At 38.9% G+C, this 539,334-nt stretch overlaps 23 protein-coding genes and 2 long non-coding RNA genes across 54 annotated transcripts; 8 read left to right on the plus strand and 17 right to left on the minus strand.

Moving 5' to 3' along the window:
- Positions 1-2,912: 2,912 nt before the first annotated feature.
- dcaf5 (ddb1 and cul4 associated factor 5) lies at positions 2,913-24,265 on the minus strand. Its single transcript, XM_067422076.1, has 8 exons — positions 23,809-24,265; positions 19,730-19,873; positions 19,466-19,642; positions 18,859-18,988; positions 11,803-12,016; positions 8,201-8,267; positions 7,993-8,120; positions 2,913-5,693 (listed from the first exon to the last, which is right to left on the minus strand). Exons 1-8 carry the CDS (start codon positions 24,014-24,016, stop codon positions 4,371-4,373), a joined length of 2,391 nt encoding a protein of 796 aa, XP_067278177.1. The 5' UTR covers positions 24,017-24,265; the 3' UTR covers positions 2,913-4,370.
- A 2,249-nt stretch (positions 24,266-26,514) lies between these two features.
- pacs2 (phosphofurin acidic cluster sorting protein 2) lies at positions 26,515-84,257 on the minus strand. 6 transcript variants are annotated; one of them, XM_067422071.1, is made up of 25 exons: positions 83,822-84,256; positions 53,015-53,102; positions 51,177-51,266; positions 50,656-50,781; positions 50,418-50,577; positions 49,332-49,405; positions 49,171-49,251; positions 48,980-49,036; positions 44,762-44,913; positions 44,582-44,672; positions 42,462-42,533; positions 40,237-40,364; positions 39,879-40,011; positions 39,667-39,771; positions 38,633-38,739; positions 38,343-38,497; positions 38,157-38,267; positions 34,872-34,980; positions 34,337-34,369; positions 30,939-30,981; positions 30,812-30,854; positions 29,579-29,702; positions 29,269-29,495; positions 28,999-29,139; positions 26,515-27,599 (listed from the first exon to the last, which is right to left on the minus strand). In XM_067422071.1, exons 1-25 carry the CDS (start codon positions 83,938-83,940, stop codon positions 27,481-27,483), a joined length of 2,688 nt encoding a protein of 895 aa, XP_067278172.1. In that variant the 5' UTR covers positions 83,941-84,256; the 3' UTR covers positions 26,515-27,480. The 6 variants fall into 6 exon arrangements, with proteins under 6 accessions (XP_067278172.1, XP_067278171.1, XP_067278173.1 ...); XM_067422070.1 differs by having other exon boundaries at positions 48,980-49,039; XM_067422072.1 differs by having other exon boundaries at positions 29,026-29,139; positions 48,980-49,039; positions 83,822-84,255.
- Positions 84,258-87,895: 3,638 nt separating this feature from the next.
- srsf5a (serine and arginine rich splicing factor 5a) lies at positions 87,896-91,665 on the minus strand. Of its 2 annotated transcripts, XM_067422350.1 has the most exons (8): positions 91,539-91,665; positions 90,795-90,943; positions 90,640-90,710; positions 90,174-90,287; positions 90,027-90,096; positions 88,791-88,864; positions 88,603-88,710; positions 87,896-88,519 (listed from the first exon to the last, which is right to left on the minus strand). In XM_067422350.1, exons 2-8 carry the CDS (start codon positions 90,918-90,920, stop codon positions 88,306-88,308), a joined length of 777 nt encoding a protein of 258 aa, XP_067278451.1. In that variant the 5' UTR covers positions 90,921-90,943; positions 91,539-91,665; the 3' UTR covers positions 87,896-88,305. The 2 variants fall into 2 exon arrangements, with proteins under 2 accessions (XP_067278451.1, XP_067278452.1); XM_067422351.1 differs by lacking the exons at positions 87,896-88,519; positions 88,603-88,710; positions 88,791-88,864 and adding an exon at positions 89,239-89,767.
- A 329-nt stretch (positions 91,666-91,994) lies between these two features.
- On the minus strand, positions 91,995-102,423 carry LOC137045613 (deubiquitinase DESI2). The gene is made up of 5 exons (XM_067422352.1): positions 101,814-102,423; positions 100,877-100,949; positions 94,776-94,869; positions 94,558-94,699; positions 91,995-94,383 (listed from the first exon to the last, which is right to left on the minus strand). The coding sequence occupies exons 1-5, from the start codon at positions 101,850-101,852 to the stop codon at positions 94,135-94,137; spliced, it is 597 nt and encodes a 198-aa protein (XP_067278453.1). The 5' UTR covers positions 101,853-102,423; the 3' UTR covers positions 91,995-94,134.
- A 7,837-nt stretch (positions 102,424-110,260) lies between these two features.
- Positions 110,261-112,544, plus strand: LOC137044975 (uncharacterized). Of its 2 annotated transcripts, XR_010898661.1 has the most exons (5): positions 110,261-110,386; positions 110,664-110,808; positions 111,073-111,125; positions 111,238-111,291; positions 112,040-112,544. It is a non-coding gene; the product is annotated as an uncharacterized lncRNA (long non-coding RNA). The 2 variants fall into 2 exon arrangements; XR_010898660.1 differs by lacking the exon at positions 110,261-110,386 and having other exon boundaries at positions 110,426-110,808.
- A 1,273-nt stretch (positions 112,545-113,817) lies between these two features.
- synj2bp (synaptojanin 2 binding protein) lies at positions 113,818-119,319 on the minus strand. The gene is made up of 4 exons (XM_067420897.1): positions 119,127-119,319; positions 117,585-117,721; positions 115,145-115,240; positions 113,818-115,051 (listed from the first exon to the last, which is right to left on the minus strand). Exons 1-4 carry the CDS (start codon positions 119,188-119,190, stop codon positions 114,884-114,886), a joined length of 465 nt encoding a protein of 154 aa, XP_067276998.1. The 5' UTR covers positions 119,191-119,319; the 3' UTR covers positions 113,818-114,883.
- Positions 119,320-121,560: 2,241 nt separating this feature from the next.
- lgals3a (lectin, galactoside binding soluble 3a) lies at positions 121,561-132,804 on the minus strand. 3 transcript variants are annotated; one of them, XM_067420812.1, is made up of 7 exons: positions 132,611-132,804; positions 132,311-132,328; positions 131,067-131,789; positions 127,116-127,204; positions 126,886-127,042; positions 123,093-123,277; positions 121,561-122,980 (listed from the first exon to the last, which is right to left on the minus strand). In XM_067420812.1, exons 2-6 carry the CDS (start codon positions 132,323-132,325, stop codon positions 123,122-123,124), a joined length of 1,140 nt encoding a protein of 379 aa, XP_067276913.1. In that variant the 5' UTR covers positions 132,326-132,328; positions 132,611-132,804; the 3' UTR covers positions 121,561-122,980; positions 123,093-123,121. The 3 variants fall into 3 exon arrangements, with proteins under 3 accessions (XP_067276913.1, XP_067276912.1, XP_067276915.1); XM_067420811.1 differs by having other exon boundaries at positions 121,561-123,277; positions 132,611-132,802; XM_067420814.1 differs by lacking the exons at positions 121,561-122,980; positions 123,093-123,277; positions 126,886-127,042; positions 127,116-127,204 and adding an exon at positions 128,461-129,683 and having other exon boundaries at positions 132,611-132,795.
- A 610-nt stretch (positions 132,805-133,414) lies between these two features.
- Positions 133,415-139,131, plus strand: gmfb (glia maturation factor, beta). The gene is made up of 7 exons (XM_067421684.1): positions 133,415-133,563; positions 136,456-136,552; positions 136,667-136,716; positions 137,072-137,121; positions 137,254-137,336; positions 137,425-137,498; positions 137,619-139,131. Exons 1-7 carry the CDS (start codon positions 133,561-133,563, stop codon positions 137,688-137,690), a joined length of 429 nt encoding a protein of 142 aa, XP_067277785.1. The 5' UTR covers positions 133,415-133,560; the 3' UTR covers positions 137,691-139,131.
- A 1,040-nt stretch (positions 139,132-140,171) lies between these two features.
- On the plus strand, positions 140,172-153,191 carry cnih1 (cornichon family member 1). Of its 2 annotated transcripts, XM_067421351.1 has the most exons (6): positions 140,172-140,304; positions 142,960-143,028; positions 143,244-143,291; positions 146,815-146,927; positions 147,102-147,245; positions 152,386-153,191. In XM_067421351.1, the coding sequence occupies exons 1-6, from the start codon at positions 140,224-140,226 to the stop codon at positions 152,411-152,413; spliced, it is 483 nt and encodes a 160-aa protein (XP_067277452.1). In that variant the 5' UTR covers positions 140,172-140,223; the 3' UTR covers positions 152,414-153,191. The 2 variants fall into 2 exon arrangements, with proteins under 2 accessions (XP_067277452.1, XP_067277453.1); XM_067421352.1 differs by lacking the exon at positions 143,244-143,291.
- A 736-nt stretch (positions 153,192-153,927) lies between these two features.
- Positions 153,928-165,620, minus strand: cdkn3 (cyclin dependent kinase inhibitor 3). The gene is made up of 8 exons (XM_067422086.1): positions 165,569-165,620; positions 165,148-165,233; positions 164,968-165,023; positions 161,152-161,196; positions 159,899-160,121; positions 156,002-156,033; positions 155,808-155,911; positions 153,928-154,521 (listed from the first exon to the last, which is right to left on the minus strand). Exons 1-8 carry the CDS (start codon positions 165,593-165,595, stop codon positions 154,432-154,434), a joined length of 663 nt encoding a protein of 220 aa, XP_067278187.1. The 5' UTR covers positions 165,596-165,620; the 3' UTR covers positions 153,928-154,431.
- Positions 165,621-165,940: 320 nt separating this feature from the next.
- On the plus strand, positions 165,941-186,913 carry si:ch211-67f24.7 (rho guanine nucleotide exchange factor 33). Of its 4 annotated transcripts, none has more exons than XM_067422083.1 (17): positions 165,941-166,217; positions 166,432-166,526; positions 166,931-166,975; positions 170,959-171,123; positions 171,451-171,536; positions 171,642-171,778; positions 173,257-173,304; positions 173,383-173,482; positions 173,576-173,714; positions 174,219-174,302; positions 174,514-174,594; positions 175,695-175,840; positions 175,962-176,150; positions 182,753-183,386; positions 183,746-183,803; positions 185,354-185,384; positions 186,537-186,913. In XM_067422083.1, exons 3-17 carry the CDS (start codon positions 166,934-166,936, stop codon positions 186,622-186,624), a joined length of 2,028 nt encoding a protein of 675 aa, XP_067278184.1. In that variant the 5' UTR covers positions 165,941-166,217; positions 166,432-166,526; positions 166,931-166,933; the 3' UTR covers positions 186,625-186,913. The 4 variants fall into 4 exon arrangements, with proteins under 4 accessions (XP_067278184.1, XP_067278186.1, XP_067278185.1 ...); XM_067422085.1 differs by having other exon boundaries at positions 170,966-171,123; XM_067422084.1 differs by having other exon boundaries at positions 166,432-166,497; positions 170,966-171,123.
- Positions 186,899-236,830, minus strand: sos2 (son of sevenless homolog 2 (Drosophila)). The gene is made up of 23 exons (XM_067422080.1): positions 235,988-236,830; positions 210,703-210,828; positions 199,751-199,882; positions 199,498-199,662; positions 198,208-198,414; positions 197,924-198,067; positions 197,705-197,815; positions 196,767-196,865; positions 196,549-196,676; positions 195,812-196,467; positions 195,595-195,676; positions 195,123-195,245; positions 194,793-194,905; positions 194,484-194,706; positions 194,289-194,408; positions 194,015-194,177; positions 193,794-193,911; positions 191,830-192,002; positions 191,620-191,736; positions 189,980-190,241; positions 189,840-189,881; positions 189,642-189,748; positions 186,899-188,806 (listed from the first exon to the last, which is right to left on the minus strand). The coding sequence occupies exons 1-23, from the start codon at positions 236,054-236,056 to the stop codon at positions 188,258-188,260; spliced, it is 4,029 nt and encodes a 1,342-aa protein (XP_067278181.1). The 5' UTR covers positions 236,057-236,830; the 3' UTR covers positions 186,899-188,257.
- A 2,200-nt stretch (positions 236,831-239,030) lies between these two features.
- Positions 239,031-246,181, minus strand: l2hgdh (L-2-hydroxyglutarate dehydrogenase). 2 transcript variants are annotated; one of them, XM_067420899.1, is made up of 10 exons: positions 245,941-246,181; positions 244,914-245,029; positions 244,687-244,838; positions 244,449-244,580; positions 242,982-243,144; positions 242,865-242,899; positions 242,596-242,763; positions 242,357-242,514; positions 240,561-240,692; positions 239,031-239,724 (listed from the first exon to the last, which is right to left on the minus strand). In XM_067420899.1, exons 1-10 carry the CDS (start codon positions 246,030-246,032, stop codon positions 239,529-239,531), a joined length of 1,344 nt encoding a protein of 447 aa, XP_067277000.1. In that variant the 5' UTR covers positions 246,033-246,181; the 3' UTR covers positions 239,031-239,528. The 2 variants fall into 2 exon arrangements, with proteins under 2 accessions (XP_067277000.1, XP_067277001.1); XM_067420900.1 differs by lacking the exons at positions 244,687-244,838; positions 245,941-246,181 and having other exon boundaries at positions 244,914-245,015.
- Positions 246,182-246,206: 25 nt separating this feature from the next.
- Positions 246,207-249,620, plus strand: dmac2l (distal membrane arm assembly component 2 like). The gene is made up of 5 exons (XM_067420903.1): positions 246,207-246,320; positions 246,561-246,672; positions 247,780-247,988; positions 248,509-248,680; positions 249,290-249,620. The coding sequence occupies exons 2-5, from the start codon at positions 246,569-246,571 to the stop codon at positions 249,402-249,404; spliced, it is 600 nt and encodes a 199-aa protein (XP_067277004.1). The 5' UTR covers positions 246,207-246,320; positions 246,561-246,568; the 3' UTR covers positions 249,405-249,620.
- A 123-nt stretch (positions 249,621-249,743) lies between these two features.
- cdkl1 (cyclin dependent kinase like 1 (CDC2 related kinase)) lies at positions 249,744-261,277 on the minus strand. Of its 2 annotated transcripts, none has more exons than XM_067420901.1 (10): positions 260,892-261,277; positions 260,124-260,293; positions 258,497-258,618; positions 258,031-258,103; positions 255,841-255,931; positions 255,553-255,753; positions 255,381-255,463; positions 252,330-252,386; positions 252,091-252,246; positions 249,744-250,683 (listed from the first exon to the last, which is right to left on the minus strand). In XM_067420901.1, the coding sequence occupies exons 1-10, from the start codon at positions 260,971-260,973 to the stop codon at positions 250,582-250,584; spliced, it is 1,137 nt and encodes a 378-aa protein (XP_067277002.1). In that variant the 5' UTR covers positions 260,974-261,277; the 3' UTR covers positions 249,744-250,581. The 2 variants fall into 2 exon arrangements, with proteins under 2 accessions (XP_067277002.1, XP_067277003.1); XM_067420902.1 differs by having other exon boundaries at positions 260,124-260,344; positions 260,892-261,276.
- A 448-nt stretch (positions 261,278-261,725) lies between these two features.
- On the minus strand, positions 261,726-320,482 carry map4k5 (mitogen-activated protein kinase kinase kinase kinase 5). 5 transcript variants are annotated; one of them, XM_067420730.1, is made up of 34 exons: positions 320,323-320,482; positions 319,467-319,648; positions 315,440-315,497; positions 300,656-300,746; positions 298,881-298,945; positions 298,738-298,793; positions 298,372-298,419; positions 298,228-298,270; positions 298,075-298,147; positions 296,252-296,383; positions 295,967-296,029; positions 295,729-295,810; positions 293,044-293,163; positions 291,061-291,139; positions 290,529-290,587; positions 284,671-284,738; positions 284,389-284,427; positions 284,043-284,087; positions 283,800-283,842; positions 283,518-283,734; positions 282,598-282,683; positions 282,457-282,498; positions 282,230-282,314; positions 275,878-275,957; positions 275,720-275,780; positions 275,178-275,292; positions 272,976-273,034; positions 272,770-272,873; positions 272,433-272,610; positions 272,213-272,281; positions 272,007-272,099; positions 271,854-271,924; positions 266,488-266,543; positions 261,726-262,652 (listed from the first exon to the last, which is right to left on the minus strand). In XM_067420730.1, exons 2-34 carry the CDS (start codon positions 319,572-319,574, stop codon positions 262,565-262,567), a joined length of 2,676 nt encoding a protein of 891 aa, XP_067276831.1. In that variant the 5' UTR covers positions 319,575-319,648; positions 320,323-320,482; the 3' UTR covers positions 261,726-262,564. The 5 variants fall into 5 exon arrangements, with proteins under 5 accessions (XP_067276831.1, XP_067276828.1, XP_067276826.1 ...); XM_067420727.1 differs by lacking the exon at positions 284,389-284,427; XM_067420725.1 differs by lacking the exon at positions 284,389-284,427 and having other exon boundaries at positions 275,178-275,295.
- Positions 320,483-322,703: 2,221 nt separating this feature from the next.
- Positions 322,704-336,770, plus strand: atl1 (atlastin GTPase 1). Its single transcript, XM_067420845.1, has 14 exons — positions 322,704-322,890; positions 325,553-325,803; positions 325,902-326,036; positions 327,567-327,671; positions 327,763-327,813; positions 331,565-331,621; positions 331,765-331,857; positions 331,938-332,076; positions 332,607-332,734; positions 334,254-334,310; positions 334,423-334,494; positions 334,582-335,013; positions 336,090-336,104; positions 336,235-336,770. The coding sequence occupies exons 1-14, from the start codon at positions 322,857-322,859 to the stop codon at positions 336,343-336,345; spliced, it is 1,680 nt and encodes a 559-aa protein (XP_067276946.1). The 5' UTR covers positions 322,704-322,856; the 3' UTR covers positions 336,346-336,770.
- A 926-nt stretch (positions 336,771-337,696) lies between these two features.
- On the minus strand, positions 337,697-349,947 carry sav1 (salvador family WW domain containing protein 1). Of its 3 annotated transcripts, none has more exons than XM_067420848.1 (6): positions 349,840-349,947; positions 349,190-349,422; positions 347,846-348,310; positions 343,550-343,820; positions 343,311-343,460; positions 337,697-338,733 (listed from the first exon to the last, which is right to left on the minus strand). In XM_067420848.1, exons 2-6 carry the CDS (start codon positions 349,281-349,283, stop codon positions 338,520-338,522), a joined length of 1,194 nt encoding a protein of 397 aa, XP_067276949.1. In that variant the 5' UTR covers positions 349,284-349,422; positions 349,840-349,947; the 3' UTR covers positions 337,697-338,519. The 3 variants fall into 3 exon arrangements, with proteins under 3 accessions (XP_067276949.1, XP_067276948.1, XP_067276947.1); XM_067420847.1 differs by having other exon boundaries at positions 349,809-349,924; XM_067420846.1 differs by lacking the exon at positions 349,840-349,947 and having other exon boundaries at positions 349,190-349,616.
- A 353-nt stretch (positions 349,948-350,300) lies between these two features.
- nin (ninein (GSK3B interacting protein)) lies at positions 350,301-385,887 on the minus strand. 3 transcript variants are annotated; one of them, XM_067421133.1, is made up of 27 exons: positions 385,547-385,887; positions 379,196-379,387; positions 378,911-378,998; positions 377,186-377,358; positions 375,013-375,058; positions 374,768-374,940; positions 374,538-374,681; positions 374,298-374,456; positions 374,076-374,212; positions 372,186-372,326; positions 371,741-371,915; positions 371,448-371,558; positions 370,862-370,951; positions 370,642-370,768; positions 370,436-370,527; positions 369,115-370,193; positions 365,512-367,512; positions 364,988-365,104; positions 363,242-363,293; positions 361,069-361,200; positions 360,862-360,939; positions 360,627-360,773; positions 360,366-360,533; positions 360,165-360,290; positions 355,306-355,401; positions 353,870-353,983; positions 350,301-351,894 (listed from the first exon to the last, which is right to left on the minus strand). In XM_067421133.1, the coding sequence occupies exons 2-27, from the start codon at positions 379,376-379,378 to the stop codon at positions 351,679-351,681; spliced, it is 6,165 nt and encodes a 2,054-aa protein (XP_067277234.1). In that variant the 5' UTR covers positions 379,379-379,387; positions 385,547-385,887; the 3' UTR covers positions 350,301-351,678. The 3 variants fall into 3 exon arrangements, with proteins under 3 accessions (XP_067277234.1, XP_067277233.1, XP_067277232.1); XM_067421132.1 differs by lacking the exon at positions 365,512-367,512 and having other exon boundaries at positions 350,312-351,894; positions 385,547-385,862; XM_067421131.1 differs by lacking the exon at positions 365,512-367,512 and having other exon boundaries at positions 350,312-351,894; positions 353,870-353,986; positions 385,547-385,860.
- Positions 385,888-386,652: 765 nt separating this feature from the next.
- Positions 386,653-400,220, minus strand: pygl (phosphorylase, glycogen, liver). The gene is made up of 20 exons (XM_067420802.1): positions 399,931-400,220; positions 399,184-399,285; positions 399,032-399,110; positions 398,836-398,939; positions 397,787-397,921; positions 397,586-397,697; positions 397,405-397,487; positions 397,082-397,219; positions 394,600-394,692; positions 393,193-393,339; positions 392,903-393,066; positions 392,693-392,807; positions 392,502-392,603; positions 389,899-390,046; positions 389,668-389,726; positions 389,151-389,292; positions 388,826-389,033; positions 388,554-388,688; positions 388,407-388,473; positions 386,653-387,012 (listed from the first exon to the last, which is right to left on the minus strand). Exons 1-20 carry the CDS (start codon positions 400,171-400,173, stop codon positions 386,824-386,826), a joined length of 2,565 nt encoding a protein of 854 aa, XP_067276903.1. The 5' UTR covers positions 400,174-400,220; the 3' UTR covers positions 386,653-386,823.
- Positions 400,221-400,606: 386 nt separating this feature from the next.
- On the minus strand, positions 400,607-435,652 carry trim9 (tripartite motif containing 9). Of its 4 annotated transcripts, XM_067421011.1 has the most exons (12): positions 434,429-435,652; positions 425,633-425,728; positions 425,425-425,547; positions 421,117-421,227; positions 419,261-419,414; positions 418,993-419,138; positions 414,255-414,393; positions 412,289-412,327; positions 411,736-412,039; positions 411,407-411,511; positions 404,913-405,075; positions 400,607-401,998 (listed from the first exon to the last, which is right to left on the minus strand). In XM_067421011.1, exons 1-12 carry the CDS (start codon positions 435,266-435,268, stop codon positions 401,921-401,923), a joined length of 2,298 nt encoding a protein of 765 aa, XP_067277112.1. In that variant the 5' UTR covers positions 435,269-435,652; the 3' UTR covers positions 400,607-401,920. The 4 variants fall into 4 exon arrangements, with proteins under 4 accessions (XP_067277112.1, XP_067277114.1, XP_067277113.1 ...); XM_067421013.1 differs by lacking the exon at positions 411,407-411,511; XM_067421012.1 differs by lacking the exon at positions 412,289-412,327 and having other exon boundaries at positions 400,608-401,998; positions 434,429-435,651.
- Positions 435,653-446,556: 10,904 nt separating this feature from the next.
- tmx1 (thioredoxin-related transmembrane protein 1) lies at positions 446,557-458,344 on the plus strand. Its single transcript, XM_067421729.1, has 8 exons — positions 446,557-446,791; positions 447,494-447,609; positions 447,690-447,735; positions 451,206-451,334; positions 451,556-451,601; positions 454,331-454,432; positions 457,537-457,600; positions 457,705-458,344. Exons 1-8 carry the CDS (start codon positions 446,616-446,618, stop codon positions 457,884-457,886), a joined length of 861 nt encoding a protein of 286 aa, XP_067277830.1. The 5' UTR covers positions 446,557-446,615; the 3' UTR covers positions 457,887-458,344.
- Positions 458,345-461,878: 3,534 nt separating this feature from the next.
- On the minus strand, positions 461,879-463,382 carry LOC137045606 (uncharacterized). Its single transcript, XM_067422328.1, has one exon. The coding sequence runs from the start codon at positions 463,380-463,382 to the stop codon at positions 461,973-461,975; it is 1,410 nt and encodes a 469-aa protein (XP_067278429.1). The 3' UTR covers positions 461,879-461,972.
- Positions 463,383-490,300: 26,918 nt separating this feature from the next.
- Positions 490,301-502,239, plus strand: frmd6 (FERM domain containing 6). Of its 3 annotated transcripts, none has more exons than XR_010898621.1 (14): positions 490,301-490,635; positions 490,765-490,855; positions 491,422-491,501; positions 491,582-491,658; positions 492,183-492,369; positions 497,068-497,223; positions 497,306-497,371; positions 497,462-497,530; positions 497,651-497,825; positions 498,771-499,079; positions 499,269-499,391; positions 501,124-501,215; positions 501,378-501,469; positions 501,605-501,689. XR_010898621.1 is itself a non-coding variant. In XM_067420796.1 (14 exons), exons 1-14 carry the CDS (start codon positions 490,537-490,539, stop codon positions 501,661-501,663), a joined length of 1,647 nt encoding a protein of 548 aa, XP_067276897.1. In that variant the 5' UTR covers positions 490,301-490,536; the 3' UTR covers positions 501,664-501,797. The 3 variants fall into 3 exon arrangements, 2 of the variants coding, with proteins under 2 accessions (XP_067276897.1, XP_067276896.1); XM_067420796.1 differs by having other exon boundaries at positions 501,406-501,469; positions 501,605-501,797; XM_067420795.1 differs by lacking the exon at positions 501,378-501,469 and having other exon boundaries at positions 501,605-502,239.
- Positions 502,240-531,219: 28,980 nt separating this feature from the next.
- LOC137045039 (uncharacterized) lies at positions 531,220-533,381 on the minus strand. Of its 2 annotated transcripts, XR_010898681.1 has the most exons (5): positions 533,239-533,381; positions 532,817-532,961; positions 532,500-532,552; positions 532,334-532,387; positions 531,220-531,558 (listed from the first exon to the last, which is right to left on the minus strand). It is a non-coding gene; the product is annotated as an uncharacterized lncRNA (long non-coding RNA). The 2 variants fall into 2 exon arrangements; XR_010898680.1 differs by having other exon boundaries at positions 532,817-533,381.
- Positions 533,382-539,334: the final 5,953 nt, after the last annotated feature.

Consider the following 539,334-nt stretch of genomic DNA (forward strand, 5'->3'; position numbering starts at 1 on the left):
CCATGTAGGGTAAAGCCCCCACCTGGTGAACAGAAGTCCCCCTCTGCAGAGGAATAACCAGGACAGAAGCTCACATAAGAGCTCCCTCTTTGGCTCACATATTCTTTGAGTTTTTCCATAGATATAAAAAGTAATAAGTTGAATTTACTTAGAAAACCTATGGGAAGTGATTAGCTCTAATTTCTCAAGCAAATTAGCTCATTATAGGTAACTTGTGTATAGGTTACCAGAAAATGTGGGCCAAGTGTTGGTAACTCAGCCAAGTTCAGCCAACTTAGAAATTTAATTTTAGTGTTTTGCCATTTTCTGTCTGTGGACCTAAAAGAAAGTTTTATCTGATTTTGCATAATTCTAGGAACATTCTTCAGCAATTTTATCCCTAAAAGTATGAGTAGGTCAGAAGCACACTTGCGCACTATGCACTCACTGTGCTCTGGATCGCTCTTCCATATATGGACAAACTTCCAAGCGGCAAATGTTTGGGAAAGTGACGTCACGGGTTAAGCGCACAGACAGTGAGATCTTATTCTCAACGATGCTGCTTCATCAAAGCAGTAAAACACTCTCTCCCTAACATAAATTAAACTTTTGTTCACCTTATGAAAAACTTATTTATATGTTCGCCATCCTTATATTTCGCTCACACGTTGAGTTTTTTTCTCTTTCGTTTGGTTCTTAAATAAACTGAGAAATTCGCGCCTGACGTTGACCGTATACTGCATGTCTGTATTTGGAACCTCCGATTTTAAACAGCACCGGTCTAGCTGCTGATTCACTTTGCACCATCTAGATTAGCCTACTAAACTTGGGAACTTTTGACCTATGATTATGTAAACAGGAAACACTTTCTCTTGAAGCAGTTTAAAGGAGTAGCCTAGATCAGTGAGGGAAAACAATAAATGTTATCAGTGTTTTACCATATAGGCCATATAATCCTTGTTATGTTTATAGATACCTATATATAATTCTAGGAGGGATGCTGGTTGGTTCCCCAGAGGTGTGCTGCTGCTTTGGCTTCAGTAAGCTTGAATAATTAACTGTCTGCCATGGGCTCCTGCTCTCATCATAAATGTCTTCCAATGGACACTATCTGCACTCAACTAGCACTTTCATGCAAAAATACAGGTTTAAACAACAACAACACCCACCCACCCCTACACACACAAAGTGGCAAAAGTATCTGGATGCTTCATTTACCATTAAATGGCACTTTGAAAATAGCCTTCTTGCAGTCATATGCACTTGAGTGAATCCACTTTCCTTTCTCTTTTTTTGAATCCACTTTCTATAAAGATCATGAAGATTGGCTGTGGGATTAGTCAGAGAAATGTTTACACTGGACCTTTGTGCCAAGCTCAACATTCAGATATTTATCTCAGAAATTATTCAAATGATTCATATGCCATCCAAATATCTACATAACCCTTGACATTAATACAACTGTTTAGAGCAGACAGGCAGCCACATGTCATTTAATCATTTCACTATAAACCGGTCACAATTTCACAACCAGAGAGAGACAAGACGGCTGTTAAAATAGGCTACTAAAACAAACTCCACTACACTGGGTCGCCGCTTAAATTCAAAGGGCCTAGGACAAAATGTTAATGGATGGAACCCTATCAGTCTTCCTGGTGGTCCACCAGACACACACACTGGAAGATATTTCACAACAGAAGGTCTAATTTACATGCACAGCTTCAACATGGAACACACACAGACACTACCTCACTCTTCCTCACACATTTAAACACATTAGAAACACAAACTTTTCTACATCTCTAAGAAATTTCACACAAGCACACAACTTTTTCTCATTGTCTTCCCATGGGAAACATGTATATGAACAGGTAGACCATGTTATGGAGGGTACTTCTGTTCATGTGGGGGATCTGTGGGTCAGTTTGAAAGCATTCCGGCTATAATCCGGCACAAGCTGGCACTACCACCCCCTGCCCCCCTTGAGTGTGAAACTCAACAGTATCTAGAGCTGTTGTCACAATGTTCCTGATAAGACGCTGGCCGCCTTGATGAAGGCAAAGCCTGTGAAATTTTATCTCAGTTTTCTGAGTGGCCTATTTGATTTAAAATTGTAAGAATAACCAACCTCCTCATGTGCACAAGGACTTTAAGAAGGCGTGCGGGTACATATCATTCATTTCCTATTGATAAAGTGTGTTACAGCTGATTTCTGTCTGAATTTTGTACAGTCTATGGGCGGTGCACATCATTTTTTTTTTACTTTGCCTAGAATCCCACTCCAGAAATATCTCAAACAAAAGCCTTGTTTGCACAAAAACCTTGATCCCACAGGTGAGTAAATCAGCCTGTCGTATGAAAAACAAACACATTTCTAGAGATGATTCACCTTAAAACAGGGGTCATGATGTGAGGACAATTCACACTTTTACAGGCGACTAAGGGTGTCTCCGTAACCGTACTCATGAATGAGCTTAGCCAAATAACTGTCAAGTAAAGCCCGTAACCCCGGGTGGGGTTTCCTTATCGTGTTCAACAACAGAGATGATTCCATTTATGGCTGCCTCAAACTGCTCATCAGAGCAAGACCATGTTCGCATGTGCGTGTGGCCACTGTGGGGAGTGGAAAAGCTGTAGGTCACTTCCTAAAGAGCGACCTGTTTCTCATCCACGGGCTTGCATTAAACAAATACTACAGTGATACTGTGAATTCTCTAGATGCCATGAGTTGAATCTGTTCATCATCTGCCGCAGGAGCTGTTCTGCAGTGGAGTTTGTGTCAAACTCAATCACTGCATTTAGATTCACAGGGCTCCCACAAAGCGTTCTCTTCTCTTTGTAAAACAATCAGGGGATAACTGTGAGAGTTCAATTCATTTGGCACGTTTAGTTCATTTTAAATGTAATTTTTTCCTGTGATGCATCATTACTCCAGTCTTCAGTGTCATAATCCTTCGGACATCATCCTAATATACTGGTTTTCTGCTCAAGAAACGTTTTATCAATACCAATGTTGAAAACAGTGTTGCAGCTCAATATAAAAAAATAAAAAAACAGGATACCTTTCTCCAGGATTTTTTTGATAAAATGATCAAACGAATGGGTTCCATTTGCAATATAATTTTTGTTAACTATGTTACCAAACTATGACCCCAAACACTTGCCTTGAATGGTATTATTTACTGAAGGCTGTTCTTTAAAAGACATGAAAATAAATATGCTAGAGTTTGCAAATATTTTCTGACTGTGGTCATGATACTGTTATTGTAACAGACACAGAGTTTGCATAATTTATATATAGTACAGAATAACGACTTCTGAGGTGAATAAGGCTGATTGGAAAATATAAATGCTAACTTTTAGTCAAACCAGGGGCCAGTTGCATAAACATAGCCATTATGTTAAGACTGTGTTTTAATAATATGACCAACTAGCAGTTAGTTAGAGGGAAATCAGTCTTACTTTCAGTATCAAATACCAAATCTGCATTTTTATGTAACTGAGTAATGATCGGTCTTAAACAAAAAAAAAATGACGATTAACTTTTAAAAGTAGCCTAGTTTATGCAACCATCCACTGATGCTTAAATGTGTGTATTAGTGAGGTGGTTAGCAATGACTTTAAATGTTTAAAATATCTGTTTTGGTCCAATTTGTAAGGTAATCACGTAATCATAGATGAAGAGTTTAAGACAACACGTCCACCGCTGACCTAAAACATTATCATTTATGTTCTCATAAATCTTTCACTTGGCCCTGCAAGCTGCTCCATTAGACAGATGGAGAGCAGATACTGATGCATCACCATGGTGACCATTCTCACATCGGAATATCCATGAACACTCACCCAGAAATTACAGCAGGCTACTTCCTGTTTGATGATGATTAGAATGGTGTACGATGAGGAAGATGAGATATCACAAGACGGTTTCTATGGAAACACTGGAACAGAACTTTAATGCACAACTCAAACAGCTGCTGTTCAATGAGGTTACCATGGAAACACTGTTTTCACCCCACCCCCCACCCCACCCAAGTTCCACTGATACAGACTCACAACAGGCATTCTTGTAGAAATGCTCTCCAATCCCTTTTTTTCCTCCCAGCCCAAAACCTAACCAGAACCCCCCCAACATAAAGGTTACAGGTTCAGTGGAACTAAAATATTAGGAAACCAAAAGCACTGCAGTTATTTTTTTTCTTCTGATAACATATTAATATCACTAATATATTTTTTTTAGTGTCATCACTGTGGTGTGACCCCAGAACGCATGACATTAGATAAAAGGAGTTGGTTCAAAAAATATAAACCAAAAGACATTGAAAGAGTCCAAAGATGAACAACTCAAAATAAGTTTGACTCTGAGCCAGTGAGTTGTGACATCTGTGACATCACCACATTTTCGCCCTCTTCTCCGATGGAGAATCCTCCTCGTCTCCCGAGTCCGAACAAGTCCGTTTCCCAGAAACACTGGCAGACTCCTTTCCAGAGGGCTCCCCCTGGGTCCTGGAGTCACCAGAGTTCTTACGGAGTTCTGTGTCTACCCCAGAGCATTCTGGGTGAATAGAGTCTGCAAGGTTCTCATCTGCGTGTGGACGTCCATTAACCCCAGCTGCTGTGGCGCGACTGCTGATTGTCGCGTTTATTTCCTCCACAGCACTTAATTCTTCCCCGCTAGTTCTCCCTCGCTCTAGTTCCTCCCCGGACTCTGCGAGAAAGCCCACTCGTGATTTCGCCCTCTCCACAGGGGTGTCACCACCCGATAGAGAGGAAGTGATGCGGCGCCTGCATCTAGACTGCGATTGTGACTGTCTGTCAGATAAGTGCGTGGGACTTGAGACCTGTCTGCTCTGCTTTGCTTTGCCACGATTCCTGAAAGGTCGAACTTCGTCCCCTGAAGACGAAGAAGGTGACGACGGATCGTGGACGGAAATGCTGGGATAGTTAGAGAAATCTGTTGCACCGTGATTGTGCGCAGATTCTCTTCCAGAAAGGCCAATGTGGCGCCTCCACCTGGCTGCGTTGCGCTGTCGCATCCTGCTCCTCCGCAACTCCTCGTCAACTCCGTCTGTGCTTGAGGAGGAGCTAGAAGACGAGCTGGGAGAGGAGCTAGAACTGGAGGCCACAGCTGCTGAGGAGGCGTGGCTAGAAAGGCTAGAGTTCTCACGGGGACTAGGCGATCTGGGACGGGGCATCGGATCCAACCAGAACCCACTGGAATCGGAGTCCTCATTCACAAGGTCCAGCAGAAATGCAGATGCACGTGGCCTTGCCCGGCTCCTCTGAGACCCGTTCCTGTCCTGATCAGTCCGCTCACTCCCAGACGCTTCTGGTCCAGCCAATGAAGATGAAGAGGAGGGGTCAGAGTCACTATGTTGTGCGGCGGTTACATTAGCGGCAGACTGCGGCATGGAGCGCGTCGAGCGCGTGGATCGCCGAGCTCTAGCGTGCAGCTGCAGAATTGCACCCTCGCTCAAATCGCTGTCCGAGTCTGAGCTCCACCCCTCAATCTCACGCCGAACAAGCGAGTCGAAGAAAGCCATCATTCGTGGGTCCTCCTGCACTGACTGGCTGACGTAATCATGTGACAGGCCGCTTCCGCTGTTGAGGACCAGGCTTATGTATTCCTCATGAGTGTAGAGAGAGCGAGATTTGTCCTCCACCAGCCCTTCAAGATCTCCAACACTATCTGGTTGTTGATACGGACTCCATACCTACAGACAGAGAGAGAGAGAGAGAGAGAGAGAGAGAGAGAGTAAAAGAGGATCAAATGAGTTATGATTTCATTTTCCCCATATTAACAAGTTTACAAGAGACTTTCTTCCTAAAATTTAAAGAAAGAAAAATATTACATTTGCTATTATTGTACTAAACTTTTAATTTACTTTGTATTAAGTTGGCAGTGTCCCCTACAATTATTAATTTTAGATGTATAAACATACCTATTGAAAACAAACTTAAACAGGAAAATAATTACGGTTTCAAAGCAAGACAATATTTCCATTGAGCAAGATAAAAGCATTTAGAAACATATAAATTAAAATTGTCTTATTTATAAATACATTTACTTGACCAAAAAATAAATAAGCGTTTTCTTTTTGAATATACTTTAGATGTAATTTATTACTGCGATGGCAAAGCTGAATTTTGAGAATCATTACTTCAGTCTTCAGTGTCATGATCCTTCAGAAAGTGATGTGCTGTCAATGTGAATGTACAACTTTTGCAGTTACACCACAGTGCCGTTTACTCGCTGCTCGTGCACAAGAGTAAAACAGGCCTAACATCCCAAATATGTTCAAGAAACATAAATGTCTAAATCACTATCTACGTCTACGACTGTACAAACACAGCAGATGTCTGTCTCTTTGCGTGTTATATAAAAACAGCCAAGATGGTCTCTGACAAAATCAAATTTAGTGAGTAAGAACTGGCCCACAGTGTGCAAGTGTTACTCAACATCTACTGCCTGCCAAACATTTCACAAGAACCACAAGCAAAAGATAAACTACAGTCTAACTCTTACAGCACATGACAACACTTAAGAAAAACTCACACAGAACATGACAGCTGAAAAAAAAACCACCCAAAAAAATGAAGACCTTGTGGTCTTTGTGTTTATGACATCGCTAACCAGCAAGTAACCGCTGGTTACGTTATGCATTTCAGGAAGCTGCGGTTGTGAAACTGGAACCCTCTGCTTTATGATATAGGTAAATCCAGAGAAAAAGAGCGAGACAGGTAAAGAGTGAGACGGGTAAAATCATGCCTAGATTCGGTGCTTTCAGGGTTTTAAGGGTGGCTGAACGAGCAACAGCAGAAATTCATTTAAGACTTAACGTAGCAGACACATGTCCAGACACGATAATCTTTCAACACACGCAGAATCTTTACCTCTGTGTGCATGTGTGTGTGGCAGGTCTGCCCGTGTCAGGCAAAAATAGTTTACCCAGAAGAAATCCCATTTCATCCATTTATTCACCTTCATGTTTTTCCAAACCTGTTTGACTTTCTTTCCAAAAGAGATGCAAAGTAGAATGCTCACACTTCTCTCTTCCACAGTGAAAATAAATGGGACGGGGGTGCCATTGAGCTCCAAATATGATAACAATACACCATAAAAGTAATACAAAAGTAATTAAAATGTCTTATGATGTTTGTGATAAGGTAGCTATCTAATTTCAATATTTTTGAAAAGTCTCTTTCGCTCACCAAGGCATTTATTTGATAAAAAATACAAATCAAAATATTAATCAAAATTTTAAATGGTTTTATATTGAAAATGTATTTAAAATATAGTTTATTTTTACTGAATTTTCAGCATCATTACTCTAGTCTTCAGAGTCACATGATCCTTCAGAAATCATTCTAATATGATGATTTGATGCTCAAGAAATTCTTCTTATTATTAAAGTTGAAAATCAGTCATTCTGCCTAATATTTCTGTGGAAACCATGATTTTTTTCCCTGGATTATTTGATGAATGGAAAGTTCACAAGAACAGTCTTTATTTGAAACTGAATTATTTTGCATCTATGTAAAAGTATTTATTGTCACTTTTAATCAATTTAATGTGTCCTTGTCTTACTGAATACCAAACTTGTGAATGCTAGTGCATGTGAGAAACAGTGCTGTCAAATGAGATTAGAGCTACAGTGGAGATGATGATTTTAAATGAACACCAACTTAAATTGTGGTCTGTTCCTCACAAAGCTATTGTATGACTTTCCATAACTTGGAACATAATACACAATCCATATGAATTACTTTAAGAGTCATTTAAATCCACCCATCAATAACCATTCACTGTTTTAGTATGGAAAAGAGCAGCATGAACATATCTTTTTGCATTTCTTGGAAGAAAAAAAAAAGGTTTAGAACAAAATAAAGGTGAATAAATGATATAAGATTGTATTCCTAGAAATGTATTATCCCTTTAAATCAATCTGCAGAAATACATCTGTTTGTTCTAAATACAGCTTTTTTAATGTTTGTATGAAAGTAACAACTAACCTTAATGACCTTCTCCACACCTGAGGAGCAGATCATGTACGTGTGAGGGTTAAATCGGACCTGATTCACAATGGACCGATGACCTTTCAGAACCATAAATGCCCCGTTTACCACTCGACCCGCAGCTCCTGCCGAGACACAGAGAGAATGCATCCATAAATAACAACAACATTAGACATGGTTACCTTGTGCATGAGTGTGTGTTTACCTGCTTCAGGGTCACTGGGGATTCTCCACATGTAAAGGTTAAAATCGTCTGAGCCAGACAAGATGTACTGAAAACACAGAGATATATTATTGCACACAAACTAAGCACTTATATCCGAAGGGTTCTAAAGAAATATGACATGATATATGCCTCCACAGACAAGTTTCTTGAATTATATATTTGTACACAACACTGCAGCACTATTGCACACAAAGATTTAAAAATTAAAATAAAAAAAACTATTACCATTCAAAAGTTTGTAGCCAGTTCGATTAGAATAAATCGATTATATTAATAAATCGTCAGTTAAAATAAACGCTCTTCTTAAAACTATCTATACATCAAAGAATCCTGAAATAAATGTATAACTGTTTCCACAAAAATACAAAGCTGAATTTAACATTGATAATAATAAGAAATGTTACTTGAGAAATGATTTCTGAAGGATCATGTGACACTGAAGACTGGAGTAATGATTGGCTTTGCCATCACATGAATAAATACGTCTAAAATATATTTATAATATAGTAATAATAAGTGGCAATAATATTTCACAATTCTTCTGTTTTTAATCAAATAAATGCAACAAGACTTTTTTCAAAAATATAAAGAAATTTTACTGACTGCAAACTTGGTAGAGTATTGTAAATGCATTTTAAATAAATACATTTTAATAATACACAAAATGTATATTATTTATAATATAATATATAATAATACAAAATAGTTTCCCCCCCAAAAAATCTACAAGTAACCTTTCTTTGGGGACATCTTACATTTAATCAACTTCTAAAAACTATTTAGAAGTTGTTCAGAGGATAGAGAGGATTTAGGGAGGAGGATCCACCATTCTGTAGAAGGAGGTGTACGACAGTCAGACAGAAAGAGAGAGGAGAAACAGCTGAAGAAACAAAAAAATCTAAACACAGAACCCAAAAGACCAACACACACACAAACGCAGGCAGACAGAAAAGCATCTGCTGGGCTTTAGATTCAACACTGATAAAACAAGCTTCTACAAGCCGTAACCCAACATTCCCTCACTGAACATACCTGAACACACACACACCATCTACAACCCACTGACACACACTCATCCACCAACCCACAAACGGATACACACTCATGTGCACACGTGAACTCAGAAACCTGTATGCCATCAGTGATCAGTAACATTCACACACTGTTATATTTCTCCCCATTACCAGACTTAAGGGACTGGTTAAGTTAGTCACAAGTTAGTCATTTGTTCACTCAACTTTGTGTGTGTAGATGACAGATAGACAAATAGACAGAAAGATAATCTTTATTGGGGATAGGTCAAGATAGCTAACTAATGAGTTTATCTATATTTATTGGTTTAGTCCATTCTGTTATGCTCTGACTAGCTTAACAGAAGAATCCAAAGTGAATCCCTAAGAAACCTGTCTGATCGTGGTCTGATGGACATGGCCTTAAACCAGCATAATTATGCAGAAGCACCCAAGAATTAAACATAAAAGAACAGAAATAAAAAGGACTTCTTAAAATATGACGTGTGCACTCATGTGAGACAGGCTCAGTAGACACGGTCAAATCAGCAGCTTAATAAAAGCAGTTTTTCTACATGGAGAGGATCGTCTCATGTTGGCTACATGGTGACTGAGAGATCATATGACCAGCTGAAAATTAATACCTTTCCATCTCAGTTATCTCCCGATTATCGAAAAAATTATAAATAGAAAAATATACCATACTAGAATATCTACTACTACTATAATATAACAAAATATTTGAAATATAATTTATAAAGATTTTCACATGTTTTTTTTTTTTTTACAGAAGTCTCCTATGTGAAAAAGGGTGCATTTATTTGATTAAAAAATCTTAATATTGTGAAATATCATTGTAATTTAAAACAACTGTTTATATATTTTAAAATAGTAATTAATTCCTGTAATGGAACATTTTCAGCATCATTACTTTAGTCTTCATGATCCTTCAATGAGTTCCATGAGTTGGTGCTCAAGTAACATTTCCTATTGTTATTAATGTTGCAAACAGTTATTAGAAAGTTCAAAAGAACAGAATTGTGACCCTGAACCACAAAGTCGTATGTCACGCGGGTATACAGGTCCTTCTCAAATAATTAGCATATTGTGATAAAGTTTATTATTTTCCATAATGTAATGATAAAATTAAACTTTCATATATTTTAGATTAATTGAACATCAAATGAAATATTTCAGGTCTTTTATTGTTTTAATACTGATGATTTTGGCATACAGCTCTTGAAAACCCCAAATTCCTGTCTCAAAAAATTAGCATATCATGAAAAGGTTCTTCAAACGAGCTATTAACCTAATCATCTGAATCAACTAATTAACTCTAAACACCTGCAAAAGATTCCTGAGGCTTTTAAAAACTCCCAGCCTGGTTCATTACTCAAAACTGCTGTTGGTCCACTGGGTTTTATCAAGGGCAGGGTCAATGCAGCTAGCTATCAGGAGATTTTGGAGCACTTCATGCTTCCATCTGCTGAAAAGCTTTATGGAGATGAAGATTTCGTTTTTCAGCACGACCTGGCACCTGCTCACAGTGCCAAAACCACTGGTAAATGGTTTACTGACCATGGTATTACTGTGCTCAATTGGCCTGCCAACTCTCCTGACCTAAACCCCATAGAGAATCTGTGGGATATTGTGAAGAGAAAGTTGAGACACAAGACCCAACACTCTGGATGAGCTTAAGGCCACTATCGAAGCATCCTGGGCCTCCATAACACCTCAGCAGTGCCACAGGCTGATCGCCTCCATGCCACGCCGCATTGAAGCAGTCATTTCTGCAAAACGATTCCCGACCAAGTATTGAGTCTATAACTGAACATAATTATTTGAAGGTTGACTTTTTTTGTATTAAAAACACTTTTCTTTTATTGGTCGGATGAAAAAAAAATTTGAGATAGGAATTTTGGGTTTTCATGAGCTGTATGCCAAAATCATCAGTATTAAAACAATAAAAGACCTGAAATATTTCAGTTGGTGTGCAATGAATCTAAAATATATGAAAGTTTAATTTTTATCATTACATTATGGAAAATAATGAACTTTATCACAATATGCTAATTTTTTTTAGAAGGACCTGTAATTGTGGCAATAGCCAACAATACATTGTATGGGTCAAAATGAAAGACTTTTCTTTTTTGCCTAAAATCCTCATGATCATGTTCCATGAAGATATTTAGTTAATGTCCTACTGTATATAAAATAAAATTAAAAAAAATATTAGTAGTAGTAATATGCATTTCTAAGCAATTCATTTGGACAACTGATGTATAAATCCATAAAAAAATTCAGGAAAAACATTACCCGTATGACTTTTTGTAAAATACATGGTATTACTGTCACTTTCAATTATTTGAATGCATATGTGCTAGATACAAATAAATAAATAAAAACAAATAAAAATATCACTGACCCCCAAACCTTTCTGAACTGTAGTGTATATGCTGCTTGCTAAAAGTGACCTTCAATTTCTGGATGGCAATCAATGAAAAATGAAAAGGTTTTTGGCCCACATAGTTTTGGCGTCTAAGTTTTGCACATCCCAAGAGTTTATCTAACCTGATCTCGGTCTCCAGCGAAGCAGCAACTCTTCATAGTGCAGGAGTTGAAGTAGCCCTGGTTATCAAACTGGAAACTGGGCAGACGAGAGTGGAGCTCGTACAGGACGGGAGGTAGACGTCTGCGCAGAGCCAGCAGCTGAGTCCCCGTGCTGTTAAAGCGAACGCTCATGGCACTCTGAAGAGACAAACTCCCTCCATATCGCAACAGAGAGCTACAGCACAGAGAGAGATACAAAGGAAAATAGTTAATTATAAAAGATCATTATCCCTCCATATAAATGCTATTTTGAATATTACCTTTCATGCAGTGCGTAATATAGCTGTTTGTGAATGTAAAATGTCTGCAAATTATTAAAAATCAAAGTGCATGACAAAAAGTTATTGTCTCCTAAAAGAAAATCATCTCTGAACTGCTGAAAAATCAGCCATTCCAGTCTTACTTCCTGTTACATACCTATGTAACAATGGAACACATTTGCATAATGCATTTACTTTGACCTGCCCTCAAACACTAGTTTGAGTTTGGTTTGTGTTGTCGAGTCGACATATAGAGAAGGCGGTGTTGTCAGCATTTAGCCCCATACAAACAATCAACGGCATTTTTACTGTTCGTATTACGCACTGTAGAAGCCTCCTGAGATAAAATTCAGATAGACTTGTGGTAATAGGCATCTTGTTTCCAACACACACTGTAAGTGGTAAACCAAATCACAACAGCCTGGCCAGTCTTACCAATCAGAGGAGAGTAGGCCCTCGGAAAGGCGAGGTTTCAGACTGAATCTTCGAATTAACCGATATCGGACTCTTTAACAAACGAGGTGATGTGCAATGCATATTATTAGAATGTATTTATTTATTTTAACCTATAATGCATGTAAATCTATTATAGGAGACCTTCAAAACAAAATTAGGAACCTTTGAAAATAGTATAACATGGGCAATGTATATACACTGAGCACACTGAGAACATCTTTACTCAAGCTCTGCTGTCCTCTGCTGCTCTCAGGCAGTACAGCAGGCAGCTATGATGATAGAGCTGGCCTTCAGCTAGATTTTTTTAGCCCATATTTGGACCGAAGCATATGCGTTCAATCTCTTACCAAACATATTTGACCTTGTTTAGCTGTGTTCATAAACACCACTCTGTCAAATTTGATTCTGATTAGCCAATTGCAGCCAAACATGTTTGCATAATGACACTAAATTGTACATTTGAATAGTCTCTTGCCGCCAATTCTGCAACTTTCATTTTCCTCTTAGACTTCTGCAGTCTCAGATTAATTCTTTGTCAATTTATTTACTTATTTGGTAAGTAGTTAGGTAATTTATTTATAAAGCACAATCCATTGGTCCATCAGTCACTGACCATTGTGCTGTACAAAAATTCTAAAAAACAATATAAATAAAATCACTAATAATCTTCAGGAGTGTAATTACTTAATTATTGTAATTAATTATTGTACAAATTACTCTCCCCAAAAAGTACTGAATTACGTGTTACTAATTAATTTCTTAATCCTATATCAATCATGACTAATTAAGTAATTCAAGGATAGACATGAAACGGCTCTTTCAATTCATTCAAATACAAACACTCGTCTTCAGTGTTATGATCCTCCAGAAATCAGTGTAATACTCTGATTTGATGCTCAAAACATTTATTCTTATTCTTATTATAAAAGTTGAAAACAATTGTGCTATTTTGTGGAAATCATAAAAATAGAGTTTTTTTAAAAAAAATCGTCTTTATGTGAAAAAGAAATATTTTCTAACTTTATAAATGTCTTTACCATTACTTTTACAATGTATTGCATCTTTGATTAACTTCTTTTTTTTTATTGTACAGAGCCCAAACTTTTGAATGGTTATGTACTTAAAAATGCAACAACAAAAAAATTACTATGGAAAAACGTTTTGCATTACCCATTTTTGTGTTGGATACTGTCAAAAATATGAACTTCGGAAGTCTTTTTGAAATTCTCTCTCATGCCTGTTGAACACTGGACGCATAAGCAGAGTCTATTTTTACGGGGCCGCTCAAGATTTAAAGCCACAGTGCATTGTTTTTGGTCAAAATACAAAAGTTAACATGAAAAATAAAACAAGTCACCATAAAATCTTACAAGCGAGTTGTTCCGTGTTTCACAATCACCATTTGACGTTCTAGCGCTGTGATAAATAAAATAGAATAGTTTTTGCCCAAACTTCAAAGCCCTGTTTAAATAATCCAATCTAGAGGTATATCTTAACGTTAAGATACTTTTATCATGTAAACTACATATACAGCATGTTATTTGCTCATGTATGGGACAGTAGGAGGGGAAACATGGTCGTATCGCAGTAGAGTATGCTGTCCATTATAAATCAAAGCACATGAAAAACAGCGGTTGTAGGAGAGCACCTGAAAAATGTGACAATGGACGATACTCGTCCGTATTTGCCGTACACAAGCCGCTGTTCATTGTGTGAAAGCACAATGGACGTGTGCTGCTCCAACTCTACATACGCACAACTTGCTCGTCCAGTGCTCGTCCACTCGTATACCAAAATAATAAAACAGTATGTTTCACGCGGAGATCTGATATCTAAATAATGTTTGGCCCTTTTTGGCCTTTGAAAGAAAACATTTAAATTAGGAATGCACCGATACCATTTTTTCTGAACCGATCCGATATTAAAAATTATGAGTATCGGTCGATACCGATACTAAACTGATCCGATACCAATGCAGTTGTTTAAAACTCAGTGTGTTGAATTGATAATCACTCTTTTGTGAGTTAAACACAATCTACTAAATACAGACAACTTCATTATAAAGAAAAACTACAAATAAAAAAAAGCAATCTATGAAAAAAATACTACTATAGATGGTGAATAAATTAGATTAGTGGATAATTCAGCAGCAAAAGTTACAAAATAACAAGTGCACAATAATTGTATTAAATCTAAACCTTTAGCGGGAGAAAAATAAAGGAAACCAAAAAAGTGAATAAGTGTAGCTGTAAATCAGGTAAAATGTTACACAAAAAACATTCATGAAAAACAAGCAAATATATTTATAGAAATAGGGCCTATATACTTAGAAATTACATTTATTTTAAATGTATAGTGTATATTTTTAGGCAGCATCATATAGCAACAATCGCCCGGCGACTGTGTCCCGTCCCGTCATAATAAAAGTCCCGGTACTCGCGAGCCGTGTGTTTGTATAACAATTGCTCCAGCGGCTGTGCTCAGCCCCACAACACTCGGTCCTGCTCTGCTTTACACTACAGTAACGTTAATAACTGCATCCATGAACATGATTTCTGCCCGAGTCCTATTTTCCACCAGCTGTGAGGTGAAGACCACATGTCCCAAGATACTGCGCTCACACCTGGCGTCATCAAAATACTAGGGATGTGCATTACAAGGAAAAATAATATTCGATGATCGCTGGGAATTATTCGAATATTATTCGAAAATCGCACCCCTCCCCCGCATGCACGCAAACTGGCATAGGTATATCCTTAAATAAAAGCCTTTGGTCAATTAAACGCCGGGTCTCTGATAGTGGCGTGGTCAGCACAAACAAATAAAGGCCGGGGGAAAATGTGTGGATAATATCCTAAATGCCTTTCATTTAATGTGCACTCAAGTTCATCGTAATGTAGGCTACAGTCGGGTTGTGCCGTGAAGGCTGACCAACATCACGCAATCATCCTGATGCCACGCCCGTTCTTGCGAGTGCGACACACACTAAGTCTCTTCTATAGTTAACCTAAAAACTTTGTAGGGATGGCTCTGTAAATTAAATTGAGAATATAACTGATGCATTTATGCCATTTTAAATAGGCTAAATGATGAGAGATGAGATCTGTGAAAATACCGTGTCAGGCAGGCTACACAAATATTGATCTTCTGGTCTTTTTTATACGTCTTAAACACTATTCGCACGGTATTGGTATTATCTAGGGACCTCTGTGATTTAGAAATTACTAAAATAACCTCACGTGCAACCTAGGCCTATATAAAAAATTAAGCGAGGAATAAGCATTTTACATTTTTCTCAATGCTGATTACCGATTAGGCTACAGTAATTCTGGCCGAACATCTGAGTTTTGCGTGGCGCGCATTTGCACGGGATAAGCAAAGCCTGTGATTTTACTCGAATTTACTGACTTATTACCCGGATATGATGTCAAGACTTCGTTATAGATATAGCTGTATGAAATCATTAAACAGGCATCGATTTCGTTTTGATTATTTTATAGTAATAAATAAACATAATTTCGTTTTTTATTTATTACGCAAAACTCAGATGTGGGGGATTAGCCTAATTTGAGAGGTCCCTAGATAATACTTATCCCGTGCGAATAGTGCTATAGCCTACTCTGCATTTAACTTAAAAAATATTTTATTTTGTACAAGAAAACAGAATAGGCTTCAAAATAAACTATGTTGATGAAATATTGTAAAGTGGTCATGAACTATAGGCTACACGAACGACCGTTTATAAAAATAGGCAAAATCAAAAATGAATAGGCCCTATCTCCGAGAAAAGTGCGTGCAACCAATTGGAAGCACGGGTGAGTAATTAGTTTGTTCAGAAAAATAACTAAATTATAGTTAAAAAAAACTTAGTTAAAAAAAATTATGTAAAGCGACATAAAGTGCATAAACTCTTCTTAAGTGGAAGGAAGCTTATTTCCCTCACGTGCAACGATAGCCTAGAAAGCGCGGAGTCATTAATTGGGTTAGAAAAATAACGAAATTATATATATTTTTTAATAGAAAATAATATTTATGTAAAGAAATATATTAAATTAAAAAGTGCCTGAAAGTAGGCCTACACTACTCTTAATGGAAGGAAGCTTTTTCTCTCAAGTGCAACCTAGAAAGCACTGAGTAGGCTAATTAGTTGGGTTAGTAAAATAACGAAATTACAGTTTAAGGATAAAAAATATTTATGTAAAGAGATATTAAAATAAAAAGTGTTTAAAAGTCCACAACTATTCTCAAGTGGAAGGAACCTTTTTCCCTCATGCGCAATATAGAAAGCGCAGATGCATCATTAGTTGGATTGGAAAAATAACGAGATCAGTTTTTTTAAGTAGACAATAATATTTATGTAAAGAGATAGCCTATATTAAAATAAAAAGTGCTTAAAAGTAGTCTATACAACTCTTAAGTGGAGAAGGCTTTTTTCCCCTCACGTGCAACCAGGCTGTAGAAAGCTGAGTCTGGTTCGGGTAAAATAACCTCACGTGCAACCTATATAAAAAATTAAGCGAGGAATAAGCATTTTACATTTTTCTCAATGCTGATTACCGATTAGGCTACAGTAATTCTGGCCGAAATTGCTTTGTCGACTTTCTAGCTTGTTGTTGTATAAATGGTGATATGTTTGCATGTTTCGTAAAAAAAAAAAAAAAAAAAAAAAAAAAAAATCAATGATAGATATCTGTCCACTGGAACGTTATCGCTTTTATTCGCTAGTAATTTAAAACGGTTTAAAGGCTACATATATGAAGAAAGAGAGGGAGAGAGACCAATGGTCTAGACGGGACAGTAAACTCGGGTTCTACAAACTCCATCAGACTTCTCAAACCCTCTCCTTCTACAAAGTTGATCGGAAGCATATCTTTAGCGATCATCTTCGTGATGAGGGCCGTTGTTTGCTCTGCCCGTCTAGCATCCGACTTGGTTGATCGGATCATAAAACTAGCCACTGATTGCTGCTGACCTGTGGATGGACCTGCTGGGTATTTTGCTCTCAGATGACTGTGCCTTGTAGCGGTTGACCTATGATAAGCAAGCATCGCATGGCAGAGTTTGCACTGCACTTCTTTTTCATTAATTTTATTATAAGAACTCCACACAGAACTCTTATTCGACATCGTGACTCTACGTAGTGTGCATGATGATGTGTTTTTTTTTTGTTGTGTGAGAATTGATTGACAGCCTTTACGTGCGGTTTTGACAGCGCGCGCCACCCGCTGGTTACATTAACACGTCACCACCGCATCAGCGCAGCAAACCTGGATTTTTTTTTAGATGACAATCGCACAGCCTATTCAATATTCTATAGTTAAATCAACTAATCGAATATTCGAAAATCGTGACTCATCCCTACAAAATACGCCTTTTTTTTTAGAATAGGCACCCTCCAATGGACGGAAAGTTGCATAGTGCACCTTAATAGCGCAAAAGTATTATAATACAGAGCTCCACAAAGTGCATATGCACATCATGTGCGCATAATGATATGCTTGAAGCAACAAAGTACCAAATAAGCACGTATGCGCATTCCCGTGCGCAGGATGATTCACTTAAAGCAACATAGAGTCACAGCGCGCTGTGCTCCATCCGCATTGAGAAGTTCAAAACACAAAGGGAAGACATATCAACGCGTAGTGTATCTATGCAATATTTTATTAAGCCATTTCTTTTAACAGTTTAACATTTCAGTTACTGTGTGTGTGAAGAACAATACAATATCTAGTCCGGTGTTGTGATCTAACAGACACCCGGTAGAAAGTAACACAATTCACAGCAATAAACACGAGCAAGATAAAGTAATTTTATGAGAAACCATAGAGCGTTATCTACAGATCAAGCATTATAACAGAAACAATGAATCATCTTGGAGAGAGTTTTATTGTGATGAATGTCGTAACCGAACGCGACACACAGTTTAAAGCTGAATGGAGAGTGACTGAGCCGCAGCGGAGGGAACATGCATTGACGTGAACTTGAATTGAATGACTTAAATATTAATCTGTACTCACATTAAACTATGGAATGGCTTCAGAACACTTATAATATAGTGCTTGAATGATGATGATGCTCGCTGATGATGCTTTATAATGTTTATGTCCCTTTTGTGGGGCACTGAGGCTTATCAATAACAGCATATAATACGCACAGAATCGAATTTGGATCGGCCCTGTCCCACCGATATCCGATCCGGCAAATTGCAGATCGGAACCGATATCAATACTGAGTATCGAATTGGTGCATCCCTAATTTAAATAGCCCTATGGGTTTTTTTTGGGATCGATTTCCATCTCACCTGCGGGGTTTGCGGATGTCCCACAGACCCACCCCCTCTTTAGAGTTTGCAGTGGCCAGCAGACGTGGCTCTACAGGGTTAAACATCACGCTGTGAAACGCTGATGGGTAGTTGGCCAAACAGAATGGTTCTAAAATACACAAAAGAATAAGAGTAAACCAGGGTTTCTGGAACAGTTACATCATGGTTTCCACAAAAAATTAAGCAGCTCAACATTTTTCCAAATCAATGTTTCTTGAGTACAAAAACAACATGAGTTCTGAAGAATCATGTGACACTGAAGACTGATGTAATGATGCTGAAAGTTCAGCTTTGCAAAAATAAAATACATTTTAAAATGAATTAAAACAAAGCAGTTATTTTAAAATGTAATCATATTTTACAATATTACTGTGTTTACTGTATTTTTGATTAAATAAATGCAGCCTTGGTGAGCAAAAGAGGCTTCTTTTAAAAACTTTTTTAAAAATCTTACCGACCCCAAACTTTTCTGGGGGAAGTTTATATCCTAAAACACTGTGCTGTATGTGACTATACTGTATTTGTCATTTAAGCAAAATAGAGCCACACCAAAAAATAAGACATTAAATTTTACACTTGTGTGTACCTCCATGTGGTGGTTCTCGTGTGTCCCATATGAGAACTCGGCCATCATCCGAAGAGCTGGCGAAGACGTTATCATTAACAGGACTGACGGACAGGCCGTACACAGCGTCATCATGCAAGAAGACATTGAGCGTCTCTCCTCGTTCCACATCGTGCAGAATCACCTGCTCATCATTTCCTGCAGCGACAGACAGAAACATTAGACATTTGATCTAGCCTGTGTTACAGCTGCAGCATTATGAATCTGAGCAGCTGCTTGCTCTACCTCCTGAGAAAACCCGTTTGTTGGTGCTGTCAAACGCAAGGCAGAAGATGTTGGACAGGTGCTCCCCCTTCAACTTGATTGGTTTAGCCCGAGAATGTATCGCTTTCTCCATGTGCCATAACAACACCCTGCGGTCATCTCCACCTAAGACAGAAGACATGTTAATGGCTTCACCAGAGCAATCGACCAATAAACATTGCTTTCAACATCATTTTCTAGAGGGTTTAATGTAGGGTTACATGCGCACAATCTGGATGTTTTACAGAAATCACAGAAGAGGAGCTAGTTTTGAGCAGTAGTCAAACAACTGTAATAATAATAATAAAAACTCACACCATAACTTTTTTTAATCTTTTGAACCGTAGTCTGTAATTGTGAGACTATACAGATTGACATATTTTATTTTAAAAGGTGGATTTCCACAAGAGCACTTGTTACCATTACCAGAGCCAGCTATGAGGTCTGGACCACAGTATTTTTCTGAGGTGTATATAATTAAGGTTGTGAAATAAATGCCTAATAAAGTATTAAAACTACTTCAGTGCTGCAAGGATATTGACAGCACTAAGATCTTCTCATCCGAGCTGCCTCTGTGGTGTCACCACTCGTCAATGTAAAATTATTTGAGATGACCGATCGAATCAAAGTAGACGGGATTTATTTTAACAGAAGTTGCTGGGCATGAATTCCAGCGAAGAGCGACACTTCAGTAAACAGTCATAAAATATACATAACTTTACAGCACTTTTGGTAAAAGATTTTAGAGTTTTGATCATTGGTGGTGAAACAGAACGATTACAACCAAAGGTCCTAAGCTTTGTATATTAAATATTTTCTCTGAAACTTAACTACATTACCACCTGTCCACAGATCTTCTGCTTATTTACAAGCAAAACTTGCATGTATCATTTGCAAAACCTCATTTTAGACAATGGTTACAGGAAATGTCTTATTTTTTGGAAAAACTCACATATATCATTAAGGGAAACCCTGAAAAGTTTTTTAAAGTATGGAATCCCTTTATATGATTTTTGAAGGAAGCTGAACCAAATAGTTTATTTTCTGTGTAACCTGGCATGCACCACATCATTAATGCACTATTATTCTGACGTGTATAGTCTTAATTTCCTTGTATATTGTTTTATGTACTTGTATGTTTTAATATTAATGTTTCCAAAAATCAATAAAACAGTGTTGAAGAAACAAAAATGGCCATAAAGTGTGAAAAAAGAAGTAAGTAGTTAAAGTTAAAGGGGGGTGAAATGCTGTTTCCTGCATACTGAGCTTTTTACACTGTTAAAGACTTGGATTCCCATCCTAAACATAGACAAAGTTTCAAAAACTAACGTTGGACGTTTGATGGAGTATTTCTGTGTTAAAAATACTCCTTCCGGTTTCTCACAAGTTTCTGAGAGTTTTTTTCGAGTATGGGTCGACTTGACGTTAATAGATCGGAAGGTCCTTGTATGGGCCGTACGGCTCTTCTCCCGGTAGGGTGTGGGCACGCGAGACTAGAGCGAGAGAGGAAATGCACGCCCGTAAACACTCAGGTGCAGATCCAGTCGATTCAGGCGCCGAGCTCCACTTTATTCCTATGGGTGACTTCAACGCTTTAGCACAGCATTCCGGGAAGGCAGTGCTGCATTTGACCCGATTTGAACGCAGAAATGATGGGAAGCGTCACAACATCGCTTCAGTCGCGACGCAAAAGTGGATCTCCATCGTTCACTGCTGTCAGGACTTCACCAAATCATACCAAAGAAGTGTGTTTTTGACGGAGCGGTCCCAGCGAGAAAGGTTCGGTCCTGCTTTGGAAGCAGCTGGTGAGTAAAACTGCTTCAAATGTCTCTGCTGTTGGCTATCGTCACGTGAGTAAACATCAGTAAACGACACGATCGCGTGCTTCGTCATTCAAATGCGCTAACGGTTACTCCATTGTTGTTCTATGTATAACGTTACACTAGTCTGACGTGCAAAACCGTTTTGCTTGCTACTGCTAAGGTTTAATCACATACAATAGTCCATAAACCGAATCATGTCCTCATAAACTGCGTGTAAAGACACAAATGTTGACAGGCCACTAAATACAGTACATACCACAGAGACTGACATCCTGCTGTTGCCGTTTCTCCTGTTCAATTTATTTCAGCCTCCGAATGATTCTGGATCATTATCTGTGATAGCCATGAGTTTCTCCACGCTTAAGGACGTCATCGCTTTGCGTGCTTGTCATTCTTTAGCTCCGCCCACACGATACGCCTCCAGGCGCTCGGTTTTTTCCGGAAACACTCGGTACAGCCCATATTTCTTTTATAAATATAATAAAACTAAAGACTTTTCGGAGATATGAAGGATGCAATACTACTCTATAAGTACTCAAGATTGACATGAGATTGACTGAAACTAATAAACCTTTGTCTAATTTCACCATTTTTAATTGAAAATAGGCCTGTGTAATTTATGATTCATGTAATGTAATAATTAGTAACTGTCAATGTAAGGGGACAAGAAACATTAATGAAGGCGTTTTCATATTAGGTATCAAATTAATAATGAAAGTGTAAATATTGTGAATTAATTTAATAAAATCATTTACCTAGTGTTCGTAGCCTTCAGTAAATTAACTTGTCTCAGAAAATTATTAATAAATCTTAGGCTAAATATCAGCTCACCCAATGTTTGCTTAACTGACATTGAAAAACAGAATAGTCAAACCTCATCTATAAGAGGGGAAGAGACACTAGCTCAGATGTGGGCCCTATAAAACCCTGACTACGGCCCTGCTTGTTACCCGTTTTTGTCATTAAACATGTCGACAGCATCCTACTGCTATTTTAGCGTCACATCTGTTGTGCAAAATGAACCAGAAGTTTTGAGGATTTGCAGTGAAACTAAGGTAAAGTTGACTGCAGGCATCATCTACATTTCTGTACCTGTGTAATGGAAAAAAGCACTACACTTTCACTCTTCAACGTTTCAACCAATGGTCTTTACTAGTCAGTACTGCACAATGGGTTTAGAGAGGAAGCAATTTCTAAATTCTAACTGATTAAATAGTTTATAGACAATTACTAGAAAAATGTTCCAAGCCTTGAATGCACGATATAATTTAATGGCCTGATATTTCCTTGTTTCAATGAGCATGGGAACTCTCTGGAATTCTGCGCGTTCACTAATATAAAGACTAAAAATATGCAAGTGCAAAAAACTTACAAAGGACAAAAATAAAGACTCAACCAGGAATGAATGTGAAGCCAAAAGAATCAGCAACAGCTGCAACCAATTAATGAGTCAGCAAGAAAAAGAGTACGACAAAAACTATGGAGGCCCTTCCACAGGCTGAACTTCCTACAATGGCCATTAAAATGTTCTTTGAGTGTGTTTTTGTCAAGGTTTTTCTGGCTCTTATTCGCACTAATGCCTGTCAGCATGGATATATGAAGATTTTGAAGTTTTTAGTGGGTATTTTTGTATTTAATTCAAACAATTTTCTATGTGTAGTGACTGGCTATGACCGGCTATGACCATAATTTGTTTGCACGTAGCGCTTGATTTCCTGCCATTTATCCTTGAACTATGGCAGGGTAAATCTTTTTTTTTATTGTTTATTAGTAGCAACTTAGTAAATTATTACTAACTTTTGTCAATTGCATGACAAGGCTGGTCATGTGATGTCAACATGGTTACGCCCCTGAGGGGCGACCCACTTCATGTAGAATAAATAAGCTTTTTCTAGAAGACTGGTCTTTATCTCATGTGTACATTATGTAGTGTACTTTATGAATACTGGTTTGATTCCTTTGTGTAAAAAAGATTTTTACTTATTGCCATAACATGCTTGTAAACACAGACAGAAAGACTGAACCCCTCTCCTATTTATTTATGTGCAACGCACAGAAAATTATGATGTCAAATCAACCCCATCAAAGTCGGAACAAGTCAAAGGCTTCGTTTGTGAGATATGCATGAACGTTTTGCTCTAAATGCTTATTCTAAACTCTGTTAGGGACTCCCGTCTCTGTCTCTCTCTCTCGCTGACCCACATTAAAAGATCAGCGTGCAGAACCGGAGGATCTTACCGGACACCAGCCACTGGCCTCCATTGTTGGAAAACTCGATGGCGTTGACGCAGCCGAAGTGGCCGAGCATGTCCTTCTTAAAGAGGCTGGAGCAGCCGGCCAGTCTGCGCCGCTGGAACTCTTCCTTCAGCTTCGGCTGTCCGCCGATCGACCTGCGGGAGAGGAACCCGACGGCGCTCCGCATGCCGCAGCCCCGCACCTCCTTCATCTCTCCTCCGGTAAATGAGTCTCAATGTCGCCGATAGAGTGTCCCGGCCGTCATGGGGTTGACCTCAGGTCTGGTTCGGTGGGTTCTGGTTTGGTTTGAGAATGTACTGTTACATGTTTGCTCGGTACAGCATGAGAGTGCGCAGCAAAAACAGAAGGTTGTTTAGAGTCCCACCGACCGCCGGCACTTCCTGCTCCGGTGCAAGGGCGATGACGTCAAAAGACCGGATCACACAACTCAGAATCAGAATCCGTGCTGTACTGTCTGATTGAATGTTATATAACGTGTTTCAGCCGTTTTGTGCATCATTTGTGATCTTTAATCTGTATTGCTCTTAATACAGTACTTGACTATTGCATTTAGTACCAGTGTGCTAGGGGAATGTGAACATACTTTGTACTAATACTTAAATATGTGTGTATACGAAAAAAGTATCTTTATTCTGCGTTTTTTAGATACAGTCTTCTGTTATTTTGATATTATAACATTTTAAATGTAAAATTAATGAAAAAAGCAAATGTAAAAGAAACCTAAACCATTTAAACATTTTTGTACTAATATTGTTAGGACTTAATTATTAAAGTGCAAAAACGGAATCTTTACTCTTCATAAACATGCTCTCAAATAAAAAAGTTTTATCTTTTTTTTTTTTACGTTATATATTCATAGATTATTACATTTAATAAATCTGCTAAATTATAGGCTACATTAAATTAAATTATTTAAATATTCAGTTTAATAAGCTTTATATTTTGAACATTCAGATTTTACAAGGTGATTCAAACAAGACATCCCAAAACGTTTGGCATGCTAAATCTTGTGATAGTCAGAGAAAATACAAGTCACAGTCTAACACAAGTCTAGTCTAAAGAGTTGCCTGCATGCATTTCTTGTTGAGTTTTACATCAGTGTTTGCTGAATTGATCTGTTTAATATCCATTCGACAAGTATAAAAATCACAAGTAGGGACCAGAACAAAACAATCTTAGTGTGTGTAGTTTTATTAAATTCCAGTTAAGGAATTACAGTGGTAGTATTTTTCCAACAGTTTTTTACAAATACAAATGTATCCAGGTAATCCCCATAACTGGAGCGGAACATTTAAATTAAAAAGCTAAAAGTATTTTTTTTATTATATATATTTTTATTTAAAAAAAAACTAATACTAGTGGCAGGTATACATTTAAATGGCAAACAGACAGTTCTTTAGCACAGCTTTAACTATAAGCTGACATCATTAGCACAGCTCCTTACATACTGTGTATGACAAATTATGAACCTTTTACAGTCTGGACAAGCATGAAATATTTCCATTAAATTGCACCAAACCTCTGCTGACCATAAATCGAAGTAGAACAACACTAACATCCTTGCACAGGTTTGCAAATACCTACATTAATCGTGACAAGTGCGAGTCTGAGTTAAAGTATGGGATGGTTCCCTCATGGGTTGGATTTGTTTGTTTGACATATATTGGCTTTCTAAGGAGCAAGTGAGGCACAATATAATTTGATTTAAATCTACTCTATATGAGTAATGAGGATTAATCGATCTCTCCATCCTGAAAAGCAGAGACTAAGAGATAGTTCGAGCCTCCCTAAAAGGTCTTATGAAAAAGACATTTCTAATACCTTTATAACACTGAGACATCGGCATCTACACATGCTCACCTACAGGCTGAGCACACAGGCTGTGGAACACTGCAAATCTTATGCTACAGTTAGTGAGGTTAAGATATAGTGACATTTATGTAGCTCCTTTGTTTAGTGTTCATGAAACACGCTGGTCATATTTCACTCCAAAAATCAGAATTTTTTTCAGAAAATTAGAATCAGAATTTTTTTTTAGACATTGCATTTTTATAGATTGTGAAAAATGTGTCGCTACTCAAATTTTTGGGATGTTTTGCTTCTGAGTTAGCTTTTAATTCCTCTGAAAGGTGATATGCATATGAATTAATGAATTCAACCTATTCAACAGTATTCATTAGTCTAGGTTCATGTTAATATATATTAAAAAAAATTATATATATTGTGTGTGTGTGTGTGTGTAATAACAATGAAAAATAATATATAGAATATTAATTTACACAACTTGAAATGAAAAAAGTAGAAATTAACCATTCATTAACATTAATAAATGTGTAAAAATATTATATTTTTATTGCATGATACCTGATGCATTAACAGTAGTGTTAACAAATTAATTATTATTTGTGTTTTGCAATAAAAATACTGTGATATATATTTAAATAAAATATAAAATTAAAAAAATTGAGATTAAAATGTATACTTAATTCTCATTCAATTGTCATTACAATGCAATGTTTTTAAATAAAATAGAATAAATAATTTGAATGAATTTGAGTTATTTAAAAATGTAATTATTTGCCCTAAAAATAGGCTGAATTTTCTAGAAATCCAAATATGAACTCTTATTTCTTTCCTTTTGATTTTGGAGTGAAGTATGACCTGAACATATTCTAAAAATATTCTGTGTTTTAGGCACATTATTTTAAATCTAATACAGCATCTGGGGGAAATCTGACATCTTCAAACAAGCCAACAACAACAAAAACAACAAAGAAGAACAAACATTTGATTCTAAGAAACATTTAAAAAAAAAAAAAGATTTTAAAAGAGTGCAGCACACAGGTGTGACAGTGGTCCATCTAATGTAGACACAGACATTCAGTCCAGTTCCTACAAAGCTTTGCTGCAGTTTTTAGCTGGAGTGAACAGCGCTGTGCTTCACAGGAAGCATTATAACAAAACCACAATCTAGTAAAGTTTTAAAAGTGCTTTAGCGTTCAGTACCTTCAGTGAATACATTCACACACACAAACCTACAGAAAAAAGTAAACCGCATATAACGAGGTTAAGTCTGCAACACACACACACACACACACACACACACACACACACACACACACACACACACACACAGACACACACTTAACCTTCGAGAGGCTCTCTGACCTCGCTGAGGTTATAGAGTGTGAGAGAGGGATAAAATGCTTCAGCCGTCGTCAGGACTAAGCCATCCAAAGCAAAATCCGGTCCAGAGTCGGTCCTTTTAATAACTCAAAAGCACTGTTCCTTTCTCCCTTTTGCTGGTTTGCTCTCCCACAAGTGTGTTGGCTGCTGAAATTAGGCTGAAATGTGTGGATACAGATTTGCAGAATGACACAGAACTCACTAGTTACGGAGTTAAATCAGTTTTTAAGATTCAGTTCATTATTCATTTTACTATAACCACTGGAGGCGGAGGGTTTTAAAAGCTCAACATAAGTAATCAAAAAATATGCCCTGTTTCCAAGACTGCATCAAGTCTTTCATAAAAGAACAATCAAATGTCAAAAAAAAAAAAACGTGAAAAAAGCAGATATTTGAAATAAAACCATCAGGCAGCACTGAGTCTAAAGGCAGCCGTAGCATAGAGGAGTGGAGATGTGAGGCTATAGTTCAGTAAGGCCCTTTGGAGGGTCCGAAGATAGCAAGTGGGAAGTGTTTGACGTGAGATGACCACTGAGCCGCCAGCTGGAAAAACTTCACATCATTCCACTCTACTCCATCTATCAACACTGCAGAGAGGAAACATACAAACACACGACGGCCTTTATGCCTCAATTCCACAAACATCAAGTATGCATAAATTATGGAGAGAAGTACCGTTCAAAAGTTTGGGTCCATAAAAGTATTTAAATGCACACCAAAGCTAAATTTATTTGATCAAAATTACAGTAAAACAGTGACATTTTGAAATGTTATTACAATTTAAAATTAAATTTCTATTTTAATGCCTTTTATAATGTAATGTATTCCTGTGAATTTCAGCATCCAGTCAGTCTTCAGTGTCACATGATCCTTCAGAAATCATTTTAATATGCTGATTTTCTGCTCAATAAAATTATCAATGTTGAACAGTTGATTTAGTTTTTTCAGGATTCTTTGATGAACAGGACAGCATTTGTTTGAAACCAAAATCTTTTGTAACAATATAAAAATTATAATTGAAAAAAGTATTAATGCTAAATAAAAGTATGAATTTCTTCCCAAAATTTTGAACTGTATATAATTATTATTTTAAAAAATGTTGTTGTTTTTTTTACATTTAACTCTTTCCCAGGCAGCATAACAAAACAAAAAATTGTTACCCACTGCCACCGATCATTTTCACAAATGTTTAATGGTCCCTAGAATAATGTGTTATATGAATATCTTAAAAATGCAATATATCAAAAGAAAGAACAGACCCTCTGATTTTAAAGGCGCAGTGTGTACATTTTAGCGGCGTCTAGTGGTGAGGTTGCGAATTGCAACCATCCACCCCTCACTTTCGGAGCACATCGGATTTAGAACAATGATCAAGTCCATCAATACCCCTATACTTGCACAGTCCTGGACCTCGTCCTGCGTCGATATTTTATTCAGTAACATTAGGACGTTTTGATTTATATGTTTAATGTGGACGATTACATTATTTTACATATGCATATGATTACGTATGATATCGCTTGTTTCTGCTTCATCTTCGACTGTGCTTTGATCCAGAGATTCAGTACTCTTTCAGAAGATGCGTAATAGTGTCCCATACCGTATAACAGTGTAAACACTGAAAGCCGGAAAATGATGTCAATGCCAGGGAAAGAGTTAATTGACGGTGCAATTTGCATACAACTGTATACACTGGATTACTTAAAGGGGTCATTTTCTACACAATTTTTATTTTTCATTTTAATGAAAAATCCATTTATATATTGTTAGTCAAGGTTTAAGATCTGCTGGTTTGCATTATAAATATAACTTATACCTATTCTTCAATAACATTATCTTTACAAGATTATTTATATTGAAATGTGCCATTTTTGGCAGCTTAGTTGCAGAATGTTTTTAAAGTACAATGAACTGATGATGAGGTTGATGATTATATGACCCCTTTAAGCACAGATTTCTAATTGTATTGAAAGTTTTAGTGATTACTTTGATGAATTCGGATTGGCTGATCACCTTTCAGCATGGTCTGCTGGTGTTTGGCTGTGCAGATGAGTCGACTTATGCCCTCTATCACCTGACTCTTAGACTCCGCCTCTTTATCCTTGGTCTTTTTAGGCAGAAACATCACTGAACACAGAGACAGAGTGTTTTAATGCTTATTCAACAACGCAGTACTTTTTATAAATCGACTGTCACTGAATGTGCTGCTGTAATGTGTTACTTTGGTACTGTGCAATTGTTGTTTCCATGTCTTACCCTTTTTATTTTTCTCTTTGGTGACAACAGTCATGGACATGGTCGGCTGATGTGTGGGCTCTGCTCCACCCAGTGGGAGGCGGCTAACCTGCAGCGAGCGGAAGGTGCACTTGAGCGTGTTTTTGGCAGAAGAGTCTCTCTTCTCCACTTCTTTCTTCCTTTCTGACGGAGCAATCCAATAATCAACCTGAAGACCCATCAGCTCCCCCTGGCCCCCTCCTGGAGAACTGCAGACACACACACACACACACAAGTTAAAGAAATAAAAGACTAAAAACATCTAAGACTGTGTGTGGTTGTGTGTTTGTACCTGAAGTGTACAGAGGGAGAAGAGGGAGGCGTTGGAGATGCCTCTTTTAGTAATGGGGAGATCTGTGCAGGAGGAGTAGAGGAGAGAAGAGCAGACCCAACAGGAGCAGCGTCATCTGAATCGCCTACAAACACACAAATCACATACGCAGATCATTCATAAACCATATTTACATATAATAAATATAACAAATATTGTAGGTTCACAATTGGTTATATTTCATAATAGGGCTGTTAGCAGTTTTTTAAAAATGCATTTATATTTTCTTAACATCTTTATAAATGTGTGTTTCTGTAGCTCTGTAGATTTATATGACATCGCTGTCGAAGAGTAAATAGCCGGTGAAGTGGATTTACTTATTGTAGAGTTAAAGCGGCACTATGTAACTACGCAACACATGGCTCGCGAGCAAGGGGACTTGGGCGGCACCATTTCCGCTTTTCCGGTCATGAGTATGAGGTAACGCAGCTCTGTTTGTCATTTTAGATATATTTTAGTGTGTTTAAAATTATGTTATGATGTTACTCTGTGCGTTTGCTCAGCCGCTGCTGTGACACTTGTTCACACTGCTAAGAGTAAAGCGATTCTGCAGAATAAAACAGAGGGTAACGCAGATATGACGCAATTGACTGGTGACTCCCTTAGACATCTCGGCTCCTTGGCTAAAATAGCAATTTTCTCACAATTTACAAATAATTGGAAACATTTGGGATATTGTAAGAGCTCAACTGAATAAAATATATAACACTGGCCTGGTGTTTTTGGATATTTTACTGCAAAAATACTACATAGTGCACTTTTAACGAATGTTATCATGAGCACTGTAATATTTGAAGCGGATTTCATAATGTCAGTAGACAGGGAAGTTTTGAAAGCAGTTCATTTATAAATCCGTAAGATCTTACCTTCTTTCTGAGGAAATATAAAACGGAAGACAGAAGACACAGCGAGCACAGGTTCACTTTCAGAATTGAATCTTACTATTTGGCCATATAAATATCAGCAACTGGACCAAACTGTATATTTATGCTCAGTTTTGGCCTATATATTCTCACTATATCATTTGAGCCTGATCAAAAATCAAAAATACACAACAAAAAACTTTTTTCCATTTCAAAATGTGTTCCATGATGTGACTTTCCTGGCTACCACTTCTTATGTCAGGCTTTACAGAGTAAACATGTTCAATTGACAGCCCTATTTAATACATAATGCATTGACAGTATAACTTACCAGATGTGGCAGAAGTTTGTTCAACAATCCCCACTTTTACCACCTGCAGAGAAGTTAAAATCAAGTCAAATACAGCCATTAAAATAACACAAAACTATACAAATGTATTTGTGAATGGACAACGTACCCCAATAAAAGGGATAAATTTCTGGCATGAGTCTTCATCAGGACTGTGAAGAAAAAAAGGAGACTATGAACACGCTGTTTACTGACTATTAAATTAATACTGTGAGCAAAAAGACCCCACCCACCCTCAAGGGGAAACAAATCCTGGTAAGCATAGTTAGTTACCCATTCACTTCTAGGAAGAAATAGATTTGACTATTTAAGAAAGAAAACACTTACATTTTTACATTACAATACATTAAAGGTGTCATGAACTGGCTTTTTTTTATATACTGTTGTCTGAGGTCAACTAATGACGTTTGTGTGGGTTTTAGAATCAAAAACATTATAACTAATAAGTAATAGGCTATTTTCTACGCTGGTTTTGAGGCTCTCTCCTGAACACTGGGTTTTGATGGGTGTGCCACACTGGAGACTTGGAAGTAAACGCCCACGGCTAGGATTGGATAAGGTTGCATATTCACAATAGGGTTGTTTTTAAAGCGCCAACCGGAATAAACGTCTTTATCAAACAAACACAATGATTTATTTCTCATCCACCCGCGTTTGATTGGACTATTATTTGTGTATTTTATAGCCCACTCGATCGGTCAATATAAGCACGAACTGCCCTTCAAATGTCAGGTCAAGAGAGACAGAGCGCCGCAGAACAAAAAAAGGAATATTATGAGATTCATCGGCCTGCTGAGGGGTTTCTGTTTTGGTAGCATTTCTGGAAAACTCATAGCCCCAAGACGTTGGGCTTTGCGAGCCCTGGCCCAAATGTGTCTGAGTCCAGCGTGCTAAAGGTATGTTCTGTTAGACACGAACATATAAACAATCTATAACAATGTACTATCTTGCTATCATCTTCGCAGCTCCATGAGTCGGTGGGCGGGGCTACTGAATTAGACATGCTGTAGAGGTGTTTTATCACGCAATGATGTAAAGATGTGCACATGATCGTTTTTTGGGCCTGGTGTCTATAAAAGCTTTTCTTTGACTAACAAGGATGTTTTCACCTCTGGAATTACTGGATATTTTTATATTACCATGACCTTTTATTTTGATTCAATTAGCTGGCAAAAAATCAGTTCTTGCTGTTTGGGTCTATTTGACGAACAAAAAATAAATGATTTTTGGAGTGTTTTTCTTCATAAAAATCAAATCAGGTTTTACTTTCTCCCTAGAAAAGAATGAGTATAGTAACCAGAATGCCCCCCTCATGCTAAACCACATCCATAGTATCTTTCTGTATCTTTTTAAGATTGTATCTATTAAAGAAACATTTGATCTCTGAGGAGAAAAGGCTTCTAACGCTGAATTTGGCATTGCTGCTATCTGATTCGTTGGCATGCTGCAAAAGAAATGCTGTGAAGCGAGACGAGCCTGTGTAATTCCAATCAACTGTTGCCGTCCTGCCACTGCCCTATCCACTACATAGAAGATACCAGAAAAAGAAGAAGAAAAAAAAAGCATTCTCGGCCACTCAGAACTCAGATTCAGGCTAATTGAACCAGAGATGGTCTAAAGCAAAGATTAAAGACCTAGCAACAAAAATAATGTGAAAATGCCTGCTACTTGTGCATTATACATACAAACAATAAAACATATGAAACGGTCACTCTGTTGAACAAAAAAATTGGTTTTAGGGGGAATACATTATTTAGTCAGTACACTATAGATTTACATTTAGACTGAAATCTCACGCTTTGTTAAACCATCTCTGATCTCAAGCAGAAATACCTAGAACCAGAAGCAAATTATAAGGGAATCGAAATAAATAAACTGTGCCAATGAACCACCCTGAAAACAACACAACACAAGCCCAAATATAGGGAGTTGATGGAGTTCATCTGAGCAGAAATAGAAGCTGCTCTCAGTGAAAAGTGTAACAGATGTTTTATTGCTCTGCACACCAGAGAATAAAGAGACACTGATGAAACCAATAACTGGGAAGTCAGCCAATATCAGCAGGGATACTTCAAGCACCTGCTTGGAGAAGCAAGTCTAGTGTGTGAGTGTTGTGTAGTTTAGGCTGTTTACTCTGATGAGAGACAGAGAGAGAGCGAGAGAGCGAGAAAGAGAGGTCATTGGAGGAGAGAAAAATTAAAGCTAAGCTAAGAGAGAAAATTAAGAAATGTCACCTCCATCTTAAGGTCTGTTCACCTCAGATAATTGCTGTCTATTAATAAAAGTGGAATCATTTTACATAATTTGCATCCTTTACTTTGCTATTCAAATTAAGTATATCCTCCGGGACCCAGAAATTAACTTTTACAAATTTCCCTGACACCTTAAATGCCAGTTATATAAAAGGATGAATAAAAAGGTGCCCCAAAACAATGCAATAAAACGAAAAAAGGAAAACATATAATATATAAACTGTAGGAATCCGTTTAATACTAATCATATAATAACTCCGGAATAAATTATTAATACACAAATTATATTTATAATTATTATATAAATACATTTTAATAAATGCGTAATAAAATAAATTCATAATACATTTCATAATAAAATTAAATTATATCGAAATTATCCTCAAAGTTTGGTTTATGCATGTTTTGTACCAATGAGATTTCTTAGGTAATAAAAACATATTTTATTTGGAATTAACAATGTTTTTATTCAATCATTATAAAAGAAGAACGTGTTAGAGAACAAACAATGTCCGAAACGTGATGAATAAAAATGTGTCTACATTTTTGCCTTATTTTTTTTCATGAAGTCCTCTACAGAGGACATGGAATACATGTTTTTTACTCTGGGTTTTCTGGGTCCTGGGAGGACATTTAATTTTAAATGTTATGAGAAGCTTATACTGCTCTGCTGAAGGACCTCAGAGGTGTTCAGATGATGATGGCGGTAATATTCATATCCCAGGACAGCAAGAGATCCAATAAAACCTTCAGATTCACCTGCAGCCTTCATTATACAATTTAACGGCTAATTCCAAAGACGGCACAAGGTGGAGGAGATGAACCGCTTTTAGAGAAATAAATAGGAGAAACTGCAATGCTCAATATGGCAGTTACAAGAAAAAGTCCCACCACATATGCCCACTGAACTGATTTGTCCCGAATTGCCCACGAAAAATTAAGTGTGGATAGAATCTCTAGAGTTTCAAAAGCATCTCTCAGCTCTCCCTTGGCCATAACTCCCTTGATGCTATATGAGATGATGAGATAGAGAGAGAGAGAGAGAGAGAGAGAGAGAGAGAGAGAGAGAGAGAGAGAGAGAGAGAGAGAGAGAGAGAGAGAGAGAGAGAGAGAGAGAGAGAGAGAGAGAGAGAGAGAGAGAGAGAGAGAGAGAGAGAGAGAGAGAGAGAGAGAGAGAGAGAGAGAGAGAGAGAGAGAGAATATGATATGTATCTGATTGGCTACGGTATCAGCACAGGCAGGAGGACCACAATACCTTACTGCAAAATCAAAATGAAAGCTCTTTTTCCTTCAGAGAGGGCAAGGAAAAAAAGAAATAAAGAGAAATAAAGTATGTTATTCACAGACAGAGATGATAAACATTGACATTCACATGCTTTCTTTCCAAAACATAACTTTAATGAGGATGCTCATGGAAAAAGATGCAAATATCCAGGAAAAAACTGGATCGAGTGTCCAGTCTTTGAACCAGATGAAAAATAAAACCAGATATCTGCATCTTCAGAGCACTTGAAAATGAACCCAGCCTCTAATAACACATATTCAAATTCACTTTTATATCAATAGTTTATTGATATTTTTGAATTGTATTTAGTTAAATACAATTGTAGACACTCATAATCGTTGAATATGTTTTATTAAAAAGCGGTACCATGTTAAAAATCACACTCAGTGTGTGAAAATCATATTCAGTGTGTTCAGCACAGCATTTGTGTTGCCTTCTCTGAACTTTTAAATATATATTTTTATATGAATATGGATCAGGGCTGCACTGTGCATGTGTGTATTACCTTTTCTGCTTGTAGGTGAGCATGGCCTCTGCTATGGGCAACTGATGAGCTCCATTTGCTCCCAACATGTACTGTGTCACTCTGGAAACTATATCTGGGCTGTCCTGAACTGTTGGAAAAAAAGGTTGACAGAGAACATCTAAATATACAAATATATTAAAAAAAAACGAATTAACCACATATTTTCCTGCAATTAATCACAATTTATCGCACCTGACATTAACGTTTTTAATATATTTTCATGATGTAATACTATTTCCAAAATAATGTAGACACAACATAAAGACAGTATATTTTAAAGGTGTCATGAACTGGATTTTTGACTTTTTTTGTATACTGTTGTCTAAGGTCAATTTATGACATTTCCATGGTTTTACATTCAAAAACATCATAACTAATAAGTAATAGGCTATTTTCTACACTGGTTTTGAGGCTCTCTCCTGAACGCTGGGTTTTGGTGGGTGTGCCGCGCTGGAGACTTGGAAGTAAACGCCCACAGTTAGGATTGGATACGATTTGTATATTTACCGTATTTTCCGGACTATAAGTAGCTCCGGAGTATCAGTCAAAAAAAGCATCTTGAAGAGGAAAAAACATATATAAGTCGCACTGGACTATAAGTCGCATTAGGGCAGAAGCAGAGCGGGAGCCGCGCATGCATGCATGCACCCGCTCACGCCCACTCACTGAGCATAACCAAGCAGAAGAAAGAAAGTTTGAAGTGAGTGAGAAACTTATGAGGGACTGGCGATGTTACTTTAACTGTAATGAAGAAAACAAAGAAAGCTAATCGCGGACTGTAAGCAAGATGGCCAGAGCTGAAGGAACGACTCCCCAGATGCTTGAACTCTCTGCCGGGAGAGGCTCAGCCGCACGAGACGAACGCTGTGTGAATCGTTCTCGGCTGCATATTTTACTACATGCAGTTTGTAATTTGCAGAATAAGATTTTCTTTATAGGGGCATTTTGTTTGTGTTCAGTCTTTCTAAGTTGTTGTCTTTAAGTTTTTTTCTGTTTTCAGTTCTTTTTTTCAGGGGTAGGCTACAGGAGCGCCCTCTTGCGGCTATATGTTTATTCTTGTCAGTCAGTATGAATTAAAATTGATGTATAAGTCTCACCTGACTATAAGCCGCAGGACCAGCCAAACTATGAAAATAAGTGTGACTTTTAGTCCGGAAAATACGGTAATGAGCCTCAGTTCACAGGAGGGATCATTTTGAAAGAGGCAACCGGAATTATCTGATAGGGCTCTTAAAATGTATTCATATATAAGCGCGAACCACACGCACACACACACACATGCAGAGAGGCGGAATTTCCCCCTTCTAATACGTCATTGATTTGAGAGCCTCGTTTTCTGGGCCTGGTGTCTATAAAAGCTTTTCTTTTACTAACAAGGAAGTTTTCTGCTCCAAAACTTACAGGATATTCTTATATTACCATGACCTTTTATAAATCAAAGGCTCAAGGGAAAGTTGATTTCTAAATACATCACACCTTTAAATATTTGTTTAATGGAATCTTTTTACTAAGCACTATGAATGAAGACCTGTTTTACTGATACCAGTACTGATACTGATGTCCCTAATACATGGATTTCCCCATCAATTCTAACTATTAATTAAGCCATTCAACATTACAGTATTAATTGAACTCTATCGATTTTAACATTTAATTGGCTTAACAACATTTAATCTAAGTGAAATTAAATCAATCTTCACATAAACCAAATTTAATAAATGCCACATTTAGATGCACCTTAATTATTTTAGGGTTCAACTCTAAGGTTTTTTTTCCAAGCAGGACGGTTCATATTTTTGTTGTTTTTGACCCATGTACCCTTGCAAACAGTGCTTTAAGATTCTAACAGGTAGGAAATATACAGAAATTGCATGACGTTATCAAAGACTTCACAGTCTTCTCTGCATAATGTTAGCTACAAAGCTACAAATGTTATTCAGTCAAGAGCAGTGAGTGATTTTGTCTTTGGCTGAATCCGAAATCGCCCCCTATTTGAGGGCACAACCATCTGTAGCGTGTCCGAAACCACAGTGGACATGTTCGAGCGCACTCATTCAATCCCACATTGCACCGCAATAACAAATGTACAACCGATGTACACACTGTCCAACTTCATGCACTCCTTTTTATTCACTCCTTCAACTGTATTAGTGGACTGAAGTAGGGAAAAGTGAATTAGGGTTCAATTCCGCATTCACGTGCTACCGGAATTATTGTAAATACGAGTTTCCGAAGTAAAAATTCCAAATGAATGCCCTCTGATGTCGTGTTCACCACTAGGAAGTTCGGAAATAATTTTGATACCCAAGTTCCCAAAATGGGTGTGGCAAAACCGTTCAAAAATGGTGGATGGGATATGAATTTCTGCTGTGGCAGGTGTTTTATTATTTTTTTTCCGCAACAGCTTCATTGTCTTGTCTTTCGTTAAAGTACATATTTACATAAATTAATTATCATTTGAAGCATATTGTGTATTTTAAACACACCGAAAATCGCATGTAGTTGACCATCATTCCAGAATAGTGAGCAAGGTGACTATCTAGATAGGGTGGTAAAAGTAGCTATACAATAGGATGTATGGCTGAAAACTATTAACATATTAGTCTTTAAGCAGCCTTACCTTGTCTACATTATGCCTTTATTTTGAATGTGATTATAAACAATATGCTTTCGTGTTGTGCTGCTAGTGTTTGCCAGCGATTCTATGATTTTCTGGGACCGGGAAATGACTCTAATGGTTATAGTGCTAAAAAAGTTCCCAAGACGCATGTAAAAGTATGAACCTGGTGTCCTCCATTCTTTCTGACAACAAAGCACCTGAACACAACAAGCTCGCAATCACGACTTCTGAAGGAAAGTAGGAAACTTCCGATAGCACGTGAAGGCAGCATAAGGAGCGATTTCAGATTCAGCCTATGTCCTTTGTTCTTTGATTAACATTGATCACAGACAGCAGCTGGTTTATTAGGCTGCTGTCACTTTAAGACCTAAGCACATGACCTGGATCTGACACGCATCCAATTTTCTCACAACTCTTTGCGTGCATATAACACTTTTAACTCATTTAAAACTGTGCTTATGAGGATACTTGACAAACAGGATTTTTTGCATAATTGTGTGTTTTTGTTCGTTCATGTGCGAAATAATACTTTATTCAATTAATTTGTTCTATTTCAAATGTTTTTATATGCAAATAAATATTTTTTTTTTTATAGACAGATGGATAGAAGGGAGAGCGAGTGACTATCAGACAGAGACAGTTACCTGAGGATGGTGCTTCTGGTTTGTGGAAAAGATCTCTCCATGCCGAGTCCTGGAACAGACTGTTATATCTGTAGTCTATACTGGCCAGATATTTAGCCACTGGATGAACTCCTACACACACACAGATTTTATGTTTGTTTTATTGGTCCGTGGCTGCTAATTCTTTCCTCAAACTCCTGCACTCACCGAGAGGGATGATGAGGAACCGCAGGTATCCGAGCCAGTCGGGGGTTTTATGTGTCAAGTGATCCACAAACAAACGCAAAACGGCAGATAGGTAATGCTGAGCTCCTGCTACTCCAATCCGCACCGGAGATGGTGTGACTGAGTTACTGTTACAACTAGAGGAAATGAGAAAAGGAGAAACAAGAACAAAAAAACAGTACATAGTGTGTCATTATCCTGAAAAAACTAAACCAAAATGGCAGAAATAATAATTCAAATAAAGTGTATGTGCATGTCTCTGCGTGACTCACAATCTCTGTATGCGAGAGATGATGGTGCTGAACGCTGCCTGTACGTCAGCCATGGTACATGTACACACAACAGGAAGACCGTGATTCTGTAACATCTCAGATACATACTGAGAGAAAGAGAGAGGAAAAGTCAAGAATTGAATCTGTTTTTGTTCTGAAGCCAGACTTATAATTCATGTGCTATGAATCTAATTTATGGTCTTATTCATGATCTTATCTTTTACTTTCGAGTCATTTAAGTTAATGAACAATAATAAGATGATAATAAAGGATTAGTTCACTTTAAAATTAAAATTAGCCCTCACTCACCCTCAAGCCATCCCTAGAGTTATATGGCTTTCTTCTTTCTGATGAACAAAATCGGAGTAATATTAATATATATCCTGATGGCTCCAAGCTTTATAATGGGAGTGAATGAAGCCCTTTATTAACCCCTCTGTGGATTACGTTTATGATGGATTGATACACTATTTTGAGGTTCAAACTCATTGACCCAATTCCCTGCCATTATATAGATTGGAAATATCAGGATATTTATTAATACACTTCTGATTATGTTCATCAGAAAGAATAAAGTTATATATGGCTGGGATGGCTTGAGTACTCCTTTAAGTACTTTTTAAACTATTTAATGTATCACATTTTCTACAAAAATATTAAACAGCTCAACTGATTTCAACATTTGTGCTCAAGAAACATTTCTTTTTATTATCATATCAGCATATTAGAATGAATTTTGAAGGGTCATGTGACACTGAAGTATAGAGTAATGATACTGAAAATTCAGATATGCCCTCACAGGAATAAATTACATTTTAAAATATATATTTTTAAATAATTATTTTAAATTGTAATAATACTTCACAATATTCATGTTTTACTGTATTTTTGATTAAATCAATGCCTTTTTGTGTATTATTATTTATTAATATGACTATAACAATACTGTTATATATAAATATATGCTTTAGGTAACCGGCCAAAATCTACCATCACAGAAACTGCGATGTTGTATGGACAGCTGTCAATCATACCTGGCCCTGCCAGTCAGAGGTGTTGATGAGGATGATGCTGTCGGGGAGATGGCTGTCTGACACTAGGATGTGGTTCAGCTGGTCGTAAACAGTTTTGCGTGGAATCTAATTAGAACAGGAACCAAAATTGGTACAGTGAAAATGTAAAAATAAAGTAAAAACCTGTTTAGTAACTGGAGTATATTTGTTGTATGGAGCTGGTTTTATCTGACCTGTAGGTGGCAGCGTGTGTCAAGTGAGCGCTCATTGTCCAGACTGTTGGCTCTCTCGTTGGGCGGTCGACTGGGCTGCCTCTCTTTAAGTGATGTGCTCCTCCCCCGTCGCCCTGCCAACTTTGGCTCCACCCTTCAGAAAAAGACAGAAAGTAGTTCATATTGCAGAACTTTTTAATAAAAACACTAAACCGGATGGACGAAAAAATACCAGAGAGAGCTTTGTTTAAAAAAAAAAAAAAAAAAGTACAGCATCTTGACACAGTAATCAAAAATAGGTACAATCTATTATGCTCTCTATATTTCAAAATGTGCATCCTCATTCACTAACCGTAGTGATAAAAGCTTTTATTCTCACCGGTTGGATGGAATGATGAGTGACTCCGTTTTGGTCATCCGGCCAGTTGGAGGCAACCTCTCCATGAAAGTGTCCATGTTGTCCATCATCTCTAATTCTGTGGTAGGGGTCACAACCTCAGGATGACCCTAAAACCCAGATACACACATAATAAAACTTCAAAAACACACACACACACACACACACACACACACACACACACACACACACACACACACACACACACACACACACACAGACACACCGTTCGGTTCTGTTGTTTGTTGGTTCTCATCCTTAGTTAAAGGTGCACTATGTAGTATTTTTGCAGTAAAATATCCAAAAACCACTAGGCCAGTGTTATATATTTTATTCAGTTGAGTTCTTACAATATCCCAAATGTTTCCAATTATTTGTAAATTGTGAGAAAATTGCTATTTTATCCAAGGAGCCGTGACGTCTGAGGGAGTCACCTGTCAATTGAGTCATATCTGCGTTACCCTCGGTTCTCGGTTTTATTCTGCAGAAACGTTTTTCTACTCTTGTGAGCGAATGCACAGAGTAACTTCATAACATCATTTTAAACACACTTAAATGTATCTATAACAAACGAAGCTGCGTTACCTCATACACATGACCGGAAAAACTGAAATGGCGCCCGTGATTGTGTCCTGTCATAATTAAAGTACCATTGCTCGCAAGTCGTGTGTTGTGTAACAATCGCTCCCATAGCCTTGTTCAGCTCCTCAACACTCGGCCCTGCTCTGCTTCATACTACAGTAACATTAATAACCGCGTCCATGAACATGATTTCTGCCAAGTCCTATTTTCCACCGGCTGTGAGGTGAAAACCACATGTCCCAAGATTCTGAGCTCAAACTTGCCGTCATCAAACTACACCTTTGTTTTGAATAGGCGCCCTCTAGCGGACGGAAAAATTACATTGTGCAGCTTTAATGTGTGTAGATAAAACTATCGTTGTTCTTGGTTTGCTCTTGGTTATTCTCCACACATATTAAAGGAAGTGTATGTAAGATTGTGGCAAAAACTGGTACTGCAATCACTTTCAAATGACTGTAGAGCGGTGTATCCCCTCTCACCCTTCCCCTGACTCGAGGTTGCCAGATAGGCAGCAGGATCCAGCAGTTTGTAGCTGCAGCTGTGGTAAACTAGAGCAGATCTGGCAACCCGGATGCAGAAACACTACTGACTTTTGTGATTGTTAGATAAGTGGAAGGTGGCGCTTCAGGCCAAAACACATGTCAACATCAACCTCAAAAGACTTTCATTAACAGCCATTCTTTGGTAGCCTAGAAATCTAGACGCACCCTAGCGGCAACAAATCTAATCTGCCCGCGAGTGTCATCTAGCAACTCTCAATACCCTTCTGAGCTGTAATCGCCAAACTCTTGCCGGGCCAATCACATCGTGTATAGAGTCGGTGGGCGGGGCCATAAGGACGACGGCCGAGTTGCGTTTGCGTGCTTCTAGTAAACACAGAAACTGGCGAACGGCGGCGGGCTTTTGAATCAGCTCTGACCGCGACTCTGGAAGACTTGGAGTTAAGCTTTTCTCTGAGAAAAGAACAAAGAGCGGCACTGAACTCATTCTTAAAAAGGGAAGATTTGTTTGAAATTTTGCCGACCAGATACGGCGAATGTTTAATCTATCAACAAGCTCTGTTTCACCTTCGTTGCTCTGGTTGGTGGTAGCGCTATCCTATCGCGTGCAGAGAGAGTTTGAAAGACAACCGTTTATCCCGCCCCTCAGATTGAGCCCTGTCTATGGTGAGTTTCCAGACCAAACCACAACTAACCACAACACTGAAATAGGAGCACACAGTTATAAACGATAGTTAATTTATTACTATATATATATATATATATATATATATATATATATATATATATATATATATATATATATATATATATATATATATATATATATATATATATATATATATATATATATATATATATATATATATACACACATACATACATACATACATACATACATACATACATACATACATACATACATACATACATACATACATACATACATATATATATATATATATATATATATATAAATGTACTGTTTGCACAGTTTGTGTATATATACATATATACAGTGTCTGGCAGAGCTCATCTCAAAGCGAACAAGAACATGAGTCTTTTTTACGGTCTATGGTCTTGATCTGATATTCAGTGAATATCTTGTGGTAATGAAGGACATACCATAGAAATATTATCAGATTCATTATCCATCTGAAACTTCCCACCTACAGCCCTTATTTTATCAGGATCCATCTGAACAGAAAGAGAGAGAGAGGTAGAGAGAGTTAGCTGTGGAATTATTAAACTGAAGTGTTTTTGTTTCTAATCTAGCTGCTACTTTCTCCTCATTGGGAAAAGTGGTTAAATGGCTATACCATTCAAAAATGTTGAGTTGCCAGGGTCAGTAAGATTTTTGTTTTTGAAAGTCTCCTATGTTCACCAGGGCTGCATTTATTTTGATAAAAATGCAAGAAAAAAATACAAATGTTCTATTCCCATTCCTATTTCCTACTTTAATACATTTTAAAATGTAAAATATTCCAGTGATGCAAAGCTGAATTTTCAGCATCATTACTTCAGTCTTCAGTGTCACATGATTCTTCAAAAAACTATTTATTTGGTTGAAATGTTGGTTTATGTTGAAACCAGTGCTGCAGGGATGGAAATGCACTTTTTTGTCCACCGGCCACTGTGGCTGGTGGATTTTTAAAATCTACCAGCCACTCAATGTTTTTACCAGCCACTTTCTTGTTTTTAACCGACAATGTGTAACCGACAATGTGTAACTGCATGTGAAAATGAATACTACAAGCTCTACAATACTTAAGCAGTTTATTTAATCTCAAGTCTCAATGAAATACTGACATTTTCTCTTTCTCTCTTATACACACACAAACCATGAACTGATATGCATTTCATTAAATGAGTAGCGCTCTGTGCTCGGTGCACTCTTTTTTTACCTGGATGTGACATTTGGATGATTCGTGATCTTTTATGGCTTCCAGGTTTAGGTTTTTAGTCCCAACAATGAAACTATTAGTTTTTTCATCTTCTGAAGCGTGTTGACGACATACCGAGGAGAACATTGTCAGTAGGGATGCACCGAAATCAAAATTCTTGGCCGAAACCGAAAAAGAGGAAACCAAGGCCGAAAACCAAAACACTTAAAGAAATTATGCTAATTATTAGTAGCATTGCATGTATGGCTAATGCTATGACTTTACTAAAAATCAAGGCATTGCAATTGCATAAATTATTATTAAAGTATCAAATAATAAATCAATTACAAATTATGCAAATATTTATTTAGCACATTGCAACAATGCACAGTATAAAATAAAATTCAAACTAAAATGTTTAACTTGACCTAACTCATGTGTACATTTAATAATAGCTAATGTACAGGCCTACTGGCCTGCAGAAAGGTACAGATATTGAATAACGTAATCAAATGTAAAATAACTGCATATTTAACTGTTTAAATGAAATATTAATCCTTATTAAACTTTCGAAAGCTATTCAATCAAGAGCAGTGAGTAACTCCTTATCTTTTGTTTGACATTAAACAGACAGCAGTAAAGGCTACTGGCCCTTTAAGACCTAATGCAAGGGCGCGTCGTCTTTCTCGACTGTATAAAGTTTACTTGAGGCATATACAGACTATACTTATCAAGATGGAAATGTTGACATACTTCTTGTGTGAGTTTGTCCGTTAATCGCAAGACTTGAAAGAGAACTCAATATCTGCGTGCTCTGAGATGTGCGCGCTTCCGGATGACAGAGACAGATCTTCTCACAGTGCGTGCGAGTTCTCATTCACGTCTTCTGGGTCTGCATCCGGATGACGACGGCGGAAATGACTGATCATATTCAAACATACAGCAGCACTTGCATGCTTTGAACAAAGTTTACAAAGAGTTGAAACAGTATGCTATTTTTATTTACCCGCCATGGTGGCCAGTAGGTGAAGCGAGTTTAGCTGCCACAACTCAAAATCATTTGGCTGCTAATTTTCATCCCTGCAGTGCTGCTTAATATTTTTGTGGAAACTGATGTATATCAAAAGAATGTTCAAAGGAACAGCAATTGTCCTTGCTGAATAAAAGTTTCAAATTATTTATTTTGTTCTTTTGCAAGTAAAAAAAAAAAAATCCTACTGACCCCTAACTTTTGAATGGTTTGAAAAGGATTTCAATTAGGATTAGTTATCAGATTAGTATAATTAGCTTTATTTTAAGACAATATAATCTATGTTATGAGCATATTTAAAATATCTACTAAACACACGAGAGTGTCCTTACTGGACTGGGCGGCTCTCTGTGACTCCTAATGCTGTGAATGCTGCCAATTTCTGTCTGTGAGCTGGATAGAGAAATTCCTTCAAAATATGGCCTAAAGATTGAGATAAACACATCATGGTTAATAAAATAAAAGACATCGGAATATTAGTCACTAATGAACAAACTTTCTCCTCAACATACTTGAGTTGGGGTTTTGGGGTGCTGAGAACACTTTCGTCATCATCCAGATCCGGTCCACTGTCACTCGGATTCTCGAACTCCAAACTCTCTAGATCCAGATCTTCCTCAACCTCTGGGGGCGGCTCGGCTGGGTCCTGCTCCGAGTCCAACACCTACAAACAATGAAATATTTATTCCCCAATTGAACTGCATGAAGTGACAAGCAGCAGAGTGAGGAAGGGTGAGCCAAAGGGTGAAGCTAATCTGATAAAACAGAAAATGCTCGGACTCAGCTGCAGGGAAATCGATCCCAAAGTGGCATGTGATGTTCCTGAATATTATTATTGGGAGAGGAAATCAATTAAGGACTTAGTTTGCAACCATCAATGGTCAGTGTAAATCCAGCTTCTTCAGATATTAACAAGCTGCTACTGATTGAGCTAAACGCACTCCTTTCATTTCTAAACTAGATGTTATAAAATATACATATTTTTACAAAATGGCTCAATAATATATTTTTGCTTTTAAATGAGAAAATCTAAAAAGGATTTTGAGAAAAGGAAGTCTCAGATAGTTCACCATTGTCATTGGTTACATTGACAATAGCATACTCCATTTTACTCCTACTATTGCTGTCGTGTCGTTTTATTTGCATAATATAATCAATAATTGCTAAATGATTAGGAGGTCATATGACAACAATTATAGGGTTTAATGAAAAAAATGGCAAAATTGTTTCTCGTACTATTGTTTTTGTAATATTAGTTAGTATCCGGTATATACTGAGCAGTATTTAGTAAGCTAGTATTAAATTCCAAATGTAACTATAGGCTAGTGACTGGTGTTTCATTATTTCCTGTAATAAAATATTGCTGAAAACCTTCGGTCAGGCTTCATTTGGTTCCATAATAAGAATCAGCAGACTGTCAGAACAGGACGAAACCGGAGACATAATGCTGATGAGATCATGTTCCTGTCCCCGCTGGACGTCACTGCTTCTTCTGCACATCACAGCACACTTCCTGTCCTTCAAAACGAGACTGACCCCTGAACCCAAAGTGGCATGCGATTATTTTGCTGTGGGCAGCATTTTCTTTGGAATGGTATGGAAATTAATGCTAGCTTACAACTTACTGCATACTACGGAGGATATATTGTATACTGCCTATTTTATAAATGGAGTGCATTGTGCAATTCTAAACATTTCAAGCTACTTTGCTGTTATATTATGTGTCACATGACCGCCTCACCTTGCATGATTAATCAGCAATTAATCCAATTACATGTAAAAATGTGTCAAAATTAACAGAACAATATATAGAAAACTAAAGGACAAATCGAGTGCTTTGTATAGTGGGCAACAAATATATATAGTAGCTCATCCAATTATTTAATGCATGCAGCATATACATTTGCATAATGTCAGAGGAATAGTATGCTATAATTGCTGTTCAGAACATAGTCGAAGTCCTTGTTCAAGTCCTGCGCTCATTGTGCAGAACTCCACTCTGCAAGATTATCAGTTAACAGGGTTTCGGTTTCCGTAGCAGTGCTGATCATGCAGGGCTAAATTAATCTGTGGAGTCACGTAAGGGTCAGGCCTCCAGCCTACCGACTCAACACAATCACGCAAGAGTTGAAGAAATACTGATCCTGTGTGAAGGTGAGAAGTCTTAGGCTAAAGTTCCCACCAGCAGTCCAAATCTGATCATTATTGACCGTCAATACTGTGTATCGCAACTGTTCAGATAAGATGTGTCGTGTGGCTCTCTGCATTGGATTCTATCGCAATGCTTTGCAAGAGACTGCATTAGGAGAATACATTTAAGGATTAAAGTCTTATTTTATTTGTTAATAGTTTTCCACTTACACTATAGAGCAAATAGTTTATTTAATAAGGTAAATTAACCTAACATAATAATGTTATGTTAAATGTATAAAAGATTATTAAGTAAACGGCACATATAAATATTATGTAACAGTGACAAATTTAAATGTTTTTTATTTACTCAAAGACATATTGTCATCTTTACTAGAATTTCTTTTGTTCATATAACTAAATTGTTATTTGTAAAAACTACTCAATATAGTGGAACCACTTGATGCTGCTTTTTTAAGTAAATTCAACAAGTCATTTTTTTGAGTGTAGCTATATGCCAAAAACAACAACAGCAGCAGCAGCAATAGAGGTTATGTTTTACATGGCATGAGAATCAGACCAGTCAGACTTGAACAGATTTTCAGAAATGAGTTTAAACAGGGTTTCAAACCACATATGAATGTAGCTAGAAACGGATTTCATGAGATTTGTTTGCCATTTGCACTTGCTAAATCTGATCGGATTTCAATCGTATATTCACAAAAATTGGATTTGAACTGACAGTCTGAACGAGGCTACTCTACAGTATATTCAGTAAAACACATGGATTTGTTCCACTGAGAAGGAAAAAATTCCGGATTTCACTCATACTAGAAAAGTATAGGTGAGAGGGGCACAACGTAAAGCGGGGTTAGTTGTAAAATACATGGTTTACAAATTTCCACACATTCCATGATGACAAAACTACTCCTAGTTGCCATATCAACATTATTTAGAGAAATAAATGCGCCAAAATTAAACAATATTTGGAAGATATCGCACAAAATTTATTTAACCATAGCAAAAGTTCATATCTTAAGTACATTTTTAATCTCTGTTTTTTTTTTTGTCTATATAAAATGAGACAACTCTGATATGATTGTAATCTTATATCTGTTAATTAACAGTTGAGATCGTTCTTTAATGCTGATCTAACCAGCAGAAGACACAAGCCGCGGTTTAAATCCAAGTTGTGCAGATTGGGGCATGTTGTCACACTGCGTTACTATTAGACTTGCGCTATTATTTTTTATATTCTTTCTTTTGAGAAACCATGAGAAAAGGATGAACAAAGACAGAGTTAATGTTCAGAAATGATTCTTTATTATTATGCTGTATAGCTGTGTTTTGCAATGTGTTTTTGTCTAACTCAAAAATGTGTTTATTTTTAATGATTAAAAAATTCCAATATTTTATTTGAAAAAGGTAATAATTGTATTTTATTGACAAAATACAGCTCTGGAAATTCTTAATTCTTTTTCAGATCTGTATATTAGTTTGTCTTGGATACTTTTTGATTATATCAGATAACATTTTCAGCTGCAATATGTTCATGTTACAATGTACCCCACCTATGGGGCATGATGTCACATTTTACTTTCATTCTATTGGGGTAACATCAAGAAAAAAAAGTATACACTATTAATGAAACAAAACCACATAATTGTACTAGACGTGTGAAATTAATGTGGGAAAATATAAATACTCTGAACCCCAAGTGGATTTACACAAACTAAGAAAGTCAAAAAGCGTTATGCCAAGCTCTCCCTTACTTATTGGGTCAACACGCAAGTCAACAAGATCAACCTGACTGCATTTGAACACTTAAAGTGCCCTGATTATGCTATTTTATAAAGGTTCCTACATTTGCTGATGTCTCCTGCAGGCATCCAAGATCCAAAAACATTTTTATTTTCTCATAATATACATTTCAAATCAACTCTTCATTTCAAAAAGGGAATCAGTCTCTCTAAACTGCTCCTTACCACCTGCCTACTATGCTCTGATTGGTCAAACACCCAGTCTGTTGTGATTGGTCTAGCGATTACCGAGGACGTCAAAAACGAAACTGCCATTACCGTATCTGAATTTCAGCCCTGGAGGCTTCCTCAGCACTTTAACATACAGTGATACTATCAGTAATGATGGTGCAGGTTTGACCGTAATTAATTCGAGCCCGAGCCCTCATCCTTTGGAAGTGCATGCAAAGTGGATTTGCTTTTCCAGCACAGATAACAGATTTTTTTTCACCATGTCAATACCACAAATCAAACTCCTCAAGGCCTCAGCAACAACTACATTGTTTTGAGGGCAGGTTGAGGTAGATGTAATTCATGAATTATGAATATTTTTTACAAACATACATAGGTTCGCACAGAAAGTAAGACTGGAATTACTGAAGACTCCTTCAGTATTTCAGGCAGTTCAGAAACGGTTCTTTATTTTCTTTTGGGAGACAATGACTCCATTTGTCATGCACTTTGATTTTTGAAACTGCAGACATTTTACAATTACAGCTTTTTTAAACGCTACATGAAAGGTAATATCTGAAACAGCATAATAGGGGCACTTTAAGCAACAAGTTAACTATTTTCACCAACCTCATCAGAAACTCTGAACCGTTTGAGCAATGCCACCACACGCTGCTTAAAGTTCTGCTGCTAATGGAGAAAGAGAAACAAACACATACACATACACACTCATATTAACAGTCTGTTTAGTTTATTTAGCTACACGATCCCATCTGACATTGATGATGGAGTAAATTCTCATTGTTCTCTGGTATTCTTACCCTGGTGATCGACGCTGTCCGGACTATTGACCTCCTCTGCTTTTTGGGCTTCCTCATCTCATATTCGTCATCCTCGATATCCTAAGGAGCATGTGCAAACACGGGTCAGTAAGAAGAAAGGGAAGTGAGGTTGCTTTGTTTGCGCGTGGGCTTGTAATCACCTGTCCTTGAGCCGCGTCATCACTGGCCTCCTGCTCCGACGAGAAGCTTTCATACTCTTCTTCTGAGTAATTATCTACCAAGACAAACAAACAATATTATTATTTTTTAAAAACTCCAGTCCTCAATGCCAATTGGTCAATACAGCATTCCAGCAAGGGATGCACAGATACCAATAATTATTTTATGTAATGGTCAATAATAGGTAAATATAATATAAATCTATTATAATATTATTATATTATAAATCTAGATAAAGGTAGTATAGGTATTATAAATCTATTCCATTTTGCTTTAAAAAATTAGAGTAGCGTTAATTTGTGTCATTAAATTATTAAAATATTAAAATCTCGGGGGGGACTTCAAGTAAGCATTTTAGGTCAAAGGGGTTCCGCTGACACATATGTTATAATAAATCCCTGTAATAATGTACGAAATAAAAATAGATACTTTTTTTTTCTTTTATGAAAAAATATTCAATTTAAAAGAGTTTGAAAATAAGTGTTAACAATCCTAAAGGAGGAATCTCTGAAAAGTTGGTTAGATAACCCATGAAAAACTTCCATTATAATCAAAGGATTTTAATTATGAGTTTGGTATTATAAAACTGACTTTGTATGTCTGTAGTATGTCTGAAAAAAATGTACTGTATATTTTAAAATATCATTAATAAACTTAATTGGTAAGAAATTAATTTAAATTGTATGCATAAACACACATAGCAACTCATGCCAAAACCTTTAAGGGTTACATTTTTGCCATGAACTATCCCTATCATTTAAGTTAATGCTAAATGATTATATTAATCTTAAAATAGGCAGAATTTAACATCCAATGATTGGATGAAATCGTAAAAAATGAATCAACAAATAAAAAGCTGATATCCAATTCGGTGCCGATAAATAAGGTTACACATCCCTAGTTGTAGTCATGCTTAAATACACAATAAAGAAGCAAAACACATAGAAATATATAGAAAACACAATTGGTCACACATATAGGACACACAACTGGTTTTTCATGACTAATTATTTAAAAATTAATTTGTATGTCTGGATGATGATTTATTTTTATTTTTAATTTTTTACCAGAACATTTGATTTTCTGTCCCAGAATGGCCGCCTCTTCATGGTCTATCGGCTGACTGGACAGGGAATAGATCCAAATCTCAGCAACTTTACCCAGAAGCTCCTTCTGATTACTGCACAGAGCCAAGACCTGCCCACCTTCTGCAGGATGCTGCATCACCTACACACAAACCAGCATGTAATCATGCGTGCATGCTTCAAAGGTGACTATTAACCCTTAGTAAGAAACCTGAAATACCTCTGCCATGTCTATAGAACCAGCAGCCAAAGTCTTGTAACCTAAAATTGTTCTGTTTTTGTACCTCTTCCTCCTCTGAAGCAGGATTTGCAACTTATTTCCTTCACGCTTCAGAAAATGAGGGTACTACTCGCATACAAACACGCACACGGGAGAGAAAGAAAACGATCATCAAACTCAATTTCACAATAAAAAAATCGAAAATGATTCAGTGCACAGTGTCTTAAACAATATTGGCTCGGTTTCAAAACCTAGTAAGCTGTCTACGCAGGAAGCATTTGAAGATAATTCTACGATGCCAATTTCTTTTGGCCAAATTCCAAGGCAGCACAACATCTATCCTTTGCAGTGAAAGCACTCCCATAATGGGTTACAAAGAATGATGCAGAGCGTTCCAAATCAGAATCTATGACGCTTTATGTCAAGCAAGGCAGCTGCCCATGTAGGCAGTGGTAGTTTTGAAACAGAGCCATTGTTTTTAGACGCATTTATGAAAATGTGTGTTTTGAAGACACCCTTACCTGTAGAGAGAATGTGAGAGCGAGATCCGTCTCCACCCCACCAGCAGGGGGCAGCACTATCTCATGAGAGCGCAGGATTCGCTTGGAGCCCTACATCACAGGCGCAAACAGACATTCTCTATTTCAAGTTTTTGCTCGTTTTGTCATCACTTTGAAGAAACATTTATCAACTTCATTTAGAATTTAGTTTATTGCAAAGTGTTTTGGATTGGCTTTTCTAATTTTGTCAAAAGGAATTTGTCCCCAAACTTCTGTACTGAACAAAAATGTGTTCATTCATAAATATACATTTTCAAAGAAAACACATTTTTCCCCCAAGAAAGATCTTGATGTATATTAGATTTCTTTAATTGGATTCTAAAAATGTAATTGCTTGTAAGACCTTTCTATGCTGTAATGCACTGCCCCAAAAAGTCGCCGTTTGGATTTAAATAAGCAAATGCTTCAGAGTCTATGATAGGATCATTATTGCAGTGATTGTGAGGTTTTTTAGCATGTTATATATTTGGAAACACTTCTTCTAACCCTAATTGATGGACTGTGTAGCTTTTCATTTCTTGAACAACCGTGTAGATAAAGACACATCATGGCCATATTCCAGGATGACAATGTCAAGATACATCAGGCTCAAATTGTGAAAAAATGGTGTTGTTGGGGGCGGGGGGGGGGGAATCATGAGGAATCATTTTCACACATGAATTGGTACCTGACCTCATCACATCACAACATTTATTTCCATTTAGCATACACTTTTGGTCAAGATCTTTCAAGATTTTTCATCCTCCCTCTCTACCCTTCTTTCACAGTTTGATCCTAATGAATCTTGGCACAAACAACATCTCCCCCAAACCCACAAAAAAAATCTCTCATAAGAAATAAAAAATGGGCTTCCATAAGTTGCTTTCTGGGAAATAATTTGTCAAATAAATCAGCTACAATGCAGAACACACACATAACTGATGGAGTGACACCGGAACACATCCACGATGGAGAACAAATGCAAACACACAAAACACATATATAATGCTAAGTGCAGGTTTGACTATAATAATGTGTCATAATTGCAAAAAAATATATATACTTAAATATAAGTACAAAAAAAGCTTTTATAAAAATGTCAAATTAAAGTTTTTATTGTTATAATAATTCTTTTATAGTGTCTAACATAAATCTAAATAAATAAAAGACTTATAAAAAGATGTATACCCATGAGGAAATGGCAAATGAGCCATTGAGCAATGCTTTGAAGATACTGCTGTAGTGGAAATGTCATGTTATTTTAATTTTTAAAGGTGATTGTTCTCCAGTTGATGGCAGCAATCTTCCATTAAGCCACGGCACATTGTCCATGTTATCTCCAAGAAAGAAAATGAGAAATGTGGATCTTATTTAAATTGAATTTTAAATAAAACTTTTAAAAATAAAAATAAATGATTTGTATACATAAAAAACTAAACAAAAAACAGTTTAAATCCCCTCAGCACTGCACAAATGTAGAGTAAAAACATTAATAAAGCAAGTCCTCTCCATCTCTCACTCTTGGCAGACGGCTGGAGGAGAGTGGTTAAAGATATTCAAACCCTTTTTTTATGTGTATTAACTTGCACAGATTAATTGCTCACCCTAAGACCAGTAATGTTTGCTGACAAAGCAAATTTGATTTTGATTTTTCGATTTTGATTTTATTTTAATATAAATAAATAAAACTAATTTCAGAATCTTATTTATTGTAATCCTTTTAAAATATAGTTTATTGTCTTTATACTTGTACATGTTGAGTTCTTAAAAAAAATCTATACACACATGCTGAAAAACATACACTGCAGATCACAACGTACCTGAATCTTGACCGCAATGACAACAGAAATCAGCTCCTTGTCAAGTTCCTTCATCACAACTAGCTTCTTCAAAGTCAGACTACACAACCTACAGACAAAAACAACAGAGTTATTATATCACGCATATATGTGATTAGACATAACGTAATGGAAGAGTTATCTTTGCAATCACCCTTAAGTCATCCTAGGTGTTTCAGACGAATACAATCAGAGTTATATTAAACATGCCCTGGCTATTCCAAGCTTTATAATGGCAGTGAATTGTTGACTTATTTGTTACTTTATAAAGTAAAATGCAAAAAATGGTGTGCAATGTCGTTAGACGTAATGTTTCAACTGCGAGAGGCACTACACTTTTTCCGCAAGTTGAATACTGAAGGAAGCTAGACAATTTACTCTAAAGTTTTACATATGGATATTTTTCTTAAACAAACACATCACTTCGCTTTAGAAGGCCTTATTAACCCCCTGGAGCCATATGCAGCAGTTATGATGGATAGATGCACTTTTATGTATTTCAAAAACGAAGCAACATTTCACTGCCATTATAAAGGTTGGAAGAGGCAGGACATTTTTTTTATATAACTCTGAGTTTATTCACCTGAAAGAAGAATGTCATATACACATAGGGTGACTTGATGGTAAATCATGGGATCATTTTCATTTTGGGGTGAACTAACCCTTTAAAGATAAAAGGTAATGCAATAAAGGACAGAATTGTCATTTTTGGGTGAAGAGTTTGAGTCAAGCCCTCACTTGCCATTCACCAGTAAATGTTAACCAGAATGTGATCCATATGTTTGCTCCTCTAACAGGATGTGTGATGATAATCTTGTTTTCTAGATCCTGAGTTTCTTATCAGTAAGCCACTGTATGAATTTCCAAAGAAAACTCAATCTTCCCAAGATCTGCCAAACTAAACTATAAAACTGAACAGGGAAATTTCAACAATGCAGACAGGACCAAAGTAACTTTCAACTGGGACAGATCATAAAATAACTGGAACTCATGGGGCTGATGAAGTGGGGTCCGGGGATTTCAGTTCTCTGGAAACTTGCATACAAACTGTTTACAAAACGTTCCATTGAGATCCTGTCATTTCAATAAGAAGGAACCGCTCAAATAAGCCAAAACTGAAATCATGTAACTAAAACATAAAACACACACCCTCGCTCTGACACCGCAGTAAACCTGAACAATGTACTGAATGACACCCACCCTTTATCACATACAGGGATAACAAAAATGAAAAAAAGAATCAAAACTCCCACATTTGCGTTGCAGAGGCAAACATTTCCAGAATTTAAGGATTAGTAGACCAAAAAAAACAAGAAGTTATTTGCTGCTCTGACAGCCGCAGGCGGGCCAAATTTAAATATGCGCATATGCAAATTGCAGAGAATTACATTTGTTTCTCGCACAAAGCAATTGAAATGACTTCAGAAGATTTGGAATAGAATGTACAATTTGCATGTGGTGATTTTTGTTATTTATGGATCCAGACAGACCCATTTACTTTCATTGTATGGAAAAAAATTCACAATATCAATATATATAATCGAATGTGCACCCAGTGGAAGTAGGATGCAGAGGGTCCGTAGCCACCTCAACATCCAGACTACTCATGGAGATGGGAGAGCGCGGGAAAGCCCATCGGCAGGCAGTCAAAGACCTCTCCAGGGCCGCTGACAAAAAAGGAGCCAGTGGCTGTGGATTAAAGGAAAGGATTCCATCTGGGCCTTAGTGAGTTGAAGGGCGCCCACTTGATAACCCGAAGGGTGCCATCACTCATTTGACAACCCACAGAGTCTCATCTGTGCCTCAAATATGCATGTATTAAGGGATATCAATATCTAGTCTTAAACAAAAGACGATATTGTGATAGTATTAGAAATATATATTTTTTTAAAAAGTAAAAATAAATAAATAACGCTATCAGTCAAATATAAATTAAAAAGAAAATATACAGTTTTATAGTATAATGATAAAGGCTGTCGATTGGCATTGCATTAAAAATATACATTATCCTTATGAAAATACCTGAGATGGCTTAAAAAAAACACATAAATCTGTAAACACAATAATACTGTCGCAATGGCGTGTTAATTTTCCTCATGTTTAATAAGTCATAATGTCTCTATTTGCGTTTTATTCAGCTACAGCGATCCCTAGATGTCTTTGACAGGATTTCCTGGAACTTATTACTCTTGAGTCTCACTTGAAGACTTTCTGCACGAGGGCGCTCTCTGCTGTAGAGTATAATTGAAACATAAATCACACGTGCTCACCACAGGTATTCACATCTTTAATGGCTCGCACCGTCATGTGGTGCAGTTATGACGTCCTTTTTTAGGCTAACCAGCAGTTTGCATCACACTGGTTTGCTCGACAAAAACCCAATGGTATTTTTCCACAGGTTTTTGGATTATCGTAAAAAATAAAATAAAAACTACACCACTGTCCCACAACTTCAAAGTCACCATCACTTAGCCTCCGACAACTCTCAGTTTTTATCTATATAAAAAAAATGGAATAGTTTATAAGAGCACAATTATGAGCATAACGAGGCTGTAAAAGCCGACTGAGTTTACTTGCTCGGCATGATGACGTTTAACGTCCCCGACATCCTCTGTAGTCCCATTTAGCCACTTGTTAGCAAGAGTGCCTCGTCTCATCAAATCTGACAACACGCTTTTACGCGGCAGTAGCAGCTGCGCGCTGTGTATCTGCTTGTGTTTTACAGGTAGCAAACAACATTAAGGTGCAATAACAAACACCTACTGCATGTTGGGATATCAACCGGATACTGAAGCTGGGTTATTTATATCCTATTATTATTCATGTACTATTGATTAAGAATATTGCAGTTATAACCAATAGCGCTACTCTAACATCTCTTATTAACAGAATAATGATATTCATTTTTTTTAAATCACGGTTATCGTCAATAGACCGGTATATCCTGACCCGTGTAAGATCTCTTTTTGTTGGGGCTATAAAAAAAGCCATATTGCACTATGCCTTAAAGCAGAGAGAGTACCCCATCTCAGAAAATGAGATGATGTCAGTCATGCAGGAAGAGAGCCTGAGCAGAGATGAGCCAGGAATGTCAAAGTGGAAAGTGATCAAGGGACCAGAGAGGCCCTTAGAGGCGCCAGAGCAGCCTGAACAGAGAGAAAAGCCAATGGAGAAAGACCCACATGCATGCACCTAATAGAATATTAATAAGAAATGCGTTATATATTCAAATCACATACCAGGTACTACGAGGACAAGGAGGGGGGAGGGGGAGAGAGAGAGAGAGAGGAGGGGGGGGGGGGCACAGTACATTCTCTCGGGTGATCTGAAGGCTGGTATTGTTCACACACACACACACCACTCACTTTGACTCACACACAAACAAAAGCCATTCTTTTCCCCTGAGCGATTAGCATGCTAACACACAACAAAGGATCACACAGGGATTCGGAGTAGACTTTACATACATTCATTCCTCTCTCACAGCACATACACATACAAAACGGATTTAAAAATGTGATTTGTTTTTGTGGCTGTATAGCTGATAATATCCTCTAATTCTTCTTCAAAAAAAGGAGGGGAAAAAATGCAATTTCTGACATTAAAGCAAACCAAAAATGAGGCACATTTCCAGCCCAAGAACTCATTAATATAACAACAAAAATCCAATTTTTATAATATCTAGTACAGTAAGTACTTGGATATTACTTTAAATATTGGAATTCTTCCTGTCCAATATTTATATATATATATTAAAAAGAACATAAATTTATCATTAGAGATAATGCCATGTGTACTTACAATGCAAATACTTTTAAAATGAATTAGTATTTTTTCCATGCATTACAGTAAATGGGAATCCCTATTTTGTAGTACAATAGACTGCAGACAATTGGGGAAGTGGGGTTGTAAAACACTGGCATATTTCGTGTTAATCACACTCCATAAATTCCACACTTTAGTGTTAAACAGTCAACACACGTTATTTATAACAATTATATAAAATAAATAAATGATATTGGTGAAATCTGTGTCAGAGGTTGATCAACGAGACCACCAACAAACACAACAGGAAACAATGGCCACACATTCAAATTTATGTTCTGTTTTCTCAATACAAAGCCTGATTATTTCAGCTGGTGTGGTGTGAGGTGTGTGTGTGCTGTGTCTCATTACACACACACACTTTCTTTCTTTCTTTCTCACGTCAATCAAACCTCTCAAATAAATATGTAGGCCTATGACCTCCTATAAATATCTAAGAGCATTCAATGACCTTTCACAGAAGAATAGAGACTGTTCATCCTCTCTGGAGTTAAAGAAACATGTCTGACTCCATTCAGCTGGAGGCAAACTCAATCACAGCTCCATTACACACACTCTCCTACAGATACTGTGTGTTTCTCTCTGACAGATGCTGCAGAGACTCTGGAAGCATAGAGGGAATGAAAACAAAATCAATTTCATTCATTTCTCATCAGAAACCATCAGCTCCCATCACTCCTGACTCAGGTTACACACACACATCTACTGTAAGTTTCGGTCTGAAATGGCAGCGCTAAGGGTGAAATTGTGCTCAGGTTACGGGCCCGGACACACCGCCGGGATTAGCCAATGCATTAGAACACACAAGAGCTGACACCATCACTTCACAAGACTCACAGAGACACTGCATGTAGATTTACAAACCTGAAGTATGCAGCACTGGCAATCTTTACAGAAGAAAATGTCCATTACATCAATATAAATACCCTATGATCCATGCCATAATTTAACCGTGAAATGTATGATTTTTGCACAATTAGTGGGAGCAAACAGAATTGTAATTTGTTTTTTTTAGCACATGACTTCGATACCGTAACAACATTGGCTTTAAAGGTTTAGTTCACCCAAAAATGAAAAATCTTTCATTAATGACCCCAATGTCGTTCCACACCCGTAAGACCTCTGTTCATCCTCGGAACACAGTTTAAGGTATTTTAGATTTAGTCTGAGGCCTTTCTGTCCTTTGAATGTAAGTGTATGCCCGCTTGCTGTCCATGTCCAGAAGGTAATGAAAACATCATCACAGTAGTCCATATGTGACATCAGTTGGTAAGTTAGACTCCTTTGAAGCGTCGACAATACATTTTGGTCCAAAAATAACAAAACATACAAATTTATTCAGCATCGTCTTCTCTTCCACGTTTGTTTTCATATCTCAAATAAAGAATCAAACGGTTGTGAATCAGCAGTCGTGATTTATATCGCCAATATCACAAGATTTCAGGAGTTGCCAGTTTGACACGCGATTCGAATCTTGAATCATGACAATGCTGAATAAATTTGTATGTTTTGTTATTTTTGGACCAAAATGTATTGTCAACGCTTCAAAAGAGTCTAACTAACCAACTGATGTCACATATGGACTACTGTGATGATGTTTTCATTACCTTCTGGACGTGGACAGCAAGCGGGCATACACTTACATTCAATGGATAGAAAGGCCTCAGACTAAATCTACAATATTTGTGTTCCTGTGTAACTGTGTTCCGAAGATGAACAGAGGTCTTACGGGAGTGGAACGACATTGGGGTGAGTCATTAATGAAAGGTTTTTCATTTTTGGGTGAATTAACCTTTAAACAATGGCATGAGCTTAAGGCGGGACTAGTCTGACCAGTGTTGTTATTTTACGGGTTACTTCAGCGATTAGCATATGGCTTTGTATCAGTAGAAGCCCTGGAGTATAATCAAATGATTGTGCTTCCCCTCTTCATATCCCCCTGAGACGAGAGATTTATGCATTTTATTTCTGGAAAAATTCCTCCTATGATGCAAATTGACGCTATTCGATTGCATCATCTTTGGAATTTTTGGCCAGAGGCTAAAGACTACAGCCAGCGGCGGGAGGCAATTCCGTATGTGTTCAACTCGCACGGGGGATGGGAGATCACACTCACAGCAGCTCACATTTTCTGTCTTTTCTCAGTCTAGAAGGCACCAAATTCAAAAATAATTTCACATTTCTACTACAATAATGACCCAGTTTAAATACAGATTCATCTTTCCAGCGCTGAAGTACCCCTTTAAACTATTTAGAAATGTGGAAGGTGATTCTTAAATGACACACTTCACCTTCACGAAAGCAGTTCTCTTTCCATTACTGATGCATTTCCTGTTAAAAGTTATATGTAATTATAATTAAATATAAAATTGAAATTTTCGTATGAGCCATCATTGTCAGGTTCAGATAGTTTGAGGGGAAGGGACTATATATCTTCACGGATCCAAAAATTTGTATCCGAACTCGAATAGACCCATAAATGTACCCGTCTATTATTTGAAAGTTGGAAAGTTTGCTGAATGTCTAATGCATATGGTGCACTTATCTGTAAACACTTCAGGAGTTTCAAAGACATCATCTGATTGGTTGAATTCTAGAGGATGTCCGCGAGACGTGTGTTTTCCTTTTTTTAACAGTCTGCCTGGAAACAAATGGCGTGACTCCAAACTCCCTTGTGAAAGAAGAACACTGTCGTATTTACAGCTGTGACAATGAGTGGTTACCAGGATCGACTAAACACGATTTTTCAAAGTATGTGAAGTCTGCAGTCCCAATGTTGCAGTGAACTTACACAACGTTCTTGAATTAATCATTTGATGCAAGCCGGTCTGTTATTTTGTTTTAGGGAATTTACTTTTTCACACCCATAAACATGACGCAGAACAAAACAAGCTCTGGTCCTCTCTGGCGGTCATTGACCAATGAAAGCTGTGATAGAGTCCAGGACCCTCATTTATCAACATTGCGTAGAAAAGGTTCTATATTTTGTCCTACGAATGAAATTTAGAATGTATCTAAGTACAAGAAAATCTGTATTTATCAAACGTGCTCACAGTTCTTATGCAAATGAGTAAGCAATCACTGATAAATCCTACATGTGTGCAAGACCGTTCAAGTTCACAGTCATTAGCATTTGAAAACGCCTCCAATGAACAATATATGGTGACAATTCCCTGTGAAAATCACGTGATGGTGTTTTTTAATAACCACAACAATGAAAAAGAGAGCAAAGAAGAGGAACTTCACAAACAAATTGAGTCACGCAATGACATTTATCAAACTACAAATTTGCATCACAAATGATTTGCATGTTAACAAAACAAAACCCTTTTTTATTACATCATTAAATACGTTGGTTGATGGTGCGTTTAAATGGCGATGAGGGTGTAGTCTATGGCTCCAATTATGTTTGGGAATCTGGCAATAGCATGAAAGCCACATTTTATTTCATCTTGTTGAGGACTTCGGTAAGGGAACTGGATGTAGGTTAGGGCCAAGCAAATAACTGCATCCAATATTTGTCACAGCTAGTGGTGTAACGATAAACTCATGTCATGTTTCGATATAATCACGATACGATATGCATCCCGATATCTCTGTTGTGCTGAATTTCGACCCCCTGCCAAAATTATTAGCCTCCTCGTTGAAGTTGCTACCTGATTGCCTAATCCTAACCCCACCCCTAATCCTAATCCCTCCCCCACACCTACTCCTAAACCTACCAAAGCGGGGTAATAATCTGGTAGCGATCAGAATGCATCACAACACAAGCAGTCCGTGCACTTCTGATGATCAATGCAATACGTTACAGTTCTAAATCGCAAGAAAGCATGTCAAAATGACCGTGTGGCAAGGGGGGCGTGGTTCAGCGAGGTCTGCAGCGGGAGAGAGGGCCGCGGGACGAGCGGTAAGTGAGTGGGTTGGACGCAGATTAATAACACCTGTCTCTTGTTCCAGCAATGAGCGCGGAGACGGGATAAAACACCAGCGGAACCGGAGACCAGGGAGAGAGAGAGTCGGACTGTTGATGCGACCCACTGAGTTATCCGGAACCCGGAAGTGCGTGACCCGGAAGTGAAACTGAGACTGAGCATATGAGAAACAGACACACGCTGAAGTGTGCACGTTGTGATTTGAGTTTGAAAATAAAGAGCATCAACAGTCCTGCCGACCCCCGTGTCCTCTTCCTTCCTCCTATACGAACATTGCTACACTGGTGCCGAAACCCGGGAAGGAAGCAGGACAGCGCCGCCGCCATGACAACGCCCTCCGCCTCGCCATTTGCGGATGTCATCAACTCCCTCGCGGTCCTCCACCAGGAACACCATCAGGCATTGCTGGACCTTCGGACCGAACAGGAGCGCCGCTTCGAGGCGATCGTCCAAGGCCAGCAAGAGGACCGCGAGCGGTTCCGGAGCTGGATGGACCGGGAGGTTCGCGCCGAGGCCGCTGGGCGGGCCAGCGCACCGGTTCACGTGCCCCTCCAGAAGATGGGGCCGGAAGACGACCCGGAGGCCTTCGTGGATCTATTCCAGAAGGCCGCGGAGGCCTGCGGGTGGCCCCGGGCACAGTGGCCGGTGCGCCTCATCCCCCTTCTATCCAGCGAAGCCCAGGCGGCCGCGCAACAACTACCGGTCGCGAACCTCCTGGACTACGACGACCTGAAGAGGGCCATACTTCAGCGGGTCGGCCGGACCCCAGAACAACACCGACAGCGTTTCCGCTCCCTGGAGTGGGGTGAGTCCGGTCGACCCTTCGCATTGGCCCAACAGCTCCGGGACGAGTGCCGCAGATGGCTTCTGGCCGGCGGCAGCGACGTGGACCATGTTGTCGATCTGGTGGTGCTGGAGCAGTTTATCACTCGGCTCCCCAGGAAGGCGAGGAGGGGGGCGACGCGAGTGCAGCTTGGGGAGACTGAGACGGGACCCTTGAGGACAGCTGCAGCGGAACCGAGCGGGATCGAGAGACTGATTCTCTCGGACCGCGATGACTTTCCGCTGGAGCAGTCACAAGATGAGACCCTCAAAAATGCCTTCCAACAGGTCCGATCGATTGACGGTCAGTCTCTCCAACCTGCCTTGCCTGTCTCGTATCCATATTTTGCCATAATTAAGGATCGGTTGTATCGAGTGACCCAAGACACTCAGACAAAGCTAGATACAACCCAGCTGTTAGTACCAAAGAGCCGCCGGGAAATGCTTTTCCAGGCGGCTCATTCTAACCCAATGGCGGGCCACCTGGGACAGGCGGCCACGCTGAATCGTTTAATGACCCGATTTTTTTGGCCAGGCATTCATGACAATGTGCGCAGGTGGTGCGCGTCTTGTCCGGAATGTCAGTTGGTGAATCCACTGGCCGCCCCAAAAGCGCCATTGCGCCCCCTTCCATTAATGCAGGTCCCCTTCGAGAGAATTGCGATGGACCTCATCGGGCCATTAGAGCGATCCGCACGCGGACATCGTTTTGCGCTAGTTATCGTGGACTACGCAACACGATATCCGGAAGCAGTGGCTCTCCGCAACATCTCGGCGAAGAGTGTTGCGGACGCACTGTTTCGTTTAATCTCCCGGGTGGGGATTCCGAAAGAAATCCTCACTGATCAAGGCACGGCGTTTATGTCACGCACGTTAAGCGAATTGTACGGATTATTGGGCATTAAATCCATTCGAACCAGCGTCTATCACCCACAAACAGACGGCTTGGTCGAACGATTTAATCGCACTCTTAAATCCATGATCCGTAAATTCGTACAGGAAGACGCCAAAAATTGGGATCGGTGGTTAGAACCCCTCTTATTTGCTGTGCGCGAGGTCCCGCAAGCCTCCACGGGGTTTTCCCCCTTCGAGCTTCTCTACGGTCGACAGCCACGGGGGGTGCTGGACGTCCTACGAGAAACTTGGGAGGAGGGGGCCTTCGTTGGCCAAAAACGAAATTCAGTACGTCATGGACTTGCGAACAAAACTCCACACATTGGGGCGGCTATCTAGGGAGAATTTGTTGCAAGCCCAGGACCGCCAGAGCCGGTCATATAACAGGGGTACTAAACTGCGCAAATTCACACCGGGAGAGAAAGTGCTCGTTCTACTCCCAACGTCGAGCTCAAAATTAATGTCAAAGTGGCAGGGGCCGTTTGAGGTCGCACGGCAGATAGGAGAGCTCGATTATGAAGTGATATGATCCGATAGGAACGGGGCACGTCAAATATACCACCTCAATCTGCTAAAAAAATGGAATGAGGTGGAATCGGTGTTGTTGGCAACGGTGATCGGGGGAGAGGATGATCTCGGGCCAGAGGCGAGCATTAAAGCGCAATCAGTCGCGTTGGCCCCTGGGGGAGATCACCTCTCACCGTTACAACTCGCTGATTTATCGAAATTGCAGGCGGAGTTCGCTGACGTGTTCTCGCCCCTACCGGGACGTACCGACTTGATTCAGCACCATATCAAGACCGAGCCGGGCGTGGTAGTTCGCAGCCGGCCGTATCGCTTGCCTGAACACAAGAAAAAAGTAGTTCAGGACGAATTAGGCGCAATGCTCGACATGGGAGTAATCGAGGAGTCCAACAGTGACTGGGCGAGCCCGATAGTTTTGGTCCCCAAAACAGACGGCTCGGTCAGGTTCTGTGTGGACTACCGCAAGGTGAACGCTGTGTTGACGAGTTGCTTGATCGGTTAGGCATGGCTCGATTTTATTCGACACTGGACTTAACAAAGGGCTATTGGCAGATCCCCTTGTCTCCATTGTCCAAAGCCGTTTGGATTACACCAATTTGTCACGCTTCCTTTCGGCTTGTTCGGGGCGCCCGCAACCTTCCAGCGACTCATGGATAGGATTTTGCGTCCCCATGCTGCATATGCTGCTGCGTACCTGGATGACATAGTGATTTATAGTCACGATTGGCAGCGGCATATGCAGCATGTGAGGGCGGTCCTGAGGTCGCTGAGGAGAGCGGGGCTCACGGCCAATCCGAAGAAGTGTGCGATTGGGCGGGTGGAAGTAAGGTATCTGGGCTTCCACTTGGGTCATGGGCAGGTGCGTCCCCAAATTGATAAGACTGCCGCAATTGCAACCTGTCCGAGACCCAAGACCAAAAAGGAGGTAAGACAGTTCTTGGGGCTGGCGGGATATTATAGACGGTTTATACCAAATTATTCGGACCTCACCAGCCCTTTGACTGATCTTACTAGAAAGGGGCTACCAGATACGGTCCAGTGGACGGAGCCGTGTCAACAGGCTTTTACCCAAGTAAAGGCTGCTCTATGTGGCGGGCCGCTTTTACACTCCCCTGACTTTTCTCTCCCTTTCTTGTTGTAGACTGACGCGTCGGACAGGGGGCTGGGCGCAGTCCTGGCCCAGGAGGTGGAGGGGGGAGAGCGGCCGGTGCTGTACATTAGCCGTAAGCTCTCCAAGAGGGAAGCTAAGTACAGCACTAGGGCTGTAACGATATGCGATATGAAATCGAAATCGCAATACGCAGGTCCACGAACCTGTATCGCGATGTGTGAAGGCAGAATCGCGACACACCCCTTCCAACTCCCAGAATTATCATTCCTGTCCAGGTCCAACTTTAAAGTCAGCAGTATGGCAACATTTCAGCTACACAGTGGAGAACAAGGATGGCAATCGTGTAGTTGACAAGACCCACACAATTTGCCGTAAGTGTTTCAAGAAGCTTCCCCAACCGGCTGGCAACGTGGTGCGAGCGTGGCGTTTCTGTTGCGTGTCATCCGCGGGGCGGCTGCGTGGCGTTTTCTCTTTCTTTGCACACCAGAAGCATGTCTGACGCGGCGCTTCTGTTGGTATTGATGTACAGGAGGCCCTATACTTCATGTTAAATATATATTGCCTATTGGTACCGCAAAGAAAACGTCGGCAGTAGCCTATTGACCATACAGATATATGGTATTGACGGCAAAATAGGCTACAGAATACTGTACAGAATAAAACTGTTTTGTCCCCCCCATATCAAGGTTTGTATCGTACCGTGGGTCAAAAATCGTGATACGAACCGAATCGTGAGTTTGGTGTATCGTTACAGCCCTATACAGCACCATAGAAAAGGAGTGTTTGGCCATCAGATGGGCCGTTCTCACTCTCCGCTATTACCTCCTGGGGCGGGAGTTCACTCTCTGTTCAGACCACGCTCCTCTCCAATGGCTCCACCGCATGAAGGATACCAACGCGCGGATCACCCGTTGGTATCTGGCTCTTCAGCCGTTTAAGTTCAAGGTGGTCCACAGGCCGGGTGCTCAGATGGCTGTGGCCGATTTCCTCTCCAGAAATGGGGGGGGGGGGGGCTGCAGGCCGGACGGCTCCCCGGCCTGAGTCGGGCGGTGGGGGTATGTGGCAAGGGGGGCGTGGTTCAGCGAGGTCTGCAGCGGGAGAGAGGGCCGCGGGACGAGCGGTAAGTGAGTGGGTTGGACGCAGATTAATAACACCTGTCTCTTGTTCCAGCAATGAGCGCGGAGACGGGATAAAACACCAGCGGAACCGGAGACCAGGGAGAGAGAGAGTCGGACTGTTGATGCGACCCACTGAGTTATCCGGAACCCGGAAGTGCGTGACCCGGAAGTGAAACTGAGACTGAGCATATGAGAAACAGACACACGCTGAAGTGTGCACGTTGTGATTTGAGTTTGAAAATAAAGAGCATCAACAGTCCTGCCGACCCCCGTGTCCTCTTCCTTCCTCCTATACGAACATTGCTACAGACCGCTCTCAAACTGTAAATGTTTAGCTCATCCAATCATTTTCATGTTGTTTTCGAGCATCATGCAATAATTTGAACGTCCGTGACAGTATGTGCGTCGTTGTAAATCTGTTCATCATAATCGTTTGTCTCTCTTCAGAAGACCTGGATTTGGGTTAGACACTCCATTAGTTATTTTTACGATGCTTTTATCACATTTTTGGATCTTTTAAGTTTGAGAGGAGTAATGGACTTTAAATGGAGGGACAGAAATCCTTCAGGTTTCATAAAGAATATCTTCATTTGTGTTTGGAAGTTAAACAAAAAACAACATGATGGCGAGTATGACAGAATTTACATTTGTGGTACATTTGTAAATTTGTGTTTGGGTGATTATACCTTATAAATAGGCCTACTACAGAAAATTGAGCCTTGGATAAAACAACTCTATATCGCAAATCATACAGTCATGCACATCAGCAATACATAGGTCACATTTTTATCTCAGAATATATCATTTAACGATATCATTAGACCCCTAGTCACAGCTGTCTTTTATAGGGTTTGACTGTTGATACAAATTACCCATTGTGTTTAAAACTACAAATATTATAAACTGAGTGTTTTATAATTAAAGGAAACACAGGACATGTGGATTTCTTAAAGGGTTACTTCAGCGATTTAGCATTTGGCTTCGTATCAGTAGAAAGTATATTCGAATGATCGAATATCCCCTCATATTCCCTGAGATGAGAGATTTATGGATTTTGTTTCTGGAAAAAAAAACATCAGATGACACAAATATCCTCAATTTAGGTAGCCTAGAAATCTAGACGCACCCTATAGCGGCTGCAAATTTAATCTGCCCGCGAGTGTCATCTAGCAACTCTCAATACCCTTCTGAGCTGTAAATGCCAAACTCTTGCCGGGCCAATCACATCGTGTATAGTCGGTGGGCGGGGCCATAATGACGACGGCCGAGTTGCGTTTGCGTGCTTCTAGTAAACACAGAAACTGGCGAACGGCGGCGGTCTTTCGAATCAGCTTTGACTGGGCTTGTCAGGCTACAATTTAGGTCCAAAGGCTAAAGACTACAGCAAGAGGGAGCTATTTCCGCATGTTTCCAACCCGCGCACTGGGAGTGGGATCTCACGCACAGCTCAGCTCACTGCTGCGGGCATTCATCTAAACGGAGCGGTGCGGAGCAATGAGTATTTAAATTTTTCCAATTAATTCCTATGAAAGTTATGCTTCCAAAGGTATGAACACACGCTGTGAATGTATGCAGCAAGCGTCCTTACCTCAGCTCTAGTGATGTAATCTGACTCCTCGTGCGTTTGTGCTGTGACTCTCGTTTGGCTCATTCACATTATATTGAACAGACATTCATTTTTTAATTGTAGTGTCTGTTCTCTAACTGAACTGATTTTATGAAAACGAATGCGGTGGTTAAGTGGTCCAGTAATCCAGCAGCAGTGGCTTTGGGAGTGGCCTCGTAGGGCAGCAAAGCAAGTGCATTCTGGGAGTTGTTGTCGTTCATCCCCATGAGACAAAAATACTCTCTGTCTTTTCTTAGTCTTGAAGGCACCAAATTCAAAAATAATTTCACATTTCTACTACATTAATGACCCAGTTTAAATGCAAAGCTTAATGCTAAATCACTGAAGAAATCCTTTAATGCATACTGTGACACTCTTAAATGCTTTTTATGTGTAGTATTGCTATTCTACCACTAGATAATCTGCGTAAGCTCGCTCAGAGGTGTGCTTATATTACAGACATTTCTACGTATAAGTACAAGTTGGTAGATCCCACACTTTAGGTGAAACCATTCTTAGTTTGCCATTACGCACAAATCTGAGGGCCCAGACCTTCTGCTGTCAGTCTGAAGGTCAGGCTATGCGAGACTAGACCCGACCCGACCCGCACATATTCCACTGCAAAAGGCTTTTAACAAGTCAAATAGTAAGCAAGTTGCAAAAAAAAAAAACCTTTTGTCTTACTTAATGTTAGTAGCCTCCTCCCTCGTACCTTACTGTGATGCATACAATCCTTGCCAAGAAAGTTCCATCCATGTTATTCATCTCTTGCCGACTGAAAGAGCATGGTTAATATACTCATTATTCCAGCTTCAAAAATCCACTTCTTGTCATGGCGACAGATGACAAATGAGACTTTGCAGTTTTGCTTTTTTTTCTCTCTCTCTCGAGTCAACTCACATAATAACTTCACATAACTTTGACTGTTTGCCCATTTGAACAAAAATAATGATTGCTTGTTCAGGGCCATGGCCACTGACGTTAGCATTACTTATTTGTTATGTGCTCTCTGGGCATGACTGACCAAAAATGTTAGATATAACAATATAGACAGCTCATTAATATTATTCTAAAAATGGGAGAAAGAAAGTGCAAGGTGCGGTTTGGCGGAAAAAGCCTGCCTCCGTGAAGACCTCTAGAAGGCACGTTCTTATGCTAAAGACCATTTCATTAAACAGAGAATAGTGCATGATGAGTCATCAATATTTGGGGTATATGATATTTTCCTGGAAGAGACTGCAAATTTTAACTACACACCATCACATTTCTACACCAGTAGAGATTGCCTCAAAGCTAACACACATGGACTAAAAACGCTTCGATTTCATTGTTTGTTTATGTGCCTTTAAAGCGAGTATGGTTTTGAAGGGCCGTTTCCATGCTGGAATAGTGTGTATGTGATCTCATCAGAATGACGGTCCAAATATTCTGCATGTGTCTGAAAGTGAGTAAACCCCAGAGAGGTGACCTACTTTTACTTCTGGAAGCTAAAAACACACACAGGTCCTTACACACATTCACTACAATATTCTAATAAGGTCAGCTTGGTCCTAATTAGCTCAATTTCAAATACTTGAACACTCCTTAGTGTAACTGATGGAAGGGACACACACCAAGAAAGCCTATAATTCATTTATCTTAAGTTTTCACTGATATAAAAGGCACATGACTGGTTGGTGCACGCATGCACGCACACACACACACACAGTCAACACACAGTTTGTTTTTGTGACATATCATGGGGACATTCCATAGGCTTAATGGTTTTTATACTGTACAAACCGTATTTTCTATACCCTTACACTGCCCCTAAACCTACCCATCACAGGAAACATCCTGCATTTTTACTTTCTAAAAAAATCATCCTGTATGATTTATAAGCATTTTGAAAAGGCTTGTAACTGTAACATACCCATGTCATTATACACATTTGGGTCCTCATATGTCACAAAAACATTTTTTAATGGAATTGTATAATGGCTGAAATAAGGTCTGTGGTGAACACAAGCTCAAGACACTTGCATGTTTTATTCTACGACATAAAATACACCAGTATTACCCCACTCATGATTTTTTGAAGCCGATATTTGTCTTTAAAAGGGCTGTTGCTAACACTGAATGGTTACAGAGGCTGTTGATGGGATTAATCATGACGCCGAACAAGTAAACTTAGTCTGCTTTCACGGCCTCATAATACTCATAATTAAGCTCTTATAAACTAGTCTAACTCAAACATTCTGGGAAAGGATTGTCGAGGCTGTGTGATGGCGACGTTGAAGTCGAGTGACCGTGGTGTAGGCCTCGGTGTAGTCTGTTTACAGCTAACCTTTAGCCTTTAACTTCCGGCAACTGCATAAAAAAAATTCATAAAAGTTGTTAAAAAAACCTGAAAATTATCGACAAAACATGCAAATATCGTAAACTCACACACACACCCTATTGGGTTTTTAATGGAGGAAACCAGTGTAATGCTAACCCAGCGGTTGGCCTAAAAAGTGACATCATACCTGCACAATTCTATTGCATCCTGCACAATTCTATTGTCAATCTCAAAAAATGTGTTTTAGGGTTTTAAGACCCTTCAATCTTTTGCAAACCACTGTATGCAAATTTAGGATATGCCACAGTTTTTACCAAGAAAATGTTATGCATGCTTGATATTTTCTACAAAACTTTTTTATCTGAAACTCTAAATTATGTGTTTGAACTTTAAAGACCGTCAAAAATGTAGCAAAAAGTGAAGACAATCTGTCCCAAACAATGCAATAAAACTGTGTGTGTGAGAGACAGATATGTACTATATAAACAGTAATTCATGCACAGTAGATATGATTGCATTTCACCCTGGTGAGATTACAGGAGTCCCTGACCTGTGGATGACAGATAGACAGAAAAAAAACGACCACTGATCCTCTTAAGATGGACAGACAGACAGACAGGCAGGAGAGATCGAGTTAACCTAAGCCTTTAATGCTTGATAACATAAACCGAAGCAAACAATCCGTCGGTGTTTCACCTGAACACAAGTACATGTTTCTCTGGACACAGTTGACTTCATTCAGCTCATTAGTCGCAGCTGCGTGTGTGTGTGTGTGTGTGTGTTAACTTCCAGAGAACTGCAGTTAAAGACTAACACATGCTGAAAACATTTGAGTCAACATGCATCTCTTTCCCTTGTAAAAACAACTGACCTACATTTTCTTACTTTCTCACTGAGTCAACACACACACACACACACACACACACACACACACACACACACACACACACACACACACACACACACACACACACACACACACACACACACACACACACACACACACACACACACACACACACACACACACACACACACACACACACAAACACAAACACAAACACACACACACACACACACACACACACACAAAGCCTTTAATTGCTCCTACTGCAGAAACGCATACTATATTACAATGTAAGTCTTTATTTTTAACACATTATAAATGCCCCACAACTACAGCTATGCATTCAGTGACAAGTACTTGCAACACACTTTATGTATGAATATTATTAGACGAAGGTGGCATTCATTTTCAAGACAGCAGATACATCTTTAGGTCCTATAGGCCTAAGTAAAATAGGCCAATATCCAATTGATCATGACACCCTAGAATATTTCTAGATGGTCTACTTATTGTTAAAAATACCAAAACAAGTCTTTATAATCATTAGGCTATACGGCTAATATTTCCATATCTTGCTCTAAAAAAAGAAAAGAAAACAATAAAGACAACTGTTCAAAAGTAGAAATGAACACTTTCCAAATTTTTAAAAGAGACCGTAAAGACACTTAATGTTACTAAATATTACCATTTCAAATAAATGCTCCCTTTAAAACTTGAATGTGTGACATGTATCAGTTTCAACAAAAAAATATAAAGCACCACAGCTGTTTTCAACACATAATAAGAAATGTTTCTTGAGCTGCAAATCAGCATATTAAAATGATTTCTGAAGGATCATTTGACACTGAAGACTGGAGTAAATGATGCTGAAAGTTCATCTTTGCCATCACAGGAATACATTTACATAAATTAATATATTTAGAAATACATTAAAATAGAAAATAAGATTTTTTGTTTTTACATTTTTTAACAAAAAAATATGAAATCATCATCAAATAAATACAGCCGATTTTTTTAAAGGAAATCTTTACGGTAGTGTGCACCATTCAGAATGTGATATGATGCATTTAAACAATGTTTACCAAAAAACTGTGCCATGAAGTAATTGTAAAAAAATTGTAAAGTTAATTGCGAGCTAAGTACTACTGAGGAAAATTGAAAAAACACAGCGTGACACCCATTTGAATACGTACGGCTATAAATCTGAGATCATCGGCCTCACTAAATGACTAGTCAGTTGTTGGATAACTAGTCAACCATGGTGACCCATCCTTAGTATATAACAATTAAGTCTGAATGACTATACTTCACACGCTTAGCAGGAGAGAAGAACAACTAAACGGCTCTGAAATGCAGAACAGAAAACAGTGCAGCTGACTGAAAAATGCACTTATTTACATAATTGTGCATTGTTTTCATATCCAGTGTTTGGTTGAACACCGTGTTACCTGCTGTCTTTACACAACAAACAGACACACCTGCAATGATCAGGAATGGAGTTTCACTGTGGTCACAGCTTTATTTAAACACAAAACCGATGTGCCCCACTGCCGTGTGGTCGTGCACATGTGATCAAGATATCCGTGCTAGTTTTGCATTCTTGATAACCATAATTCAAAGACCTACTGCTGCTGGCTCACACCAGGGCTTCTGGGAAAGAGCAGGTCATGGTCCACAAACCAGCTATTTTTGTCTTTGGAGTGCAGACTCTCAGAATCCACAGGGTGTAAGGCATCTGTTCTTTAGGGTGTGCTCAGATGCCATTTTGGTCTGGAATCTTCTGAATCTCTGGACCTCACGGTGATTCAGATGATCAGTCTTTACAAAGCTTCCTGCACAGCTAATAGACTATGAACAATGATCAACAGAGTTTAAAATAAATAATTTCAGCACAAAAATAGCAATGCAAATGAAGGTAACTTGGTTTATGAAGAAGGATCTTGGTGACTTTAAAGGAATTGCTCACCCTAAAAAATGTCATCAATGACTCATGTTGTTCTAAACCCGTATGACTGCTTTCTTCAGACCAGAAGCAGGATTACTGACTTCATTTTTGGCCACATGCAAATAATTAAATGCAGACAGCAGCACAGCTCTGCTAAAAAACATCAAACGCCAGATCATATGGTTGCTCTCACAGAACCTGATGAACTGGGTTTAATATGATGCAGGTGTAAAATAAGACATCAGCAAACATTCAAAACAAAAACAGAGGAAGCGTGTGTGTGTGTGTGTGTGTGTGAGTCCCAGATATAGAGGTGTGTGTGTGTGTGTGTGTGTGTGTGTGTGTGTGTGTGTGTGTGTGTGTTACACTGGAGACCAAATGTCCCCACAATGTTATATAAATCTAAGATCACTGTGTCACATTGTGGGGACCGCTAAATGGATTCACAAACATACTAAATTATGTTTTTTTGACAATTTAAAAATGCGTGTGTGTATTATTGCAATTTAAAATAAATGTTTTTTTTATCTGAATATATTATAAAATGTAATTTATTCCTGTAATGAATTCAAAGCTAAATTTTCAGCATCATTACTCCAGTCTTCATCCTTCAGAAATCATTCTAATATGCTAATTTGGTGCTCAAGAAACATTAAATTTATGTATGTTTAAGTTCTGCTGCTTTATATTTTTGTTGGACTTCAATGGCTCAAATTCATCAAGCACATAAACGCCTTGTAATAGTTAATGCGCAAATTAAATTTCAAGTAACCGTATTTTACACATGCATTGAAAACCTCTATTCTAAGAAGCCAGAGAAAATTCCTGAGGGAACTTAGCAAATTATCTTTCTAGGTTGGCCTAAATGGACATCATAACCGAACAGCACCATAATGTACAGACTCAGTCCATGTGCAATGAAAGAGTTGCACCGTCATCCCATGAAAGAGATTGACTTATCCTAAAGCATCTGCTATACCTCCAAATCAAAAACGTACACAAAATACACAACAAAACGCCTCAAAACAAAACAGCGCTCTACCGTATAAACAATGCGGCTATTTATCCTGCTTCTGACAGTGTGTGTGTAAGAATGGCTGTGGGTGCGTTAAAGACAAAGGCATGGCTGTTTCTTCCCTCTGGGTGAGAACAGCACACACTCCACCAACACACACAAATATGACAGCCTAGCACAGCCTGTTCAATCAGCGAGAGAGAGAGATTTCTATTGTTTTACTTAAAATGATGCCCACTTGAGAAGATACAAAGGACCATAAGGGGGTCGTGCACACGCTCGGCAGCACAGGCCACAGGGTATACACTATAAAGTCTAGAATTGTATTTAAAGGGTTAGTTCACCCAAAAATGACCTGTCAAAATTCTGTCATTAATTACTCACCTTTATGTCGTTCCAAACACCTAAGACTTTCATTCATCATCAGAACACAAAGAAAGATCTTTTTAATTGAATCCGAGTGCTCCATTGACAGCTATATAACAACCACTTTCAAGTCCCAGAAAGGTAGTAAAGACATCATTAAAGTAATCCACGCAACTCAGGTGGTTTAACTTCAATTTTAATGAAGTGACGTAATTTAAAATCAAAAATATAATTTAACACTTTATATTTGCTAAATATAAATCTTCAACACATTCATGAGAGCATCACGGCCAATGCATGTGTTGAAGTGAGAGCAGATGTTGCTGCGAGACATTATTATTACGCACAAATGAGATTAATATTTAATATTATTTTCGGGTGAACTAACCCTTTAGGTTACTGTCGGTGAACGTAATTTTACACTAAGGATGTACAGACAATATCCATTATCAGCTAATACAAGAGATTTTTTTACTTTTTTAGTCAATTTAATTGCTCTTATTTTCCATATTTTTACTATTAGATCACCCTTAATCTTTAAAAAGATTTTAATAACAATGTGAAATGTAATTTTCAGCAAAATGAGTATCCATTTTTCATACTGTACTACTTTAATGTTGTTGTGTCTACATTCAATTATTGTAGCATGTAAAATGGGGATTTTTGTGGATATAGAAATAAGTCATTTATCTGTCATAATTAAACAAAAATTTGTTTTATGAGTGTTTAGGGCTAATAATATCTTTCCTAGTCCCTCAATATTACTTCAATGTGACTGGGCATGCCAAGATCAACACTGAATAGGTGTGTAAATGTGTGTTATAAATGTAAATGTTAATAAATGTATGTTTCTGAAGTCAGAAACGGGCCAGCAATTTCAATAGATGTTTTTTAGACTTTCTGGAGGATGATTTCAGTTAAAGTTCATCTTTTCATAGTACACTGTCCTCAGAAGAACAAGGGCATTTTAATTCATCATGATGAGGACAACCTTTCAAAATAGTTATTTTAGAACTATTTATGTACTATAATAGCATTTTTAATTTGTTTTATATTTGTACTTTTAGTTATTTTGTCTCAATTTTTTCACACTTTTGTCTAGGGGTGACCCCGAATAGTCAAAGATTTGATGCATCGATATGCAAAGCCGGATTCCACCACCAATCTCACAGTCGAATGTTCGAGGATCATACCATTTCGGCAATATGGGGGTGCTCAATATTTTAAAGACGTGGCGCGGTGTATGCCCCCTGAAGGGCGCTGAGCTTTTAAAGCCTTTAGCCTTTAAAACTCGAACACATTGTTTTGTACACACATTGACGGGGGCATTCGGTGCCTGTCCGCGGCGACTCAGGAAGTTTTTTTAAATCCTGCCGCGCCACAGAGTGCCATTTCTAGGCTTCAAGGTATTAAATTTATATAAATTTTCTGTCAAAACGTCAATGCACTGATTTCACCCTGTGCTACAAGATTCACCCATTGTGCAGCTTTTCTGTCATAGGTCGATTCAAAATTGAGCTTGGGCGTGTATATAATGTGCGCATCCGGGAGTGAGATAACTGAGGCGTGGCACTGAGCTTCGTGTCCGGTGTGAGATACCTGAGGTGCGGCGCTGAGCTTCACGTCTGGTGTGAGATACCTGAGGCGCGGCGCTGAGCTTTGCGTCCGGTGTGAGATACTTGAGGTGCGGCGCTGAGCTTCACGTCTGGTGTGAGATACCTGAGGCGCGGCGCTGAGCTTTGCGTCCGGTGTGAGATACCTGAGGTGCGGCGCTGAGCTTTATGTCCGGTGTGAGATACCTGAGGTGCGGCGCTGAGCTTTGCGTCCGGTGTGAGATACCTGAGGCGCGGCGCTGAGCTTCACGTCTGGTGTGAGATACCTGAGGCGCGGCGCTGAGCTTTGCGTCCGGTGTGAGATACCTGAGGCGCGGCGCTGAGCTTTGCGTCCGGTGTGAGATACCTGAGGCGCGGCGCTGAGCTTCACGTCCGGTGTGAGATACCCGAGGTGTGGCGCTGAGCTTCACGTCCGGTGTGAGATACCTGAGGTGCGGCGCTGAGCTTCGCGTCCGGTGTGAGATACCCGAGGTGTGGCGCTGAGCTTCACGTCCGGTGTGAGATACCCGAGGCGCGGCGCTGAGCTTCGCGTCCGGTGTGAGATACCTGAGGTGCGGCGCTGAGCTTCGGGTCTGGTGTGAGATACCTGAGGCGCGGCGCTGAGCTTCGTGTCCGGTGTGAGATACCTGAGGCGCGGTGCTGAGCTTTGCGTCCGGTGTGAGATACCTGAGGTGCGGCGCTGAGCTTTACGTCCGGTGTGAGATACCTGAGGTGCGGCGCTGAGCTTTGCGTCCGGTGTGAGATACCTGAGGCGCGGCGCTGAGCTTTGCGTCCGGTGTGAGATACCTGAGGCGCGGCGCTGAGCTTTGCGTCCGGTGTGAGATACCTGAGGTGCGGCGCTGAGCTTCGCGTCCGGTGTGAGATACCCGAGGTGTGGCGCTGAGCTTCACGTCCGGTGTGAGATACCCGAGGTGTGGCGCTGAGCTTCACGTCCGGTGTGAGATACCCGAGGCGCGGCGCTGAGCTTCGCGTCCGGTGTGAGATACCTGAGGTGCGGCGCTGAGCTTCGGGTCCGGTGTGAGATACCTGAGGCGCGGCGCTGAGCTTCGTGTCCGGTGTGAGATACCTGAGGCGCGGCGCTGAGCTTCGCGTTCGGTGTGAGATACCTGAGGTGCAGTGCTGAGCTTCACGTCCGGTGTGAGATACCCGAGGTGCGGCGCTGAGCTTCACGTCCGGTGTGAGATACCCGAGGTGCGGCGCTGAGCTTCGCGTCCGGTGTGAGATACCCGAGGTGCGGCGCTGAGCTTCGCGTCCGGTGTGAGATACCCGAGGTGCGGCGCTGAGCTTCGCGTCCGGTGTGAGATACCCGAGGTGCGGCGCTGACCTTCACGTCCGGTGTGAGATACCTGAGGAGGCGCTGAGCTTCGCGTCCGGTGTGAGATACCCGAGGTGCGGCGCTGAGCTTCACGTCCGGTGTGAGATACCTGAGGTGCGGCGCTGAGGTGCGGCGCTGAGCTTCGCGTCCGGTGTGAGATACCTGAGGAGGCGCTGAACTTCACGTCCAGTGTGAGATACCTGAGGTGCGGCACTGAACTTCACGTCCGGTGTGAGATACCTGAGGTGCGGCGCTGAACTTCACGTCCGGTGTGAGATACCTGAGGTGCGGCGCTGAACTTCACGTCCGGTGTGAGATACCTGAGGTGCGGCGCTGAGCTTCACATTCGGTGTGCGACTCCCTTTAGGCACAATTGGCTTAAGAACGTGCATGTAAATGCACTCAGTGTTCTTTTCCTCTCTAAGCAGGTATTTTTTTAGGTGCATTTATCCAAATGTTATTTTATATGTTCTATATTTTGATTGTGGTTTTAAAATGTTATAAGAAAACATTTTACAAATTACATTACCTTTTATTTAAACCTAAATAAGAAAGCATTATCAGTTCGTCTGTCAGTTGGCAGGCAGTTTTGATCGCTTTATTAAAAGTTGTTGCTGTGTGCAGTGTGTAAAGGAAATAAATATAGTTTTACCCTCCTGCTGACTAGTGTCGTGCCCCTCCCAACCCATTCACACACACATAGATGATTCGACTATCAGACCATAGAAAGACTCGACAATTCTGATTCGAATGTGTAAATCCATTGTCACTCTTCTTTTTCCAATATATTAATTTTTATTTTAGTTTAGAAATTTTAGTACTTAAAGCCACAATATATCCTTTTTGCCGCTAGAGGTCGCTTCAAAACAAAAGGCGTATCTTGATGACAACTGGATTTTAGGAAGCTTTTTTTATGCAACCGTTTCCCACTTATTCTGGCCAAGCGTTTGCAGTAATTTTTTATCATATTAGATACATTTGAGTGTGTTGAAAGTTATGTTATAATGCTACTCTGTGCATTCGCTCATCGTCTATTATAAGACAGTAAGCTAGATCAATATTAGGCATGGTAAAATGGTAAAATATTAGCCTGGATGCCAGCCGAACTCAGCCCCGTCCAACATTTGAGCTTGGGCAGTTCGGTCTGGACTTGATCCATAGAGGAGTAATTATCCTCGAACAGAAACTGTTCGGACCAATGAAATCATCAGGGCGGGCTTTAGACAATAACGGACAGATGATCAACAGTAACGTAATCATCCACATCATCAAATGCACTTGGTTGAATTTGTTCAAATCCTAAACGGAGAGCTTGTTTGTATGTGCATTCACCTTCACTATTTGTCTCAGAAATTATGATCATGTTGGTGCCCTTAAACTCTCTTTTTTTTTTTTTACAACACCGGCAAAGATAGTTTATTCCAGCGTGCATGCAGCGTTGCTAAGTATTTACAACAAAACCCGCCAACTACTAGGCCAAAACAATAGCTTCTCGGGGGGTTCTCAGGAAAAAAATGCCGTTTGGGGGTAAAATGAGTGTTATTTTGGCACGGTTGCCTGCTAAAATTCACATTCCTGGGTCTATATATATCACATAATTGAGGTCACATCCACCCGTGGACAGGGAAACAGCCCAGGCTCATTGGAAATATGACTCTAACTACATTTTTGCAATACCCGAAATATGTACCTCCTGGTACGTTTACCTGCACTTTTTGGGTGAAACGTCCACCGGAGGCGCTAAGTGGTTATATTTTCTTCATTCCAGATGCGCAACATGACATCATGACTTTGCGTAAACATACACGCGCCAACCTGATCTCACAGAATGAATATTTATAGCCCAATTTTATATTTTGGAGCAACTATATCCACTCCTACCCTAAACCTACCAACTCTCAACAATATAAACCACGTAACAGGCAAATAAATGTACAGTCACATGTTTATTGCAAAAACTGACCAAAATACTGTATAAAAGTATTAACTCATGTTGCATTCCAAGTCTTCTGAAGTCATATCATATCTTCACAGAGTTGACCTTAATGTTTTGGTCGTTGAAATGATGATCGCACTCCTTTGTCAACAGAACACACACGCACACGTTCATTCGTATTACTAATTCAAATGATACACACAAGTTGAATGACGTGATCGGTCACGAGACACACGAGAGCCAATGGCATTTTACAATCAAAGCTGACGTAATGACGCAATTGGTCACGAGACACACGACAGCCAATGCTGTCAAAGCTGACGTGACGTTTCTTCCGGCGGTATTATTAATCTTTAGGCTTGTTCGACTTCCCCTAGCGATGCGCAGACCGATCGGCGGCTGACTTGAAGCAGTGCATGCCGGTTAGAAATTTTGTCCGACTTGAGACAGCGCCGACGGCACGTGACTGTGACGTATGTCAACAAAGTACCGCGAGAGCGATTCGAGAGCAGCCGGCTGATGCAGCCGGTGCAGATTCTCAAGGGTGGCTGCAGGAGGCTGCTCGAGCTCTGATGACGACACAGCTGATCCACGATTGGCCGGATTCTCCGCATGACAGCGACCACGTGTGTTTCGTGTTTATTCTAAAACCTTATATTACACTAATGCTCACAAATCATTTATTTATAACAGTAAAACCTCTTTTCATGTAGTCGCGACGTTATATTGTCATGTTTATCAAACTAAAACTGATAAAAACCGTTGACAACACTTCATTGACAGTGTATGTTTATATGTTGAACTTTAATCTTGTCCAAATAGACGCTTTATTAAACAGTACATAAAGTATTGGATGAAAATATAATTTTAAAAACATCTGTGTATTTGAGAAATGCTGCATTTATTTAACTTCAGCTGTGTAAAGTTTGCAAACGCAGTGCAAGCGTCACCACGAGAAGCAGAAAGTGTCCGACTTCACGTCTCCGTTTGCAGCTCCTCCCCGCCTGCACTCGGCTACTCTCGCCGATCGCATGCATCCAGCCGCAGCCGATGTCGAACACACCTTTTGGCGGATGGACTCGACGTTACTGATCGCTTTTGGGGGTTTTCTTCACACAAATCAAGCGTTTGGCCTCGGGACACTTGGGATATTTGTATTTTCTGAATAAATTATGCATGCAGTCATATCTGCCTGTTATATCCTGTTTTATATAATACACAAATGGGTAGGTTTAGGGAAGGGATTGAGTTACGCGTTCAAAATGTGAATATGTGTGTTTGTCCACAAGGTAAATTTAGATTTATAAACATACTGAATAATTTTTTTGAAAATGTAAAAATGCAGATTGTTTCTTGTGATGTGTAGGTTTAGGGGTAGGGGCAGTGTAGGGGGATAGAATGTAACGGGGTTGATAAACACGCTAAAAAGCGATTATGCGTCTTGATAGCACGCCAAAATGGCATACGAATTGGCGTGTCATACATACGCCATTTCATGAGATCAGTCTGGGAATGGAGAAAAAATATTACCACTTAGCGCCTCCGGTGGACGTTTCACCCAAAAAGTGCAGGTAAACGTACCTGGAGGTACATATTTCAGGTGTTGCAAAAATGTAAGCAGAGTCACATATTTCCAATGAGCCTGGGTTGCATGGAAAACCACAGACTTGGCAACACAGTCCAGTTGAGTTCTGTTGACATTTGAACACTAACGTAATGCGTCGCGCCGTTGCTCTGATTGGTTCTAGGTCTATCCAATTGATGTTTTTCCTGGTTCGGTTGAAACGCTCTCCATAATTATAGCCCAATGGAGCAGTATAAGACTCATATTCTGACTAGAATTGAGTATGACCACGTCAGGCTAGGTACTCGTGGTAAATCAAGAAAATTAGATTTCAACAATAAGACTAACTGTGTTGAGCTATATAACAATGATTAGTTTTCTGTCGATGAATGTATCCAAACAGTTGCTCACCTGTCTAATAAAACACATAAAATATTAATGCGTCTTCTGTGTTTCCATGGTTTCTACAAAATAAAATCAGAACTCAAGGGTATGATGTTATTGATAGGTGACACAGTCGGTGTCCCAGTTAAAATAGCTAATTTCTATGGATTTAAACATTCTTAGAAACATTTGGGATAATGAAATGTCAACAAAATATAAAAATTGCTATATTGTTTTTTTTAAATAATTTTTTTATATAATCAAATATTCACATTTTATTTTAATTTTATTTTTAATAGTTTTAAAACTCTTGTTTTAACAATTGTTTTTTTTTTTTTTTTTTACTTTCCCACACATTAAAAACTCAACATACTAACTTCACATGACTCTTTTCTACTTTTGCTGTTTAAATGCGGTTGCCATTTCGGTATCTCGCTGTATTCATTTACCTTTGGTTCTTCAGTCCAGCAGGACTCAACCAGTCAGAATGTGTCAGCTCTGAACGTAAGGATTATGGCAGCTACAGTAATCTAATTTTAAGCCCTTTTAAATCTATTAAATCTGCCATAACACACAACAATCACACAGCCTTCAGACAATTTTATGACCCATTTTGCAGTGTGTAAATTTGTGTCATTCAACACAAATTAAATCATCATCTTCACTGAAACAATTAAACATCAGAGGGAAATCAACAGCTTGAACGCGCATTGAAAACAACCGTTTGCAGATCTGCGTTTCAGCCCACCACAAACACTTCAGTAATAGCTTGAGGCTGACAACACATTATCTTTAGAGATCATAAATTTAGAGGTTCTACTCAAAGAAACTCTCAACACAGACACATACGCTCATTTAACCAAAAGACAGACTCTCAACACCAAAATAAGCAAAAGAGATGAAGCATGACGAACACAAAGGCCAGGCGCATGCATGTTTCATAATTTAAAAAAAATACAAAACCAATAATCACTGTTTTAGTATTAATTTAGTATTTTTGTGCATTTTGTTTAGGGATGCACCTAAGCATAAGAATATTTTGGCCAATACCAATATCCGAGAATTCTTCATATTTGAAAGCTGATAACCGATATATTGGATGATAAATCTAAATTCATATAATTAATTTCATATAATTTTTTGGAAATTAAAAGTCTCACAGTCACCATTAAATGTCCCGAGCAAACAATTCAAATGTTTTCATTATAATAGTATGTATAGCCTATATGACAGACTTGCACTGCGCCTGTGGCAGTGGCCGTGTATTTTCCTATTTGAAGTGATTTCAATCATATCAATCACAAGCAATTCAAATCCACTGTGGCGAATAATGCGCATCTGAAGTGTCTCATCTGAAGGAAATAATCCATTATTTATCAGCTTTAATATATCTGACAAATTTCCTAATCGGGCCAATAGCATTAACATTAAAAATTTACATATATCAGATGATACTGATACCAATATATGCACCCCTCATTTTTTTATATTTCTATTTAATTTAGTTTTTATTTCAGTTTTTATAATTTAGGTTTTTTACTTTTTAAATTTTAATCCAATATTATAATTTTTAAACATTTAGTTTTAGTTAACAATAACAGAACTGAAATGAATCAAATATTCACCAGAAAGGTGGGAAAACATTTCAGAGTGCCTCTAAAATAAAATTCATAATAAGAAAACCAGTCCTAGATTAGAAACACGCCCACAACATCAGACTTAGCCAATCAGACAGTATCTCTAAACAAGGCCACACCCACTGCAGAGGAAGCCCACAGGGGAAAATCCTCAAAAAAAAAAGCTCAGAAGACCAGCTGCTGTAGCTCATTAAACACAGAACTAAATGTCATTTTTATGACAGGGATGTATGAGTGTGTCTCACTCTGATAAGATGAGTCATTTCTCTCCTATTCTACTCTCAGCTTTAATGATGTGCGCAGAACAGACATTTAAATTAACACATAATTAACTGCAGGATTTCTGCGGTCAAATGTTGTGCTCCTCACACACATACAGCGAGCAGACAAAGGGCCAGAGGGGAAATGTGTCTGTGGTACAGTTGTGAATCTTTTATTATGATCAAGAATTCATAAGGAACATCTCTCTCTTTATTCCACATCCTGCTCTCCATCATTTGCTCCAGTTCAAGCTGACTTAAAGGGGTAGTTCCTTCGAAAATGAAAATTCTGCAATTTATCAGGCCCATTAGATTAAAACCTATATGTATCAAAAATCAAGCCCTCTAGTGAAGGCTCTGGTGTGGCTTTCTATTGTGTCACCTTTAATATTATGGTGGTTAACTCTAATACTCACATTTTACTGTAAAATGCAGATTTTGTTAATTCAAGTACTGATATATGATCATTATATAAATAATAAAATATACTTGAATACTTGAATACCTAAACATGGTATTTTAACATTTTTTCAACAAAGAATTTCTAGCAACCACTTTTCTACTGTAATTTCTACTGTAATTTTTAATACAGTGAAGGGCTGTCAAGCTACAAAATTACAAAAAAGCACCATGACAGAAATCAAATCTATATTGTGTGATAAGTCGATTTTCACTGAGATGTTGTCGTCTGATGCAGGACCCAGTGAGATGAACTCAAGAACTGAATCAATCCAAATGGTGAACAAACAAAACACTGGATTTGTGATTTCACTCAATCAAATGATTCATTGAAAAGACATGATTTGTTTAGTGAATAATGACTTTCGTTTTGAATTGCTGCACACACAAAGCTGTACCGCATGGCTTAAGAAGACTTTCAATCTTCACAGAGATTTATAGCCTACGACATTATCTTTTGAAGCACCTTTAAAGCTCCAGTCCCTCTTTATAATTTCTCCTGGAAATGATGGGGGTGAGTAGGCCTAAATAATGACGGCATTTTCCTTTTAGTCTTTAAGGTCATTCGCGGACACCACCCATATTTTATCATAACAATTATGAGACAGAAACAAAAACCTGCATGCCAGCACACACACAGCAAGAGCGCGTGGAGGTACTTTGATGACTCATGACAGACAATAAGAGAAACAGCTGTCTCTGAACCTCTGGGTCAGAACATTATGTTCTAGTGGCAGTGTATCTAGTAGATTCGCCGGGGTAATGGGCAAAAAAAAACGGTCAGCTCGACCCCTCCGGCGAAACCGCGCGTGCCACCTCACCCGAGCGCGGCGCGAGTGAAACCCTGACGTCACAATGGCCAAAGAGTTTTGTTTGTGTTCGCAGACACAGCAGAACTGTCAAACCCCTCCAGGCTCAGGACAATCATACAAATTAATAAGAAGAATAGTATTAAATATCAGTAACAATATTAATAATAATACGAGGTTAAATAAAACGAAATAAGACTACTGATTAAAGCTCGACCGGGTCACATTTTGACATTTAGACTACGGTGAATGACAGAAAAACGTTACTAAACCAGCAGAACATCACTGGATTTGTGCCACCATGATCCGATGCTGACATCGGTCCAATTAGACACGCTCGATCAGTGCAGCACAATGACAGACTAACTAGTTCACACACCCTTTCTATGTCTAAACACAGACACACACCACTCCCTGCCGCCGTGCACCTGCCTGCCGGCTGACAAACAGCCCACCTGGGCGTCCGATCACCCATGACTCTCTCACCTGGGGATGCAGTTGGGAGACGAGCCGTCTATCTCCCAAGTGGCGAAGAGGTTCATAGGAACCGGTCTGTTCAGCGCCCCGCTGCCGGGGAAGCTTAACCGGCCACTTCTCTCCGCCATGCTCGCTGCTGGTGTCCCGTTCACCTCCACCCGACGCAGTGAGCAAACTTCTCCCTCTGGATCGCGCTGGGTCTTAATCCCCGCTCCGCTCAAACGGGTGTTAATCCGCTGCTCTACGGAGACGAGTTACCGTTCACGGGTGGCGCAGCGATTCGCGTGCGGTGTATGCGTGCAACTTCATGCCGCTGTGGTTCGGAATTTCCACACCGTGCACCGAGCGCTCGCGACAAGAAACTGCAGCAGCAGTCACTCGCCGCAGGAAGTCACGTGACCCCGCGTTGTACCAGCGACTGGCGCATCTGCGCTCTTGCACTCTCGGGATGGTCAGTAAATAACGGGACAACTGTAGACAAAGTAGCCTACTTATACACAAACAGTCACATCATGACGGTGGGGTATGGTTGAAGTAGCGTAGGCTACATTATTAGAGCTTCAAATACTGGATAATTTGATTTAAGCATAACTCTTTTGGAGCATGTGAAATCTGATATTCTGAAACATGAATATACAACCACGGAACATTTACTGCATCTACTGCGTGTAAATTGGTCGAGATAAAAAAAAACTAATACAATTACATTAATGCATGTTAAAATCGTAATAAATCTTTTTTTTAATTGAGGCCCTACTACTATATTAATTATATTATTGTTGGATAAATATAAATATGTCAACATGGACATGTCATCCTGGACCACAACCAGTCATAAGGGTCAATATCAATGGAATTTATTTACTTATTTATTCAGCTTTCAGATTATGTATCAATATATATTCCATTCCATTGATGTAGGGTTTGTTAGGATCAGTGTTGGGTAACTTACTCTAAAAAAGTAATTAATTAGGCCTACAAGTTACTAATTACATCTTCAATAGTGTAATTAGATTACTGTACAATATACTCTCTCCAAAAAGTTTTTAATTACTTATTACTAATTACTTTCCAAATCCTATATCAACCACGAGTTAAGCGATTCAAGGATAGATATTAAAAAGCTCTTTAAATTAATTTAAATAAATAGATTACATCCATTATTCTTATTAACTGAGCAAATTACTAACGAAGGATACATAAAAATATGCATTTTATAGTTAGACTATTTGAATGTTAATTCCACTATATAATTGTTCTACAGTCTTTACGTGTTTAGTTCAATTACTTGTGAAATAACTGTAATTAAATTACACAAAAAAATAAGAGTAATCCCTTACTTTTCTTTTTCAAGGGAAAAGTAATTAAATTACTTAGTAACTATAGTTACTAGTTACTTAGGATAGGACAGTATATGACTGAGATACAACTATTTGAAAATCTGGAATCTATAAGAACATGATCTTGACTTAATATCCTAATGATTTTTGACATAAAAGAAGAAATCTATAATTTTGACCCATAGCCTGCTACAATGTAGCCTATTATTGGCTATTGCCACACATATACCCGTGCGACTTATGACTGGTTTTGTGGTCCAGGGTCACATATGAAGTAAAAAGTGCTACTCCGGTATCTTTTACATCATTTTCCGTTGTATTATAATAACATTCTATAATGGAAATCAGAGTTAGGATAACGCATTACAAGTAATATAAGTTTTGTATGTAATCAGATTACTAGTAAAGTAACACATTACTTGTATTCAAAATGTCTCAAGTTACATGTTGAGAGAAATTGGGATGAGACGCAGAGGCGTTGTGTGAACATGATGGCTATTAGTTCTTAATGTGAACGTTCATTTACTCATGTCACTTCCACAAAAAAGGTTCAGTATTGCTCAAAATGAATAAAAACTCAGAAATGCAAACTCAGAAAACAATAATTATAATGTTACACAATTATACTTTATGTGTAATCTCACTTTAACCAATGTCTTTGCTGTTCACCTTTGACGATCCCATTCAACCATACTAAGAAAACTATAGATAACATTACATTAATATACATTAATAAACAATACATTACATTTGTGTTTATTTGTTTTTATTGCTGAAGTAAGTGTGTTGAACTTCTTCTGCATCTATTCTTCTGCAACTCAGAATGGCAGCACAGTGTGAAGTATTGACGCACTGGCGTGAATTTGCATTTCCTTTAGCCACTTCCTTTATTCATTTCACTTTTGGTATGAAAGGGCCTTTGCATTTAGCAAATAGAACTTTTTTTTATTTATTGAAATACAAGCAATCAAAACCTGCCCAGGTGAGAAAAATAACGCAAACAAACGTAAAACATAACACATTACTTACCATAAAAAGTAACAAAGTAACACAATAGTTAGGTTACTTTTTAGGCATAACACAATATTGTAATGCATTAGTCACTTGTCCCAACACTGATGACAAGTTCAATTATAACAATATTTCACCAAAAACATACTTATTATTAGAAGTAATTTGATCAGATTTTGGCAATCAGATCTGATCCAGAAAAAAAGGATACTGACATCATATTTGATTATCTAGTTGCAGGATCAACCCTTCAGTATGTGCTTTTTATTGGGATAGGTGGATGGATGCATGGATGGACATAAGTAAGTAGGCTAAGGATGGACAGGGGCTCGGAAGGACATACAGACAGATACACACACACACACACACACACATATATATATATATATATATATATATATATATATATATATATATATATATATATATATATATATATATATATATGTATGTATGTATGTATGTATGTATGTATGTATGTATGTATGTATGTATTTATTTATTTATTTATTTATTTTTACGACTGGGCCCTGGTGTCCGAGGTGTGGAGCGTCAAACTCACATGCTGCTATTTCTGGTTTTATCTCTAAGATAATTTTCGCACAAGCATTACTGAATGTGATGTTTTTTGTAAACTGTGCAGTGACTCAGTATCATGATGACAACGGTAAAGCGGCTCTAGGCCTACTGCAGCAGAATTTACACATAACCCTCATTCAAAGCTAACAAATATAACTCCATTCTTTTGCTTCCTCCTAAGAACTGGCATTTCCTTCAGGAAATGCAAATCTAGTTTTAATAATAGCGTAGCCTACTGCTTTTATTATTTAGTATTTTATGCATTTTAAACATCTTTATGCTGTTTTGCGCTGCCTCTATAAAATGCTGCATGAGAGAAAAATGACAAGCGGTTTCAGCTGTGTCCAGTAATAAACTCTTCACCCGTGCTTCTCAAACTAGTGTTCTCTATGTATTCTCGTCACACGACACAACTCGCTCTCAGCGCACGTATGTTGTTTGTTTGTAGTTTGATGTTATCTGTTTGTCCTTGAGAACGAGAGCGTCGCAGTGCACAGAGGACACCAGTTTTACGAGCTAAAAGACAAACACATTGGCAGAGGGAGGGAGTTCTGTCCTCGGACACTGCAGGAGATACAATATCGCCTCTCATTCATATTTCTCAATCGGTGGTTGCCAGGATCCTCAAGCAACAAAGATCAATTTACAAAATTCAGGTTTCAAGTGTACGCCTCATATCGTATTGTCTGAATCAATAAACCCAGTTTCTGTGCTGTGCACATGTTAAGGCCTTAGCTGGGGAACGGTATTGACTCAGAAAAAAATGCGGTTGTTTTTATAATCAGTTAAATAAACTATAAAATATTCAGTTTGACAACACTAGGAAAGGTAATCTTGTTTTGATAGGAAGCAAAACTCTAAAAATCAATTGATCTCTTCTAGTCACTAAACCAAACATATTTCGAACACATGGCCATGTAAAGATCACGACTTCCTGCAGGCTGTAGCAGCACCACCACCTAGTGGACTGAGCTGAAAATCTGCAGCTTCACTTTCAACAATTAGTGATTAACAGCACATCTTCCATCCAATTCAGAGATGAAGTTTATTCATTATAAAACAGATTAGTTAAAATTAGAATATTAAGCTTTAGTGTTTCTAACAATGCAGAGGCTTTCTAATCATGTGAGGGCATTAGGAAAACACACCAATGTTCTCTGCCAAATACCAATATACTTTATTCCAGAGTGTATATACAAGCATAACCTTCTGCTGAACCATAAAGACTCAAAAAAAAATTAACAGGCGAGTTTGAGAATCAAACCCTACATACATTTAAGTTCTCTACAGAAGTACTCCAGGACTGATATTGATCAAATAAAAATAGAAAACAAAATGAGACATTTGTGAAAAATATCTAGTCTTAACCCATTCCTTTACCATTTAAACCCACCCAGCTCATTACCATAAGAAATAAATCAAAACATCTTCATACACACATTCATCCATTCAACTCAGTCAGTAATTTACACTAAAGTAGCACAAATGACATATGCCACATTAATAAGTGAAAAAGCTCAGTCTCTCGTTCGCGCACACACACAAACACGCATTCAGTTATTTTCAGTGCTGACTCTCTGCAGAGGCAGATCGGGAGCGGCTCTGTTTTCTTGGAGGAGATGGAGAGCGTGAAGGAGAGCGGTTGCTGGTAGTCTTCTCTGGTGTGCGACTGACTGAGCGGCTGCGAGAGCGCTTGCTTCCACGCTCAGGGCTGCGACTCCGACTGGGTGAACGAGAACGGGAGCTGCTCCTGCTGCGGGAACGGCTCCTGCTACGACTGGGGGGAGAAGAAAAACAGGTTAAGATTTTGTCAACGTGAATTTTGCAGAGTGAAGTCAAGTGCAATCAATGGTTACATACTTCCTCTTGCGATCCTCATAAAGCTTGAGTTTGCGCCCATTCAGATCTGTTCCATCCAGCTTCTCAATGGCATTCTTCATATCACTGTGTGAAGCAAACTCCACCACCCTGTAAAACAAATCAGGATGTTACTAGGTTACAATCATGTGACTGTAAAAAGTCTTATTTGTATATGCACTAGATCTTACCCTTCATTCTTATTGGTCCTGTGTGCATCCACAAAGGTCACTTCTCCCACCTTCCTCATCAAGTCCTTCAGATCCTGCAGGAAAGTAAAAAGTACTTAAATGACACATCTTCAAGAGAAAGTGAAAAGCACTGAGTCACACTGCAGTTTAGCACCCACATTAAATACACACTGCAGTCTGCAGCATCTGCTCTAAATTGTGCACTGGAGAACCTGTAGAAAACTCCCTCAACAGATGTCATCTTACCTGTGGATTTGTCCCAGTTATAAAACTACGAGCGTTCTCGGCAACACGAGTCTTTTAGATTGTGTGAAACAGCAGGAAGCAAAGCCCTCAGATGGAGACACGCCTGAATAACTAGTTCCTGAGAACAGGTTCTTCTCATGTTAAATAGTTTTTTTTTTGTTTTTTTGCAAGTCTCAACTTCCTACCGGAGATCTGTAGCATCTTTCTCCATTTACAACTAACTCCAGATTTAAAGTGACAGAACCCTCTTTACCGTGTAACTATCCAGTGTGATGAGCTACTTACCGTTCTTAACCACAGAAGGCATTAGCAAAGAGCCACTTGTCCAAATAGCAAACGGAAGCAATGAAGCGTTAAAACGACCTCGGACTCGACCCATCCGGCCTCCGTAAGAACGGACCCCACCAGAGAGAGAGAGGATGGGGGAGGGGCCAAAACCCTGCACCCCTCCCCGCTTCAGCACCAACAGAATAAGACCCAAACAGCAGATCGGGGGGGATGGAGCAGATCTGACATCACAGACCCTCCAGAGAGCGGCTACCCAGCTCCTCTAAGGCTATCCTGTGCTACGGCTCTGTCTGGCGCTACGGACCCAGCCAAGACTTAGACCGGCAGACACTGCGTGTCGGGTGAGGCACCAGAGGGACACTATTCAGAACACAACCAGGGGAGGGCGCTATGCACCTCGGAGGCTGTGCATGCAACTCCAATTAAAGAATACCAGAGCACAGCTGTTAAAGAAAAGGTTTGAAAAACATGGGTCTGGGTTAGAGAACCTTTCAGCATTCAAATCATCATTTTTTTTTTCTTTACTTATGCAAGGTTTGGCTGAGGTGAAGAGGATATTCTACTTCCAGTTAAACAGTAACAAAGATAACTAATAGTTTGTGTGCTTGTACTGATGTCAAAGGCAAGAGAAATGCAGGGATGATGAAACGCTACAACACCAGGCTGCTACGCCACTCCGCTGCTACTGCTCGGGATGCTCACCTGCCAGCTGATGCGAGAGGAGAGATTCTCCACAATGATTCTGTGCTCCGTGCGCACTGGTGGTCCATACCTAAAAAAGAGGGGGCAGAGGTTAACTCATTTGACTAAACTATCAGAACAAATATTACTCTCAAAATGCTGGCATACCTGGAACCCCCATTGCGGGACTGACGATACCCTCCAAAGCGTGGTGAGAAACGTCCTCCCATTCCTGGGCCACCACCTCTTCCTCTGCGAGAGCGGGCATGCTCAATGGTCACCCTGAGGTTTAAAAAAAAAAAAACATTTAAGTACATGGCAATTAAGTGGAAGCAACTTTTTTTTCTATATAGCAAATAACATGAAAACTGAAAAATTAAGGCCAGGAACTGTTCTATGCATTGGTTGTGGATTGGATTGAGATGTGGACTTTGCACAGATAAACATGAGCTTGCAGGGGCAGAGTTCAAGCTGACTAAATTGGAGAAGCCTGGCATACATGACCAGAGAAGTTTGCCATTTTCACTGGAACTTTGTTATTGATTAAATATTATGACGTAAATCTTATTTTAATTAATAAACCAACCACATTAAAGTCTAACATGTAGATCTAGCTTCATGGATTCATTCTCACCTCTCGCTGCACAGCTCCTTTCCATTCAGCTCATACACTGCATCATCTGCGTCCCTGTGGTCGTCAAACTCCTGTGAAAATCAGACGGTAGGGGGCAGTGAGACGCGTTTCACAACCACCTCACACAAGACCCCCAAGAGTGCGTCGATACTCACCACAAAGCCAAACCCATTCTTCAGGTTAATCTCCCTGATACGTCCGTAACCTTTAAAGAACTTCTCCACGTCTCTTTCCCGAGCATGAGGGCTCAGACGGCCGATAAACACGCGACATCCACTCATTGTGATGAACGATTCAAGATAATCTGAGCACAGAGCGTGAAACGACAGTTGATCAACAATCTGGCAACACGTAACGCTACTTGAAACTGCAGGAAAAGGCATCTGTGCGTCGCCCTGCTGGCCACACACGGTATAAACACGCTAATCATTTATACAACTCCACGTATCATTAATAAACACCTAAAGGCACAACCGATTCGTAAAAGGAGAAGGGTTTCTGTAATACTATGATTTTCTGCAAATGAAAAACAAAAAATTGTTTCTAAGACGATTTATCTAACGTTACCAGTTATACCAATAGATTACAATATACACAACTAGAGTGCAAAATACACAACCCAAACCAGTGCTGCTATAAATAGCTAATTACTAAAAACCAGATGCAAACGTTTCTCAATTTGGAAAATAAACCATGACTAATTTGGCGAACATGGATCTGCCGCGCGGTCAAGGCCTAGCCAGCATGCGCAGATATATTTGCTCGATGTTAAGCCGTAAAAACGGACAAAATACCACTAAAACGAATTCCATCAGCATTAAGAAATAACAAACAAAACGATTTGCTAACAATATATCTAAAACATAAAGTATTTTAAGAATTAGACTTCGTCCTCTCACCTCTGCTTACAGGACAAAATGGCGTTGGCCTCGAGACTGAGGATAGCGGCCGCGCGCAGAAGCATTTATATGCGTGTTCGCGCGCGCGGGGGGTGGGACGTGAGTTTCGTGCATGCGCACGCAAACACATTGAAAATGGCCATTTCACGATTTCGTACTTATACCAGTTATATATTTTAATCAAATAACGTTATATGTAGATATATATGTGGATATGTATTTGTTAGACTTAATAGTTTTAGAATTTGAACAGTTGGAGCCAGATACAGTCTGTAAGTTTCAAAAATAGGCTACTCAAGAATGACATCACATGACCTGATTATACTGCTGAACATATCAAGGGTCACACGAGAACAATGACTCTTGAGTATGAAATAATTTATTTAATGTTTAAAAATATTCAAAAAGACCATGCCCCGTCTCCTCCATGACAGCAATACAATTCAAGAAAAACACTTTTACCGGTAATTTGTTTATTTTCTATTCATCTGTAAATATCTGAAATTGTCCATCACATCAAGAAGTAGCTACTAATCGAGGCTAGAAATGGCATCAGTGAGTAATGCCTAGAAAAACGGTCTTTGCTGATAGGCCTGTAAAAGATCTCAGTAGTGGCCTCAAACAAAAATCAACAAAATAGCATAAGAAGATTTAGGCTCTACATGTTGATAATACTTTTGTCTAAATAACAGTAAACAGAATCATATTCCAAATATAAAACTCGATTTTATAAATACTTCACCAAAAACATATTTCCCATAGATTTGACTCATGGGTGGTGTTGCCACCTACAATGCCATGCCATCCTGAGCGACAAAGTTGAAGATGGACTTCTAAAGAATATTTGCAAAGAGAGAGGCAAAATGGCACAGAAAGATCAAAATAATACTGAGAAATGTATAATTTACTCTGATAAGGACCATAGTCAATGTATACACCTTTTTTTAATATTTCACAAATGAACAGACATTTTAATCTTTCAGCTGATGAAACACTGAAAATATGCTTTTCTAACAAAATTTGTGGTAAAACATGTATTTAAAAAATTGCTATAGGACCATAAGAAAACCAACCTATGGACTGAACTGTGCATCTGTCTTAGAGCTTTGTTTTCATTTGTGAAAAATTAGATCTACATTTACTAAGGCCTACCCCAGAGCCTGAAGACTGAAAAGACCCTGCAACCTCCAGTTACTGTTGAGGCTGAATTACACTTCACTATATGTTTAAAATCTGAACAGATTTTAAAACACTAGGCATCATACACTTGCAGATGTTGTAATTGTTACAGAGGAAAACTGGCCATTCTACACTAAATGACAAGATCACACTACCAGGCTTGCATGTCTTCCAAAGCACAACAAAATCAGGCAGGAACATGTTTGATATCTTCCGACTGGATGGAATTAGTCTGAAGCTGAAAAAATTGAGTCTGTGCCCACCACAAAGCGATTTCTGAAAAATCTGCAGCCTGGCTTTGACTTTTGGCAGCTGGTGTCGACTCCTCCAGACTGAAAATCGGTGCAACAATCATGTGCAAAAGTCATGTAGTGAGGTGTAGATGACTAATTTTTACAACAATGCTTTTTTCAGTCTGCACTTTCAATCAGAAAGCACAATAAATAGTCAAGAGAAATGACCATTAACACCTTTGCAACTCCCTCTCTTGATCAATCACACATTGCATTCAGTCACAACACTGTTGTACAGTACTGATACCAGACCTGATGTGCAGACCCCACCCACACTTTCCCACCCACCCCCTCAACATCAGCCTCACAATTGCCCCCTTTGTGTCCTCAACGACACAACAGGGGTCTTTTGTTTCAGTTGAGTCCAGCATATCAATGGCTTAGTTATAAGGCTGCAATGTCCAACTGCTGTCAGTGTGTGTGAGACATGTGATGACATCGGCCCTTTTATTGTAAATTAATTGAAAACCTTTCACTTAAATATAAAAAATACAGATAGAAATAAAATAAATGTAAACCAAAGATGGCATTAGTTTGACATCATATCCTTAAATTAAAGCAGATTTATATTCCCAAAGTCACTGAGGAAAAAAGTAAGGTTAGGAATGTAAGTTCCTCTGCAGATGAAACACTGTTTTATTCTATCACAAAATAGAAAATAATTAGATACACAGCAAACTCGGCTAAATCTAGAGAACACCCAGATGAGATTAAAAGTCAAAGGGACAGACAGAAATGAATTGACTACTGAAAGTTCAGTATTTTTTAAGGGAGGGGCCCGTAGTGCTGTCACACACCAGCAGGGGGCAGTCCATCATGTTCACCCATCATTCATATTGTCCTACATATAAGAGAGGGAACACTAAATGGCAAACACTCTTTTGATTTCCCTAAAATCTTAGTAAATCAAACAATTCTAAAACTTTAAGAGTACCATTGCAGGGTTTTTAAATCCCTGTAGGCTCTACAATAAAACATGACTTTGATTTCCCCTTTCAGAGGGGCCATGAGGTCTGGTGTTCATCCAGCCCAGCAGGGGGCGCTGTAGCAGCAGGATCAGAGGTTGGAGTGTATGTTCAAATTAGTGTAATACTGTGTGTGTGTGTGTGTGTGTGTATGCTAGATCACACGCGGGTGTGTCTGCAGCTGTGTGAGGTTCCAGCTGCCGCCTCTGGGGCAGATGAGGGCTCATCGTCGCTGGATTCGTGTGTGTGTGAGTGTGTGTTCTCCTTCCGAAGGCCCATGCAGATATGGCTCTGGAGCGCAGCGGGCGTAAGCCACTCTTTAGGCAGACAACTCTGCAGAAATGGAATACAGGAGCTAAAATATGCCAATCGATTCACCCAGCGTGGGATTTCTTTACCGCACAGCAACTAGAGAGAGAGAGAGAGAGAGAGAGAGAGAGAGAGAGAGAGAGAGAGAGAGAAAACAATTATGTGAGAATGTTGAAAAATCACTATGTCATCATCAGTCAGTAAGTTGTATATGGCCTAGTCCGATCATTTATAAGAGATAGTCAGACAAATGCATAAGGGGAGTAAACTGACCTCAGACAGCGAGGAAGAAAAATGGTTGCAGTTTTTGTGCATCAGGTGGTAGGCGTTCCCCTTGAACTCCTTTCCCAGCTCCTCCATTATTTTATCAATATCCTCCTCTGCAAAGTCTGTCGTACCCAGAGCTATAGCCTCTCTGAAGAGGAAACAGGACTTGTGACATGGTTTTTATGGCTCATATGTTTGTGTATGTGATTGTGTAAATCACTCACTTGAATTTGAAAGTCTCCCCCAGTTCTGAGGCATTTCCAGGGCTGATTTCAAAAATGCCACTGAAGGGATATGGATGGCCGCCATATGCAAACTCTAAGGAAACAAAACAACAAATAATAAATATAGGTTGTGAAAAAAATGTAATTGCTAAATTAGAATTTTACAAGAATGGTATAGTTAAACAATGGGGAGAACAATGTACTTTGTTAAGTAAATGAATCTAAATCATTTGCCATTATATTCTTTTGGAAGGTTAGCGGGATTTGGGGTAGCTGTAAAATAATTATTTGGTTTTATTTTTTTCGTTGCTTTGGCACCACTTTTAGTTTTTCTCCCCTAACAATGTTTTTATTTTTTTCTTCATTTTTATTTTAGCACATCGGCTTCGACTTCGGCTTGTTGTGAATAAAGTACTTTTCAGTCTCCCCGTTCATGATAATTTCTGCTCATTCCAAACTACCAGCAGTGATGTACAGGTGCTGGTCATATAATTAGAATGTCATCAAAAAGTTGATTTATTTCACTAATTCCGTTCAAAAAGTTAAACTTGTATATAACATACATTCATTACAAACAGACTGATATATTTCAAACTTTTAATTTTGATGATTATAACTAACAACTAAGGAAAATCTCAAATTTAGTATCTCAGAAAAAATTGAATATGACTTAAGACCAATACAAAGAAGGGAAAGGATTTTTAGAAATCTTGGCCATCGAAAAGTATGAGCATGTGCAGCACTCAATACTTAGTTTGGGCTCCTTTTGCCTGAATTAGAGAAATTGCAGAAATGAGGCGTTGCATGGAGTCGATCAGTCTGTGGCACTGCTCAGGTGTTATGAGAGCCCAGGTTGCTCTGATAGTGGCCTTCAGCTCTTCTGCATTGTTAGGTCTGGCACGTCGCATCTTCCTCTTCACAATACACCATAGATTTTCTATGGGGTTTAGGTCAGGCGAGTTTGCTGGCCAATTAAGAACAGGGTAATTGGCACTGTGTGCGCAGGTGCCAAGTCCTGTTGGTAAATTAAATCTGCATCTCCATAAAGTTGGTCAGCAACAGGAAGCATGAAGTGCTCTAAAACGTCCTGGTATACAGCTGTGTTGGCCTTGGACCTCAGAAAACACAATGGACCAACACCAGCGGATGACATGGCACCCCAAACCAACACTGACTGTGGAAACTTTACACTGGACCTCAAGCAACATGGATTTTTTGGCTCTACTCTCTTCATCCAGACTCTGGGATCCAAAGGAAATTCAAAATTATCTTTCATCAGAGAACATAACTTTGGACCACTCAACAGTCCTTTTTATCTTTAGCCCAGGTGTGATGCCTCTGACGCTGTCTGTTGTTCAAGAGTGGCTTGACACAAGGAATGCGACAGCTGAAACCCATGTCTTGCATACGTCTGTAAGTAGTGGTTCTTTAAGCACTGACTCCAGCTGCAGTCCACTCTTTGTGAATCTCCCCCACATTTTTGAATGGGTTTTGTTTCACAATCCTCTCCAGAGTGCTGTTATCTCTATTGATTGTACACTTTTCTTTACCATATCTTTTCCTTCCCTTTGCGTCTCTATTAATGTGCTTGGACACAGAGCTCTGTGAACAGCCAACCTCATATGCAATTAACTTTTGTGTCTTGCCGTCTTTTTGGAAGGTGTCAATGGTCGTCTTTTGGACAACTGTCAAATCAATAGTCTTCCCCATGATTGTGTAGCCTACAGAACTAGAGTGAGAGACCATTTTTGAGTTAATTAGCTGATTAGAGTGTGGCACCAGGTTTCTTCAATATTGAACCTTTTCACAATATTCTAATTTTCTGAGATACTGAATTTGGGATTTTCCTTAGCTGTCAGTTATAATCATCAAAATTAAAATAAATAAACATTTGAAATATATCAGTCTGTGTGTAATGAACAAATATAATATACAAGTTTCACTTGAATGTAATTAAAATCAAGTAAATAAATCAACTTTTTGATGATATGACCAGCTGATGATATGACCAGCACCTGTAATGTCTAAATGTTGCATTCCATCTCCTAGGCCTTTAAAGATCGTAACTTTTACATTTACTCTTATTTGTATGCCAAATGTGACAAACAAAAAAATTGTGGCTCATCGCATTTATTTGAATGATTCAGACTATACTTTCAATTCAAAACAACAAAATCTGACAAAAAGTGGAGTGGTTTGCTGGATATTCATTTTGTTGTATAAAATTTCTATTACAAATATTAAATGTTTAGCTTCTTACATTCTACTTACATCGCATTCTTTCACCATTAAAAATGTGAAAATTAAAAGTGTCTGTCACCATTCTGTTTAGTATTTGTTCATGGACTTTCAGTTTGTTTTCATTTGTCACATGTTTCTTTCTTGCCACTTGTCTGTCCCCATAGTTACCGATATCATTAGTTTATGTATCAGCTTTTCAGGCAACATCCACACTAAGCCACACTAACCCCATCCAGTATTTTTCCCTCGTCTCAAAAAATATCTGCATACACACAAAACCACTGAAACCGGCTCAAAGGGATGTAGGATACATGCCAGATCAGTATGTGGTGCTGTAATACTGCCACAGAAATACACTATGATTGGAGAAGAGTTGTGGCAAGAAGGGGTACAGCAACGGTTTAGTGCTGCGTTCCAGTTCATTTTTATTATGCCCTTCACTCCTGAACTTCCCTTTGTCTTGTTCACTCAGATGTACGTCATTGGTTACATTGCATGAGTGCCCACTACTGAACTGGAACGCCCTAAGCCCTTGATCACTTGGAATCCACTATTGAATGTATTTATTGTAATGTTTTGTTCTTTACGAAATTGTTTAATGCAACATTCTATATGTATATATGTGTATTTGGGTTGTTTTAAATGTTTTTAAAAATATTTAAAATATCAGAGGTGTGTGTGGTGCAGTAAATTAAATGAGATATGCGGTGACGTCTCAATCGCGTTGCATTGTGGTATATGAAGCTGCCTGAAGGGTACATACGAAGTAGACTCGCTCCTTGGTCAAAATTAAGGGAGCCAGGGTTTGTCCATATAAACGTCCCTTGTCCACTTCATGAAGTGGAACGCACTTCAAAATGGCGGTGGGGATTCCCCCGAGGGGAAGTGCTTAAGGAAGTTCGCAAGTGCGTGTCTATAATAGTGGAGTGGAACGCAGCATAGAAGTGAGGTAAAATCTCATGATAAAATAACTATAAATAAATGTGCTACTTAACAAACTGTGTTTTATTAATGCCTACACCTACCCTAATCCTAACCCTACCCCTAGAATAATGCAAATACAGTAAATAAATGATGCAATATTGATGCCCAGTAGCTGTATCCCTTCTAGTTTTTATTTGGCAGGACATGGTGTGATGACATCACCGTTTCACAAAATATACGGATTGGCTGTACACATGAAAAAGAGTGTCGGTTTCAGATTTATCCACTCTGGGACCCGGTTAAAAAAATACAGATTTCAGGCTCCTAGAACACCGGATCCGTCTGGACAAAATGCTGATACGATACAATTTTTTTTACATATACATGTATACCTATAGAGGGTCCTATATACCTATAGAAGTCTTTGTCCGGTCACCGTTATGTTTAGATGTGTTGTGCTATGCCTGTCTGCCTCCCTTGAGATTGTTTTTGTGTTTATACTATGGTTTGAACTTAATTCATCTGTATTCATCTTCCTGCCTGCACACACTTTACAGTGTCTCGGTGGAATTAATATGCGGTATCTGTGAAAAGTACCTTCATTGTTTTCAATTTGATTAACCATCTCAATCATTTTGATATTGTTGAGCACAGTTAAACTGCAGAGGCAACCAGTCTAAACGTAATTTTTTTCTCATCTAACAACAAATCAAGAAGCATCAAGCATATAAAATATTGATGGGAACAAATTTGGCCATTTATTGTCCCCTCAATGTTTATGGTGGTTATTTGCCTATTAAATATTGACAACAAATTAAAATGGATCATTCTTGGTTTTTTATATGGAAAATTGCAGTATTTATTGTAAATAATCTATTGCTGCACATCATCAGTTTCTGGTTTAAATTATTTTTTTCATTTGAGTTGTCTATTGCAACTGCAATCATCTTTTCTTCCCTATTATGACTATGTCTGTGTATTATTAACGGAGGTGGACAGTAGTGAAGTATTTTTACTTTCTACTCGAGTACAAATTTCAAGTATATGTACTTTATCACAGTTTTTCTTTGGAAAACTTTTACTTCACTACATTCCAAAGCATGATTTGAGCGTTTAAATGCGAATGCCAAGGCTCTGCCGATTGCATCAGTGACTGTTGAATGAACAAAAACATGTACAAAAACAAGAAAGAATACTGATGTACGTATCTCACTTTATGTAAATTTGGTCACTTCAATAACTAGCCACTTAAACTCTGTGGACCCTGTACAGAATGACATCGTCATGTATATACTTTCAATTTTAAATATCTGTGGAGGAGCTATGACCTCATATGTGGCACCATTTGAAAGCTTAGAGCCTTTACTTTCTGGAGACATCCCTTCAGACCCATTTGAGTAAATCTTCCATATAATAAATACATTTTTTCCATTATTTTCTGGAATTTAGTGGAAACAGCCCAAACTGTCTGCAGGGTCCTAGAGCACACAGGGAATTTATAAAAATAAAATAAAAAGCGCCTACTTTCTAGGGGGGTTATTACAGCTTAGACAGCATATTACATGTTTATCACTTTTAGCAGTGTTTTATATAATTTCAAAGGGTTTCCTGTAAAATAACACCAACATTTTGAACTTAGCATATCCATATGTGTGTATGGGAAGCTTTTCAACTTTGGGTAGGCCAAATCCAGGCGGAAATCCCAAAAAATGGTCCCGGAGTTTAAGCGGTTACTATTTAAATATAAAAAAACTCTGAAATGATGAATGATATTTAGTTGTTCATTCAGTTTTGAATTATTTTCACCCTAATTTGGTCATAGTATTTTTTTCATTTGTCCCTTTAAATCACAGCACTGAGCACTTACTGCAGGAGTGAGATAAATGAGCTGAATAAATTGAATGAGCTCTCATGATGAGAGCTGAGGTAATCGCGGCATACATTCACAACGCGAGTTCAGTCTGACGCGTTTCAGTTCATGCCTTTGCAAGATTAACTTTCATTGAAATTAATTTGACAAGTTAAAAGACTTACATTGCTCACCATAGCTCCGTAACATAAATATTGTCAATTTGCATCATAGGAGGAATTTTTCCAGAAATAAAATGCATAAATCTCTTGTCTCAGGGGGATAAAACGGGGGAAAGCACAATCATTTGAATATACTCCAGGGTTTCTAAAGCCATATGCTAATCGCTGAAGTAACCCTTTAAAGCTGCAGTCTCTCAAAAACCAACCAAAAACTATTTTTGAGCAAATACATAGCCAGCCAGTGTTCAAAATTATCTCCTTATACCTTAGCTTGTAATAATGCATTATAATTTGAGTGGTACTGGTAGCTTTACGTGGGAAATTTGAGCGTCCGCCGTTCGTCTTTGCTTTATTACGTCACGTCTATATACATAAAGGAGTCCGGGGCAGTACTCTATCGCTATCGTGTGTTGTTGCTGCAGGTGGTGGGTTGTTTATGGCCTCTACTTACAGCAGTGGAATGTAATTAAACTTGTCATTTTGATGGCAGCTTGTAATCCCAGAAAGTTCAAAACGACAATCATCGTTGGCAACTGGTGCGTTGACAGGCAACCCACACATACACCTCAAAACATTTGATTCTTCCTGCTGAGGAGCCATGCCGAGGCAACCACATAAAGAACATTACTCCGCAAATAACTGCCATTTCAGGGTTCAAACTGAGATGCCGACAAAAAGGTTAAACTTACAGTCTGCAGCTTTAATAATGGAAACAAATTATCTACCAAAAAACTATTAATTTAGTCCCAATCAAGTCTACTAATTGTAGTCCCTGAAACAGCCTTTTCCACTCTGTGTAACATAAGTTCTTTACAAATGAAACTACCGTAAGTTCCAGCAGAGGTATAGAGTTTGGTGGGGGGGAAAATGATAATTAATTGAATAAGCTTAATAGGTCACTCTACCTCTGCCGTAGATCTCTATTCCTGAGTGGAAAACTCCAATACCCAGAGTGGACGTGTATTCATTTATCCAGTACTAAAAGGACAAGAGGGAGAACAAGATCATCATATAATCATTTTTTAATTAACTGTGAATGTACTTGTTTCTCTATCTATCTATCTTCTGCATCCTGTTAGCTATATACAATGCATTCAAATCAATGACACAATAAGCTTTAAGGTGAGGGGGGAGGGTAAATATAGGGAGAAAACATGTATGTGAGGCCAAAAAATACACCAGCTGCCCTTCATGAATAATAGAACATGCAGAACATGATTTACTCAGAAAAGAGACGTGTCTATCCCACCCCCTTTGTGTGTGATTGTGTTTTATGATATTTTATGTATATTCCAAATATGTAACTTATTATACATAATTTGAATGCTATGCCATTCAATTTGGATATAGTATTTAGATTAAGTCTTATTTAAATAACTAGTCAATTTTTACCCATTAGTTACTTTCTTGACGTTAAAATGTTTTTCTTGAGGTTTTAATACATAATGCATACAATATACAGAATTTTACAGTCATGTTGTTGTTTATGTTGAACACAAGAAGTGCTATTTTCTAAATAAAAATTATTGAATTACCACAGTCACTGATCTCTGTCTAGTACGTGTTTGAGATGGGTGACAGCGCCTCCTCGAGCAAGGGAGGAGAAACACACGCGCTCTCATCTCGGCCATCAACACGGTTGTCAAAGTAGATTCGCTTTCAAAATGAAACCTCTATGTTAGCGGGCCAGATTCTTCATCTCTACACTGTGACCACCCAGATCCTGATCCCTAAAGTCTTTATATTGTTATTTTATAACATGCAAAATTAGAGCCCAAAAGAAGCGAGGTTTTAAGATAAACAGTGTAAATGATGAAATAATGAAAGGGTTAATTTTCTTACCATGTCATACACATTAAGAATAACGGGTTCATTTGCCATCCTGAGAGAGAAGCGCGCGGTCCCTTAAAATAACGGGTGTTTATTGCTCTCGTGATGCCCCGCGGACCCAGGTTTCGGCTCCAAAGAAGATTAAAACACAGAAAAGTCGCTACACCAACATTCAAAACACCAAAACACTATATAAATGATCCACTCTTATCATGTTATCCATCAGAGAGTCATTCTGTAAGATGTTTAGCTGAGCTCGCGGGCCTAGTCGCGGTACTAACTGAGAAACAGCGGCTGCAGAGGTAGGCACGGACGAGGAAAGGCAACAGGGCATCAGTTTCCCCAAATGGTGAATCTAGCGAGAGAAAACAGGCACTTGTGGCCTCCGAGTGCGCAGCGCGCGGACAGTCTCCGGTAAGCGCGAGGAGAAGAGAGCACAGGCACCGTAAGACCGATTTCACCGGTTTTCAATGGTAGACACTAACCAAAAAAGTCCTGAAAGGGCGAAGATGATAGGTGATGATAAAACGACTGCTGTCACCCAAATCAGGAGTTTGAATTCCCGTTAAGATGACCAATATTCCACATAGAATGTTGCTGTAAAGAAGCGCGCGCTCGCGCGTGTTCCGAGTGCACGGGTTTTGCCGCTTGTCTGAGCGCTGGGGTCGCAGATGTGATGTCGAAGGGATCTTGGTGCAGTCCCGACCCCAACAGCCATCAGCGCCGCAGTCCCGGGGTTTGTCCTCATGGAGGCCGCGCTCAGCAGCACGGACGCGGGGTAAAAACTCCTAAACACGGTTCACTGTATTGATGATGACATCACTCTAGCCGGGTCGCGAGCGTGAGGAATCTAGTGTGCACTGGAATCAGCGGAGGGTGCGCTTATTACATCATCACCATCATCATCACGATCAGTACGCAGCGCGTTCATCATCCCCCTTCATCCGCGCAGTGTTATATCGGGGCGGGGGCGATGCGTTATTGATCTCCAAATTATTCTGAGTGCTGAACTTTGTGTTTACTTGAGCGTGTCATACAGCTTATGACTGCAATATAGCCAAAATGCAAACTGCTAGCCTAGAAATCTAGATGCACCCTAGCAGCAGCAAATCTAATTTGCCGCGAGTGTCGTCTAGCAACTCTCAATTCACTTCTGAGCTGTAAACGCCAAACTCTTGTCGGGCCAATCATATCGCGTATAGAGTCGGTGGGCGGGGCTTAATATAATAACGGCGGAGTTGCGCATGCTTCTTTCGAATCAGCTTTGACCGTGACTCTGGAACACTTGGAGTTTGCACTAAAGTTATTCTTAAGAAGGGAAGATGTGTTATGAGTTTTGCTGACCGGGAAAGTTTATTCTGTCAACTCTGCTTCACCTTCTGGTTGGTTGTAGCGATATCCAATTGCGTGCACGCCGTTTATCCTCCCACCCCTCCCAGCCCTGTCAATGGTGAGTTTCCAGACCAAACATCTTGATGTGGGTCTGGCTTGTCAGGCTAGCAAACTGCAACTGTAACATAAGATATATATATATATATATATATATATATATATATATATATATATATATATATATATATATATATATATATATATATATATATATATATATATATATATATATATATAACAAAAATATAATTTAAAAAAGCAATAGGTAGCCTAAAAGGTAAAAAAAAAAAAAAAGGAATTATTAGCTACTTGTAAAAGTCTGCATGGCCAAAAAATAAATGTATCAAGACAACATTTTACAGTAAAATACTGTAAAAAAAAAAAAAAAAAAATGTTGGTAGTAAAAAAGTAAGAACCTTAAAGACACATTCTTGCAAGCCAACACATTTATTTAGAGCTAATGTTATTTATTTAGTTAGTTAGTTAGTTAGCAGAAATGCACACTGGAGTGATTCATTTTTTGGTGTTGCTTCATTGTTTTTATTTTTTATTTTATGCATTATTTACAGGATTATTACAATTTATTTGCAATTTAAGTGAGCTTTCATGCTGTGTGTAACCCATAACATGATGCTGCCAGTCGTCATTGGTTTACTATTTACTTAATGGTGTTGCAGCAAAAGATTGTACAGGCTACTATGTGCTTTTTAGTCCGTCACATTTCTCACAAAATGTTGGCAAGTCTTGTCTAGTAAGAGTACAGTAAGCGTGTAAAGGAATGTGTTTGACATGTTTTAGCAATGCAGCTTTCAAATAATTAAACAGCATTACATAACAGAGAGGGTCTATCGGTATCATTTAGAAGGTGTGGATTTTTCAATATTCTAAATTAAAAGTAAATGTAAATAAGCCATGCCATGCACCACCCTTAGCTGAAATGTAATAAGACTCCAGAGGAAGTGCTGCATTATCATTCTCTCTTTTCTCTCTCTCCTACTTTAAGTGCATTTAACCGCAGCTGCCTTTGAGTGTATTGATTTCTGATGAGGAGGACTAATACACACACCAACACAAACACACAAACATGCACATACCAGTACTCATTTGTCAAATTCATCTGCTTCTTTTCCCAGACAGCAGACCGAGAGACAGCAGTCTATCCATTTAGACAACAGCAGTCCATGAATTCGCACAGACAGCATGTTATTCACGGGCATTCATCTCAATGGGACCTAGATGCAGAACGGTTCTCTGCATTTCATCCATCCCTTACACAAGCAATTGAGACAACTTATTTTCACATGCATTATCAAAATATTTAAATATTTTGAATCTGCAGTCAAGAGTCATGACACTTTGAGAAGGGATTCAAATATTTTGACTGCAGTATATTTACTAGTACACACACACACACACACACACACACACAAACATACACACGTACAAATACTGAATGCCGTACAAACTGTACATTCTATCCCCCTACACTGCCCCTGCCCCTAAACCTACCCATCAGGAAACATTCTGCATTTTTACTTTTTTTAAAAACTCATCCTGTATGATTTATAAGCTTCTTTATTTTATTTTTACTTTATTTTATACATGCAGCTGGCTAGTCCCCACAATGTAGGTGATCTCAGGTTTTACTATGGGGACATTTGGTCCCCACAGTGTATATAAACAAATCAATGTTAAGCGTTCTCTTAATTTTTTCCAGAGCTGATATCATATATATATTGAAGCAGCAGTGGATTCCAGAATCCAGCCTTTCAATATTTTATTGATTTTCTTAAGACACCACATGTTACAGTTTTTTTGTCAGAGTCTAGATGTCCTATAAAGAGCACAGGAAAATGTTATAGGGTTTCTTACATGTTATATGTTTTAGGAAACATTCTAGTTAGCTCCAACCTTGGAGAGACTGTGTATCTGTGCAATATTCTGTGTTACAGATGTTAGGGGTAACAGCTTATGACCCAGGACCAGTAGTGAAGAAATCAAGACAAAGTGTCAGGATTGCAATTTATTAAAAGTAAAATTTACTTAAGAATAGTTTGCAGTTTCAAAAGCAGAAGCCAGCTTCAAGTCTCACAAGGAGTTTGTAGGCCGCGCTTCCTCTCTCACCGTCTCGTTGCCCCTTATCCACGTCAATACTGTAATGTGGATGGTTCTGACTGGCTCAGAGATAATGCACAGTCATGTTAAATTTCCACTCATGTCAGTTAATCTGATGCACGTCACTTGTTGACGCTTTCACCCCCGGAATTAGGCCCATAGTGACCTTCCAGATCTGAAGCAGGCGCCAGCTTGCCCAGAACAACAAATCCAGCCATCTCTTAAGGTGCCCATTGTACACCATTCGTAACACTGATCTGTAACAGAATATTGCGCACATACACAGATACACAGCCTCTCCAAGGTTGGAGCTGATTAAGCTCCAATTCTAACCAGTTCTAACCAAAACATACTGATAACATGTGCTTTCTTTCAGTGAGAGGGACACACAGTAGTACAGGCAATATTCATCTTGAGTCTTTAGTGTTTCAGTAAAAGGAAATATAAAAGGAATAAAATATAATAAATTAAATGAAAGAAAAATCCATATTTCATCTCTGGTAGCTGGGCTAAGTGAGCAAATGCTGTTACTGCACTCCTGATATGTTGGGGGTGTGTGATACCTCAAACACATGACCTTGTTGCAAGTGTTTAGTGACAAATCACACATCCCTAGGCCAGACCCTCAGTCACTCCTCAGAGACCAAATACACACTTTAGAAAACAAGAAACATAAAGCAAAATCATAACTGGAAAGAATCACTATAATAATATAGGAAGGTAAATATATTGATTAAAGTTTTGATTATGAAGTTAATTAGGATATATGTACGATATACAGGTATACTGAAGCGGCAGTGGATTTCAGAATCGCCCTTTCACAGATCAGTGTTGAGGTGGTGTACAATTGACATCCTAAGAGATGGGTGGACTTCTTATTCTGGTCAAGGTGGTGCCTGCTCAAGACCTGGAAGGTCACTACGGGCCTAATTCTGCGGTGAAAGCTTTAACAATGGATACGTCTGGACACATGCATATGATTAACTGACAATGTGTGGAAATTTACCATGATTGTGCATTTTCTCGGAGCCAATCAGAATCATCCAACTTGCAGCAATGACGTGGATAGACCTTGAAAAAACATCTGGTACCATTTTTGGGATTTCTGGCTGGATTTGGCCTACCCAAATTGAAAAGCTTCCCATACACACAAACAGTGGTCTTTTGGTGTATTTTGGTAGCCTGGATGCCTCTCAGCCCCGCCCCCACAATTTTTTTTAGATCGGGCAGTTCGGTCTGGCCTTGCTCCATAGAGGAGTAATTATCCTCGAACAGAAACTGTTCGGACCAATGAAATCATCAGGGCGGGCTTTAGACGATGATGGACAGATGATCAACAGTAACGTAATCATGCACGTCATCAAAGGGGCTTGGATTATATTTGTTCAAATCTTAAATGGAGAGCTTGTTTGTATATGCATTCACCTTCACAATTTCTCTCAGAAATTATGATCATGTTGGGTAAGTACTCTGTGTATCATTAAATTATGTTATTTTTTTACAACACCGGCAAAGATTGTGTATTCCATGAGTGCGAATTTTAGCAGGCAACCTTGCCAAAATAACACACATTTTACCCCCCAAACGCCATTTTCCCCCCGGAGAACCCCCCGAGAACCCCCGAGAAGCTATTGTTTAGGGCTAGTAGTTGGCGGGTTTTGTTGTAAAAACTTGGCAACCCCGTCTGCACGCGCGCTGGAATAAATAAACTTTGTCGGTGTTGTAAAAACATAAAATAATTTAATGATACACAGAGTACTTACCCAACTTGATCATCGTTTCTGAGAGAAATTGTGAAGGTGAATGCATATACAAACAAGCTCTCCGTTCGAACAAATATAATCCAAGCCCCTTTGATGACGTGCATGATTACTTTACTGTTTATCATCTGTCCGTCATCGTCTAAAGCCCGCCCTGATGATTTCATTGGTCCGAACAGTTTCTGTTCAGAGATAATTACTCCTCTATGCATTGAGGCCAGACCGAACTGCCTGACCTAAAAATGTTGTGGGCGGGGCCAGGGCCGTACCCAGGAATTTCCAAGGGGGTAATCTAGCGCTCGGAAATCGTTCCACCCCTAGGGGCTGCCATTGCTAACCAAGCCATCACCTGCTGTTAGCATCCCATTGACTCCCATTCATTTTTGAGTCACTTTGACAGTGAATAACTTTACATCTGAGGCGTTTAAAGACTCCATTTGTCCATTGTTTATTTCTAAAGAAACACGACAATGCATAAAAGGCTCCATTACCTTGTATCTTACACTATCGCCCCGCAGAAGCTGTTTTTGTAAAAATAGGCTAACGATTGCATCATAACCAACGCGACTCTGTCGCACAGTTGAGAAATTACCGTATAGACCTGAGGAGAAGCTCGCAGGCAATCTTTTACTGTCTATGAAACAGTCGGGGGGACGTGGAGACATAAAGTCTGATAAAGTCAAGGGGGAAGAATGAGGAGAAGCCCATAGTGAGCCAAAAGCAACGGGAGAAAATATTTAAACAACGTGATTCAGCTTTCACTTTCCACATCTACTAGAAGACCTACAGCTGTCAGACAGGAGGCTCACGTCACATCTACGTCCTCAAGCTCAGTCTGAGCCTGCGCAGTTCGCTCAGCCATCAGGAAGTGAGTGCCCCTAGGAGGTTGACTTCATTATTTAGCCGTTGACGTCAATGGGGTCGCTGTGTCCATTTCTTTTACTGTCTATGGGAATTTCTAAATACCGAGGTCCAAATATGAATTTTGGAGGGTTTGAAAAAAAAAACATTTCCCTCCTTTAGGCTACATATGCATTTTCATACATAAGAAAATCAAAGAATCAGCTAACTGTAGCTTTAAAACCATGTCATTGTGTGCAGTATTAATTATTTTAAGAAGACAACAGATTTTATGAATGAGAATCTGGTAAAATGTTGCAAAAAAAATTAGACTCCAAATTAGAAAATCAGAAAATCTGTTTTGTTGTTAAATTGAGCCAAAGACGACATATGTGTGACTCCGTCTTTGAAAACCTAGCTAAAGTAAGTACATTTTTGTGATTTACATTATGTAAAGAACATTACTTGAACATATAGCCTTGATATATTTAATGTTGAATGAAGATCATGTCAAAGATAGAAATGTATGTGAAATATAACCAATGAGTGAAATCAAAATTTGATGCACCTAATCTCAATATTAGATTATGAGACTTTAGCCTAGATTTCACAGACAAGAATCACATTATGTGTAGCAATTAGGAATATATTGTAGGCTAATACTTTTTCTATTCTGAGCACAGTGGGCTACCTGCTCTTTCTGTCTCATCGCCATCATCTTCTCTCTTTCTTTTTTCCCCAGTCTCCTTCTCTTGCCCTGTATCTTTTCTCTTTTCAAAGCTGAGCTTTGTTTGAAGCAGTCTTTTCATTTTCGTCTGAATCGGTAAAAACAAAGTTGTAAATGTAAATTTACTGAAGGCTTCGAAGAAAACCAGGTCAAAAAAACGTTATTAGTTTGCATCCCTGATTATTAAGCGCTCTTGCGGTGTTGTGATGTCAAACATCAGTCGTTGTTCGAAGCGCCGGTTGGTGGTTGTGGCATTTGTCCCGCCTCTCCTCCAATGTGATTGGACATTGATGTTCACCCAAAATTGAACTGTGGACGCTCAACGCGTAAACATGGACAAAACCTGCCAGCTGTTGGCGCTATTGAAAAGTGCGGCGCATGCATCCATTGGAAACAATTGAAAATATACGCCGGACGAGGCGAGAACACCTTTTTGTACACGCCACCTTAATAGGCTATTATTTTGCAACTTCTATTATGTACACCTCAGAGAATTACCGAGGTCCGGACCTCGGGGACCTCAATGGTGGGTATACGGCCCTGGGCGGGGCTAAATTCGGCTGGCATTAAGGCTAGGCTTCTCCCTGAATCTCTCCTCTCCCTGAATCTCTCCTCTCCCTGTGAACTGACAGGGGATTGTAAGATCGTTAAATATGTAAATCGTGTCCAATCCTTGCCGTGGGTGTTTACCACCAAGTCTCAAGTGTGGCACGCCTATCAAAACCCAGCGTTCAGGAGAGAGCCTCAAAACCAGTCTAGAAAATAGCCTATTACTTATTAGTTACAATGTTTTTGAATGTAAAAAGCACACAAAGATCATTAGTTGACCTCAGACAACAGTATAAAAAATTAAAAAAGCCAGTTCATGACACCTTTAAAACTGAAAGTATATATGATGATGTCATTCTTGACCTTGTACAGGGTCCGTGGATTATAAGTGGATAACTGTTGGGACAATTGAACATATGTTAGGTAGGGCGACGAGATGGGGAGAGAGGGAGTGCAGCTTATGTAGGCTACAAGATGAGAAAATTCATTCCGCTGTGGGACTGTCTTTTGCCCAGAAAGCACAGCTCCACCTCGGCCTGTCTCCTGACTGCGGCCCCTTTGTCTGGTTTGGGTAACGGAGACTACTTCTGCTGTTGATCCAAACACTGCGCTCATCATCCCTGTTCCTTTATTCCATCATGCGATGTCATCAGGCATGCTGGGTATTCTGGTTAAAACACCATTGATTATCAAAAAATGAGTTGTGAAAATATCACTCTACATGCGTGTTGTGTTGTCACAGGTCTCAGAGATTAATATTATTTTCAGATTCAGATCTTCATTTGTGTTCTGAAGATGAACAGAACTCTTACGGGTTTGGAACAACATGAGGGCGAGTAGTGGCCTGACAAGCCAGACCCACATCAAGATGTTTGGTCTGGGAACTCACCAATGACAGGGCTCAATCCGAGGGGCGGGATTAACGGTTGTCTTTGACTTTCAAACTCCCTCTGCACGGCGTGCACGCAGTATTGGATAGCGCTACAACCAACGAGAGCAACAAAGCTCGGCCCATACTCGGTCGGCAAAACTCATAACACATCTTCCCTTTTTTCAATAATAACCAACTGCAGAACCGCAGAACCCATATACGTCACTTTTACAACGCTCTGAGGACAACAGCGCCATGCCACAGTCTCATGCCGGAAGTGGGCGGAGTTCACGAAAACTAAACAATCGGCACGGCGGAAGAAGAGAACACGGTAAACAGCTGTTTTGTGTTGTGGTTTTAATCTATCAAGTTTATTTGTGTTGTGTATTTGATCTATCGTTGTTGTATTAACACTTTATACAGAACGTGGCTCTATTTTTTTCTAATGTGCTCTGCTTTACGATGTCTATCGCGTCTGTTGATATGGTCTTGGTTTAAGTAACATAATTGTTTGTGATTTTATTTTGTTGTTGGCGCCGTATTTTTTATTTGCTTTTATCTGATACTGACCAGTGTTTTATTTATTTTTCCCCCACTAATTTATTGAGGCATTACGATTTGGAGAGGATCAGCTTTACTTCATGTACATCAATGCAAGACATTCTGCAACAGTTTCTAATGCCCAGTGTTTTAAACTGACCAGATGGCACAGTACACCTTCAAATTCACTTCAAAAAGCAGCTGTCCATGGAGGTATGAAGGTTTTGAGTTATTTGTTTATACACAGTAGCAAGAAATAGTATTTATTTGTTGTCCCTTTTGAATTAGTTGGTTATAAAGTTTCAAGTGTATATATATATATATATATATATATATATATATATATATATATATATATATATATAGTGCTTAAGCTAACAAAATGCAAACACTATTTCATGTGTTTGAATGTGTCCCATTAAAATTAAATTAAGTACACAACCAAGCATTATATATATCTGTTTGATTTTGTTGCAGTAAATTGACAATCAGAATGTCACCCAGGATAATGGAAGCTGATCAAAAACAAGGTTAGTTTTAAAGGCTCTAATAAAGACATAAGCTACTTATACAGATAGTGTGTTGTTATATGTCACATTTTCCAGGAATGTTCTTCTATTCTATAATGTTCGATTGTTTTAGACTGTTCCACAACAGTTGGATGGCTCTATTGACAGTAGGATCTTCATGTTAATGGTAAGAAAAAGAAGGAAAAGGTCTTTTTTTTTTTAAATACAAGCTTCCCTTCATTAGGATAAAAAACATGAGGGCTTTTCACACTTGAAATAGTAAACTCCGGGTATACAGAATCTTGGGTTATCTTGCTTCATGTTTCACACTGATCATCATTTACCTGAGATGAACAATTAATCCTGGGTATTCATACACTGCCGTTCCACACTGTACTTTTATAAACCATGGGATAACATATGTGCAGTATCAGGGTCACTGACAGACACTGCACTGCACACAATATGTTTTCATAAATGCTCAAGCTTTGCATGTCCTTGTATTACAAGTTTTTCCTGAATGGACATTTCAGACTATACAATAATTTAAATGGTCTCTTCTTCGCTGCAATTGCGTTTTCTGTTTGCATTTGATGTTTTTCCTGTTTGCACAGTGTTTCAGTGACTGTCCAAAGCACGTAAATATAAAAGTGTGAAATGTTACTTTACCCGAGGTTAAAAGTGTGTTTAGAATGACGATAAGCTCAGTGTGAGAAGCCCTATGAAGTGCTTGCCTTTAATTTCTGTATACACTTTGAACTGAAAATGGTTAATTAATTTGATTGTGACAGGGTATCATTTATGTCAGAAATTTAGACATGAGAAACTGAATTTCACAACTTTATTATACATGCTACATCCTGACTTAAACACACGATATTGTTAAAACACTTCCAACATTTCATCCTATTTTTTTGTACCCTTGTCTCATGAAGGAGCCACGGATCACAGAAGACTCTGGAACAACCAAAAGTTTTCAACAGTTTAGTGGAAGAGCCCTGATTTCTGAAATGTGAAAGTGGAAGACTAGGAAAAAGCCCTTCAACTTTCACAGGCTGAATGGTTGACCGACAACTGGCCAAAGAGACAGTTGTCAATGTTTATAGAGGTTACATTTATTTTAGATTTAATTTGTCATGTACCTGCTGTGCAATAACTTTCAACTTAGTTCAATTTATTCCCCTTGGTCTGATTGTGTATTTTTTTTAAAGCAAACCCAAGCTAGTATATGATGCCTTTGCTACTTAAGGGGATTTTTAAGGAACATTTTATAAAATTAAACAATTTCTGTGTGTTTTGGGGTTTGATTAATCTGAATCATGCATAACAGTGTATAATTGTGTAATATATATTATCTACTATGAATAAAAGGTTTATTCTGAGATGCTTGAGTAAAAAACAAATATATTGTGTCATAAAAATAAATGTTCAAATGCTCAATCTTTGTTTTCATTTTTTGTGTGTTAAGATTTATGTTCAGTTTATCTAATATAATATTTAAGACATAATATAAATAAATAAAAAATAATAGCAACTTTTTACTTTAAAAACGTTACAATGTTTTTTTTTATAAATACATTTTTTAACGTAAATTATTTTATTTTGTATTAATATCCAGTATTGTTTATTTTAAAACATATTTATATGATTTAACTATGAGTGAGTATATCTATCTAGTCTATCTATCATCTCTCTATCTATCTTCAGTTAGAACTTATTAATTAAATACTTGACATTATTAACATCGTTTAAACTTTGGGCTTGAAACGCTCCAAATAGAGCAATGTATGCGAAGATAAATCAGCTCCGCCCACTTCCGGCATGAGACTGTGGCGTGGCGCTGTTGTCGCCCTCAGACTGTTGTGAGTGACGTATATGGGTTCTGCGGTTCTGCAGTTAGACCTGTCTCCCTTTTTTCCCTTCCCTTTGTTTTTTTCTCAGAGAAAAGCTCAACTCCAAGTGTTCCAGAGTCGCGGTCAAAGCTGATTCGAACGACAGCCGTTTACCTGTTTCTGTGTTTACTAGAAGCACCCTAGCGCAACTCGGCCGTCATTATGTTAAGCCCCGCCCACCAACTCTATATACAATGTGATTGGCCCGACCAGGGTTTGGTGTTTACAGCTCAGAAGTGTATTGAGAGTTGCTAGACGACACTCGCGGCAAATTAGATTTGCTGCCGCTAGGGTGCGTCTAGATTTCTAGGCTAAGCGAGTCGTCTATGACAGAATTTTATTTTTTTCGGTGAACTGTCCCCTTAAATATTTGGATTTCCTGTGAAATCTTTAAGGGGGAAGTGAAGACAATGTTAAAGCTTCTAAATAAGCAAATTTGGATGGGAATAAATGTAATGCAGGTTCATGAATCTTTGCCAGAATGTCTGCTTGTACCTGCAGAAATTTTACTAAATTAAGTAAATAATAATTATTCTGATTATATCCTTACATCCATACACAATAATAACGTAACACATTACCATAGTTTATCTTGTTAGTAAAAAGGATCAGAATTTTTTGAATGAATACATATTTTTAATTTAGGTCAATGGTAATTTATAAACATTATTGTTAATACATTTTCATTCATTATAAATTCATTTTAATTTAAAATGTAAAAAATGCATATGTAGATGTTAGCGTCAACACATTCACAATGATTTGGCTGTTTTAATCAGTTTTTTACATATTTCAAATACTGAGAAGCAAACAAAAGTTAATTGTTTTTTCAACCAAATGATTTATTCAATGCATAATGCATGTCAATCAGATATTATTTAAACTGTGAAATGTGAATGAGTATTTCATACATGAAGACTTTACATGTGGATTCATCCACACAGTCCTGCAAACGAATCGCCATGACAACACAAACACATTTATCAGTCACCAGAATAGATATTTCAGTCAGAAGCAGCACGAGCTGCCGTCCCTAAAATTGCAGACAGGGAGCAGCACTGAGACCAGCAGCCCAACGTGGCAAAAGGCACGGGTTGAGAGAGGGGATGAAAAAAAGGTGTACAAGACCAGACGATTCCAGAAACACAAGCTGTACAAGACATAAATTTCATCCTGATTATAAATTCTGACAAGTGCCACCTTTAGGTTTTCCCCCGAGGGAGAAAAAGCAAATACAAGACCAAGCGCTGATAGCAAAATAAACTGATAGTCTTACTTCCCCCACTACTGCAGCCACAGAAATGCATCTTGCATGTTCAAACATGGATGAGTGAGAAATTAAAGTATTAATAATTAAAAAAAAAAAAAAAAAAAACTCAACCCACATCATGCACGCTTTCAAACATACTCTTACTTGCACAAACAGGTACCTGAGAAGACTTCACATAATCTAATGGTACACTGACACTCTTGCTCATTCAAGCACTCTCTAGAGGTACAAGATGAGAAAATTCATTCCGCTGTGGGACTGTCTTTTGCCCAGAAAACACAGCTCCACCTCGGCCTGTCTCCTGACTGCGGCCCCTTTGTCTGGTTTGGGTAACGGAGACTTCTTCTGCTGTTGATCCAAACACTGCGCTCATCATCCCTGTTCCCTTATTCCATCATGCGATGTCATCAGGCATGCTGGGTATTCTGGTTAAAACGCCATTGATTATCACCAAATGAATTGTGAAAATACCTTTCAGCTACGAGTGTCATCATAACATGATATAAACAATTAAAGAAAATTTGCACATTCTGCTTCCATTAACTGGGTTTTTACTCCCCGGTAATGTTTGGGCGAGTTCAAAAAAAAAAAAGCTTTAGTCTATAAAATGTGATGAGTTAAAACGGGCCCCGTGGCCCCCGGTGGTTCAGCTGCAGGCGTTTGTAAGCGATGAACCCTGCTGTTGCTACTGCTAGGGCGACCACAGCATATAATGTCCATGTACCAAAAGCAGATGAAGATTCTCCATCGGCACGAGAGCTTGTGGGGCCGTTCTGCAGGATAGGCTGTAGACATACACAAATACATACGAGTGAAGTTGACTGACAGTTCCCAGAGACGGTATCTACATCACAATCACGATGTTCTGCGGTACTTACTCGCTGCTGTACGCGAAGATGCACATCTTCTCCTGCAGACCGAAACAGCTCCACCGCTGCTCCATGAGACAGATTTTCCAACTTCTGGCCATTTATCTACACAAAATAATCACATACACATCACTCATCTAAAGTGCTCATATCGATAAATCGAACTTTCAGTAATATTTGGAAATAAGAGCACAATTATGTGTATGTGTATTTTTATATATATAGTATATATTTTATATATATAAAAAAACACACACAAGGTGGTGGCCAAAATTATTAGAACACCTGACAGATCTGGAAACATTTACGTTCTTTGCCTCCAAAACATGACTTAATTACATAATGTTAATGTAACATGCAGATGGTTGCTCTGAGAACAACAAATCAGATGAAGTGAGTCATACTGTTTTTATACACTTTAATATTTGGTATTTCCACCTTTAACAGCAATTCCAGCAGCACATCTCTCTGGCATAGTGTCAATGGCCCTCATTTATCAAAAGTGCGTACACCAAATTTCCAGCGTACACCTTGCGTACACCCAAACCCACGGTGACTTTGAGATTTATCAATATGGACGTTGGCGTACGGCACGCTCAAATCCTACGCCAGCTCAGGAGGTGGTGCACGCACGTTTGAGTTAGTGCAAAAATGCGCAGAAAAACAATTCCTAACACCACAAAACGCACTGACAAGATATGCTATATGACCCACTGTTAAAAACCACAACAACAACATTCAGTGTTTATTTTTGTGCAACATGAACGTCAATGTTTAATTTGTGTGACTTTACCAAAGCGTTTGATTTGTAGGCATATGTATTCCTCCAGTCGCGAGCCTGTGCGCTTTATCTGACGTTTCAGGCCCGCCTGGCCCGGCAGCTGCACACGGACTGGGACTAAAATAATTCAGACTGACAAAATAATAAAAATGACCTTCTTCTTTTAAATAATAATAAAACCAATAAAAAACGACAATCTTCTTCTAAATAGCAAGCGTCATTAAGAATAAAAATCATAATAATAAGAAGAAGAATCTTACAAATTGTCATGTAATTATTAATGTGAATGAATGGTACTCCACATCACATCATCATCACTATTGTACCCCAATACATGTGCCGTGATACGAAATTAAATGCTAACTGTTTCAAAACGTGCTGTAAAATAATGCAGTGATGGTAATTTATCATCCTAACAGCTATACTGAGAAACTGCTGGAGTACGCTTCTCAACCTCCACATTATTAAGAGTACTCGTAATTTGGGTCCATATTTTGTTTTTGTAGGCGTCTTTAATCCCACTCTTTAAACTCCCAAATAAATTTTTTTTTTTTTTTTTCCCACTCCCCTGGTGATCGGCTCGATGTCCACGTCGGAGAAGTTTCGCTTCTTTGCCGTCTTCTGTTTGTCCATGGCGTGAAATAAGGGCGTGGGGGAGGCGGAGACTTGAATATATAGGGGCGTGCTATTCTAATGACGATCGTTTTCAGCCGCGGCATTTATCAAGGGCAAGTATTGCATACACCTGGATTGCAGAGGTGCGCACAGTTTCATAAATCAGGCGGTGAGAGGAGTGTAAGCATAATCTTACGCCAACATATACACCAGTTTCTACGCAAGATTGATAAATGAGGGCCAATATATTTCCTCTGAGAACTAAAACACTTATGTTATCCCATGCCTTCTGCAACTGACGCCAAAGGCTTTCCTTTGAATGTACAATAGATCTGTCCATTTTATTTTCCCACTCGCCATATATAGGGTCAGTACGGATTGTTTTAAAATAAATTAATACTTTATTTAAGCAAGAATTCAATAAATTGATTAAAAGTGACCATTCATTTCAAATGTGGTTCTTTTGAACTTTTTTTATTCATCAAAGAATCCTGAAATAAATCTACCAGTTTCAATAAAATATTAAGCAGCACATCATTTTTTTTAACATTGATAATAATAATAATTGATTGAATAATTTATAATAATAATAAATGTCTCTTGAGCAGAAAATAAGTATATTAGAAGGATTTCTGAAGGATCATGTGACACTAAAGACTGCAGGAATGATGCTGAAATTCAGCTTAGCCTTCCAGGATTAAATTGCATTTTAAAATATATTCAAATAGAAAATAGTTATTTTATATTCTAATAATATTTCACAATATTACTGTTTTTGCAGTTAAATGTATCTACTTCTGTTCTGGCAACACATCCAGATAAAAATAGTGTAATGCTCAAGTAGCATCATTATTCTGAGGATCTGCATTACAGCTGAATAGGGTCATCCACAGAAACAGCTTTGAGTTACAGTAAATCACTCACGTTGCAGTATTGTATAGTGAAGTGGCAGTGTAAGCTCACACTTAAGTACAGAGATATTCAAGAATTAAGTATTAGTAAAGTTTAATTTGTTGAGTTTGTAATTTGTACAGTACATTAGAGTGGTTTTACCGCAATAATTTTATCTCCCTCCTGCAGTTGTCCATCCAGCGCAGCCGCTCCGTTTTCTTTGATTTTTGCCACATAGATTCCGCTGTCATTCATTATATACTGCTGGTCCACTCCACCCACTATATTAAACCCCAGACCTGACAGAGACAGAGAGGATGTTACACACAGCTCCAGGTTGGACTACTAACATGATTAATGTTCAGAAGGCCTTAATGTGATTTCTGAAGAAACAGAGACTGTGAACAAACAGACATGATAAAGTGATAGAGTGGACTTAATTCACACACACACTCATGGGAAATATCACTGTGAAATGCAGTCCTCACAGTCAGAAACATTTTGTAGCTATGCTAACATATAATGCATGGAATTTGAAATCAGAACATTTGAAATTAGAGATTGAAATTATGCAGTAATAAAAAAACACTATGTAACGCTCTGTGTGCAATAAAAAAAAAATTTGTAGTAAGAAACACGTTCCTCTTATTTTCTCTTGTATGTATTTTAGTAGGTTGATACAACTCTAATTTAAAGTCACAATGAAATGGAAGAAGAGACCTTTTCCTTCGAATTGTTAAGTACATCCATTACAAGGTAAACATTACAAGGTAATTTTTTTGTTGTTGTAAAAATACAAGAACAAATCATTCAAAATTATCTATAACATGCATTTAGATAGAGTGTATTTTCACATTTTAAATGTGCTTTATTTATGATGTAATTTTCAAAATTAAAACGTAATTTATGATGCATCTAAATATGATTGGCAAGACAACATAGTCTGTACCTAAAAACAAACAAAAGATCAGTTATGCAACACTGCACACTGGTGGACAGTTTTGCACCTGGTATTGTAAAAATTATGTAAAATATGATTATATCTGATCCAGCACATGGGTCTAATTTAATTCATGGGGGGTTAAGAACAGGACATTTTCTTTCCAATATTGTCATTTGGATTGTTTAAAGGGGTGAGTCTGGTACCAGTTAAACAAACTGATTTGATTTTGACCTATAGAGTTGATGACGTATGATGCCTTTTCTATTGTTTTACAGTCATACAATTAAATCACAAGTCAAAGTCTACAGCTATCAGAGCAGTTTTCCATGACCCTGCAGAGGTCACACACCAACGCATTATATAACAGTTTAATCAAAGTCAACAGGCAGTTGAGACGATCAGCTACTATGGCCCGGAACCAGAACCACAAATCTTGAAAGACTTCAATATCAGCCAAACATAGTGTGCTTGAATCTGCGAGAAATGCGTCTGTATATGTAGGTCCATATCTCGGATGGTGCGTTGAGCTGGTTCTGGACTAAACTTTCGCTTTCATAACAGCACAAACGTCTCTAAATAAACCCAATCTACACGTCTGCAGAATCCGTTCGGGTCCAGATTATTTGTTCGGGTTTACGGCGGCCGTTGTGTCAGCACTTATTGCTGAAGCGGGCCGAACCAGCAGCAACGAACCGCCGGACTGAACTCTGTTTCAACAGCTCCAATAGTGCGGGGGAAGTCGAAGAGAGAGCCAAACTTACCAGCCGGGCCTCTTTTCAGTGTAATATCCGTAACGCCTGGCGCGTTGTGTGCGGATCCGTTCATGATGTCGGAAAAGTTCTACTTTTTAATTCCCGAAACAGCTAAAAGAGCCTCATAAAGCGTGCCAACTCCGCCTGCTTCCTCTCTAATGATGCTGGGAACGAGCGCACCCGCTACTGCCCCTAACGGACACCACCGGAACACTTTCAAATACACTGCAGTGATGGGACGTCTGACTCATTCGAGAGTCGGTTCTTGCAAACAGTTCGCCATATTGCATGAGACATGCTCTAAAACCGGGGTTTTCAATCTTTTAGATGCCGCGGACCCCCTTTATGATTATCCCTGTGCGAGTAACCCCCATCCAAAATGTATAAGGCATTTGTATTTTATAAACACTAAAAATACACAAAAAATTTGTTTCAGTTACATTATTTTATATTTTGATCTAGTCAATGTAGTAATGCATTGTTATATGTATTATTTATTATATATTATTATTTATTTCTTGATATATTCTATAAATCTAATTTTATGTATTTAATAGATTCATATTTTAATAGTTTTTTTATTTATTTAGATGCAATTTATTGCTTTACATTAATTTTATTACTTGTAATTTATTGCTCATTAATTTAAAATTTCATTATTATTTTCTTCTAGACTTCCACGGACCCCGTTACTCTCTTACTATTTGAAAACCACTGCTCCAAAATGTCCCGTTTTGTCACATAGGCTTATTGATGTTATTGCTGCTTTTTTTTTTTTTTAGTTTATTGCATTTTTATTGTAGAAATTAAATAGCACATTCACAACACAATAATTAATCTGCATCTCAAACATTTGAAAATTTTAATGTACATATAAGGAACAGCTGGAGGACCAATTTGCAACTTATTAGGTCAATTGGCAACATGATTGGGCATAAAAAGAGCCTCTCAGAGTGGCAGTGTCTCTCAGAAGTCAAGATGGGCAGAAGATCACAAAATTTTTGCTGTGGCGAAAAATAGTGGAGCAATATCAGAAAGGAGTTTCTCAGTGAAAAATTGCAAATAGTTTAAAGTTATCATCATCTACAGTGCATAATATCATCCAAAGATTCAGAGAATCTGGAACAATCTCTGTGCGTAAGGGTCAAGGCCGGAAAACCATACTGGATGCCCCTGATCTTCGGGCCCTTAGACGGCACTGCATCACATACAGGAATCCTACTGTAATGGAAATCACAGCATGGGCTCAGGAATACTTCCAGAAAACATTGTCGGTGAACACAATGCACCGTGCCATTCACTGTTGCCGGCTAAAACTCTATAGGTCAAAAAAGAAGCCATATCTAAATATGATCCAGAAATGCAGGCGTTTTCTCTGGGCCAAGACTCATTTAATAGTTATTTTTGGAAAACTGGAACGCCATGTCATCCGGACTAAAAAGGACAAGGACAACTCAAGTTGTTATCAGCGCTCCGTTCAGAAGCCATATGGTATGGGGTTGCATGAGTGTGTGTGTGGCTTGGGCAGCTTACACATCTGGAAAGTCACCATCAATGCTGAAAGTTATATCCAAGTTTTAGAACATATGCTCCCATCCAGACGTCGTCTCTTTCAGGGAAGACCTTGCATTTTCCAACATGACAATGCCAGACCACATACTGCATCAATTAGAAGAAGGATCCGGGTACTGAAATGGCAGTCCAGATTTTTCACCCATAGAAAACATTTGGTGTATCATAAAGAGGAAGATGCGACAAAGAAGACCTAAGACAGCTGAGCAGCTAGAAGCCTGTATTAGACAAGAATGGGACTACATTCCTATTCCTAAACTTGAGCAACTTGTCTCCTCAGTCCAAGACGTTTGCAGACTGTTATAAAAAAAGAAGGGATGCCACAAAGTGGTAAACATGGAATTGTCCCAACTTTTTTGAAATGTGTTGATATATATATAAATCATGTAATAAAACCACCTGTATAAGGGAACAATTGCAACTATTTTTTACGTGGTGTATTCAGTAAACTAGACTGTGGTAATCACATTCTCTATGTCCCAGTTACATTAAAAAAAATCCTAAATAGTAAGCAATCATGCATGTTTTCTCACTTTTTTGCACAACATTTCGTTATTACATTCATCTTCAACTTTTCAGTAGTACAAAATTTGAAAGACGGTCTATATAATTCTGGTAATTAATTTTCCATTAATTCAGAAGCTAAAACAGAAGCAAATAACAAATGGGTCTATGGTATAAAGGTAGTATTAAGGCACAATTTTATAGCATTACCTGGCATTGTTTCCCAATACACCGTCTTATTAAATTATGCATGTTTCTATGCCCAGTGAAATAAACAGGAAAAGTTTGAAATGTGTAGGTTTTATGTTAAAATACTTTCTCCAGTCTCAGACCAGCATGCAGAACATAATTACCAAGCACATTTCAATTGGGGTAATACAGCATTTATTCAGACATAGTTATTAGCGTATCTCCATTATCACAATGCTTTTATTATTATGGTTTTATTTTAAAAAAAATAACATTTTCCAACATTCATACCCAAATAAAAGCATATTCAGCCATTTTGATCTGATGTAATTCAGCATAGTTTCACAGCTCTGGTCTGCAGTTTTCCTGAATTAAAGCCCGTTCACACCAATATCAATAACTATAAACATAGGCGGAGTGTGTGTAAGGCTGGGCAAGGCTTAACTGCTGTTTCTGATTGCTTTTAGAGAGAAGATCTGCCCATAACTGCTGGTCTAGGATCAGTTTTCTCTGTAATAATATAATATTGGCGAAACAGATTTGGCAAACGATCCAGTGCGTATATGTGCTTGCACTCTGGAAAACGTGAAAGGTTTCTATTTACAATGTGTTTTTGCGGTGTTTAGCAATGAATCAATCATCAACATATCTGTTGATTTCTTGAACGCAATGACCAATCCGATGTGTTTAAGTTAGCACTGAACAGTCTACATGCTCGAAATTCCTCCCATAATAACAAAGTGTAGACATAGAGATTCAATGTGCAGACGGCTTCATTTATTATAACAGAACTTTGTGAGATTGCGATAAAGTAATATGACTTTTTAGCAAGTATAGATGATCTGCCATGCCAAATATGGCATACAGTATGCTTGCTTTTCTGTTGAAATTAACAGGTATTTGTGAATGTAGACGCTTTAATAACAAATCTTTTTTCATGAGCATTTATGCTGGGGTCTGTAGGTTGTGCGTCGACACATAAATTGAAACTATTATAAGGAAATTTGTGTTTTTAAAGGGGAAGCGCATCTCTTTAGCCTTACCCTGGAGTTGTTTCACCCTCTGCCCGTGACTATAAAGAACATAATATTATATTATATTAAAATTAAAGATAATTAGAGTTTACGCTACACATTCACAGCACATATTTTCCAGCTGATGATGAATGATGAGAACGTTGACGCCAATCAGAATCCATCATGTTTTAAAGAGCTCGAGCATTAAAATAGGCAGACAACAAAACTGCAGCATGCTTATGATAAACAGTATGAAATCGTTTGCTAATATAGCTATCGTTATAGTTATTGTTCTTGGTGTTAACGGGCCTTTAGAGTTTATGATCCCTCACAGGCTTTCGTACTGTACCATCTTGATACTGAAGGTCATAAAATAGGTGTTTTGAACAGTACACGTTTTGATTTTTACAAAATTAGTCATGTTCCGGTACACATGCAAAAGGGTAACTAGCATAATGCATGAGAGTTAATGAGGAAAAACAGTGTTATATCAGTCCTGATGAACTCACAGAAGAGTCGAAACTTTCTCTACATCTGTATGTCATTTGTTTAGATCATGTGGTGATCATGTGTTTGACTAATCTGCAATGGAGAAACAGGTAACAGATATATCATAACTATTATTCATTTCTGTTCGTCCCACTTTTTTGGAGATAATCAATACTATTCAAGGACCAATGACTTAATGTGTCACCTCAACATTGCCAAATGGCTCCCTGTGTTTCAGATCATGCTGGGGGCTGCACTGAACAGAGTAAGGTCTCCCTCTATGTGCAGACGAGTGACATCCTCCATCCCGCCTGTTCTGTGCTCAAACTCCAGCACATGAACACCATCCACAGCCACCTTAAACCCGTCTGTCTCCACCAGGATCTTCAGCTGCACACACAAACACATTAGAGCCATGTACACACTGCTGCTAAATTTGGTTGTCAGTTTACCTTTTAGTGCTTAATCCTGCTCTGTATACACAGTTCGGTAAATTACAGGAGTGACAACCACATTGAAGTTAAAAAAATGCAGATAGCGACGAACGCAGTGTTTAGAGAACCGAACTGAACACCTAGTTGTTAACCTTCCTCCTTCCCTTGCATCCTGTAACAAATCCTTCCATCGCAGGTCAAAATGACCTGAAGCCCTAAAATTATAGAAAGCTTATATAATTTCATTTTATAAAATGTTTTATTTACGAGGATCTATTGACAGAAATGCAATATAATATCTATAACTATGTTTTCAGTGGTGTATAAAAGACCTTACATAATGAACTGTTATGTTTTTATGTATGTCTCCATACACCGCGGGCCCCCTTACAGTGTAATCAACATTTTCCGCTGCCATGTTTCTACGGTTGCCCGACAAACTTCTCTAGAGCGTGGTAGTCACTCTCTGCTCTCTCCGACAACAATATTGTTGTCCTGTGTTGGCCACCGTAGCTTCTCTGTGCTTTGTAAGGGAGGGGTGAACCTCAACGCTAAAATGTACACACTGCACCTTTAATGTAATTTTTTGGAGATTTTTTTTTTCCTTTACATTACTAGATTATATCAATAAATACTATCATTTAAGCACATTCTACAAAAATGTTCAGCTTAAATGCAAAATATCTCACATTGGGTCAATTTGGGTCTCTTTGCCGACCTCTTGTGGAAAAAAGTATATAACATGATATTTCACGACTGTTGCCACTAGATGGCGTTATAGCACTATTTAGAGCAAATGAGCTGTTCTACTGGGTCCTAAAGTCTGTTTCACTTCATTATGCATTTAGGTAAAGTTTTAGTTTATGTGTACTGAAGCTTTCCTTATAGTCCATTCATTCCTAAGGGGGACAAATTAACCTGTGAGGGAAGGATTTGTTAATTTTTTTATTACAACCACATAAACTCTTGGAATCCAGTGAAACAGAAATGCAATATAATATATATAACTATTTTTCAGTGGTGTAAAACATTTTTGTTGTGAAAAAAGTCCTACGTTCTTGGACTACTCAAATGAACACTCAATTAAAAAAAATTACAATTGAGTTTTGGGTAAAAATTACCTGAGGGAACGATGAAGTATGACACACTCACCTAAAGGATTATTAGGAACACCATACTAATACTGTGTTTGACCCTTTCGCCTTCAGAACTGCCTTAATTCTACGTGGCATTGATTCAACAAGGTGCTGAAAGCATTCTTTAGAAATGTTGGCCCATATTGATAGGAGAGCATCTTGCAGTTGATGGAGATTTGTGGGATGCACATCCAGGGCACGAAGCTCCCGTTCCACCACATCCCAAAGATGCTCTATTGGGTTGAGATCTGGTGACTGTGGGAGCCATTTTAGTACAGTGAACTAATCGTCATGTTCAAGAAACCAATTTGAAATGATTCGAGCTTTGTGATATGGTGCATTATCCTGCTGGAAGTAGCCATCAGAGGATGGGTAGATGGTGGTCATAAAGAGATGGACATGGTCAGAAACAATGCTCAGCTAGGCCGTGGCATCAAGGGGCCTTAAGTGTGCCAAGAAAACATCCCCCACACCATTACACCACCACCACCAGCCTGCACAGTGGTGTCGTGTCGAGATCCCGAAGCGCAGATGTTTCGAAACGCTGCTCCGAGCTGTGATTCGACACACCCATGTCACGTGACTACCGCTAAACGAAGCACCGAAGTGTTTCATCAGGTGCACCTGTCGAAACTGCTTTGATTAAAAGGGGCGGGATCAAACCACACAGTCACACATCTGAATGAACCTCATTCCCCACAGTTTACAAGTGAAGTTAATCCATCTTCACCACATGGGTTTTGTGAGAGAAGATACATTTTGTGATATAAGTGAGATTTATAGTGCACTTTGGTTAGTTATATTTAGGCTAGATTTAAATGAGATATATTGACTGATAGGTATAGACAGCGACAGATAGTTAGGATAGATATAGGCTAGTGACACATTAAGATAGGCTAAATTAGAATTATAGATATATAATATATAATATATGGATATAGAAGATATTCTTAAGTGATATATATAGATAGTCTAGATATGGAGGCGCTACATAAGAGATGTCACATAGACACTACATCTGATGTGGGAGCGTTTCCATTTGGAAACACCACAAAAAGTGAGATGTGTGTAGTCTGTATTGTATTGGCCCAGAATGCATGATCCATTAACTTAATTTTCAGTAATTTTTCCTCATTTGTATGTACTCGCTAAAAAATATTTGTGCATGCCAGCAACAAGTGTCCCACCTTGTGAGAGAATTTTTTCAAAGGCTGGAGAAATTATATATATGACTAAATCCTTCAACAGGAGAGCAATTCATATTTTTAAATAAAAATGTTATGTAACAAATTACACTTTTTATTTCTTTTAATAATCTTAATTTTTCATGACAAAAAACAAAAACAAAAGACTAAAGTTATTTACAATGAGGAGGCTACAGGTTACAAAGCCAAGTAGTTGTCAGACAGATGTTAAAAACGTCTTTTTTGTTTTGTTTTGTTTTGTTAGTAGTAGATCACTGTCAAGGTTATTTGAGATAAATGCATGCAAGTGTCCACTAGATGGCGTCATGGAGACGGGTGTCGGGTGTTGTTTCGAAGCTTCGGTACATTTGCTTCAACTGTTTCAATGCTTCACGAAGCCTCGGCCTGCCCATCACTACCAGTAACTGAGCAGATTGTGAAATACTCAGACCGGCCTGTCTGACACCAACAACCATGCCACGCTAAAAATGGCTTAAATCACCTTTCTTTCCCATTCTGATGTTCAGTTTGGAGTTCAGGAGATTGTCTTGACCAGGACCACACCCCTAAATGCATTGAAGCAACTGCCATATGATTGGTTGATTAGATAATCGCATTAATGAGAAATTGAACAGGTGTTCCTAATAATCCTTTAGGTGAGTGTATTTAAACTCACTTCGGAGATCTGTATGTGGGGTGCAAGAAAACCACAGGGAAAGAGGTATGAGAATCGACTCATTCTTGTTGCCAGATCTTGTTAGAAAAAACAGCAAACAAGAACAAACATTTATTTTGGATATACGGCTGAAATATTGTGACCTGCACCTGTCTATTTAATAACTGTATAAACTGGATGAGCCAAGCCCAATCACCAAGCCAAAAAACGCTTAATAAGTGGACATGTCAACACTGCCAGAGCACCCTCCCAAACATAAACAAAACACGCTGTTGAGGGTGGTTAGTTAAAGTTGCTAAACATAATGAGTCTTTGGTTGCTGTAATATCACTTGGTCAAAAATAGTGGACACCAAACGGACAAGATGCCATGCCAGGACTTCGCTATGGTTACTTTGCTGTCGCAATTTCGGGAGTGAGTTTATTATGAGATTATTTAGGGGGTTCCCTCCCATTTTCAATGCATTTGTCACTCCTGAAACTTTACACTGCGTTTGTGGCCTATGGGAACTCAACTGAAATCCAGAACGGTTTAATTTCCTTCTCTGAAGTATATCAGAAGACTGTACCTCAAACTGTCTGCCCTGCACAAAGGGAAAGCCTCCATCTCTCTCCTCAGGACCCCAGCAGCCTTCAAATTGTGTGTTCCGTACGATGGTGTTCTCATGGAAACGTGGGTTGAAATGGAAAACCACATCGTGCCCCCTCACAAAATCTACATGGAACCTAAGAAAAGAGAAGTGTTTGCTTTGGACATATAGAAGTATCGCTGTTCTTTTATTACATTAATGCGTGTTACCTGTTTCCTCCTGGTACTGGCTCACCCACAATAGTGATCAGGAGGCCGGGCATTATCCCTGCATGCAGCGGTAGATCGTATGGCAATGGCTAAAACACACATATACACATACACAGAAGTTATTTGAAGTCCTTAACAGGTCTCTAGAGTAAAAATATATGCAAGAATCTATCCATGATCCTAGTTATTGTAGATATTGATATTGCAAAGAGGGATGCACAAAATTAAATATCTGGCATAATACTAATGAATATTTTCACGTTATGGCTGATAAGCAATAAAAGGCTGAGAAGTGCAAATAAACCATACGTAAATGCTACAAGTGTACTTATGCATCACAATTCACAACATTATAATGTAAAGCATGAAAACTGGAAATTAATTTTTAGATATGCTAAAGAATATTTTTAACAGTGTTATTAATTATTTGCGTTTTTTTTTTTTTACAGATTCATTTAAAGTGACAATAAAGGTAATCTAAATTTAAAAAATAGGGGAAATTTGCATGTTATAACTACATATCCAATATCAACGGACACTATTAATATGCAAAAATAATAATATCCACTAATAACCATATGGAGATGTATTGTGCATCCCTAATTGCAAAGAAAACACCTGCAAGCATCTACCATGAACTTGCTCAAAAAATGAACTCTGTAATTCCAAAATTTGACTGCACAATAAAGAGAAGAGACAAAACATTTTTTAATCTCTGACAAACATGCTACTGTTCTAAAGTTTGGGGTTTGTAAAATGTTTTTGTATCTTATGCTTATAAATGCATAAAATAATTCACTCATGCATTTATTTTAATAAAAAAAACAGTAAGAACTGTTTATATTATATACTCTATTATAAAATATATATATTTTTTTTAATCCATTTAAAATGTAAGTAATTTATTCCTGTGATCAAAGCTGAATTTTCAGCATCATTACTCCAGTCTTCAGCGCCACATGATCCTTCAGAAATCATTCTAATATGATGATTTGGTGCTCAATGGCAATACATTTTTTCAGGATTCTTTGATTAATCAAAAGTCATCTTTTGTCTAACGTTTGATCAATTTAATACACCCTTTCTAAATTTAAGCATGTAAAAACATCTTACTGATAAGCATGGCCCCATTACCCTGAGAGGTTTTTAAATATGAAGTACTAAACACGTTTCATCATCCTTTAATACAATTTTCAATGCTGTCTGTGTTTCTTCCATTTTCCATTATGAAATTCCATGGCTTTTCCATCGAGTCCAAAATAACACGAAGCCCTCCCTGACACTAAACAGGACTGTTCAATTCAAAGGAATATTTTTCCAACTTCAAATGAAAAAAAAAAAACTCTTAACAGAGAAGCTTTTTATTTAACATCAATCATGAAAGCCTATGTATACTAAACACACAAAACAAATCCAAACATATGTTCGGAGACATCAGTCTTTCCTTTTCCCCTCTTATTTCAGCTAATGCCACGTCAGAGATCACATGACAAAACAGCAAAAATAAATCTGTGATGACATCAAGTTTATAAACAACTTTGCTATGGCAACACTGTGACAAAACTCATAAACTGCCAATCCCTGATTTCAGACCCCACCCACTGAGTCATTATTTCCTTCAGACACACACACAAACTAATTATGAACAAACATGCTTAACTTAGTGATAAAAACCAGCATGATATTCAAATTCAAAAGCTTTGAGTTGGCTTTGTAACTCATGAATCTTCATACACTTAAAATAATATTTCCATTCAGTAAAGACACATTCAATTGTTCAAAAGTGACAATAAAGAAATGTATGTTATAAAAATATTTATATTTTCAATAAATGCTGTTCTTTTGAGCTTTCTATTCATTAAATAATCCTGAAAAAAAGTATCAGTTTCCATGTTTTCAACATTAAAAACAATAAGAAGTTTCTTGAGCAGCAAATTCAGCATATTAGAATAATTTCTGAAAGATCAATTTTAAAATATATTCACATAGAAAAAACTTATATTAAATTGTAATAATAATAATAATAATAATAGTAATAGTGTTTACTGTATTTTTTATCAAATATGTCAAGCATATAGGCTTGATAAGCATAAGATTTAAAAAACAACAAAATAAATGACCGCAAACTTTTGACTGATTATTACGACAATTATTAAAAAGCGTGTCAGCTTCTCAGTATTACCTATAATATCAGACAGAAGCTGACTTTGACAAACAATTAATTGAGCCCATAAAAAACCTTTAATTTCAATAATACGCATCTGTTTGTTTAATAAACACAAAGTGCATTATTTATTTGTTCTCTTTTTTAAACAATAACATTATTAAACATACACCTGTCAATAGTATTAAAATAATCATGAGTGTCCTTTGCAAAAGTTTAATGGCTTAGCTACATTTTAAATATGTGCATTTGTTTGCAAAGGTGATATGCAAATATATCAGCATGAGCTTTGTGCTAAATGTCCGGAACTCTGATTGGTCTTTGTGATGGCTGCAGTGCTGTCCTCCTCCTGTGATTGGCTGAGCTGTTCATTGTGCTCAAAAATATGGAGGTCTATGTGGTGGCTGAAAAACAAGAAGAGGAGCTTTTGAGATCTACATAAGATGTTTGTTTAACATCTGTAGTTTTAACGTGATCCAGAAGAATGAGACCACCGCAGGAACACCCCAGACCTCAAGAGCCAAACCTACAACCCTGAAAGCAACGCTTCTGTCACCAACACCCTGATAAAACAAACTCCAGCAGGAAAGCATATCACCAGCAATCACCAAACCAAGCCCATCACACACAGACTCACACATGCAAATCCCTTTATACACCAGGGCTGGGTTGACAATATTCATTTCTCGATTTGAATCGATGCTTATTTTGGTGAACAGATATCGATCCGATTGCGATTCAAGGGAAGTGGCAGCACAGAGTGCATGTGATCTGATCAACTCTTCTTCTTTACTAGTAGTTACAGCACAAAACAAACATGTATGAACATCAGAAGGTATAAAAGAAATTGTATAATTGTATAATTCACGCAATCAGTGTTTCAACCGACGCCAATACAACAGCCGTAAACAATATAACATTACATCACCTCAGAAAAGCCATTCAAGCTATTTATTTTCCATTATATATGTACTATATCACATATTAATTATATTTTTATTGAACCTGTTCTTTAACATTTAATCTATTTTTAACAAATCTTTCATGAAAACTAGTTCTTTTGTCAGCAGCAATCGTTTAAATTTGAGTAGAAACAATTTTATCATTTAAAAAGTTAATTTTGCCTGTTAATTGGAAGCTTTTATATAATAGCAATGTACCAACTAAAGCCCGAGACACACTGCTTGATTTTTGGCTGTCCCAGACAAAAGATTGCCATCATGAAACATTGGTGGTCCTATGTCGTACAATGAGAAGTTCAAAGATGGCAGTTGTCATGGTCTTGAGACCAAAGATAGCTTACGGCAATTTACTGACAGATTCAGAAATTCAGCATGATCACCAAACAGTGCATTTGCTGCTGCGACCTAAGTCTACTGACCAGCCAATAAAAATGCATCATGAAATCAACGCGACATAGCGCTAAAACTGCTTACGAGTCAATAAGTGTCATCATCATACAGTCTACATACATGCTGTAACTTCTACCCAAGTTTAATAGGTCCATGTAGCACAGTGTGAATTGCAATGATCTTACAGAACTGCTCAAATCGTGCAGTGTATCCAGGGCTTAACAGGGATTCCCTCATATAGTCGCAGCATTACATTAGTTATCACTTTTTCAGCGAGGGAAATATCTCTCATTTTCTGTATCTGAAATAAAGTATATGCATTGAGTAAGAAACTGAATTAAATCGAAAGCCTGTAAAATGAAACCAAATAAAATCTCGAAACTTGTGTGTCAATATCCAGCCCTTTTATACAACCATACAGTCATAATTGCTCACCAGCATTCCACCTGGAGCTGCAGGCCCGCCATATGGTCCCATGGGCCCTGGACCGAAGCCTCCTGGTGGGCCGGGTTGAGGAGGGAAGCCCCCTCCGTGTGGACCCCAGGCCCCTGGTGGTATTGGGGGAAACATTCCTCCTGCATATCCTGGGCCTCCATCTGGTGGAAAGGCACCAGGGCCTCCTGGGCCGTACATGCCAGGCCCAGATGGACCTGGTGGGTAAGGCACATTTGGGTATGGGCCCTGTGGAGCTCCGGGTGGGGAAGGGAACTGTCCAGGAACAGGGTATGGCATTGGTGCCCCACCTGGTGGGAACTGACCCGGCATAGAGGGAAACTGTCCTGGAGCTCCAGGGTTGGAGGGGAATTGTCCTGGAGCTCCAGAGTTGGGGGGGAACTGTCCAGGTACGCCGGTTCCTGGAGGGTATCCTCCTGGTCCTGGAGGGTATCCGCCAGGGGCAGCTGGGGCTCCAGGAAACTGTCCTGGGGCTCCCGGGCCATGTGGAAAGGAACCAGGGGCAGATGGCCCGGTCTGGGGGAAGCCAGAAGGGGCTGTTGGTTGGGCAGGGCCTCCTGAGGAGGGGAAATTAGGGCCACCAGGGGCCGCACCAGGCCATCCAGGATTAGTGGGCGGCGGAGCACCATTTCCAGGAGCTGATGGATTGGTGTTCCTAGTTTTCGATGCTTCACCAGAAACATCATCTGGGATTGCATCAGCAAGCTACAGAAAAAAGATACAGAAGAAAACACAGCAAACACATCACCTGAGCATTTTATCATAAAGACTTTTGGTCTGTTATAATCGTCGCTAAGCCAAAGACTAACTACGGCAAACAGTGGAGTTCAAAAGTCTGAGACCAGATTAAAGATATGAGACAAATAAACAAAAAAACAAAAACTTTATTAAATCTGTAAATATACTTTCAGGACTTTGGAAAAACACAAAACAAAAACAAAGCAACTTTATCATTTAAAATTAATAATATTTAATACTCTAGTGTCTCTATTTGGTATACTATACATAATTATTGCATTTATTTGGAAAATAAAGAATACTTTATAAATTAAATCGTTGGAAAATGTAAATAACTGAGTCTACTAGTACACTGTCATTTCTATATCGGGTAACATGGGTAAAATAAAGTGTCTTATTTTACTAGCACAGGAGGAAATACAAGCCCAAAATGATACAAGTGAACTGCTGAATAATTATTTATAAACAGTTTTTAAAAAAAAACTTACTGAAAAGTCTGCCATGGCCTAAAAGAGAAACAAAAAGTGACACTTTGTCATACAATTGTATGCAAATCATAATATTTTATAAATCTAGTACATGTTGTCAACTAGTTATTAAGACGCTATTAAAGAGCGTAACGTCACTGGATCAAACACAGTCTCGCAAATGGTTAACACTACACTTTATAAAATGATCAGATTTAAGATTAAATCAGGTATCATTCTAACTATACATTAATTAATCGCTGTAATCTATACACATGCGCATATTGGGTGAAATGTGAGCAGTTTTGTTTGCACAAGCACCTCGACTGGATCAGGGCCTGCGGTCCGAAGATACGGGCTTCTGAGTAGCACTAGGTCCCGTCGCCCGAAAATATCCGAAAGTCAGTATTACTAAACTCTATACAGGAAGTGAGGTGATAACTGGAATATTGAGGTTTTTCAACAGCGTGTTTGAAAACATTGTGAGCACCAAGTTATATGGATGAGGCACTTACCACTGTAGTTAAAGGCACAGAACAATCTACTGTGTTTACAGATCAGATATGAGCGCGATTCACGCGCATGCTCCCCGATGGGCGTGTCATCTGAGGGATGGGCCGGCTTATCTGCGCAGGCGCAGAGGTCACTGTGACGGGGGGTAGGGGTGTTCAGGGATGCTTAAAATAAAACAACCATCGTAAAATGAATCACACTCCCTCAACTGAATGGTTTTCTAAATGAAGATGGTTTTTTTCCACAAAAGAGCCTGAAAAGATTTTCCAACAACTGGTGAATGTTGATGTGAAATTGTTGCTTGTCAAACTATGAGGCCAATGTATAAAAATGTTACTATTTAAATTGTTTTCTACAACACATAAATGAAATTTTAAAAAGATTCAAATGCTTAAAATATTAGAGCGAAACCAAAAAAGTTATGCATTCCCTACAAGGGACCCTGTAGAAATATAGATGCATTCTGTTGTATATGTTTTTATATTAAATAAATAATAACTCTCTCACACACACACACACACACACACACACACACACACACACCAGATAGTTCTTTTCATGAGCATAAGTCTGAGTTAATGTCTAAACGCTGTTCTGGGATCAGACAGAGCACGTCCTTTTTTGGGTGAAACAAACTGATCCTGGAACAGTCAGCTTCACAAACCCTGCGCGTTCATGCGTTGTCATTGGTCGAACGAACGTCACGAGACGCGGCACGGTAGAACTCCTGCACTGCTGGGCTCGTGCTGTCTGTGAAAATGGTGAGTACAAAAACTGGCTTGGATTAATACGAATATTTTAATGGCGGCGTTGTCTCGTAGGATGTCAAATAATATGGAAGCATTTCTAAATAACGCGTTCGCCTCAGGGTCAGTGATATGTTTGTGTATGTTAGAGAGGTTGTTTTTTTCTGAGCCCTGTTGCAGTTCCACCCAGTGCTTTGTGATGAGCTGCATGTCAAACCTATCCTGCATTACACCGACCTCATAAAGTTTACCAAAATAAAGGCGCGTCTGGCGTCAGATTTACCCTAAAACTCTGTTTAGAATGTTCACGCGATAGAATGCATTACATAATTGTGATATGATGGAATTCCGGCGGCTCCGGGGGAATTCTCATTTCCTGTTGAAGACAGGGGACGTGCTCACACTTCAGTATTTCAAGGAAATGTAGGAAAATCTTCTGAGCGACAAAGAGACGGTGTGGCTCCTTTTCTTTCAATGACACGTCAAGCCATGATCAAACGATGTAATTTAATCAAAGCAGAAATGGCAAACAGTGTAATGAAATAAAGACAGATTCTTCGCATCCCACCCACACTGCAAGGCAAACACGTTTGCCCACTTCGTTTGCCACATCAACAGCCAAGAAGGTGATTGTTGTTCCCCTGATGACATCAGCGTAATGACCCACACTGGTTGTCATTATTGAGTTTTGGGAACTCCTAATCTTTGTAATGCTGTCTTCACGTGCCATCGAAAATTTGATCATTCCCACTTCTGAAGTCGTGATTACGAGCTCATCCCATTGAAATTTTGAAATGGGAGGGCGTTCATGTGCAATTTTTACCTAGGAAACTCGTATTTGCGATAATTCCGAGAGCACGGGAATGCAGCTGTTATGAATTAGGGTTTGTTAACAGAATAACAATTTCACAATCAGAAGAAATACAGTGTGTTCCACTCTCTCTGCTTTTTCAGTCTGTTGGTTATTTTTATAGGTCAGTGGTTCTCAACCTTTTTGACTCAAAGAAAATATTTGAAGGCCCTCCTATCTAAGCTGATAAGTAGATACATACTTTACTTACTTTTTGTACTAAAAATAAATAAACTTAAAAAATCAAGTCAGTTTAATGCTGTCTTTTAGCATTTTTTTAATTAAGATTGTTAATTTTAAAGGTGCACTATACAACTTTTCCGTCCGCTAGAAGGCGCCTATTCAAAACAAAGGCGTAGTTTGATGATGCCAAGTTTGAGCTCAGAATCTTGGGACATGTGGTCTTCACCTCACAGCCGGTGGAAAATAGGACTCCGGCAAAAATCATGTTGATGGATGTGGTTATTAATGTTACTGTAGTATGAAGCAAAGCAGGACTGAGTTGAGCAAGGCCACTGGTCTGGACCGATTTGTTAATGAGATGAACAAACCTCACAAGCAGCTGGACTTTTATGACAGGACACAGTCGCCGGGCACGGACGCTATTTCCGCTTTTCCGGTCATGAGTTTGAGGTAGCTTTGTTTATCATATTAGATAAATTTGAGTGTTTTGAAAATGATGTTACTCTGTGTGTTCGCTCAGCGGCTGCTGTGACACTTGTTCACACTGCTAAGAGTAAAGCGCTGCTGCAGAATAAAACTGAGAACCAAGGGTAATGCAGATATGACGCAAGTCATAATCAAAGCGATTACTGGTAATTAGGAGTTTCTCAGGATGATTCATTTTTTATACATTGTCAAAACTTTTGACTAATATGTTCTTGTCTAAGCCAACCAACAGACAGGACGAAGGGAAAAACACCCTTGAATGTGGTCTCCAGATAGCCTGACAAGCCAGACCCACATCAAGATGTTTGGTCTGGAAACTCACCATAGACAGGGCTCTATCCGAGGGGCGGGATAAACGGTTGTCTTTCAAACTCCCTCTGCACGCAATAGGATAGCACTACAACCAACCAGAGCAACGAAGGTGAAACAGAGCTCGTTGATAGATTAAGCAGTCGCCATATCCGGTCGGCAAAACTCCGAACACATCTTCCCTTTTTAAGAATGACTTCAGTGCCGTTCTTTTCTCAGAGAAAAGCTTAACTCCAAGTCTTCCAGAGTCGCGGTCAAAGCTGATTCAAAATACCGCCGTTCGCCAGTTTCCGTGTTTACTAGAAGCACCTAAACGCAACTCTGTCATTGTCATTATGGCCCCGCACACCGACTCTATACACGATGTGATTGGCCCGGCAAGAGTTTGGCGATTACAGCTCAGAAGTGTATTGAGAGTTGCTAGACGACACTCGCGGGCAGATTAGATTTGCTGCCCCTAGGTGCGTCTAGATTTCTAGGCTAGTCTCCAGATGCACCTAATGAAATATGGTTAGGACTGTGATGCTATTTTTAAAAAGCCAAACATTTACATTTTAGAATTTAGCAGACACTTTTATCTAAATCAACTTAAAATTTAGAACAATAGAAGAAATCAAACTAACAATATGCAAATAATGTGACTACTTCCAGTTAGTCTAGCACAGTGGTTCTCAAGCCTGTCCTGGAGGACCACCAGTCCTGCACATTTTGTATGTTTCCCTCATCTAACACACCTGATTCAACTCATGTGCTCATTAGTAGAGACTGCAAGACCAGATGGGTGTGTCAGATATAGGGAGACATACAAAATATGCAGGGCTGGTGGTCCTCCAGGACAGGCTTGAGAACCACTGGTCTAGCACAGTAGAACAACTGCTAAAATTAAATGAGAAAAGAAACAAATACACCACTGTCCAATTCTTTTATTTGACTGTTCTCCCAGGTATATAAATATTTTTTGCCTTTTTTTTTGTTTGGTCACTACATAATTCACATAGTTCCTGTTATTTAAATAGTGGATGGCTTTTATAATATTTCAAAATGTGCAAAATAGTAATAATTAAAATGTGTGTGTGCAGAGTGAGTCTTTAGTTGTGTGTGAGGTGGACGAAGACCTGGTGAAAAAGTTGCGTGATTTCCGCTTCAGGAAGGAAACCAATAATGCTGCCATTATCAGTGAGTTGAACTGAAATGAAACTCTTACACACTCAAACCGGTCTTTATGCTTATACTTTCTCATATACCACGAGGTTTGAATGTTGATATTGCTCTATTCTCTTCTGGTTACAGTGAAGATTGATAAAGACAAACAGCTGGTGATTCTGGAGGAGGAGCATGAGGTAATTCACTGTTATTACATAAATGCATAATACACAGCTTTACAATGGAGATTACATTTTAACAGCTCAGTGGTGTAAACAAATGATAAATTCTGCTATATATTCTGAATTTGTATGTATTTCTTCAGTGAAGTCATTGTTTCTGCCTTAATTATATGTTGTTTAAATTAATACTTTGTTAGCTAACTACATACGTTTCTGAAATACATAATTTGGACATTCACCTTTGATAACAGATCACTCTAAATTGTAACGTAGATACATATAAAGCTGCTTTGAAACAGTATTATGAAAAGTGCTACACAAATAAATGTGAATCTAATTTAATTGTAAACCAGGACTTGATTTCTTGTAGGATATTTCCCCTGAAGATCTGAAGAACGAGCTACCAGAGAGGCAGCCCAGATATCCTTAACTAACACAAAGTCACTCTGTACCTTACCATAATTTAAACTCTAGTAACGTATAGCTCTTTTATGGCATTTTCTGTTTTCCATTCAACATTGAACAATCATTAGATTCCTTAACCTGTGACACATTTGTAGTCTACAGCTATAAGTACCAGCATGATGATGGGAGAGTGTCCTACCCTCTGTGTTTTATCTTCTCCAGTCCTGTTGGTAAAGAAATCTGTTTAAAAATGAACGATTCAATATGCAGAATCTCAGTGCTATTACTAAGTCTCTAATATGAAACCTACTTTCCCAGGATGCAAACCTGAGCAGCAGATGATGTATGCTGGGAGCAAAAACAAACTGGTACAGACGGTTGAACTAACCAAGGTGAGCTCTAAGTTAACACACTTAACCTTACACATAGTGATGTTCTTCCTTTAAAGCAGTGTAGTGGCAATGGCTTATATATTTTGGCTTTTATTTTATTTTATTTATTTAATTTTTCAGGTGTTTGAGATAAGGAACACTGAAGACCTGACAGAGGAGTGGCTCAGAGAGAAACTGGGCTTCTTCCGCTAAGAATGGACCGAACAAGCTAAAGCTCATGTTTAAAGAGTGACCGAGATGGGACCATCACCTCCAAACGGAGAGAATACCATAGTCCATCTGATACTGTCTGTTTGTGTATGTTTGAATGCTTCTGCCCAAACTCTAAACCCGCCTGTACCAGTTTAAGATGACAGATATTAGAGGTGCAAAGAAAAGAAAATATGAAAGCAAATTCCACAAGTACTCTGAACTATTCCTTGGATCTTTAGAAACATTCCACTCTCGTCCCTGAGCAGTAAAGTATGTACTGGTCTGCACAGTCGGTCCAATCTTACTGGCATGATAGTTGGGTGACATGTTGTGATTTTAGGCAATCTCATGTCAGCTATCCTTTTTGATAGATGGTGTGGCGACAGATTTAAACATTGTAAAACACTAAACGTGATAGGTTTTGCCAGTTATGGTGTAAAATCACATACGTCTTCATGTAATGCTCTGATATTACAAGGGCCAAACATTTTCTTCCTTCATAATGCATTTTCTACCTGTAATTTGGAGTATTTTGAGCAAACATTAATTATTTTATTTTGATATCTGTTCAACTGTAATAGTAGGAGAAGGGTTCAGAAGGGGGGAGAAGTTGGGAGAGAGCATTTGATTATCGTTTCTGGCCTGTTGTCTTGAGTGTCATAAATTCTGTTTTGCCTTTTTAAATCTGTGCTCACAGCCTGACAAACAAATCTCCACTAAATCTAGAATCTGTGAGAACAATTGGGGGAGAGTTCTGGGACTCATTATTTTTGATTTATTGTTTTTGGGAAAAGGTGGCAAGGTATACTTTACCCAGACAATCTGTCTCACCTTTTTGGAAATGTGTAGGTTTAGATGTACAGTGGGAGATATATGCTATGCTATAGTGTTAACTCTGCCACTGGCTTCATCTCGTAATGAATTCCTCTTTCTCATTGTCTAGCGAAATGCTGGAATAAAGCTGGTGTCACTATTCTTGAGTTCATGCAAATTATCACTATTTTCATATTTATGTAAAGAACAATCATTCTATTGGCAAAATGTAAACACTGGAAATGTATTAAATGTTTACAGCTTAACAGAGTAATACAAATAGTTGGAGGAAGTGGTTTCCATAAATAATACCTCTGCAGATATTGCGTCTTTCAGAATCTGTGAGCTCTAATGTGGGTCAGGCTCATCTCTGTACATCTGTAGAACCTGTAACACCTGTGATTAGTGCTGTTTCCTATTAAACACTGGTGGTTTATATCACATGATATGTCCCATACAAAAGTGGACTGTGTATGTGTTTAACATCAAATTTTTAATGACTGAAGATGTTTTTCCTGATCATTTATAATCTCTTCAAGCCAGAAAAACGGTTTCAATATGTGTCTCAATTACATTTGTCTGCTGTTTTCAATAAATAAATAGAAGGTTTTTTCCTTTGAAAATTTGACCATGTGGTTAACTGGAGTTTTCTTGGACTTCTCAGTTGTGGTGTGCATCATGTGTGTTCGTTTCATGCAAGTGTTTTTCAGTCCTTCGTACAGTAAGCAAAAAGTGAAATACTTTAAAATTATTTAAAGGCCGACTTTTATAATAATTACTTTTTTAAGGAGTGCATTGAAGACCTACCTATCCTTTATATGCGTCAGTCAAGGCGATTTAGCCATGCCATTACCTTGACAAGTCTATTCAATATCCCATTACTGCATTAGTAAAACATTTTTTTTGTGAATGGCACAAAGCATCAGAAAGTCCTACTCCCAGTTGTTTTCATGTGGTTTTAATTTTATCTGTATGGTTGGAATTTATTGATCTAGTCCTTAACTGACAATCATGCATTGTCATCTCACCCCTCTCCAAGAAGTGAAAAATCCCATCAGATAGTGTATATTGTTTGTTTTCAGTTAGCTGGCTTTACGCATCCTGAACTTATCTTTATTTTTCAAATTAACATTTTATTTTACCAACCACAACTACAGTAACATGAATAACATTCAGCACACACAGTATAGAAGACTTCTGCAACTTTACGAAAAATTACGAAAAGATTAAAGGTTTTAAAAGATGTGTATGTCTCACAGCAATGGCATTCAGCAGGATCATTTTTTTCAGGCTTGGTGGACAATACATTGCATATTTTATAAATTTGGGATGGGTCAAAAATACGTGTTTCCACGCAAAACAAAGAGAAATGCAAGAAGATGGCTTTGCAATTGCAATTGTGTTTCCATATTTACTCACATCACTAAAATGTTCTCATAGAATTTTAGGCTCAACAGGGTATTTTAATCTCGTCAAGTTTGATAGACATTGCCTTTACGCATATGTGAACAAACTATAAATATACTATATTTTCATAAAGGGTTTGGAGGTGTTTTTCCCCTTGTTTTAATTTCTTCCATTGTTTTATTTTTTATACATGGGGTTTCCCCTATTCTCGCGTTTTTTCGTGTATGTGACTTCTCCTTCTCCAGTCACGTGACGTACAGCTGTCTCGACGTCACAGCAGTCGTCGGTTTGGATAATTCCACATGAGCGAAAAATGGCGTTCACATTCGCGGCCTTTTGTTATATGTTGGCGCTTCTGCTGACGGCGGCGCTTATTTTCTTCGCTATTTGGCATGTAAGTATTTTGAATGGGGTTTCAACCCATTCGGTAAGGTTTTTAACACTTGTAGTCAACGGACAGTAGGCATTAATTAAACATACAGCTGAGCGCGAGGCAAACGCAAATGAATGGCACGAGCGCAACCTGGTGACACCTATTAATATCATTACCGCTATTCTTCCGTTAAACAAATAGGGTATTTCTGTATATTTACACGTATTATCTAAAGTGTTAGACATATTTTGTGCAGGTTCTGTTTATCTGCTTGTCGCAGTTATTACTGACACGGGCGGATGGGATGCGCGCTCCCGTTTGCCTGCGTGTGTTGTGTTTATCAGTGATAAATCAGAACTGTTGCTAAAATCACAGAAACGCTATATATGCATCATAACGCTAATAAATAACTAAGAGCCGGTGTAGTAAAGCTAGTCATAAGTGTACACCTGTCATCGTTTGGGGCTTTGCATGTCAGAATTAGACTGTTATGCTTTTGTTCAAATTGAAGTCACATTTAGAGTAATTTTCGGACAGAACAGTATCATTGTTCAGATCTCTTCTATGCTGCCTGATGTCGTTAACCTGTTTTACAGATGAAAACACTTTGTGCCGTACTAGTATCACATTTTTCCCTTTGCTTAAATATGCTAAATACATTCAAATGTTTACACGTAACAACAGTGACTAGAATATTTTTTTCCATCCCCTTTAATATAATTATATAATACTACTGCTGGTAATGGATTAACCCCTGGTTTCACACACAAGGCGTAAGCTAGTCTCAGACTAAAATGCATATTTGAGCATCTTGTACTGCTCTATCTTAAAGGGATCCCATGGTGTTGAGACTTGTATGGCTTAATATAACATAAATGATGTCTCTTACTGAATTATGTAGTAGAAAACCCATGAAAGATCTACGTTATTTTAAAAATCGATTTTATATTTGGACCATGGGCGGCGCCATTTTGTTTGCGTTCTAGGTTGATGACGTAGAGTGGTTGAACTCCTCAATCAGCTGGCATTACCCGTAGCTATTTTTACCACAACGCAACTCGAAAATTGTTTCAGAGTTAAACAAAACCAATGAATTCCTTTGTAATTATACTTAAAACACATTCAAACATACATGTGCACACAAACTCACCTACACAAGTCACAAACAGATCGGCGGGCGCGCACACGACAGGCTCTGTCTCAATCGAGATGTTGGGCTGCTCAGTCTCCACGACAGGGGCTGAATCTGAAATCGACCCTATACCCTTAAATAGGGCATTATTTGAAGGGACGGACATTTGTAGTGTTGTCCGACACCATGGACATGTTCGAGTGCAGTCATTCAGTCTCACGTTCACCGCAATAACGAGTGTAAAGCCGATTTACAAACAGCTGTCCGACTTCACGCACTCAAACAAACATGTGCACACAAACTCTCTCTCTCACACAGACTCACACACACCCCAACAGATCGGCGCGAACACAGCAACACACACACACACCAACAGATCGGCGCGAACACACACACAGCCCAACAGATCGGCGCGAACACACACACACACACACACGCACGCACTGCGCGCGCATACATAACCCTCAATCTATTCCCTGTGTATATCCTGTTCAACACATCCTGTTCCCCAGATAGACTGTTGATAGTAGATTAACTATAATGCCTAATGTGACCAGCAGAGGGAAATATCTAGGTAGGACGATGGGATAAAGTAACGTGAGGAAGAGAGGCAGGATGTTTTGGTGATGATGCATGCGATTGAGACAGAGCAGTCTGTCAGAGGTGTGTGTGTGCGCGCCCGCCGATCTGTTTGTGACTTGTGTAGGTGAGTTTGTGTGCACATGTATGTTTGAGTGTGTTTTAAGTACAATTACAAAGCAATTCATTTGTTTTGTTTAACTCTGAAACAATTTTCGAGTTGCGTTGTGGTAAAAATAGCAACGGGTAACGCCAGCTGATTGAGGAGTTCAACCACTCTACGTCATCAACCTAGAACGCAAACAAAATGGCGCCGCCCATGGTCCAAATATAAAATCGATTTTTTAAATAACGTAGATCTTTCATGGGTTTTCTACTACATAATTCAGTAAGAGACATCATTTATGTTATATTAAGCCATACAAGTCTCAACACCATGGGATCCCTTTAAAATTTGTCAGTGGCAGTGCCATTTTGTCTCAAGATGCACACCAGTATTTTTTTTTTTCTAAGACATGTTTATAAAAGCTACTTAAATGTCCTAATTGAACTAAGGCCTAATCCTGGCTTAGTCTGAGCCCTGTCTATGAAACCTTCATGAGTAAATAATTATAACCTGAATTTGATTCTGGCCTGCACAATAATACATGTTTTCTGGATTTGAAATCAGTCAAAAAGACATGACATTTAAGGATTAAATGTCAGGCAAAACACACTCACTAAACTTACATAACTTCTCATGCAAAACAAAATCAAATGAAATATTGGTCAGTATTTTATAGCCCATTTATAAATAAATTTTATCTCAAACTATTCATTCAACACAATAATAATTCTGAGTGTTTAAACTTTACAAATGTCGCTTATAAAAGAAGACTCATTCCTGACATATGATTATTTGTGATGTTATATTTGATTGTTTATTCTTGGATCATGCACTCAACACCCCTGTTTTATGTTTTTAGATAATTGCATTTGATGAGCTGAAGACTGACTATAAGAATCCTATAGACCAATGTAACACGTTAAACCCGGTAAGTAAGAGTTTTTGGAGAGATGCCGGGTGTTGCATGCAATCCTGTTCTTTCTCTTCTATCACAGCACTGTTCTGCTTATCGATGAAATCATCTGCAGTGAATGTTGCTTTCCAACACTAACACTACTTTCGTTCAATTTTCTGATTTGCATTTTGTGTAATTTATTTTCTTAATATTTACTTTTTACCTTTTTTCCTCTGATTGGCTCAAAGACAGTTGACAGGGTGAAAAAAATTAAAAGGGTCAGACTTGCTCTGAAGGTTGGTACCAGAATTCAGCTAAAGATCAGTAACAGTCTCTCTGTGTGCACGAGCGGAGTGTTTACAAATGTCTTTTCAGTTAACTACAACCTCAGTGTACAAACATGCTAAGCAGGGAGACAGGATCTGGTTTATGCCACCTAAACAGCTTGATTTACAGAGGTTGTCTTTTCTTGCAAACCCATCACATGCTGAATGAACAAAATGCATGGCTCCTTTAGGGTTGCTTATCTCAGTCATGTTTGGCTGGCTTAGTCCGTTAGTGTGGGGTTGGGTGGAGGCACAGATGTCTGCACAGGTGTGTATTTGAGTGTAGGAAAGACAGTGGTTTACAGGGAAAAGTGTTAACTGAAAAGACTTGCAAATGCTCAGAACATGCATGTGCTGTTCTGTCCCCCCCCTCCCTCGTCTGCTCTTTACCCAGAGCGACTAACTCCATTTAGGATGTCTTGCTTAGAAAGTGTTTTTATAAACTCGGCACTGCTGTAAAACAGTTGCACCATTTAAATCATTCAGGAGAAGTCATTATTTCAAGTACACTTGAGATTAATGATTGATGGGAAGGAAGAGCGGGTGTAGTGACTAGTGAGCATCTTTGGTGCACGTTAATTTAGAGTTGAGCAATACTATATGTTAGAATCGACTCTGAGTCTATATTTCTGGCTAGATATGCCTGATCACTTTCAGAAGGAGTTGCTTATTGACGTTTGAGGCATTTTTTTCTTCATAATCACATCAACAGTTTCAATTTAATTTGTTTTACAATGTGTTTGTGTTGGGCAAAAGCAGAACACACACGTTCTCTCTTTTTGCATGGGCTTCTTGTGTTGTCTTCATTAACCGGTTATGATCAGGCATGGCAGGGGCAGCCTGGGGTCCTTGTAGCTGCTCCCTTCCTTAGCATGGCTACTCTTCTCACTCTGCCTGGCATTGTATCCCTGTCAAAAACACAATCCTGCCTCTGTTCCCATACCTTTGTATGTGGGCTGGGGGATCAGGGTGTAGTAAATGTCGACTCATCTGTTTGTTTGTTTTATACAGTAATTTGCTAATGACCAGATGTTCTATTTGCCTAATAGGAGAAAATCAGCACTCTATATTTAACAAAATCTAAATCAAGTGGTGTATAGTATGCTCTATATAAAACTCAAACGCTTTGGGATGTGATAGATGCCCTGTTTTAGAGGGTTTTGAGAAGGTGTTCTGGTTGGTTTGAATTTTGAACTTGAGAGGATGTCATTAGTTCTTAAGGACTCATTTACACTGCAGGTCTTGATGCCCAATTCTAATTTGTTGCCTATTTTTAATTATTTTTACATTTATTTATTTACACATTCTTTCAATTGTGACCCATATTCGATTCATGCGTTTACACTTGCCATATGAAGCATTGCACTATTGTACGTTCTTAAAGGGTTTCTTGCACTAGCAAAGATGGATTAACGTGATATATGCTTGATGCTAGCTGTGCAATTAGATGTGAAGTTAGCCAAATATCACCATGATACACTTTAAGTAATAGTGTAGCTAAACACCGCCTCCACAGCAGAATATCAACGCCTGCTTCTACATCACTGCATGTTTAGCCCAGCCCACTGAATTGCGCATACCAGTGTAGTAAATTCACAGTGGATGTGGATTATTTGGTAAATTTGAAAACAGACTTTTATAATATGGACTCGACAGTAATGTGACAACATGCAAGCAACCATGTTAATTCTAATGCCTGATCTGTGACTAGTGATTTCTGATATTTAATGTACAGTCAGATATCTTTGTCTGTGTCAGTAAATCAAACAGTGACTAAATGGTCAACTTCACATTGTTTCTTTTAGGAGTATGAAAATAAACTGTTTTTTAAACTTCTTAAATGATATATATATATATATATATATATATATATATATATATATATATATATATATATATATATATATATATATATATATATAGTATATGTGTGTGTGTAGAGATAGATAGAGAGAGACTGATCAAAGGAGACTCACAAACAAACTGCGCCCTGGAGCTGTCAATCAAACGCTCTTGCCGAAACTTCCGTTATAGTCAACACATCTCTTATTTATTTGCACTTTTAGCTATGATGAAAGCATTCGTTAGTGTGCAGAAATCGAGTTTCAATGACGTGATCGCAGCATTCATGTGCTCTGTATGTAACTGTGATCTGCTACAATGCTCATTCAACCTTTCATGCCACGATCTGAATGTAAAGCCAAAGATGTAAATATAATGCTAGTAAACATTTCACAGTTAACCTTGAGCTGTAATAGTAAAAACAGGATGTGATTTCAATAAAACACATGTGATTTCATGGGCGTCGGAACCATTGTGTGTGGTTTTTAAGACCAATGATATTGGACCTACTCACTTTTATCGTCTCTAATTCAGCATGTCTGTTTACCTACCCCTTAATCGAGAAACACTCTTTGTTAAACACATGTTAAACGCTTTATTTCCTCTTTTCTAATATTTTCTCCTATTTTATTGAAAATAAATGCCTTTCCGATCTGATGATGGGAAAAGAGAGTAGAGCGAGTGTGGCAAAAGGCAGATTGGAACCTCTGATCGATTTGCGTCAACTTGAATGCTATACGTCTTACCCCTACACTATAGCCACAGAAAATCACTGTGATTTTTTTTTTTGTAATCTTGTCTGTCTCAATCAATCATTTAGTAAATGGCACTTTTTCTATCTGGACACGGAGCATAATAAACATGAAACTTGTTAATTATTATTATCTGTCAAACTGTTGATTTCTATGGCAGTTAAATAATATTGTCTTTTTATTAGACTATTGATATTGACTGGTTTGATGTCTTTTTTGGTATAGGCAAGGGGTATGGCCTCAAACGCACCATAATGCAGGAAATCACATCTATGAAATACATTTTTTTACACCCCCCGCAAAAGTCACCTATAATATTTTTCACAAGCCGCTACAGGGACCCACCCACTTTTTATTTGCTTCTGACGCCCATGTGTGATTTATTTCCCCCACATTAATGGGGCCTGAATCGTTGTTGAAATATCCCAGTGCACATGTTTTTCCCCCGTTTACATTGTCATAGAACACATCAGATCTGTGTCACAAATCGGATTTGGGCCACATTTCACTGACAGTGTAAACGAGGCCTAAATGGATCAAAGGTCGTTGAATTTTAATTCTTAAAATCTGCAAATACTATTTACGTAGGGATAATTTTTATTTTATTTTGCAATCTATTCCATAATTTAAAGTCACTTGTTTGATTTTTTTTTATTTTTATTGAAATGTTTTATTTATTATTGCTTCAAATGTTTTGTGAGTTATTCTTAGCAGATTTGATTTCTTCTGAGGTTTAGATGTGCATAGATCAGTATGTACTAGAGCTCATGGGTTGGTGGCAATCCTAATGATTCTCACACCTGATTGGCCAGATTTGGGGCACAGGCGCAATAGAACTCTGTCTCTGAGATGGGTCTGTGTTTTTTTCGTCTTCTGATCATGTTGTGTGGTTTCCTTAGCTCGTCTTGCCGGAGTACCTCATCCATGTGTTTTTCTGCGTAATGTTCCTGTGCGCTGCAGAATGGCTGACACTTGGACTCAACATGCCCCTGCTGGCCTATCACGTCTGGAGGTGGGTGGGGCATTCAGCCCCAAAACCAATTACAGATAAACACACATTCATATTTGTTGGCTATATATCAAACATCTAAGCAGATGTCAAGCTAGTGTCTTTAAAAGATAGTACATTATTAGTCAGCATTGTGTCTTGCTCAAAGTTCAACATAAAGCCTTTGTTTGTGTGCAGGTATATGAGCCGCCCTGTGATGAGTGGACCTGGATTGTATGACCCCACTACAATTATGAACGCAGATATTCTGGCATACTGTCAGAAGGAGGGCTGGTGCAAACTTGCATTCTACCTCCTCTCGTTTTTCTACTATCTTTACGGGTATGTAGTACAGTTTCATTGTTTATCAAACATATTTATGCATGTATGAGGTTATGTGTGCAGTAGAAAATGCATAGCAGTCTCCCCAGACCAATGATCAATCCTAAATTGAGCTTGGTCTGGTGATAGCTAGACAAGGAGGAAACAATGGTTCTCAGTAAAAAAATCAAGCTAGTGTTGTCACGATACCAAAATTATGACTTCGATACGATACCAGACTAAAATACCTTGATACCGATACTAAATCGATACCACGGTAAAAAAACAAAAAAAAAACAGATATGATTAATATGACAACAGAACTTATTCATTGTATTATTTTTTTTTTTACAAAAAATTCACTTGGCCAGCATGTTCCTGCCCTGGTTTTTGACCATTCCCTCCTCTTATTGCTATTATAACTACATGCCAGTGTGAACATCCTTACAGAGATTACATTATCAATAATGTTATCATTCACTAACCTTTCACCTTTAATTTTATATTTAAAAAAATTTAATCTTATAATTATAATATAGATTTTTAATTGTATCTGTTTTTAAACATAAGCAAAAAATGCAAATTACAAACAATTTGACAAAAACAGTGCTTTATTTTTGAGCTACATTAGGTCTATTTAACAGTAGCAAGTCAAGAAACAAATTAAATAATCTAATCTAAAACTGCTTACTTAGTCTACACTCTATAATTTAACTATACACTGATTCTTAATAAATATATTTATTTAGCCAAGCATGTGGTGGTTTTCTATTTTTCATTGTTTGCTTAACATTAATCACAGAATATTAGGTCTGTATTATGACCTGCTCGGATCTTATTACCTTCAGTTGTAGACTACACGTTCACTAAAGACATATCCGAATACTCGCCAGACCGTGCATTTTTACATATTTTTAACCATTCAAACCCAAATAATAATCTGCGAAAGAACTGAATGGCGATCGCATGTTTGTTGTCTGAAGGGCGTGTGGGCGCTTCAGGTCGGAGTCCGGTAGCGTGAGCACGTCCCGCGCGGCGCCTTTTATTCTCATGCGCGCATATTTCTGTTGCTTTTTTTGTCATGCGTTGCGCGTATATATTTAACTCTTCTGCTTCTAATGTTTAGTGAACGGTGGAAGCAGATCTCTGCACACATGTCCTGACACCTGCTGTCACACAACGACGCAAATGAGGAAATACAGCTCATATTAGCGCTGTCCTCGCTTATAAGTACCGGTACTAATAATAGTCCATATCGTACCGTTTGTAATACTTTTCTAGTACCGGTATATCGTGCAACACTAAATCAAGCTGTACGGTTCTCTACCCACGATTTGGCACACGCTTGCTTAAATCTGATGACGCATATATTGTTTGTTGAAAATAACGTGTAAAACGGCAGTCGAGTTTGGCTAATGTATGTTTCTGTCGATGGATACACATTCCGGCTTTCCAATACATTACACCAACAGTGATGATCAAAAAGCTTGGACAAAATAGTCACCCTTGTATGCCAGTACCGTATGCTTGAACGTGACTCACTCAGTCATATACGGCGTCATCACCTGGGTGTTGATGGCGCACAAGTGCAGGTGAGACCTGAACACCACACGTTGTGTTTAAACTAAACTCATTTAAGCCTTGCTAGTTTAAATATTCAAGAGCAAGACGCGAAAGAGAACATGCACATACTGAGAGGAGATTTGTGTGTGTACTCATCTGAAGCGTGTACACGGCGCGCCGCAAATATTGAATTGCGCTTGAAGGGACATTCACACAAAAATGTCAACATGTCCGTCTTGAGTAACCCTAGCGGACATAGGTTATGTCTAAAAAAAAAAAACGTAAACCGTGTATTACGTATTAACTGATGTGCATTATTTCTTATATTGGGAAATAATAATAAACAAATAAACTCTCTCACTGGGCCTCATTCACTAATAATTGCATGGATTATTTCGTATTTGTATGAACAGGAGAATTTCTCATGAAAAATCTCTGCCTAATTCACAACATGTTCATACACACATGAATTTGTTCTTAATCTCATTCTAATGTTAATGAATTTGAAGTGTTCTAAATTAGCAGCTGTGTGCACAACCTTTGCATAAATCATGACTTAACTATCACCATATAAGGGCTTTCCACACACATCCTTTCCTTTACAGCCTTTCATCACTCTCGTCAAACGTATGCTGCTGTCTGCAGACGTGCTCACCATGTCCTTGAGCAATGCCACTAAACCAGTTCAAGCACAATAGACACCTTTTATACAGACCCAGATTAGACCTCTCATTAGTCAGCTGTACATGCGTGTATATCTGCTGCTTTATTCAGAGAAACCTTTTGCTGCTTATAACACAGCTTTTCTTACTCTTTTATGATTAAATGCATTTATTTTTATATAAATATGATTAAGATGAAATTGAACTTTTAACATAAGTCTGCACCAATTAGGGCTCGCAAAATCCCCTGCTCGACATCCCGGGGCTAATGTGTTTTTCAGTCGGGCTACCAAATTGTATCATGAAAAAAAAAATTCTTAAATATATACATGCATGTGCATTAGGTATGTAAATTTCCACAAATTCCCATGATCGATCGTCGTTTAAATTAACGATCAATTAATCGATTAATCGTTAACCTTAATACTGCAATATGCGCGTCTGCAGCAGTGGCTTATAGCCGACAGCATGACAGGATGAGCAAATGCTGCTCAAAACACCATGTTCTTCACCAAATGAATGAGAAGGATTTTTTTAATCTAAACAAAGGTCTATGGAATTGTAAAATTAGTCGATGTGATTTATAATTTAATTAAATTACATAATTAAATTGATTTAATAACCAAATATAACCTGTAATACAACACTCAGATCTGTTATTCAGAATGTGTGGACACTCTTCCAAGAACAACGTGCTGAAACGTCACCTAAACCAAATTAATTCAAAACGATTAATTAAAATATTGTTTTCATTAATGTTATGTAATGTGACAGTCCCAATCATAGTTATTATTAGTCGTGCTTTGCTGTTAGAGTTGCGCGAGCTGAAGCTGATGAGCTGAATCAACACTGGTAAGTTACACTGAAGCTCTTTGCTAGCGCGTTATTTAACTCAACAAAGCTTCCTATATGAGATTAATCAGATTTATAAAAAGTTAACAAAATATTACAAATTATATATCTTCACAAAATGATGCGAATTCACAAGTGAACTTGAAATGAGTTGCTGATATTCATTCAGAATGGGAGACGCGTGGTACGCGCTCTTCCTGGAACAACGCTCTGAACACTGCACCTAAACCCAATGAATTTACAACCACTTATTAAAATAGTGTTCTTATTTATGTTATGTAATATGACAGTCCCAATCATAGTTATTATGCATAGCTCTGTATGCGCTAAAGCCGGAGCATTGAATGAAAACGGGTTTTATATTTTACAGTGCGTTTTATTTCTCTAAAAGAAACGCATCCTGTATGATTGATCACATATATAATGTTACAAAATAAATGTAATATTACAAATTACTTCAGCACAATCTGATGCGAATGCACAAGTGCACTTGAACTAGTTACATGCGCGAGTCAGAATGCGTGACTCATGTTGTGCATGCGCTCTTCCTGGATCAACGCAATGAAATACACGGCAAATAAACCCAAATGCTTAACAATCACAATGTTTTATTACAACAGTGTTTTATTATTAACAGCTCATTAATATTGTGTAATATGACAGTCCCAATCATAGTCATTATTAGTTGTGCATTGCTGTTGGAGCTAAAGCTGAAGCTGATCACCGCCACGCTTTTACTAACGCTCGCCTCTAACTATAATTATTAATCAAATGCATCCTTATGAGATAAATCGGCTATAGATAGGCATGCACAAAATAAACACAAAACTTACATTTGCACAAAACAAAAGGCTGCAAATGCACATGCAAACTTGCAGTCATGATGATATAACTCCAGCTGTAAAATGGTCCCAAATAGAACTCGGGCATGCTTTTGTTATCTGATATCTAGAGGGTATGTGGCTTATTTAAAGGCAATAATGGTCCAGATACAGTTTTACAGGTCCATTTACAGCACTATAAATTGTCCCTAGGATGAAATGCTCTGTTTTACCTTATTTGGAAGAGTCCTGAATATTAATGTTGAGCTCTGCTCTGATTGGCTTATTTCAGGAGCTCACACAAGTTCAGTTGCTCAGCGAATCAGCTCTTGAGTCCTGACAGAACACAGACACTTGAATGACACTTTAAACAGAACATCTCAAATGGAGATTGATAAAATGCAGCCTACTTGTTTATTGATGTTTTCAGATCATTCGCATGTGCGAGAGGGAGAGAGCTTGTGTGCATATGGTTGCCAGATTGCACATTTTTAGGTGTAAAACTGGATAGTATATGTGTTCTTTTCATGGAAAATCTCTGATTTGGGGATTTACTTACTGAAGCACGAAGGCTGGAAAGCTCTGCTTTTCCTCCCGACAAAACCAGTAGCCTAGAAATCTAGATAAAATTACATGCTACTTGCAGGAATATAGTTGGAATTGCCCCTTTCTTCAGTTTTGGATGCTGAGTGAAGCTTGGTTGATATTGTCCAAGGTTAGAAATACTGTCTGTGGTGAAATGGGCCGAGCAAACGAATGATTTTGAATTAAATTAAATCTGATTATAATAAACATCAACCATGAGTGTTGACATTTTTTATCTGTGGGAAGGGTATGAAAAGTCCTCATGTCCCCTGCACAGCCTGAAACATGACATTTGTGTCCATGATCTGCCATTTTCCCTATTCTGCTTTGGCTGCAGTTCCCCCTGACATGAACATGTGCTGACATATGCAAATGTTGGGGGCGTACATATTAATGAGCCCAGTGATTGCGCCACATTTGGTGTCATGTTGAGATTCGCCTATTTTTCTGTGGTGTTTTTCATGTACGAGATTTATATATGAAGGAGGAGGCAATGGTGTTTGAGACTCACAGTATGTGATGTCCATGTACTGAACTCTTATTATTTCACTATGGCAAGGTTAATTCAATTTTTCATTCTAGGGCACCTTTAAGGATTATGTGACACTGAAGACTGGAATTATGTAATCTGTCTATTTATCTGTCTGTCCTTATGTTTCTCTGGTGTTTCTGTTATAGGATGATCTATGTTTTGGTGAGCTCTTAATCTGGATACAGTTGCAAAGTGTATATGAAGGCGTTTGAGATGCTGATTTTAAAACCCAAATGGAGCTGAATTTGGACTCGGACATCTCTCTCAGTTCTGCTTGGCTGTTTCAAATGGACATTGACTTTATTTACTCCTCATCAGCCAAGAACGATTCAGGACGCAAGCAGCCTGCACAACTCCAGAACCACACATGCAAAAATAAATGATTACCAACTCTTAAGTACAACCTGTTTAGACCTATACACACGTCTCACCAATGCCAAATCTCTTCACACACCGAAAGCATCAGTAGATGAGATGAAACCGTTTACATTGACTGGATCATGTCCAAAGCAGAGGCACAAGGGCTTCAAAACTATACCGCTGATGGATATGTGAAGAGATTTTACTCTTGTGTTTTTAAACTGGGGGGCAAAATAAAGATTTTGATTGTAGCATTTTTACAGACTTCTTTTATCTCAACTATATTACTGCCTTGTAGCTCAGTCATTTCTTTAATTTGACCTTCAGTCGTGTGCTGCTTTGGTAATTCATGATCTTGTAAGTCCATGTTTTGAGCTCATGCTGGTGGTCTGCTTCCGGTTCTTATCAGATGAATGCTCCATTTCAAGTGTTAAAACCATAGTTTTTCTGTCTTGTTGGAAGCAAATGAGGACTGATGCTTTCAGTGTGTTGAAGGCTTTGCTTAACTCATACACTCTGGAAATACTCTACATGTAACCTTTTTTGCTTTTAAAATTGTGTGTGCATTTTGTATTTCTAAATGGAATTGTTTTTTTTATTTTATTTGTTTTTGTTAGATAGCAGACATGCGTGTGGACACTATTTTGATGTTGGCATGATCTGTGTGCCAAGATGCCATTTATTTTTATCCTGTCAGTAATCATAGGCAAAGAGGCTTCAGTCCTTCAGTGATGCTGTAGTTTGCATCTGGATTCAGAGCAGAGCTGTGTAAAAGGATCCTTGATTATACTGGCAGTCAATGCATTGTTCCTAATCACCAAGCTGGAACACCAAGGTGATATTTACTAATAGTTTGATTTTTGTATTTGAATTTCCCTGTGATTTGTTTTAGGATTTTTTGCCCTTTTTTGTGTGTATGAATCCAGCTTGATATGTGCGTTTGAATTTTGCAAAGTCTTGCAAGAGCTGTAGTAAATTGTGATTTTTTTTTTTTTTTTTTTTTTTTTTTTTTTTTTTGTTGTTGCTTGTAATATTGCTTTAAAATTCCCAATAAAGTCCTCCATAAACCTTCTCATGACATGCTCATAGCTCATTTTATGCTGTTTTCTATATTAACTTGTTTCTTCCATTTGGCTAAAATAATTGTTTAATGTGGAACTAAGGTTTGGTTTACTCTTATAGATTGTACAGTAATTGTAGTTTATATATATATATATATATATATATATATATATATATATATATATATATATACATACAATGATGAGAATAGAAAAGTACATGGTTTTATTTTCAGAAAAAAATAAAACACTTTATTGCACAAGTTATATTTTATAGTTCACTAGCCCTTTTCATTGTAGCACTTGAACTGTATTTATTGTGATTATTAGTGTCTCTGGTTTATGTAAAGGCATTGGCACTTGTTACCTTGGCTAACTTCTCTGGTAATTGTTACTAATTGCAATTGCAACTTTGGTGTGTAAGTATTGCCAACAATGGCATAATGACTTTAATCCGCTATTCAAATAACTTTCAGATAAACAATACATGGTTTTCCAGATGCATAAATAATCATCAATTTTAATTTGATCCACTGGTCATGATTTATGCAGGAAGCATCTTGTTCAGGCAATGTAAGACCTAATTTCAGTGAACAGGGCTCATTTAATTGCAAAGTATATATTAAGCACAATATTATTAGATCAACTTATAAAAGTAGAGAATGTTTAAAGTACCATCAGAATAGAAACAAATGCATTCATTATCAAGGTGGAGAACATCCGTAGAGCAAAACAATTATTCTCCCCCCAAATAGATCAATGTCAGGTTGATCATCGGGACACTGATCTCTCTGAAAGCCGCTCTTTGGTTTCTTGATATGCTTCAAACTTCTCCCGAAACTCATGAAGGAAGTTATATTGCTATAAAAAAATGGAAGCACCAGTAACAACTTAATTGTATGGTTAAAGGGGGGGTGAAACACTCAGTTTCAGTCAGTGTCATGTCAATCTTGAGTACCTATAGAGTAGCATTGCATCCTGCATATCTCCGAAAAGTTTTTATTTTTTTAATAATTATATAAGAAAGATGCGCTGTTCCGAGTCTTTCCGAAAAAAGCCGAGCGGGTGGGGGCGTGTCGTGTGAGCGGAGCTAAATAATGACGTGTGCAGCAGCGCGCTGTGTGTTGAGTCGAGTGCATCCCTAACAGCGGAAAAAAACTTTATTCAAAATAAAAATATGGCTTTTAATCGGATACAGCCATACATCTATGATCCGGAATCAGACCCAGAGGCTGCAGTTGAACAGGAGCAGCAGCAAAAACGACTAGAGCAGGACGTCTATATGTGGTAAGTTACAAGTTATACACTAACTATATAATATGCTTAGCGGCTTGTGTTATTTACATATTTATACTTGAATTATATCGTCGTATTTTTGTCTTTGAAGGTGTACATGTGGGAAGTGCAGTTGTGCACGTGTGTTTGTGTGTTTACGCGTGGTTTGTGTAGACAGTAAGGTGACTAAAAGCAGTCTCACTCACCCTTCTAACGTTGGGACTGCTCCATCCTTCAGCATTAGGCGATTGGGAAAATTCGGCGTCGAGCTGGGCCTTGTTTATGAAACAGCGAACAGATATAAACATTCGCGCAACTCAGTTGCTGATCCGGAAAAGCAAATTACATCCACTGTTGCCTTAACGCGGGGTTTTTGGCGAATCTGTGCAGGACTGTCTTGGTCTGGCAACCAAAAACCCACTTTTTTGGTGACATTGTTATGTGCTATGTGTAATTGTCACCTGTCCAACATCCTACAAGCCCCGCTTTGATGGGCGTAGGCTGTTGCTTTCGCTCTCTCCCTCGCTCTCTCTCACGCGCAGGCTGTTGCTTTCGCTCTCTCCCTCGCTCTCTCTCACGCGCTTCCGGTAGAATTGTCCGTAAGGCCCATACAAGGAAATTCCGCCCCCACTAACGTCAATGGGGACGCATGATCTCAAAAAACTTGCCGAAACTTATGACTAACCGGAAGTAGTATTTTTGACAAAGAAATACTCCCATCAAACGTCCACCTTAACTTTTGAAACTTTGTCTATGTTTAGTATGGGATTCCAAGTCTTTAACAGTGTAAAAAGATCAGTATGCATGAAACAGCATTTCACCCCCCCTTTAAGGAAAGTGATGTATTTTGGTTTTCAGATGTTGCCTCTTACCTTGACAGTCTGAATGGCTCCGCCCCCTCTCAGCTCCCTCAGGATTTCCAGAGCAGCACTGGGCGTCATGGAGACAGAGAGCTGCAGCAGCAAACATGCAGCAACTGTGACAATGAAACACAAGTTAAACTCCTAATCACACACGGGACTAGCATTAATCATGACACTGCTCAGTTTGAGCATTTGATACTTGCTTAGTCCTGAGCGTCCCAAACCTCCATAACAACTGTGGAGGAATACAAGCACAATTAGAATCTGATGTCAAAAGTTTGGACATGTTACTATTTTTAATGTTATTGAAATAATGGTTTTCTTATTGTATGGTAGAATGGCTGGCTGATAAAAAAAAAGACAGCTTTGCATCACAAAAATAAATTATTTTTTAAACTATATTAAAATCGAAAACCATTACTTTCAATTATAATATTTCACAATATTTCATTTTTTTCTGCATTTCTGGTAAAACAAATGCAGGCTTGATGAGCATAAGACACTTTTTTCAAAAACATAAAAATAGTAATGTTTCTAAACTTTTTACCGGTACTGTATGTGTATATAATATATATATATATATATATATATATATATATATATATATATATATATATATATATATATATATACACACACATACATACACACACACACACACATATGTACATGTATATACAGTGTAGTATTCACAGCACTTCCCTTTTTCCACATTTTGTTGTTACAGCCTTATTCCAAAATTTATTTAACAATTTTTTTTTTTTTAAGAATTCCTCGGAAATCTATAAACTATTACCCATTATGACAATGCGAAAAGTTTGTTAGAAATTCTTGCAATTTTTTTTTTTTTTTTAAGTCAAATTTACAGAAGTATTCAGAGACTTTGCTCAATACTTTGTTGAAGCACAGCCTCAAGTCTTTTTAAGTGTGATGCTACAAGCTTGGCACAATTATTTTTGGGCAGTTTCTTCTATTCTTCTTTGCAGGACCTCTCAATCTCCATCAGGTTGGGTGGGTATTGTCGGTGCACGGCCATTTTTCAGATCGCTCCAGAGATGTTTAATTGTGTTCAAGTCTGTGCTCTGGCTGGGACACTTAAGTATTTTTCACAGAGTTGTCCTGTAGCCATTCCTTTGTTATTTTGGCTGTGTTTAGGGTCATTGTCCTGTTGGAAGATGAACCTTTGCCACAGTCCGAGGTCCAGAGCACTCTGGAGCAGGTTTATATCAAGGATGTCTCAGTACATTGATGCATTCATCTTCTCCCAACTATCCTAACTAGTGTCTCAGTTCCTGCCACTGAAAAATTATCAAATTTCTGATAGCACGTGAAGGCGGCATAAGGCCCTTATCCTCTAGTTCCTCAGTTTAGCCAGGTGGCCAACTCTAGGAAGAGGTTCCTGGTGGTTCCAAACTTCTTCCATTTATGGATGATTGAGGCCACTGTGCTTATTGGGACCTTCAATGCTGCAGAAATTCAAACCTGTCTTGGAGGTCTATAAACAATTTCTTGAAGTTCATGGCTTGATTTGGGCTCTGACACACTGTTAACTGTGGGACCATATGCTGTTCTAGGCAGGTTTTTGAACCCGTAAGTTACGACTTCCAACCACGACTCACGACTGTAGCGTTCCAGGCAAAGTTACGCCAAACTGCCTGAGCGCAAGGAATTGGGGTAGATAGATGTAAACATGGTGGACTATACGGGGCTTTTGCTCATTTACAATCATTCCTATTGCCAAATGTGCTTGCTTCTTCCTTATTTGAGGGAAACGGAGCATAAGGCAAGTGAAACTGTTATACATTTTATTTTACATTATTTGTATTTGGAAATGTATTTGGTATTTTGAGCCGTATCCGTAGGGGCTGCCATTGTTGTTTTGTGGGCTATGTGACGTCAGAGCGCGTTACTGGGAGTACATTGATCTAGTACGAGTTCACAGGTGGGAAGACATGGGTTTGGCTGCTGTTCCATTGCACTTTCATGGACAGAATTTTGGAAAAACACGGGTTACAGGTTGCCTGGAACAGGCCATTATATAGATAGGTGTGTCTTTCCTAATCATGCCCAATGATCACCTGAATTTACCACAGGTTGACTCCAAGTTGTAGAAACATCTCAAGGATGATCAGTGGAAACAGGATGCACCTGAGCTCAAATTTGAGTGTCATGGCAAAGGCTGTGAATATATATGTACATGTGATTTTTTTTTTAATTAGCAAAGATTTCCAACAAACTTCTTATATGTTGTCATTATGGGGCATTGTTTGTAGAATTTAATCCATTTTGGAATAATAACAAAATGTGGAAAAAGTGAAGCACTGTGAATACTTTCTGGATGCACTGTGTCTGTGTGTGTGTGTGTGTCTGTGTGTGTATATACAGTGCCTTGCGAAAGTATTCGGCCCCCTTGAACTTTGCGACTTTTTGCCACATTTCAGGCTTCAAACATAACGATATAAAACAATTTTTTTGTGAAGAATCAACAACAAGTGGGACACAATCATGAAGTGGAACGAAATTTATTGGATATTTCAAACTTTTTTAATAAATCAAACTGAAAAATTGGGCGTGCAAAATTATTCGGCCCCCTTACCTTCAGTGCAGCAAACTCTCTCCAGAAGTAAATGCACCTGCACTGTGATAGTCTCAGAGGTCCGTTTAAAGCACAGAGCATCATGAAGAACAAGGAACACACCAGGCAGGTCCGAGATACTGTTGTGGAGAAGTTTAAAGCCGGATTTGGATACAAAAAGATTTCCCAAGCTTTAAACATCCCAAAGAGGAATGGAAGTAGTATCAGACCACTGCAAATCTTCTTCCCAAAGTTTAGTCCCTCTAAACTTTCAGCTCATACAAGGAAAAGACTGATCAGAGATGCAGCCAAGAGGCCCATGATCACTCTGGATGAACTGCAGAGATCTACAGCTGAGGTGGGAGACTCTGTCCATAGGACAACAATCAGTCATATACTGCACAAATCTGGCCTTTCTGGAAGAGTGGCAAGAAGAAAGCCATCCATAAAGATATCCATAAAATTTTCAGTTTAAAGTTTGTCACAAGCCACCTGGGAGACACACTAAACACGTGGAAGAAGGTGCTCTGGTCAGATGAAACCAGAATTGAACTTTTTGGCAACAATGGCGTAAAAGCAACAGAACTCATCACCCTGAACACACCATCCCCACTGTCAAACATGGTGGTGGCAGCATCATGGTTTGGGTCTGCTTTTCTACAGCAGGGACAGGGAAAGATGGTTAAAATTGATGGGAAGATGGATGAAGCCAAATACAGGAGCATTCTGGAAGAAAACCTGATGAGTCTGCAAAAGACCTGAGACTGGGACAGAGATTTGTCTTCCAACAAGACAATGATCCAAAACATAAAGGAAAATCTACAATGGAATGGTTCAAAAATAAACATATCCAGGTGTTAGAATGGCCACGTCAAAGTCCAGACCTGAATCCAATCGAGAATCTGTGGAAAGAACTGAAAACTGCTGTTCACAAACGCTCTCCATCCAAAACGGGCAAAAATTTCAGTCTCTTGATGTGCAAAACTGATAGAGACATACCCCAAGTGACTTACAGCTGTAATCGCAGCAAAAGGTGGCGCAACAAAGTATTAACTTAAGGGGGCCGAATTATACTGCACACCCAATTTTTCAGTTTTTGATTTGTTAAAAAAGTTTGAAATATCCAATAAATTTCATTCCACTTCATGATTGTGTCCCACTTGTTGTTGAGTCGTCACAAAAAAATTCAGTTTCATATCTTTATGTTTGAAGCCTGAAATGTGGCAAAAGGGCGCAAAGTTCAAGGAGGCCGAATGTATATGTGTGTATATATATATATATATATATATATATATATGTGTATATATATATATATATATATATATATATATATATATATATATATATATATATATATATATATATATATATATATATATATATATATATATATATACACACACACATACATACATACACACACACACACACACACACACACACACACACACACACACACACACACACACACACACACAATAGTTACTGAGAGTGACTAGAGTAACTGAGAGAATTTCATTCTTACTGTATCACAGTCCTGCGTTGATTCTGCAGACAGTTCTGAAGTTCTTCCAGAATGCAGCAGCACTGAGAAAGCTCTGGAGTGCCACCGTCTGGGAAAGGGAGGTGGTGCACTCTGAGCCCTCTCTGAGAATAAACCTCTAAAAGACATGGAACTCTGTAGCGCACCAGCTCTCCTCTGGTACAGAATACAAACACGTCCTCCACACCCTGATCACACATCTCAGCTACACACAAACAAAAAACACAGTTATCCAATCCCAGAGGGGAGTACACAATGCACACAACTTTAAAGGGGTTAAAGGGGGATTAAACAGGTGGTTGCATGCGATTTCACTTTTTTAACTTTAGTTAGTGTGTAATGTTGCTGCTTGCAGCTTCAACAACAAGCTTCTTCTCGGGTTGGTGACATCATAAACCCTTGCTAGTCACCGCAGATGTGACTTCTGGCTGTAATGGTAAGGGGCGTGGCGTTTCCGGACAACCTGTTCTTGGCACTTCAGCCAATAAAAATACATGAAACATTGGCCATCGAACCAATCTAAGACCATTGTGTTTTTCGGAGGGATGGGCTTCATAGAAGCAGGAAGCAAATGAGCCGTTCAAAAGACAGTGGAGACAGGGGTATGGAATAAAGGTAAAATAAGAAAAATATGGCGTTTACAATATATATATATATATATATATTAAAAAGACATGTTATACTGCGCACCATAAACACAACCAAGCCTAGAAAAAGAAGTAAAAAAAAACAGAACCACCCCTTTAAACTGGTGCTTCTCAACTGGTTGAGCTTCAAATGATGAAAAAATGTGTTTATTGAACAAAAGTAAACAATAATATAATTGAAACTGATTAATATTACCACGAACAGGCCCTTCTATATGCAGAAATTGCAAAGCATAGGCTGAATATGCTAATTTGAAAATTAGTCTCTTGATTTATTTTAATAATACATTGCATAACATTTTTTGGAGAAAAAAAAACATACTTATGCAAAATAACTAGCATGAAACAGACATTGTGATCGTCTTTTATCCTCTATTGTGACGCACATTCAAGTGAATCTGCTTCTTGACTGATTTTGTCACCAGGAATATACATTTTGGGGGAATCTTGCAAAATTATCTGTACAGACTTGCAACAAATCAGTCGAGAACCACTGGATTAGACCATTAATGTGTGTGTGTGTGTGTGTGTGTGTGTGTGTGTGTGTGTGTGTCTGTGTCAGTGTGTGTGTGTTGGTGCTAGACTCACCAACATCTTTCTGCAGGTTTCTTCTGATTTCTTTATATTTGCATCCTGAAAGGAGAAGAAATTAGGGCTGTCAATCAATCAAAATAAAATAGAAACATTATGGCTTAGTGTGATTATCAAATCACAAAGGCTGCAATGTAATTAAATAGGTGTGCTGTGTGTTTCAGAGTGAAGCACTGTGTTAATTTACAGACATGTCCAAAAGTTTTGGCAATGGTAAGTTTGTTGCTTCAGTTGTTGTGTTGTTCACATTGTTTCTAGATTAGTGTGCAGTGAAAAATATAAACTTGATAATAAAACTCTAAATGACCAGCTAACATTCTTATACTAATCATATCATCAGCACATGGGAAGGTGTGAAGGTGAAATCACTCAATCATTATTTATTATTATATATATATATATTATATATATATATATATATATATATATATATATATATATATATATATATATATATATATATATATATATATATATATATATATATATATATATATATATATATATTAGGGGTGTAACGATACGCGTATTCGTATTGAACCGTTCGGTACGAGGCTTTCGGTTCGGTAGGCCTACGCGGTACGCATTATGTACCGAACGGTTCTTGGACTAATTAATTAGATTTGGAAAATAAAAAAGTGTGTGAAATATAATAATATGCGTTCAACAAGGTAGCCCAATAACCAAAACGACATAACAGGCAATGCCCCTGACACCGCCGAAGTGAAAGAAAAAAAAAACACCAAATATGTTTTAGGCTGCTCAGTCAGGTGCTCGCACTCAGTAGGCTACGCGCTGAATGCTCGTGGCAAAATGGCTATTGCGTTTAACAAACCAGAAATAGAAGATCCTCCAATAACCAACAGGTCTGGTGTTTGGGTGAACTTTGGATTCTTGGTAAGCTATGATGGTGTTGGCAAGATTGATGGATTAAAAAACAACGGTATGTCGCATTTGCTGATGGTAACTTACAGCAGCGGGAATAATTCATGTCATGTCAATCAAAGCCGACAACAAGACGATCTTGTTGTCTTTACGCCGACAACAAGACGATAAAAAGGATAAACAGCCACAAACTATCCCCGCAGCATTTAGACAGACATTTCCAACTTATTCAAATGGCAAAAGACATCACCGCGGCGAGTGGTCCATTTATAGCCGGGGATATGAGACCTAACGCCCGTTTCACACATACTCCGTCTGCAGTGCGTGTGCGGTGCGTATTTTTTCCCGTACCCATGTTAACGGATGACGCGGGTGCTGTCCGTCAGTCCGTTCCAGGAGCGTTGCGTCTGCAGCAGTGCACGGATCGTTTTCGTACCGAGTCTATTTTTTGCTGCGCTGCGTTGCTGCATTAAAGTGGTAGAACATTGTTCGCATTAAAATGAACATGTACTGACGCGAAAATCTAGTAATTTCACCACAGATGCATCTCATTTAAAATATACTCTTGTTTCAAAGTCAACACATGGCTTTTTTTTTTCTCAAGTAAAGCAACAAAACGACACCTTACCTGGCATTTAGGTTAAAAAAAACCTCCACACTTTCTTGGAGGTGAAAAGCAAAGTTCTTTTTGACCTGCAGGATTTCTTTTAAAAGGGTGTAAAAACGAAAGAAAAGACGAGAGTCGGCTGTTTTTGAATAGACTATTGTAAGTTTCTAATTTAAAATGTTTGTGATTTAGGGCTATAAACTATGTTTAAATGTTTTGCCACTTGTGTGAGCTAAATCTAAAGTATATAAATATGAATAAATGAATTTAATAAAATGTTGTTTAAATGTAGTAGGCTACGTAACCTGACTTCTATTAAAGAGTAAACAAAGAAAATTGGAATTCTGACGAGGCATTTTCAGTAAAAACTTTTGGATTTTAAATAAAAAATAATGAATAAATGCTGTGTTTGTGGTATGCAACAGCGGATCAGTTGCGGACTGCAAACGCAGCATATGTAAAGCACTACAGGGTGTGGGGCTCCTGCAACGCACACGCAACGCAACACGCACAGCACACGCTAATGTAAAGAGCTAATGTCTTATTCCTGTAACTACATAGAAGATGGATAAAATCATACAACAACAACAAATCATACTTTGTTAGTTTTAATAAAATAATAATAAAAAAAGGTAATTTCTGCCAATTTTTTCTTTTTGCTGTATCTAAAACATACCGAACCGAACCGAACCGTGACACCAGTGTATCGTATCGAACCGAACCGTGAATTTTGTGAACCGTTACACCCCTAATATATATATATATATATATATATATATATATATATATATATATATATATATATATATATATATATATATATATATAATTATTAATAAATAATTTTATTTATAATGTTTATAATTCAATTTATATTTAACAAAATCTCAAAGTGCTACAGAATTAAAGACAATCAACAACAATAAATCAGTAAATGAATAAAATAAATAAATAAATAAATAAAACAGAAAAATTAAAAAAATAAGTCAATGAAAAGCTCTGCTAAAGAGGTGTGCACACTCACCTAAAGGATTATTAGGAACACCTGTTCAATTTCTCATTAATGCGATTATCTAATCAACCAATCATATGGCAGTTGCTTCAATGCATTTAGGGGTGTGTGGTCCTGGTCAAGACAATCTCCTGAACTCAAACTGAACGTCAGAATGGGAAAGAAAGGTGATTTAAGCAATTTTTAGTGTGGCATGGTTGTTGGTGCCAGACGGGCCGGTCTGAGTATTTCACAATCTGCTCAGTTACTGGGATTTTCACGCACAACCATTTCTAGGGTTTACAAAGAATGGTGTGAAAAGGGAAAAACATCCAGTATGCGGCAGTCCTGTGGGCGAAAATGCCTTGTTGATGGTAGAGGTCAGAGGAGAATGGGCCGACAGTTGATAGAGCAACTTTGACTGAAATAACCACTCGTTACAACTGAGGTATGCAGCAAAGCATTTGTGGAGCCACAACACGCACAACCTTGAGGCGGATGGGCTACAACCGCAGAAGACCCCACCGGGTACCACTCATCTCCACTACAAATAGGAAAAAGAGGCTACAATTTGGACGTGCTCACCAAAATTGGACAGTTTGAAGACTGGAAAAATGTTGCCTGGTCTGATGAGTCTAAATTTCTGTTAAAGGGGGGGGTGAAATGCTGTTTCATGCATACTGAGCTTTTTACACTGTTAAAGACTTGGATTCCCATCCTAAACATAGACAAAGTTTCAAACACTAAGTTGGACGTTTGATGGAGTATTTCTGTGTCAAAAATACTCCTTCCGGTTTCTCACAAGTTTCGGAGAGTTTTTTTCGAGTATGGGTCCGCTTGACGTCAATAGAGCGGAATGAATGGAGATCAATGAAGTGGCTCTCTCACAATCCTGCTCAAAATGCCCTGCAAGAGCAACTTCTCCCAACTATCTAGAAGCAATTTGGTAATGATCCATGCATTTTCCAGCTTGATTGAGCACAATGTCACAATGCAAAAGTGATTATAAAGTTGATCAGAGATCATAACACTGAAATTTTGACAGGCAACTCCCTGGATCTTGATTCCATAGAGAAGCTGTGGTTAAGCAAGCAACAAGCAGAAGTCCAAAAATTGTAACTACGAGCAGTGAGCACTAATAAGCCAAGAATGGATCGCCTTCAGGCTTCAGTCACAATTTGGCCCAGAAGCTGATATCCAGCATGCCAGAGCAAGTTGTAGAGGTTATGAAGAAGGGTCAACACTGTAAATATTGACTCTTTGCATACATTGCATGTTTTTGCCACTGTTTTTAAAAAGTGTAATATGACTAAATTAATTTAGATTTTACCAGGTAAGGAACAGATGCCAAGAGATTGGGAACACTCCACCACTGACAGAGACAACCTGCAAAACACACGCACACACACCTCAACATCACTCTTTATCTATGTTGAGTATTATTTAGACTACATAGACTGGAAATAAAAAAAGTATTACACACACAATTGCACATGTATGTGCTGCTCACCATGAGATCTGAAGAGGTGTGGCTTCCTCTTCACCAAAATCCTCTTCGTCTGATGAATCAAACTCACTTGTCCTCATTTCCCCAATCTAAGTTACCACGCACACAAATGTAATGACACCGAGACCATTAATCAACCCAGACTGACATATGGGAGCTGAAATGTGAAACCGATAGCCATAACAGCAGCTTGTTCTGATGGCTGTGCTAATCATGTGGGAAAGATGTTTTCAGTGTAAATTGATTAGAAATAATAGTAGAATATGCTGGATTGCACAACATGTTTATGAAGTAATATTCTCGTTTGCACAACTAATTGCACTACATTTTCGCACTCGACAACTTAAAGTTATTCAACAAAAGCATTAATTACCAAATAAAAACACAAAGTTGAAAGCAAAATAGAATCAACAATCGAACTCACCGAGGCGCACCGATCCGCACGGCGCATGCGCAGATATTTCAAAACATACTAAAAGGATTCGTCCAATCATATTAAATATGCTTAAAATCCACGCCTCTGTTTCTAGAAGACACGCCCTCTCCGCGGTTTCGCTAAATCTGCAAATTAAATATTAATGAGCAGGCTCGTTTTTATTTTTATTTTTTGTTTTTTGATGGGTTTATCAAATAAAACAACAACTAAATTGGTACGAGGGACACAGAGTAAACCAGAGCAGGATGGTTTAGTATTTCATATTTTCTGTGTGTTCAAAAAGAGTTACTGCACAAAATATTCTTAACATTAAAGTTACATTGATCTTAAAACACGCATAGAGTCCCTAATAATCGCAATACTGCCTGATATGTGGGTGGAAGAGGGAGAATCATCTCATCATTGCTGACTGTGCAAGAGCGCGTGAACGTTCCCGAGGCACCGGACGACGGCGCGCGCACAGTCCGTGTCCTGTCCCTCTCCGCAGTCAGACGCAGTGCACGACACCGGATAGAACGGACACCGGGAAACAAGAGCCCAGGGAGAGAGACAACTACAAAAACATGAGGCCGTCACTGTGTAAGAGAAACGGAATAACATTTAAACTGAAAAATAAATCTTGAAGATTTGCTTTCTGGTGAGTAGGCGCGCGGTCATTAACGATCCTTTTTTATCATTATTCGTATTAATAATAGTATTGTGTAAATTTGAGTATAAAAATTTGTGTTGAACATTGCATTTTTATGAATTCTCAGTTTGCTATTTGGACCATTATTGTTTTAAGAAAGTAGAATAAAAAAACAAGAAAGAAAAGAAAGCATTTATAAACCTGTTCCCACTCTTTGCTCTAGGGTGGAGCTCTTTGGCGGGTATCTTTCCCCCCACCTGGGATTCGCTGACTGGGCGACCAGCTCTAGGTAAAAACCACACGAGCACAGGCACTGAGGTGAAGATATTTGCTAAAGACCAACCCTAAATTACACACGACTCACACAAACATTTTTGCATATTTATAATTTGGTTTAGATATTAAACAAAACAAAGTTTTTTTTCTCGTGGTTACTGTTGGATTGTCCCCACAAAGAATGGGATTTCAGGTTTTACTATTGTGTTGAGCCGGTGACAAACGGCACAAACTAATAGAGGATCACGGCTTACTACTTTTCTCGTGGTGACTTGGAAAGATCTCGAAAGATGACCATGACTAACTAACGGGAAGTATTAGGCATTAGTTGTATTGCGTCTTACTACACCAACACAAATCCCAGCAGTCACCTGAAAATTAAAGCCTCTCCACTGAGAATGTTTACAAACCTTTGAGACTGTTAAATGATGTTTGTCCTCACGCAGAAAATGAAATCCCATGAGGGAGTCATGGAAAGAGAGATATCTAAGGTAACAAACAAACACACACTGACACTCTTCAACCTGTTTAAGAAATAACTAGAAATGTAAATGCATTACATGCCATTTCTCACATCTTCATGGGCCTTTAAACATTTATGTTTAAAAAAAAAACATATTGGTATGAGTAATTAGTCAGGGTTCCCAGACTTCCCACTATCATGGAAAGTCTGGAAATATCAGATAATTTGATCTAATTGTGATTACTAGGTCTGCAAAAAAATTGGAAATTTAGGCATGTAAAATGGAAATTAAGGCATAAAAATCACAGAAATGTTTTACAATGCTCAGTTCTAAAAATAATAATATTTGTTTTTTAAAGGGATAGTTCACCTAAAATTACCCCATAATTTACTCACCCTCAAAGCATCCTAGGTGTATATGGTTTAATGGCAGTGAATAGAGGATGATATTTTGAAATATCAGCCCAAAAAAGTACATTCATCCATCATAAATGTACTCCACATGGCTCTGGGAAAATAATAAAGGCCTTCTGAAGCAAAGCGATGCATTTGTGTAAGAAACATCCATATTTAAAACTTTACAAACTAAAATAACTACTGGTAGCTTCCGTTTTATGGCCATTTTATCAATTTATGGTGAAAGAGTTCCCCTGACCTGATACATGATGTATTAACAAACAAAGAAGCTCAGAGCAAAACACTGATCATGAATTATCCGTCTAAAACGAGAATTTTTAAAGAGAAATTTTGGAGGATTTCGATATAAGAGAAGAGAAATTTCAGTTTGTTGCTCATCCCTATTTGTTTGAACCGCAAGAGGCAACAAAGCTTACGCTACTCCTTCATTCACAGGGTTTACTCTTTTGGCGTAAGTAGACTTGCTTTGGCCGTCTGCCGGAAGCTAGTTATTTGAGTTTGTAAAGTTATAAAAAGTGATATTTTTCTTACACAAACGCATCACTTTGCTTCAAAATGCCTTTCTTAAATGTGGGGATGCCGTGGGGATATCTTTTAAGATAGATGGATGCACTTTTTTGGGCTTCAAAATATCATCCTCTAGCAGTGTTGGAGTAACGAGTTACAAAGTAACAAATTACAGTAACGATATTACTTTTTTGAGTAACGAAGTAAAGGATTACACTAAAAATATCGGTAACTACACTACTTTACTAGACTATAGGAACGAGCTTTTGTGCGTTACCCAAGTCGTGTTTTCCTGTGTGTGAATTTTGATCTGTTTACGTGCTTCGTGCATGCGCTGCGTATGTGCTTGCCTGAGCACCGTTGCCATAGAGATTGATTTGAGTGACATAGCTCTTGTTGCGAGGAGAGAGGGAGACGGGGACAGTCGCGATCTTCACATTACTTTCACTTTAGATTAACATTTTCACTTTTCTACTGTCCAGTGATAATATGGAAAGAAAGCAGAATGTAAGCTTACATGTTAATATAGCAATGAATGCAACCTTAATTGCATGGAGAGGGGCAATTAAATGCGACAATGCATGATTTTTGTTTGTATTCCATTGCACTACTTTTCTTTCGTTTTTAATGTAAACATTACCAGACCTTTTGACTGTTGCGCTTGCATCTCTTCCATACGTTTGCATAGTGTCGTGCATGACGCGGCTTAGGCACTCAAGATCTCATCTCTAGACTTGCATAACGCATTTTAACTGTAAAACCGCGACCTGTGAATGGCCCTACACTGATTAAAGGGTTACTTCAGCGATTAGCATATGGCTTTGTATCAGTAGAAACCCTGGAGTATATTCAAATGATTGTGCTTTCCCCCCTCATATCCCCCTGAGACAAGAGATTTATGCATTTTATTTCTGGAAAAATTCCTCCTATGATGCAAATTGATGATATTTGCATCATAGGAGGAATGCTTGGCCAGAGGCTAAAGATTACAGCCAGCAGAGGGAGCCATTTCCGCATGTTTTGAACCCGCGCATGGGGGATGGGAGATTACACTCAGCTCGCAGGGAGAGCTCAGCTGGCAGCTACTAAACAGGCACTCATTTAAACGGAGATATGGTGAGCAATGTAAGTCTTTTAACTTCTCAAATTAATTTTTATGAAAGTTATGCTTGCAAGGGCATGAACTGAAACGCACCAGACTGAACTCGCGTTGTGAATGTATGCCGCGAGTGTAGTCGCGATTACCTCAGCTCTCATCACTCCTGCAGTTAGTGCTCAGTGCTGTGAATGTGATACTCGCGCGGTGACTCACTCATTATATTGAACAGACAGGTTTTTAATTGTAGTGTCTTCTCTAACTCAGTCACAGTAATCTCGTTGGTGGGAATGGCCTCACAGGGCAGCGAAGCATTCTGGGAATTGTAGTCTTTCATCCCCATGGGACAAAAATACATTTTCTATCTTTTCTCAGTCTAGAAGGCACCAAATTCAAAAATAATTTCACATTTCTACTCCATTGATAACCCAGTTTAAATACAGATTCATCTTCCCAGCGCTGAAGTACCCCTTTAAGAGATAAACACAGTCAGCTTGCCTCATACATTCAGTTTACTGCATCAACAACAAGCTAAATAGGGCGTTTCATCTGAACTAGGCGTTGCATTTTAAACACTTCTACGTTTTTTTTTTTCTAGCTCTGTCCATGTAATAAATGCACGTTCTTAAATGAGCGAGTTTTCAAATTTATCTTAAATAATTGGCCTTAAATCACATTTATTCTCTCTTAAACACAAAGTGACCTTTTTTATATGTTTCATTGACCTTTTTTTGTGTGCCATGAAACTAATAAAGAGCTGGTTTTGTTCTCAGGAGAAGAGTTGTTCTCATGTTTCCCAAAGCCTGTGTTTTGAAACTTGTGTGTTGTCATTTTAAAATGACCCCATTATAGCCTCCTTTATCCTGTTGTTTGTGGATTTTACATGAGGCATATTTCTTTGTGCAGACAGGGATATTGTTCTTTCATATGATTTTATGTGCCATTTTGTAAACATTTATACAATAAACACTGCCGACAGGCTAAGTGATGATAGGGCTATGATGTCTGTCCATGTAGGCCTACTCTAATTAAAAAATGGGAAAGTAAAGTAGTAAGTAGTGAAGTTACTTTTCAAATGCAGTAACTAGTAAAGTAATCTCATTACAATTTACAGAAGTAACTAGTAACTAATTACTTTTTTTGAGTAACTACCCCAACACTGTCCTCTATTCACTGACATTATAAGGTTTGGAAGAGCCAGGCCATTAAAGGGTTAGTTCACCCAAAAATTCTGTCATTAAATACTGACCCTAATGTCGTCTTCCTCCGAACCTCGTTGAAAACGAGTTGAAACGAGTTGACCTGTTGAAATCCGATGGCTCAGAAAGGTTTCCATTGACACCAATGTAATTTCCTCTCTCAAGACCCATAAAAGACACTAAAGATGTCATTACGAAGTCCATCTCAGTGATTCGGATTGCTTGTCAAACTGAAATCACGTGGCATTGGCATTCCGAATCATGACTCAATACGCTGATTCATTACCGTTCAAAATATTGTTTTGAATTCGGCCATCACTATAGAAGTCGTTATTTAGTTATTTTGCACACAAAAACTATTCTCGTCGCTGCATAAAATTATTGTAGAGCCACTGTAGTGAGATGGACTTTGTAAAAACATCTTTAGTGCCTTTTATGGGTCTTGAGAGAGGAAATGACATTGGTGTCAATGGAAAGCTTTCTGACCCATCGGATTTCAACAAAAATATCTTCATTTGTGTTCTGAAGATGAACGGAGGTCTTATGGGTGTTGAACGGCATTAGGGTAAGTAATTAATGAGATAATTTTCATTTTTGGGTGAACTAACCCTTTAATACATTGCAGTCTGAAAGAAGAATGTCATACACACCTAGGATGGCTTGTTGAGGGTGAGTAAATTATGGGGTAATTTTAATTTTTGGGATGAACTATCCTTTTAAGAGTGCAATCTGCATACAATGATTAAAGATCTTCCCTGAGTATTCAGTCTCATTTGGATGTGTTGTGTTGAGGTTCAAGGCATGGTGTGTGAGTTGCGGGCAGGGTTTTCTCGTGCGCTGCTGGAGCTGAATCAGATTCAGCAGGGAGATACTGAGCTTCAGAGCCAGCTGGAGGACACAAGACATGGCTGCAACAAGCGTGCACTTCACTTAGAGAGTCTGGTGCTGTCCCTGAAGGTGAGGAAACACATGCGTGTTGTAAATTTATTTATTTTAATTGGGACAATGCACTTTAATGCACATCAGTATGACATACAAAATGTGAACATCGATTATAGCAACTCGATTATAGCGACATTGCTAATTTACATCCATAGTCCCTAGGCAGGTAATGCAAACAAATTCATTACTAATAATGACAATTATTAAAATGCTAATTTGCAACAACAACTCAATGCAGATACCACAAGCTCAAGGAAAAAAAAGAAAAAAGGAGGGTTAAAATTATGATAAAGAATAATCCGATCTGTATGTGTTGGTCACTTTTATCTTGTGTCTTTTTAGGAGGAGCTGGAGGAGGTAAGGTGTCAATTTCGTCAGCTCTGTGAGACACAAGACAGAAAACCACCAGAGAATTCAGGAATAGAAAAGTAAACACACACACACACACACACACACACACACACTGGGATGCACAAATGTATAGAATGTAAGAGTTAAACTGTGTGTGCTAATGTGTGCATGTATGAATGCAGTAATGGAGTGGATGACAGTATCGGACAGAGTGATGGTGCTGCAGAGGCTCCTCCCGTTACATCTGTGGGCGGAGCATTTCTCATACACGGTTACCTACAGGGCTTACAGGTGTGGAAATGGGCCAGACAGAATACAGGTGAGCTTTCATTTTTTGGGCTAAAAAATATTTATAATGATTCTATGAAATATGTTAAAGTTGGCATGAAACGAAAGTATAAATATCCGATTGTGTGTTGTACATCCAAGTGAAACTACGGAAGCTTGTTTCCACCAAAGAATAAAACATTTAAAAAGATAATTGTGACTTTTTATCTCAGATTTGCAAAATATAAATTCGCATTAGCAAGTTATAAAGTCAGAATTGATTGGAATAAACTCGCAAATCAGTTTTTTTTCCTCGCAGTTGACTTCTTTCCTCAGAATTATATTACACAATTCGGACTTTTTCTCTTGCAATTATGAGTTCATATTTTGCAATTATCAGAAAAAAAGTCAGAATTGTGAGACAAAAAATTCCAGTTACCTTTTTTATTTTTTATTCTAAGCAGAAACAAGCTCCCATATGAAACAGCATCTAGAGGAACGAGAGGAAGTAATTTTGAATAAAGATTATTAGGGCACATTAATAAGTAACATTAAAGCTGCAGTCCGTACATTTTTTTGGTTAAAAATGATTTACATTTTTTTTTGGGGCAAGTACATAACCAGCCATTGTTCAAAACTATCTGCTTACCATAGCCCGATTCACAATGGTAAGCTTGTAATAATGTGCTATAATTTGAGTGGTACTGGTGCATTTCCATGTGAAATTCGAGCATGTTTTTGCGTCATTCATCATGTCTGTTTACATAAACAAGAGTCCGGCTAGTAGTAGTATTGCATGCTTCAGGTGGCAGATCATTTATAGCCTTTTCTCATAGTAGCTGGAATAATAAAACTTATCATTTTGATGGCTGATTGTAAACTAGAAAGGTCCAAACGACAATCATCAGTGACAACTGGAGATTCACCCATAGTCAAAAGCAAAAGATTAGAGTGTATTAGAGATCCGCGGATCAGCTCTAACGTCACCCGAATCCGCTGTTTAAAAGAAATTCCTCCACCCGCCACCCACCCGCATCTATGATTTTCTCTGATTTAAATATCCGCACCAGACCCGCAGGATATCGCAACACGAAACAGTCTGCATTTAAAAAAGTTCTTCTTTGGAGAAATTAATTCAAACCAGGTGTCGGCAACCTATATGGTCCACGGAGGAGTAGGCTAATTAATGGGACATGAGCAAAAGTAAGAGGTGTTTGTATTTAATTTAGATAAAGTAGCCTACATCACACATACAGATCTACATTTTTAGGTGGGCCTAATTATTTATCATTAGCTTGACGTGGTTCTAGTCAGAATATGAGTCTGAAACTGCTCCATTGGGCTGTGATTATGGGGCGTGTTTCAGCCGAACCAGGAAAGACAGTTTTGAAGTTTTGGTCTTATTTCCAAGACGTGGAATCAGTGATTCTGAAGTACAGTATCCATATATGTGGGGTAAATTAAATGAGGGGGAGTAAATTATATATTTTTTTAAAAACTTGCAATCAGTGATTTTGTTTTCCGTTTTAGGTGTAGATGCTCTTTCCTGCCATGTAACACACAGCTGCTTACGGCGAGGTAAATAATCTCTTCACTGACCCTTCCATCTACTCAATATTCACATGTGGATTTCATGTCCCTGTTTCTTTATCTCAGGCAGGAGACGGGGTGTGGTGGAGATGCTGTTGCAGTCTGAACGCGATTATGTGTCTAGTTTGAATCAGCTCTATGAGAAATATAAATCTGCAGAGCAAAAGTAGAGAACTGCAATCATTATCACTAATTCATGTCATCTCTTTATCTCTGTACCACAGACTATAACAAGCATGTTTGTGTGTTTCTGAGACAGTGTGGTGTTTGTGAAGCATATTGATCAGATGCTGCAGCGCCACCTGCTGTTTCGCAATACCCTAGAAGAACTTCTGACCACAGATGAGAGAAGCTGTGCAGCTGGGGATGCTTTTCTCAACCTCACTGGACAGAACATAGTAATGCAATATTAATACTAAAAGAATGATCTGTTACCCTTCATTAAATGTATCAAAAGTGACAGTAAAGACTTACAGTGTTACACAAAATCTATTTCATATAAATGCTTTCTATTTATCAATGAATCCTGAAAATAAAATATATTTAAAAAATATATATTAAGCATCACAAATGTTTCCAACATTGATAATAATAAGAAATGTTTCTTGAGCACCAGATCAGCATATTAGAATGATTTATGTTGGATCACGTGGCACTGAAGTAGGGAGTAATGATGAATGCAGAAATAAAAAAACATTTTAAAATATATTACAGTAGAAAACAGTTATTTTAAATTGTAAATATATTTTACACAATATATTATTGTGAAATATATATTATAAATTATAGTTTTTACTATATGTTTTGATCAACTAAATGCAGCAATAGCAAAACTAAAATTAGCCAACCCCAAACTTTAAAAAATAAAAGTAACTTGTCATTCATTACTTGTCTCTCTGCAGAAATCTTTTTCTGATGCATATCTTGGATATGTGTCCGTTCTGGGAACTGTTCTGGGAACAGAGTTCAATCCACAAAATGCACAGGCAAGATCTTCCTGTTTCACATTATGAAACATGTTACAATTTTTGTATTGTAACATGTTTAACAACTATCAAATGAGTCTAGACTAGAGCAACCACGCCCAGTTATATCTAAGTGCATGTACAAGTCTGTTGATGTTTGTGTGTGTGTGTGTGTGTGTGTGTGTGTGTGAGAGAGAGATTAGTTTCATGTGATGATTTGCTTTTCTGCTAGGAGGAGAAAGAGAGCTGCAGATTGCTTTCACTACTGTTCGCTCCTGTTTCCCGCATCCACATGTACCTGAACATTATACAGGTGAGTCACATAAAAAAATAATGATCGGGTCAAACATTTTATAAACATTTAAATGTGATGAATGCTATAGTACCTGTAAAACAGCTATTTTTAATATCATATCTCATATACACTACCATTCAATCGCTTGAGGGCAGTAAGATATTTTAATGTTTTTTTTTATCTCTGATAAAAAATACAGTAGAATTGGGAAATATTATTAATTATTATTTTTAATATGAAATATTAATGTCATTTAATCCTGTTATGGCAAAGCAATTTTTTCAGCATCATTACTCCAGTCTTTCTGTCACATGATCTTTAATCATTCTAATGTTTGGTGCTCAAGAAACGTTTCTGATTATTATCAGTGCTAAAATTAGTTTGGCTAAATAATATTTTTGTGGAAGCTACTTTTATAAATTTTATTTTATTTTAAGTACTTAATACATACTGGATGAGCTTCCATTGTAAGTACAAACATGTTTGTTGTTAACTTCTACAAACTGAGAGATGAGTCAAAATCATTTTCTTGCTTGACATAGTACGCTGAATTTAGAACTACATACTAGTATACTACTCGTACTACCTTTATTAGATCTTTCTTTGGGAGAAATAGCAAAAGTAGTATGCTAGTATGAAGTTCTGAACTCAGCAAGTCAACAGAGTTCAAGAAGTTGTATTGAATCCAGAATATTCTATTAACTATCTTTAGTTTCAGTCTGTACTGAAATGTGCAACCTGACTCAGTTAAACAGCAGATGTTATATTGAATTTAGGGATCTACACTATAGTAAAGATTCAAAATAGAAATAGAGAAAAGGTTGTGATGCTAGACATGACGCTGGGGTTGTAACCCGTCAGTTGGCACTGAGTGCTACAGCACAATCGAGCAGGGACCAGATGGCATTACTGCATTGCTGAACTCGTGCCACCTTTACTCACTACTGCACTACTGTCTGAGAAAGTTCAAGTCAATCGTTGCCAAGCAGTTGACTACATACAGTGTGCATTTATTCCTAAAATGCAGTCTGCTAAATCCAAAGGATTACAAGTTTTCCAATTCCAGTGTTACTATAAAAGTCACTCCATCTTCTTTTGCAACTTCTTATTTCCACCAGGCTCTGTTACGCAGTTCTGGCGCTGGGCACGCAGACTGGTGTTCACTACAGGAGAGCGAGCGGGTGCTGTGGGATCTCTGCACAAGCTGTCACATGATCTTGGAGAAGGCGGGGCCATGCGAAGAGGGGGCGGGGCCTAAGCAAAGGTCAGTCTTTTTTGATTATTTTGTCTGTCACGTAAGGCTTCAGTAAATGTGAATTTCATGAAGTGCGATTAAAGCTGGCTTTTGTGGCAGGTGGCTGATGCTAATTTTAGTGTGTCTGCAGTTTGAGAAGCAGGTGCTGTGCAGAGAGCCCCGACGGTGGTCCTTCCGCCTTTACTAAGTACAGTGCCAACACTAATGTGGATTCAGCCAGTGTCACAGCCGGAGCAGGCATGGACAGCACTGTACACCAGAGGAAATGCTGTCGCGTTGGCATCTCACGGACCCTACCTCGGCCCAGTGGCATCTTAAGGTACTCCTGTGTGTCATCAGAAATTAGAGCAAAATAAAACTCACTTTAAATATAAATAAGTCAACACTCATTACGTTTAATCTAATTGTAAATTACAAACATATTGTATATGAGGGATTTTTGAAGTCAAAATGAAAAATAATCCTATACATTTATAGTTATTGATCTTATTGTAAACGATTTATCACATGTATGTTTCTTTTTTTAATTTACATTTTTGACCTCATAATTTTGATCACATCTCAAAATCCAAGCAATCTATTTATAGGACCAAGTCCTCACCTTAATTTTCCTAAAAATTTTTAATAATCTGTATAGTTCTGTTTCATCACAACTTTGTGATATTCTGAAGATAAAATGTTGGCTTTTTTTTTTTTACATTGCACTACAGCCAAAATAAATTATTAAGATATAATCTATACTTACAGGCTCTAAAGTTTGATTCAATTCAATACATTTAGATTTTTTTGAATGTGTAAATCTTTAAAAACAAATTGACATTTTTATCCCTAAAAGCAGAAAAGCGTTTAAACTCTACTTGTAATTCATAAGGATTAACCTCTCTTAAGTTTAAAGGAATTAGTTTGAAATAGTTTTTATATATTTTGGGATTTATTATTTGTAAGTAATTATTTAGTTCTCTTTCATCATCTCGTTTCGAGATCCACCTATGGGAAGGGCATCCGTACCTGACCTCTGCAGAAGCATCCAATTGCACCAAGTCTGACAAGACAGGCAGGAGCGCGCAGCCAATGCCCAGTAAGGCCCCACCCCTTACCAGCGGGCATATATGGGCTGCATACGCTACTGTACATCAGTTGACATTCGCTTCTCGCGATCTCTGCACTGACACAGTTCGGTTAGATTTGCGCTGCTCACTTATTGTCTGCAGGAGGAAATATCGCCAGATCAGCCTCCACCGGGCGTGACAGTTCTATTCTGCCACATTCTGTGTCTGCATTCGGAGCCGCTCGCGCTCTCGTCCATCTTCCTGTTCCACGGCTGCCGCCACGGACCTTTCTGAGTTTTTCGCGGGTATGTCGCTCTCTCAGTCTTCTCCTTCTGTGTCTAGCCTATTACGGGCCTGCCCGGCCGCGTGTGGGTCTCTTATCGCCGCTAAGGATTTTCACCCTTTCTGTGTGGTCTGCTTGGGCCTCAAGCACGCAGAGGAGGCAATAGAGAACCCGGAGAACTGCAGTTACTGCCTGGTACTGCCTAAGAAACTCCTGCGACACCGCCTTAAAGTTGCCGCTACTCAGTGTGGCGAGCTCGACTTGTCGTACTCGGATATGGAACACGGTGACGATAGCGCGCTACCGGGGACCTCCCGGGGCGCGACGGCTCTTGTTTTGGCTGACCAGCCCAATCCTGAGTTCCCCGAAGAGGACATCTTCACGGGTAACCTCCCGCTCGCCGACGATCTTGCCGGGTCCGGTGATTACGACGACGCGGGCCTTCTTGGAATTTCGGAGGACGAGGAGGCCATCCCGCCCTCTGTTATTCCCCAGGCTAGCGCCCCCGCGGCCTTGCCTCAATCCATCCTCCTGGATGTGTGTGAACGAGCGGCCGCTCGTCTCAACATTAAATGGCCGGCTCCACAGAGCGCCACCGACCAGGAGAGGGATATTTATGACGGTAAAGTGTTGGGAGCCCCCCCCGGCCCGAGGAAAGAACTCTTTCCCGTTCTTCCAGCGTGCGCTAAGCACATGAGGCACTACTGGAACGACCCGCTCGATCTTAAACACGGTCTCGCGGGGCTGGAGGTTAAAGATATGGCGGCTCGCGGCATGGGCGAACCGCCTGCCATTGAGCCCTCCATTGCCAGACACCTCAACCCAGTCCAGGGAGGGCTGCCCGCCCCCCCGAAGCCGGTCCTTCCTAACAGGATGGACCGTTTTTCTGCCTCGGTGCACCAGGCCGTTTATAAATCCTTGGCTGTTAGGACTCTGAATGTCTCCTCCCTCCTTTCCGCTTACCAAGCGGAGATCCTGGACGATCTGGGCCAGCAGTTAGATAAGGGATCTTCTCCCTCTCCTGCACTGTGGAAGGAGATCATCACGGTTAACGACCTCGTTCTCCGTAATGCTCGTCAGGTCGTCCAAACCTGCGGGCGCTCTATGGCGCTTTCCGTGGTAGGAGAGCGCTCGCTCTGGCTCAACCTGTCTGGTCTCCCGGATAGTGAAAAGAAACGTATCGCAGGCGCCCCGGTAGAGCCCGGCCGGGCTCTCTTTGGCCCCGCAGTTGCTATGATGCAACAACGATGCGACGACAAGAAGGAGCACGAGGCCTTCATATTGTATCTTCCCAGGAAGACGGTCCCACGCCAGGCGCCCCCTGTGCGTTTGCCTAACCCCCCGGTCCCGGGACGTAATTTTAATCAGGTCAAGGAAAAGCCTCGAAAGAAGTTTTCTGGGCTTTCTCCCTGCCCCAGAACCCCTGTCCAAAGGACGGAAGGTTCCTGCTGTAGGGTGTCCCCCTCCCGTGGCTGCCCAGCCCATATGTTTAGTGGACGATGTGTGTTCCCCCCTGTTCAAGGGGATTGTCGTGAGGATAAGTTCAAAAGCAGTGTAACCACACCGCACATACTGTGTTCCCCTCACCCAAATAATAAAGGCTTCGGCCCCAGTGTTTCCCAGAAAACACAACACACACAGAAACACAAAAAACACAATAAATCTAACGAATCAAATGAATTCGTCACAGCGAGATACCCTCTCAATGTAGGGAAATACCCTTTCTCTCGTAATGGTGAACCTGCACGTGTCGTCCCTAGTTTCTCCACTAGAGGGCGCCATTGCATCACAAATAAGCCAGCTAGGCATGCTCGAAGCCAGCACGGCCTGGACGAGCATTCACACGAGCTGTGTGTCAGCCTGGCTTACTGTATTACGCATGATATTACAGGGCTATCGTCTGCAGATTGCTATGAAACATCCACGTTTCAGCAGCGTTCTCTTTTCTCACACAGAGGAAAGCACGGCCCACGTCCTGAAGGAGGAAATCTCCTCTCTTCTAAACAAAGGTGCGATTCAGGTGGTTCCCCACAATCTGATAAACCAGGGTTTCTTTTCCCGTTATTTCCTGGTCACAAAGAAGGACGGTTCCCTCCGTCCTATTCTGGACCCCAGGGTGTTGAACAAACATTTGAGGAAATACAGATTCATAATGTTAACCCTTGGTTCGCTCGCCCGTGTCATGAAACGGAACGACTGGTTCACATCGGTCGATCTGAGAGATGCTTTTCTCCACATAAGCATTTATCCACCACACCGGAAGTTTCTTCGTTTCGCCTATCAAGGCATTTGTTACGAACTCACGGTGCTTCCGTTCGGGCAAAAATTAAGCCCCCGAACTTTCTGTTTGCGTGTGGAAGCGGGCTTCACTCCCCTAAGAATGTCTGGTCTACGGATCCTGACATACATATGCGATTGGCTCATCATAGCCGATTCGTGGGAAAAGGTGTTGCAGGACACCTCCCGTGTGCTCGCGCACACCCGATCTCTGGACTTCAGGGTGAATGTGAACAAGAGCAGCTTTACACCCAGTCAGAGGGTGATCTTCCAGGGCATGGAGCTGAACTCAGTCTCCATGCGAGCGCGTCTCTCTCAGGAGCGCGTTCTCTCTCTGACGAACTGTCTGTCACAGTTCAGAGAGGGGGCGAGGGTGCGATATCGCACATGTCTCAGGCTACAGGGTCTTATGGCTTTAGCTATCCAGTTTTTGCCACTAGGACCCCTGAGGATGAGGGCGTTCATGAAATGGGTTTTGTCACTACATTTCAGCCCGTTACACGATCTTTGCCGCTCTGTAACAGTGACGCGCACCTGCGCTGCAGCTCAGCGCCACTGGAAGAGCGCGGACTTTTACGCACAGGGTACCCCTCTGGGGACTGTCATGTTGCGGAAAGTCGTGACGACGGACGCATCCCTAACAGGCTGGGGTGCCACCCAGGAGGGCAGAACTGTGAACGGTTTGCGGCCGAGCAAACTACGTTCAGAGCACATAGATTATTTAGAGCTTCTAACCAATTAGAAGGCTCTGAATCATTTTCTGCCTCGTCTGCAGGGACATCATGTGCTCGTACGCTGCGACGATACCACGACAGTGGCTATCAATCGTCAAGGCGGCGCGCGCTCGCCGAAGCTTCATGCCCTAGCTTACAAGCGTTTGGTATGGAGCGGGCGAGTTTTCCTGTCGTTACGCGCGACTCATGTTCCGGGAATTCTGAACAGAGGCGCGGATCTTCTATCGAGGGGGAACCCGCTCTTCGGAGATTGGCACCTCCACCCTCAGATAGTAGACATGATATGGATGAGACTACGGGCGCCCGTAGATCTGTTCGCCTCGCGCGAAAACAGCCATTGTCCTATGTTCTTCTCGCTAAAGGACTTGGACGCGCCCCTCGAGGTGGACACACTGGCCCACCCGTGGCCCAGAGTGCTGCTGTATGCCTTTCCTCCCCTGTGCCTGATAATTCTCACACTGGCCAGGGCGAGAGAGGGGGGGTTTTCTCTCATCCTGATAGCACCCAGGTGGCCCAAAGCGCCGTGGCTGGCAGAGATAATCCCTCTGTTGTATGCCCAGCCGTGGTGCCTCCCCCTCCGCACAGACCTATTGTCTTAAGCGAACGGGGAGATTTATCACCCACACCCGGACAGGGTAGCTCTCTGGGCTTGGCCCGTGAGAGGACGAACCTAAGCGCGTTAGGGCTTCCCCCGCGCGTGGTGGCTACTATACAGAATGCCAGGGCCGTTTCTACACGGTCCTTGTATGGCTGTAAGTGGCAGGTGTTCGATGAGTGGTGTGATGGGCGGGGTCTCACGTCATATCAGTGCTCAGTCGCTGATATCTTGTGTTTCCTCCAAGACCTTATGGATAAGGGCAGGTCTTTTTCCACTATTAAGGTCTATCTGGCAGCTATCTCTGCTTGTCATGTGGGTTTTGAGGGCTCAACGGTTGGGCAGCATTCTCTAATCCGCAGATTTATGAAGGGCGCCCGTCTCTCCTTGCCAGTCATTAGGAGAACGATCCCTGAATGGGACCTCTCCATGGTGCTGGAAGCTCTGTCTCAATTCCCTTTTGAGCCTCTGGGGAATATTCCCCTTAAGTTGCTGTCCTTCAAAACAGCCTTGCTCTTGGCCTTGGCGTCAGCCAAACGTGTCAGTGAGTTACATGCACTCTCGGTCCACCCCTCGTGCATCAATTTCTCTCTGGGTGGAGATAAGGTTTTCCTCAAGCCTAATCCAGCATTCATGCCGAAATGTTTCCCTGCGTTCACATCGGAGGTGTTGGAGCTATCCGCTTTTCACCCTCCGCCCTTTTCCTCCGCGGAGGATCAGAGGCTAAATGCCCTGTGTCCAGTCCGTGCGTTACAAACGTATGTGTCTAGGACCAGCGTGTTCCGGAAGAGTGACCAACTCTTCGTTTCATGGGCTCCTCCTCGCAAAGGGGATCCCCTGTCTAAACAACGCCTCTCACATTGGCTTGTGGACGCTATAATCTTGGCATATGAATCAAAGGGAGTGCAACCCCCAGGGAACATCAGAGCTCATTCCACGAGGGGCTTGGCCGCCTCTTGGGCTCTGTTCAGGGGAGTATCACTGCAGGATATCTGTTCTGCGGCCAGTTGGGCTTCTCCCCATACGTTTGTGCGTTACTACAGGCTGGATGTCACCAGAACCTCAGTAGCACATTCGGTCTTGGGGGTGGGGTCTTCCTAACCCTGCCTTCCTTATGTGTGACACACATAGCCTATGTTTCATGTCCTGCTTCACACCGCAGTTACGCGTTTGCGTCTGTGTGGCGAGTTCATGATTATGGGACGCGTCGTGCACCGCCCCTCGGGGTGACCGTCTTTTTCTGGCTAACAGGACCTCACTGTGAGTGTATTGGGCAATCGGGGAGCTGTCCATGTCTCTCCCATAGGTGGATCTCGAAACGAGATGATGAAAGAGAACAATAGGTTACTATCGTAACCCCGGTTCTCTGAAACATCGAGTGGAGAGATCCACCAGCGTTGCCCCGCTTACCGCACGAGAAGCGAATATACTTACTGATGTACAGTAGCGTATGCAGCCCATATATGCCCGCTGGTAAGGGGTGGGGCCTTACTGGGCATTGGCTGCGCGCTCCTGCCTGTCTTGTCAGACTTGGTGCAATTGGATGCTTCTGCAGAGGTCAGGTACGGATGCCCTTCCCATAGGTGGATCTCTCCACTCGATGTTTCAGAGAACCGGGGTTACGATAGTAACCTATTGTTTTTTATTATTTGAAGAGATTTAATAGAGATGTATCTGTATCCAGTTAAGTAGCTAGATTCAAAAGTTTATACATATTTAAGATCTGTATCATCTTATGAAATCGGATAGAAATAGCTTTTAGTTGAAAGTGTTAACATGAAGAGAATTTATTCTAGATTTTTAAAAGATTATTAGGCTGTATGCAAATTTATTTATTTATTTGAATCCAGTCAAACTGTCTTAATTAGAATTTTTGCTTACTTATACTGGACAATAACAGTGCATTCTGGGAAGATGCAAATGTGATTTAAAACTTTTTTTGTTTTAAATATTCATAATAAAACAGCGCCTGTCTCCCCTCAGAAATGGCTGTGATTATATGTGTGAGCTGCCCCCTGGTGGCTGGAATACAGAGTACATGTGGAATGGCAGCGCAGGGCAGAGCCGTACGGGTCCCATCTGCATACCCTTGGTTTGTCATCCTAGAGAGGCCGGCCGGTTTCTGAACCCTGGGCCACCTGTTGCCAACCTCACCACTGCTGCCAAAAGCCAGAGCTCTTCGGCTGGTCTGGCCTTGCGTGTTTGTGGGTCTCCGGGGCTCGATGGACGCATTTACACATCTGATCTGTGCCCTCCACCCCCTCGTCTCGATGACGGGGACACAGACTGCGACGTGGCTGATGCATCCATGTTTGACTTCTCCTCTGTGACGACCTGTAGCCCAGATGAAACTTTAAATCGGCTCAGGGGAGTGGAGGCTCATGATGACGATGATGAAGAGGACAGTGAGGTTCCAGTTCTCCTCAAACCATCATACACTCACAACACTTCAGCCGTACAGGCAGGGGGAAGCTTATTCATGCCGTGGCAGATTCCCAGACGGGCTCCTATTCCTGCAGAGGTTCGCATTGGGATGCAAGGAAAAACACGGGCACCAAAACCTCACAGAATCCCCGGCAGTGCCTTCCGGCCAATTTGGGACCCAATTTACTCACAGGTTTGAGGCATCACACTAAAATTAGCACACGCCTACTGCATCCTAGAATTTTTATCATTATTTTTCCACATGATGTCCACTTATAATGTCGGTAAAGATATTTTGAAACAAAAACGCGTTTCACGTGAATGTTTTACACCATTAGAATTATGTTTGTGCTGTATCAATTACGGATTTTTTTGCAGATTCGTTTCACAACAAAGTTTTGAGATGTGTAAGTTACGGTATTTTGTTTTATTTAGGAAGACCAACTGTTGTTTTGTGATATGACACACAGTTGAAATCAGGGAAGTCTGAAGGAAAGGTAAATACTACCAAAACATTAACAAAACCACTCACCTTTTCACTCTCTCTTTCAGAGTGATGTGACTCCTGCAAAAGAGAACTCTGTGTCTTTCAGCTCCACCAGTCAGATCATTAACCCGTTTAATCCCACCGGTCACAATTGTGACCGTAAATTTTCCTCGAATATTTTAGTGTTGTATTAAAAAGCAACTTCTATTATGAAGCAAATTTTCATTTATAATACCCATTTAAGATGTCTACATCAGTTCTGGGCAGGTTTAACATTGCTGCATAGTTTGGTCGTGTGACCACACACACTTATTTCTTGGTACTGCCATCTTAGCACAATGACAATATGAAAGCACAGAAATGACTGGAAAATTTAATGAATTAATCAAAGTTAATTTTTGAATAGCTCATTAATTTTTTGCACATATCATCATGAAAGGGTCATCTATACATACATATTGAAATTTTATGAATACATAGTTTATTCTGCTGTCAGGATGCATATAAATGAAGACGGTCACAATTGTGACCGGTAGTATAACACAGAATATGTCCCCTCTATGTCATTCTGTGTTATTCATATGAACTCACTCACAGATTGAACTGAAAACTATCTATCCGTCCATCCATCCGTCCATCCGTCCATCCATCCATCCATCCATCCATCCATCCATCCATCCATCCATCCATCCATCCATCCATCCATCCATCCATCCATCGTACTTCTGTCTGTACTTCTGTCTGTCTATACCTTTGTCTAGCTATACTTCTTTCTGTCTGTCTGTCTGTCTGTCTATCTATCTATACTTCTGTCTGTCTAACTAACTATACTTCTGTCTGTCTGTCTAACTATACATCTCTCTGTCTATCTATATGTCTGTCTGTCTATACTTCTGTCTATCTATCTATCCATCTATCTAAACTTCTGTCTGTCTGTCTATACTTCTCTCTGTCTGTCTATCTATACTTCTGTCTGTCTGTCTGCCTGTCTGTCTATCTATCTATACTTCTGTCTGTCTGTCTATCTATCTATCTATACTTCTGTCTATCTGTCTATCAGTCTATACTTCTGTCTGTCTGTCTGTCTGTCTATCTATATCTATGAGATATACCTTATAAACCTTATAAGATATACCTTGTAAACTTCCCAATTTTGGATTTACCAATTGGTGCTTCAATGTTCAAAGTTGCTCTTCCTAATATTTAGGAGTAATAACTACATGTATGTGCCTAGATCTTTTCAAGGTTTGTTGGTCACCTCTTCCCCTCTCTTTGGCCAGACACGTTATTCAGTGAAGATGAACGTGTTACCTAGATTTTTGTATTTATTTCAATGGGCTGCAATTTTCATACCCCCAAATTTTTTTTTATTGTGTATCATGAACAATAGAAATAGTTTTGAAGTAAATCCTAATCATATCTCATTCTTATATGTAGGATATTTTATTGTTATTTTAAGTTTCAAACCGGTAAATAGGTCTAATAGAAGAATTTGTATGAATTCTGTCTATGCTGTTTCCCACCGGTCACTATTGTGACCGAGTATAAAACCTAATATTTCACTAACTTAACCAACATAAAATCAAAGAAGGCATACCATTTGTGTGTTAGGGAGGTCTAAGGAGTAAATTGCATGTACTCACATTGCAGGAAAAAATTTGGGATTAAACGGGTTAATCAGCAGCAAGAGACTGACCAATCACGGTAAGAGGCGTATGACTGCGTTTGGACTAGCTTGCTACCTTGATCACCTGCCAAATTGTGCAGTATTCAACAGGACGTTTAATAAACTCCAAAATCTAAAAAACACTCCCAGTTTCTTATCCAGATAGCCTCTCAAAGACATTTCTTGAGATTCATGCTCAAAGGGGTGGCTTACCAATATGAATACAAGGGACTATTAAATGAGCAGTTGCAGTAGCAGTTGCCTGCTATTGCATTGTACCATGCTCCTATAGCTGGCCAGTCAGTTGAGAAATCGACTTGGTAGTCAAGTTTCTCAGAGGCCAGAAGGCTAAACTCGCCTCACCCCAACACGGTTCCATCCTGGGACCTGTCCACAGTCCTGAGGGCAGTTCGAGGCCCTCCATTTGAACCTCTCTGGTGATCTGCAGGCTCTTTCAGTGGACGTATCTTGCCTCGAGTTTGAGCCTAATGGCAGTAAAGTCATTCTTAGACCAAGACGAGCCAATGTGCTTTCCATGCCCTTTAGGGCACAGGTCATAACACTCTCTGTTCTCCCCTTAATCCACTGAGAATGAGCAGGCGCCACACCCACTTTCTCCTTCTGGTATACACCGTGCGCTCTAGCCAGACCCCGAAAGTCAGAGCAGCTGTTTGTGCTCTGCTCTGGGCCTTCCTTCCTTCTTATGCCTTCTGGAATGTCTTTGAAATTAAATCTTGGAATCAAAACCATTAATGCCAAATGTCAAAAACAATGAATATGTCCCTTCCAGCAAGCTGTCACTCACATGCTATTGCAGACATTAGCAAACCACAATGATCCAATCAATTCCCAAAGGACAAAATCAAGTCCCTCGTCTCATGAGCTGTTTTACCTGTATATACATCAAAATAAGGAAAAGATGATCACACAGTGTTGTGAAGTCCTTCAACAAAACTAAAAAATATTTTTTTATAATACACAAGATGCTCTTTTAATAATATGCTGAAAAAACATTTCAAACTGGCTAGAATAAAACAGCTCTTTACTGTCCACCATCACTGTAGATTTTAATGCCATTGCAGTTCACAAAATTATTTCACTATAATGTTATTCGTGTGCTAAACTTTAGACTGTGTGATGCCATTTAGGGCACTTCAAAGTAGTAATGTGTGTATATGTATATGTTTTAGATCTACATATAGAGGTACTGGAGTCCAGCGGGCTGAAGCAGTGTGGCATGACAGTGAGGACAGTGAAGGACCCTGCAGTACAGTCTGACACACATGGTAGCAAACAATTCATATTCATGAGTCTGCACTGGTGCATCCAGTCATACACAGGGAACTTCTCTACTTCAGCCAATGAAGTAACTGCAATCGGTTTGTTTTTTAAATAAATGATGACGGTTCCTCTCACTGTGAGCTGACATGCAGCACCAGCACGCTCAGGACAGCTAAATTCAACAAATGTTTTCCAGCATGATTTGATTTGTCAGAGAGAAATAAACACTTTAATGTAAAAGAATGCACATAAAGTCAGAGGAATAAAAACATTCATTAGAAAATAAGACTGCGTGTTTATTAATGAGTCTCATGGAGAACATGGTACAAAAGCAGTTACAAGCCTTGAATGCGCACAGACAGACAAACACTCACACACATACACAAACAGTGAGTTTTTTGGGAATTACTAACACTTCAAACCAATTGACAAATCAGCTCAGTGGGAAAGGCCAGTATGAGTGTCTACACATACAGGATGTGACATCACTACAAAACAGCAATCCCTCAATGGCTGATCGCTGTGGTCGATTTGATAAGGAATTGCTCTGGTGACAAAGCCCTTCCTGTGTGGACCTGGTTTTGTTGATCAGAGGACCTGAATGAGAGCAGGTGTGATTTACAATATAACATTCGGACCGCAGTGCTGTGTCCCTAAGTACATAAATTTGGGTCACAGCCCGACGGTTGTCCCGACCAGCCCAGAGGACAGGGGGGTCAGCAGGACAGAGTCATAAGGTCACAGGATTGTTTTTAAGTTTGAGTCCTCTGCTTCTCTGTAACAGTACTGCCCTAAAGTGCAAAAAAGGCTCACCGCACACTATTAAGAGACACAAACTTGACACTGGTCCACACCAAAACACTCTACAACAGTGTGTGAATCCGGTGGGTCTCAAACTGAGATTGTCAGTAGATACATCAGCAACTGTGGCGCCGAGGTGAGAAGTGAGGGCAGATATGTTACTCTGTACAGAATACTTGGAACACACGCATGAACGAACAGAGGTGTTGTCTAGACATTTGTTCTACGCATGATCAAGGCGAATGCTTTCAGACACTTAAATTTTGTTCAGTAATGATATTGAAGGCACATTAAGAGTCTGGAGCGAAAATCACGAGTCGTAAGTATCAGTGGAGGGGCGTGGCTTGTGATGAATCGATGAATAGCTGAGTACGCCTTTGAGGGGAGGGGTTAAGACATCATATTGGCTTTAAATATTGTGAGGAAAAAACCCTCACTGAAATGTCAAGAGTTCACCTGAAGGGTACAATCTCTGGTCAAGGTCACAGCTGTGAGTTAAAGGCAACCGAAGAGAGGCGTGCTGAGGGTGTTCAGGTTGAACCCTGGCTGACCTTTGACCTGCAACCAAATAAACATCCATAGCAAAGTCTAATGATGGTGAAAGGCCTCAGAGCTGCATTTTCATTAGAGAATGTGCCATTGACAGGCACATGACCTTGCGTAGCTCTGCATGCTGAACGCGAAAGAAGTGAAAAATGAGTGAATCACATTCCTCAAGAGCGATGACCATCTTCAGGTTTCAACTAGCATCAGATGGTCTGGTTCCAGGTTAAATATTGTTAAAACACACACACACACACTCACGTCTCTATTCTAGGGCGGGATGCTCTTATTCATTGCCGTCCCTGTTGTCGACTAGCGATAGAGTGTGTAGTGATGGCTGTGAGAGAGTGTGTGTTGATTGAGAGAGTTCTCTCTTATAAGTCTTGGGCGGCAGTTTTGGCAGCGCGGGGGTGGAGTTGTGCCGAGGTGGTATGGGAGGGGCAGGAGTGGGTGGGGGCAGGTGGACCAGAATGGGTTGACTGAAGCTGGGCGTGCAAGGGCGGCGAGGCACGCGTGGAGAAGGTGTGCCTGGGGGCGGAGCACGGGGAGAGGGCGTGCCGGGCGGGGTGCTGGGAGTGCTAGGCGAGCTGACGAAGTCCCAGTGAAAACGACCCCCTGGAGATGGCTGCATGTTCACTGGATAGTTTATGAAGATCTCAGGCGGTCGCTGCGGAACCGGTGGAGGCGTGTCGGGAAGGGGATCGCGGGGCGGAGGGGGCGGGGGGCTCGGCAGCGGTCCTTCCGTCGGCCCGTTGATCACCGGAACACGTGGCTGCAGGCGAGGAGGAGGCGGCAGTCGTGGTGGAATGGCAGGAGGACTTTCAGACCTGAAACTCTGCACAGAATAGATTGCACTAGTGTGAATGTGATGGCACAACGTGATGAATTTATTAGCTAAAAAATATCTTAAAGCCAAAGAACAAAGACATTGATGTTGATGATACAATTTGCCATTCATTGTTTAAATATTAAACAAAACAGAACAAAAATGGAAACATTTTCACAAGTGTTCTTCTACTTTTGGACCTCACAGTAATGTGTATGGATATGCTAGAACAGGGCTATTCAAATCTTATTCTGGAGGGCCAATGCGGTGCAGAGTTTAGCTCCAACCCTGATCAAACACACCTGAACGTGCTAATCAATGTCTTCAGGATCATTAGAAAATCACAGGTGGGTGTGTTTGATCAGGGTTGGAGCTAAACTCTGCAGTGCATTGGCCCTCCAGGGTAAGATTTGAATAGCCCTGTGCTAGAACATGAGTGTGTCGCTGCACTGGAGCAGCTCTAAATGTGCGCTCTGCCAATAAATGACAGATAAAATATAATGGAATGATATGATGAACAGTAAAGCTCATACATTGTTTTAGACATAATTTAAGACTAAAGGAAACATCTATTTTTTGATTTTCTATGATTTGTTTTTTTAAATCCAATTAAATGAAAATACAGGTATTGTTAAGTACATAAAAATGGAAGTATCAGTATAATACTTATTCTGGAAAAAAGTGGTATCGGAAAATCGACATAAAGGAATAATGTAAATTAAGTGTTAGGTTATATTTTGCTGTGAAATATTTAGTTGTTTGTAACTATGTCTCTTAATTTTTTTAAATCATTAGTAAAATGTATAGTTTCAAAGTAGCTTCCTCAACGCAGTATGTAAATCACCTTGGACTCTGAAGAGGTATCTTTCCTGCGGGGAGGTAATGGAGGGGGTTTAAGAAGCTCATCGCCCATCAACTGGTGTAAACTGCCACATGAGACAGACTGGAACTCTGACAAAAAGAGAAAGCACAGTCTTAATGTCAGTCACATAATAAACATAAGCAGAAGAACCCTGCTAAAGAAAAAAAATCAAACACTTACTGGACTGGGGCAGCAAAACTGGGGCAAATATAGTGTTGTTACCTGCAGAAAAACATTAAAAAAATTAGCATTTAAGTCACACATTATTTTGTTTCTAGCTGATTCTTATCCAGTCATCTGCCTCTTATCCCCTCTCTCACCGCACGAGCTGCTCAGGTCGTGCTCCATGAACACAGAGTTGAAGTCAGAGTTGGCAGACTGTGGAGGGGTGGGTGTGTTCGGAGAGGTGGGGAGAGAAGGAGGGGTTTCAGGTTCTGTTTCTGCAATGCTTCTGAAGGTGATTTTGTGAGGTGGTTCTCGTTCTAATGGCACTGGGTGACCTTTCAGTGTTCCTCCTCCTCCTGATGCCTGCCGCACCGGCCGAACGCCGGGGGACTTCAGAGGATACATAGTCTTTCTGGGCTATATATGACACAAAATAAACATATTGTGTAAACTTAAATACCTCATTACCCACAGTGAAAACGAAACAACACATTCTGAGTCCATTATATTCATGTAAAGAGACCACGCTCTTGAAGAATTCCTTTAAAACAAAAACAAAAAACCCGAAAAGAAACCTTAAAGATCCCGTTCTTCGCAAGTCCATCTTTCAAACTTTAGTTAGTGTGAAATGTTGCTGTTGGAGCATAAATAATACCTGTAAAATTATAAAGCTCAAAGTTCAATGCCAAGCGAGATATTTTATTTAACAGAAGTTCCCTTTCAAAGCCTTCAGCGAACGGCTGGTTTGGACTACAGCCCTGCACTTCCTTGCTTGAACCTTGCTACCCACAAGTACACGCAAAATAGTGGGGCCTGGTTTTGCTGCTCTCCCACGTTGAGAAGAGCGCACATTCAGCGCTTGCATCTCCCCGTTATGGTAACAGGTGGGACCTTTCCGGGCAAAGTGCGCTAAGCTGCTGTCCAATCACAACCAAGCGGCAACCTCCCGCGATCTCTCTTGAAGCCAATACGGAAGTAATGTAAACTGTAATTTCTTAACTGGCCTCTAGGGACAGGCTCCAGTAGGGAGCAGAATCTCATTGAGCCCCATGTTAAAATTCTCAACTTTAAAGCAGAAAAAAACATGTTTACAGCCTGGTACAAATTGTGGTTTTGGCTTATAAGGCTAATTTTGATCTTCATGACAACTGTGAGGGGGGTGAATTTTTTTATAACTCATTCGTTTACGTTATATAAAGCCTTAAAGTTCTGCATAATTAAGGGCATGGTTACAGGTGGATAGTCATTTATCTGCCGTCTATAGTCATTGCGTCACCTCAGCTCCGCACACATCCCGCCTTTTTGCCCATTTTCTGTTATCCGGGAGTGACACGCGATGACTCGCTCACAAAATGGAAACGCCCAGCTCGATCCTACTTTAAGCTTCAGAACAGCTTATCGGAATCCTATGGGTGACGTCACAGACGCTACGTCCATATTTTTTTTACAGTCTATGATCACAACATGGGAAGCGCTGGCCCAATCAGAACTCGTTACGTATTTCTGAAGGAGGGACTTCATAGAACAAGGAAATCATCAGGCCGTTTTTAGGACAGAGGAAACAGCGCTGTATAGATAAGTAAATTGTGTGAAAAATACTGTGTTTTTTTACACGCGAAACATGAACTCATGTTATATTGCACACTGTAAACATAATTAAAGCTTCGAAAACACACGAAGAACGGGACCTTTAAACATGGGCAAATAAATAAATGGAAATGGAAAAGGGTAGGGTTTTTATTTGATCATATAAATAGATTACATTTATTTGACAGTGTTTTTAAAGGAAACTCACAAATCTGGGTGGCTGTTTGCAGTTCCGTGGTTCGATCTCTAAAGACTTGTTGAACAGGTAGTCAGAAAACTCCTTCTCGCTCATGTTTTCCATTGGATTTAGATTCTCAAAAAACCTCTGCAAGACAAAAAGAAAATCTCATCTATTAAACTCACGAGAAAGAGATGAAGAGGAAAACGGTTTGAGTGATAGGTTGATGAACATATAAACCTTTATGTCGTGTTCTACTTTGAGGCAGTAGGGTTGGTTCTGGTACTGCTGGATTTCTCCAGTGATTTCTGCTACTTTGCGTCTTTTGCTAAAGTTGATCAGTTCTTTTCCGTCACGCTTTAGGAAATCTGGATTCCCCTCTTCGGTCTTCAAAATGTTGGTCAGGTAGATGCCTGAATGCACAGAACAGACAGGAAACATCACATGGGGGCACATACTTGTACACTAGTGTTCAAAAGTTTGGGGTCAGTGCGATTTTTGTTTTTTAAAGAAATTAATACTTTTATTCAGGAAGAACAGAAAAAAATCAAAGCAGCAGAGAATGTAGCCTTGATGAGCATAAAGACTTTAAACTTTAAAAAAAAAAAAAACATTTAAAACAAAATGTATTCAGACACCTTCAAAATTCACTCACATTGGCCCTCATTTATCAAAAGTGCGTACACCAAATTTCCAGCGTACACCTTGCGTACACCCAAACCCACGGTGACTTTGAGATTTATCAATATGGACGTTGGCGTACGGCACACTCAAATCCTACGCCAGCTCAGGAGGTGGTGTACGCACGTTTGGAGTTAGTGCGAAAATGCGCAGAAAAACAAGTCATAACACCACAAAACGCACTGGCAAGATAAGCTATATTATGACCCACTGTTAAAAACCACAACAACAACATTCAGTGTTTCTTTTTGTGCAACATGAACGTCAATGTTTAATTTGTGTGACTTTACCAAAGCGTTTGATTTGTAGGCATATGTATTCCTCCAGTCGCGAGCCTGTGTGCTTTATCTGACGTTTCAGGCCCGCCTGGCCCGGCAGCTGCGCACGGACTGGGACTAAAATAATTCAGACTGACAAAATAATAAAAATTACCTTCTTCTTTTAAATAATAATAATAATAATAATAATAATAATAATAATCTTCTTCTACATAACAAGCGTCATTAAGAATAATAATCATAATAAGAAGAAGAAGAATCTTACAAATTGTCATGTAATTATTAATGTGAATGAATCTTACTCCACATCACATCATCATATTGTACCCCAATACATGTGCCGTGATACGAAATTAAATGCTAATTGTTTCAAAACGTGCTGTAAAATAATGCATTGTGATGGTAATTTATCATCCAAACAGCTTTTTAAACTGCTGGAGTGCGCTTATCATCCACTCTATTAAGAGTAGCTACTCGTAATTTGGGTCCATATTTTGTTTTTGTAGGTGTCTTTAAACTCTTTAAACTCCCAAATAAAACAATTTTGGGTTTTTTTCCACTTCCCTGGTGATCGGCTCGATGGTCGCGTCTCAATCATCTCTCTAGTTCAGTAGTCAGGGCACTGATCAGGGAGTCAGCCCACTGACTTATGTCCTAATCAGTGCCCTGACTAGTGAACTAGTGAGATGATTGAGCGCCCGATCTCCACGTCGGAGAAGTTTCGCTTCTTTGCCGTCTTCTGTTTGTCCATGGCGTAAAATGAGGGCGTGGGGGAGGCGGAGACTTGAATATATAGGGGCGTGTTATTCTAATGACGATCGTTTTCAGCCGCAGCATTTATCAAGGGCAAGTATTGCGTACACCTGGATTGCAGAGGTGCGCACAGTTTCATAAATCAGGCGGTGAGAGGAGTGTAAGCATAATCTTACGCCAACATATACACCAGTTTCTACGCAAGATTGATAAATGAGGGCCATTATCACTGTTTATTTGCTATAGAAAAATTGAACAAGAACTCAAGAGTTAAATACTTAAGCAAAACATGGTAAGGTCAAAGTTTCTGAATAATTTTGGTCCCAAATTTATATAGATTTTACTGATAGTCCACTGTATGAAGAATGTTTAGGTATAATACATCACAGTTTACTTTATTTGGCTATTCTCACTTACATAACATATCTGGTGTCTGAATAATTATTGTTTGACTGTACATGCTAGTTTGTTACAAGCAGCTCTTTCTCTAACCAAAGAAAGGTACACAAGGTGGGTTGATGGATTTGAGCTTGGCGAGGTATTTCTTAAAATGATCCTGACTAAGTTCAACGGCTTCCTCTAGAATCCTCCTCTTCCTCTCAGGCACGGCCTGCATATAGACGACAAAACCACATATACAGTAGCATCATTATCTGTCATTTACTAATCAGAATCACATTGTGAGTGCATTCAATAATAAATGAACATGTCACCTCAAAGGTGTGATCCAGACGGTACACGGGTACGGAGTTGATGGCGCTTACTATCTCCAAAACTCCATTAAAGTTATTGAGTTCTTGAAACACCTGCAGGATCTCAATAATACGAGAAAATACAGCGACTCTCTCGTCCACATTTTCGGCCTCTACTATACACCTGAGTGACAGAAAAAGAACCAAAGAATTAAAGCTCTTACAGAATTAAAAAAAATTGAGACTGCTAGATGTTCATGGAGATGATGCAGTTGACTAATGGCTAGTTGCTCACTTCTCAAACCACAGTGTGAGGTTGGTTGTGTGTCTGATCATCCTCAGCAGATTGGGAGAATTCTTTTCTTTATCTTCCTTTGTCCAAACACTTCCTACCAGCTCAGATGGACGAACGGCTCTATGCATACAAATGTACAATAGTTAGTTAATGTACTTTCTTTCTTACTCATGCATAATATTCTGATTGGCTCACCTGTACAGATCAGACTCTAGAAGTGTTAACTGCCGGGCAATTTCTATTGGATGAAGGGTCATGAGGTCAAAGGTTTCAACCTGTCCGTGACGGCTGATGTGCCATTCAATAGGAGGAGGTGGGCTCTCAAATGTGATGTTGTGACTAATGCCATTAGACTGAGTTTGTATCTTCCGTCTCATGATCTTACTGATAGACTCCACCCACTTACGCATCGATTTACCTGAAAGCAAAACGTCCTACATCAGCCTCTGAGCTTGTGTGTGTGTATGAGGATCTGCAGAAATGTATGTCAGAGTGTGTAGATACCTCTAAGCTGTGTGGTGCTGGTGAGGTATTCTTCAAGTCTTGCGCAGAGTTCAGAATCATTCTCAAAGTCATAAAAGTGATGTTCCACCCACTGACGGAATACATTCAGAACCCTAATGATACACACAGACATCAGACTGACATGCTCACTGTGGTGACTTAAATATAATAGCACATTGACTGAAATGAGCACAAAGATGATGAAGCAACAACAGGATGCATGTGAGCCTTACAAAAACAAGCCCAACAAAAAAAGAAAGAAAATAAATTCAAATAGAAAAGTTAAATTAATAATATTATGAGTGTATCATGCATGTGTGCTTGTTTTACCTGAGTTGGACAGGCTGCACATATTCCCTGCGAAATCTCTGAAGCTCAGCAGCCATTGGTTGCTCTCCGTTCCAGAGTGCCTCTCGGTCTGCTTCTGATGGCTCGGGCTCTGGAATCTCAATCCTGAAGCATCATGGGGAAACAAATACAACCAAATTACATGCATATACTGAACATATAATTAAATATAATTAAAATCTTTGTGTAAAGACTTGGTGATCAAATGAGTCTGATAATGGAACTGATTTTAAAATGAATCTATTTTTATTTGTTTGTTTTGTTTTATATATCCTTTGAAAGTGACCAGTCATAACGGACATTTGACATTTGCATACAACAGCATGGCAGAGGCCGGAGACAAAATAAAATGCTACCGATGTGTAGACCTTATGTGAACGAATGTTTGACAGCCTCACCACATCAAGGACTGACTTGAACCTGTGCATGAGACGCAAGTGTATGTGCTCTTTACCTTTCGATCAGTAATGTGAGCAGATCTTGGGGTTTACAGAAAGAGCGGTATGTAGTCAGAAACGTACGCACAAAATTTGGGTCTGTAAGTGAAAGAGGACATGTACATATAAACTGAATGAAACAAAGAAACACATACACTACCAGTCAAGAGTTTGGACACAGAATGTTTGTCATAATCTTAAAAATCTTTTAAACTAAGGATTCTTGTTCAGTACCTGCGTACATGTGGTACGTCAGTCGCTCAATGAGCTTGACCACTGTCCCGGCTTTAATAATGGGGATTCCAGTCTTGCTCTGCGCTCCCTCCTCAAACACTATGTTCTCTTCAGAGTCCTCGATGGCAAACCGGTAGACATCTGGTGATGGCAGCCTCAGCGGTTGTGCCTGTTCCTCGCGGTGCAGGACGGTGTCCAGCATGCGGTCCAGAGTGGGCCGGTACTGCAGCGTGACCAGTGCAGCCATCCATGCGCTCTTCTCCTCCGCTGAACGCGCGCCGAATACAGCGCTGCTTTCCTCGCGGCCTACCAGCTCAAATGCGTGACGAAACTCTGATGAATCTTCGCGGTCTACGATGCGATACTTGCGCAGCACAAACTTTTCTTTCAGACGAAACTCCGCCCCACTGCCAGCCCCTGGCAACCGGGAGCTCTGGTTGGCTTTGCAGCTTATCATGAGGCCGTCGAACAGGAAGTTGTGCCGTTCGTGCTTGGCACCAGCCCGTAGAAGTGCCCCCTCCAGGATGAACTGGCTGCAGCACTGCCCAATATCTCTGCCTTCCCAGCCATCAATACTCTTCTGGATGTCGTTCATGCGCTTTATTGCTGCCTGCTTACTGCGAGATGCACGACTATATAACCGATATAGGGCCTCCCTAAAAGAGTCACAAGAACGAGAGATGAAAGTGGTGTATGGTAGAGGCACATAGTTGTGCAAGCCCTGGTGTTTCGTTTACCCTTGTTTGCGCCGTGGTTGGTGTTTAGCAGATATGCGATCAATACTGCATTGTAGGTTGATCAGTGCAGTCTGAGCCTGTTTTAAACACTCTCTGTCATCCTGGTCTTCACTGCATTCCTGCAATTGCTACAGAGAAAAATGATACACAAACCTCAAATAACAGATTAAATACCTATAGGTTACTGATTACTGAGTGTGAATATGTTCAGTACTCACCTGTAACAGTTCAAAGTAGTGCATGCAGTGATAAACTGGAACCATCATCAACTGAGGAAGCACATACTGCACTGCCTCCTTAAAACCCTCTGCAATTGACTAAAACACACACACACACACACACACACAAACACACTACATGAGACAAAACATCTGAGCTTATGCCTGCAGAGATAAAGGCTTTGATTCCACCGCCCTCTCTCTCTCTCTCTGACCCCACAGGTCTCTTTTCAGATTTTATTACTTGCCTTCAAAATGTGGTACATATTTTCCTAGTTCACCTAATGAAGGTGCAGGTTGTCTTTACATGCTTCAAAGTGCAGTTATAGCTATTTTTTTAAGTGAAGCAAACCCTGACTGAAACCGTTCCATACAACACTAACCTATGCAAAATACAATATCTACACACATTACTAAATTGATTAATAAAGTAGTACATAACTAAAACACAATCCTCAGTATCTGGAGATATTGCTTATTTTAAAACAGATTTCTAATTTAGTAGGGATACATAATATATTAATACTATATTAGTTATGTGTTGACAAAAACTTCCTAAACTAAAATATAAATATAAGATTAACTGAAACTTAAAAACACAAAACAAAAAACGAATATATTCGAATAATTCCATTTCATTTTAAAATAATTTGAAAGAAATGTTGGCAACGAACTAGAATAAAATAAGGCTATGTTAAAATACTAAAATTTTGACTGATTTAATCTGATATTCTGTGTGGATTCATTTAATCGTCTAACCTACATGCTATAGTAAAAAAAAAGTGGGGATAATTTCCTGCATAAGCGCAAAACCTGCAGGAATGAGTAAAATTATGCACAATACCCGCAATCAAAAAGAACCAAATTCAGGACCTGTACAGTAAAAAAAAAGTTGGTCAGGTAAACACCTCAGTGAACCAATCAGTGATGGTGCTGACCTGAAAGTGCAGAGCAACCGTGGGTCGGGACATCAGAGTGTTGAAATGTTGACAGAATTCTTTAGATAGGATGTCCTGAGAAAGTGTCTCATAGGGATCAAACGCCTGCTCCTGTTCACAACAGACACATTTTACAGATACAGTTACAAAGATATTTCTAACAGAGACAGATTTTTCTAATTTTTGAACTTTCATGAGTGTCTACGACTTTATTTGTACCTCAGCGAGGTCTTCGAAGCAGCTGCCCACCAGGGGGTGTGGACTCCCATCAGCTGTCATTTCTACAGCATCTTCAATAAGACCCAACAGTTTAACTGTTAACTCGTGAACCTCTAGAATATTACTGAATGCCAGCTCCACATCCTGCACACATAACAGAAAGAGAAAACTGAGAATAAATGAAAATAAAGACAATGCAGAGAGCTAATCCTTGCAAATTGATGTCAGAATCAATGCTCATTGTACAAAGACCACTCGTGTTCTGATTGGTCAGAAGAACACACCTGAGTGGAGAAGAGTTTGCTATTGGACATAAAGGCTTGGCGGAATACTTTGATGATGAGATCAAGTTCTCGCAGATACTGACGCTCCTCAGCGATCTCCAGACGCACTAGATCATCATATGTGAGCACACCAGAGGAAGACACCTCCTCTACACTCTGAGACACCAGCCCCATCTCCTCTTCCTGATCAAACATATCCATTAACACCTAAAGGCACACAAAAGCAATATTAGAGCTCTTAATACACCAAAATAATTCATAAGAACGATACACTGTAATTTATGCAAAACATTTTTATTGGTCTTAGTGTTCAGACCTATTAGTTCAAAATAACCAATTATTATTTATGTAGAGTAATGGAGTAGAACAGCTTCGGGAAACCCTGGAGTATAATAAAATGACTGTGCTTCCCCCCTCTCATATCCCCCTGAGACGAGAGATTTATGCATTTTACTTCTGAAAAAATTCCTTCCTTGACACAAATTGATGATATTTGTTTCATCTTTGGAATGTTTGGCCAAAGGCTAAAGACTACAGCCAGCGGAGGGAGCCATTTCCACATGTTTTCAACTCGCGCTTGGGGGATGGAGATCACACTTACAGCACTGCTCGTAGCTGCAGGCATTCATTTAAACGGATGCTAAGCAATGTAAGTGTTTTAACTTCTCAAATGAATTTCTATGAAAGTTAAGCTTCCAAAGGCATGAACTGAAACGCGCCAGACTGAACCAGTGTTGTGAATGTATGCCACGAATGTGGTCGCGATATCCTCAGCTCTCATCACGAGAGCTCATTAGCTCATTTATGACCTTAAATGTAATCTGACTCCTAATTTGAGTTAGTGCTGCGAGACTCGCGGCAACTCGATCATTATATTGAACAGACACGTTCAGTATTTAATTGTAGTAAAACTCAGTCACAGTAATCCAGTAGGTGGCTTTGGGAATGGCCTCACAGGGCAGCGAAGCATTCTGGGAATTGTGGTCTTTCATCCCCATGAGACAAAAATACATTTGCTGTCTTTTCTCAGTCTAGAAAGCACCAAATTCAAAAATAATTGCACATTTCTACTACATTAATGACCCAGTTTAAATACAGATTCATCTTTCCAGCGCTGTACCCCTTTAAATTTAGTGTAACAAAGTTTTTTAATTTAATGAAACTGTTATGACAATCCTATTAACTGTCATAATTAAAGTTGTAATATCACTATATTTATTTGACTTGTAACATAGTTTTAGGAAAGAAAACCATTTTATGCACACACAACGAATCACACACATTTCTGACCTTGTCAGCACACATGGAGACGGTGATGTCCTGCTGGCTGATCTCGTAATGACGAATGTTGCTCACATAGTTTCCAGCCAGCTTGAGGATATCGGCTGAGATGTACTCCAACACAGCAACAATATATAGACACACATTATAGTCGATCTTATAGCCCAGCACCTCCTGTACACACAACACCAGACACGTGTTACTCTGTGTGATAGTGTGTGAAAGTTGTAGATTAAGTAAAATGTGTTTGAGTATTTGGCACCTTCAGTAGTGGATGTATCTTATCGACTGGCAGCAGCAGTGGGTTCCTTCGCTTGCGCTTCTCTATTGCACTCTGAGCGTCTGCCATGGCCCATTTATCGATGGGATTCGGAAACGTCTTCTGAACACGATCCTGTGAACACACATCAAGCCAAAGGTAACAAGACCGTTTTATATTTTATTTAATAATGCCAGGCTTTTGTGTTAATTATGGGCAACAAAAAAACCTAGGGAATCACCAAAATGCAAGAATGATTCTGCATTAATTTAGTGTAAGTGGTGTTTGATAGAGTTTAATAATATTTAATGTAGTATAATGTAGGCTTCTGACTTTAACAAGGTTGCCGTCACTTGAAAGTACATTAGCCAAAGAGGGACATACCCATAAATTCAAGCTTCGCCTTTGCGTTTAACACTCGATGGCACTGTGTCGAATGTGAAGAGGGGAATTGCCATGTTAATCTTGGACTAAATAGGCCACCGTAGGAGTTAAAACGAAATCAGAATTGAGAGGAACAGAAACTAATATTCACTGGATGGTCATATACCTTTACACCGCTAGATGGGGGAAAATATCACACAGTGTAGCTTTAACGCAGTTGTAATTTTTCAGAGCAAGTTATTTAATTTGATTGGTAACATCCCTATTGTGTTTTATTCTTGTTTAATTTAGTGATCAAATTTAATAATCTAAATTGAAAGCTGAAGCATAGCCTATATTTAATAAGATTATGGGAAAAATGCCTTTTATAAAAAGGTAAAAATATCACAAATATGCAGATTTAAAATATGTCAAAGCTGATTAAACACTAGTGAGAATATTGCTTCACAATAAATTAGATTTAAAACAACAACAAAAAAATCTGCACCTGACTGCATATACTACAGTGAACAGATTACATTCATATACCAAGCACAGCAACATACACAGGACAGATAAAACATAAGGGGGGTACGTCGGCTTCAGGTTCAAGGGGTTAATATATTATGTGTTTTATTAGACAAGTGAGCAACTGTTTGGATCCATTCATCGAAAGAAGTATTGCAAACACAGTTAGTCTTATTTTTTAAATCAAATTTTCTTGATTTACCACGAGTACTATGTTCTACCACGCCTAATATCAATCTAGCTTACTGCAGTGTGCAACAAGTGTCTCAAAGTAGCCACCGCGTGAACGCAGAGTAGCATTATAACTTTCAACTAGGGCTGGGCGATAAATCGATTTTATGAATTAATTCGAGTTTTTAGTTTACGACGATTTTTGTGAATGAAAATCGGTTTTCTCTTTCAAATCCGCCGACGCTCCCCTCTGAGCTCCCGTAATGGCTCAGCCCTCCCCGCGCGCGTTTGCCACAGAGGTACACAAACAACAAGGATCGCGTCTAACAACATACCGTGTCATTCGTAATTGGTTCAGTTTTTCACAGAACAATTAACAATACCCCGCTGCAAAGTGTGTTTGAAGTCTGAACGGAACCGCGGTAGGCGCTATACTCATTTAAAGCTGCGCTGACACGAACGCAGCGCGAGCTCACACACACGGGCCAATCTCGTGACAGACACGATACACAGCGCTGGTGATCCAGTGAGAGACCGTTTAAATCAACACACCATTGCTACTGTGATCTAGTGGAAGCAGTCGGCGCAGAATTCTGTTATAAACCACAGATATCAGATCAAACAGAGCTGAGCGAAGGTCAGGGGTTTCAGTCACAAAACACCAACATTTACCACGATTGTATAGGTAGTAAAACCACATGGATTTAATGTTGTTGTTGTCATTATTTATCTCAGGATTCGTACAACCTTTTGAGATTGAAATTCAAGCACTTTCCAATGGTTTTCAAGAGCTTCACACTTATTTAGGGTTGCCACCCGTCCCTTGAAATACGGAATCGTCCCGTATTTTCAGGAAAAATGACGCGTCCCGTATCAAAGCAGTACGGGACGCGATTTGTCCCGTATTTTACATAGGTCCACCCGCATTGTGTGAAGACACGTCCTATTCTGCCCCTAATTGGGTTGCTGCCGTCGTTGGTTTGTTTGATTGGTTTGTTTCAGGTTCACGGGCCGTGAATCACGGCCAATCAGAGTCAGAAGAGGTATAGGTTCTTTTCTATATGGGCAGAATCCATTAGAAACGATGGCGGAGGCAGGTCCAAATACCTCCCCGCGTCCAGCTGTAAAAGTTTCAGAGCAGAAACGCAAGCGGATGCAGAGGTACAGACGAGAGTGGGAAAAAAATAAATATTAGGCTGGAAAGTGTCCGCGGCAATGAATACCAAGCCAATCGCACAATAATTATTTGTCGGCGAGTGTTTTCAGTGGCGCACGCTGGCCCGTCAGATGTGGGACAGCACGCAACGGGAGAGCAACATTCACTAAATGCAAGAGCTCACCGAAATCAAAGCACTGTCGCACAGTTCTTCATACCTCAAGCATCTCCTGAGACAGATAGTGTAATGTTTTTTTTTTTGTTTTTTTTATCACCTCAATTTTTTGATTGATAACGTTAGATTTCATAAATCCTGCCTATTAAGAAATAATGTTAATAATGTAGGCTACATTAATGATGTTATGGTATGATTTGTTTATTAAGGTTAAGTTGTATATATAGTCAGACACAAGCATTACTTTAATAAGAGATAAGATATATATATATATATATATATATATATATATATATATATATATATATATATATATATATATATATATATATATATAAAATAATCAAAATAGGACCTTTTAGGAATAAAATAAACAACTATTTGTTATGCTTAACAAATAATAATTGCATCATCCAATACTATAGAATTAACAATAGACTATATAAAAACGGAATAATACATAAATATATTTACTTAACTTACCAAAAATAAAAATGTTGTTTAGTGTTTTATTAAAATAAGAAATGATTGTAGATATTATATAATTTACCGTTATTTAGGTGTGGTTTCACTGTTTGGATGGAGTTACTGCAAACAATGACAAGTATTTTAGTCAAAATCTTTGTTCACAACACTATAAAATTACTCGAGTTAATTTGCAATTTCTTATCCTACTCCCCTCTAGGTTACAGCAGCTGAGTTTGTTTTTCATTGTCATAGCTGTGTATTATACTGAGTGCATCTGTTCACACTGATTTCAATAGCAGATATCCTATTATAATGTCCATTGGTATCAATCTTATATATATATATATATATATATATATATATATATATATATATATATATATATATATATATATATATATATACAAATTAGGTTTTAAGTTATGATATAAGACCACTGCACTGGCACACCATCGGGACTGTGGTCATCGTGGCCCCGAGGGGTGTGGCCACCGGCAGGCGTCCCTTATTTTTCTGTATTGAAGGTGGCAACCCTACACTTATTTCCAGCACTTCAAAGCTCTAGATATCCGATTGTAATGTTATTTTTAATGTGATGGTTTGTAAAACTAAAAGTTTAAAGGGGTCTTGTGAAAGAAATAGTCGAATGTTTTTTTTTAGTTTATTTTTTTTAAATGTGTAATCCATTTTGTAGCATTTTTATTTTAAAAAAGATATGAAATGCCCACCACTATAACCAGCAGAAGAGCACTTATTGATTTATTAGCGATTTCCACTCCCTAATGTATGGAAAGTACGAAGTCACAGTCTCAGGAAAAACTAAACTTTTCTTCAAATTGTGACTAAATTACAGTAAAGTAAAGAGCTCCTTTAATAATCACTGAAGCTGTCGATCAGTTCAGTGTGAGACTATTGAAGAACAATGCTAATCTATATTTAATAAGAGCATTAGGCTACATTTAAATTTTCCCTATACTTTTTTTGCACATTACTGTTGTTAATAAAAGTTAATTTTATCTGCATATCAATTCATAAACCTTTGATATGTATACTGTATATTGCAAAATATATGGTGCCCATTTATACTGTGGAATAGTCAGGGGTTATTCACATGCTGAAAGTTTTGCACCCCAGGTGGCCAGAGGCGGAGCTAGACTTTAAAAACAGGGGTGGCAAAGGGGTGGCAAGGTGTTATTTTGGGGGGTCAATATACAAAGTGTTCAATTACACTAAAAATAAATTATTTCCCACAAAATGTAGCGAATCCGCCAGGGTACAAGCGCAACTGGCTTTTAAAGGGAATGGGAGATGACTCACTTATATAATGCACTTGAAAATTCAACTCTGAATTTAAGACACAATTTACTGCCTCTCCTCACTGCTCTGACCTGCTGGTGATACACTGGGTTCTTGTGTGTCATTATCTTTCTCTTCTTGACTTCCCTGTCCACCACCTACATATGGTTCACTACAACAGCTGACACTGGGACTGGGATCTGTTTGGCCCTGATCTGCACCTGTGACCTGACTTTTGCTTCTTTAGAAAGAAGTTGGTGATAGCGCTTTTTCCTCTTCATTCTGCTGTCTCTATTCAAAGAAAAGCTTGGTTACACACCTCATGAAGAAACCATAATTTGGAACAATTTGCTTATTATTATTATTTACCATGTGTACACCGTTACTAATAATAATACAAATATTAAAGTAATACATTACGACAAAATCTGAGTATATTGAGGTCTAGCCTATTTGACAACACAAGGAAATTGCTTAAAGACATCTAGACATGTATGTTATGTTAAGTAAGGGATAATGTATAGCGAGGCAGTTGTTATAGCGAATACAACACCGACAGGTTGTTTAGGAGCCTGACGTGAAGCAGAGGGAATATTTCTAGCCCAATGACAAGTCAAAACCCGCCCAAATGGAATGAAAACTAGCCCAATTTTTCAGTGTCCAATCAGATTAGACAACCACTGGATTCCCATAAAGGGCCCACAAATAAACTTATATATAAAATTGATATAAAATGTATTGTTTTTAAAAAAAAAGTCTCTTCTGCTCACCAAGGCTGCATTTATTTAATCAAAAATACAGCTAAACAGTATTATTGTGAAATATTTGTACATAAAATAAATAACTATTAAAAATAACTTTTTTTAATATAATCTAAAATTCAATTTATTTATGTGATTCAAAACTGAATTTTCAGCTGAATTATTCCAGTCTTCAGTGTCACATGATCCTTCAGAAATCATTGTAATATGATGATTTGCTCCTCAAGAATTATTTATTACTATCAATGTTGAAAACAGTTTTTTTTTTTCAGGATTATTTAATTAATAGAAAGTTCAAAACAACAGCATTTATCTGAAATATAAAGCTTTTTCAACTTTATAAATGTCTATACCGTCACCTAATTATTTTTTAAGGCATCCTTGCTGAATAAACATATTCCTTTCTTTGTTTACCCACCCCCTACCCCCGGTATACAATGTTACTAAAGTTTTCTATTTCAGATGAATACTGTTTTGTTTTTGTTTTTTACTTTCTATTAATTAAATAATCCTAAAAGTGTTTTAACATTGATAATAACCATATGTTTGTTGAGGAGGAAATAATTATATTATAATGATTTCTGAAGGATCATGTGACACTGAAGACTGGAGAAATGATGCTGAAAACACAGCTTTAAATCACAGAATAAATTACACTTTACTATATTCAAATAGAAAACAGTTTCTTTATATTTTAATAATATTTCACAATATTACAGTCAACATTACTTTTTTATTTTTAATAAAATAAATGCAGTTTTGTTGAAGATACTTATTTCAAAAACAATCAAAATAGTCGATTCCAAAATTGTGTGTGTGTGTGTGTGTGTGTGTGTGTGTGTGTGTACAGTTTACAATCTCAGGGCTGTCTTCATTTAGACATATGCTAGTCTCTTCCCCACCCTTCTCATGTGGTGCTGAATAGATTTCAGCAGTAAAGAGAGAAAGCATCTGTGGTGATGGTTTTCTCCATTTACCTGACATTTTATAGTGCTGCTTGTTCATCCACGGACAACCGAACCGATGCTTCAACCACCAAAGGCATAACTCATGTGACGTGATGATGCTTGATTTGTGAAATGCTCAAGTGACGTGTCTACTCACGTGCAGCGGTTGTTGCAAAGTGAATTCGTTCCCGGGGATCAATACCCACTAATAAACAGTTCCATTTAATTTTTTCTTTGGCTCTTTTATATTGTTTCGCGGCCGCGGTACTTTTTAATTGTAGCCCAAAAAACCACAACCCGCGGCTCCGTAATTTTTCCCGCAACTCCTTTTTTAAAATAGCCCAATTGTGCGGGAAAACCGCGACCCTGGCAACTATGTGTGTGCTGCTTCCCGTGTTGTTTTGGAGTCGTTTGGGGCACGTCACGAAGGAGCTGCGTGTCAGCTTAACCAATGAAAAGTGTAGCAGCAACAGCACGCTGCAGCTGCACGCTTATGCGCGCTGCCAGGTTGTATTCACGTCCGCTGGGAGATTTGGGAAATGTTAGTAAAATTCACGCAGTGTAATGTTTTCAGCGGGGTGGCAACAGGGGTGGCAAGGACTTCGTCTGGGGGGGCAATTGCCACCCCAACTAGCCCTCTGGCTCCGCCACTGCAGGTGGCACTTCTACCAAGCTGCAAATATTTAATTTTACCTAAACAAAATAAAGTTAAAACTTGTTTTGAACAATTTCTTTGTCATCTGCAGACTGATTTTAAGTAGGAGGGGAAAAAAATCGTTTTAAATCGTAAATCGAATTATTGGTGAAAAAATCGGGGATTTTTTTTTTGGGCCATATCGCCCAGCCCTACTTTCAACACACTCAAATGTATCTAACATGATAGAACAGCACTGCGTTACCCCACATAAGCATGACCGGAAGAAACAGAAGCGGTCGTCTGGGGCGTAGTAAAAGCTCCACTGCTCTCAAACCGTGCGTCGCATTTGTCTCTCATTCGCAATCACTCCAGACTTGTTCCGCTCAAACAGCATGCTTCATACTACAGTAATGATTCGGATGGCCTGCCCAGGGACTACGGGTGAAAATTAGCTCTTGAGCTAAAACCCGGTACTATGCATCTCTCCCTTTGAGGTTAATGTTTATTGTACGCTGTCCCTGTTTCTTAAATAAAAAAAATAAAATAAAAAAATGGCCAATGTCATGTGATTTCAGCAGTTTGACACATGATCCAAACTGCTGAAATCACGTGACATTGGCAATCCGAATCATTGATCTATTCACTGATTCATTGCCGTTTGTATCTTTATTTGAGGTTTGAAAACAAACGCGGAAGAAAAGACAATGCTGAATAAAGTCGTAGTTTTTGCTTCAAGAGATTCTAATTAACCAACTGATGTCACACATGGACTACTTTGATGATGTTTTTATTAGCTTTTTGGACATGGACAGTAACAGCGTGCATCTGCATATGCTCTGGGACTAAAATATTAAATATCTTAAACTGTGTTCCGATGCTGAACGGAGGTCTTACGGGTGAAAAACAACATTGGGGTGAGACATTAAATGACATCAATTTCATTTTTCGGTGAACTAACCCTTTAAATTATTTTAAGGCGTTAAGGACTTTGAATTAATCGCATGCATGAACGTTGACAGCCCTAATATGTAAAAATTAGGGATGCTCATATTGACCATTTAACCATTAACCAATAGTAATAATTTTGACCGATTAACACTATCAGTTAAACGGTTTAAAGTTTTTTTTTGTTTTTTTACTCACGGGGCGGACACACGCAACTAAACCACACATGCCGACACATACATATTCCGCAAAATGAAGCAATGGGAAAGAAGCATAGGCTACTGTGTGGGACTATTTAGACAAAAAGGGTGACTAAGTTACGTGCTAAATAAGCTACGCGGTATTCCAATACAGAAGCAGTACAAGCTCCTGACTGGTGGAGGAAAGCAAATGAAAGTTGCTTCCTGAGGCTGGCCGCTCTAGCGAGGCGTCTCTGTATTCCCCGGGCATCAGTTCCATCTGAAGCCTTGTTTAATGCTTTTCATGGTGTGGTTTTTTCCGACAGCTTATCAAAAATCTCGGCCGAGTCCGACTGGAGCCTGTGTTTTTTTTGTTTTACATTGTTGCAGCCATTAAAATAGTTCAGCTTTGGGTTTAATGTCAAAGTAGTTATATTTCGTTTAATTTCTTTGTTAAGTTAATGTAAACTAATTTTTTGTTTGTTAAATTAAGGTTTACATTTTTTTAAGTGACGAACAAGTGACCAGCGGCCGACAGTGAGTTAACCACATGTTTAATCATTTTAGCCTCTAAAATCTATTCTTGGCTTATCTTGCTTATAATAAAACCCATAGATAAAACACTTCAAGCATCACAAAGTTAGTTAATTTAGCCTACTATAATATTACCTCCACAGTAAAAAGGTATTTTTGATGAGCTGAGGCAGGCTGATACAGCTCGCAACGGCACTCGCAAACGAAACCAGCTAAACAATCCCAACAGTTCACAGCAACGAAAGCAAAAGATTCAAGATGCATTTTATTCAGCAGCTCATTTCAAATTCAAAGACCGCAATATGAGAAAGAGCGACCTAAGCACTAGTAAGATCATTTATACATTTTTATTGAAGATCCTTGCGTTTTTGAGCATCTAAGACTTATTTTAAGTTTCATTTACAGCCATTTGCATGGCTTGCTTTACTCACTTGAGGCGATGCGTGTTGCAGCACCATTATATCTATCTGACTACAACATAGCCTATAGCCCATAACACGCTCTCACACACACACTTATTTTTTAACCATTTGCCAGGAGTAAAATTTACACGTGGTTTAAACAACCAGATACATTTACACTTGTCCGGTTTTGTCCGAAATGCTTTCATACCACCTTCTGAATTGGTTTGTTTGAGTAATCGGAATTAAATACGTCTCGAAAGAATCTCGGAAGGTATTTAGGCCTACTAGTCATTTCCCAATCAGATAGATACCTGGTCAAAGAAAACGAATGAAGGAACCAGTTGTAAAAAGGTCATAACTCTAGCAGCTGCGCTGAAGAAACGCACGCTTCTGCTGGCGCGGACTCCAACTCTGTGCGAGCCATGTCTTGACAATCGCGTATTATTGTCTCATGTCGTTTCCACCAGCACAGCACATCTCATTGTTTCTTTTAATTAATAAAATAAATATAAAACGAAGGAGAAGCCTAAAAAAAGGCCCGAAGCCCGGCCCCCGTTTTAGGTATGAAGTGAAAATTGGCCCGAAGCCCGGCCCTAGGGGGCGTAAAAAAGTTGAGTCCCGTCGGGCTCGGGCATAAATGCAGAGCTCTAGTGTGATCTGGGTTCTGTTGTTGAGCTGTTCTGTATGTTCTGCTGTTTGCACAGTAAAATAAACACGTGAACAAATGTATTTTTAACGGGTCAGAGACACTCGTCAATTGCAGCCTATTTTTATGTAATGCCATTTCAATATTTTAATCTTATCAGTTAACGGTTAATAATCGATTAATGAGCATCGGTTGTCGGTCGGGAAAATTAAAGGGGGGGTGAAATGCTGTTTCATGCATACTGATCTTTTTACACTGTTAAAGACTTGGAATCCCATACTAAACATAGACAAAGTTTCAAAAGTTAAGGTGGACGTTTGATGGGAGTATTTCTTTGTCAAAAATACTACTTCCGGTTAGTCATAAGTTTCGGCAAGTTTTTTGAGATCATGCGTCCCCTTTGACGTTAATGGGGGCGGAATTTCCTTGTATGGGCCTTACGGACAATTCTACCGGAAGAACGTGAGAGAGAGAGAGAGAGAGAGAGAGAGCGAGCGAAAGTAACAGGCTACGCCCATCAAAGCGCTGGCTTGTAGGCTGCGCTGCACAGGTAATGTGCACATAACAATGTCACCAAAAAAGTGCGTTTTTGGTTGCCAGACCAAGACAGTCCTGCACAGATTCGCCAAAACCCCGCGTTAAGGCAACAGTGGATGTAATTTGCTTTTCCGGATCAGCAACTGAGTTGCGCGAATGTTTATATCTGTTCGCTGCATTTCGGTGCCGACTGTTTCATAAACAAGGCCCAGCTCGACGCCGGATTTTCCCAATCGCCTAATGCTGTAGGATGGAGCAGTCCCAACGTTAGAAGGGTGAGTGAGACTGCTTCAAATGTCTGTTTTTTTTTTAGTCCGCTTACTGTCTACACAAACCACGCGTAAACACACAAACACACGTGCACAACTGCACTTCCCACATGTACACCTTCAAAGACAAAAATACGACGATATAATTCAAGTATAAATATGTAAATAACACAAGCCGCTAAGCATATTATATAGTTAGTGTATAACTTGTACCACATACAGACGTCCTGCTCTAGTCGTTTTTGCTGCTGCTCCTGTTCAACTGCAGCCTCTGGGTCTGATTCCGGATCATAGATGTATGGCTGTATCTGATTAAAAGCCATATTTTTATTTTGAATAAAGTTTTTTTCCCGCTGTTAGGGATGACGCACTCGACTCAACACAATAGCAGCGCGCTGCTGCACACGTCATTATTTAGCTCCGCTCACACGACACGCCCCCAGCCGCTCGGCTTTTTTCGGAAAGACTCGGAACAGCGCATCTTTCTTATATAATTATTAAAAAAATAAAGACTTTTCGGAGATATGCAGGATGCAATGCTTCTTTATAGGTACTCAAGATTGACATGACACTGACTGAAACTGAGTGTTTCACCCCCCCTTTAACCGAAATGAGAATCCCTAGAAAAAAAATATATGATTCATGAAAATTATTGATATATACAAAACCAGCTTTAAACTGTGTAAAAATATGTTAAAAAAACATCAGTTGTATAACAAAGTTTAGATTCTAAGATTCTGATCGGATGAGGCTCATTAGAAGCCGTTACAAAACAGCTGACACCTCTGTTGGAATATCAGTTGAATATTATGTTAAGTTGTACCCAGTCCTGCCTACTAATATTTGCATAAATATATCAATGTATGGCACAACCTCTTCCAGTTGACATATTTTTCCCATAGTACACTATATAGCATAATATTCCTGGTGTGCGTGTACCTCGACATCAGCTATTGTTCTGGGCTGTGTGACACACAGCTTGTTCAGTAGCTGCAGTATGAGCGCCTCAATGTGTTGGAGTGCGTCTTCTTTAGCCGACAGGTTGGGATGTACTTGTAACTGCACCTGCACATATAAAAACAGAGCAATGTTATAAAGGGAACCACAGATGCATCTGAATGGAAATGTAAAAGAAATCACAAAATGGAAAGACGAAAGCGCACACCAAAAAACACAAATCTGGGATCACAGATCTCTCACACATTTATAAATGTACACACAGAGGAAGCTACACTGTCACAAAGGCAGCATGACGTAATCTGACATAGACATGCTGATATGCACATACCTTTTCGCCTCTCAGTTTGGTGGACAAATGAAACAACAAAAACCCTCTTCCCCATTTTGTCCCCCTCCCACCTTACTGGGGCTGTGTCCTTAAATAGGAATGCAGTCTGTTCAGGTACTGTGGCAAAACCAGTTATAGAAAAAGTATGAGAGAGAGAGAGTGCAAAGAGTAGCAGTCTACTACAATACATTTTTTTTTTTTTTTTTTTACAAAAAGTGAAAGGCTAAAGGCGAGCAGTGAGCACTGGTTGGAACTTGGAATACAGATTTAATTCACTTCTGCAGTCCAACTATGAAAAACACAAAGGAAATGCATGCATGCACATACACACACACACACACAGACACAAATAAAGATGAGAGATGGCTTGTGCTCTCTTCTCTAGTGTCTGGTTACATGCTGTCCTCCATTAGGCACTGAGAGCTACTCTACTGGGACCCCACAACACACATACACACACGCAGTTACAAACACACACTCTACCCCTCTGTCTTCTCCAGGGATGGGGGGATGATAGTAGCAGACAGAAAAGTATTGATGTGGAGAATGGGAGAGTAGGCAGAGAAAATGAAAGATGCGAGCACTAGCGAGTGTACATCCAGAGTGAAAAACATAAAGGATGAGATTTAAAAGTGATGCTCTGTATATTTATGGCTTGAAACTGTAGGTCTGGATGAATAATGTAAGCGATAAAAAACAGCTCTACAGAGTGAATATTGTTCACTAATCCAGATTGAAATCAGTTAATCTTACTTTATCAAAATTAATTAAAGGGGACAAGTTCATCCAAAAATGAAATTCCATTATTTACTCACTATCATGTTGTTCCAAACCTGTATGACTTTCTTTCCTCTGAGAAACACTATTTATTTTGAAGAATGTTGGTAACCAGTTTTGGTTATGGTTACCCCATTGTATGGAAAGGTAAGGAAAAAACCATGCGCGCACACACACACACACACACACACACACACACACACACACACACACACACACACACACACTGAGAAATGAATCAAAAAGATGTCATCAAAATTTCAATAAAAAAAAATCTTCTTTTATGTTTAGCAAAAGAATAAAGATACATAAAGGTCTGGGATGGCATTGTGACGGCATGAGGGTAAGAAAATTATGACAGAATTTTCATTTTTGGGTGAACTACCCTTTTAATCAATGATCTGTGAATGTGTTATTTAAAATTTAAGTTCATTATGTGTGTGAATGAATGACTCACTTCAAATACATGTCTACAGGTTTGTTTGCTTGTTTGGATTCAAACATAATTTTCAGCACCCGATCAGATGCAGCCTAAATCTCTCACACAACCAAACATTCACACTCACTCACACACACACACACACACACACATCATCTGCTCCAAGAGTCTCCTGATAGTGCCGAGATATTTTTCTCGCAGTAGTGAGAAGATTAGAGGGAGATTTGGAATACATTTGCCATTTATTCTGGCAAGGGAAGCCCTGGGATCTTTCAATCATAGAAGTAACAGTGCATGATAGTTACACATTGGACTGCTTGGTCAAAGGTTAAAGCCTCATCAAAAAGTAAAAGCCAACACTGAACTCCAACTAGACACTCCTCATGACATGTCAAAGTGAATGTGTGTCATGTATGAAACCGTAACTGTATGGTGATAAGGCCGTGATCAATAGTAAAAAAACATTGTGTGCATCCTGCACGGCTGCATCCTTCAGGGACATCTCAAAACAAACACTGCGGTCAAGCCAGCCGCGCTTCGAAAATACACGGTCAAGCCAGCCGCCCTTTTTTTTGTATGCGCGTCTAATAGTGCTCTTACGGTATGGGTGCTGGAAGCGGTCAAAATGGTTTTAAAGACTCTGTAATAAAGGCGTTTCATTTATACTTTTGCATTTGTCCCTAAAAAGAGTAAGCCCATCATTTTTCATCTTATTAGGACACAGAAAATACAATTTAATGTTTTAAATAAACATGACTTATTTTTATTTTAATGTTTGCATATGCTATACATTAATTATTATACGTAATTTATTTTTATTTTTATAACTTTTTGATTGTAATGTTTTCTTATACTATACATTAATTACTATACATAACTTATTAATTGTATTGTTATTACTTTTTATTTTAATTCATAGTTAAGTATAATATATGAATTATTATGCATAATGTATTACTATTAATTATATTACTATGATTTTAATGTTTTATAGGCTATATTATAATAATAATTATATATTATTATTATTACAATGAATTTGTTAATATTCATGTTAAAATAATACATCATTAATGTTCATTTTTTTATGTTGGTATACGCTATACATTAATTATTATACATTTATTAATTTAAATTGTATTATATATATATATATATATATATATATATATATATATATATATATATATATATATATATATATATATATATATATATATATATATATATAATAATAATAATAATAATAATAATATATTTTATTTGTAAAGCCCTTTTCATAGTTAAAAACAATCCCAAAGTGCTACACATAAAACAAATAAAACAAAATTAAAAACTGGGGAAAAAAAAAAAGAAAAAAAAAATTATTAGCAAAAAGTAAAAAAATGCTTGTTTAAATATATATATATATATATACATATATTATTACTATTAATTAATGTTATTCATCCTTATATCTAAATTAATGTTACTTTTTTAATGTTTGTATATGCTGAACATTAATTATTAGTCATATTGTATTCATTTTAATTGTATTCATGTTCTTTATTTTAATGTTTTATATGTATTATATATTAATTATTATACATTCATTACTATTAATAATGTTAATATTCATGTTAATTATCATACATCATTAATGTTACTTTTTATACATAATTTATACAAGCACTTGCTCTGTTCAATTTTCAAAAAAATCATAGAAATATTTCCTTCATAGGTTTGCTCATTCTGTCAATTGATATTTGTTCAGAGTGACCCTGACTATTACTGTATTTATTTACCAGTAATTTTACTGTATAATTTTTGAGAAAAGTACAGTCAAACTCGCCCCAACAGTCATTTAAGCACTTAGTCCAATTTTCAAAAATTCATAAAAATATTTCCTTCATAGGTTTGCTCATTCTGTCAATGGATATTTGTTGAGAGTGACCCTGACTATTACTGTATTTATTTACAAGTCATTTTACTGTATAATTTTTGAGAAAAGTACAGTCAAACTCGCCCCAAAAATCATTTAAGCACTTACAGTCCAATTTTCAAAAAATCATAAAAATCTTTCCTTCATAGGTTTGCTCATTCTGTCAGTTGATATTAGTTCAGTGTGACTCTGACTATTACTGTATTTATTTACAAGTCATTTTACTGTATAGTTTTGGAGAAAAGTACAGCCAAACTCGCCCCAACAGTCATTTAAGCACTTACAGTCCAATATTCAAAAAATCATAAAAATCTTTCCTTCATAGGTTTGCTCATTGATATTTGTTCAGAGTGACCCTGACTATTACTGTATTTATTTACAAGTCATTTTACTGTATAGTTTTGGAGAAAAGTACAGTCAAACTCGCCCCAAAAATCATTCAAGCACTTACAGTCCAATTTTCAAAAATTCATAAAAATATTTCCTTCATAGGTTTGCTCATTCTGTCAATTGATATTTGTTCAGAGTGACCCTGACTATTACTGTATTTATTTACAAGTCATTTTACTGTATAGTTTTGGAGAAAAGTACAGCCAAACTCGCCCCAACAGTCATTTAAGCACTTACAGTCCAATATTCAAAAATTCATAAAAATCTTTCCTTCATAGGTTTGCTCATTCAGTCAATGAATATTTCTTGAGAGTGACCCTGACTATTACTGTATTTATTTATAAGTCATTTTACTGTATAGTTTTGGAGAAAAGTACAGTCAAACTCGCCCCAAAAATCATTTAAGCACTTACAGTCCAATTTTCAAAAAATCATAAAAAACTTTCCTTCATAGGTTTGCTCATTCTGTCAATGGATATTTGTTCAGAGTGGCCCTGACTATTACTGTATTTATTTACAAGTAACTTTACTGTATAGTTTTTGATAAAAGTACAGTCAAACTCAGCAAAAAAATAAAAGTAAATTCAAACACTGTCCAATTTTCAAAAATTCATAAACATATTTCCTTCATAGGTTTGCTCATTCTGTCAATGGATATTTGTTCAGAGTGACCCTGACTATTACTGTATTTATTTACAAGTAACTTTACTGTATAGTTTTTGATAAAAGTACAGTCAAACTCGCCCCAACAGTCATTTAAGCACTTACAGTCCAATTTTCAAAAAATCATAAAAAACTTTCCTTCATAGGTTTGCTCATTCTGTCAATTGATATTTGTTCAGAGTGACCCTGACTATTACTGTATTTATTTACAAGTCATTTTACTGTATTGTTTTTGAGAAAAGTACAGTCAAACTCGCCCCAACAGTCATTTAAGCACTTACAGTCCAATATTCAAAAAATCATAAAAATCTTTCCTTCATAGGTTTGCTCATTCTGTCAATTGATATTTGTTCAGAGTGACCCTGACTATTACTGTATTTATTTACAAGTCATTTTACTGTATAGTTTTTGAGAAAAGTACAGTCAAACTCGCCCCAACAGTCATTTAAGCACTTACATTCCAATTTTCAAAAAATCATAAAAATATTTCCTTCATAGGTTTGCTCATTCTGTCAATGGATATTTGTTCAGAGTGACCCTGACTATTACTGTATTTATTTACAAGTCATTTTACTGTATAGTTTTTGAGAAATGTACAGTCAAACTCGCCCCAACAGTCATTTAAGCACTTACAGTCCAATTTTCAAAAAATCATAAAAATATTTCCTTCATAGGTTTGCTCATTCTGTCAATGGATATTTGTTCAATGTGACCCTGACTATTACTGTTTTTTTTTTACAAGTCATTTTACTGTATAGTTTTGGAGAAAAGTACAGTCAAACTCAGCAAAAAATCAAAGTGAATTCAAACACTGTCCAATTTTCAAAATATCATAAAAAAACTTTCCTTCATAGGTTTGCTCCTTCTGTCAATGGATATTTGTTCAGAGTGACCCTGACTATTACTGTATTTATTTACAAGTAACTTTACTGTATAGTTTTGGAGAAATGTACAGTCAAACTCGCCCCAACAGTCATTTAAGCACTTACAGTCCAATATTCAAAAAATCATAAAAATATTTCCTTCATAGGTTTGCTCATTCTGTCAGTTGATATTTGTTCAGAGTGACCCTGACTATTACTGTATTTATTTACAAGTCATTTTACTGTATAGTTTTTGAGAAAAGTACAGCCAAACTCGCCCCAACAGTCATTTAAGCACTTAGAGTCCAATATTCAAAAAATCATAAAAATCTTTCCTTCATAGGTTTGCTCATTCTGTCACTTGATATTTGTTGAGAGTGACCCTGACTATTACTGTATTTATTTACAAGTCATTTTACTGTATAGTTTTGGAGAAAAGTACAGTCAAACTCGCCCCAAAAATCATTTAAGCATTTACAATCCAATTTTCACAAAAATCATAAAAATCTTTCCTTCATAGGTTTGCTCATTCTGTCAATGGATATTTGTTCAGAGTGACCCTGACTATTACTGTATTTATTTACAAGTCATTTTACTGTATAGTTTTGGAGAAAAGTACAGTCAAACTCGCCCCAACAGTCATTTAAGCACTTACAGTCCAATATTCAAAAAATCATAAAAATCTTTCCTTCATAGGTTTGCTCATTCTGTCAATTGATATTTGTTCAGAGTGACCCTGACTATTACTGTATTTATTTACAAGTAACTTTACTGTATAGTTTTGGAGAAATGTACAGTCAAACTCGCCCCAACAGTCATTTAAGCACTTACAGTCCAATTTTCAAAAATTCATAAAAATCTTTCCTTCATAGCTTTGCTCATTCTGTCAATGGATATTTGTTCAGAGTGACCCTGACTATTACTGTATTTATTTACAAGTCATTTTACTGTATAGTTTTGGAGAAAAGTACAGTCAAACTCAGCAAAAAATCAAAGTGAATTCAAACACTGTCCAATTTTCAAAATATCATAAAAAAACTTTCCTTCATAGGTTTGCTCCTTCTGTCAATGGATATTTGTTCAGAGTGACCCTGACTATTACTGTATTTATTTACAAGTAACTTTACTGTATAGTTTTGGAGAAATGTACAGTCAAACTCGCCCCAACAGTCATTTAAGCACTTACAGTCCAATTTTCAAAAAATCATAAAAATATTTCCTTCATAGGTTTGCTCATTCTGTCAATGGATATTTGTTCAATGTGACCCTGACTATTACTGTTTTTTTTACAAGTCATTTTACTGTATAGTTTTTGAGAAAAGTACAGCCAAACTCGCCCCAACAGTCATTTAAGCACTTAGAGTCCAATATTCAAAAAATCATAAAAATCTTTCCTTCATAGGTTTGCTCATTCTGTCACTTGATATTTGTTGAGAGTGACCCTGACTATTACTGTATTTATTTACAAGTCATTTTACTGTATAGTTTTGGAGAAAAGTACAGTCAAACTCGCCCCAAAAATCATTTAAGCATTTACAATCCAATTTTCACAAAAATCATAAAAATCTTTCCTTCATAGGTTTGCTCATTCTGTCAATGGATATTTGTTCAGAGTGACCCTGACTATTACTGTATTTATTTACAAGTCATTTTACTGTATAGTTTTGGAGAAAAGTACAGTCAAACTCGCCCCAACAGTCATTTAAGCACTTACATTCCAATTTTCAAAAAATCATAAAAATATTTCCTTCATAGGTTTGCTCATTCTGTCAATGGATATTTGTTCAGAGTGACCCTGACTATTACTGTATTTATTTACAAGTCATTTTACTGTATAGTTTTTGAGAAATGTACAGTCAAACTCGCCCCAACAGTCATTTAAGCACTTACAGTCCAATTTTCAAAAAATCATAAAAATATTTCCTTCATAGGTTTGCTCATTCTGTCAATGGATATTTGTTCAATGTGACCCTGACTATTACTGTTTTTTTTTACAAGTCATTTTACTGTATAGTTTTGGAGAAAAGTACAGTCAAACTCAGCAAAAAATCAAAGTGAATTCAAACACTGTCCAATTTTCAAAATATCATAAAAAAACTTTCCTTCATAGGTTTGCTCCTTCTGTCAATGGATATTTGTTCAGAGTGACCCTGACTATTACTGTATTTATTTACAAGTAACTTTACTGTATAGTTTTGGAGAAATGTACAGTCAAACTCGCCCCAACAGTCATTTAAGCACTTACAGTCCAATATTCAAAAAATCATAAAAATATTTCCTTCATAGGTTTGCTCATTCTGTCAGTTGATATTTGTTCAGAGTGACCCTGACTATTACTGTATTTATTTACAAGTCATTTTACTGTATAGTTTTTGAGAAAAGTACAGCCAAACTCGCCCCAACAGTCATTTAAGCACTTAGAGTCCAATATTCAAAAAATCATAAAAATCTTTCCTTCATAGGTTTGCTCATTCTGTCACTTGATATTTGTTGAGAGTGACCCTGACTATTACTGTATTTATTTACAAGTCATTTTACTGTATAGTTTTGGAGAAAAGTACAGTCAAACTCGCCCCAAAAATCATTTAAGCATTTACAATCCAATTTTCACAAAAATCATAAAAATCTTTCCTTCATAGGTTTGCTCATTCTGTCAATGGATATTTGTTCAGAGTGACCCTGACTATTACTGTATTTATTTACAAGTCATTTTACTGTATAGTTTTGGAGAAAAGTACAGTCAAACTCGCCCCAACAGTCATTTAAGCACTTACAGTCCAATATTCAAAAAATCATAAAAATCTTTCCTTCATAGGTTTGCTCATTCTGTCAATTGATATTTGTTCAGAGTGACCCTGACTATTACTGTATTTATTTACAAGTAACTTTACTGTATAGTTTTGGAGAAATGTACAGTCAAACTCGCCCCAACAGTCATTTAAGCACTTACAGTCCAATTTTCAAAAATTCATAAAAATCTTTCCTTCATAGCTTTGCTCATTCTGTCAATGGATATTTTTTCAGAGTGACCCTGACTATTACTGTATTTATTTACAAGTCATTTTACTGTATAGTTTTGGAGAAAAGTACAGTCAAACTCAGCAAAAAATCAAAGTGAATTCAAACACTGTCCAATTTTCAAAATATCATAAAAAAACTTTCCTTCATAGGTTTGCTCCTTCTGTCAATGGATATTTGTTCAGAGTGACCCTGACTATTACTGTATTTATTTACAAGTAACTTTACTGTATAGTTTTGGAGAAATGTACAGTCAAACTCGCCCCAACAGTCATTTAAGCACTTACAGTCCAATTTTCAAAAAATCATAAAAATATTTCCTTCATAGGTTTGCTCATTCTGTCAATGGATATTTGTTCAATGTGACCCTGACTATTACTGTTTTTTTTACAAGTCATTTTACTGTATAGTTTTTGAGAAAAGTACAGCCAAACTCGCCCCAACAGTCATTTAAGCACTTAGAGTCCAATATTCAAAAAATCATAAAAATCTTTCCTTCATAGGTTTGCTCATTCTGTCACTTGATATTTGTTGAGAGTGACCCTGACTATTACTGTATTTATTTACAAGTCATTTTACTGTATAGTTTTGGAGAAAAGTACAGTCAAACTCGCCCCAAAAATCATTTAAGCATTTACAATCCAATTTTCACAAAAATCATAAAAATCTTTCCTTCATAGGTTTGCTCATTCTGTCAATGGATATTTGTTCAGAGTGACCCTGACTATTACTGTATTTATTTACAAGTCATTTTACTGTATAGTTTTGGAGAAAAGTACAGTCAAACTCGCCCCAACAGTCATTTAAGCACTTACATTCCAATTTTCAAAAAATCATAAAAATATTTCCTTCATAGGTTTGCTCATTCTGTCAATGGATATTTGTTCAGAGTGACCCTGACTATTACTGTATTTATTTACAAGTCATTTTACTGTATAGTTTTTGAGAAATGTACAGTCAAACTCGCCCCAACAGTCATTTAAGCACTTACAGTCCAATTTTCAAAAAATCATAAAAATATTTCCTTCATAGGTTTGCTCATTCTGTCAATGGATATTTGTTCAATGTGACCCTGACTATTACTGTTTTTTTTTTACAAGTCATTTTACTGTATAGTTTTGGAGAAAAGTACAGTCAAACTCAGCAAAAAATCAAAGTGAATTCAAACACTGTCCAATTTTCAAAATATCATAAAAAAACTTTCCTTCATAGGTTTGCTCCTTCTGTCAATGGATATTTGTTCAGAGTGACCCTGACTATTACTGTATTTATTTACAAGTAACTTTACTGTATAGTTTTGGAGAAATGTACAGTCAAACTCGCCCCAACAGTCATTTAAGCACTTACAGTCCAATATTCAAAAAATCATAAAAATATTTCCTTCATAGGTTTGCTCATTCTGTCAGTTGATATTTGTTCAGAGTGACCCTGACTATTACTGTATTTATTTACAAGTCATTTTACTGTATAGTTTTTGAGAAAAGTACAGCCAAACTCGCCCCAACAGTCATTTAAGCACTTAGAGTCCAATATTCAAAAAATCATAAAAATCTTTCCTTCATAGGTTTGCTCATTCTGTCACTTGATATTTGTTGAGAGTGACCCTGACTATTACTGTATTTATTTACAAGTCATTTTACTGTATAGTTTTGGAGAAAAGTACAGTCAAACTCGCCCCAAAAATCATTTAAGCATTTACAATCCAATTTTCACAAAAATCATAAAAATCTTTCCTTCATAGGTTTGCTCATTCTGTCAATGGATATTTGTTCAGAGTGACCCTGACTATTACTGTATTTATTTACAAGTCATTTTACTGTATAGTTTTGGAGAAAAGTACAGTCAAACTCGCCCCAACAGTCATTTAAGCACTTACAGTCCAATATTCAAAAAATCATAAAAATCTTTCCTTCATAGGTTTGCTCATTCTGTCAATTGATATTTGTTCAGAGTGACCCTGACTATTACTGTATTTATTTACAAGTAACTTTACTGTATAGTTTTGGAGAAATGTACAGTCAAACTCGCCCCAACAGTCATTTAAGCACTTACAGTCCAATTTTCAAAAATTCATAAAAATCTTTCCTTCATAGCTTTGCTCATTCTGTCAATGGATATTTTTTCAGAGTGACCCTGACTATTACTGTATTTATTTACAAGTCATTTTACTGTATAGTTTTGGAGAAAAGTACAGTCAAACTCAGCAAAAAATCAAAGTGAATTCAAACACTGTCCAATTTTCAAAATATCATAAAAAAACTTTCCTTCATAGGTTTGCTCCTTCTGTCAATGGATATTTGTTCAGAGTGACCCTGACTATTACTGTATTTATTTACAAGTAACTTTACTGTATAGTTTTGGAGAAATGTACAGTCAAACTCGCCCCAACAGTCATTTAAGCACTTACAGTCCAATTTTCAAAAAATCATAAAAATATTTCCTTCATAGGTTTGCTCATTCTGTCAATGGATATTTGTTCAATGTGACCCTGACTATTACTGTTTTTTTTACAAGTCATTTTACTGTATAGTTTTTGAGAAAAGTACAGCCAAACTCGCCCCAACAGTCATTTAAGCACTTAGAGTCCAATATTCAAAAAATCATAAAAATCTTTCCTTCATAGGTTTGCTCATTCTGTCACTTGATATTTGTTGAGAGTGACCCTGACTATTACTGTATTTATTTACAAGTCATTTTACTGTATAGTTTTGGAGAAAAGTACAGTCAAACTCGCCCCAAAAATCATTTAAGCATTTACAATCCAATTTTCACAAAAATCATAAAAATCTTTCCTTCATAGGTTTGCTCATTCTGTCAATGGATATTTGTTCAGAGTGACCCTGACTATTACTGTATTTATTTACAAGTCATTTTACTGTATAGTTTTGGAGAAAAGTACAGTCAAACTCGCCCCAACAGTCATTTAAGCACTTACAGTCCAATATTCAAAAAATCATAAAAATCTTTCCTTCATAGGTTTGCTCATTCTGTCAATTGATATTTGTTCAGAGTGACCCTGACTATTACTGTATTTATTTACAAGTAACTTTACTGTATAGTTTTGGAGAAATGTACAGTCAAACTCGCCCCAACAGTCATTTAAGCACTTACAGTCCAATTTTCAAAAAATCATAAAAATATTTCCTTCATAGGTTTGCTCATTCTGTCAATGGATATTTGTTCAATGTGACCCTGACTATTACTGTTTTTTTTTTACAAGTCATTTTACTGTATAGTTTTGGAGAAAAGTACAGTCAAACTCAGCAAAAAATCAAAGTGAATTCAAACACTGTCCAATTTTCAAAATATCATAAAAAAACTTTCCTTCATAGGTTTGCTCCTTCTGTCAATGGATATTTGTTCAGAGTGACCCTGACTATTACTGTATTTATTTACAAGTAACTTTACTGTATAGTTTTGGAGAAATGTACAGTCAAACTCGCCCCAACAGTCATTTAAGCACTTACAGTCCAATATTCAAAAAATCATAAAAATATTTCCTTCATAGGTTTGCTCATTCTGTCAGTTGATATTTGTTCAGAGTGACCCTGACTATTACTGTATTTATTTACAAGTCATTTTACTGTATAGTTTTTGAGAAAAGTACAGCCAAACTCGCCCCAACAGTCATTTAAGCACTTAGAGTCCAATATTCAAAAAATCATAAAAATCTTTCCTTCATAGGTTTGCTCATTCTGTCACTTGATATTTGTTGAGAGTGACCCTGACTATTACTGTATTTATTTACAAGTCATTTTACTGTATAGTTTTGGAGAAATGTACAGTCAAACTCGCCCCAACAGTCATTTAAGCACTTACAGTCCAATTTTCAAAAATTCATAAAAATCTTTCCTTCATAGCTTTGCTCATTCTGTCAATGGATATTTGTTCAGAGTGACCCTGACTATTACTGTATTTATTTACAAGTCATTTTACTGTATAGTTTTGGAGAAAAGTACAGTCAAACTCAGCAAAAAACCAAAAGTGAATTCAAACACTGTCCAATTTTCAAAAATTCATAAAAATATTTCCTTCATAGGTTTGCTCATTCTGTCAGTTGATATTTGTTCAGAGTGACCCTGACTATTACTGTATTTATTTACAAGACATTTTACTGTATTGTTTTTGAGAAAAGTACAGTCAAACTCGCCCCAACAGTCATTTAAGCACTTACAGTCCAATTTTCAAAAATTCATAAAAATATTTCCTTCATAGGTTTGCTCATTCTGTCAGTTGATATTTGTTCAGAGTGACCCTGACTATTACTGTATTTATTTACAAGTCATTTTACTGTATAGTTTTGGAGAAAAGTACAGTCAAACTCAGCAAAAGTTGTTCAGTGAAAATAGTGACATTCAGTGACATTGTTCAGTGAAAATAGATCTGTGTAAAAGGGGAAATTGAACTGTTAGTCGTTTGCCTGAGGCCATACTATCTGCCATGGGAGTTTACCCATGTTTTGGTGTTAGCTGCATATGTGCCACCCTCTGCTAAAGCGGATACTGCATGTGATACACTGTTCTCAGCTATTAGTACCCTGCAGACACAGCACCCACAGGCTCTCTTCCTCATCTCTGGGGACTTCAACCATGCACCCCCCTCTGTGTTGCCAACATTTACTCAGTATGTCAGTTGTCCCACTAGAAACAATAAAACATTGGACTTATTTTATGCCAACTCAAAGGAGGCATACTCCTCATCCGCTCTCCCTCCTCTTGGCAGAGCTGACCCCAACATGGTCCATCTACAGCCTGTGTATAAACCTGTAGTGCATAGGCAGCCTGTGGAGCACTGTGTGGTGAGGAGGTGGACTACTGAGAGTGAGGAGGCTCTAAGGGACTGCTTCAACACCACTGTGTGGACTGAGCTCTGTGACCCACATGGAGAGGATATTAATGTGATCACAGACACTATAACGGACTATATTAATTTTTGTTTTGAAAATACTGTGCGCTCCAAAACGGTACGGTGCTTTGGAAATAACAAGCCGTTGATGACCTTTAACATCAAAGCTCTACTAAAGGAGAAGAAGAGAGCTTTTAGGTCAGGGAATAGGGAGGAGCTTAGGGCTGTACAGAAGGAGTTGAGACGGAAGATCAGGGAGGGTAAGGCCAGCTATAAGAGGAAGATGGAGGAGCAGCTGCAGCAGCAGAACATCAGGGGTGTGGGGAGGAGCTTAAAGACCATTTCGGGCTTCAAAGCACACCACTCACAGGCTGTGGGTGACTTGCAGTGGGTTAACGATTTGAACCGTTATTTTAACCGTTTTGACCAGTCACCCCCTCCTCCTCCCCCGCAGCTGTTCCATACCTTGTCACCGGGACAATGCCACACACCCCCAGCCTTTTACAGCTCTGGCCCTACACACCTCAACACCTCCTCACTGTCCCATGGAATCAGCCACCCTCTCAGCGCACACCTAACTTTTACATCGGTCCAGGTGAGAAAAGAGCTGAGAAGAATTAAAGCACGGAAAGCAGCTGGACCAGATGGCATCAGCTCCAGGCTGCTGAAATCCTGTGCAGATGAACTATGTGGGATTATTGGGCATGTCTTCAATCTGAGCCTCAAGTTGAGGGTTGTGCCACAGTTATGGAAGACCTCCTGTGTAGTACCAGTGCCAAAGACACCACACGCTAGGGACTTCAGCAGCTTCAGGCCGGTGGCTCTCACGTCACATCTGATGAAAACATCGGAGAGACTGGTGCTGGCTCACCTCCGTTCAGAAGTGAGCTCAGCAATGGACCCACTGCAGTTTGCCTACCGGCCCGAGATTGGAGTGGAGGACGCTGTTATCTTTCTATTACATCGTGCTCTTAGTCACCTGGAGAAGCCCGGCAACGCTGTGAGAATTCTATTCTTTGACTTCTCCAGCGCATTCAACACCATTCAGCCGGTGTTTTTGAGGGACAAGCTAGTGCAGACTGGTGTGGATTTGCATCTGGCTGAGTGGATCCTGGACTACCTGACAAACCGGATTCAGTTTGTGAGGGCCGGGGGCTGTGTGTCTGATCAGGTGACCTGTAGTGTGGGTGTCCCTCAGGGCACGGTACTTGCACCCTTCCTCTTCACCCTCTACACTGCAGATTTCCGATATAACACTGATGGCTGTGTCCTGCTTAAGTTCTCTGACGACTCTGCGGTCGTTGGCTTGATCAGTGATGACGATGATGCAGAGTATAGAGGACTGACGCAGGACTTTGTGGACTGGTGCCGGCCAAACCACCTCCTTATTAACGCAGGGAAGACTAAGGAGATGGTGGTGGATTTTCGCAGACACCGGTCTGCTTCCTCACCGGTGAACATCCAGGGAATGGACATTGAGAGAGTGGACTCTTATAAGTACCTGGGTGTTCACCTTAACCATAAACTGAATTGGACTCTCAATACAGAGGCATTGTACAGGAAGGGTTTGAGCAGGCTTTACCTCCTGAGGAGACTGAGGTCTTTTGGAGTGCAGGGGGCGCTCCTGAAAACCTTCTATGATTCCGTGGTGTCATCAGCCATCCTGTAGGGTGTGGCCTGCTGGAGTAGCAGTATCACTGAAAGGGAAAGGAGGAAGCTCGACAGGATCATCAGTAAGTCCAGCTCTGTTCTTGGTTGTCCTCTGGACTCAGTGCGGGAGGTAGGTGACAGAAGGGTTCTGGCAAAAATGTCATCCATGCTGAACCATGAGGCACACCCCATGCAGGATACATTGTCAGCTCTGGAGAGTAGTTTCAGTGACAGATTGCTCCATCCTCGGTGTGTGAAGGAAAGATTCCGCAGGTCTTTTCTTCCTGCTTTAGTCAGACTTTACAATGATCATTCCTAACAGAAAACTCCTTTTTACTGTGCAATGTTTTATATTATGTTTTTATGTTTGGCTATATAAGTAATGTGCTATTTGACTGAGCAATAACTTGTAATGTGCAATACCGATGGGCATAATTTAATCTAGTTATTCATAGGTTATTTGATGTTTTTAGTGTTTGTGAGATTATTACTTTACCTACCCCTGCATCCCTGCTGTTGCTAAATGCAATTTCCCCATTGCGGGAATAAAGGCAAATAAAGGCTTACCTTACACCTTAAAAAAATCAAAAAATCAAAAAAAAAATCAAAGTGAATTCAAACACTCCAGTTCCCTTTCGAGGGAACTTCACACTGCGTCCACTAGGGACAGCTTTGGGAACGCTCCCAGCGTGATAGCCTCTGATGCATGTATGTCAACTCAGCCAATGGCAAACGTGAACGTCACGGGCGGGTGACGTCACGACCAGTAAAGGATAAATATACCTCCGATCCGATCAGACCTCAGCTTTTTTGCCTCAGCTAAGCGATCTATGTGAAAACTGTCTGTCTATTTATTGTTGTCTGTCTAAAACACAATATTCGAAACAGTTGAAAAATGGCGACTGCTTCAGTATTCAAACAGTGTATTCCTCCGTGTCCCCGTTTCCTTACGGGTGGAGATACACATGATTTATGTGTGATGTGTTTGGGAGTAGAGCATGCTCTGTCAGCCTTCGAGGGGTCTGACTGCGAGCACTGTGAGAGGCTGCTGCTTCGCACGCTCCGCTCCCGCCTGTCACTCTTCGAGAAGGGTGATCAGGCTCGCGTTCCCTCTGGTTCTGGACCCGCTGCAAGGACATCATGGGGATCGCAGATGGATCTCACGGAGGGGTTTGAGACGGGCGCGAGCGCTCTTTCTCTGCCTTCACCCGCGAGATCTGTCGCTCAATCACTGGTGTCGGGAGCCCGCGCTGCGGCTTCTTCCGCCCAGAGTGAGAGCCCGTCGTTGCAACACTCCAGCTCTGAGGAGGTAGATGTGTTGAGCGTCGGATTAGGGGAAGATGATTCGCCATCTCTTTCCCCAGCACACGAAGAGCTGGTGGAGGTGATTACTTGCGCTGTGGCGAAGTAAATATTGATTAGCCAGCCGAGAAACAAGGCGCTCGTCCAAAAAGCAAGTTAGACGAGCGCTTTTTGTCATCAAATGTGTCACCTTCACCACGGGGCCTTCCTTTCTTTCCTGATTTACACAGTGAGCTGTGTAGATTATGGAATAACCCATATTCATCACGTCTTTTCAGCCCTCAAGTAAAACATATAGTAATATAAGGGGGCTAAAAGAATATGGTTATGGGGGGATGCCCTTAAGTGGATCAGACGCTTGCTAGTTATCTGTCTCCTGCTTTAGCATCGTCCTTGAAGGACCACACGCTCCCCATACCAGTTTTGCTATTGCTGGGGATTTTAACATTCACATAGAAAATATTGAATCCAGTACAACAAAAGAGCTCACGACTGTTCTTAACACTTTTGATTTGACACAGCATGTAAATGGACCCACACACAATCATGGACACACTCTAGATTTACTTATCAGTGAGGGTCTAAACATTTCATCAATTGTTATTAAGGATGTGGCACTGTCTGATCATTTCTGTATTTTCTTTGATATATCAATCTCTCCTGCTATTGAAGCTAGATCTGTCTCTGTCAAAAAGAGATGCTTAAATGAGAACACTAATGTGCTGTTTATGAAGGCTTTATCTCTAACACCAAGCATATCTGCAGACTCTGTTGATTTTCTCCTTGACTCCTTTAACTCAAAAGTAAAGAGTGTAATTGATGATATTGCTCCTCTAAAAGTCAGGAAAAAGAGTACCAAACAAAAATCACCTTGGAGAAACTCAACAGCAATACAAATAATGAAAAGACAATGCAGAAAATCTGAACGCATGTGGCGGAAGACAAAACTTGTAGTCCATTATAACATCTATAAAGACACCCTTCATGCTTTCAATGTTGAACTACGCAAAGCTAGACAGACCTTCTTCTCAAATATTATAAACAGAAACATAAACAACACGCGCATTCTTTTTGCTACTGTCGAGAGACTAACAAACCCCCCGAGTCACACTCCTAGTGGAATGCTCTCAGACAGTAAATGCAGTGAATTTGCTTCCTACTTCTACGAGAAAATCAATAATATCAAAAAGGCGATCAGCACATCCTCTAGTTGCTCTGGGGTCAGACAGATCATACCAAACCCTCGGAAAATTACCATGTCAGATTTCGAAGCTATTGACTGCAAAATTTTAGAAGACACAGTACAGCATCTTAAAACATCAACCTGTGCCCTAGACACACTCCCCACTTCTTTTTTCAAGTGTGTTTAACTGTTTAGAAGCAGATCTCCTAAAAAAGACAAAAGACAAAACCGAAATCACTACATTTGGAAACAAAGATGAAATTCTCAAGGTGAACGCATATATTGAGGCTAAAAGCGTGATAACAAAAATCAAGTCAGGAATCTTGGAGTGATTTTGGAGTCAGACCTGAGTTTCAGTAATCATGTCAAAGCAATAACTAAATCAGCTTACTATCATCTAAAAAATATTGCAAGAATTAGATGTTTTGTCTCCAGGCAAGACTTGGCCCCGCTCAGGCTGCAGGGCATACACATTCTGAACTATATAGACGACTGGCTGATTCTGGCACAGTTGCAGGAGATGGCGGTTCGGCATCAAGATGTCGTCCTCACGCATATTCAAAAGTTGGGGTTGAGGCTGAACGCGAAGAAGAGTGTGCTTTCTCCAGTACAGAGGACAACTTTTCTAGGCGTAGTTTGGGATTCTGTAGCAATGTGGGCAGTGCTTTCACCCACGTGCATCGCTGCGATTCTGTCAGCTGTAAAGAGAGTAAAACTAGGCCAGTCATTCACTGTCAAGCAGTTTCAAAAGTTGCTGGGGTTAATGGCAGTTGCGTCCAACGTGATTCCTTTTGGTCTGCTGTACATGAGGCCCTTACCGTGGTGGCTCAGGACCAGAGGGTTTTCCCCGAGGGGGAACCCTTTTCGTATGATCAAGATCATGGGGTGGTGTCTCCGCGCCTTGGTCATATGGAAGGAAGCCTGGTTCCTGTCCCAGGGTCCGGTGTTGGGGCACAATGTCATCGAGTCACCCTGACGACAGATGCCTCTCTCACGGGCTGGGGACCGGTAATGGAAGTCCACTCAGCCCAGGGTCTGTGGGGGGACCATCATCTTTCGTGGCACATCAACTGCCTGGAGATGATGGCAGTCTTCAATGCGTTGAAGTTCTTCCTCCCGGACCTGAGGGGCCATCATGTGTTGATCCGTACAGACAACACATCGGTGGTTTCCTTTGTAAATTGTCAGGGGGGTCTGCGTTCGCGCCCACTGTGCAAGCTGGCACACCAGATCCTCCTGTGGTCTCTGGGGAAGTTACGCTCCTTGAGAGCAATCTTTTTCCCGGGGGGGCCAGAATATAGGAGCGGACATCCTGTCAAGACAGGGGCTGAGGCCAGGGGAATGGAGACTTCACCCCGAGGTGGTGAAGCTCATTTGGGAAATTTATGGCCAGGCGGAGGTGGATCTGTTTGCGTCTCAGAATACGACGCACTGTCCACTCTGGTTCTCTTCGACACATCCAGCTCCTCTGGGACTGGATGCCATGGTGCAGACGTGGCCAAGGCGGCGTCTGTACGCATTTCCCCCAGTTGTTCTGCTCCAGGGAGTTCTGGAGAAAGTTCGCCGGGAGGGGATAAGTCTACTGCTAGTAGCTCCTTACTGGCCGAGCCGGATTTGGTTCTCGAACCTCGTAAAACTGCTCGATGGCTCACCATGGAAGATTCCCATCAGGAGGAATCTTCCATCTCAGGCGGAGGGCTCAATATTTCACCCCCGCCCAGAAATGTGGAACCTGTGGGTTTGGCCACTGGTCTCTCTACCAAGGTAGTGGAGACCATTCTTAGCTCCAGAGCTCCATCCATGAGGAGACTATATGCCCTGGAGGTTGTTCACTTCTTGGTGTCAAGAACGACAGTTAGATCCAGTCAACTGCCTTGTCCGTTAAGTGCTAGAATTTCTCAAAGTTTGTTTCTCTTCCAGGTTAACCCCTTCTACACTAAATGTGTATATATCAGCTATTTCAGCTTACCATGCCCTTGTGGATGGTATCACTGTGGGGAGGAACCCGTTGGTAACTCGTTTCCTTCGTGGCACTAAGAGGCTGAGGCCTGCAGTGCGCACTAGAGTTCCTACTTGGGATTTGGCTATAGTGTTGGAAGGTTTATCTGCGGCTCCGTTTGAGCCACTTGACATTATCTCAGAAAGGTTTCTGACTCTGAAAACCATCTTCCTTCTTGCCATCTCTTCTGTTAAGAGAGTAGGAGTCCTTCAGACCTTATCAATATCCCCTTCGTGCTTGGAGTTTGCACCAGGGATGGTTAAAGCTTTCCTTTACCCTAGATTAGGGTATGTTCCGAAGGTGTTAACCAATGTTCCACGGCCTATAGTGCTGCAAGCTCTCTGTCCTCCTCCATTTGTTAATTCAGACCAGGAAAGCTTGAACCTTGTATGTCCAGTGTGAGCACTGGATGCTTATGTCCACAGAGCTGCCCTGTGGAGGAAAGCAGATCAATTGTTTGTTTGTTTTGGACCTCATAACAGGGGTCTCCCTGCGTCCAAACATACAATGAGCAAGTGGATAGTAGAGGCTATCTCACTGGCTTATGGGTCTTCTGATCAGCAGTGTCCATTAGCTGTCAGAGCCCACTCTACTAGGAGTATGGCGGCCTCTAAGGCCTTGGTATCAGGGGTTTCCCTCAAAGAAGTCTGCGACGCGGCTGGTTGGTCCTCGCCTCTCGCGTTTGTGAGATACTATGATCTTGACCTGGAGTGTGCTCCAGGTTATTCAGTGCTCCTGTCTTGAATGTGCCACAGTTTCACATGACAGGCAATTGGTATTATGGCGTTTTGGTATTTCGTTCCCTAAGCTGTCCCTAGTGGACGCAGTGTGAAGTTCCCTCGAAAGGGAACGTCTCAGGTTATAACTATAACCATAGTTCCCTTAGAAGGGAACGAAACACTGCGTCCCTTTGCCATACTCCCTGCATCCCTGTGATCCCTTGCTTCGGCAGTTTTGCTGAGGCCTGATCGGATCAGAGGTATATTTATCCTTTCCGTGTCGTGACGTTCACGTTTGCCATTGGCTGAGTTGACATACATGCATCAGACGCTATCACGCTGGGAGCGTTCCCAAAGCTGTCCCTAGTGGACGCAGTGTTTCGTTCCCTTCTCAGGGAACTATGGTTATAGTTATAACCTGAGACGTTTTCAAAAAATCATAAAAAGACATTTTACTCAATTGTTTTTGAGAAAAGTGCAGTTTAATATATCTGAACAATTATCAGATGACAGAATGAGCAAACCTATAAAGGAAATATATTTATGAATTTTTGACAATTTGACATTGTTGGAATTCACTTTTATTTTTTTGCTGAGTGTGACTGTACTTTTCTCCAAAACTATACAGTAAAATGAATTGTAAATAAATACAGTAATAGTCAGGGTCACACTAAACAAATATCAAATGACAGAATGAGCAAACCTATGAAGGAAATATTTTTATGAATTTTTGAATATTGGACTGTAAGTGCTTAAATGACTGTTGGGGCGAGTTTGACTGTACTTTTCTCCAAAACTATACAGTAAAATGACTTGTAAATAAATACAGTAATAGTCAGGGTCCCTTTGAACAAATATCCATTGACAGAATGAGCAAACCTATGAAGGAAAGATTTTTATGATTTTTGTGAAAATTGGACTGTAAGTGCTTAAATGATTTTTGGGGCGAGTTTGACTGTACTTTTCTCCAAAACTATACCGTAAAATCACTTGTAAATAAATACAGTAATAGTCAGGGTCACTCTCAACAAATATCCATTGACAGAATGAGCAAACCTATGAAGGAAAGATTTTTATGATTTTTTGAAAATTGGACTGTAAGTGCTTAAATGACTGTTAGGGGAGTTTGACTGTACTTTTCTCCAAAACTATACAGTAAAATGACTTGTAAATAAATACAGTAATAGTCAGGGTCACTCTGAACAAATATCAACTGACAGAATGAGCAAACCTATGAAGGAAAGATTTTTATGATTTTTTGAAAATTGGACTGTGTGCGCTTAAATGACTGTTGGGGCGAGTTTGACTGTACTTTTATCAAAAACTATACAGTAAAGTTACTTGTAAATAAATATAGTAATAGTCAGGGTCACTCTGAACAAATATCCATTGACAGAATGAGCAAACCTATGAAGGAAATATTTTTATGAATTTTTGAAAATTGGACAGTGTTTGAATTCACTTTTGGTTTTTTGCTGAGTTTGACTGTACTTTTCTCCAAAACTATACAGTAAAATGACTTGTAAATAAATACAGTAATAGTCAGGGTCACTCTGAACAAATATCCATTGACAGAATGAGCAAACCTATGAAGGAAAGATTTTTATGATTTTTTGAATATTGGACTGTAAGTGCTTAAATGACTGTTGGGGCGAGTTTGACTGTACTTTTCTCCAAAACTATACAGTAAAATGACTTGTAAATAAATACAGTAATTGTCAAGTTCACTCTGAACAAATATCAACTGACAGAATGAGCAAACCTATGAAGGAAATATTTTTATGAATTTTTGAATATTGGACTGTAAGTGCTTAAATGACTGTTGGGGCGAGTTTGACTGTACTTTTCTCCAAAACTATACAGTAAAATGACTTGTAAATAAATACAGTAATTGTCAAGTTCACTCTAAACAAATATCAACTGACAGAATGAGCAAACCTATGAAGGAAATATTTTTATGAATTTTTGAAAATTGGACAGTTTGAATTCACTTTTGGGGCGAGTTTGACTGTACTTTTCTCCAAAACTATACAGTAAAATGACTTGCAAATAAATACAGTAATAGTCAGGGTCACTCTGAACAAATATCAACTGACAGAATGAGCAAACCTATGAAGGAAATATTTTTATGAATTTTTGAAAATTGGACAGTGTTTGAATTCACTTTTGGTTTTTTGCTGAGTTTGACTGTACTTTTCTCAAAAACTATACAGTAAAATGACTTGTAAATAAATACAGTAATAGTCAGGGTCACTCTGAACAAATATCCATTGACAGAATGAGCAAACCTATGAAGGAAATATTTTTATGAATTTTTGAAAATTGGACAGTGTTTGAATTCACTTTTGGTTTTTTGCTGAGTTTGACTGTACTTTTCTCCAAAACTATACAGTAAAATGACTTGTAAATAAATACAGTAATAGTCAGGGTCACTCTGAACAAATATCCATTGACAGAATGAGCAAATCTATGAAGGAAAGATTTTTATGATTTTTTGAATATTGGACTGTAAGTGCTTAAATGACTGTTGGGGCGAGTTTGACTGTACTTTTCTCCAAAACTATACAGTAAAATGACTTGTAAATAAATACAGTAATTGTCAAGTTCACTCTGAACAAATATCAACTGACAGAATGAGCAAACCTATGAAGGAAATATTTTTATGAATTTTTGAATATTGGACTGTAAGTGCTTAAATGACTGTTGGGGCGAGTTTGACTGTACTTTTCTCCAAAACAATACAGTAAAATGACTTGTAAATAAATACAGTAATTGTCAAGTTCACTCTAAACAAATATCAACTGACAGAATGAGCAAACCTATGAAGGAAATATTTTTATGAATTTTTGAAAATTGGACAGTTTGAATTCACTTTTGGGGCGAGTTTGACTGTACTTTTCTCCAAAACTATACAGTAAAATGACTTGCAAATAAATACAGTAATAGTCAGGGTCACTCTGAACAAATATCAACTGACAGAATGAGCAAACCTATGAAGGAAATATTTTTATGAATTTTTGAAAATTGGACAGTGTTTGAATTCACTTTTGGTTTTTTGCTGAGTTTGACTGTACTTTTCTCCAAAACTATACAGTAAAATGACTTGTAAATAAATACAGTAATAGTCAGGGTCACTCTGAACAAATATCCATTGACAGAATGAGCAAACCTATGAAGGAAAGATTTTTATGATTTTTTGAATATTGGACTGTAAGTGCTTAAATGACTGTTGGGGCGAGTTTGACTGTACTTTTCTCAAAAATTATACAGTAAAATGACTTGTAAATAAATACAGTAATAGTCAGGGTCACTCTGAACAAATATCAACTGACAGAATGAGCAAACCTATGAAGGAAAGATTTTTATGATTTTTTGAATATTGGACTGTAAGTGCTTAAATGACTGTTGGGGCGAGTTTGGCTGTACTTTTCTCAGAAATTATACAGTAAAATTACTGGTAAATAAATACAGTAATAGTCAGGGTCACTCTGAACAAATATCAACTGACAGAATGAGCAAACCTATGAAGGAAAGATTTTTATGATTTTTTGAATATTGGACTGTAAGTGCTTAAATGACTGTTGGGGCGAGTTTGACTGTACTTTTCTCCAAAACTATACAGTAAAATGACTTGTAAATAAATACAGTAATAGTCAGGGTCACTCTGAACAAATATCAATTGACAGAATGAGCAAACCTATGAAGGAAAGATTTCTATGATTTTTTTGAAAATTGAACAGAGCAAGTACTTGTATAAATTATGTATAAAAAGTAACATTAATGATGTATGATAATTAACATGAATATTAACATTATTAATAGTAATGAATGTATAATAATTAATATATAATACATATAAAACATTAAAATAAAAAACATGAATACAATTAAAATTAATACATTATGACTAATAATTAATGTTCAGCATATACAAACATTAAAAAAGTAACATTAATTTAGATATAAGGATGAATAACATTAATTAATAGTAATAATATATGTATATATATATATATATATATATATATATATATATATATATATATATATATATATATATATATATATATATATATATATATATATATATATATATATATATATATATTTAAACAAGCATTTTTTTTACTTTTTGCTAATAATTTTTTTTTTCTTTTTCTTTTTTCCCAGTTTTTAATTTTGTTTTATTTGTTTTATGTGTAGCACTTTGGGATTGTTTTTAACTATGAAAAGGGCTTTACAAATAAAATATATTATATATATATATATATATATATATATATATATATATATATATATATATATATATATATATATATATATATATATATATATATATATATATATATATATATATATATATATATATATATATATAATACAATTTAAATTAATAAATGTATAATAATTAATGTATAGCGTATACCAACATAAAAAAATGAACATTAATGATGTATTATTTTAACATGAATATTAACAAATTCATTGTAATAATAATAATAATATATAATTATTATTATAATATAGCCTATAAAACATTAAAATCATAGTAATATAATTAATAGTAATACATTATGCATAATAATTCATATATTATACTTAACTATGAATTAAAATAAAAAGTAATAACAATAAAATTAATAAGTTATGTATAGTAATTAATGTATAGTATAAGAAAACATTACAATCAAAAAGTTATAAAAATAAAAATAAATTACGTATAATAATTAATGTATAGCATATGCAAACATTAAAATAAAAATAAGTCATGTTTATTTAAAACATTAAATTGTATTTTCTGTGTCCTAATAAGATGAAAAATGATGGTCTTACTCTTTTTAGGGACAAATGCAAAAGTATAAATGAAACGCCTTTATTACAGAGTCTTTAAAACCATTTTGACCGCTTCCAGCACCCATACCGTAAGAGCACTATTAGACGCGCATACAAAAAAAAAGGGCGGCTGGCTTGACCGTGTATTTTCGAAGCGCGGCTGGCTTGACCGCAGTAAACAAACACTATCTACAGCTGTGCAGATCAACATACGATACGGGGAGAACTCTGGGTTTCAGTTCTGTAGAATTACTTTTTTAGCTTGCTCATTAAGCCAGGGATTCAATATAAACATTGTGAAAAGTGCGAATGAGGGGCCGAACATGGTCAGTACCTTTCGCAGTGCCTGCACGAACAGGCCTCGCCATCTCGCGCTGGTCTCCTCGCTGAAGTCGTGCTGCATGCCTGCGGCCGCCGCGCGCGCTGCTCTGCATCGGCCCCGCGCGCTCCCAGCACCGGGAACAGCCACCCAACTTTAGCCGCTCTTGCGGCGCGCACACACACTCAAAACAAACTCAAACTCTACAACATTTACGGACCAGTAAGGCTTTTAGACACGCGAAACACCTCATTCTGCGGGGAAATTGTTTGTAATTTAAATTAAGTCGTTTCAACGAGTGTGAAAGTGTTCGCGTCTCTGTCCTGTCAGCCGTTGGAGTGTCGCGGGTGTCTCGCGCAGGGCTCGTGCGCTAATTAGCCGCTAACATACACCCGAGATTAGCCGCACATGCTAGTCGGGCAGTTCGCCCAGCTGCTCCTCAAACAGGACAGCCGATGTCATGTCTTTCACACAGGGGGTAATGTTAAAAAAGAGGCGTTGAGCGACGTCAGGCTGGTGTTCGTCTCTTGGTGTTTTGCCTGCGGTTAACAGCAGCACATCTGGCGGCGCGCGACGGCGCTGTGGCCTCGAGACTCCTCATGAAGCGCGCGAGCAGGAGTTCCTCCAGCGCGAGACTGTCATGTTTTGAGAGTCCGTCTGCTGGGCATATTCCAGTCACACAAGCGACGTCCGAATCCGTTATATTCCGACGAAAAGTCGGGTAGTGCTAATGTCTTTGTTTTTGTTGTTGGCAACGTCCCGATTCAACTCTGATGTGGTGCGCTCGTGTCCATGACGGTGTAATCACAGCTGCTCACTGCGCGCGCTTCCCGCATCTGCGCAGCCCGGAGGGAGGGATCGCCCGCTGTGAGCGAGCGAATAAGCGCAGCGACGTAGCACATACATGAGATGTCTTATTTTGGCACAATACACACAAGCTTATATTATAGAAGTACTTTAACAGTGAAACTGTTGTGTTTGCATTTCAGTAAAACAGCACTAAATAATCTTACATATTGTATTTCGTAGAGCATTGCCAGTAAATATTATTTCTGATAGTTATTTTAGTTACTATCAATATTTAAAAAAACAAAAAACAAATTTCCAGCCAACCACTGCCATCGCGTGGTCAATAGCGACACGGTCACCAAAGAAATCATGTAAACATTTTTTTTCTTCAAGACTTTTCAGCAATTCATGCACTAGAAGAGGGGTTTAAAGTGATAGTTCACTTTAAAATGAAAAGTCTCTCATCCTTTACTCACCGTCAAGTTGTTTCAAACCTGTGTGAATTTCTTTCTTCAGCTGAACACAAGGGAAGATATTTTGAAGAATGTCAGTAACCAAACAGTTAACTGGAGCCAGTGGCCCTCATTTATCAAAAGTGCGTACACCAAATTTTCAGCGTACACCTTGCGTACACCCAAACCCACGGTGACTTTGAGATTTATCAATATGGACGTTGGCGTACGGCACGCTCAAATCCTACGCCAGCTCAGGAGGTGGTGTACGCACGTTTGAGATAGTGGGAAAATACGCAGAAAAGCAATTCCTAACACCACAAAACGCACTGACAAGATATGCTATATGACCCACTGTTAAAAACCACAAAAACAACATTCATAGTTTATTTTGTGCAACATGAACGTCAATGTTTACTTTGTGTGACTTTACCAAAGCGTTTGATTTGTAGGAATATGTATTCCTCCAGTCGCGAGCCTGTGCACTTTATCTGATGTTTCAGGCCCGCCTGGCCCGGCAGCTGCGCACGGACTGGGAATAATTCAGACTGACAAAATAATAAAAATGACCTTCTTCTTTTAAATAATAATAAAATCAATAAAAACGACATTCTTCTTCTAAATAACAAGCGTCATTAAGAATAATAATCATTATAATAAAAAGAAGAATCTTACAAATTGTCATGTAATTATTAATGTGAATGAATCTTACTCCACATCACATCATCATCACTATTGTACACCCCAATACATGTGCCGTGATACGAAATTAAATGCTATTTTTTTCAAAACGTGCTGTAGCCTAAAATAATGCAGTGATGGTAATTTATCATCCAAACAGCTTTAAACTGCTGGAGTGCGCTTCTCAACCCCCACACTATTAACAGTACTCGTTATTTGTGTCCATATTTTGTTTTTGTAGGTGCCTTTAATTCCACTCTTTAAACTCCCAAATAAAACAATTTCGGGGTTTTTTCCCACTTCCCTGGTGATCTCGATGGGCGCGCGTCTCAATCATCTCAATAGGATCGTCAGTGATCAGGGAGTCAGCCCATTGACTTAAGCCCTAATCAGTGCCCTGACTAGTGGACTAGTGAGATGATTGAGCGCGCCCGATCTCCACGTCGGAGAAGTTTCGCTTCTTTGCCGTCTTCTGTTTGTCCATGGCGTAAAATAAGGGCGTGGGGGAGGCGGAGACTTGAATATATAGGGGCGTGTTATTCTAATGACGATCGTTTTCAGCCGCCGCATTTATCAAGGGCAAGTATTGCGTACACCTGGATTGCAGAGGTGCGCACAGTTTCATAAATCAGGCGGTGAGAGGAGTGTAAGCATAATCTTACGCCAACATATACACCAGTTTCTACGCAAGATTGATAAATGAGGGCCATTGACTTCCATAGTTGGAAAAAAAAAATACTATGGAACTCAATGGCTCCAGTTAACTGTTTGGTTGCTGTCATTCTTTAAAATATCTTCCCTTGTGTTCAGCTGAAGAAAGAAATTCACACAGGTTTGAAACAACTTGACGGTAAGTAAAGGATGACAGAATTTTCATTTTAAAGTGAACTATCCCTTTAAAACTGTACAGCAGTGGTCACAGAGCAGCAGGGCCTGCAGCAAAACTCTGAAAGGCTTTAGGATTCCTTACCATTTTTTTTTTAAACAAAAAAAGATTAAAATAGGCTAAAACAGCAATAATAATGTTTCATTCTCAACAAATTTTTATTTTATTTTTTTACCAGGGTTCCTAATGCCTTGAAAAAAACAGAATATATGAGGTGTGTGATTGTGCATTCTTTAAAAATCTTAAAGTGTTTACATTTTTATATTATACTTTATTGGATAGAAATTTCAAAAACATACAAAATATTACACATTCAACTAACAGGTTATGATCGAAAGGCAGAAAATAGTTATAATGTCAAGGAAATTGATGTTCTGTTTTATATTACAAATCAGAAGATTGGAAAACCCACCAGCTAAAATAATTTGCCATGCTCTATTTAAAAAAAAAAAAATCCAGATATGGAGTGAACACAACTTCAAGGCAACTACCTTTGTAGTTTAAGGCAGTTATTTCCCCTCATTAGTTATTAGATGTACAAAGACATAATAACATTTTCCCAACATTTCCTCAAACCTGCATTATTTTCATATGATACATTAGAAAAGAGCACCAGAAATCCTTTGCATTATTACCGTCCCACACAATTATATAAAAGTTTTATTCTTTAATTATTCTTTTATACTCTGAATTGAAGTATAAGAATGGGAGTGTTAGCATGGCGATGGCAGAGTCATCTGAGGTAAGTCTACAGTTGAAATCTTTTCTCCAGCTCATCAGCAATCATCTCAGCGATGGCCAGAGAGGAGCTTGCAGCGGGTGACGGTGCATTGCGTACGTGTAGAACCCGGCTGCCCAGTTCCCCTTTCCCACAGTCAAACACAAAATCATCCACCAGGTTTCCTTCAGCATCCAATGCCAGTGCACGCACACCTGACGGCCCCCTGCACAAACCAACAAACAGAAAAACAACATTTACAAACAGGACAGTGTGAGCAGGGCAAAGGCACAATTTGAAAGGGACTGAAATTGTGTGACTGGCATAAAGACATTAAAGGGATAGCTCGCCCAATGGCTGTTTCTGTTTTGAAGTGCATAAAATTGCATCTATACATCATATAACTGCTCCACATGGCTCCAGGGAGTTAGTAAAGGCCTTCTGCAGCAAAGCGATGTGTTTGTGTAAGAAAAATATCCATATTTAAAACTTTACAAAATGTAATCTCTAACTGCCATACGTGTTCACAAAACAGAGATACTCTCATAATAATAATAATAATAATAATAATAATAATAATAATAATTCATTAAATTTATATAGCGCTTTTTCTAGACACCCAAAGCGCTTTACATATAGAAGGGGGGAATCTTCTTAACCACCACCAATGGAACGCCAGTCTCTCATGAACGCGTGACAGTTAGCGGAAGTTAGAGATTACAGTTTGTAAAGTTTTAAATATGGATATTTTTCTTACACAAATGTGCCGCTTCACTTCAGAAAACGTTCATTAACTGCCCCAGAGCTGTATGGAGTACTTTTATGATGGATGCACTTTTTATGGACTTCAAAACTGAAACAGCCATTCACTGCCATCATAAAGCTTGGAAGAGGCAGGACATTTTTTTTTTATATAACTCTGATTGTATTCATCTGAAAGAAGAATGTCATATATACCTAGGATGACTTGAGGGTGAGTAAATCATGGGGTCATTTTTATTTTTGGGTGAACTATCCCTTTAAGCATGACCCTTATAACCTTTCCCAATAGAGTGGTTGTACCTGAGGACATCACTGGGGCTTAGTTCAGGTATAAACTTCTGCAGAATCTTCACCTGAGCACTGGTAAACACACCTCTATACATCTCCCCCATTCCATACACAATGTTCTTCATTACCAGCCTCTGAAGACCCCTACACACACACACACACACACACACACACACACACACACACACACACACACACACACACAGTAAAAGGGCATTTATGTCTAGCTGTTTTTCAGTCAAGAAACTCTATAAAGGTTCATGAATTGAGAAATCAACTTTCCCTTGAGCTGTTGATATATAAAAGGTCCAGCAAACAATCAATCTCAGAATGTGCCTCATCTTATCATTAAGATTAAAACGCAATGCTGTTCCTTTTATATTGGATCCAACAGGAATGATGCAACACACTTATGTGAGAAAAACATGGCTGTCATAGCACGCTGTCACAGGCTGGAGAATACTTTATTTGTTGGTTCATTGCGATTTGGGATCAAACTCGGACATGCACTATTATGGGCCAGACCTCACAAAGCGCAATGTCCCAGGGCTATGTGTTTTCCAGACGGGCTACCAAAATAGAAGCCTGTCGGCTGGCCAGTGAATCATAAATAGTGAAATAACATAAATTTCTTGATCTACGTTGTTTACTCTCTTGACTTGATATTTGAAGGGCGCGCACGTATGTGTACGTGTGGTTTGCACTTATATCCACCAATCGGGTGGGCCAAATAATATTACAATAAATCCCGGGTGGATGAGAAATAAATCATTGTGTTTGTTTGATAAAGACGTTTACAAGCCCTGTGGTCGAGAGAATCATTCCAGTTGCCGCTTTCAAAACAATCCCTCCCTAATGTGAACTGAACTGACAGGCGAGCTGGAGCTCATTAAATATGCAAATCTTATCCAATCCTAGCCATGGGCGTTTACTTCTAAGTCTTCAGTGCGACACGCCCATCAAAACCCAGTGTTCAGGAGAGAGCCAGTGTAGAAAATAGCCTATTACTTATTCATTATGATGTTTTTGAATATAAAAACCACATAAACGTCATTAGTTGACCTCAGACAACGGTATAAAATAAAAAAAGCCATTTCATGACACCTTTAAATTAACACCCCTATATATTCAAATGAATTTTATGGGTTTAGTAAACTCAATCAACAGCATTTTGGCATGTTGATTACAATAAAAACTTTTTTTGACTCGTTCCTTATCTTAAAGATAAAACAAAAAATTAAAAAAAAAATTATTATTAGAGATGTCAATTGTTCAGATGTAATTTGTGTCATGGTCATTTTAGAGCTTAAGGCCGCTTTCATGGCAAAAATGTGGATATAACTTTACATAGGTTAGTAAGTGATTAAATACAGTAAAAACATTAATGTTGTGAAATATTATTACAATTCATAATAACTATTTGAATATATTTGAACGTATGTAATATGTTATTTAATCCTGTGATGTCAAAGCTTCATTTTTAGCATTATTACTCCAGTCTTTAGTGTAACATAATCCTTCATAAAATCTTCTAGTATACTAATTTGCTTCTCAAGAAACATTTCTTGTGTTGAAAACATTTGTTGCTTAAAAACATGACATGATTTTTTAGGATTATTGGATAAATAAAAAGTTCAAAAGAACTGAATGAAATATAACTATTTTGTAACATTAATGTATTTACTGTCACTTTTGATCAATTTAATGCACCATTGCTGAATGAAAGCATTAATGCGTTTGAAAAAAAAAAAAAACTGACCCCAAACATTTGAACAGTAGTGTATAAGTCAAAGTGTATTAGTGTGTACCTGTAGGAGAGCGCATTAATGAAGTCTTGTGTGTCAAAGTCATAGAGCTTATACCCCTCTCGTTTAAAAGCCAACACTGCATTTGGGCCCAGCCAGACACTGCCATCCATTCGAGGAGTGAAATGAACTCCAAGAAATGGGAACCGTGGGTTTGGCACCTCGGCACACAAACAAAGTCCTTAAAGACACGTTCTCATGTATCTGTGGATAAAGTGTTTGTGTGGGGTGTTTCTACTCACAGGGTAGATGTTTCCCCTGACCAGGTAGTTTTTCTCTGGCTTGAGCACCAGGTAATCTCCTCTGAAGGGAACGATACGGGGCTCTGAACTACAGCCAGACATCTCAGACAAACGATCAGAGTAGAGGCCTCCACATGCCAACACAAACCGACACCTCACCTCATTCCCCTGCACACAAACACAGCCATGCTAAGACATACACAAAAACAAACTGATACTTTTCCACCCTGAAGTCATAAAAACATGATTAATGCATTTCAGTTTCTTACCTGTGAGCTTTTGATGAGGATGGGATATTGCAGCCCTAAACACACATAAAGGGATAAATGCAGTGATATTAAAGAAAAGAAAGAGGTCTGGGACATCGCACAGGTCATGTGCCTCACCTTCAGTACTCCCAGAGGGGCTCTCTGTTGCCACCGTGATGTCTGATGCTTCAAAGTCAGTCATCACAGTCCCACCTGCTTCCTGAAAGTCTTTACCGTAGGTCAGAGCTACTAACTGCCAGTCAACGATCCCTGTGTACGGAGAATCCAATGCCATGATGCCCTATAAACAAAGACAAAAATCTATACACAACAAAAAAAAAACTGATTTGTTGTGTTTGAAATAATTCAGATTTTCCTGTCTAAATGGGCATTTTTGTTTTTAAAAAAAACATTTTTTTTCCTTCAGAAAGGATGTATTTAATTGATGTGAAGTAAAGACATTTACTATCTTACAAAGATTTCAATTAAAAAAAATAAATGCAATTCTTTTTAACTTTCTATTCATCAAAAAATCCTGAAAAAGTCTATCTCAGTTTTCAAAAATATACTAAGCAGAACAAATGTTTTCAACATTGATAATAATAGAAATGCTTCTTGAGAATCAAATCATCATATTAGAATTAATTTTTGAAGGATCATGGGACTCTGTAGCCTAGAAATCTAGACGTACCCTAGCGGCAGTAAATATAATCTGCCCGCGAGTGTCGTCTAGCAACTCTCAATACACATCTGAGCTGTAATCGCCAAACTCTGGTTGGGCCAATCACCTCGTGCACGCCTCAGGTCGGTGGGCGGGGCTTAACATAATGACGGCAGAGTTGTGCTTGCATGCTTCTAGTAAACACAGAAACTGGTGAATGGCGGTCTTTTGAATCAGCTTTGACCGCGACTCTGAAAGACTTGGAGTTAAGCTTTTCTCTGAGAAAAGAAGAAAGAACGGCACTGAAGTCATTTTTAAGAAGGGAAGATGTGTTTAGAGTTTTGCCGACCGGATACAGCGAATGTTTAATCTGTCAACAAGCTCTGCTTCATCTTCGTTGCTCTGGTTGGTTGTAGTGCTATCCTATTGCGTGCAGAGGGAGTTTGAAAGACAACCGTTTATCCCGCCCCTCGGATTGAGCCCTGTCTATGGTGAGTTTCCAGACCAAACATCTTGATGTGGGTCTGGCTTGTCAGGCTAGGGACTCTGAATACTGGAGAAATTATGCTAAAAACTCAGCGTTACTATCAGAGGAATTAACTGCATATAATAATATATATTTAAAAAAAATTATTTTGTTATTATTAGATCAAATAAATGTAAATTTAAGACACTTCTTCATTATTCAAAAATAATTATAATGTATTGTAAGTGAGGCTAAATGTACACTGTGTTTACTGAGGTTAAAACACACATCGTACTGCATTTAAACGCATAAATGACAGCCATAAATAAATTAAAAAGTGTCTAAGGTCATCTGAACAAGTAAATGCCTGATGACAGCACTTTTCCAATCTGCTGGTTATTGGTCAAACCAATGAATGATACACGAGTGGAAAATATGTAGCCTATCTTTCATTAACACACAAACAGGTGTCACTCACCCTGCAGTACGGCTCTTTCTCTCGGATGGCTTTGGCGTCAATCAGGCGGAGATCTCTTACATTGTTCTTCTGACCGCGCTCATATAGAGCTTTCAGACGTGGAATCTCCTCTCTCTCCACTGCTACGATAAGCTGCGGTCACACACACACATACACGCTAGATATCATAAAGACACATTTCTTTGTCAGAACCAGGATTTGGTATCTGTGGCGTCAAGGGGCCTGTGCTCATTCTCACTTTGCCACATTTCTTATAAGGGACACTTTTCTTCTGACAGTACTGATATGTCAGCGTGGCTCCACGAACACAAAGCTGAGCCTTCAGAGAGCCCGGTGTGTAGTAAATCCCACTGTGGATCACACCACTGTTATGACCGGTCTGATGGAGAGCTGGGAAAGACATACCAAAGAATTTAAAATTAAGTCAGGATGGATAATAAGTATCTTGAACCAATGCACACTCACCAAGCTCTTTCTCTTTCTCCAGCAGAGTAAAGGTGAGGTTTGGGTGCCTGAGGATCAGCTCTCTGGCAGAGGCCAGTCCAACAATCCCTCCACCAATAATGGCCACATCGAATGAGCTACACAATTAAATGGTATATTATCCGCTGAGATTGTAAATTTAATTGTGTGTATTTCCCCTATTTTTCCTACTCGTCATCATCTAACACTTAAAGTTTATGTTTCCCCCAGCCCCCCGGTTTCACTGACAAGAGCCTAGTCCCAGACTAAAATACATGTCTGAGCCATTTTAACTGGAAGAAACTTGTACTGACATATCTTAAAATCTTTCTTAATGTCTGTGAAACTGGACCAATAACACTAATATTTTAATATCACTGTTAAATGAAATCTGTAAAAAATCGCATAATGAATATCTATTGTTCATTAAAATGCTGTCTGTGATGCCTAAATTCACTGGTAGCATGTGCAATGTCTAATTGTACTTTATAGTGTTGTTTGAGTTATATAAACAAAACAGTACAGCATTTTAATATCTGTCTATTTTAGAAGCATAGTTCACCCCAAAAATTGAAAATTACATATCATTCCAAGCCTGTTTGACTTTCCTTCTTCTGTGGAACATAAAATATGATATTTTGAGAAATGTCTTTTCACTCTCTCTATACAATGGAATTCAAACGACTACCAAACTGCTTGGTTACCAGCATTCTTCAAAATATTTTACTTCCGCATAAGAAGGTCAGTCATCCAGTTTTGGAACGACACGAGAATAACGTTAAGTAAATTATTACATTTTTATTTTTGGGTGAACTATCCCCTTTTATAATATCGGTGCATCCTCACCTGAAGTGTCAAAGAATTTATTTTAAATACAGTATGTGCAGTCAGTCACAATAGTAATACTACTGCTGAAATACTGTAAATAACATTCTTAGTGTGACACTATAGAGTCAGAGCATGTTCTGTCACTGTAAGTACTCTGTACTGTAATTGTAAGTGTCTGTAGTAGAGCTGTTGTTCTTCTCACCCGCTGTGATGTGCAGCTCTGCACGTTGCAGACTTTGATCCCTGAGACAGTAAACGCGCGCACACATATCCTCTACCGAAAGTTCGTATCATTTTTCCATAAAGTACGTTTTTTACTTTTCCTAATAGACTTATTATGGCCGTGTAATCATAATGCTCATCTCTGACCCGGTCAGGTTAACTCTCGGGACGGGTACAGAAATCTCTCTGCTAAGGGCACTATCCTTCGTGGCTCCACCCCTTACGCACAGCCACTGACCAATGGGAGCGCGGGACGGGGTGACGTAACAGGTGAAAGATCAACTAGCGCGCATGGAAGACGCAGTTGTAAATAACAGATACTCCGCGCATATACAGAACAGTCACGAGTCGAACCACACGGTCAGTTTTTAGACTATTTGTTTTTGTAGCGGTCCTGAATAATGTGTAGTCAGATTATCTTGCGAATTTTAGAGGTTTGGTAAATTAATATGTTGTCCTCTAGATTCAATGACGACGCATCAATGTAACTTACACAGATTATTCTTCTCATTCTTCTATTAGAAAGTGTTCAACAGTGGATCTTCATGCTTTCACTTCTCATCTCATCTCATCTAATCTCTTTCTCTTTTTTTATTTTAGTCATAGACATGAAATTGTTGACCTGGTCAGCGCGGATGATTTTATCCAAACGCAAGCAGCCGCCAGGTGGCAGTCGAGAATTCTGGGGGTGGCTCAACGCTGTTTTCAACAAGTAATTAAAAAAATATATATATTTTTTTCTAGAACAATTATGTGACTAGTTTTCCTCTAATGACATCATTTATTTCCTTTCCCAACCCACAGTAGACTGTAAAGCACCTGAGGCCAGTTACAACAAACAAAATAGTCATAAATACCCATAAAGGGACTAATGATTAGAGTGATTAGTCTCTAGATGTACTATTCCTTAGAGTAAGAAATCCCTACAGTACAGAGACTAATTTAAATGTGGCAATTCACAACAATAGCTCTCATTTAAAATCTAAACTTTAAAGTAATTGCATTTAGCAGTTCAGTTTTATACCTTACAAAATATTGGCTGTCCAGTGGATGCGTGTAATTATAAGACATATAAGTGTTTGCTTTTTAGTGATTAGTAATCACCTTCTAGCTTTATTGCAGTTGACTTAAACAGTCCTGAAGTAAGTCAAATTAATTTTAAGTTCCATATGGTCCCTGAAAAATGCTGTACAAAATGGTGGTCAACAAATATGGGTTTTTCATTGGCCAATACCACTGCCAGAAAGCTGTTGCCATTTGCTGCTTTAATATTGAAATAAATGTTGGTACATTTTGATCAAAACAAATAAGATATGCAGTACTGTTCAAAAGTTTAGGGTTAGTAAGATGTATTATTAATATTCAGCAAGGACACATTAAATGTTACAAAAGATTTATATTTCAAATAAAGGCTGTTTTGAACTTTCTAGTCATCAAACAATCCTGAAAAAAGTACATTACAATTATTTCTGAAGGATCATGTGACACTGAAGACTGCTTTGCTATCACAGAAATAAATTACATTTAATAAATATATGAAAATAGAAAATGATTTAAAATTCTAATATGTCACAATATTACTGTTTTAGTGTTTTGGATCTAATAAATACAGCCTTGGTGAGTATATGAGATCTTACCAACCCTAAAAGTTTAATACAAAACTGAAAATGTGCACTATCCATTAAAAATGGCTATAAAGCAGATTTTTAATTGGTCTATCACTGGTTGATGACGTCACAAACCAGGACACTGTCACAAATGTCATGTCAACTTTCCAGATTTGTTGTTTAGGAATTGTTGTGTTCTTTGATCAATATAGAGTTGATTATGAGCGTATTAAAGCAGTGGGTCCTGATCGAGCTGCTGCCGAGTGGCTCCTGAGGTGTGGTGCAAAAGTTCGCTTCCGTGGTTTTGACCGCTGGCAGCACGACTACAACGGACTCCCGACTGGGCCGTTGGGCCGGTATAAGATAGAAGCTATTGATGCCACCGACTCCTGCATCATGTATCGCGGTTTTGATCACCTGGGTAAGTGAATGTTGCCAAATGATCAATTAAGCGCATTGACACCCTTGACCCTTCTCACTGCCCTGCCCCAGTTACCTTTATGTGGCAGAATTATCTTTAAACCTTTAGCATTGTTACTGTCCATTACCTATTTAAATTTAATGAAATCATCAGTGAATGGAGATGGCCAAGATCTCTTACTCCGTTTGCTCCAGCAAAACAATCTTGCATTATTGATTAAATTAGACCCCAGAGAGGGAAAGTTTGTGAGGACGCTACCGTATGAGATGTGGTGAGACACTGAGACATCGTGTATGTGTCACAGGTGAGGATGAGACACTGTCTGTGTGTCACAGGTGAGGATGAGAGTTTCAGTTGTGGGAAAAAGTGACGTAAAGCAAAGGGGTGTTTTACACAGACCGATACAGTGCAGTTCTCTCTCTTTTACACTCACAGGCTGTCTTTTCACACATCTAGTGTACTATTACATCTACATTTTACACCTACTGTACTCAAAAGTTGCCTTCGTATTTCTCTTTAGAGGGTCTTGAGAACTTGGAGGAAATCAGGTTGAACAAGTGTATTTATATAGAAGACGCCTGTCTGGAGCGTTTGAGTCAAATAAAGACGCTGCAGGACAGCATGAAGAACATGACAGTAGTTTCCTGTGGCAATGTGACAGATAAAGGGCTCATCGCTCTTCATCAACTCAGGTATGACAACAGCATCTTTCATTTCAGTGTACTGCATATTACTCCACATTTTGTGTATGCCAAATAGGGACAATGTTGATCCTAAATTACACAAAATCAGAAGATTTATCAGCCAGGACTGTGTCTCCTAGAAGCAATGTGAGCATAAGTTGAACATAGAGGCCATTGTTGCCAAAAGTTTCTGCAATGTACTTAAGTCCTGGGCGTTTTCACACCTGGCTCATTTGGAGTGTTTGTTTTTGGAACCTGGTGTGTTTTCTCCTTTAGTTCAGTTTGTTTAAGGCATATATGAACATGGCAAACGCACTCCGACTCGGATGGATGACGTAGAGGAACGTAAACAGGGGAAGTCTGACCAATAAAAGGACAGTTTTACTCAAATGTAACTTGCATAAACACATTTTGGTATGCTTTGAAAGGTTGCCTTGTGAAAGCGAACTGAACCAAGAAGAAAATGCAACATTGTAACAAATTAAGTCCATGTTTCGTAACAAAGCAAACAATTTACAGGCCTGAAACAACCCTGGACGACACATCGGTTTGAGTAAAATCAGTGGCCTGTGCTACTGAATTCATAATTGTTACCTCAGATTGTGTGCTTGTGTGTAGGAACCTGGAGTTGCTGTTTCTCAGTGATCTGCCTGGTGTAAAAGATAAAGATCAGACTGTGGACAGACTCCAGACTGCACTTCCCAGACTCACCATAGAATTGGATCTGGCCTAACCAATCACATCGTCTCTCAGAGCACATTTGGAACATCACACCTCTCACAGCCTTGTGACCAGGCCAGACAACACCTCTGGCTGATGTCCATGACTGCTTTGGCAACAGTATCCAAGCAACTGAGACAGATGCAGAGAGCTGCTTTGCTTTAGAGGCGAATCAACAAGACCGGCTTCCCACCGAATTAGCTTTGATTAAATAAAATGTTTAGTTTGACCACGCAGAGCAGATGAACAATCATATATTACCATAACAATACATTTACAGATGTTGTTTTTTTTCTTTTCTTCACACATTTCTTGCTTCATTTCTTATGAAGAAGCTATATAAATAAATATATGTTGCAGAAAGATCTTTAATGATTTAGTCTGAAAACAAACAAAATAAGATTTAATTTTACATCTATACATTTCAACACAAAAAACACGTTTGCGAATCATGTCTCTCGAATTTGGCATTTGGTGCGAGACAGTGGCTCAATTATTAGCACCAGTCATAAAGGCAACAAAAAAGATCATTATGTCCACAATGTGGTAATAAATGTTGTCAAACAAAACACAGGGTTATGTAACACACAGAAAGCGCCACATATTTCTCTACATTTCAAACAAGTTCTACACATCCCCAAACCCTTCTGTGTTCACTTATCAAATATTTTGGCTAATTTGCTTTCAGCAACTCACAATTCCGTTTTACACTTTTTACGAAAAAATTAATTCTGCACAATTCCACAGCAGAAATCTTTCTCCACAGAAAAGTGCAGATTCTGTTTTGGGCCTGGTTACGTTTCTAGAAAATAGTTTTAGTCATATGTACACTCTTCAAACATGCATCATTAGCCATTAACTGTATAATAAAAAAACAAAATCTGGATCTAATAGAAGTAAAAAATAATAATAATTCAGTCCTGATGTCAGTTTCTAATCAAACTAGCAAACACAGCTCAACATCCAATTTTATTGCTATCATTACTATTATTGCTGTTGTCCTTTTACATATTACAGAAATGCCTCTGTGAATCTTTGCTTTGGCAGTGTGACATCACTGTTCAACAGGCAGAGCAGAGCCCTTTGTCTATCTCTCTCTCTCACACACACACACACACACACACACACACACACACACCAACTGGGAGGTGGACGCTCAGTTCTCGGGTTCCTGATGGAGTTGGCATCCATCATATGTTGGGCAGATGACAGTTGAATTTGCGCAGGTTGTTGTTGTATCTTCTGTTCTCCACGGCTGGGAAGACAGTACTGCTGGCCAACTGAGGCAGATACTACACAGACAGAGAACAGGGATTTGAAATATTAATTCAATGAGGGATTTCTATGAGTGAGAGTGGGGATGAGCAGTATGACCAAAATGCTCTAAGTGATTTTAAATTATATTTTTGGGTTAAAATAAATATCCCAAAAAAAGAGTTAAAAAGTTTCGGCTTTGTATGTTTTTCAAAAGAAATCTCTTATCTTCACCAAGGCAAATGTATTTGATCAAAAAATACAGTAATATTTAAAAAACAACAACATATAATTACAATTTTAGATATTATTTTGATGATATATTATAAAATGTTATTAATTCCTCTGATAGTAAAGCTGAATTTTCAGCATCATTACTTCAGTCTTCAGTGTCACATGGCCCTTCAGAAATCATGTTAAAGGAAGTGTAATGCAAGATTGTGACCAAAACTGGTACTGCAGGTGTATCCCCCCTCCCCTCTGACTCGAGGTTGCCAGGAAAGTTTGTAGCTGCAGCTGTGGTAACTAGAGCACATCTGGCAACCCGGAGGCAGAAACACTACCGACTTCGTGATTGGTCGATAGGTGAAGGGTGGAGCTTCAGGCCAAAACACAACATGACAACAATAACATCAGTTGAGGGCTGCAACAACAACTATTAAATGACAATATCCTGGCCGGACTAGTATTTGAAATTAACATGATTTATTAATGTCTAGTGACATATCAGGGCCATTTTTATGATTCATTTGAAATACATTTCTTACATCTCATGAAATATTTTTTGTTATTATCAATGTTGAAAACAGTTGTGCTGCTTACTATTTGTGTGAATCCAAGATACATTTTAAAAGGTTCTTTTATTAATGGAATACTTTAAATGAAATTTTTGACCAATTTAATGTATGCTTGCTGAAAAAAAAGAAGCTTCTTTAAAAAAAATAATCTTACTGACCGCAAATATTATACAGGGGGGAACAACAGAGCTAAAGGCACACCTCAAAAACAAAAACAAACTTGCTTTTCACGTCTTCCAGAGTGTATGATTGCAGAAAGAAATATGTTTGTACTGAACATTGATGGAACACAATTTGTGTGAAAATAATTCATAAAAGTGTTTTTTGTTTTGTTTTGTTTAAAAATCTTATAAATGTATACTGGGCCTTTTAGCTCACACACAGGGTAAAAACGGGGTACAAATATTATAGCTACAATGAATTTTAATAATGTCTGTTAATACTTGATTGTCTGACAAATTTCCACGCGGGTGTTTTGGAAAGTGCTATGGCAAGTTTTTGAGCCATCTAGTGGTTTAGAGGAAAATAAAACCAAAGGAGCAGTTGTACTCTACAGTATATATAATTTTCACAGCTTCAACTACCATCGCACAATATAAAGGGTCATACGGCCCAGCCCTAAGTTTGAGTGTTATCATGTCAACAGACCCCAGGAGGTAGGTGTTTGCGTGGCTGTCGTATGCGTCTCTTTCGGTCCAGTTCACGTGTCACACTTTCATTCTCCTCTCGCAGACTGTCAAAGTATGGCTGTTCTAGTAACTGCTCACAGGACAACCTTTCAGCCGGATCCATCCGCAGACAACCCTGAGACAGACAGAGAGGTGCTGGTATTGGTTCGGAATGCACAGTAGACTTCTGTATGAATGCTGAATGTGTGTTTAACTGACCTTCATGAGGCTCAGTGCTTGGTATGAGAGATTTGGATACCTCAGTTCAAGAGGCTCCTGTGCATAAGACACATGTAGAGTGTGTTTACTTTCTAGACCTCTAGAAATGAACTTATGCAGAATGAAGAGTTAAAGGGTTAGTTCACCCCAAAATGACATTTCTGTCATCAATTACTCACCCTCATGTTGTTCAAAACCCATAAGACCTTTGTTCATCTTCGGAACACAAATTAATATGTTTTGGATGAAATTCGAGAGCTTTTGACCCCCTGTAGACTGCAACGTCATTGCAACTTTCAAAGTCCAGAAAGGTAGTAAAGAGATCGTTAAAATAGTCTGTGACTACATTGGTTCAACCTTAATTTTATGAAGCATAGAGAATACTTTTCTCTTGGAAAAAACACCAAAAATATTGACTTGATTCAACAATTTCTTCTCTTCCATGTCAGTCTGACGATATTCATGTTGCAAAGGAAACAGCGCTTCCAGGTTCTACGTCAGAACGCTAGCTCATTATTGCATGGCTCCTGCATCAGCATCACACGCATGCTTGGTGCTCAGTGAACAGGGTCACCCAAAACTGAGCCGGCATTCTGATGTAAAACCTGGAAGCGCTGCACTCTGTAAAAATTACAGACGTAGTGTCCATGACATCACCCATAGGTTTCTGAAGAGCATATTTGAATCCCGAAAGTGTGCGGAGCCGGCTGTCGCCACCTTGGCAGCGCATCACTTCCGGATAACAGACAAATGGCTAGTGCTGACAGCAGCGTCAATTCACCTGTCACTCCCTTAATTATGCAGAACTTTGAGGCTTAATGTAATTTAAATGGATGAGTCCTCCTCACAGTTGTCATGAAGGGCAATATCTAAACCAAAACCAATTTTGGTACCTGGCTGTAAAAAAATTGTTCTGCTGTAAAGTTGGGCATTTTAACATGGGGAGATACATATTATGTCTCTAGTAGCAAGTCGATGATTTGCAGTTTAGGTCACTACCATGTTGGCTTCAGAGGAACCAAAAGGTTGACTCTTGGCTGCACTGTATTTACAACATGAAAAGTATAAAGACTGACATGGAAGAGATAGGTGAATTAAGTTTAAGTAAGAATTAAGTAAATTTTTTGTTTGCTTTTTGTGCACAAATGTATTCTTGTCGCTCCATAATAAGGTTGAACCACTGCAGTCACACTGCAGACTATTTTAAAGGTGTCATGAAATGGCTTTCTTTCTTTTTTTATAATGTTGTCTGAGGTCAACTAATGATGTTTGTGTGGTTTTTACATTCAAAAACATCATAACTAATAAGTAATAGGCTATTTTCTACACTGGCTCTCTCCTGAACACTGGGTTTTGATGGGCGTGTCGCACTGAAGACTTAGAAGTAAACGCCCATGGCTAGGATTGGATAAGATTTGCATATTTAATGAGCTTCAGCTCCCCTGTCAGTTCACATTAGGGAGGGGTTGTTTTGAAAGCGGCAACCGGAATTATTCTCTCAATCACAGGGCTTGTAAACGTCTTTATCATTAACACAATGATTAATTTCTCATCCATCCATGATTGGAATATTATTTTTGTATTACATGGCCTGTCCGATTGGTGGATATAAGTGTGCACACATACACACACACACACACACACACACACACACACAGACATGAGTGTGCACCCAGATCAAGAAAGGAATATTATTTCACTAGGCCTATCTGAGATTCATCGGCCTGCTGATGGGCTTACGTTTTGGTAGCCTGTCTGAAAAACACATAGCCCCGGGACTACTATTACATATAAAAAATACATTTTACTCACATAAGTCTGTTGCACCATTCCTGTCAGATCAAATATAGAAGGCACAACATTGTGTCTGCAAATCCAGCACCTGAGACTTGTTTACAAACGATTCCGCAGTGAAATGAAGTGAACACGCGTTACATTGTCTTCTGCACGTGAGCTGGAATGTCATTAAAAATAAATGAATAAAGTATCACACATTCCTATTAGGATCCGAAGGAAGCTAGCCACTTAGCCTAGAAATCTAGATGCACCCTAGTGGCAGTAAATCTAATCTGCCTGCAAGTGTCGTCTAGGAACTCTCAATTCACTTCTGAGCTGTAAACGCCAAACTCTGGCTGGGCCAATCACATCGTGTATAGAGTCGGTGGGCGGGGCTTAACATAATGACGGCTTGTGTGCTTCTAGTAAACACAGAAACTGGCGAACGGCGGTCTTTCAAATTAGCTTTGACCGCGACTCTGGAAGACTTGGAGTTAAGCTTTTCTCTGAGAAAAGAACAAAGAACGGCACTGAAGTCATTCTTAAGAAGGGAAGATGTGTTCTGAGTTTTGCAGACCGGATACAGCGAATGCTTAATCTTGCAACTAGCTCTGGTTGGTTGTAGTGCTATCCAATTGTGTGCACGCCGTGCAGAAGGAGTTTGAAAGACAACCGTTTATCCCTCCCCTTGGACTGAGCCCTGTCAATGGTGAGTTTCCAGACCAAACATCTTAATGTGGGTCTGGCTTGTCAGGCTAGCAGCGACTGTGTTCTTACACAATATCTTGCTATCTTCTTTGGCATGTTGATTTCTATTGGCTAGCGATCCGAACAGCTCCATGAGTTGGTGGGCGGGGCTACTGAATTGCACGTGCTTATTATTCTGTAGAGGCGGTGTTTCGTTGCGTGATGACGTAAGGAGGAAGCACACGATCGTTTTCCGGGCCTGGTGTCTATAAAAGCTTTTCTTTGACTAACAAGGAAGTTTTTTTAGCTCTGAAACTTACAGGATATTCTTATATTACATTGACCTTTAATATATCAAAAGCTCAAGGGAAAGTTGATTTCTCAATTCATCACCCCTTTTAACAATATCTCTATTACCTTTCTGGACATTGAAAGTGTTAATGATGATGCAGTCTAATCGAATCAAATATATCTTAATTTGTGTTCCGAAGATGAACAAAGGTCTTATGGGTTTAAAATGACATGAATGTGAGTAATTAATGACAATTTTCATTTTTGGGTGAACTAACCCTTTAATGATCATCTCACCATCTCCTGTGGTTCAGGGACACAAACTCCACTAAAGAACTGGTTAGTGCTGAACACCTGCTGGTGTCGAGGGATCAACTCGCCTATGAAAAGAACACACAAATAAACTGTATTCATGACATGCATCTATTCACACATAATATAAAGAACTAGATATATGTGTGTTTCTTACCCAGAGTTTTCCTAATCAGATACAGCTGGTCAACATCCGATTTGCCCGGCCATAAGGGGGCGCCAGAAAGAAGTTCTGCAAACACACACCCTACCGCCCAGACGTCGACTGGCGGGCCGTACTGCGTGTCTCCCACTAACAGTTCTGGAGCTCTGTACCACCGTGTCGCAACATAATCCGTGTAATAATCACATGGACCCGCTATAAAAAAAGAGTAAGTCTTTAGATGAATGCTGAAGGTACAGAGTGTGTGTGGTTTAAGTGTATGGGCTGTATGTGTGCACGCACTGAGGATCCTGGCAAAGCCAAAGTCGCAGAGTTTGATGACCTGATGCTTTGTGATGAGAATATTTTCAGGCTTCACATCTCTGTGGATACACTAAAAACACACATTTTTAAATCAATCTTAGAAAGTCCCTTAAAACAGTGGCTCTCAACCCACTGCTCTGCACATTTTTTCTGACGAGTTGATGATCTGAATCAGTTGTTAAATAAAGAAGACATACAAAAAGTGCAGAGCAGTGGTCTCCAGGACCGGAGTTGATAACCACTGCCTTAAAGGGTTCACCCTAAAAAGAAAATTCTGTCATAATTTGCTCACCCTCATGTCGTTCCAAACCCGTAAGACTTCTGTTCATCTTCTGAACACAAATTAAGATTTTTTTGAAGAAATCTGAGATATTTCTGATCCTCCATTGACAGCTATGCAACTACCACTTTGATGCTTCCAAAAGTTCATAAAGAGATCGTAAAACTAATCCATTTGAATTAAATTGTGGTCTGGTAAGTTTTCTAAAGAGACATGATTGCTTTATATGATGAACAGACTGAATTTAGGCTTTTATTAACATAAACATTCATCAACACACATCAGTTGTGGTAAACTATGAGGTTCATTCTCGTGTTACGCAGCACATTTAAGCTTCCAAAAGAACCATTGAGGTTTGTTCTCGTGCGTCAAGCAGGTTCTGTTGAGCTTCTTTTTATATTCGCTGATCAATGTTTATAAGTAAATAAAAGTTTAATCTGTTCCTCATATGAACAGCGATTGTGTCTCTTCAGAAAACATGGGACTAAACCGCTCAATTCATATGGATTAGTATTATGATCTCTTCATGAATTCTTTGTAGCATCAAAGTGGTACAAAGTGGATGAGTGAAAGTCTTATGGGTTTGGAACTACATGAGGGTGAGTAATTAATGACAGTGTTTTCACTTTTGGGTAAATTAGCCATTTAAAACATCTGATCGAAAAACAGTATTACTGATAGCTGGTGGATCCACTTAAATAGGTGCAATTCTGGAGTGGATCTGGATCCTGCCTCTTCTGGTAATTAATATTATTATGCTGCATTCACACCATGTCTACCGTAAATAAAGCTCTGTATGCTTTCGAATCACTCCCATGGTATTCAACGTCATACACTGATCAGTTTGCACAGTGCCTCTTCAAGTGTAACACCTTATATCTGCAAGGTCAGGTGGTACAATGGCCACATGGCACAAATCGTAGCTCTCAGATCATTACGAGTTTATATGTTGTAATTACAAGTTCTACACGCACGTGAAGGCTTTTTACAGTTCAGAATCATTACGGTAATTACGACATGGCGTGAACGCACCTTTTTTTCCCATCATCATTTCATTATTATCATCATACTTGAAGTATGATAGGCCTTGACATTAACACCTGCCAAATGCGGGTGGATTTCAGCAGTGACGTGTAATGCAATTACTCTTACTAGCCTCTTTGACGGCAGTCTTTTATAGGCATCTGAAGTAATTTAACTACTTGCAATAGTGTTGAAAGAAATATAGATTTTTCAATACATATTGACACTGAAATATCTGAAACACTTCCAATACTCACTTTCTGCAGAACAGATTCTGCTTATTGCACTTAAACAGCCAAATACCCTCAAAATACCGGTCTTGCCAAGTCAACATTTGAGAAAGAAAATGTATCTGTTAGAAACCTAATATATCTGCTGAGATAATATTGAAAAAAATATAAATAAAAAAATACAATTAAAAAATACAAATAAGTTTTTCTCCATTGTATGGATATGTGGCCAGTGAAAATGCTGAGTGGCTATCTAGATTTGTAATTTATTTTTAAAATAAATAAATAAAAAGCATTTATTTCTAGACTTATAATTTTATATTTAAATAAATAAATAATAAAAATATATTTAAATAAAAAAAATGTGTCAGTTAACATACTGACTTAAAGTATACATTTAATTAAAAAAAGTTAATATTTTCCAGATAAAATTGTAATAACTTCATACAAATTAAAAAGCCAATTATTTTACTTTTGAAACAACATGTTTTTAATACAGTATGCCACTTTTCTTTCAGTATAAATGCAGCTGCCTTTATATTTCATGTGTTTTTAAAATGTATTTATTATTAAATCATACTGTTGAGATGAGAAGAAAAAAGTGTAAGAGAGTGGAAACAATTTTGAAATTCTTACGTTTTGTTTGTGGCAGAAGTTCACAGCCTGAAGTGTTTGCCAGATGATGCTTTTAACCATGTGCTCTGGAACACTGAGCGAACACACACACACACACACACAAGCATCACAATGCAGTTACAGGAACACAAACTTCATTTTCTACTTTAACTATACATTCTTTTCCATCCTATAATAACCCTATATGTTCAGTGGATGTGGATGTATAAGTGATCTTTTTGTGCAAGCTTTTGTTGATTCTTGATTCGTAAATCAAGAGGACAACACATAAAGAGTTAAATGTTGTTAAATGTTTAACAGCGTCTTAGTCAAGTGCACCACAGAGGGCAAATGCATCCTGCTGTAAACATTCCACTTAAGACATGCAGGGAGTCATAGCAACAAAACAATATGTCTGTTAGTGTGAGAAACACATAGCTGTTTTATAGGTGTGTCGGCATGTGTGTGTGTTTGTGTGTGTTCTCACCCTCGTGGGTATCTGTCCAGCTCATTTAGGACAGTGTGGTCGCAGTACTCGAACACCAGGTGCAGTTTTCTCTTTCTTCTGAACACCTCCATCAGATTCACCAGGTTTGGATGTTTCAGTTGCTACACACACAATGTAATGAAGCAATTAGGATTTATATGTGTGGAAATATATTTCCAAAACAATGCTAGCGAAAATGCTTATCTAATTCAGATTTAATTCAAGTATATCTTTGTATTTGTACCTTGCTTAAAAAATGAATGCCATGAGTTTGTGTAAAAATTATAATAATACAATTATATTAAGTTATAAGTTATGACAAGTTTTTACATTGCTTTAACTCATCAAAATAAGTTAAAACAATTTCCAGCTTTTTTTTTATAAGTTATACAAGATTCAACTAACTTTTTAAGTCAGTGTAATGTAATTTAAGTTCAAATTACTTAAGCATCCAAGTTGACTGTACTTAAAAAATTAAGGCAGCAACTTTTTTTTACCAAATACAGCAGAATCTTAAATATATCTTATTTATTTTACATTATCAAAAGTCCTAAAGCTTTATTTACAGACTCAAATGATAAAACGGACATATTTTCAGTGCTGTCTTAAGACTTTTAGACCCTACTTAATGTGTACATTTGATGATGTTTGTGTTTACACATTAAAAAAGACGAGCCGCTTCATATCTTATTAGATGTGTTTCATTAAAACACACACAATGACAAACACACCCCAGTGTTCTTATTGCTAACTAAACTAAAATCTTGTTTGGTAATTGAAATAAATCTAAAATTAAATAAATAAAATTTAAATATTAGAAGAGAAACCTTGGCAAGTGACAGAAATAAATGAGTTAAACTGCTACAATTGCTAAAACTAAAATTTTAATAAAAATTTAAATAAAGCTAAATAGAAATATTTACAAAAGAAAAAAAGCACATAAATGACTAAAAGTAAAATGAAAACTTTTTAAAATCTTCAGCTGCATTAAATATACATAAACTAATATGCTTATGAACTTAGAATAAACACAAACTCCCTTTAGAGACAAAATAATAGATATTTAAACAAGACCACACATTTTTCAGCCCAAAGTCAAATAGTTGGACCAAAATCTGTACAATATAAACCGCCTGTCATCATGACTGACCAACAACAACAACAACAAAAAACCCAACAAGAATATTTATCCATCCACCCATCCCTTCATGCATAATAGAGTGAAATTAATTGGTAAGCCAGTGCTGGCTAACATGTCAGATCTTCAAAGGGCAACAGCTTTGCTCTCAGCTCAAAGGAAAGAGTTTGCAAATCACACAAGAGCTTCAGACACTGATTAAAACATACTACTGCCACAAATACTGATAATGCTATTCTTCAAGTTTACAAATGATAATGGTTAAAAACAACAACAACAACAAAACACAATCTTAAACCAGTCTAAACAGTGTTGTTGGTCTTACCGTCTGTTTGGCTGGATTTAAAGGGGTTCTAGGCATTTTATAACTGGCCACCCAAAGAAACCAGCTTACCCAGGATGGGGAAAAGCAAAGAGCTCTAAAACCAGCAAACCACTTAGGCTGGTTTAAACTGGGATTATTCCAGCAGGGTAAGACTGAGCATTTACCTTCAGCATGCGGATTTCTCTGAGTGCTATTTTCTTAATGATGGGATCATCTTCAGATTCTACAAACTTCTTGATGGCGACGATCTGCCCGGTGTCTTTATTCCTGCATTTGAACACGACGCCGTACGAGCCTTCACCAATCTTACTGATCTTCTCATACTTCTCCATCTCTGTGACACCAGCAGAACACACTTATGAGACTGTCTCACTTTGAAGTTGTTCTAAATGTAGTAAAAAAAGAAAAGAAAAAAAAGAAAAGAAAAAGAAGCCAAATATGAGGTTTAAAATTGATAACATAGGGATGTAGATAAAAATGCACTTACATTTTTAAGGTGTCCCTGTTAGTGTGACTACACAAATAAGTAATACTATAGTAAATAACTTACATGAACATTTTACAATAAAGTGTTACAAAAATTCTTCTGGGCCCCTTTGCCTTCTTAGAAATGATTGTGGGCCCCTAGCATGTAGGATGAGAACAATTCCTCTCATAATTTTTTAGGCTAATATCAGCTGGACACTATTTTATTTCTGAAATAATTTCTTTTAAGTTTATAATAACACTGAACGTATTTTAAGTAATTGAAGTCTTACTGTTATGTAACACTACTGGTCAAGAACAGTTCTAGTGAAGTCTACTGAGTGCGTCCTGTTTATAGTGTTCAACCTTAGGCTACCAAGAATTAATAGTGTTAGTGCCAATAATAATATTCTTTATACATATATACACACAAACAATACATATTCTAATAGAAAGAGAGCGCTTACCTTCCAATGTCTCATCCAAATATTTGCTTAAAAAATGAAAGCGTACAACAAAGCGCAACTTCCTGAGATCGAAACTTGTCATATAAACGGAGATTTTTGAGTGGGGTGAATCTAACGACAAATGCAGCCGTGTGTCCGCGTACAACGAGAAAGTGTTTGAGTTCGCATGGAGAAGAAAACACTATTTACAAGCGGCCGGTCGCCGTAGAAACCGAGTCGAAACTCCGCCTCCAATCTGCGCGCGCGTCAGTCTGCACAGCAACACGACGAAAGTGCGAAACAATCCGCAAGAGCTGACCTCAGATCAGTCATTTATGAGCTGAAAGCAGTGGGGCCGTAAATCCCTTCATCCGATGACAGCTCAAATACAAATCATTTTTTCACAACCTCCACATACCCACCAGTGCGCGAGCGCGAGGTGATTTACACGCGCATAAAAGTTTCAGTCTCGCACATTAAAAAAAATCATCAATTAAGGGTTAAAAACAAAGAACCCCCTTAGTTGATCTCTCTCTCTCTCTCTCTCTCTCTCTCTCTCTCTCTCTCTCTCTCTCACACACACACACACACACACACACACACACACACACACACACTATGACCCATACATATGAAGTATTTTTCCTTGTATGTCCAAAAATGTGGGTGTCAAGAGATTTTCACAATATTTTTGTGGATGTTTAGATTAAATTACTTTCAGAAAACAAGACAAAAAAACAACAACATCCCAAACTGTTAACAACTGCCTTTTTTGTTGGGTGTTAAGAGATTTTCACTATGTTTTTTGTGGATGTTTAGATGAAATGACTTTCAGAAAACAACAACAACATCCCAAACTGTTAACAACTGCCTTTTTATTACAAAAGCTGCATACATAAAACTAAAGCAACGGAAACACTTGAGATATCACAGTTAACCTCACATCTCCCATGTTTTGTCATTTTTAAATATAAAAAGATCATGTACAAAAGTGCTTACATGGTGCAAGTATTGAATTAAAGTTACTTTTAAAAGAGATAACTGATATTTTAAAAATATTACTCAGCTGGAGAAAGTAAGAGCTAAAAAAAAAGAAAAGAAAAAAAACTTGCAGCAGAAAAAAATATTCACTCAGTAACGAGGGCGAGATGCTTCACACACAACTCCGCTGAATAAATAACACTCACTCACTCTCCCAAAAATCTCCCTATTAGCTGGCATGAAAACCTTACATTTTAAATCCACATTAATACAAAACCTTCAGTTATTTACCTTTAATAAAACCATTCCCTTATATGGCACTTTTTGAGCAGAAACGCATTTTGCTCAATGTTTTAATCTTTGCAGCTTTAACATTGGTTTAATGTTTTTTAAATGTTTATAATGATTACATTTAATAGGGTTAAAAATGAGTATTGAACACAGAGCACTACTGCTTGCAGTTCTGGCGATTGCTTGCTTGATTTGCAAAAAATCTGACTGCTGTAGAACTGCATGATGTTTGATTTTGAATTGCGTGAAGTGTTGAGATTCCGGAGGAGTTTCTGGCGGCGGGCGTTGTATGGCATAAGGCTGCAGTGAGATTTAGCACTAAACACAGTCTGCTCATCAGCTCAGCTGTGGTTGTCCAGCATCTGTGCCGTTCCTGCAACGGCTCCAGGTGCAGCGTGCCTGAATGGCTTGAGGAGGTGGAGCTAATAACTGTTCTCATGTCCAGCCAGGATGTAGAGGTTACTGAACGCGGTAGGGTTATCTGTAGGCCGGCTCTCCAAAACAACAACCCTAAAATGCACAAAAGCCCACAAACATTACCACACACATACTTAGCCGAATCAACATGTATCATATATGAGATGAGTGTAAAAGGGTGGAAGAAAGCCATGATTATGCTAATGTATAGGGGTTGCGTGAGGATGGTGCAAGCGTGAGGCTGGTCATGTCCTCAGCAGCAGGTGACAGATGAAATTACAGCACACAGACACCAGCCTGGCACTGCCAGTGTAAATAAAATATGGAGATCTCAGAGGGAGAGTGAAAGAGAGAGACGGTGTGTGTTAAAGAGGGTCTTGGGGTGGTACAGGGCCATTGTGTATGTGGTGTCAATTAGGGATGCAACAATACAGCTAGCCCACGGTTCAATACATATTCACTCATGGAGAGGGTTTCCTCATCTCAGCATGTAAGCAATACCGGAAAAATGCAACTCACAAGTGCGTATTAATATACACTATACTACCAAAAGTTTTGGGACACCTGCCTTTTTTTAATCAATTATAAAAACATTTTTTTCAAATGTTCAAATGTAAAATGTACTTGTGAGAGTATATCAGTGTACTTGTACTAATAAGAACTATAACAAAAATAGAACCCTACCCATTACAAACAATACTAGGTCCATATGTGAAGTCTTTTTCCTAGTGAGCATGTCCAAATATGTTGGTGTTAAGAGGTTTTTACTATATTTGTATGGATGTTTTTTAATCCGTAGAGTTTTATATGGAGTTGCCCCACCCTTTGCAGTTATACCGGCTTCAACTCTTCTAGGAAGGCTTTTCACAAGGTTTAAAGGGATACTTCACTGCTTTTTCATATTAAACTATGTTATTCCCTTAACTAAAGAGTTGATACATACCTCTCTCGTCTCAGTGTGTGCTCTTAATCCCTCTGACGCGCAGTGACGATCTGATAGCGTTTAGCTTAGCCCACTAAGCCCAGTTCATTCACTTTGGTACCAAATAGAGATCAAGTTAGAAGCGACCAAACACCTCCACGTTTCCCTATTTAAATACAGTTACACGAATAGTTGAACGATCAAGTATGATGAGAAAATAAAACGTGGCGCTTTTCTAAGCGGAATAAAAAGAAGAACGACAATGTATGGCGGAATAACACTTCTGAGAATACTTCTTAGTAAAAAGTCACGCCTGAAACATCCTCCCTCACATCTTTTTTGTGAGGGAGGATGTTTTTTAATAGGGAAAACGTGGAGGTGTTTGTTCGCTTCTAACATGATCTCTGTTCGGTACCATAGTGAATGAACTGGGCTTTGGGCTAAGCTAAATGCTATCAGAATGTCAGTGAGGTCAGGCACTGATGTTGGGCGAGAAGGCTCGCATTCTAATTCGTCCAAAAGGTGTTCTATCGGGTTGAGGTCAGAACTTTGTGCAGGCCAGTCAAGCTCCTCCACACCAAACTTGCTCATCCATGTCTTTATGGACCTTGCTTTGTGCACTGTCATGTTGGAACAGGAAGGGGCCATCCCCAAACAGTTCCCACAAAGTTGGGAGCATGAAATTGTACAAAATGTCTTGGTATGCTGAAGCATTAGGAGTTCCTTTCACTGGAACTAAGGGGCTAAGTCTAACTCTTGAAAAACAGCCCCACACCATAATCCCCTCTCCACCCAACTTTACACAATGCAGTCAGACAAGTGCCGTTCTCCTGCCACCTGCCAAACCCAGACTTGTCCATCAGATTGCCATTTGTCTATCCATAGAACGTGTCTCCACTGCTCTAGAGTCCAGTGGCAGCGTGCTTTACACCACTGCATCCGACACTTTGCATTGCACTTGTTGATGTAAGGCTTGGATACAGCTGCTCGGCCATGGAAACCCATTCCATGAAGCTCTCTTCACACTGATCTAGAGCTAATCTGAAGGCCACGAAGTAGCTATTGACTCTGCAGAAAGTTGGCGACTTCTGCGCACTGTGTGCCTCAGCATACGCTGACCCCACTCTGTGATTTTATGTGGCCTAAGTTGCTATTGTTCCCAAAAGCTTCCACTTTGTTGTAATACAGCTAACAGTTGACTGTAGAATATTTAGTAGTGAGAATTTCACACATTGTCTTATTACAAAGGTGGCAACCTATCACGGTACCAGCTTCTGAGAGCGACCCATTATTTTTGTAAAAGCAGTCTGCATGACAAGGTGCTTAATTTTATACACCTGTGGCCATGGAAGTGATTGGAACAGCTGAATACAATGTTTTAGAGGGGTGCCCCAATACTTTTGGCAATATAATGTATGATGACACATATGTGTTTTTTTAATGCAAGTGCCTGAAAGTTTTTTTTTTTCAGAGGCCTGTAGATTATTTATTGAATGTTTTAATTGATCACAACTCTTAATGCATTACAGGACTCAACAATAAGGATGGCCTGGACTGCACTTCCTTACATTTGTTGATGTATATTTTGTTTTGTGCCTTGTAAACTGAAACAAAATAATTTTTAAAGGGGTGGTTGCATGCTATTTAACTTTTTTTACTTTAGTTAGTGTGTAATGTTGCTGCTTGAGCATAAACAGTATCTGCAAAGTTACAGCGCTGAAAGTTCAATGCAAACGGAGATATTGTCTTTTGAAGTTATGGCAGTTAAAGTTATGGCCTACAAAAACGGCCGGTTTGGACTACAACGAGCTTCTTCCTGGGTTGGTGAAATCATAAACCCGTGCTAGTCACCGCAGTTGTGACTTCTACCCGTAATGGTAAGGGGCGTGGCGTTTCCGGACAACCTGTGCTTGGCACTTCAGCCAATAAAAATACAGGAAACATTGGCCATCGAACCAATCTAAGACCATTGTGTTTTTCTGAGGGATGGGCTTCATAGAAGCAGGAAGCAAATGAGCCATTCAAAGGACAGTGGAGACAGCGGTGTGACAAAGGTAAAATATAAGAAAAATACAGCGTTTAAAAAACAAAAAGTGTTAAGGCATGTTATACTGCGCCCCATAAACACAACCAAGCCTAGAAAAAAAACACACGGAACCACCCCTTAAAAAAAATCTGTAAGGGGGGAAAAGTGTGCAAACAATATATAAATAATTTTTGAAAAGTTTGGGATCAGTAAGATTTAAAAAAAGAAACTAATACACGCACGCACGCACACACACATATTAGGGCTGTCAATTGATTAAAATATTTAATCATGATTAATCGCACGACTCGCCATTAATCGCAATTTAATCACACATTTTTATCAGTTGTAATTGTATCTTAAATTAAGTTTGAATTAAGTTTTTAATACTCTAATCAACATGGGTATGGACAAATATGCATGCTTTATGCAAATGTACATTTATTATTAGTGAAACCATACTTATTCAATATTAACACACACACACACACACACACACACGCACACACGCACACACACACACACACACACACACACACACACACACACACACACACACACACACACACACACACACAGCTCATTCTTTTGTGAAACAAGTAAAAATCTTGATAAGAAACTACTTGCTCAAATGTGACAGCAGAACGAAGCCTTCTTATTGAGCCTGGTTGTTAGATTTACAGACCTAATTTAACCCCGTAAGTCACAAAGCTCTGGTCTATCCCCAATAAACCTGACCCAGGGCTTCCCTCACTATAGAAACAAACCCAGCCGGGACGACACCACGTTCTCCCAGTTGGCTTTTTTCCTCCACATGTCTCTATTTCTGTCCACTGTATGCGCATAAAAAAGACTACAGGCAGAGTTTCTGGGAAGACGTGAGAGTGGAGAGTAATGTTTCCAGGAGACAAAGAAATAGAAGGAAAAAGGTGATGATGTAAGGCAAGAGAGAGACAGAAATGATTTGATCTGGTTCTAACCTGTCTGATCCCAGGAGTCTGAACACTCTGCTTGGGTCTGAAATCTCCTGTGTCACCTGCAGACGAGTGGAAATATTATTTAATAAACAACTGTACACCTGCTGAAATGTCTCAGCAATGCTCCTATTATAACACTGATGTAAAATTATGCATATAAAAACAAAACAAGGAAGAAAATACATGACATTTTTTTTATAAACAACTAACGCTTCAACCACAAACATACAAAGAGTTTTTAAATAAATAGTAATTAGAGACACGTCAGAATAGCATAACGATCGACTAGGTGATTAGTGAGGCCAAATAATGTGTAAGATTTTTTTGTAAAACATTTCTTTCTATCTAGGTTGGTGATCTTTGTCAGAATGCAATGTGGACTAGACTAAATAATGTCAAACTTTTTCCAAAATACAAGTCGCACCAGGAAAAAAATGTGTTCCAAAAAAAAACAAGAAGAATAGTTATATTTTATTATTTATTAATTATTCAGAAATAATGCTAAATACTAGTGCATAACAGCTTATAGTGGGGTTCATATATACAATATTTATTATAAATGCCAAGCCTAAATGAATTTATGAAATGAAAGTAAGTGCAATTTATGAAAGTTACAGTAAGTAAGAGACATAACTGTTCCAGAACTAACTAGTTTTTTGTACATATTTGTGTGTAAGTACTCCAACTGCACCCATCACGAAAACTTTAAACAATGGCTCAAACGTGTCATGTTCCCAAACTAAATGAGTGGCAAAGCAGGTGCACAACCTGGCAGGCTGTAAAGCTCCAACTACACACACACACACACAATTTTGAGAGGTGTAGGTGCCGAGTGCTTTTCATTGGAGTCAGAGAGGAGAAAAACAGCTGAATAATTTAATCTACTACTCTGTGGCCAGCTCAAGCTTTCTGATTGTACATGAATTTTACATCATCCATCACACCCTGTCATTTGTCTCACACACACACACATACTATCATATGTCATAAAGACAGTGCTTCACCTCCAGAAGACCTTTGGTCTTTTATTGTCACACTACAGAGCCAAGAAACATGAAACAAAATCTCACACACTTAATACAAATACATACATGTGTGCGCACATGCACATGCACACGCAGATATTAAAGTTTTATTATATGAACTATGAACAAAAGTTTGGGGTCAGCAAGATGTTTTTGAAAGTCTCTTACAATCACCAAGGCTGCATTTATATGATTACAAATACAGTAAAAACAGTAATATTGTGAAATTAGAATTTTAAATAACTTTTTAAAAACTAATTTATTCCTGTCATGCAATGCTGAATATTCAGCATCATTACTCCAGTGTTCAGTGTCACGTGATCCTTCAGAAATCATTCTTATATACTGATTTGATGCTCAAGAAACATTTCGTAACAGAAATAAGTCTTTAATAAAATCCCCAAACCCCAAACTTGTGAACAGTAGTGTAATTTCCTTAATTTGATTTGACAGTTTACTACAGCTTGCTGAAACCCATCAGTGTCAAGGTGTGTAAGATAAACTGAGCTATTGTGTGTGTTTACTAGGGCTGAAACGATTCATCGACTAACTCGAGTTACTCACATTAAAAAAATCCTAAATCATCTGCCTCAACGCTTTGTTTAGTCCATTTAACTACACACGAATGTTGCAGAAAGATATTTTTTTGTGTAAGGACTCAGAGCGGATTGCGGTTATGCGTGGTTCAGGCGGGTAAACATCCCAAAAATTGCGGGTAGATGAGAGAAGCATTAGAGCAGCACCAGGTAGAGGTTTTGCTCTCGGGGTCCCCCTACTGTTGGGAAACAGTTTTGTCCTCTACTACTGTCGCAAACATCAGGGGATGAGCGCTTGCATTTGTTGACATGGCAACCATGATAGCCCTGGACACTGGAGGAGTTCACATGCAGGTGTTCTGCTTGCGTCGCGTGTGAAATGTCTTCATCCCAGGTACAGTGGCATATGTTTCATATGAATATAATTTCATGGGTTTTATTTTTTTCAAACGCCAAATGATCATGATGCTCACGTTTACAAGCCAGTGTCATTATAGTAGCCCAGTCTATTAGTTACCGTTTTATAGAATCTATATGATACTTCAATTCAATGTTTGAGTGGTAGGTAATAACCATATATCGTCAATATTACAATATCAAGCTACCATAGATGAATCTGCACATTTGAAAAATCAATTTGCATTAAAGATTGAGGCAAGAAATATAAACAAGACATGACTATAACATCCGACAAACAAACGATAGTTGGGCTTGCACGTCTGAATTTAATGAAGAGGCGGGGGGGGGGGGGTCGTGGAAGTGACGTATATGCGGTAAAACTTAAAAAAAATGTGTAGTTCTTTTTGTTCTCGGGTTACTACCCGAAACCAGAAGTTTAAAAGTACGATTAAAAACGATACAGACCCTGTCAGGCTATGGCAGACGTGTCATTCAACCTATTGTAAGTCGATTTGTCCCGTATTTTACATAGGTCCACCCGGATTGTGTAAAGACGCGTCCTATTCTGCTCCTAATTTGGTCGCTGCCGTCGTTGCTTTGTTTGATTGGTTTGTTTCAGGTTCACGGGCCGTGAATCACAGCCAATCAAAAAAAAATTTTTTTTATCACCTCAATTTTTTGATTGATAACATTAGATTTCATATGCTGCCTATTAAGAAATAATGTTAATAATGTAGGCTACATTAATAATGTTATGGTATGATTTGTTTATTAAGGTTAAGTTGTACAGTCAGACACAAGCATAACTTTAATAAGAGATAAGATATATATATATATATATATATATATATATATATATATATATATATATATATATATATATATATATATATATAATACATATATATATATATATATATATATATATATATATATATATATATATATATATATATATATATATATATATATATATATATATATATAATACATATTTAATCAAAATAGGACCTTTTAGGAATAAAATAAGCAACTATTTGTTATGCTTTACAAATTTAAATAATTGCAAAATCCAATACTATAGAAATAACAATAGACTATATGACAACCTAAGTTATGGTGAGAGACTGAGTGCATCTGTTCACACTGATTTCAATAGCAGATATCCTATTATAATGTCCATTGGTATCAATCTTAATATATATACAAATTATGAAAACATGTTTTAAGTTATGATACCACTGCACTGGCACACCATCGGGACTGTGGTCATCGTGGCCCCGAGGGGTGTGGCCACCGCTGCGGCAGGCGTCCCTTATTTTTCTGTATTGAAGGTGGCAACCCTAAACGTGTGTGTGTGTGTGTGATGCGCAGCGCTCGTGCTTTCAGAGCTGTGTGCTTTCATTGATTTGTGTAATTTAAATATCACACTTTAATCATATTTATAGCTGCTAATTAAATAAAACAAGCTGTGTTACAAGGATGAATGATTAGCTCAACATGTAGATCTGTATGTGCGATGTAAGCTACTTTATCTGAATTAAATACAAACTTATCTCTCGCTTTTGCTTACATTCCAGCGGTTAGCCTAGTCCTCCATGTGCTGGTTTAGGTTAAAGGGGTACTTCAGCGCTGGGAAGATGAATCTGTATTTAAACTGGGTCAATAATAGGGATAGGTACCGAGACCTGGTATTAAATGAGCCCCGGTGCTAAATTATGAAAGACCGCAGTATCGATAAGCTCTGATGTTATCGGTTCTGCTGTCGGTACTGGAGAGATGAAGAAAATACACGTACTATTTATAATTGTTTTATAGATGTTATATTGCGAAGACTATTGCCAGCCGTTTCTTTAAGCAATATTACACATTACAGACCCTGACTAATGAGTGACGATGGCCAACTAAAGCTTAGTCTGGTTACACTTCAGGCCTGTGATATTAATCTAATTGTATTTTTGATTTTGGTTGCCAGGAATTATAAATAGATATGAGGTAAAACTATTAAAAAAATGCAGCGTTCCGTCTTGCGCAACTTTCTTCCCTTCACAGCTGTGTGCATTGGTTCCCCCTAAACCCCAAACTTAACGTCAGAATCAGCACAATCTGTGATTATTGTAAAATACAGTCTCTATGCTTGCTAAATTGCGGCAGCGTCTAATATACCCTGACGATTGTGTCATTAATGTGAATCAATCAACAAAAGGCGAAGAGAAAGATGCAGTTTTAAAAAGTATTAATCTATTCATTTGTACAGTGAAAATTATGCAGTTATTTTATATTTGATTATTAGATATTGATTATGTAGATTATGATTATTAGTCTTTTGTAGGTCATTACCCAAACAGTAATGTTAGTAGACATTCCTGAGATTAAATGACCGTATTTTACATATTCAGATTATAAAACAATGTTAATTGTTTTCTTAATTTTTCTTTTTATTATAATAAAGTCTAACAAAGAGAACCGATAAGAATACTGTTAAAGTACCGGATCGATTAGCAGTACCTTTAAGAGTAGTAATACCGTTAAAACCTTAACGATACCCATCCCTAGTAGTAATGTGAAATTATTTTTGAATTTGGTGCTTTCTAGACTGAGAAAAGACAGAAAATGTATTTTTGTCTCATGGGGATGAAAGACAACAATTCCCAGAATGCTTCGCTGCCCTGTGAGGCCATTCCCAAAGCCACATACTGAATCACTTTTAGTTTCCCACCACCGCATTCATCTTCATAAAATTAGTTCAGTTAGAGAACAGACACTACAATTAAAAACTCAAAGTGTCTTTTCAATATATTGTGATTTAGCCGCTGAGTGAGTATCACAAACGCAGCAGGTAAGAGCTCTCATGATGAGAGCTGAGGTAAACGCGTTCCATGCTTGCGGCAGTAGTTCTGTTCAGTCTGGCGCGTTTTCAGTTCATGTGTTTGGAAGCTTAACTTAATAGGAATTAATTTGAGAAGTTAAAACACTCACTTTGCTCCGCCGGCCGCACCGTTTAAATAAATGCCTGCAGCTGCGAGCTAAGCTGTGAGTGCGATCTCCCATCCCCCGTGTGCATTTATCCCCCATCCCTATGTTTACCTTTTTAAGTAATTTGAAATAGATTTTAATATGATATAATATAATATAATAAAATACAATATAATATATGGCAATTGTATGCATTAAATGCAATAGTTTAGTTTCACAGTTATTCATGTATGCAATTTCAGCAATAAAACGTAATTTTTCTAAATAGAAAAAAAATGAATGTTAATTTTAAGATACTCGTCTTATTTTCTCTCATATATTAGGTATTGGTCTTTAATAAAGACAAAAACAATTATTATCCAATTAATCAATCGATTAAGTGCTAGTTTAATCGATTACAAAAAGAATCGACAGCTGCAGCCCTAGTGTTTACCTCATTTGATTTGAAGTTCTTCCCCTGCATCCCATGTTTCCAGAAAGCCAGTACACTGTCCTGGAGACACACTGACACAAACACACACATATAAAAGGTTACACACCCACCAAACATTTTACAGCTGGATAAAAGCAGAAGTGAATCTCTCACCAACAGAGTCGACGCAGAAATCAAAGCTCAGTTCGGATGCCAGTTTCTTATTAGACTTCAGCTTTCCCTGCAAGTTCACTATTTTTACGTTCTCTAAACACACACAAGAACAGAGGCAAGACAGCATTAGAAATCGTCAATAGCTTCTGTACGTTACATTTCTGAAAAAATGTTAATCAATGTGTGCTAAAAGTTATGTCACTCACTGTCCAGGCACACAAGTACGGTGTCTCTCTCTAACTGTGTCACATGGATTGCATCAACCTGGTTACCACCTAGACCCAGATAAATACACATTCATTATTTTGCTTAATAGGCCCATTTGACAGTTCTCAACAGCAAGATATAGGATCAGGGTAAAGAGTGTGTGTGTGTGTGTGTGTGTGTGTGTGTGTGTGTGTGTGTGTGTGTGTGTGTGTAATATACCTGAGCCAATTTCAGTGAACCAGGATGAGCAGGAATTGAGGTTGATGGTCTGGAAGCGAACCACCTGTCCCGGCTCTGCGCCCTGACTGACCGCCACACACACCAGAGGATACTCCTGCTCAGGAACCACCAGCATCTCAAACACACGCAGCGGACTGGGCAACGGGAAATCAAAGTGCTGTGTGCGTGTGTGAGAGAGAGAGAGGGAGGGAGGGAGGGGGAGAGGGAGATGGAGAGATATATATTCAAATTTAAAATCTTCATAATATAATATGGCATCTTTTTCTTTATTTCTTTATTGCGTCTTGATTTTATTGAACTTTCCTTTGTGTCTAACCTTTATAAGCATGAATCTCTGCATGGGTTCGTACCACTGCAGCAAAACAATCCCTGACTGTAAAGCTCCGCAGAGATACTTGTGACCCGTATAAGGATTCCGCACTGACAGAGAGAGAAAGAGAGCAGAAGGTCAAACTCAATCGGAGTGTGTGTGTGTGTGTGTTTGGGTGCGTACTTGGGTGTGAGGCATGTTTAAAGCTTTACCGATGCAACACTTGTGGCATCCCTTGGTGTCAGGGATCTTGGTGGTAAGAGCAAATCTCCTGTGAAGTAGACACTAGTGTTGTTATCGTTAAATACATTTATTTGAAATCAATTTTGGATATTTGAACTAAAGCTGAAATAAAACATAAATATTACATAAAGAAGACATTCGACATTTTGCCTCAGAAACAAAGTAAAATACAGTCAAAGCTAAAATTATTCAGACACCAGATATAATTTTTTACTAGTGGGTGTAGAACACTATAGTTTATTTATGTAAGGATGCCAAAATAAAGTAAACCGTGACATATTATACCCAAAAATTCTTCATACAGTAAAACTGATATAAGTTTGACCTAAAATGGTATTATCTAATTGTGTACTTTATTATCTAATTGTGTACTTAACAGCTGACTGCTGATTGAATTGTAACCTTTCCTTACCTTTCCATCAAATTTATCTTATCATATTCCATCACTATTTTCATCTATAGTGAATAAACTGTGATAATGTGAGAAAATGTTGAAGGTGTCTGAATAAATTTTGGTTTGACTGTAAGGGGTTCAAGTACTAAAATTAAAAACTGAAATGGAAATAAATTAAGCTAAGTATATATGATTAAAAACCAAAACTAATTAAAACATGTATTATTATAATTATCTATAAATATATAATATACCCCATAATAAAATATAAACAAATAATTAATAAAAATATATATATAAAAAACAAATATAATAAAAGTCCAAATAAGGTTTCATTTGTTAATCAGAATCAGAATCAGAAAGAGCTTTATTACCAAGTGTGCTTTCACACACAAGGAATTTTTTTTTTGTGTTAACTACAATAATCAGCATTAACTAAGAAAGAAAATTACTTCAAAAACATTTAGAAATCTTAGATCATTTTCTTTTTTAATATCTATTAATAAATTATTAAAATCAAGCTGTATCTGTTAATATAATTTAATGGACCTAAGCTAAAATGAACTAACAATGAACTGTTGTATTTTTTTAAAGTAGCATTAAAGGGATACTTCACTGCCTTTTCATATTAAACTATGTTATTCCCTTAACTTAAACGAGTTGATACATACCTCTCTCATCGTGCACTTAATCTCTCTGACACGCAGTGACGATCTGATAGCATTTAGCTTAGCTCCCTAAGCCCAGTTCATTCACTATGGTACCAAACAGAGATCAAGTTAGAAGTACCAAACACCTCTACGTTTCCCCTATTTAAATAGTTACACAAGTAGTTGAACGATCAAGTGGTGTATTTTATGGTGACAAAATAAAACGTGGTGTGTTTCTAATCGGATTAAAAAGGAGAACTATAATGTATGGCGGAATAACACTTCTGAGAGTACTTCGGCTCGGCGCAGTAAAAAGTCCCGGCCGAAACATCTTCCCTCACATCTCCCTATTGACAGAAATGAGAGAGTGAGGGGGAGGTGTGAGGAAAGATGTTTCGGCCGGGACTTTTTACTGCGCCGAGCCAAAGTACTCTCAGAAGTGTTGTTCCGCCATACATTATAGTTCTCCTTTTTAATCCGATTAGAGAAGTACCACGTTTTATTTTGTCACCATACTTGATCGTTCAACTATTCGTGTAACTGTATTTAAATATGGAAACGTGGAGGTGTTTGGTACTTCTAACTTGATCTCTGTTTGGTACCATAGTGAATGAACTGGGCTTAGTGGGCTAAGCTAAACGCTATCAGATCATCACCGCGTGTCAGAGAGATAAAAAGCGCACTGAGACGAGAGAGGTATGTATCAACTCGTTATAGTTAAGGGAATAACATAGTTTAATATGAAAAAGCGGTGAAGTAACCCTTTAACAAAGATTAACTTGTACTGTAACAAATGTATTGCTTGTTAGTTAATGCATTTACTAATAGGATCTTATTGCAAAGTGCTACCAATTATGTAATTTAATCATTTTATTAATTATTTTAAATCTAAATAAAAATGATAAAGGCACATTTGTGACCCTCTTTTTCACTCAAATATTTTAATACATAAAAAACACACACAACAGCAATTTTGCTATTTGGGTTTAAAACAATCAAAAACCAATTGAAAAACTAAAAACCTAATGGCTAACAACATTCACAGTGTTTCTTTATAGTTTATTGCTAATGCATCATGGCACATATGCTGTAAAATGTTGTTGCAGAAACTGTGAGCGTGTGTGTACCTGGGCAGTATCTTGTCAGGGAATCTGTGGGTGTGGAACTGAGTGGCCAATCCAGGTTTCCTGAGCTGCTCAAACAGCCCAATCAGATTATGGGTATACAACTGAAATGTCTTCCCTTTGAATGACAGATAACACAAATCATACGTGTAGCATACACAGAGCATAACTACACATAGGATATGAAACAATTCGTCATTTGTGCTGATGAGAACTGAAAATAATGCCCCACAGTGACAGAAATGAATAGTCATTACACCCTGCACAAAGAAAAGCTGAGCTGTAGTTATGCAAGTTGAACCTAAATCAGAATCAGAGACTAGAAAGGTGATGTGATTAGCCGTGTGAGCGTGTGCCATAGAAGACAGAGGTGTGACATTTTACCTTCTGATTATGGTGATTTAGGCATTAAAGGAGCCAGCAAGCAGTAAAATCAGCCGTGAACGCAGAGAAAGACAGAAAGACAGACAGAGATCATGTAGGTACTGCAGAGAATCTCAGTAACAGAAAGACAGAAGAGCTGCTCCCACATCACTCTCACTCACCTGATAATGACATCAGGTTATTATTGATTATGTACAGCCATGTGCATCTCCGTGGAAACAACTGAAACACATCAACACAGCAGTTAAATGAGTTCATGGACCTGCTGGTCTATTTGGGGGTAGAGGGTAAAGGTGAATCGCCAGAGTTTAGACAGTACCTGCTCCATGGTGGCTTCATGTAACTCGTTCAGGTTCAGAGTGTAGATACCGTCTTCAGTGCCAAATATCAGATACTGGTCTATAAAAATAAAAAAAATATATATATATATTTTCCGTAAGAGGGCAATAAAAGTGACAGCTGTTTATTTATTTATTAATAAATCAACGTTTCTACAAAAATATTAAGCAGCACACCTGTTTTATGCTGCGTTCACACCGTATGCGAATGGCGCGAGTGATTTACATGTTAAGTCAATGCAGAGACGCGAATAGGCATTCTGCGGCGAGATTCGCGCGAATGAAGCGGCAATGATCACGCGAATCGCTCAAGTTGAAAAATCTGAACTTTGGCGGATATTCGCGCCACGTTAACCAATGAGGAGCCTGCTTACTAGGGCTGAACGATATTCTGTTTTAACATTGACATCGCGATGTGTGCGTGTGCGATAGTCACATCGCCGGAACATGCGATGTGAAGGGTAGTAGTATTTTTTTATGGTCTATGGTAGTAGCCCATGGTGTATTAAGGAAGCACACAGTAAACACGAGTTTGTTGCTGGAGTGACATGCACGTTCCTCATGCCTGCACAGTGATTGGTTCGCTGGGCCGCTGCTCACCGCTCACAGCCAAACATTCACCTCTAAAATGCGCGACGAAGAGAATCCGAAGAGGAAAAAAAAAGGTTTGTACCAGAAATCATCTTTTTGGGACTATTTTGGCTACATAAAGGAGGATGTTGAACAAAAAGAGGTACTTTGCATGGAGTGTCTTGTGGCCACAACACAAGAAAACACCACCAATTTGTCTGATTACTTAAAACGGCACCACAAAGATGATCTTTACGACGAATATAAAGCAGGGCTCGACATTAACGCTTGTCCGGGACATGTGGGTGTTTTGAAGGGACAAGTGAAAGAGAATTTTACTTTACTGACGGACAAGAGCCGGATTAAAGCAAGAAATAACTAGCGAATCACCAAAATGCAAGAATGTTTGTGCATTAATTTAGTGTAAGTGGCGATCGATTGTGGATAATAATGAACTGATGATAATAAGGTCGCGCTGTTGACGCTCGTGCAGCCTCTCGAGGAGAAATCGCAACACTAGAGCGTTTTCCTGAATACCATCACGACTGAAAATGACACTGATTTCATATGACAGCTCCATAAACAACTAATTAACAATCACTTAGTCACTTACTCATTAAGACGGTCACATGCTGCCACGTACTGGAGGTTTAGTTTCATGTTTGCACATACTTTCCAACATTTCTTTTTGTAATTTTTTTCCAATATCATGCAGGCCTACTGCTTACTGCTGTCACGTGGTGAAGTGACGGATGAGAAACCCATAGGGGAACCCTGAGGCCAAAGTAATATAAAAATACTACTGTATTGTGTCACAAAATGTACTTTTAATAGTTTTTCAGGCGAGAATGTAGTTGTTTAAAGCTCAAATATGTGATTTATTTATTAAGAGAGCTCCTATTTGAAAATTTGATCTTGTGTTTTCGGAGGTGTGAGACCCAGGCGATCACCGGAGCTCAGCGCTCATCAACCCCGGTGAGAGCAGCCTTAACTCGGATAGTCTTTCTGCCGACTGCCACTGCCTGGCAGAACCCCCTCCCATGACGCGAATTCGCGTCTGTTGTGTAGTGAATGACACACGCGAATGAAGTGAATTTCACGCGCGAATGAAGCGAATGGATTCAAATTGTTCACGCGTCCAACTTCGCGCGAATAGCGCGATTTATTCGCGTCATTCGCGTGCGGTGTGAACGCAGCATTAGAGCACCAAATCACATAATAAAAGGATTTCTGGGGACACTGAATTTACAGAAACAAATTGCATTTTAAAATATATTTAAATAGAAAAGATACTTTAATTTGTAATAATATTTCACAATATTATTGTTTTTACTGTATTATTATTAATAAACTCAGTGTTAGTGAACATAAGAGATTTCCTTATAAACATAAAATTCATTATAAAAATCAACCCTATCCTTTGCACTTAAAGCTACACTGTGTGATATTTTCCCCCATCTAGCGGTGTAAAGGTATATGACCATCCAGCGAATAATAGTTCCTGTTCCTCTCAATTCTGATTTCGGTTTAACTCCTACGGTGGCCTAGCCTGACAAGCCAGACCCACATCAAGATGTTTGGTCTGGAAACTCACCATAGACAGGGCTCAGTCCAAGGGGCGGGATAAACGGTTGTCTTTCAAACTCCCTCTGCACGCGATAGGATAGCGGTACACCAACCGGAGCAACAACGGTGAAGGGGAGCTTGCTGACTGATTAAACATTCGCCGTATCTGGTCGGCTAAACTCCGAACACATCTTCCCTTTTTAAGAATGACTTCAGTGCCGCTCTTTGTTCTTTTCTCAGAGGAAAGCTTAACTCCAAGTCTTCCGGAGGCGCGGGCAGAGCTGATTCGAAAGATCGCCGCCGTTCGCCAGTTTCTGTGTTTACTAGAAGACTGTGTTACTAGAAGCACACAAACGCAACTCGGCCGTCGTCATTATGGCCCCGCCCGCCGACTCTATAGCCTACACGATGTGATTGGGTCGTCCAGATTCTGAGGAATACAGCTCAGATAGGAATTGAGAGTTGCTAGACCACACTTGCGGGCAGAGGTGTCAAAAGTACTCGCATTCATTACTCAAGTGGAAGTATAGATACTAGGGTTTAAAAATACTTCTGTAGAAGTTGAAGTATCAACTCAAGCTTTTTACTTAAGTAAAAGTGTAAAAGTACTGGTTTTCAAAACTACTTAAAGTATAAAAGTAAAAGTAATGTAAGGAAAAAAATGCCAAAAGCTAAGGCCACACCACAGGGGCCTATAGTGCACTACCCCACCTCCTCAAAAACATTTTTCTAAAGGCCATAATGACTATAATGTTATATTAAAATGTTAATGTTGAAAAATTTGGGAGGCAATGGCTACCTGCTTCAGCCACATATATACCCATTGAAAATGAATGCATTTTAGTACAATGGAAATATACCATTATGTGTACTGCTGAGCATTAACATGTGTTTCCTGAAGCGGAAGATATGATGACTAGTTGCCTATAAGTAATGTTATCAATAACCTTTATTGGAATGTAAATGTAGGCTACATGTGTGATCAGTGTTGCCAGATTGATGACGCTTTAGAGACCTATGGGCCCTGACTTTTACACCCCTAACCTCATACCCACTGTCGGCCGCTGACTGCTTGGTTGTCACTTTAAAAAAAATTAACAAACAAACAAATTATCCAAACATTTTTCTAAATTAACTTTAATAAAGAAACTAAACGAATTAGAACTACTTGGACATTACAAAGAAAGCTGAACTATTTTAATGACTGCAGGAGTGTGTCATAGGATTGTGCAGGGCCTGTGCAGGGCTCAAAGCTCAACAAAACCGGCCACAAAAAAAAAACGGCCAAAACTTTAACTGCCAAAATAATGTGATGATATTTTATTGAATAAGCCACTTTAAACAGTGCCCAGTAATTTATCGCATCTAAAACAGTAATTTATCGCATCTCTTGCTTTTAATTTGGTAAGATATCAAATACACTGCTGAACAATAACCTCTAATATTATTCTCCTATTTTACAATAACCTATAATATTATTCTCCTATTTTACAATAACCTATAATATTATTCTCCTATTTTTTATGCCAATTTCATGATTGGTTTATATATTACAGACACTTGTGCATTAAGTCTCCATAGATTTTGTGCAATGTAAAAAAATGTTGTTGTTTTTTTTTATTCTGATGTAAACCAGCTGTTCTCTGTGAATATATAGTCAAATGCAATTTTTTCCTCTGATCAAAGCTGAATTTATCATCATTCCTCCAGTCTTCAGTGTCACATGATCCTTCACTAATCATTCTCATGAGGATCTGATGATCAACACACATTTATGATTATTATCATGTGCTGCTCCTGGTGATGCTTACATTTTGTGGAAACCATCTAAACATTTGTGGTAAAATTAAAAAAGAGAGAAATGAATACTTTTATTGATCAGACATGCATTTAATTGATCACAAGTGATATTGTTAATATTACAAATGATAATAATTTCTTTAATAAATGCAAATAAATGCTGTCCATTGAACTTTCGATTCATCAAAGAATTCTGAAAAATAAAATGTATCATGGTTTCCACAACATTTTAACTGTTTTCAACACAGATAATAATCATAAATGTTTGTTGATTATAAAATCCTCATATGAGAGTGATTAGAAGGATCATGTGACACTGAGGACTGGAGTAATGATGATAAATTCAGCTTTGATCACATAGGAAAAAAGCCGCTTTAATTTGTAATAATATTTCACAATATTACTGTTTTAACTATTTTTGATTAAATAAATGCAGCCTTGGTGAGCAGAAGATACTAAACATTAAAAAAGCTGCATTATATGATAGGCTACTTTAGCCTACATTGAGATGACTTGAAAAACACACATAAAGCATATATTGTCGCACTCGTCTGATTGTCGTCGTCACGTTTCATCACTCAAAACGATTGTTTTCCTTCAGCTGCAGCTCCAGCGTGACGGGGTATTACTTCTACGAATCCACTTTTGGACTTTGGACTTTCTGTGAGGGCGCCCTCCTCATATTTAGATGCGAATAAAATGACAGCAAGTCATGCATAGATTTTTTTTTTTTGTCTCTGATTTTACATCTTGATGTATTCACATTGGTTTCTATGTAAATACACTTGCCACTGACCTCAAAAAGCGCTCTATCAGACGAGATTAGAGAAGGCTGTGTTTAGCGTCCCTGTTAATTTGGCCGTCGCCGCGCAGGGTAACGCTGGTTCGAATCCCGCTCGGAGCGGGTCGACTAGAATCGGTGAGACCCAGTAAAAGAGCGGGGGACGAAAATACATTTTATTAAAAGTGAGGGGGACACGTCCCCCCCGTAATCTACGCCCATGCCACTGCCAAAATGCGTAATTCATTGATACTGTACAATAATACGCCGACAAAAAAAATAACAACAATGCGCTTAGCTTTGCTCTGACAAAACTATACAGTACACTTGTGGAGTTCATAGAACATGCACTTAGCCCAGTCAAAACTGATTCATCATTGATTCAAACCTCTTTCAGCAGCTGTTGGGGTTGCTAGTTGCAGATGTCCTGAGTGTGTATATTATGATGGACAGGAATCATGATTATATTTATAAAGAGTCTTCGAGTCACAGGTGTAATCCACGTTTGAGAGTTGGTTCAATCTCCCACTCCTTACTGTACGGCTTGTGTATATATATATACTGTATGTATGCCACTTTAGCATAGCGATCACTTGAATATACATTGAGTTATCACGCTAAAAACCTGGCTGTCATAAATGAGCGCGTCTGCTGCTGATCGCTGACTGACTGAAAGTGCGTGCTCGTCCGCTGGAACCCGCCCAATCTGGCAACACCGTGTGTGATTTGTGCTTTGAGTCATGTGCAAGCTCGATGGATCGCGTAGTAACCAATAGGGTGTTGGAATGGTATATGTTTACACTTCTCATCCAACCACAATCAAATTCACGCTATCCGGATGACGCGATTTATCTGCATAGTTTTTTTTTTAACAAGATGAAATGAAAGAGGAGTAACGAGGCTATTTTTAAAAAGTAAGGAGTAGAAAGTACAGATAATTGCGTGAAAATGTAAGGAGTAGAAGTAAAAAGTAGGCAGAAAAATAATTACTCCAGTAAAGTATAGATACCCAAAATTTCTACTTAAGTAAGGTAACGAAGTATTTGTACTTCGTTACTTGACACCTCTGCTTGCGGGCAAATTAAATTTGCTGCCGCTAGGGTGCGTCTAGATTTCTAGGCTAACGGTGGCCGATTTAGTCCAAGATTAACATGGCAATTCCCCTCTTCACATTCGACACGGTGCCATTGAGTGTTAAAACGCGAAAAGCGAAGCTTGAATTTACGGGTATGTCCCTCTTTGGCTAATGTAATTTCAAGATGGAGGGCCAACATGGTGACCAGCATTCGAACCCCTCACCCCTATGTATTTTCAAAGCATTATTATAAACTTACAAGAATACTTTATTAGGTGAAAGAAGTAAATATACATTAATGAGCAAATATATTTTTGAAAGAACTAAGTGTTTTTAGCTAAGAATAAACTAAAAAAGTTACACAGTGTAGCTTTAATTTGAAAAAATTACAATTTTATTGTTTTATATCTGTAAATTAAACAAAAGTTTTACCAAATCTCAAAATCAATATCCATTTTAATACAGTACATTATATGTTGTGATGCCTAAATTCCCTTGAACATTTTTAAATTTAGTATCGAAAAATCGGTTATTAGTTTACCTTTGGTATCAGGGTGAATCCATGAAGTGGCACAGTTAATTTTAAGAGGACAACCATCAAAAACCTTTGAGAAGCAAGCTCCCATCTGCAGACACACAGACAGGTAATATGTGAGATTATGCCAGTTATAAAACACAGAATTCAAATAAAGGACTGAGCAAACAGCTGTTGTATTGAGAAGGGGAGATATTAAATAAGTATAAGTTATGTGTGATGATGTCACTCACCAGAACTTTGGGAGTGGGGGGTAGGCCGTTAATAGCAGGTTTCTATAAAAAGGAACAAAAAAAATTGAGTAGAGCCACATTGTCTTCTTGTGCCACACTCCTCTCAACAGGACACACACCCACAGACACTCGCACACTTACTGGGAAATCTCTTCTCTCTTTCCTCAGGGGACGACCGGGAGCTGATTTTGACACGTCTCCGTTTACACTTCCGTCTGAATCTTCCTCTACAGACAGGGATGCAAACACATGTATGGTCAATAAAGAGAGTGCATCGGGTGCAGAATGATGTGCTTAAAGAAACACACAGTCAGAGGTGCAGCGCTAGTGCGCATTGAAGAGTTGTGCACTTTGCTGCACAAAGAGAAGAGATGTTGAGCACTCAAATCCTAGTCTATAATGTATATCTGTCTAACAGTTTACTGATCATTTGTTTCTTCACAGTTTTAAATTTCAGTTATTGTCCGTGTGATGCTAATGAATTGTCCTTGTGTTGTCACCCGATAGCGAGTACAACATCGTTCAGAAACAGCTATAAACGCGAATACACAGCCCCTTTTTTACAGATCAAGTATTATAATGGGAATATATGATCTTGGAGAGCTAAAACCTGCTGACTGTCGTAATCAAACGCGACACAGTTTGAATGCTGAATGGAGACAATTACGGACAGATGCAGTGGAGGGAAGACGAGTTTCTGTCAACTTTAATTTAACGATGGAAAAATATTAATATAATATCCTTCTCCCCCACATTTAGCTATGGAATGGCTTTAGATGACTTTGTACCAACAAACCATAATATTAGCGCGATCGCAAACTTAGCTATCCTATCAATATACGCCAACATTTCTAAAGAATGCTTTCAGCACCTTGTTGAATCAATGCCACGTAGAGTTAAGGCAGTTCTGAAGGTGAAAGGGGGTCAAACACAGTATTAGTATGGTGTTCCTAATAATCCTTTAGGTGAGTGTAGGTCTCTAACACACCTATATAAGTAGTACAAAAACAGCAGCTGTGTGTAAACAGGATCTGGAGAACTAGTGTATGTGTGTGTCGTACCGAGGTCTTGGGTGTGTGACAGCAGTCCTGGGCTGCTGATGCTCACAGACAGGTAGTCTGAGTGAGTGTGATCAGCATTACTTCCTCTCTCAGGAGTGCTTTGTCTGCGAGCCACTGGTAGCGGTCCATTATCAGAGCCCAGGAACCTCCGCACTGTCTGACAGCCTTCGCTCAAAGCAAACTCATCAGACACACTGCTCGACCGGGCCTGAGAGGGCTGATGGGAAAGAGAATTTTAAAAACATGCTAAAAAAGTACACTTATACACAAACTCACAGTTACCTTCGGAGGCAGAGGTGGCGGCACTCCCTGTTTAAGAGTCGAACTGAGAAGGAGAGAAGAAACAGAGAGAGAATGACTTGCTCTGTGTTTGTGAGTAATAAATATTAATTTTATTTTCACAGCATATATATTTTTCAAAACTAGTTTAACAGAATTTGGTGCTTTATAACCCCAAGCGAGCAAGCCCAAGAAGAAAATAAACTCTTTAATTTGATGTTTAATTTTTAAGAGTGCCACACTTACAGATCAACTTCCTCAAAAGCATCTTCCAATGGAGCCATATGCCCTCTTCAGAGACAGAAAGAGAGAAACAGACAGAAAGGGCTATTTAGTTCACAGGTGAAAGAAACTGAACCCCAAGCTGATCCAGGGATGATGAATCTGCAATTTTTGTGTGGTGCAATCAGGGCAAAACACCTACCAATGGTGACTGGAAATTAAAAATTTGGATGCTAATGGTTAATTATCTTAAGTTATAAAAGCCCATTTTTTAGCTCATTTGGGCCTTAGCCTAAAGTGTTAATTTTAAACCCTGCGTGGAAGTTTCTATGGATCCGCTAAATAACAGCTACACAAACCAATTATTTACCGTATAAACAACTCCTCCTCAACGCTCTTCAGAAGACTCCTTCAGCAGAGGAGTGCACAAAGGGATAGAGGAAAGGAAAACGGGGAAAAGAAAGAAAACAACAAAACAGTCAAAGTAGAGGGAATGCAAGCAGAGCTCATGTGAGAATCTGCTGAAAGAAGGAAGTGCGTACAGAGATGACGCAGACAGTACAGGGAAGTGACTGCTGGAGGTGCTTTCATGCAGATGGCAGTAGCAGGAACAAATCGTTTCATAGTCATTCAGATGACTTTTAAAGGTTACCTGGAGGTGATGGGGCCCTCTGTAAACGGGCTCCATGGGGAGGAGAAATCATTGTCTTTAGTGACATCCTGTAAAAAAAAAAAAAAAAAAAAAAAATTTGATATAGAGGCTCATTTAAATTAATAACAGTCAGGTTTCACACCTAACCTGTGCAAATAATACATTTACTCATGCATGGAACATGTTTGGTTTCAAGCGGATCAAAGTAGGAGACTATAAGCTCACTGAAGTGCAAGATTATTCTGATTTTATATGTACATATACATACATATACATACATATACATACACACACACATATATTCGGATCATTGTAATGTTGGAAGACCCATCCTCGACCCATCTTCAATGTTCTAAGTGAGGGAAGGAGGTTGTTCTCAAAAATCTCATAATATACTATGGCCACGGTCATCCTCTCTTTAATACAGTGCAGTCGCCCTGTTCCATCTGCAGAAAAACACCCCTAAAGCATGATGCTACCACCCCCATGCTTCACAGTAGGGATGGTGTTCTTGGGATGGTACTCATCATTCTTCTTCCTTCAAACACGTTTAGTGGAATTATGACCAATATTTTGGTCTCATCTGACCACATGACTTTCTCCCATGACTCCTCTGGATCATCCAAATGGTGTTTGACAAACTTAAGACGGGCCTGGACATGTGCTGGTTTAAGCAGGGGAACCTTCAGTGCCATGCATAATTTCAAACCATGACATCTTAGTGGATTTATCAACAGTAACCTTGGAAACGGTGGTCCCAGCACTTTTCAGGTCAGTGACCAGCTCCTTCCGTGTAGTTCTGGGGTGATTTCTGACCTTTCTTAGGATCACTGAGACCCCACAAGGTGAGATCTTGCATGGAGCCCCAGTCTGAGGGAAATTGACAGTTATGTTTAGCTTCTTCCATTTTCTAATGATTGCTCCAACAGTGGACCTTTTTTCACCAAGCTGCTTGGCAATTTCCCCATAGCCCTTTCCAGCCTTGTGGAGGTGTACAATTTTTTCTCTAGTGTCTTTGGACAGCTCTTGGTCTTGGCCATGTTAGTAGTTGGATTCTTACTGATTGTATGGGGTGGACAGGTGTCTTTATGCAGCTAACAACCTCAAACAGGTGCATCTAATTTAGGATAATAAATGGAGTGGAGGTGGACATTTTAAAGGCATACTAACAGGTCTTTGAGGGTCTGTATCATACAAAATAATTAGTTAAAATAGTTACAGTGGACTTACGATGACAATTTCAGACCCCTCCATGATTTCCAAGTAGGAGAACTTGCAAAATAGCAGTGTGTACAAATACTTATTTTCCTCACTGTGTATATATATATATATATATATATATATATATATATATATATATATATATATATATATATATATATATATATATATACACAGTGAGGAAAATAAGTATTTGTTATGTATATATTATGTATATATGTTAAAATAACGCGTTAATTTCGATTAATTAATCTGGAGGGAAAAAAAATGTGTTAAAAAAATGAACGCAGGTTAATCCATTCCTTATTGAAATTTGTCCCGAGCAGTTCTCGCCACCATTTAACCGTAAAATGAAGGAAGGAGATGAGAACGAGCTGTCTGGATCATTGATTAGACATTTACTAATAGAAAACCCCCCGGCTTGATGGCAGTGTTGATAAAAGTACCAAATGCAACGCATCCAGGAGTTAACGATAATCCAGAGGTACGACCTAACGTCCCGTAATAACAATTCTAGCAGTCAACGTCATCTTCAAACCGCACTGTAAGTAAAAACTGCCCGGGACAAACGCTGTCAAGATGAGATGTAGCCGGGCTATGTCTGTGTCATTATTCCAACATTATCTTCATGTCTTGTTATGAAATAAAAAGTTTAACACCTCAGAAAAAAACTTTCCTCTCTTGTCAACAAGCCTGTTAGCGTTAACGCACCACACAACGTATACTACTATATATTACCGTAATAACTAATAGTACTATTACGCTGTATATATTTTATATATTACTGTCTATGCGTATATTGCGGTCTATGATCATGTCACAGAAGGACGTACACAGTAAACGGATCAGGTCGTATACATGGTGGAATATTTCATTTAATCGGTTAATGGAAAGGTTTATCCCATCCTAGCCCTCTAAAAACGATTACAATTTTAGTTTGGGCATTCTTATTCCGATTGAGGTGTTTATATGAAGCATTTTCATTCGGATTGGACTTTTAAACAGATTACATTGCTCCATGTAACCGCACCTACTGAAACGCAAACTTAGCAAATCTGTATGTGACCGACAGAGCAATTGCCTTGCTAAATGGATAGCACAGTCCTGCACACCAGTTTCCTTGTATGTACAGTGAAAAAAACTGTAAATACATAATACATAAATACAACTGTAGCTGCCTACATAAATGTCTTCTTCCTGAAGCACTTTTTAATTTATTTCCTCATCATCCTAGATCATATTGTTGATTGTTATAGCCAATGTTTGAACAGTGAAAATAATAATAAAAGAGTTATTGAACTTTAATGCCACTTTTGCTAATAATTAACTGATTCATTTGAATTTAAATTTGTAGCAAAAATTATGCATTGTACATAATGTATGTAATTTAGATTAATTAATCACAGAGTATGTAATTAATTAGATTCAAATTTTTAATCGATTGACAGCCCTAATATATTATGCGGTGTCCCCGACTAAGGATTTACACATTCGAATCAGAATTGTCGAATCTTTCTATGGTCAACTGATAGTCGAATCATCTATGTTTGTGCGAATGGGTTGGGAGGCGCATGACACTAGTCAGCGAGAGTAAAACTATTTTTATTTTCCTTTCCACACAGCAACAACTTTTAATAAAGCGACCAAAACTACCTGCCAACTGACAGACGAACTGATAATGGCTTTCTTATTTAGGTTTATATAAAAGTTAATGTGGTGGATAAACATTCGTAAACCGTTTTCTCATAACACGTATAAGAACTTTGAGTGTGTTTACATGCACGTTCTTAAGCCGATTGTGCCTAAAGGGGGTCGCACACCGGACACGAAGCTAAATACCACGCCTCAGGTATCTCACACCGGACGCGAAGCTAAGCGCCGCACTTCAGGTATCTCACACCGGACTTGAAGCTCAGCGCCGCATCTCAGGTATCTCACACCGGACGCAAAGCTAAATACCACGCCTCAAGTATCTCACACCGGACGCGAAGCTAAGAGCCGCACTTCAAGTATCTCACACCGGACTTGAAGCTCAGCGCCGCGCCTCAGTTATCTCACACCGGACTTGAAGCTCAGCATCGCGCCTCAGGAATCTCACACCGGACTTGAAGCTCAGCATCGCGCCTCAGGTATCTCACACCGGACTTGAAGCTCAGCATCGCGCCTCAGGTATCTCACACCGGACTTGAAGCTCAGCGCCGCGCCTCAGGTATCTCACACCGGACTTGAAGCTCAGCATTGCGCCTCAAGTATCTCACACCGGACGTGAAGCTCAGCGCCGCACCTCAGGTATCTCACACCGAACGTGAAGCTCAGCGCCGCGCCTCAAGTATCTCACACCGGACGTGAAGCTCAGCGCCGCACCTCAGGTATCTCACACCGGACGTGAAGCTCAGCGCCGCACCTCAAGTATCTCACACCGGACGTGAAGCTCAGCGCCGCGCCTCAGGTATCTCACACCGGACGTGAAGCTCAGCGCCGCGCCTCAGGTATCTCACACCGGACGTGAAGCTCAGCGCCACGCCTCAGGTATCTCACACCGAACGTGAAGCTCAGCGCCGCGCCTCAGGTATCTCACACCGGACGTGAAGCTCAGCGCCGCGCCTCAAGTATCTCACACCGGACGTGAAGCTCAGCGCCGCACCTCAGGTATCTCACACCGGACGTGAAGCTCAGCGCCACGCCTCAGGTATCTCACACCGAACGTGAAGCTCAGCGCCGCGCCTCAAGTATCTCACACCGGACGTGAAGCTCACCGCCGCACCTCAGGTATCTCACACCGGACGTGAAGCTCAGCGCCGCACCTCAGGTATCTCACACCGGACTTGAAGCTCAGCGCCGCACCTCAGGTATCTCACACCGGAAATATAATATACATTTTATACAAAACCTTTAAATCGCACTTTGTGACGCAGCAGGATTTTAAACAACTTCCTGAGTCGCCGCGGACAGGCACCGAATGCCACCGGTGGTGTGTTTACACTCATTAAATGTGTTCGAATTTTAAAGCCGCGGTGCTGAACTTCGCTTCGCGGTGTGAAGCTCAGCGCCCTTAAAGGGGTTGCACAGCTGACGCGAAGCTCAGCGCTTTGCCGCGTCTTTAAAATATTGAGCACCCCCATATTGTCAAAATGGTATGATCCTCGTTTCACGACACCCGCAGATTTGACCGTGAGTGTATATATATATATATTAGAGATGCAACAATACAGTTAGTCCACGGTTCAATACATACCTCGGTTTTTAACCACTGTTTTTCGGTTCAGATTTTTTGCTATTCTATTCTTAGGTGACAGGAACAGAAAAAGGTTAAGGCAGGGCTATTCAAATCTTACCCTGGAGGGCGAATGCGCTGCAGAGTTTAGCTCCAACCCTGATCAAACACACCCACCTGTGATTTTCTAATGATCCTCAAGACATTGATTAGCATGTTCAGGTGTGTTTGATTAGAGTTGGAGCTAAACTCTGCACCGCATTGGCCCTCCAGGGTAAGATTTGAATAGCCCTGGGTTAAGGAGAAAATGTTTTTATTGCAATACTCTTTCTTTATTTAACTTAAAAGACTTGAAACCCCTTATTTAAACTTAAAACTTTACTTTAAAAAAACCCTTGTACACATTCCTAGTGTATTGTATAATATAAAATAAATATATATAAAGATCTACAGTGGCAGCTCAGAGATGTACAGTAGCATTTAAGTATGAATTTGAATGAATAAATGTAGGCTAAAATTAAAACTACATAGTCTTCAATATACAACCTTGATTAAAAGCTACTTTATTAAAGGTCTTTTTTATTTTATTTATTATTAAAATCATTTAAGAGGTGAACTGTCCCTTTAAGGACAGCGTGTTCACTAAGATGCTGCTGTCAATTGAAGACTTGCTCACATCTCATATACAGACGCACACGATTTTACTTTTACTTTAGACATAACCGACTGTGTTTATATGTTAACCTTGTGTGTATTTTGACAGTATTAGCGCAGTAAGGCTGTACAGTAGTCACGTGTTTGACAGACGTTTAGTGTGCGCTCTATGTGCAAAACAGTGCATGCATTGAACAGTCCTTGCCGGTTAAACATATGCACGCGCATGAAATGTTTAACCGGCAAGGCTTTAAAATGAGGCTAAACGGCCATTAACTTTAGAGGATATTTGCTCCTATCAGCGCGTAGACTCACAGGCACACTCAAACAGAGCCGAAATAAACTAAGAGAAATATTTCAAACGGAGAGAAATTTAAATAATTAATTAAATGCAAAACCAAAAAAAAAAAAACCGCAATTCACCAGCGCGTATTGAACCGTGAATGCCGTACCGAACGGTACAATATTATATTGAGTATTGTGGCATCACTAATATATATATATATACTTTTTTTCAGGATGCTTTGATGAATAGAAAGTTCAAAATAACAGCATTTATTTGAAATGGAAATATTTTGTATCTTCATAAATTTCTTTACTGTCTCTTTTGATAAATTAAATGCATCCTAGCTGAATTCAAGTATTGACTTCTTTCATTTAAAACAAAAAAACAATATCTTATAACAATAACAATATCTGACCCAAACTTTCAAACAGAAGTGAATATTAATATTAGTGATGTGTGGACAATCTGTTATGTTCCTCTCACCATCTCGGCACTCGCTTCGGTCTCTTTCCTCAAGGGAGGCTCAAACTGAAGCTTATCAACTAAAATACAGAGACAACAAAAAAATGATTACCGCATAGTATATGCAACTCAGCATGACACTGAGATCAAAACTGTCACCATAACCATAACTTAACATTCTGTTCTACTGGAATGCTTTGATTGCACAAGAATTGCTACACAATGTTTGGGTTGAAGCCATTACATGTAGTACCATGTCTCCACCACAGGGAGGCTCAAGGCTTGCAGTTCTATCTAAAGTTGAACTAAAAACTCTCTTCTTAAAAAACAGAGCAAGACCAAGAGAAGGCACTTATGATTGTGGTCTGTGGTCTCAAGTTCACAAATAAAAGGTCAAACTCATGTCGACTTAGCTATCTGATCAGAACACAGTAGACTGATGGCTAAGAAGAACAATATTATAAATTGGGGGGGGGGGGGGGGGGGGTGTCCAAGGAAGATTTAAGACATCGGAACACTCAATCATCATCATGATTGACAGATGCTCACTTACAGTTGATCTGTGACTGGGTTCTTTCAGCACGAGAGCTCCTGTTGTGGGTCGAACGAATGGTGTGGCGCTCTGCAAGCGGCTGTGAACCAGAGAAAGAACCCAGGTAAAAAATAAGTATACGAACACCATCACTCGCACACATTTACCATTTAAAGTCATGTGCACACACACACAAATACACTGAAACGTTTGCATATCTACGCACAAAAACTCTCACACACCAATATTCATTTATTGACACAGGATCAATAAGGATTAAATTAAGAGCAATTTGTTGATCTGGGTTTTATTTTAAATCCAGTTGTGTTGTACCACTTAATTTTAAGTACAGATTAACAAATCGTGGATTAGAATTCAAACCTATGATAAAAGCTCTATTTATGATTATTTTTCTCCGGCATGATGGAATCGCCATTGTAAATAAACAGCAACAATGTATATATATTTAATTTCCTCTATATTGACCTCCAGAAACTCTCTCTCTCTCTGACATGAGCTACTCTCCATAAAAGAAACAAGCCTGTAAAACCTCAGCTGTCATTATAAACCCTGAAAACAAAATCAGTTTAGAATAAAAGCTGATTAAGCAGGCAATAAAAAAATATTGTAAATACATTTAGAGTATTTTAATGGCGTAATATGGCAGCATAACATGACTGAACAACTGAGAGAAGCGGTTGACAGCCCCGCCCTGTCCGTTAGAATGCCGCCCAGCAGCCACGTGTGGAGCTGGCATGAGAAACAAGAGGTGTGGCAGCAATCACTGGCGCTCACCTTATCATAACCGCTGCCGTTAATGCTAAATATATTCCTCTCTTCTTTTCTTTGCCCGACATCGAGATTAGTGAAGGAACTGCATCCTAGACATCGGGTCATTGGATAGCAGGCTTATGGGCTGCCACTACCCTCAAACTTTGCCGGCTCAATTCGCTTTAATTTTCATTTTTATTTGTAAAAAATCACCTCTCTGAGACCTGGTGACACAGCCACTGTTTCTGTCTTTGTTCAATCAGCCACACATTTTAATTGCACTATTTTATTATAATAATATTATATAATATTGTTTGAGTTTAATTAATCTATCTTAAATATATATTGAATCCAGGATCGAGTTTAAAGCTTGACGCAACAGAATTATTAGATAAACCTTGATTTACAGCTGCGCTATGCATCTTTTTCGTCCGCTAGAGGGTGTCTATTCAAAACAAAGGCATAGTTTAATGACGCCAAGTTTAAGCACAGCATCTTGGGACATGTGGTCTTCACCTCACGGCCGGTGGAAAATAGGACTCGGGCAGAAATCATGCTCACGGATGCAGTTATCAACGTTACTGTAGAATGAAGCAGAACAGGACCAAGTATTGAGGAGCTGAGCAAGGCCACAGGAGCGATTGTTACACAAACACTCACCTCGCGAGCAGCGGGACTTGTATTATGACGGGACAGGACAGTCGTGGGCGCCATTTCCACTTTTCCGGTCATGAGTATGAGGTAACGCAACGGTTTATCATATTAGATACATTTATGTGTGTTTAAAATGATGTTACTCTGTGCGTTCGTTCAGCAGCTGCTGTGTCTACCAGAAACAAAGAGGGTGATGCAGCTATGATGCAACTGACCTCAGACGCTATGCTCAGACGTCCCGGATCCTTGGTAAAAATAGCAATTTTTCACATTTACAAATAGTTGGAAACATTTGGGATACTGTAAATACTCAACTGAACAAAATATAACACTGGCCTAGTGGTTTTTGGATATTTTACTGCAAATATACTACATAGTGCACCTTTAATCTTTATTTATGATATAAGCTTAATCCTCATTGGTGCAACCCACCCTTGAAACTAACTCGCCATCGTTCTCTCTCATACACACACAAGCCATGTAATATGGCACCATAACATGACAGTAGCATAACATGACAGTACCATGACAGTAGCATAACATGACAGTACCATGACAGTAGCATAACATGACAGTTACCTCCAAGTCATCTTCATCTCCCTGGCTGAAGTGAGACTGATGATTATCCGGGTTGTTCATCTTATCAAGTAGCTCTAAAGCTAACCGCCGAGTCAAACCTGTCTGAGCCACAAATAAGTGCTGCACACAAACACAGAGACAATGTAGTGAGTGGTTGCTTGTGATGTGGCCTCTGTAATATTCAGTAAAATTTCAATTTCAAATAAATGCTGTTCTTTTGAACTTCCTAGTCATCAAAGAATGCTGAAAAACATTTACAGGGAGCGCAGAATTATTAGGCAAATTGTATTTTTGAGGATTAATTTTATTATTGAACAAAAACCAAGTTCTCAATGAACACAAAAAATATCAAAGCAGAATATTTTTGGAAGTTTTAGTTTTAGCTATTTTAGGGGGATATCTGTGTGTGCAGGTGACTATTACTGTGCATAATTATTAGGCAACTTAACAAAAAACTAATTTATACCCATTTCAATTATTTATTTTTACCAGTGAAACCAATATAACATCTCAACATTCACAAATATACATTTCTGACATTCAAAAACCAAACAAAAACAAATCAGTGACCAATATAGCCACCTTTCTTTGCAAGGACACTCAAAAGCCTGCCATCCATGGATTCTGTCAGTGTTTTAATCTGTTCACCATCAACATTGCGTGCAGCAGCAACCACAGCCTCCCAGCCACTGTTCAGAGAGGTGTACGGTTTTCCCTCCTTGTAAATCGCACATTTGATGATGGACCACAGGTTCTCAATGGGGTTCAGATCAGGTGAACAAGGAGGCCATATCATTAGATTTTCTTCTTTTATACCCTTTCTTGCCAGCCACGCTGTGGAGTACTTGGACGCGTGTGATGGAGCATTGTCCTGCATGAAAATCATGTTTTTCTTGAAGGATGCAGACTTCTTCCTGTACCACTGCTTGAAGAAGGTGTCTTCCAGAAACTGGCAGTAAGACTGGGAGTTGAGCTTGACTCCATCCTCAACCCGAAAAGGCCCCACAAGCTCATCTTTGATGATACCAGCCCAAACCAGTACTCCACCTCCACCTTGCTGGCGTCTGAGTCGGACTGGAGCTCTCTGCCCTTTACCAATCCAGCAACGGGCCCATCCATCTGGCCCATCAAGACTCACTCTCATTTCATCAGTCCATAAAACCTTAGAAAAATCAGTCTTGAGATATTTCTTGGCCCAGTCTTGACGTTTCAGCTTGTGTCTTGTTCAGTGGTGGTCGACTTTCTGCCTTTCTTACCTTGGCCATGTCTCTGAGTATTGCACACCTTGTGCTTTTGGGCACTCCAGTGATGTTGCAGCTCTGAAATATGGCCAAACTGGTGGCAAGTGGCATCTTGGCAGCTGTACGCTTGACTTTTCTCAGTTCACGGGCAGTTATTTTGCGCCTTGGTTTTTCCACACGCTTCTTGCGACCCTGTTGACTATTTTGAATGAAACGCTTGATTGTTCGATGATCACGCTTTCAGAAGCTTGGCTATTTTAAGACTGCTGCATCCCTCTGCAATATATCTCACTATTTTTGACTTTTCTGAGCCTGTCAAGTCCTTCTTTTGACCCATTTTGCCAAAGGAAAGGAAGTTGCCTAATAATTATGCACACCTGATATAGGGTGTTGATGCCATTAGACCACACCCCTTCTCATTACAGAGATGCACATCACCTAATATGCTTAATTGGTAGTAGGCTTTCCAGCCTATACAGCTTGGAGTAAGACAACATGGAAAACGAGGATGATGTGGTCAAAATACTCATTTGCCTAATAATTCTGCACTCCCTGTATAATAATGAGAAATGTTTCTTAAGCACCAAATAAGCAAGTTAAAAATATTTCTGAAGGATAGAGTGGCACTGTAGACTGTAGTAATGAGGATGAAAATTCAGCTTAGAACATTGTTTCTTAAAATACTGTACATTAAAATAAATGTTATTGTGTAATAAAATGTCACAATATTACTGTATTTTCAAATGAATGGAGCTTTGTTCAGCATAAGATTCTTCTTTATTAAAGATACACCCTGCGTCCCAATTCGCATATCCATACTAAATAGTATTCGAAAATAGTATTAGTATGTCCCAAATCGTAAAAAGAGTGTTGAAAAGAGTATTCCAAAGATATCCGGATGGTTTACTATTTCCAGTCAGAATCTAAAGTGGATCGACGCACACTCGTAACGGCTGATATTGCAAACACAACCCAATTTGGAGGAGGATTCGTTAAGAACTACAAACGAGGATGAAATCTGCCAGTCATGGGCCTTTTATGTGGAGAACTCCTCATGTGTTTGCAATTTGGATAATATTATATTTAAAAGTTATTACCATACATATCCTTACAAAAGTTTACATGCTGTTGGGTATGAAATATAATGTTGATAATATTTTTGTCAGGTTAGATACTGATTATTAATCAATCAAACCGCTTTATCTAAACCTCACTACTCGCACATCCGCCATGTTTGTAGTTTTGTCATTTTAGAGTGTGCATGGATCTGCAAGAGATATCTGAAAAAGTAGTCTATCCGGGTATCTTTGGAATACTCATTTCAACATACTACGATTTAAGACACTAATTCTAATTGCGAATTGGGACACAGCACGCATCTCATTGCATGTACACATAGCACTTCCGCTAAACAAGTTAAAGAGCTGAACTGTGAAATCATTACCGAGAGCAGCTTCTCAGCTGATGGTCTCTTCTTTGGATTTTTAGTAAGAGAAATTTTAACAAAATTGTGGAAGGCTGTAGACCTGTGGAAAAGCAAGACAGTTAAGACAGAAAGGAAAAAAGGGAGGGATGATTCATTATTTTAATTTTAAAAGTGTACTCATTTAGAACACAAACTCTATACTTCTGTATTGCTCAAATATGCAAACATATGAATAAAACAGGGAAGAGAGACTTACCATTTGGTCTTGTCCTTTAACTTGGGTGGTTGGAAGTTGCTTTTAGACATCAGAAATAAAGCCCTGCACGTACACACAAAAAGTGAGACAAATAGAGATCAAACCAAGATTAAAAAAACCACTAAGTAATTATGTGAGGATGTGGTGGTAGTTTAATGGTTAATTATCTTCTTAACCTAGATAATGTTTGTGTTTAATTAGGTTAGTGAGATTCACAGACCCGGAGCAAATACCTTGGTTAAAAACATGTCTGCACATTGGCAACAAGTGTGTGTGTGTGTATACCTCATGGGATGGAGGTCAAACATGGGTGGCTGTAGCTCTGCCAGTTCTATGGATGTGATTCCAACAGCCCAGATATCACACAGATGATTATAACCACCATTCTTCTCCACTGCCGCCACCTCTGGAGCCATCCTATCCACACAAACACAGAGTAGACAAGACATTAATATACACATACACTACTGCTCAAAAGTTTGGGGTCAGTAATATTCCTTCTTTTTTACTTATTAAACAACGACTCTTTCCCCGTCAGCGTTAAAAATAAAAAAAATTGCCAGCCACCACCAGTGTTTTTGACCATTTTCACCAAAATATAATAGCTCATAGAATATATATATTTTTAATGAATATCTGAGCATGCCATACATCAAAAGAAAGAACTGACACTCTTCATTTAAAAAACAAAAAAACGTTTTATTCTAGCTTCATGCATTCCTTTTTTATCAACGCTTGAATATGGGTAAGTTTCATTAAAAAAAAGCTACATTTTAAACAAAAAGCTGAGAAAATCAAGTTTTTGTGAAAGACAACTTCCAGATAAGACTGAAAAGATTCCAGATCAGATTCAGAGCGAGTCAATCAATACCCCTAATGCTTACACAGTCCTGTAGCTAATAATATAAAATATAAAATAATGTACTGGCAGAAAATTACCAGTACATTTTCTGTTTTTACTTTTTATAGTGTGGAAGTGTTTTCTCACAAATAACGGAAAATTCTGTGTTTGGCAGGGAAAGAGTTAAAAGTGACAGTAAAAGACATTTATAATGTTACAATGTTACTGATTAGAAGAAATGTTTCTTGACTCTAAATTGAAATTATAATGATTTCTGAAGGATAATGTGGGACTGAATTTTTTACTTTGTTTAACTAATGAATTTCCACAAATATTTGTGGTTGTTTGTGATTACTTGATAATATTTTAAATTCACTAATAAATAATATAGACAATTTGTAAATTAGTTTGATTAATTTACTGAACAGAACTAACTAGCTTTACTCTACAAAACAGTAATAGCAAGTGAATAAAATAGTTTAGATATAAACAAATCAAAGATTTTTTTTTTAATTGTCAAAGGTTATCAAAGCTCATCATGAATGCAAGATAGACTGTATTCCTCTTGCTATACGTTTTGCATTAAGAAAAGACACAAAGTTTGAGTATGTCACAAAACTGTTCCGTTTATTGAAACTTGTAGAGCTACATTCTTGGAATTGTTAGCTAAACTTCACGTGCACTTTGCCTGTCTATCCTCTTCCATCCGAGTTGTCCACCTGAGACTCTTTTGGAAGACTTTGAAAGTTGCCATTTTATTGTCTGAACTGCATATAAATGTGCTCTGCTGATCTTATGGTAGATTTCCATTTCCATTCTGGATTATGAGATTCTACCCTTGTTTTTCTGCACTGTTGAAAATGCAAGGCTGTAGTAGTGGTGCACGATATACCGGTACTAGAAAAGTATTGCGATACCCTGAAATTACAAACAGTGCGATATGGACTTTTATTAGTACCGGTACTTTAAGGAGGACAGCGCTAACATGAGCTGTATTTCTTAATTTGCGAGGATGTGTGACAGCAGGGGTGCTCTTCTACTTCCAATGTTCCACTAAACATTTGAAGTAGAAGAGTTAAATATATACGCGCAGCATATGATAAAGAAAGCAACAGAAATATGCATGCATGAGAAGAAAAGGTGTGTTGCGGGATGTGCTCGCGCTGCTGGACTCTGACCTGAAGCGCGCACATGTTTTAATATATTTTTTAAATGTACTTTTAAATGTATCCATCATAAAATCACTGACAGATGGAATGGGGCTTACCAGTAGGGCGTCCCAATAAAAGATTTCCTTTTCGCCATGGTGGCCGTTATTTTAGCGGCGACTCCAAAGTCCGCTGCAAAAAAGGGAGAAATTTGTTTATTGAAATTCAGTAACAGACAACCACACACAGCAACTTCAGTGCGACTCTCTCACCTAATTTGACATCTCCATTGTCTGTGAGCAGAATATTCGCCCCCTATTGCACAATGAGCTTAAAGTTATTAAAAGGCAGGGCAAAATATGCAGCGTGAAAAAGGAAGAACACCAAGCGATACATTGATTTTAACACTGTATTACCTTGATGTCTCTGTGCATCTTTCCTTTAGAGTGCAGATAACCCAGACCCTAAACACATACACACAACTGAATCATCTCACGATGTTTAAACGATGCATTTAATAAAACAGTATCTACAGCATTAAGATCGAGAACTATAAAGATAACTATATTAGTGTCCATACCAGTGGATGACATCATTCTGTTTATTCTAAGCTCTTTAAAGCAGGATGGATTCCTGTGCCATTATCAATATAGTTTTGGTGTGGACTCTGCTATTCATTTATATTAAGAAGATTTAAGAACTATAACTTTTTATTATCATTACAGTTATCATCCTTGGTGTGAACAGGCCTTTACACCATGTGAGCGTTGGAAGGATCTTACCTGTAACGTTTCTCTGCAGACATATGCGATCTGAAGCTCAGAGAGTGGACCTGTAACTGCACATGTACAAAAACACAGTGGTGTCAGGGTAAAAATAGAGGGTGTCGATTCAACATGGAGATTTTTGCACACAACCAATTTACCATGATAGATGTCTTGTAAGGATCCTCCACCGCAGTATTCCATACAAATCCACAACTTTTCACGGCTAAAGAGAGACAGATATGTTTACAAAATGTATACATATTTAAACTTAAATGTGAGGCATTTAAAGCTGCAGTCTGTAACTTTTTGGTGTCTAGAGGTTAATAAACTGAGCTGTATGCGTCTTGTGGAAGAACATTGCAGCCAGAGCTACCTCTTTCTGTTTATGTCTATGGCGAGTCACACGCAGGGGCCGTGCTCCTCCACAGCGGTTCCTACCAGACTGCTCTAAAATAGTCCCAATATAAACACTTATTATAAGTGTACCAAAAATGATTCAGGGCAAGACATGGTTTGGAAAATGGATTCATGTTTTCATGTTAATTTTTGTAAATCTTGAACACAAAGAAAAGTTACAGACAGCAGCTTTAAATAAATATATCACAATGTAGGCATCTAAATACAACAATTTAGGCTAGGGCTGAACGATTAATTGCATTTGCAATAATATCGCAATATGATAAAACAAAGTAACAACCACAAAGGTTGCGATTACAGTCTGGTCACGTGACACGCAAGGAGTCTGCAGAAGCAGCATCAACTTGACACGTTATGCCTACAGGAAAGAACAGTTTATGTTTAATCGATCTAACATTGTGTTGGTCATACTATACAATAGGGGTGGAGAAAAGATTCTCTCTCCTATGATTCTGGACAAATTCTGAGCTTAGAGTTTAACTGCAGGCGCGCAATGGCGCTGGATGTGTTTTAGAAATGCCCGTTTTCTGCTTGCTTCCATTTACTCTCTCTCTCTTTCTCACACACACACAAGAACCATAAAAAAATATTTCATAACGTTCGGAAAGGTTGAAGTGAATCACAATGACATTCGCGGGCTTCATTGCACAGGTTATGCGCTATGAGAAACTTTGCTTGAAGCTGCGCTTACGGTGTTCTCGCCCACAGGTATTTTTCTTACACTTCTTCATTTATGTCGTTTGGAATGCATTGTGCTTGTATATCAAAAATAGGAAACTCACTGACAGAAGGCCTTCAGTATCAAATGCTCGGGCCGCGCTTTGTGAAGAATGCTCGTGTATGCGACTGTGCACGTCTCAAAATGCTTTTATGACGCAAAATTAATATAAACACAGTCAGTAATGTCTTCAGAGATTAAATAGACAGGACAAACCACATCTTATATTTTAAAATAGATCTCTGCATTAGTGTCAATGCAGATCTCACGCTGTCTATGATGTCATTATTAATAATCAAACAACAGTAAAGATGAGAAAAATCACTCACAGTTCATATACTCTTAAATACTGAAAGCATACTTTGTTCATTGCTTGTAATATGTTTTTTGTTTCTCAATATTTAATAGCTTTTATGTTTTTTACCTATATTAGTTTATATATTTAAAATTCTTCACATGCAATTGTTTTAATTAAATATGCTTAATTATTTTAAAAAGTTTTATTAATACGATTAATACGAAAAAAGTCCAAGAATTGTTTTGGAATTGGATAGTGAGGTGCCTATTCCCACCATTACTATTAAACAATTTATTGCTCATCTTTGTTTAATAATACAGAAGATATAGAGCTTAAAACATAATGGCATACAAAATCGCAATCGCAATATTGGTTTAAAAAAAGGGGGGTGGGGGGGTGGGGGGGGGGGGGAAGAAGAGATTATTTTCCAAAATCGTTCAGCTCTAATTTAGGCAACTAAAATACATTCATTTATAGAAAATCTAGTTATCCATTGTTACCAGAGGTAGCTGCCAAAGTAAGCCACAATGTTGTGATGGGTGCATTCCTTCACCATAAAAATCTCCTGCTGGATGATTGAGAAATCATCACCTAAAAAAAAAGAGGGTGAGAGAGAAAGTGAATGTTATTAATCAGATTAAGAATCAATAGATGACAGCTGTAGAAATTAAACCATGAAGAGTAAGACAGAGCACTTGGATTAGATATGGAAGGCGGATAGTTAGATATTCAGTGCTAAAAGTGATTATTATGATGGGAGTGAACTCGTGTTAGTTTTCATACTTCTCCTCATTGGGTTTTTGTGCTTTAGTTACACAATCAAAAAGAACCACCTCATCTAGTACTCGCTCACTATTAGATCTCTTTACCCTCCTCATCTCTAATTCTAAATAAAGCATGTGAGTGCAATGGGCTTCCTTCTGTCTCTTCCAATAGTGTAGATAATTAGCTTAACATCCTGCTGAATCTGTGTTAAATCCTATTGCCCACACACCACATGAAAACACTCAGGACATAGTGAGAAAATCATATTATTATTATTATTAACCAAATAGATAAATAAAAATAAATTGAAAAATAGGAAACAAAAAGGAAAAATGTTTTATAAAATGAGAAAAAAAATTGCGGCTACAATTACCCTATTTGAAAGACTACACACACACACACACACACACACACACGTATGTATGCATGTACGTTTGTATATGCATTACTCAACTCTGTCATTCCAAAACCCAAAAGACTCTTCGTTCATCTTCTGAAAACAAGTAAAGATATTTTTTATGAAATCCGAGAACTCTCTGACCCCGCTATAGACAGCTATTTAACTGACACTTTCAAGGCCCAGAATAGTGGGAACGACATCGTCCAAATAGTCCATGTTAATCCAGTTGTTCAACCTTAATTTTATGAAGTGATGAGAATAATTTTGTGTGCAAAAAACAAACAAACAAAAACAATGACTTTATTCAACAATTTCTTCTCTTCTGTGTCAGTCTCCTACACAATTTACATTGACCAGCTCCTGCGTCAGCACCACACGCATGCATCATGGTGCTCACGTCAACAGCATCGGCCAATGGTAAGCCGGCGTTCTGGCGTAGCTCTGACATAACTCGGAAGCGCTGGACTGTATTTACTAAGTCAACAGCGTAGGAGACTAACACAGAAGAGAAAAAAAATGTTGAATAAAGTCGTTATTTTTGTTACGAATCTTTTTGTTAAGAATTCTCGTCACTTCATAAAATTAAGATTGAACCACTGTAGTCACATGGACTATTTTAGCGATGTCTTTCCGAACCTTTCTGGGCCTTGAAAGTGTAAATTAAAGAGATGGTTCCATGCAATTTCACTTTTTTAACTTTAGTTAGTGTGTAGTGTTGCTGCTTGAGCATAAACAGTATTTTTTTATGTAGGCCTACCGATGTAATATATTCTAGTGCTCTAAATATGAACTAGCATGTATGGGCACATATTTCATCACGTCTTCAAATGAAATGAAAAGGACACGCATACAACCGTACGTCTGATCACGACAGCAATGAAACGATGGATTATTCTGCTACCCGAAATACAATGATGTAAATGAATAAACAGACTGATAATTTAAAGAATATTGGGCAAAAACGTACTTTTTAACTGATGTGTGTCGTTTGTTCAGGATAGTGTTCTTAAATGTATTGAAAATATCCTAGACCTTTCCACGTTTCTCCCTCGTTTTGGCAGTTTGTTGTATACAGGGTTAGATTTTTTAAATGCTTAAAGTGCCCTCAACTCTTTTTTTTCTCTCTCGGTGGTCATACTTTAATTTTCATACATCTGTAATAAGTCTATTGCAGGTCTGTGTTTTATTGGTTGTCTCCCCATAGCATCATTTTGTGGAGTTTTGCAAACTGTATTAACTGTGGAATTGTTTTACAATTCACTAAAGACAGTAAACTAGGGCATTCTAGTCAATCTACTGCAGTATTTCTTCTCTCAATCAGTAGAAAATGTGGTTAACACCTGGTCATGCAAGGAGAAAAAAAAATATTGTCATATACCGTGAAACCGATATAATTTAGAAAAAGTACTGTGATATAAATTTTTGGTCATACCGTCCAGCACTAAAGGAGATATTGTCTTTTAAAGTTATGGCAGTTTATTGCCTACAAAAACGTCCGGTTTGGACAACAATGAGCTTCTTCTCGGGTTGGTGAAATCATAAACCCTTGCTAGTCACCGCAGACGTGACTTCTGCCTGTAACGGCACTTATGCCAATAAAAATACATGAAACTACATTTGGCCATCTAACCAATCTAAGACCATTGTGTTTTTCGGAGGGATGGGCTTCATAGAAGCAGGAAGCAAATGAGCCGTTTAAAGGACAGTGGAGACAGGTGTGTGGAATAAGGGTAAAATACAAGAAAAATATGGCGTTTAAAAAAAAAGTATAAGACATGTTATACTGTGCCCCATAAACACGGAACCACCCCTTTAAATTGCTGTCTATAGAGGGGTCAGAGAGCTCTCAGATTTAATCAAAAATAACTTAATTTGTGTTTCGAAGATGAATGACGGTCTTAGGGTGCTTTCACATCTCTAGTTCGGTTCATTTGGTCCAGACCACGGGCAAACAATTATACATTTTTCAGCTTTTTTGGTTCCTTTTCACACCACACTGATTGCTTTGGTCCGAACCAGTTGAAACGAATCAAAACACAGGCACGTGACAACATCCACATCACTCATTGGCCATGGCGTATTTCCTAAACTGCTTTTCGATTGGTCAGAATTTACATGTGGAAAAATTCCAACAGAAGAGGCAAAGCCAGCAAACTATAACACTATGGAGAGACGACTGCGCGGGCTGGTTTTGTGCCTGGCCATAATCTACTACATTGTGTGTATTTACCACAGTATGCAAACAAAACATTTCTATAATGAAGCGCGGATGAAAACAATGTTCTAATGCACTGCAAACGGCAAGCGTGCATCACTCGTCACTTCAAGCGGAGGCATGCATTAATTATTCTTGACATGCTCATCTTCCCGAAAATATTTCCAACGATCTATCAGGTAATAATGTCATGCACACAATGTTAGCGCAGCTAACTACGGCAGCTGGTGAAGTCCAAATATGATCAGTACTTTTGCAGTTGGTTCTGTTCAAGGTCGGCTCACGTTCTCACCACAAACGAACCGCTCCAGAGTTCGTTTGAAAACGTACCGAGACCACCTCTTTCAAGGAGGTCTCGGTACGCTTGTTTGGTGCGCACCCGAGTGCAGCTGCTTTCAGACCTGACCAAACAAACCGCACCAAAGAGGGAAACGAACTCTAATACGATTCAACTGAACTAAATCTAGCAGGTGTGAAAGCACCCTTACAAGTTTTGAACGACATGAGTGCGAGTAATTAAATGACAAATTTCATTTTTGGGCGAACTAACCCTTTAAAATACACACAATCCATATATTCACATGCATTCATCCAAAATCACAAGACAAATAATTAGATGCTCCTGACGTGGCCTCTAACCTATAAAAGGAGAATGAAGACGTTATCAGCCCAACTCACACACCCTTTCCCATCACAATCTGCTTTATTAAAGCAGAGACTCACACACCTCTTCCCATTACAGCCTGCTTTGTTAAAGCAGAGACTCACACACCTCTTCCCTTCACAACCTACTTTGTTAAAGCAGCAATTTACACACCTCTATGTTTTAAACAGCTTTCATTCATCGTGTGACTCAATGACTTGGCAGCATCACCTAAATCACATGATCGGTTTATGACTTACTTAATGGTGTCTGTATATTTAATACTGCATAGTTTCCTGCAGGTGGCGCTGTTTCCTTTACATAAGCATGTCACTGTGATGCTCTCACTGATCCGTTCAAGACAGCTGAAAATTTCATCACTCACAAAACTCACGCAAACACTATAGACAAAAGAATACTCCCATATTAGTATTAAAGAGAATACCAATATGACAGGGGAAGTGTGTCCTCCCCTAGAATATACAAAGTAAAAATATAAAACTCTAAAAAAAAAAAAAAATTTACATTATGATTACATTATGAAAATGCCTTTTTTTTTTTGCCTTACGACATGTTGTATAACCTCAACCCAGAAATGGATATTAACTGACTTTACCCACTTCTCTATTCCGCTCTTTCACTACAAAACTCAAACACAAACCATCTCTGTTTCACACGACTCCATGATGAGATACAGAAGAATCATAGCTGTTTGAACATTATTGACTGGAAGGAACAACCAATTGGGGCAGTATGCAGTTAAGGGTTCTACTCCTAATCCACAGGACATCTGCAGCATCACAGTGCATGGTTGTGTGAGACAAACAAGAATCAACACAGCTATGAAGTCAAGCAGCTCTGACCACTTCCTCTCCACTCAAGACAAACAGGCCATACCCAGGAGAGTGTGAATGTGAGATAGTGTGAGACTGTGCGTGTTAAGGACAGCAGCGGGGCCTGAGGGTTTGTCTGCTGCAAGCTGAATACCGGCAGCTTCCTCTGAGCTTGATGCACTTCTCAGTGAACAAGCTGTAAGCATTTAGTAGTGTCAATTGTAATAAATCAAGCTACCAATGACTAAACCCGTCCTTTCGACAACAATAACCCAGCTTGCCGATCTTTTGTATTTTCCACAAACACATAACCAATTACAATTTGGGGGAGAATGCACCGATTGTTAAGACTTTTCACTGTAACTTTACATCATTATACAGCCATTTAGATTACAGTGATGAAAAATGTCTTACAAATATCACAAATGCCCAGAATTCACGCAATAACAGTTTTTAAAATGAACATTACTTTCTAATATTTTCATGGAATAGTTCACCCGAAAATTAAAATTCTGTCATCATTTGTTTTGGTCCCCAATGACATTCTCCAAAATACATTACTGTTTAAAAGATTGGAGTCAGGAGTTTTTTAATGTTTTAATGAAGTCTCTAATGCTCACCAAGGCTGCATTTCCTTGATCAACATAACAGTAAAAACAGTAATATTGTGAAATATAATTTAAATGTTTATGAATTTTCAGCAGGCATTACTTTAGTCACATGATCCTTCAGAAATCATTCTAATAGTGCTGGTTTGGTGCTCAAGAAACATTTCTTTTGTTGAAAACAGTTGATGATTTTTTTGTGGAAACTGAAAAATAATCCTTTTTTGGGATTCTTTGATGAATAACAAGTTCAAATAAACAGCACTTATTTGAAATAGAAATAGTTTGAAACAATGCAAAGCCATTAGTCACTTTGGATCAACTTAATGCATCTTTTCTAAATAAAAAAAGTGTGTATTTCTTTTAAAAAGTGTAACCCAAAACTTTTGAACGCTACTGCATCTTATAGTGCATCTTCTCAGACTATAATTACAGCATATGTGAGGTTTCTATTCAAGGCAAAATATTTAACGAACCCATGTAACATTTTTGTGGTTTCCAAACAATTTGTCACCAAATTATTTTTATAATTGTCTTTTGCACCAAATGCTATTATACTGGGAAATACATTTATTAGGAAAAATTTAATTCAATTCTAACTTTTGGTGTAACAATGTGAAATTATGAATAGGTAAAAACTTAAAATTAGAAAAACTTGTGTGAAAAAGCCACACTTATCTTGAGACATTCATACGCAACAATAATGTCACTGATCAGATCTCCTTAAATCATCTGCCAACATCTGGTATTAGAAATTTCAACTCTCCAATATGTTAGAACAGATCAGCAAGAATCCAGAAGAAAAGTAAAAAAAAAAAAGTTTTGGGAACCAAACTCAATCTAAATCTACAGCAGAATAATTAGCTAGTTGTTTGGGATAAAATTAGAAATGTAAGGATCAGCAAATGGATCCCAAATTAAACATCCACCATAAAGGAAAACATCTTATTCACAATTATTTATCCCTTTAAAAATTTTGTAGTTGAGATTCATATTTAACATTTCTACAAACCGAACTATGACAGAAACCACCGCTCTCAGAAGTGGAACGAGATTCCAGACATCCACAGTAAAAAAAAAAGACCTCTTGACAGACATCCCACTGGTTAGAAATGGTTGCTACAATCTGATTGGACCACTTCGAAGGTGTGGGGTGTAAACAAGCCAATGAACAAGTAAAGAAATCTGTCCTTTACATCAACAAGTGTCTTAGCTCAATCAAAGCAGTTTTTGTCCTTTCCTGCAGCAGCATAATAATGTGGCTACTATGACAAAAGTTGTGAATACAGTGTTATGCACAAACCTACACAATCACACACTCATTCACACAAACTACAGCTGATGGGCTTCTTTTAAAGGCAACTGACATACAAAAACAAGTCAGCTTTTCTAAAAAGGCACACGTACACAAGAACTCACACCTGCTTTCCAGGTGGATATCAGATTCAGACTCTCTCCTTTTTTGTATGCATTTTGTCAAGATGTTCCTCTGGCGCCACCACATCTCACACAACTCCAGGTGTTTGATTTCACATGACACTGCATTACTAAGAGTTCAACTAAAGGAATCTGATAACAATCATCAGCATCATGCGATCTGACATTATCTGAAATAACAAATGGCCACACATAATTTAGTTTACAGTACTACCAGGAGGTCAGAATTCACCAGGAAGCATCAAAGGACACTTGTGAAACAATAACTTAATTCTCTATCCACCTTATTTTGCAATGCAGAAGTTAGCCATTTTCTGTAAATGTGCAAGACTTTCGATTCAATAAAAGGGTCATTGACTGGCTTTTTAAAATGTTATACTGTTGTCTGAGGTCAGCTTATGACGTTTGCATAGTTTTTACATTTAAAAACATCATAATGAATAAGTAATAGGCTATTTCTATCCTGGTTTTGAGCCTCTCTCATGAAGCGCTCGGTTTTTTAATGGGCGTGCCGAGTGAAGACTTGGACGTAAACGCCCACGGCTAGTATTGGATAAGCTTTGCATTTTACAATAAGCTTCGGCTCCCCCCTATGAGTACTTGTAATGCTGTGTTCACACCGGATGCGAATGATGCGAATAAATCGCGTTATTCACGCGAAGTTGGATGCGTGAACGTTTTAAATCCATTCGCTTCATTCGTGCGTGACATTATCTACACAACAGACGCGAATTCCAGACATCCACAGTAAAAAAAAAAGACCCCTTGACAGACATCCCACTGGTTAGAAATGGTTGCTACAATCTGATTGGACCACTTCGAAGGTGTGGGGTGTAAACAAGCCAATGAACAAATAAAGAAATCTGTCCTTTACATCAACAAGTGTCTTAGCTCAATCAAAGCAGTTTTTGTCCTTTCCTGCAGCAGCATAATAATGTGGCTACTATGACAAAAGTTGTGAATAGTGTTATGCACAAACCTACACAATCACACACTCATTCACACAAACTACAGCTGATGGGCTTCTTTTAAAGGCAACTGACATACAAAAACAAGTCAGCTTTTCTTTTTTTTAAACAGACGCGAATTTGCGTCATGGGAGGGGCTTCTTCCAGGCAGCGGCAGTCGGCTTAAGGACTAGCCGAGTTAAGGCTGCTCTCACTGGGGTGGATGTGCACCGAGCGCCGCTGATCGCCTGGGTCTCACACCTCTGAAAACGCCAGTTCAAATTTTCAAATATAGGCGCTCTCTTAATAAATAAACCACATATTTGAGCGTTAAACAACTACATTCTCGTCTGAAAAACTCTTAAAACTATATTTTGTGAGACAATAACAGTCGTATTTTTAAATTACTCTGGCCTCGGGGTTTCCCATCCGTCACTTCACCGCGTGACAGCAGTAAGAAGGCTCCTCATTGGTTCGCGCGAATCACGCGTTTAAAACGCTCAATTTGCGTGATTCTTGCCACGACATTCGCACCACCTCATTCACACGAATCGCGCCACAGAATCCTTGTTCGCGTCTCTGCATTGACTTAACATGTAAATCACTTGTTGTGATCAGCCTGGTGTGAACCGGAATGATGATTCACCAACAGTGTTCCCAAAGTGCCTTTATCAAACAAACACATTATGCACAATAACTCAAAGCACAAGCAAAGATGAGTTTGTAAGGAACATTTACTGCAAACGGACACTGAAAACACCGGACCATGTGTAAATGAACGCAGTGTCACACTTCATTCTGAAACAACAAATATATTTGTTTAATTAAATTGCAGTCTAAGCCATTAGTTTTATTTTGGTTAATCATGCATTATCATCCTATATACATGTCAACATAATAAACAGCCAATATATATATATATATATATATATATATATATATATATATATATATATATATATATATATATATATATTAATATTCATGGTTAGACTACTTTTTCATGTTTGTTTCCTTTCATTAGAGTCTTAATGATTTAGGCAATCTCTTGGGATTCGTAATGTAAAAAAAAGGCATGAAGGAGATGATGAGAACAGAACAGTTTTTACACAAGGAAAAAATGACAGCTTTGTTTATAATTCAAGAATGCCTGGCTTTAAATGCTGCAACTTGCAATTACGCAATTACAGGGCTCCAGACTGCAACCTTTTTTCCTGCTGGTATGACAAAATTTTGTTAGGGGTCGCACTTGGTAAGATAAGAGATGCAATTTTTGTAGCATATGAGAAACATGAAACAAAAGTGAAACAAAACCACACTACCTGTTTGAGCTACGCAGACCATTTTGAAGCTCTGGTCAATAATGGACAGTGCAGCGTCACACTGCATGACTATCTGGAGTATCATTCAGTCACTGTTGTGTTCACACTGCACAATGGATCGGCGACAGGGGGTTTCACACTGCATGACTGTACAAGAGGAAGATTCGCCGACAACTCTCTCTCTCTCCAGTGCGCAAAGTACGTCTCCCAACTAAACACACGTGCAATGTGAAAGTAAACAACGCAAGATCGCATGTGCGTCAGACCGGAGTTCTCGCGCAAGACTTGGAATTAGTGTTGTCACGATACCAAAATTATGACTTTGATACGATACCAGACTAAAATACCTCAATACCGATACTAAATCGATACCACTGTAAAAAACAAAACAAAAAAACAGATAATATGAATATGACAACAGAACTTATTATTCATTGTTTTATTTATTTTTACAAAAAATTAACTTGGCCAGCAAGTTCCTGCCCTGGTTTTTGACCAAGAGACTTGAGGTTGCTAGATAGGCTGCAGAAACGTTTGTAGCTGCAGCTGTGGTACTAGAGCAGAGCTGGCAACCCAGATGCCCAAACACTGCTGACTTCATGATTGGTAGATAGGTGAAGGGTGGAACTTCAGGCCAGAACATCAACATCAGTTGAGGGCTGCAACAACGACTTTTAAATGACAATATCCTGGCCGGACTACTGTTGTCAGTGATATAAGTATTTGAATTTAACATGATTTATTAAAGGTTTAGTTCACCCAAAAATTAAATTTATGTCATTAATGACTCACCCTTATGTCGTTCCTCACCCGTTAGACCTCAGTTCATCATCGGAACACAGTTTAAGATATTTTATATTTTAGTCCCAGAGCATATGCAGTCTATGCCCACTTTACTGTACAGTTCGGATCACGTCAAACTGCTGAAATCACGTGACATTGGCGACCCGAATCATTAATCGATTCACTGATTCATGAAGTTAATCAGGTTAAACCAAATCTTCAAGTTAAACCAAACTTTTATTTTGAGAGGTTACTATGAAGACCTTTTGAGTTCCTGTGGGTGTTCTGTTCATGCATACAGTGAGACAGCAGAGGCTGAAAACGCTGCTCAAGTGGAATAATAGCTGGGCGCAATGGGCAGACACCAAATGGCACCGCCGGTGTGCGTACACACATAGAAAACAATGCGTTCGAATTTTAAAGACGTTGCACGGTGTGCCGCTTCAATTCTTGTCCGGTGTGTAACCCCTTCATTGTTTTTTATATTTATATTTTATGAATCACACACTGTGCAGTGAGCACTAAACTGAATCTCCAGGTGCTCTGATGTGAACCAGACGGAAAAACGTATGTGCACCCCTGGTTATTTTTAAACCTACAATTAATTTCTAACAAAAAAATATTTTAGCAAAATGTTTATCAGAGTTATTGCACTCCTATTCTACTGCACTCCAACTGTTTGATGCGCATGCACCCACTGGCACTCGTTTATCAACATCAATGAAGTTTAACAAGAAGCTTGTTGTCAGAATATGCAAAACGGAAATACTTGTGGGGAATTTCTTACATTTACAAATAAGGATATAACCATGAAATGTAAGTTATGCGCTGAGGAAAACACTTGTCAGAGGCACTAAAAAGCACACGCATGCTTTGCCTTTCAAAGCATGACAGGCAAGACATGTATCGGACAACTAGGATCAGGTACCTTTTCCCAGAGCAGCTCACTCTGTGTCCTCCGATGTTTTCCATATGCGTTATGTTCAAAGAAATATATTATTCACTACTGCAAAGCAACAGGACTGGCCAATGTTTCAAGACACACTGCGCAGATGCGACTTGATTAGTTGTTGTAGCCCTAGGTGAAATGCTTGTGAAGTGACTCTCAGAGCAGATCTGGGGGTATTCCAGAAAGCAAGGTTAACTAAACGTCACAAACCCTGAGCTCTCAGCAGATTAATCCAAACCTTCCTTACATGTTCTAAAACCTCAGTATGCCGTAAGTTCAGTCAAGTTAAGATGTGCTGCAATCTTTATGCTCAACTGAATACCAGCATATTATAAGTAGCAGTCAATGCACAATAAATACAACCTAATATCACAAATGAATGACATAACCTATTAAACCGTTTATTTCATATTATTATAGGAATTCTTTTTAGGTTATTTTATAGTTTTATTTTAGTATGCAGATTCACATATTTATGGATTCAGTGTTTACATTTGTGTTTAATTGCAGAAATATTGGGTTCTACATGGTATTTGCTAGTCAGATGTGTGGGTTATTTATTGTTGTGTTATAAAATGTATGTATTAGTAAAGTGTATGTTGTTAATAGAGGTCGAAAAGTCCTCTCAATACACTACATAGCGCTCTTCGTAGCATTGAATAGATGCAGAAATTGTTTCAGCTACGTACCAGTATGGTAATATTTAAAATATATATATTGTACGCAGTGTTGGGTAAGAAACTCCAAACAAAATAATAATTATCATTTAAAAATCATTAATTAATAGTTACTAATTACATCTTCAATAGTGTTATTAGATTACTGTACAAATTACTCTCTCCAAAAAGTATTTAATTACTTATTACTAATTACTTCTTAATTACTTTCAAAATTCTATATTAACCTTGAGTTAAGCCAGTGGTTCCCAACCTGGGGGCCCTTAGTGATCCTCTGGATGGCCCGCAAGATAACTTAAAATTAGGGCTGCATGACATTGAAGAAAAATTTGTTATGCAATACCTTGTTAAATAATATATTCGATATTCGATATGCGATACGATAAAAAAATATTTAAAAACTGAGAATGATACCATTTATGTGTTACGTTGCTGCAACTTCTGAAAGTGACCAGCAGTGTTTTAGCAAAAATGTATGTTAAAAAAAAGAAATGAGTGTGTTTATTTGCTAGTTTGAGTGTGTAACAAGACACGAAACAGAACTGAAGGGATCACGTGCTTTCAGAGACGCATTATGCGCATGTTTTGGTGTGTGTGTCAGACTGCAAGGAGTTGTTTTTCACAAGTTATTACATTTAATAATTCTTTTTGAATGTGAATGTGCGCTCTCGGCTCACTCAATAAAGTTTTGTTTGGTTGAAGGTAAAGACGATTACAGTGACATGCAGGAGTCATACAGGCACATGCAAGCAAGTTATTTTTGATGCCCAAACAAACCTAGTGTGAGCTCTCGGCTCACTGATCACTTTAACATCATATTTCTGCATGGACTTGTGCATTTTGCATTTTCAAAACGAATGTACTCTAAGGGTGCGTTCACACTTGTCATGTTTGGTTCGATTAAAACAAATTGGTGGTGCGACGGACCAAAGACATGTAAACGGACCAAAAACCGGACGTAATGTCACAAGATGCGACGCATAGTCAGCTGATTTGACGACGCGGAAAGATCGGTGTATCCAAAATGAGTAACTTTAACGTTAGAAGGCAAACGTGGAGCAACGAGGAAGTGCCTCATCAATACTTGGTCCGACGAGCATGTTTCGAAAATGCTAGAAAAAACGCACAAAAAGCATACCTGGTTATTTCTTATCAAAGGACCTGTGTTGCCCATTATTAGCAGGTACAGGCGACAGAACAGCCGTATCTTTTTTGCACAACGGAGGAAATACAGCTGCTGTTTTGAATGTTTTGAACATTTTATGAGCTCTTTATGAGTTCCCAGCGGGGTAAAAATAATGCCATATGTACACGCATAAAATGATGGCATTTAATCCAGCACACAGCGTTGTTTTGAATGTTCGGTAAGCAAGCTCCTACGTCATATAAGCCGACCAATCAGGTTGTTACCGTCTCCCTGTGCCTTTGGTTCGGTAACTTTAGGTTTGCTGTTAAAAATGCCAGTGTGAATGCTAAGCGGACCAGGACTATATGTTTTGTTTTTGTTTTTTGGTCCGGACCAAACGAACCGAACTACAAGTGTGAACTAAGTGTTTTGGATACGTTTGTGAGTATCAGTGATGTTTGTACAGATGGGCCTCAGCTCCATAGATGTGATTGCTTGTTCTGACAGAGGAACTGTTCACTGAGGATATCCGATGGCTTCATGGCTAAGTTTCATATTAAAATGAATCAAATTAATCAAATTTCATCAAATTAATATTTTTAATTTGTATTTTAGTGTGTATATTAATTATGAATGGATCCGTCTAGTAGTTATATGCATTCCTTTGGCATCTCCCTGTGGTCTTGTTTAGTACAGTGGGGAAAATAAGTATTTGAACATTCGCTATTTTCCATGTTCTCCCACTTAGAAATCATGGAGGGGTCTGAAATTGTCATCATAGGTGCATGTCCACTGTGAGAGACATAATAATAAATTTTAAAAAATCCAGAAATCACAATGTATGATTTTTTAAACGATTTATTTGTATGATACTCATCTTCAATACTCTAACTGTGGGAAGGAGGTTATTCCCCAAAATATCGCAATATATCGCCCCGGTCATCCTCTCCTTAATACAGTGCAGTCATCATGTCCCATGTGCAAAAAACACCCCCAAAGCATGATGCTACCACCCCCTTGCTTCACAGTAGGGATGGTGTTCTTGGGATGGTACTCATCATTCTTCTTCCTCCAAACACGTTTAGTGGAATTATGACCAAAAAGTTCTATTTTGGTCTCATCTGACCACATGACTTTCTCCCATGGCTCCTCTGGATCATCCAAATGGTCATTGGCAATCTTAAGACAGGCCTGGACATGTGCTGGTTTAAGCAGGGGAACCTTCCGTGCCATGCATGATTTCAAATTATGATGCCGTGTTTTATCAACAGTAACCTTGGGAATGGTGGTCCCAGCTCTTTTCAGGTCATTGACTAGCTCTTCCCGTGTAGTTCTGGGCTGATTTCTCACCTTTCTTAGGATCACTGAGACCCCACGAGGTGAGATCTTGCATGGAGCCCCAGTCCGAGGGAGATTGACAGTCTTGTTTAGCTTTTTCCATTTTCTTAAAATTGCTCCAACAGTAGACCTTTTTTCACACCAAGCTGCTTGGCAATTTCCTCGTAGCCCTTTCCAGCCTTGTGGAGGTGTACAATTTTGTCTCTAGTGTCTTTGGACAGCTCTTTGGTCTTGGTCATGTGAGTAGTTGGATTCTTATTGATTGTATTGGGTGGACAGGTGTCTTTATGCAGCTAACAACCTCAAACAGGTGCATCTAATTAGGGATAATAATGAGAAGACCTAACAGGTCTTTAAGGGTCAGAATTCTAGCAGATAGACAGGTGTTCAAATACTTATTTGCAGCTATACATTGTGATTTCTGGATTTTTTAAAAAAAGATTCTGTCTCTCACAGTGGACATGCACCTACGATGACAATTTCAGACCCCTCCATGATTTCCAAGTGGAAGAACTTGCAAAATATAGCAGGGTGCTCAAATACTTATTTTCCTCACTGTATGGCAGGTTGACTTTTGCTTATTTGTATTTATTGTACTATATAACTGAGCAATGTAAGTACTTTTAAGTTGTAAAGAATGTCTTCAATGTATGTTTGCAAAAAAGAACACCGAATTTTAATATATTGTGAATTTCTTTTGTTTAAAAAAAAAATAATAATAATGGGAGGGTGGGGGTGTAGGTGGGAGGAGGGCGCCTTTGAGTAAAAAAGGTTAGGAAACAATGAGTTAAGCAATTCAAGGTTAGACATGAAACAGCTCTTTTAATTAATTCAAATAAATAATATAAAACTACATAAATTACTCTTACTCTTAAGACTTTAAATGTTGATGTTAATTCCACTATTGTATTATATATAATTATATTTAGTATTTAGTTCAATTACATTAGAAGTAACTGTAATTAAATCACAGAAAAATAAAAGTAATCCCTTACTTTACTTTTTCAAGGGAAAAGTAATTAAATTACAGTAACTAATTACTAACTACTAACTAACAACTAACTAATTACACCCAACACTGATTGTACACCCAGCACATTATCCCCCAGCATGGATGCTAATGTTAATATTAATTTCTCCTTTCATGCTTTTCTGGTAAGAACAAAACAGGATGTGTCATGTGAGCTTCACCGCAGACTTCACACCACACCTCCTTGACCACAACAGAATGGCTTCATACTCACCGGGCTCAAGTTTGATGATCTTCACTGCTGCAAGTTCTCCAGTGGAGATGTTTCGAGCCTGCAGAATAAAAACACATGGAGGGTTGAATTTTTTCTTTTTTTTTAAAGCGAGAGCGAGAATAGTTTCCGTTCAAAACACTGGAATGTGGTGGAAACCGTCTCATCGTTTCCAAATGGAAGTAGGTCGACAGCCATAAAAACACATGAGCATACACTGAAGAAAAATTTGAGGGTTTTTTAAACAATTAGCTTTAGGGTTCCTACACTTTTTGGCCAGTGATTGTCCATATCTTTTCCACAAATGTTTTATGATTACTAGATATGGATTTTTTAAAATTATTTTATAGGGACCACACTCATAAAACACACTTTCATGCCTTCTCCAGTTATTACAATTTCCAAAATTCCCAGACATATACAATCCTTTCCGTGTGAACCATGCAACTTGCCATTTGATTTGCAGGTGTCAGTGCATAAAAACTGTGCATCTTAAGACTGAGCGAGATAAACAGGTACAATAAACAAGTAACAAGTGTGATTGTGTGTGAGACAAGAGAAGTCCACATCTGAGAGATAAACACAAATGTTTGGAAGGAAGTTACATGCGTGTTTGTCTCACTGAGGCTTAGGCCACATGTACCACCAATTCTTGTCAATGTCCTTCTTTGATAACAAACAAAGTAAAATGGTATCAATGTGTGAATTCTTTGTACTATCTTTACTGTACTGTAAAACCCAGTAGCACCACGACATCCATCAGTTATTTGAACCAGATAACTCTTGTCTCAACTGAAGATACTCTTAGATAACTCTTAGATAACATTATTATTACTCAGTAGGCCAGATAACTGTAGCCATAGCTCTAAACCAGGGCTATTCAAATCTTACCCTGGAGGGCCAATGTGGTGCAGAGTTTAGCTCCAACCCTAATCAAACACACCTGAACTTGCTAATCAATGTCTTCAAGATGATTAGAAAATCACAGGTGGGTGTGTTTGATCAGGGTTGGAGCTAAACTCTGCACCGCATTGGCCCTCCAGGGTAAGATTTGAACAGCCCTGCTCTAAACCTATTTGCATGCATACTCTAAACAAATCTTAGTACAATTTTAATCTGTAAAATACATACTGTAACTCATTATTAAACTACTTAATGGCCAGTAAACCAGCCCTGGGCCATTTTAATTGGTCAACCAGGGTTTAACAATATACTGAATATTTCTGATGGTTTTGCACCTGATATTAAATCAAACAATATTGTAAACAAAAAAGGTGAAAATGTGATTCAAACTTTTAATTAAAAAAAACTACTAAAACTATTTTTTGATGATTTAATAAAAAACATATTGCTGTGATTTTTTAATTTTTCACTAAATTCAGTTTAGTGTTTGTTGTAATGGTTTAATTAAATGTTAATAATAAAAAGCATGTCTAATCAGTTGAATTCATTAAACTTCCAACAGTTTAAAATATTATTCAAATGACTAAAATTGGTTTACATAAATAATTTGTATGCAAAAAGTAGTGAAACATTTTTATTGGTGTTTTTTACCTTGGATTTTATTATTTATTTACTGCATTTTAGTCAAATTGGATGTTTGGTTAAAATTATGGCTCCACTGAATAACTAACATTTTACTTCCTTGCCAAATCCCTAATGCGAAATAAGGGTCATAGACCTTTTGGTAGAACATAAAAAGTCCCTAATGTAGTTGGTTGCAACAATGCTAGACCCTCAGATCATCCACATAACCAGCAGCCACACACCCAGCCAGGAAGTGGGATCAACAATCAATAACAGTTAATGTAACACACTCACACACACACAGACACACACACACAGCTGAATGAATGGAAACTACAGCATTCACCAGATTTTCAAGCACTTCCAGACCGCCGGCTACATCCAAATTCCCGGGGGACAATGTGTGTGCGTTTAGTCTCCGAATAAACAAATGAAACACTCATGTTGCGCTCAGACTCAAGCCAAATGCAAGTTAATAAATCTTTGATCAAAGTTTCCATGAGATGTATGACAGTATGATTTATCATCATTAAATCTCCTGAGTAGAATTTAAATTTTAATTCAAAAGATACCAAATGCCTTTTCCATTTTAAATATTAAATTCTACAACATTTTCTGTATAAACTTATGAACAACTCCAAAAAAAATGTATCTTATAGTTAGAATAAACCAAGAACTAGATGTGTGTGTACGTGCAAAAAACATAATGTGGACAGTGAGTGGTTTCCATGCAGTTGCTAGTGGTGTTGCCATGCAGTTGCTAAGGTGTTATGGCTGGCCTGGGTCATAAACCATGTGAAAAATCATATGTATGATTGCTTAAATATTAAAGCAATAGCACACATCATCTCAACATACTGCACAATTTGAGGTATTATACATGCTTATAGCACAAACGGTGCTGGAAAAGTTATATGGTAAATTTCAATACTTAATATTATTAGTTTGTTTAAATCTATTATTTAGGTATGAGCAAAAATAGAAATAAAGATGTTTGCCACTAACTTTTTTTGTCACCGACTATAAAATAATGTACTTATGGTTTCTATTTTTTGTTTTTATCTTCAAAAGATTCAACATAAACCTTCACACACAGGAGTGCATTTACATACATATTAACAAGAACCAAAGTTTAAAACAAACCGCTCTTTTTAAGGAAACAAGAAAGCCACATGTGTCACTAATATACTCAAAAACTTGTTCTTCTCACAGGAGCTGCTACTCGGACATTTTCTGACCTTATATGGCCTTTTCTCTCTTGAAGGATTTGGAAAGGCAGTAAATGAACACATGGCAGGATAAGGCAAGGTAAAGAACGAGTCTCTTAATTTTCAGAACTTTCAATCTATTCAGGATTCTGACACTCACATTCCACATGGTATGATGGTGCACAAGTCAAACATTTCATGTATGTAGCTTTGCTACACTTTAAGAGTTTGTAGCTTCACAAACTGCACAAAAATAACAATATTAACTAAATATACTCCATTGTTTTCTCTTCATTCTCTATCATTAGCTTTCTGTATGCAAATGGTGGCCTAAAAAGTGCCTAAGGCTGAACTCCAGACCTAACACGCAAATATCATAAACACAATAATATTTAAAAAATGTACAGGCTAAAACTGAAGGTAAATACCAACTAAATAATACACACATACACACATGCCTGCACATAATCATGTTGCCATGTTACTGTCTAAACTGGATTCAGAGAATGGGAACTTGACGTCATCAACTTCCATAGCCGGTCTTACGGCCGGTATGGAAAATGTGTGATTTCTCAGCTTTCCACAGTGAAAGTGAAACTTAGTAAGGTAAACAACTCAACCAAAATTTGACTTTATAATTTATATTTAATTATAGTATAGTTATATAGTAGTTGTTATATAGTATACATATTTAGATATTATATTAATTCATTCTAGTCAAGTCATTTATTTCAATGGCACTTTCCACAGTGCATTGTTTCAAAGCCATTTTACACAAAGTCATACTGTTTATAATGGCTTAATTCTCTAAAATTTAAGTTTAGGCCTAGGTGATATGACAACATAAAATCATGATTTAAAGTGATCCACCATTTGAGATCCCACCATATTATTGTAATTATTTTATCGGTTACATAAGTGCCTCTTTTAGTGAACAAGCCTGAAGGAAAACACTCATATCAAAGAGTTAGGGAGTGAAACTAATATGGAATGGCAGTACAACATTTCAACATAAATATTAATGTGCAATAAGCCGCAAAAGAGAAATCAAATGGGTCTTCTGTGCTCGAAAGGGGGGAATTAAAATGATTAGATATTATAATATTACTCCGTTTTATTCTAAGGAAATGTAAGCAGTAAGCAAATTCAAAAAGTTGAATACATATCTAAAACTAATAAAAAAGCTGATTTTTTTTCCTCAGCCAATTTGTGACTGTTGTTGCTGTGTGCTCCCGATTGTGTCCTAAAATATGGCGACCGCTACACAGTTGTCTCAGGTATAATGTGTCCAGTACCTTATACACGTCTCCATATGTTCCGCTGCCAACCCTCTGGATCAGCTCAAAGTCATTCTGTGGGTTTCTGCGCTGAATCTCCCCTCCGGACCGGCCCAGCGGATCCATGCTGTCGGACTGGAGGATTTACTACTTTAATGACCCAGATTCAGTTTCACAACAGACCTGCAGTCCTCATCCCCCTGAAAAATAACAGAAACCAGAGAATCATGTGATTAATACCAACACACCTAAGCTTTAACAAACAGATAGGTAAACAGATGAACAGACAGACAAACAGAAAGACAGATAATAATTAAGATCATATGTGTGATTAATCCTATGTGTGAATATTGCAGAAGCAATATGGACAAAATAAAAATAACATAAGTTAAAGTCGTTTTATAAGGAATTTTCCAACAAACAAAACTATTAGCAAACTACTTTATTTGGACGCATTTTAAATTACTAACGGGTGTCAGCAATTCCTAACTGTCAAAAACAGATGGGTTGTCTATACAAATTATAGTAAGGTAAAAAGATTAACTTATTTAAAGTTTTATAATTAAAGTTAATTTTCTGCTTGAATATCCGCGTATGAAGCTAACTCCGCTAACTTCTGCTAACTAATCTGACATAATCACTTCAGCTTTAAACTTCATTTTATAAGGAAAAAATATACTCATTCAAATATGTTCAAGTAGCATAACCCAGATTATACAGATATATACTTGCATTTAGCTGGTGAGTGTTTTTAACTGCCGTTTGCTCTGAGTGACAGTAAAGTTCAGCCGAAGCTAATGCTAATGCTATAAACAGCCTCAAACTACAACACGAAATAAATCACTTAAATTAAACCCTTTGATTCAAACTTCACCATTTGTGCGATTTATCTTTGCCCGTTGAACTCGTGAAGATATAAAGGTTTTCCTAAATGACGAAGTTCATTTTGCGTCGAAAAAACCATCCGAACAGGAACAGAGAGAAGCGCAAACTTCAACTGAAGCCAGAGATCAGATCAGACCTCACACACACAGACAGAAAGACACACTCAAAAACACACAGACACACGGATACACGCTCACACAGCAAAAGCAAACACGATTTATAAAAGCAATTACAATGTTGAAGCATTACACAATATCTGTTTTACTTTAATTCACTCTGTTTCACTGTGCATTATTTTATTTTGCACGAGATGCACTGCACTGTAAATGAATAAAACAAAAACAAAAAATATTTAAAAAATAAAATAAAAAAAATATAGGCTATCAGTTATCTGCTAAAGCAGCTCTGCTGTTATTTATTTAGGTGTCTTCAAGATTTTGATTTATTGTTTTAAATGGTCGTAACTATTGTTCACTAGCAAAAAATGAACTTAACAAAACTGTCTTTCAGTAAACGACAAGTTATAGCCTTTTCTTTTCTTTTCTTTTCTTTTCTTTTCTTTTCTTTTCTTTTCTTTTCTTTTCTTTTCTTTTCTTTTCTTTTCTTTTCTTTTCTTTTCTTTTCTTTTCTTTTCTTTTCTTTTCCTTTCCTTTCCACAGTGTTCGCCTAGCGCCATCTGACGGATATGCAGCCACTTGACGAAGTTTCGATGCTAGCCTATTTCTAATCATTATAATAGAACTTTTGGGCGAACGTCACGTCACTTACATTTTCATAAGCAACTGTTATACCCTACAGCTATTTGCAAATTCACTGGTACAGCGGGTACAGCAAAGAGCTTAAACAAAAAAAGCAATATTAAAGATGTAACAAACAGGCTACTTTTCTCTAGATAAGGACCGCTTTTTTTCTCTTTTTGTGTGTGATGTTAAACAAATAAAAACTAACACCATATCATTAACAATTGGTATTTTTGTCGACAACTTTTTCAGATAATGAACCATGTAAGGGAACAGGCTTAATTCTAGCTTAAATATTTTTTTTTTCTAAAAATAAAATAATAATAATAATAATAATAATAATAATAATAATAATAGGCTATTCAACTTAATTTATGTCAACTTCATCAGAAGCACTAAAAAGCATAAATGGTATAATTTAATCTATCAAAAAATAGTGTAAGTGTTCAGTAGCCTAAAGGAGCTATAGGTCATAAAATGCAATCTCTGTTGTTATCACCAATCTTCTAAGACATAATATTATGTGGTTCCATTGATGGTTTAAAATGTTTACACAATAAATTGAAAAAAGAATAAGACAGAATTATTTCGAAATTAACAAAAACTGATAGAGTTGACAATACTGTGCTCACAATGGGTCAGCTGGGGCAAAATATAGCCTAGGCTATATATGTAGGCTAAATAGAATCATGAAACAATATTATAAGAATTCCCATTGGCTATATAAAAAAGTATCACATTATACAGACTTTTAGAGAACACTTGTCAGTCAGACATAAAACCTGATGGAATTAACAAAAATGGCAAGATTTATCCCACAACTAGGCTATTTACAGAAACTATTGTGATGACCAAGTCGACATATAAAAGATGTGACCACAGCGACTTCAATATTTAAAATATTACAAAATATATATAACTTCCAGGAAAATGTGTCCTATAAAGCTGCTCATGACACTGCCTGCTGAATGATTTATTCAGATTAATAGAAAATCCTGACTTGACGCAAACAAAAGACAACTTTAAAAATAATTCAATAATTACTTTTTTGTATTGTTTTGTTGCATTTTTGAACACTTTGTTTGTCAGTTTTACATTGTGACCTGATAAGGACAGGTAGGCCTAAACTACATAGCCTATTATTCCAAGTGTGTGCTTTTGAAATAATTCTAAATCAATTATTTAATCAATGAATGTACCGAGTAGCTATACGAATTTCCTTTAGATTTACATTTTTAAGTATTTTTATTTAGTTGATATTCCTACTTTTTAACATTAAATGGATGTTTGTGTTTAGGACATTTGTCCCTTATCTTAAGAATCAGTTATCACAAAACAGTAGCCCCTCACACAACAGAAAACAATGCCTAAGAATCAGTTGTTGTTGTTTTAAGAGACATTTGTATGAGTAAAAAGCATTTACATTAAAATCTAGTTATTGATGCCTGACAGCCTACCATACACGTACCACGTGATTATGTTTTACTTAAATAACGACAATGAGAACAACAAATAAAAGATCTATAATAAAACCGTATGCCTACTTGACCAATTAGAGACAACGCCAGAGCCTCCAAGCCCCGCCCTTTACAGTCAAGATATTACATTACCACGAGCGTGCTACAGCGCCACTAGGCGGTCAGATGGTGCGCTGCATTTTCGGCTCAGATGAGAATGAGCCTCCATCACTCGCAGCTGATTTCCAGCATCGCATTCGTTTCATGATCGCTGTTTAGAACCGAACCGACCCGACCCCAATACTGAACAAAACACCGAGTGCGCCATGGCTCGAGACAAAAAGGACAGAGACAGCTGGGGTGAGTACATCTTTAATACAATAAACCATCTAAGACGTGAGACACCCTATGAGACGGGTTATTGTGTGATTCTGTAAATTATGAGGATTATGTTATATAGATCTCTGTCTATATGTTAACGAACAAACACAGATAAACATACGAATACAGTGATTTCCACCCCTGTCCAAATCAGCTGATTTGGTCCGGACCACAGCCCTGTTCCGCCCTGTATCTGTTCGTGTGTATTTGTGTTGACAGCTATTTTAATGCTGTAAAATCTTTGTTTAAAAGCAATGGGACATTTGCAGTACTGTAATGTCAATGGGAACACAAATTATTGGTCGTTTGCGAATGCACGAACCTATTTCTTGCACATTCCGGTCAATAATATGCGTTATTTCTGGATAATTCATCCCTGTGTTATTGACTGGTACTTCAGTTGCATTATTAGATCACGCGTCACCGTTTTTCTTTATTGCGGATGTTAAAATCAGAAATGTTCTGAGTGTGTGTGTAGTAATGTGCATTGATGCCAGTGACCCACATAAGCAGAGCTCTGTACATCTGCTACAGGCCTGTATGGAGATGCTGGTTTATATAATGTATTCGGTTGTCGTGTGGTGCTCACTGCTTCATACAGGCCTGACCAGGTGAATATGACATGATGGAGTGCGAGAGAGGGAAATAATGAGAGGGATAGGGCCTTACAAGGTAATTTTAATGTAAATAATTAGTGTTGGGACAATATTAATTTTGGTATCAACCAATGGCAAGCTTAAATGTAATGCAATGAACAGACACATCACATCCTTGTAATTCTAATCTAACCCACTACAATCCTTTTAGCCCCGACTGAAAATATGTTATGTTCTTATCCCCCTGTCAATATCCATTACTGGAGAACTGTTCCATTGCATTTAAGAAATCCTTAATAAAAGCATCAATTAGAGAGGCAGAACCCCCAGAGCAACCTTGTTCATAGCCTACCTATACATAATGTTTAAAAATACATTAACATTTGTTTTTTACATCAGGACGTCTGAGAAGTGAAAGAGATGGACTTCTAAAGCAATAATGAACTACACCACATTGGCCTTGATGACAGAGATCAAGATCATCAGTAAACCTCCATTAGGATTGTCAGCTGCATTAAGCCTTACTAAACCGTGACTCCACCATTCCTCCCAGGAGAATGCTAGATAGAGAAAAAAAGAGTCTTTGCTTTTAAAATGTCCTTCCATAACATTGGTGTTGTGAACACCCATCTCTGATTTGAATTTAGGCCTTATTTGGTTTCAAACAGATGATTATGTTAAGCATAACATGTCATTAATGCTTCATTAATTCATGTAATTCATTAATGCTGTTCTCTTACTAACGCTCAAAATAATCAACTGGTTTGAGTAGACCCAACTCAAATAAAACAAATTAGTTCAAGCAAATTAACTTTTATTAGTATTTAGAACTTAATTTTTTTAGTAATCTGATTTGTTTCATTGTTTTGAGTTGTACAAACTTTTTCCTTTTAATTTAGACAAACTTAAATTTAAGCGAAACTGATCTGGGATTTCTATTTTCCAGTATGCTTTCCCATGACACTAAAAAAGAAATGGTAAAGGCCAAAATTAAGTGTTATATTATTTATTTTTGTGTGAAAAAATAATGTTAAATGGTAGATTTAGTAGAGTTCAATGTTTTGTTATCCTAGGTTGTTTGTTTGTAGGGTTACAATCATGGTGATGAGTGGAGCATGAGCTTAGTTTGATAACATTTAAGTATGTTAGATGTATTATATTGCTGTCCTCGTTCAGCAAGTGATATTCTAACAAAGCATTGTGTAGCCCATTAGCAAGGTGGCATTTACTGAATTAACAGGTAAAGCTAGTCAAGTTTCCACTACTAAACATTTGAGATTACTTTATTTTTTAAGTTAAATGTATGAATTAGCTTACACAAATATTTCTAGTTCAGAGGAATTCAAATGTATGATTACAAAATAAAAATGTGCAAGTTCTGCTTACTTAATCTTAAAATTTCTTAACTTCAAAAAAATTTAAGCTACTGATTGCCTTGTTGCTAACGTAATGTTTTTTTTTAAAAAATCAAGCTGAAATAAAATGTAAATATTAGATGAAAACACAAACTAAATGTAAATGAGAAAAGTTGCCTTTGCAAATAACTGAAATAAAGCTAATTTAAAGCACTAAGATTACTTACTGTAAATAAAAAAAGAAACCTAAACAGAATATGAAAAAAAAATCAAAAACAAACAAAAAAATTATAAAATGAAAACTGAAAAAATAAATTATATATATATAATTTATTTTATATATATAATTTATTATACATAAATAATGTATAAGAGTAAATATATAATACTAAATAACACTGCACAAAATATAATCTACTGTTCCCAACTTCTAACATACACGTTGTTCGTCCCCCCCCCCCCGTCTCATATTGAAATTCTCCATTATTGTTGCGCCTTTGATGCAACCCAAACGTTATGCCCTATAGAGAGCACTGCATTTTAAAAGCATCAGCTTTAAGAGCATTAACGGTACGTAGTGTCTCTATAAACTGTGGTTTGCTTACGATACTGGATATTATTATGTTTATGGTTAGCACTATGAAAGTCATTGCAGTTGCAGGAGTAACATTTAAATGTGGCTTTGTTCAGGTTCTCTCGGGGATAAGAACGTGTATGACTGGAGCTCAGAGGATGAGGAGACAGACGGACGGGCGCGTCCAGTGCAGGTGTTGGTGGTGAAGGATGACCACACGTTTGAGCTGGACGAGGCGGCGCTCAGTAAGATCCTACTGGCTGAAGAGCTCAGAGAGAGAGAGGTGGTGGCCATCTCTGTGGCAGGAGCCTTCCGCAAGGGCAAATCCTTCCTCATGGACTTTATGCTGCGTTACATGTACAGCCAGGTCAGATTGTCTCTAATTTGTGTATAGAAGTGTGAAAACATGCTCTGACTAGTTCCAAACCGCAAAGTGTAATCTGCGGTGTGTGTGTGTGTTTTTAGGCCAGTGATCAGTGGCTGGGTGACCCTGAGGAGCCGCTGACGGGATTCTCATGGAGAGGAGGGTCAGAGCGGGAGACCACTGGCATTCAGATCTGGAGTGAGGTCTTCCTGGTGGACAAACCAGATGGCAGCAAGGTAAGACTGCCTTTAACCTAAAACACTTACACTGCCATTCAAAAGATTGGGGTCGGTAAGATTTTCGTGTTTTTGAAAAAAAGTCTCTTATGCTCAACAAGGCAGCATTTATTTGATCAGTAAAAACAGTAATAATGTGAAATATTAATACAATTTAAAACAACTGTTTTATATATTTAAAAATGTATTTTATTCCTGTGATTCAAAGGAAAATTTTCAGCATCATTACGCCAGTCTTTATTGTCATATGATCCTTCAGAAATAATTCTAACATTTCTTATTATTATCGATGTTGAAAACAGTTATGCTGCTTAATATTTTGTGAAGATAATGAAACAGTTTTCAGGATTCTTTTATACAGAAAAAAATAGAAATCTTTTTGTAAGATAATAAATGTCTTTAATGTCCCTTTTGGGGCAGTTTACCTGAGAGAGATTAAGCAGTCCTAGACTAGAATGGCCTTTTAAACCAGATGAACAGAAATCTAATTTCTATTTCATGGTTTTAAATAGTCCTAGCCTTGAGGAAAAAGCCACCTGGCAAAAAAAAGAAGCAAAAAACAACAACACATTTCTGGACCTTTATAAGGAAACAGCCAAATGACCAAATCAAAATAAAAGTTATAATATATAAATAAAACGTGCACTTTTTTTTAGTTTTAAACATTTATATTGATGATTTTATAGTTTTTGTACACCCTTTACATTTACATTTCAATGTAAATAGCGATTTATTTAATTTTTAAATCAATTTGAAGCAGATTCTTTAAGTGACAGCATTCGTTTAAGTTTCTTAAGGGTCAAGATCAAGTTATCTGCATCTCTTGCAGAAAAACACCTTCTCATCACTCAATTGCACTGCTCAGATCGACTTTACTGCATGTGTGTACAACTCCAATAAAATAAAGTAATTATTCTATCAAAAATACATCTCTCCATCAAGTGGCTGTGTCTATACACAACAATATAATATTTTCAAATACAGTTTTTATTTAAAATAAATGATTATGATCCTTGGTTCAGTAAATAACTTGTTATAAAGTATCAGTAATTTGGACACATTTTAAGTATCAATGCTGCTTAAAAAGATGCATTCTAATCCTGTTTACATGAAATAAGCCTGCTCTTGTGCAGGTTTAAATTTACTGACCTGTAGCTATGACAGCAAATCCAGGGTGTTTTAAAGAACCAAACAGTCCAAGATCATCCTAAATCGTCAACAATCAAATCCAGCTAACTGCGTTAGCGATGCACAAAGAACGGACCCAAATCTAAGCATTCTAGATTAAGGCCTTCTCCTGTATGGGACACTGCCTCTTAATCAATGAAATGCATCCTTGCTGAATAAAAGTATCACCATATAAAAACAACAACAACAACTTACTGACCCCAAAGCTTTTGAACAAAGTGTCTAATCAATCTCTTAATTTGAGTACAATTATATCATATCTAACATATCTGTGTAAAACATGGCAGGAAATTTAGAACGTGGTTCATATGAGAAGGATCCAATATGTCTTTGTGCCTGTAGGTGGCAGTGCTGCTAATGGACACACAGGGGACCTTCGACAGCCAGTCCACTCTCCGTGACTCAGCTACTGTATTTGCCCTCAGTACTATGATCAGCTCAATGCAGGTTGTACACAAAAAGCATAACACAAAAACCCCGTGACCTTAAACCTTCCTGTTTAGGAGCTCAGCAGGATCACAATTTTTTTTCTTTGTAGGTGTATAACATATCTCAGAATGTTCAGGAAGATGATCTTCAGCATCTGCAGGTATAGACTCATTTTGCCACCCACAACGTTGTTGAACTGTAGTAATCATCAGACTTTTAGTGAGATTCAATTTCATTCCAAATGTATTTATAAAGCACAGTAAAACACAGTGTGCTACTGCTAATTGAGAAATGAAATGAGAATGACCTGAACAAACATATTAGAAAGGACATTTATTTATTTTTTTGTATGGATGCAAATACTAATAATATATAATAATATTAATAATAATATACCATATATAATTTTTTTAGTAATATATACCATATACACTCACCTAAAGGATTATTAGGAACACCATACTAATACTGTGTTTGACCCTTTCGCCTTCAGAACTGCCTTAATTCTACGTGGCATTTATTCAACAAGGTGCTGAAAGCATTCTTTAGAAATGTTGGCCCATATTGATAGGATAGCATCTTGCAGTTGATGGAGATTTGTGGGATGCACATCCAGGGCACGAGGCTCCTGTTCAACACATCCCAAAGATGCTCTATTGGGTTAAGATCTGGTGACTGTGGGGGCCATTTTAGTACAGTGAACTCATTGTCATGTTCAAGTAACCAAATTGAAATGATTCTAGCTTTGTGACATGGTGCATTATCCTGCTAGAAGTAGTCATCAGAGGATGGGTACATGGTGGTCATAAAGGGATGGACATGGTCAGAAACAATGCTCAGCTAGGCCGTGGCATTTAAACAATACCCAATTGGCACTCAGGGGCCTAAAGTGTGCCAGGAAAACATCCCCCACACCATTACACCACCACCAACAGCCTGTACAGTGATCAGGGTTCCTACACAATTTTCATTTCAAAATTCCATACTTTTCCAGACTCAAATTTCCAGACTTCCCTACAGATTTTTCCAACCATATTTAACTTGTTCTGATAAATTGTTTTAAAATTCAACAGCTAACAGGTATGTTACATTCTAAAGGTTTAATATTGGCATTTTTGCCTTTTATTAGGATAGGAAAGTAGCTAGACAGGAAGTAAGTCCATGAGGCAGGACTTACATAAAATAACCTATATGAACCTATATACAGTGCCTTGCAAAAGTATTCGGTCCCTTGAACTTTGCAACCTTTTGCCACATTTCAGGCTTCAAACATAATGATATGAAACTGTATTTTTTTGTGAAGAATCAACAACAAGTGGGACACAATCATGAAGTGGAATGAAATTTATTGGATATGTCAAACTTTGTTAACAAATCAAAAACTGAAAAATTGGCCGTGCAAAATTATTCGGCCCCCTTAAGTTAATACTTTGTAGCGCCACCTTTTGCTGCGATTACAGCTGGAAGTTGTTTGTCTCTATCAGTTTTGCACATCGAGAGAATGAAATGTTTGCCCATTCCTCCTTGCAGAACAGCTCGAGCTCAGTGAGGTTGGATGGATAGTGTTTGTGAACAGCAGTTTTCAGTTCTTTCCACAGATTCTCGATTGGATTCAGGTCTGGACTTTGACTTGGCCATTCTAACACAAGGATATGTTTATTTTTAACCATTCCATTGTAGATTTTGCTTTATGTTTTGAATCATTGTCTTGTTGGAAGACAAATCTCCGTTCCAGTCTCAGGTCTTTTGCAGACTCCATCAGGTTTTCTTCCAGAATGATCCTGTATTTGGCTCCATCCATCTTCCCATCAATTTTAACCATCTTCCCTGTCCCTGCTGAAGAAAAGCAGGCCCAAACCATGATGCTGCCACCACCATGTTTGACAGTGGGGATGGTGTGTTCAGGGTGAGGAGCTGTGTTGCTTTTACGGCAAACATAACGTTTTGCATTGTTGCCAAAAAGTTCAATTTTGGTTTCATCTGACCAGAGCACCTTCTTCCACATGTTTGGTGTGTCTCCCAGGTGGCTTGTGGCAAACTTTAAATGACACTTTTTATGGATATCTTTAAGAAATGGCTTTCTTCTTGCCACTCTTCCAGAAAGGCCAAATTTGTGCAGTATACGACTGATTGTTGTCCTATGGACAGAGTCTTCCTCCTCAGCTGTAGATCTCTGCTGTTCATCCAGAGTGATCATGGGCCTCTTGGCTGCATCTCTGATCAGTCTTCTCCTTGTACGAGCTGAAAGTTTAGAGGGACAGCCAGGTCTTGGTAGATTTGCAGTAATCTGATACTCCTTCCATTTAAATATTATAGCTCCTTGGGATGTTTAAAGTTTGAGAAATCTTTTTGTATCCAAATCCGGCTTTAAACTTCTCCACAACAGTATCTCGGAGCTGCCTGGTGTGTTCCTTGTTCTTCATGATGCTCTCTGCGCTTTAAACGGACCTCTGAGACTATCACAGTGTAGGTGCATTTATTCGGAGACTTGATTACACAAAGGTGGATTCTCTTTATCATCATTAGTCATTCAGGTCAACATTGGATCATTCAGAGATCCTCACTGAACTTCTGGAGAGAGTTTGCTGCACTGAAAGTAAAGGGGCCAAATAATTTTGCACGCCCAATTTTTCAGCTTTTGATTTGTTAAAAAAGTTTGAAATATCCAATAAATTTCGTTCCACTTCATGATTGTGTCCCACTTGTTGTTGATTCTTCACAAAAAATTACAGTTTCATATCATTATGTTTGAAGCCTGAAATGTGGCAAAAGGTCACAAAGTTCAAGGGGGCCGAATACTTTCGCAAGGCACTGTAGCTAACCTATTGAAAGCGTATGACTATATTTATATGTTACATAAAACTTTTAGACCTAATCTTTTTTTTACTGTCTATGTGGTAGATTGATCCAAAGGGAATGGAAAATTTTTTTTTTGTATATATAATATACATTTAGAAATTCTTAATTTTATATTTATAAAATTAAATAGGGACAATAGTCTGGAAACATAAATATTTTTCCATACTCTGATTTATTTTTTCCATACTTTTCCAGACCTGGAAATTAATCAAATCAAATTCCATACTTTTCCATACTTTTCCAAAACCCGTAGGAACCCTGAGTGATAACAAGGCATGATGGATCCATTTTCTCATTCCGTTTACGCCAAATTCTGACTCTACCACCTGAATGTCTCAACAGAAATCGAGACTCATCAGGCCAGGCAACATTTTTCCAGTCTTCAACTGTCCAATTTTGGTGAGCTTGGGGAAATTGTAGCCTCTTTTTCCTATTTGTAGTGGAGATGAGTGGTACCCGGTGGGGTCTTCTGCTGTTGTAGCCCATCCGCCTCAAGGTTGTGCGTGTTGTGACTTCACAAATGCTTTACTGCATACCTCAGTTGTAACGAGAGGTTATTTCAGTCAAAGTTGCTCTTCTATCAGCCTGAGTCGGCTCATTCTCCTCTGACCTCTAGCATCAACAAGGCATTTTTGCCCACAGGACTGCAGCATACTGGATGTTTTTCCCTTTTCTCACCATTCTTTGTAAACCCTAGAAATGGTTGTGCGTGAAAATCCCAGTAACTGAGCAGATTGTGAAATACTCAGACCGGCCCGTCTGGCACCAACGACCATGCCACACTCAAAATGGCTTAAATCACCTTTCTTTCCCATTCTGACGTTCACTTTGAGTTCAGGAGATTGTCTTGACTAGGACCACACCCCTAAATACATAGAAGCAACTGCCATGTGATTGGTTGATTAGATAATCGCATTAATGAGAAATTGAACAGGTGTTCCTAATAATCCTTTAGGTGAGTGTATAAATGAGTATTTAAAAAAAAACGAATTTTATAAACTTTTGAGTAAGCTTTTAGGTAAATGTGTGCTTTTGTTTTTGTTGATCTCTAGCTTTTCACTGAATACGGCAGACTGGCCATGGAAGAAACATTCCTCAAACCATTTCAGGTATTTGCTGTATTTTAATGCTTCGGCTCACAGCATTTTTATCGCTGATGATTCTGAAACAGAATGTTCCTTATGAAACTGTCATTATAAAATACTGGTATAAATAAATGTCACTAATCATCTGGTGTGTGTTATTTCACAAGTCAATGATATTTCTGGTGCGGGACTGGAGCTTTCCATACGAGTTTCCCTACGGACAGGAAGGAGGAATGAAATTCCTGGAGAAAAGATTAAAGGCAAATATATATGGAAAGGTTAACATGAATATACAGAAATTATTTATACAGAACTACCACTAATGTGTGTTTGTGTGTAGATCTCAGAGAATCAACACGAGGAGCTGCAGAACGTAAGGAAGCACATCCATTCCTGCTTCACCAACATCTCCTGCTTCCTCATGCCCCACCCGGGACTCAAGGTGGCCACAAACCCACATTTTGATGGCAGATTGAGGGGTAAGTCTACAGATGCATGCAATCTGAGCTCAAACGAAAGCGACGTTAGCATCTTTATACTATGATCAAATGTTCTTTTTTTATGTTATATTTCCCTTTCTCAAAATTTTTATGGAAATGCACACACTGACCAGCTACTAGTCAGGCGAATATAATTACATGGAAATTTGGCCACACAGCATAAACAAATAAAAAATTGAATCTTTTTTTAGTTAGTGTATTGATTGTTTTTACTTCCAATTTATGCATTTTTTATAATTAAACATTTTTAGAGAAAAGATTATACTATTCAAATCAATGTTATAAAATAGGTAAATAATATAATGTTTGGTCAAAAGTAATCTAAAAGTAATCAAAGTAGTCTATATTACCAAAAATGTGTAATGTAATGGATTACCTTACTAACTATAGTTTTTATCATGTCATTTGTATTTAGAAATGGACTACAAATTGTAAGTGATCTACCCAGCACTGGCCGTGAAGTACAAAAACAGTGTTGAAAAACACCTATTTCCAATCATGTGTTTCAGAGATCGATCAAGAGTTTACCAATAACCTCAAAGTGCTTGTTCCTTCATTACTACGCCCCAAAAACCTGGACGTGAAAGAGATAAATGGAAGCAAAATCACCTGTCGTGGACTCCTGGAGTACTTCAAGGTGATAGTTTTAATAGAGGTGCAATCACCACTACTAGAAATGATATATAAATTAATCCCAAACGGTTGTCATTACACAATATACAATAATTTAGGGTTAATTCAGGTTGATTGGGACACTTTATAATATTTTGTACAGTATATACACATTTATATACAAATACACTATATTACCAAAAGTTTTAGGACGCCTGCCTTTACATGCACATGAACTCTAAAGGCATCCCATTCTTAATCCAAAGGGTTTTATAAAACATAATTTTGTAAATGTATAAACATTTACAATGACAAATAAATATCTAACCTAATATGGAGTTGACCCACCCTTTGCAGTTATAACAGCTTTAACTCTTCTAGGAAGGCTTTCCACAAGGATTAGGAGTGTGTTTATGGGAATTTCCTCAAACACAGATTCAAACGCTTGTGAATCAGCGTATTGATTCATGATTCGGATCGCGTGTCAAACTGCCAAACTGCCTAAATCACATTGACATTGGCGAGCCGAATCAATACGCTGATTCACAACCATTTGAATCTTTATTTGAGGATTTAAAACAAACAGGGAAGAGAAGACAATGCTGAATAAAGTCGTAGTTTTTGTTATTTTTGGACCAAAATGTATTTTCGCTGTTTCAAGAGATTCTGATGAACTGATGTCACATATGGACTACTTTGATGATGTTTTTATTACCTTTCTGGACATGGACAGTATAGTGTGCATACACTTCCATACACTCTTGGACTAAATATAAAATATCTTTAACTGTGTAAAGATGAACGGAGGTCTCACGGGTGTGGAACAACATTAGGGTGAGCTAATGACATACATTTTTTTGGGTGAACTAACCCTTTATGAGTTCCTTTAATTGGAACTAAGGGACAAGCCTAACCCCTGAAGAACAACCCCACACCATAATCCCCGCCCATCAAACTTTACACTTGGCACAATGCAGTCAGGCAATCGTTCTCCTGGCAACCACCAAACCCAGACTCATCCATCATAATGCCAGAAAGAGAAACGTGATTGGTCACTCCAGAGAACACTGCTCTAGAGTCCAGTGGCGACGTGTTTTACACCACTACATCCAATGCTATGCATTGCACTTGGTGATGCTGCTCGGCCATGGAAACCCATCCCATGAAGCTCTCTACGCACTTTTCTTGAGCTAACCTGAAGGCTGGAGGACTGTAGCTATTGCACCTCAGCATGTGCTGACCCCACTCCGTGACTTTATGTCTACCACTTTGTGGCTGTGTTGCTGTTGTTCCCAATTGCTTCCACTTTGTTATAATACCACTGACAGTTGACCGTTGAATATTTAGCAGTGAGGAAATTTCACAAATGGACTTATTTTGCACAGGGGGCAACCTATCACGGTACTTTACAGAGGGGGTGTCCCAATACTTTTGGCAATATAGTGCATCATGTATCCCAAATGTTTATGCAGAGTATAATTGTTACAGTATAATTAGCTGATCAGTTTATTCCAAGAATTCCAAAAATATGTTTATAATTTCAGGCATATATCAAGATTTACCAGGGAGAGGAGCTGCCACATCCAAAATCCATGTTACAGGTACAACCTCTTAACTTTTACCACTAACATTCCACTTCCAGAGCTGTAAATTCCCCCAAAAGCTATTAGCATCCTACAGTATGACAGTGTTAGTCTGTGTTTGTTTGCACAGGCCACAGCAGAAGCCAATAATCTGGCCGCAGTGGCTGCAGCTAAGGATCTTTACAACAGAAAGATGGAGGTGGTGAGTATGAAATTGACAGCTGTTTTTTGTCATATTACTACAACTCATCTTCATCATGTTTCTTACCCCCCCCCCCCCCACCCCCAGGTGAGTGGAGGAGATCGGCCTTTCCTCGCCCCAAGTGAGCTACAGGCACGTCACTTGGACATCCGAGAGGAGTCATTGGCGCTGTTTCGCAGTGTGAAGAAAATGGGTGGGGAAGAGTTCAGCCGGCGTTACCTGCTGCAGCTGGAGACGGAGATCGACGAGTTGTTCGTGCAGTACATCAAGCACAACGACTCCAAGAACATCTTCCACGCGGCACGCACACCCGCAACGTTGTTCGTGGTGATCTTTGTGATGTATGTGGCCGCAGGGATCACAGGGTTCGTGGGAGTGGACGTCATCGCAAGCGTCTGCAACATGGTACTGGGCTTCGCACTCATCACTCTGTGCACCTGGGCGTACATCCGTTACTCAGGAGAATACAGAGAACTGGGCGCAGTCATTGACCAGGTGGCCGGAGCGCTGTGGGATCAGGTACGACACAAACTTTAAGAGGGAAATAAATGTACTTTAACAAAAACAATTATACATATTGACTGATAATGATCATTTACAAAAAAGATCTACAGTCAACAACCAATATTATACAAATACATCATGTATGCAGTTTATAATTGTACAGTATACTTTAATTGTACCCTAATTTGTATGTATTTAGATATATTTTATTGATATGGGGTCAGTAAAAAACAATCGTATATCTCTTATATTCAACAAGGCTGCATTTATTTGAACAAAAATACAGTAAAAACTTTGTCTGGCTAACACCAGACCAAGCTCAATTTAAAATTTAACATTGGTCTGGGGAGTCTGCTCTATATTTTCTACCGCACAAGAGGCGTGATCAACTGGCATTATTTGAATCACTGTACGCAATTGGATAGACCTTCAACCAATCAGACCACAAGAAGAGTGATCAACAGGCAACAACCCATCACTTCTCTATCATGTTAAACCCGCTCATAGCGAGCCAGGTGGATAAGCCAGTCTGTGATTGGTTCCTGCAAAATTGTAACAGAAGCAGTAGAAATGAATGTACGGGTTTCCAGGGCGAAATAAAATAGGGCGAAGTAAAAACTGTGATATTGTGAAATATGAAGGCAAAGCTAAAATTTCAGCATCGTTACTCCAGTCTTCAGTGTCACATGATCCTTCAGAAATCATTCTAATATGCTGATTTTGTGCTTAAGAAACTATTAATAATGCTGAAAAAAGTTGTGTTGCTTAATACTTTTGGAAACTATGATACCTTTTTCAGAATTCTTTGATGAAGAATAGAATAGAAAGTAACAAAATAACAGCATTTATTTGAAAATCTTTTTTAACAAATGTATTTACTGTCTCTTTTGATCAATTTCAATGCATCCTTGCTGCATAAAAGTATTGATTTCTTTAAAAAAAAATCTTACTATTTATATATAAAAACATTTTACACTCGCAAACTAAATTAAATATTCCGTCATCATTTAATGATTTTATTTGTATAAAATCAGGTCATTTTTATTTTAAACTACAATTTGTTAACTACTTTCCTCATCTTTTTGTTTTAGGGGAGCACAAATGAGGTATTGGACCTGCACACACCTGAACACACTCACCTGTTTACTTAGATATAATCATAATCCCACAAAATTGTACAAACAGAAAGAGAAACCTCACATTAACGAATTGTATCTTCTTGTCCTTCTCCATCAGGCTCTGTATAAGCTGTACAGTGTAGCGGCAAACCACAGGCAGTTGTATAATCATGCCTTCCCTGGACACCAGACTGGTCAACCGCCTGAGCAGGAAAAGAAACAAAACTGACCCCACACGGTTTCACGCAGATGCACTGTGGACAGTGACAGTGGAGCGTACAGTCAGAGAGAGAAAGAGGCATGGGACTATTTGATGCTTTACTGCTACAACAGGAACATATCACCACGATCACCTACCACTGCAACATCCTGCACCTACAGCTCAGGCCCACAGTCAGACAGGCGAGGAGAATCAGACTGAAAAGGGTCTTAAGATTCAGTCTGACTGTGCCATTTGCGCCTGCAGTCGAAAATCACGATATTAGTTCTGACATTTATATCTGAATTACCATTTTACCATCATCTCACTGTAAATACGTGTTCTCTCTCTGACACTCACATGAAAAGAGTCTGTTCTTATTTTGTAATGGATGTTGTATGTTGAGGTCAGTGCTATTTATAACAGAATAAAATACTACATGTTTAAAAACGCAAGTTGCAGTTATTATCATTACCCTTCATATTTGGGGCAGTATCGACTATTTTCAAAGGCATGAAACCTTAAAAAAAAAAAAAGAAAGCCTAGATGAAAGGGAAAAGCTTGTTTCAATAACGTAAAACCACCAAGAAAATATGAAAACATTACTTCATATTAGAATAAAATGTGTCATTAATGATTCGGGGCCTCTTTAATAAAGATGTGTGCAGAAGGAGCCTAATGTGTGCAGAAGTTTCTAAATTGTCCATATGCACAAAAAGATGCTAAATGCATTCCTTTATTTTTAAACGAGTTTTGTAAGCGGATCAACTCCATCTACAGAAGAGCCACAAATTCGCTTTACTGTAAAGCAGAAATATAGCACTTTATGAATTCCAGGAATTCATGAACATAAATACATTTTAGTGATGTAATTATAATTAATCCTTTAATATGTTGCTCATTTACATATGTTAATTCATATTGGACAAGATTCTCCATTTAATAAACAACATCAGATTATTTGGTAACACTATTTTACAGTGTCATTGTTACATATGTTACATGTACTTACCATAGTAATAACATTGAATTATGCATAATTACATGCATTTAACCCTCAAGCAAACCCTAACCCTAGAGTAAGTACATGTTGTTATTTAATATTACTCAGTACTTAAATATATTGTTATTACACTGTAACAATGACACCTTAAAATAAAGTGTAACTGGTTATTTTAATTACTGGTATAAGTTCAAAAAGTTTGTACACTTTTCAGTTAGCCTACGCATTAGAAATAATGTTCCTAATAATCCTTTAGGTGAGTGTATTATTTTATATATATAAATAAAACGATTCAAAAAGTATTCAGTTCTATTTCAGTCTAAATTAATAGGGACAATAACTTTGAATATAGGTGAAAAAAGTATTTTCACAATCATATGCACAATACAAGGTCCTGGTTTATTTAGTGTTGCTGCTCAAAATAGTTTTTAACAAACATCAATATAACTGAAAAATAAAAGCAATAAGCTCAAAAACCCAAGTGCCATAGGCACAATCACTTCTTCCAAAGTGACGATTCAGCCTGAAAGTTTCATCTTTAAATATAAAAGCAAATTCCTTAAAGGAATCCACCCAAATCTTAAAGGATGAACCTCACAGAAATGTTCAAGTAATATTTCACCCCAAAAATCACAAGAAAGAAAAAATGGTGTATATTTTACTGAAAATGAAGCACCTTGAAGCTCTCATTACTTTAATGCAAGTAATATTGATTGTTGACATGTAAATTGCAAAACCTTTATTTTAGGCTGATGTTATTAATCCTAAAACAAGCTTTATTTTCTTCACAAACTATAATTCCTTTTTTTCTTTTCAATTTTGGGGTAAAATGTGAACTGGATGCATTTTTCATGAGATTCCTCCTAAAAGCAAGACTACCATTGCGCAGAGTCTGATAAAACATCGAGAACTGATAGTTATGATTGTCCGTAGAGAAAATGCCATGAGAAAGGAGCGAGTCCTGACATGCGCAAACACATTCACAACACACAGTCAAAACCAAAGCAGACTCATAACACACACACAGCCGTATAATGGCTGATAATCTATATAGGAGTAATAGTGTAAAGTTTCCAACATGCTTTGTGTGGCGTCTCTCTTTGGGCGTTTATATTTGGAGCTGTTTGAGGAAGTAAATGAAAGTCTGCATCAGCAACTAAAGCACTGATAACACTGGACTTTGGGTGTGTCTCACATAGAGTCACATGTTTGGAGGGAAGTTTTTGGCTGGCTGTTGGGCATACCACTGCTGCCGCTGCTTGCGTGTGTCAAGTTCGGTGAGCAGCGCTTGTCGATATGCTTCATAAGATTTAACAATGCACTCCAGCTCCTTCATGAAGAGCAGCTTCAACATCCCCTGATACGTGTCCAGATCCATTAACTGGAAGAGTTCCCACTTTAGGATGTGGTCATACCTGAGACAACACAAACACACACTAATATGACTGAAGGTTAATCACACTGGCCTTTACCAGACGACAGGTTTACAGCCTCTGATGGCTTCCAGGAAGCAGCCAAAGAAAAACTTTATAGCCAGATATCTTCTGGCTGATGTCCCTGCTGGAAACCCTGGTCAGTCTGGTATCTTGGTTGGTTTTAGAAGGGTTTTGAATACTTTCCAGCTGATCAGACTGGAAAAGCATTTAAATCAGCTTAAGACCAGCTTGGTCAGACTGGGAGACCATCTTACTACCTGCCAAGACCAGCTTTTTAAATAGGGTTTTTATCTTTTATCATTAATCAAGCTTTCAAGATACGCTTTGGATGCTTAAAGGTAGGGCAAGCAATATCGGACAGGATAGCAATATAAACACTGATCAGGCATAACATCATGACCTAATATAGTGTTGGGCCCCCTTTTGCTGCCAAAGCAGCCCTGAACCGTTGAGACATGGACTCCACTAGACCCCTGAAAGTGTGCTTTGGTATCTGGCACCAAGATGTTAGCAGCAGATCCTTTAAGTCTTGTAAGTTGCAAGGCGGGCCTTCATGGATCTAACTTGTTTGTTCAGCACATCCCACAGATGCTTGATTGGATTGAGATCTGGGTAATTTGGAGGCCAAGTCAACACCTCAATTTTTTTTTTCTTCAAAGTTTGAGGAGCAAAACGTTGTTGTGCTCCTCAAACCATTCCTGAACCATTTTTTCAATGTGGCAGGGAACATTATCCTGCTGAAAGTGGCCACAGCTACCAGGGAATACTGTTTGCATGAAAGAGTGTACATGGTCTTCAGCAATGCTTAGGTAGGTTGTACGTGTCAAAGTAACATCTACATGGATGGCCCAAATTTTCCCAGCAGAACATTTCCCAAAGCATCACACGGCCTCTGTCGGCTTGCCTTCTTCCCATAGTGCATCCTGGTGCCATGTGTTCCCCAAGTAAGCTACGCACACGCACCCGGCCATCCACCGAATGTAAAAGAAAGCATAAATCACCAGACCAGGTAACCTTCTTTCATTGCTCCATGGTCCAGTTCTGATGCTCATGTGTTGGTGCTTTTGGTGGTGGACAGGGGTCAGCGGCTATGCAGCCCCATTTTTCCTTTTCTAACACATCAACTTTGAGGACAAAATGTTCACTCGATGCCTAATACATTCCACCCACTAACAGGTGCCGTGATGAAGAGGTAATCAGTGTTATTTAGGTCACCAGTCATAATGTTATGCCTGATTGATGTGATATAAATAAATATATTAGAGGAAGTTAACTTTTTATTTATCATTATGATGGACACAATATAAAAGGTAAGATCATGACTAAAAATCATTTTGTTAAAGGACTAAATAAACCTAGGGGTAATTAACAGATGGTTACAGAGTAGATCGTTCTCTGGGATGCGTTTTCATGAAAATCGAATGTAAAAGAGTTTTATCTCTAAAAACAGATTAGCTTATAGCGCTTGTCTATGGGGCACAGGGTAGACACAGGGTGGTAAAATTAAATCGCTAGTTAATACCACTAATAAGGCTCAAAATAGCCTCAAAACCGAAGCATTGAGAACTTTGTAAGTGTACAAACAGTTTAATAAGAAGATATTTTATAAAGACAGTGCATTACGCGCTCACGGACAGGCGCCATCTTGGAACCGATCCACGAGCGCTGTTCTAAGTGAGCTGGTCGATAAGAATTAAGTTTGTGAAATGTAATAACATGGACATTTTTATTTATTTATTTTCTCTGTTGTGTTCAGTGTTTTCTTCCGGAAACAACGGACCATATGAGATTCCAAGTCACAGTTCATCACTTAGAACAGCGCTCGTGGCTCGACGAGTCGAGACTGTTTTCCAAGATGGTGCCTGTCCGTGAACTGTAATGCACTGTGTTTATAAAGTACCTTCTTATTAAACTGTTTGTATGCTTCGGTACACGTAGGGACCCTCATTATGCTACTGTGTTAGTGTGAGGCTATTTTTAGCCTTGTTAGTGGTATTAACTAGCGATTTAATTTCACTACCCTGTGCCCCATAGACTAGTGTTATAAGCTAATCTGTTTTTAGAGATAAAACTCTTTACATTCGATTTCCATGAAAACGCATCCCAGAGAACGATCTACTCAGTAACCATCTGTTAATTACACCTAGGTTCATTTCTCACCGGAGTTGTCCTTTAAGGGAAATACAGCTAAAATAAAATATTTTTATCAGATTAAAAACGTAAATTTAGAAGTTCAAGCAGTACTAAAATTGCAAAAACTTAAGTAAATATAAAGCTAAAAAGACATACTTATACAAAAGCACACAACAAAATTACTAAAATTAAAATAATGCCAATTCCAAATACTAATAAATACTAAAATAAAAATACTAAAATAACACTGCATATTACGTAAAATTTGTATTAAATATGAGACTCAAAACACAAATATGTTATAACAATGACTAGAAGTCATGTTTGAAGCCCCCTAAAAAAATGTAAAATAGCTTATATACAGAGGTGTACACCTGTGACTGCACATCAGTTGAATTAAATAATAATGCAATCAGTTCAGAGCCGTTGAAAAACCGAGTAGCGACATGCTTTGATTTTGCCGCCATGTGGTCACATGGTTCATGGAGCTCTCTATAATTCCCATTAACAACTCGTGCTGTCAATCTGTTTGAATGGGTTTAAGTAGGATAGGCAGTCGGTTTACTATATTTGCAGCAATGTGCATTGATAACCATGCTGATGATATTTACAGTAGCATTTTTTTTACTGGGGAGTGGCAACATTAATATGTTTTTCCTGAGTTAAAACCTTGGGTATTCCTTAGTTGGGGCACACTTATACTCCTTGGCAGTCAAAAGTAATCAAAAATCTTAAGTTTACATTTTTATCAATTAAATAAATGTACTATATTTTAGTTCAATAAAACTTATTTAATATTTTAAGGAGATTTTTTTTGGTAGGCTACTAAATAATATTGTGCAATAATACAAAAAAAAATCTTATGTTTGTTGTTTATCTTAGAAATTAGTGTAGTATACGGTTAAAATAGAGTAAAGGTTTTAAAATTCCAATGCAAATAGGCAAATTTGAGGCATCTGTGACTGGAAAAATAATATTCATATGTAATGCCATAGTTAAACCACTAGATGCCTGTAATATGGCTCTAATATAAATACATGCATATGGCTCTAGTCTAGTATTGCCGGTCATAGCAACTTGCTTATTTTTTAGGTGTTGCATTTGAATATATATTTAGACATTATCCACATCAGATTTTTATTTAAATTCAAAAATGTGAATTACTCATATCCTAGTCACATAAGCATACACAACCAGTGAATATTAATCAATGTAAGCAAATCCAAGAAAGATGTTTAAAACAGTGTAAAAAAACCAAGGTGACCAATTGCATTTAACAAAACTCTTTATTATAATATATCCTTGAATTAGCAGTCTTCATAGAAACTCATTCAAACTCATACATGGAGAGAAAGATTGCAGAAAGACTAAAAGCTGTTAAAAATATGATGACCAGCAAATAGTTATGGTAGCTATCGAAGTGTTGCTCAAGTCATCTAACTGCCGTTGTAGTCTAACTATCTATAGACCTTATTCACAGCAACGCCATCGTTGATCATAGAATGAAAGCAAGGCTGTGAAAGGTAGACATGCATCTCTTGAGCAGGTTGTAGTGTTATTTAATGTGTTTTTGGGATGATCTGCTGATGAAACACTGCAAAAATATCTTTCCAAGGAAATTCAGTAGACAAAAAACAAAAAAACTCCAGACAACATAAGCTGTGGAAAATTATGAGTGATGTCAGAGCTTTTTACAGAGGCTCGGCAAGTCTAACCCTCACAGCTTCGCTTTCATACCTGTCAAGGCACTGCTCCGAATAAAACTATTATCTAACGATAAACGCGATACGATCCCAGAGAGATTCAACTAAAGGCCAATTCACACAGTACAGACAGACGCAGACCAATGACGGCATTCATCACATCACACCACCTCACTTCTCAGACATTCTAGTTTCAATTCAGCATGTTCCATCGGAAAAAACAAGCTCTAACAGACATCAGCAGACTCTGTTACAGGTAATACGCTAATCCGACAAAACGTCTGATGCCATCTGTCGGTGCAGTGTGAATTGGCCTTAACGCGTTAAAATGTCAAAAGATGCAGTAATTTTATCAACTTACCAGCAAGTGTGCTTGAGAAACTTTTAAATGAATGGGGTTCAATGCTGGTTCTATTCAGTGTTTGGAATGAGTTACTTCCGCATTCCTCAATTTCTATGTAAATCTATGGGAGTGTTGCAACTCTGCCTTTCAACAGCTCTGAACAAGTGGTAAAGTTGTTTGGCGGCCGTAAACAATCTACAGTTATATCATGCCTACACTGGACACATACAGCATGGCATGATACTTCAAAATAAAAGCACTACACTGAAGCGGCCATTTGTGATGCAGATTGGAGTGTATGTGACAGTTTTCTGTTTGGTGTTAGATTGCTGCCCCTCAGGGTTTGGCTTGTCTGTGACTATGGCTGTGAAACTTACTTTAGTGGGGCTCTGGCATACACCTGCAGCCAGTCTGGGATCTCGGCTGTGTGATACGGGTTTGCTGGCACCAGTACGGGCTGGTTGCGTTCTGGTGGGCGGGGCTGATAGGTGACTGGCGGGGGAGGGGGCTGGTCATAACGTGGAACACTGAGATGAAAGCAGAGGTCGCATGTGTATTTTGGATATAAAGTGGCACCAAACAGTCTCAGAATAAACTGGAACATCTTGACACTCACCTGGGAGCGCAGGGGTGTCTGTATTGGGCACGTTTGTTTATGTGGTCAACATAGTACACTCCAAACTCAGCTGACTCCACCCTCTCCCAGCCCGGCGGAAGCCCCTCCCTCTCCAGCGGGTGGCTCCAATGAGTTGTGTTTGTATTGTGATCGATGTAATATTTCCGGCCTCGAATCGTCCAATCAACAGTCCAGCCAGGAGGAAGAGCCACCTCCTCCCCACTCATCGTCGTCAAATTACCCACCGACTTTGCTGGCACACGGCCGATTGCTAGAAAAACACATAGACAGTGAAGTATTACTGATCTGTATGCAGTAAATGTTTATTAGAACCCAAAGGTTGTGGAGAAAGAGAAAAAGAAAGAGAGATGTTGAGAAAACAACAAGTCTCAGCTGCAGGGTCAAGTATAAAACAACAGCTCCCAGAAGACTACGAAAAGTTCAGCACAAAGAAAACATACTCTCTCTCTCTCTCTCTCTCTCTCACACACACACACACACACACACACACACACACACACACACACACACACACACACACACACACACACACACACACACACACACACACACACACACACACACACACACACACACACACACACACACACACACACACACACACACACACACAGGGTGAAGAAAAGGGCAACCAAGAAAAATCCACATTTCTATCAGTCTCACACACAATGAGAAATACTGCACCAGAGTGATAGTCGAGAAAGTGTGTGTGTTGAGTACAAGTGTGTGTAGAAAAGTAGGGATGGCAAAAATACTGAATATTGACATACTTCAAATTTACTGACAATATAAATAGTGATCGACCGATACAGTTTTTTTTTATAACCGATACCGATTATTTGGATGTTTATGTGCCGATAATTGATATATAGAACCAATATTTATGTATTGCCTTATTTCTGTTTTTTATAATTACAGCAACAGCACTGAACTGAGCTTTTTAAACACTGTAATTTTTGCAGTTTCACTCCCTTACATACAGAACAAAAGACATTTACATCAATAAATAGTCTGAAAAAAATGCATTTTTTTTAAATACAGTGCAAAGTCTTTTAAACATTAATGCTGTTTCACCTTTTTATTTATACAGCTATATTAACAACAGGCAAAATACATTTATAAAGTCTAATGTTTTCAAGTGGAGAACATAAATAAAAAAGAGATGAGTGAGTCTATCAACTCCCCATAACTATGAACATAAATATAAGCATTCATTTTAAACTTCAGTTTTAAAAAGTGTGTTTTTTAGACTAAAGAGTGAATATTCTCTGCAATATGCAAACGTAATAGCTATGATATATTCGCAGGTTTGTTTATTTTTCTTACAGAGTCAATCTCATCTAGTACGGTATCAAAATTAATGTTTGTGTCAAGCCTATGAAATGCTGATGACATAGCGCTGTTTTTATCTCTGCGTTTAACTTACATGTCTCACGGAGATAGGTATTAAAGTTCCCGTTCTTCGCGATTCCATCTTTCAAACTTTAGTTAGTGTGTCATGTTGCTGTTAGAGCATAAATAATACCTGTAAAATTATAAAGCTCAAAGTTCAATGCCAAGCGAGATATTTTATTTAACAGAAGTTCCCTTTCAAAGCCTACAGCGAACGGCCGGTTTGGACTACAGCCCTGCACTTCCTTGCTTGAATGACGTCACTAGAACCGTTTGTTAACTAACCATCCGCCCACAAGTACACGCAAAATAGGGGGCGTGGTCTTGTTGCTCTCCCACGTGGAGAAGAGCGCGCATTCAGGGACCTTTCCGGGCAAAGTGCGCTAAGCTGCTGTCCAATCACAACCCGGGAAGAGCTGGCCCAATCAGAACTCATTACGTATTTCTGAAGGAGGGACTTCATAGAACAAGGAAATCATCAGGCCGTTTTTAGGACAGAGGAAACAGCGCTGTATAGATAAGTAAATTGTGTGAAAAATACTGTGTTTTTTTACACGCGAAACATGAACTTATGTTATATTGCACACTGTAAACATAATAAAAGCTTCGAAAACACGCGAAGAACGGGACCTTTAAAGAGAAATATAATTCAAAGATTGAAATTTGAAACTTCCACATTCCACATTGGGTGTTTGGAATGTATGATGAAGTCAGTGTCCGGTTTCACATCCCTTGCTGTCAATCTCAGCTGTCAATCATGAAGTCACACCCCCATTTTATAGCATCAAATAACTAACTAAAACCAAACTTATTTAAATAAAAAAGGAACCCTTTAAATCACATCAGCATGATAAAAGCGACCTAGAATGACAGAAACCATCTTTGGAAAAAATATATTTCAAGTGTAATTTGATTGTTTAGTTTGTGTCTAGTCCCATTTGTTTACATGGTGAGTGCAACACTCCCATAAAATGAAATGAAAAATGAAATGAGGCATTTTTATAGCACTTTACTATGCACTACTGTACCCAAAGCTTATGATTATATGATTGATATTATTTTTAAAGCGCTTGCATTATTTGCATTAAATTGTGTAGAGATGCACCGATCTGATAATCAGTATCGGTATCGGCTCCGATCTGCCATTATTTGCCAGATTGGGTATCGGACAGACAGGGCCAATCCAAATTTGATACTGTGTGATACAAATTTGATACTTTGCATCGATATGCGGAGCCTGATTCGACCACCGATGTCACGGTCGAATCTTCGCGGGTGTTATGAAACGAGGATCATACCATTTTGGCAATATGGGGGTGCTCAATATTTTAAAGACGCGGCGCAGAGCATCCGGTGTGCGTCCCCTTTAAGGGCGCGGAGCTTTGCACCGCGCCTTTAAAATTCGAACACTTTCAATGAGTGTACACACACGGCAGCATTCAGAGCCTGTCCACGGCTACTCAGGAAGTTGTTTAAAATCCTGCCGCACCACAGAGTGCTTTATCAAGGTTTTATAATAAATTTATATTATATTTCCCTCAAGTCGTCAATGTTAACCCTGTGCTAAAAGATACACTCATCGTGCAGCTCGTCTGTCAGTCAATTCAAAATTGAGCTCGCGTGTATATAATGTGCGCGTCAGGTGGCGGTGTGAGATCCTGAGGCGCGGGGCTGAGCTTTGCGTCCTTCACCCCCTTTAGGCACAATCGGCTTAAGAACGTGCATGTAAATGCACTCAAAGTGTTCTTTTCCTCTCCATGCAGGGAATTTTTTTTTTTTTTTAATGAAAATGTTCTTTTATACATTTGTGTGATGTTCTGTAATTCGATCACGGCTTTAACATGTTATGAGAAAATGGTTTATGAATGTTTATCCACCACATTACCTTTTAGGCTATTTAAACCTAAATAAGAAAGTCATTGTCAGTCCGTCTGTCAGTTAGCAGGTAGTTTTGGTCGCTTTATTAAAAGTTGTTGCTGTGTGCAGTGTGCTAAGGAAAATAAAAATAGTTTTACCCTCCTGCTGACAAGTGTCATGCCCCTCCCAACCCATTCACACACACATAGATGATTCGACTATTAGTCGACTATAGAGAGATTCGACAATTCTGATTTGAATTATTAAATCCTTAGTCGAGGACAGCCCTAATATTTACTTGTTTTTCATGAATATATTTTGTGTAACATTTTACCAGATTTAAAGCTACACTTATTCACTTTTGTAGTTTCCTTGATTTTCCCCCCACTAAATGTTTAGATTTTATACAATTATTGTGCACTTGTGATTTTGTAACTTTTGCTGCTGAATTATTCACTAATCTAATTTATTCACCATCTATAGTAGTAGGCTATTTTTGTCAGATTGTGATTTTTTTTAATTAATTAATTTATTTTTTCTTTATAATGAAGTCTGTATTTAGTTGATTGTGTTTAACTCAAAAAAGAGTGATTATCACTTCAACACACCGAGGTTTAGAAATTCTACAAAGCATTGGTATCGGATCGGTTTATTAACGGTATTGACCAATACTCAGAATTTTTGGTATCGGATCGGTTCTGAAAAAATAATATCGGTACATCCCTAGTTACCGCTCAATGATAACACATTTAACACACAATTAATTCAAAATCCTTAACATGTTAAAATATTTTAATGAGCTTTATGACCTATACTGCATCCAGCCACCTCAAAATGCTTTGGCTTCACTTTTCAGGATGCGTGCTTCACACCCGGTCTCATACAGTCAACTGCATATGGTCTCATAAATAGATCGTTTATGGCAATGTATTTATAGTAAAGAGTGACAGTCATGTTTATTATTTTATAAGAAGTCTATTATAAAGCATGAGAGTGTCAATGCACACAGGATGATATGTTTCTCACCTGGGGGTGGGCGACTGTGTGGCTGGGGCGTCTGGGGCTGTCCTGGGTTTCGTGGGTAGTTGAGTTCATTGTGCTCATAGTACCTGTAGCTCTCATTAAAGTGTTCTGGCCTGTGGGCTCGCCTGGGTTGGTTATTGTAGTATGGCTCTGGAGGATAGTAATATGGGCCAGCATCTCCATTTTCTGTGACCGACCCAGCATCACTGATGTAGGACGGCGAGGAAGGGGAGTAATCGCGATGAAGGTGTGGTGGGGCAGAAAGCCTATGACTCTCCCTACGGGATATTTCAAGGGCGGTCCGTGGAGGTGCGTTGCGCAGGAAACTCTTGGGCACGCTAACGTCCCCTACAGAACCTGAGGAATATGGACCTGGTCCTGCACCAGACACCCCGGCCGGAACTGGCTCCACTAACGGGGGCTCTCGCCGAAGAAATGTTGGATGCCGGATAAACGAGGGCATTAAATCTAAGAATAAAACATGCGAGAACAAAAGAGAAACCTTGGGTAAGTGGATCAAAACATACTCAACAATATTTAATTAATAAAGAATGCTTAAAAGTAATTATCATACAATTTTATATCCATTTTCAGAAATTAAAAAAATGCTGAAGGGATACATAATTAAGTTGCTCCAGAAGTGCACAAATTGGAAAATCTCTTAATTAGATGTCTTGCCTTTTAAGTCCTCAAAGCAAGTTATCATCTATAATATTAAAGTTCAACTACTTATATTTCAGATAAGAAGATTAAAAAAAAAAAAAAAAAAAAGCATATTATATAATTAAATTATTTACTGGACTTCAATTATTTTCCCATGTCCCCAGAGCAGTACTTTAAATGTCACACTTGTGGCTAATGTGGAATGTTTATACTGACCGTTTTTGTGTGTCCCTTGACATACTGTTCCATACATACACATACTTTGACTTAGAACATTAATAATCAAGATAATAGTTATCCAAAAACAACAAAACAGCTCTCCCTTGTAATTCTGCACCTCCCTATTAAAAGTGTGATTTTTAAGAGATGTGCACATACTATCATGTGAAATAACACATTTAATATGCAGATGGCACATTATCTTTAATAGACGTCTAGGATGATAGTGTGTATCTTGTCAGTCAATTGTTTAGGTAACAGAATTAAAGTCATAAAACTTGACTTGTATTTGAAAGCCTTAATTCATTGACAATGAAACAGCTAGGCACTTGATAGGTAGGTTTCATTTTCAAAAGTTCAAAATAGTCAAAAAAGGAACAGAATGACCACATTACATCAAAATGCAGATTTATTTGTGGATATTGTTAGGCATATTGACTGAAAGTTAACGTTAACGTTACTCACTTCTCAGAAGCGGGGAAGTTTCTTTCTTCACATATTTGCCCTGAACTTCGGCTGGCTTGGACGCTTCGTTTTTACTCTTCTTTCTGGAGAGCATCGTTAATCCGAATCGATTGTGGACCGGTTAGACTTCGGTTTCATCCTGAAATCCGGATCGAGAATCTCACTGACACGCAGAACCGAGACCATTTCGGAGCGTAGCCCGATAGCTAATTTCGAGTCATCATGGCTACAGTCTGAAAACATACACACAAAAACACACGAGTTTGCATTAAGTGAACGTTTCGCTGTTTTCAGTGTTTAATCGAACATTACGAATATTTTTCGAAGACTAATTAGCGCTCCCCGCGCGCACTGTCCAAATTACGCCCAGAGAAAAGCGCACGAAAACTTTTACCAGCTGAACGTGTCCACCCAACCCAACCCTCAGCATCTCCTTCTGATCCCAGATCAGCTCTCCCAGGATACCTCCCCCGCTACCTGATCTCAGATCAGCTGTTTGGATCCATAACTTCCAACTGCCTGATTCCAGATCAGTTCTGACATTATTTTCAGATTAGTGTGTCCCAAAAAGAGCTTATATTATAAACGTATTAAAAAGAGTATCCGTTCAACTACGCACACAATCATGTTTATAAGCATTTTTGCACAACGTGGAAGTCTCTTTAACCGCTCCTTCACCCGATCCTAGATCAACTCTATCTGATCGCTCACTCCCCGCAGCACTGATCCCAGATCTGACCTTCCCCGAACCATGTCCTTAGAGCTGCAATGCATTGTGGGAAATATTTTACTCTCGAACTTCTTTTCTTTCACACTTTTATGGCTTTGCAGGACAGATGTGATGGTTCATTCAACACATTATATTTAATATAAAGTTAAGTAGGCACTTTACACGAATAAAGGGTCCGAATATAAGCTGCTTAATTTATGTCTATATAAAAACGGAATAAAACCCTGATTTGGGTCACATTCATTTTTTTTTCTAAAGAGAAAAAAACCTGTATGCTTTCAAAAGGAAAACACATCCCCACTTTTCCTAAAACTATTTTTTATTTATTTATTTATTTTTTACGAAAAATAATGTTTTATGTCTTTACATTCAAGTGTTATACAATTAACACGTAAAAGTAAGTTACTGTCATTTTCATAACAAATAGTGGTAAAGCTTATTTACTTCACCAAAGGCTGTTACAATGCTAAAAACATAAGGACACATAATTCAAAGCAATTTCAAAATGTTTAAAGCCTGTCATTTTCTGTGCATTCCCCCCACCCAAACCATCAAAGCTTGTAAACTGCACTCGTTGAGAGACGCCTGAAATGAAACTTCATAACCAGCAATTTTCCTCTCCACACACAAATTATACAGTGGTCACCAAGAGGCTGAAGTCTCCAAGCTCCGAGTTTCTTTAAATCCACATAAATATTTTAATAGATTCCCTATTATTCATATTCACAGTGCTCATAATGCATGGTTACAGTTCATAAATGAAAAATAGGTACACAAAATAAATATACAGCAAAAAGTACTGCTGCAACTAAAGTAACATTATGGGATTTCTTTTTAAAAAATGTTTTGGTGCACATTCTCAAGTGAAGAGGTTTATATTAACTAAACAATCCCAAAGACATAAAATGTGCTATAACAAACAGAAATAAGCAGTGAATAAACAGTGTGGCATTTGTCCTTTAATTTCCTTCTCTGAGACAGGGAATCACTGACCTTGTTTGCATTTCACTGAAAACTATGTAATGATAGGCGACTGCGAGCGTGCGTGCGTGTGTGTACACTAGGGCCTCAGCTATTGGACAAGGTCCTCTTGGTCTAAGGAATTTATCCATTCCTTAAGACAACCTTTCAATTACAGACTCACCAATATTACAGTACAGATAAGTCAAAAGACTATAAAATGCAAACAAAATAAGAGCAATGAAAATATTTTCATGCCTACATGTAAAAAAAATAAAATAATAATATATATATGAAATTTTATTTTTTTGCAGCTCCTCTCTTCTGTCTTTTATTAGCACTGTTTAGCTGCTGCTTCCATGAAGCTCCTCCTTCTAAAAAGCAATGTGCCAAATGTGCTCTGATTGGTCAGCTGGACTAGTGTGTTGTGATTGGTCAACCCCTTCAAAAATGTTGCAGGAGTTTATAGACCTCACTCCCTTTTTTTTGTGCAAATGCCTTGGGCGGGAATACTTTAAATGAGGAATATTGTGACATGTTCATTCCTGGATAAAAACTGAAGACTGCAATTGAGATGGAATTCCTTTAAAGGAATGGTTCACAGAAAAAAATTAAGTGGTATGGCACAGGGGAAAGTTTTCAGTCGATAAATACTTTGATTTCAGTCAATTACACAAAGCTGGTGTATGGCTTCCGAGACTTGGAATATAGTGCACCCGTCATACGGACTGCCTGCATTATTGTGCTTATTGTAGCTTGACTGTTTGGAATGGCTTATATGACCAAAATTGTGTGTAAATCAGGAGCGTGTAAAGTGGTAAGGCGCAGGGGTCAAAGGGGAAGGGCCGAGGTCACGGACAATCTTGTTGAGGCTAGAAATTTTCTCTTCTAGCAAAAAGTTCTTCTTCTCTGCTACTTTCTGACGCTGTTCTGTCTTCTCCAAGGCTTTGAGCAGCTGAGCATTCTCCACATACAGGTCTTTGATTAACACGTCTGATTCACTGTTCCTGGTCAACTACAGACACAGAAAGAATAGAACGGTTCATTTTTGGATAAAGAGTAAAATCAGGGTTCCTACGCAATTTTCATTTCAAAATTCCATACTTTTCCAGACTCAAATTTCCAGACTTCCCTACAGATTTTTCCAACCATATTTAACTTGTTCTGATAAATTGTTCTAAAATTCAACAGCTAACAGGTACGTTACATTCTAAAGGTTTAATATTGGCATTTTTGCCTTTTATTAGGATAGGAAAGTAGCTAGACAGGAAGTAAGTCCATGAGGCAGGACTTACATAAAATAACCTATATGAACCTATATACAGTGCCTTGCGAAAGTATTCGGTCCCTTGAACTTTGCAACCTTTTGCCACATTTCAGGCTTCAAACATAAAGATATGAAACTGTAATTTTTTTGTGAAGAATCAACAACAAGTGGGACACAATCATGAAGTGGAATGAAATTTATTGGATATGTCAAACTTTGTTAACAAATCAAAAACTGAAAAATTGGGCGTGCAAAATTATACGGCCCCCTTAAATTAACCCTTTGTAGCTCCACCCTTTGCTGCGATTACAACTGTAAGTCGCTTGGGGTGTGTCTCTATCAGTTCTGCACATCGAGAGACTGAAATGTTTGCCCGTTCCTCCTGCAGAACAGCTGGAGCTCAGTGAGATTGGATGGAGAGCGTTTGTGAACAGCAGTTTTCAGTTCTTTCCACAGATTCTCGATTGGATTCAGGTCTGGACTTTGACTTGGCCATTCTAACACCTGGATATGTTTATTTTTAACCATTCCATTGCAGATTTTACTTTATGTTTTGAATCATTGTCTTGTTGGAATACAAATCTCCGTTCCAGTCTCAGGTCTTTTGCAACACTTTTTATGGATATCTTTAAGAAATGGCTTTCTTCTTGCCACTCTTCCAGAAAGGCCAAATTTGTGCAGTATACGACTGATTATTGTCCTTTGGACAGAGTCTTCCTCCTCAGCTGTAGATCTCTGCTGTTCATCCAGAGTGATCATGGGCCTCTTGGCTGCATCTCTGATCAGTCTTCTCCTTGTATGAGCTGAAAGTTTAGAGGGACAGCCAGGTCTTGGTAGATTTGCAGTAATCTGATACTCCTTCCATTTAAATATTATAGCTCCTTGGGATGTTTAAAGCTTGAGAAATGTTTTGTATCCAAATCCGGCTTTAAACTTCTCCACAACAGTATCTGGGACCTGCCTGGTGTGTTCCTTGTTCTTCATGATGCTCTCTGCGCTTTAAACGGACCTCTGAGACTATCACAGTGCAGGTGCATTTATTCGGAGACTTGATTACACACAGGTGGATTCTCTTTATCATCATTAGTCATTCAGGTCAACATTGGATCATTCAGAGATCCTCACTGAACTTCTGGAGAGAGTTTGCTGCACTGAAAGTAAAGGGGCCAAATAATTTTGCACGCCCAATTTTTCAGTTTTTGATTTGTTAAAAAAGTTTGAAATATCCAATAAATTTCGTTCCACTTCATGATTGTGTCCCACTTGTTGTTGATTCTTCACAAAAAATTACAGTTTCATATCATTATGTTTGAAGCCTGAAATGTGGCAAAAGGTCACAAAGTTCAAGGGGGCCGAATACTTTCGCAAGGCACTGTAGCTAACCTATTGAAAGCGTATGACTATATTTATATGTTACATAAAACTTTTAGACCTAATCTTTTTTTTACTGTCTATGTGGTAGATTGATCCAAATGGAATGAAATTTTTTTTTTGTATATATTATATACATTTAGAAATTCTTAATTTTATATTTATAAAATGAAACAGGGACAATAGTCTGGAAACATAAATATTTTTCCATACTCCGATTTATTTTTTCCATACTTTTCCAGACCTGGAAATTAATCAAATCAAATTCCATACTTTTCCAAAACCCGTAGGAACCCTGTAAAATGCATTCATTATCCAGAATGTCAAAGAGCATGTCTGTGCATTTCTGTACCTGTTCTTTCAGCTGAGACACTTTCTCTTGTAGCAACAGTTTGAGGTTTCTGAGCGCGAGCTCAACTTCTCTCATTCTCTCCTCCATCTGTAGAAGCGCCACCTCCCGCTCGTCCTGCTGGGCATACAGATCAAGTCAGAGGTCATTACTCAAATTAAGATGGTCAATTGTCAGCTAGAAATCCTTCGCCTGAGTTTGGATGGATGGATGGATGGATGGACGTCACTTAAAAGTATGAAAACTATTTTTTGTAATATTGTAAAATGTATGTAAAATTAGGGACATGTAAAGAGGTCACAGAGAATCAAGAGTAAAAAAAAAAAACTTAAATTAAACACTACGCAAAATATTTCACCTAATATTTTATTTGTTCTCACTTTTATATAAAATAAAAACACATTCAAACAAATAAGGGACATAAAACATTTAAACACAGTAAAACATTTAACATAATTCAACTAATAAAATAAATTAAATCAATAAATAAACATCATTCATAAATTATAAATGCCAAAATGTTCAGTAAAACATGTAGAGGTAGATAAAGTGAGTCTTCATTAAATAAAATAAATACATTTAAAAGCTGGATTTATCTCAAAACAATCATTCATTACAGCTGAAGTACTATATCCTGTTAAAACTGAAGCCATAATAGTGGGAAAAAAACAGCTTTTTCAAATGCTTAAAAAGCTTACATTCAGAAACACAAATTGTACTGCCCTTGACGGTCATAAAATGTAAAAATTGTACCAGATATATGTGTGATATATCACCGGAATCACAGAGAAGCCAGCACGCAGTCAAGAGCATATGCAGTATGATGCCACCTAGTGGCAGATGTTAATACTCTTTCTAAATCAGACAGAGGAGATTGGCCTGAACAACTCAAACAAGAAGAATAAAATCTGTCTGGAAGGGTAAGTGATTAGGTCACACTGAGTAAAAGTTAGAGTCCAAATGGGAGGTGATGCCACAGGTTGCCCCTCTCCTATGTCTGTTAGTGATGTCACAGCTCTTATACCTGCAGAGAAACATACACAAAGTGCTATATACACACACGTCTCATAGCCACACGCAACTTAGCTACAAACTCACAAGCATATAAGGCCATTAATAAAGACACACCAAGAGGGTCATTCGACATTGTTCATTTAAATGACCAATGGCGCTCTAACACTGCTGCTAAATAGAAACCAGACCCAGTGCTGCCCACATGCTTCTTAAAAAGTGTGAATACAATGGATAATACGTTTTTTTTCAAGAACAACACAAACAGTCACCAGACGAGCCCAATTCACCAAAGAAAACCTGAAACTTCAGAGACCAGACACACACTAAATATTCCCCAGAAAGTGCTGCATAATACATGCACCGTGACAGAGTATGCACTGCCCCCGGGAGAAATCTCACGCTGAGTGTTTAGGTGAGAGTGTTACCTGCATGTTGAAGTCTGGGCCGTCACTATGGTGCTGTCCTCTCTGTTCCCCTGGCAACTGTAGAGGAGATAAAGGCAAGACTGCAGACAGATGAGCCTGAAACAACAGGGAATCAGTGTGTTATTATGAGGAAATATTTGTGCACATGATAGGGGTGTTAAATACACGCATCAAGTCAACTATTTACTATTACATGTGTATAGTGTATAATACATACTGTATATAAACCGATCAGGCATAACTTTATGACCACTGACTGGTGAAGTGAATACCACTGATTATCTATTCATCACAGCACCTGTTGTTAGGCAGCAAGTGAACATTTTGTCCTTAAAGTTGATGTGTTAGAAGCAGGAAAAATGGGAAAGTGTAAGGATTTGAGCTAGACCAGTGGTTTTCAAACCATTCTCCCTCATTTATCACACCTGATTCAACTCATCAGCTTGTTAGTACAGACGGCAAAAAATAAATTGGGTGCGTCTGATAAGGGAGAATGAGCAGGGCTGGTGTGCCTCCAGGAGAGGTTTGAAATCACTGGGCAAGATGACTGGGTCAGAGCATCTCCTTTTTCAGCAGGATAATGTGCCAAAAAGCAAAAATGGTTCAGGAATGGTTTAAGGAGCACAACAACGAGTTCCAAGTCCGATCCATGGAGGCCCCACCTCGCAACTTACAGGACTTAAATTATCTGCTGCTAACATCTTGGTGCCAAATACCACAGCACAACTTCAGGGGTCTAGTGGATTCCATGCCTCGACGGGTCAGGGCTGTTTTGGCAGCAAAAGGGGGACCAACTAACCTGGATGCAAGCCGAACTCAGCCCCGCCCACAAAATGTTTAGGTCAGGCAGTTCGGTCTGGACTTGATCCATAGAGGAGTGATTATGCCCGAACAGAAACTGTTCGGACCAATGAAATCATCAGGGCGGGCTTTAGATGACGACAGACAGATGATAAACAGTAACGTAATCATAAACATCATCAAAGGCGCTTGGATTATAAATAAACGGAGAGCTTGTTTGTATATGCATTCACCGTCACTATTTCTCTCTGAAATGATGACCATGTTGGTAAGTACTCTGTGTATCCTTGAAATCTTTTTTTTTTACAACACCGGCAAAGATCGTTTGTTCCAGCATGCGTGCAGAAAGGGTTGCCAAATTTTTACAACAAAAACCGCCAACTACTAGCCCTAAACAATAGCTTATCGGAAAAAAAAAAACCTTGCGTTTGGAGGGTAAAATGTGTGTTATTTTGGCAAGGTTGCCTGCTAAAATTCGTATTCATGGGTCTATATATCGCATAATAGTTGCTTCAACCCACAGACATGGAAAATAACCTGCAGAAAAAAAACACAGACTTGACAACACAGTGCAGTTAAGCTCTGTTGACTTGTGAAAACTAACGTAATGCGTCGCTTCGTTGCTCTGATTGGTTGTAGGTCTATCCAATTGATATCTTTCCTGGTCGGTTGAAACACCCCCCATAATCACAGCCCAATGGAGCAGTATCAAACTCATTTTCTGACTAGAATTGAGTATGACGATGTCAGGCTAGGGACCAACACAGTATTAGGTCATAATATTATGCCTGCTTATGTATGCATGTATGCATGTATCCATGTATGTACAGTAAGGAAAATAAGTATTTGAACACCCTGCTATTGTGCAAGTTCTCCCACTTAGAAATCATGGAGGGGTCTGAAATTGTCATCGTAGGTGCATGTCCACATACAACTATTTAATTGTATGATACAGCTGCAAATAAGTATTTGAACAACTGAGAAAATCAATGTTAATATTTGGTACAGTAGCCTTTGTTTGCAATTACAGAGGTCAAACATTTCCTGTAGCTTTTCACCAGGTTTGCAGCACACACTGCAGGAGGGATTTTGGCCCACTCCTCCACACAGATCTTCTCTAGATCAGTCAGGTTTCTGGCCTGTCGCTGAAAACACGGAGTTTGAGCTCCCTCCAAAGATTCTCTATTGGGTTTATGTCTGGAGACTGGCTAGGCCACGTCAGAACCTTGATATGCTTCTTATAGAGCCACTCCTTGGTTATCCTGGCTGTGGAATTTGGGTCATTGTCATGTTTGAAGACCCAGCCTCGACCCATCTTCAATGCTCCAACTGAGAAAAGGAGGTTGTTCCCCAAAATCTTGCAATACATTGCCCCGGTCATCCTCTCCTTAATGCAGTGCAGTCGCTCCGCTGTACCACCCCCATGCTTCACAGTAGGGATGGTGTTCTTGGGATGGTACTTATCATTCTTCTTCCTCCATTCTTCTCATCTGACCACTTCTCCCATGACTCCTCTGGATCATCCAAATGGTCATTGGCAAACTTAAGACGGGCCTGGACATGTGCTGGTTTAAGCAGGGGGAACCTTCCGTGCCATGCATTATTTCAAACCATGACGTCTTGGTGTATTACCGACAGTAACCTTGGAAACGATGGTCTCAGCTCTTTCCAGGTCATTGACCAGCTCCTCCCGTGTAGTTCTGGGCTGATGTCTGACCTTTCCTAGGATCATTGAGACCCCACGAGGTGAGATCTTGCATAGAGCCGCAGTCCAAGAGAGATTGACAGTCATGTCTAGCTTCTCCATTTTCTAATGATTGCTCCAACAGTGGACCTTTTTTCACACCAAAGCCCCGTTTCCACCAAAATTACCCGGAACAATTTGTACCAGGAACTTTTTTACAGGAACTTTTCTCCCCCCCAGACCTGCAGCTGTCTGCGTTTCGACCGCGATAAAGTTCCGAGAAGATTAGGCAAATTAGTCCGGTGATGTAGGACTGCACGCGACTGCTCCTCCAAATCAGTGAAGGACATGTAATCATTTTTAAGTGTACCGATTGAAAGGACTGTTTACATGAGACGTTATCTAAACCGATCTGATGTTTACATGTGATGACTTTCAATCGCAATCATTTTGTCACATGCAGTTTGTCTGCCGCATCAAAAATGTCGCCGCTGTTTTCTCCAGCAGCTGAATGTGTTTACAGTAGCCATAGCAACTCTTAACGGCCACCAGGACTAATACAGTATTATTTATATCTATTTGTTGTAAAGTGTAATAATCATCCCAGAGAAAAAAATCTTCTGTCAGGCGCAGTTAAAGTAAAAACTGCCCGGGGCAATATACGTTGTGTCATTACTCCAACATTATCTTCATAACTCACGAAATAAAAAGTTTACCCCTCAGAAAAATGTACTTTCCTCTCTTGTCAACATGAGCGCGGCGCGCGCCGTGACGCCGTCACGTCATGTAAGGACACACACTTAAAAGTAATCGGTCAGGTCGTTTAAATGGTGAAAAAAAATTAATAACGAGTATGGAAGAGATTCAAGCTGTGCTGCTTTTGCTGGTTATGTATAGGTTTACGAGGTAATTAACCACGACAGAAAAGAGCACTAATATGCAGATTCAGCAGCATGCAGCATATTCAGAAAGCTTGTAAAGCTAGATTTAAAATGACAATATATTATTATCAGCTATTACGGACATTGAACGTGAGATGGCTGAGACGACTGCGCGCCACCAGACAGAGAGCAAGACTGATATTTATTGAACGCAGAACGAACCTCGCAAAAGACTTTTAAAAATGCCTGTTGAACTTAAAAATGCTGCGTGAGCTCAACCAATCAGCATGTTCAGCACCCAAGTCCCGCCCTCGAAAGTTCCTGAACTTTGAAAAAGTACTACCTCGCGAGCAGGGCCGTTTGGAGGGGGAAATATTTACCCGGAACTTCATTTATACCCTGGTTCCTGCGGTCTAAACACACGAAGTACCACCCAAAGTTCCTAGTTCCTGGGTAAAGTTCCTGTGGTGGAAACGGGGCTCAAGCTGCTTGGCAATGTCCCCATAGCCCTTTCCAGCCTTGTGGAGGTTTACAATTTTGTCTCTAATGTCTTTGGACAACTCTTTGGTCTTGGCCATGTTAGCAGTTGGAATCTTACTGATTATATGGAGTGGACAGGTGTCTTTATGCAGCTAACGACCTCAAACAGGTGCATCTAATTTAGGATAATAAATGGAGCGGAGGTGGACAATTTAAAGGCAGACTAACTGGTCTTTAAGGGTCAGAATTCTAGCGGATAGACAGGTGTTCAAATACTTTTCTGGATTTTAAAAAAAATATCTCTCACATTGGACATGCACCTACGATGACAATTTCAGACCCCTCCATGATTTCCAAGAGACCTTGCAAAATAGCAGGGTGTTCAAATACTTATTTTCCTCACTGTATGTATGCATGCATGCATACTTTTTTTGCTCTTAAAGATGACAATGACTAGAGATGCAATAGTTTTGGTTTTGATTTAGGCTATGACAATTATGAAAACATGATGCCACAATCCATTCCTTTCCTTTAAAGCTGTGTGCTGGTGCCCTTCCTACATCCAAAAAGGTCAAAACACTCCTGCCAGGCTTGCTCAATACAAAAAAAGAGAGATAAAAGCTTATTGAACTGCGGAAAAAACGCTGTTCCCCAGGCAGATTTCTCTGAGTGTGATTCAAGATGGAGTGAAACACAGACAAGTATAGTCTACATTGAGCTTTGAATAGGAACCAAAAATTAAACAGACAAATACATACCAAAAAAGTCAAAATACCCATCTTGGCAAGTTTTCACTTAAATGTTAACTTATAACTTAAAAGTTGGTTATGTCTTAAGTGAACATAAATGTTGGGCAAGTAATCAAATTCTTGTCAGTTTATTAGATCTGTGCATTTGGTTTTAAAGTGACAGCAGCCTAAAAAATATAGCTTCATTGTACAATAAAGTGTGTGTATTGTGTTGTGTGTGTGTGTGTGTGTGTGTGTGTGTGTATAAAACACAATGTGTATAACCTTGTTCCGTGTTGATAGCAGCTGTGTGTGCAGAGCCTCCAGTTCACGTTTAAAAGCAGATTTTTCTTGATCTGCACTTTTCGCGAGACCTCTCTGTTTCACACTTAATGCCTCCAGATGGTGGATCTAAAAAAAGAACATCATCATCATGCTTGCACACATCCTATGGCTGGTAGAGGTGTTTAGCAAACATGTTCTGACCTGCTCCTTTGACGTCTGCAGTTCTGAGCTCATCTCATTCATCTGCCTCTTGAGTTGTTGGTTCTCCTCAGTTAGTGAGGCATGCTCTGCCTCCATCAGCCCAGAAAGCTCCGCCCACACACGCCTCCCCTGCTGCTGACCAGCAGACGCAACAGAGACCTCCAACAACTGATGTGGAGAACGAGGAGGAAGAGGAAATGAGAGTTGTTACAGTGTCTCCATTTATTTGAAATGACAGAATCTCCCATCCTCGATACTCACCTTCTCATTGGCATATTGCACTTGTTTATGCAAAGAAATCACTTCCTGTTTAAGGGAATCTCTTTCTTGCTGTGTAATGCATAGGTCAGATTTGAGACGGGCATTCTGCTGAGTGAGTGTTTGTAAAGAGGACTCCAGTGACATGACCTGGAGGAGACCAGGAAACATTTGTAAGGTAAAGTGTGAGTGAAAAGGGGCAACGAGAGGAACTTTTTATTGTGCTTCATTTTTTTACCTGTTCTATCCACCGATTGAGTTCTGATCTAAGCAGTTCCTTTTCTGTTCTGGAAACAATTTCCTCCCGATCACAAAACTGGAAGCAGGCGTGTATGTATGCATACAGAATGAGAGGGGCATGGAGAAAAAATATTAATATTATGAATGTTTCTATCACTCGAACTCTGGGCATATTACTATTAAGTTTACACATTTAAAACCATACCCCATTCTTCTCATTGGTTGTGCTGTCATGTTGACGAATCACTTCTTGGAGCGCATGTCGAAGCACATGATCTGCATTCTCCTGAAATATATTCTCCTCCAACTGCTGCCCTAGACGACGAGGCTCTGAGAGCTGAAGAAAAAGACATAAAGAGTGTGTTTGTGTGTAGATATTTACTTATGGGGTGAGGAATTAAGAAATAACTTTCCCTTGAGCCTTTGATATATATATAAAAGGTCATGGTAATATAAGAATATCCTGTAAGTTTTAGAGCTGAAAACTTCTTTGCTAGTAAAAGAAAAGCTTTCATAGACACCAGGTTCAGAAAACGAGGCTCTCAAATCAATGACGTATAAGAAGGGTGAAACGCCGCCTCTGTGTGTACGCTGCTTCTGTAGCCCCGCCCACCAACTCGTGAAGCTAAACTGATCGTGTTACCGAGCAATAAACATGCCGAAAATAGCAGGATAATCGTCTGCAAACAAGACAGGTCGACACAGGATTTGCAGACATATTGAGATTAAAACAATGCTGTTCCTTCTATACTGGATCCGACAGGAATGGTGCAACACACTCATGTGAGTAAAACTTTAACTTAAAAAAAAAAATGCAATAGTATTGCATTGTTACAGATCGACTATGTTTACGTGTCTAACAGAAAATATCTTAGTATGCTGTCACAGGCTGGAGAATCCCTTATTTGTTGATTCATTGTGATTCGGGTTCAGAACAGATCAGATGTTATGGGCCAGGGGGCTCGCAAAGTCCAACTTCCCAGGGCTATGTGTTTTCCAGGCCAAAATGTAAGCACGTCGGCAGGCCGGTAAATCTTAAAGGGATACTTCACCGCTTTTTTATATTAAACTGTTATTCCCTTAACTAAAACAAGTTGATACATACCCCTCTCATCTCGCCCACTAAGCCCAGTTCATTCACTATGGTACCAAACAGAGATCAAGTTAGGAACAATCAAACACCTCCACGTTTTCCCTGTTTCACTGCATTTACATAGGGAAAACGTAGAGGTGTTTGGTCACTTCTAACTTGATCTATGTTTGGTACCATAGTGAATGAACTGGGCTTAGTGGGCTAAGCTAAATGCTATCAGAATATCATAGTGCGTCAGAGCGATTAAGAGCACACTAAGATGAGAGAGGTATGTATCAACTCGTTTTAGTTAAGGGAATAACAGTTTAATATGAAAAAGCGGTGAAGTATCACTTTAAATAGGGAAAACAATTTTTTGATCTGTATTGTTAATGTTCACTCGATATTTGAAGAGTGTGCGCCTGATTGTGTGTGTGCAGTTTGCGCTTATCCACTGATCTGGCGGACAAGTAATAAAAAAGCAAATCATTCGCTGGAGGATGAGAGGTAAATCATTGTGTTTGTTAGATAAATACGTTTAGAGAGCCCTGTCAGATAATTATTCCGGTTTCCGCTTTCAAAACAATCCCTTTCGTGAACGGACAAGGAAATTGAAGCTCATTTACGCCGTTTACTTTCAAGTCTTCAGTGCGGCACGCCCATCAAAACCCAGCGTTCGGGAGAGCGCCTCAAAACCAGTGTAGAAAATAGCCTATTACTTATTAGTTATGATGTTTTTGAATGTAAAAACCACACAAACTTTATTAGTTGACCTATAAATTAACAGTATAAAAAAAACGAAAAAAGCCAGTTTATGACACCTTTAAGAAGGCGGTGAGAGGTATCCTTGCTCTCACCCTCTCTTTAATCAAATTGAGCCCTTGAAATCAGGAAGGCGGTACAGAACCGCTCTTGCAAACAAAAATGTGTTTGAGAGGGCTTTCCTTCCGAATGTCATACAAATTCTCAACTCCGCAAGTGACTGATAGATTATATGGATGTGACATGAACTGTACTTTTATATTTATATGTATTGTGAATCTGTCTGTGCTTTTATTAATATTGCCCGTTTAATTGTTTTATGTGTATGTGAGCCAGAGACAAATTTCCACCTCAGAGGACAATAAAGAAATACAAATACAAAGACATGGAAAGCTCATTACATGATGTTTAAACACTTCTGTGCTTTTAAATATACACTGTTAAAACAAATGGCAACTTATAAGAAAAATTTCTATCATTGCATGTAACTCTATATAACATATCCATACAATGTAACTTTCTGAGTAATGAAGTTAAATCTCACCTGTCTCCTGAGAGCTTGTGCCGATCTTTTCCCTTGCTTCATGTTTTGTAATCTAGAGAAAGATATGTCACTCAACAGTTCTTATATGAATGCACCGATTGCAATTTTTTTTCCACATTTTTTCTTTTTTTCAAGTGTGACCTGCCAAATCCAATTTTCATTCTAAGATTTTTTTTTAATTTAAAATTTTTAAAATTTTAATTTCATAAAAAAGGGGAAAAAAGAGAAAAAAGTCAGTAATACAATAAGAACAAATTGCAAACAACAGCACAAATAAATGCAACAGAATATTAATTAAACATGACTAAATTTTTCATGTAGGTCTAACAGTAAAAAAAACTACAGAAATTAAAAGTAAACAAAAATAAAATAACAGATTAAAGGTCCCGTTCTTCACGATTCCAACTTTCAAACTTTAGTTAGTGTGTCATGTTGCTGTTAGAACATAAATAATACCTGTAAAATTATAAAGCTCAAAGTTCAATGCCAAGCGAGATATTTTATTTAACAGAAGTTCCCTTTCGAAGCCTACAGCGAACGGCCGGTTTGGACTACAGCAGTAAGTGCAGGGATGTAACGACGTCACTAGAACTGTTTTTTGACAAACCCTCCGCCCACAAGTACACGCAAAAAAGGGGCCGTGGTCTTGTTGCTCTCCCACGTGGAGAAGAGCGCGCATTCAGCGCTTTCATCTCCCCGTTATGGTAAGAGGCGGGACCTTTCCGGGAAAGTGCGCTAAGCTGCTGTCCAATCACAACACGGGAAGCGCTGGCCCAATCAGAACTCGTTACGTGTTTCTGAAGGAGGGACTTCATAGAACAAGGAAATCATCAGGCCGTTTTTAGGACAGAGGAAACAGCGCTGATAAGTAAATTGTGTGAAAAATACTTTTTTTACACGTGAAACATGAACTCATGTTATATTGCACACTGTAAACATAATCAAAGCTTCGAAAACACGCGAAGAACGGGACCTTTAATGCTTAAAATTACAATTAAAAAAATTATCAGTCATTCAGAACATTCTAAATCCCATATGTGGGTCCGTACTCTCAGGGGCATAGAAATAAAAATCCCATGTGGGCCCGCTCAAAAGGTTAATAGAGATGGGGACAAAAAATGTAACATTTCCTCCCGTTTGCCGCGCCCCACTTGTCATGTCTCTATCATGTCTGTCGCGCCCCACTTGTCATGTCTCTATCATGTTTGTCACGCCCCACTTGTCATGTCTCTATCATGTTTGTCGCGCCCCACTTGTCATGTCTCTATCATGTTTGTCGTGACCCACACGTTGAGAAACACTGCTCTATGTAGTGTCGTGTAGCAGCCACAGGATGGCAGCGACAGGAGACTGAGATGAGACCTGAACTTGAGCAACAGGGTGAACTCATTCAGCTCTGGTCTTGTGATGAAAAAGTAGAGACGATTGTAGACGAAAATTAAGAGAGATTTTATCTTAGTTTTTATTTTGTGCAAAACATTTGAATCTCGTCCTTTTTCGTCAATAATATTGCATGTTAATTTAGTCTCAGTGAGCATTTTTGGACATTGGTGCAATCTCGTCATAGTCTCGTTTTAGTCATGGAAAAAAAGGTTGTTGACGAACATATTGCGTCTCGTCTTGTCTGACGAAATTAACACTAGCGTGAAACCTGCGGGATTAGCAACGGGTCACTGGTCTGGGTTGAACATGCGGCCAGTCGATTGTATCTCTAAAAAAACTCTCAGGTAAGCATGCATGTCTTACCGTAGATCGTCCTGGTTCTCTCTCAGGTCCTCCTCCCTCACAGTTGAGATTTGCAGACCAAATGACTGTCTGTGCCTAAGAATGAAGTTCTCTTTAGCCAGAAGACAAACTTCACTCCTAAACACAGAAGGCATTGTAAATCCACTTGGCGACATTAAATTGCTTAAAACTATGACCAAGCATAAAAATCAGTTTGCTGCACAGAGCATTAATTCAGAGTCAATTACTTTGGATTAGGTCAGACAGTCATTTGGTCTGTTAAATTTACAACAAGCTCCACACACATTTGCATTGGGAATATTTAATAGTTTAGACAAAGTTTGGGTGAAAACTGGTATACAACAGCTACACTACACAGGTGTGGGAGAGATCAATGGTGGTAGTCGGGCCTCTATTTCTGCAAAAAGGCAGGGACTACGCAGGCAGAAATAATAGAGAGGACTGAGCAACAGGAGGTAAATGTAATGAGGGGAGCTCATATACTGTTCTACTAAAGCAGGACACAGGGGTCTATCACATAGTACCTCCGCTCCTGCATTTGTTCATGGATCCTGAGAGATTTATCCTGCAGATCAGCAAGTGCTCTGCGTAGTTCAGAGTTCTGCTTCTCAAACTCCATGCAGAAGAATTCAAGCTCTGCAACTGCAGCAATCTTCTCTTTCAACTGGGAGTTGCAGGATGAGTTGTTTGAAGTATCAGAGGAGTCAGAGTCCTGCTGTGGCAACATATCCTGTTTATAAAGTTCCTGGAGAAGTACCTTCAGTTTGGAATTCTCCACTCTGAGTCGTGCTGTCTTTTCCAGGACAGACTCCTGCTGATTGTGGAGGTCCAGGACTACATACATCTTGCCCTCCAGACTTTTGACTCTCTTCTCCAGCTTTCTGTTAAGCTCCACAAGCTGCAAGTTCTCTTGAATGCTTTGCTCAAAGCAGACCTTTAGCTCAGCAAGTTGCACATTTTTGATTGAGGCCACCATTTGGTCAAAGTGATTTGGTACTTGATGTGCGATATTCTCTTTACCCAGATGCTGCCGTTTAGGGCTCTGCAACTGGGAGCTAGTGCCCTCTGCAGCTTTGCTGTACTGCATCACTGTTTCTTGAAGATCCAAGATCTCCTGTATGTACGCATCTCTCAGACCAGCAACTTTGTCCAGTTCTGTGTCGACAGTAGTTAGGCTACCAACCTCATTTGCAAAAGCCCTGATTTCATTCTCAAGACTTGCAATGTTGATACCGACCTCTAGATTCTCTTCGATATCCAAAGTGTCATCTCTTTGAGACTCTGTACTTTTTGTCTCAGCATTCTGCAATTCTTCATTCAACGCTGCATCTTCAGAACCATCCACTCCCGGAATACTGAGATTCTCATCAATCTTTTCCTTCTCTTCTTCAAGACAGGCACAATTAGGGGTTTCTGTTCCACTATTGTTAGATACAACATCCATCATGTCCAATTCATCAGCACAAGAGTTCAAAGTTATACTGTTTGCAACACCAATCTCTGGACATCTGTGTTGCAGTGGCTCACCAAGCTCAGAGTCAGTAACTTCATTGATTATTCCAGCTTCCTCCGCTTCATCTCTCTTTACAGAAGACTCTTCACAAATGAGGTGCTTTAGACTAACTTCATCAGTAGATTCTGTGAAGGTGTCTTGGTTGACTTCACCAAAAGGTTGTACTGTGGATTCATTGGAAGTTTCTTCACAGTTGTTTTTATTGGGTTCTGCATGGATTTCTTCAGTAGACTCCCCCAAGGGTTCTACAGAAAGTTCTCCAGTTGTTCCTGTCAATTGCAACACAATACCTTCCAACTCTACCACTCTCAATGCCAGTGCATCTCTTTCTGCAAGCAGAGCCTTTCTCTCATCCTTTAATTCCTGATAGAGGAGCTCCTCATCCTCCTGGATTGTGCCTATCAGCTCCATGCTCTCAGTGAATGAAAGTACTTCCCCTCGTTTGCTCTCCAAAGCAGACAGACTCATTTGTAGCTCCGCTCGCTCCTGAATAAAGTCATCCACGGCCTGCTTCAGCATCTCTTCCAGCTCAGTAGCTCTGTGCTCTGCTTGTGCCAGCAGCAAGTCTTTGGCCTCCATCCTATCCTGCACATAGTTGTGCAGCTCATTGAGTTGACGGCTCAGCTCAATTTCTTTGTTTTGGGCAGCACTGACAAAAGCCTCAAGTTCAGCCTGAAGTTGTAGGTTCTTGTCTGTTAAAGCTTTAATATCTTGTGTGTGTGCAAGTTTAAGGCATTGGCGCTCCGTTTTGAGCTGCTCCATCTCTAAGTCCAGCTCCTCCCTCAACAGCTTCCACTGTTGCTCCGCCTCCTTGGTGGCTGCCTCCGACTCCTCCTCCCAGTGGGCACGATCTGCAGCATGCTGTTGGGAAAGCGCTGCAATCTCACTTTGGTAATGTTCCTTGAGTTTATGTACATCCACCTGAAAACGCTGAGACACCGCCTCCTGGTCATCATAGAAACGGACTTCCACCTCTTTAAGTCGCTGAGAGAATTTTTTCTCCAGCTCTCTCCTGCACACGGCCAATCAACATCAACAACTTATAGCATTACCTAAAATAAATACTCACCAACTCATGAGACACATTTACAATGAGTGAGATAAAGAATAGTAGAGAGAGATTTTGTATGTTTCAAGATAAGAAGTTAAGTGCTGTTAAATCTATAAGCACATCATCACACATGGTCTTGAAAAGCATTACTTTGATACCTTTATATATCAGGGGTCTCCAACCCTGCAACTGTAGCAGCGTTTCTCAATCCTGGTTCTCACCTACCTACCCACCCCCCCCCCCCCCCCCACCCCCACCCACATATTGTGCATGCGTTTTGGTTGATCAGGTCACATGTAGACGAGGGGGACACATATCAGTTTACACCTGGTGTTTTAATCTGTCTCTTATGTCTGCTTTCGACCACTTCTGTCCTGATTTCTTCGAGGGGAATGTCTATGGGCAGGTATAGACCGCCCATTATGTATGGGCTTTTTCAGAGATTCTGATCTAATTGAAAATATTAATGTGAAAGACGACTGATGAAACATTCAGGAGAGCAGAAGCTTTCGTTTCTGCTCTGACAGCCGCAAGACCGTGACAAACACTGTGATTCCGTGTTAGAAATCAGGAATGAGGAGAGAACATTGTACTTGGTACGTTTTTCATCTTGAAACCAAACTTGGGTCTTCAGCCAACAAAGTTTAAATCCTGCTAATTCGTTGCTAGTGCACTTCTCATAATGTTTACACATTAAGTCAGTAGGAGGACTTTTGTGGCCGTTCGAACACATTCGACCACACAAGCATCTACACTACAAAAGAAATTTTGTTGAATGCACTTTCGACTACCTCTGGACGTGGTAGAAAGTAGACAAGCTACTTTTTAGACCCATTTTACACTTGTATTTAGTGTTGTTCACTACTCCCTAGTACCTGAAGTTCACTTAAGAACATTAATTTGCCGGGGTTTGCACTACGCCACTGCCTGCTAAACTGTGTGAAAAATTGTCTGTTGCGATGTTTAATGTGAAAATAAATTCATTTACTTTCGAATTGAATGACCCTTAGAAGTGATTAAAAATACATACAAAACGTGCAGAGCTGGGGGGCAAGGAACAGGATTGAGAACCACTCTCCTGGAGAGCTACCTTCTAGCTAGCAAAGTGCTATTAAAAATATCGAAGATTAAAACTTATACAATATTTTTTTTAATCTTTTATATAATTAAAAAAAATTGAAATTAAAAAGAAAAATTGTAAAATAATATTTTATAATAATATTTGCTTAAATTCAAACCACCACAGTTCAATTAAATACGCTTCATAAATAGAGGACTCCTAGATTGAGGCACATTATGGGGGATGCAGTGCAAGACAAAATACAATTGTATTAATTAAAGATACATTCTCTGAAATCAACTCTTAAAATCTCATAAACGATAACTATCTTGCGCTGAGGACTATAAATATTTAAACTGAAAAATCAGTTTAAAAAAATATATAGATAAACATTTTGCAGTGTATCCAGTTTGAGGACATGCATTGAAAGGAAAGGGCTTCCATAGAAATTAGCCTTATTTCAAAAGTAAAAATGTCAAATTATTAGCAAGTGTGTGTCTTACCTCTGTTCTGCAATGTCTGTGCGTAGTTTCTCCAAAAGGTTGCTGAGTCTTTCCCTCTCCTCGCTGTGTTTGGCACACAGCTCCTGTATGGCCTCCCTGTGCGCCTCCTCCATCCTTCCCTGCTCTTCATTCAGCACCTGCTGCCACCTCCTCTCTTGCTCCTCTCTCTCCACTTGCAGTCTCTCTCTCTGCTGCTCCAAACAGGCCTGCAACGCCTCCTCATGCTGTTTCTCCAGCTGAGCTCTCTCTCTCCCCCAGTGCTCAAGTATAATGCTCTCAGTCTCCTCCTGCTGACTTCGGAGGTGTTCCCTCTCTTCCTGCAAACGCTGTAGTAGCAGAGCGTGATGTTTGTTCTCTAATGAAGCCCGCTCCTCATCCCACTGCTGCCTGAGTCTCCTTTCCCTCTCCAACCTCTCCTCCAACACGGCCTGCAGCGCCTCCTTACTGATCTCCTCTAGTTCCTGCTTCTCCCGTTCCCACTCCCCCTTGAGCCTCCGTTCTCTCTCAACCAGCACAGCCTGCAATGCCGCCTTACCGCTCTCCTCTAACTTCTGCCTCTCTCGTTCCCACTCCTCCCTGAGCCTCTTTTCCAGCTCAACACACTCTTGTTCTGCTCTCTGCTGCATCTCCACAATCTGAGCACTTAGCGCCTCCTCATAGCTCTTCTGCTCTTGTTTCCACTGTTCCGTGAGCCTCTTCTCTTCCTCTTCCTTCTCTTCTTGCAGTCTCTCTCTCTGCTCCTGCAGACTTGCCTCCAGCTCCTCTTGGTGCTTTAACTCCCTCAAACTCATCTCCTCAGCAAGCACTCTGCTCTGCTCCTCATGTGCAGCTCCTGTCTCCTCCAGAAGTCGCACCTTTGCTTCCAGCTGTTCTGCCCGGCTTCTGACTTCCTGTGCCTCCTGCGTGAGAGAGAGAAGTTCCTGCTGGTGGTTTGTTTGGAGGGTAGACATTTCCTCCTCCAATCTGTTTGCCCTCTCTAGTTCTCTTGCCATCTCCTCCCTCAAAACCTGCAGCTCCTGCTGGTGCTGCAGGGAGAGACGACTTCTGTCCTCTTCTGCACTGCGTTTTTCTTCATAAACCTACAGAGGGGACCAGAGAACAAAAGGAAGTCTTTTATTCTTTGAACAATCCAGGACAGTTTTATCTTAAAAGTATAGTTCACCTAAAAAATTAAATGGTCAGAATTATAATTTTTGGGTGAACTTTCCCTTTAAGACCGATCTGAATGTAAATACACAAACCCCACATTTAGTTGCATACAATTTATGATAAATCTTTATATTTTTAATAGTTTTAGTATACACATTCCCTGATGTCTCACCATTGCCCTGATGTTTTCGATCTCTTGTTGGTGCTGCTCCAGCAACATCTCTGTCTCTAGATTCATGTTTAATGGCAGCTGCTCTTGAGTACCTACTCATCCATACACATAAGAGCACAGCTCATTACATGTGGCAGAAGATAGAACCCAACTGTAAGCATTCATTCAGTGCTGTCTAGGAGTATGAGCGTACATGCATACGTTACCTGGTTCTGGACTCTTGCTGGCCAGTTCATCAGATAGACTCAGTCCGAGACGTTTTGAGGGTGTGTGACCCGAAGTCTTATATTCCTCCAGCTGAGCTTCCAGCTCATCGATACGATCCTGCAGCTCCTACAATACACATATATATATATATATATGAATTTCAGACAGAATAATAGACCAAAACAAATGGAAAGTACACAAAACAGAGGGGTCACAAACCCTGCACTGCTCCTCGTAGTTTCTGCGCAGCTGTTTGAGACGTTCCTCCTGCTGGTAAAACTCTGCATTGTCTGGATCCAAATCGCCAAACTACACACACACACACACACAAACAAAAAGAATAATTTAGAAAGCCACAAAACAATAAATAAATAAATAAACACTACAAAAAAAAAACATAACTCTACAATGGTATGACATAAATAAATGACAGGATCATCTAAATCGGTGGCCAATATCAATATTTTCTAAAACAATATTCAACTTTCCAATTGTTCATCCAATCATTTAAAAAATTCTTATCCTTAATCCTTATCCAGTAAAATATTTTTACTCAATTTCTACCTGATAAAACATTTAAGAAATATGTACATTTATAAAAATGCCCATGAAGTTATTATAATTTTCCAGGTTTAGAAACCACACTTTCAAAATCAGCTTTTTCAAGACTGCCGATCTAAATAATCTGAAAGATGTGTCTATGATGTCAGCAAAGATGGGTGTGTCTTTGGTGATGTCACGATTAATGTGCGCATGTTTCTCCTCAGGTCAGTACTGATGTCTGCGTCCGTGCGGATTTCAGTACCTTCTCTTTTAAAACACCGTCCAGATTTTTCTGCACTTTGTTCAACTGGTTTTCAGTTTCCACCAGTTTCTCAGTGGTCTCAATAAGCTCTGATTCAATGCGGCTGTTTTCCTACACAACACAAAGTTATTGAAGACAAACACACAGTACATTCTTCAATTCCAACCACAAAATCAAATCAATGTATGTGACAGGTGGACGGGAATGGAATGCGATGTAAACATACAGCAGGCAATTAATGGGGTAAAGTAAATCAAGAAAATAAATAAAATTCAATGCAAAATGCTGATTACTTTAATGGTGAGAGTTAGGTGTTCTCGTAGGAAGGTTTCATCTTCTTTCATTTTGCCAATTTCCTGTTCAAGTTCTTCTCGTTGCTGATTGGCCTGCTTCTGCACAAGCTCCACCTCTCTACTTAGCTCTGCCCTCAGAGCAGTCATGCTCTCTTTATATTCCTGCTCCAACTTCCTGTACATAATTGCATGCATAAACACACATGCACATGAATACACATGCTAACACCCACATGCATAGACAATCAATGTCCACAGAACAGGCCTTCTGTGTTAATGCAGCAATTCTCTGCAGTTAAACACAGATACTGTTGAGGAAAATGTCATCACGGATGATATGCAGAGAAGAGATGAGATCGGCACATTTTTTTAGTGCTTACTGCATTTTAAAGGAAGTATAAAGTAACATGGTTCGATCATGAAGTTATTGAAAGTAAAAGGTTACCGGAGGTTGAGTTCGTTGTTTCGTTCGATGGCAGCATGGTGGTCATCCACTTCAGACGCCAGCTGAGATTTCAGTTTTTCTGCTTTGTCCAGATCAAAGCGAATCCTCTCCTTCTCACGCCTTTCCAGGTCAACACACTCACTGTCACAAAGACTTATGACATTAGAAGCAATTCTGGAGCTCTGATGATTTTAAAATGATCTTGAGTGAATCTGAATAATGAGCTAGACTGATGTAGAGTACGTGAACACAATTTAAAAGCAAGTCTTAATGAGCGAAAGTGACCGTTAGTGTGTGAAGTAAATCTGAATAAGGACCTGGATTTAGGCAGAACAACAATACGGGATTTAGAATGAGAGAAAAACGCTAGTAAAAAAGAAAACAAATGAGTCAGAATAACAGACAGATCTGAGCTGATCTAGTGAGTCTAAATGAAAAGACAATAATCTGGGGCCTGACAGTTTTGCTCAGGCAAAACAAAATAAAAAACAGATAAAATAAAATAAATAGATACAAATCCTAAAATATGTGTTTATCTTATAGGCAAAACTGCATAAATTAGATGCGTTTAAAATACTTTCTCTTTAGTTTTTATTCCATTTTTCTTTAACTGATATATTTATTCTTAAAGGACACTGACTGATTATTATCAATGTAATGTGACGATACAAATGGCATCTATAGCCGGTATCTCATATTTTCCTAATGTCTTGTAAACATGCATGGATGGAAATATGCATGGAAATTATATGCAGATAAGGATATGCATAGTAAAAGTAAACGGTGTAAGCACAATGAAAAGCACTATTGGGGTTGGTGATGCATGTACACACCTTGTACATACACGTACACATCTTCTGCTCACTGTTTTTTATAAAGGGAATTTTGCACAGGTTTTTAGAAATCTGACAACTTTCGTGCGTACGCAAAATCTAGGTTGTGTGAACACACACTTATAGGATGAAATCTATGGAAAAAATATATATACACATGAGGTCCCTGAATTAATTATAAAATCAAGCAATTTAAAGTGATTCAGTAGAAAGAGCATGAGGGATCTGAAATAGTGATCTAGAACAGTCGTTCTAAAGCTTTTTGACTCCCCCGATATTCCAAGAAATATATTTCTAGGCCAAGATATTTTTATGGTACTTCTGCTGTAATGACAAAGCTGACTGACTTCATTTTTAAAATAATTTATCAATATAAATAATTAATTTATGTAAAAAATTATGTATTATGTCAAATAATAATTAAATTCTATAATTCCACAAGAACTGAATTTTCCAGTACTTTTTAAAAGGTTTATTAGTGGTAGTATTTTGTTTGTAACAATTCCTCAACCATTTGTATATGATAAACCATTTCAGAGCTTGACATAACTCGAAAAATATTTGAGCATTTTATTCATTTTTATTACACTTCCAGATCTAGAAATGACACTTAAAATTCCCAAGACAGTTTCTCCAAGATTGAGGGACGATTCAAATAAAAAGGATAGTTATTGATGTTATAAATTAAAATGAGAAATATGATTTTTAGCTGTTTTACCTTATTTAAAAATATATTTTGTCTTATTTCTAATATTTTTAAAGCCATCTTGCGCCCCCCCTTGGAATTGAATGGAGGCCCCCTGGTTGAGTAGCACTGATCTAGAATGAGCTGGAGTAAGTTTGAATAATCCGATCTAGTGTGATGCAGAATAAACAGCTACAGTGCCCTAGACTAGAGTGATGATAAGAATGATGAGCTGGTGTGACGGTCATATGAATTAGTAATATGAATCATGCAGTAGTTCACTTGAGAGAAGTTCTAGTTCTAGATAAATCTAGACCGAGCTTGAGTGAGCTGTGAGTTAGAATGAGCTAGAGTTCAAATACATGGACTCACAGCAGATGTCTGATTTCTGCCTTAAAGCTCACTAGCGCCGCTTGGTGGATCGAGTTCTTAGTGCTCAGCAGCTCATTCTCTAGAGCAACGGTCAGCTCAGACAGATTCACTTTACCTTCCAGATTAAAATCCAGAGCCTACGGACACACACATAAAAGCTTGTTACGAATATCCAAGATTAACCGTAGATTTGTGAAGATACACAACAGCTATGCGTTTTACCTGTAGGATCTCTGAGCTGTTGTCCACTCCCTCTTCCATCCACCGGTACAGCAGAGTTTCCACAGGAGCGTGTCCCGATCCATCATCCAAATCTGAAAACACCTGCAGACCGATTGTACTGCTCAGAGCACATGAGATCCTTCGGCCCGACTCATCAAACTTGAAAGAGAGCAATGGAGAAAAGAGGTTTAACTATCATATTTAGGCATGTTTTGCACAGAACCCATCTTTGTGTACTACCTGAGTGGAATGGTGTCTCTTTAATTGTCTGTAGGGTGTAGATACTGATGGTGTGGGTGGTTTGGTGTTGTTTATTATGCACGAGATGAACTCCTGCACATCCATTACACTTTCATCAGCACCCTGCAACAGATCCTCATCCACCTGGGAACATTCAAAAACACAAGAACTGCTTGTTAATAGGGTATTTAACCACTTAATGCATCTCAGATTGTGATGATGGGAAATACCTCAATGCCTATGTGCTGGCAGAGTGAGTGTAGCTGTTGCAGTGTGGCCATGCCGTTTATGGGTAGAGAGAGCTGATCGCAGGCATTCTCCAAACGCTCCTCCAAGTCACAGAGTGGCACTGCATTGCCTCGAGGTGTGCTGGGTTCATCAGGGTTCCAGAGGTGCATCTGACCTGCACAAAAAAACTCAGTAAATCTCTGGCATTAGGGAAGATGCCTGGGGTGTTGAGAGTATTTAAACTCACCTTCTGCTTCAAACTCTTCAGAAATGCTCATGTCAGCGTTCCAGCGCTATCAGAAAAATGCACAAATAAAACTCTTGTTTATCATTACACCCCCAGGAGGGGGCAGTCCTGAGCAACGAGGCAGTAGATTATGTAAATAATAGAGGTGAATATATACAGAGGGGTGTAACGATTATTAATTTATTCATTCATATTTTAATTGAATAGACCTACTGACTGCATCAATGTCAAAACAAATGATCACATAAGCAATGTGTGAAATACTGTGTATACAGGCAGGAAGATATTAATATCAATAAAAACACTTGCTTTTAAGCATTTGGGGTCAGTAGGGTTTGTTTTTGCATTTTATTCAACAAGGATGTATTAAATTGATCAAAATGTTATAACATGGTTTTAAAACAATCTATTTTGAGCATTCTATTTGTAGATCACTGGAAAAAATGTCTCAGTTTCCACAAAAACATTAAGCAACACCTGCCTTCAAGACTGACAATAATAGAAAATGTTTCTCTAGCAGCAAATCAGTATTTTAGAATGATTGCTAAAGAATCATGTGACACTGGAGTAATGGCTGCTAATAAAGGACGTTTTGGAATCCGTTACGTTATAAATGTATTAAAATAGAAAACATAAGTAGTAATAGTAATTTGATTAAATAAATGCAAAAATTACGATAAACATAAAAAACAACATACTGATTTATAACAACTAATAACCAACTAAAAAAAAAAAATGTAATACAATTATTATAATACACTGATCCTGCAATAAACCTACAGGTTTGAATGCATAACTAGCCACAGGTTGTGAAACTAAGGCCTAGTCCACACGTACACGGGTATTTTTATTACCGGAGTTTTTCCTCCTCCGTTTTAAAAAAAAATCGCGTCCACACAAGCACGGTTTTTTTTAAAAATCTGTCCACATGAGAACGCAAAACTACGCTATGATTGGCTGCCTGATTTCCACATGGGTCCCATTCACTGCACCGATGCACATTGCACTGACTGAGGGATGCCATGGGCTCAAGTGAAACACTTCCTACAAGTTCCTTTGCTTTGGACTCAGTGACAGGTAACTGTACAGGTACAGGGCCGAAGTGGACTGTATAGCTTCACACACTTGCTTTACTATTTTATGTTATTGCATTCTGGCGCCTTTGTTCTGCAATACAATGAAATAACTGAACATCTGTAGGATATACATGTGATAAGCGCTGTTAGTGGAGTCCACCGCATAGAATCGACTCACGTAAATCAAAAGGAGATGTGGAAAATTTGACGTCAAACAAAGGAGAGAACGGCGCGCACTTCAATTTAAAAAAGCGAAATCTCCGGTTTCACCATCTACACGACAACGCTGTAACCGGAGTTTCTAAAAATCTTCACCCTGGCCGGAGTTTTCAAAAAAGTCCGGTTTTAGTAACCGGATACAGCGTTTGCGTGTGGACGAACAGCCAAACCGCGTAGAAAAAGCTGCGGTTTTGAAAATACCCGTGTTCGTGTGGACAGGGCCTAAGAAGCCACTCAATCAATTACTTCCCTATTGTTTGGTCAAGATCATTGTGTGTTCAGTGAATTTCAGGGGGTGAAGGGAGCAGATGGAGAATACTTGCAATGGAATTCAGGGGGTGGGGAGAGGTCATTGTTCGTCAATAGACAACCACCCCCCTCCAAACACACACCCCGCACATCTGCTATCGTAGAACCGGAGGATTGTTCACACATTAGACTATCAGAGGGAGCTGAGTGTATTAATGTGCACCTGCTGGAGAGCGTGGCCAGAGTCACACACAAAAGCTCACAAACACATGCCAGCATGAATTTGCAACAAAAAAAAAAAAAAGATTTTCATCACAAGACATCATTGCTCGATAGTTTGAGTGCTTTAAAGCCAGTGGCATGTGTCTTCTGAGACTCTAAAATCTCATTAATTCAGTGACATGCTAAACTGCTGTCAGAGCAGAGGGCAAACACACACACACACACACCCAGACTGTGTGTTTTTCAGAGCTAGTTCAGAATTTGCAGCTGAAATAATTTGGAAGTCTTCTCAAGGAGAGTCACTATAGCCTTCGTCTAATCTGTGTATTCAGATATGGATGAATCCAAACGAGAAGAATGTGGCGCAATCTTTGAGCTTCACTGCTGTTCATGTCTGCGTTTGTTACCTCACGTTTCCTAGGTACAGTCCTGTCGTCGCTCTCTTGAGCGTCTTCATCCTTCTCCTCCTCATCTTCAGCCTGTGTGTGTGAATCAGTGTACGTGTGAATGAACTCCGGAGCGGAGCGGCGGCCATAGCGCTTACTGCCCTTTACGAAGCGTGGCTCTACCTCTGGGGAATCTAGGGGGGGAGACAAAAAGACTGTTGCAACATTTAAACTATAAATACATTCCTGCAAAGTAAAAAAAGTCTAAAAATGATTTAGCAAATTTTGTACAAGGGATCACCAAGTCAGAAATCATTCTAATATGCTGATTTGTTGCTCAAGAAACAAGTACTTCTTATTATCAATGTAGAAAAGAGTTGTGCTTCTTAACATTTTTGTCAAAAAAAATTTAAATCTTTTGTAACGTTATAAATGTCTTTATTGTCAGTTTAATCAAGTATGCAATTTAATGCATGCATACTTGATTAAAAGTATTATTTATTTCCTAAATATCCTTACTGATCGCAAACTTTTAAGTGGTAGTGTATATGGGCACCACAGATTTTAGACAAACTGTAGCATAACGTCTGATTTCATTACTGGATCATTCATGATATATCAGCAAGAGCTAGGCCAGTGGCACATATTGATAAGAGGTTATGATTAGGGTTAAAGATTTGAACAAACCCCCAACCTATTAAACTTACATGTTAAGACAAGAATTATAACTATAAATAAATAATGTGGCTTACTGAGCAGAGGTGGTCTATCACGTTTCTAAGCAATCAGTTAGACTTGCAATTGAGGAAGGGTCCCCAGCCACATCTAAGGAACCGTACATAATAAAGACTTGGAAAAGGTGACAACCAGTAAGAAACCACTTAACAACCACCCAGAACACCCTAGCAACCACATATCAATGTCCTAAAAACACCTTAGGAACCGCATAGCAATGCCCAGGCTACCATCATTAACTTTGAGATGTCATAATTAGAGAAGAGCTTGTTTTAAGATAGAATAGTCTTCATTTACACTCTCACTGTTCTCAGAATAATCCTCCTTAATCCAGATTTAACCTCACATCCTCCCTTCACTCCCTGAGCTCCCGCTGTCTGGCTTTTAATACATTCTCGGTTACATCAGGATTTCCAAACATTGAGCAGAACCGTTTGATCACAACCTGCAGTCAATTACAGTAAATAGTCAAAATATTTCTTATAATATGATTTTGTAATATAGTCTCATACAATAGTCATAAATTCAAACATCTTAGCAGACTCAAAAATAAATGGCAGCAAACACAAAAAAAATACTATATAATACTAAAACAGATATTTATCCATACATAATATTTATTGCAGCACGTTAGATAACGATTGTTTAAAAATGGTGTTTCAATGGTCAATACTAATGCCAATATCTAGACAGCTGGGTATCCAATGACCAATATATATTTATTCATATACAATATAATTTAATTCTAAATATATATTGGTCATCGAATACCCAGCTATCTAGATATTGGCATTAGTATTATGGTGTTGAATTGGACAAAACAGAAATAGCTAATTTACACAATATTGGGTCACAGTTACTTGCTAATGCCAATTATTTATTATGATCAATAAAGTTCAGTAATCAATGACGCAATGATGTCCGTTCAAGATTACCATTACATGATTCAAACCTGCATCATTTTGGTTCCCAGCCCAGATCTTAGCATAAACTACATTATGAGGAAGTTACCTGGCTGTTCAAGACATTCCTGTGGATCACCTGCGTTTGTACTTGATAACACGAGGATCAGCGCATCCTTAAACTGTTCAAAATCAACCTGAAATAAAAATCAAAACAGAAGCAATGAGTAACTCCTCTTTTCATCTAGGTCTATCAAGACTAGGCAGTTTATTTGGTTTTAGGTTTTGTACAAAATGCAAACCACACTCAAATTCTACCATTAACAGTGTCTCAGCATTAAAAAACAATCCCACAAAAAATGAACTGAAATAAAATAAGCATTTGGTCTCTTACCCGTGCACTGATCTGGTCCTGCAGCAGTGTGTGTAAGAGTGTGTTCAGTGTGTTCTCCTCCAGCTGAAGGGCCCGGCAGAGATCGGTCAGTTCTTCAGGACTCAGAGAACCCAAACCACTGCCATCAAAACTTTCAAACACCTCTTTCAATCGTTCCTCATACTGGTCCCTCGCTCCATCCATCAGCCTTTCCTACAGAGACACAGTTACGCATTCAGAAAACTGCCATTTGGCTTATTTTGGCAGATAGTTCCCCTCCACACTCACAATAAATCCGATGTCTTCCTGTTCAAAACACAAGGATGCAAAAAGAGCCATCAGAAACCAGAGAAAAAGAGTAAAAGAAATGGACAAGAGGTAAGACGAGCTGAAGTGCAAGTGCTTGACACACGCTGGTCACTTCTATCAGAGAGGCTGTATTGGATGACAGCCATTAAAGGACTACAGCTTTCATAACAGCAGAGCTCTTATAACCTCAAACAACGTTCCCAGACATGACTAATGGATTTCCATGACCCGTTCAATCGTTCAGAAGGACAAGGAGCATTTAGAAACTCTGGGCAGATTTCCATGTCAGGTGCCAATCTTCTGAATCAATTAGGTGTCTTAATAGGGATGTGCAATATATCGGTATAATTTATGTTATTTGCTATAAATATTAGTGATCAAATGATTAATCACGATGAAATCACATCCAATATATATATATATATATATATGTATATATATGTATATATATATATATATATATATATATATATATATATATATATATATATATATATATATATATATATATATATATATATATATAAACACACTTAAGATTTTTTTATATTTATAATATTATATACATTAAATATATGCTAATATTTCTCAAATATATACCGGTACATGTATGCGTGTATCCAAATATACATAATAATTACACAGTGCCCATACTTTTTATTTTGGATGCGATTAACCATGATTAATCATTTGACAGAAGTTACTATGGTATACACACTACTTTTGCCAACATCTAACAAAAATTATCAACTATGTTCATTTTTAAAGACATTATTTAACACTGTTAAATGAAATTTTAACAAATGCTTGTTTGTGTGCAAGTTTGACTAAATTCAAGCACGCACAATGATCGTGTGTGTGCTTGACGCTATTGAGAGTGTGTGTAGAGTATATAAGACTCAACAGGGAACATTTAAGCTTGATGAGCCACAAAAATGGAGAGCACATGCAGACCTACAGCACTATTTCTGACGCACAAAATCCATCCGCTCAGGAAGATCTGTGGGCTAAATGCAGAGCGGCGCACAGATGAGAGAGGCCAATGTCAGGACATGGAAGTTATAACAACTGAGATGATGAACACAATTAGGGCTACACAATATATCAAAATTATTGAAATAATGTGATATGCATATCGTAACAGCTTGTGATAACAGCATCGTTTTAATACTCCAAAAATTTTATGTCACCGGCACCGCAGAGAGTAGATTGTCACTGTACACATGACTGTTATACATGTGAAATGCTTAATACATAAGCGAATAACTCACGCCCAGTAGGCGAAGTACTCACACACAGAAAATCGCCTCTTGGACATTGCGTGATCACAAATTCAGTTCTCTTCCGCACCTTGTATAGCCAAATACACACAGAATTGTGTCAAATTCTGTCAAAATCCCGTCTTAATAAGTATTCAGTACTAAGGGTGTTCAATGGCGTGTTTTTGGGAGTCGACTCAGATTCACGACTCGTGGAATCGACTCCATTTTCTCCATCTACTTTAAATCAAAACAGGGTTAGCCATTTAGGAATACAAGATTGCTGTCATTATTACACACTAAGTGTAGGCTATTCTTTTTTCCAAAACAAAGCCAAAAACTACCTTTATTAAAGCAACACATTTTTTCACTGGCCAAATTATGACATTACCTTGAAATGATGCGTCACCATAGTTTTCTAATTGTTGCTAATACTACCTCATTTTAAAGTGGGAAAAGTCATGAGAAAAAGCCTTGGTCGAATATTATTTCAGAGTTAAATAAATGAGAGAGACGGTAATATTTTCCTTAAAACTGATATGACCACAAAGCTGGCACAGAGGTATGTATAGAATTACAATGTAATTGTCTAATTGTAAAGAAGTTACATACAGGATCAAATTATGTGACTGTGTGAGCCATTTCAGCCACATCAAGTCGACAACGAAAGCTAATTCCTGTGCTGGAGTCAACTCTGACACTAGGCGCATTACGAGTGAGGAAGTCTATCGTCTCTTTTGGAGTCGACACCCCATCACTAGTATTCATGTAAACACAGTCAGTTATGTCTTTAAGTGGACTAAACAGTGGAGAAAGCAACTTTGAAACAATATATTGGATCCGTGCAGCTCTTAAAGTGGCCATCACCCTGTAGCCCAAGACTGGTTTCCCACTGAAGCTAAGTACCTGATCTGTACCTGGATGGGAGACCTCCTGGGAAAACTAGGTTTCTGCTGGAAGAGGTGTTAGTGAGGCCAGCAGGGGGCGCTCACTCTGTGGTCTGTGGGGGTCCTAATACCCCAGCATAGTGACGGGGACACTATACTGTAACATGAAAGGTCCTGACTCTCTGTGGTCATTAAAAATCCCTTCGATTAAAGACTAGGGGTGTAACCCCAGCATCCTGTCCAAATTGTGCCCATTAGGCCATCCTTAAAAATATTTTGGTTTGCAGTAACAGTAAAAATTTTTTTAAAAAGGGTCGGTAGGTAGGTCTATATTTTTTTTTTCAAATTTTAATACAAAAAAAATGTACATTTTTGGTGATGGTGATTACGTAGGTATGAATTTAAACAAATTGGCATATCGTGACATCACTGACTGGGTCTTCAAGCCGTGCCTTCGGGCGTGTAGGCTAATTGCAGGCTATATAGACCACAAACAAATTGAAATATTTGTCAAAAACATGTTTATTGCATAAATTTCAGGTGCATTCTTTAAGAAAAGGGTCCAACCACCAGCTAGCTGTCATTGACGTCAACCCTCCCTTTTTTTCCGGGTTTCTCACGTATTTTAGCTCTTTTCCCGCTGTCTTCCCGTTTTAGTATTTTCCCGTGATATGTTTCTTATTTTTATGCTCGATTGTGTTAACTCAGAACACGCAACTATCTGTGTCTCTGAAGTGGCTTGCACTTCTTGCCAGACCAACGCATCTGGTGATATAGACTAGTGCATTTGAATATTAAAAAGCAAAAAGTTGTTTTTATGAATTCAATTAATTAAGTAGCTATAACCAGCTATTCAATCAAGAGCAGTGAGTGAGTCCTTATCTTTTGTTTGACAGACAGCAGTAAAGGCTACTGCCCCTTTAAGACCTAATACAGAGATATGCATCGTCTTTCTCAATAAAGTTCTCTTAAGGGATATAGACTGTCTGATGGATACTCATCAAGATCGACATGTTGACATACTTTTTGTGTGAGTTTATCCGTTCAAACGCAAGACTTGAAAGAACTCAATATTTGCGCGCTGTGAGACGTGCGCGCGCTGCGCACAGAGACAGATCTTCTCTCACTGCAGAGGGTTCTCATTCGCGTCTTCTGGCGAATATACTGAGTGATGATGGCGAAAATGACTGGTCATACGGCAGCACTCGCATGCATTGAACACAGTTTACAAATATAGACCGTTTTGCCCATGTTTTCTTTTATTATCGTTGTTGTAGTGCACGTGTATCCATCGACAGAACCATACATAAAGCATTATTTTTCAAGTTACAACTACCCATAGCAACGCGTTATGACAACGACATTTCAGACTGACAGAGACAAGATAAACGGCTTTTCCGCCATTTGTTACTGTTTTGTACATGTTGTTATATTAATTATAATTCAAAATCTGTTTTATTCGCCACAATATAGTAATGATAAATGTTGAGAGCGGCACTTTTGATTCATTTTCAAAAAGGGCAGGGGCTTAAAGCCCTCCCCTCTGCAGTGCACTTGCCTGGTGTGTGTAGCGTGTCCATGGTCCTGACTCCTGTCACACAATGCGGCGAAATCTCCGACAGGACTTTAACAGTCTAACGTTTCAGTGAATGAGAGTATGAGCCGAACCGAAACGAACGCACGTGCAGGCCATAGTGTGACATCCGTTAACCCTAGTGTAAACATAGATGACGTCACGGGTTTTTCTATAAACGAAAGAACGTAGCCTTCGTTTGTGGCCCAGGCTATTTATACATTTATAATACTTACTAAAATATAATTCATATTATTTTATTACTGTTGTATTAGTTGTTTGAAAAGTAAAAAAAGAAATTGGTCGGTCTTAAAGCCAATTTACAACCGGCAAGTCGGTCGGACTAAAAGGGAAAAAAAATAAAAAATTGAGTCGGCCCTAAATTGACAGGGTCGGTCGGGTTACGGCAAACAAGAATATTTTTAAGGATGGCCTTAGCCTCAGTCCATCATAGCCTACTAATCATCCCCCTATCCTGATTGGCTTCATCACTCTGTCTCCTCTCCACCAATCAGCTGGTGTGTGGTGGGCTTTCTGACACAATATGGCTGCCATCGCATAATCCAGCAATGCTGCCCATTGGTGAATAAATGTGTTGAAACCTTAAAGCCCCCTGCTTTAGAGTGACGTTAAAAATGACACTTTATGTAATGCCACAGTAAAACACTGCTGTTCATTTCAGAAGCTTTCTTTTCACAAAAATAATGTGAAACATGCATGTTGGTTATATAATTATTTAAAAAAATATATAATTTACATTTGTTTTACACACTTAATCACACACACACACAAACACACACACACAAACACACACGACTGCAGGTGTCTTTTGTCCCAAGATGCCCTGACACCTCTGAAAGGCTTACAAGCATATAAGTGTGTGTATTCATTTATTTATTCTTCTTCAGTGGATGGTGCACACACTCAGGGTTTGGTGCCCATCTGCTTCTGTTAATGACATCACTGGCCCCTTACAAGGACGTCTGAGAGTGGCCAGGTGTTCCTCTATTCAGAAAGAATAGATTCAGAGTAACACATACACATACAAGGACTAGGTAATATTTGGAATTGATTTTCAGGGGCAATTTATTCTAACCATATAAAATGTACAGCGTCGTTGGTTAAAGGGATAGGTTAGGACTATACCTTTAACCAATGAATTTGTGATAATAGGATTTTTAAAATATTTAATTCATAATTTTATTCATAATTAATAATAAATAAAATATCATAATTATTCATAATTTTGTTTTTTAATAATAAAAAAGTCAAGATTTGGACCGATCGTAATTGGAACAAATTAAAATATTTTTTAATCAATTAATCAATTATTAATTTTAACTCCATTCAAAATGCAAATTATGATATTTGCAGGTCGGAAAATGTTTTTTTGTTTGTTTTTTACATTTTCTGATGTGCAGGTTTTATATGACCATAGGAACCAGGCATTTTCCATGTAATTATTGCACATTTAAAAAAAAAAAAGGTATTTTAGTAAAAAAAATATTATATGCATGTCAATGTCTGGTTTGTTTGCAGCAGCCATTGAAGCTCTGTTATCTGATAGAAACAGGTCTCATATAGGGCTAAAACAGGATAAGAGATTAGAATATGAGAAATCTCTCAAATGTTAGATAATGTAAAATAAAATATTTAATATCACTTTTAGATACTTCTAATAACTAATAATAGCCCCAGCTAATAGAGATCATCATAGAGATTTCAGCATCATACAAGTGTCCAGTCCAGCAGTGAAACAGACACAAAGGAAGACAATGACAGGCCGATCAGAGATCATTTGAAGGAACAGATGGTTTGATTCAGTGGCAGACAGAACTCATTCCATCACTGTGGTGTCTGATTCTGTTTCCACTTAGTTTTGCACGAATTTTAAACTATTGGAGTCTTTATAAACAATGCTACAACAACCTGTTGAAAACCAAAACTACTTCCCTCTTCACAGTTCTGCAATCTCAGACGATCGAGGTCATAAGTCCATAACAGTAACTATTAGCAACATAAAACACAGAGCAACATTAAATACACAAACACACCATTAAACACAAAATGCACGCCCATTTTAAGATCAATGCCACTGCTTTAAAACCTAACACATACACTTAATTTACCAAACATTAATTGGTTTGTTGTATAAAATAATACACAATCTTTCACTGTAGAGACAATGTTCTGAACTTCAACATTGTCAGTCACTAATAAATCACCAAAAAAAGTTACGACACAAGCTCAAACCATATGCAAGACACCTACTATTGAAGATGAATGCGTGAGATGACTGTGATTTGTGTGCGGTAAAGTCAAAGTTAAACCCATCAGAACATACCCGGCGGTATCACAGATGCGCGCGCGCTCTCTCTCTCCGTTATTCGGCTATAAATCCATTAGTTTGATCGAGAGCTCGCACTCAAACGGAACCGTTCTGCTTGTGTTTGGATCTAATACCGGAGCTGCAGCTGTGAATGTGTTGTACTCCTGAGTGTTCGGGTCAGCGTGCTACATTGTCTGTTATAATGGGTTGGTCAGAGAGATTTTGAAAGGCCCTGGAGGAGGAAGAGGAGGAGACGAGCAGAAACACAGAGCGCAACAGCGCCTCCAGCAGGACAGTGGAGGAACTACAACACCTGTTGAGTTGGATGAGTTCTCTTTGTCTCACTTCTTTCTCGAATTCAATACAAAGATTATAATTAGATTTCTTTATTAGTCGCATAGTCAAATAATCTAATTTACACTAAGTTTGAGCTCGGTAAATGTATAATGTTTCTGAAAGAAGTCTCTTACCAAGGCTACAATTATTTGATCACAAATACAGTAAAAAAAACACTAACACTGTGAACTATTATTACAATTAAGAATATTTAATTTGAAATAATGATAGTTTAATTTATTCCTGTTGTAAATCTGGGGTGTTGCTTAATATTTTTGTGTAAACTGTATTTTTTTCAAGATTCTTTGATGACTAAAAAGTTTTAAAAAGCATTTATTTGAAATAGATTTTTTTCGTAACAATGTAAAAGTCTTTACTGTGACATTTTGATCAATTAATTACCAGTAATTTAATTCAAATAGAAACATTTTACTGACCCCCAATCTTTGCAATTGTTAGATGCTTTCAGTGTATGCATTTTGTGTTCCTTTGAAATAACCTGTAAGCCCTTGCTTTTCAGTAAAACTTTTTTTGTACTATTCTAAGTCCTGAATGTCAATATGTTGAACTATGCAACCCTTTTTTGTCTCTCATTTCCCTTCTTTTTCACTCTCAGTAATTTTTTTACATTTTAAAATTAATTTTTGATAATTAATTACATTTTTATAGTGCTTTTCTTGACATTCCAAGCGTTTTGCACATAGGGAGGGGGGTCTCCTCCACCTCCACCTATGTATATACAATCAATGTATTGACTGATAGCTGCAAAATGAATAAAATCAGTGTTGAATTAAAATTGTATTTATTTGAGCTATTTGCTAGTACAATGCATTCATTTATGAAGTCACGAGTGTACATTTAAAAATCGAAAGCAAAACTGCAAAATTCATTCATACTAAGTTAGGTATTCATATTAACTTCTCTTTTCACAATCCTATAACACTGCACTGACATGTTCAGATCTTGCGCAAGGCGCGGGCGGTTTCCTCCAGCGCTTCGCGTGGTTCACTGGGAGCAGGGATCTTCAGGTCAGTGGGCTCCACTCCCCAGATCTCAGTGGCGTAGTCTGTAATCGTGCGGTCGCTCGAGAACTTTCCAGACGCCGCAATGTTCTTAATTACCATCCGAGTCCACTCTCTCTGATCCTGTAGACAGAGACAGAGAAATAAGGACCAGTTTAATCGAGTGTTTAGGACCTTTTTGTAATTTTCTAGAGCTTGACATCCATGCTCATTTTGATCTGTTGCTATAAATAAAACAGCTGTGCAATGATTCTTATATCTTACATCTTATATCTTACAACAATTGGAAATTGCTGAACTGAGCAATGCTAAAAAATGTACTCAAAATGACAGTGTTATTAAATGAAATGAAATTAATAACATTGCAAAAGGATTTCGAACATGGATAGAGACAAACTACAATGCACTGCATTACAAATTAAAATATATTTTTCATGTTTCTATTAAATGAAAACTATGAATCATTAAATACCATTACATATGAATAAGTTTTCTTCTTTTATTAGTTTGTACTTGTATGTTTTTTTAGGCAGGACTTTTTTCTAGGCCATTTATTACTGTCTCTTTTTTATTATACATGCATTTTTATTGAAACTCATTAAAATAATTCAAACCTACATCATAAAAGTTACCCGAGGTCAGTCAAAACCTCTTAAAAAATTCTTACAGTGGTTCTAAACCTAAAAGCACCCTATTGTCCACATAATTATTCAAAGGCCTTGTGACTTTTCTAATTGTCCATGATTAACTGGATATGGATTTTTTTTATGTATATTTTAGAGCTTGGCATAATTGTACAATTTTATATTCATAAAATGTATAAATTGCCCATGGAGTTTTGATTTAATTTACATGGCTTTTCTAGTTCTAGAAATCACACTTTCATAATTCATTAAAGAAAAGAAGAAAAAAAAAACATTTTTGGTCGTAAATTAACAACATATATATTTATTTGTTTTAGCTTGTTTATCTTATATGAAATCATTAATCTTGAGGCGTCAATAGAAGTTTGCTGAGGCCCCAGGGACTTTGGGGTGGTACTCTGTGTGTTTAGAGGGTAACCGCAGGAACTGCGATTGAGCTCGAGCTCATGCAGCATTTTATTTCAACCTAAAAGTCTGTTGCGGTGCATGCAGTAAAAGTTGTTTACTATTCAAATCAACAATGGAGGTTCAGGCTTCATTAATTTTATGCACGGAGGACAAAATCCAGTGGGCTCTGGAAAGTCGTGCGCAGTCCTACGTCACCAGACTAATCTTCACGGTACTTTACAAATGCCCTCTAGCGGCGAACCATCGCAAATACAAGAATTCAAAACCAAGGTTTCGAAACAGTATGATGTAACAAAGCCTGGTTGTATTCAATTTTGTGACATGGCCAGTTTGATACATGCTCCGAACCACTGATTCTGAAGCTTTATTAAGTAGTGTTCAAAAGCCGTCATCACTAATTAAATGAATGTTGAACATTAACTTCTCTGACGTGTGGTAGGTAGTAATGTGTGTTATAATGTTCACCTTATACAGAGTGCTGACTTTCTCTTGACACTTGACATAAGACTCGTAGTCTGCAAAAACTTTAAACCTGGAGGGAAATTTCAGAGTGATGAGAGAGAAATGCAGGAATTAAAAAAAAAAAAGTGTGTGTTTGCTTGTACATTTTACCGGTCATGATAGAACAGCATGTTGATGATGTCGCTGAACATCTCAGGCTGTTTCGGTGAAAAATAGCCACTTTTAATCTGATTTATGGCCTGTTTCAGCTCCGGAAGACTCTCATAATATTCTAATGCATCATATCTGTACACACACACACACGCACACACACACACACACACACAAAGGAATGGTTAATGTCTCAACACAAGCACAAAGATGATATGACATTTACTCAGCATCCATTTCTATTGATTTAATCTCTTTGTCTAATTCTCTACCCTTCTTTATCCATCTCTGCTACATCTTCCACCCTCATGCCAAAAATGAAAAGGTTTTCTTCTCCAGCTTCTTCTGCCATTTCCACGTTGGCACCATCCATTGTGCCAATGGTCAGCGCCCCATTCAGCATGAACTTCATGTTTCCGGTTCCGGACGCCTCCGTACCCGCTGTGGAGATCTGCTCCGACAGGTCTGTAGCTGGGATCACTGCACATAAATCACAGATGAACAGGAATGTATGCATAAATACACAGACAATACCATACCCAGTTTAGTTGTAGTACAGTATAAGTGTGTGTGTGTGTGTGTGTGTGTGTGTGTTACCTTTCTCTGCCAGTGACACTCTGTAGTTCTCCAGGTAAATGACCTTCAGTTTATGGCCAATCACAGGATCATTATTGACGACATCAGCGACAGTGGTAATCAACTTAATGATCATCTTTGCCATGTGATATCCAGGAGCAGCCTAAACATTAAACACACTTCCATTCAAAAGTTTGATATTTTTTAATTTGACAGAACTTTTATTTAGCACAGATGATTACATTGATCAAAAGTGACAGATAAGACGTGTATAATGTTACAAAAGAGTACAAAATGTTTTTGAACTTTTATTAAATTAAAAAAAATCTTTAAAATAATACATTATGGTTTCCACAAAAATATTAAGCAGAACTATTTTTTTAACAGTTGCACCTAATGATTTCTCAAGGATCGTGTGACTGAATATGCACCCAATTGTAATAATATTTCACAATACTACTGTCACTTTTTTAGACGGTCGTGTACATATTGCAAATCAGTGCATGTGAGTATGTTTGGAAAAGGTTGTTTGTTTTACCTTGCCCCCGATAATCACAGTCCGTGGCACAAACGGTTTCGTGGGGCTGCTCTTGATTCCTGTGTGAAACATTTGAAACATGCACTCCTCAATATCTAAGAAAGTCAAAGAGTAAATAATGGCAGAACTGTATTGTTTACTTAAAGGGGTCTCTACATGAGAAAATGCTTTTTGAAAAACATTCAAAAAATGACACTCAAAATGAGTGTGTGTTTGTGTACGTGTACATACGGTTGTACATGGTGATGATGTGGAGGCAATTGAGAAGCTGTCGTTTGTATTCGTGGATTCTTTTCACATGGACGTCAAACATGGATGAGGGGTTTACGTCCACGTTGTACATCTTCTCTAAATACTGTGCAAACTTCAGCTTGTTATCCTACACACAAAGAAACATGCAAGAAAAAATTAACTGGAACTGGATTGAAATCACCAAATTTTATGACTAATACTATTCATCTGAGTCAGTAATGCCCATTGAAAACCTCCAAAATGGCGAACTTTTATATAAAGACTGTCAAGACTGCAGAAACAACTTGTCACTGGGGCAGAAAGGGTACTAATATGCACTTTTTAGGGGTAGCTAAGTGAACCCAAAGGGTACTGCCCCAGTTATAAGCTGTTGTACCCAAAAGGTAAAACAAATATTCTGACACTGAAGAGTTTTCAATCTTGGCCATTAAAATCATTACATTACATAAATAAGATTTACAAATGTATTGATACGAGGGTGGTGTGTGATTTAACCAAGTGTGCCACACAAGTCCTGAAAAGTGAAGCCAAAGCGTCATTGCACCCAGGCAGTTGGTCCTAGTCTAGTCATAAACCTCGCCCTGTCTCTGTTATGGAAGTGATACAAACAATCAAATGACGCTTTTCAAAGATGGTTTCTGTAATTTTAGCAAGTTTTTATCACTCTAATGTGAGTTCAAGTGTTTTTTTAAAGGTGCACTATGTAATATTTTTGCAGTAAAATATCCAAATTATATATTAATTATATTTTGTTCAGTTGAGTTCTTACAACATCCCAAATAATTCCAACTATTTGTAAATTGTGTGAATATATTGCTATTTTAACCAATGAATCGGGACGTCGAAGGGAGTTGCCTGTCAATTGCGTCATATCTCCGTTACCCTCGGATTCCGGTTTTATTCTGCATAAATGCTTTACTCTTAGCAGTGTGCAAGTGTCAAAGCAGCCGCTGAGCGAACACACAGAGGTAACGTCAAAACATCATTTTAAACACACTCAGATGTATCTAATATGATAATAGAGCTGTGTCACCTCATACTCATGACCGGAAAAGTGGAAATGGCGCAGGCGACTGTGTCCCCTCATAATAAAAGTCCTGCTGCTCACGAGCATTGTTTGCGCAACAATTGCTCCCGCGGCCTTGCTCAGCTCCCTTAACACTCAGTTCTGCTCTGATTCATACTACAGTAATGTTAATAAATGCATCCATGTACATGAAGTCCTACCCCGATTCTTTTCCACTGGCTGTGAGGTGAAAACCACGTCCCAAGATTCTGCGCTCAAACCTGGTGTCATCAAACTACGCCTTTGTTTTGAATAGTAACCTACGGTTCCTCTAGCCTAGGGGACGGAAAAGTTACATAGTGTAGCTTTAAAAATTGTTGTTTAAGTTAGTTATTTAATGCTATAAAAACTAAAGTGTGGAGTTATAATTGACAGCTGAGTTTGAAAGCTTTTCCGAGTGAAGTAGTCACTGAGAAACCAAAGGACATTTTTTTTGGATTTTCAGGAGGAGACTGGATCTTCAACTTTAAAGGGTTACTTCAGCGATTAGCATATGGCTTTGTATCAGTAGAAACCCTGGAGTATATTCAAATGATTGTGCTTTCCCCCCTCATATCTCCCTGAGACGAGATTTATGCATTTTATTTCTGGAAAAATTCCTCCTATGATGCAAATTGACGATATTTGCATCATAGGAGGAATGTTTGGCCAAAGGCTAAAGATTACAGCCAGCAAAGGGAGCCATTTCCGCACATGGGGGATGGGAAATCACACTCACAGCTCAGCTCGCAGCCGCAGGCATTCATGTAAACGGTGCGGCCGGCGCAGCAAAGTGAGTGTTTCAACTTCTCAAATTAATTCCTATGAAAGTTAAGCTTCCAAAGGCATTAACTGAAAACGCGCCAGACTGAACATGCACTGTGAATCTATGCCGTGAGCGCGGTCACAATTACCTCAGCTCTCATCACGAGCTCATCCATGACTGTCAATGTAATCTGACTCCTGCAGTGTTTGTGCTGACATTTCCTCAGCGGCTAAATCACATTATATTGAACAGACACGTTCAGTTTTTAATTGTAGTGTCTGTTCCCTAACTGGACTTATTTTATGAAAATGAACGCAGTCACGGTGGGAAAGTGAAAGTGATTCAGTAGCGGTGGCTTTGGAAGTAGGGCAGCGAAGCATTCTGGGAATTGTAGTCTTTCATCCCCATGAGACAAAACATTTTTTTCTGTCTTTTCTCAGTCTAGAAAGCACCAAATTAAAAATTAATTTCACATTTCTACTAAATTAATGACCCAGTTTAAATACAGATCCATCTTCCCAGCGCCTTTAAGTTGACCTGACTCAACTGTATATAATTCGTTTTTATTATTATAAATTAGGCAGGGTTTTATATCGTGGCTCTACTTCCTGCTCTCTACCACCCAGACTCGGGTCCTGCGTTCAGTATTGTGCATATTCAGGTCCCAAATCAGCGCCAGCCTCATACTAGGACATTGGTGGCTTCACTTTTCATCAGTGGAAGAGAGTGAATGTGCATTGTCCATCTTTTTATATGGCCTGTGGTTTTAACCTGTTTGACTTTGGCTACATCTCGGATGAAGGCGTCATCGTCAACCAGATCATTCAACTTCTGCAGCTGAGTCAGGTCTTTTACATACTCTTCACCGATAGCCTACAAACATGCACACAAACATATGAAATCAATTGAATTGAAAAAACATGTTATAAAAAGAAAGAAACATATGTGTATGTGTGTTGGACCTCTGCAATAAGATCAGCGAGTCCTGGGTTGCAGAGGAGCAGCCAGCGGCGTGGCGTGATGCCATTTGTTTTATTCTGAAATTTCTCTGGTTCCAGCTCGCTGAAGTCTCGGAATCTATATGATAACATTCAAATTGAACAGAATAATCAGCAATTGGATGTAGGATTGTGTGTGTTGTCAGGGAGTGAGTGGGAAAAAGAAAGCCGTACATGTCTTTTTTGATGATGTCAGAGTGAATCTCAGCGACTCCATTGACCTTGTGTGAGCCCACGATGCAGAGATGAGCCATGTTCACCCTCTTTCCCCCTCCCTCCTCAATCAGAGACATCCTGCGGATTCGATCCATATCCTCTGGAAACAGAGATGCTATATGCTACACACACACACACACACACGCATGCATAAGTATATAAAACATTAATGCTGGGTTTACTTATGTACATGTAGGTTTACAAAAACGGACAGTCCTATTTTCCTCTATAATTTGGCATGTACTCACATCCAGGTGTGTTTGGTTGATCTTGTATATGATCTGCAGGTGTCGGGGTAATAGTTTCTCCATCAGTTCGACTGGCCAGCGCTCCAGAGCCTCAGGCAGAACCGTGTGGTTGGTGTATGCAAAGGTTTTCTTAGTGATATTCCAGGCCTAGACGCTCACACAGAACTTACTTTGAGTAATCATGTTGCCTTGACAAATCCAACATACTGTCAAATGTACAAACAAAATGTCTAAATTTAGTGAAGTTCTAAACGTAATTTAGGAAGGAGCGAGCCCATCTAATCTTCCAATCAACAGCCAACAGTCAGAGTATAAAAAACAGCTGCTTACCTCTCCTCAGTCTCAGATGTTCCAGCATCCCACCACCTCCCCAAACTCCACCTTTGTCTTAGGTACCTTGCCCTACATAATAATTTAGTCACTGTGGGGGTATATCACAGCTCGAGTTGAAGCTGCTTCATCGAACCCCTCATCAGTAGACAGCAAGCCAAATAAGCTTAAACTAAATATCTTTAAGGAACACTCTACCGTTTTTAGAAATAGAGCTTATTCATCTTCTTCCCTACATTTAGCAATGGCATGGCAAATGCATTTTTGTCTCAGTGCATGACTGGTTTTAATTTGGCAGGGTCGCTGCTAGCTTAGCTTAGCATAATGAATGGAATCCTATTTGGGATTCCATTCATTATGCCAGCTGGGTAATTCCATTCATTACCCAGCTGGCATATCCTGAGTAAAAGTGATTTAAAAAAAACACCTATTACTTCTTGTGGCCTGCATATTCACAACAAAATATGCAATAGCAATACAAATAGTGATACAAATAGCGATGCAGATTAAGACAAGGCGATTTCCTAGGCAGATATTGACTTGGGACTATATTATGGGGAAGCACAGGCGAAGCACTGCTACTAGGGCGCAGACATCATGGCTCTCATCCTCACGTCCTCTGGCTGGCAATGTGTTGCGTGACATCTCTGCACCCAAATAATTAGGTGGGGTTTTTGTTTTTGATCACTTTTACTTTTTTCTATTATAGGATTCCATTCATTATGCTAAGCTAAGCTAGCAGCGACCATGTCAAATTAAAACAATGCATGCACTGAGACAAATGCATTTGCCCACATTTCTAAATGTAGGAAAGATGTTGTATAAGCCCTATTTCTAACAACAGTGGAGTGTCCCTTTAAGATTATATGGGCACTGAACTTGTTACACTCCTCTTAGAGCTTTCAAGCCACTTAATTAAACTAAGCACCGTTTTATAGTGTCCGTGTAATTTTAGCATTATTTATTCTTGTAATATTTTTAAATAGCTTTTTATTAAATATTTAAAACACATGATAAACACATCTGTATGCAAGTTGTATGTGCTGTCACAGTACATTCTAAATTTATGAATCTTACTGAGTCCCAGTCCAGTTTCTCAATGTCCACAAATATCCTCATCAGTTCAGGTATGGCCATAGCAGGATGAGTATCATTTAGCTGGATGGCAACCTGAAACACAGACATTAAGAATCACACAAATGCATGCAGTGACTGTCTTTAAAGGGGGGGTGAAATGCTGTTTCATGCATACTGAGCTTTTTACACCTTTAAAGACTTGGATTCCCATCCTAAACATAGACAAAGTTTCAAAAAATAATGTTGGACGTTTGATGGAGTATTTCTGTGTTAAAAATACTCCTTCCGGTTTCTCACAAGTTTCGGAGAGTTTTTTTCGAGTATGGGTCTACTTGATGTTAAATAGATCGGAAGGTCCTTGTATGGGCCGTACGGGCTCTTCTCCCGGTAGGGTGCGCGCGCGCGTAACTAGAGGGAGAGAGAGGAAATGCACGCTGTAAACAGTCTCTCAGGTGCAGATCCAGTCGTCCGTGAACACTTATGACGCGCCGCGCTCCACTTTATTCCTATGGGTGACGTCGAGCGACTTCAACGCTTCAGCACAGCATTCCGGGAAGGCAGCGCTGCATTTGAACCGATTTGAACGCAGAAATGAACGCAGAAATCGCTTCAGTCGCGTCACAAAGTGGATTTCCACGGTCACTGCTGTCAGGACTTCACCAAATCATACCAAAGAAGTGTGTTTTTGACAGAGCGGTCCCAGCGATAAAGGTTCGGTCCTTGGAAGCAGCCGGTGAGTAGATCAACTTCAAATGTCTCTGCTATTGGCTATCGTCGCATGAGTAAACATCAGTAAACGATACGATGGCGTGCTTCGTCATTCAAATGCGCTAACGGTTACTCCATTGTTGTTCTGTATAACGTTACACTATTCTGACTCTGACGTGCAAAACCGTTTTGCTTGCTACCTCTAAGGTCTAACGTTAGTCACATACAATAGTCCATAAACCAAATCATGTCCTCATAAACTGCGCGTAAAGACACACAAAGGCCCCTAAATACAGTACATACCACAGAGACGGACATCCTGATGTTGCCGTTTCTCCTGTTCAATTTATTTCAGCCTCAGATTTGATTGTGGATCATTATCTGTATTAGCTGAGATAGCATGGGTTTCTCCACGCTTGAGGACGTCACCGCTTTGTGCACATTAGTCATTATTTAGCTCCGCCCACACGATACGCCTCCAGGCGCTCGGTTTTTTCCGGAAAGACTCGGTACAGCCCATATTTCTTTTATAAATATGATAAAACTAAAGACTTTTCGGAGATATGAAGGATGCAATACTACTCTATAGGTACTCAAAATTGACATGAGATTGACTGAAACTGAGTGTTTCACCCCCCCTTTAAAGGTCCCGTTCTTCGCGATTCCAACTTTCAAACTTTAGTTAGTGTGTAATGTTGCTGTTAGAACATAAATAATACCTGTAAAATTATAAAGCTCAAAGTTCAATGCCAAGCGAGATATTTTATTTAACAGAAGTTCCCTTTCAAAGCCTACAGCGAACGGCCGGTTTGGACTACAGCAGGAAGTGCAGGGATGTAATGACGTCACTAGAACTGTTTGTTGACTAACCCTCCGCCCACAAGAACACGCAAAATAGGGGGCGTGGTCTTGTTGCTCTCCCACGTGGAGAAGAGCACGCATTCAGCGCTTGCATCTCCCCGTTATGGTAAGAGGCGGGACCTTTCCGGGCAAAGTGCGCTAAGCTGCTGTCCAATCACAACACGGGAAGCGCTGGCCCAATCGGAACTCGTTACGTACTTCTGAAGGAGGGACTTCATAGAACAAGGAAATCATCAGGCCGTTTTTAGGACAGAGGAAACAGCGCTGATAAGTAAATTGTGTGAAAAATACTGTTTTTTTTACACGCGAAACATGAACTCATGTTATATTGCACACTGTAAACATAATCAAAGCTTCGAAAACATGCGAAGAACGGGACCTTTAAAGTTCAGTCACTTAAAGTAGAGTAGAGTACTTCCGCGCTGGGAAGATGAATGCGTATTTAAACTGTCATTTACGTAGTAGAAATGTGAAATTATTTTTTTATTTGGTGCCTTCTAGACTGAGAAAAGCCAGAAAATGTATTTTTGGCTCATGTGGATGAAAGACAACAACTCCCAGAATGCACTTGCTTCGCTGCCCTACGAGGCCACTCCCAAAGCCGCCAACACTGGTTCCCCTACCGCTGTGTAAATTTTCATCATATTAAAATAATTTTGTTCAGTTAGAGAACAGACACTACAATTAAATAAGTTGATACACTCACTTTGCTCCGCACAGCTCCGTTTACAACTTTACATGAATGCCCGCAGCTGCCCGAGCCAAGTGCTTTATACTATGGGATTTCTACTGATACAAAGCTTAATGCGAAATCGCTGAAGTAACCGTTCAATGCAGATCACTAATTTAGTGAACAGTGTGAGTGGTACGTCCCTTAAAGTGACCAAAGAGGTTGTGTGTAGTAAAAGCTGACCTTTTCAGGGAAGCTGTCAAATGACAACGGTCCAGAGCAGTTCTTCTTCGAGGTCTTAAATCGGCGAATCACATCTTGTAAAGTTGCTGCCACCACAAAATATTCCTGCTTCAAACGCAGCTCCTTTCCTTCAAAAAACTACAATACCCACCAATTGCAAAGTGTTAAAAAAATACAAAATGGAGTTCTGGAATAAGATTTGATTTCTGACCAGATTAAACTGGATAAATGAAACCTAATTTTCTGCAAACAATCCTGCAGTTTATATACAGAAAAGCCATTTAAACCTTCATCTGCCTCAAAGAGTGTGAAAAAAAACTTACATTGTCATTTGGATAAAGCACGCGGGAAATGTTTTCTGCCAAGTTACGGTCCAAAACTGCCTGTATATAATCACCAACGTTAACTGTGAAAAAAAACATCCATCATTGAATTATTACATATAAGTATATTCATGTGTTTTGTCTGATATGGAATTGGTAATCCATTGTGTGAATGACTCACAGTCTCTGAGATTGAAGTCGTTGGGAGCGCGTGCAGACCACAGGCGCATGGTGTTCACAGTGTTGTTCATGTAGCCAGGGATTGGCGTGTCGTACGGCATGGCCAGGACCACCTGCACCCCAAACATGCATTACAAACCTGGCCAGAGTACCTTAATACTATCGTGTGGGTGTGTTTATACTGTATGCCTTTAACTAATACCTGTGTGTCAACCCATTTCGGCTCCTTTCCCTCCTCTTCCTCCACACGGCCATAGAAATGCACAGGCAGCATGAACTCAGGACGGGCCTTCTCCCAGGGGTTACCATACCTCAACCAATCATCCGCTTCCTCAACCTAACAGAAAATGTTACAGTGTTGAGGAATTTGACAATGTTGATCTGCACTGGAGGACACAGTATTCAAAACTAGGCCAGGGTAAAGTTCAGGTGTGTGTATTTTTTTTACACAAACACACCATTATCACTTGTCCCTATGTAAATAAATTGAGCCGCTGTTTCTTATTAACCTACTACTGCTTGCACAAGATCCACATTGGTCCAGTATCATCAGCTTTGTGACAAGCTCACATGCACCAGGCCACTGACCACAAACGCAATGGACTCCTGACCGATATGCATTGATTTTCATGCATACGCTAACCTACAAAGTGCTGCAAATTATCCACAATTTTGTGTAAATGAAAAATGTATTTTTAAAACATAAATTAAACATAAGTAGATTGAAAATATATAAGAAAACATAAGTAACTAATAAAATGTATACTTGTCTATATATATTTAAAAATCTATATTAGTAATCTGGAATAAATCTATATATAAAAAAGAGAAAATAGTAATTAACTTTTTCATTAACTTCTGAGAAAAACTTATCAAAAATGTATTTATATTTAAATATATTTTGGCTTTTTTATGTATTCTAAAATATATTTAAAAAATGTATGAGAAAATATATACAAAATATAAGTCACTAAAACGTATCAAAAATATATTTTTTAATATATTTTGGGAATTTCTTGTATTCTAAAATTTATTTAAAAATATAAGAGAAAACATAAGTAACTGCAAACTTATCCAAATATTTTTCTTTAAATATATTTTGGCAATTTCTTGTATGCTTGTGTTTTGCCATATAGGTCAGAACTATTATAAACAGTATTAGAAAAATATATGAAGCTTTTGTATGAGAATCTTTGTTGTGCAAAAATTAAGGAAATCTGGATGAGAAATTCTGCCAGCCATCAAATTCACCTGCCAGCCATCTTTGATTTTCTGGTTGAAGATTCCATACTCGTATCGGATCCCATAGCCATAAGCAGCGAGACCCAGGGTCGCCATGGAGTCGAGAAAACAAGCTGCGGATCGCTCACACACACACAGACAGAGTAAATATCATGGTATTATTTCTGTAAGTGTATGTGAGAGAGCAAGAGAGAGAAATAGAGACCTGCCAATCTTCCCAGCCCTCCGTTGCCTAATCCGGCATCTTCTTCCATTTCTTCCAGATCCTCCATATCCAACCCCAGCTAGAAATTAAAAGAGAGTTTTACAGACAGCCATACCCACAGAAGGATGGATTTGTGTTTTGTCTTCTCTCACCTGGTAGACGGCCTCATCACAGGAGTTCTGCAGACCCAGATTAATCATGGTGTTCTGGAGCGCTCTACCCATGTAGAACTCCAGTGACAGGTAATATACACGCTAAAGCATATAGAAATATATAACACATACACACATCAAAAAGTTTTCTAGGGAAATTGTATTATTGGATTATGCAGTGGTTGGTTGCACATTTTTAAATTATTCTTCAATACATTTCTAATTGATTAAAATTGAATATTTTAACTAAAAGCTGTGCATAACTAGAAAAAAAAATCATTTTTAGTTTTAAAATGATTAATTATAAAATGTTATTCATTTTCATAACTGGAATTACCATGACTGGAAATAATAATAAATCCCTTAAAATAAATGAGAAATTCCCTAATATATCCAGGTTTGTCATGGCAAACCTGTTATTAATCACAAACTGGAATACTTTAATAATACTTTATCTGCATCAATAAAACTTGCCTGTATGTTTCAAAGATATATGCCCTTGACTTTATTAACTTTATTAAAAAAGTGACCAAAAATAAACAGTTCAAAATCACATTAGGCCTAACGTTACCATTCTTCTTGCATTCATTAAAATGATAGCCTACACTCTGAAATATTTTGGAAATTATATTTGAATCAATTGGAATCAATTTAAGCTTTGGCAAAGTGACAACTAGTCAGTGAAATTTGTCATTAGTAATAGTCAAAGTTACCAAATTACATTTTATGGGACTATTCTAATTTTACCTTCGGGTCGGCCTCATAGTAGAACTGCTGTGTTCGGATCCAACGGCCCACCAGGTGATCACGCACCGTGTGCGCGAGCGCGAAATAATAATCCCGCGGCGTCGCGACGTTCCTGTCTTTGACCAGCGTGAAGTGCAGGTGCCGGTTGAAGCCTTTCTTTAGCTCCGCCACATTCTCCACACCGACGATCCCTCTGATGCTGATCTGCTTGCGTTTCTCCTGGTCCGTTAGAGGGGTCGCCATCCTGAAGTTTACCGGTAACACCAAGCGCGCGGTGGTCAAAAGCCCCATGTTTTTATAGGAGGAACAGAGGGAGGGACAATCTTTCCCTCCCTCTCTCATTGAACTGTTTTAATAGTCCATGGTAATATAGCCTACACAGTATTTGAATGAACACTCATCTTCTATTAGCCTATGTTTAACTCTTAAAAAAATATTATTATTAAAATTCATTTTGACTAACAGCATAGTAGCCTATATCAAATGTTATTAATCCAGTATTAAACCACACTACATTGATTTAATAGATTACCATTGATCAGAATGATTTACCATTGCATATTTGCACACATTTTGCACAAACTATTTCCAAACAATGACAGACAGCTTTTTATTGCACTTAATCCAGTTTATTGAGCATAGAACTTTACAGATGACAATTCAGACACAATAATAATATAATAATAATAATACATATCTTATATTGGGATTAATTTATTAAAAAATACAATTTACAATGGGGGAAATGTTCCCATCTCGCACACCCAAACATTCAGTTGTTTGTTGAATATGAACCATCTGCTCAACAAACAGATAAAGTACAGCACCTGCCCCTTTTTAACCCCACCAGTGGGATTTTAGTCATTTATTTATTTTTAAATGCAAAAGTACATCCTTTATGGTAAACTTATAGCCAATGCTTCAAGCAGCTACACTGTATGCTGTCTTGTTTAAAGTTCTCCCTTTGCAGCTCTATTGTTTATATTGCAATATTTTCTCACACTGAACAAAAGCAGCACCAGTTATTTGTATAGCATTTGCGTTTAGCTTGTGCAGATTTGAGGCAGCAAAAGAGAAATAAATCAGAGAGAGAAACAAAAGTGTATTCATTCTCATCTCTCCATAATACATTACGCAAGGCTGTGGAAATGCCTGCGTGTGTTTGTGTGCATGTGTTTGTGTCCCAATTAATCTTCTATTATGTTCAACAAACAGAAAGCCATTACCTTCTCACTGACACACATTCAGCTCATTCTGGCATTCTCTAACACGTCCCAATTGTATGTTTGCTCATCAACTGTGAATGTGATGAGAATGTTAGAAATATCTCATGTGGATTAAAGAGTAAGACAGAGTTTAGGTTTGGGGATCAGGTTTGGTCAGGGTTTACAGTTTGAGTTTCAGGATAGGGTTTAATATATATTAACTGAGGCATAATACGCACAAGGAGTCTGTAATATTATATATTGTACTCTAGTTTCTGTCCCCATCTGCAGTTAAAATTCCCTTTATATGCAACAGAACGTTTCTATGTAATGTAAAATCATCCTCTAAGGTCTAAAACATCAGTAACTTATTTCTAAGCTTAACTTTACACAGAGGATTTTATCATGAAACAACATACTCTGTTAAGATCCAATTAGCTTGGAGTTCACATGAGCACCTTTTCCATAAAAACAACAATGACAACATCAATAATAATAATAATAATAATAACCATATCTAGAAAATGAGTAAGAAAAAGAGAGAAAAATGATTCAAGAATTTCAATATTAATTTACCTCACATACACCAGCGTCAGAGTTAAGGTTAGGGTTAAGTGGACCCTAACCTTCACATAGGTCCATTTACATTTATAAATCGCAGACTTTGTTAAAACATATTAATGACTGTCAGCAGCAAATCCCCTGCCGTGTACTCACAGCTGAATCCATGTGCACTTGTCTGTGCGTGTGTGTCTGTATATGAATGTGTATCAATCAAAGACTCTTCAGCAGACTGAGCCTGCAGCTTCAGACTCTCCAGGTGTATAAAAATCAGGAATAGGCAGCCCAGAATGAAGGGTCACCTATTAAAAGAAACACACACACACACACACACACACACACACACACACACACACACACACACACACACACACACACACACACACACACACACACACACACACACACACACACACACACACACACACACACACACACACACACACACACACACACACAAATAATCATAAAGATTTATCTAATCTCATCTCATAAAAAAGCCAAAAGCCAAAGTATACTAAGAGGTTATGCTTCCTCTGCACATAGTGAGACTTTATTATACTCTTTATTACCAAATGTTAAAGTCTTTAAAACATTAATGCTGGAACTTTCTTTTGTTAATTTGTGAAAAAGAAGTGTGCTTATTTAATATGCAGTTGTAGTGTATTTTAAATCTCAAAAGTATATTTGTAAAAATAATAATAATAATAATAATATAATATTAAAGGTGGGGTAAGTGTTATTTCAAAACCGTTTTAGAAAAAGGACACGGGCCGAGTGGAATAACAAACTAGTAGCCAATCAGCAGGTTAGGGGCGTGTCTACTATTGATGGTGAGAAGAGTGCTCGCTCGCTCTGTGCATGTCATTAATCAAAACACACGAGTCTCACATGACGGACATTAGCCGAGAACTAGTCTAATATATGCTGCTTGAATATGCTTGTGTGTCATGTTTGCTTGTTAGTCCGTTTGCGATCGTATTGTGTCTCACTTCAGCGATGATAAAGACCCGTTCATTTCCACACCGTATGGAGCATCTAAATCTCCTCACTGTGTGCTTCACGCATCAGCTCACAAAATGTGTCCGACAAGTAAGATACTATACTCCTAATATATGTTTGCTTACTCTTTTCATGATCTATATACCCCTTATCCAGTCATAATTGTAATATGTCGTTAGCTGGACTGTGTGCTTGTATACTATCGAGTTGTTCATGAGAGCGATTTTTGTGTGTTTTTGTGATTGCTGTAATTCTAATCTTGTCATAATTGTAATATGTTCATTAGTTGGACTGTCTTGCTCGTGTACTATCGAGTTTGTGTTTTTGTGATAGAAGGGATGACTTTTTCATTGAATATTCGACCTGGATTAGATACACAGAGATTCTGCCATAGCCGTTGATGCCTCTGGGTTACGTATGTGTGGGGCGGCGCTATCAAAATAGGAGCGAGACCCTTTTGGGGGTAGGGGCGTGTTTGTTTTAGTGATTTGAAATATCAACGATGGTTACCAGATAGCACTTACCCCACCTTTAATGAAATACAAGGCCACTTAAGTGTACTTAAAGAGTAGCCTAGAAATTTAGACGCACCCTAGCGGCAGCAAATTTAATCTGCCTACAAGTGTCGTCTAGGAACTCTCAATACCCTTCTGAGCTGTATTCCTCACAATCTGGACGGGCCAATCACATCGTGTTTAGAGTCGGTGTGCGGGGCCATAATGACGACGGCGGAGTTGCGTTTGCGTGCTTCTAGTAAACACAGAAACTGGCGAACGGCAGTCTTTCGAATCAGCTTTGACGGCGATTCTGGAAGACTTGGAGTTAAGCTTTTCTCTGAGAAAAGAACAAAGAACGGCACTGAAGTCATTCTTAAAAAGGGAAGATGTGTTCGGAGTTTAGCCGACCGGATACGGCGACTGTTTAATCTATCAACAAGCTCCGTTTCACCTTCGTTGCTCTGGTTGGTTGTAGCGCTATCCTATTGTGTGCAGAGGTAGTTTGAAAGACAACCGTTTATCCCGCCCCTCGGATTGAGCCCTGTCTATGGAGAGTTTCCAGACCAAACATCTTGATGTCAGGCTACTTAAAGAGAGTACACTTTCATAACTGTTTCTTACACTTAAAGGGGTAGTTCACCCAAAAATGTAATTTATTTAATTAATGACTAATGATACGCATCCTAACCTAAATAACCCTAATGTTGTTCCACACCCGTTAAGACCCGTATTGAATCATGAATCAATACACTGATTCAATGAATCTTTATTCAAAATCTCAAGTTTGAATCTTTATTCAAAACGCGGAAGAGAAGACAATGCTGAATAAATTCATAGTTTTTGTTATTTTTGGACCAAAATGTATTTTCGATGCTTCAAGAGATTCTAATTAACTAACTGATGTCACAGATGGACTACTTTGATGATGTTTTTATTCCCTTTCTAGACATGGACAGTATAGTGTGCATACACTTCCATACACTCTCGGAATAAAATATTAAATATCTTAAACTGTGTTCCGAAGATGAACGGAGGTCTTACGGGTGTGGAACAACATTAGGGCGAGGAGTTAATGACATACATTTAATTTTTGGGTGAACTAACCCTTGAAGTACTTTAACAATAAATAATGTAAAATTAAAAGGTTTTACATTTGAAATCATTGTTTGCTTTAAAGAAGTACTAATTTTGATGTGTTGTCTAACATACTAAAGCAAATTGAAAATACTTTATTTAAATTTTAACTGTAGTGTCAGACTGTTTATCAATTTTAAAGTTGATATATTTTAAACTAAATTGCAACTTCTTATAAATACACAACATACATGTTTTAATAGAAATGACATTTAATTATATTTTAAAATGCTTGTCGGTACATTCAACAGTACACAAATTATATTTCAAAGACAATAGAATTATGAAATTGTATTAAGATGTACTTAAGCAAAGTCCATTTAAGGCAAGTTATTGCACTCGGCGGCCATCTTTAAAACGCCAGCCATTTTAGTCATGCAAGTGCAGGTCCTATTTCTTTGAATGGGCAATATGATCAAATTCTCAAAATCATATAATATGAGAAATATGAATGAGTTTTTTTTAAAAGAATGGTAAAGACTTGAGCAGGACGTTTCTCAGTGATGCTACTCTGTCTTTACAATGTCTTTACATACTTTCCCCCCCACGAGAGTAAACAGTGAATGAATGAAATAAATGTTACCTGAACATTGCGGTTGAGGCTGATGGCTGGGTAGTACATGCCCTCTAGTGTGTTGAAGGCAACGGGTCCCTGTTGCTCATCATTTATCAGAAACAACAGAATCCCACGAGAGAAATCCAGCAGCACACCCACAGTCGCCCCTTTACTTATTCCTCCATCCGTACTAAGAGAGGGAGAAGAAAAAGACATAAATGAATGCAAGATGATGCACTTACCAAATAGTGTGACGGTCAAGACCTATTATAGACCCTCTAGTTTGACTCAATAAACACATTCAAAATACACATGCGTATCTTATTTGCAACATTTAACATATATCTAGCAATCTTATACTGTTAGCCTAATCCTAACCCTTGACCTCTCTCCACCGCATGTGAATAATATGAATCAACAGCAGGTGGCAGTAATGCATCACATGTTGTCATCCACTAGTCTGTTCTGTAAGCTTTCAGCTGTTTTTATTAGCTTCGTTCATTAATTCAATAAAGCATGCACTTTGTAACCAAAGGCAACAGTGATCATTTGCTGAGATTCTTTATCAGGTTTTTTTCAGTAATTTCTATAATTCTGTAAATTATATTTATAGTTTGGTTCAAACTTTAAATTTAGATTTAATATCAATCAAAAATATGTATTTTTCCCAAAGACAAAAATATGTATAATTTTAAAAAAATATAAAAATTATTTTTATTTTTATCCTAGGAATTCACTTACAATAAAACTACTAGGAAAACCAGGATAAAATTAAATAAAGACAGAAAAATTATCTTCGAAAGATTCTCTAAATTAATCAAATTAATTCACTTCAGTTTATAGATATCTTTTTAAAATATGCATCATCTTTTTCTGTTATATAGAAATACATTGAAAAAATAATAAAAAAATTAAAACCCACAATAATTTCTGCAGTCAATTAAGCTGGCCAGTATGTTTTCTGCACATCAACACTCTAGTGTCAAAATAAAATACCATTTAATTTTTTCCTATTGTGATTTTAACGTGTTTTTTGTTTAAAACTTTTTTAGCCAAACTGAACAAACGTCTCAGTTACAAATGTAACCCTGGCTCCCTGAGAAGGGGAATGAGACAACGAGAGGAATGCCTCCAGCGTGTCTAAAGCACGTGTTAAAACGCGACAATATCATTGGCCGACAACAGTCCGTGACACTACCGGTGCAACCGTGAGTATAAAAGGGCTCCTGTAGTACACGTCATCCACTTTGTCTGAAGGAGACGTAAGCAGGTAAGGAGACATAAGCATGGAAACATGATGCAGTGTATTGTTCCCCTCTCAAGGAGATGCTATGGGGAACAAATACCCACTACTACGCCATGCTGAGGGGAAATGTCTAAGCACATGAAGAAGACATAATAGACGTATATGCCAAAGTTAAAGACTCCCCAACTCAGGTGCACCAGTGGCGGAACTGTCAGTGACAAAATTCCCTTTGGCCACAACCCAAGTCTCACGCCAAGGAAAGTCACAGCCTTTTCAATCTTCCCCCCCTTCCTCGCAGGGCCAAGCAATAGAGTCTGGCCCAAGGGCAGGACTCAAGAGTCCGGTATATCAGCTCTAAATGCTATACATCACCTTTAAAGTGCCCCTATTGTGCTATTTTAAAGTTTCCTAATTTAGTTTTGGAGGTCTCCAACAACAGGTTTCATTCTCATAATATTCAACCTTGAGCAGGATGTTTCTCAGTGATGCTACTCAGTTTGAGGTACATTATCCAATCCAATCCACTTTATTTATATAGCACATTTAACAAACAACAATCAGTTTCCAAAGTGCTGCACAAAAATGTAAATACATAAATACTCAATTTAATTTCACCAGCCTCCATTCAAACAATATATAAATATTATATATATATATACATACATCAAATTGTCACAGCAAAACTGCTTAGGATTAAAAAAAAACAATTTGTTTAATTGACTCTTACTTTTGAGAGACAACAACTTTATATATGGCGCAATTTCAATTAAAAACTTTGCAGGATGTTTTCATTCACTGTTAAACATGAAAGGTAATCCATAATAGGGGCATTTTAAAGGAACCTGGCCCAGTAATATCTAATTCCCTAGTCTGTCACAATCCCTAGGGAGAGCAAGATAATCCCTGCTTTTACCCTATAGGATACCCCACTCAACCATAAGACCCACTTATGAAGGGGAAGTGCAAAAGCTCTAGCTATTATCACTCAACCTTGCTGTCTTATAGAGGTATGATTCCAGGAATCTGATAATGCTCATCTCAGGAAGTCCCTCCCTACCAGTGATGCGAGGGTTGATCCAAACCTGCGGTCACCCGCTGGTACCCGTGGTTACGAGTCATCCAAAAATATTGTTAATGATATTCGGGTCATGGTCGGTCGAGTCGTTTGAAATAAAGATGACGTAGGACAAAATGCCAGATTCCTCAACACGTTGAACTGAGCAATGCTCTTGTACCATTTTAATAGGCTATCCTTTTTTAAACGCATTTAGTTCAGTAATGTCCAACATGATCACATGGTAATGCGTATCAATAGTACGAGTGTGCAATCTCATTAAATGTATACGCCAAAATGAGTTTTGGCGTGCATATCTTACGCAGTTTTTCATGTGCAAATGATCCGTACTTTATGGCGTGTATATGACGCTCTTGGGTAGTATCCCAGCTAACAGGGAACGTTCACTGAAAGTTCTATCAAAGTTATCAAAAAAACCTTCTTGCAGTAACGTTATTAGAACGTTGTGCCGGCGTTACTTGCTATTGAGTAACGTTCTAAAAACGTTAGCTATAAAACGTTATTCTTACATTGTTAGTGGAACGTTTTTAAAAACGTTACTACATTAAAAAAGTATAGTCATTACAAATTAGTCATACAGCTTTTTTTCTCAAACTTCAGATAGATAATTTGTATATCCAGAGACAACTTAATGACCCTTAAATGCTATTTTCGTTAATATATATTTTTTTACAATCAGAAGAAAAATCTAAACTAATCAAACTAATCATGTATTAAATATAAATGTAATATAATTATAAAAGTCAATTGTAAAAGTGGTTTTACCTTTTTTTAAATAATAAGATGTCAATAAACAAAAGCAAGTACTTTAAAGGAGAAAACATTAATATTTTATTTGATCATACTCCACACCCTTATAAGAACGTTATTTAACGTTCTTATAACCTAATAAGAACGTTAATACAACATTGCACAAACTGGACATTTCAACGTTCCTAGAACATTCAGAATTTTTTTAATGGGAACGTTAGGGAAACGTTCTTATAACCTAAAATTGTTAGCTGGGATGGGGGTGGTTCATGCGTATAAAACGCAATAAAGTGTATATCATACGCACGTGAAAAACCATGCATAAAACTCATTTTGGCGTATACATTCCAGGGCGGGATTTTTGTTGGGAAAGTTGGGGGAGAGACGCACACTTCGATTGGACTGGATAAACACATGCAGCAACTTAATTGTTAAGAAATCGAAATGAAATTAATGAATAAATCAAGCCTTTATTACACAACACTAGGCTATATCATACAGCACTCAGAAAAAGAACAGTTTGTGACTTCGTTCCTAAGGGCTTTCAGACTTTACCAAAAGCGGGCTCTCTCTCAGTTGACCTGCTGATGAATTCTCCAAGCAGGGTCGAAACATTATACATCGTGTTCATCAATAATATGCATCTAGAGCTGAAATGGAAAATGATGGGCCGCCTTAAGAACTGCCTGCTCTCGCCGCCGCACCTCTAAAGCCTAGTTCACACTGCCCGATTTTTGCCCCGATTTTGAGTCGCCGACAGGTTTTGGCCGATAAATGCCCAAGATTATAGGAAAATCGGTGCTCATCCACATAAGTGACAATCACAGTGTGAATGATCAAAGATGCGATCAGAGAGAGTCGCAGATGAGTCGCCGACGCCGGTGAGATATTTGGCATGCTAATCTGGACCTGTCGGCGATTGAAACTCCTGCTGTATGAAATGAGTTCTGACTAAAAATTACATCGGCGATGACCAACAGCCAATGAGAGAGTGAGATACAGGGCAGCGGGAGGTTCAGGGAGGAGTTATAGAGCAGAATATCAGTATTTTAATAGAAACAAAGGCCAAACATTTGCACATCCAGCCGCAGCAGCAGCACATTACAAAATTATTTATTTACCTCAAACTGTCTTTGCAGAACACAATCCTTGCTCCCTCTGTCTCTCCAACAGTTTCTTCCGCCATAATCTTTTTTCTTTTTCTTCACAAATCAGCGCAAATACAATTTGAAGCAAACTTCAAATTTGCAGCTTATAATTTTTAATAACAATTCCAAGTCTCACGCGAGAACTCTGGTCTGACGCACACGTGACCTTGCGTTGTTTACTTGTCACATCGCACGTGTAGTTGGGAAACGTAGTTTGTGCACCGGAGAGAGAGAGAGAGAGTTGTCGGCGATTGTTCCTCCTGTACAGTCATGCAGTGTGAACTCCTCTGTCGTCAAACCATGGTGCAGTGTGAACACAGCAGTGACTGAATGATACCCCAGATAGTCATGCAGTGTGAAAAGAGCAGTGACCCGACGAGTTTGAAAATCGTGCTGTCTGAACTTGGCTTAAGCGCACGTCAGGGCCTAAAACATTTCTTCTCCACATGCTGGATTAATGGATATTATGCCCGGGAGCATTCACAACTTTTAAAAAATGTGGGTCAGGAAGCGGTTCGGGTAACGTTACAATATTTTCTTTTTTGCGTTCCAAGTTGCGGGCGGGTTAGCTGAAAACGTCAGTGGGTGCGGGTTGTTTATACATTGACCCGTGCATCACTGGTCCCTACTCAAAGACCCTCAACAGTTGGAAAGGTTCACTCCTCTGAAGAACCTAAAGGCCTGCTGGAAAAGGAGTTAGCTCTTTTAGTGTCAACCACAACCAGCTGTCCTCATACTAAGATCTCAAGACTCAGCACTTGCCAAAGTCTGCAAAAAACACAATCGACTTAAGAGATCAGTCTGAGGCTTGTCTAGAAGATATAAAGAAGAATTCTAGGAATCACACCTAGCGGTTCTCAGGGAGCCAAGGACTCAAACTGCTGTATTCAGACTAGGATTTGCGGACTCCAGCACTCCCAAAGGTGCTTTACAACAGGAAGGGTTCGCAAATCTGGGCCGAATGCCACATCCCATCAGGTTCTAGATTGGAAAAGCTTTTCTCAGTGAACAGAGGACCCATTCTTAATAGAATGCATCAAAGCTTACATTTAAGATATTATTCATTTTTGCCATTAACATCATCGTCAACATCACCTAAAGGCCCAATGCAAGTGTGTCTACACCCTCTGTTACCCAACTTGGAAGGTGAAACCGGCACATCAAGGAGAACGTTTTTCTCTTTCTCCCCAATGTCAGCCAGGTTCACCCACAGATGTCTCTCCTTGGCCAACATTGCCGGCATTGATCGAGCCAGGACAGCCAGATCTGTGATGCCGTGTAGCTCGGCCACCACCTCAGGGGAAAGGACCCTGGTCCAGATCCTTTCAGCAGACCAGGCTTTTATGTCTGCAGTAGAGCTATTGTGTGCAAACCCCCCACATTCTTTGCCAGCTGCCGCATATGCCCTGCCATTCAAACGATATATGGTACGCAGCAGAATGAATAATCAGGTTGGAGCCTTCAATGATGATTCCTCACCTACTGAGAGATAGTTGGCTATCTGTTCAATGGATGCAGGATCACATATCTGTGCTTGCACATTCTTTCTACATTTGCATAATTAGCTTGATGAAAGAGATGAATGCGGGACAAATATGGTTTCTTTCATGATCTCTCAACCTCAGCATGGAGATCCAGAAGAAACAAAAGGCTTACGTGAATGGGACAGTTATATCAGGACACAAATCGCTTGTCCAACCTGCCACAATCGATCTCTCGTCTTTCGTACCTCCAAGGGAGATCTGGTCTCTCTGTGGCATGGGTCATAACCTCCAGAAGCGCCTCATATGCAGGGCTCCTAGGCTCGGAAGGCTCACTAGCTTCTTTGCCCTCCTCAGCCACATCCTGCTCATCCTGGCTGCCAGCCAGTAGAACGCTATTCTGGATCGGGTGATGCAAGTGATAGCACGTCCTGATCCAGAAATTTGCTCAAGAGTAAGAAAGATCCATACCTTTCTCAAACTCTTCAGCCAGCTCGATCTTATTCTCTGCTTTGCCTCAGCGTTCAAGGGACTTAAGCCGCGGGGGCGCAAACACTTGTCCCATTTTCCTCAAGAAAAGCGACATGAAAGGAGCTTCTTCATTGAGAAACTCTCACAGTGTGCGCATTCAGCCCCCTCAAGGACTGAATGAAAATCATGTGTCCTTGGGTGTCAAAAATCTCTGACACGGAGGCACACACTTCCTGAAACGTTTGGCAGTGGACTCCATTTTGAAAAATCGCCTAAACACGTTGCAAACAAATGGCTACTGAAGACAAAGAAGAGAATGACATGTACTACAGGCGCCCTTTTATACTCACGGTCGCACTGGTAGTGATGTCATGGACTGTTGTCGGCCAACGAAATAGTCGCGTTTTAACACGTGCTTCAGACACCGGTCATGCTGGAGCCATTCCTCATAGCGCCTTGTTCAGACACAGTGCGAGTTCCCATTTGAAAGGGAAACAGGTTTAAACCATGATTTTCAGTTAGATCAATATAAAAATGCACTTTAAAAAATAAATGACACGATCGTTTTCAGTGTACATCAATGAGAAAATTCCTAAATACTAAAAAACTATATTTTCACAAATGTTTAATTGTGGTTTGAGACCACAAATAAGCACTTATAGACAAAATTCATTCATACCGGTTGGTGTGTGAGTTATTATGCATGAACCAGGAGCGGTTGTTGTCCACATACATGGCCCAGGCTTTATCATCCTTCCCCAGCATCACGTCCTTCATGACATCAGCCCGGGCGATCCCAAAGGCAGGGTCAGGGTGGTTGTCATAACGATCGATGGTCATCTCCCAGTAGTGCACACCACGAGAGAACCCTGTGTTGCCCATGACGACACGGTCGTCGTAACTGTTACACGTCACCGTGAGGTTGTCGTTGGACAAGATGATGTCAGGGTGGGCCGATGCAGTGTCAAAGGTGAACCAGGCAACTGCAGAAAGAGCACAAACACATACAGTCATAAAGCGTGGTTGAACATCGATATACAGTAAGAATGAAAGTCCAGATGAGTTTAAGAACACAGAGACACTGCAAATCTACCTGGCAAACACACTCACACACACTCTCTCTCACACACACACACGCACACGCACAAGCACACACAAACATATACAAGCAGACAAGAAAGGGTGTATGAGGTTAACATAATCATGATGTTCAGATATTCAGGCATTCATACCTGCTGGCAGAGTTTTAATACCATATGAAGGTAGACTCACTGAAATCAAGAGATAGGAAGAGATGGGAAAAGAGCGAGAAAAGGTTGGATAGAAAAAGAAAAAAGGCAGAGGAAAGAAAAAGCAGAGGTGTGGAAGGAGAGAAAAAAGAAAGTAACAGAATTGGGTACTGAAAGAGAGGAAGGAAAGCAGCAGATCAGGGAAGCTGGATTTATTCAGCGCTCACAAGTAAAGAACAGTTATAGAGCGTCAAAAATGTTAACAGGACATTAACAATGATGTTAATTTATATTAGTATCAGACATACAAGACCTCACCACAGCAGACTATCAGGGTGACGTCACTGGCACTTTCCATGAATAGGGTACAAAAAGAGCCTGAAAGCTTATATTATATGAGTTGTTTTATTTTCTAGTTATTTTAAATTAAGATTTTACAACACTGCAAACCAAAATTTGGGGCATGCAGTTTAAAACCATGACTTGGTTTCATTATTTTCTAGCAATAAACATTTCATCCAACGCTTGATTTGGGTGTGCAAGGCTCTCTATCTCTCCATCCATCCATCCATCCATCCATCCATCCATCCATCCATCCATCCATCCATCCATCCATCCATCCATCCATCCATCTATATATACACAGATCAGGCATAACATTATGACAACTGACAGGTGAAGTGAATAACACTGATTTTTTTCTTCATCACGCCACCTGTTAGTGGGTGGGATATATTACGCAGCAAGTAAACATTTTGTCCTCAAAGTTGTGTTAAAAGCAGGAAAAAAAAGGTTAAGCGTAAGGATTTAAGTGAGTTTGACAAGCGCCAAATTGTGATGGCTGACCGACTGGGTCAGAGCATCTCCAAAACTGCAGCTCTTGTGGGGTGTTCTTGTTCTCCAGTGGTCAGTATCTATCACAAGTGGTCCAAGGAAGGAACAGTGGACCGGCAACAAGGTCATGGGTGGCAAAGGCTGCATATTGTTCAAGGAAGTTAATGCTGGTTCTGACAGAAAGGTGTCAGAATAAACCATGCATTGCAGTTTTTTTGCATATTGGGGCTGACTAGACGCAGATCAGTCCACCACCCTGTTTAAGCAGGATAATGCGCTCTGCCACAAAGCAAAAATGTTTCAGGAATGGTTTGAGGAGCTCAACAACAAGTTTGAGACTTGGTCTTCAAATTCCCCAGATCTCAATCCAATCGAGCATCTGTGGGATGTGCTGAACAAGTCCGATCAATGGAGGCCAAACCTCGCAACCTACAGGACTTAAAGGATCTTGGTGCCAGATACCACAGCACACCTTCAGTGTCTAGTGGAGTTCATGCCTCGATGAGTAAGGGCTGTTTTGGCAGCAAAAGGGGGGCCAACACAATATTAGGGTCATAATTATTATGCCTGATAATTTCAAATATTGTTTTAATAATAAGATTTGACCATTTTAAATTGTAGCGATAAACACTAAGATAAACCTATTTAAAAATATTTTTTATATATTAATGAATTAAAATCTATTCATACAAATATTAAAAAAGTTTAACAATGAATTGTGAACAATGTTTTTTAAATTTTTGAATCTCAATCTAACAGATATTGATTTATGATGCTGTCAAGAAGGTCAAAACCTCTGAAGTGTAACAGGCTAAAATCCCCAATGTAAAGGGAAAAGGGCATTGAAAACTAAATACTTTGCATGCTGGTTTAATATTAAGTAAAAAAAAAAAAATGTTGATCAAATGTATCTGATGGTCGCACAACAAAAATGTAGGCCTTCAAGTCATTAAAAAAGTCATAAGATACCAACATATATATCTCCTATTTGTGGAAACTGCCCACTATATTGACATTACTAATACAAGTCTGTTATATTATTTTGCACTGACATGCTCAAGCTTCCCTGTGCATTAAGAGTGACAGTATTCAATAGTAAGGAGTGTGAGTGTAACAGTGAGAAAACATCTCTTACTCTCTGATGTCTGCATGACAAGCGTTTTGCTGTACTGGCCGACTCCACTGGAGTTAAACGCTTTAACACGGGATTTATAAGTGCTGTTGAAGTGCAGCCCATCCACAGTGCAGATCATCTCTGTACCAACATACACTTCCTGTAGAATACAAACTCCAGTTAGTAAACAACCTTACTGTAAACTGCCTACAATTTTTAAAAACAGAATACATGAAATACATTCTGTTTGAATTGCTAAAAAACCGTTTGATATTACTTTCGGTTCATTGGTCACACTTTAAATGGAAGGCCAGTTGGAGTGCATTGCATTGTGTAATATAGTATCCAACAGTCTGTTATAAACTACATTATGTCAAAGGAATTAGGTCTAGCTGAAACTGGAATTATATTAAAATCAACTCTTATATTTCAGAGTAAGAGTAGAGTATGCAACCAGGTACTGCATGCATACAGAAAATGTAACTACTTTGCATAGTATGCACATTTTCTGTCAGGGTAATTTGCTAGTTAATGCTGATGAATGTCTTGGGAAAACACAATGTAATACTGCTGCTAAAATCTACCCAAAAATGGAGCAAATATAAAATCACATGAACCTGGCTTTCTAAAATAAGAGCTTGGCCTGTTTAGAGGATAGTTGAGTGTGTGTGTGTGTGTGTGTGTGTGTGTGTGTGTGTGTGTGTGTGTGTGTGTGTGTGTGTGTGTGTGTGTGTGTGTGTGTGTGTGTGTGTGTGTGTGTGTGTGTGTGTGTGTGTGTGTTTGTGTGTGTGTGTGTAGGTAACAATGTGTCTGAGGGAGACTATTTAATTAAAATGTTATTTTAATGCTTATGGTGTAAGTGTGGATGTGTGTAGCTAATCTCAGGAGATTTATTTTGATTATGTACACTACCGTTCAAAAGTTTGGAATCAGTATGAAATTAATTTAGAAATTTAAAATAAATAACACTTTTATTCTGCAAGGATGCATTAAATTGAACAAAAGTGATAGTAAAGACTTTTACATTGTTACAAAAAGATTTATATTTTAAATGAATGCTGATCTTTTGAATTTATGTTTTACAAAAAACATTAAGCAGCACAACTGTTTTCAATAATAAGATAATAATCTTGTTTGATGATAATAAGAAATGTTTCTTGAGCAGCACAATAGTATATTAGAATGATTTCTGAAGGATCATGTGACACTGAAACTGAAGTAATGATGTTGATATTTTTTTATTGTAAAAATAATTCAAAATATTACTGTATTTTTTTTAGCAGTCTCAGTGAGAGACTTTTAAAAAAATTAAAAAATCTTACCGACACCAAACATTTGAACGAAACTGTATGTAACCAAGAAATAAAACGATCTTCTGATCTACTCAGATGAATGTTAATACCAAGTGTAAACAGCCAATGAGTGATAGTGGTTGTGTAAATGTATATATATATATATATATATATATATATATATATATATATATATATATATATATATATATATATATATATATATATATATATATATATATATATATATATGCGTGGGTGAAGTGGTCCTCAAATATATATATATATATATAAATAGATTTCTGCAGTGGGAGGCATGAATCATCTTTAGACTCAGGCATTTTGTGGCAAATATGAGATGAGACACCATTGTTGTGGACTTGACTTCATCTAATGGAAATACAGGCATGTCCCTCGCCACTCAAATGAACATTACACATTCTGACAGCCCATAGCTAAATGTCAAGTCCATGTTCAACAATATCACTTTATTAATACAATACACACTGACATGGAATGAGTGTATAATTGCGTGTGTATTATGAGCAATGTTCTTTCTGAGTAAAACCTCTTTCTTTTGGACAGATCATTCAGCCGGCCGAGCAGAAACATCACATCTAACAACCATGCAGTGTTCACTGTGTCCACTTCGAGAAAGAAAAATAATACTAGACAATAAATAAATAAATAAATAAACAAACATATGGCCTCTGTGGGATTCAATTTGTTTGGAAAAGTCATCACTATTGCAAATTTGCTTGGTGCTGCTTTATGCTGCTATGAAATCTCTGTACGGTTTTAATATGTGGTGCTTTTATCAAAAAAGTAATCATCCCTGTGTATTTCCACACAAGATTTCTACCGCACAGCTTCAGTCCTGTACTGAAAATATATGTAATAATGTGTGGAGTTGAAATGCATGTCATTCAATCGAGCTCAAATTTAAGAAATGCAAGCTTTTTAGCCTCACGTATTTTTGCATTCTGCACAGAAGTGTTTTTGTTGTGTGTAGAGAAGCAACATGGCCATTCGAACACAGGAGGTATGATTTTTGAGCCAATCTTGAACTATTTTTTTTTTTTAAATTGCTAATTGTTCTAGGTAAAAAAAAAAAATTTCTTTAAAGCTGCAGTCCATAAATTTTGCCTCTTTGTCTCCATCTCTGTTTGAAACTTGCAATTGCAGTTTGTGGCAAGCAGCGGGGCGAGGGGCGGCGAGAGCGTGCCGGTGACGAGTGGTAATGAGTGCCAGCTGCGCGACACACCGGTCTCGTCTCGCGGCCGAGTGACGGGAGCATAAAAGCAGGAGCGAAGGCAGCGAATGACGAGAGAGGACCAGGCCTGGATTTTATGTTATGTTTTGTTTACGTTCTGTTGTGTGTGTGCGGCAGTCGTCCGTGAGGGGCTGCCCGCGGTTTTACTTTAGTTTTGTTTATTTATTTTGAAATTAAAAAGTTTGTTGAATGTTTGCCGGTTCCTGCCTCCTTCCTTCCATCAACAAACCTCGTTACACAGTTATTTGCGGAATTATCCTCTTCACGCGTGTTGTGCACGGCTCCTCAGCGCGGATGAATCTAATTGTGGCAAGACAAGGCAGAGGGACCGTGAGAGAATGGCGTGAGGCCGGTGGCGTTATTGATAATGCCGCAACGGTCTCGTATCTCTCTCGGAGGATGCATAAAATGGGGAGCGACAACAGTGAAGGACCAGGCCTGGATTTTACAGTGTGTTTTGTTTATGTGTATGCTGCAGCCGTCCGTCTGTCTTTGAATGTTCACTGGTTCCTGTCTCCTTCTTCCCATAACAACAGGCTGCTTTACACTAATGTTTTGAGGAGTTTTTTGTGGCTGACTCTCAGTCACTGCACTGGTTTGGATACTGTACTTCGGAATCAAAGATTCTAGGTCTTCGAAGTATAAGAATTTTCACAAGAAAATGTCATCTGAACAAGTAAATAACATGTCTGCTACTTTTGTTCTGACTAACCGAGAAAAAAAGCACTACAATAAATACCAACTACCAATGTACGCTACCAATGGTGATTTCATCTAACGATCGCTTAGCTCATATCACATCAAACCGTGCAAACAAATATTATTATTGGTATACTTTGTTCTCAGATTGTTAATGTTAAAAACATCAGGATTGTGTGACTAAGTGTATTTAGTGTATCTTAGGGTTGACCTGTTGATTTCAATTTCTATACACTATAATCTTTTGCTTTTGACTATGGGTGAATCTCCAGTTGTCACTGATGATTGTCGTTTGGACCTTTCTGGATTACAATCCGCCATCAAAATGATAAGTTTAATCACACCAGCTTCTGTGAGAAAAAGCTGTAAATGATCCGCCACCTGCAGCATCCTCACGTGATGGCCTACTAGCTGATCTCTTCTTTATGTATACAGATGTGGCGTAATGACGCAAAGACGAATGGCGCCATGCTCGAATTTCCCGCAGAAAACTACCAGTACCACTCAAATTATAACACGTTATTACAAGCTTACCGTTGTGAATCGGCTAAGGTGAGCAGATCGTTTTGAACACTGGCTGGTTATGTACTTGCTCAAAATTGATTTTGGATCCGTTTTAACCAAAAAGTTACAGACTGTAGCTTTAAATGGCTTGGCAGAAATCACACATTCACATATGTGCAAGTTTGCAGTCTTTTCTTCCATATTGTGTCTTATTTATCTAGAAGAGAAGAGAAGAGAAGAGAAGAGAAGAGAAGAGAAGAGAAGAGAAGAGAAGAGAAGAGAAGAGAAGAGAAGAGAAGAGAAGAGAAGAGAAGAGAAGAGAAGAGAAGAGAAGAGAAGAGAAGAGAAGAGAAGAGAAGAGAAGAGAAGAGAAGAGAAGAGAAGAGAAGAGAAGAGAAGAGAAGTCGCTGCAAGTGTGAGGGACGTTATTTTGATTAAAGTTATTTTGATTAAAGTTATGAGGGCACGGATAAATAATTTATAATAATAATAAATATAAATATTACATATATTCTGTGATATTAGATAACAAAATAAGAATGTATTATTTCATGATGACTTTAAGCTAAAACTTGTTTCCTCTGCCCACCCTTTTCATGATCCAAATATAAAGTATTTTCTCTTGGAAAATGCATGCTGATCACTTGCAGACAAGAGAGGCAGTTTTGATTGATTTAGAGCAGGGGTGTCGTATCCTGATCCTGGAGGGCCAATGTCCTGCAAAGTTTAGCTCCAGGACAGTGACCCTCCAGGACCGAGTTTGGACACCCTTGATTTAGAGTCACACTTGAATAACACATTACATTCAACCAATGATCTACTAAGCTGTTAAAATGAGTTTTTTCATCTTTGGTCATGTCTTATCTTTTCTAGAGAACAAAGTGAGGCAGGACGGCACTGGAGCCTCTTGAAAGAAAAGGACCAACATGAGTGAACACTGCGCAGAACACTGTTTTGTTGAAATCTATATCTGTGTGCATGTGACACTCACTCTGAACTGGCCTCCATTCCCATCATCCAGTTCTAGAATGTAGCCGTCCACAGCGATGGTGGAGAGAGGCGGCTGCTTCCATGACAGAGTCGCACTGTTGGTTTGAGTACAGCACTCTTCTAACTGAAGAATAGGAGCAGCTGGAACTACACAAAGCCACAAACAAAGACAGACAGGGTTATTTTGGGACCAGTGTTCTGTCTTACTGTGTCATTAAGGAATGCCATGGAAAAATGAAACACACCCAATCACACACACACACACTCACCCTTCATCTGGACGAAGTCTAACTGGTGTATGGTCTGCAGCAGGGGTCCGCTGTCCAGCGTCAGGTCAAAGTCACTGCTCATTCGAGGGGTCAGAGAGCCCTTCCCCCACTGATTTTCTGTCATATGGACTCGTCTTATCAGAGCATCTGAGATCTACACACACACACACACACAGATTGGGATTCAGAATATATTACACGGTATTAAGTCAAATTAATGAAGTGTCGCCATTATGTAAATGTATGACCTTCTGTTGATTTAATAAGAGTCAACAGAGCAAGAAACATTCTGTGATTAGAAAAGTTTTGGAAGGCAAAGTGTCATTGAGCAAGAGTGCCTGTTTTTGAGAAAAACTAAGTCATACACACTTTTTGCCGAATGCACTTCCATGAACTTTCCATGCCATTTACACTAATTTTTGAGTATTTAAAAAGATTTTTTTTTTTTTTTTTTTTTTAAATAATAGATTATAAGGATTTCTGGGCAGATTTCCATTATGGACATAATTTTAAAATGATAGACTTAAATGATTATACAAATTAGTGTACAAAAGTCCCCAATAAGATCCTCAACAGACATATTGATGAAGTCACACTGGCTTACATGCACGTTTTGCATAAATACTCACAAAAAGCAATAGCTAGTATTCTAATTTAGACACACTGATATTAAAGTTCTGGCAAACAACAATAATACAATTATTTTCATGTTATGGTAAATAACTGATGAATGTCTGATATTAACCTTTATTATTGTAATACTTAAAACTACACTGTAAAAAAAAAAAAAAAAATCAGGTCTCCAATTGAAATTTTTCTAGTGACTGATATCACATCTACATTTTTCAGTTGGCCAAATTGATTTTCTGTGAATTAAATTGCATCAATTCACAAAAATTCAATTTGGCCAACTGAAAAATTTAGATGTGATCAGTCACTAGAAAAATTTCAATTGGAGACCTGATTTTGTTTTTACAATGTAGTTTTAAAAACACTATTTTTAATAAATAAATTAAAAGTGAAACAATCAAAATGCTTCACAAAATGATACAGTATGAATTAATGGTTGATATTAAAATTATTTTTGCATTTAAAAAAAAAAGATTAATATATTATTTTGTACAAATTTAAAAGCTAAAAATCTAAATGCTTTTATGTGAATGTAGGCATCACAAAACACAATAATAAAATGTTATATTAATTTTAAGAATTGCTATAGATAACAGTATTAATAAATGTACTTATTAGTGTTTTAAAAGAATAACTTCAATGAGCGTTATGATAGCATAGGTAATAAAAAAATATAAAAACTGATGAAATGAGCCTACACACACACACACACACACACACACACACACGTGTGTGTGTGTGTGTGTGTGTGTGTGTGTGTGTGTGTGTGTGTGTGTGTGTGAAAACTTTTTGCTGCCACAGAATAAAAAAATTAAAAAGAAAATTGCGACTTTATATCTCACAATCCTAACTCTTTTCTCACAATTGCAAGTTTATATCTCACCATACAATTCAGACTTTATAACTCGCAGTTCACAACAGTGCAAGTTCCCAACTCACAATTACAAGAAGAAAAGAAAACCATGGAATTGTGAGAAATAAAGTTAGATTCAATCAAATGTCAGATGTAATTTTCTAATCTCATTGACCATTGATCATGTCAAACTGATTTGGATCTTTCCACGGTCAGAGAAAATGCATGAAGTGACTACGTGTAAACAGGTACAAAAGACATTCCCATCCATTAACAGTTTCATCAGATCTTTCTCTAGCTCGTAAGGGTTCTAACTTTGCGACCCATGTCAGCAGACGAGCTTCATTAGTGTGATATTAAAAGGGTCAGTGACCTGCAGGAAGCCGCTGGGGTCGTTCTCTTTGATAACCTCCAGACAGTATTCCATTAGTCCTGTGGTCTGCCTCAACTTCACTGTGCAGTGAGATATCTGATCACGAACCACCTGAGATAAAGAGGCAGAAAGAGAGAGTAAGAGAATAATCCATGGAAACTGTGGTTGGGTTGCTAGGAAACAGTGGGTCCAATTGTTAGCATCCTCTCTGAGCAGGCAACACATCACTGACCTTTTACAAAAAAAGAAAAGAAAATGCACTTCATGTTTGCGTATTCCACTGGATGAATGTATGTCCCTCCTTCTACTTAAACCCACTGGCTACATCCCCTTTACATGATTCACACGTACACACTGACGCACACACACATCCTCCAAAGCCAATTTTCCTATACAGAAAGGAATCAAACATAAAACACTTGATTTATGAAAGGCAAAAGAGACATTCAAATCCAAACAGAATGAGACAGAACTGTACAGAGCTGAAGAAATGCAGTCTCATCTTGCAAAGCCACTGGACAAGAATCCCGACATCTTTGTAACCATGGGAACAGGCCTGTGGCACCATGGAGACAAGAGAAGAATAGGCCTACATAAGATGCCAGCAAAAGCACATACTACTAATAGTATTGGGGAGACCATTTTTCTCTTTCCCTTTACACTTATAGTCTTTACTGGCATTAGATCATGTGTGAAGGATCTTTTCAAAAATACAGGTAAATCGGATCTGCCAGTTTACCAGTATGAGAAGAAGGAACTTGTAACACTACCAATAAATTAACGGTATGATGCGTGTGTGTGTGTGAACAAAGGGTGAATGCCAAACAGCTTCATAATGACACGCATAAGTGCCCTGCTCACTCCAAAGTCCCCACTTCAAGGGCTCTCCGAATAGGGCATAGGGATGCTTGCTTCCGATTGGAATTTCTAAAAAGTAATCTTAAAGTAATCAGATTATATTACTTTAAATTTATAATGTAAAGGATTACGTACTAACTACAATTTTTGTCTTGTAATTTGGAATAAGTAACCGACTACAATTTGTATGTAATCTACCCAGGACTTATACGCTATGGATATCTGTGACCGTTGTACCACATCTTGCAGCTTTTTCAGGCGTGGTCTACTTTTCCTCTGCAGTTGGATACTACAATGTGTGTCTTGTGTTTTTAAGAGCAAAACTACATTCTGTGTGATCACCATCTTAATCCTGTCACTCAGGAGTCCAAATATTTTGTCAAATAGAACTGATGAAACTAAAGCGCTTCACCTCGCGCACGCGAATAAAGACAATAGTGCAGAGTTTAAAGATGATTTCTAATAAATGGCATCACAGAATTCACCCGTCTTTTGGTGCTGATGTGTGAATTGTCTCTAAATGGTAAAAAGCCAGAACGACGTTGTTTGTGTTAACAGCATATGATATTTGAGTATTTAGCAATAAAGTCGTTCTGGTAATTATATTGTAACTTACTGGGATTACTGCGTGAAAGGCTAATAGTATTGGGGAGACTGGATCATTTTAATATTACGTTTCCCTTTATAACTCACAACGCTATATAACAAACGTAACAGTACCATTCATTGTTCTGTATTTAAAAAGATAGATGATATCAAATCGAATGCAAGAAATCCTCACAAAATATAATTAAATATGATTACTTACAATATTAAATTTGGTTTGGAATTTCACTCAAATTTTAATTTTCTATAGCTTGAAGAAATTTGGACTATTAAAATAATAATAATAATAATTATAATAATAATAATAATAATTGAATTAAACAGCAAAAAAAGTAATTAATGATGGTGTAAAACTTCAAAGAAATTGTGAGCAGTAAAATATGCAAATACATGTTTTTTATTAACTACCCACTGGCACAGCCAACAAAATCAGGGTCAAGTTTGTGCATTAGTTGTATAATGTTCCTAGAATTCATAAGACTGTATAAAAGCACACTGACTTGCCGTTTAATTACTTGCCATTTCATAGCTGCATTTCAACCAAAGAGAATCACAGCACACTAACTATAGGTGCAGTCTCAGTGGAGCAGCCTGAAACCCAGAGTCTTAGTCAAGGGCACAATGACTCGAGTTTAAATCTAAAATCGTTCTGTTAATAGCCCAGATTTTTAACCATTAAGCTGCATTCCCCCTATGAAAGCAAACCTTTTCAAATGCCATACAAGCTTGGGCTAGAAACAGGCTGATTTAACACACCAACAATGGCTGCTGATTAGCCCTGCTGCCTGAAGCATGAATCTATTCTGATTCCAACTTTGGCAGAAAAGAGATTTAATACATTTTTAATGAGAAAATAGAAAATACCCATAGTGCCCAGTCATCTGTTGCCCTAATACAGAACTGCGTAGAGATTTCCATGAAATCAAAATGTACAATTAATATTTTTGTATACAATATTGCAGTATTTAAGTTTTTTAAATGCATGTGCCCTTATAATCTTTAACGGCACAGTATGTAAAAGGTCTCTTATTCAAAACAATAGCTAAGGTGTAGCTTGATGATGCCGTGAGTAAGCATGGAATCGTGAGAGTTGTGGTCTTCATCTCCACAGCCGATGTAAAGCAATCCGATGGGACTCAGACAGAAATAATGTTCATGGGTGAGCTAATTTATTCAAGTTTAAGGTAACCCTTTAGATTACAGCCTAGAGAGTACTGCTTTACTAAGTAAAGCGAATTTACAAAGTAACTTTGGGTGTAACTAAAGTAAGTACGTGTAGGTATAAGGGAACAATATGTAATATTTGGGGAATAAAGGGGTGTCTATCAGGAAAATTAACAAATCCTTTATGCTGTAAGGATTTTTTAATTAAGGGGTAATTATCTGTGTAGTTAGAGGGTAAGTGTGAATCTGCGGGTGTTTGTTCCATTCTTGTTTCATGTAGTTACAGGGTAAGCACAATAAAAAAAAAACATGTACAAAATCTGACATCACTCTGAAACATTTATTTCAATTCATACTTACCCTGTAACTACATGAAACAAGAATGGAACAAACACCACTTTAATTTACAGATTAAACAGACGCAAGTACCTACTGAATTACTACTCAAACAGGTACAACCGTGGCGTAACGCAGCGTTGTTTTACTTACAATCATACTCAAATACATTTATGTGTGTTGAAAGCAATATCATAATAATGTGTGTTCGCTTTGAGACACTTATCGCACATTACAGTAAGCTAGATCAAGATTACAATATCATGCTAGTAAAATGGCATGTAATTCATTTTAAAACATTGAATGGTGGAGATACATTGGAGGCTCTTTCTGATCATACTATGTTAGCCACTTGTCAAAATAGCATTGACTCCGAGACTCACAGTAATTCAAGAAAACAAGTCTAACTGTGTTGAGCTATATAACAATTATTTGTTTTCTGTCGATAAAGGTATCCATACAGTTGCTTACTTGTCTAATAAAATATATATATATTTAAGAAAAACCTGGATATGACGTCATTGAAAGGCGACTTGAAACGGGGCAATAGCTGATTTCTCTGGATTTAAACATTCTTGGAAACATTTGGGATGGTGTAACATAGGTCAACAAAATATATAACATTGTTTTAGTGTTTTTGGATACTTTAAATTGTGCCTTTAAACAGCCTGTCACTCATACACTGTAAAAAAAATGGTTGGTTTTTGTAGGTTTAACTTAAAAAAAGTTTAGAATCTCAAAAAAAGTTCGAATCTCAAAATTTTCATTGCATTCACTCAAAACGTTAATTTCAATGAACTCAAAATTTTAAGGCAACCAGGTAGCTTTTTTTCTAAATATATATAACTAATATATATAACAATAAAAAAACACAGTGATTTAATGATTGACAAAATACAAAGTCCAGCCCTTAATTTTTTTAAAAAGAAGATCAGATATACTTTACAAAAAAAGAATATTACTTCTGTAATAAAAAACATTTAATAAACTAAACTAAACAAGTGTTTTTCTGTAGTTCTATTCTTATAAAGCTACTGAAAATGAAATAAAAATAAATAATTCCCCTTGCTTGCAATAATAAAAAATTGCTAATATAACTTTATTCATCAGTTCTATTAGCACATACTAAAAACCCTCAAGGTGGCCGTCACTAAACCTCCAATTAAAATATCAAATTGTGATTTGGGTTTTTTCCAATCTTCCATTTACCTTAAAAATACAACAGAGAGCTGCTTTCTACTTTGGTGGTTGATTTATATAGCATAAATTAGCTTCTCAAAAGAGGAAAGACACCCAATAACTGTTTTTAGAGATTCTTTGTGTTTTGTGTGTGGTTGTGCTTACTGAGAGTTTGTGTTCATGTTCTTTGGTAACTCTGCTGAGAAGCTGAGCTTTCCTTCGGTTGAGAGCTTCAATCAGAGCATCGCATTGGGCGACCAAACAAGCCTCGAATTCAACTCCATTCTCCTAGAGGATAGAATCAGATCATATTACGAGTGCACTGCATTAGTGTGTATCAGTGTACAAGAGCTAGTGTGTGTTTTTGTTGTACCTGTATGTGTTGTACCATATTTCTGAGCTGCACCAGGAACTCTTTGGCCTCTGTAGCCCGATCAGACAGAACATTCAATGCTTGAGAGAGCTGTCCCTGGAAAGATGAAGACAGAAGGAGAGATATGAGATGATACAGGAAATAGATGCAGAGCACGTGAACTTTACCTAACTAACTTTACTAAAGCTTGTTCTGCACAAAGGATGAATAGCATAACAACAGCCTTATCATGGATGAGTATAATATTTCTATAATATTGTGAGTAAATAATCATACAAAACAAGTATTGTATTTTTTTATTATATATATAAAAAACAATACGGTTCAAAAGTTTTGGTTCATTAGGATTTTAATGTATTTGAAAGATGGCTCACATTTCACATTTATTTGATTATTGTGAAATATTATTACATGATTTAAAATCTTTTATTTATTATAATCTCTTTTAAAATGTAATTTATTTATGCAATATTAAAGCTGAATTTTCAGCATCATTACTCCAGTCGTCAGTGTCACATGATCCTTCAGAAATCATTCTAATATGTTGATTTGGAACTCAAGAAACATTTATTATCAATTTTGAAAACAATTCTGGAAAGCATGATAAAAAATGTCAGGATTCTTTAAAAAATAAAAAAAGTTTATTTGAAATGGAAATCTTTTGTAAGATTATAAATGCCCTTACTGTTACGTTGGATCATTTTATTGCACCCTTATTGAATAAAAGTATTAGTTTCATAAAAATAAAAAAAACTGGCCCTAAACTTTTGAAATGTTATGTATATGTCTACAATATATATCAGTGTGGACTTTATCCAATTCATTTTATTTAGAAATGGTGCTTTGTTAGATTTCAAACCATACGGATATTCAATGGTTTAGCCTCATCCTTCCCTTGGGTCATTTTGACCCGAAACACTTTTTTTAAATTTTTTTTAATTGAGAGCTTATCTGAGTGATTCAAGACCCTAGGACTTTTGTTGCACTTGAACCACCAATAACCAATAATCATTAATCATTAATCATAATCATTTAAACTAAAAACTTATTTAGTAATGTCTACATGTGTATCTGAATGCATATTGAACAGGAACTGACTTTAGGACCCAGCGGAAGAGCTCATTTGCTCCATATAAAGCTATATGGCCATTAAGTCATGAAATATTGTTATCTTTTTTCACAAGAGGACCGCAAAGACACCCAATGTGAGATATTTTGACTGAATTAAAAGGGTTATGCATGTAATTGTGAATTATTTCAAATTGAAGAATGTGTTTAAAATTACTATTTATTTATTTATTATTTATTGATCAAATCTAATAATTAAAAGGTAAATAAAATAAAAATAACCAAAAAATTAAGTATAATTTTAGGGCTTCGTGTCATTTTGACCCACGAGGGAAGGATTTGTTACAAAGTGCGAGAGTGAGGATGAGGTTTAAAATTTAATCAATTTTTAATTTATGAATATAATAATTTTTTTCAATACTCTTAACACTTTATTTAACAGTTTAATGTTCAGTTCAAACTGCTGTAACAGGGAATCAGGGATCTATACAAAATCTGTTTGAGAAAAAAAGTTGAGAGAGAGAAAGTGACATAATTTATGAGAGGTTAGTCATTAAATCTGTCATTTAAAAAGTGGGTGAGAGAATAGGAAGAGGTTTGCATGTGCGTATGTGTGTGTGCGTCAGGCACAGCCAAAGGATGTTGCTTTAGAGTGGGAAAATATCCCATTATAAATGTTCTCACATTGCTATGACAACCATCCGCCGAGAGACCTCCACTTTCATTTGTGGTCTGTTCTCAAACGAGGAACAAAAAATGAGAGAACAAGGGATGAAACACAGTGCTCCAAATTGTACTCAATGGCCTACATACTACATTACAACCCTATACGCCACAGCATTACACTCAAGAACATTACATACTAGAGACCTGTATATGACAGCCTTACACACTAAAGCCAAACACATTACAGCTTGAACCCCTACATACTAACAGACTAGCCCCGTTACAAACTAAAGTCCTACAACAAGAACCCAGCAGGGGCAGTGTTAAAGAATCATCCTATCTTAAAGGGATAGTTCACTTTAAAATGAAAATTCTCTCATTCTTTACTCTCCCTCAAGTTGTTTCTAACCTGTATGAATTTCTTTCTTCAGCTGAACACAAGGGAAGATATTTTGAAGAATGTCAGTAACCAAACAGTTAACTGGAGCCATTGAGTTCCATAGTAGGAAAAAAATACAATGGAAGTCAATGGCTCCAGTTAACTGATTGGTTGCTGACATTCTTCAAAATATCTTCCCTTGTGTTCAGCTGAAGAAAGAAATTCATACAGGTTAGAAACAACTTGAGGGTGAGTAAAGGATGACGTAATTGTCATTTTAATGGTTACTTTAAATCTCTCCTAAATGAGAGGTGAAATCACCATGTTAAAAGAATAACACAGGATTCTAGTTAGGATGGTTCTGTAATAAGGGCCCAGTTGCTAGAAACCCATTATTATTTACATATTTTTTCCATTATTATTTACATTTTTTTTTTTTTACATATTTAAATAAGGCAAAGCCATTCTTTTTTTTACTTGGTCAACTTTAAGATTTTTCTTTCATAAGAAGTTAGAAAAAACAACAACATTCAAAATACACATTTAAGTGTATTTAAACACACTTGCACCAAACTTTCCAGTTTTATTATAAAGGTTTTTACTTCAAATTCACTTTATATAACATTTTATTTCTAAAATATGAATACAGTGCTTTTTTTCTCTCTGACTGTTGACAGTATTTTCTGATTTACAGAGTAAGAGATATCCAAAAATGCCCCCTGTAAAATCATGAGTATGTCAAATAAACGAAACAAGAATTTTGAACCTGGCTTCATCCAATGTTCAGATTTACATTCTGGAAATGTATGCAAATTATTGCAAAAATTATGCTGCCCTCACGTGCTATCGGAATTATCGTAAATACTAGTTTCCTAGTTTAAAAATTGGACTTGAACAGGTCAAAATTTGAATATGATGAGCTCGTAATCACGACTTTAGAAGTGGGAAGTAGGACATTTCCGATAGCACGTGAAGGCACGTGAAGGAATTAGAGCATACCTCATTTGCAAATTTAAAAAAACTAGAAAATATGGTCAAATCTAATTGTTTACCATATTCACCTGTCTTGCCTTAAAGTAAGAGTTGTAAATGTATTATGTTTTTATTTTTTATTTTATTCACATATCACAGTTTTACACACTAGAATACTAAAGCCCACCATATCACTGCATTACACATGACTACACACTGCTAGTTTGTCAATGCAATGGAAGACCGGGTCGGAGTGAAGAAAACAACAGAAGTTTTTGAGTAACATATTCAGAAAGTCATTTTTTCTGTATTTCCACTTGGTTGTACAAGAGACTTAAAGAGTTTTACAAGCAAATCATCCATCTTTGCTGTGGAAAAGATAGAAATCATCATTCTATTTAAAATATGTTTTATCAAACATCCATTTCTCTCAGAATAGCATTTCAACTTTACTAATAAGCTTTAGTAATGTATCGTTTGTACAAAATCTAATGCTTTTCACTGGAAAAAATAAGACAAACTGTATTGAGCTATATAACAGTGATTAATTTTCTGTCGATGAATGTATCCAAACAGTTGCTCACCTGTCTAATAAAACACATAATATTTTAAAGCGTCTTTGTTGTTTCCATGGTTTCTATACAGAAACATATTCCGTTTAAGTAAAAAAAAAAGTATAGCATCAACACTCAGGCCCCATTTCCTGCTTGCTGTGTAAGTGTCTGTGTATGTGGCACAGAGAGATAGATGGAGAAAAAGAGAGAAAAAGAAGCATATGGTGCCCTGAGGCTAAAGCAAAACTACAATCTGTTTAGTGAATGACGAGCAAGTGTCTGCAGTGCGGAAAGAGGCCATTTTCCTCTGATATGAGGCCAGCTCGCCAGTGTTCAGTGAAAAAGCTACAGATGGGACCGTAGTAGAGGACACTGATCCAAGATCTGCTATGCATGAGTGTGTGTGTGTGTGTGTGTGTGTGTCCCAGGTGCTAAAAGGGGGAAGCCGTATTTGGGTCTGCTGTAATGCTGCTGCTGTCCCAGTTCAAACTGATATTACGCAGCCACAACATCACACATAAAGATCTGAACAGGGAGTGATGTAAATGAACATAAAATAATGTAGCACAACAGAATAATGCAGTTTGTGAATTGAGGGGGCGGTCATTCAATGTGAATCGTTTCCTAGTGCCTTTCTGATCTCAAATCTGTCTGCCCATGAAAATGTCTCCTTATTTACTACAATACTAATAAAATAACAATACAATTGCAAAATAAAATGCAACCACATGCTTGAATGTATATTTTTCAAATGTACTACTATGTAAATGTATTTCTAAGGCAAAAGTAATTCCTCAGTCAATATTAGATATACATAACTGCTCAAAAGGTTTGTTAATGATTTTGAAAGAAGTCTCATATCGTCATAAAGGCTGCACTTAATTAATCAAAAATGCAGTAAAAACTGTAATGTTGTTAAATGTTTTTAAAAGTAGTATGTTCCTGCAATGGTAAAGCTAAATTTTAAGCATTATTTCTCCAGTCTTCATGATCCTTCAGAAATCATTCTAATATACTGATTTGCTGCTCAAGAAACATTTTTTACTATCAAAATTTAAAACGGTTGTGCTGCTTAATTTTGTGCAAACAGTAAAAAACTAAAATATTAAGCATTAAACACTGATAATTTCAAAATTGAATGACGAATAGAAAGTTAAAAAACAGGATTGTCACGTTTGATCAATTCAATGTTTCTTTGCCGAATAAAAGTACTGCTCTAAATATAGTAATCTTGATAGATTCATCTAAAAAATGTCTTTCAAAGTAAATCGTACTGCCACCAAACATTTGAATGATAATGTAAATATACTGACCTTTTTCAAATATTTATTTAAAAAAAAATTAATTTCCCTTATTTTGACATTTTTTTTATATGGATAATGTTAAAACACTTACATCTGGTTTCACAAACAAGGCTTAAAGGAACAATCCAATTTTTTTGAAAATAGGCTCATTTTCCAACTCTCCTAGAATTAAACAGTTAAGGTTTACCGTTTTCGAATCCATTCAGCCGACCTCTTAGCCTAGAAATCTAGATGCACCCTAGCGGCAGCAAATCTAATCTGCCCACGAGTGTCGTCTAGCAACTCTCAATACCCATCTGAGCTGTAAACGCCAAACTCTGGTCAGGCCAATCACATCGTGTATAGAGTCGGTGAGCGGGGCTTAACATAATGACGGCAGAGTTGCGTTTGCGTGCTTCTAGTAAACACAGAGGCTGGCGAACGACGGTCATTTGAATCAGCTTTGACCGCGACTCTGGAAGACTTGGAGTTAAGCTTTTCTCTGAGAAAAGAACGGCGCTGAAGTCATTCTTAAGAAGGGAAGATGTGTTTGGAGTTTTGCCGACTGGATATGGCAAATGTTTAATCTATCAACGAGCTCCGTTTCACCTTCATTGCTCTGGTTGGTTGTAGCGCTGGTAGCACTATCCTATCGCGTGCAGAGGGAGTTTGAAAGACAACCGTTTATCCCGCCCCTCGGATTGAGCCCTGTCAATGGCGAGTTTCCAGACCATCTTGATGTGGGTCTGGCTTGTCAGGATACCGGCCTCTAGATCTGGCTGTAGAACTTTTGGTAGAGCTTAACATAGATAATTTAATCTGATTGGTTATGTTGACGGAAGTTAGCCTATTTTCAGGCGTTGCATAATATCATTGCGCCTTCTGCACCCATGGTACGGCAGCAGAGTTCCTTGATTATTATGCAGGAATGAGAGTATAGTTCCTCATATCGGTCTAGAAAATCACAGCTTTTAATTTTCCGTCGGTCTTAATACACAATGTAACTACAGAAGGGTCAAGTTTTAAATAGGAAAAATATTAAACGTCTTTGGTCATTTTTGAGTGAGATGCTAACGGTCTAATCTGATTCAATTATCTATGCTAAGCCATGCTAAAAATGCCACTGCCATATCCGGAGATCGGTAGACAGGGTAAACCCAGCCTGATCTGCCGATGATTTGATTTTGCCCTGCAACTCAATCCATTAATTTCTACTAATTCTTATACACTTTTGTGGGAACCAATCACAGACTGGCTTATCCACCTGGCTCACTATTACCGGGTTTAACACGATAAAGGCTACAGAAGCGATGGGTCGTTGCCTGTTGATCACACCTTTTAGTTGTCTAATTGGTTGAAGGACTATCCAATTGCATACAGAGCCATTTGAATAATGTTTGTTTATCACGCCTTTTGTGCAGTAGAAATACAGAGCAGACCCCCCAGACCAATGTTCAATCTTAAATTGAACTTGGTCTGGTGATAGCCAGACAAGAAGATTGGCTGAATGGCTTTCAAAAACGGTACAACTAAACTATATAATTTTAGGGGAGTTTGGAAAATGAGCCTTTTTTTCAAAAAAAGTGGAGTGTTCCTTTAAGTTAGCTCCAGACTAAAATGCATAATTAAGCTTTTTTTTAACTGAAGGCAACTTACACTCGCATATCTTAAAATATGTGCCATTGTTTTTTCTCAAGATGCACACCAGTAATGTTTTTTTTGCTACGGCCCGTTTATTAAAGCTACTTATCGGTAAATGCCCTAATTGAACTAAGACCTAATCCTGGCTTAATCTAAACCCCGTCTGTGAAACCAGGCTTAACTGTACTCACACGTAAAAGTGGGAGTTGATACTGTTTCCTATGCAATGATGTTAGCCAATCATTAAAAGTGTCTGTTTACTGACAAGTGTTAAAGGAGCCTCCCCTAAAAAACTGATAATTTCAGACAGAGGGTCAGAATGAATTATTTCATTAATTAATTAAGACCTTTGTTCACCTTCAGAACACAAATGAAGATATTTTTGTTGAAAGCTGATGGCTGAGAAAGGCTTCAGAAAGGCCTCCATTGGCATTCAGTACATTCCCACTCACAAGACCAATAAAGGCACTAAACACATCGATAAAAAGTCCATCTCACTGCAGTGGCTGTACAATAATTTTCAAATGCGACGAAAATAGTTATTGTGCACACAAAAATCAAAATAATGACTTTATCCACCGAGTTATTGACGTGAACTCGACGCATGCCCGAGAATATGACGCAGCTCCACCGTTCAGATACATGACCCAGAAGCGAAGAGGAGCGCCACTATCACGTGAGTTCCAGGTGAGTTCACGTCAGAGATCTACAAGGAAGACAATAACTTGGCAGATAAAGTCATTATTTTGATTTTTTTGCGCACAAAAACCATTCTCGTTGCTTGGTAAAATGATTGTACAGCCACTGTAGTGAGATGGACTTTGTAGCGATGTTTTTAGTGCCTATATGCGTGAGTTGGTCAGTGAAAATATACTGAATGCCAATAGAGGGCTTTCTGAAGCCTTTCTCAGCCATCAGCTTTCAACAAAAATATCTTCATTTGTGTTTCGAAGATGAACGAAGGTCTTACGGGTGTCCAACAACATGAGGGTGAGTAATTAATTAAATCATTTTCATTTTTGGCTGAACTGTTTTAGTTAGTTTTTTGTGAAAAAAACTTTAACATTATAAGTGAACCTCAAGGAACATATTAAAATAATTTTAAAACATCCTTGTCATGGCCCCTTTAAATGTAATCTTATACAAATCTAAGAAAGAATATTAATTTTGATACTGTACATTATAATTATAAATTCACTTGAAGCATTTAAAATGAATGTTAAAAATCGCCCATTTATTGGTTATCGTCCATAACATGACAATAATTATCAGCTTATCATAACACCCGAATTTTAACATCTATTATTGGTGGTCTCAAACCAACAATAATACTTCTAAATTAAAAAAGTAATATACAGACATGACCTGTGTGCCATGTTAAACCATGTGCGTAGGGATCCATCATCTCCCTGTTGATTGCTCATGTTTATGGTTTCTGATTAAATAAAAAATCTCTCAGAGGGTTTATTAATTCACTCATAATTTATTGACTTGCATGATGTAGTATGTTAGGCCTGAGAAAGAGAGGGGACTCTTCCCTCATTCTTTGGCTCTCCTTTGGATACCCTCCTTTCTCTTTCACAGACAGTAAATCAGCTCTTTGCCTCATGTTGCTACAACAGGCCACTGTCACTGCAGTTGTGCACATTCCCTGAGGAATCTAGACACATTTAATACGAGCTACCTGTATGTTTGAGTTCAATCTACAAGCAAATTTCGATTAAAACATGCATCACGACACCACAGGAGAATGAAACCTCCATCCCTTTAAAACAGCACTGAACGTGCACTGCAGTTAAGATCATTTCCATCAGAAGGTTTGTCTTTTCCTGTTAAATCTAAACTGGAGAGCTGGTGCACAAGTGTTTTTCATTTGGCCCGAATCATGGCTGGCTGTGTCGTGCGCTGTGTTTTAATTAGACCGCTGGTGTCTCACCCAGCACAGTGACAAGTCTTCCTGCACTACACATGACAGACACTTTATACTAAAACCAGAGCACTCAGCCTGCTGAAAAAAACAACAACCTGTAAGCAGGTTTTTGATTAAAAAGTGTTTGCATTTTCAGTACGTCAGGCTGGCAGACCAGCTTGTTGACCAGATAAACCCTACTGAAGACCAGTCTGCCCAGGCTGTAAGACATCTAGACCAGGTTGTTCATCAGTGAGGCCAGCTTAAACCAGCTGATCAGAGAAAATGTAATAAATAAACAACAACCTCAGCCAGTTTCCCCACCTTGTGGAGCTTCCACATGGCCCCCAGCGCTTTGACCTCATGAGTGGAGTGTTTGCCGTCCTCCAGACACTGGTAGCACACGGGGGTCTTACACTGGACGCAGTACATACTCAGGTTCTCTAGCTCGTGCTCGGTGCAGGTGGAGATCTTCCGGGGGCTTGCACGGCGGCTGATCCTGCCTTGCGCCGGAGGCACGAGTCGGTGTTTGGCCAGCGGACCCCGGGGTGGGTGGCACCGGAGGCGGCACGGGTCGCAGTAAAACACGTCGCACTGCTCGCACATGACCGTCGCCTCGCGGGGACTCTTCTCGCACAGCTGACACTTGAGCGCGGCCGCTTTGCTCTGCTGGTACCGGTCTACGACTCCCTCGAGCACGCGATTCTTGGGGAAGCCCCGGAGCCCCCGGTCGTCCAGCGTCAAGCTGCGGTGGCACTGCGGGCAGGTGAGGCAGGAGTTCCGCGGGACCGGCGGCAGAACACCGGTGTGAGGCAGCAGGTGGTGTTGCGCCTGGGGCGGATGAGGCACGGCAGGGGGGAAAACTCGAACCCCGTTTGGGGACTTCTGGCATGGGGTGGTCGGTGCGCTCACAAACCCACCGTAAGAGCCGTATCCGCTGTCCGCCTCACTGTACAGGCTCATCTTATCCAGGTCTAAGTAATCATAATCGGAGACGCCGGAGCCGGACGCGCGGCTGCTCTGCGGGGACTCGGCGTCGGGCGTCTGCACAAGGATGTTTCTCGCGCAGGCCAGGCAAATATTATGCGAGCAGGGCAGGATGATCGGCTCGCGGTAAAACGAGCCGCACACAGGACATTTTAACTCCTCTTCCATTTCATCCATCTTTGTTGTTCGAGACAGATTCGGATACTTCCTATAAACGAAAGCGTAAAATTCCCACCGATAGCAGCTCCTCACGGACTCGTCTCCTTCGCGTTCTCCGTCCTAAGCACCGGAGGATAGAGGAGGGGCCGGTATAAATTCAGTGGGCGTAGGCTGACTCCAGCTCTGGTTCACGAGCGCCAACAGCTACTGCATAAAATCGCTGTCAGTTTATGTGATGAGCTCCTGGAATCCAATCAAACTGATGATGCAAAGCAGGAGCGCTTGATGAATTTGAGACACAGCCAATGTTTGTGGTAGTGCACCTGTTCTCACAGCGCGACTGATTTTCCTATCCATCACCCCCCTAGGTGTGTTTATGTAGGCTACATCTCTTCAGTTGTGTTGTTTGACAGCGGAAAATGTAGGAGCTACATCTGAAATGTTTTATCCTAATTGCTGGTCTGGGTGATGATAATTGCCATCAGCAGAATTTCCATGGTAACCAAAGAGCGAGCAGATAGATAAATTATAAATCTGTCAAACACTAACATGTGTCTATACCGACACGAAGAACGAGAAATTGTTGTTATATGGTTACCTCTAATTAAGTTATTTATGCTTGCTCGCTATCAGGGACATAATGGTGTAAAATATGGACGATGCGTGTGCCAAACTACAGTGATTTGACCAATTTTTTGACCTGCTTTTCATGTGTTTTAGACACGTGTGAATATTGGAAACGTGAGTGCTAGTAGGCCTAGAGGAATGCAGGAGAGTGTGTGTGGGCGAGGGCGACATATCGAGGTTGTTGTAGAGTTGTGTGTGTGTGTGTGTGTGTGTGTGTGTGTGTGTGTGTGTTTTAGAAGACCTGCGATTGAGAGCCATGTGAATTTTGTCCATGTGCATGCACTCTTGTGAGTAGGTCTATCTGTGTGGGTGAGAGCTGGTGGGGGGAATTTAATTGCTTAATCATTTTTATTCTTATGACAGTAATTGGGTCAGAACAAAACTGGGGCCAGTAGTTATTGAGATTCTCAGAGTAGAGAGTCAGCTGTATTTGCATAATAATCTTCGAGGAGATGCTCAGAGATCATGACCTTCAGATGTTTTGGTTTTTTTGCTAGATTTTCTGCCAAGACTCAGAAGAACTACGAAGTCCTGAACTATCAGAAACCCAACAACCTCAAGATGCTGAGGAGAGTGATTTATGTTACAAAACTCTCAACCTCTCAATTATGTGGCGGGTTTGCATATTAAAAATACGAACAATTGAACAGTACGCATTTAACAGATGTAATTTTTTTTTCATATTTATTTCAACTATATATTTAATATAATTTTAAACAGGTTTTTTCTTCACTTACATCTCAGGATTAATTGATAAATGCTTTAATCGATCTTTTTCACACACTGTGATATCGCATTTCTACAGTTTTTCATCATTTCATTTTTTCTGCTGTTCTTAGTGTTATATTTATTACCTTTGCAGTAAATTATAAATAAAAAGAATGAACACTGCTTTGTTAATGCCTTAAATACAACGGTTGGGGGAGTGGTGGAAAATTTCATATCATTCTCTCTTTGGTTGCAGAGAACACAATGAAGAAGATGATCAGATTATTAAATCTTTAATAATCCAATAGGATTGAGGTAGAGGGAGCGATGGGAAGCTGATGGCCGTGATTGAGCCTTCAGCGATGACCCTCCGAGATGAAAGTGGAGATCCAAAGAGCTGAGAATTAGCTTGATAACTGAGGGCAGAGGTAGAGCCTGAGGGAGGGAAGAACTGCCGAAGCCGAAGGGTTAGAGGGCCGGAGAACAGCATGGTGATGTCCGACCCAGGTGGAGCCAATGGTCAGAGGGGAGCCCAGCGAGGTCAGATGGCCGATGGTTAATGCTTGAGTCAAGGGAGAAAGGACCGTAAGCATAGGAGTCAGGACGATGGGTTGAGGTGGGACAGGATATTCTGGGACTGGAGGCAGAGCCATGGTCTCATCCTGCCCAGGAGGAAAGGCTCCCAGCAGGTCCGTGGTATAACCATGCCACTGAGAGGTACTAAGGGGCTAATGGGGGCCGATGACGACTAAGTGGTAGGATTGGCGGAGGACTGAGGAAGAGAATAGAGAGCAGCACAAAACCCAACAAAACACAAAGCGTTCTGAATAGCACTCTGGAGAGGTGAAGGGAGAGGGAGGCTGGAGCGGAGCCAACGGGACTTAAGAAGACAATACACATTCTGTCAAGATCAAGGGGCACAAGGTATTCATCTCTCCACACTCATGCAAACTGTCCATTAAGTCCAGCAATACTCACTTTCAGTGGCAGAAGGGTGGGCTCGCTTCCACTCCCTCAAACTCCACAAGGATTCCCATGCGATGGACGGTGACACCACCTCACACACCTGTTCAGACTCTCCAAAGTGCTTTACCTCTGGGACAATGGTCAGCGCTGTCCTCCCTTCCTTGGGCACAGGCTCACACGTCATGGCAGGTGGAAGTTTCCAGTCTGTGGGGGGCTCTGGTGTAGTATCCGTCGATCAGGGTGACAGGCTGGGCTCTGGGTCAGGCTGTGCTGTATTGGAAGTAGACACTCTCCAGACACCTGATGATGGCCTCCCTTCAGCTAAGTCCTTTGGTATATGGGAGGTTTACTAGGTGGTGATAGTTGGCCCAATCCAAAACCAAGATTTCAGCATCTTGTCATTGTATGGGTAAGATCTGCAGCGTGTACTCCATGAAATCATGGCCACTCCGGGCCAAAGCAGCAAACTGTGCTGCAAAGTCCATTCTAGGTCCGGTCTTCTGTCGTGCATGGTTGCAGAGAACACACGATGAAGATGATGATCCGATACAGAAAGATCTACGATCTCTGACCCAGTTTGTTTGTTTTCCGCCAGCTGTCAACGTGTGGTGTCGAAATACTATTAGGTAAACTGGCAGTGTACGTTATGCAGACCAAAACTAAAACAGACATTCCAACATAGAACGCACATTTCAAAGTAAAATAAATGACTGCGGTAGGGGTGTCCCCGACTAAGGATTTACACATTCGAATCAGAATTTTCTAATCTCTCTATGGTCGACCAATAGTCGAATCATCTATGTGTGTGTAAACCATAGACCGGAAAAAAATAAACAGTATAAACAGGTTGGGAAGGGCAGGACACTAGTCAGCAGGAGGCTAAGACTATTTTTATTTTACTTTACACACGGCACACAGCCACCACTTTTAATAAAGTGATCAAAACTAGGCTACATTACACATTCGTAAATTAACCGTTCTCTCATAACATTTAAAAGCCACGATCGAAACACAGAACATCACAAAAATATATAAAAGAACATTTTGATAAATAAACCTAAAAAAATACCTGCCTAGAGAGGAAAAGAGCACTTTGAGTGCGTTTATATGCACGTTCTTAAGCCAATTGTGCCTAAAGGGGGTCTCACACCGGACTGAAGCTCAGTGCCGTGTCTCAGGTATCTCACACCAGGTGGACGTGAACATATACGCGCAAGCTCAATTTTGAATTGACTTCTGACAGAACTGCACGATGAGTGTATCTTGTATCATAGGGTGAAATCAGTATGTACATTCACGATTTGATGGAAATATACATTTAATCGCCGCGGACAGGCGTCGAATGCAGCCGTCGGTGTATATGTGTTCGAATTTCAAAGGAGCGGCGTGTCCGGTGCGACACGTCTTCATAACACTAATATTGAGCACCCCCATATTGCCAAAATGGTATGATCCTCGTTTCATAACACCCGCGAAGATTCGACCATGAGATCAGTGGTCGAATCCGGTCCTGTATATCGATGCATCGAATCTTCGACTATTAGGGGTCACCCCTAGACTGGCATTGTTTTTCAGAGAAAGGAGTATGTGAACTTAGCATGTTTCCTAAATATCTGTGCATGCATTTTACACGTTTACACTTGAATATTACATTTTTTGCGGGGTGTTTCTTGATAAAGTGATATCGGGGATCGTTTTGACAACATCTGTTTTAAGTACATCGTAGTTGTACCCTAAAATTCATAAAGATTAAACATCTAATCTATTTCTCTATATTTTCCCCTCTTTCAGAGAGTTGTGGAAATCCTATCATGTTTTTCGATTTTCTATTGGATCAAATGGGAGTACAAAAAACGTGTCAGTTGTTTGATAAATCATCTCCCATTCACCTCTGTAGAAGTTTATAACTATGACAACTGCTTCTAAGAATCCCTGAAATGTGAAAAGCTAAGAAAACCCATAGCGCTTAAAAAAGGTGCTTTTACTCAAGCTACTGATCTCTAAAACCCAGCAAGAACAGTGATTGTACTCGCAGCTGCAGAGTAAACCTAGAACAGCTCTGCAACTGCTCTCTCTGGCTCTCAGCTTCAGTCTGTCCATCTGGAGCTGCTCTTGGTGAAGGAGGTGATGCTGAATCTTCTGAAAGATTTTGGAGGACTTAAAATCTCCAGGCGGAAGGAGGTACAGCTCCAGAAATTGGACTATAAATTGGCTTGGACTGTGCCTCTAGATTACTCAGCTGGCATCCAAGCTGTAGAGATTTAGGGTTCTGCATCAAATAGAAATCAGTCAGATTGTGCGATGTGTGGATTTAGTGTTAGGTTCATTTTTTTTTCTTTTGTCTGTGTGCACAAGCTGTTCATCATCCACAGTTATATAATCGCTGTAATGCAATCTAATGAAGACAACCCACATCTATAATAGTGTTTTTATGAGTATGCCTTCCCATTAGCATAATAGTGTGGCAGTAGTTCACAGAATGGAATTTATTTTTGGTACATCTGAAAATGAGCATGCTCTTTCTATGATGCTGAGAGTAGGCAGAGCCTTGCATAACAGGTAAAAAGCCAGTTTGAGATTGAGGATGAGAAATAGAGGGGGAAAGTAGATTTCTCTAACCACCTACTCCTATTCATGCTGTCTCCGGCGTTTTCTCTCCTCCCACGTGCATCCTGTCGTGTGTGTGTGTGTGTGTGTGTGTGTGTGTGTGTGTGTGTGTGTGAGTATGTGTGCACAGACGTCAGTGAGAACTGTCACTGCGTAACACTCCGTACATGGTGTTAACCGGATGAAATGTTAGGATTAAGAAATGGACGAGGAGAAGATTCATCTCTATAGATTTTAGTCTCCTAATTTCTCATCTTTCTATTTACTCATTTGTTTCTGTGATACTATTCAAACTGATTTTTAAAAACTGTATTGTTTACTCATGTCCCAGACCCGTCATTAAATAGCCTACATAATTAATTAATCTTAAACCCTTCAATATATGGCATGCAAATTATTAATTTCAGTTTTTATATTAGTTTATTTCCAACAAAATGAACATTCTTCTGTCTAATAAAGATTCATCTGGAAGTCAGTGTCCATGGTTACCATGAAAACTAATTTATCAGTGAAAAGCATGCCTGAGATGAAATATGAGACATGATGAGTGAGGACACTTGACGTGTGAACGGAATATTTTTATTGCACATCATTTGCAATCAGATTCAAATAAGTGTGAAAATATGACTTAATGTGTGTATGTAGGACGCAAAGCTAACAGTGAATCATAGCTATCTAACCATTTTATTCCAAACAGGTTTCAAATATAATTTTCACCTGTCATGTTCACCACAGAATGTTATCAAACACAGTATACAATGATCAGGCATAACATTATGACAGATTACCCCATCATCACGCCACCTGTTAGTTGGTGGGATATATTAGGCAGCAAGTGAACATTTTGTCCTCTAATTTGGTGTGTTAGAATTAGTAAAAAAAAAACAAAGGGCAAGCAAAAGGAGTGAGTTTCTCAAGGGCCAAATTGTGATGGCTAGATGACAGGGTCAGAGCATCTGCAAAACTGCAGCTCTTGTGGGGTGTTCCCAGTCTGCATTGGTCAGTATCTATCAAAAGTGGTCCAAGGAAAAAACAGTGGTGAACCGATGACAGAGTCATGGGCAGCCAAGGCTCATTGATCCAAAGATTGGCCTGTGTTTGGTCCAATATAACAGACAAGCTCAAATTGCTCAAGAAGTTAATGGTGGTACTGATAGAAAGGTGTCAGAATATCGTGCATCGCAGCTTGTTGTGTATGGGGCTGCATAGCTGCAGACCAGTCAGGGTGCCCATGCTGACCCCTGTCCACCGCAGAAAATGGCAAAAGTGTGAGTATCAGAATTGGATCATGGCTTGGTCTGATGAATCACATTTTCTTTCACATCATGTGGATGGCTGGGTGCATGTGCGTTGCTTACTTGAGGAACAAATGGCCTCAGGATGCACTATAGGAAGAAGGCAAGCCGCCAGAGGCAGTGTGATGATTTGGGCAATGTTCTGCTGGGAAACCTTGGGTACTTTTGGCATGCACCAACTACCTAAGCATTGTTACAGACCATGTACACCCTTTCATGGAAACAGTATTCGCTGGTGGCTGTGCTGGCTTTCAGCAGGATAATGTGCCCTGCCTACAAAGCAAAAATAGTTAAGGGATAGTTTGAGGAGCACAACAACGAGTTTGCAGTGTTGATTTGACCTCCAAATTCCCCAGATCTCAATCCAGTCGAGCATCTGTGGGATGTGCTGAACAAACAAGTCCGATCCATGAAGGCCCCACCTCCCAACTTACAGGACTTAAAGGATCTGCTGCTAACATCTTGGTGCCTTCAGGGTTCTATTGGAGTCCATGCCTCAGTGGGTCAGGGCTGTTTTGGCAGCAAAAGGGGAACCAACACAATATCAGTGCACACTGCTCCAGGGGGTTAATAAAGGTCTTCTGAAGCGAATCAATGTTTTTTTCTAAGAAAAATATCCCAATTTAACACGTTATAAAGCATAATATCTAGCCTACGGTGGACCACATTCAGTTATGTATTCAACTTAGGAAGAAAGTGTAATGCCTCTCACAGTTCAACATTCTTATGCTACATCCGACATCATTGTTTGCACCAGTTAAATTTTTTTTCATAAGTTGAATACACAAAACGTTTTTTTTATATATAACATTGTGTTCGTCTGAAGAATGTCATATACACCTAGAATGACTTGAGGGTGAGTAAATTATAAAGTAAAGGGTGAGTAATTTTCATTTTTGGGTGAACTATTCTTTTAAGAAAATGTAATTTTGACACACCCATTTATGAAGAAATACAATCAAATAAGCAGTTTTAGAAAGAAAAAAAATCAACTATTTAAAAAAGTGTTTTATATTTAACTTTACTCACATAACAGACAGTACATAAATATAGGTCTATATCAGGGATGGAAATTAACTTTTTTGTCCACCGGCCACTGTGGCTGGTGGATTTCAAAATCTACTAGCCACTCAATGTTTTTACCAGCCACTTTCTTGTTTATAACCGACAACATGTAACTGCATGTGAAAAATTAATAATACAAGCTCTACAATACTTAAGCTGTTTATTTAATCTCAAATCTCAATGAAATACTGACATTTTTTATTTCACTCTTATACACACACAAACCATGAACTGATATACATTTCATTAAATGAGTAGGGCTCTGTGTGCTCTTTTTTTTTTTTTACCTGGATGTGGCATTTGGATGATTTGTGGTCTTTTATGGCTTCCAGTTTTAGGTTTTTAGTACCAACAATGAAACTATTAGTTTTGGCATCTTCTGAAGCGTGTTGACGACACACCGACCAGAACATTGTCAGTAGGGATGCACAGAAATAAAAATTACTGGCCGAAACCGAAGCACTAAAAGAAATTATGCCAATTATTCATTGCATTTATTTAATGCTATGACTGTGTAACTTTACTAAAAATCAAGGCATTGCAATCGCATTAATTAATATTAAAGTTTCAAATAATAAATCAATTACAAATTATGCAAATATTTATTTAGCACATTGCAACATCAAACAGTATAAAATAACATTCAAAGTAAAATGTTTAACTCGACCTCACTCATGTGTGTATTAAATAATAATGTACAGACCTACTGGCCTGCAGAAAGGTACAGAAATTAAATAAAGTAATCAAATGTAAAATAACTGCATATTTAACTGTTTAAATGAAAGATTATTCCTTATTAAACTTACAAAAGCTATTCAATCAAGAGCAGTGAGTGATGTCCTTATCGTTTGTTTGACATTAAACATAGCAGTAAAAGCTACTGCCCCTTTAAGACCTAATAGAAGGATATGCGTCATCTTTCACGAATGTATAAAGTTCACTTAAGGCATATTCAGACTATGTCTGCTAGAATACTCATCAAGATGAACATGTTGGCATACTTTTTGTGTGAGTTTGTCCGTTTAAGCACATGACTTGAAAGAGAACTCAATATTTGCGCGCTGTGAGACGAGTGCGCGCTTCCGGATGACAGTGACGGATCTTCTCTCAGCGCGCGCGAGTTATTCGCGTCTTCTGGCACTACATCCGGGTAATGACGGCGAAAACGACTGGTCATATTCGGACATATGGCCGCACTCGCATGCACTGAACACAGTTTATAAAGAGGGGAAACAGTATGCTATTTTTATTTACCCGCCACGGTGGCCGGTTGGTGAAGCGAGTTTACCCGCCACAACTCAAAATCACCCGCATTTGGCTGGTGGCGGGTGCTAATTTCCATCCCTGGTCTATATACCCCTTTCTTGATAAAGCAGTTTAAACAATTAGGCTACATTAATCTAACAACCTCAACACATTTTTAACATATTCACTGTGGCACAGAAATTATCACATCACTGCTGTCATTAGCACTCAGAGAGCGAGTCATAACAACATCCGCTTACTGAGAGTGTGTGTGTGTGTGCCCGATTGTTTTTCACTTTTCCCAAACTGCATTCTCTTTCCTTGATTGTTCTGCGACTCGACACAGGCACGCGCGCGCGCACACACTAAACTGACTTCAGCTGAACAACAGTCGAAATGCATGATTATAACTGATTTTTATATTCGCCTGATGGACTCTAACCGACTCAAACTGAACTTCTGATAAATCACGAGCAGTGCAGTAAAATCAGTACATGGGCTTTCACAAATAAGAGAGCTCATAGCGCCACCTTGTGTTCTGATTTTGTTGTCCAAATACAGGCAACAATGTGTTTTTTAATAAAAATACAAAGTAAACCGTTTTTTCGTCTAGCCAGGAAAAGGAAGAGTAAGAATGTGTGGTGGAAAGGTACAGAGGCAAAACAGAGAAGCGGTAGAAGAGGCCAAGTTTGTAGACATGTTTCAGATGAAATAAGGGCCACTATTGGGGAGCATGTTCTCAATCATCATGACCTTATGGCCGAGGCGGGTGACAAATTACTGCCAAATGTTGGGTAAACAACTGTACCCTCATTCAGACATACACATATATATTATATATACATACATACATACATACATATATTATATTAATTATATTTAGTACAGGTACTGATATAGTACAGGCCAAAGGTTTGGACACATTACTATTTGTAATTTTTTTGAAAGAAGTTTCTTCTGCTCATCAAGCCTGCATATATTTAAACAAAAATACAGAAAAATATTTTAATATTGTGCTATATTATTACAATTTAAAATATTTGGTTTTCAATTTATTATACTATAGATTATCATTTATTTCTGTGATGCAAAGCTGAATTTTCAGGATCGTTACTCCAGTCTTCAGTGTCACGTGACATCCAGTCTATCACATGATCCTTCAGAAATCACTCTAATATTCTGATTTATTATGAGTGTTGGAAACAGTTCTGCTGCCTATTATATTTGATGAATAAAAGGTTAAAAAGAACTGCATTTATTCAAAATAAAAACATATTTTCAAATAATATGAATCTCCTTTACTATCATTTTTTTTAATCAATTTAACACATCCTTGCTGAATAAAATTATTGATTTATTTTCAAAAAAAAAAAAAAACACTGACCCCAAATTACTGACCAGTAGTTACAAAAGATTTCTATTTTTTAAATTTCTCCTTTTTCTTTTTTTTAACTTTTTATTCATCAAAAAGTATCATAGGTTATGAAAAAATATTAAGCAGCGAACTGTTTCCAACTTTGAAAATGAATAATCATATTAGAATGATTTCTGAAGGATCATGTGACGCTAAAGACTGGAGGAATGATACTGAAAATTCAACTTTGCATCACAGAAATAAACAATAATTTAAAGTATAATAAATTGAAAACCAATTATTTTAAATTGTAATAATATATCACAATATTTAAAAAAAAAAAATCAGTATTTTTTATCAAATAAATGCAGGCTTGATGAGCGGAAGAAACTTCTTTCAAAAACAAAAACAAATAGTAACGTGTCAGAACTTTTAGCATGTTGTGTGTGTGTGTTTGTGTGTATATATATATATATATATATATATATATATATTTATTTATGAGCAGCCACACCTCACATTGAAGGGCAGACTGTTTAGGTGCTGCAGCAGAGAAGGCCCAACCACCCTTAGTTAACAGCAAAAATCTGGAACAGTTAAAAGAAGCTGATAACAAGAGCTAAGGGTTCTTTGGGTAGAAGAACTAGTGTAGTGTGGAATGGGACAAAAACAAATGAAAGCCTGAGGAAGGAATGAGACAGAAACTGCCCTTTACACCTAAATGGATTTGCTTCTCAAAATGTACTGACAAATCAAAACCCAAGATTCCTTACATGAGGTTGAACTGGCAGAGACAGAACCAAAATTAAAATGAGATGAAGACCTGGATGGGACTAAAATCTAAATTTAGCCCATCCTGGTCTTCATCTAATTTTAATTTGGGTTCTATCTCTGCCAGTGTTCAACCTCATGTGCATAAACACAGACACAAGTCTTCTGCTTCTAAATTTTCAATCATTGCCATCAAAATCGTAGACAGTTACATCTGAAAACATTTAACTTACACAGTAGATACACTGTAGCGTTATATAGACAACATGACTAAGCATTTTGACTGTTGATCTTGTTTGTGAACAATGAAACAAGGACTTGTCATTCTGATGGGACTGATATGTTCAACTAATGTTCATCAACATAATTACTTACTTTTGTATGATGAACTAAGAATTTTGACCAAGTTATGCTTTTGCAGGTAATCCATTGCGTGGTGCTGTTTGTAGTGTTTGTACCATTTGTTTTGAGAAATGCAATTAACGTTACCGGTGTAGCAAATCGTAAGGATGTTTTAAAAAATGTACCAGAGCGACTAAGAAAAACTGTAATCATATGTTATTTCATAAGTGTCTGGAATTGGGTTAAATTATATGTTGTAAACGGTTTTAAACCTTTTCGAACGCTATACGTCATGACGTGATGGCCATGACGCGGCCCCGCCCATCAGCAGCACGTGCGAGTGGAGGCGGAAGCGGAAGGGAAGGGAAGCAGTGGGCGCTGAAACATGGCGTGCACATACACACGCAGTGTCAGGGCGATGACAGCCGGCGCGTGTGTATTTTCTGTGCTTATCGCAACATGTGTGTTGCTGCAGCCCACAGCGGCCAAGCCGGGTAAATTAAGAGTAATCACAGATGGAAACTGGGAGGAAATCCTGACGGGAGAATGGATGATCGAGTTGTGAGTTTTTAGAATGAGTTGTGCATAAAAAGAAAGTGTGTGTGTGTGTGTGTGTGTGTGTGTTTATTTTTGCATGGTAATTACTTAGTGTTACACATGACACTAAATGCATATCCAACTTTAGATTATTTAATTATTTCTTAATATCGTGTTATTGTACGGGTTGAGTTTAGAGGAAGTTCTGTGGTCTTGAAGGTAAAGAGTTTGCCCAGATTAAAAGGATGTCATCATTTAATCAGCCTCATGTTGATCCAGCCTCATATGATTTTCTTCCTTCTATGAAGTAGAAAAAGGACATATTAGACAGAATGACAGCCTCAGTCCCCATTCACTTTCATTGAATGGAAAACGGATGCAATGAAACTGAATGGTGACTGAGGCTGTCATTCTGCAGAACATCTCCTTTTGTATTGTATCACAGAAGAAAGTCATACAGCTTTGGAACAACATGATGGTGAGTAAATGATATCGGAAATTTCACTATCCTTTTTATGCATTCTTTTCCACAAATATATAAGTTGAAATACACTTAAAAATAAATAAAAGTATTTTCCCCCTGCACAGAATACGTCCTCCCGCTGCCATTGAACAAGAGGATTGTAGTTAAATGGATCCGATGGAAAATAAATGAGCCTTAGTGTCTTTGTTTCTCCTCTTGCTGGGATTGTGTTATTGGATTAAAGGTTTGTCTCTCTGCTGCAGCTTTGCTCCATGGTGTCCAGCCTGTCAGCAGCTCCAGTCTGTGTGGAATGAGTTTGCAGAATGGGGAGAAGATTTGGGAGTGAGCATTGCCAAAGTGGACGTCACCGAGCAGCCAGGTATGCCGTTATCTCCTCTCAGCTGGCTTCTCTGCTCACCTGATCTCATGTCCTAACGTCTCTCTCCTTCTCTCCTGCAGGTTTGAGTGGGAGGTTTATCATCACAGCTCTTCCAACTATCTACCAGTGAGTTTCTTTCCATTTTCACACATTTAACCCTCTCTTTTAGACGTTATCTAGTTTGAAATTATCTAGTTCGGGTGCGTCTCAAACGAATGCAAAGACAGTGTCAACTAGTGATGGGGAGTCGAATCCAAAAGAGTGGATTCTCTGAATACGATCCCAGTACAGGAATCGACACTGTTGCTGTCCTTGTTTACTAAATCTCTCATCTAAAGTGCATGGCAGTTGAGTTGAGTGCACTATAACCAAGGAGTGAATGAAATTAAGCGAGCCACGGGGTAAAACACTGACGTAGCCAATAGACCGAGATATACAGAGAGCTGTCACAGAAACTTTGTCTCACACATTTATTTGAGTGCTTACTTTAGAAAAAGGAAACGATCACAGCGACTTTAGTTTGTAATTATAGGCTTCCTCCATGCCAGCTTTAGTTAAATTGATGGTATATATATATTAATGCAATAAATACAGATTTGGTTTCCCATGGAACCAACTATAAATCATTAGAAAACTCACATCAAGTAGAAAGGCATCAGTAAGTGTTCATTGTTTTATGTATAGTATCTTTAACTCACCTTTTAAAACGATGATTATGTGCGTTTAGCTCCATCACTCGACAATAGCTTTTTTTCGTGACTTTTCCTATGTAAAATTATGTATTGGCAACAGATATGTAGAAATGTTGATAGCCACTGAAGTCTTCGCTAAATTGGGCTTACTCCTTCATATGTAAATCTTGTTTGTGAAAAACACCACAGAAAAACAGGCGATTTTCAACATAACACCACCTGTGACGCAATCGCTGGGATCCTTAATATGTACGCCCCCAACATTTGCATGTCAGCCCATGTTCATTTTCAGGCGAAACTGCGCATCTGAATCATCAGTTCAGCAAATAAACAAGCGTCACGGGAGATTAGCAAAAACGGAAGCTCTCATGGACACAAATGTCATGTTCCAGGCTGTGCAGGGGACGTGAGGACTTTTCATACCCTTCCCATAGATACATTTTTTTAAACAGTCATGGGTGTTAATTATTTACAATTAGATACTGCAACAATTTAGTTCAAAGTTGTTTCGTTTGCTTGGCCCATTTCACCACGGAGAGTTTTTCTAACCTGGGACAAAATCAAGCAGGATTTGCTCAGGGTCTAAAACTGAAGAAATGGCAGATTCCAACCGTATTCCTGCAAAGAGTAAGTAGTGATTTTATCCACTTCTTGACTGTCGAACCCATTTCTGATTAAATTGAAAGTTTCTTAGTAAGACAACATTACGATAATATCCCCTGTGTTGTCTAGGTCTAACGCAAGATGCTAGTATTAGAAACTCCAAGTAGAACACATAACAGTTTGTCAAATGACAAAGGTTAATATTATTCTCTGCCAGTGTTGTCATAAAATACAACAGTAGATACATATGTCGATCCCTTTTGACGGATTTAAACCTAAAATAGCCTATATTTTATAATCAACACCAAAATCAGAAGCTAACTACGTTTACTATTACTGTTTAGATGCTTACAGATCGTTCACTCAAGCCTTGTAGCTAACGTCACCTTCTCCACCATCTAAGTTGAAGCGATAGTCATTTGACAAGACTTCAGTCAATTTGTTAAATATACATTTTTGAGAACTGAAGTATGATTATTTTGCAGCAGATGAGTAGTAAACATGACACTATTTTGAGTGGCTTCTACATTGCTTTGTTTGGCTAAATAAATCGACTTTTAAATCCATACTCTACTGCCAGAATGTAACGTTACTGTACAAACAACATATTTACGCGCTACCCAGTTCAGTTTGTGATTCAAAGTTAAGACGCTATCATTGTCAAATCATTGCCATGACGGCTGTTAGATGTTAGCTATCTTTGAGCCGTGCAGTGAAACAGCCAATCAGAGCAGAACTCTGCATTAATATTCACGACCCTTCCAAATAAGGCAAAAACAGAGCATTACATCCTAGGGAGAATTTCTAAGGTTGTAAATGGACCTGTAAAACCGTATCTGGACAATTTTTGACCATTAATAAGCCACACACCCTCTATTTATATATCAGAGAACAATTTAAAATATTGTTTCAAATCATTCTAGGGCACCTTAAAGAATATAATTAATGTTCTAATAAAAACAGTATAAAAGTATAAATCTCAAGTTGGTGTTTTAAGCAGTTTTACATTTTATTAACAAAATAATAATTAAAGGCAGGATCAAATTTACCAACATGTTTTTGTTTGTGAAGCGTTGTTTTTACCATTTCTGACTAATTTTCAGATTAAAACTCAATGGGCTCATGGGAACAAAAGAGGTGCGGAATCTCCCACTGATACTTTACCTGCTGGTGTTGCTGTTGGACAGTGTTACTTTAGAAAAAAACATGTATTTCTACACTTTCTAATGTCAAATTTTGTAAAATTTTTGTTGTTTTATTTTTGTAATATGGCTATTTTGTAGCCTGGATGCCAGCCGAACTCAGCCCTGTCCACAAAATTTTAGCTCGGGCGGTTCGGTCTGGACTTGATCCATAGAGGAGAGATTATGCCCGAACAGAAACTGTTCAGACCAATGAAATCATCAGGGCGGGCTTTAGTCGATGATGGACAGATGATAAACAGTAACGTAATCATGCACGTCATCAAATGCACTTGGTTGAATTTGTTCTAATCCTAAACGGAGAGCTCGTTTATATATGCATTCACTCTTTAGTATTTCTTTCTGAAACGATGATCATGTTGGTAAGTACTCTGTGTATCCTTAAATTATTTTTCTACAACACCGGCAAAGATCATTTATTGCGCGCATGCAGACAGGGTTGCCAAGTTTTTACAATAAAACCCGCCAGCTACTAGCCCAAAACAAGCCCAATAGCTTCTCGGGGGGTTCTATGAAAAAAAAGACATTAGGGAGGTAAAATGTGTGTTATTTTGGCTATGCTGCCCGTTAAAATTCGCATTCATGGGTCTATATACCACATAATTGAGGTTACTTCAACCCGGGGATGTGGAAAACAACCAGCGGAAAAAAACATGGACTTGGCAACACAGTGCATTTGAGTTCTGTTGACATTTGACAATTAACGTTATGCGTTGCTCTGATTGGTTGTTGGTCTGTCCAATTGATGTCTTTCCTGGTTCGGTTTAAACACGTCCCATAATCACAGCCCAATGGAGCAGTATCAGACTCATATTCCGACTAGAATTGAGTATGACCACGTCAGGCTAGATTATTTGTCTATCCTATTTTTTTTGAGGAGGTACTGCCTGCCTTGTTTCCTCCCTAGACAGATAGACAGATAGACAGATAGATAGATAGATAGATAGATAGATAGATAGATAGATAGATAGATAGATAGATAGATAGATAGATAGATAGACACCAACATTTGTTTTGTTTTCAGTCATCTGCACAGTCCCTGTGTGATTGGTGTAAATTCAGTTATAATAATATGGATGATTGTGTGTGTGTATTGCAGCTGTAAAGATGGTGTGTTTCGGAGATATCAAGGAGCCCGATCTAAAGAAGACTTCCTGAGCTTCATTGATGAGAAGAAATGGCAGAGCATAGAGCCAGTCTCTTCCTGGTTCGGCCCCTCTTCCTTCCTGTGAGTACTTGCAGTGCGTGTGGGTGGTTTCAAATTCTATAATAATGCAAAAGGCCCTGGGCAAGTCTGGCAAAGTCTCCATAAAAGGGAGATCAGAACTCACTGTCTGTGGTTAATGTAAAACTTGATTTATAAGGCAGCACACTATTAATGTACTGCTGTCAGACTATTTTTACATTTGATTTGATGAAATGACTGTGACTGATATTTGTTTTTTGTAGGATGAACGTGATGTCAGCCCTCTTTAAGTTATCCATGTTCATCAGGGTGAGTGTGTATTTAATTTAAAAATGATATATAGATTATTATCTTAGCAGTTCTGTGAATAATTTACAGTTACAACTTTCAGGCACAAATCATTTATACCTCAAGGCTCGAGCTAATAGGGAAGGAACCAGTAGCTGACACTGAGGGATAATACACAGTCAGCTAGTCAGTAACGTAAAATAAATTATCTGATTTAAAGAGAGGACTTGTGTCACCCTGAAGGTTTTTTGTGTTTTTTGCAATAACGATTTCCTGACTGTACATTATCCTGCATGTGACATAGCCACTTAAAGGGTAACTAAACCCTAAACCAACTTCTTTTAGTTAATGATCTGCAAGACTGGGGCTTTATTAATACTGCTTATTGATTCAAGTAAATGTTTTGACATTTGGGTATAAAGTGTTTTAATTCTATAATATATGGTAGGGCCCAAAAAAAAAATCCCCGATTTTTTTCACCAAAAATTTTTCACCACGATTTAAAACGATTTTTTTCCCCCTCCTACTTAAAATCAGTCTGCAGATGACAAAGAAATTGTTCAAAACAAGTTTTAACTTTATTTTGTTTAGGTAAAATTAAATATTTGCAGCTTGGTAGAAGTGCCACCTGGGGTGCAAAACTTTCTGCATGTGAATAACCCCGACTATTCCACAGTATAAATGGGCACCATATCTTTTGCAATATACAGTATACATATCAAAGGTTTATGAATTGATATGCAGATAAAATTAACTTTTATTAACAACAGTAATGTGCAAAAAAGTATAGGGAAAATTTAAATGTAGCCTAATGCTCTTATTAAATATAGATTAGCATTGTTCTTCAATAGTCTCACACTGAACTGATCGACAGCTTCAGTGATTATTAAAGGAGCTCTTTACTTTACTGTAATTTAGTCACAATTTGAAGAAAAGTTTAGTTTTTCCTGAGACTGTGACTTCGTACTTTCCATACATTAGGGAGTGAAAATCGCTAATAAATCAATAAGTGCTCTTCTGCTGGTTATAGTGGTGGGCATTTCATATCTTTTTTAAAATAAAAATGCTACAAAATGGATTACACATTTAAAAAAAATAAACTAAAAAAAACATTCGACTATTTCTTTCACAAGACCCCTTTAAACTTTTAGTTTTACAAACCATCACATTAAAAATAACATTACAATCGGATATCTAGAGCTTTGAAGTGCTGGAAATAAGTGTGAAGCTCTTGAAAACCATTGGAAAGTGCTGGAATTTCAATCTCAAAAGGTTGTACGAATCCTGAGATAAATAATGACAACAACAACATTAAATCCATGTGGTTTTACTACAGTACAATCGTGGTAAATGTTGGTGTTTTGTGACTGAAACCCCTGACCTTCGCTCAGCTCTGTTTGATCTGATATCTGTGGTTTATAACAGAATTCTGCGCCGACCGCTTCCACTAGATCACAGTAGCAATGGTGTGTTGATTTAAACGGTCTCTCACTGGATCACCAGCGCTGTGTATCGTGTCTGTCACGAGATTGGCCCGTGTGTGAGCTCGCGCTGCGTTCGTGTCAGCGCAGCTTTAAATGAGTAGCGCCTACCGCGGTTCCGTTCAGACTTCAAACACACTTTGCAGCGGTATTGTTAATTGTTCTGTGAAAAACTGAACCAATTACGAATGACACTGTATGTTGTTAGACGCGATCCTTGTTTGTGTACCTCTGTGGCAAACGCGCGCGGGGAGGGCTGAGCCATTACGGGAGCTCAGAGGGGAGCGTCGGCGGATTTGAAAGAGAAAACCGATTTTCATTCACAAAAATCGTCGTAAACTAAAAACTCGAATTAATTCATAAAATCGATTTATCGCCCAGCCCTAATATATGGTGTAAAAACGTATTAGTGCTGCCCTCTTAAGGTTGAACGGTGGCTACTGTAGTCAAATTTTCCCATTGGACGTTGTGGTGCATCGTGACGTAGGATGGTACTTCCAACGGCTCACTAACCACGCACTGGCACGAGCTCACCACGCCCTTAGAAATGTTTTCCCGTGATCACATGATGAGAACAGCTTCAGTCCAGTATGAGCACTCATGTTACATGAAGTAGAAACATTATTTAGGAAACTTTCTCTTCAATTGCTTTCAACATCCTAATGAAGAAAATACAGATAAATAATGCAGTTGTAAGTACACGTTAAGCTTTTCTTGTGATATTTTTGCCGTCTGTCATGTCTACAGATAATTTTCATACTTCAGACGCTTTCAGACAAACCCTGACATGGCACCCCGGTTGCCGTGTTAACGAACAACAATACCATGAGGTGCTGGCATATGTAGTCTAACTTTTATTTGAGGAAATCTGTTTATAATAGGCCATTAGGTTTGAACTTATTGGTCCTGCGCTTTTTTAGTGGCATTCAGTATAAGGATTTGACTGTTCAGTGTTCATATCATAGATTAGTTAGTGGTCTCATTCTATCTTGCAATGCTGCTTCGCTAACATGAATGATTGAATGAATGAAAGCATCGTCGGCATCGGGAGTTTGAACAGGGGTTTAGTTACCCTTTAAAAAAATTAACCCAAAAATATATTTGAAAATATTTTATTGTGTGAACTTCTTGTAAGCATAATTTGAAGCCAGTAGAAAATGAACTGTTCTATGGTTATAATGATTTTGTAGTAAATAGCTGATGCATTTATAATCTGCTCATGGCTGTTTTCATGCAGTCATTTTAATTATTTTTAACATTGTGTTTCAGCACTGCCATAATTACTTAACGGAGCAGCTGGGCGTCCCAGTTTGGGGTTCATATGGCATATTTGCTCTGGCAACACTCATCTCAGGATTGGTACTTGGATTGGTGAGAGTGGACACAAATATGCTACCTTGTATTTTATTATACTCAGTCTCTTTTCTCAACAAGAGATCCTTATACAGTTAAAAATAATATGATTATGAAATGTTCTAATTAAAATGTTCTATATCATTATATTTTAAAGGAAAACTCCACTTTTTTGAAAATAGGCTCATTTTCCAAGTCCTTTAGAGTTCAAGGTGCCCTAGAATGAAAAATTGAATTAACCTTGCCATAGTGAAATAATAAGAGTTCAGTACATGGACATCACATACTGTGAGTCTCAAACACCATTGCCTCCTACTTCTTATGTAAATCTCGTGAATCCAAAACACCACCAAAAAATAAGTGTTTCTCAACATAATGCCAACCGTGACGCAAGCGTTGGGGATCATTTATATGCACGCCCCCAACATTTGCATCTGTCCAAACATGTTCATTGTCAGGCGGAAATGACGGAGCCGAATCATCAGGACTGCAGGTAAAGACACTTGAGGATAGCAAAAACGACTCTCATGGACACACATCATGTTCAGGCTGTGCAGGGGACGTGAAGACATTTTTTATATGTCAACAGTCATGGTTGAGGTTTATTATAATCGGATACCACAACAATTTATTTCAAAATCGTTCGTTTGTTCGGCACATTTCAAGCAAGCTTCGCTTAGCATCTTAAACTGAAGAAAGGGGCAACTGTATTCCTGCAAGCAGGAAGTAGTGATTTATCCACTTATTGACTGTTTAAACAATTTCTGATTAAATTGAAAGTTTCTTAGAGAGACCGCATTGTCTAGATGATACAAGATGCGAGTACAGTAACAATAGGAAACTTCAAGTACCATACAAAACTAAATAGTGTGTCTAATGACAGGTTGATATTATTTTGTATTACAAAATACAACCGTAGATACTTTGCTTACAGATCGTTCACTCGATCCTTCTAGCAAACGTCACTTTTCCACCATATATAAGTTAAAACAACAGTCATTTGACAAGGCTATAAAAAGTTATATATTTATATTTTTGAGAACTGAAGTAAGCCTATGATGTTTTTGCATGCTTGTATTAAGAGTACATCACAGCCACTGCGTAACGTTAGCCTACATTGTGACTAACGTTATATAAACATGCAATATCGTTGACGAAAAAAGACAAGTCTAAAATGTAGACTGAATGACACTTTAAGCAGATTCTAGCAGGACATCTCAAATGGAGATTACTGAAATGCAGCTTACTTGTTTATTGGCGTTTTCAGATCATCCGCGCTCGAGAGAGAGAGAGCTTACGTGCATATGGTTGCCAGATTGGAGATGTTTAGGTAAAACAGCGGATAGTATACGTGTTCGTTTCACAAAAAAGCTCTGTTTGGGGGATTTAAATCACTGAAATCTGGCAACCGCAAGCATGCAAGCTCTTTTTCGTGCACAGATGATCTGAAAACACCAATAAACAAGTAAGCAGCATTTTAGCAATCGCCATTTGACATGTTCTGCTTAAAGTGTCATTCAGTCGGTCTGTGTTCTGTCAGGACTCACAAGCCGCTTTACTGAACGGCTGTGAGCTGCTGAAATAAGCCAATCAGAGCAGAGCTCAACATTAATATATTCATGACTCTTCCAAATAAGGCAAAAACAGCATTACATCCTAGGGTTGTTGACAATTTATAGGGCTGTAAATGGATCTGTAAAACTGTATCCAGACAAATTTTGCCCTTAAATAAGCCACATACCCTCTATTTAGATCAAAGACCAATGACTTTCAATATTTTCTTATTTAAAACTTGACTTCTATAGTTACATCATGTACTAAGACCAACGGAAAATGAAAAGTAGCAATTTTTAGACCAATATGACTAGGAACTATTTTCTCATTCCTGCGTAATAATCCCGGAACTTTGCGGCGGTCCCATGGGCATACCTGTCAAGTATCCCGTTTTGGCCAGGAAAGTCCAGTATTTTACCCTTCTTTCCCGCCGTCCTCCTGTATTCGTATTTTCCCGTAAATCTCCCGTATTATAGAGAATAATACCGGAGTAAAAAAAAAAAAAACATTTCCCATCTGAGCTCTGTAACTAGCCTCGCGATAACTGCCATCTGCAGTAGCCTACACTATAGGTGGCCGTTGTCACGACGTTAGTGTGTGTGGTCAGATGACGAGTGACAACGCGGGGGGAAAACAACAGAGACGGATGATGGACGTAACTAACGATAAAGACAGAAGGCACTTCTGCCAAAAAAAGGAGCCCCCCCCCTAATCTAATTTACCGCCGTTTTGATATCTATATTCAGAGAAGCCAACCATTAAAGGGTTAGTTCACCCAAAAATGAAATTGATGTCATTAATGACTCATCCTAATGTTGTTCCACACCTGTAAGACCTCCGTTCATCTTCAGAACACAGTTTAAGATATTTAATATTTAGAGTGTATGCATACTAATACTGTATACATGTATACAGTATTAGTACTGTATATACTGTGTATATATATATATATAGTACTGTATATACTAGTACTGTATACAGTGTATGCATACATCTAAGTGTATGCATACTATACTGTCCATGTCCAGAAAGGGAATGAAAACATCATCAAAGTAGTCCATGTGTGACATTTAGTTAAATAGAATCTCTTGAAGCATCGAAAATAAATTTTTGTCCAAAAATAACAAAAACTACGACTTAATTCAGCATTGTCTTCTCTTCCTTGTTTGTGTTCAATCCTCAAAGATTTAAACGGTTATGAATCAGTGAATCGATCAATGAATGGCCAGTGTCACGTGATTTCAGAAGTTTGGCACATGATCCGAATCATGAATCAATTTATGTTTATGCCCCCATAACTGCCATTTTAGCTGAGTGGGGGCTCTGGGCATAACCTGTAATAGCTCCGTGTTGCAAGCACCAATCGGGTTAGTTTTTTTCTCCTTCTGTAGACTGTACTCACAAAGGTATAATGATCAAGATTAATAAAAAAATTCCCCGGAGTTCTCCTTTAATAGCCTGCTTTGAAGCTTATTAGAATTTTGAAGCTTAGAACATGCTAACGTCAATTTCAATTGGAATCAATTGTCAGTCACCTCACCCTGATTTCATGTTATTTCCTCTCTCAGGTGCTGGTTTTCGTTGCAGATTTTGTGTTCCCATCACGACGACTTTCACCAGATTATCACCACAGTAAGTGTGAATGTTTCTATAAACCTAGCTGCTTGACTACGGGAACTCTTAACAGAGAACCATTATAAAAGACGATAATTGTGGATGTGTAAATGTTTCAATAGGGAAACTTCTTGCGGGGCAAGTGCGTCTCCTGCAGCAATCTGAAGATGAGCAGGAAGCAGATGGCGAGGAAGAGGATGATGAAGATGAGTATGGAGGAAAGACTGAAGAGTGGCAGCCGGTGGGGGGAGCCGATGCTCTCAGAAGAAGAGGTTTGGGTGTGCCGGAGGAGGAGGACTCCTAAAGGACTGAGGAGGAACTGCCTCTTGTTCACTGTGCACAATATCGCCACACAAACCACATGGCTACGGCAATGCCCTAACGTGCTGCCATGGCAGTGCTCATTGAGCTAGATGATATCACATATGATGTCATAGCTCCCTTCTGAAAGATTGATGTGGCTGTGCTTTTCTCTCTCTTGCAGCAGGTTTGTGTTTTCTCTTTTCCACCTGTCCAGTTTTAATAATTACTCTTTGCTATGCAGTATCTCTGATGTGTGTGTGTGTGTGTGTGTGTGTGTGTGTGTGTGTGTGTGTGTGTGTGTGTGTTAAAGCAGTGCTTCTCATAGCTGTCCTGGGGACTCCCAACCACTGCACATTTTGAATGTCTCCCACATCAGTAAAACCTCATTCAAGTCTTGCAGTCTCTACTAATGAGCTGATGAGTTGAATCAGGCGAGTCAAATGAGGGAAGTCTCATCAGGCGAGTCAGATGAGGGAAGTCTCATCAGGCGAGTCAGATGAGGGAAGTCTCCCTAATCTGACTTGCCTGGGTTTCCCTCGGACAGCATTGAGTGTTAGAGTTATATTAGAACAATTTCATGACACAGCTGCAATTTTCCCCTTGCAAATATCCAAGATCAAACAACAACCTCACTGTGAAGTGTGAATCTGTATTTGGAAATGAGGCTTTTGGGAATATGAAAGGTTTTGTGCTTTAATTTGTAAATATTTTATTATTTGAGCTTTTTGGATGCCTGTTATATAAAGTTGGAATGTTCAGTTTACTGTTTTAAATGTTTTTTTTCTTCCATGTAGAGATTAGCTTCATACTTATTGCGTTTGGTTTTTGTTATTGAAGCTTTGGGAAATGCCTGAATTTACACTTATTTACGTGTGTGATTTATTATTTGACACCGATAAACACTTTCATTAGTTGCCCCATAGACATGATCTGTGTTCTTATATTTTTTTTTATGAGTTTCTTTCTTTTTACCTTCCACACCCTGTTTCCTTAAATTTAATTAGTCTAATAATGCATAAGCATACTGTAGCTGGTTAATTTGAATTTGTGTAACATGTTCTGTTTCAGGTGTTTCTATGTTGCAGTGGTTTTTAGGATGTTTGTGTGAAATGTATCTTGGTCTTCCAAGTAGTTTTCTTATTATCTTTCCTTTGACCCTTGACTGATCCACTATAATTAAAGTGCTTCTCAGTATGTTCTGCTTATTTGTCCACAGCAGAACAATTCTAACGTGTGAATGTCTGCATTTACAACTTTATTGCTTAAAGCGTGTGTGTGTGTGTGTGTGTTTGTTTGTTTGAGTGGTTTTGGAATGTTTCTGTATATGAAAGAAATCAGGACTGTTAATAAACAGTTTAAAGCTGCTGTGCTGTGATTTCACACAAAATGCAAATTTATTGCGCTTTATTTTACAGTTTTGCATTTTACTTCACATTTATTGATGCATATGTACACTGACGTCTGCATATGTACACTAACGAGAAAGTCTGTTATGCTCTCCAATGCCGCATTAATTTGCTGGAAAATATAGTAAAAACTACTATTGTTAAATATAAAAAAAATTAGTTAATAAAAACAACAACTTTAAAGTAAAAGTTAGTTTTTAGTATAAAAAAAGTAACTTTTTTAAATGTATATATTAGGTATGTCACAATATGCAATATAATATTGAACCGTTCGCGGCATTCACGGTTCAATACGCGCTGATGATTTGCGTTTTTTTTCGGTTTTGCATTTAATTAATTATTTCAATTTCTCTCCGTTTGAAATATTTCAGTTTATTTCGGCTCTGTTTGAGTGTGCCTGTGAGTCTACGTGCTGATTTGAGCAAATATCCAATCATATGCACTAAAGTTAGGGGGCGTTTTAAAGCCTTGCCGATTAAACATTGCATTCACATGCACGCAAATTAAATGTTTAACCTGCACGGACTGTTTAATGGGGGGGTGAAATGCTGTTTCATGCATATTGAGCTTTTTACACTGTTAAAGACTTTCAAAAACTAATGTTGGACATTTGATGGAGTGTTTCTGTGTTAAAAATACTCCTTCCAGTTTCTCACAAGTTTCGGAGAGTTTTTTTCGAGTATGGCTCGGCTTGACGTTAATAGACCGGAAGGTCCTTGTATGGGCCGTACGGGCTCGGTGCGCGCGTGTGACTAGAGCGAGGGAGGAAATGCACACCCATAAACACTCTCAGTTGCAGATCCAGTCGTCGTTATAGTCCGCGCCGCGCTCCACTTTATTCCTATGGGTGACATCAAGCGACTTCAATGCTTCAGCAGAGCATTCCGGGAAGGCAGTGCTGCATTTGAACCGATTTGAACGCAGAAATCAGATTCAGATTTATACTTTAATGTCCTCAGGAGAGTAAATATGCTTCCACAGACTGTACCAGGTGCAACATTCAGCACACATAACATACACATACTTCACAGAATACACAAATTATTGGTCACATAAATATAAGCATACACAGACGGTATCAGCAGCAAACCTATAATATATGAGACTTAATCACTATGTAAATTCAGTGCTCTTATTGCTGAAAGTACAAAACTTTCCCTAGGCGTGATTTTTTATGGGGGGAATGACGGGAAGCTTCACAACATCGCTTCAGTCGCGTCGCAAAGTGGATCTCCTGTCAGGACTTTACCAAATCATACCAAAGGTGTGTGTTTTTTGCGACGGAGCGGTCCCAGTGATAAAGGTTCGGTCCTGCTTTGGAAGCAGACGGTAGGCGTTTCTCAATGTCAAGGAAGGATCCTCGGAAGCCAGAATTCCGAGGATGCCACGTCATCAACACTCATCGAAGGACCGAATTTCAACCAAGGACTGAGTCCTTCGTTCGAAAAATATGCCATATACAGGAAAGGATGCATATGAGTAGCCTTCGCGCACTTCGTGTTCTCAAATCACCCACAATCCTATGCGCGCAGCTTTGCTATCTTCAGACGTTCCCGGAGTCGGAGCGTGAATGGGGCAAATATGCTTGTATCGGGGTTTGTAGATGGGAAAGGAAGGAGGCGGGAACCGGCGAACGTTCAACAACTTTATAATAAATAATAAACAAAACGAAACGGGCGACTGCCCGCACACACATAATAAAACATAAACAAACCATAACATAAAGTCCAGGCCAAGTCCTCTCTCGTCTTCCACGCTCCTCCAATTATACTCCGGTCACTGCCGTGAGCCGAGACCGGTGTGGCGACCAGCTGCCGCTCATTATCACTCCACCGGCCCGCTCTCACGGACCCTCACATCGCTGCTTGCCACAATGCTTTTATTTACATTACCAAACATTTGTTATAACCGTAGTAAATATAAGTAAAGTTTAACGTTTAAATGCCGGTACAAATTACTACTACAAATAACGCTATTGATGGCCAACGGACCTTTTCACTGACGTAATGACGCAATGACGTGCACTTGCTAGCCTGTTCCATTTACGTGTTCTCCGAATGCTAAAGAGGAGCCTCGCCTAGCCTCTGAAGGAAGTGACTTGGAATGATCAGTCCTTCCAAGGAAGCATCCTTGACATTGAGAAACAATAGGTTACTGTCGTAACCCCGGTTCTCTGAAACATCGAGTGGAGAGATCCACCTATGGGAAGGGCATCCGTACCTGACCTCTGCAGAAGCATCCAATTGCACCAAGTCTGACAAGACAGGCAGGAGCGCGCAGCCAATGCCCAGTAAGGCCCCACCCCTTACCAGCGGGCATATATGGGCTGCATACGCTACTGTACATCAGTAAGTATATTCGCTTCTCGTGCGGTAAGCGGGGCAAAGCTGGTGGATCTCTCCACTCTATGTTTCAGAGAACCGGGGTTACGACAGTAACCTATTGTTCTCTTTCATCATCTCGTTTCGAGATCCACCTATGGGAGAGACATGGACAGCTCCCCGATTGCCCAATACACTCACAGTGAGGTCCTGTTAGCCAGAAAAAGACGGTCACCCCGAGGGGCGGTGCACAACGCGTCTCATAATCATGAACTCGCCACACCGACGCAACCGCGTAACTGCGGTGTGAAGCAGGACATGAAACATAGGCTATGTGTGGCACACATAAAGAAGGCAGGGTTAGGAAGACCCCACCCCCAAGACCGAATGTGCTACTGAGGTTCTGGTGACATCCAGCCTGTAGTAACGCACAAACGTATGGGGAGAAGCCCAACTGGCCGCAGAACAGATGTCCTGCAGTGATACTCCCCTGAACAGAGCCCAAGAGGCGGCCAAGCCCCTCGTGGAATGAGCTCTGATGTTCCCTGGGGGTTGCACTCCATTTGATTCATATGCCAGGATTATAGCGTCCACAAGCCAATGTGAGAGGCGTTGTTTAGACAGGGGATCCCCTTTGCGAGGAGGAGCCCATGAAACGAAGAGTTGGTCACTCTTCCGGAACGCGCTGGTCCTAGACACATACGTTTGTAACACACGGACTGGACACAGGGCATTTAGCCTCTGATCCTCCGCAGAGGAAAAGGGCGGAGGGTGAAAAGCGGAAAGCTCCAACACCTCCGATGTGAACGCAGGGAAACATTTCGGCATGAATGCTGGATTAGGCTTGAGGAAAACCTTATCTCCACCCAGAGAGAAATTGATGCACGAGGGGTGGACCGAGAGTGCATGTAACTCACTGACACGTTTGGCTGACGCCAAGGCCAAGAGCAAGGCTGTTTTGAAGGACAGCATCTTAAGGGGAATATTCCCCAGAGGCTCAAAAGGGAATTGAGACAGAGCTTCCAGCACCATAGAGAGGTCCCATTCAGGGATCATTCTCCTAATGACTGGCAACGAGCGACGGGCGCCCTTCATAAATCTGCGGATTAGAGAATGCTGCCCAACCGTTGAGCCCTCAAAACCCACATGACAAGCAGAGATAGCTGCCAGATAGACCTTAATAGTGGAAAAAGACCTGCCCTTATCCATAAGGTCTTGGAGGAAACACAAGATATCAGCGACTGAGCACTGATACGACGTGAGACCCCGCCCATCACACCACTCATCGAACACCTGCCACTTACAGCCATACAAGGACCGTGTAGAAACGGCCCTGGCATTCTGTATAGTAGCCACCACGCGCGGGGGAAGCCCTAACGTGCTTAGGTTCGTCCTCTCACGGGCCAAGCCCAGAGAGCTACCCTGTCCGGGTGTTAAATCTCCCCGTTCGCTTAAGACAATAGGTCTGTGCGGAGGGGGAGGCACCACGGCTGGGCATACAACAGAGGGATTATCTCTGCCAGCCACGGCGCTTTGGGCCACCTGGGTGCTATCAGGATGAGAGAAAAACCCCCCTCTCTCAACCTGGCCAGTGTGAGAATTATCAGGCACAGGGGAGGAAAGGCATACAGCAGCACTCTGGGCCACGGGTGGGCCAGTGTGTCCACCTCGAGGGGCGCGTCCAAGTCCTTTAGCGAGAAGAACATAGGACAATGGCTGTTTTCGCGCGAGGCGAACAGATCTACGGGCGCCTGTAGCCTCATCCATCATGTCTACTATCTGAGGGTGGAGGTGCCAATCTCCGAAGAGCGGGTTCCCCCTCGATAGAAGATCCACGCCTCTGTTCAGAATTCCCGGAACACGAGTCGCGCGTAACGACAGGAAAACTCGCCCGCTCCATACCAAACGCTTGTAAGCTAGGGCATGAAGCTTCGGCGAGCGCGCGCCGCCTTGACGATTGATAGCCACTGTCGTGGTATCGTCGCAGCGTACGAGCACATGATGTCCCTGCAGACGAGGCAGAAAATGATTCAGAGCCTTCTAATTGGTTAGAAGCTCTAAATAATCTATGTGCTCTGAACGTAGTTTGCTCGGCCGCAAACCGTTCACAGTTCTGCCCTCCTGGGTGGCACCCCAGCCTGTTAGGGACGCGTCCGTCGTCACGACTTTCCGCAACATGACAGTCCCCAGAGGGGTACCCTGTGCGTAAAAGTCCACGCTCTTCCAGTGGTGCAGAGCTGCAGCGCAGGTGCGCGTCACTGTTACAGAGCGGCACAGATCGTGTAACGGGCTGAAATGTAGTGACAAAACCCATTTCATGAACGCCCTCATCCTCAGGGGTCCTAGTGGCAAAAACTGGATAGCTAAAGCCATAAGACCCTGTAGCCTGAGACATGTGCGATATCGCACCCTCGCCCCCTCTCTGAACTGTGACAGACAGTTCGTCAGAGAGAGAACGCGCTCTTGAGAGAGACGCGCTCGCATGAAGACTGAGTTCAGCTCCATGCCCTGGAAGATCACCCTCTGACTGGGTGTAAAGTTGCTCTTGTTCACATTCACCCTGAAGTCCAGAGATCGGGTGTGCGCGAGCACACGGGAGGTGTCCTGCAACACCTTTTCCCTCGAATCGGCTATGATGAGCCAATCGCATATGTATGTCAGGATCCGTAGACCAGACATTCTTAGGGGAGTGAAGCCCGCTTCCACATGCAAACAGAAAGTTCGGGGGCTTAATTTTTGCCCGAACGGAAGCACCGTGAGTTCGTAACAAATGCCTTGATAGGCGAAACGAAGAAACTTCCGGTGTGGTGGATAAATGCTTATGTGGAAAAAAGCATCTTTCAGATCGACCGATGTGAACCAGTCGTTCAGTTTCATGACACGGGCGAGCGAACCAAGGGTTAACATTATGAATCTGTATTTCCTCAAATGTTTGTTCAACACCCTGGGGTCCAGAATAGGACAAAGGGAACCGTCCTTCTTTGGGACCAGGAAATAACGGGAAAAGAAACCCTGGTTTATCAGATTGTGGGGAACCACCTGAATCGCACCTTTGTTTAGAAGAGAGGAGATTTCCTCCTTCAGGACGTGGGCCGTGCTTTCCTCTGTGTGAGAAAAGAGAACGCTGCTGAAACGTGGATGTTTCATAGCAATCTGCAGACGATAGCCCTGTAATATCATGCGCAATACAGTAAGCCAGGCTGCTGACACACAGCCCGTGAGTATGCCCGTCCGGGCCGTGCTGGCTTCGAGCATGCCTAGCTGGCTTATTTGTGAGAATAGTGGAGAAACTAGGGACGACACGTGCAGGTTCACCATTACGAGAGAAAGGGTATTTCCCTACATTGAGAGGGTATCTCGCTGTGACGAATTCATTTGATTCGTTAGATTTATTGTGTTTTTTGTGTTTCTGTGTGTGTTGTGTTTTCTGGGAAACACTGGGGCCGAAGCCTTTATTATTTGGGTGAGGGGAACACAGTATGTGCGGTGTGGTTACACTGCTTTTGAACTTTTCCTCACGACAATCCCCTTGAGCAGGGGGGAACACACATCGTCCACTAAACACATGGGCTGGGCAGCCACGGGAGGGGGACACCCTACAGCAGGAACCTTCCGTCCTTTGGACAGGGGTTCTGGGGCAGGAAGAAAGCCCAGAAAACTTCTTTCGAGGCTTTTCCTTGACCTGATTAAAATTACGTCCCGGGACCGGGGGGTTAGGCAAACGCACAGGGGGCGCCTGGCGTGGGACCGTCTTCCTGGGAAGATACAATATGAAGGCCTCGTGCTCCTTCTTGTTGTCGCATCGTTGTTGCATCATAGCAACTGCGGGGCCAAAGAGAGCCCGGCCGGGCTCTACCGGGGCGCCTGCGATACGTTTCTTTTCGCTATCCGGGAGACCAGACAGGTTGAGCCAGAGCGAGCGCTCTCCTACCACGGAAAGCGCCATAGAGCGCCCGCAGGTTTGGACGACCTGACGAGCATTACGGAGAACGAGGTCGTTAACCGTTATGATCTCCTTCCACAGTGCAGGAGAGGGAGAAGATCCCTTATCTAACTGCTGGCCCAGATCGTCCAGGATCTCCGCTTGGTAAGCGGAAAGGAGGGAGGAGACATTCAGAGTCCTAACAGCCAAGGCCGAGGATTTATAAACGGCCTGGTGCACCGAGGCAGAAAAACGGTCCATCCTGTTAGGAAGGACCGGCTTCGGGGGGGGGGCGGGCAGCCCTCCCTGGACTGGGTTGAGGTGTCTGGCAATGGAGGGCTCAATGGCAGGCGGTTCGCCCATGCTGCGAGCCACCATATCTTCAACCTCCAGCCCCGCGAGACCGTGTTTAAGATCGAGCGGGTCATTCCAGTAGTGCCTCATGTGCTTAGCGCACGCTGGAAGAACGGGAAAGAGTTCTTTCCTCGGGCCGGGGGGGGGCTCACAACACTTTACCGTCATAAATATCCCTCTCCTGGTCGGTGGCGCTCTGTGGAGCCGGCCATTTAATGTTGAGACGAGCGGCCGCTCGCTCACACACATCCAGGAGGATGGATTGTGGCAAGGCCGCGGGGGCGCTAGCCTGGGGAATAACAGAGGGCGGGATGGCCTCCTCGTCCTCCGAAATTTCAAGAAGGCCCGCGTCGTCGTAATCACCGGACCCGGCAAGATCGTCGGCGAGCGGGAGGTTACCCGTGAAGATGTCCTCTTCGGGGAACTCAGGATTGGGCTGGTCAGCCAAAACAAGAGCCGTCGCGCCCCGGGAGGTCCCCGGTAGCGCGCTGTCGTCGCCGTGTTCCATATCCGAGTACGACAAGTCGAGCTCGCCACACTGAGTAGCGGCAACTTTAAGGCGGTGTCGCAGGAGTTTCTTAGGCAGTACCAGGCAGTAACTGCAGTTCTCCGGGTTCTCTATTGCCTCCTCTGCGTGCTTGAGGCCCAAGCAGACCACACAGAAAGGGTGAAAATCCTTAGCGGCGATAAGAGACCCACACGCGGCCGGGCAGGCCCGTAATAGGCTAGACACAGAAGGAGAAGACTGAGAGAGCGACATACCCGCGAAAAACTCAGAAAGGTCCGTGGCGGCAGCCGTGGAACAGGAAGACGGACGAGAGCGCGAGCGGCTCCGAATGCAGACACAGAATGTGGCAGAATAGAACGGTCACGCCCGGTGGAGGCTGATCTGGCGATATTTCCTCCTGCAGACAATAAGTGAGCAGCGCAAATCTAACCGAACTGTGTCAGTGCAGAGATCGCGTGAAGCGAATGTCAACTGATGTACAGTAGCGTATGCAGCCCATATATGCCCGCTGGTAAGGGGTGGGGCCTTACTGGGCATTGGCTGCGCGCTCCTGCCTGTCTTGTCAGACTTGGTGCAATTGGATGCTTCTGCAGAGGTCAGGTACGGATGCCCTTCCCATAGGTGGATCTCGAAACGAGATGATGAAAGAGAACACCTGGTGAGTGAGTAAAACTGCTTCAAATGTCTATGCTGTTGGCTATCATCATGTGAGTAAACATCAGTAAACGGCACAATTGCGTGCTTCGTCATTCAAATGCGCTAACGTACTCCATTGTTGTTCTATGTATAACGTTACACTAGTCTGATGTGCAAAACCGTTTTGCTTGCTACTGCTAAGGTTTAGTCGCATACAATAGTCCATAAACCGAATCATGTCCTCATAAACTGCGAGTAAAGACACAAATGTTGACAGGCCACTAAATACAGTACATACCACAGAGACGGATGTCCTGCTGTTGCTGTTTCTCCTGTTCAATTTATTTCAGCCTCCAAATGATTCTGGATCATATATGTATTAGCTTAGATAGATAGCCATGAGTTTCTCCGCTTGAGGGCTTTGCACATTCGTCATTCTTTCGCTCCGCCCACACGACACGGATGCACGACGAGCTGTCATGCCACGCGCTATACTCTGCCCGTATTCGCACTTACGCCTCGGCAGTGCTATAAACTTAAGACGGTGCAGAGGAAAAGAGTTATGAAAAATTGCTGCGCCTGGAGGAAGTTGTGGCTGCCCATCTCTTCCTTACCTCAAAGCCATTTAGGACCACTTTAGCTCTCATCGGCCGATCATATGTATCCGCTGGTCAAGCTGTTTCAGCCCTACATTTCCATTTTCCTCTTCCAAACACATCCCCGATGAGTCAGAATGGGTACTGAATACAATAAAACAAAGTTCCTCACTCCAAAGCTCCTCACATCCAAAGCTTACCCCCTTTAACAAGATGGTGGATAAAGTTGTTATTTTTTATTTTTGTGCGCACAATAACTATTTTCGTCGCATTGTAAAATTATTGTACAGCCACTGTAGTGAGATGGACTTTGTAACGATGTCTTTAGTGCCTTTATGGGTCTTGTGAGTGGGTCAGTGGGAATGTACTGAATGCCAATAGAGGCCTTTCTCAGCCATCAGCTTTCAACAAAAATATCTTCATTTGTGTTCCGAAGATGAACGAAGGTCTTACAGGTGTCCAACGACATGAGGGTGAGTAATTAATGAAATAATATTCATTTTTGGGTGAACTAACCCTTTAATCTCTGATAAAAACTGAACAAATGCAATTTACCTTTATTCCACATGGTGGCAATGTCTGATACACAATGATGAAGTGACATTTCATTCAAACATAAAACAAGATTTTAGGAAGTATCTTGAAATGGCTCAGCGATTTACTGCAGAGCAAGTACTGAACACAATCAAATATTAGTGGATATGGTGAAGCTGAGGCGATCAAAATATTGATTGGGAAGATGTTTAAAATTCCAGTTTTAAGAATATTTTTTGAGATGGCGAATGGCAGATGATCAAATGTACTGGGAAAGGAGCTCTGACGAGGACAGTAAAGATTGTATAAAACATTTGCTCTAACGTAACCCTTCCAAGCTCCAAAAGGTAACAATATGCTTAATTTTATTCTTCTGCAATTGTTATTCTAATATAAGGAGAGTTTTACATTATTACTACAGGAAGATATCCACCCGTTTTATTTATAGATCTGGGTCGCTAAAGACCCGAGTATGAAATAACGATTTGCAAAGCATTCATGCATTTAAGAGTTAAAAGAGTGGTTCTCTCTTTAAACTTAAGTTCCTCAATTATTTAAATATAGTTATATTAATATATTTATATAATCTTAATTAAAATAAAAATGCTACAAATAAATATGTACATAAAACTGAGATCATATTTTGTTATAATAATACAATAGAAGTGCCATATCAGCCTATTAGGTCACGGACAAGATGGGGCCTTGGAGTCCAAAAAATTGAGAACCCATGCTCTTACAGATAATATTCACCATATGCTTGCACATTGGAAAATATGTAAAATGCTTTTGCATCTGTAGAGGGCAGTATTTTTCAAGCTTTCCCTCCTCTTGGCCTAGAGATAAGAAACTCTCCCTGCGTCTCAATCAGCTCCCTAGTTCAGTCAGGGCACTGATCAGGACATAAGTCAATGGGCAGACTCCCTGATCAGTGCCCTGACAACTAAACTAGGGAGCTGATTGAGACGCACCCTATTATTTTATGATCCTAGAATTAACATAAAAGTTGCCTTTTTATTGAATGTATATGACTGACACCACTCAACTAATTTTTGGAGGCTCCTCAAATTAAAGTTCTTGTATATTCAGCAGGGATTCTTCAGTCGCAGTGTGTGTTAATCAGGACTGGATGGTTGCTCACCGATCCAGAACTAACATCTGGAAACTTCTTACTCTTTTCTTGTCTCACACACACTTTCACTGTTCCAGAAAACAGCTGCTACTGGTGGAACCATTACACACTCTGAACAGTTTTCACATCTTCTGTACATGCATCTGGTACTTGTTCAAGCCAAAATACACATGATTCGGATTCTGATTTTTGGAGATTTCTGTCCTACACAAAAGCTATACCTACATTTGATATAACTGGCAGTTTCAGTAATCTGCCTTAATTTGTCACTGTTTTACAAATAGTGCAAGTTATTATCAGTTAGTATCTTTTGATAGATTTTCTTTGTATATATGTTACATATTTATTGTTTTTAATATATATATATATATATATATATATATATATATATATATATATATATATATATATAACTTGTGTGTATAATTATTTACATATTATGTCCATTTTTACATTTTCAAAAATCATCACCTATGATTTATAAGCTGTTTTTCTCATAGGACCCAAAAAATATCCCCACAAGGATTTTGGATATTGCCATCTGTGTGGGGACATCATGGTTAAATATTTATATGATATAATAAACTTTTTGTTCTTTGCACATATGAAATCCCACACACTATATTCCGTGGAAGTATCTGGTTTACTCAACCTGTCAGTTTGTGTTATGCATGTTGTTCAATGATGATGAAATTCAAAAGAAGTATTCATTGTCAGATACACATACACACATTGCTGGAGGCTGTCTATGCCATTAACATGTGCCTATAGTTGCATAACCAAGGACATTGTCTGATATTGAAAGTCTTTCACACACACAAAAGAAGAGCTCTCTGTGTCTGATATCCTTCTCTCCTATCCTCAGGGATATGCTAACCTCCTTTTCAGATGCTCTACTTTGATTATGTTACTCCACTTTAAAAAAATATTCACATGCATGATGTTCCCAATCTTAAAGTCATTGGCACAACCTTGAAATCCAAAAAATAAAACGTTGAAAATGTAATAGAACTTTTTTTTTCTTTTTTTTGAAGGTCTAAGAAGTCTAAAGTTTCCTTCATGATACAGTGTGAAACCAAACACTTCCCTCAACAGTGCTTGGTATGTGGCGGCCTCAGATAATGTTACTACGTCTACAATATATAGTCTTCATGTTGACACAACATACTGCTGTCTTTCACTGATACACATGGTGCAGATAATCTGCCAGAGTCAAGGCACTGATCTCAGTATTGTAAAAATAAAAAAGTGGCATCACAGCCGGATTAACCTGACAGTGCAGTGTTAAATTACAACATAAGATAGTGCTGCATGCATTGGTTAAAGGAATTTTTTTAAGGATAAGAAATGAGCATACATCATTAGCACAGCACATTTATTTTTACTTACTGTTCTGATTTTTTTAAGCAAAATATAGGCTCACTTTTAATCAATAAGAATGTGCATTTAATTGATCAAAAGTAACGTTAGTGTTACAAAAGTGTTCTGTTTGTTCTTTTAGGACCTCCTATTAATCAATGAATCCTGGGGGGAAAATTCATGGTTTTCACAAACATTTTAAAGGGTTAGTTCACCCAAAAATGAAATTTATGTCATTAATGACTCACCCTAATGTTGTTCCTCACCCGTAAGACCTCTGTTCATCATCGGAACACAGTTTAAGATATTTTATATTTAGTCCGACAGCATATCTAAGTGTATGCACACTGTCCATGTTCAGAAAGGGAATAAAAACATCATCAAATTAGTCCATGTGTGAGATCAGTTAGTTCATTAGAATCTCTTCCCTTACGAAACAAAAATATATTGCAGTATATTGGAAAATATCATGTAATACATTAGGCAATATATTCACATATATTGGATTTAATATTTATATTCTCCAATATATTGCAATATATGAAAGCGGCAATCATTTGTATATTTTGCAATATATTACAGGAATATATAATATATTGTATAATACCATCAATATATTATTCCATGTATTTAAAATATATATTATAATATATTTCAAGTAATATATTGGCAAATATATTTTCCTTTCATAAGGGTTGAAGCATCGAAAATACATTTTGGTCCAAAAATAACAAAAACGGCGACTTTATTCAGCATTGTCTTTTCTTCCACGTTTGTTTTCGATCCTCAAATAAAGATTCAAACGGTTATGAATCAGCGTATTGATTCATGATTCGGATCGCGTGTCAAACAAACTGACAAACTGCTGAAATCACGTGACATTGGCGATCCGAAACATGAACCAATGCTGATTCATGAGGTGCCAGAGTCTGGAGGAAGACTGGGGAGAAGGAAATGCCAAAATGCCTGAAGTCCAGTGTCAAGTACCCACAGTCAGTGATGGTCTGGGGTGCCATGTCAGCTGCTGGTGTTGGTCCACTGTGTTTTCTCAAGGGCAGGGTCAATGCAGCTATCAGGAGATTTTGGAGCACTTCATGCTTCCATCTGCTGAAAAGCTTTATGGAGATGAAGATTTTGTTTTTCAGCACGACCTGGCACCTGCTCACAGTGCCAAAACCACTGGTAAATGGTTTACTGACCATGGTGTTACTGTGCTCAATTGGCCTGCCAACTCTCCTGACCTGAACCCCATAGAGAATCTGTGGGATATTGTGAAGAGAAAGTTGAGAGACGCAAGACCCAACACTCTGGATGAGCTTAAGGCCGCTATCGAAGCATTCTGGGCCTCCATAACACCTCAGCAGTGCCACAGGCTGATCGCCTCCATGCCACGCCGCATTGAAGCAGTCATTTCTGCAAAAGGATTCCTTTTCTTTTATTGGTCGGATGAAATATGCTAATTTTTTTAGATTTCCTGAGCTCTATGCCAAAATCATCAGTATTAAAACAATAAAAGACCTGAAATATTTCAGTTGGTGTGCAATGAATCTAAAATATATGAAAGTTTAATTTTTATCATTACATTATGGAAAAAATTATGAACTTTATCACAATATGCTAATTTTTTGAGAAGGAACTGTATAATAAGATATGTTTTTTGAGCACCAAATCCTGTTAGAATGATTTCTGAAGGGTCATGTGACACTGAAGATTGGGTGATGGTTCTAAAAATATAGCTTCACAATCACAGGAATGAATCGCATGTTAAATTATATTTTTAAAATAGATAAACATATATTTGTATCTATTACTTTTACATTTTTATCTAAGCTCTTTTAAATTGTAATATTATTTCACAATATTCCTGCTTTTACTGAATTCTTACCAACTGCAAACCGTAGTGTGTGTAGGCTATATAAAAAAGTATTGTAAAAAAAAGTGTGAAAATTACAGTTAAAGTAATCAATATATAAGGTTTTTTTAATGAAAATATCCAAAAAACCCTTGAACGAATAAATATTTGTGTACTTGTTTTACCCCAGATAAACAGATAAACTTTATCCCACAAATACTGAGAAACTGAGACAGTAAGTGTTGATCTCAGGCTGAACTTGAGAATCATGTATGTTGTTTACAGGGAAGGTTCTCTTTCCGAGCTGACTGTCATTAGAGGTAATTACTGTAATTCTCAACACGCTCCGCTGCCCCACAGAGCAACACGGGACGGCAAAAGACATCACGGGACTCTGAAGGGAAGGAAATAAGTATTATTTTAGTGCACGTTCCTTTTGCTTTTAGCATCCCAATCTAGTCAAACCATCTCTGCAATTCTGTGTGTGAGTTTTGCAGGAGGACAGTGATTTGGCCAGCAGGTGCAGTCGTAATGTTCCTGGTTGGAATGTGGTTGTGTCTGATTTATTTTCCCATGAGTGTGTACCTCCTAAAAACACATCAACACTCAAACTCTCATGCTACAAAATCATTTAAAATAATCAGAGAACGAGTGTACAGAGATCACACTGATTCAAGTTCACTTGACCTTTTGTGTTGTGTAGTGTGCTGGGATGCACATGGCAGTCTTTCTCGTTCTTTGGTAATACTGATTGCCATGGCATTCACATAGGGAGATGTTCAGATAAAAGATTAGCTCTGATTGCTTGTCTACTTTTATAGGGTTAGGGATGGAAATCTGTCTTTTGGACATTAATTAAAATCATGCTGTTTGCTGAGGAGAAGCATAATATTCCTTTTCTAAGTGATTAAAGTTGCGATTTCCATCTGATGGATATTAGACTTACATTGAGGAACAGTTCCAATTTATACCTCAGATCATATTGTAATAACATTTATTTGCACATTAATGTAAAGTTAAAAAATAACTCTATATGATTTTATGTCTTAAAATAAACAGCAGTACCTCTCTATATAGACTGTTTACTGCTAAGGAGCAATAGAGACATTGTGCTTTTGGGTGCTTAATTTAGAACTTTTTCTGTCTCTCCAACCCCATATTACAACTCCACCCAAACCCATTTCCTGAGAAGGCCTCACAACACACACACACACACACACACACACACACACACACACACACACACACACACACACACACACACACACACACACACACACACACACACACACACACACACACATACACACACACACACACACACACACACACACACACACACACACACACACACACACACACACACATAATTTGAAAAGAAAGTTTGAAATAAAAGAACCACTAAAATGCAGTGATTTTCTTCTGACTGCTGCATTGTAGTCTGCATTGCGAGGGAACATATGATTACAGGAAAAATACGATAGGCAATGAAATACACGTTTGCATTTCTGCATGCTTTTATGGGAATTTTTCAAACCAGAGCTTATTAAAAAAAAAAAAAAAGGTAAGTTGCCCAATTCTTATAAATTCGGATGACCTACCCCTTACCCCGACCCCTTAACCTACCCGTCACTGGGATTTAGACAAATTAGACACCTCGTAAAATACATATGATTTTGTTTATTTTGGTCGTTGTCAGTCTTCCGCAATTCTGAACTGAAATGTTTGCCAAGTCTGCGGTTTTTCCAGGTAATTGGGCTACTTGTACACTGTTTCAGCGGGTTCAAAATGGGTATGTTGAAAATAACCCTAAACATCCCTGATAAAAACACATTTTCTGAAGCCCTCCTAACCAGAAGAGAGCGGAACTTGTACAGCTTGTGCCCGGATACTCTGCCAAAAACGAACAAAACATCTGTTTGGTTTTGATTATTTTGATCACTTGACATTGCAGTCCTTCATCATCATGAAAATGTATTATCTGCATGCGTATAAAGCCATATCAGTCTAAACTCCTGATAAATGTGAGCGCACACACCCAAAGCACGCAGACAAAATGCAGAAGGTCAGAAGTCAAGTCCCATGAATATTTCACCCGTGAAGTTCTCTTTCATGTATTATTGCGCTTAAACTGTCAAATACACTCAAGGATATGTAAAAAACACATAAGGGGCCCTATCTTGCACCCAGCGCAACTGACTTTGTACACCGACGCATGTGTCATTCCTATTTTTCCCCCGCACAAAGCGCGCTTTTCCCTCCACAGAAGCAGGTTCGTAAAGCCTCGGAGCTTAATGATCAAATTATCAAAGCAGTTCAGATCACCAAAGTCACGTGATTTCAGCAGTTAAGCGGTTTGACACTCGATCCGAATGATGAATCCTTATGCTGATTCAAAATGCTTTGAGGCTTCTCAAAGCAATGTTTTGAAATCGGCCCATCACTATCTAAGTCGTTATTTAGTTTTTTTGCGCACAAAAACTATTTTCGTAAAGTGTTTCCGGCATTTAAGCACAGAAAAGGAGGAAATACTGGGAAAGGAAGTGGTTTCTTTAAGAGTTTCCTAAGTATAGGCCTGATTTTTTTGACCCCAACTGGGTTCTTGTCCTAGCCTTGTTTTTTCAAAACAGCAGTGTCACGGTGACGATAAGGACATGACTTTGCCTTCACATTACTGTGTGCTACTAGGATACTGGAAGGTCAAGCACTGACCAACACTAAACATGAGAAGTGTTCTGCTCTGAGGCTGTTTGTGAATGAGTAAACTGTTGTAGGCTCTAAAAGTCTTGATTGTTTGAGAGAAAACAATGCTGTTCTCCTCTGAGATTTCACTGTTCTTCCTGAGAATGGAACCATTAGGAGAGAGCAGCACCAGTGTGTATCAGCACTTTCATAAAACTGAAGCTTCATTGGTCAATGCATGATGGTAGCAGAAGGAACTGATCTGGTGACAGTTTGGAGAAAGTGTGTCAAACAAACGCATAAAACAGCTTTATAACATAACACTGGAGTATTTGTCCAATGCTGATGTATTTTAAATGTGGCTCCAGTTGTATTTGTGCACGATTCAGTACGGTTCAATTACAAAACGTTTATGGCTCGAATGTCTTAGTACCATTAGTTAACCATGCTCAGTCTTGCTAAAGGAATGCCGTAACGATTTTCTAGTATCAATCTTTTTTAAAGTCAGCATGAAATGAAAATTCATTCAATTCATCTATTTTCTAAATATGTTGTAGATCTTATTGTGAACAAATTATCCATGGATATGTAATGTTTAATCAAAATATTATAGCTGGATTTATAATAGACCTTATTAAGAGAAGCACCATGACAGGTATGAAAGCGAGGCTGTGAGTAATAGACTTACTGTGTTTTCAATTGCATCCACTGTAAAAAGCTGTTTTGTTAGCAGAACAATCTAAAAACACATTAAATAACAGTACGAACCACTGAAGAGATGCATGCATATCCCTCACAGCCTCGCTTTTATTCCTGCTAAAAATTAAAGATGGTTTGAATAAGGTCTATAGCCTACATTTCTATACAGCCGTTTGGTCAGCGAGGTACATTATGCTAGCTAAAGCTTGTGTAATATTAATAGGCTTATATTACTTACATAACATTATATCAAGTCACTATTATTTATATAACGCTTTATCGTTTATCAAACAGCCCATAATATGTATGAAGTTTGGCTACTGTAGATGAAAAGGGGTGTGCTACAGAGCCCCTTTAAATACAACCATATAAAAAGGTGTGCCACACCCTTTGTCGTTGCGTTATTATGTCACGTCTGTATACATAAAGAAGGCAGCCACGCTATAGTAGGCTATCATGTTAGGAGGCTGCAGGTGGCAGATCAGTTATAGCAGCTGGAATAATAAATGTATCATTTTGATGGCGGATTGTAATCCAGAAAGGTCCAAAAACAATCATCATTGACAACTGGAGATTCAACCATAGTCAAAAGCAAAAGTTTAGAGTGTATGGAAATTGAAATCAACAGGTAATGCTAATACACACAAAATACACGTAGTCACACAATGCCGATGTTGCTAACATTAACAATTTGAGAACAATGTAATCATTTGCACGGTTGGATGTGATCATCGATCGTCATATTTAACTTCCGTTGGTAGTGTGATTTATTGTAATGCTTTTATTCTCAGTGGGTCAGTACAAAAGTGGCACCTTCCTCATTTTTTCAGATGATGTTTTCCTGTGAAAATTCTTATTTTATGTAGAATCTGTGATTCCGAAGTACAGTGTTCACACTGGTGCTGTGAATGAATGACAGCACACGTACTCCTCGAAACATTAGATTCATCCGCGCTGAGGAGCCATGCCGATGCACAACCCACGTAATGATGATAATTCCGCAAATAACTGTAATTGCAGGTTTCAAACAGTGATGGCGACAAAGAGGCAAAACTTACAGACTGCTGCTTTAAATGACGTTACATCAGAATTTCATAGGCCTATGCTTTTATTTATTGGGTAAGATCAGTTTATCAGCTGCTGGTATAGGCTTTTCCATTTTTCAAAATTTCACAGATGATTTTCTCAGTGTCTGAGTAAATAAAGATGCCGTTCTGTAGGCTAGAACAGATCATGCAGTTTTGTTTTTACTGTAATGCTAGAACTAAAATAGCAACCATTATAATAAAATATCATCACCATTGCTTGTGTTCACTTGGCTTATAACTACACAGCAGTCACCCACAACACTTTTACTTAGGGTTTACTCAAGTACTTTTATTGAGAAAATGTAAAACCAATATTTACCATTACTGACAATAATTTTTTATTATCATTGTTGATATATTTAGACCCAAATCTGATTTAAAGATTTTAAGACATTCAATTGCTGATGAAGTCTGTCATTATTATTATTATTGATACCTTTATATTCCTTAGTTTATTTTTCATAGTCATTTATTTCCAGACACAGGCACAAATAGTCGATTTTCCCAAAGAGACCTGCTTTTATCCAGCTCATCAGGGATAATACAAACACACAGGAATTCAGGTCACACATACACACAGTGTTTAATCTTACACAGACAGTCAGCAGGCATCTTTAAGCAGGTTAGGGGCAGCATAAAAATGCTGTTTTGAGTATTACAAAAAAAGCTGATCTACTTGATCTTTACCAACAACAGCGACTTAAAGGATTAAGGATATTACAGAGAAGAAATTATGAAAACAAGCATTATACCTGCACAGACAGAGTTAACATGAAAATTAGTACAGGGAACATTTAGATGTACATTTTTAAAAATGACACTACACAAACCATTTTAAACTGAAGGCAAATCCATTTAGATTATTAGTGTAAATATGTTAATAGACAAAAACATGTAGACCACATGACCAAAACTTAGCACATGCTGTAGCAGGTCTTTGACCTTCATGTGTGACTACAGTATGCTTTGTCTGTGAAACTGTAATGTCTCTAGACTTTGGACTGTGCACAGAAACCCAAACAGTACCAAATATTTACTTAAATCTTCTCTATTTCCTCATGCAACATAAACTACAAAACCAAACCTCTTTTCCCACTAAAAATACCTGATTAGAAAAAAATGGGTTTCCCAGGCCAAGCTAACTGTTTATAAATTATAATTCAAAACCATTAGACTGAGACATGTCTAGAGAGAACACAAACCAGAAGCTCCATGACATCAGATCTTTTTAACATCATAACATGACCAATCTGAAAGTGATGACGGACAGTAGCTGCCTCACATCCTTCCTGTCTAAGAGAGCCAAATAACACATCTGCAAAAATAACATGCTAAAGGATGTTTTGGGTTATGTAAGTTAAAGGCAAATTTTGTAACTAACATGCCTCTGTTTAAAAAAAATACAAAATTATATTTACATTGCAATCCACTTACAATGTAGATTCATGGGGTAAGGCATTATAGAAGTTAAAGTGCATTCTTTTTTAAGCTTATACATATTTACATGAGATTAGCCTGATTAAATGATTTATTAACCTCTATCCAATTTTAAACTCCTGTCTTGAACTTGTAAAAGGCAACTAACCTGGGAACTTTTGCATGTGTGCAGGATATTAAAATGAATGTTTATGTTGAGAAAACCACAGGAATTAAATCTGTAACTCAGAACCAGACATCCACCCACCTAAAATGGTGTGCACACCAACTAAAATATGTTTTAGATACATTTAAAACCCAGCTAAAAACACATCTTTGCACAGAAAAGAAATATTAACACTTTAGAAAAAGCCCATTTCTGCGTTTAAAGGTGCAGTAAGTGATTTCTGAAAAACTGAACATGGCTCAGACCGAGCATACACTATAGCCAATCAGCAGTAGCGGACGTGTCTACTCGTGATGGAAGAGGAGAGAGACTGAGCAAGAGGGAGATTTAAAAAAAGAAAAACTGTAGAAAGAGAGATGGCTGAGAGACATTACAAAAAAGAAAAGGTCAGAGGAATATAACTGGAAAAAGAAGGGTTGATCAGCCAAGAGTTTTAGGATTCGCGTTAATATTAGAAAAGCTTTCCACTACTGGAAAGACAGAAGTGGGAAGGCCTGAAAACAGACTCCATTGTTGCATAATTTGTACGCTTTTAGCTTTAATTTAAGTTTCATTTGTTTTAGCAATTACTTCTTATGTTATTTCAGTTATATTTTTTCCAATTTTATATTTCAAATAATATTTTTATATATAAAAGTTCAATATTTCATCTAATATTCATCTAATATGTATTATTTATTTTATATATATATATATATATATATATATATATATATATATATATATATATATATATATATAGATAGATAGATATATATAGATATATATAGTTTTAGTTAACGAAAACCATGATTCTTTGAAAGTTAACACCAAGAATTTTGTTCTTTTACATCTGAATGTCATTCAGCTCTTTTCATTCTCCCCTATGCAGTTATTGTTTTTAAGTGCCTGAGTGCGTGATTGTGATAAAATCAAGGACTCATCATGAGGAATCTCAACAACATGTTTGGATCTCACATTCACACAGCTAATAAACACACACACCAGCAGTGAGTTTGTGTGTCCTCACACTCTTGAGAATCTCACACAGGGTCATGACCTGAAAAAGTCTCCATTTGTTCTCTCTTTATTTTAGTTAGTTTCCCCTTCACCCATTCTCACTTAGCAAAGGTGTATTTGAACTCTAGTGCAAACAATAAACTCTGCAATCCCAAACCCAAAACTAAAGGGATAGTTCACCCCACAATGAAAATTCTGTCATCATTTACTCACCCTTATGTTGTTTCAAACATGTTTCATGTATGAGTATTCAAGGGTATTTTGAAGAATGTTGGTAACCAGACATTTGACGGCACCCATTGACTTCCATAGTAGGAAAAAAAATACCGTAGAAGTCAGTCAGTGAGTTTCATCAACTGTCTGATTAGTAACATTCTTCAAATTATCTTTGAATACTCGTACATGCTTGGAACAACACAAGGGTTGAGTAAATGATGACAGAATTTTAATTTTGGGTCAACTAGGCTATACCTTTAAGTGAGATTAAACCTAATACCCACAACCTAAACATAATTTACCACCCTTATCCTCCTTAACTAAAAGTCGACAAAATTCAGTGGGATATATCAGGTTTAGGCATTTTAATGTCGATGATTTGACATCGCTGCAGGGTTATTCCAGTCCACTCTCGCGTTCTGAATTTTAAGTGCTTAAAAGAAACGCATGCGAACCCTTCCACAGGGGCAGGTTCCATAAACTTCTAAATCTAGTCTTGCAACAAGTTAGTCATTATTTTTTTTTTTAAAGACTGTTCATAACTTTTTAGTCAGTGTATATATATGCAAACTGCTAGCTGGTCAAACTAGTTCGTAATGACTGCAACTGTCAGTGAGTGAAGGCTTGTGTATGAATATTAATCACTTAACTTGACGTTTGCCTAATAGGCCTACGTAATAGGCTGCAACACAAATCCTGTCATAGAGAAGGCTTGGTTCATTAATATTAATTTAACGCGCTACTGGACGCTCCGGGAGGGTTACTAAGCAACGTCTACAGGACCTCATTAATATTCATAATGTAAGCCCTCGCTTTAGTATCAGGATTCGTCGGTTCTCCTGGTTCTCCTGCAGGCTGAGGGAAAGGTATGTTGAACAGCCGTGGACGCTACCAACGTCAGCTGCAGAGGGGTGGTCTTTTGTAGACGCTTGGTTAAATGTAAACACCTCGACCGCACAAAGATTGCACAGCCGCTGCGTTGCTTTTAAAAATTGAGGGAAAGAGAAGCAGTGTAACAGACGCGTTTCCGGCCGATTCCTTTTGTGTTTGTCACCCCTCCTACACACGGTTGGGAAATTCCCTCCACATGTACAGTGATTTGTGAGTGTTGGGGAGCCTGATGGGGTTGAGTTCGCAGCTCGGGATTATGTGCTAGACTGGCGAGCGCGGTAGAGGAATCAAAGCTTGAGTTACATGGAAGAAGGTGTGTTTGGGAATACGCGGAGCTATTGCCAACAAAAAGGTGAGTTTTGTTGTTTTCAATTTATTCCTTAATCTGTATGGTGGTCAGATGTACAGAGGGCTTAGTCTCCTTGCATTTCCCAAATAACTTATTCTACGTGGCAGCGCTGGCCCGCAGAATCACGCATACACACATGCACGCGCGCACACTAGATTCGATGGAGCTTGACCAAAACACAGCAGTGTTTGCACTCTGCCTTGTAAATTTACCATGGTAACGAACGACAGTTTCAACCAAGAAACCAGTTACTACTGCGATACAATACAACTGCAATAACTTTGCATTAGCCACCACTTTCTGTTTCACAAAGTTAAACGATTCTCAAAGCTTCTTGCATTGTTTCACTATTGTAGTTCATGTAGTATTTTGAGGGAAACTGATTTCCATGGTCATTTTTGTAAGGGCTTTTTAATGCTCAAATCCACGTTTTCAATCATACATTTACAGTCAGAGACCATAATATGGCATCCACTGGCTATTTTTGGAGTAGGCTAATGTGTTGGTACTTGGGTTGGTTTATAGCACCCAGGCAGCTCAATGCGGTAATGTGGAGTTGTCCAAGTTAAGGTCTGCTGTAATAAGAACCATTGGCTGTGTCTCAACCTGATGTGTTTGCCAACCTAGATTGCATTTTGGAGCATCATAGGCATGCTTACTTCTGAATGGGGTCTGATCGAGACCCAGGTCAAATTTTAATATCTCAGAAATGTTCTTAATATTGAAATATTGGCTAATGATAATGAATTTTGTGAGGACATTTAGAAGTCTGCCAAGTACCTTTGGGTTTTCCAAGATTTCAAATATTAAACATTAATAACATTAATAGGTTACACAGAAAATGTTTTTATGATCTGTGTAGTTGTTTGAGGTATTTTTTTATTATTTCAAAATAGTTTATTATTTATTGTATTTTTCAACAGTGTATTTAAATTGACCCCAAAATAAATAGAAAGTTTTACTACATGCTGGATTACACTCATTTTAATCACATTTTACATGTACATCATGGGGACCCTGAGCAATCAGGAAGTGATCTCAGTCTCAACAGAACATGCAGGTTAATTGCATCACAACAGGACATGAATCGGAAAAATTCATTCTTATATTTTCCCTCTCTCTCTCTCTCTCTCCTCGTCTCTTCTGGTTTCAGGAATGTTCACAATTTCCTCTTTGCGGTCAGGGCGGGTTTAATATTAGCCTTGTGCAACTCTACACCGACCGGTGTTTAAGGGTCTCCCGTTTATCCTCTCTTGTGTTACTGTGATTTTCTATAAGCACTTAGGATCTTTAATGTGTTTGAGACATTGATGGGTTTGTAAGGTTGAAGTCAAGGCCTCTGAAATGGTTTATGCCATCATTCTGTTTACCACCAGGGGGATCGTTTCCATTGGCCCCTCGACAAGAACGTATTGAGAGATTTAAATTCATTTTTTGAGTCGTTGATCAATTGTATATTTGACTTATAGTTTAGTTGTTTTTTTTAAACGGTTGAAGTATTCAGCAATCACTCATTGTACACTCAAGTTATGTTCATGTAATAATTTTGTCTTTTGAATCTCAAAGTGTTTGTGATTTTTATCCAGAGTAGGATTCCATCCTGCCAGCCAAACGTGTCAAATCAGCTTCGTCATTTAAGATTCGTCAGTGTGTTTACTTAGATGCGGGTTTGCCTGAGCTGGTCTGTAGTCACATCCTGTCTGTGTTCCAGTGTCGTGCCCTGAAGAATAATGAGGTCTGGTTTTGCCAGGCTATGTTAAATTTACCTTGTGTGTTTGTTTGTGGTGGTTTGGTGACAGGAAGCATTTTCTGCTCTCCTTTGTTTCCTCTCCTTTTCTTTTTTATCCTCAGGATGTTTTCTTTGCTGAGCTGCCCTTCATTTGTGCGTGTGTGTTTGTGGGTGTGTGCCTCTTATTTGCCTGAAGGCAGCTAGAATAGATGTTCAAAAAAAGAATTCTCCCAAGAGAGTAAAGATTCCTCAGCCATCTTTGGTGTAACTTGTCTGTGTTTGCAAAACGCTGTGTGATCAAGCGATTCTGGAGAAAATGGCTCATCTGATTAAGCTAAAATAGCCAAAGTCACCATAAAATCTAAATGGACAATTCCTATTTCTTATGAAATATTTATTATAAATGATCATAATCTTTAACAAAACTGCTCCTCCTCTTGCAGTGACATCTCTTTTCTTGTCTAATGAGGTGTTTACTGGTGTGTGGGTGGGACAACCTGTCAATCACATGACATCACAGCAATTGCAATCTGATTTCACAATCCAGTCAGTTCCCGACGGACAAAATTAGGTCTGGCCCTACATTTTCTTTCTACTTTGAGGAGCCATTTCACACAGATATATGTCGCAGTAGGGCAGAAAAGACTTTCCATAATAATAATTGGTCTTTTAATTTTAAGGAATTAAATAAAGAAATAAAAGGATTTAAGGGAATAAAGAAAAAGAAACAAGTATGATAAAATAAGTTCTTGGCTAATTGTAGTTATGAAATAATCAACTTAAACTATTTGCAAATAATATTTAGTTTTACTATGCAAACACACATTTACTCTTATGTCTGTGGTGAAAAAGCAAAACGTTCTTTGTCTTGTCATATTCAGTTATTAGTATTAGTCTGAGTTATATCAAAATCTGTGTTATTTTAAATCTTAGAAGCTTGGCTTTACAGTGAATATACGGAATATGACCATCACTTAAAGGGTTATTTCACCTAAAAATGCAAATTTGGTCATTAATTACTCACCCTCATGTCGTTCGACACCCGCCTTTGTTCATCTTCGGAACACAAATGAAGATATTTTTGTTGAAATCCGATGGCTCAGAAAGGCTTTCATTGACACCAATGCCATTTCTTCTCTCAAGACCCATAAAAGGCACTAAAGATGTCGTTACAAAGTCCATCTCACTACAGTGGTTCTACAATAATTTTATGAAGCAACGAAAATAGTTTTTATGCGCAAAAAACTAAATAACGACTTAGATGGTGATGGGCCGATTTCAAAACAAAGGCAAAAAAAAAACTCTTGCCGTCGCAAGAGTTTTTTTTGACTATCATCAGTATGACATCAGAGCAAGTCGGCCTATACTCGGACACAAACCGGCATGCATCTTGATTCTCATGGTGATCAGCGGTCATCGGTTCTACGCAGGTTTTCCTCATCTCAAACTCCTAATAATACACTTAGGGCCAGACTTACTAACAGCTTGCACCAGCACAAACCCTCTTTGGTGTTAAAAAGCTACTGTCAGGATTTACTAAAGACATGCAGTGATAAATACTCAGGCGTGGACAGGGTTATTTTTGTGGTTGACCATATTGCATTTGACCTTCTTACATATGCATTAGTAGGAGTTTCCCCTTCAGACGCAACATTTATGGAGAGTGTTTAAATGAATCACGTAAGGTGATTTACTAAGGTTTGTGCTGGTCAATTTACTGGTGTGTGCCATTATTTACTACCCAAAAAGGATGTCTTAAACCAGAAGCTAACTGGAAGATTGCATTGGTCATTATGAAAATTATCTGTCTGTGTCTTTTTTGCATGGTCGTCAGCATTTTCCACTCCCATCTGGACTTTTTTGGAATTACTTTTCTGGAATTACACTCGCCTTTAGTAAATCTGACCATTAGAATATGTACGTTTGACACACTCACTCAGCCATCAGGTATATTTTTTATAAATTATCTCAGTCTTATCTCAGTCTTCTCATATTCTGAAGAAGAACACAAGTTTGTCCACATGACATACGGCTAATGTTAGGCTACTATGTGCATGTTTCAAGTGATGACTTAAGTCATGTTTGAGATCATGTCTCCTTTTGGTGATCATTCTTTACCCTCTCGAAATGTTCCCACACTTTGGATTTTCTACCTGACATATTACTGGACCAAATGTGTTCGTGATCTATCACTCTGTGACTTCGCCAATTTCTGTGGAGTGTTTTTTTCTATGACTAACCAGCTGAATAAAATTTAGTCAACCAAGATTATCGCTGACTTGCTTTTAGTCGACTATTAGGGGGAGCCCCAGTAAATGATAGCAAATTCCTTTCAATTAAAAATGGCTTAATTAAAAAAAAAAATCTGAGTAGTTTGCATCACTGCGTATTACTGTTGAACATCTCTGTCCCGTAACGGGTGTCAAATATTAAATGTTAAGCTACTTGCATCTTGCCACACACTCTCCACCGTTCCATTAAAAAATGGAAGCTTTGTGTGTTAGACGTCAGACTCTTCTGTGAACAATTTGTCCATTTCTAATTATTGATACGATCCCCTTTAATGTCTATGCTGGCTACAGACCTGAACATAAAGGTTGCAGCCAGGTTGAATCTGAATAGTGCTCCATGAGAAGGACATTAAAATCCAGTTATTGGTTGTGCTTTTGCTGTCTTATCTGTGTGTGACCATCATTTATCTTCAAGTTAATATTTTTTTTTCTGAAAAAAAGGTTTTCAAGGTTGAGCTTCCCTATGCACCTATGTGAGTGACTTTTCATGAACATGCTGTATGATTTGAAGAAACTGTATTTTCCACCTGACCTGACATGTTTTTTTTGTTATAGGTCTTTAACATTTCAAAGAAAGCATGCACTTTGATTGGTTGTCTCAGCTGCAGGGTAGGAGTGGTTAAGATGGATTAGTTTTCCGTCTGGCTTGGATAGGTTAAGCTGACATGGCTATTGTTTGTAGGTTTGTTGTTGTGTGTGCAGTCCTTCAAATGTGGTGTGTATGTAGTTCTTTGTGTTGCTTTGCCTCTCTAACAGCTGTGTTAGTCATCCTTGTGGCAGAGTTTGTTATCTAACAGCCCTATTGAATGGATACTGTAACAGTACAGTCTCACTTAATATTATTAATGAGCTTGAATGGAATTTGTATCTGTTGAACATGGTTATACAAAATGTAGTGAAGAAAGAGGCTGTATAAATAATGTGCATGTATTTGTTTTTACTATTAAACAATACTTTGGATTCAGTGTCTTGCTTAAAGGTATACTGTTTTAGTGCCAATTCAGCCAGAGCCAGCAGCCTTTATGTTAACAGTCTGGATACATCATTAGCATCCTTTAAAATCTTTTAAAGTCAAAGTAATCTGATGATCCAGAATTATTTTACCACACAGCACCTTGTGTGTGTGTGGCTTAAAAAAACCCTGAAACCATAAAGCTTTTTGTCGTAATGTGTACATTTGAGATTCTATTTCAATCTTTTAAAAGATCATTTATTATTAACATGGCAAAGATGAATTCAACGTGATTACCCCAGACAAGATCATTCACAAATCATTCTAATATTCTGATTTGGTTCTCAAGAAACATTTATTATCATCAATGTTGAAAACAGTTGTTCTGTTTAATATTTTTGTGGGAACTGTGATACATTATTTCAGTATTATTTGATTAATAGAAATTTCAAAACAGCATTTATTTAGAATATAGATATTTTGTAACATTATGACTTTATCATTAATCTTTACTGTCACTTCTGAGCAGTTTAATGCATTCTGAATCAAAGTATTTAATTGTTTAAAAAGAAACTCTTTTAATGTGCATGCCAGATATAGATTGCTTAACCTTCTGATTAATAAGCATATTAATGCTCAATGACAAAAACGTTATTCTATGATCTTTCAGTAATTATGCCAACAGGTGTGGTTTAAAAGGGTTTAACCTGAAATTAGGTCATATTAAAAGTCATCTGTGTTACTCAATCCACAGTTCAGATCTAGCCAAAGATCATACGATTGTTATATATTCTAAAGAAATGACATAACATCGTTGTATAGTAAGTTATAAAGCAAAGTAAAGTTAAAAAAATATGTATTTTTTTTTCTATATCTTATTAATTTCACTTTTATTTTATTTGCCCTAAATTTAATTTAGAAGAGGATTACAATTTGACTATTGCAAAACATACTGCCTGATTCTTTCTTTCTTTCGTTCTTTCGTTCGTTCTTTCTTTCGTTCTTTCTTTTGTTCCCAATATTATTAGTAATGTTAAGCTGTATCATAGCTGGCAGAAAACATAAGTGTATCAAATGACTACCATTTAATAGTTTATACCCGTTTAATAGACTTCAGATTCTTCTTTATCTTTTAATGTATATTTTTAAACCTTCCCTTGCCAAAGGCCTTTCTGTATCTTTTGTGTTGTGCTTAAGTAGTACGTATCTGCTTTCCTCAATGATTTTTTTTTATACAATGGATTTAATAACAGGTCTTCAGATGATCTGATACCAAACTACTTCTCTGGTTGTGTCTTCTACTGCGGCATGAAGAAACAGTTCAGTGCATGTGAAAAGGGGAATGTGTCTGGGATTAGAATCACACTAAACAACTGCGGACCAACAGTGTCTGAGCAGGTCTGGACATGCGGATTCCACCTATCAGTGGCATTTCCTTACCTCTCATTCTTCCATGCTCGCTTTGTTTTTTGCTAGATCATTCTTATAGTAAAATTTCCTCCACTTTGCTGGAAGGTTTCTGTCAGTCTGCACTGGTTCTAGAGGTTTCCTTTCTGAAAGGTAAAAGCGCAGTGGATGATGTAAAACTCTTTGTAAAAGCTAAACCCCAGCACTCCAGCAGTCGTCTTTTAAGATAAGGGAAGATTTGATCCCTTAAGGCAAAACGAGCTGTTACAGCAGGATGACATGCTGACAGGCGTAACATAGACCTTAATACTGCAGCAAATTATAACGGTCTGTGACTGGAACCTTTAGACGTTTGTGAGTGTTATTTGTCTCAAAAATAATCCAGGAACTGTCTCCATCCTTTCAGCAAAGAAATGCCACACGTAACGTCACACATAACGTCACACATCCTGACAAATGTGGGATCATGAAATCCTCTGTTCCATTTGGTTTTCATTCTGTTCAGCAATGCCAGATTAAAATGGCCTCAAAATGTAATCAGTCACGTATGATTTTAGGGCCATTATTGAGCCCTTTTGGGCTGTTTGCCTGCATGCTTGGCTTCGACTATTAGTGTAGGCAATGTTTCTAGAAACCTGTAAAAGTCAATCCCTTATGAACTCCTAACCATAATATGAAAAGCCAAAATCCACGTCATTGTCATCTGATGTATGCATCTGAACATTACACATATGTAGTGAGTGCGTGTGTGTGTATGTGTATGTGTGTCAGAATCAAAGGCCTCTATTGTTGGAATGAGAAGCAGATGTTGGGTGGAATTCTCCTGACTGCTGCACATTTTCCTTTTCTCTCTGTCTCTCTCGCTCTCTCTCTCATGCAAAGTCTTCTCGCTACACCATTTTGCATTTTGCCTGATTTTTTCCCCCCCTTCAAAATATACTTGCTTAAATTGTTTATTTTATTGATAGAAAAAGCTTTAATAAAGACCAGATCAGAAAGCTTAGAAAATGTCATTAAGTGTATATGCAGCTCTACAAACTACAAAGAATATATTAATATTAGTGAAGCAATATGGCAGCATACTTGAGGGGAAAACTAAATTATTTTAATTAGTTTGAATTAGTGGGGTTAATTTATTCTGCTGTAAAACTAAACCAGGACCAGACTTCTATTAAGCTGATTATTTATTTATTTTTTTGGCCTATTTTATAGATGGAGTGAGCCTGTGGTTTAATATGTTGATATTTTAAGCTAAGTCTACATATTTTAAACATATAACTTCAACTTGATCATAGTAAGTGTATTTCTGCAAATGTTAGATTATACATTAAGGAAATATGCTTAAAATAACATGTAATATTCCTTTAAATTTGATATGGCATATTTGTTGTAATTTAAGAGGGAATTCATACATCTATGATAAGATGTCAAGGACATAAACCATGGTAACATTTCACTCAGTCTTTCTCTTTGTTAGTTCAGCAGTTTCTGTAGGCCTGTGCTCATATCATAGATAGTGATAGAGGCAGATAGAGCAAGATATCAGTCTGTTAGTGTTTCATCTCCGTGTAGGGAGATGTTATGTCCCAAAAATATCTAAAATCACTGAGGAATTTGTCGAATCCTGACATAAGTTAAAGTTTGTGGCAACAGCTGAAAACTTAAAATGGAAAACTGTTCTAAAAAACTTAATAAAACTCAAAAAAGTTGAATTAACCAGAACTTAAATTACTTTTTAGAATTTTTATTTTGTACTTTATACATTTTAATTGCTCTGAAATTGAAATATCTGCGTAAGCTAATTCATAGATTTAATTTATAATCTAAATATCATGTAATCTCACATTTTTAGTAGTGGAATCTTGACTAGCTTTAGCTAATTCAATAAATGATACCTTGCTAATTAGTTACACAATGCGTTGATAGTAAAAAGAAAAAGAAAGTTCTAAATACTCATGAAAGTTAATTTGTTCAAAATAATTTGTTATTTTGCTCTTCTCAAACCAAACCTGGTTCTACAGTGTAGAAACTAGTTTGTTGAAAAAAGTAGCTTAGCTAGTAGATGAAGAATAATATTTAAATTCGTATTGTATTTGTGTTCTCAAGTCGCCTTTTATTGTCATAGCGCTTTATACAATAGAGATTGTTTCAAAGCATCTTTACTGTGATGAACAGAAAAATAATGATTTAATGATGCAAAATATAGTTCAATTCAGCTGAAACGCAGCTCTAAAAAGAAAATACGTAATTACTCAGCACAGTTCATTGTTTTTTTCAGTTCCGTTGTAAAGATCATCAATTATTAAATTAGCTCAATTCAAATATAAAGCAGTTCTGCAGAAAACAGTGATGTCATCATCCAGCTCCGTTCAGTTCTCCTCAAATTGTGTCAGTCAGTCAGATCAATAATATTGAATACTGTTTGGCATGTTATGTTTTTAATATGGATTGTTTAATGTACAAAAAGAGAAAAGAAAATAATTTCTAATGGCTGTAATGTTTCTATAAGCCTTATGACCAGCTGTTTATTCAGCAGTTATCATTTACAAAATATGCTGTAATGCTCAAAATAAGCAGTACATTGACAAAGAAGTGACAACTTTATAGTGCACCATATAAATGCAGAGTACAGAATGTGTGTTTGTTGTGTGTAATGTACCCACAACTGTCCATTAAAAAACAGCTTTCCTTGTTTTTATGTTTTGTGAACAAAAAGATTAATCTGGTCTCTTGTGTTCCCTTCAAAATCCAGCAAATTATAGTTGTGTGATATTTCAGTGAAATATTTGGAGAGCTGCCTGCCAGTATGTAAGAATGAGGTATGTGTTCTGGTTGTATTCCTGTTGAAATAATTAATTTTTGTCTTTTTTTTAAATCTTTTTCAGAGTCAGTCGGTGGAGCTGCTGTGTGTTTGTTTGATGTGATTGTGTGTTGATGCATGAGACACTGGTGGTTTTGAGGTTCAATTTCTCTGGTCACAGTCTCTGATTGTGTGTGTGCGTGTTTTGTTTTTGTTTTTTTTAATGTGTGTGTGTCTAAATGATCTGATCCCGTTGTGACTGGGAGGTGCTCAGGGGTGGAGCTCCAGTGAGGGGCACAAATCTACAGGCTGCAGCCTCTCAAACATGAGCAAACTGACTTTTCACAATAACAAGACGATGCAGGACCGGCGGTGTGTGTGTGTGTTCCTCCCGAATGATGAAACACTCAACGTAATAGTCAGTGTAAGTACTACTCCAAGCACTCAGTGACACGCACAAGTGCCGATTGCAAGAAAAGCACAGTTGGGAAAGCTGATTTGGTAAAAAATGTGGCAATTACAATCTCAAACTTTCTCTGTTCTTCTCTCTCAGGTTAAGACTGTGTGTCAGGAGTTGTTGGTGCAGGTCTGTGATCTGCTCAGGTTGAAGGACTGTCACCTATTTGGCCTCAGTGTTATTCAGAGTAAGACACACACAAAACAAAATTTGTCAGATAACTTTGATGGAAAGTTATGTAATGGATTACAGTCAACCAATCATCTGTCAGCTGTTAAATTTAAATACACAATTAGATAATATCAATTTAGCCAGTTTGCTTTATTTTACTATCCTCACTTACATAAATGAACTATAGTGTCCTGCTGCTCCACCCACTAGTAAAAAATGATATCTGGTGTCTGAATAATTTTTAGTTTGACTGTATGTCTTGGACGTTCAGGGTTTCATGTGTGTTGTATCTCCCCTGATAAAATAATTTGAACTCAAATGATAAAATTTTTTGGTTGATTTATTCCTTCATGTATGCAATAATGAAATTATTGGGATAATCTATGGTCTGCCAGTTTTATTTTTGCATTTTCTGCTTTGTATTAGAGTCTTGATCACCCTGTCAGGGTTTATTTTTGCTGTAATGAATTACCGGAGGCTGTTTGTAATTTTTTCACATTATCTATTACACACATATACAAACATAAAAGATTTAAATGTGTGTGCGTTTTCAGTGTATTTTAAGTGTGCTTTTTCTCCTAGACAATGAACACATATACATGGAACTCGGACAGAAACTGTCGAAATATTGTCCAAAAGAGTGGAAACGGGAAGCCAGCAAGGTATCAAGCAAAAGGATTTGGATTTCTTGGGGAAATGTCTTTTTTGTTGCACACTTTGACAGAATTCTCACTAACTGCAGGGAATTGACCAGTTTGGACCTCCGATGATAGTTCACTTCAGAGCACAGTATTACGTTGAAAATGGCAGACTTATCAGGTGAGACATTACACCACCCTTCAAATGCTTGTGGTCAGATTTTATTAGTACTCTTATTCAGCAAGGATGCATTGAATTGATCGAGAGTCTTTTTCAAATCTATTCTTTTAAACTTTCTATTCAAAGAATTTTTAAACAAAAAAGTACCGGTATAATGGTTTCCACAAAAATATTAATAAGCACAACTGTTTTCAGCATTGGTAATAGTAATACATATAATACATTCATAACTGGAGTTATGAAGCTGAAAATTCAACTTTACCATCAAAGTATTAAATTACATTTTATAATGTATAACAATTAAAAACAATTATTTTAAATTGTAATAATTCTTGACAATATTAGTGTTTTTTACTGTATTTCTGATCAAATAAATGCAGTCTTGGTTAGGTGAACATAAGAGACTTCTTTCAAAAACAAAAATCTTACTGACCCCAAACGGTAGTTTGGTAATGGTAGTGCATACATATAAAATGTCTATAGAAAAAGTACTGATATGTTCTATATGTGTCTGTCTGTTTCAGCGACCGCATGGCACGGTATTATTACTACTGGCATTTGCGGAAGCAGGTACTGCCATCTCAGTGCATCCAGAGAGAAGAGGCTTATTTCCTTCTGGCTGCATTTGCACTGCAGGCTGACCTGGGAAACTTCAAACGGAACAAACACTTTGGTGCCTATTTCCAGCCGGAAGCATATTTTCCCTCCTGGGTAAGTCTGCACAGCACCCCATTAAACTGCTTCCTGATGAATCATTATGCTGATCAAGCCTGTTAAATGTGTGTACGCTCAGACCGCCCTTTGTGTGTGGTTTATAGGCTGCACTGTGTTGTCCCTGAAAATTTCTGCAACATTGAACAGAGCTTTTGTAAAAAAAGAAGAAGAAGATATAAATAAAAAACCTTTTTTATTTATTAGTGCATGTAGAGGATCGATGTTAAAAATAGAAGAAAGCTTTTAGAGAGAATCTTGGGTGCATTAGCTTCCTGAGCTGTGCTATCATCTGGATACACATGCTGTAAAATGCTCCTTCACTGCAGGATGGTGCAGTTAGAGAGAGACTGTGCTGTAGAACTGGCAGATTAAAGAGACTGCTGACAACACTGTGTTGATGAGTTTTGTGTTTTTATGCATGTTCAGGGACATCACTGTAGCCAAGGCTGACAACTAGGATTATTTCTGCAGTAATGTTTTTTTTTTTTTTTAATATATTGTTTTATATAAAAACAGATCATTTTTAATTTAAAAATTAGTATTGCTAAATTACTAAATTATTATAAATCTAGTTTGGTCGCCAGCAGGCTATTCCATCTATATTTGCATTTACCTAAAATGTAGGCTACTGTAACACATATTTAACATATATTTACACGTACACACACACACACACACACACACACACACACACACACACACACACACACACACACACACACGTCGTGTTTCCATGTTTTATGGGGACTTTCCATAGGCGTAATGGATTTCATACCGTACAAACTGTACATCCTATCCCCTTACACTGCCCCTGCCCCTAAACCTACCCATCACAGGAAACATTGTGCATTTTTACTTTCTCAAAAAAACTGCTTGTGTGTGATTTATAAGATGTTTTCCTCATGGGGACCTAAAAATGTCCCCACAAGGACAAGGATTTTGGATATTGCCATCTTTGTGGGGACATTTTGTCCCCATAACGTAGGGATTACCAGGCCACACACACACACGTACGTACACACACACACACACACACACACACACACTCTTAGCTGTCCATCGTATATTCGATGATGACACTTGCTCCGGGGATGGAGGGAAGGGGGTAGGGTGGGGGGGAGGGTTTCAGCGACATTGCCGCTGGTGCCACTTCTCGTGGGCGTTGAGTCCAATCCTTGAGCCACACACTCTTCCGCAGATGGAGCAAGGGAAACCAGACACCAGGGGGGTACCAGCCGCCCGCTGGTGTCTCTTGATGCGTCTCTCGGATCGTCTGTCTTGGTTTTTTTGGTGTATTTGAAAGACTGCAGTGGCACAGGTGACCTGCCAGGCTGATCTGTCTAGTGCCAGAGATTCGAGCTGCGTGAGGGGAATGTTTGCTCGCTTCAGAAGGTCCCTGGTGTAGTCCTTGAAGCGCCGCTTTTGTCCTCCAGCGGAGCGCTTTGAGCCCAGTAGTTGACTGTAGAGGACTTGGCGAGGCAGGCGGTGTTCAGGCATGCGTATAGTGTGCCCTATCCAACGCAGGTGTTTGTTGGCCACAGCTGCTTCCATGCAGATTGAGCCAGTATTGCTGAGGATGACTGTGTGGGGGATTCTGTCTTCCCAGGACAAGTTGAGGATCTTCTGTAGGCAGCGGATATGGAAGGCCTCTAGGTTGGTGATGTGCTGGCGGTAAGGGGTCCATGACTCTGCCCCATAAAGCAGAGTGGAGAGACATACCGCATTATACACAGCCACCTTGGTACTGACCTTCAGGTTATGGTTTTCAAAAACCCTGCTGCGTAGGCGTCCAAAAGATGATGAAGCTTTATTTATCCGGGTGTGTAATTCTTTGTCAAGGGAGCAGCTTGAGGACAAAGTGGAGCCGAGATAGATGAAGTGGTCCACTGTTTTAAGTGGAACACCGTTTATATGAAAGCTGGGGGGTATGGGGACTGGGGTGGTGAGATGAGACATGACCTCAGTTTTTTGAATGTTAACCTGTAGGCCAAAAGATTGGTACAGACTGGCTATAGTGTTGAGGGCGTACTGCATAGAGTCCGGGCTGTGGGCTACGACGGCACAGTCATCAGCATACTGAAGCTCACAAATTTGCCGGGACTTTGTCTTTGTGCGGGCCTGGAGTCGACGGATGTTGAAGAGGCTTCCGTCGAGTCGGTATTCCACATGGACACCGTCTTCATGCCTCATGACACGATGGAAGAGGCAGGTGATGGCAGACAGGAGGATGTTAAAGAGCATCGGAGCTAAGACGCACCCTTGTTTCACCCCAACGTTTACCTCAAAAGATTCTGACTGGAGTTCTCCCATGATCACTCTGGCTTGCATCCCGTTGTGCAGCTGCTGTAGGATGCTGAGAAACTTGGGTGGTACCCCAATTTTAGAGAGGAGTTTCCAGAGCAGCTCACGATTGATGGTGTCAAAAGCTTTACTGAGGTCAATGAAGGCTACGTAAAGGTCTTTGTGCTGTTCTCGGCTCTTCTCCAACAGCTGCCTCAAGACAAAGATCATGTCAATTGTGGACCTGGACTTCCTGAAGCCACACTGCGTTTCCGGAAGCACAGCTTCCGAGATGTGCTCAACCAATCTGCTGAGCATGATCTTGGCCAGGACTTTCCCTGCGATGGAGAGGAGAGATATCCCACGGCTGTTGCTGCAGACTGCTCTGTCTCCCTTTTGCTTGTAAATAACCACGATGTTAGCATCTTTCCAGTCCTGTGGGAGGGTCCCATGTTCCCAGATATTTTGGATCAGGAGGTGCAGACGGCGCGTGAGGATGTATCCTCCTTGTTTGAAAACTTCTGCAGGAATTCCGTCGGGTCCAGCGCATTTGTTGTTCTTCAGTCCTGCAATGGCTTGCCGGAGCTCTGAGTAGAGTGGTGGGGTATCCAGGTGTATGGTTGGTGACAGGTCTGGCAAATTGTCCAGGATATGTGGGTCAGAAGGGTTGGTGTGGTTGAAGAGACTCTCAAAATGATTTGCCCAACGGGCAAGAATCTCATGCCGGTCCTTGAGAAGCGTGGTCCCGTCAGCTGATCGGACTGGAACAGTCACTCGTTTCCTGGGGCCATACAATGCTTTCAAGGCATCGTAAAAGCCTTGAGTGTTGTTACAGTCAGCCAGGTTCTGTATTTCCTGTGCCTTTTGCACCCACCAGGTGTTCTCCATAGCCCGAAGGGCTCGCTGGGTTTCTGCTCTAGCAGCAGTGAAGGAGGTTATAAGGGCAGGAGATCCAGGGCAGGACAGGAGAGCTTTGTGGGCCTCGTGCTTGGTTTTTAGGAGTGACTGTATCTCAGTTGAGTTACAGTCGAACCAGTCCTGATGGAGTTTCCTTGATTGGCCAAGCGCCTCTGAGGCTGCTTTATGAATAGCCTGGCGCAATGCTGGCCAGTCAGCTGATTCTTCCGGGATCTTGTTGAGGTTTTCAGCAAGGAGCCAGCGAAGGTTGTCTTTGGTGGTGTGGCTGTTCAGCGCTGCACAGTTGAGTTTCTTGTGTGAGGCTGTCTTTGGGCTACGAGGTTGAATGCTCATGGATAATTTGGATCTGACCATGAGGTGGTCAGTCCAGCACTCAGCTCCTCTCATAACACGGGTGGTGAGGACATCTTTTCGGTCTTTTTGACGGACAATCACGTAGTCAAGGAGATGCCAATGTTTTGAGCGTGGGTGCTGCCAGGTGGTCTTGAACCGGTTCTTCATCTGGAAAATGGTGTTAGTAATGACCAGCTGGTGCTCTGAACAGAGGGCGAGGAGTCTGAGCCCATTGTGGTTCATATTCCCCACACCATGCTGGCCGATGACTTTACTCCATACCAGGTGCTCCGTGCCCACTCTAGCATTGAAGTCTCCCATGAGTAAGAGCCTGTCCGTAGCCGGGGTTTGCTGTAGGATGGCATCGAGTGCTCTGTAGAAATCCTCTTTGATGTTGTGCTCAGCATCAAGGGTTGGAGCGTATGCGCTGATGAGAGTTGCAAAGCGTTTCTTTGCCAGGGGAATGCGCCAAGTCATCAGTCTTTCATTGATGCCGATAGGGGATTCCGAAATGTGCTGCAGCAGTTTTGTCTTCACGGCAAAACCAACTCCATGGTTGCGACGAGTGCCTTCAGGGACCCCCTTCCAGAAGAAGGTGTACCCAGCACCAACCTCTGTCAGGGAGTCCTCCCCATGCAGTCTGGTCTCGCTGAGAGCTGCTATATCGATGTTATATCACACACACACACACACACACACACACACACACACACACACACACACACACACACACACACACACAAATAAAATGCATATAATATTTATATATATATATATTTATATATTAAGAAAATTTTGAGCTACAGTAGCACAGACCACACGGTCCAGCCCTTGTTCCCCGCGTGCATCAGTGAGCCTTGGTCGCCCATGACTCTGTCGCCACTGTTTCTTCCTTTGACCACTTTTGATAGATACTGACCACTGTAGACCAGGAACACCTCACAAGAGCTGCAGTTTTTCTGACCCAGTCGCCCAGTCGTCTAGCCATCACAATTCACATTTAATATACTTTTTTTTGATTACTTCAAATGTGTCTTAGTGAATGCAATGTCTATAAAATGATTTTTGAAATTTCTAAATGCAGTTATCAGGCATACCGGAATGTCATGTGAATTTATCACACAAAGGTGTGCTTTATTATTATTTTGGCTCTATCTTTTCTAGGTAATTGCTAAGAGAGGATGTGACTATATTCTCCGTCATATTCCAAACATGCACAAAGAACAGTTTGCCCTTACGGCATCAGAGGCCCAGCTGAAGTACATAAAGGAAGCGGCGCTCTTGGACGACGTGGCGGTTCATTATTACCGCCTTTACAAGGTCAGATAAGAGCTATTGACAGTTTGTGTGAGTGCACATGCAGACGGATTTTGAACATAATGAAAAATGTTCTTTCTGTCAGGATAAGAAAGAATTAGAGGCCTCTTTAACACTTGGACTAACCTTACGTGGGATTCAGATTTTTCAGGTATGCTGTTTATGTACAGGCTGAGGTTATACAGCAAATTGCTAATTTTATTATATATTGTGATAGTTCCATTTGTTTTTGTTTTTTAAGAATGTGGGAACTGTCAGGCAACTCTTGTATGATTTTCCCTGGACCAACGTAGGAAAACTGGTGTTTGTGGTCAGTATTACATTACTTTATTACTATGATTTAAATGTGAAGAGTATAATTCTGTGCTATTAGGGTCACTGTTTAAATGTTTCAGATGAATCAACCTTTGATTCCCTTTCCTTTCCTCAGGGGAAGAGGTTTGAGATTCTTCCTGATGGTTTGCCATCAGCCAGAAAGCTCATGTACTACACAGGCTGTCCTCTGCGTTCACGACACCTCCTGCAGCTGCTCAGCAACAGCCACAGATTGTATATGAACCTGCAACCTGTGCTGAAACAGGTTCGGCGGCTAGAGGAAAATGAAGGTATCTTACAAATATGCACAATAGAGCTCCGGAGGTCACGTGACCCAATCTGTTTACAACACCATTTTGGCTGGCAGGAACAGCTGGCGCCAGGATGAGTTTCAAGGCAACAGAGTTCACTGCACACTTAAATTCAAAAGACAGACTTTTACATAGCAAAACTTATTCGATTAAACATAACAGATCTCTATGAATCATCCGGGGTGCTTTTCACGCGTATCGATAAAGAAACAGTGTGGCAAGGTAGTCGTGTCGAGCGACAGACATGGGAGGCGAGATTGAGTGTGACTTGCGAGCCACACCGTTCTCGAGTCCTCTCATGACGCCACTAAAGGACGAGAGAGGACCCAGGCCTGGACTTTGTTATATTTTGTTTATGGGTTATTATTCTTGTGTGTAGGGGGCAGTCGTCCGAGAAGGGCTGCCCACATTACTTTCGTTTTGTTTATTTATTTGATTATGGTTTTTTAAATGTTCACCGCTTACATTTTAAGAGAGAAAACATGTGAATAGATTAACATCATATGTTAGCAGTTAACACAAATTTATTTTTATCATTATAGTTACGTGAGGCAAAAGTAGTTTTTCTCATTTGCTTTCCCCTGTCTGTTCTGACATCCTGGCACACATCAGCTGTCCATCATGTTGAAATAGTAAGGTTTAAACAGTCTGGTTTTAAATCATTTTATAGATACCAATGCTCCGATTGCCTGCCAAAACGACGACGTTTAGGCTGCATGACGTCAACCTCCGGAGCTCTATACAAATGCAGTAACTGTTAATGCAATACTTCCTAAAATGTAATAATTGAAGTGTTCATGAAATCTGATACAGACAGATAAGGCCAATCTTTAAATCAAGCATGGTGATAAAATGATCAAATAACCAGTATTCTTGTTTTGTTTTGCATCTGGAGTATATGATTGACTTTGTGTGTGTTCTCAGAAAAGAAGCAGTACAGGGAGTCGTATATCAGTGATGCTCTGGAGGCGGACATGGATCATTTAGAGCAGCGTTCACGTGCCAGCGGCAGCAGTGCTGGCAGCACGTCACGACCCAATCCCTTTTCACGACACTCCACCACGAGTCATGGCAGCTCCCGCACATCCGGCGTCGACACCGACAGTTTCCGAACCCCTACAAACACACCACACCGACCGCTGAGAACACACTCGTCTTCCAACACCAGTCATGCCAGCACACACACGTCTGGCATCGAGAGCAGCAGCAAGGAGCACTGCTTGGATGAAGACGGTAGGAGACTCGCAGTTAAATGAGACGCTTTCCTTCTAGCTGGTTAATTGCAACTCAAAGACACAATACATTAGTAATAAAAGTATCAGTAATAAATGCTGTATGATTAAATGGCTGCGTTGATGAAATCTCATTGGTACTGATGCAGTAGCGGTCAGCACTGAGAGTCTGTGTCAATGTTTTCTTTAGAGATTGAGATGCTGGTTGATGATCCAAAAACTTGTGAAGATCTTCATGATTTAGAACTGAACCAGGAACTGTGTATCCACATTACAGAGGACATGCTGTCAGCACAGAACAACGGATGCTCCGGTATGCATACAGGTTATGTTATGTTATGTTAAAAGGCTGCGTTTGATGCATTAAATTGAAAAAGTGACAGCTAAATATATCAAAAATACATATCCATTTCCACAAAAATATTAAGCAGCTCAACTGTCTTCAGCACTGGTGCTCAAGAAACATTCCTCCTTATTAGAATGATTTCTGATCATTCGGATCAGAAGACTGAATTCATTAATGATGATTAATGTAAAATAATTTGCCATTAAATAGAAAATGGTTATTTGAATTGTAATATCTTACAATATTATCACACACACACACTTACAAATAGGTTTTTTTGTGAAATGTGGTGATATTCCATTGGTGGAATGGTTTTTATACTGTACAAACTGTATTTTCTATCCTCCTACACTGCCCCTAAACCTATCCATTACAGGGAACAGTCTGCATTTTTACTTTGCTAACTTATCCTGTATGATTTATTAGCTTTTTAAAAAAAAAAGTGGGGACATGGGTAATATCCTCATATTTCACCCTCTCCTTGTCATACCCATGTCATACACATTTGTGTCCTGATATTTCACAAAAAGAAACACTCACTCACTCACTCACTCACTCACTCACTCACTCAAACACACACACACACACACACACACACACACACACACACACACACACACACACACACACACACACACACACACACACACACACACACACACACACACATGTTGGTCTATGTGGTTTACAGGGACTCTCCATAGGCGTAATGGTTTTTATACTGTACAAACCGTATTTTCTATCCCCCTACACTGCCCCTGCCCCTAAACCTACCTATCACAGGAAACATTCTGCATTTTTACTTTCTTAAAAAAACATAATTTTGTATGTTTTTAAGGCCATTTGAATTATGGGGACATTTGATATGTCCTCATAAACCACATTTATAAGTAATACCAGTGTAATACCCATGTAGTTATACAAATTTGTGTCCTCATAAACCACATAAACAGGCACACACACACACACACACACACACACACACACACACACACACACACACACACACAATGAACAAAATTTAATGGTCCTACAAGCAGACTTCATTTATTCTCTGTGACTATTTTTTTTGTTGTTGAGGGGGGAAACATGATACGTATGTGTGTTCGTGAGATTTACCCACAGTGCGACAAATAGAGAATACAAAACAGTCCTTTTAATTAGTAGGTTCAGGTGTATCAACCAAACCTTTCTGACAGGTGTGTAATACAAGCTGTCATCTCTGGAGGCATTAGCTGTAGATTGAGTCAGTCTGTGGCCTTTAAGTGCCACCAACAAAAGTCAGTTTGTCAGTCAAATTCTTGCTGTCCTAGAGTTGCCCAGGGTGAATGAAGAATATGGTGGTCCCTAAAGCCATTGCAATTTCTTTCTATAGTAATTTTCTATTTCATTCGCTAGAAATTACTCTTTTTGGGTACTTTATAATTTTAAAAAATTCTGTATACAGTAACAGTGGATGGCTGGAAAAGACATGAAAGGAGCATAGGAAATCACTGGTCAAAAAGTGTGAGAATCCAAATTCAAGCAGCGTTTGCTTAATTGAGAAAAGCTTGAAGGCGATGTTTGAATTTTTTTAAATTTTTTATTTACTACTAAATTTTGTGCTGTGCACGTTAGTGTGACACCTTCAAATGATGGAATGAGAGAGAATTATGATGTTAATGATGTATGTGTATGTTGTATGTGTTTGTTCTTTTAGGGTTAGTGGTGAAGGAAGTCAGTTCTTCAACATCCAGCTCATCAGAGACCGTAGTGAGAATGAGAGGCCAGAGCATCGAATGTCTCCCTCAGGTGCACCTTCACACACACACACCAACACACACATTTACACACAACACGTAACAGCTGTTAAATGACACTGTCTCAACCACTGAAGTTAAATCGAGGACGTCAACTCTGCATTTTGAGCTGTATCTTCCTTCTGTTGAGTAATCCTGTAATCTCTTTTAACAGTGCTGGTAACCCCACTTCCTCTTAACAGTATTTGTTTAGGGCAGCCTTACCCTACACCCAACAACATTGTCGTTTCTCATCTGTGAATTCATGTGAGTGTACAGCTAACCGCTCTCTGAGATTTTAGGGTTAGTTGAGAGTTAGTGTAGTCTGTGATTTCTGTGTTTTAATGCGGCTTGTTGGTTTCCTAAGTGCTGACGTGGGTTTTGTTGTCTTTGTTTTATTAGACGGCGATGGGCAGGAAGGGCCAGAGCTCCACGGACCGCCACAGCCAGTCACTCGATGATGTTCGTCTGTTCCAGAGGAACTGTCAGGAGTGGGCGGAGCTTTGCCAGGACACCGCTCATAGCTATACGTTCGGCTGTGAACCAGACCTCGGGGACACGGTCGGCTGTGGGTATCAGGGACTTGCAGATCAGTGCACCGGGATCCGGAATAACCAGCACACATTTCCCATCAAGAGAACCAGCAAGTATTTCTCTCTGGATCTGGACAGAGAAGATCTGACCACAGACCACTTGACCACAGAAGCAGAACCAGAGTTTGTGGTGTAACGCAGAGAGTATTGAAAAGAGCCCCAGAACAAATTAAGAATTACACAATGTTGTTATTAAAGGGATAGTAAATGGAAAAACAGAAATTATGTGATTAGTTACTTACTCTTACTTCATTACAAACTTAATGTTCTTTCTTCTGTTGAACACAAAAGCAGAAATTCTGAATCTGCTGGTTGCGACTGATTTTTCCGTGCTCTTGCGATGAAAAAGAATCCAAAAGCGCCATCAGCGCATGATAAAAGTAGTTGTGTGCTATAGACTTCAGTTAGGGTAGCGTTATTTCTTTTATTTTTGAAATAAATCAAAAATAATTTTTGATATAATTGAATAATTTTTGATTTTTTTTCAAAAATAATAACTAAGCCGTAAAAATACAAGTACTTCACCATCCAAAAACTATAAGTACACAAATCCATAAAACGGTTTTGAAAGTAGTCTTGAGATGTGATCTAGGACATTGCAATCTTTTATAGCCCTGTTTTCATCTGTGTTAAATCTATAGTCCATCCAAAAACAACAATTCTTTCATCATTTACTACACAAACCAGTATGCATTTCTTTCTTCTGAAGAACACAAAAGAACCAAAAGGTTTAAGTTCTCATTAATCATTGTATTTTTTTTTGTCCATACAATGGAAGTCTATGGAAAATTCTTCAAAATATCTTCTTTTGTGTTTCACAGAAGAAAGAAATTTGTTTACATTTGGAAGAACATAAGGGTGAGCAAATGATAACAGAATTGTCCTATTGTATTCAATATTGTATCTACCCAGACTAAGGTCTATATTTCAATCTTCTAAAACCTTACGATAGCTTTTATGGATTGACGGTTGTACTTTTATTGTGTTTCTTGTCATATTTTTAAGAGTTTGACAGCCCCGACTACCATTTAATTTCATTGTATGGAAAAGAGCAGCGTAAATGTCTCTTATGTTACACAGAAGAAGAAAATGTCAGGTTTGGAATGACTTTACAGTGAGTAAACGATGAATTTTGGGTGAATTTAGGTCATTTAGTATGTGTGTGCATGTGTATCCAAAACAAGCACCATCCTAATGCCAAAATACTAAAATCTAGAAAAAGCTGCCATACCAAAGTATCCAAAAGTGTGTGTATGTGTGTGCTGCCCTAAATAAACCCTCAGTGCCTTGAATTCACTATGCAGGTTCTCAGAACATAAAACTTTCTGCACTCCTGTTTACTTCCACCCTCATCTCCAAGGAAACGCCCCAGTCTTGTCTCCCAGAATAACACTAAACCTAATGAGCTTTTTGGGATTGTGGCAACCGAATCATGTGAGCATCATAATCAGAGGGCCCAGTGCCGGGGTGTGCCGCCCCGCAGGATAAATGACTGATGGGATTTCAAGCCACCGTGGCTCTTGATTTAAAGACGTTTGCACAGCTGATACTGATACTGATGCTGATCGGGTCAAGTCTTCCAAGTCTTCTTTAGAGGTTCCCATTTTCTTTATCTGTCTGTTAACTGTTTATTTGTCTAACTGGAAGTTTGTCTTTTATTCTATAGTTTTATAAAGAGTGACTGCTGTGCGTGTGTGAGTGTGTGTTTTAATGGTGTGTTGCCTGTCAGTATTAAGCTGTTAATGGGAGACAGTATTAGAAACCTTGTATAAAGGTTGCAACATGCAATTCTTCCATCTAAACAAGAAATAGAGTGTGTGAACACGCCATTTAAAGGGAGGTCGACACTAAACATGAAGAATGTGCATAGATCTGCAGTTAGACATGGAAACCCAGTGCCATCTCCTCTTTGCAATTGTGGTTTGGAAGGCTTTGAATGAACAGCACTTAAAAGCTCATGAGCATGTAGGCCTTCGTGTCATGACTTTGTGCGTTCTGCTTGACACTAGTAAAGTACATACAGTTCCCCCGACCCGTCTTCACATTCATATCTCTGACCCTTGGAAAAGCAGCAGCGAATTTGAAACTTCATCGTCAAATAATCGTTTTGGTTGCTGTTGGATTTCATGGTGACTGAACACTTGCATCGGTTCTGCTTGCAGATAACAGCCGATCATACATGGACTCCATGCATCGTTTACCCTCTGTTTGCAGCTAGACTTTGTCCTTTCTGTGAAAGGAATTTCCTATGTGAAAATGAAATTGTTTTCCCCAGTTCCTTTGCATACCCATTTTGACTCTCATGAAAGTGTATTCTGTGCCTTGCAGGTGCCAAAGTCCTCAAATGTTTGCAATAAAAGGTACCTTCATTTGTAATTAAATCTGTCCTGTGTTTGTGTCCTGTTTTATGTACAGTACTTTGATTAAATGTACTTTCTAAGTGCTCCATAACATCCGATGATTTTATTATTATTATTATTTTTGGTCTGATGATGTTTATGAATTACATGGCAATTACTGTTGTTTACATCTGATACAACAGTTCCAAGTTTCTCATAATCATCTTTAATCATATAATTTATTAGTTCATTTCTTATTTTCATTCATCTTTCATTACTTTGTACAGTTTCTCTAAATACGAAAAGAAAAGATTTTGGATGTCTAAATCAGAAGAAAGAATTCCCATTATCATTGGTGGTGATTGGACACACACACAAGACTAGGCATAACATTATGACCACCTTCCTAAAAATGTGCTGGTCTCAATTTTGCTACCAAAACTACCCTGACCTGTCGAGGCATGGACTTCACTAGACCCCTGAAGGTGTGCTGTAGCCACTAGCACCAAGATGTTAGCTGCAGATTCTTTAATTCCTGTAATTTGTGTGGTGGGGCCTCCATGGATCCGACTTGTTTGTTCGGCACATCCCACAGATACTCGACTGGAATGAGATCTGGTGAATTTGGAGGCCAAATCAACACCTCAAACTCGTGCTCCTCAAACCATTCCTGAACCATTTTTGCTTTGTGGTATAGGGCGCATTATCCTGCTGAAAGAGGCCACAGCCACCAGGGAATACTGTTTCCATTAAAGGGTTAGTTCACCCAAAAATTTCATTAATTACTCACCCACATGTCGTTGGACACCCATAAGACCTTCGTTCATCTTATATTAAGATATAAATATCGTTCATCATCGACAAAAATATTTTTTGTACGCAAAAAATAATGACTTTATCCGGCAAGTTATTGTCTTCCATGTAGGTCTCTGACGTGAACTCTTGCGATAGTGGCGCTCCTCTTCGCTTCAGGGTCATGTATCTGAATGGTGGATCTGCGTCATATTGTCGCACATGCGTCGAGTTCACGTCAATAACTTGGTGAATAAAGTCGTTATTTTGATTTTAGTGCGCACAATAACTATTTTCGATGCATTGAAACATTATTGTACAGCCACTGCAGTGAGATGGACTTTTTATCGATGTGTTTAGTGCCTTTATGGGTCTTGTGAGTGGGTCAGTGGGAAAGTACTGAATGCCAATGGAGGCCTTTCTGAAGCCTTTCTCAGCCATCAGCTTTCAAAAAAATATCTTCATTTGAAGATGAACGAAGGTCTTACGGGTGTCCAACAACATGAGGGTGAGTAATTAATGAAATCATTTTCATTTTTGGGTGAACGAACCCTTTAAGGGTGTACATGGTCTGCAGCAATGTTTAGGTAGGTGATACATGTCAAAGCAACATCCACACAGATGGCAGGAGGACACAAGGTTTCCCAGCAGAACATTTCCCAAAGCATCACGCTGCCTCCGTCGGCTTGTCTTCTTCCCATAGTGCATCCTGGTGCCATGTGTTCCCCAGGTAAGCGATGCAGACGCACCCGGCCATCCACATGATGTAAAAGAAAAAAAGTGAGTCATCAGACCAGTCCACCTTCTTCCATTGCCTTGTGGTCCAGTTCTGATGCACACGTTCTCACTGTTGGCGCTTTTGGCAGTGGACAGTGTCAGCACTGGCACCCTGACTGTTCTGCGCCTGTGCAGCCCCATACGCAACAAACTGCGATGCACTGTGTATTCTGACACCATTCCTGCATTAACTTCTTGAGCAATATGAGCTACAGTAGTCTTGATTGTACCACACGGGCCAGCCTTGACTCCCCACGTGCATCAATGACCCGCCAGTCCACTATTCCTTCCTTGGACCACTTTTGATAGATACTGACCTCTGCAGACTGGGAACACCCCACAAGAGCTGCAGTTTTGGAGATGTTCTAATCCAGTTATCTAGCCATCACAATTTGGCCATTGTCAAACTCACTCAAATCCTTAAGCTTGCCCATTTTTCCTGTTTCTTTGAGGACAAAATGTTCACTTGCTGCCTTATATATCCCATCCACTAACAGGTGCCATGATGAAGAGAAAATCCATGTTATTCACTTCACCTGTCATAATCTTATGCCTGATTGCAGTACATGTACAATATATAATATATTCCAAGGTTGGTTTTTCTATTTTCTTAAAAAACAAAAATAGAATAGTTCACTAACAGAGACTTGATAGAAATGTAGCACATTTTGTATTTCCTTTTTTTTTTTTTTTTAATAGAACAAATTATGTTTCATTAGGAAATAATATACTGAAGCTATTGATTTTAAATCCAAGCCTATGTGTATTCACCGTCATCTATAAAATACCTAATTTGCAATAAAAAATAGTGAATAGTTCATCTGGTCAGGCTTATATTGAAACTAATGTTTAAACTTATTTTCGTTTTAATTTAGTTAAATTAAGATTTTAAATTTTATTTTTATTATTATTAATTACTCCAGTTGTATTTTATCACTCAAACTGAAGTGGCTCTCATGATGTCCAGGTCATGTCTCTCAGATCTGTGATATCTCTTTGGAGCCTCTCTCTGGGTGTAAACTATGATAGAGAGACAGAGGACGGTACAAGCCTTCACTCTGCCAAGGCTGTGAATGGCTCATCAAGGCCTCTCTGTTCTGGAGATACAAAACACTTGGCAGATTATCTTCTTTCAGGAATTCAGACCTTGGACAGGAGGCAGAGAAACACAATATTTCTCACATGTACAAGTTAAGGATGACAGATTGCAAAAAGCTTACTTTTTTTTTGTTTTTTTTTTTGAAAAGAATATACTAACGTTATATAATATTTATAATAAAAATGTTCATGAATCTATGGCAATTTTCGTGTCATACAGCAGAGGGCGACATGCATCAACGTATCTCACAAATGGAGCGCTCATTTGACATTTGTGCATGACTTCTTAAGCCTAGTTCACACTGCCCGATTTTTGCCCCGATTTTGAGTCGCCGACAGGTTTTGTGAAATCGCCGACAAATGCCCGAGATCACAGGCAAATCGGTGCTCGTGCACGCGAGTGACAATCACGCAGTGTGAATAATCATTTTCTCCACAAATTAGCGCACATACAATTTGAAGCAAACTTTGTGCAGTTTATCATTTTTAATAACAATTCCAAGTCTCGCGCGAGAACTCCGGTCTGACGCACGTATGATCTCGCGTTGTTTACTCGTCACATCGCACGTGTGTTTGGGAAACGTAGTTTGAGCACCGGAGAGAGAGAGAGTTGTCGGCGATTCTTCCTCTTGTTCAGTCATGCAGTGTGAACTCCTCTGTCGTCAAACCATCGTGCAGTGTGAACACAGCAGTGACTGAATAACAACCCAGATAGTCATGCAGTGTGAATAGAGCAGTGACCCGACGAGTTTGAAAATCGTGCAGTCTGAACTAGGCTTTAGGTGTATTCTCATTCAAAAACATATATGTTGCTGTTAAATTAACAATTGATTAATTGATAATTCGGTTTTACTAATAATAATAACAATAATAATTAGTAACATTTATATAGCGCTTTTAGGGGTAGGCTACTCAAAGCGCTTTACATATACATAGCCTCAACCAAATTTATATGCCTTTTTTTGTTTTGTCTTTCCCTCTAGGACTAACTGGTTGTGTCAGAATTTTCGTTTTCTTTTTCTTCTTCTTTTTTTATGGTAATGGCAGAACATGATCCTGTCTCTGGCGTGTGATAAATCCTTTATTCTGGAAGAGATGATGGTATAGCCTACAGCTGTTGTTTGTTTTTGTATCAGCCTGTTACGTTAGCACAAGTTTCTTTGAACCAGAAATATAATATTTGTTTACATGGTTGTTTTGTGTTTGTTTTCCAGTTCACACATGACTGACAATGGATCACGTTTGGATTGAATAGAAAGTTCAAAACAGTCTTTTTAAATGTATTTACTGTTACTTTGGACGAATTTAAAATATTTTTTATTGTATAAATAAATAGTTGTTTAGTAGCCCTAGCCTATGGCAGTTGGTGTATGGCAGCTGACCTTTAGAAAGTCGGTTAGCTTGTTATTTTTAACTTGAAACTGAAACGATGTGCTACAATGTAAAAGGAAAAAAAAAAAAAGCATTTTAATATCTTCTCTTTGTTTTGGGAATGTAAATAGATTTATGATAATGAATTTTTATTTTTGCAGATTCTGGGGCTTAAAGTCTATTTGCTTATGCCTTATTAAATCTGAATAATAACAAAGCATGTAATTAAGTATGAACATGCAATAATCTTATTTAACTAAGATTTCACTCTCATATTGTCTCATTTGTCTCAAGTATTGAGTTATTGAGTCACCTTTTCCAAAGTTCATTTAAAGTTTCCAAAGAATTAGATCCAAGGAAATTATAATATTCAATATTTTTGCGTGTCAAAATTAGACAGACTTACATTTAATGAACAAAGGGCACTGCGTGTGTGTTTTTATCTGCACGTTTTTCTTTATTTTCTGTGAATCTGTTTGTGGCTTCCCGTTTAGTGGTTGCTGCTATTGCCTTTTAGCCTAGAAATCTAGACGCACCCTAGCGGCAGCAAATTTAATCTGCCCGCGAGTGTCTAGCAACTCTCAATACCCATCTGAGCTGTATTCCCCTAACGCCTGTTTCACACATACTCCGTCTGCAGTGCATGTGCGTTGCGTATTTTTTCAGTACCCATGTTAACGGATGACAGCTTTCACACTGCACGCGGATGCGGTCCGCCAGTCCGTTCCAGGAGCGTTGCGTCTGCAGCAGTGCACGGATCGTTTTCGTACCGAGTCTATTTTTTGCTGCGCTGCGTTGCTGCATTAAAGCGACAGAAGATTGTTCGCATTAAAATAAACATGTACTGACGCGAATATCTAGTAATTTCACCACAGATGCATATAATTTAAAATATAGGCCTACTCTTGTTTCAAAGTCAACATATGGCTTTTTTTCTCAAGTAAAGCAACAAAACGACACCTTACCTGGCATTTAGGTAAAAAAATGTGCCATAATGGATAGCACTCGTACTTTCTTGGAGGTGAAAAGCAAAGTTCTTTTTGACCTGCAGGATTTCTTTTAAAAGGGTGTAAAAACGAAAGAAAAGACGAGAGTCGGCTGTTTTTGAATAGACTATTGTAAGTTTCTAATTTAAAATGTTTGTGATTTAAGGCTATAACCTGTGTTTAAATGTTTTGCCACTTGTGTGAGCTAGTAGGCTACGTAACCTGACTTCTATTAAAGAGTAAACAAAGAGAATTTGAATTCTGACGAGGCATGTTCAGTAAAAACTTTTGGATTTTAAATTAAAAAAGAATGAATCAATGCTGTGTTTGTGCTATGCAACAGCGGATCAGTTGCGGACTGCAAACGCAGCATATGTGAAAGCACAACATGGGTGTGGGGCTCCTGCAACGCACACGCAACGCAACAGGCACCACACACGCACTGCAGACGGAGTATGTGTGAAATGGGCGTAACTCTTGCCGGGCCAATCACATCGTGTATAGAGTCGGTGGGCGGGGCCATAATGACGACGGCCGAGTTACATTTGAGTGCTTCTAGTAAACACAGAAACTGGCAACGGCGGTGGTCTTTTGAATCAGCTTTGACCGCGACTCTGGAAGACTTGGAGTTAAGCTTTTCTCTGAGAAAAGAACAAAGAACGGCACTGAAGTCATTCTTAAAAAGGGAAGATGTGTTCTGAGTTTTGTCAACCGGATACGGCGAATGTTTAGGCTAATCTATCAAGGAAATCTTTTTCACCTTAGTTGCTCTGGTTGGTGGTAGCGCTATCCTATCGCGTGCTGAGGGAGTTTGAAAGACAACCGTTTATTCCGCCCCTCGGATTGAGCCCTGTCTATGGTGAGTTTCCAGACCAAACATCTTGATGTGGGTCTGGCTTGTCAGGCTAATTGCCTTTCATTTTCAGGAAAAACCCTTTGAGTGCTCGTTCACGTAGGTGGTTTAGTAGTACAGCAATGGTCCAGCAGGTGGCGGTGGTATTCCGTTCTGACCGTGCAAACAGGTTTTGTATTTAATAAGATCAGCTGGTCTCACAGAATGTTAACTGGACAAAATACAAGAGGGTCCACACATATACACACACAGAAAATCAAACAGGATTGCTTTTAGTTTAAAATCTTGACTCAGTCTATGAACGTTGCTTGTGTTATTAGTAGGCTAAAGTCTCCAGTCTTTATAATGAACTAAAAGAAATGCTTGTAAATATGGCAAAAGTCTGTTTTTTTCCCCCCCGAAGTTTTTTTGTTTGTGTGTGTGTGTGTGTTTCTCTTAAAGTAGGCCTATCTGAACCAATTAAAACATAAAGCCTTGTGACTTGTGTGCATCGAACTGAATTAGCTCTAGCCTTATCCCTAAAAAAAGACTCATTTCCAAATACACTGTGCCTTAGAACAGAAAACAAAACAAAAAGCTTTGAGATGAAACGCCCTTTTCCTCCCCAGTGCTCAAGAAAATTTACGGTTTTGTCCTAGATTTCAATTTCCACAACATCTGGCCTCAGAAACCCCCAGCAAGTCTGACAAAAAAGCTTTGAACAAGAGTGTAAAAGAGTAAAAGAGTGGGAATATCATGGGGAAACAATAGAAGCTTTGCTGAATAGTTTCACCTGTATTTTCAGTGAGGCTGAATCCAAACACATCTGCACTGAATGAAATATCACGAGAAGAGGGAAAAGAGCCAATTTTGTGCATTAAAGTGTCAGACCTCTTCCAACATCGGAGAAAGAGAAGAAAAAGAATCTCTCTCACCGCCTTCTCCCATTTTCTTTTTCCGAACAGCTTCAGCCAAGTCTGTTGTCTTTTTTTGCCCACATCTGAGTGAATCTTCAGATGTATCTCTTTGTAAATTTGGGGTTTTGATTATATATATATATATATATATATATATATATATATATATATATATATATATATATATATATATATATATATATATATATATATATATATACACTGTAAAAAATGATTTGGAAAAAAAGTTACCTGGTTGCCTTAAAATTTTGAGTTCATTGAAATTGAAATGTTCAGTTAATACAATGAACATTTTTTGAAATTCGACAACCTTTATTAAAAGATTATTAAAATATTTTTTAAGCATATTGGGTAATTGTGTGTGTTTTATTTCTGATGACGCAGTGAAACATGCCAAATAGATTTATCAAAATTTTTATGTGGTTCAGATACAAAAATGTTTTGAGTTTCTATTTATTAAACAAATTTCCTTCATTGTATCAACTCAAATTTTTAATTTCAATAAACTCAAAATTTTAAGGCAACCATGTTACTTACTTTTTTAAGTTAAACCAACAAAAAACAACCACAATTTTTTACAGTGTATATATATATATATATATATATATATATATATATATATATATATATATATATATATATATATAATACACAAGATAATATTCCCCTTAGATATCTGTAATAGAGGGCAGCAGATTGATATTCCTTAATTGACCCATGATTTATTGAATTGCACATTAAAAAAGAAAAAGAATATTTATATTCAGCAAGGATGCATTGAATTGAACAAAAGTGACATTTTTAACATTACAAAAGTTTTTTTTTCTTTTCAAAGAATTTTGAAAGTTTTACAAAAAATTGTAAACACAGTATTAATGTTTTACTCTTCCATCGAACAAATTTGGTGACCATGAGATTTTTTTTCAAAACCATAAAAAAAATTGCACTAACCCCAAACTTTTTTTTCAAAATTATTTCTTTATATAGCTAAGTGATGTGTTGGTTTTCTGTTCACAGGTGATTAAGCTCAGGGGTCCGTTCTTTGTATGTGGTTTACTCAATTAGCTCAATTTCATTGTTGAAGATTTGACATGATCCAGGATTATTAGGTACGAAGCTCATCCTGGAGTAGCTGTCATAGCAACAGGTCCGTAAACTCAAGCCTGCACATGTAAACAGGATTAGATAAGAATCTTTTTAAGGGGAGGTGATTCTTAAAGTCTGTCCCGGGCCACTACTACTTTCTTACAAGAGTACTCTAATGCAGGGGTTTTTAAACTTTATGATGCCAGGACCCCCAAACATGATTAACCTTTATGCGGGACCCCCTTCCTAAAGTTCATAATTTGTATTAGCAACCTTAACAATAAATATAAGCAGCTTGCGTTTAGAATACCACCTACAACCCCAGTGAGCAAGATAAAGGGAACTATAGTGAGAAAGCAAACATATACTACAATTCTGAAATGTATGTATGAGGCAAGAAAGGAGAGAAACATATTTAAATAAAACCATTAGAATGTTCGGTAGACTTTATCCATTTTTTGCTTTGTCTTTTATTCTCTGAAAATTTCTAGGGACCCCTTAGAACCTTCTGGACGACCCCTTTTATGTTTTTCGGCTGTTTCCCTAATAACGGTCCAGAATTTCAAATTTTTCGTTTTTTAATTTGATGTCATTACGTTGGCTTGCCACCAGCCAATCGCTTCATTGCTGATCATGTTTTCGAGTATCGATATATCTTCCCTTTCCACTGAACACTGAACTTAATCCAGATGAAATCTGCAAATTTGTTTAAAGAACTAAATTAGCTAGATACCAGTTATCATGATCTCAAGATCTGCAGGCGTCTGTCATCTCAGGTATGAAGAACAGACCCCTGCTCTCTGCTGGGCTGAGCACGGTATATGTGATTTAAGGCAGGGTTGCCCAATCCTGTTCCTGGACATCTACCTTACTGCAAATTTCAGCTCCAACCCTGATCAAGCAACTGAACCAGCTAACTGGAATCTTCTAGACCACAGGTCTTCAATCCTGCTCATGGAGACCCACTGTCCTGCAAAGATTGGGTGCTTCTCAATACTCAAATGTATGTTTTTTTGTTTACTCGCTCCTACATTAACAAGCCTTTGACCTAGAAACCGATCTCTAATTGCACTGCAAGGAGGCAAGGAATGAGGAGTGAGGAAGCTTCCTGAGGAGTCATTAATGTGAGAATACAACTTGTATCCTAAGAGGACATCCTAAGACAAGTGGAAAGAAAGCGAGTGAAGGAAACAAGGATGCACAAATAAGGAATGAGAAGCACCCGTTATTTCCAAAATGCTACAGTGTGAACTGATTTCGGACAGACTTCTGAGGTAGCTATGATCTACAGCAAAATATAGAGAGCTTTGGTGAGAACTAAACAAATATTTAATTTTAATAGTAGTAATTTTTCTCTAGAAATGACATAAGAAGTGGAAAATATAGAAACGTAAATTTACACACAAACCGCAAGTTTCAGACGCCATCTTTTTTTTTCTATTTCAACTGTCACTTAATGAAACACACAGGATTGTGGAATATCAAAGGCAGTGAAGGATACATCTATGCTGCCTTCTAAAATTGATCAGATGAAGGTCTCTCAGAAGGTAGAAAGTGAAGCTAACATTGGATTTGGACATGCCTTGAAGCCTTCCTACCTTGAAATGTGTCCTCCAAAAACAGCTAGTAACAGTTTTCAGATGCAGTTAGTGGGTCCCCAGGACCAGGGATGAAACTTGATCATTATAGACAGGTGAGCTGTGTTGGATCAGGGTTAGATCTGAACTCTGTAGGTAGATTGATCAACATGAACAGGATTGGGCCCCTCTGATTTAAGATATTATTCATGTCACTTTCACAATCAAGATACCAGATTTTAATTCTTGGGATTAGTGATTTGGACAAACCCAAATAATAGTAATAGCCAGTCTATGAAGAAATAATTTCTTTAGTTGAGATTGACTTTCAGTAGCACTTTGCAATAAGTTTTAATTAGTTAACATTAGTTAATGCATTATTTATCATGAACTACACTGTAAAAATTATTTAGAAAAAAGTTACCTGGTTGCCTTACAATTTGGAGTTCATTGAAATTAAAATTTTGAATTAATACAATGACAATTTTTTGAGATTCGACAACCTTTATTAAAATATTATTAAAAGATTTTGTAAGCATATTGGGTAATTGTGTGTTCCCTTTCGGGGAACTCGAGCTGCGTCGAAACGCTGTGAGAACGCCTCTGCGTTAATGCGTCGTGAAGCGCCTGTAGAACCATTCCATCGGAAAAAAGATCGATCGTCGGCGTGATGACGTCATCGACCGGAAGCTATAAAACGTCCGTGAAAACAAACAGGAACTAGCTTCTGAGCCTTCAGCAAGCGATCTGTGTGAACCTGTCTGTCTATTTGGTGTTTTTGTCTGTCTATATCCAGAGATTTTCCACCCTTTTGTTAAATATTGCAACATATATTAACAAACAAAGAGAAAATAAAATAGATAGAGTAAATGGCGAGCGAAAGCAGTAACTTTAAGAGGTGTGTTCATCCCTGCCCACGCTACATCACGAGCGGGGATACACACTCTCTTTGTGTAGCCTGCTTGGGAGCGCAGCATGCCCAGGCAGCCCTCGAGGGGGCTGCTTGCGAGCACTGTGAGCGTATGCCACTGAGAACGCTGCGCTCCCGCCGGGCACTCTTCGAGGAGGGTGCCTCGGCTCGTGTTCCCCGCGGCTCTGGTCCCGCTGCCGCCGAGGCGGAGCGAAGGCTGCAGTCGTGGGGATCACAATTGGATGTTGCAGAGGGGTTAGAGACGGGCGCTGCCTTATCTCTGCCCTCACCTGCTCCATCCAGCGGCTCTTCTCGGGGCATGGAAGCACGCATGGCGGTTTCTTCCCCCCCGAGAGAGTCGCCGGTACTTCATCTGTCCAGCTCTGAGGAGGTGGACGTTGAAAGTATCGATACTGAAGACTCGCCACTTCAGTCCCCTGCTAGTGAGGAGCTAGTTGAGGTTTTGACGCGAGCAGTGGCCAGATTAAACATCGACTGGCCCACTGAAAGATCTGAGGCAGGGAGAAAACGTCATAGTAAGCTAGACGAACGCTTCCTGCCATCTCGCGCTTCAGAACCTCAGCGACGGGGCCTGCCGTTCTTTCACGATTTGCACACCGAGGTGGCAAGATCGTGGAAGAGACCGGCATCATATCGTGTCTTCAGCCCGCAGACTTCGGTCTACAGCAACATCAGCGGGCTGAGACAGTATGGTTATGGGGCGATGCCAAAGGTTGAAGAGACGCTCGCGAGCCATCTCTCACCTTCCTCGGCATCGTCCCTTAAGGCCCCGACTTTACCCACCAGACCATTAAAAACAACGTCGGCGTTGGTGGGTAAAGCGTACTCGGCAGCGGGTCAAGCGGCTGCATGCCTGCACACGATGGCTATCGTGCAGGCATACCAGGCTGACCTGCTAAGGGATCTGGACAGTAGTGATGCTGTGGGGGGAGATATTATCGCTGAACTTAGATCATCAGCCGATCTAGCTCTCCGGGCCACCAAGGAGACGGCCAGATGTGTTGGCCGCTCCATGGCAGCATTGGTGGCTACGGAGAGGCATTTATGGTTAAACCCCACAGACATCAAGGAGAGGGAGAAAGCCTTTCTGCTTGATGCGCCGCTTTCTCCTGGAGGCCTCTTCGGTGACGCAGTTCACACTGTCACCGAGAGGTTCCAGGAGTCGAAAAAGCAAGCTGCGGCGCTCAAGCAGTTCCTCCCTCTCCGGGTCCAGGTCCCTGGGGCTGCTGATACCACCAAGCAGCCCAGGCCGAGTACGAGCTCCTCACACAGGGCTCAACAAAAGCAGAGCGTCGCTGCCCGAGCTCCCCCTCAGCGTGGGGACGAGGGGCGGCGCTCTCAGACGAGGCCTTCGAGGGGCAGGGCTGATCTGCGGACAGTCCTGATCGCCAAGAAGGCCTCGTCGAAGCGTTCCTGACGCCAGAAGCGTCAGGACGCTGAGGGTGGTTCCCCCCGTAGGGAAACGGTGCTTACCCCTGCCTACGGTACCCGTTTCCCTACGGCACCCTCGGGGGGCCGCGCTGCCAACCCCGCCGCAATGCCGGGGCGCAGTCGGTCTCCGCGGGCCACCCGAGGGTGGTCCGCACCCCCTTCGGGGGGTCCCCGAGCAGTCAAGTCAGTTGTTCCCTGCCGGTCCGCCGCTTCAGGGCACTGCGCTTGTTGCTCAAAATACACCAGAGGCCAGCCTCGAGAGGCTGGTTCCCTTAGTAGATTTTCTAGACGAGTGGAAACGTCTATCAAATATATCTCGTTGGGTCCTGCAGATAATAGAAAAGGGGTACGCCATTCAATTCAGAAGTCGGCCACCTCCTTTCTGCGGTGTCCTACCTACAGAGGTGGGCCCGGAGCAGGCTCTGGTAATGGCACAGGAAGTAGAGACACTCCTGCAAAAAGGGGCTATAGAGAGGGTTCCCCCTCCCAGCAGGGAGTCTGGCTTTTACAGCCGTTACTTCATCGTGCCGAAGAAGGATGGGGGCTTACGCCCGATATTAGATCTGCGGCTATTGAATCGCTCGGTGGCCAAGCTCAAATTCAAGATGCTTACACTCAGACAGATTGTAGCGCAGGTCAAATCGGAGGATTGGTTTGTCACCATAGACCTCAAAGATGCGTATTTTCATGTCTCCATCCTTCCACATCACAGGAAGTTCCTGAGGTTTGCCTTCGGGGGAGAGGCATACCAATATCGTGTACTTCCCTTCGGTCTAGCACTGTCACCCCGCACGTTCACCAAGTGTGTGGATGCAGCTCTGGCGCCGCTGCGTCTACAGGGCATCCGCATACTGAACTATATCGACGACTGGCTGATTCTAGCGAATACAGAACAGATGGCGGTTCAGCATCGAGATGCTGTTCTCGCCCACATGTCGAAGCTGGGGTTGAGGCTGAACGCCAAGAAGAGTGTGCTTTCTCCGGCTCAGAGAACCACTTTTCTGGGTGTGAACTGGGACTCGGTAATTATGCGGGCGCAATTATCGCCAACACGCATAGCATCGATCCTGGCAGCCGCCAAAGAACAGAAGCTAGGCCGAGCCGTCACTGTGAAACAGTTCCAGAAACTGTTAGGTCTCATGGCAGCAGCGTCCAACATGATACCTTTTGGCCTACTGTACATGAGGCCACTGCAGTGGTGGCTCAAAACAAAAGGGTTCTCCCCGAGGGGAAATCCGCTCCGCACGATCAAAGTCACGCGGCGATGCCTACGTGCTCTGGTCATGTGGAAAAACCTGGGGTTCTTATCTCAGGGTCCCGTGTTGGGGGCTCATGTTCGTCGCGTAACGCTAACGACAGATGCCTCTCTCACGGGCTGGGGGGCGACCATGAGTGGTCGCTCATTCCAGGGTCTATGGCAGGAACATCAGCGGCACTGGCACATAAATCGGCTAGAGATGCTCGCAGTGTTTCTTGCATTGAAACAGTTCCTGCCCGACCTCAGGGGCCACCATGTACTAGTCAGAACAGACAACACGTCCGTGGTTGCCTATATAAATCACCAGGGGGGTCTGAGGTCTCGTCCGTTGGACAAATTGGCTCATCGGATCCTCCTGTGGGCCCAAGGGAAATTGCTGTCAATCAGGGCAGTATATATCCTGGGGGCCCTGAATCAGGAAGCAGACAGCCTGTCGAGACAGGGGCCGAGGCCCGGGGAATGGAGACTCCACCCAGAGGTGGTGGAGCTCCTTTGGAAGGTTTATGGGAAAGCAGAGATAGACCTGTTCGCTTCGGCGGAGAATTTTCACTGCCCGCAGTGGTATTCTCTGACCCATCCGGCCCCGCTGGGGCTGGATGCCATGGTACAGGAGTGGCCGAGGCTGCCTCTGTACGCCTTCCCCCCGATTGTCTTGCTTCCAGGAGTTCTGGAGAGGGTACGCCGGGACGGGGCCCAGGTACTTCTAGTGGCTCCGAACTGGCCGACCCGAGTATGGTTTTCGGACCTGATATCTCTCCTGGAAGGCTCTCCGATGGAGATTCCGACCAGGAGGGATCTACTCTCTCAGGCGGGCGGGAGATTCCTGCACCCACGCCCGGAGATGTGGAAACTGTGGGCCTGGCCTCTGAGGGGGCTAGGCTCATAGAGGAAGGTCTCTCGGCCGAGGTCGTAGAGACCATCCTACACTCCAGAGCTCCGTCCACAAGGAAGCTGTACGCTTTGAAATGGAGACTTTTCTCAGCATGGTGCAGAGAACGCCAGTGGGACCCAGTTAACTGCCCGGTTGGTACAGTGCTGGAGTTCTTGCAGGCAAGGTTCTCGGCAGGGTTGACCCCCTCCACACTTAAGGTGTACGTGGCGGCCTTGGGTGCCTTCCACGTCCCTTGCAGTGGAGTGTCTTTGGGAAGACACCCTCTAATTACACGCTTCCTTCGTGGCACATTAAGGTTGAGGCCAGTTATGCACTCGAGGGTCCCAGCATGGGACTTGGCCATTGTTTTGAGGGGCTTGTCCGGACCTCCGTTCGAACCTCTGGAGGAGGTTTCGGATAAGTTCCTCACCTTAAAAACCATCTTCCTTTTGGCCATTTCATCTCTTAAAAGGATAGGAGATATTCAGTCCCTGTCAGTAGGGCCCTCATGTCTAGAGTTTGCGCCAGGGATGGTGAAAGCATTTCTGCATCCCAGGCCGGGTTATGTCCCCAAGGTTCCTACGAGCCCACGGGGCCCCATCACTCTACAAGCCTTCTGTCCTCCTCCGTTTATGACGTCAGACCAGGAAAGGTTAAATCTGCTGTGTCCTGTGAGGGCACTGGATACTTATGTCCACAGAGCTGCCCTGTGGAGGAAATCTGAACAATTGTTTGTTTGCTTTGGACCCCCTAAGAAGGGGGCCCCAGTATCCAAGCAGAGGATGAGCAAGTGGGTGGTCGAGGCCATCTCACTTGCTTATGAAGCTACCGGGCAGCCATCTCCACTGGCTGTCCGGGCGCACTCAACCAGGGGTATGGCTGCTTCTAAAGCACTCTTGTCGGGGGCTTCCCTCCACGATATCTGCAACGCGGCCGGATGGTCGTCTCCTTCTACCTTCGTCAGGTTCTACGAACTAGACCTGGCATCTACAGTAGGGGCACAGGTACTCTCGTAACCGTGTGCGCTTCGGCTTCACACATACGAGACACTTGGTCCTATGGCGATGTGGGTATAAGCGTTCTCACAGCGTTTCGACGCAGCTCGAGTTCCCCGAAAGGGAACGTCTCAGGTTACGTATGTAACCCTAGTTCCCTGAGGGAACGAGACGCTGCGTCGCTCTGCCATACTCCCGGCGTGTCCGTGATCACTTACTTCAGGCTTTATCAGAAGTTAGTTCCTGTTTGTTTTCACGGACGTTTTATAGCTTCCGGTCGATGACGTCATCACGCCGACGATCGATCTTTTTTCCGATGGAATGGTTCTACAGGCGCTTCACGACGCATTAACGCAGAGGAGTTCTCACAGCGTTTCGACGCAGCGTCTCGTTCCCTCAGGGAACTAGGGTTACATACGTAACCTGAGACGTTTTTTATTTCTGATAAAAAATGAGTTGGCAAACATGCCAAATAGTGCTATTTTTATGATTTATCAAATTTTTTATGTGGTTCAGATACAAAAATATTTTGAGTTTCTATTTATTAAAAAAATTTCCTTCATTGTATCAACTCAAATTTTTAATTTCAATAAACTCCAAATTTTAAGGCAACCAGGTTACTTACTTTTTTAAGTTAAACCAACAAAAAACAACTTTTTTTTTTACAGTGTAACAGTGAACAATAATTATTTATTTATGAATAGGGTAATGTTCATTTACACCCACCGGACAGGTGGACACATCTACACGAAGCCAGAGCTTTTCGTATCCAATCTTTTTCCCCCTTGTTTTAAGAAATATCTGCATCCACATGAGAGCTATAAAAACGACTCAAAACGATGTAGTATGTATGCCAGGCCAGTGTGTGGCACTGTAATTCTCCCACAGAAATACACTAAGAATGGAGAAGAAGAGTTATGGATAGAAGGGGTAAAGCAATGGTTGGAAGTGAGGCACAATCTCACAATAAAATAACAATAAATACATTTGCTACTTAAAGGGGGGGGGGGGGGGGAGGGGGGGGTCTGGGTGAAATGCTGTTTCATGCATACTGAGCTTTTTACACTGTTAAAGACTTGGATTCCCATCCTAAACATAGAAGACAAAGTTTCAAAAACTAATGTTGGACGTTTGGTGGAGTATTTCTGTGTTAAAAATACTCCTTCCGGTTTCTCACAAGTTTCGGAGAGTTTTTTTTCGAGTATGGCTCGGTTTGACGTTAATAGACCCTAAGGTATGGGCCGTACGGGCTCTTCTCCCGGTAGGGTGCGCGCGTGTGACTAGAGCGAGAGAGGAAATGCACGCCCATAAACACTGCTCAGCTGCAGATCCAGTCGTCCGCGAACACTTATGTCGGTTATAGTCCGCGCCACGCTCCACTTCATTCATCCACTTTGACATCAAGCGACTTCAACGCTTCAGCACAGCATTCCGGGAAGGCAGCGCTGCATTTGAACCGATTTGAACGCAGAAATGACGGGAAGCTTCACAACATCGCTTCAGTTGCATCGCAAAGTGGATCTCCACACTCCAAGAAGTGTGTTTTTGATGGAGCGGTCCCAGCGATAAAGGTTCGGTCCTGCTTTGGAAGCAGCCGGTGAGTAAAACTGCTTCAAATGTCTATGCTGTTGGCTCGTCACGTGAGTAAACATCAGTAAACGACACGATCGCGTGCTTCGTCATTCAAATGCGCTAACGGACTCCATTTTTGTTCTATGTATAACGTTACACTAGTCTGATGTGCAAAACCGTTTTGCTTGCTACTGCTAAGGTTTAGTCGCATACAATAGTCCATAAACCGAATCATGTCCTCATAAACTGCGAGTAAACCCACACAAATGTTGACAGGCCACTAAATACAGGACGTCCTGATGTTGCTGTTTCTCCTGTTCAATTTATTTCATCCTCCGAATCTGATTCTGGATCATATCTATTAGCTGAATCCGATCGATAGTCATGGGTTTCTCCACGCTTGAAGACGTCACCGCTTTGTGCGCATTCGTCATTCTTTAGCTCCGCCCACACGATACGCCTCCAGGCGCTCGTTTTTTTCCGGAATGACTCGTATTTATTTTATAAATATAATAAAACTAAAGACTTTTCGGAGATATGAAGGATGCAATACTACTCTATAGGTACTCAAGATTGACATGAGATTGACTGAAACTGAGTGTTTCACCCCCCCTTTAACAGATGTGTTTTATTAACGCCTACACCTACCCCGACCCTAAACATACCCTTACAATAATGCAGATACGGTAATAATTGACGCGATATTGATGTGCGCCTGCCCAGTGCCCGTAGTTGTATCCCTTAAAGCTACACTGTAATGTTTTTAGTTTATTCTTAGCTAAAAACACTTCTTTCAAAAGAAGTGTTCTTTCAAAAATATATGTGCTCATATATTTACTTCTTTCAAGTAATAAAGTATTCTCGTAAGTTTATAATATGTCATTGAAAATACATACGGGTGAGGGGTTCAAATGCCGGTCCCCATGTTGCCCCTCCATCTTAAAAGTACATTAGCCAAAGAGGGACATACCCGTAAATTCAAGCTTTGCCTTTTGCGTTTTAACACTCGATGGCACCGTGTCGGATGTGAAGCGGGGGATTGCCATGTTAATCTTGGACTAAATCGGCCACCGTAGGAGTTCAAACGAAATCGGAATTGAGAGGAACTGAAACTAATATTCACTGAATGGTCATATACCTTTACACCGCTAGATGGGGGAAAATATCACACAGTGTAGCTTTAACTCTTTGACCGTGCTGGACGTAGTGTGATGTCATCACCGCTTTGCAAAATATACGGATTGGCTGTACACACAAATACGGAAGATTGTCGTTTTCAGATTTATCCACTTTGGGACCCGGTTTAAAAAAATATCGGATTCATGCTTCCAAAACGCCGGATCCGTGTGGACGAAATGCTGATACGGTACAAAATGTATACGTATACAGCTAAACACGTCTCCGTGTGGACAGGGCCTTTATTAGGTACCCATTGCTAGTAGGTACATCATACCGCCAGCCCCACACAATTATACCGCCAGCCCCACACCATTATACCACCAGCCCCACACCATAATACCGCCAGCCCCACACCATTATACAGCCAGCCCCACACCATTATACCGCCAGCAGCAGCCTGAACCGCTGATACAAGGCAGGATGTAGCCATGCTTTCATGTAGTTTAAGCCTAATTCTGATCCAACCATCGAAATGTTGTAGTAGAAATCAAGACTCATCAGACCAGACAACATTTTTTCCAATCATCTATTGTCCAGTTTTGGAAAGTTTGTGTGAATTTTAGCCTCAGTTTGCTGTTCGTAACTGACAGGAGTGACACCCACAGTAGTCCTCTGCTGCTGTAGTCCATCTACTTCAAAGTTCAACGTGTTGTGCATCCAGAGACGCTCTTCTGAAGACCTTGTTTGCAACAAGTGGTTATTTAAGTTACTGTTGCCTTTCTATCAGCTCAGAACCAGTCTGGCCATTCTCCTCTGACCTCTGGATTCAACATGGTATTTTTTCCCACAACTTGTTAATTAGATTATTACACTATAATTTAGATTAATATATGCAAACAAAAAAATATTGTTCGTTGATAGTTCATGCCTACCTGCATTAAGTAAATACAAATAAATCGTATACTTTTATTTTGCTTTAGATTCAATCAAGCGATGGTTTACTGCACCCTCCATCATCTGTTTATTGCTGTATATACCATAAAGAAATCTCTCACTTTCTTATTCACAAACACTATCTTGCAACCTGGATCTAACTCTGTCAGTCACATGACCTCAACAGCACAGGTTTGGAAAACCATTGCTGCATGTTGCTATGGTAACACAGTGCCGTTCTACTGAAAGAGGGTTAATGGAAAAATCGTATTCGTTTTCAGCATGCACATGGTTTAAGGTAGATGTATCAATCTTTTTTCTCTTCGTTCTCATTCATACCTCTTCTCCACTACCTTTTTGAGTATGATCCACCTATGGATGACTTTGCCCCATTTTTCACTGATAAGACGGTGACTACCTTACCGCCCAAATCCATCAACAAGATCAGTTCCACATATTTTCACCATCCAAAATTTGGTTCTGGAAATGAAAAAAAGACTGTTATAGAGGAAAAGATGTCACTACTACTATTACATCACAACTTCAAAGCAATAATCTTTTCTTTTCTATTGTGACAAACATACAAATTGAAACTTAAAGTTTCTTAAAGTCACCATAAAAATCTAAATTTGAAAAATTGATATGAAAAATATTTTTTGGGGTTATATAATGACCTGGCATTGCAGCAATTATCAAACGACAACAATCAAATGATCTAATTAATTTCCTTGGCAAAATTAAGTCCTATCCTATATTTTTTCTTATTTAAGCATGTTGACTTTGAACAATGAAACAGTAACTTAGGTAAAGCCAGGGAGTGTGGGATCTATGGAATGTCAAAGGTTCCAATTTAAAAAATAAATAAATATACATAGAAAACAAAAAAACAAAAATGAATATTTATTTATACATTTATTTCCATATTTATGTATACATTTATTTATTTCCATATATATTTATTTATTCTTTTTTAATTTCTACATTTATTCATTTCTAGTTTTATTTATTTCTTCATTTCTACATTAATTTATTTTTATTGATTATTTCTGCATTTATTTATATATTTATTTATTTCTACATTTCTTTAAGCATTAGATAATGAGGAAGGCGGGGTTTACCTCAGACATAGCAATCGATATCAGAGTAAGTGAGAGCCAAGGGGGTAATCTAGCGCTCGGAAAGCGTTCCACCCCTAGGGGCTGCCATTGCTAACCAAGCCATCACCTGCTGTTAGCATCCCATTGACTCCCATTCATTTTTGAGTCACTTTGACAGTGAATAACTTTACATCTGAGACGTTTAAAGACTCCATTTGTCCATTGTTTATTTGTAAAGAAACACGACAATGTATAAAACGCTCCATTACCTTGTATCTTACACTATCGCCCCGCAGAAGCTGTTTTTGTAAAAATAGGCTAACGATTGCGTCATAACCAACGCGACCCTGTCGCACAGTTGAGAAATTACCGTATAGACCTGAGGAGACGCTCGCAGGCAATCTTTTACTGTCTATGAGACAGTCGGGGGGACGTGGAGACATAAAGTCTGATAAAGTCAAGGGAGAAGAATGGGGAGAAGCCCATAGTGACCCAAAAGCAACGGGAGAAAATATTTAAACAACGTGATTCAGCTTTCACTTTCCACATCTACTAGAAGACTTACAGCTGTCAGACAGGAGGCTCACGTCATAACTACGTCCTCAAGCTCAGTCTGAGCCTGCGCAGTTCTCTCAGCCATCAGGAAGTGAGTGCCCCTAGGTTGACTTCATTATTTCGCCGTTGACGTAATGGGATCACTCGGTCCATTTCTTTTACTGTCTATGGTGAGAGCAAGCGTTGAGGCCACAGTGACACCTTGTGGTGTGGCCGAAATACAATAAGTAAAGCCTACTGATGTTGATACTATCTGTGATGAAGGACATGGATAGGTATATGGGCAAAATCTTATATCACGGGTTGTCATATCACCCTAACTGTAGCCTACTGTGTTGTAAAATGTCCTGGTTAAGACCTTATTTTAAGCAAACACTCTTAATTTTTTTTTAGTTATTCTTTCCCAAAACAAGACAATTACTTTTGCTTGTCTAGTAAATACTTCATGTTTTAAGAATTTTTTGATGTTTGGACTAGAAACAAGACAAAAATACTAAGTAATAAAAGCAATTATTTGCAGTGCATGTTTCTTTCCTCTTGTTAAACATCTTCTGGAAGCTATTTCTCCACCATTCATCATAGTATGTCCCTGGCTATCTTTTCCCACCATTTTTATGTAGACTCAGATAACCTCACTGACTGCTCAAGAAACCTAACCCTACTAGTACAGTAACCCTATAACAAAAACAACAGAACTGTCCAACATGGGCTCATTGGGAAAACATACCTCTAAAGTCCAAAATTCTTCTTCATCTTCTGTGCATAGATTCAGTGGATGCCTGATAATCCTAACTTAACAGAGTACAAAGACTCCAAAACTGCACCCTAAACACTCGTGGACTTCTTACGAGACAAGTCAAGTCACCTTTATTTATATAGTGCTTTTTACAATACATATTGTTTCTAAGCAGCTTTACAGTGATAAGAGGAAAATATTGCAATAAAGTTTGTCTCAGCTGTACAGCCACTCTGGAGAAAACAGTGACATCATTATCCAGCTCAGTTCAATTCCCATATAGTGGTGTCAATGCAACTAAGCAAGCTAAAAACAACAAAGACCACACATTTGACAAAGTAACCAAAACTCCATCAGGTGACAGAATGGTGGAAAAAACCTTGGGAGAAACCAGGCCCAATGCATTTTCTTGACTAAATGCCCGCAGCACTTTGACTGTTGTGAAGAAGTCTTCTGCGGAGCTTGCTTTAGTGCGGGCTTGGCAAAAGTACACATCGCGGACACATATTGACCACAAAGGGGGCACTCACAAGCACCCTTCTGAAACCTAAATTGACAAATGGCACACCCTACAGCCTCATTTATTTAACAGACACCTGCATGCAGCATTTGAAGTACCATGCATCATATGACCATAAGTACATATCAAGTGTGCCATTTGGGGGTCGCACACCGGACGCGAAGCTCAGCGCCGCACCACGTCTTTAAAATATTGATCACCCCCCATATTGCCAAAATGGTAGGATCCTCGACCTCGTTTTTATAACACCCACGAAGATTCGACTGTGAGATCGGTGGTTGAATCCGGCTCCGCATATCGATGCATCAAATCTTCGACTATTCAGGGTCACCCCTAAAAATGTTATAGGTTTAAATGTTACCTATGTAAAATGTTATAGGATTATTAAGTATTTCATGCTGTAAGTATGAATTGCATAAGTGAATATTGTGTAGATCTATCAAATTCATGCTTTAATAGTAGGCTAATCATTGCAGGTTTCATCAGTCCAGTATGTCCTTTTAATGACATAGAATCCCATGCCATACAATAAACAATCGGCAAGTGTCAAATGCGAGTAAAAACTGGACTATAAATCTTCAAATGGCATCTTCAACGATGGTATTCTACAAAAATTTATTTTTGATTTATTTTTTAATGCATTCAGATTCTGACATCCAAAGGTACAAGACTTGCTCATATTTTGTGGATCGTGCCTGTCCACAAAAATTTGAATAAAGTAGTCTTTTAAAACATACTCCAATAATATAAGTTTCATATTTATATACAGGTCCTTCTCAAAAAATTGCATATTTCATTCGACCAATAAAAGAAAAAAGTTTTTAATACAAAAAGAGTCAACCTTCAAATAATTATGTTCAGTTATAGACTCAATACTTGGTCGGGAATCCTTTTGCAGAAATGACTGCTTCAATGCGGCGTGGCATGGAGGCGATCAGCCTGTGGCACTGCTGAGGTGTTATGGAGGCCCAGGATGCTTCGATAGCGGCCTTAAGCTCATCCAGAGTGTTGGGTCTTGCGTCTCTCAACTTTCTCTTCACAATATCCCACAGATTCTCTATGGGGTTCAGGTCAGGAGAGTTGGCAGGCCAATTGAGCACAGTAATACCATGGTCAGTAAACCATTTACCAGTGGTTTTGGCACTGTGAGCAGGTGCCAGGTCGTGCTGAAAAACAAAATCTTCATCTCCATAAAGCTTTTCAGCAGATGGAAGCATGAAGTGCTCCAAAATCTCCTGATAGCTAGCTGCATTGACCCTGCCCTTGAGAAAACACAGTGGACCAACACCAGCAGCTGACATGGCACCCCAGACCATCACTGACTGTGGGTACTTGACACTGGACTTCAGGCATTTTGGCATTTCCTTCTCACCAGTCTTCCTCCAGACTCTGGCACCTTGATTTCCGAATGACATGCAAAATTTGCTTTCATCCGAAAAAAGTACTTTGGACCACTGAGCAACATTCCAGTGCTGCTTCTCTGTAGCCCAAACTGTCTTGACCTGGGGAATGCGGCACCTGTAGCCCATTTCCTGCACACGGCTCTGGATGTTTCTACTCTAGACTCAGTCCACTGCTTCCGCAGGTCCCCCAAGGTCTGGAATCGGTCCTTCTCCACAATCTTCCTCAGGGTCCGGTCACCTCTTCTCGTTGTGCACCGTTTTTTGCCACACTTTTTCCTTCCCACAGACTTCCCACTGAGGTGCCTTGATACAGCACTCGGGGAACAGCCTATTCATTCAGAAATGTCTTTCTGTGTCTTACCCTCTCGCTTGAGGGTGTCAATGATGGTCTTCTGGACAGCAGTCAGGTCGGCAGTCTTACCCATGATTGCGGTTTTGAGTAATGAACCAGGCTGGGAGTTTTTAAAAGCCTCAGGAATCTTTTGCAGGTGTTTAGAGTTAATTAGTTGATTCAGATGATTAGGTTAATAGCTCGCTTAGAGAACCTTTTCATGATATGCTAATTTTTTGAGACAGGAATTTTGGGTTTTCATGAGCTGTATGCCAAAATCATCAGTATTAAAACAATAAAAGACATGAAATATTTCAGTTAATGAATCTAAAATATATGACAGTTAAATTTTTATCATTACATTATGGAAAATAATGAACTTTATCACAATATGCTACATTTCTGACAAGGACCTGGAAATATTATTTAAAGGAGAACTCCGGCGAAAATTTTTAAGTTTATCTTGATCGTTACATCTTTGTGAGTACAGTCTATAGAAAAAAAAAACTAACTGGATTGGTCCTTGCAACACAGAGCTATTACAGTTAATGCCTAGAGCCCCCACTTAGCTAAAACGGCAGTTATGGGGGCATAAACGTAAAGGGTGTCTTTGTGCCTCTTAACAGACATAATATACAATTAAAATGTCTATCCAACAAGAACAGGTCCCTTACATGACAACGAGATGTGTTTAGCCACTTAGCCATTGTTTAAATTCACCAGTTTTAGACGGCTAGCTGTATCTCATGCTGAAGTCCAGTGGGAACGCCCTTGTAGCCGGAAAAAAAGGCAAATAGTCCAGTTGTGAACAGTGTCGTGTGTTTAAAGAGGCTCTGCTCATCGGCCTGTCGGTTCTCAATATTTTAGTGTCCGAAAGAAGCGGTTTTCGATTCTGTACTGCTGATCCGAGAACCACTGCCCGTTCAGTTACATGCGCGCGCTCAGTATCAGCTGCTAGTGAGTTCATCAGTTCTCTCAGCAAAACATGACTCAGTTCAGTGAATGGTTGGAGTTAAAACATATAATTGAAGATATTTGTTTATTTCTATTCTGAGGGAGTGTCACTCATGTCAGAAAGTGAGCAACTAAAGTAACTTTTGTTTGGTCAGCGCTAGAGTGATTATCCGATCGGGCTCACAAGTGAAGAAGAAATGGTTCACGTTTGTGCCTTTCAAAATTGTGGCAACAGAATGCAAAAATATGCAGTAAACATTTTGACAAGGATGACTAACTTACAGACCCAACACAGCGGGGCCGGTTGAAGAAAAATGCCATTCCGTGGTCGAAGACGGGTGCAACTGTGGAGGTTATATCAACTTTATTTATCCTTCCATTTGGGCACACACGGCTTGAAGAAAGATGTGCAGTAATAAAATAATTATGCTTTACACACACAAAGCTCTTCCCAACTGGACTATTTGTCTTTTTTTCCGGCTACAACTGCGTTCCCACGAGACTTCAGCGCGAGATACAGTAATAGCTGTATTTGTAATAGCTCCGTGTTGCAAGCACTAATCCGGTTTGTTTTTTTCTTCTATAGACTGTACTTGCAAAGGTATATCGATTAAGATAAAGTAAAAAAAATTCCCCGGAGTTGTCCTTTAAAGGAATACGCTGACTTTAGCTTATTCATTGTGTCTAACCTCAGGGTTAGATAAGTCCATACATACCATTCTCATCTACGTGTGTCTCATAACCATAGACAGGAAAGTAATGGACACAGCGACCCCATAGACTTCAACGGCGAAAACTGAAGTAAATTAGAAGCACTCACTTCCTGATGGCTGAGTGTACTGCGCAGGCTCAGACTGAGCTTGACGACTTAGATGTGACGTGAGCCTCCTGTCTGACAGCTGTAGGTCTTCTAATAGTTGTTGAAAGTGAAATCTGAATCACGTTGTTTAAAGGGATCCCCTGGTGTTGAGACTTGTATGGCTTAATATGACATAAATTATGTCTCTTACTGAATTATGTAGTAGAAAACCCATGAAAGATCTACGTTATTTAAAAAATCGATTTTATATTTGGACCATGGGCGGCGCCATTTTGTTTGCGTTCTAGGTTGATGACGTAGAATGGTTGAACTCCTCAACCAGCTGGCATTACCCGTAGCTATTTTTACCACAACGCAACTCGAAAATTGTTTCAGAGTTAAACAAAACCAATTAATTGCTTTGTAATTGTACTTAAAACACACTCAAACATACATGTGCAAAAAAAACTCACCTACACAAGTCACAAACAGATCGGCGGCCGGGCACACACACCTGACAGACTGCGTTGTGTCTCAATCGAGATGTTGGGCTGCTCAGTCTCCACGACAGGGGCTGAATCCGAAATCGACCCCCTATACCTTGAAATAGGGCATTATTTGAAGGGACGGCCATTTGTAGTGTTGTCCGACACCATAGGGACATGTTCGAGTGCAGTCATTCAGTCTCACGTTCACCGCAATAATGAGTGTACAGCCGATTTACACACAACATAGCTGTCCGACTTCACGCACTCGATCGTCTTCATTCACTCCTTCAAGTTGTAGTAGCGAACAAAAGTAGCGAAAGTAATTTGTGTCTTAAAAGTGAAAGTTTAAAGATTGAGGTTTCACTGAGCGTGCTCAAACTTTAATGCACAAACCAATCCCATGCATCATCACCAAAACATCCTGCCTCTCTTCCTCACGTTAACTTATCCCATCATCCTACCTAGATATTTCCCTCTGTTGGATACATTAGGCATTACAGTTAATCTACTGCATATCAACAGTCTATCTATGATATCAACACAGGGAATAGTGATGTATGCGCGCACGCAGTGCGTGTGTGTTCGCGCCGATCTGTTCGCGCCTCATATGTGTGTGTGTGTGTGTGTGTGTGTTCGCGCCGATCTGTTGGGGTGTGTGTGAGTCTGTGTGAGCGAGAGAGTTTGTGTCCACATGTATGTTTGGGTGCGTGAAGTTGGACAGCTGTTGTGTGTAAATCGGCTGTACACTCGTTATTGCGGTGAACGTGAGACTGAATGACTGCACTCGAACATGTCCACTATGATGTCGGACAACACTACAGATGGCCGTCCCTTCAAATAATGCCGTATTTCAGGGTATAGGGGGTCGATTTCGGATTCAGCCCCTGTCATGGAGACTGAGCAGCCCAACATCTCGATTGAGACACAACGCAGTCTGTCAGTGTGTTTTCCCGGCCGCCGATCTGTTTGTGTAGGTGAGTTTGTGAGACAGGTCTAACTGCAGAACCGCAGAACCCATATACGTCACTCACAACAGTCTGAGGGCGACAACAGCGCCACGCCACAGTCTCATGCCGGAAGTGGGCGGAGCTGATTTATCTTCGCAAACATTGCTCTATTTGGAGCGTTTCAAGCCCAAAGTTTAAACGATGTTAATAATGTCAAGTATTTAATTAATAAGTTCTAATTGAAGATAGATAGAGAGATGATAGATAGGCTAGATGGATATACTCACTCATAGTTAAATCATATAAATATGTTTTAAAATAAACAATACTGGATATTAATACAAAATAAAATAATTTACGTTAAATAATGTATTTATAAAAAAACATTGTAACGTTTTTAAAGTAAAAAGTTGCTATTATTTTTTATTTATTTATATTATGTCTTAAATATTATATTAGATAAACTGAACATAAATCTTAACACACAAAAAATGAAAACAAAGATTGAGCATTTGAACATTTATTTTTATGACACAATATATTTGTTTTTTACTCAAGCATCTCAGAATAAACCTTTTATTCATAGTAGATAATATATATTACACAATTCTACACTGTTATGCATGATTCAGATTAATCAAACCCCAAAACTGAAATTGTTTAATTTTATAAAATGTTCCTTAAAAATCCCCTTAAGTAGCAAAGGCATCATATTCTAGCTTGGGTTTGCTTTAAAAAAAATACACAATCAGACCAAGGGGAATAAACTGAACTAAGTTGAAAGTTATTGCACAGCAGGTACATGACAAATTAAATCTAAAATAAATGTAACCTCTATAAACATTGACAACTGTCTCTTTGGCCAGTTGTCGGTCAACCATTCAGCCTGTGAAAGTTGAAGGGCTTTTTCCTAGTCTTCCACTTTCACATTTCAGAAATCAGGGCTCTTCCACTAAACTGTTGAAAACTTTTGGTTGTTCCAGAGTCTTTGCACTGCAGTGCAGAGGTCTTCTGTGATCCGTGGCTCCTTCATGAGACAAGGGTACAAAAAAATAGGATGAAATGTTGGAAGTGTTTTAACAATATCGTGTGTTTAAGTCAGGATGTAGCATGTATAATAAAGTTGTGAAATTCTGTTTCTCATGTCTAAATTTCTGACATAAATGATACCCTGTCACAATCAAATTAATTAACCATTTTCAGTTCAAAGTGTATACAGAAATTAAAGGCAAGCACTTCATAGGGCTTCTCACACTGAGCCTATCGTTATTCTAAACACACTTTTAACCTCGGGTAAAGTAACATTTCACACTTTTATATTTACGTGCTTTGGACAGTCACTGAAACACTGTGCACTCTATATAAATAATAAAGTCAGCATTGAAGAGGAAAAACATCAAATGCAAACAGAAAACGCAATTGCAGCGAAGAAGAGACCATTTAAATTATTGTATAGTCTGAAATGTCCATTCAGGAAAAACTTGTAATACAAGGACATGCAAAGCTTGAGCATTTATGAAAACATATTGTGTGCAGTGCAGTGTCTGTCAGTGACCCTGATAGTGCACATATGTTATCCCATGGTTTATTAAAGTACAGTGTGGAACGGCAGTGTATGAATACCCAGGATTAATTGTTCATCTCAGGTAAATGATGATCAGTGTGAAACATGAAGCAAGATAACCCAGGATTCTGTATACCCGGAGTTTACTATTTCAAGTGTGAAAAGCCCTCATGTTTTTTATCCTAATGAAGGGAAGCTTGTATTTTAAAAAAAAAAACCTTTTCCTTCTTTTTCTTACCATTAACATGAAGATCCTACGGTCAATAGAGCCATCCAACTGTTGTGGAACAGTCTAAAACAATCGAACATTATAGAAGAGAAGAACATTCCTGGAAAATGTGACATATAACAACACACTATCTGTATAAGTAGCTTATGTCTTTATTAGAGCCTTTAAAACTAACCTTGTTTTTGATCAGCTTCCATTATCCTGGGTGCCATTCTGATTGTCAATTTACTGCAACAAAATCAAACAGATATATATAATGCTTGGTTGTGTACTTAATTTAATTTTAATGGGACACATTCAAACACATGAAATAGTGTTTGCATTTTGTTAGCTTAAGCACTATATATATATATATATATATATATATATATATATATATATATATATATATATACACACTTGAAACTTTATAACCAACTAATTCAAAAGGGACAACAAATAAATACTATTTCTTGCTACTGTGTATAAACAAATAACTCAAAACCTTCATACCTCCATGGACAGCTGCTTTTTGAAGTGAATTTGAAGGTGTACTGTGCCATCTGGTCAGTTTAAAACACTGGGCAGTAGAAACTGTTGCAGAATGTCTTGCATTGATGTACATGAAGTAAAGCTGATCCTCTCCAAATCGTAATGCCTCAATAAATTAGTGGGAAAAAATAAAATAAAACACTGGTCAGTATCAGATAAAAGCAAATAAAAAATACGGCGCCAACAACAAAATAAAATCACAAACAATTATGTTACTTAAACCAAGACCATATCAACAGACGCGATAGACATCGTAAAGCAGAGCACATCAGAAAAAAATAGAGCCACGTTCTGTATAAAGTGTTAATACAACAACGATGGATCAAATACACAACACAAATAAACTTGATAGATTAAAACCACAACACAAAACAGCTGTTTACCGTGTTCTCTTCTTCCGCCGTGCCGATTGTTTAGTTTTCGTGAACTCCGCCCACTTCCGGCATGAGACTGTGGCATGGCGCTGTTGTCCTCAGAGCGTTGTGAGTGACGTATATGGGTTCTGCGGTTCTGCAGTTGGTTATTATTGGAGTTTGTTTGCACATGTATGTTTGAGTGTGTTTTAAGTACAATTACAAAGCAATTCATTGGTTTTGTTTAACTCTGAAACAATTTTCGAGTTGCGTTGTGGTAAAAATAGCTACGGGTAATGCCAGCTGATTGAGGAGTTCAACCACTCTACGTCATCAACCTAGAACGCAAACAAAATGGCGCCGCCCATGGTCCAAATATAAAATCGATTTTTTAAATAACGTAGATCTTTCATGGGTTTTCTACTACATAATTCAGTAAGAGACATCCATTTATGTTATATTAAGCCATACAAGTCTCAACACCAGGGGATCCCTTTAAATGTTTTGTCCCGTTGCTTTTGGCTCACTATGGGCTTCTCCCCTTGCTTCTCTTTGACTTGATCAGACTTTATGTCTCCACGTCCCCCCGACTGTCTCATGACAGTAAAAGATTGCCTGCGAGCGTCTCCTCCTGTCTATACGGTAATTTCTCAACTGTGGGACAGAGTCGCGTTGATTATGATGCAATCGTTGGCCTATTTTTACAAAAACAGCTTCTACAGGGCGATAGTGTAAGATACAAGGTAATGGAGCCTTTTATACATTGTCGTGTTTCTTTATAAATAAGCAATGGACAAATGGAGTCTTTAAACGCCTCAGATGTAAAGTTATTCACTGTCAAAATGACTCAAAAATGAATGGGAGTCAATGGGATGCTAACAGCAAGTGATGGCTTGGTTAGCAATGGCCGCCCCTATGGGTGGAACGCTTTCCGAGTGCAAGATTACCCCCTTGGTCATAACTCTGTCTGACTCACCCACCGCTAGCCTAGCTTAGCACAAAGACTGGAGGTAAACGGCTCCATCTAGCCTACTGCTCAATAAGGCTGCATTTACACTGCAGGTCTTGATGCACAATTCCGATTTGGTGACTATATCCGATTTTTTTGACGATCCGCTTACATCATCTTTTCAAAAGTGACCCGTATCCGATATTTGCATTTACACTGTACACTGGCAAAACAGCCCAAGACGTTCTTAACTGGTGAAAGGAAGTAAAACCGTGCAATATGCGGTGGACGCAGACAAAATGATTGTACAATGTTTTGCTGTCTGCACTGTTCCACACATCTTTAAAGTCGGCAAAACATTTCTCTCGTAAGGCAGAGAAAAAGAGGAGAGCCCATGACAGGGATTGCCAGGTTTTCACTACAAAACCCATCCAATTGCAACTCAAAACTGTGTTAAAGTAGCCCAATTCTGCATGAAAACCGCGGACTTGGCAACGCTGGCCCTTGATTGCAGTTTGTGTCCAGCTGAGTTGACGTCATTTGCCTCTGTCCTTTTTTAAATGACGTACGACTCAAATTTACTGGGGAATATCCGATTTGACCGCTTACATGGCAGACGCTAATGCACGCATCCGAATCATATCGGATTTATTACCACATATGAGTGAGGCCTGAATCCGATCTGAGGATATCGGAATTCATGTGTTTTTTTCCTGCTTACACGTTCTGATTGTCAGATCACATGTCAGATCCGATCTGTGCCACATGAGAGGAAAAAATCGGAATTGGGTCACTTCAACCATGCAGTGTAAATGGGGCCTTAGTGACAAAATAACGCCCATATTTCCTATTTACATGTTGTGATGTGTATAGTTACATTGTGTAGTAAGGCCGACAGAAAATTAAATAAATACGGTGAATAAGCTAAAGTCCCAAAAAGTCGACGTGTTCTTTTAAAAAATTTTTTTTTACATAGTGCAAGACATCATTTCTCTGAGCACTTAAAAAATAAATAAATGTAAATACAGTATATATGTTTACATTTTTTGTACTCTGGTTTAATTTAAATCCAGATTTGCTAATGCCAATAATATTAGCTTGTGAATGGTTATTTTTTTGTGCTTGGCTGTTTTATTTCAAAAGGGAATGTGCTTTTTTCACTTTTTTTAAGAGACATTAGGTTCCTGAGAGCAGTCTATTATTCTGACAGGAGAAGGTCTTTAACAAGCCAGTTCACGGACACTGGAACCTTAAAACAACTATTTTTTCAGCCGACATTATTAGCCGATTCCAGTCTTTGAGAATTCAGTCTTTGAACTGAAAATTACTTGCAGGTTACATTAAAATGTAAGTATTTGAGCAAATTAAATTACTGTCCTGGAAAGTCAGATTTGAGATCATCTAACAGCTCCTTCTGTAACTCATCTGAGAAACAATCTGATTCTAGGTCAGCTTTTCTACTTAATTCACATAAATCTGAGCCTGAAAATAATCTGAGCAACAGACTCTGGCGAAACCTTTGCAAGAAAACACTCTGTTTGTGCAACAGGGGTTCATAAAAAATCCATTAGGACATGGAACCAAGTTTGACGACTCCCAGTCAGCACTGAGGAAGAGTAGCTGGTAGTCGTTTGTCAAAGTCTGAAACTCTTTTATCATCTTCTTTTCCATTCCCTTTTCTCCTTTTTTCTTTTCTATACTTCTGTACTCTTCTTCTCTTATAACGTTAAGGTGGACTGGTTTAAACGAAGAGCTGGGATGTAATGCTGGGGGACCCAGTTATCTATTGTAATATCTCCCCTAAGCCATTAACTGAACCAACCAATAAGTCCATTTTGGAAAGTGAATGCCAGCTCATTTTACAACTGTCTGTCTATTACAGGAGATAATGGACTCTCCTAAAACCTAGCTCTGCCCACTCCACCTGGCATTTGCCATTACGGCTGCCGTACAGAAACCAGTTGGAGAAATAGCTGTAATTCAGAAATAATTACGAATGGCATTCTGCAAAATTAAACCTCGCCTGCCGAGAAGCAGTATAAGCAGAATATGACTGAACGAAAAATTCAACTCGTTGCCCTCTAATTCTCTCGCTTACGCTCGCACTCCCTCCCCCCTCCCCCCACTCAGATCCCCGCAAATGAAGGAGCAGGGAGAGGTCTTGAAAAAGAACACACGGTTCTTTAATTCATCCCCTGTTCCAGCTTGTATTTCGCTATGGCCGTGAATTGCAGTCGACCATGCCTATTATATAACGAAGAAATTCAAAGATTAGCAGATGATTTCACAACCCTTTTGTGAAACATTTAGTTTTGACAACATCCAATACTTTTTTAAAAGCCAATGGGATTTTATGGAATTTTTGTATACTTAAAGGGATACACCACCACTTTTGCATATTTTTCATATATTTTTTTATATATTTACTTGGCGCAGTAAAAAGTCACGGCTGAAAAATCCTCCCTCACATCTCCCCCTCCCTAGCCTAGAAATCTAGACGCACCCTAGCGGCAGCAAATCTAATCTGCAGCGAGTATCGTCTCGCAACTCTCAATACACTTCTGAGCTGTAAAAGCCAAACTCTAGTTGGGCCAATCACATCGTGTATAGAGTCGGTGGGCGGGGCTTAACATAATGATGGCCGAGTTGCGTTTGCGTGCTACGAGTAAACACAGAAACTAGCGAACGGCGGCCTTTCGAATCAGCTTTGACCGGTACTCTGGAAGACTCGGAGTTGAGCTTTTCTCTGAGAAAGAACAAAGAACGGCACTGAAGTCATTCTTAAGAAGGGAAGATGCGTTCTGAGTTTTGCCGACCGGATAAGGCAAAAGTTTAATCTGTTAACTAGCTCTGCTTCATCTTCGTTGCTCTGGTTGGTTGTAGCGGTATCCAATTGCGTGCACGCCGTACAGAGGGAGTTTAAAAGACAACCGTTTATCCCGCCCCTCGGATTGAGCCCTGTCAATGGTGAGTTTCCAGACCAAACATATTGATGTGCGATTATGGGAGGGGTCGGGGGTGTCATAAATCCTCACATAGACCCAGTATAATAATACTTTAAATTTGCACCTGTGCTCTTCCTACTTGTATAACAACTTAACAAGTGGGAAATATACATAAATGGTTTGCACTGCATAAGTTATGAATTATATATAGATAAATCCTTATTAAAGGTACTTAAGTTATTTAGTCAAGAGCAGAGCATATTTAGTAAGCAATTATTATTTTTTTTTTACATTTTACATTGCCATTATAAGTGGTTACTGTCACTTTAAAATATCTTCCGCTGTCGGACGAGTGTCCCCCACCTGCTCCTTCTCAGAAAATTAAATTCGCTGTCCCATTGATCACAGTATTTGCATGAGGGTTTAGTTTTTTTTGGCAGAAGTGTTTTCTGTCTCTATCTTTATGTCCATCATCCATCTCTGTTTTGTTTTTGTTTTTCCCCCTCATTGTCACTCGTCATCTGACCTCACACACTAACCTCGTTACAACAGCCACCTACAGTACTGTATAGGCTACTGAAGATGGCAGTTATCGCAAGGCTAGTTACAGAGCTCAGAATGGAAATGTTTTTGTTTTTTTTCCCTCCGGTATTTTTTTTTTTTTAATAATGCAGGTTAAAATACGGGATATTTACAGGAAAATACTAATATGGGAGGACGGCGGGAGAGAAGGGTAAAATACGGGACTTTCCTGGCCAAAACGGGATAATTGACAGGTATGCATGTATTTTACTGTAATTTATTACCTTACTTTCCTGTAAAAACATGCTTCTATCTCTTGACGAAAAAGGAGTAGGAAGAAGTAAAACTTATATACTTCTAACCTTATGACGGGACAGGACACAGTTGCTGGGCGCCCGCACTATTTCCGCATTTCCGGTCATGATTATAAGGTAAAGCAGCTCTGTTTATCATATTAGATACATTTAAGTGTGTTAAAAATAATGTTACGACGTTACTCCGTGCGTTTGCTTGTTCACACTGCTAAGAGTAAAGCGCTTTTGCCAAATAAAACTCGAAACCGAGGGTAGCGCAGATATGACGCAATTGACAGGCGACTTCCTCAGACGCCATGCTGAAAAGTCCCGGTCCTTAGTTAAAATAGCAATTTTCTCACAATTTACAAATAGTTGGATACATTTGGGATATTGTAGGTACTCAACTGAACAAAATAACACTGGCCTAGTGTTTTTTTGGATATTTTACTACAAAAATACTACATAGTGCACCCTTAAAAAGCATAAAAGAAATACATAGTGACATCATTGCATGATGAGGTCAGGAACCTATGAATTGGCTTTTTGAACAGGGTCATTGATCCGAACTGTCCGAGAAGAACCGGTTTGCGGAAATGAATCGGACTCTACTTGAAGCATTACTACTTCAAAACATGAGCTCAGATTACAATATGGCCCAAAAAGTGTTCCATCTGATATTCAAAAGTGTGGGTGTTTGGACATAAGTCAAGTAAGTTATATAGGTGAGAAAAGATTTTGTGCGCAAAAAACCCCAAAACTAAATAACGACTTATAGTGATGGGCCAATTTCAAAACACCACTTTGTGAAGCTTCGAAGCATTTTTTAATCAGCATAGGGATTCATGATTCGGATTACGTGTCAAACCGCCAAACTGCTGAAATCACGTGACTTTGGCGATTCATAACCGCTGATTCATTAAACTAAGAAGTTTTCAAAATTGGCCCATCACCACAAGACAAGTAAAAACTTTTGCGCATTCACTTCATGAAATTATTGTAGAACCACTGTAGTGATAGGGGCTTTGTAACGACGTCGGTGGTGCCTTTTATATTTCTTAAGAGAGGGAATGACATTGGTGTCAATGAAGGCCTTTCTGAGCCATCGGATTTCAACAAAAATATCTTCATTTGTGTTCCGAAGATGAACAAAGGCGGGTGTCGAACGGCAGGGTAAGTAAATGACAGCATTTTCATTTCTGGGTTAACTAACGACGTTAACCCTAAGTGTAATTTTGAGTAGCCTATATTTCTGAGAAACAACAATAAAAAGTCTTAATTTTAGTTTAAAACATGTAACGGGCTAGCAGCACACTTGAATAAACTTTTTTGTTAGTGTTTGGCGAGCCAAAATATTCAGTTGTGGAGCGAGATGAACAGAAGAACCTGCTAATAACGTTAAATTGTTTTAGGCTAT

Source organism: Pseudorasbora parva, chromosome 17, assembly GCF_024679245.1.
Source record: "Pseudorasbora parva isolate DD20220531a chromosome 17, ASM2467924v1, whole genome shotgun sequence".
Taxonomy (NCBI): Eukaryota; Metazoa; Chordata; class Actinopteri; order Cypriniformes; family Gobionidae; genus Pseudorasbora; species Pseudorasbora parva.

Coding starts and splice junctions, on each gene's coding strand:
- dcaf5 (XM_067422076.1), bottom strand. CDS start 24,016: ATGAAGGAGGTGCGGGGCTGCGGCATGCGGAGCGCCGTCGGGTTCCTC. Junction 19,874..23,808: donor AGGCCAGTGGCTGGTGTCCG/GTAAGATCCTCC, acceptor CTTCTGTCTTAG/GTGGAGATGACCGCAGGGTG. Junction 8,268..11,802: donor TCGCTGGAGACCGAGATCAG/GTTAGATAAACT, acceptor CTGTGTTTTCAG/TACATCTTGTCTGGCTCAGA.
- pacs2 (XM_067422070.1), bottom strand. CDS start 83,940: ATGGCGGAGAGAAGTGGCCGGTTAAGCTTCCCCGGCAGCGGGGCGCTG. Junction 44,673..44,761: donor ACCCCAAAACCCCAACTCAA/GTATGTTGAGGA, acceptor CTCAATCTTTAG/GCCATATTTTGAAGGAATTT. Junction 42,534..44,581: donor ACAGAGAGCCGCCCAGTCCA/GTAAGGACACTC, acceptor CTTTCTGTTCAG/ATGGATCCTGATAAAATAAG.
- srsf5a (XM_067422350.1), bottom strand. CDS start 90,920: ATGAGTGGATGTCGCGTGTTTATCGGCCGTCTGAGCCCTCATGCTCGG. Junction 90,097..90,173: donor TCCCGCAATGGGGGTTCCAG/GTATGCCAGCAT, acceptor CCTCTTTTTTAG/GTATGGACCACCAGTGCGCA. Junction 88,865..90,026: donor CCTCTCGCATCAGCTGGCAG/GTGAGCATCCCG, acceptor ACTTTCCTGCAG/GATCTGAAGGACTTGATGAG.
- LOC137045613 (XM_067422352.1), bottom strand. CDS start 101,852: ATGGCAAATGAACCCGTTATTCTTAATGTGTATGACATG. Junction 94,870..100,876: donor AATAGAGATCTACGGCAGAG/GTAGAGTGACCT, acceptor TTGTTTCCTTAG/AGTTTGCATATGGCGGCCAT. Junction 94,384..94,557: donor TTTCTTCCTCGCTGTCTGAG/GTCAGTTTACTC, acceptor CTCTCTCTCTAG/TTGCTGTGCGGTAAAGAAAT.
- synj2bp (XM_067420897.1), bottom strand. CDS start 119,190: ATGAACGGATCCGCACACAACGCGCCAGGCGTTACGGATATTACACTG. Junction 117,722..119,126: donor ACTGAAAAGAGGCCCGGCTG/GTAAGTTTGGCT, acceptor TGTCTCTGTCAG/GTCTGGGGTTTAATATAGTG. Junction 115,241..117,584: donor AGGGAGATAAAATTATTGCG/GTAAAACCACTC, acceptor TATTTTGTGTAG/ATAAATGGCCAGAAGTTGGA.
- lgals3a (XM_067420812.1), bottom strand. Junction 127,043..127,115: donor CCAGTACCAGGAGGAAACAG/GTAACACGCATT, acceptor CTCTTTTCTTAG/GTTCCATGTAGATTTTGTGA. Junction 123,278..126,885: donor TGCAGGGCAGACAGTTTGAG/GTACAGTCTTCT, acceptor TTGTGTGTGCAG/CTGAAGATCCTGGTGGAGAC.
- gmfb (XM_067421684.1), top strand. Junction 136,553..136,666: donor CAATAATGCTGCCATTATCA/GTGAGTTGAACT, acceptor TTCTGGTTACAG/TGAAGATTGATAAAGACAAA. Junction 137,499..137,618: donor AGACGGTTGAACTAACCAAG/GTGAGCTCTAAG, acceptor TTAATTTTTCAG/GTGTTTGAGATAAGGAACAC.
- cnih1 (XM_067421351.1), top strand. CDS start 140,224: ATGGCGTTCACATTCGCGGCCTTTTGTTATATGTTGGCGCTTCTGCTG. Junction 146,928..147,101: donor CTGGCCTATCACGTCTGGAG/GTGGGTGGGGCA, acceptor GTTTGTGTGCAG/GTATATGAGCCGCCCTGTGA. Junction 147,246..152,385: donor TTTTTCTACTATCTTTACGG/GTATGTAGTACA, acceptor TTTCTGTTATAG/GATGATCTATGTTTTGGTGA.
- cdkn3 (XM_067422086.1), bottom strand. CDS start 165,595: ATGCGCCGTGCGGATCGGTGCGCCTCG. Junction 165,024..165,147: donor ACACCTCTTCAGATCTCATG/GTGAGCAGCACA, acceptor TGTGTTTTGCAG/GTTGTCTCTGTCAGTGGTGG. Junction 156,034..159,898: donor CAACGCAGGACTGTGATACA/GTAAGAATGAAA, acceptor ATTCCTCCACAG/TTGTTATGGAGGTTTGGGAC.
- si:ch211-67f24.7 (XM_067422083.1), top strand. CDS start 166,934: ATGAAATCCCATGAGGGAGTCATGGAAAGAGAGATATCTAAG. Junction 166,976..170,958: donor TGGAAAGAGAGATATCTAAG/GTAACAAACAAA, acceptor TGTTGTGTTGAG/GTTCAAGGCATGGTGTGTGA. Junction 174,595..175,694: donor TGTACCTGAACATTATACAG/GTGAGTCACATA, acceptor TATTTCCACCAG/GCTCTGTTACGCAGTTCTGG.
- sos2 (XM_067422080.1), bottom strand. CDS start 236,056: ATGCAGCACGACTTCAGCGAGGAGACCAGCGCGAGATGGCGAGGCCTG. Junction 196,468..196,548: donor CAACCACGGCGCAAACAAGG/GTAAACGAAACA, acceptor TGACTCTTTTAG/GGAGGCCCTATATCGGTTAT. Junction 194,178..194,288: donor CTCACACTGTGGTTTGAGAA/GTGAGCAACTAG, acceptor TCTGTCACTCAG/GTGTATAGTAGAGGCCGAAA.
- l2hgdh (XM_067420899.1), bottom strand. CDS start 246,032: ATGATACGAACTTTCGGTAGAGGATATGTGTGCGCGCGTTTACTGTCT. Junction 244,839..244,913: donor GGAGAAAGAGAAAGAGCTTG/GTGAGTGTGCAT, acceptor TGTCTTTCCCAG/CTCTCCATCAGACCGGTCAT. Junction 242,515..242,595: donor TCAGGGGAAACATCTACCCT/GTGAGTAGAAAC, acceptor TTGTGTGCCGAG/GTGCCAAACCCACGGTTCCC.
- dmac2l (XM_067420903.1), top strand. CDS start 246,569: ATGAAATTGTTGACCTGGTCAGCGCGGATGATTTTATCCAAACGCAAG. Junction 246,673..247,779: donor CTCAACGCTGTTTTCAACAA/GTAATTAAAAAA, acceptor TGATCAATATAG/AGTTGATTATGAGCGTATTA. Junction 247,989..248,508: donor TCGCGGTTTTGATCACCTGG/GTAAGTGAATGT, acceptor ATTTCTCTTTAG/AGGGTCTTGAGAACTTGGAG.
- cdkl1 (XM_067420901.1), bottom strand. CDS start 260,973: ATGACAAGTTTCGATCTCAGGAAGTTGCGCTTTGTTGTACGCTTTCAT. Junction 260,294..260,891: donor TTTGGATGAGACATTGGAAG/GTAAGCGCTCTC, acceptor CTGGTGTCACAG/AGATGGAGAAGTATGAGAAG. Junction 258,619..260,123: donor GAGAAATCCGCATGCTGAAG/GTAAATGCTCAG, acceptor TTGTGTGTGTAG/CAACTGAAACATCCAAACCT.
- map4k5 (XM_067420730.1), bottom strand. CDS start 319,574: ATGGATCCGCTGGGCCGGTCCGGAGGGGAGATTCAGCGCAGAAACCCA. Junction 284,428..284,670: donor GAGGGCCCCATCACCTCCAG/GTAACCTTTAAA, acceptor CCTCTGCTGAAG/GAGTCTTCTGAAGAGCGTTG. Junction 282,684..283,517: donor GTCACACACCCAAGACCTCG/GTACGACACACA, acceptor CCCTGTCTGTAG/AGGAAGATTCAGACGGAAGT.
- atl1 (XM_067420845.1), top strand. CDS start 322,857: ATGGCTCGAGACAAAAAGGACAGAGACAGCTGGG. Junction 325,804..325,901: donor TGCGTTACATGTACAGCCAG/GTCAGATTGTCT, acceptor GTGTGTTTTTAG/GCCAGTGATCAGTGGCTGGG. Junction 331,622..331,764: donor CATTCCTCAAACCATTTCAG/GTATTTGCTGTA, acceptor TTATTTCACAAG/TCAATGATATTTCTGGTGCG.
- sav1 (XM_067420848.1), bottom strand. CDS start 349,283: ATGCTCTCCAGAAAGAAGAGTAAAAACGAAGCGTCCAAGCCAGCCGAA. Junction 343,461..343,549: donor AGACACCCCTGCGCTCCCAG/GTGAGTGTCAAG, acceptor CTTTCATCTCAG/TGTTCCACGTTATGACCAGC. Junction 338,734..343,310: donor TATGCCAGAGCCCCACTAAA/GTAAGTTTCACA, acceptor GTGTTGTCTCAG/GTATGACCACATCCTAAAGT.
- nin (XM_067421133.1), bottom strand. CDS start 379,378: ATGGATGGAGCGAGGGACCAGTATGAGGAACGATTGAAAGAGGTGTTT. Junction 361,201..363,241: donor CACAAGCTCTCAGGAGACAG/GTGAGATTTAAC, acceptor CTTTTTCTTCAG/CTCTCAGAGCCTCGTCGTCT. Junction 360,534..360,626: donor TGCAATATGCCAATGAGAAG/GTGAGTATCGAG, acceptor TCTCCACATCAG/TTGTTGGAGGTCTCTGTTGC.
- pygl (XM_067420802.1), bottom strand. CDS start 400,173: ATGGCGACCCCTCTAACGGACCAGGAGAAACGCAAGCAGATCAGCATC. Junction 397,698..397,786: donor CGAAATGGGTTGACACACAG/GTATTAGTTAAA, acceptor TTTGGGGTGCAG/GTGGTCCTGGCCATGCCGTA. Junction 390,047..392,501: donor ATGTAGCCAAAGTCAAACAG/GTTAAAACCACA, acceptor CTTTGTGTGTAG/GATAACAAGCTGAAGTTTGC.
- trim9 (XM_067421011.1), bottom strand. CDS start 435,268: ATGGATGAAATGGAAGAGGAGTTAAAATGTCCTGTGTGCGGCTCGTTT. Junction 405,076..411,406: donor ACATCACTACCAGTGCGACC/GTGAGTATAAAA, acceptor TCCCTCTCTTAG/TACGGATGGAGGAATAAGTA. Junction 401,999..404,912: donor GCCTCAACCGCAATGTTCAG/GTAACATTTATT, acceptor TTCTTTTAATAG/GTGACCCTTCATTCTGGGCT.
- tmx1 (XM_067421729.1), top strand. CDS start 446,616: ATGGCGTGCACATACACACGCAGTGTCAGGGCGATGACAGCCGGCGCG. Junction 447,610..447,689: donor GGACGTCACCGAGCAGCCAG/GTATGCCGTTAT, acceptor TCTCTCCTGCAG/GTTTGAGTGGGAGGTTTATC. Junction 447,736..451,205: donor GCTCTTCCAACTATCTACCA/GTGAGTTTCTTT, acceptor TGTGTATTGCAG/CTGTAAAGATGGTGTGTTTC.
- LOC137045606 (XM_067422328.1), bottom strand. CDS start 463,382: ATGATGGATGAGGCTACAGGCGCCCGTAGATCTGTTCGCCTCGCGCGA.
- frmd6 (XM_067420795.1), top strand. CDS start 490,537: ATGAGCAAACTGACTTTTCACAATAACAAGACGATGCAGGACCGGCGG. Junction 491,502..491,581: donor GGAAACGGGAAGCCAGCAAG/GTATCAAGCAAA, acceptor CACTAACTGCAG/GGAATTGACCAGTTTGGACC. Junction 499,392..501,123: donor ACAGAACAACGGATGCTCCG/GTATGCATACAG, acceptor TTGTTCTTTTAG/GGTTAGTGGTGAAGGAAGTC.